Below are 576,716 nucleotides of genomic sequence, written 5' to 3'. Positions count from 1 at the left end.
GACTCCTACTTCCGGGCAATGGATAATGAGATCAGAAATCTACTTTGGGACGGAAGACTCCTTAGAATAGCCACCCAAAAACTAGTGCTGGGTGGTACGATGGCGGAATATCGCTACTCAATATCCAAATTTACAACTGGGCGGCCCAGTTGGCAGTTGTAAATTAATGGATCCACCTCCCACAAGATGAACCCGCATATTGGATGGACCGCGATATACTGCGACAGGGGGGCTACACAAGAGCACTATACACTAACCCTAGGAAATACCGCATGACAGGACCTACACTCCAGACAGTCACACTATGGCACAAGATTCATAAAGAATTGGGGTGGAAGGCCACAACAACTCAAGCGACACCACCTTGGGGACGCTGAAGTGCTTGGAACATTGCGGAAAAGTCTGGGCTTTGAGAGGTGGGACTAGATAGGCATTTCTACTGTGAAAGACTTGTGGTCTGAAGAAGATGTAGTCCCCTTTAAAAAAATAACAAGAATATGACTTAAAGACTGCAGGAATGTTCCGGTATGAGCGAGGGAGTGAGTTAGGGGACAATATGGGCACCTTAATTTGTACCGGGGTGTGCAGGAACGCTTGCTCTACAAATAGAGAAAACAGATATGTGAGCCATGGAAACTGAGGCTGAAAGTTTAACAGTTTTATTAAGAAGATGCAACTTCAAGAAACTTCAATATAAAGGCATAACATTCACAGAGTTCTGAATCCAGTGCTCCGCATTCTCAGATAGCCACTTGGATCAGATTGTATTTACCAAATGAAACCTTTTGAACAGTTAAAGAGAGTCGAAGCCTTAAAGACACATTGAGTCTAAACCTTAGAGACTTAAAGACACATTTATAAGTTGAGGTAAAATACATTCAAAAAGCAAAGCACATTTCATCTGGGAATACTCACATCTGCCTATAAGTGAGAAATCCTGAAAATACAATATGAACACTTTTAAATGTAATAAAGGGAAAAAGCAGGGTTACAGAGATCATAGCAAGTATAACATTTCATATTGCAGCGTATAAAATAGAGCAGCACATTTAAAATACATGAACAAAGGCTGTCAAAATAGCCAGTGGGAAAAACTCACTGCCTGACATTTATGTACAGACGAGGAGTAGTTCAAAGATGTGTTTGTGGACCTCCTTTTTATATTCTTTAAGGCGGTGAGAAGTCTGTGGTAAGGTCATCTCACACCACCCCATGCCACTTATCCTACCTGCGTCACTTATGGGATTGTGCTTCTTACTTCTTTCTCCATACATTTGTGCAGCCCTTCCTGTAACTGTGCCACATAAGCTAGGCTAAAGGTCATGCCTCTTAGACTGGAAGTCTGTCGTAAATTTGCATCGGACAGCAGAAATATGTGTTATTGTGTAAAGGGGTTTTATTTGTATGTATATACCAAACTGTACGTCCTGTTGCCACATCCATCACTCCAGCTTGACGTAGCTGCAGGGGGCAAGTTCCCTTTTCTCATGTATAGACCCAGGATGTGGTCCATTGTGTTTTGAAAGAACAGGGGTGATGTTGAACTTTAACGTTCGTGAACTTAGCACACAAGTAGGGTGGGGGCTGGAGCAAGAGGCCTCACAGACAGTGGAGCTGAATAAAATCTTGATCAGACTTGCCTACAGCTTGCTAAATAGAAAAATGGCGGTACTCTGGCCATTCTAACCAAGGCCTACATTTTAAACAGAAGGGCCTACACAGGGGTTCATGCTGGCAGAGTGATAACAATGTCTCAGGATATGGTGGCAAAATCAGTCCCTCTCTCATTTCCCCCTTTTTGTTCATTTATTGAAGATCATTCAAACCGCATATTTAACTGGCGCCGGGGGCAGTGGCCAAGGTGAGTCATGAAGAAGCAGCTTATCAGGGTTTTAGTTCAGGGCAGTTCCTAAGTCTTCATGTGGTCCCCCTGATAGGTCACACATTGTCTCATATGGTTGTACCAAGTCTCTCCCCAAGGGAAGCGGGGGGCCACTATGCACCTGGGCCTGGTAGTGACTATCAAGAGGAACCTGCACTGTGCGAAAGTCAGGGATGGTAAGCTCTACTATATTCAACATTGCTAATTCTTCCCTGTCCCCTTGTCCTGTGCGTATTCCTGTGTATACTCCTGAGTCTGCATAATTCATCCCAACTACCTTAGAGCTGAATCTCTTAACACAATGTAGCAATATCTCTGTCCCGAAGCATAACAGCAACAACACACAAAAGATAGGCATTATACATTTTAGTACTGCAGACAGCCATGAAGGCATCCAGTCCAAGTTGGACCAATTAGGTAAAACATCTGCTTCTGCACCTCCCTCCTCAGGTCTCTGTCTCCCCAAATTGTCCAAGTCTTCAATGGCCTTCGTAAGTGTTCCATTGTCCGCATCATTGGCCAATATGAAAGTACGTATCAACAAGGAGAGAGGTAGGGAGAAGGGAACACTCTTATTCCCCACTGATCATCATTAACAACAACAAAAGAGTGTTCAGAGCTCGTCGGGAAGGACGGGTTTCAGAGCACAAAGAGAAGAAAGTAGAGACACCCTCTTGGTGTTTATAAAAAAGCCCTCACTCACCGACCTGGTCGGTGACATGCTTCATCATCGGGCCCCACTGGGAGTGGCCGAGTGCCACCCCAGTGTGCTTCAACGCCAGAATTACTGCGGAGCGGGTAATGTGAAGTCGTGAGTGGCTAAGTGGTTGTGTAAGTGACTAGAGAAAGTGTAGGTGGTGAGATTAAAAATGCCTTAGTTGTATCAAAAAATTCTTTATTGCCTGATCAATAAGACATATTAAAAATATGTGTGGGAAAACTCAGCCAGATAAATTAAGTGGCTTGTTTCCTCTAGATTTATGTGCTGGTCAACATTTTTCTGCCAATGTCGGTGTTAATTTACCTGGCATTCATCAGGACCTATAGTGTAATAAACCCCGGAGGTATGGACGCGCTAGGGCCCACCCTACCGAGGTACATGAAAGTAAAAATACTGTCAAAAGGAAGTGCAACAAAATGGTAGGTTTTCGCAATTTTGGAGACCACACAAAAATTAAAATGCACCTGTGAAAGGAAAAGAGACAAACACACATGAAAAGACATACGAACAATTAGATATCTTAGATCAGAGGCGTATCAATTGTCAACAGTGACTCTGTGCTCTGGTGATACAACCCACACATTCCCACGTGGGGTACTAGCGGTAAATTCAGGGGCCCGACTGTGGGTGTGAGCAAGTCTGCGATAGAGTACAGCAGACCAAAAATGTCTTAATCGTCGAACTATGCTCTTATCGATAGGCACAAGAGAGCGCCAGTCGAGGCGCGTGTGTGTCTGCTTGCGCCTTTAACCAGTGAGCTATTGGTGATCATGAAATGATAGCGCTACATATCCGTAAAAGCGCTAAATATAGCGCGTGGGAGCTGGAGAAGGATCAATCGCCCATGGCCAGTGAACCCTGTATAGTCCAAAACAATAAAATAACATTTGAAAGGATTTAGAATAATTCTCACTTGACAGGTGTGAAGCTATCACACCATAGACCTCGGGAGGGGGGTGGTGATGCAATTGGCACACCCTAGGGGAGGAAGGGAACACAAGGATTAGACTACAAAGAGGTATAAAACATGGAGGCAATACACTTAGCTGGTAGCGATTCCGTCGCTTTGTGAGCACTTACGCCCTCAGCATCTAGAACCCGCTTGGTACCTGTGTCTGCCCTCGGTAACCGGGTCTCGTGGATGCAGGGCTGAAACTGGAGCCGAGTTAATATGGACCGAGAGCGAAGACGCTCGCGTTTCCTGGATGGGCGAGGCCCGTGTGGGAGCGCATGACAGGAGCTCATCACTGTGCCGCATAAAAACTATGTCAGAAGTAGTTCAAAAAAGGGGGCCAGCGTCTGCATCATAGCATATGCACCAAAGAGGTCTTCCGCGTATGTCAACAGGGTGCAGAGACCCAGAGACTATTACTATAGACCACAGGTCGTGCTCCAAGGTTGACAATCCCATTTGGGAGGGAGGTTTCATATTATGAGAGCTAACCATGTGACATTACAAGGTGGAATAAGTACAGTACGAGTGTGAAAGTGTTCCCACTGTGTATGACTCATAAGGTGTGCCAGGTGGTTGAACACATGTCGGCAGGGCAGCAGATATTGGTAATGTCCCAAGGAAATAGACAAAGTGCAAGAATGAATTATTTGAGGATAGATGCCCACGGTATATCATCATTTAGTCCGTGGATGTGGGTACCCAAGCGGTACACCCACCTCTGCTCTTTCTCAAAAAGTCTGTCAGAAATGTTCGTGCCTCCGTTTATTTGCTCAATTATGGTCCACCTAAGGTCGTTCGTGGTATGATTGGTCTGTAAAAAATGGTCACTCATTTTGGTTGTGGATTTTCTGCATCTTATGTTGCTTCTATGCTCACAAATCCTCTGTTTGACTTTCCTTGTTGTCATCCCGATATATCGTAGCTCGCAGGGACATGTGATTAGATATATCACATTGACAGAGTTGCAGTTGGTGTGGGTTTTCTGTGTCCAGGTTTTGCCTTGTTCTAATGAAAGGGATTTGGTGGCCGCCGTCAAATGGCACACACTGCAGTTGGATCAAGGGAAGTGTCCCGTGATTTTATGTAGACCCCATGCATCAGTGATGCTACGGATCGGAGTATCCGTGGTCTCTCTCGGTCGGGTGTGTACTAGGGCGTCCTTCAGGCTGCGTCCCTTTCTGAAAGAAAACAAAGGTTTTTCCCATGTTTTCTTTGTGCCTGTGATGATTTTCCAGTTTTTATTGATGGAGTTTTTTCATCTGGTTGGAAAGACTGCTGTAGGTAGTCACGCAAGTTAGTGGTGGTTCCTCGGGGGTTCTTACAGGTGTCTCGAGGAGGGCTTCCCGTGGTTGATTCCGTGGTTGATTCCGTGCCCGTATAAAGCCCTTGCTGAGGATGTGTCTTGGGTATCCCCTTGCTTGCAGTTTGTTAGTGAGACCTGAAGACTGTTGCTTAAAGTCTTCGATGTTGCTGCAGTTTCGCCTGATCCTCAGGTATTGGCCGTAGGGTAGATTCTCCTTCAGGGGGCTGTTGAACTGCATTTTTAAAATAACCTTTATGATTCCATTTTGTGTTGCCATGCTCTAGGCAACTTGTCTGAAAACTGTCCTCCATGTCCCCATTGAATCTTGCACAAACCCCTGCTCCTTGTGGTCGAGCCAATTCCAAGAAGCCTGCCTGTGTGCCTTCCCCCCAGTTGTGCCAGAGACTCAGCCACATCCTGTCCATTGTTGGTAACTCAGCCTGTCACACCAGCTGCCCTGTGACCACCCCCAACTGAAAGAGGAAGCACGAGGTTAGGCCCTGAAACCTCCCCAACTAATAGAGGAAGCACAAGGCTGTACACTGTGACCACACATTTCTGTGGTTCTGCCAATTCTGGGAACCAGCAGCAGATAGTTCCTGTTTTAAGAAATAGTTCCTGTTCTTTACTGTAAGACACCCTGCACCTGGCATCTTAGTTCATTGACCACATATTCCTGTGGTTCTGCCAATTCCAGGAACCAGCGAGATAGTTCCTGTTTTAAAGGATAGTTCCTGTTCTTGACTCTAAGCTGAGAGATAAACCCCCCCCGGATGAGGAAGGGCCTTCAACTGAAATGAGCACATTTCGACACACTGCATGCACTCTCACGAGACACAAGACACGCCCATACCTTGACACATCTTGTTGGAAATTACTACTTGTCACTTCCCTGTTTTTGCCTACTGACTGAATCTGTATAAATATTCTGCTGTGTGAATAAAGCATCAGACCACTCCTGAACCCGCTTGGTGAAGGAGCTCTCCCTTAACTCGAGTTATTGAATAAATCCCTCTTTACTTGAATACCACGGACTCCTCTCTTTACTTAATTTAAAGTATTTACTAATATAGAAATTCTAAGATAAGGTAATATTAATTATTTACCACGTTTCTGGCGCCTGAACAGGGACGTTCCCTCTCCCCCACGCGCCAGCGATGTCGGACCCGGTACTGCCCCCTCCTGACCTTTGACTGACTTCAAAGTGCACAGACGCGGGGAATTCCCGCCAACTCCCTCGAGGCGAAGGGGGGGACCGACTGCGGCCCGTCCTCCACACGAGGCGGTGAGGAAGATTGCGGAACGTCCTGACCCAAAGCCCAACCCGTGAAGAAGACAAGTCCGAGGTCTTGTGAGCCCCGTCTTAAAAGCTGCGCGCATTTCAAGATCAACAGGCCTTCTAGTCTGCTTCTCGGTGAGTACTACTGAAAGTATAAAGACGGACCCACAACTTTTGTGGGTACGGTAAAGATATATGTTTGTTGTTTCTCATTTCTGTTTCTAATAGAAAGTCTGCCATCATGCCTATTTTTTCGAAAACACGTAGGATGGGAACTAGAAAAAGTATTCTCGAGAGGGAGATTACCCTCCCTCCTCGGGATACTCCAGGACATTTTATGTACACAAAACATGGTGTCGGTGCAATTATTTATTGTGATTTATGGGTAGATTATACTAAAGACCTAGAGCACAGATATAAATGGCCTGAAACAGGGACTTTTGACATGGAATGTATACTGAAATTAGAGGAACAGTTGTGGAAGAAAAAGGGGGTCCGCCAGTCACAAAGTGATTCAGTGGAATTATGGAGAAAAGAAGCCCATAGGAGGCAACAAAAAGAATTGCATAAAGTTGAAAAGGGTAAGAGAATGTCAGAACAGGCCAAGAATGAACAATTACAAGAAATAGGGAGAGAAGTAGTTAGTGAAAGGAATGAAAGGGAACAGTCAGCCATTTCTACTGGTCTTTATCCTGTATTGCCATCTGCACCCGAACACATTAACATTGCACCACCTAAGACACAACCTACTGCCTCATTACCAGAAGATACCTTCCCCAATTTCCTCTTAGACACCCCACCTCCATATGAGGTTCCAGTAATTCAACCCCCGCCTCCATTCCTCCTAGGCCATTCTGAACGGCCATCTCCGGATGAATTATTTGAAAATACATCTAACACATTAGACTATTGGTTGAACCAGGAACCCCCGCTTACACCGGAGGAGGAGGAAATAGCCAGAACTGCGACCCTATGGGTCTCTCAATATAAGATATATGACAGTGACCTCATAGCCCGACTCTTTTTAGCATTACCACGCTCACATCAAAGATTAGCGAGTCTCTACATGGTACAGCATCTCATCACTCTCAATGACACTTTTTTAAACATGATCCAAGACTAGAAGATTTTTTGTCTGACTGCGCTGATAACATGTTCCTCCACAATGGTTCAGTTTTTCTCAACAGATTCATAGATTTTAGTCAGGAATACCAGAAAGCGGTTGAATATAAATTTTTCACTAATACTTGTGGACCAATTAATAGACTTCCTCAAACACGCCAGTTCCCCATGAGGGAGGTCCACCCCAGAGCTGACGCAAATGGCGCGTTACAACGCGTTTTTATTTATGTACCCTTGACAAAACTTGAATTGCTAAGGATAAAAGAGATGGTTCCCCCTCACTCAAAAGATCCTGCTGGATTTTTTAAGGAATTAGGAGAGGTATTAATGATGGGGACATATACTCTCTCTGATATTACAGCAATTCTGAAATTATTGTTGCCATCGGGTATATATGACAAACTACGAGAGAAAGATTGGGAGGTGGCAGGCGAACACATTAGATGGACAACAACACAGAAACAAGTTAAGTCTATGAGGAGAAATTGTTTCAGAGAACAGTTAGGCCTGCAATGCTTGATTCCTTTCGGGTTTGGCGTAAGGAGTCCAAACAGAAAGAAATCAAACTAAAAACATAAGGTGAACCTAGAAAGATTCAGATTTTCACATGCACCTTTTGCGTATATTAAAATTATGCCTGTCACTCTCTCTCTCTCAGCTGGCATCACTGTGAGTGACAGTATTCTGCTGTCTCACAAGGAGCATATTGACACACAAAGTAGTTTTGCACAGTGCACAGAATTTCTGTGGCAATATGTAACTTTTGAGACCAAAACCGATTTTTGCTTTTGCCCATGCTTGTTAGAGTGGTGAGGGACTTATTATACATAGCCTCACTGGAACTTCCGCGGGTGGAATGAGAGGTTTTTGGCCGCAGCTGTTGACCCAGGACGTGCCATAGAGTAGGAGGTAGCCCTGATGCTCAGGGAAATGCTGGGGGGTATACATGTTTAAATGGATTAAATATACCATTTACTTCCTCAGAGTTTGTTTATGCCCAGTTGCTACAAATAGGGGTTGATAAGTGTTGACAGAAGTAAAACATGTTTCAGGGTTTACTACTGTCAAAATGGGGGAGGAGGCTCGCTCCCTGTACAAATTAAGGGTAAGAAAAATATGGTTGCTCTCGCTCTTTTCCTCAATCACTTTTTGAGCCCGTCTAAACCGTCTATGAAATAGCCATGAGACATTTAATTGACTATTCTGGTATGTGTGTTATTATGTTCTGTGAATTATTCACAGTAAATATTTTAATAATCTAAGAACATAAATAAAATTGTAGCCCCTAAAAGAAGTAATATATATATATATATATATATATATATATATATAACATGTATTTTTTAAAATAGGGTTAATTATTGGAGGTTAAAAAGAGAAAAGGAGGAATTTTTTTTTTTTGTCTTTGACAGCTTCAGAGTGAGGAGAAAAAGGGGGCTGAGGAGCGCAGAGCTCGAGGCAGATTTTGACCCTGAGGTCTGTAAGGTGGGGGCCAGGAATGCTGGCAGAGACTGGCTAGCAGTCCAGAAAGTCCTGCACTGAGGGGTTATTCTTAGCTCTTGGAAGACTATGCGAGGCCTTCATGTAGACATCTGCAGCCTCATAAAATAGGGTATTGTCTCACAGAAGTGCATTCCTTTGTATTTCTGCTCTTGAAAAATAATGTCTGCATAGTTGCCTTCATTTAACCGAAAATAAAATGTTGTATTAGTCTTAGAAAATAAGATGAAGTTCTTTCTTAGAATTGTGTAGGCCACATGTTATGTTATGTTATGTTATATAGGCTTATATAGCGCACGGCTGCCCCAGCCAAGGGGCGTCCCGGCGCTTGCTGTTCGTACCCGGGGGGGGGGGGGGCTGCTGCTGAAGTAAACTGCAGATGACATAACATAACTAACAGAAGAGGTGGGTTTTTATGGCTTTTCTGAAAGATATGTGATCTTTCAGTCCACGCATCTGGGCTGGAAGTTCATTCCAGAGCTTTGCTGCTAGGTATCTGAATGAACGACTGCCCATCCGAGCTAATTTAATGCGGGGGACAGTGGCCAGGTTCTGTCCCTCCGACCGTAAAGTGCGTCGAGGATAATAAGATGAAAGGAGTGGGCACAGCATGTGGGGGAGGCAGATTTCAGGATTTTAAAAGCGAGGCATAAGGTTTTAAAGTGAATCCTCTTTTCTACCGGGAGCCAGTGTAGTTTTATAAGGGTATTTGTTACAGACTTGTGGCGGGGGAGGCCCGTCAGAGCTCTCGCGGCGGCATTTTGGACTTGCTGCATTCTAGATTTCTCTGCTACGTTAGTCCCTAGCATATGAGAAGGGGTCCCAGATGGAACAACATAAAACACACAAAATCAACAAATTGACAAAATTTACCTCATCAATATAAACTTCAAAGAATTTTATTTAATATACATCCTTCTTAGAAAACTAATTACCATGTCTTTTACAATAATACAGTTCAAAGCATTTCATGATAAGCCCAGAAAAAAGGGGTGGAGGGGGGAGTGAAGAAAGGAAATTTGTGCAACATAGGTTTAAATTAGTCATAGAGGAATAACATAGTATGTGGTCTCATCAATATTTACACATGTAGTGCCACACTAGACATATATACATTGTCATGAATCAACTCATAAGTTAAAATAATCCTATCCTGTTAATGGCTGGCACAGTCACAAATGATCAGTTTGCCAACAGGTAAGAAGAGATAACAGTGTGTCGACGTTTCGACCCCAATTGAGCAGGCAACGCTATTGCCCTACAGCGGGGTCTTCCTCAGGACAGGTGATAGTGGGGTGTAGGGGTAGTACAAAAAGGGCACCTATAAAGGAGAAACTAAATTAGAATTGATATATTCTTAACAGAAGAACTGAAGGCTAATTAAAGCCATACCAAATTACCTACACGAAGCACGATGATTCTAATGGCTCCGTCTGATACTGTTGTTGGGCCAAGAGCTCCTAAAACCAAGAGAGCGGGATCCTAAAAATAAATTAGGCATTTATGAGACAGTGGACCGTACTTGGCTATAATCCACGCAAAACCATAATTAATATAAGCACAAGTGTTTGAATTGATAAAACATCAAACACTACCCAGCCGGGTTAAAAACATAAATTGCCAAGTCAAACAACGGAGAACCAACCAAACCTGCCAACCTCAGGGCTGGCCTTAATCATTCATGACATTCCTTACTCAAAACCAACCAGTGTGACACTAGTCAGAAGCTCACCTATTCACGCTGCGGCGATCCTAGGTGATAGTTTACATAGAAACGCTTCTATTGGTGACAAAAGTCTCATCTGCAATTAACAAAAGAACGAGAAACTTTTTTAGAAAATATCTCTCATGTCGTAATGGTATCTAAAGCCAATACTTCGTTGTGTACTCACCAAATGTAAAGGTGAAACAAGCAGAGCCAAACGTCTTGCTCGCAGTGACTTCTCACTTCAAAATTGCTTTTTGGAAAAGCTGCCTCTTAAAAAACGCTTCAAAATTCCTCTCGGATTTCACATGCGTCCCTGTGGTACAGGATAGACAGGAGGATCGTTTTAGCATAAACACTAGCGGCCTCCGCACAGCAGGGGGAAAATGACTAACGTTTCTTCTAAAGCTTACCCGAAAAATGAAGGAATGAAAGCGGGAAGAATCCTCGCTGCTCATCAGCGCATCACTCCGTTTACTCAAGTGACTCGCCGCGAGGCCAGGAGCGGTAGTGAGAAACCGGGCAGCAGCTAAATGTCAGTGCTTACATGTAGCCAATGGGCGCACACTTGACATGGTAAACAGAATCGGCCCCGGGTGAAATTAAGCGGTGGAAATACGTGGTGCATCGTTTTACCGCGTTAGTAATTCATGTATTAGCACAAAAGGAGATTATCCCCGAGGTCGCACAGACATCTATTTTTGATATATTACTTTTAATCTGCTTACAAGCGCATCCGGATTAATGTAGCGGGACGCTCATCATGGCCAAACACCAAAGGGGGTTCAGTGTGTAAAAACAGTGTTATAACCACCCCCTACCCATCAATCTTATTACATTTCAAAAATGTAGAGGCTTACAAAAATTGCAGAGATATAATAGTTCAACACATGTAAACAATTTATGAATCACAATAAAAGCATCTTATCTCAGTTGGATTGTAAAAGACCTCTAGTCACAGTTGGTATTACAATCTTTTCACTGACAATTATATATCACATCAGACATACTCAATCATGACATAGCATTACATGGAATCTGACACTATAAGCATGCCAGTTGGGCATAATTGTTCTCTTGTTCATTAAGCCCATGCACTATAGTGTCCAAACGGTGCATCCATTTGCTTTCTCTTACAGTGAGGATGGATGATATACTCCCTCCCCGGGGTCCCAAGATCACCTTTTCGAGGACCACCCACTCTAGCTCATCTACTGTATGGCTAAACCTTCTGTAGTGGTCTACGAGTGGTGCCCCCACTACCTCACATCTGATCCTACTTTGATGTTGCAAAATTCGGACCTTAATTTTCTGTTGTGTTTGGCCTACGTAGGCCAGGCCACATGGGCATTTAATACAGTAGATCACACAGGTTGTATTACAATTTGTGAATGATTTTAAATCTACACATTGCTGTTTGTATTTAAACTGTTTAGTTTGTACACACATTGGACAAGCTTTACACTGGCCACACCTATAATGGCCAAGCACTGATGGCAAATTCCACAGAGATTGCAGGGTGGGTGGCTCAGGTGTCGTTAGATAGGAACTAACCACTTGATCTTTTATGTTCCTAGATTTCTTAAACGAGTGCATGGGTTGCTGCGGTTGACCAATCTCATCAGACACCAAAGGCCAATACTTGTTGACAATTTTCTTTATGTTGTTACTTTGTGTGTTATATGTGGTAACACAAATCATCCGCTCATTAATGTTGTCGTTTCTGATGTGCGGAGTGAGTAATTCATCTCTGGGGCTGTACCATGCCCGTTTTTGTGCTCTCTTTACAAGTCTTTTCGGATATCCCCTTTCCAACAATTTAACAGTTAGGGCTTCGGACTGCAAAAAATAATCATCTTTTTTGGAACAGTTGCGTCTTATCCTGAAAAATTGACCAACCGGCAGGTTGTCCCTCAGGCCTCTAGGATGATGGCTATTATATAATAAGAGCGAGTTCCGTTCAGCAGGTTTCCGATACAGTGTTGTGGACAGTTGACCTTCTTCATGGAAGATAGTGATATCAAGGAAGTCGACTTTTTCTTGATGTGACTGCATGGTGAATTGAATATCTGTACTTCGTTCATTCAACCAGAGGTGGAATAAATTTAAGGTTTCTTCTGAGCCAGTCCAAATCATTAAGACGTCGTCTATGTAGCGACGCCACAACTTTAATTGTGCTTGGTAAGGATTGTCTTGATTCAGGACAAATTTCTGCTCAAAGTCTGCCATATATATAATGGCCAGGTCCGGCGCAAATGCTGCCCCCATTGCGACTCCCTTGGATTGTACATAAAATTTGCCTTGAAACATGAAGAAATTCTTTCTCATTGCGATGGTTAGCAGTTGGATAATAAATTCAGTTGGCACCAACACAGGTGCAGTACGTCCATCAAGAGCTACACGTATGACCTCTAGTGCGTCTAGTTGTGGGATGCTCGTGTAGAGCGAAACTATATCGCATGTCACCAGCCTCTGTTCGCTATTATCGAAGGCAATGCCATCCACAAGATTTATGATTTGCATTGTGTCCCTCAGGTATGTGAGTGTTCCTTCCGCAATAGGTTTAAGGAAAAAGTCAATATATTTACATAAGGGCTCCAAAATTGACCCACACCCGGACACAATAGGACGTCCTGGGGGTTCTTGCATGCTCTTGTGAATTTTGGGGAGGGTATAAATAGTTGGTAATCTGGGGTCTTTTTGGTTGAGGTACTTAAATTCAAGCTCACTCAGGAAGCCTTGATCCTTACCCTCTGTTGTCACTGCCAGGATCTCCAAGGCTAGGTCTTTAGTTGGATCACTTCTTAGTAGCTGGTAGCTCACTCCGTCGTCCAATTGTCGAAGAATTTCGTTCTTGTATTTTCCTACATCCTGAATGACGATTGCTCCCCCTTTATCCGCTGATTTAATTACAATATTGCTATTGTCTCTCAGGGTGGTTAATGCTCTCCTTTCACTTTGATTGATATTAAACTTAGTGTACTTATGTATTGACAACGTTTTTTCAACCTCCTTTAGTACCATATCTTCATAGGCTAAGATTTGGTTCGTCATTGCACTCTTGGGTGGTACAAATGTTGATGGTACTCTAAGGCCTGTAACAGACGGGCTGTTATAAGTTGAACTATTCCGGAAGAAATAGCGTAGCTGTACTTTTCTGAAGAATTTCATCAACTCTGTTTTTATTGCAAAGCAATTAGGGAGAGATGTTGGTACAAAAGACAGGCCCTTTTCAAGGATCCTGTATTCGTTCTCATTAAGTTCATAGGATGATAGGTTTACAACAGGACTGGATTCCGTGTTCACCACCGGTAGACCTTGCGGCGGGTCGAGATTTCGCCGTGGCTCTCCTGTGGGAAGTGCACCTGCTTCTGGGTCTGCCCTCGACCCTTGTCCCAGTTGGTGTTCTGGCCCCTCGTAAGTCCTCTCTGCCAGTTCCCTCTGCCACGTGGCGGCCGCCATTGGCCCCCTCCTAAAAAAGGCTGGGGTTGATTGAATAGTTCCTGTGGCTGGTTACACTGGTTCTGGTAGTTATATCCTGAAGTAGTGGCTGACTGACCACTGTCACTATCCCCACTGTAGGAAGAATCCGAGAAAGTGGTGAAGTTCCTCCGACCTCGAAACGTTCCTCTACCCCTACCTGAAAAACGTCCTTGAGAATCTTGTTTGTAATAGTCCTCGTTCAGGTATGGGTATGTGTTCTTCTTCTCATAGTACTTGATATCTTTAGCCAACTTTTCAAGTTTCCTCTGTTGTGTGTTAGTTTCAAAATCCTTCAAAGTTTTTGATGCTTTTTCCAAAGCTTCTTTCGCATTAATTAAAGTTGCATCACCTGCAATCTCAGACTTCAGATCTGCAATTTCACGGGTGAGTATTTGCACTTGATGAGCAGCCGTCTCCACTCCCAGCACCATCCAGTGCCGGGAGCAGTTATTAGCTACAAAACTGAAGCCTTCCTTAAATTTAGGCACGTCCACGAATATAGCAGGCTCGTTCTTAACCTGCAAACCAATTGGGATGATGTTTGATTCTAGATATTTGGTCAACAGATGGCCGTGCAACCGTGTCCTAACTAGTTTCTTTTCCAACCTCTCTAGGCGTGCTAGTTTGTCATTTAACGTATAATCAACGTTTGGTGTATCAGAAGACAAAAATTGATTAGACCTGTCCTTAATTAGCTGGTTAATATAGTCCTCCGTGTATGACAAAGTCTCGCTCTCTATCATTATGTGGAAAGTAGTGACAATATATTTACAGTGATAATTCAAAACACAAAAGACCTCGCAGGCATGCACCTGCACAGATAATGTTATAATAAATGGGTCAACCCACTAGTACTGGGACCTGGGTAATCAATGGTATATGAGAAGGGGTCCCAGATGGAACAACATAAAACACGCAAAATCAACAAATTGACAAAATTTACCTCATCAATATAAACTTCAAAGAATGTTATTTAATATACATCCTTCTTAGAAAACTAATTACCATGTCTTTTACAATAATACAGTTCAAAGCATTTCATGATAAGCCCAGAAAAAAGGGGTGGAGGGGGGAGTGAAGAAAGGAAATTTGTGCAACATAGGTTTAAATTAGTCATAGAGGAATAACATAGTATGTGGTCTCATCAATATTTACACATGTAGTGCCACACTAGACATATATACATTGTCATGTATCAACTCATAAGTTAAAATAATCCTATCCTGTTAATGGGTGGCACAGTCACAAATGATCAGTTTGCCAACAGGTAAGAAGAGATAACAGTGTGTCGACGTTTCGACCCCAATTGAGCAGGTGACGCTATTGCCCTACAGCGGGGTCTTCCTCAGGACAGGTGATAGTGGGGTGTAGGGGTAGTACAAAAAGGGCACCTATAAAGGAGAAACTAAATTAGAATTGATATATTCTTAACAGAAGAACTGAAGGCTAATTAAAGCCATACCAAATTACCTACACGAAGCACGATGATTCTAATGGCTCCGTCTGATACTGTTGTTGGGCCAAGAGCTGCTAAAACCAAGAGAGCGGGATCCTAAAAATAAATTAGGCATTTATGAGACAGTGGACCGTACTTGGCTATAATCCACGCAAAACCATAATTAATATAAGCACAAGTGTTTGAATTGATAAAACATCAAACACTACCCAGCCGGGTTAAAAACATAAATTGCCAAGTCAAACAACGGAGAACCAACCAAACCTGCCAACCTCAGGGCTGGCCTTAATCATTCATGACATTCCTTACTCAAAACCAACCAGTGTGACACTAGTCAGAAGCTCACCTATTCACGCTGCGGCGATCCTAGGTGATAGTTTACATAGAAACGCTTCTATTGGTGACAAAAGTCTCATCTGCAATTAACAAAAGAACGAGAAACTTTTTTAGAAAATATCTCTCATGTCGTAATGGTATCTAAAGCCACTACTTCGTTGTGTACTCACCAAATGTAAAGGTGAAACAAGCAGAGCCAAACGTCTTGCTCGCAGTGACTTCTCACTTCAAAATTGCTTTTTGGAAAAGCTGCCTCTTAAAAAACGCTTCAAAATTCCTCTCGGATTTCACATGCGTCCCTGTGGTACAGGATAGACAGGAGGATCGTTTTAGCATAAACACTAGCGGCCTCCGCACAGCAGGGGGAAAATGACTAACGTTTCTTCTAAAGCTTACCCGAAAAATGAAGGAATGAAAGCGGGAAGAATCCTCGTTGCTCATCAGCACATCAGCGCATCACTCCGTTTACTCAAGTGACTCGCCGCGAGGCCAGGAGCGGTAGTGAGAAACCGGGCAGCAGCTAAATGTCAGTGCTTACATGTAGCCAATGGGCGCACACTTGACATGGTAAACAGACTCGGCCCCGGGTGAAATTAAGCGGTGGGAATACGTGGTGCATCGTTTTACCGCGTTAGTAATTCATGTATTAGCACAAAAGGAGATTATCCCGAGGTCGCACAGACATCTATTTTTGATATATTACTTTTAATCTGCTTACAAGCGCATCTGGATTAATGTAGCGGGACGCTCATCATGGCCAAACACCAAAGGGGGTTCAGTGTGTAAAAACAGTGTTATAACCACCCCCTACCCATCAATCTTATTACATTTCAAAAATGTAGAGGCTTACAAAAATTGCAGAGATATAATAGTTCAACACATGTAAACAATTTATGAATCACAATAAAAGCATCTTATCTCAGTTGGATTGTAAAAGACCTCTAGTCACAGTTGGTATTACAATCTTTTCACTGACAATTATATATCACATCAGACATACTCAATCATGACATAGCATTACATGGAATCTGACACTATAAGCATGCCAGTTGGGCATAATTGTTCTCTTGTTCATTAAGCCCATGCACTATAGTGTCCAAACGGTGCATCCATTTGCTTTCTCTTACAGTGAGGATGGATGATATACTCCCTCCCCGGGGTCCCAAGATCACCTTTTCGAGGACCACCCACTCTAGCTCATCTACTGTATGGCTAAACCTTCTTCGGTTTAGCCATACCAACTGGCATGCTTATAGTGTCAGATTCCATGTAATGCTATGTCATGATTGAGTATGTCTGATGTGATATATAATTGTCAGTAAAAAGATTGTAATACCAACTGTGACTAGAGGTCTTTTACAATCCAACTGAGATAAGATGCTTTTATTGTGATTCATAAATTGTTTACATGTGTTGAACTATTATATCTCTGCAATTTTTGTAAGCCTCTACATTTTTGAAATGTAATAAGATTGATGGGTAGGGGTGTTGGTTATAACACTGTTTTTACACACTGAACCCCCTTTGGTGTTTGGCCATGATGAGCGTCCCGCTACATTAATCCGGATGCGCTTGTAAGCAGATTAAAAGTAATATATAAAAAATAGATGTCTGTGCGACCTCGGGGATAATCTCCTTTTGTGCTAATACATGAATTACTAACGCGGTAAAACGATGCACCACGTATTTCCACCGCTTAATTTCACCCGGGGCCGAGTCTGTTTACCATGTCAAGTGTGCGCCCATTGGCTACATGTAAGCACTGACATTTAGCTGCTGCCCGGTTTCTCACTACCGCTCCTGGCCTCGCGGCGAGTCACTTGAGTAAACGGAGTGATGCGCTGATGTGCTGATGAGCAGCGAGGATTCTTCCCGCTTTCATTCCTTCATTTTTCGGGTAAGCTTTAGAAGAAACGTTAGTCATTTTCCCCCTGCTGTGCGGAGGCCGCTAGTGTTTATGCTAAAACGATCCTCCTGTCTATCCTGTACCACAGGGACGCATGTGAAATCCGAGAGGAATTTTGAAGCGTTTTTTAAGAGGCAGCTTTTCCAAAAAGCAATTTTGAAGTGAGAAGTCACTGCGAGCAAGACGTTTGGCTCTGCTTGTTTCACCTTTACATTTGGTGAGTACACAACGAAGTAGTGGCTTTAGATACCATTACGACATGAGAGATATTTTCTAAAAAAGTTTCTCGTTCTTTTGTTAATTGCAGATGAGACTTTTGTCACCAATAGAAGCGTTTCTATGTATACTATCACCTAGGATCGCCACAGCGTGAACAGGTGAGCTTCTGACTAGTGTCACACTGGTTGGTTTTGAGTAAGGAATGTCATGAATGATTAAGGCCAGCCCTGAGGTTGGCAGGTTTGGTTGGTTCTCCGTTGTTTGACTTGGCAATTTATGTTTTTAACCCGGCTGGGTAGTGTTTGATGTTTTATCAATTCAAACACTTGTGCTTATATTAATTATGGTTTTGCGTGGATTATAGCCAAGTACGGTCCACTGTCTCATAAATGCCTAATTTATTTTTAGGATCCCGCTCTCTTGGTTTTAGGAGCTCTTGGCCCAACAACAGTATCAGACGGAGCCATTAGAATCATCGTGCTTCGTGTAGGTAATTTGGTATGGCTTTAATTAGCCTTCAGTTCTTCTGTTAAGAATATATCAATTCTAATTTAGTTTCTCCTTTATAGGTGCCCTTTTTGTACTACCCCTACACCCCACTATCACCTGTCCTGAGGAAGACCCCGCTGTAGGGCAATAGCGTCGCCTGCTCAATTGGGGTCGAAACGTCGACACACTGTTATCTCTTCTTACCTGTTGGCAAACTGATCATTTGTGACTGTGCCAGCCATTAACAGGATAGGATTATTTTAACTTATGAGTTGATACATGACAATGTATATATGTCTAGTGTGGCACTACATGTGTAAATATTGATGAGACCACATACTATGTTATTCCTCTATGACTAATTTAAACCTATGTTGCACAAATTTCCTTTCTTCACTCCCCCCTCCACCCCTTTTTTCTGGGCTTATCATGAAATGCTTTGAACTGTATTATTGTAAAAGACATGGTAATTAGTTTTCTAAGAAGGATGTATATTAAATAACATTCTTTGAAGTTTATATTGATGAGGTACATTTTGTCAATTTGTTGATTTTGTGTGTTTTATGTTGTTCCATCTGGAACCCCTTCTCATATACCATTGATTACCCAGGTCCCAGTACTAGTGGGTTGACCCATTTATTATAACATTATCTGTGCAGGTGCATGCCTGCGAGGTCTTTTGTGTTTTGAATTATCACTGTAAATATATTGTCACTACTTTCCACATAATGATAGAGAGCGAGACTTTGTCATACACGGAGGACTATATTAACCAGCTAATTAAGGACAGGTCTAATCAATTTTTGTCTTCTGATACACCAAACGTTGATTATACGTTAAATGACAAACTAGCACGCCTAGAGAGGTTGGAAAAGAAACTAGTTAGGACACGGTTGCACGGCCATCTGTTGACCAAATATCTAGAATCAAACATCATCCCAATTGGTTTGCAGGTTAAGAACGAGCCTGCTATATTCGTGGACGTGCCTAAATTTATGGAAGGCTTCAGTTTTGTAGCTAATAACTGCTCCCGGCATGGGATGGTGCTGGGAGTGGAGACGGCTGCTCATCAAGTGCAAATACTCACCCGTGAAATTGCAGATCTGAAGTCTGAGATTGCAGGTGATGCAACTTTAATTAATGCGAAAGAAGCTTTGGAAAAAGCATCAAAAACTTTGAAGGATTTTGAAACTAACACACAACAGAGGAAACTTGAAAAGTTGGCTAAAGATATCAAGTACTATGAGAAGAAGAACACATACCCATACCTGAACGAGGACTATTACAAACAAGATTCTCAAGGACGTTTTTCAGGTAGGGGTAGAGGAACGTTTCGAGGTCGGAGGAACTTCACCACTTTCTCGGATTCTTCCTACAGTGGGGATAGTGACAGTGGTCAGTCAGCCACTACTTCAGGATATAACTACCAGAACCAGTGGAACCAGCCACAGGAACTATTCAATCAACCCCAGCCTTTTTTAGGAGGGGGCCAATGGCGGCCGCCACGTGGCAGAGGGAACTGGCAGAGAGGACTTACGAGGGGCCAGAACACCAACTGGGACAAGGGTCGAGGGCAGACCCAGAAGCAGGTGCACTTCCCACAGGAGAGCCACGGCGAAATCTCGACCCGCCGCAAGGTCTACCGGTGGTGAACACGGAATCCAGTCCTGTTGTAAACCTATCATCCTATGAACTTAATGAGAACGAATACAGGATCCTTGAAAAGGGCCTGTCTTTTGTACCAACATCTCTCCCTAATTGCTTTGCAATAAAAACAGAGTTGATGAAATTCTTCAGAAAAGTACAGCTACGCTATTTCTTCCGGAATAGTTCAACTTATAACAGCCCGTCTGTTACAGGCCTTAGAGTACCATCAACATTTGTACCACCCAAGAGTGCAATGACGAACCAAATCTTAGCCTATGAAGATATGGTACTAAAGGAGGTTGAAAAAACGTTGTCAATACATAAGTACACTAAGTTTAATATCAATCAAAGTGAAAGGAGAGCATTAACCACCCTGAGAGACAATTGCAATATTGTAATTAAATCAGCAACTAAAGGGGGAGCAATCGTCATTCAGGATGTAGGAAAATACAAGAACGAAATTCTTCGACAATTGGACGACGGAGTGAGCTACCAGCTACTAAGAAGTGATCCAACTAAAGACCTAGCCTTGGAGATCCTGGCAGTGACAACAGAGGGTAAGGATCAAGGCTTCCTGAGTGAGCTTGAATTTAAGTACCTCAACCAAAAAGACCCCAGATTACCAACTATTTATACCCTCCCCAAAATTCACAAGAGCATGCAAGAACCCCCAGGACGTCCTATTGTGTCCGGGTGTGGGTCAATTTTGGAGCCCTTATGTAAATATATTGACTTTTTCCTTAAACCTATTGCGGAAGGAACACTCACATACCTGAGGGACACAATGCAAATCATAAATCTTGTGGATGGCATTGCCTTCGATAATAGCGAACAGAGGCTGGTGACATGCGATATAGTTTCGCTCTACACGAGCATCCCACAACTAGACGCACTAGAGGTCATACGTGTAGCTCTTGATGGACGTACTGCACCTGTGTTGGTGCCAACTGAATTTATTATCCAACTGCTAACCATCGCAATGAGAAAGAATTTCTTCATGTTTCAAGGCAAATTTTATGTACAATCCAAGGGAGTCGCAATGGGGGCAGCATTTGCGCCGGACCTGGCCATTATATATATGGCAGACTTTGAGCAGAAATTTGTCCTGAATCAAGACAATCCTTACCAAGCACAATTAAAGATGTGGCGTCGCTACATAGACGACGTCTTAATGATTTGGACTGGCTCAGAAGAAACCTTAAATTTATTCCACCTCTGGTTGAATGAAGGAAGTACAGATATTCAATTCACCATGCAGTCACATCAAGAAAAAGTCGACTTCCTTGATATCACTATCTTCCATGAAGAAGGTCAACTGTCCACAACGCTGTATCGGAAACCTGCTGAACGGAACTCGCTCTTATTATATAATAGCCATCATCCTAGAGGCCTGAGGGACAACCTGCTGGTTGGTCAATTTTTCAGGATAAGACGCAACTGTTCCAAAAAAGATGATTTTTTTTTGCAGTCCGAAGCCCTAACTGTTAAATTGTTGGAAAGGGGATATCCGAAAAGACTTGTAAAGAGAGCACAAAAACGGGCATGGTACAGCCCCAGAGATGAATTACTCACTCCGCACATCAGAAACGACAACATTAATGAGCGGATGATTTGTGTTACCACATATAACACACAAAGTAACAACATAAAGAAAATTGTCAACAAGTATTGGCCTTTGGTGTCTGATGAGATTGGTCAACCGCAGCAACCCATGCACTCGTTTAAGAAATCTAGGAACATAAAAGATCAAGTGGTTAGTTCCTATCTAACGACACCTGAGCCACCCACCCTGCAATCTCTGTGGAATTTGCCATCAGTGCTTGGCCATTATAGGTGTGGCCAGTGTAAAGCTTGTCCAATGTGTGTACAAACTAAACAGTTTAAATACAAACAGCAATGTGTAGATTTAAAATCATTCACAAATTGTAATACAACCTGTGTGATCTACTGTATTAAATGCCCATGTGGCCTGGCCTACGTAGGCCAAACACAACAGAAAATTAAGGTCCGAATTTTGCAACATCAAAGTAGGATCAGATGTGAGGTAGTGGGGGCACCACTCGTAGACCACTACAGAAGGTTTAGCCATACAGTAGATGAGCTAGAGTGGGTGGTCCTCGAAAAGGTGATCTTGGGACCCCGGGGAGGGAGTATATCATCCATCCTCACTGTAAGAGAAAGCAAATGGATGCACCGTTTGGACACTATAGTGCATGGGCTTAATGAACAAGAGAACAATTATGCCCAACTGGCATGCTTATAGTGTCAGATTCCATGTAATGCTATGTCATGATTGAGTATGTCTGATGTGATATATAATTGTCAGTGAAAAGATTGTAATACCAACTGTGACTAGAGGTCTTTTACAATCCAACTGAGATAAGATGCTTTTATTGTGATTCATAAATTGTTTACATGTGTTGAACTATTATATCTCTGCAATTTTTGTAAGCCTCTACATTTTTGAAATGTAATAAGATTGATGGGTAGGGGGTGGTTATAACACTGTTTTTACACACTGAACCCCCTTTGGTGTTTGGCCATGATGAGCGTCCCGCTACATTAATCCGGATGCGCTTGTAAGCAGATTAAAAGTAATATATAAAAAATAGATGTCTGTGCGACCTCGGGGAAAATCTCCTTTTGTGCTAATACATGAATTACTAACGCGGTAAAACGATGCACCACGTATTTCCACCGCTTAATTTCACCCGGGGCCGAGTCTGTTTACCATGTCAAGTGTGCGCCCATTGGCTACATGTAAGCACTGACATTTAGCTGCTGCCCGGTTTCTCACTACCGCTCCTGGCCTCGCGGCGAGTCACTTGAGTAAACGGAGTGATGCGCTGATGTGCTGATGAGCAGCGAGGATTCTTCCCGCTTTCATTCCTTCATTTTTCGGGTAAGCTTTAGAAGAAACGTTAGTCATTTTCCCCCTGCTGTGCGGAGGCCGCTAGTGTTTATGCTAAAACGATCCTCCTGTCTATCCTGTACCACAGGGACGCATGTGAAATCCGAGAGGAATTTTGAAGCGTTTTTTAAGAGGCAGCTTTTCCAAAAAGCAATTTTGAAGTGAGAAGTAACTGCGAGCAAGACGTTTGGCTCTGCTTGTTTCACCTTTACATTTGGTGAGTACACAACGAAGTAGTGGTTTTAGATACCATTACGACATGAGAGATATTTTCTAAAAAAAGTTTCTCGTTCTTTTGTTAATTGCAGATGAGACTTTTGTCACCAATAGAAGCGTTTCTATGTAAACTATCACCTAGGATCGCCGCAGCGTGAATAGGTGAGCTTCTGACTAGTGTCACACTGGTTGGTTTTGAGTAAGGAATGTCATAAATGATTAAGGCCAGCCCTGAGGTTGGCAGGTTTGGTTGGTTCTCCGTTGTTTGACTTGGCAATTTATGTTTTTAACCCGGCTGGGTAGTGTTTGATGTTTTATCAATTCAAACACTTGTGCTTATATTAATTATGGTTTTGCGTGGATTATAGCCAAGTACGGTCCACTGTCTCATAAATGCCTAATTTATTTTTAGGATCCCGCTCTCTTGTTTTTAGGAGCTCTTGGCCCAACAACAGTATCAGACGGAGCCATTAGAATCATCGTGCTTCGTGTAGGTAATTTGGTATGGCTTTAATTAGCCTTCAGTTCTTCTGTTAAGAATATATCAATTCTAATTTAGTTTCTCCTTTATAGGTGCCCTTTTTGTACTACCCCTACACCCCACTATCACCTGTCCTGAGGAAGACCCCGCTGTAGGGCAATAGCGTCGCCTGCTCAATTGGGGTCGAAACGTCGACACACTGGTATCTCTTCTTACCTGTTGGCAAACTGATCATTTGTGACTGTGCCAGCCATTAACAGGATAGGATTATTTTAACTTATGAGTTGATACATGACAATGTATATATGTCTAGTGTGGCACTACATGTGTAAATATTGATGAGACCACATACTATGTTATTCCTCTATGACTAATTTAAACCTATGTTGCACAAATTTCCTTTCTTCACTCCCCCCTCCACCCCTTTTTTCTGGGCTTATCATGAAATGCTTTGAACTGTATTATTGTAAAAGACATGGTAATTCGTTTTCTAAGAAGGATGTATATTAAATAACATTCTTTGAAGTTTATATTGATGAGGTAAATTTTGTCAATTTGTTGATTTTGTGTGTTTTATGTTGTTCCATCTGGGACCCCTTCTCATATACCATTGATTACCCAGATCCCAGTACTAGTGGGTTGACCCATTTATTATAACACGTTAGTCCCTAGCAGCAGGGAGCTAGCGTAGTCCAGCTGTGAGAGAATGGCTGACTGTACCACCAGTTGGCGAGTTTGGTGATCAAAATATTTTAAGATAGGCCTTAGGTTTCGTAAAATCCCGAAGCAGGTGGCCGCCACTTTTTTCGTGTGAGGGGTAAAGTTCAAGGCAGAGTCCACCCATACTCCTAAGTTTTTTACAACATTTTTGGGCACAGGTGGTTGTCCCAGAGTCTCAGGCCACCAGTTATTCCCCCAGGCCGTTGTATCTTTACATACCAGCAAGACCTCCGTCTTGCCGGCGTTGAGTTGAAGGTAGTTTGATGTCATCCAGCTAGTGATGTCGGCGAGAGTCTGTTTAAAATTCTGCGCACTCAGGCCGCTCCCGTCTTTCAGTGCCACCACCAACTGGGTATCGTCGGCGTAGGACACTAGTGACAACCCGCGTTTCCTGGCTACCTCTGCCAGAGGTTGAACATAAACATTAAACAAGGTGGGGCTGAGAGCAGACCCCTGGGGCACTCCCTGTTCAATGGGACATTCTTTGGAGAGGTACGGCGGGATGGAGACCCTAAAGGATCTACCTGACAGAAAAGCCTTGAGCCAGCTGAGGGCTTGACCTGATACCCCTGCTTCCTCCAGCCTGAACATCAGCACCTTGTGTGAAACCGTGTCGAAGGCAGCACTGACATCTAAAAGGATCAGTGCTGCCGTTCCTCCTGAGTCTAGTATAGTCCGAAGTTGTTCTATCACACTCAGGAGGGCTGTTTCGGTGCTGTGGCCCGGAAGCCATGTTGGGACCTGTCTAGAATGGAGTTAGACACCAGAAAATTGGTCAAGGTGGAATTAACATGGGCTTCTGCCACTTTGGCTGGCCAAGGAAATAGTGATATGGGCCTGAAATTTTCGGGTAGGTTAGGGTCCAGCGTGGGTTTCTTTATGATGGGGGAGACCCATGCTTGCTTCCAACTGGCGGGAATACTGGCCGTAAGGAAAGACAGGTTTATAATGTCTCTAAGGGGGCCTAGTACTGTCTCGTCTGCTTCTCTGAATTGTTCAGGTTTAAGAGGGTCTGCAGGGGAGCCTGATTTAATTTTATTACAGAGTATCAGAAAGTTTTCTTGGCTAAGTGCCGGAATGGTGGAAAGTTTGGGCCTATTCGGGTCATGCCTAGGTAAAACCGATTGGCAGATTCAGATTTATTTTTTTATCAGAACAATTGTGGCGCAAAGGACACACAAAGTTTTGCTTTTAGACAGTCAAAGTTAAGGTGGCTTAACATGCTTACATGTTTTAGTCATTGCTAAGTTGACAAGATGGTTACAGTTAAGTACATTTTTCGATTTTGTGTTTTGTTAATGTGTATTATGTTTTGTCTTCTGATTTAAAGTTACAGTTGATATTTTTATGTGTTATGGGAAGTGTTTCCTTTTTGTGTGTTGTGTATTTTTGCTTCTGCCCACAGATCATTCATGGACTGTTCTGGGTGTTTTTTAAGGCTGATAAGACACGTGAGTTGGTTTGACAAAAGGTCATAGTTGTAAGAGGAAAAAGGTGAAATGTGCGCACTGAATGACTACAGGTAGGAAATGAGGGTAGAAAAAGATTGGAACGGACCATGAATGTTACAACAGGTGTAGGAAAGTGGTGGAAAAGCAGAGGTCAACAGCAAACGCATCAGTGATGGTCCATTCCACGAGGTGGTGGAACAAGTGTTCCATATGTATCTGTGGGACCTAATCAACATGCAAATTGCAGAAAGAAGGGTGCTGTCAGCAGTATGTTGAAAGAAGATGTGTTTTTTTGCATAACTCCTTTGAAAAGAAATGTTTGTGTGTTTTCCTATTTTTGTGCATTTTGTCCTTTTATGGATTGTTTCTGCTGGTCCTGTGTGTCAGAAGCGACACAGTAAGTTGTATTGACAGCTGATCACCACTAAGGTGACCTGCTGGGTTTTGGGCTGCAGGTTCACTGTGCATAAAGTGCATGACATAGTGTTGTCTGTCACTGGTCATTTGCATGTGTTATTATGATTTATCTATGCTTTCTGTGCTTGGTATACAGCAAGTATACCTGATGGCTTGGCATGTGTGTTTTTATTTTTTGTATGTTTTTGGGGGAACATCTTTTAAAACGCAACTTTTACAACGCACTACCATTACGACGCAACTTTTACAACGCATGTCATTACAACGCATTGCGCTGGGGGGCGCTCCAGGATAGGGAATAGATTTAATTTACTATCCAACACCTTCCCTACTATCCACAGGGACTGGAGTTGGAATAGTAAATTAAACTATTCACTATCCAGCACACCTTAGCGCTAAGCGTTGTAACTGCATGCGTTGTAAAAACTGCGATATAAAGGTAGGCGTTGTAAAAGTATGCGTTGTAACGTCATACATCCTTGTTTTTGTGTTGTTTTGTCAATGCTATTTTTTGATACTGGTACAAGCTCCCCTGTGTTGTGAGGGGATGGTCATGATGGCGCCCATCGCTACACAACAGTTGGTTGGACTTGTTCTGGTTACTAAATTTCACAGATATGATAGTTCATGCTGTGAACATGACAGACAACACGTCAGCAGTGTATGTCTATTTGGCTATAATGGTATTGAAGAAAAATAAAAGAGTTATACAGGATTAAAAGTGTGTCACCTGCAGTTAGCCATGACTGCCCTTTCCCTTAAAGGACAGGCAGCCCTTGATTAAATACTCCCTGATTGGACCCTAAGGAGGAATTATAAATCTATGGCTTTTGCAAAAGGTGACCTAAATCCGTGCACTATTTTGGTTTTTGTGTATCACCTGTACTCATGGTGTTGTGTCACAAGCCTGACTATCACCTAAGTAGTTTCTTTTGTTCTTCTATAGATTTTCCTTTTGCCGCCTCTCCCCTAATCAATGTTGCATTGTGCCTACTTATGGGGGACTTTAGCTGTGTCCCAGTCCCATTTCCCTTTTCTGTATTCCTTTCAGCAGTTAGCCCTTTTATTATTGTTGGTGTATTGTTCAGGTCCACACTCCCAGATAGTAGCGATGTATTAGGGACCCCCATATTATGTATAATTCCCTTTTGTATGACCAGGCTGGTTTTCAAGAATTTTCTTCATGCCCACTTGGATGTTTTTTATAGCCTGACTGTCAGGGTAGTGATGGACTGGTTAACTGACCCAATAGGATCTTTTACTATAGTAGACAAGTTTTCCACCTCAATAGAGAATACCTTACGTTTATTTTTTGGAACATGACATAATTTCAATGCCTATTTTAGTTGGGTTTTTGTTCCTGCTGTTTTGATTTTTGGTAGGATCAGATGTGTACTGATCATGGAAATGCCAGAACTCTCTAGTTCTTGTCTTTTGTTTCCACATTTTTGATCATTAGCCTGTATTGCATCGTGCATCTGATGCCCCATTATTAAAGAGAGGTATCTGTATTCCTCTGACAATCTGTATCATGCGATCTTTCTTTTGAGAGGTTCTAGATAAGGAATGTAGGAACACACAGATGTAATCATTCAGAAAACAAAATGCTTACCCTATCAGACAATGCCACTATGAAGTCCAATGTAGCTATCTACCCTTAGATGGCAGAGGATATGCTCTCACATTTTAATTAGTGAGGACAATGAAGGGGTACCCAGTTGAAGATTAGAAGTACTGCCTTTTCTTTTATATCCTATGATAATGACAGTGCATTCTAGACCAGAGTAATCCCATGGCGTATGGCCACTCCCTCGAAGATTGCAGGCCACCTGCTTGCAGTCGCATTGTTAAATACAATGAATTGTTTTTGCTTTAATTTGAAGAAAACTAATAACTGTGTCACATTTCCTACATCACTAGGTTCTGCGGGATCTTCCAGAGTAAATGGAACAGTCATGATACCCTGCAGAACGGTGATGAACATGAGTCCTAAACTTCCATCAGTGACAGCTACAAATGAGGGGCGGACGTCTTGAACCTACAGTCCCAGCACCCAGAAAGTGACAAGGATGGACAGCGATTGCCAGTGCTTCATCAATGGCATCTCCAAAGCATTGTGCTTGCTCCATCAGACGGCGTTGGACATCAGAGAATAAGGAGGAGCTGTTTTCCGGTTTGTGGCAGAATGAAATCTTCAGTGCAAAAGAGCGAAAGAGAAGGATTAATTAATTAATATGATAGTGTTGCTGAACGTGAAAGCTCTTTCCTGATTAACAGCACTTGGGTCCGCACGATATGATCTGCGCCCATGACCACCGAAGAGCATGGTGTCTGTAGTGCCTACCGCAGAGGAGAGATATTGGTACACTGCCTTGAGACATTGAGACATTCGAGTGAGCTGTGAGTATTTGCCAGGAGGGCACTCCAACAGACACTAAGAAGCACCATCGTCATGGAAAGGCATGGTTCGAGAGCCCCCACGCGGAAGGAGGAAATGGAAGCAGATTTGATGGACAATAGAAGCCTACCAAAGAGGCTTAAAACGGACTTTGGACAGAGTTGCACAGCAATTACAGTCTAATAATTTAGAGCAAATGTTAGAAAAGGTCCCAAAAAAAATGGATTTGTGTGACTGTTCTTACTGTTTTCTGACATCATTTAAGAGTAGAATTCTGTTTAGTAGAACAGTATCAGGCCTGTATTCAGACAAAGAGTATCACCATTTCACCTGAAAGCATTGTTAATACCTAAGGCCCATTGATACCACACATGGACTGACACAGATGGAGTAGTGATAGTCTCTATTAGCTGTAGGGCCCATGGATTGCTTCCCATTCTGATTAGTAAAGGATGATCTGGTTGGTTTTGCCCCTATTCAAGTTATATGTGTGTAGGTTGAGAGACCTAATTATGTTAATATATATATACATATATATATTTTATTAAACTCCAAGTTAAGTAATTAGGGAAATGAAGATGTCCTGGAGTACAGTGCATGCAGATCTAGTGAGGTCCAGGAAATAATGGACATTTGATCTAGACACGTTGGATTGTTGCCTTGGCATGGCAAAAGGAGCGTCTGTTGAACTGCATTTTTAAAATAACCTTTATGATTCCATTTTGTGTTGCCATGCTCTAGGCAACTTGTCTGAAAACTGTCCTCCACGTCCCCATTGAATCTTGCACAAACCCCTGCTCCTTGTGGTCGAGCCAATTCCAAGAAGCCTGCATGTGTGCCTTCCCCCCCAGTTGTGCCAGAGACTCAGCCACATCCTGTCCATTGTTGGTAACTCAGCCTGTCACACCAGCTGCCCTGTGACCACCCCAACTGAAAGAGGAAGCACGAGGTTAGGCCCTGAAACCTCCCCAACTAATAGAGGAAGCACAAGGCTGTAGACTGTGACCACACATTTCTGTGGTTCTGCCAATTCTGGGAACCAGCAGCAGATAGTTTCTGTTTTAAGAAATAGTTCCTGTTCTTGACTGTAAGACACCCTGCACCTGGCATCTTAGGTCATTTACCACACATTCCTGTGGTTCTGCCAATTCCAGGAACCAGCGAGATAGTTCCTGTTTTAAAGGATAGTTCCTGTTCTTGACTCTAAGCTGAGAGATAAACCCCCCAGATGAGGAAGGGCCTTCAACTGAAATGAGCACATTTCGACACATTGCATGCACTCTCACGAGACACAAGACACGCCCATACCTTGACACATCTTGTTGGAAATTACTACTTGTCACTTCCCTGTTTTTGCCTACTGCCTGAATCTGTATAAATATTCTGCTGTGTGAATAAAGCATCAGACCACTCCTGAACCCGCTTGGTGAAGGAGCTCTCCCTTAACTCGAGTTATTGAATAAATCCCTCTTTACTCGAATACCACGGACTCCTCTCTTTACTTAATTTAAAGTATTTACTAATATAGAAATTCTAAGATAAGGTAATATTAATTATTTACCACAGGGCGAGGGTGGAAACTGGTGAATTCTAGCAGGTTGTTTTTTGCGGTAGGTTTGTAATGAGTTTTGGTCATGAGCGATGTATCTGTGTTGGTGATGACCACGTCCAGGAAGACCACTTCCATCAGACTGACTGTGTTGGTGAACCTGAGGTTTTTGTCAGCCGTGTTGATCCAATTAAGGAACTCGTCAAGGTGGGCTCTGCTCCCTTTCCAAATTAGGAGGATGTCGTCAATATATCGCCTCCAAAAATAAATATTAGGGGCGAAAGGTTGGGTAGTCGGCAAGATGTGTTTGGCCTCAAAATCATAAACATACAAACCCGCCACACTGGGGGCGAAAGTGCTTCCCTTGCTCCAACTGCAGTGTGTGCCATTTGACGGTGGCCACCAAATCCCTTTCATTAGAACAAGGCAAAACCTGGACACAGAAAACCCACACCAACTGCAACTCTGTCAATGTGATATATCTAATCACATGTCCCTGCGAGCTACGATATATCGGGATGACAACAAGGAAAGTCATCTATACTCAAATAATTCATTCCTGCACTTTGTCTATTTCCTTGGGACATTACCAATATCTGCTGCCCTGCCGACATGTGTTCAACCACCTGGCACACCTTATGAGTCATACACAGTGGGAACACTTTCACACTCGTACTGTACTTATTCCACCTTGTAATGTCACATGGTTAGCTCTCATAATATGAAACCTCCCTCCCAAATGGGAATTTCAACCTTGGAGCACGACCTGTGGTCTATAGTGATAGTCTCTGGGTCTCTGCACCCTGTTGACATACGCGGAAGACCTCTTTGGTGCATATGCTATGATGCAGACGCTGGCCCCCTTTTTTGAACTACTTCTGACATAGTTTTTATGCGGCACAGTGATTATCTCTCCACACTGTTAACATACGCGTAAAAAAAAACTTTTAGGACATGCGCTATGATCGAGATGTTTACACTCTATTACAGCGCTATATTTCATCTAGACTGCCTGTGCGGCACCCGTTGCACATTGTTTATGGCCATCACCACTATTGCTCCCCCTTTTCCGTCATTAGAAACCCAAACGCATTTGACTGAAACTTCTCCGCTTGTACTATTGTCTCCCGCTCTCGGGATTCAATAAAGTTTGCATGGAACTGGATCGCGGTTAATCCGTGGCGCTCTAGTCTTTACAGAGCCGCCCTCCCATCCTCACTATAGCGCGGCCATTGATTGGCTCCTATCACGCGCTCCCACACGGGCCCCACCCATCCAGGAAACGCAAGCATCTTCGCGCTCGGTCCATATTAACTCGGCTCCAGTTTCAGCCCTGCATCTACGAGACCCGGTTACCGAGGGCAGACGCAGGTACCAAGCGGGTGCTAGATGCTGAGGGCGTAAGTGCTCACAAAGCGACGGAGTCGCTACCAGCTAAGTGTATTGCGCCTCCATGTTTTTTACCTCTTTGTAGTCTAATCCTTATGTTCCCTTCCTCCCTTAGGGTGTGCCAATTGCATCACCACCCCCCTCCCGAGGTCTATGGTGTGATAGTTTCACACCTGTCAAGTGAGAATTATTCTAAATCCTTTCAATTGTTATTTTATTGTTTTGGACTATACAGGGTTCACTGGCTATTGACCGATTGATCCTTCTCCCGCTTCCACGCGCTATATTTAGCGCTTTTCCGGATATGTAGCGCTATCATTTCATGATCACCAATAGCTCACTGGTTACAGGCGCCCGCAGATACACACGCGCCTCGACTGGCGCTCTCTTGTGCCTATCGATAAGAGCATAGTTCGATGATTAAGACATTTTTGGTCTGCTGTACTCTATCGCAGACTTGCTCACACCCACAGTCGGGGCCCTGAATTTACCGCTAGTACCCCATGTGGGAATGTGTGGGTTGTATCACCAGAGCACAGAGTCACTGTTGACAATTGACACGCCTCTGATCTAAGATATCTAATTGTTCGTATGTCTTTTCATGTGTGTTTGTCTCTTTTCCTTTCACAGGTGCATTTTAATTTTTGTGTGGTCTCCAAAACTGCGAGAACCTACCATTTTGTTGCACTTCCTTTTGACAGTATTTTTACTTTCACGTCCCTTGGTAGGGTGGGCCTTAGCGCGTCCATACCGCCGGGGTTTATTACACTATAGGTCCTGACGAATGGCAGGTAAATTAACACCGACATTGGCAGAAACATGTTGACCAGCACATAAATCTAGAGGAAACAAGCCACTTAATTTATCTGGCTGAGTTTTCCCACACATATTTTTAATATGTCTTATTGATCAGGCAATAAAGAATTTTTTGATACAACTAAGGCATTTTTAATCTCACCACCTACACTTTCTCTAGTCACTTACACAACCACTTAGCCACTCACGACTTCACATTACCCGCTCGGCAGTAATTCTGGCGTTGAAGCACACTGGGGTGGCACTCGGCCACTCCCAGTGGGGCCCGTTGATGAAGCATTTCACCGACCAGGTCGGTGAGTGAGGGCTTTCTATAAACACCAAGAGGGTGTCTCTACTTTCTTCTCTTTGTGCTCTGAAACCCGTCCTTCCCGACGAGCTCTGAACACTCTTTTGTTGTTGTTAACAATATGAAAGTACAGCAGGACGACTTTCCCACTTTGGCGCATACACCACCATTCATCACTGTTAGCTGGTCTAGAATGTATCTGTGCTTCGGAACCATAAGTCGCAGAGGTCTTAGTTCTTCTTTTACGGCATTGAACCCATCACGGGTGTTGTTGACAAACTGTATTAGCTCATACCTGGTGACTTGAAGCCAGCGAGCAGTGGCTTTGGTCTGGAACAGGGGGATATGTTCAGCATCGTTGAAAAGGCGGAATTCTTGTGGAATCTCCTGAAATGGGCCATCTGAGAAATACTTCTTGACTTCCCTTTTTCGGTGGTGGAGCAGGGTGACATCACCTGTCATTGGGTGGGTATGAATGTGGGAAATGTTCGCTGCTGGAACAACCAGATGCAGTTCATGCATCGTTACGATTGGAACAAAGTCCTTGCCAGCGGGGAGGAAGCTGCAGGTAGATGTGCTCTCCGCAGGCCCAATAGATGGCCATGAAGCTGGAGGTGCCATACTGAAGGTCCGAATTAAAAAGTGTGTTGCTGCAATTAGTGTTCAGACCCACAGGAACTGTTCCGTTACTTAGGACCATTTTGAAAAAGGCGACTACCCAGCATGATGACCCTGTGAGATCAGAGCTCCCGACCTGGCTATCACATTAGTGAATCTAGTTTGTGACCGCTAAGAGATTACTTGCTACGGCCTGAATAATCACTCCGAGAGGAATAACGGCTGAAAAGCACTAACACAGAAATAGAAGACCATTGTGCTGTCTTTCAACTGGACCCCAGACCTTGCCGTTTTTGAACACTGAGGACATCTAGTGGGCATTTATTTAAACAGGAATGACCTTCGTGTAACGAGCTTCCTGTCCTCAGTGTACCGATAAAACAAGAGAAGCAAAGTTTTCGATCTGCCATAGCCCTGTCGCCTTAGGAATTATCCAGTGCTTCTATCTGCGTTGTTCCCCCCTCCACGATACCTCCTGGCCCTGAAGAAGGTGTGGCCCGATTTGGCCACTACACCAAAACGCGCGTAGGCGTCTAAAGTTCTGAAGATATTGATCGTTATCCATCAGCTGGATCTGCCTTCCCCCTTTTTTCTCCCGGCTTCTTGAATTCCACCTCTCTATAGCCGAAGTGTATTTCCATCGGACCTTCTATTCAGGCTACTATATACCGTGATATGGTTTTTTAACTTTAGTTGTAGATATGAGTGATATTGTTTGATTGTGTTCTGAATGAGGAGTGATGAGGTATGGGTGTTGGAGTGTGGGACTTCGTCGTGAAATATTAATATTCATGTATTGTCTCCCTTTATGATTTAATTGTTGAATCTGTTTAAATAAGGCTATATCAAGCACCACCTGTGTGAACCCAATTATAAAAATAATAAAATAAAGGAAAAAAATGGACACTATACAAATGTTGTAATTGTCCTAAATTGGTTCTGCGTTCTGGTCCACTAAAGGTATCTACACACACGGGACCCTGATCTTGGGCCATTGTATTCGCGGCAGGGTTCTTTTCGTTCTTTACTGGCCGTTACCTAGGAAGCACAGGAGAGGAGACTTTAGCTTGTATGCTCTTTTTGGTTTGTATGTTGTACCCTCATTGAAAGTGTATCTTCTAGTTTCCTGTGCCCATATCTCAGCACACTCCCTCCCAATATCTTCATTGATATAATGTTTGTGCTCTTGTCCTACAATTGGGCTACCTAAGGAGGCTGCCTTACATATCAAGTCATGTGGGCCATTCCACTTGCTGTTGAAATAAATATTGGCCTTCAGGCGCAGAATTGGTCTCCACTGACAAGGGCATGTGTCATGGGTATGGTTAGCTCGTTGATGTTTGGGTGAGTGGCATTTCGATGGGGGCGTTGGGAAGGTGAAGTACCCTAATATCTTAAAGTGATATTCCCAAACCTGCATTATGTTGGCAGGCACTTTCATATCACGGTAAACCTCCATTCTCTTTTCAAATACCAATGGATCAGTGATAACCGTAAATGTAATATACTTGTTATCCCACTCTGTGATGTTTACAAATCCATCACCTATTTTGGCTGAGTGGAGCTGTATCTGACCATGTATGCGGCAAAGAAACAGTTGTAGGAGACATTTGGCTGTGGGCGGTGGGACTTCTTTGGGAAAGATCAATTTATCTGCGCCTACAGCGTGAGGAATGTGTGAACATACAAAGCAGGACTCATTTGTGACCTTTCTTCCAACCTCCCTCATGTCCCTGTACCACATGTTGTCTAATAGAGCATTGTGAATCCCATTATCCTCTGCTGGCTTGCTAGGGTGCTGGGAGTGGAAATCAGGCATAGAATGCTGGTCAAAGGTGTAAACAACTGTGTTTGAAGATTACTGACCCAGTCTGAAATTTGCGCAGCCTGTTCTTTCTTACGTTGAGTACGCGATGTATATCTGACTGGCACTTTCTCGCGACCTAATTTATCTCTGACACTTCGCTTATTTTGGTGGGAACGTTTAGAGGTATCTGGCACAAGGCGAGTCATGGTGAGATCAGGTACCATGTCCCATTCTGTAGGGTCGGCATGGGGTGTGGAAGGTGTCAAGGTGGGTGGCATATGGGTGTCATAGCTACTGCTGGTGCTTATCCCAATTTGCTTGTTACCAGGAAGTGTCTTGGACATGGGGTGCCCTGTGGTGGTGGTAGCTCTAATATTGCTAGCAACACCTCTCTCTCTCTCTGTACGCACTGCAAACCAGTGTAATACAGCTATTGAAGCAACAACCATAACAAAGAAAATAATGGCACATGTACATATCTTTTTCAGTGACATCTTGGTATGAGGGGTGGGTCTGTTACTGCGTCTCAGTCCATAGACCACCATACGATCTCCATGCTCATGTTCTTGGATAGTCAGCGGAAATACGATCCCCTCCTTTTTGTCATCCTTTAGATCATGGATGGTGCCAGGTGGGTCCTCACGTGGCTCCGATGAATCCATTCCTTTTTGGCTATTCAGACAGCTGTGGATGAAGGGTCCATGATTTGCAAATGTCCGTTGAATTTGGGGTCTTTCCACTCCCGGACTTGTTTCTTTATTAAGATTTGTGTCCCAGGGCGGATAGCCGGAAGTTAATCAGAAATAGGACCCTTGTTCTTTTTCTTTGATATCTGAATGGAAAGAAACTTTGAAGCATGCATTAGGGCACATAAATAATTAAACAATTCAACTTTTAAAATCTCAGAAAACCTTTCAGTGTCTACTTTAGGTCTGGTGGAGAGAATAGCCACACTCATTGATCTTTCAGTGACAAGCTGGTGAGGTGATGATCAGAACTGGGAGTGTTTCTGAGTGTAAACAGAGCAACCGGAAGGCAATAGAGTCATTTGTTTTCAATTGGGCACTTATCCTACTGATCTTGGTTTTGAGCAGGCCGTTGAGGCACTCACAAATACCATTGCTTTGGGGGTGATAGGCTGATAAGTAGTTCAGGCACCTGTCAATCATGTCTACATAGTCAATGTGGAGCTCTCTAAAAGGACCCTTGGGCCTTGGTATTGTTGAGGCAACTGTTTTCATAGCTGGATTAGGGGAATACGGTTGACAAATGAGGCATTGATGAACGAAGAGTTGTATATGCTCATATGCATTGGGGATGAACCACTCTGTCTGCAAAGTTGTAGACATGATATCACGAGGGACATGTGTAGGAAGGTGTAACTGAGTGAGTGCTATTTGCAAAAGAGCCTGTGGCATGACAGGCTTCCCTGTCATTGTCTGCCTGTAAATAAAATCAGAAACATCCTGCTGTACTACCCTCTTCTTCCCCAACTCCTTTTCTTGAGGTGGGGCACTGAGATCATATTGCCGTGTATCATCAATAGTCTATGGAAGTGTTGGGTCAGGGGTATCTGAGAGTGGTGACTCACTTGGATCATCAACTGTATTTTGTGTACCTTCCTGCACTACTGAGGGTGCATCTTGGGCAAGCAGAATGGGGGCACAGTCATTGTGTGATGAGAATAGAGATGGTACAGGTCGGGGCCCTCTTGCTGATGCTTTTGCAGCCCAATCTGCCATGGCATTTCCTCTAGACACAAAATCTTGGCCATTTGTGTGTGCAGCACATTTTACTACAGCTACTTCTGTTGGCAGTGTCAATGAATCTATTAGTTCTTCAAGTAACTGTTTGTGCATCACAGGTGTGCCGTCTGTTTTGAGTAATCCATGCCTTTTTCATCTCAAGATGCTGGACTGTGTTGTTGTGGTAACATATGCAGAATCAGAGTATACAGTAATTCTTTCATCAGCTCCATGTTTGAGGGCTGCAATCAGTGCCACTAACTCTGCTGTTGTGCTGAGTAATGCGATGGCATTGCTATCTGCTGTACAATGTCTAGAGAGTCAGTGGAGTTATTCTGCTGTGCTCTGACTACTGCAGCTCCTGTGTGTCTTATCCCTGTTTCTTGATCAATGGTAGAGGAACCATCAACAAAGTAGACCGTACTGTCTGTAAGGCAGATGTCATTTCTGGTGTCAAGTCAATCTTGTTATGCCTATCTTTAGCCATTTTGACAGCTTTCAGGAGTTGTGCAGTGACTGTCTGAGGTTCTGGAGTGTTCCTTATTACATATACTCTTGCTGGGGTAACTCTTCTTACTCATGCTGAAATCATCTGACCTAGATACTGCACTTCTTCCTGACAGTATTGCAGTTTTTGTTTCTCTACTTTGTAATCTCGCTGTGCTATTGTTGTAAGTAGTATAATTATATCATGTCGGCACTCTTGTTCTGTGGAGCTACAGAGGAGTATATTGTAGCAGAGTGCTGTCACATTGGAGATTTTGACAAATCATCTTTGACAACTCTGTGGAACACACTGGGGGACTCACAGTAGCTTTGAGGTAATCTTTGATTTGTGAACTGTCTATTTCTGAGTGAGAATGCAAATAAAAACTGACTGTCAGCATGCAATGGGACACTGAAGAGGGCTTCTTCAGGCCTACGATCGAAAAATACTGTATATCTTGAGGAATTTTTGTTTGACAGCCATCATTCTGGTCGGTGGTGTATCAGGAATGGAGAAAGTCATTGTGCCGTTCTCACTGAAATATATTCTCATATTTAATTTGGCCATGAGATCACGTCCCAAGAGATTTACTGGGGACTGTGTTGTGTAAAGTAGACGCTGCTGAATACATTTACCTCTTATTTCTATTGGTACTTGCTCGGTGAAAGGGACCCTTGTTGTTGCCCCAGAGAAATCTAGTGTGTTTGTGCTCTGGTTGGAGATGGGCAGTGCCCCCTCCCTGATACAGGAGAATGTAGCACCTGTGTCAATCAAGAAACTATAAATGTAAATGTAAATGTATTTCGATTTATATAGCGCACTAATCACCCAGGGGTCTCAAGGCGCTTGCTTAGGGAACCCGTCCTGGTATTCCCCTGTGAGATACCCCGGCAGGGTATTCACAAGGTGAAAGCCAGGCATCCCGCCGCGAGGGGCCGTAGTGGAGATTAAGCAAGCTATTGCCCAGAGTCGCAGAGTGTGACCCCGTGAGTCGAGTAGGCACCGGAGCGAGAATTGTCGAGTCCGTGGAATTTTGAGCCCGAGACCCGTCGAGGCGGGGAGTCGAACCCTGGTCCACGGCTGATCTCAGCTTCCGGGTCTGCCGCCTCTAACCACTGAGCCACGCTTCGTGTTGTCGTTAATCGTGACATGCACAACTCGGTCCTCTCTAATATTTGTGAGATACGACCACACGGGACACACTAGAGTTGTCTGTGGGCTGTCCTATCTTGAATATCCTCCAGCCTGGTACTGCTGGATGGTGCCCTGTGAAAACGAATTGATGGGGGGGCAGTACTGTAGCTCCCTGTGGTACAAGGGCTTGAGTCTGGGGCACCATTTGCTACACAGGTATTTGTTGCTGAGGTAGCTGTGGTTGTATGTGTTGTGCTGTTACCTGTGTGTTACCTCCTAGTACATTTAAGGCACTTTGTGGAAAATTAGTGACAGCAGTCATTTGACTCACTGGTGTAGCTACCATAACTGCATCAAGAGCCTCTCTTTTCTTTAGTTTTTGCTGTACTAATTTAGCAGATGCGTTTTCATTTGCTAATTGCCTTGTTTGTGACATTAGAGATCCGATGTCTGGGACATCGGAAAACTTCCGGCGCAGTTCATTCCATAGCGCTGATCTTATTTTATTGAAAGGATCACCATCTAATTCTGTATTAGTGGTGGAAAGCCTTGTGTCGATGCGTGTAAACATATCCTCTACATCCTCTTCAATCAGGGAGGTGAGCAGACTTTTCACATCCCAAATAGCCAATGACACACCTGTAGTGTGATTTTCAAAAGCTTGTATCCACTTTCCCGCACCCTCTGTGAGAGGTGGGAGTTCTTCCTTCAAATGTTCTTTGTCCATAAGGGACCAACAGTCATAGATGGGGGGTCATTTACATTTTTGAACAGCAGGGGCAGCTGGTGTGTTACCCCTGTAGGTCTTGTGCAACCGTACCTGCGTGCGTATTTCTTCTAGATCCAATCGTCGTCTCCTGCCTCCTGCAAGATACATTCTTCAGCAGTGGCCATTTCGTCTGCCTCAAAAGATCCTTCTCGGGGCCAGACATTCATTTGAGATGCATTAGCTTCTGTCCAGCCTGCCAAGTTATCTGAGAATGGATTGACATAGTAGTCAGACCCTTCTCCAAGTATTACTATCTCATTTGACATCAGACCATTGGTCAATGGCGGTCTTGGCCTGTTAAGGGCCATGCGGTGCAGTCCTCTAGATCTGGCGGTGCGCAGGCGTGCTGTACCTGATACATCATATTCCTGTGGGATGTCATCAGGTCTCCCATCGTTACCTAACACTGTAAGATTTTCTATCTCTGTTCTTTCCTTCTCCACTTATTTTCTGCCCGTTCAAGCAAGTTTGGCAGGTCCAAATTATCTAGGTCTAGCTGTGGTGTTTCTGGCCTACGTGGTGTAACTACTGGAGGTGATGCCTGAGGTACGAGCGTAGGTGGTGGCGTCACCTGGGAGTTATAATTAATGACTGTTGACGGAGCTTGGGGTATACTTGAGTTGGCTGAAAGGGAAGCTGCTGTGTTATTCTGTGGTGGTGCTATACTTTGGGCCTCCTGATGGAAGTCTATCCATGGCCCTTGCTGTGGTATGATAGTTTGGACCCCACCACTGTGTGACCCTGCTAGGCTTGCAGCACCCGCTAATTCATTGAGTGTTGGTTGTTGCTTTTTACTAAATTGGCCCAAGCCACCCGTCAGTTCAGTCATCCTATCCTCTACCCTGCCTACTTGTAATGGCAGTCGCTAGATTGTTGCTGTATTGCCAGTGGGGCTTCTTGAGTACTGTTCTTGTGACAAGTCCCCTGCTTCTCTACCCGTTCTTTGATATAGGTCGTGCTCTGTCCTCCTCCTCCTGCTAATACGTCCCTCAGTTACTACCTCAGAGGGATACTGTTCGCTGTCCCTATTTTCTTCATTAAACTGTAGCAGGTGTACTTCCTCTCGCTTGGGACCAGTGTTAAGGGGATGCCATCCTTTATAGTGTGTCTGTGTATTGTAATGCTGCTGGCTAGGGGACCGGAATGGGCCATAATGTCTAGTTCTTGTCCCTGAGGGATTATGATCCTCAGTGAGGGATGTGGGGGCTAGGCGGTTAGGTCTGGGGAGTGGCATGTGGGAGCTGTGCTGTGAACTGCCAGAGGCCCCATTGCTCTCTTGGTCCTGTTCCTGCTGGAGGCTGCAGAGTACGATGCAGACGTCATCTCTATTGTAAATAGCGCGTCAATCTGACCTGGCATTCCTGATGTTGCACCCTGCATCACTGGGCTTTGGGAGCTTAGGGATAGCTGGCCCTGTGTACTCTCTGGTTTGCTGTCTCGTGAATCATTTGAGATGGCTGGGGCAGAGATATCGTCATGGCCTATGGCTGCCTGGGCATTTGATAAGGGTTCTAGGTCAGTTTTGATGACCAGTTCTGGGTACATACCACCTGCGTCATAGGCTGGTGGAGGTGCGGTGGGTGTTGGGGCTGGTGTGTCACTGTCCTTAAAGACGCTCCACATAGCTACGGTGTCTTTTCGTTTTTTGAGTTTGCTACCGGAGTACTTTCCCTCCAGGAATGTTACAGTGCAATCTAGCACCTTTTTATCGAATGTACCTTCTCTAGGCCAGGGGTGTAGCATATTTTGTGTGAGCTCGTGCAGCTCGCTACAATGTTTCATGATACTCTTTTCCTGAGCTGTGAAGTTTTTTATCACGTGTTGCAGTGGTGTTGCCATTATTCCTCAGCGTTGTGAGTAGAAAGGGGTAAGGGTATAACTCTACTGGATGTTATTGTTAGCCTCACCTGCTGCAAGTTTTTTCTGTTAATTCCCAGGACTGAGATTAGTGTCCAGATGACTGTATGCGTTAGGGGTGAGACCTGAATAGTGGATGGTGTTGTATCCTCAGAAAGGGTAGTAACACAGCCGTTCTCTATGTGTACCGTGATCTTGTGTATTGTGTGGGCTGTCTACTCATCCCCTAGAGTTATCTTTGAGGTGGCAATTGGTGGCAGCGAATTTGACAACACTATTCTCCTTTTAACTGGCGGTTTTGTAAATATGCCCACAATAATGGGTAATGCGTTGTGGAAGGGTGTCTTTGTAACCGCTCTAGGATACTTGGTGAGGGCTGCTGCTGCAGCTGCTCGTGCAGCAGCTGGCCGTGATGTTCACAGACCAGGGGCCAGTTGGGGTCGTGGAGTGCCTGCAGAAATAATGCGTGATGTTCACAGCCTAGTGGTGTGTGAGTATCTCGTGAATCTTCCTGCTTCTCCTGGCAGTTGATGCTTGAAGGAGATGATGTCAGTGAGTGCTGATGGGTGAGATCAGGGCTCTCGCTACTTACTACACTTCCCACTGACTGTATTGATTCTGTGGAGGACTCTTCAGTAGTATATGATGTTGATGGGGACACCAATGGCAGTTGCAATTGTGTATCATGAGTGTCCCCCACAGAGCAGGAGCTCTGTGAATACTGCGGTCCCTCAAGTGTAAGGTGTGGGTTCGGGGTAGCGGGTCTACAGGCTGACGCTGGGAGGCACAGTTGCACCAGATGCAGTGTAGATAATCTTACCTCAGTGCCCCGTGTGAGTGGGACTCCCAACAGGTTCCACACTTTAGATATCAAGGCACTTTGGCGTTTGTCAAATGTTGTCAGAGTTTGTGCGCTAGTATTGTGTACTTCTATTATTCTGTTGTCTAATATGTGCAGAACTACTTCCAGTGGTTGCTGCCCACTGAGGCTCATCTGTGTCTCCTAGTGAAGTATATATATATACTTGCTGTCCTTATTTTTCTGTAGTTAAGGAGGTAGGGTGGTCGAGTACAAGCTCGTCCCCTAATGCTTCTTTAATCTATACTAATATAATAAAGAGGAGAGCCCAAACCTTTGAGGCGGGTAATCTCAGGAACCACAGCACCAATCACAACACCCAATACAGCGTTGGAAAGGGCAGTTGCAGCAGAAGGACATGGGCTATGCAGACGCCCACCATATACATTTAAAAGGTAAAAGAACCGTGCCAGCAAAGTAGTCCCTTGTGGGCGTGTCTGCGTTGTGCTGTGGGTGTGTGCTGGGGGTGTGACAAACGCTGGGGGCGTGTGGTACGTTCCGCCCTTCATGTCTCACATCGTGTGCTAATCCCACCCTGCTCCCTTTAAATACCCCTGCACCCCATAATCATAAACCACCCGTACTCCTTAAAATACCCCAACACCCTTAAACACTAACCCATCTTAACCCTATAAATATACCCTGTGCCCCAAAACCCAAACCTATCCCTAAACCCTAAAAATACCCCTGTACCCCAAAACCCAAACCTAGCCCTGAACCCCTGTACCTCAAAACCCAAATCTACCCCTGAACCCTAAAAATACCGCTGTACCCCAAAACCCAAACCTAGCCCTGAACCCTAAAAATACCACTGTACCCCAAAACCACCCCTGAACCCTAAAATACCCCTGTACCCCAAAACCCAAACCTAGCCCTGAACCCTTAAAATACCCCTGTACCCCAAAACCCAAACCTACCCCATACCCTAAAAATACCCCTGTACCCCAAAACCCAAACCTAGCCCTGAACCCTAAAAATAACCCTGTACCCCAAAACCCAAACCTACCCCTGAACCCCTAAAATACCCCTGTACCCCAAAACCCAAACCTAGCCCTGAACCCTAAAAATACTCCTGTACCTCAAAACCCAAACCTAGCCCTGAACCCTTAAAATACCCCTGAACTCTAAAAATACCCCTACCCCAAAACCCAAACCTAGCCCTGAACCCTAAAAATACCCCTGTACCCCAAACCCCATACCTATCCCTATACCCTAAAAATACCCCTGTACCTCATAACCCAAAACTATATCTGAACCCTTAAAATACCCAAACACCCCAAAACATATACCTCAGTACCCCAAAACATATACCCCTATACCCATACTTACCTTATCCAAAAATGTAATGCCATGCGTTATAATAGCATTGCGGAGTCATGGTACTTTCGTAATGAAAGTATGCGGTGTAATGGTATGCTTAAAGAAAGTTGCGGAATAATGGCTGTTTACCCTCCCCTGGCAAGTACATTGGTGGCACTGCGGCCCACATCTCCAACAACATACTCATATTTTTTCACCACCCATTTGAAAAATGCACAGGTCTCTCTCATTGATGGCCAGCACCGACATACACTTTTAGACACACCTCCCGCCACAAGTTCTAGAATTGCGAACTTTAGAGCTGGGGAGCTACGTTCGAATCTCGGCATCAACATCCTGTGATTCCAGGCAAATCACTTTGTCTCCCCATGCCTACCACAAATGAATGTGTTCTTCTGTAATGTAAATTGTGCTCACTCCATGTTGTCGAGTTCGCCCTTTATAATATTGCAAGGAAAAATAAAGTAGGGAAACTCAAGTTCACACACTACTGAACGCGCACTCTTAAGTGCATCAGCAGTGCACTGTAAATCGGAGCGTTTCACAGGCCTGTCACAGATAAGAAATGCTATCAAAACGAAATCCTACAAAATAATATACTACTGGCCGGCAGCAATTCATAACCGGACAAAGTCGGGACGGGCTGCTAGGGACTAAATAAAATGCTTCTCTAATCTCTTGTTTATCTGGGCTGTTATAAACACCTTCTGGAGAGAGGTCAGGGAATTGTAGGGCACTAGGGTGTTCGCTAAAGCAAGAAACAAGGACCTTGCTTCGCAAGGGGTTGCGGGTCCAACAGGTGGTCACTACAGCGGGTATCTCTAATCCTGGTGTTACCATAGAAACCTGCACGTATATGGTGTGTGCAGTTTTGTACGTTCTGTAGCTATGTATTCTATTCATATGGGTGAAAAAATGCTATTTAAAAGAAAAACATTTTCTGCAGACCTGAGATGACACCTAGTTATTTTAAATGGCACAGCGAATGTTCTCTTTCTTTTCCCTAGAGAGGTCTGCAGTGCTGATGGGGGGGGGGCATCCTGAATGACAAATATGCACCCAGGAAAGTAGCAGCATTAAAATAATATATATGTGACAATTGTGGCGCTCAAGATGCTTTAGCTTACAGAATCTCTTTAGTTAATCAGTGGCAGATCAATACACATGGAGATACATAGATGCATTTGAAACCTCCCTAGTTATTGGATCTCATTAATAAACCTTCTGCATTGGCAGTGGCCTTCAATAATGTTCACATAATATTTTGCAGCAGCATCCTACGTAGTGGGCCCTTACCCTTGAATGATAGGATTGGTATGGGGCCAGTCACAAAAATATTCTTATACAATCAATATACAAGTGCTTATAATCAAACAAAGAATCAACAAAAAAACAATCAATGTGCACCTACATATTATGGTCTCACTAAAGTCAGCCTCTGTACCAGCCAGTGACTTCCAATACAATGACCATGAAAAAACAATCACAAAAAGTTCTGCTGCTATACCTAATAAAAACTCTCTATATATACCACTAGACACTAAGCAATAACATACAGTCCAGAAAGTACCTAATAATTAGCGAGCATTTTGTACATGTGTTTCAAAAAAGAAAGCAATGCAAACGGTGCACAAAAAGAAGAGAAAATGCAAAAGGTACTTTAACTGGCAAAAATCCAATATTTACCCTAAAAAAACACTTAATCATCCCGGGGAACCACTTAAATTGTCTACACAGGCGATATCCGAGATTCCGTCAGCTACACGGTTCTCAGACTTAGCCTCTTCTCTATTGACTACTGAAATAGAGGTTTTCTCTTATCTCATCAGAGAAGCCACAAAAATCACTAGATAAGCATTGAAAGATGCAAGGCACAGTCTTTCCTTCCCTGTCTCTTTACATCAGACAGAGGTTCTCCCTTGTTTAAAAGAAGCACAGCAATTGATAAGCATTGAAAGATCCTAAACCCAATCTTTCCTTCCCTGTCAATCTATTCTGAACAGAGGATCTCCTTTGCTAAGTATTGAAAAGATTCCAGACCCAGTCTTTTCCTTCCCTGTCAATCTATTCTGAACAGAGGATCTCCTTTGATAAGTATTGCAAAGATGCCAGACGCAGTCTTTTCCTTCCCTCTCACTCTATATATATTGGACAGAGGGTCTCTCTTTAAAAAAGCAAAAATGAGCGCTGAAAGATGCCAGACGCAGTCTTTCCTTCCCTGTATTTACAAGAGCCACGGTAATAACATGTGTCTATTTCTAGCAAGATAAGCACGTAAATCACGTCAAGTTCCTAACTTCACTCTCTGGCTCAGAATTCCACTTTGCACACAATTTTCCCTCAGCTTGAGAATATTTATAGCGAGACCAGCCAGATAACCTGGAAGGGACACAGCTGTTTCACGAGTGCCCTTCTACTGTGGCCAAGAAAAGACAATCACACAAGGCAGTCCAGTGTAAACGTACCCGTGCGTTGTGCTCTCCTTATGGCTCAGTCAGAAAGGAGGACACGATTGTTTAGCAGCTTGCATTTTCTCCCGGTCTAGCTGTTTCCTGTCTGTTGGTGCTGCTACCCGAGTCCTCGGCACCAAATGTTAGAGGGAGATTTATTACGGGCAGAAGGACAATGGGCTGAGCTGCAGAGCTCTGAGAGCCTACAGGGAATGAGTGAGGGAGTGAGTTAGGGGACAATAGGGGCAGCTTAATTTGTACCGGGGTGTGCAGGAACGCTTGCTCTAAAAATAGAGAAAACAGATATGTGAGCCATGGAAACTGAGGCTGAAAGTTTAACAGTTTTATTAAGAAGATGCAACTTCAAGAAACTTCAATATAAAGGCATAAAATTCACAGAGTCCTGAATCCAGTGCTCCGCATTCTCAGATAGCCACTTGGATCAGATTGTATTTACCGAATTAAACCTTTTGAACAGTTAGAGAGAGAGTCTAAGCCTTAAAGACACATTGAGTCTAAACCTTAAAGACTTAAAGACACATTTGTAAGTTGAGGTAAAACACATTCAAAAAGCAAAGCACATTTCATCTGGGAATACTCACATCTGCCTATACGTGAGAAATCCTGAAAATACAATATGAACACTTTTAAATGCAATAAAGGGAAAAAGCAGGGTTACAGAGAACATAGCAAGTATAACATTTCATATTGCAGCGTATAAAATAGAGCAGCACATTTAAAGTACATGAACAAAGGCTGTCAAAATAGCCCTTAGGAAAAACTCACTGCCTGACATTTATGTACAGACGAGGAGTAGTTCAAAGATGTGTTTGTGGATCTCCTTTTTATATTCTTTAAGGTGGTGAGAGGTCTATGGTAACGTCATCTCACGCCACCCCATGCCACTTATCCTACCTGCGTCACTTATGAGATTGTGCTTCTTACTTCTTTCTCCATACATTTGTGCAGCCCTTCCTGTAACTGTGGCACATAAGCTAGGCTAAAGGTCATGCCCCCTATACTGGAAGTCTGTCGTAAATTCGCATCGGACAGCAGAAAAATGTGTTATTGTGTAAAGGGATTTTATTTATATGTATATACCAAACTGTACGTCCTGTTGCCACATCCATCACTCCAGCTTGACGTAGCTGCGGGGGGCAAGTTCCCTTTTCTCATGTATAGACCCAGGATGTGGTTCATTGTATGTCGAAAGAACAGGGGGGATGTTGACCTTTAACGTTCGTGAACTTAGCACACAAGTAGGGTGGGGGCTGGAGGAAGAGGCCTCACAGACAGTGGAGCTGAATAAAATCTTGATCAGAATTGCCTACAGCTTGCTAAATAGAAAAATGGCGGTACTCTGGCCAATCTAACCAAGGCCTACATTTTAAAAAGAAGGGCCTACACTGTGGTTCTGAAAAATCTAGATTCATATTATAGTATTGGACTCGAGAATAAAAACTTCGTCGAAATAGGACGAATTTGGTATCAAAAGACCGAGAATGACGAGTACATCAAGTACATGTATTTTCGGCATATTCGAGTGACGATTTCACCTCGAAATCGTCATTTACCTTCTAAACCCTTAGCTGCATGTTGCCCTCTACATAGGCCTTAATCCAGTTGAATTTGATTCCACAAGGACACATACTCCTTAATCGACTTCTCCCTGACCCCAGTACAAGTTAGAACCATTGCCCCAGGCCGAACTCGTTAGGTCAGTTCCCTCCCAGTGGCCGAGCAAGATAGCATCTAGGCCCAACCGACCATAAAGCCATTTCAGCGCGCACACCTGCCATATCTCGCTCACATCTTTCTCCACTCCTTTTCCTCACTTATTTTATGATGGGGAGGTGACCATTTTTATTAGGGGTCCAGCGATATCTGATGAAATGTTGGGCCTTGCCGGATGATTTGTTATGAGCAGCACGACGTGAAATATGTACATGTCATCATGACTCTGCTTTTCTTCTGTAATCAGTAACCATAAATGAAATACCGCGAATCCAAGGAATGTTTTGCCCAAGGGTGAAAATTGTGTATAAGAAGAGAAACCTAACTTTGTGAAAGTGTGCAGTCTCCTGAATATACTGGTATTGTACTTCTAGGACCCTGTCACCTTGGTTGCAGCCAATAAACGAATCTTTGACTTCACCTGGAAGACTCTGAAGTTTCTGTAGGTCTGACTCAGGAGAACCCGAGGTCTCTGGGTGTTGATCCCCTGGCACCGCTGGGTTACCGGTTCTGTAGGTTCGGTACCGGTTCTTAAAAACCCAGTACCTGATTTGGCGCCCAGCGTTTGGGGCGATTCCAGTGGTACCAATCAGCCTGAAGATCGTGAGGAGCTTCGTGTGAAAATTCCGGAGGAGGGCCCACCACCTCATCGACCCCTGCATGTCGACGTGGTCCGAAGGTCTTTACTACGAGGTTCCCCGCTTCCCGACGGCTACAAGGACTGCTGCCCTGGCTATCGCCCTGATGTTGGACCCTTGAAATTTTCGGTAGAGCGAAACGCTGAGACGAGTCTTCTGGTGAAGCCATCGATATTTTTCAGTTAAGTATAAGTGGAGCGTCTCCCAGTCCTTAGTTGGACTTACTTTGTGGTATCTTGGAGATACATAAAGGTTTTATTGGTACTTGCAAGCACCATAACCGAAGGACTCGTGTATTCACGAGAAATATCGTAGTCGATAAATCCTTTGAAGTTTTGGAACTAGACTAGAGAGCGAGGATGCCTTGTCTTAGACTCGGGAATTGGTTTTGTCTTGGTAGTAATAATAGGGACTCCCGATTGGAGGACTCATGTCCGGTTCCTCCAGTTGGAACTCCGACTTACGAGCTGTACGTTAAACATGGGGTAGGCCCCATCGTTTACAACGAGGTATGGATTAAATACACTAGGAAAGATGGTGTTTTAAAATGGCCCCAATATGGTAGCTTTGATTCTGAAACCTTAGACAACCTTGAAGTTAAACTCTTCAAAAAGAAAGCCCGGCCGGCGATGTTTGACTCTTTCCGCCTATGGCGAAAAGAAGCCAAACAAAAAGAAATTAAATTAGCTAAGAAAAATAAGAGAGAAGGGGGACTTTCAGTAATGAAAGCTGCCGTGCAGTTTAAAGATAATGAGGAAGAGCAGATAAATGAGCAGTTGCACAGGCAACGTAAAATGGCAATAGATAAATATTATCCAGTTTTGCCGTCTCTTCAGCAAGGGACAGCAAAAGAGCGTGAAAAAGACCAATTAATGTCGCAATTATTAACTTCACCACCCCCCTATGCGCAGAATGCCACAGCACCCCCGCAACCTTTAGTTGCACAAGCTGCGCCTCCGGCTCTTCCACAGCACCCACCAGCTGTTCTTCAGCTGGCTCCTACTTCTTCGGTGCAGCCTCCTTCAGGCCCACCGACAACTTCTGTTTCTCCTGTGTTTTCTACGATTTTGCCTAGTACCACATCTATTATTACTGATCCCTCTTCAGCCATCTCTACCACAGCCTTATCTCACCCCGTTTTTTCATCTGTTTGTCCTTCAGTTTCACCTTCCCTTCGGCAGAAAATGGCCAGCACTGTTACTAATCTTCTTTTACCCCTTTTTGGGTCGCCTGCTGCGACCCCTAACATAAGTAGAAGACAGTTGCGAAGTCAACTGCCTGATTATCAAGAGAGAGATTCCCTGAATGGTTTGGCTCGGAAATGGGTCATGGACACTGCAAAATATGATTTACAGTCTGTCATGGAAGTTTTCCATCAATGGGAAACAGCGACACAGAGATATGTGTTCGAACAAATGTGTGTCTTTCTTGGCGAGGATTTAGAAGACAATGATCAAGAATGCATCCCACAAGAGATGTGTCGTGTACGATTTAAGTTTGGAGAGGGTATGATTGTAGGTCCCGATGTAGAAAAAGCAGTTGAAATGCTATTATCATATCGAAGTAAGGGAAGCAGTTCTGCGTCACCATCGGAATTTAGTGCATCTAGTAGGAAAAAGGCACGACAATACCCTATGAGAGAAGTTCCCCCACAGTGGAGAGAGGGTGACGCGACAGCTGTCCCATCTGTCCTGCCCCACTTTCACCGAGTATGGGTACATGTTCCATGGAAGCGAGCTGAAGTTTTAGCACTCAAACAAACACTACCAGATCCGCGTAAAAATCCTGCAGGGTACTATAAAGAATTGTCGCAAACTGCTGGGTCATGTATAATGAATTTGGCCGATTTCGATATGTTATTCGGGAACGTTGTTCCACAGCCTTTATGGGGAAAAATTCATCATGTAGATCATGACCAGGAATTAGGTGACACGTGGGCTAATATTACTGCTGCAGATGCACGACAAGTTGGTGGTAGGGTATGCTCAGACGTGAGTCCCTTGCTCATTGCACCATCAGGATTCAAGCAAGCCGGGCCGAAGAAGGCTGTGATGCCAGAAACCGGTCCCCGGAAGCTTGTTTCCTTACCAGTATAAGAATTGGCTTGGTAGTTTGGTTTGCCCTGTTCCCATCATGCACTGGGACAGGAACAGACTAATTTGCATATAGCCAGGTTCTGAGCTGGGATGGTGCATTGAGCTAAAAAACGGTGATGGATTAAAACCATGATCTCTTGACTTGGTAAGAGTATTCTGCATCATTCAGAAACCCTGTCCATCACCACCCCCCTTTTCCAAAATCGGTTTATCCACACTATGTGTGGGAGGGTATGCTCAGACGTGAGTCCCTTGCTCATTGCACCATCAGGATTCAAGCAAGCCGGGCCGAAGAAGGCTGTGATGCCAGAAACCGGTCCCCGGAAGCTTGTTTCCTTACCAGTATAAGAATTGGCTTGGTAGTTTGGTTTGCCCTGTTCCCATCATGCACTGGGACAGGAACAGACTAATTTGCATATAGCCAGGTTCTGAGCTGGGATGGTGCATTGAGCTAAAAAACGGTGATGGATTAAAACCATGATCTCTTGACTTGGTAAGAGTATTCTGCATCATTCAGAAACTCTGTCCATCACCACCCCCCTTTTCCAAAATCGGTTTATCCACACTATGTGTGGGAGGGTATGCTCAGACGTGAGTCCCTTGCTCATTGCACCATCAGGATTCAAGCAAGCCGGGCCGAAGAAGGCTGTGATGCCAGAAACCGGTCCCCGGAAGCTTGTTTCCTTACCAGTATAAGAATTGGCTTGGTAGTTTGGTTTGCCCTGTTCCCATCATGCACTGGGACAGGAACAGACTAATTTGCATATAGCCAGGTTCTGAGCTGGGATGGTGCATTGAGCTAAAAAACGGTGATGGATTAAAACCATGATCTCTTGACTTGGTAAGAGTATTCTGCATCATTCAGAAACTCTGTCCATCACCACCCCCCTTTTCCAAAATCGACAAGTTGGTGGTGCCAAGCCTGAGCCTCTAATAGCGGAACTACCTGGTAGGATAGTAGATTACATGAAAACAATAATGCCTGCAATACGCGTAAATTGGGATAAGTTATCTGCATGCAAGTAAAAGAAAGAAGAAACTGTTTCAGATTTCTTCACCAGATTTGAAGAAACATTCATTGACCACAGCGGTCAAGATATGACCACAGAAGGTGGTCAGAGATTGTTTGTCGATAAATTTGTGCACAATCTACTTCCAGACTTGTGTAGGAAATTAAAAGATTCAGAAAGTTCTTGGGCAGTCTCATCTTCAGCCCAGATATTAGCTACCGCACAGTACTACGAGAATAGAGACAAGGATGAGAAAGATAAAGTAGAGAAGAAAGCTAGAGAACTCAAAACAAAGGTTTTGCTACAGCAAGCCTATCCGCCACGTGGTGGTGGTAACAGAAATAATAATGGTCCGAATCAGTACCAGAACACTTTTCAGCAGCCTCAGAGAAACTTGCAGAGATTCGATTACAATCAAAACCGCGTAGGTCCCAACCAGTGTTTATACTGCAAACAAGAGGGTCATTACAAATATGACTGTCCTGCCCTGCCACAACGGGCAAATGGATTTTCTGGCGTAAGAGGTCGTGGTAGTCAGCAAGCGCCTAGAGGTAGAGGGCGTGGAAACGCCCCTCAGGACGCACGTCCCCTTCCACCACAAAACTCTATGAACAGGTTTGACCAGCAAAATAACGTATCTGACAGGACAGCTCAATACTACGTCGATGAGTATTACACAGAAAATGAGCAGTGGGAGAGTAATGATTGCTAGGACAGCCTTAGACAAGGAGAGGGAGTTGTTTCAGTTCCAGTAGATCAGAGTGGACCTTACGTTGAGGTGATTACATCGGGTGTGTCAGAACCTTTTCTGTTGGATACTGGTGCTACAAAGAGTTCGATTATGCACTCCAAACTCCCTGGCGCACCTTTGTCTGGCGAAATGAACGTTTCCGTAGGTTTTTCTGGCGCCCCGGTTAGAAATCCGATTTCTGACCCTTTATCTCTTTCTGTTGGTCCTTGTGAATTCGAAGCACCCCTTATTTTGACAACAGGTTGTGGTGAAAATTTGCTAGGATTAGATTTGCTAAAAAGATTGTATGCGACTCTGTACTGTTCTCCCTCAGGAGTACAACTTACTTTAGGTAAGAAAGTGGTTTCTCCCATGTATTTGTCGAGAAATGCACTTCCAGCAGAATTGGCATTTCTTCCAGATATTCTTTGGGCTACTGGTCCGAATGATGTAGGTCTTTTAGAAATTCCACCATATATTGTAACATTGAAACCGAATGTCAAAATGCCACGAATTCCCCAATACAGAATATCCAATGAAGGCGAAAAAGCTTTGCTAGCGATTGTTTACGAGTTAATCGAGAAAGACGTAATTGAAGAAACACGAGGCAATGTTTGCAATAGTCCTGTTCTGCCTGTTTTAAAACGAACTGACCCTTCTCAGCCACCTGTGTATAGATTTGTGATCGATCTTAGGGAAGTAAATAAGATAGTGGTGCCACAATTCCCAGTTGTCCCCGACATTACAACATTATTGACTATGATTCCAGCATCCGCATCCTGGTTTTCGGTGATTGACCTGAAAAATGCTTTCTTCAGTATCCCGATTGCTGAGGAAAGCAGGGATATTTTTTCCTTTAGTTTAGGTGGTCGCAGCTTCCGCTTCAAACGCGCTCCTCAAGGCTACTGTGAAAGCCCCTCAATATACAGTCAAGCTCTGAAAAGTCAGCTTGACACAATGATTTTGCCCAAAGGTTCCACTCTCGTACAGTACGTGGACGATTTGCTCATAGCTGCGGACACTGAGAAAATATGTAAAATGGCCACGTTGGAATTACTGCGTCATCTATGTGATCTACATCACAAGGTGTCACTTTCCAAGCTTCAATATTGCCGACAAGAAGTGACCTACTTAGGTCATCTCTTATCGAAGGAGGGAAGGAAACTGACCCCAGAAAGAATTCAGGCAATAGCTAAATTGAATGTGCCAAGAACACAGAGAGAAGTACGCGCTTTCTTGGGCGTTACATCGTACTGTAGACAGTGGATTCCAAATTTTTCGTTATTAGCCAAACCCTTATTGGCACTAACGTGTACAAATACACCCAATCCCATTCCTTGGTCCGATGAGTGTCAGAAAAGTTTTCTCGAATTACGCACAGCATTATGTTCGGCCCCTGTGTTAGGTAACCCCAACTACAGTAAGCCTTTCACATTATATGTCCACGAGAAGGAGGGCTGTGCATTGTCCGTGCTGACTCAGTTATACGGAGATAGACAGCGGCCATGCGCCTATTTTTCGTCAACTTTGGATCCGGTAGCACGAGCATTGCCAAGTTGTTTAAGGGCCACAGCAGCAGCAGCTGTTTCTATTCGACAGTCTGCAGGTCTAGTAATGAATAATACACTAATCGTGATGGTCCCACATGCAGTAGACACATTGTTAAATAGGACCAAGACACAGCATTTAACTAGTGCTCGACTGTCCAGTTATGAATTGACGCTACTAGCGAGCCATGTGCACATCAAAAGATGCAGTACCTTGAACATAGCCACATTGTTACCAATTACTGAGGAATCGGATGCTTCAGAACAGCACGATTGTTTCCTCAGAACAGAGGAAGAGACAAAAGGGAGAGTTGATTTATTCGACACTCCTCTTGCTGAATGTGATGGTACATTATGGGTGGATGGTTCCTGCTTTAAACTCCCAAATGGTAACGTGACTACAGCGTATGCTGTCACAACTTTGCACACAATCGTTGAAACTGCGCGAATACCACATGGTTCAGCTCAAGCCGCTGAACTCGTGGCACTAACGAGAGCATGTGTGTTATCCAAAGGAATGAAAGTGACTATCTATACCGACAGTCAGTATGCTTTTGGAGTGGCTCACAGTTTTGGACGATTGTGGAGAGAACGTGGGTTCCTGACTTCGCATGGAGCTAAGATTCAGCATGGTCAGTTGGTGAATGAGCTTCTTGAATCACTGACGTTGCCCCTGAAAGTAGCGATCGTGAAGTGTAGTGCACACAAGAAAGTGATTGATGATGTTGGTCGTGGAAATGCATTCGCTGATGAAACTGCTAAGGAAACGGCAAAAGATATGATGAGCCGAATGTATGTCGCGAGCCCAGAAAGATGGACTGGTGATGTTGGAATATGTGAAGACACGATAGAAAGTGTGAAGTCCATCCAAGCTGAGGCCACGAAGAAAGAGTTAAGCATGTGGAGAGAAAGTACAGGGAGAATGGATGCAAATGGTTGTTGGATTGAATCGACAGAGCAACAGAGATGGTAGTTACCCGATGCATATGTGCCTGCAGTGGTTACAATTGCTCATGGGATGGCCTATATCAGCGCGAAAGGGATTTGCGAGTCGTTGGCCCCAGTGTGGAAGAATTCAGGGATTCCCAAGTGTGCAGAGAATGTTGTCAAGAATTGCATGGTATGTCTGAAGCACAATCCTGGTAGGGGAACCCCAACTCCAGCTGGTCATTTTGCACCTCCTACGTATCCGTTCGAGGTTTTGCAGCTAGATTTCATACACATGGAGAGGTGCAACAACTTAAAATATGTGCTCGTGGTTGTTTGTGCCTTCTCAAGATGGGTAGAAGCTTATCCCCTAAGGGACAATACTGCCTTGTCCACAGCGAAAGCCCTTGTGAAAGAGTTCTTCCCCAGGTTCGGAATGCCTAGAATGGTCTGGTCGGACAACGGAAGTGAATTTGTGGGTTGTGTGATGAAAAGAGTGTGTGAAGGGCTAGGCATTAGGCAGAAGTTCCACGCTGCAAATCACCCCCAATCAGCTGGATTAGTGGAATGTTACAATGGCACGCTTAAACTTAAATTGGCCAAAATCCAAGCGAGCACGGGTCTTAAATGGCCCGACGCTCTACCCTTAGCACTCCTATCCACCAGAATGACTGTGCATTCGCGAATGAAGCTCAGCCCCTATGAGATAATCTTTGGTCGGCCAGCCAACATATGGGGAGTGCCTAGGCCCATGAAGTTTAGCGAGCTGCAACACCCCATTTTGCTTGACTATTTGTATGAATTGACGGCTAAATTGCGTGTTCTATATCAACAGGTCCACAACACCTTGCCTCCGGTCTCTGAGACACCGGGTCACTCCATTGACCCCGGCTCCTGGGTATTGGTCCGCAATTTCCAGAGAACAAGAAACGACCAGCCCAGATGGACCGGGCCTCACCTCGTCCTCCTGTCCACAAGGTCGACTGTTAAAGTGGAGGGGAAGGCCAATTGGGTCCACGGGATCCATTGTAAGAAGATACCCTTCCCTCTGCCACATGACCAAGGGGTCCGAAAAGGAGGCACTGACTCAGAACGCACAACTGATGAACGTGTAAAAGAAGCTAAACGTGATTGTAAGAGTGGGAACATTTTTCAAGAAACTACGCCGCCATCAGAACAATTGAACTCTGTGGAACCTGAGCTACTATTTCTGGACCAGACAGTACCCGGGAAAAGACGCTACAATTTGCAACCAAGAAAAACAGACTAAAAGTAAAAGTGACTTATTTTATGATCCGAGAGAAAAACCTGTGGACTAATAAAATACGTTTTTTTCCCCAAATCCTATTTTTGAAAGTGCAGATTCTCCCATCTAGGTAACTTGCTTATTTTTGTTTTTCTTGAACCGCCATCCGGGTTCCGCTGCTAGGGTCGCGGTTGATTAAAGACTTTTGGGTGCAGCTGACGACAATAGGTCGCTGGTTCCAGTTGGTCCAAGGGAGTCACCCTAGACTGACGGAAGCATCCTTTAGCAGAAACAACCTACCGCCGCGGGCAGCACCTTAGAGAGGATGGAGTTTCCTGATGTGGAGAGAACTGCCAAACAAATTAACTTTAAGCAGAGACTTTTGAAAACAATGAAAAAGAAAATTTTTATAATAATGTGTATTTTTATGCTACTTAGCGTAATGGTCTTTTTGATAAGCTATGTTTTATTTTATTTTCTTGTGACATTTGCGCCCACTACATCACCCATACCTCCTCCTACTGTTCCCTCTCATTCTTTCCTCCCTTTGCCTGACCACGAATCAAATAGGAGATTAGAGTTCATTAATAACTCCTTCGTTCAGCTATTACACCAACACCAACTTGTAATGAACACAACCAACTGTTGGGTGTGTGGTCTCATGCCCCACACCACGGATAGAGGTATCCCCTATTTGGTCCTGCCATTTAGTCACAATGGGTCAGTATGGGCATATAGGACAATGTTCATATATGCACGAGAAATCCAACCCCTACGTTCTGTAAAAGACAACCTCAAGACTAGCGCCCTAGTCAAGGGTATAGTTGACATGATCAAGGAAGTAACTTCTTACGAAGATACCCCGGATGATGAGATACTTGCATATGTAGGTTGGAATGTGACCGGATATGGCACTCCAGATAATGCTCCAACAGTGTACGGGGCCATCTCCAAACTACATAAGATTTCCGAATCTATTCATGTGGATAAAGGAGATTGGTCATTAATGGGATGGTTCTGGGGACTGATATCTGCCTGGGGATGGAAAATTCTGATGGTCGTTGGGATGGTCTTAGCCATTCTTCTTCTGTTCTGTCTATGCATACAGTGTGCTCCTGCAATATGTGGCCTCTGTGTTACATCATGTGTAAGGAAGCCTGTGTCAAGACATGAGCTCAGCACTAGAATGATGTTGCAGCAACATCTCAATGACTTTAGGAATATAGATCTGGACTCAGATTGACATGAGGATAGATTAATTGCCTATGTAAGGGCAAAAGGAGGGTCTGTGGTTCTGAAAAATCTGGATTCATATTATAGTATTGGACTCGAGAATAAAAACTTCGTCGAAATAGGACGAATTTGGTATCAAAAGTCCGAGAATGACGAGTACATCAAGTACATGTATTTTCGGCATATTCGAGTGACGATTTCACCTCGAAATCGTCATTTACCTTCTAAACCCTTAGCTGCATGTTGCCCTCTACATAGGCCTTAATCCAGTTGAATTTGATTCCACAAGGACACATACTCCTTAATCGACTTCTCCCTGACCCCAGTACAAGTTAGAACCATTGCCCCAGGCCGAACTCGTTAGGTCAGTTCCCTCCCAGTGGCCGAGCAAGATAGCATCTAGGCCCAATCGGCCATAAAGCCATTTCAGCGCGCACACCTGCCATATCTCGCTCACATCTTTCTCCACTCCTTTTCCTCACTTATTTTATGATGGGGAGGTGACCATTTTTATTAGGGGTCCAGCTATATCTGATGAAATGTTGGGCCTTGCCGGATGATTTGTTATGAGCAGCACGACGTGAAATATGTACATGTCATCATGACTCTGCTTTTCTTCTGTAATCAGTAACCATAAATGAAATACCGCGAATCCAAGGAATGTTTTGCCCAAGGGTGAAAATTGTGTATAAGAAGAGAAACCTAACTTTGTGAAAGTGTGCAGTCTCCTGAATATACTGGTATTGTACTTCTAGGACCCTGTCACCTTGGTTGCAGCCAATAAACGAATCTTTGACTTCACCTGGAAGACTCTGAAGTTTCTGTAGGTCTGACTCAGGAGAACCCGAGGTCTCTGGGTGTTGATCCCCTGGCACCGCTGGGTTACCGGTTCTGTAGGTTCGGTACCGGTTCTTAAAAACCCAGTACCTCAACACAGGGGTTCATGCAGGCTGAGTGATAACAATGTCTCAGGATATGGTGGCAAAATCAGTCCCTCTCTCAATTGTTAACTGAATACATAGACTGAAGAGCTATCTCCCTTATTTACCGGAAACTTATTAATAACTCCCCTGACCCCCTTTTAAAACTCCTAAATGGCTGGCAAGCAGATCTAGGTACACTGGACGACGAAGACTGGCAAAAGGCTGCAGCCTTGCCAAAGGATTCAATAATAACTTCTAAACTTAAACTAATTTAATTAAAGATACTTCATAGGGTGTATCTATCATGTAGTGTCTTACTTGAAGATGGGAAGGGCCACGGACTCGAAATGCCGCAGGGGATGCCAGCAGGAGGGATCTTTTTAACACATACTCTGGGATTGTCCAGAAATAAAAACGTATTGGGAGGCAGTGATACAATGCATGCGGGAAGTACATGGGATAGAATTACAACCCCTACCTAAATGGTGCCTCTTGCACATATGGGACGAAACGGACCTTGCTCGTAGAGAACAGCAATGGGTAACAACAGGGCTAATGATCGCCAAACGTAACATAGCTAGGAGATGGGGAGTGCAGAATACACCATTGTTGACTGAGTGGAAGAAAGATATGGATTGGAGCATGGTGGCTGAGAAAGCGTCCTGCGAAAATAGGTGGTGCCCCAAGAAATGGGAACACATTTGGGGAAAGTGGAACACCTATCAGGGTAACATATGCCCACCCCCAATCGCTAGACCCGAGTGGGAAACACTGAGAATGCATGCACATAACACACAGGTCGGCCCAATCTAACACCGGACACATAGAGGACAGTTGATGAATGTAGGATGCTGAAAAATTGTATTGTAGCTGTACCTCGTGTTAGACCTGGCATCACTGGCGTAGGTCTCCATTTCCCTCTGACCCTCCCTGTCTTGTATGTTGGCTGGATATAGATGTTCTGGACGCCATGCCACTGCTACACAGCGCGAATCCTACATGTATATAGATGACTGTGTGAATTAGGATAACTCTGACACTTACATTACTATAGCCTGTTTTGTTAAGGATTACTGTCTATCACCCTATGTGGGCCTAGAAACCCTATAGAAACTACGAGTTTGATATGCTTATGATCAGGCCGGCGTGGGCCACCTTTTAGTAAGGACCATTTAGGTATTATATACGGTGAAATGCCTTTCATGAAAACGCAGTAGTTTCTTTTTTAAAGCTTTACTGCGGGCTGTTGCGATTATGCGTATTGGCTTTCTGGCTTTGGAGCAGCAGGGCCAGCTGGGTCAGACCTGGCTGGAGAGAGGGATTGGTATTCCAAGCGTGGGGAGGGGTGACTCTTTGATCCAAGCAGAGCCGCGCCTGGCAAGGTCAATGATTGCTCAACCTCCCACTGGGTGTCTGATAGCAGACCCCTTCATTCTGAAAGGGCAGTATGACGCCTCGTAAGTAAGTGCTACCCGACCCCACCGATCTAGTTCTGACTGGAATCAGTGATTTGCAACCTTAGAGAACAAAGACTTATTAGGTATAAAAGGCTGCGCTGGAACATTGGGAAAGGGTGTTCCTTCTGGATGTCAAGACGAAACTCTGTCCGAGTGAACGGAGAAAAGGACTTTGTAACTTTAACCCATCTTGCTAAGGAAACTACCCGAGGGCCCAAAATCGAAGGAGCCTCCTGCCGAATTCTCAGGGACATTAGACTTTACCCAGTTGGCCGCTGGAATTCCCGTGCGGGGAGTTCAGCTTGCAGGTGAGGCCACCATCGAGTAATCCAGAGCCTCTAGGTCTACTGCAAAGGCCGCGGACTGGGCCTCTTCTGAAACGTTGCTGAACCTGTGCCTGCCGCTGCAGCTCAGAGGGAACTGCCTCCGCTGAGCGCCCGCCTACCTCTGAACCTCTAAACCTTTCTGTGCTGAACCGGTGCGGGTTGCTGCAGCTCAGAGGGAACTGCCGCCGCTGAGCGCCCGCCTAACTCTGAACCTTTGAACCTTTTTGCTAATTCTGTGTGGGACGCGGCACCTAAGACGAGAGCCACCGCCACTGAGAGCTCGCCTAAATCTGCACCCTCCAACCTTCTGGAGGATCTGTGTGGGTCGCTGCAGCTGAGGGAGAGCTGTCGCCGCTGAGAGCCGCCGGAACCTGCCACCATTGTGATTTGTCCCGTGGGCTGCCGCAGCAGAGAGAGAGCTGTAGCCGCTCAGTGCCCACACTTTTGGCTACTGTGCACCATCGTGATTTGTTCCGTGGCCCGCCGCAGCCGAGAGAGAGCTGTAGCAGCTGAGTGCCCACACCTTTTGCTACTGTGCACCAATTGTGATTTGTCCCGTGGGCCGCCACAGCCGAGAGAGAGCTGTAGCCGCTGAGTGCCCACACCTTTTGCTACTGTGCACCATCGTGATTTGGCCTGTGGGCCGCCGAGCCGAGAGATAGCTGTAGCCGCTGAGTGCCCACACCTTCTGCTACTGTGCACCATAGTGATTTGTCCCGTGGGTCGCTGCAGCCAGAGGAGAGCTGTAGCTGCTGAGTGCCCACCACCCTGTGTTACTGTGCACCCCCTTGAGCTGTCCCAGGGCCGCCGCAGCCAGAGGAGAACTGTAGCCGCTGTGTGCCCACCACCTGGTGTTACTGTGCACACCCGTGAGCTGTCCCATGGGCCGCCGCAGCCAGAGGAGTGCTGTAGCCGCTGAGTGCCCACCACCCTGTGTTACTGTGCATCATCGTGCTTTGACGAGTGGGCCACCGCAGCTGCGAGGGAGCTGTATCCACTGAGCACCCGCACCCTTGACACCTTGGACTACTTTGCATCCCCCTTTGGAACTGTCCCGCGGGCCGCCGCAGCCGAGAGAGAGCTGTAGCCGCTGAGCTCCTGCTCCGTTGACTACCTGGCATTCCCCCCGGAATTGTCCTCGGGGCCACCGCAGCCAGGAGAGTGCTGCTGCCGCTGTGCACCCACTAGAGAGCAACCCAACGAGAGTCACTGCCTCTCCCAATCTGGACCGCCGCAGCTGCGTGCTGCTTCTGCGGAGAGCCTCCTGTCCCCGAGTGCCCGAATCAGTGTGGTTGCAAGCTGCGGACCTCTGCTGCCATGTATAGTGGTCGCTGGGAGTCCGCCTGTCACTGTCTCTGCTTCTTTGATAAGCTGCGTGCTGTCCCCGCTTTCAACTACAGGTACCTGGTGCGCAACGAGTCGCTTAGGTCCCGTTCCTGAACTCCGTCAGTGTTACGCTTTGGGTAGATATGTTATCTCTTTGAGTCCCTACGGGTTGACGTGAATTGTTATTATTGAAGCGCTTTGAGAGTTGAGTTAAACTATTAGATAAAGATCTTATTTTTCTATACCTACCTGAGTTGTGTCCTTTTGAGGTGTCATTATTGCCTTGTTGTGCGATAGGGGGACTCATTTCATCTCCAAGTACATGAAGTCTCTGTGGGAGGAGTAAGGGGTGACCTATATGTTCACCACTCCTTACCAGCCCCAGGGTAACGGGCTGTTGAGAGATTCAACCGAACCCTTAAGGGCATGATTATGGGCCTAGGTGAGCCCATGAGGCATAAGGGGGATGTCCTCTTGCCATGCCTGTTGTTTGCCTACCATGAGGTGCCACAGAAATCCTTAGGGTTCAGTCCCTTTGAGCTACTCTCTGGTCACCCGGTAAAAGGGCCCCTGAGTCTGGTCAAGGAAGGTTGGGAGCAATCTCCCAGGAAACCTCCCCAGGATGTGTTCAGTTACATGCTGGCCTTCAGAAACCAGACTCGGCATTTCAGGAAACCTGCTGAGGCAAAATGGAAGCCAGCCAGGAGGCGATGAAATGCTGGCACGATCAGTATGCCACTATGATCGAGTTTCAGACTGGAAAAAGGTTTGGGTCATGTCCCCCATGGAGCCTTGCGCACTCCAAGATCAGTGGACTGGCCCCTTTGAGGTGGTGGAGCGCAATAGTCCTGTTACCTACATGGTGGACTTCCGGTCTCCCAGGAGCCCCTTCCGGGTCCTACATGTTAACCGCCTGAAGCCCCACTTTGAGAAGTTGGAGGTGAGCATGCTTCTGGCCACCGATACTGGGATGGAGGAAGAGAGCGAGCCCCTTCCTGACCTCCTGTGTGCTGGGGAGCAAAAAGGGTCAGTGGAAGGTGTGGTCCTCTCCCCCGCACTGACCCCTGAACAGCAGGGTGATTGTCGCCAACTGTTGGGGCAATTTCCGTCATCTGTTCTCCCTCGTTCCTAGTGTCACTGATTGGTGTATCCGTGATGTGGACACCGGGGACAGTCCCTCCATTAAGCATAAGGCTTACCTAGTGACTGACCGGGTAAGGGCCTACATTAAGGAGGAGGTCACCAAAATGTTTGCCCTTGGAGTGATTGAGTCCTCAAGCAGCCCGTGGTCCAGCCCAGTGGTCCTGATCGTGAAAGCTGCCGCACTTGGTGCCACCCCAGAACTTCGGTTCTGCGTGGATTATCGAGGCCTTAACTCGGTCACCAAGACTGACGCGCACCCCATCCCCCGGGCTGATGAGCTCATAGATCGGTTGGGGGCTGCCAACTACCTCAGCACATTTGATTTGACGTCTGGGTATTAGCAGATCGCCTTGACCGAGAGAGCAAAGGAGAGATCAGCCTTCTCCATCCCAATGGGCACTACCAGTTCCGGGTGATGCCCTTTGGGATGAAGACTGCCCCTGCCACCTTCCTGGGGTTGGTCCATCTCTCCAGATCAACTCCACGAAATATCTTATTCGCTCCGATGTGGACAGAGTAACTGCACAAAGACAATGGGAGTTAGGGTCTCGTATGTCAGATCTGAGAAGTCAAGGAGCTCAGGTGATGATGAAATTCACTGCAGCACTGAGGGTGGTGTGGAGAAATAAAACCTACAACTTCTCCTCCACTCAGGAGGTCGACACTTTTCTAACCAACATGAAAGATGCCCAGCGTTAGGCACTTTATGCCTGTAATAGGGTTAGAAAAGATACGACTCCATGTCATGTCTACACGTAAGCTCCTCCCTCCGGTGAAAACCAGGTATATATAGGGGAATCTTTGCAAAGGATTAGGTTAAGATTAGGGTAGTAGAGAATAGAAAAATAGAATAGAGTAGACTAGAAACTGACAGTGGTGGGGAATATACAGGGGGGCTTCACATGTAGAAATATTAATATTAGTACACATTGGAGTAAATAAAAAAATAAAAAAGGATAGAAACAGAATTAGAGGCACCCCGTGTTTATATGTTCTTTAGGCAGTAGGAGGCACAGGAACCATATCGTTTTACACAATATACGGTGGCAGAATCCAAGTTAGGGATAGGGCTCTCAAATGGCGATAAGATCGCCAAAGCTTATAAGGGGGGGTTCCCTATGGGGGGTGGCGGGAGGTGGGTGAGGGTGATAAAAGAAACCATTATTCCTCATACAGCCATAAAGGTCAATAGGATTATGAAGCATTTTTTTTGTAAGGACAATGGGGTTAGCCCTGAGTTTTTCAGTGGATATCCATCCTCATGATAGATACATTTAAAAAAAATAAAAATAGTAAGTTGGAACGTCAATGGGTTGAGGGAGAGAAGGAAACTTAATAGAATCTGTGAATTCCTGAGTAAAACTAAGGCCAATATCTGTCTATTGGAAGAAACTCATCTTGAGCAGCAAGAATGTAAGTTAGCTTTTAAAAATCAAAAATGGATTCAAGATCTTCTCTGCTCCAACCAAAAGGGAAATACTAGAGGAGTGGCGATGATAATCCGAGCCAATAGTGGGATTAGAGTAGAGAAGTATGAGACTGACTGTTCGGGCAGATGGTTGACCGCATCCCTAGTCGTAGATAGATCTCGGCTGGCCTGCGCAGTATATTACGGGCCCAATCGAGACTCCCCAGAATTTCTGATAAGCCTCAAATCTAGTCTTTCTGACCTGAACATGCCTATTATCCTGGGGGGTGATTTCAATTGGGTCTTTGATGCTACTTTAGATCGCACTTCTAGGGCCACGTTTACCCCTCCACATAAATCAAAAACGGAGCTAAAAAATATCATGAAAGACCATAATCTATTAGATGTGTGGAGGATTAAAAATGGCAAAAGAAGGGACTATTCTTTTTATAGTCATAGATACAGGTACCACTCACGAATAGACTTCTTTTTGGTAGAGCAGAATTTACTTTCAGCGGTCGATTCCATATTATACATCCCAGCCCTTTTATCAGACCACTCAATGGTAGAAATAACGATTAAGCTTACACAGGGGAATCAAGGAAGACGATGGACCCTTGATAGAACAATACTCCAAAGAGATGATGTAAAAGATGATTTAGTGAAGCTGGTAGTGGAATACTTTAGGTTCAATAGCGGTACCGCACCCGACCAATTTGTCTGGGAGGCCTTTAAGTCCTACCTGAGGGGGCTCTTAACCACCTTTACGATAAAGAGAAATAAGGCCAGCAGAAAAGCCGATGAAGACCCTCTCCTTATAATAAAATAAAAAGAACAGCAGCTACAGGCAGCCTCATTGAATCAGCAGACTAACTTGGCCTCTATACAGAGGGAGCTAGATGGCTTAAAAGTACCAGGCGAATTTAGATAAAATAATTAAAGACAGGTGGGACGCTAGTAAATTACAAAACTTCTCTTATGGAGAAAAATGTGGACGCCTTCTTGCTTGGAAGACTAGGTCAGATAGGGGCAGAAATCAAATAATAGGATTAAATCTGCATGCTACGGAGGCCCTATCGTATGATAACACTCAGATCTCGGAGGAAGCTAAACTTTTTATGCAAGATCTCTATACAGAGAATAATGATTCCTCAACTCAAGAAGCAGTAGACTGGCTTAAGCAGCTGGAGGTACCTCAGCTATCGGAGGCAGATAGTGCCTTTTTGAGTTCAGCTATTAAAGAGGGAGAGGTATACAACCAGGTATACAACCAGATAAAAAAGATGGCCAAAGGAAAGGCAGCTGGCCCTGATGGGCTCCCGGTTGAAATATATCAACTAGGCGCCGACATAGTCGTTCCTATTCTTATTTATTAAGGTATATCTGACAGGAAAGATTACTCCACACACCTGGTCAGAAGCTACAGTCACCCTGATTTTGAAGCCTAATAAAGACCCTCTGGTCATCAAATCTTATAGGCCTATCTTGCTGCTAAATACAGACTATAAAATCTTTGCAGGGTTTTGGCAGCGAGATTGGCCAGAGTTATTAAAACTGTGGTGCACGAGGATCAGAGGGGCTTTATGCCGGGTAGGCAATTGAATGAACTGACCTTCCAGGCTATTGCTGCCCTAGATGTTGCCACTGACAAGAAACTCCCCTTGACTATTGTAGCCATCGATGCCGCTAAGGCATTTGACCAAGTTAATTGGTCCTATCTATGGAAGGCACTATCCGGATTTGGTATCCCGATAAATTATTTTATAACATCAATTAGAGCACTCTACTCTAATCCCAAGGCAAAAATTCTTGTTAATGGTCTCCTCACAGATTGGGTGAAAATATCACGTGGTACCAGGCAGGGGTGTCCCCTCTCTCCGTTATTGTTTATTTTGTACATTGAACCCTTTGTTATTCGGCTAAGATCAGATCGTCTGATTAAACCCTTTAATATCGCAGAATTGTCTTTAAAATTTGCTTTATATGCAGATGATCTTTTAATGTTTACTTCTAACCCAGAAGAGGCAATCCCTCGACTTTTTGACCAGGCAGAAGCTTTTGGGGCTATTTCGGGCTATAAAATAAATAAAGAAAAGACTGAGATCATGCAGTGGAATCAGGAGGTGGTGCTTCCGGAGATAAAATCACGCATGAGATATCTTGGAATATATCTGGCTCAAGACATCACAGAGTTATCTCAAATAAACTTAGATAGAGTCTATAAGGAGATATGTGGCCTTTTACAACGTTGGTCAGGTCTCCAGTTGAATATTTTTGGGAGAGTAAATTTAATTAAGATGGTCATCTTGCCTAAAATCACCTTTCTGTTCAACTTGATTCCACTAATGTTTAGTCCGAAAGACATAGCGAAAATACAGGGGAAAATTGGTTCCTTCATCTGGAACTCGAAGTCATCAAGAATCTCCTGGAAAAAGTTGAGAAGAAAATTTAAATCAGGAGGCTTAGCTTTGCCAGATATACTTATCTATTGTCATTCCTTTCATTTTAAAAACTTTAGATTATTGGCAGATAGGGCTGACACATCATCTTTAGGTCGACTGTTTCAGGCATTATTGCATGGCATACCGCATGAATACTTTTTATTTAAGTTTGGCGATCCTAGGTTCTACAAGAAAGTGAAATTAAAGATCTTGGGTACGGCTCTAAAAAACTGGATATTCCTTAGAAGAAAGTTGGGAATTTCTTACTATGCACCCCAGGCTCCGATATGGGATTCTCCGGGAACACCCGAGTGCCTTAAAGATCAGTTATCACGTCCCCTCAGATTAGCAGGTATAATGTATTGGCGGGATCTACAAAACAACTCACAGTTTATGGACTGGGAATCCCTTTCTAGATTAACAGGGGGAACACTTACTAGGTTTAAATATTATCAGCTTTCATCCTGGTGGGCCACTATACCATGGGTTTTCAATACTTCAAATCCAAAGTTCGATCTAGTAAATAGAAAGGGGGGATGGAAAAAAGAGATATCTTACTGGTACTGGGCTATGTTGGAGGCAGAGGGAGTGACAGAGTTAGAAATTCAAAGGTTGTGGTGCGGTGCTGCGGGCTTGGATCATGATAACCTGAAAGACCTGTGGGCAGACTCCTTTGTGATGTTAAACTCTGTGGTTAAGTCCGCCCCCCTCAAAAGGAATCACCTTTTCACTCTGTACAGAGTATACCTATCACCTAAAAAACTAGTCAAAATTACGAGCCTAGAATATGGTTGCCCAAGATGCAAATTTCCTGCCGCTGATGATCTTCATATGTTTGCAGAATGCCCAATGCTCATAGACTACTGGTCTAAAATAGAAGAGTTCTTGATCGAGATACGAATTGTGGTTACCCCGAGGACAATTCTGTTTGGGCTAGCCGCATAATACCATCCGAATGACATGGCGGCTAAATTTATTTTGTATGTGATGATCTTAGCAGGACGGGAAATATGTAGATCCTGGAAGGATGTAAACCCCCCAACTTTTCCAGATTGCCTGAAATATGTCATCTATATCAGCGAATCGGATATGGCCTGCGATAGCACTAGCTATGATAAGATCTGGGCGGCCCTTGTGGCATGGCGGAACAGATGAGGATATTCCAATGATTTCACCTGGGTACTGTTGGATCTTTTTATCCAATCGAATAAAGGGCTCCCCAGTTAAAGAGGATTGGAGTGGATTAAGCAAACAGTATAAGCTAGAGGGGTTTCCCCTTTCTCTCTCTCCTTAGGGCTGGGCACCGAAGGCGGAACATCTTAAACATAGGACAGAGGGGGGGATTCCCTACCTAGAATGCCTATCTTTGGTATATGAGGAATACAAAAAAGAAAAGAAAAAAAAGAAAGCTTTTGACGCCCTGAAGACTGCCATGTGCACCATACCCGTGCTTCAGGCACCCAACTTTTCAAAGGAATTTGTTGTCCAGGTTGATGCCTCAGAGCATGGTATAGGTGTTGTCCTGTCACAGAACAATGAGGAGGGACTAGACCAACCGGTAGCCTTCCTAAGGAGAAGGTTACTTCCCAGAGAACAGAAGTGGAGTGCAATTGAGCGTGAGGCATTCGTTGTGGTCTAGGCGCTGAAGCAGTTGAGACCCTACCTATTTGGAACTCACCACAGGGTTCAGACTGATCACAGGCCCCTTAGATGATTGATGCAGATGAAGAGTGAGAATCCCAAGTTGTTGAGGTGGTCTATTTCCCTACAGGGGATGTATTTCATGGTGGAACACCGCCCTGGTACCGAACACGCCAATGCTGACGGTCTGTCCAGATTTTTCCGCCTTAGTGAGGAGAACCCTTAAGGTGATGGTTAGTTCTCCCCCACATTTCAGCTGGAGGGGATGCGTGTTAGTCCTGGCATCATTGGCATAGGTCTCCATTCCCTTCTGACCCTCCCTTTCTGGTATGTTGGCTGGATATAGATGTTCTGGGCGCCGTACTACTGCTACTCAGTGCCACAGCGTGAATCCTACATGTATATAGATGACAGTGTGAATTAAGATAACTCTGACCATTACATTAGTATAGCCTGTTTTGTTAAGGATTACTGTCTATCACCCTATCTGGGCCTAGGAACCCAATAGGAACTACGAGTTTGATATGCTTAAGATCAGGCCGGCGTGGACCACAATTTACTAAGGAACGTTTAGGTATATATGGTGAAATGCCTTTCATGAAAATGTGCTCGTTTATTGTTTAAAGCTTTACTGTGGGCTGTTGCGAGTATGCGTATTGGCTTTCTGGCTTTGGAGCAGCAGGGCCAGCTGGGTCAGACTTGGCTGGAGAGAGGGATCAGTATACCAAGCGTGGGGAGGGGTTACTCTTTGATCCAAGCAGGTTCGCGCCTGGCAAGGTGAATGATGGGTCCACCTCCCACAGGGTGTCTGACAGCACACCCTTTCAGAATGACCTAGTCACCTTGTAAACAAAGTGCTCCCCGACCCCACCGATCTGGTTCTGACTGGGATCAGTCATTTGCAACCTTAGAGAACAAAGACTTGTTAGGTATAAAATGCTGCGCTGGAACTTTGGCCAAGTGTGTTCCTTGTGGATGTCAAGACGCAACTCTGCCTGAGTGAACGGAGAAAAGGACTATGCAACTTTAACCCATCTTGCCGAAGAAACTACCCGAGGGCCCAAAATCGAGGGAGCCTCCTGCCGAAGTTTCAGGGACATTAGAATTCACTGAGTCGACCGCTGGAATTCCCATGCGGGGAGTTCTGCTTGCAGGTGAGGCCCCTGTTGAGTCACCCGGAGCCTCTAGGTCTACTGCAAGGGCCGCGGACTGGGCCGTTTCTGAAACATTGCTGAACCTGTGCGGTCCGCTGCAGCTCCGAGGGAACTGCCGTCGCTGTGCGCCCGCCTAATTCTGAACCTTGAAACCTTTCTTTGCTGAACTTTTGATGGCCGCTGCAGCTCAGAGGGAACTTCGCTGATGAGTGCCTGCCTAACTCTGAACCTTTTTGATAAACCTGTGCGGGACGTGGCAGCTAAGACAAGAGCCGCCGCCACTGAGAGCCTGCCTAAATCTGCACCCTCCAACCTTCCGTAGGATCCATGTGGGCCACTGCAGCTGAGGGAGAGCTGTCGCCACTGAGAGCCTCCGGAACCTGCCACCATCGTGATTTGTCCCGTGGGCTGCCGCAACACAGAGAGAGCTGTTGCCGCTGGGTGCCCACACCTTTTGTTACTGTGCACCATTGTGATTTGTCCTGTGGGCCGCCGCAGCCGAAAGAGTGCTATAGCCGCTGAGTGGCCACACCTTCTGCTACTGTGCACCATTGTGATTTGTCCCGTGGTCTGCCGCAGCCAGAGGAGAGCTGTAGCCGCTGAGTGCACACCACCCTGTGTTACTGTGCACTCCTGTGAGCTGTCCCATGGGCCGCCGCAGTCAGAGGAGAGTTGTAGCCGATGACTGCCCACCACCCGGTGTTACTGTGCACCCCCGTGAGCTGTCCCGTGGGCAGCCGCAGCCAGAGGAGAGCTGTAGCCACTGAGTGCCCATCACCCTGTGTTACTGTGCATAATCGTGCTTTGACGAGTGGGCGGCCGCAGCTGTGAGGGAACTGTAGCCGCTGAGCGTCCGCAGCCGTGACACCTTGGACTACTTTGCATGCCCCTTTGGAATTGTCCCACGGGCCACCGCAGCCGAGAGAGAGCTGTAGCCACGGAGCGCCCGCACCGTTGACTACCTTTCATTCCCCCCGGAATTGTCCTGTGGGCCACCGCAGCCAGGAGAGTGCTGCTGCCGCTGTGCTCCCACCACAGAACAACCCGACGAGAGTCCTTGCCTTCCCCAATCTGGGCCGCCACAGCCGCGTGCTGCTACTGCAGAGAGCCCCCTGTCCCTGAGTGCATGAGTCAGTGTGGATGCACGCTGCGGACCTCTGCCACCCCGCATTGTGGTTGCTGGGAGTCTGCCTGTCACCGTCTTCGCTTCTTTGAGAAGCTGTGTGCTGTTCCCCCTTTCAACAACAGGTACCTGGTGCACAACGGGTCGCGTAGGCCCCGTCCCTGAACTCCGTCAGGGTTACGCTTTGGGTAGATATGTTGTTATCTCTTTGAGTCCCTAGGGGTTGACGTGAATTGTTATTATTGAAGCGCTTTGAGAGTTGAGTTAAACTGTTAGAGAAAGATATTATTTTTCTATACCTACCGGAGTTGTGTCCGTTTGTGGTGTCATTACTGCCTTGTTGTACGTGGTCATAAACGCTTCACACACTGCCTCTGAGATAGACCTAACTGCTCGTGCTACGTTAACCACAGGGTTCAGCAGGGGTTATCGAAAGGGGTGACTCACTTGCCCTGACTTAGGAGGAAGGGTCCCTATTTGGACAGTGGCGCCAGCCAGTGCCAACTAGAGACCCCCATTTCTAACGCCTCATTACTATCAAATAACAATGGATGTGAATGTACTTGGCTGTTTGCAAACGATGATTGTGAATTGCTCTATTCAAATGTTAAAATAAAAAGTTTTTTAAAAAAGATAGTACTTTCTAAGATTACTGTCTTCCACGCCTTCTCTATTTTTCGTCAAGGTACTGGTGTTCCCTCCAAGATAATTCTTACGGGACCTGGATCAGATGTTGGTGATTTATTGTGAGATAGTAAACGGCACAGGGTGGCCCTTATTAAACTACAGCTGCCTGTGGAACAGGTTGGATTTGGGTGGAATTCTTTAGAGTCCTACTACCTTGCAGCACAGCTTCAATGGGTATCCCATTGGCTGGCAAATGTGAACTTATATGAGACCAGGGCTGGAAATATGCCTCTTCTCTTGTATATTCTCTGCCAACTACTCTTCCCTACCATTAAGTTCCTCCGCTCCTGGTGCCTTCATGTGTGGATGGCCCGGAAGTGCCTCGTCAGAGTCACCCAACTTACCAGACAGGTACTCCCCTACTGCCTCGCTATCCCCCTCCAGGGTCTTGCTTCACGGCCAACCAACTAACAGCGTGGCATGATCGCTCTCTTGATACAGTGGGTGGTCTCTTCTAAGATGCCCATCTCCTCATGTTTGATCAGCTACGCCATACCCCCAGGTCAATTTCTATTACATGCGCAGCTCCTGGCAATGATTTGGACTCTGTGGGGTGCAGTGAACAAAATCCCCCACTCACTAGCCCATCAGGTACCTCCAGTATGCGCCAGGGAGCTGTGTTGCAGAGAAGTGTTCAGAGGGCACGCCCCCTTTTTACAACACTCTGCAACGCAGCTCCGTGGCGCTTACTAGAGGTACCTGTTGGACTAGTTGGCCCCTAGGGGACCTCTGGATTGAAGAGGAATTAATTCCCCAACTTAAAAAGCGCCACAGGGCATGTTTGCACACATATCACCACAAGCTCCGCCCCCTACCTTCACCACTGTGCAAAAACGCACCGTAACGTGTTCTAAGTTAGGGGATTAAGTCCCCTTGCATACTGGGGGTCCATGGGGGCCAACTAGCCCACCAGGAACCTCCAGTATGCGCCAGGGGGCTGCGTTGCAGAGAAGTGTAAAAAGGGGCGTGGCCTCATTACACCTTTCTCCAACACAGCCCCCTGGCGCGTTTGCAGAGGGGCAACTAATTCCCCTTGTATACTGGGGGTCCCTGGGGGCCAACTAGCCCACCAGGAACCTCCAGTATGGGCCAGGGGGCTGCGTTGCAGAGAGGTGTAATGAGGCCACGCCCCTTTTTACACCTCTCTGCAATGCAGCCCCCTAGCATGTTTGCAGAGGGGGAACTAATTCTCCTTGCGTACTGAGGTCCCTGTGGGCAAACTAGCCCACCAGGAACCTCCAGTATGCGCCAGGGGGCTGCGTTGCAGAGAGGTGTAATGAGGCCACGTCCCTTTTTACACCTCTCTACAACGCAGCCCCCTGGCGCGTTTGCAGAGGGGAAACTAATTCCCCTTGCATACTGGGGGTTCCTGGGGCCAACTAGCCCACCAGGAACCGCCAGTATGCGCCATGGGGCTGTGTTGCAGAGAGGTGTAATGAGGCCACGCCCCCTTTTACACCTCTCTGCAATGCAGCCCCCAAGCCCATACTGGAGGCTCCTGGTGGGCTAGTTGGCCCCCAGGGACCCCCAGTATGCAAAGAGAATTAGTTCCCCCTCTGCAAACACGCCAGGGGGCGCGTTTGCAGAGAGATGCAGGGAGTGGGCGTGGCCTCCTCCCGATCCTGTTTTTCTTTAAAATCTGTTTTTAAGAAGGGGGACATCTTGTAACGGTTTCATCGGGATTCTGTTTAAAGCATTAATATTTCCAATAACCACACACCCTCTATAGTGCTCGTTTGACATATACTTCAACCAAAAATTGGAACAGCATGTCTTCCTCCACGAGGTAATTGTAATCTCCTCACGCAAATATAGTTCATACATTTGACAAATCCATTTCTAATTTCATTTGTTTGTAGTACCTCAATATTAAAAATATTGAACTCCCATTCCATTGTATTAGTATGACCTGCATCACTGCATTATGGACTTGATTCATAGATGACATATTTATGATTTGGAGGGGTGACGAGTCCAGTGTTAAAACCTTTATATCATCTCTGAACACTAAAGAATGGAATATCAACCTGACATTGCATATAAGTAAGAAAAAGATTGTGTTTCTTGATGTTGAAGTGGAGGTACAAAACAACCAGCTGGTGACAAAGCTTCACAGAAAGACAACAGTAGGTAACAGTCTTTTGTACGCCACCAGTGCTCACCCGTATAGCTTAATTCAAAGCATACCTTACGGAGAACTGATCAGAGCTAAGAGGAACAGCAGTACCCCTGAGAAGGAAAAATCAACTATGTGCAGTACATTTGCAACCCGAGGGTATCCTAAAAAACAATTGATCAAGCAATTGAGAAAGTTGATAAACTAAAGAGATCTGAGTTTCTTACACCTAAGCAAAATTAATTAGAGTGGTGAGAATACAGTTAGATTTATTACCACATACTCGAGCCAAGCATACAAAGTTCGGAAAATCTTGACTCAAAATAGGTCAATTTTAAAAACTACACTAGAGTGCGTGCTTCTTTTCCAGCACTCGCATTCATGACAATAGGATACTAACAAGGCATGTTCCCTCCACCCCGGCCAAGGGACAGACCCCACCGCCACAAGAGTGCGAGCTTCTTTTTCCATCACTCGCATTTGCCTATGTCAGCACTCTCTTCCTGCACCATTATCTTTGTATTAGTATGTTATTGTCAAGACATTTGCTGTACTCCGTAGTTGGCCTATATAGTCGCTTCTTTTTCGGTACCATCTTAAAAATTGACCGCACCTTTTAACATTAGCGCTTTTTTATCACCATGGTGTGCGCTTCCTTTCGCACCTCTGCGCAGCTGTGGTGTGTGCTACCTTTGACATCACTGCATAGTGCACAGCTGTGGTGCGTGTTTCCTTTCTCCACATCGCTTCTGGTGCTCGGGGCTTATTTTGAGCCGGTGTCTGCCGGTGCGAACATGGCCACTATTAGCACTTGCTTTTGGTGCGTGGTTGCTGGCACCGGCTGCCAAATAATGCCTCTGCTTTGCTGTGGTGCATGCTACCTTTCATATCTCTGCACAGTGTACGGCTGTGGTGCGTGCTTCCTTCCCCCCCCATTGCTCAGTACACAGCTCAAAAATTGACCGCACCTTTTAACATTCACTTTTTTGCAGCACCAAGGTTGGCGCTTCCTTTCACACCTCTACGCAGCTGTGGTGCGTGCTACCTTTGACATATCTGCACAGTGCACAGCTGTGGTGCGTGCTTCCTTTCCCCATTGCACAGTACACAGCTTTAAAATGGACTGCACCTTTTAACAGTCGCTTTTTTTATCACCGTGGTGTGTGTTTCCTTTCACATCTCTGCGCAGCTGTGGCTGGTGCTACCTTTGACATCTCTGCACAGTGCACAGCTGTGGTGCGTGCTTCCTTTCCCCCAATTGCACAGTACATATCTGTGGCAAGTCTTCCTTTCACCTCACTGCACAGTAGTGGCGCGTGCTTCCTTTCACAACACTGCACAGTGCAGATATGTGGTGTTCCTCCTTTCACCCCAGTGCACAGCTGTGGTGTGTGCTTCCTTTCACCTTACTGCACATTGCACAGCTGTGGTGCGTGCTTCCATTCACCCCACTGCACAGTGCACAGCTGTGGAGCGTATTTCTTTCACCCCCTCTCGTTTTCTGTTTAATAGATTTCACACACAGGTGCCAAGGTTTCCAAAGCATCACAAAGCAGCACCTCTGCATCACTCAGCAACACCTAAACACCAGCACAGCACCACCTAAGCACCTTATCACCACATAACAATTTTAGCATCAACACAGTAACACCTCCTCATCAGTGCACCACCACCACCAGTGCAGCAACAAGTCACCATCAGCACAGCACTACCTCAGATGCACTGCAGCAACACCTCATTATCAACACAGCACCATCTCAGCATTAGCACAGCACCACCTCCACATCAGTGCACCACCACCAGTGCAACATCAGCTCAGCACCTGCACAGCCCCACACCAGCAGCAATTCAGAACCAACGCATCACCACTTCAGCCATAATACAGCAACAACTCAACACAGAACAAAAACAACACCATTTGTGCCACACATAAGCACCAATTCAGCTGCACAACATTGGCATAACTCATCACTACAACATCACTCAGCACCAACTCAGCATCACTCAGTACCACCTATGTATCATTCAGCATCACATAAGCATCACCTCGGAACCAGCGCACCGCCACTTCAGCATCACATCAATATCCTTCCAGATCACCTCAGCATCACCTCTGCCACTACTCACAACCACCTCAGCATCACTCCACACCACTTCAGTTTGGCATAAAAATTTGACATACATTAATTCTCCACAAATAACTCTCCACTACTCCTATCTAATTAAAATACTATTTCACAACATCAACCCTCCCGTTGTTTATATCCCACACCTACCAATTAAAACTATAACAAAAATTAATTACAACAAGCAAGGAAAAATTAATAGAATTGCATAAACAAATAAACTCGAACACATTTTTGTATTAATTTTGGTTTTTAGTACAATACTTCAGTTGTATAAAATGTTTTTTCAGTTAGATATAAGGTGACAGAAATAGTTATAACACTTTTTTATTATAACTTATACATTTTCAACATGCTACACATCATTCACAATGCTCTAAAACACATATTAAAAACGTTAACAAAGCCAATAGCTCTGTCTAAACACTTATAACGTCTCCAAGGCGAGACCTATTGGCTATGCTAATGCTTGTTAGAGATTAGGAGTGGGTTAGGTTATTGGGTGTAAAGGGTATTTTCGCGGGTTTAGGGGTGGGTTAGGGTGTTGGGTGGAAAGGGTATTTTAGAGTTTAGGATGGGTAGGCGTATTTGGGTGGCAAGGGTATTTTTAGGGTTTAGGGCAGGTAGGGGTATATGTGTGGCAAGGGAATTTTTAGGGTTTAGGGTGGGAAGGGGTATTTGGATGGCAAGGGTTCTTTTAGGGTTTAGGGTGGGAAGGGGATTTGGGTGGCAATGGTATCTTTAGGGTTTTGAGTGGGTGGGGTATTTGGATGGCAAGGCTAATTTTAGAGTTTAGGATTGGTAGGGTTTAGGGGCTGGGGTTGATAAGAATATATTATGTGCATACAGATATATATACACACTATAAGGCTTTATACTAACTTACAAAATACATACATTTGTTGTTGTAAAGGCATGTGTGGTAAAGGCATATGAGTGGTACAGTTTTGCATGGCAAAGACATGCGATGTAAAAGCATAAGCATTGTTAAGGATGCGATGTGAAGGCATGCGTTGTAATAAAATGCGTGGATCCATCATACAACCCTTTGCCACATTCAGTATATTCCTATGGAGTCCCACTAGTCCTGCCTTTTTATATGTTACATTAGCTTTACCTTTGTAAAGGATGCGCTGGCGCATTGAGTGCAGTGACACACATTCTCCACCGTCATTACTTTTTCCCCATGCTTGACTTACTTTATTTTATTATCTATGTGCAGCCACTAAATTGTCACATTCAGTACCTTTATATGGTTTCTCCCTAGGGTGGGCTTTTTGATGTTGTGTTAGGCCTTTTTTGACAAATGCCTGGACACATTTGTTGTGATATGCCTTCTTCGTGTCATCAATTTCTTCCCTGAGTGGACTTTGATGGTGCCTTTCTAATAACTGCTTATTTGAATTCAGAGCAGTCATATAATTTCTATTTCTAATAACTGCTTTATTGAATTGAGTGAAGTCATTTAATTTCTACCCATTGTGAACTTTCTGATGTTGTGTTATGTTAATATAAGTTATTAAGTGCACGAATACCCAGAGGTGTCTTGGCGCTAAACCTGAACGTAAGCCCTGAGGAATGGAAGGTGAAAAGAAATTAATTTAGGAATAGACATGTTTTTAGGTCTTTTCTAAAAGAGGCAAGAGAATTGGCATCTCATTTGTCCATAGGGAGCATAGTCCACAGCTTTGCTGTACCATGGCCTCCCCAGCCCGAGGTTCAGATCCTTGGAACCAACATAAGCCTGGCATAAGTAGACTGTAGCTGTCTGCCATGGTGGTACCAGGAAAAGATACTTTTAAGAAATACCGGCCCTGTGTTATTCAAGGCCGTATAGGCTAGACAAAGTGTCTTGAACTTGATGCATTGTGTCACAGGAAGCCAGTGAAGTTTCTGAATGTCTTTAGAAACTGATTCATACTTTGGCAGGTTTAATAGAAGCCTGGCAGCTGCGTTTTGCACCATCTGCAGTTTTTTCAGATGTTGCTTCTGCATATTAAGATAGAGGCCATTACAGTAGTCTAACTTAGATAGTTCCAATGCAGTTACAACTGTCCTCCTGGAATCGAGGGGGATATAGGAAAGAACATTTTTCAGTTTCCTAATCAGACAGAAGTTGGCCGTAACCGTAGCATTGGTTTGCTGTAAGAAATAAAGTTTACTGTCAATCAGGACCCCAAGGTTCTTTGCCTTTTCTACAGGTTTTGGTAATGCTCTGATCTCAGCAGGCCACTAGAGTCCGTCCCATCTTTACCAAAGATCACCACTTCGGTTTTGTCCGAATTCAATTTAAGACAATGCCTGCCCATCCAGCTGCTAATTTTCCTCATGCAGTTTTGAAACTGCATTGCGGGGATGCTTGATCTTTATGTGCTGCAATCACAATCTGTGTATCGTCGGCATATGATGTTAAGTTGAAAGCGAAATGTTGGATTAAGGGGGCCAGTTCCGACACACAAATGTTAAACAGAGATGGGCTCAGCGACGAACCCTGAGGGACCCCACAGCGGAGCACGTAAGGAGTAGATTTAAACTGGTACAGGGTCACTGTCTGTCTTCTGTACTTCAAAAAAGACTATAGTAGAGACAGAGCCTGATCCTTAACCCCTAGTTTTTCTAGACACAGTAGCAGTATGTTATGGTGGACAGTATCAAAGGCAACCGACAGATCAAGGAGGATCAAGGCCGCAGCACCTCCTTTGGCCATCACTTTTTTAACAAATGTGTTGTCACAGTAAGTGCACTGATATGGCCTCTCCTGTGTGGACTTTCTGGTGGAAATTTGGCGGTACCCTTCTAATAAATGTCTTGTCACATTCTGTACATTCATGCACATTTTCCTCAATGGGGACTTTCTGATGCTGTTTTAACTCTCCCTTGCGAATAAATGCTTTGCCACATTCAGTGAAGTCTTCAGTGTGGACCTCTGATGTTGTTTTAAGTCTCGATTTCTTATGAATGCATTGCCATGTTCAATACATTTATGTAGTGTCTCTCCTGTGTGAACATTCTGATGTCATATTACATTTTATTTTGCAATAAATCCCTTGGTGCATTCAGTACATTAATATGGTTTCCCTCTAGTGTAGACTTGTTGATACTGCATTACCTTATTCCTCCTGCAGATAACTGTATTATATTTTGTACATACATAGGATTTCTCTCCATGTGGATTTTCTGATGTCGCTTCAGTATTCCATTTGTAATGAAAGCTTTGTGACATTCAATACATTGATATGGTTTCTCTGCAGTGTGAAATTTCTGATGTCGCATTCATTTTTGCTTTGTAACAAATCCCTTGTCACATTCTGTACATTCATATGGTTTCTCTCCTGTGTGAATTTTCTGATGTAGTTTTAAACGTCGCCTTGTAATAAATGCCTTGTCACATTCTGTACATACATAAGGTTTCTCCCCAGTGTGGATTTTATTATGTCGTTTCAGCTCTCCTTTTCTTATAAATGCTTTGTCACATTCATTGCATTCATATGGTTTCTCCCCAGTGTGGACTTTCTGATGTATTTTTAAACTTTTCTTTTCAATAAATGCTTTGTAACATTCAGTACATTCATATGGTTTCTCTCCAGTGCGGATTTTCTGGTGTCGTTTTAGCTCTCCATTTCTTATAAATGCTTTGTCACATTCTGTGCATTCATATGGTTTCTCTCCAGTGTGGACTTTTTGATGTATTTTTAAACTATTTTTTTCAATAAATGCTTTGTCACATTCAGTACAGCTATATGGTTTCTCCCCAGTGTGAACTTTCTGATGTAGTATTAAGTTTTGCCTGGTAATAAATGCCTTGTCACATTCAGTACATTCATATGATTTCTCCCCTGTGTGTACTTTCTGATGTTGCATTAGCTGTGACTTTCTAATAAATGCCTTCTCACATTCAGTGCAGTTGAATGGTCTCTCCCCAGTGTGAACTTTCAGATGGTGTGTTAAATTTTGCTTTGCAATATATGTTTTGTCACATTCAGTACATTCATAGGATTTCTCTCCTGTGTGCACTTTTAGATGTAGTATTAACCCTTGCCTTGTAATAAATGCCTTGTAACAATCATTACATCCATAGGATTTCTACCCTGTGTGGACTTTCTGATGTTGCATTAGAAGTGACTTTCTAATAAAAGCCTTCCCACATTCAGTGCAGTTGAATGGCCTCTCTCCAGTGTGGACATTTTGATGTCGCTTCAGCTTTCCATTTGTTATAAATGCTTTGTCACATTCTGTACATTGATATGGCCTCTCTCCAGTGTGGACTGTTTGATGTTGCTTCAGCTGTCCATTTGTTATAAATGCTTTGTCACATTCTGTACATTGATAGGGCCTCTCTCCAGTGTGAGCTGTTTGATGTGCCTTCAGCGCTCCATTTGTTTTAAATGCTTTGTCACATTCTGTACATTGATATGTTTTCTCTCCAGTGTGGACGTTTTGATGTTGCTTCAGCTGTTCATTTGTTATGAATGCTTTGTCACATTCTGTACATTGATATGGCCTCTCTCCAGTGTGGACTGTTTGATGTGCCTTCAGCTTTCCATTTGTTATAAATGCTTGGTCACATTCTGTACATTGATATGGCCTCTCTCCAGTGTGGACTGTCTGATGTGCCTTCAGCGCTCCATTTGTTCTAAATGCTTTGTCACATTCTGTACATTGATATGGTCTCTCTCCAGTGTGGAATTTTTGATGTTGCTTCAGCTGTCCATTTGTTATAAATGCTTTGTCACATTCTGTACATTGATATGGTCTCTCCCCAGTGTGTAATTTCTGATGTTTTGTTAGATTTTCATGGGTAAAAAATGCCTTGTCACATTCTGAACATTCATAGGGTTTCTCCCCGGTGTGGACTTTCTGATGGCGGGTTAGATGTGACTTTATAATAAATGCCTTCTCACATTTATTGCAGTTGAAGGGTCTCTCTCCAGTGTGGAATTGTTTATGTCGCTTCAGATCTACATTTGTTATAAATGCTTTGTCACATTCTGTACATTGATATGGTTTCTCTCCAGTGTGGAGTTTCTGATGTTGCGTTAGGTTGCAATTGGTAATAAATGCTTTGTCACATTCTGTACATTGATACGGTTTCTCTCCAGTGTGGATTTGTTGATGCTGCTTTAGGTTTTTCTTCCTATGGAACACTTTATTACATTCTGTACATTGATATGGTTTCTCCTCTCCGCGGACACTCTGATGCTGCATTAGGTCTTTCATTGCAAAGAACACTTTTCCACAGTCAGTAGATCTATTTGGCTTTTCTACAATATGAAGTTTCTGTTGTCGCACTTGCTCTTTCTCTACCTAATAAATGTGGTGCCACATTGTAGATATTCATACGGTTTCTCTCCTGTGTTTTCTTGCTGATATCAGGTTAGCGCTTCCTTCGTAATGAGTACCTCATTAGACTTGCGTCAGTATGTCAGTGTGTTATGTCTTCAATGTATTTCTGCTGATGCCTAAGGGCCAAGTACAGACCTCATTAGGCAGCTTGGATTTACGGCTGTAGGAAAAGACTTTGGCGAGGAGTTAGCCTTCAAGAGAAGAGATTTTGAGGCATACCATTAATTTATTACTGCCATTTATTTAATCTGTTAAATTAAGAAAAATAAACAGTGAATAAGCTGAAATGCAGAGTCCATCACAAAAATCTTTTGGCATTTAGTGAGACATTTAATTGTCCATATAGACAAGTGCGCTGAAGAAATTCTAGATTTAATTTTCAATGTAAAAATGTAATAGGCAGAGTAAGGGCATACGATCCTCCCATGATCCCCTTCTTTCGAGGAGTGTGGACTCTAGAAGTAACCAAGACACCAGAGAAGGTTCCTTGTTCAATGAGTCAGACCCTCTCCCCACGACACATTATAATGTTAAATCCATAGTGACAAGATGCATCCCTTCTTATCCAGGGAATGCTTCTTATTATCACCCGGCCTAACAAATAATACTAGATGGAGCCTTTTCCAGAGAATGGACCATGCAACACAGAGTATCACAATAACAGCGGGAAACAGAAGCAACTACTGCAAGGGAGTCAGTAGGGAACTGGACACTGTTGCAGTGCCCCCTCTCCCTCTTGCCTGGTATCTGGTACAACTTTGACTGAGAATGTACTGAGTTCCTGCTAATCAGGTCCCCAGTACCATGGTTCTTTCCCCAAAATGTACCATTCTCCACAACTGGCACCTTTTTAGGATCCCAGTAAGTCCCTAGTAAGTGGTACAGCTGGTATCTAGGGCCTTGGAAATAAAGAGGGTCCCTAAGGGCTGCCGCACAAATTGGGCCACCTTAAGGGGGACCTCACTAAGCTTCTGAAAACGTTCATTGCAGCCTGCATGTTTTGGTGCTGAGAAAAATTAAGAGTCAACATGGTACTCACCCGTGTGTGCCATGCAACGAAAACACTGCATGGGGTATAGGAAAGTCACCCCTACAGCAGGCCTTACAGGCCTAAGGCAGGGTGCACTATACGCCACGTGTGGGCATATCTGTGTGAGTGGATGTGCCCTAGGGATATCTAAGCAGAACCTTAGATATTACAAGTACACAGAGTAGCCATAACGAGCACATGAGGTGGGCACTCGTGATTACGAGTTCCCCAGGTACATGGTGGCTTTACTGTACCCAAAAGTGTTTGGTATCAAACACCACATCTTAATAAACCCACACTGATACCAGTGGCGGGTTTATTTAGTAATGCACCTAGAGGGCACCTCAGAGGGGCCCCTTGAAAACCTATCAACTACAAGTGTGTTGACTGGTCTCGACCAGCGAGCCACAATAGACAGGTTTCTGACTATCAGGTGTGTGAGTGGCCCAGCTGTCTTCATTTTGCCCCTGTGAGCTGTTTGTACATGACGGCTAGGAGCATCTTTGCGAACCCAGCCCAGCTGACCCAACCACTCTGCACCCAAGCCACCCGCCCCAGGTCCCGACAAACCGACTGTGCTCCCTTGCTGCAAAACCCCTTGTCATGTCAAAGGTTCTTATATAGCGCCTTATCACCGCAAGGTCTCAAGGCGCTTGCTTTGGGAACCCGTCCTGGCTTTTCCCTGTGAGATAACCCCTACTGGGCATCCCCAAGGTGAAAGCCAGGCATCCCGCCGCGGGGGGCCGTAGTGGAGATTAAGCAAGCTATTGCCCAGAGTTGCAGAGTGTAAACCCGTGATTTGAGTAGGCACCGAAGCGAGAATTATTGAGTCCGTGGACATTTGGGCTCCAGACCCTGCCGCGTCGGGAATTGAACCCTGGTCCCGGGTCTGACCTCTGCTTCAGGGTCTGCCTCCTCTAACCAGTGAGCCACACTTCTCCACAAAAAACCCTTGAAACCCTAACGGCAGTTTGGGAGCTCTCTGACTTATCCCCAGGTCCCCCTGTGCAGCCTGTTTTTGGATGGCTTGTAGTACTTTGGACCTTGGTCCACTACAACTCCGAATGCCGAAGGTGAACCCTTGAAAACAACTGTACCTATCTTTATGCATCAATTACTTTTCTTCCATAGGATTGTATTGTGCGTAAAGGCGCACAATTTTAAAAGCTTTACTTGTACAAATTGCTATTGAAAACAGTACTCACCTTTGAAGTTCTTTGTTTTGAAACACATAAAACAAGCATTTGCAATGCAATAGGTTTCGCTTTTATGCGAGTTTAAGCTATTTGCCTAGTAAATGACAATGCCTTTTATTTATGTTTTAAAAAGGCCTCCGGCTACAAAAACGCTAGCATAAAGGGTGGGGGCAGGTATATTTATTTATGTATTTTTCATGTTCCTATGGCACTACTCTACCAAAGAATTGTCGGTGAGCGTTGTAAATTACAACAAACATTGAGTTGCGGGGTATTCCTACGAAGAACCATCATATAAAACATCAACCACACAAACAAGAAACTAACAGGGAGTAAATTGACTACTATCACCGGAGAGACCAAGATTAACAAAAGTAGGAAATCATTAAAAATTGAGTCTATGAACTGTTAGGGAATTGAAGTGCTTTGGCACACTCGGCAGAGAGGAAGAAAAAGGTTAGTGAGGAATTTCCATACCTTTAGATGACATGATTTGCGCTGCCACTCACCTGCGGGACAAGGCACCAACCACGATTACCTGCACGGTTGATGCCTGGAATCATATTCTGACTCTTCTACAATGCCCCATGTTATACTCACCGTCACTCCCACTGTCATATCAACCCACATGCAACTACTTCAAGAGAAGGGATTTCTTAAGCTCCTAGAGAGGACAAAAATCGCAATATGGGGGGACCATTACCACAATGGGACATTTTGGTCGTTAGACCAAGTATTTCATGAGATCCAGCCATCTCCTATGGATGTATTTCCCTATGTACGGCTCCGACAAGGCATGTGTTCCATTACCCCGGAGTTCCCTCAGGAACGCCCCACCTTGCCCCTTTGCAACTGATGCTACAAGATACTTCTCCGGGATACATGGTTTCTACGCTTTACCACACCATACATACTCAGCAGGAGGTGTCCCCATGCCCCTCACGTATGCAAAGGGAACTCAGAGCTTACGGATAAACATTGGACATATTGTTGTCTACAAACAGAGCAAATCTCAGCGAGGAGCAGACTGCACATCACACACTTATAATTTTAACATCTCATGTACTACAACCCAGTTAAAATGTACAAATACAAGCTGAAAGACTCAGATTGCTGCGATAGATGCGGCACTCCAGGGGCTGACTTCCTCCACTTAGCCTCCACTTAGCCTGGGAATGTCCAATGTTGAATGTGTATTGGGGACAGGTCTTTGATGCCCTGGAACAGATGACAACATTCTCCTTAGAATGCAATCCACTGGTTGCTTTGCTAGGCTACACCAAACTCATCCCTAAACCACACCACTGATATCTCGTTAATGCTTTGTTGAAGGCCAAACGCCGCGTGGCCTGTAGATGGGGTAGAGGAAGAGCACCAAAATTCAAAGAATGGCTCACTGACTTAATGTATTGTCAGGAACAATTGACTAACTATACAGAAGTACTTCCTCTGGCTTAAAGGCATAAAGACATTTGGGATCTGTAATGAAAGAGTCACTCTTGTGGTCGGTCACCCTATGATGACCTTCAACTACCACCATTTTAACTGACTTTAGTGTGTTATTTTACCCTAGCCTTAATGTAGGACGGTCCTATATATGCCTGCTCCTCTTTAGTTTTGTAATCTTGCTGTCTTTCAGTGGGAGCGGTCACAGACCAGAACAGTACATTTATATAATGAGTTCTTACTATTGGCTTTGACGTGGCCTCATGCCATCTTGCTTTCTGACTTTACCTTGATTCAAGCTTTTCTCTGTACATAGCAGTGCTTGTGAGTTGCTTGGCTTACTATTGGCTTTGACATGGCCTCATGTCATCTTGCTTTCTCTGGCTTTGCCATTTTCTGTGCTCGCACGCAGCTGCAAAGTGGGGAGGGCAGGTTTCTGCTCCTCACTTGTTTTCCACACCTCACTGACCAGAGTGAACTAGATATTATCTGTGAAATGTACAACTCTGTCTTGGAGTCAAAATATAGGAGCTTGGCCAGCCTCCGTCTTGGCCTTGACACAGACTGGTACCAGCCAGCTTGTTTTTTTCCAATGAGAAGGGGGTGAGGTTTTCACGTTGAGTAATGGTATTAAAGCTGGGAGCTTTTGTGGGCCAGGTGGAAGTTCACCACATAATGGACGTATTGCTGTGGAGGTGACGAAGCTTGGGTCCTGACTGAACTCCTTCCTGGGTTGAACAGACTTCCCAAGCTTGAGTTGGCAACGATTTGGCAAATTCAGTCGGTGAGGTGTTCCTAACCATTTCTGTATATTTTCTATTCTTTGCTACTTGTACATACTGCATTCTATTTAGACCGTTTATTTCAATTATTCACTTGATATATGGTAGTCTGCCATGACTGATATATTCGGCCTGCCTTTTTGAAATATTGCATTAATAAACTTGTGTGTGTAATATTCCATACATTTGGATTTGTTTTCTTACCTCGCTTTAAGGGAGTGCTTGGTCTTGCCTCGTCTTTTGGGAGTGTTGGGTTAGGGTGTGTCCTTTTTGCGAAAAGCACATTCATTATAGGACCCTCTTAAAAGCTACCTTATAATGCACCCACTAGACACTCCTGCTGACGCTCCAGAAGTAGCAGCGTCATAGAGGTATTAACACCAAGCGCACTGGGCACATGTTGGGCCGCCAACTCAACCTCATCCCCTTTCTAATATGCCAAGTAACATGATGCACTGCCTATACACTGGCACTGTGAAGTCGATATCAGGCACTGCAATACAGTTTGCTCCTTCAACACATGAGTAGTCATAGCCATAATAACTGTTAATTTTGCTGTAAGGTCTGTCTTATTATTCTGAGAGCAGAAGGGGGGAAATAATGACATCCTGGACTAGAATACTACCTCCTCACACCATGAACTGACTCTGAGAGGAAAGGATATAATTTGTATTTCGTATTATTGTGTCTGTCTTAGCACGATTTTACTGTTAATGTGTTATATCATTGAAGAAAATCAATAAAAAACAAAGTTAAAAAAAAGGTGAGGAATGCAGTCATCCAACAAAATCAGGGGAGTGTAGTAAAGTACTTGAAGCGTTACAGTACGTCATAATAAGAAAGGCAGAGGGAGGGGTGCTAAGTGACAGAGGTTGATAAAGCTAGAATGTCGGAAGGATTAGAATGTGGTGGGCCACAAGAGTAAAATTGGGTAATTGACAGCAAATATTTTTTCAGAATTGAAGTAAGGGATCTGAACGACTTCACCGTTGAAGAATAGATTGATGAATTGGCTTTTATCACCAGTCAACAGTATTTCTGCTGGGGAGTCATAAGTCACAGCGATACCAAAGGGGATGATGGACGGAGCGAGTCATAAGTCACAGACAATCTTTTTTTATCCACAATTGATTTGTAGAAAGGCAGGCAGAGATCCTATTACTGTATATATATATATATATATATATATATATATATATATATATATTTAGTCACCAAACTGCTCCGTTACCGGGGCACACTCTTAGTCAGCCGGTGCAAGTTCCAGGGACGGGCTTTCCCTGTGAATTCAATTTACCACCAAAAGAAATACTCGCACTCCACCAGAAGTATTATTATGCAGGTTTAATTATTCAGCTTTAACCAACGCGTTTCACAGCATCCGCTGCTTGATCACGGTTCCAAACATTGGTCCCTTTTCAGTTTCATCTTTTTATACCAGGTATTCACAATCGCCTGATTATGAGGCATTGTGGTCCTGGTAGTTTAATATTTAAATTTTTATTTTTTAAACAAAACAAATGACGTTTTTTACTTGCATGTATTTACACATATTTACATGTACAGGTGATTTGCAAATGTAAAGTACTAAGAATAGTTCTTTGGGTAATTTGTTACTGTTCGTAAAGTCATAGTTTCAGCACTGTGTTCTTTGTAAAACACTAGAAAGCTCATAGTATCCACCTCTCTGTATTTTTTGTATATATGTATAGGGACTTAGTGCCCTTCTTGTATACAGATATAGGATCCATTGATTTGTCACTCTATCATGATGAATAAGTTTTTAAACTTTCATGTATTTTCAATTTGAGGGCTAAGTGCCCTATATTTACCCAGACATTGCATGTTGTTAATATCTATTTGTGTTTCTATCTTTTAGCCTTTCACAAATGTACATGAAGTTCCTCGTCTCCATTGAGGCCCCCGGGAGTCTTAGTTTTAAAGCGAATGATCAGCCTCGATTCCAAACGCCGCAGCATCATCAGTCTGTTTCCCCCTCTTTCCTTTATCGGAATTGTTGCCAACCCACTGTATGTCATATCTCTCCAGTTCTTTTTTTCTTTTTCATGAGTTAGCATGTGTTTTGCCATAGCATAGCTCATATCACGGTTTTCTATGGCTCGGATATGTTCTAAAATCCGTTTCTGGAGGGGGCAGATGGTACTTCCAATGTATCTTTGACCACAAAAGCACTGTAGCAGATAAACCACATGAGTGGTTTTGCAGTTAATTTTGTTTTCTATTGAGAAAGTTTTTCCTTTTGGGTCCATTAGTTTGGTAAGATTGCGTCCAATTTGGCAGGCTTTACATTGACTGCACTTGGTGAATCCATTTCGTTTTTTCTCTAGCCAATTTTTTGATTTGCTTGTTCTTTCAAAATGACTGTTGACTAGTTTGTCAGATAGAGATGGAGCTTTCCTGTATGTTATTTGTGGGAACTTGCCCATCTCCTTCCCTATATCAGGATCCTTTTCCAAAACGTGCCAGTATTTCTGTAAAGCTTTGCGTATTTTGTGGCTTTCTTTTGAATAGGTTAATATCATTCTAATTGGCTCCCTGATTGTGTTCTGTGTTTCTTTTCCTTTTTCTTGATCCCTTTTCGGAATTAATGTTTCGAGTCTACTTTTTTCTCTAGCTCGTTTTTCACCTTGATCAATATCACACTGTTTGTATCCTCTTTTTTTGAATCTGATAGCAGTTTCTTTGAATTTTTTGTTCATTTCTTCCTGATTGGAGCAATTTCTCCTCATTCTTATAAACTCCCCATAGGGAATGTTCTTTTTCAGAGTTGCTGGATGGAAGCTTTGCCCATGTAGGACACTATTCGTGGCTGTTGCCTTTCTATGGACTGTTGTCTCCAGATGACCATTTTCAACATATACTCTGGTGTCCAGGAATATTATTTCTTTCTTGCTGATGTTATGGGTGAATGTCAACCCTTCTTCATTCTCATTTAGAATTTTTAGATATTCCAAGAATTCCTCATTTGAACCGTTCCAGATTATGAACAGGTCATCTATAAAACGCAGCCAGAGAACTACTCTGGCTGTGTAGTGGTCGTTTTCCTCTCTCCAAGCTACCATTTTCTCCCACCAACCCATCACTAGGTTGGCGTAGCTTGGAGAGAAGGAAACTCCCATGGCTGTCCCACACGATTGGGTGTAATATACCTTGTCAAAGAGAAAGACATTGTTGTTCAGGCACATTTCCACCATTTCCAAGATCATTTTGCAATGCTTCAGATGTTCTACAGGTTTCTGTTTCAGGAAATATTCAGTTGCTTTCAGTCCAAGTTGGTGATTGATTGAGGTGTAGAGAGAGACTACATCAATGGTTACCAGCCGGTATCCCTCTAACCATTCTATATTCATTAGATGCCTCAAGAAGTCCCCCGTGTCCCTTATATATGATGGTAATAAGGGTACCATGGGGGCTAAAAAGTGGTCTACATAATTTGCCAAGTTCTCGTAAAGTGAACCACAACTCGAGATTATCGGTCTTCCGGGGGGTTTGTTTAGAGTTTTGTGCACTTTCGGGAGAAAGTAGAGTGTAGGGGTGATTGGATTCTGGTTATTTAGAAATTGTACTTCATCATCGCTGAGTAACTTCAGATCTTTCCATTTATTTAGGCGTGTTTCTAGATCCAAGATCATTCCGTTTATTGGATTTTTGTCCAATGTTCTATAGTTTTTAGTGTCACTCAGCTGTCGCATTGCTTCATTCATATAGTCCTCCTTATTTTGTAGAACTATGTTCCCGCCCTTATCGGCGGGTTTTATCTCCAGATTGTTATTTTCCATTAAGGAGTCCAAGGCTTTGCGTTCTTCGATTGTCAAGTTTTCTCTTTTTTTGGTTTTGATATTGTCTAATTTATCCAGTTCCGCATCTACCAGATCATAAAATAGATCAACTTTATTGCCAGGATATAGTACCGGGCAAAATCTAGATTGTTTTTTGAAGTCTGTCTTTAACTAAGACTCCCGGGGGCCTCAATGGAGACGAGGAACTTCATGTACATTTGTGAAAGGCTAAAAGATAGAAACACAAATAGATATTAACAACATGCAATGTCTGGGTAAATATAGGGCACTTAGCCCTCAAATTGAAAATACATGAAAGTTTAAAAACTTATTCATCATGATAGAGTGACAAATCAATGGATCCTATATCTGTATACAAGAAGGGCACTAAGTCCCTATACATATATACAAAAAATACAGAGAGGTGGATACTATGAGCTTTCTAGTGTTTTACAAAGAACACAGTGCTGAAACTATGACTTTACGAACAGTAACAAATTACCCAAAGAACTATTCTTAGTACTTTACATTTGCAAATCACCTGTACATGTAAATATGTGTAAATACATGCAAGTAAAAAACGTCATTTGTTTTGTTTAAAAAATAAAAATGTAAATATTAAACTACCAGGACCACAATGCCTCATAATCAGGCGATTGTGAATACCTGGTATAAAAAGATGAAACTGAAAAGGGACCAATGTTTGGAACCGTGATCAAGCAGCGGATGCTGTGAAACGCGTTGGTTAAAGCTGAATAATTAAACCTGCATAATAATACTTCTGGTGGAGTGCGAGTATTTCTTTTGGTGGTAAATATATATATATATATATATATAAATATATTGTATTTATTGTTCAGTTAGTTACAACCATAACAATATTTCGTACACTGTTTAGAAAAAGGGAAATTGCATAAAAGTAACATTACTCTAAAATGTCTTAAAAAATACATAAATTATAAAAGTATTCTTCAGATTTGTCATTGAGCTGCTTTAGCTTTTAGTTCTTGTTCGTGAATAAGTAAAAACATAATCAATTTGCAGTTCATTTGGAAATCAGTAGAGTCCAGTCCTCTTATAATAGCAGTTCTACATGATTTTATGCCTCTGTCCAAAAACGCTTGCCGTAATAATGTAATTCACGCTGGTTGCAATGTCTTACAGTGGCATACAAGATTTACCAAATCTTCCTTTTTATAACCACAATGAGGGCAATTTTCATTTTCCCAATGCATCCAATGCGGGGCGTCTGCAAGAGTAGGGAACTGTCCAAACCGTAATGTTATTTTTTTTTATATAGATAGAGAAAGTGGAGTCCAAATAGGCCGCTTGTTCCAGTGTTTTATAAGTATTAATCACTGTCCAAGAATGAATTCTTTTGGACAAAAATGCCTTTATCAATCAGCAGTGAGTGGAACTTTGCAGCCTTGTTGAAAGTTAACTTAAATGTTTGATAGGGCATATGTTTATTCCAGAGGTCAGTAGTGCAGGTGACTTTTAGCGCATGTTCCAAAAATGTATTGGCTGGCGAGTTTTTGTCCTGGTCTACTTCCTGCCATAATAATTTGTTGAGACTATTTTCCTCTACATTTTCTTTTATCTGATACCATACTTTTGTGTATGTGTAGAGTCTGTCCAATATTTAGTTCAGTAGCCCAAACTCTAAGCGCATTTGCGCTGGTGAGGCAGTCTTCGGGAGCTGAAGAACCTTTTTTAGACACTCGTTATTAGTTTGTTTAGGGTTTCTGAATCCTTCCCATGCATAGCAGCACTGGCGTATGATAGTGTTGGTATACACTTTTCTGGATTTTCTAGCTCTGTTTCCAAGCTTCACACGTACCCAGGTATCTGTATAAAACAGCAATAGACCCATCAATATTCTCTTCGGTATATTCCAGGATTTTAATTTAGACCACATAAATTTCCAGTCTACGCTGTCAAAGGCAGCTTTTAAGTCTATATAACACAGGTGAAGATCCTGTTTTTTAGGTCTCGCGTTAGCAGCGAGACCTAAAGTAATCTGTATGTTGGCTGAAAGTCTGTGGAATGGCTCCTGTCCCTTACGGTTTGTCTAAGTCTGGCATTGCTGTTGTTATCTTTGTTTATCGGAAGCAGCACCGACCAACTACTGTTTTATTGTGCTGTCTGGCTTTGTTAGTTTTGTTTAGGGACTACTTGATTTTTAAATTACTTGCTAGGGTGCCCGCTTCACGTACATCATGCGTTTACGCAATGCTTTTTTTTCTTTAGATGTTCATCGTCCGCTCTACTGAGCCACATTTTACGAGCATGACAGGCGTGCAGTGACTTACCGCCACCCCCCCACTCCAGCCGGGCTCGAGAACAACAAGACTCACCAGTTCTGCAAGTGGTAATCTATAATAGGACGCACAACAATTACGTCATGCCGAGATGTCGTTGGAATTTGTAGGAGAAAGAAAGAACTCAAGGCCACACTTGCACTAAAAATGGAGAACACATCCTGGAGCGATACGGGGTTATTACAACTAGAAACGCAACAACACAGAATAGCATTCCATAAAAAGCAGCCCTTAACGTTCCAGGGTCTGTTGGTTTGCGAGAGCTGAAAACTTGAAATAATGGCGAATGGTTTACCGCACCCCTGCATTTAATATCTTGAGGACATAGCATAGTTCACACACTGGTCACTGTAAAAGATTAGCAGTGCATGTTTTACGTAGAGCTACGCGAAAATGAAACGACTCTCAGCACGACCTGAAATGTGTGCCCCCATCAAACCTCTTTCGATATATAGCAGCACAGTGTTATTTCTCCACGGGCTTCCTCCATTTGGTTGATGTTAATGTTGCGTCTCCTCGAGACAGTCTCTAAACGTGATTATTCAACTGCCCCTCCCCCCCACATATTAATCAAATTTTTGCAATGTTTAACTCTGCAAAACAACATTGGCATAGATGTACACAAACACAAGCAGCACAACATCTTGCAAACTCTTGAAAAGAGAACTTTTTAGTTCTTTTTATAGCGCAAACTTGACCCGGTATCGGAGTGCTTTACATAGCACCAGTTGCGTTACATGAGGACACATTCAGTTTCAGTTAGGCACGGGAAGATTAAGTGATTTGCCCAGAATCACAGGATGTTCAGCGTCATTGCCAAGACTCAAACTCGGTTCCCCAATTCGAGGTCGACCGCCCTAGCCGCTAGGTCAACTCCTCTCCCCATTTAGAAAGATAAAGCAAGAGTGATACGCTACAATAAAAACTACTTTGGAAAATGAGGACATATGGTTGGACTATTTCACCTTGAAGCAATATCTGCTTACAGACGAGCTGGTCCGGGTTTTAGACTCACCAGGATGTCTTCCATTAGGGATAAGGGGGTAAAAATCATCAGCATCTGTTAGTGCGAACACAGTCCTATATGTGGCTTGAGTTAGTTGTGAAATACGAAATCTACTTAAAACTCTGAGAAAGCTTAAAGAGTTTGCCTTCATCTTACCACACCAGTCACACTGGGACCAAATTGTTGCTCTTTTAAAAATACTGAATATTTCTTATTCGATGGGTGTCTGAGAAAAAGCAAACACTGTATTTTATTTCTCATAGAATGGTAAAACACACTGTGCAATGAAGTGAGTGTTTTTTTCTAGAAATGTAATCAACAAAAGTACAATTGCAGGCCAAAGACAAAATAATTGTTCACTCTAATGATTGCTTTTTTATATTTGGCCCAAAGATAGCTTTAGCTGTCTTGCTGGTCTTCGCTTTTCCCCAAAAATATTTATTTATTTATTTAAAGAGTTTTATATAGCGCTGATTATGCTCCCTCCACAACAGTACAAGATATTGGGTCGGCCAGCTCCAGCCACTGGATACCTTCAATTTGAGAGACTGCATTTAGCTTTTCACAACACAGCCGCTGAAAACAAATCCCCTTTTGTTAAGCAACTGCAGGGACTTGTATTTCCCAGTGGCTTCTAGTATCTAAGTAGAGTGTAGGGTGTCATGACTTTAATAAAATATTTTTTCTCAAATTGAAGCCTATGATATCGACTCACTATCTTAAACCAGCTTTGGCATATTTATATTGGATGGAAAACTAGTATAAATTATTAAAATGGTAAAAGTGTATATACAAATATATAAGTAAAAGCCACACCACTCAACTTTCTGAACGTCACTTTAAATACATGCATAGGACTTGAAAGGGGAGCAAAGCAAACATTTGAGGTACTGCAGCTTCATGAATTAATTTCCAGGCTAGGTCATATGACTAGAGATGCAATATCAGCTTATAGACGACTTATAGATGAAGTAATGACTTGAGATACTGCAGGTTTGTGAAGACTCACTGCATATTTGTTAAATAATTTTGAGGATTTGGACTGAACAGGAAACTTTTGAGGTACTATAGGTTTGTGAACGTCTTGCCTGACTCAAGAAGAATCCATAATAAAAAAACACCCACATATATATGAACCATTCATCAAATGCAGTTATCTTTATTGCTTTGCTACACTGACATTTTGCTTCTTCCAACCACATAACACGGTATGGGGCTGGGCGTGGGCTTTAATATAAGCAAATGTGATAACTTCACCTGTGTGGTGCCACTCCAAAAAGCTTCCTAATAGTAAGGATGAATGTCCTTGAATTTACCAGTGACATCTCATGCATATGTATACTAGGATGTCATTTGTGTTCCAATTCATTCAGACTAAAAATATATATCGCAAGATAGCAGACATCCACGACAGCTTCGACGACCAGACCACCACAACAGCCAACGACACCTCAGATCCCACGACCACCACCCACAATGACCACATGCTTACCTGGACGAACACCAACGACGACGACACCAACAAAATCATGAACACCATCCACTCCGGCTCCCCGTCAGACCTGTGCCCATACCACATCTTCAACAAAGCCAGCGCCACCATCGCACCCCACCTCCGCAAGGCCATCAACATCTCCTTCAAGACCACGACCTTCCCAGAGAGCTGGAAGCACGTTCATTTTTGAGTGGCACATCCCTCCGCTTCAAATTACGGTTAAAACATATAGCTCTGATAAACCACATTGTATTCAGCTAGGCTTGGGTTGGGTTGCATATCACACAAACCACATGTCTTTGTCTCTGCCGTCAGCATACGTTCTATGCCGGGCATCCTGCAGCGTCCTTTGGTGGAGGCAGAATGTTTAAAATGTGTGCAGTAAACGTCACATTTTGTAACAATTAAGAGATTTAGAGTTACTGGCATTGTAAATGACAAGGCCTTTTATTTATGTTTTAAAAACCAAAACATAAATAAAAGTAATTGTCAATTACAATGCCAATAGCTCAAATCCGCGTAAATGCGAGACCTATTGCATTGCAAATGCTTGTTGCTTTTGCATTTCTCAGCAATCAGTGGAATTGACAGGATATTCGAGATAGTTCCGATGCCCTTTCTAAATCCGGTTTGATTGTTTGGTAATAAATTATATTCTCTGAGCAGTCAGCTAGATCTTTTAGGATTAGTGAGGCGAAACACTTGGTTTCAACGTCCTTTAAGGCAATAAGGATTGGATCTATCACCTCCTTTGTAAATAGGGGTAATGATCGATCCCTGATAACTTTCTGGAACTTGATTATTCATTTCTATGTCAGTATAAAGTTTCTCTAAGATCAAGCTCCAATACTCCGAATCATGTTTAAAAGTAGCTTGCGGAATGCCATTCGGGCCATGAGCTCCATCCCTTTTGCATTTATTATATTTATTATTTCTTCTGTTGTGAAAATCGATTGCTTTGTCTCTGGCATCAATTAATTCTCAATAGTCCTCGTCGCTGTCACCACTAGGCAAGCGTCCACGTCTTGGGGTTGTTTTTCTTCAAATTTATCCCGGAGGTAATTAACCGACTCCTATTCTTGTATGTGTGAAGCTAAGATGTTTCGAGGTCTCGACAGGTTGTTTATTGTCTGCCAAAATTAATTAGAATTTGAATGTCTTACATCAAAAAATTAATTTAGACCAGAAACTCTCAACTTTCACTTTTTTAAATTCCCATATTCTCTTTTTGAATTGTTTTCTCAATTGTTGAAATGGTTTCCAGCATGACCCCTTGGATTTGTCTAAACGCAAATTTCTTTGTGATTTTCTTAGTTCTCTCTTTATCATTTGTAGATCATTTAGTAGATTTTTGTATAATAATATATTTTAACTCTTATTTCTGGGGCTTTCATTGTTTTTGCTATTTTATTTAGGAATTGCGATGGCCAAGCTTGTATTCTGTTCATAGGTTCTGTTGTTTGTTCTGCCAGGAGAGCCTTTATTGTTTAAAAACAAATCTGTTTTAGTTGAATTTGTCCATTTCAGATGTTTTAAATTAATTGAGGTAATTTTGCCTTCCGGGGAATTAGTGAGATGATGTCTTGGTGCATTTAGATTAAAGATGAAATGCTGCATTGAGTGATCACTCAAGGTGGTATACTTTATGTAAAAGCAAGCTAATGTTGGCAACAATGAGAGGGTTATAAGTGTATAATCTAACATTGATTACGCCCTTGGACCGTAATATGTTTTTTTCCGGCGCGTGATCTTCCTCAGTTCTTCCGTTAAGCACCTGCATACCTTGAAACTCAAGTTCTGTTACTAGTTGCTGAACAATATGGTCCACACGACAAATCCCAGCGTGATGTTGCTGTGGAACGCACCAAAACGAGTTATCTGCTGTTAACATTTCATCTTCGTCCGGCCTAAATATCGGATTGGAATTAAAATCTCCTGTCACTATTATATTCCAAGTGGTCTCACTACAACGTAGTCTTGATTTTGTTTTAATTAGAAGGGCATTTTTCTCCTTTTTTGTTTGAGCCTTTGGTTGTGTATAGTAATTAATTAGTAACATTGTTTTACCTGTGCTTGTGTATTGTATTGTATACTGGGATCCGGTGATTTCAGCTGTTCCGTTATTATTTTTATGGCTGTGGATACATATACTATTAATCCTCCTACTGCCCGGCCGTAATACTTGCATTTTTCCGAAGCTACTGCATGGTGGGTATAACCCACTAACTGAATCTCTTACTGTTACCAAGTTTCCTGCAGGGCTATTATGTCGCAATCTGGCCACTCCTTAAGTGGAAGGTCTACGTCAAGTAATCACATGGCTCCAGCAATGTTCCAAGATAGCATGTGTATTACATTTGTTTCAGAAGTGGTGACCATAACTCTCTTATGTCAGACACTACATTTGTTGTTTATTATACTGGGTAGCCAGTTCCATTGATCTTGATTTTGTTCAATTTCCCCATGGGCTCCTTTTACAGATCCATCTGGGGTCAAGGCTGTATCACACATTCCCTTTGCATTATGTAGAATTGAGTAGACCTGTGCGGGAATTTCCTTTTGAATTATTATCCTTTTCGTGTCCTGCTTTACAGTTTCTTTCAATGGGAATGGGTAACGAGGTCTTACCGGTGCTATTAATTGAATTCCCCAGACGGAAAATTGATCATAGCTACTTAATATTAGCTGTGCTAGCTAAGGGATCTGCCATGTTGTTAATGTTCATTCTTTTGTTGTATTGTTATCTTTTGGAAGAAAGTGAACTGCTGCGAGGTCTGACGATTGTGTATGTTTTAGTTCCTGAATTTCAGCCATGAGTTTCATGATGTTACCTCTGTTTAAGATGTAAAACACACAAGGTGATGGACGGAATGTTGCACAATGGCAAAACATTCACCCCTAGTCACAGATCTGGGTTTAATCCATTGTTATTTTGCTCACCAAGCCACCCCAGTTCAGACATGGCCATATGCAAATCAGTCTTGACCCTGTGCCTCATGGGAACAGTCCAGCCCGAACTGCCAAGCCATGTCTTCCCTGGATCAGAAGCAAGCATCCTAGGACCGGTTTCTGGCTATCAGCCGTCTTCAGCCAGGATAGCTTGACTCCAGTGGCGTAGTGAGCCCGGGACCCACGTCTGGGCACACCCTTCCCACATAGGGTGAACAGCAAAACACACAAGATGATGGACGGAATGTTGCACAATGGCAAAACATTCACCCCCAGTCACAGATCTGGGTTTAATCCATCGTTATTTTGCTCACCAAGTCACCCCAGTTCAGACATGGCCATGTGCAAATCAGTCTTGGCCCTTTACCTCATGGGAACAGTCCAACCCGAACTGCCAAGCCATGTCTTCCCTGGACAGGACTCAAGCATCCTAGGACCGGTTTCTGGCTATCAGCCGTCTTCAGCCAGGATAGCTTAACTCCAGTGGCGTAGTGAGCCCGGGACCTACGTCTGGGCATACCCTTCCCACATAGTGTGAACAGCAAAACACACAAGATGATGGACGGAATGTTGCACAATGGCAAAACATTCACCCCTAGTCACAGATCTGGGTTTAATCCATCGTTATTTTGCTCACCAAGCCACCCCGGTTCAGACATGTCCATATGCAAATCAGTCTTGACCCTGTGCCTCATGGGAACAGTCCAGCCCGAACTGCCAACCCATGTCTTTCCTGGACCGGAATCAAGCATCCTAAGACCAGTTTCTGGCTATCAGCCATCTTCAGCCAGGATGATTTGCTCAAACGCTCTGTCCATCATCCCCTTTGGTATCGCTTTGTTCGCCCTAAGTTGGCAGGGTATGCCCAGACGTGGGTCCCTTGCTCACTCTACCACTGGATTCAAGATTGCCTGGCTGATGAGGATTATGAATACGAAACAGGTCCCAGGATGCTTGTTTACGGTCCAGGGAAGACATGGCTTGGCAGTTCGGGCTGGACTGTTCCCATGAGGCACAGGGTCATACTGATTTGCATATGGCCATGTCTGAACTGGGGTGGTGGAGTGAGCTAAAGAATGGTGATGGATTAAACCCAGATCAGTTGACTGGGGGTGAGTGTTTGATTTGCTCAAACGCTCCGTCCATCATCCCCTTTGGTACCTCTGTTTAAGAAGTCACAATTTCCCTGCGTTTCGTATTCTGGGGTCCATATTAGCTGGTAAGTTTCCTGGGCACTAGTTGTCATTCCTCTTCTTATGTCTTTATCCTCCATACTCCTAGTCTGAGATTGGACTTGGTTGGGAATACGGATGCTTAGTTGACCATCAGAGGGACATTGCTGCTTGGTTTGTATATAATTTTGAGGTAGTGCTGGAGTGCGTTGAGCTGCCATGTCTTTTACTGGATGAAGAGGTAGTTAAGTTGTGTTTACTTTCTCAGCATATGTAATTGCCTCAGTAACAAATTTCCAGTCATTGGTATGGGTAGGTTCCCTGGATACCACTAGTTCCGTTCTTTGTTCTTGAGTGCTTATCAAGGAACCTAACTTCATTGCAACTCACCGTTTTGGAGTATTAAAATCATCTTCTGACTTGACCCTTTCTTTTCCTGCTTCCTCATTATTTTCATATGTATGTAGCTGTGTTGATAAGGACAAGTCATGTTTTCCAGATTCATTGCTATTTACTGCGATGTTTAGTTCTCTATGTGTTCTGTGGCTTTCATCTTGCTTTACTACGGCAACTACATGTTTACTTTTTGATTCAGTTTTCTTGGGGTATATAGGTGATGCTAGCGTGCAATACTCGACTTCCTTTATAGTTGTATTGTTAATGTGATTTCAGGGGTCTTAATCTTTTGAATTTTTTTTACCTTTAAGTTCTTCGCTGGGAGTGTTTGCTTTGCTTATAGCACTATCCTGTATTAATTCAGGACAGTATTCTTCTTGGGGTTTACCTGCTCTTGTTTTAGCAAAAATGGAATATACTCTTCAGCCATGCTGACATTTAGGATCATCTGTCCTGTTTTTTGCTTTCCTTTCCTTCTTCTTTTGCCTTCTAGATTGAGGCCTCATCTTTTCTGGTTGTTCAGTTATGACGCTCTGATTAGTTCTTAAAACATCATCCTTCTCCCCAATTGGAATTTTGGGATTCTTTCTTTTGCTCTCGATTTATTTTTGTAAGTGCTTGTGCGTGGTTCTGATTTATAATTTCCTCTGATTTTAAGGTATTTACGGTCTTTACGTTCGCAGCCGGCAAAACCAAGCACTTATTCAAGCAAAGTATCTGTTCCATTATTGTTGGTAAAAAAACAAGTTTATCTATTATTGGTCCACATGTACAAGTTGATTCCCGGGATGAGTAAATTGATTGCACTCTTTTTATTAAATGTGTCAAATCTTCAAGCTTTGTATTTATTCCAGCTATTTATGATGCGATGATATTCATGAGGTCTATCTGTATATCCAATTTATCCAACTGCATTGCGTTGCTGTCGACATTTGCAGCGCTTGTAGTACTTATGGAATTTGTTTGGTTTGTCCGTTTTTTAGGTCTCGGCTAGCCGCACGAAGCGCGTCTCCGCCGAGAACCTTTTGTCGACATGTGTGCTTCCCAGGAGACAATCCTGGCGGCGCGCATCGCCTTGGAGGCGATTTCAAACTGACACGCGCACGCGAACGAGCGCTGTGGTCAGGCGCTGTCTCCTGGGAAGCACACACGCATGCGCATACACACACACAAGCGCCCACGCACGCACATACATACAGAGACACCCACCCCCCCGCTCACATACACACACGCGCGCACACACACACGAGTGCCCTCCCCCGCCGTCGCACACATGCATACACACACACACACACACACAACAAGGGAGCCGAGCCCCCCCCAGCCCTTTTCAACTTACCAGGTGAATTCTGAGGGACTCCGCTCTCCTTCTGTCTGGCGTCGCAAGGCGCTTTCACTCCGCCTTCTCTTCCGGTCCGGACGCAGCCCCGCCCCCGTCACAGGCGACTTTGCCTGACTTCCGGTGAGGCTGCTGGGCTCGTGAGTAACAGTGACTTCCTTGTTTTTCAAGTTCGCGGACGCTTGTTGTACTTTCCGCTTTGCATAAGATGCCCCCTCCTTTCAATCTTTCATTCGATCCTTCCTTGTTCCCGCGCTTTTGTTTCTAGTTTGCATCGCCCTCTTTCGCGACCCCTCCCTGCTTCTCTAGTTCTTGCATCCCGCTCCAGCGTGTCTCGTATTTTTTTTCTTTCACCGTCTCGCCACAATACATATGACTGCCCGGTCTCCAAAGTGACACCTTGTTTTGTGTGTGCTTCCGTCCTTCTGATGAGTGTTCCGTGTTTCCGATGTGTGCTACCATGCTTCCGATGGGTGCTTCCGTGCTTCTGGTGGGTGTTTCCGTGCATCCTTCATTTGTGCGCTCCTCGGCTCCGGTGTGTGCTACTGTGCATCCAGTGTGTGTCTCTCTGTCATACGTTGGAGTCTCTGTGTCATACATTGTGTAGCACGGACCCTCTCTGCTGTGTGTGTTTCTGCTGATTGTTTCTGATGTGTCTTTGTGTAGATTGTTTGTGGGTCGTGCTTCATTGGATCCTTCCTGGTGTGTGCTTTCATGGGTCTGGTGTCTGTTTCTATGCCTCGAGCACGTGTTTTCTTGGATCCGGTGTGTATTTCAGTGGATCAGATCCAGTTTGTGCTTCTGTGGATCCTTTCCAAAGTGTGTTTCTGTGCATCCTCAACGGTGTGTCACCCTGGTCCCGGTGTGTTTCCCAGGAGTCTGTGTGTCTTTCCCGTGTTCATAGCATGAATATTTTAAGGGATCTCCGGGTCCCCTCTGGGTGGGGGTGGGTGGAGGGGAAGAGCATGTCCACAGGACTCTGAGAGCACGAGGCAAGAGGGAAGGTAGAGTGCAGTGAGGGGTATGGATTGAACTATTGGACGAAGGTTCACTTGACTTCCTCCCGTCGCAAAAGGATCCTTATCTTTATGAGGCCATGTGTTTCAAATACATGGCCTCATAAAGACAAGCTCGGTCGCGATCTCTCCCTTCCCTTCTTTGCCTCTCCACACTCTCCTCAATCCCGTCCCCTCTCGCCCCAGCGCCTCCCCCCCCCCGCCCACCATGGGCACGTCCACACTGCCCTTCCTCTTGGCATGCCTTCGCGTGAGCACACGCAGTCCCACGTCTGAGCAAGGGTGCTAGTAACTCGCGCGCAGACCTGGGGTTCAAGAGATGCCATCCAGTGCGTGCAGTGCACAGAGCCCATACTCTGAGCAGGCAGTGCCACGGTGTGAACAAGCTGCCAGTGTAAGATGCACTACTCGTGTTCAGTCGGGAAGTCTCCAGTTGTGAACAGCGTGGAGCCCCCCTCCACCTCACGCATCTCTTTACGGGGCCGGGTATTCAGCGATTGGCATTGTAAATGACAACACCATTTATGTATCTGTTTTCAAAACCAACACATAAATACAAAGTTTGTCATTTATAATGCCAATAGCATATGTATGTGTATAAATATATATATACACATACATATATAAACAGATATAAACATATATAAACAACTGCATATCTATATATTTACCAATATTAATGCATACATATATATACATACATATGCATAGTATGTGCATAAACGTTTAAAAAAACACTAATAAAAGCAAAGCTAAAATTGACCTAATTACAAACAGAATTGCTTAAGCTTAACTAAAGCCGAGACCGTTGCATTGCAAATGCTTGTTATTGCTTTTGATATTACTTGTCCCTTTTTCAGGCAATTCTCCAGATTTATCAGTTGGATTTGAATGAACTTTGGCTCCGAGATCAGATGTTTTATCTTTTCCTCCCGCGTGGTTTTGACTGAGCGTCTGTTTTTCCTCTTCATCTCTTCCTTGGGCCTCCACATTTGCCACGTGTGTGTATTCCACAGGTTTGCTCACCCGCAAGGTGACCATCTCCTCATCCTCTTTTCCATCCTCATTTCCTTCCACCTTTTTCTCCTGTGTAACTTCCTCACGTTTACTCACCCTTGAGTCGTCCAAGTCATTTAGAGATAGACCATGACTTGACCAAAGATGTGCTAGGTCATCTATGTTGGATTGCAAATCATATTGGCTAACTTCTTGTCCTTGCTCAGCAATGTGTTAGAAATAGTTGCTTGATCTATTCGGGTTGTCAGGCTTATGCGTTGTAGCCAAACTATCTGGCATGCTTTCCCTGTAGCTATTACTTGAGGTAGGTAGTAGATCATGATGTTGATGTTCCAGAGAGATACTGATGTCCCTTCCTTTAGTATGTACTGTTGCTGTTGTTAAAATGGTGCTATGTGATGGAAATACCCCGACTAGAATATTAATGTCCTGAGTCTCTAGCTTCTCTGTCTGTTTGCTCGGGTCCTGTGTCTCAGTGGAGTTTAGATTTGAGTTTGATGTTAATCTCTTTATGGTAAGTTCTTGAGCTTCCTCCTCCCCCTCTTGATGTATCTGTTGTGCTAATATTATATATTAGTACACATATATATATATATATATATATATATATATATATATATATATATATATATACACACACATACACACTATTCCTGATGGTATTAGTTATGCCCTTTGTATAGCTGTTCTGTTATTTTCTGTACATACACATTCTATGTCTCTGCTTCTGTAAACTTCCAGTCGTAGAGAAGATAGGCATGCTAGCCCTGTGCTTTTCTCCACACACCATCAGGTGTAGTCCTTGAATCCCAGTGCCATTCCAGTGTTTGTTTGTTCCTAAGTACGGGGAGGCTTTTCAGTCTGCTTGGCAAATCATTAAGAAATTGGAAATGCTTAGGCTACCTGTGCTGTCCTGATCCTCAGCCATCCAGTCCATCAACTGATAGACTCTATCTCTCTGTTCCAATCCCCTGAGCCGTACAGGGTCTAGGTCAAATACCTCAACATCACGTCATCGTTCTCTCTTCTAATATCTATCCCCCATCCCCTCTCTTTTCCTCTCTGAAGGTGAGTTTTGGTGCCTTCTGACTACAAAAGACCTCAAATTGTGAGGGAAGCTGTAGACTCAAAAAGTGTTGAGGAGATCTGATGCTGTGGAAAGACAGAGCACTGAATCTCGACCAGCCACTTCAGAAGTGCCTTTGAAAACTAGTAGCACATACCAATGTGCAAGACAAACTGTACTTTTAAATGGGGAAACTGAATACCATTCCGAGGTTTGAAATGTTAAATAGGTTAATGCGAGAAAATGAAATGTAACACTTAACAACAGTTTCTGTTAAAATGATGTACACAACATTTACCTATTGCTCCCTCCACCCAAGTCCTTTAGACAATTCAGCTATCTTTCTTACAATATATTGTTACTTCCTATGGAGGATTTATTGTTAGAAATAACAAATAAGAACTGTAGGGCTCATTGTACAAAAGCAATGGGTGTAAACCAGTTATGTTACTTGCACACGGCTTGCTTGAAAACATGGCTTCCTTTTCAGATGCAACTAATCAGTAATGCCGCAGAAACTACATTTGCAGGCGATCACAAAATATCCTGTTTCATGAATATTAAGCGGAAGTTTGGCGGTCCCATCCCCACCCCCCCTGTGCCTGTGTGTGAATGCAGGGATGGAGATTTATGAGGGACAACAGACCTCAAATCTCTATGTTTGCATTACTTCCAAAAGACGTTTTTTTAAAGCAGCCATGTCTCAAAGAGAGGCTTGGGCTGGTATAATGTTGGCCCCTGTACTACATTTTAATTCATGTCATAATGGGAATATTCATAGTACGATAGTGCCCTCGCCGTCATAATGTTGGCTCTGGCTTAATGGTGGTAATATTGTGAGCATTCATTGTGCAATGGTGCCGAGGTACCAATATAAATAATTTGGGATGCATTCTAGTTGAAGCACACTTAGAGAATAGGGAGGCCAATGCAAGTGAACATAGGCAATGTGTAGACTAGTGTACATGCTGAGTCAACAATCTCTCAAAACCCAGGATGGATAGGTCTTTGCTAATACTTGAATTTTGGAGAGGAGGTTGTGCACAGTCAGACCTATTGCTTCTTCTGCATAGCCCCCGGATCGCTAATCAGTTCTCCCCACCATCCCTTCCCAGTTATGTTGCTGTATTTCCTCTTCTGTTCCACCTCAGTGCCCTGAAACAGCATAAGGGTGTCTTACGCACTATACATGCAAGTTGTAAGAAAAGCCTTGTTGGTCCCTCACTCTCCCCTTCTCACATGATGTCATTCCACCTTCAGTTCCATAGTGGGTACTCTGAGTTTTGTTACATGTTTGGATGTCATGAGCCCTGCACAGGAAAACAGTAGCCCCCTTTTCCCCTCCTACAGTCCTGCAGTGGTTGGTTCACCTTGTGACGGCATGAGCGTGGTAGCATCCGACTACATCTAGGCCAGCGCGATTTGACGAACGTCCTGACACCTCTGAAAGGCGAGGTATCCTGCTCCTAGTCCAAGGCCCTCTGGCTCGTGAGGTGTACGGCTCTTCCTTGTCTCCGTGGTGAGCTCCTCTGCAGCTGCCTGCCATCCACTGACGCCTACAGTTCAGTCCTCCTGTTTTCAGTTATGAGAGGTGCTGCGCCGCTGGGTGTGTGTTCCATAAGAGTCGCTGTAATTGGCCTCATCCTCTCCAGCTCCCCGCCCCGGCCTTTTCTTTCCAAAGGCCGTGGTTACCGTTATTGTGTTTTTCCTGCCTCGCAAGTTCCCTCCTTCGCCTCCATCACAAAGTCCCAAGGAGAGACTCCACATTTCTAAACTTTAGTGGTGTCTGAGATGAACAGAGTCAGGAAGCGGCCATTCTTCTGCCGACGCAGACCTTTTGTTCAGCTCCCACGGGAGGAACTTGTAGTGAAAGAGCCAGATCTCACAGAGGACCACAGTGGAAGCACGGAGAATGACTGAGATGTGCAGAGTAAAACCCGCGCAGCAGGGCATAAGTCCTAAACAAGCATTTGCAATGCAATAGGACTCGCAGTTACGCAAGATCTATTGCATTGGAAATGGGACTGGGGCGTGCAAGAAAGCACTAATGGGAGTGTGGTGAGGGATGGGGGGGCGAGAAGTCACGGCCTGCTGGGGAAGGTACAGAGAAGAAAATAGTGTCTGAAGTAAAGGGATCAGTAGCCATGGAAGGATACTAATGACGACATGGCCGTCATGAGGAGGGACTAACAGGCCTAAAACCAATCGGATGGCAGCATTTAGGAATAACCCCAATGAAAAAGATGGGCGGAGAATGGGCGGAGCTTCCACAAAGCTTCCACACCATACTGTATGCCTCACAAAGCGAGGAGCACATGCGCTGCAACGCTAGGCTAGATCTAAAAACAGTTCTTTTTTCAAATTGGCCTACAATTTATTCTTTGAATGTGACTCTCATTCATGCCTCTGTGAGTACAACAAATGCTTAGTAGTACGCTGTGATAAACCTAACTGCTCGCCCACATTACCACATAAAAGAACGTTAGAATTATCTACTTTAGCCTCTGTAAACCAATTGGGGACCCACTGGACTCTCTGCACAGGGTACTTCTTGTTAGTACACTATATAGAAAGCCAGCTTTCTACAGAGTCATTCATACTATCAAGGAGCCAATATTAAATAACCCAGCCTGGATTGATTATCAATACCCCTGAGCGGTGTGTGTTCTATTTAGACACCACCCCTTTTTTTAATAAGACAAAAGAGATTTTGTAAATTCCTCAGACAGGCTATTTGGCTAACTTTGATTTTTCCATTGCCACAGTGGACTGCAGTCAGTGTTTGAACGGTTTAAAAATCTGGGCTATATTCACAGTGGGTCTAGGTGCTATGGAAAACAGACACACCAGAGGTACCCGGAGCTGGGCAGGCTTATGCGTAAACTCAAGCACGGTGAGTCTGGGCGTTGTCTCTCACAGAGCGACAGCAGGAAACTCCAGAGCACAATCCCGAACAGAGAGGGTGAGGGTCCTATGTAGAGCAAAGAGGATCTAGGCGCTATATATAGCAGAGAGAGAACAGGAATATTAAAGGAACAATAAGGTAGGACCCAGAACAGTTGTAGATGCTACCCAGAGCATCGGGTCTAGGCGCTAATCCACTGCACAGCAAGTGTATGCGCTATGCACAGCACAGTGGGTCTAGGCACTATCTATAGCAGAGTGGATATAGGAATATTAAGGGCATAATAAGATATGACCCAGAACAGAAGACATCTAGATGCCATCTAGGAGCAGCAGGTCTAGGTGCTACCTATCGTGGCGCCAGTGCATGGGCTAGAATGAACACAGTGGGTCTAGGCACTATGGAGAGCAGAGCGACACCAGGAATAACCCGAGCAGGGCGGGAGCAGGTGATATTTTAAACACAGTGGGTCTGGGCACTCTCTCTCTTTCTCACACAGAGCGACAATAGGAATATCCAGAACACAGAAAGTTACAACCCCGAGCAGAGCGGATGAGGGTCCTATGCAGAGCAAAGTGAATCTAGGCACTATCTATAGCAGAGAGAGAACAGGAACATTAATGGCACAATAAGATATGACCCTGAAAAGAACAGATGTAAGTGATATCTAGAGCAGCAGGTCTAGGCGATACCCATAGCGGAGCCAGAGAAGGGGCTATGAAGAACAGTGGGTCTAGGCGCTACCTACAGCAGAGTGAGTCTGGGAAGATTTCAGAACAGGCAGAGTGCCAATGATATTAATGAGGCAGTGTGTGGACTGTAGGGCTGTATTAGGGTGGCTGTTATTAGAAGAAGAGCTGTGGCGATGTCTAGGCGATATCAATAACATATCGACTCGGTATTATCATGAACTGAGTCACTTTAAATGTCATCAGGAAGGAGACTAATCAAAATATTGATTGACAAGAACGCCGAGTCATCTCAGCAGTATTAGTAATGGATGAGCTAAGTGGGCCTGATCAATAAATTGATTGGCTTTAAACTGAGGGATGCTGTATCCAAAATTATGAGTCACTGAGAAAAATTAACTACTCTCCCAACAATTACAGGCTCTATTTTGTCATTTCAGGGATATCACATTATGGGGCCAAGTTGTACTTGTATTTAATGACTCTAGGGGTGAGGTGCCATATAATATAATTTGCTATGATGTCACTGTTGGAAAGTGCCCTTTTCCATGATTAACCCCCACATTTTGCCTGATATTTGATGCACTTATACTGAGTGTGCACTGGGCCCCTGCCAATCAGATTCCCAGTGCCTGTGTTCTTTCCCGAAACTGTACCTTTGTTTCCAAAATCGGCACACCTCTGGCCTACATGTAAGTCCTTTGTAAAAAGTACCAGTGGTGCCAAGGACCTTGTGACCAGACAGTATCTCTAAGGGCTGCAGCATGTTATGTGCTACCTTCAGAGATCCCTCACCTAACACATACACACTGCCATTGCAGACTGTGTGTTTTGGTGAGATCAAAACTTAATAGTCGACATGGGCCACATCCCTGTGTGCCATGCCCACAACACACTGCCTGTAGCATAGGTATGGCACCCCTCTAGCAGGCCTCACAGCCCCAAGGCAGGGTGCACTATACCACAGGTGAGGGCATAGCTGCATGAGCAATATGCCCCTACAGCGTCTAAGTCCATTCTTAGACAATGTAAGTGCAGTAACGCATTATTCAGTACATGATCTGGGAGTTTCTCATAATGAGCGCCACAGCGCCATGATGGCTTTACTGAATGCTAGTTTGGCATCATACTTATCAGCATAATAAACTTACACTGATACCAGTGTCGGATTTATTACAAAATGCACTAAGAGGGCATCCTAGAGAGGCACTCTGAAAAACAACATACTCAACAGTGTGCCACTGACTGGTCTGCACCAGACAGCCACACACAGACTTGTTTCTGGCCCTCCAAGGTGAGAGCCCTTGCTTTCTCGTGGGTCAGGTACAAAGCCTGCTTGGGGTGGAGGTGCTTCTCACCTACCCCTAGACAGGAACAGCATTTAGAGCAGTGAGCCTCAAAGGCTTCCCGCTCTTTGTTATACTGACCAGGGCCTCTTCAGCTAGAGGAGATGCCTGCCCGCCTGACCCAGCCCCACTTTTGGTGGCAAGGTCAGTGGGAAAATTAGTAGCCAAGAGGGGTGTGTCTCCTCTCTGCTGGGACCACCCCTGAGGTGCCCTAGGCAACCCCCTCCTTAGAAAATCCTCCATCTTGGAGGGTGGGATTTTAGCAATCAGATTAGGGTATGCCCCCTCCCCAGAGGGAGGGGGCATTCACACCATGTAGTCACCCTAAAGGTAAGTAGTCCATTGGCTACTAACTGCCAGTGCTAGTAACGCCCCTAAATTCAGTATTTACGGACTCCCCTGAACCTTGAGCCTCAGATTCGATGGACCAAAGAAGAAGACGGAAGACGACCGCTGTCGGGCCAGGAACTGAACCGCTGCAGAAATAACTCGTCTAGAACCCTGCCACGTGTAACCGGTTCGACAACTGGACCTGCTGTCCTTCCAGAAACCCAGCAAGGCCTCCAAGAGACCTTTCAACCTTTGCCAAAGCACCAAGAACCTTTCTTTGAACTAGAGCCTCTAGTCCCTGGTGTCCGCCAGTACAGGAGCCGCAGCAGCTGAGGACCGGAACTTGTGTCGAAGCGACTCACTGTTGCAAAAGAACCCTAAGACTGTAGTGGTAGAGAACAGGCACTTGTGACTCTATCTTGCAAAAGAAAGAGCCCCCACCCTCCTGCAAGTGACCCTGTCAACCTCCACCACCAACGCCTGCACGACTGCTGCCTCTCGGTGGCAGTCCAAAAATGGCAGAACTCACCCATTGCCTGTGCATCTCCATCTCCACGACCGCTGGGTTGGCGGTGCCTCCACTCGATCTACAGTAACCTGCTAACTGCAACCGTGGCGGTTACTGTGTTGGCAGTCTAATGAATCCTATCCCGCTACATTGTTCTCCGCTGACCGCGAGGGTAAATATCATTGCCGTTATCGACCACTGTGGCATAGATACTGGAACCCGCACCTTTGTGGGTGCCGACAGTCCCGCCCTCCTCGACTAACATTGTGCCCAGTGATGGCCCTAAACACTCTGGGACTAGAAGAGTAAGTTGTGTTCTTGCTTGCCAATGCTTATAACTGTGTTCTTTCCATAGGATTGCTTTACCTTACCTTGCCAATCTATTGCAGAAAATAGCTTAACTTGTACTATTGCAAAGTTCTATTGTTTTCAATCCAATACAAAAGTATTCCTATTCCCTGTAAAGATTTGTTCACTGCCTTGCAAACCAATTCCAACTGCATTTTTGAAGAGTATTTTCTACTTTTAAAGAACACGTTACTTACCTTTGGTAACAATATATCTGTAATAAACATAGGCTATGTATAGATTCCTTGCCTTAGAATTACCATTAGGCGTCAAACTGGTTCCAGAAAGTTTTTTATCAGCAGTACTCCTGCCGTTGAAAGGGGCGTCGGTTGTTTCCGCGTTCGTCGTTGGCGTCCTGGTCACCGGGATGAAGTTGCGGTAACTACAGACGCCACCCTCGTGCGCTGACGTCAGTTATGTACACAACTTTCCACGCCAAAAGCGAATAGCCATGCAAGACACTGACCACTGGTGCACAAAACTAGGGCCCTGAAAGGAAGCCCTTAACCCTAGAAGTCAGGTCACAGAACGGGGAGGTTGGGAGGGGCAGCAAGGAATCTATAACTAACCTATGTTTCTTACAGATATATCGTTACCAAAGGTATGTAACTTGTTCCTCTGAAAGAAACAGTTAGTTATAGATTCCTTACCTTAGAATAAATACCCCAACAATACCAACCCCAGAGGTGGGTCTGCGAACCAAGTTCACACCAGAAAGTCCAGGAGAACAGAACAGCCAAAGAAGCCGTCTCTCCGGACTTGGCTGTCCAAGCAGTAGTCTATACTACTATTATAAAGAGAGAACTTGCACCTTTTGGTCAGGTAAACTCGGGAACCACAGCGCCAATCCACACACCCAATACATTGTTGGAATCCTCAGGGTGTGTAGATGGACATAGGCGACATTAAATTTAAAAAAAACGTAAATTAAAAAATTAAATTTTGTAAACAAAGTAGTCCCCCAAAACAAGCGCCGGCCGCGACGTAGCGCTGACCGCGACCTAGACGTAATGACGATATGCGGGGAGGAGCGGTGACGTGCGGCGAGGAGTGGTGGTGGAGTCCGGAGTGGGCGGCGGCTCAGGTAAGGCAAAGAGCGGCGAGGAGTGGCGGTGAAGTCCGTTGCGGGCGGCTCAGGTAAGGCAAAGGCAGGCTGGAGGCGGGCGGCGGGAGGCGGGCGGGAGGATCGAGGCAGGAGGCGGGAGGCGGGCTGGGCAATGTCGGGGCTGGAGGCGGGCTGGGCAATGTCGGGGCTGGAGGCGGGAGGCAGGCTGGGCAATGTCGGGGCTGGCGGCGGGGGGGCGGCGGCGAGGCGGGAGGCGGGAGGGATGCGGTCTGGGCAATGTCGGTGCGGGCTGGAGTGCACAGAGCCTTAAAATGCTGCCCCCAGCCCCCTTCTGCCCGGGCAACACCGGGGCGGGCTGCTAGTATTTTATAAACATATGCAGCGATGCCCGAGCAGCTGCCTAACAGATGTCATTAAGGGGGACTCCAAGTTCCAAAACAGTGGTAGCTGCCATCGCCCTGGTGGAATGGGCGTGTAACCCCACTGGATGCTCCTTCTTTGCCAAAGAATAGCAGGCCTTGATTCTCAAAACGACCCACCTGGAGATGGTTTGTTTGTGTACGGCCCAACCTTTCTTGGCACCCACGTAACCAACAAAGAGTTGGTCATCCACCCGGAACTGTTTGGTGCAATACAAATAGAAGGAAATCGCATGTTTTGGATCCATGCGGGGGAGCCTCTCATCCTTCTTTAAAGGATTCGGAGGCAGAGAGAAGGTGGGCAAAGTGACGGTTTGGCCAATGTTGAAAGAAGTGACCACCTTGGCAAGAAAGGAAGGTTTAGTTCTGAGGACAACCTTGTCAGGATGACCAGCCAGAATGGGAGGTTTGGAAGAAAGAGCTTGTAGCTCATTCACCCTGCACGCAGAGATGATGGCCACCAGAAAGGCAGTTTTCAAAGTTAGAAGCCTGAAAGGACAGTTATGTAGCGGCTCAAAGGGAATGCACATAAGATATGTAAGAACCAAGTTCAAGCCCCACTGGGGCATTACCAAGGGAACAGGAGGAAAAAGATGACTAATGATCCTAAGGAAGCGAATTACAACAGGGGATTTGAAAAGAGAAGGCTGATCGGGAAGCCTAAGAAAGGCTGAAATGGCCGAGACGTAGCCCTTTAGAGTGCCCAGAGCAGAGCCCTGCTAAGCCAAGAAAGGAGGAACAAGAGAACCTCAGAAAGAGGGGCAGAAAGGGGATCCACAGCCTTTGCTGTGCACCATGCCACAAATGTGTTCCATCTGCAGGCATATACCATCTTAGTGGAGGGACGCCTGGCTGCCAAGATAACATCACAGATTTCGGGAGTCAGGTCAAACGACGTCAACTGCCGCCGATCATTCTCCACGCAAGGAGGTGGAGGCTGGACAGGTTCAGGTGGAGGACTGTCCCCTGCTGCTGCGATAGAAGATCCTCCCGAAGAGACAGTCAGATCAGAGGATCGATGGCCATGTGTAGCAGCTCGGGATACCAGAGTCTTCGTGCCCAATCTGGAGCCACAAGAATTACTTGAGCCCAGTTGCACTTGATCTTCTTCAGCACTCTGGGCAGAAGTGGTATAGGCGGAAAGGCATATTGAAGACCACAACTCCACTCGTGACGAAAAGCGTCACCTAGCGAGTGCCGCCTTGGAAATTCCAACGTGCAGAACTGCTGACATTGCGTGTTCTCTTCGGTGGTGAATAGATCTAACCAAGGTTCTCCCCACTGACGAAAGAGACCTTGCACCACCTCTGAGTGAATACGCCATTTGTGATCCATCATGCAACTGCGGCTGAGTTTGCCCGCCCTGGCGTTCAGGGAACCTGCCAGGCATTGAACCATCAAGGATATACCCTGATGTTCCAGCCATGTCCAGAAGCAGGAAGCCTCTTGACATAGGGTCCACGACCCCAACCCCGCCTTGTTTATTGCAATACCACATGGCGGTTGTGTTGTCCAGGAACACCTGCACTACTCTTCTCCGGACAGAAGAAAGGAATGCTTTGAGTGCAAGACGAATCACCCGAAGCTCCAGAAGGTTGATATGGAGCCTGGACTCTGCCAGAGACCAGAGGCCTCTGATCTCTGCCTCCCCCATGTGGCTGCCCCATCCCAGAAATGATGCATCGGTCACCACTGTGAACTTCAGTTCGGGAAAGGAGAGGGATCTGCTGTTGACCCAATCCTGGTTCGTTATCCACCACTGCAATTGGTGTGCAGTGCCCACCAAGATCTTGATGCAATCGGACAGGTTCCCCTGATGTTGTGCCCACTGGAACTTCAGGTCCCACTGCCGAGCTGGCATATGCAATCTGGCATAGTCCACCAGCAGGAAGCAAGAGACCATCAAGCCCAGTAGCCGGAGGGTCATCCTGACCGAAACCTGGGATAGAGGCTGAAAGATCGGAATCATAGCTCGAATATCCCTGACTCGCTGTTCTGGAGGATAGACCTGAAACTGCGTTGTGTCCAGAATCACTCTGATGAAGAGGAGCTTCTGAGAGGGAATCAGGTGTGACTTTGGCACACTGATGGAGATCAACAGCCAGTCGTTGAGATAGGGGAAAACTGGAACCCCTGATCTGCCCAGATGAGCTGCGACCACCGCCATCACTTCTGTGAACACCCGAGGGGCGCTGGTAAGGCCAAAGGGGAGCATGGTAAATTGAAAGTGCTCTTGGCCTACCATGAACCTCAGGTAACACTGGTGGGCCAGCAAGACAGGGATGTGAAAATAAGCGTCCTGCAAGTCCAACGCTACCATCTAGTCTCCAGGGTTGAGAGCAGACAGGACCTGAGCTAGCGTCAACATTTTGAACTTCTCCTTTAGGAGGAATCCAGTGACGTCCCTGAGATCTAAGCTAGGACACAAGTCTTTGTCCTTCTTGGGCACCAGAAAGTAGTGGGAATAGCAACCAGGACCTACTTCTGGGACAGGAAAGCGCTTGATGGCTCCCTTGTCTAAGAGTGCCGAAATATCCTGTTGAAGAAGGGCCAGATGATTCTCAGACATGAGATTGTGCTGAGGTGGCATGGATGGAGGGGTAGTCCCGAAGGGGAGGGAGTAGCCCCTTCCAGCTATTTGCAAAACCCACCTGTCTGACATGATGGTAAACCAGTGGGGGAGGTGATGGCGAATCCTGCCGTCCATGGCATTTGGTGACTCTGAAAGGTCGGACTAGGAGGGTTTGGAGGCTGCTCCAGAGGCGGCTGTGATGGAGAGGCCCATCCGCTGGCCCCCAGAACCACAGAGGTGGTTCCCACATCCCCGGCAAAGCAGGGGCTGGACAGCTTGCGCTGGCCTGTGGCTCTGGGCGGGACATGGCAGGGCACCCCTTCCATAGCCACGAAAGGGGCGAAAGGCAGACTGCGCAGAGCGGGTGGTGGAGAGGCCCAAGGTCCTGGCCTTAGTACGAGAGTCCGTTAAGAGCTCCAACGTGCTGTCTCCCTTATAGCTAAATAGGCGACTGCCATCAAAGGGCATGTCCATAAGGGTGGATTGCAAGGTCAACTAACACTCATGGTTTGGGATATCTCAGGAGACACAAACAAATTGAAGGACTTTCATCAGCACTGCTGAGTTTATACAAAAGGCTTGGGCTCTTACCACCCGTAAACGATATTCTGCTGCATGAAAATGTTGGGTGGGTTGGTGCCTTCAACGGGACGTGGATCCGGTGGGATCCGGTTTGAAAGATGCCCTGAATTTTCTATCAGAATGTGTAGAATATGGATTATATTACAGATCAGTGAACAACTTTAGATCTGCACAGTCAGTCAGACATAATCACATAGATGGGAAACCTGTTGGTGTTCATCCGGAAGTATGCAAACTTCTTAAAGAAATAAGGGTAGCTCGACCTCCGAGACCCAGATATAATAACTTATGGGATGTTACTAATGTATTATCACTGTTAGAGTCATGGCCAGAGAATAAAGTCCTATCTTTAAAACAACTTTCAGGTAAGCTTATCATGCTTTTGTGTCTTATTTCCTGCCAGTGAGTATCAGATGTGCCCCCATTGGACCTAGCAGTTAGGTTATTTTCTCCACATGGTGTATCCTTTATTTTATCCATGAGAACTACGACTGTCACACTCTATTGATTACCCAGCATTTCCTCACAATGATAAACTGTGTGTGGTTAAATGTCTGAAGATTTATGAAGAACGTACCTTGTCTCACAGAACCGAACCCTTGGGCGATTATTTATGTCAATTCAGAAACCTTTCAGACCTCTGTCGGCGGCTACATTAGCTTGCTGGGTTTGTTGGGTCAGATCTGAAGCTGGCATAGACTTATCTGTGTATGTTGCTTATTCCACTAGAGGCGCAATAGCGTGTAAAGCCTTCGTCATGGTATCCCAGTTAGAGGATATCCTTAAAGCGGCTGATTGGTCATCTAACTCCATGCTTAAATGATTCTATTACAAACTAGGGGCCCCATTAGGATGTCGGGCGGATTGCCTCCGCCTGCGTGGCGGTGGCCACCGCCACCCTGGCGGAGGCAATCCGCCCGACATCCTTCCCTGCATTCCCCCCCCGCCATATTACGATGGCGGAGGGGACCGCAGCGGTGGGAAACACCGCCCGCCTGTTTACCGCCCCGGTCGCCTGGCGGCCGGGGCGGATAAGTGATAACATGGTGGCGGTGTCTATCAGACACCGCCAGCCATATTAGAATAGGCATCTGACAATGCCTTTCGCCACGGAAAGGCAGGCGGACTTCACTCTGGGGGCCCCCTGCGGGCCCCCAGAGTGCAGCACAGTAGGGGGGTGCACACAGGGGGGTACCTATGGTACCGCCCTGCATTTGCATAATGAAAGCGGCAGGCACCGCGCGGTGCCTGCCGCTTTCGTCATGCAAATGCTGCAAAGCATTTTCAGCATTGTGGCGGGCGGTGCAGAGTGCACCGCCCGCCACAATGATGGGAATACAGGATGCGCCCGCCACTGTGGCGGGCGCATCCTAATGCTGCCAACGGGACCCCCGCCCTCATGGCGGCCGGTCCCTAGTACCGTGAGGATGGCGGGCGGGCAAAGTCCGCCCGCCATCCTAATGGGGCCCCTAGTGTACATGCTTCACTGTGTATTGTTGGTGAGCTTTGAACCAGCATAATCTGAACCTCCGGTCCTGACACAGAAAAGAACATTTTCCTGCATATGCAACAAGAAATTAAGATTCTATTTAGGACACAGAGACGAGGATTATTCCACCCGTTGGGACAGGTAAGAGCTGTATTTCAACTGTCCTGATGTTATGCGATTGAATTTGACATGATTGTTCTCTCCCTTGCTTCTGATTTCTGGGACAGATTCGAAACAAAACTGAGTTCTGGAGATTCCTAGCTGGTTGGCGATCACTGTCACGTTATGGAAAAGTTGACTCTGCTGAGACCCTGTTACATGGGATTTGCTCTCAATTGAGAGCTGGACCTGTATCCTCTTTTGGATTGCTCTATAAAGAGACTGCCTGTTGCAAAGAAAGAGGCAGTAAGATGGTGCCTCGCTATTTTGTAGACATTGGGACTGTTCCGAATGGTGTTTGATGGAGGCGTGGTTCAAAGCCTCAATGGACTTGTAGTATGGAAATGTTTTCCTGTTTTTTGATTGGCTACTTTGTTAATAAGTAGTAAAGATTGAGAAGCATAATCCTTACCTCCATGCCCTTAATAGAATCTAAAATTCTCGTCGCATATGCTGAAAAATGTTCTATTCTACTGAAGGGGCCACTCATCAGCGATGACGCATTGGCCCTGCCCTCTCTGTTTGGTCGGAATAAAAAAATGGTAATAAAATCTTTTAATTACCTTTTTATTTTTCCATCTTTCTGCGCAGAAAGAGGGGGCGCTCTTCCGCCTCCAGGGTGGGACCGCTATTGCCAGGATACACTAAACGTGTGGCATTTAGAGGAGGGACATTTTCTCATGACCAAAATCATGCAAAAAGTCCAGGGACGCAGACAAATATCAGTAATGACAGCCATTTGAGAAAGCAGAAACTTAAACTCTTCAGCAGGTGATTTTATACCTAGCCACTAGACACCCAGTGGAATCCAGGATAGGGTGACTTGACTGGCTCTCACCAGGCTTTGTTACGCAGAATCCCTTGAAAACCTAAGAATTTGTAAAAAAAATAAAATAATAACATTTTCCTCACATGTCTGTGGTGGAAAGTTATAGAATCTGCGTGGATCCACAAAATTCCATTCCTACCGCATTCCCCATATACTTCCGAGAAAAATATTACCTCACTTGTGTGGGTAGGTCTAGTTCCCGCGACAGGAAACGGCCCAAAACGCAATGTGGACACACCAAATTTTCACAGTGAAAACAGACCCTTTTTTTGCAAAGTGCCCAGCTGTAGATTTTGAACCCTAGCTCAGCCGGCATCTAGGGAAACATAGCAAACATATACATTTCTGAAAACTAGACAGCCAGGGGAATCCAGGATGGGTGACTTGTCTGGTTCTCATCAGGTTTTGTTACCCATAATCCCTTGCAAACATGAAAATGTGTCCAAAAAAACACATTTTCCTCACATTTCTGTGGTGGAATGCTCTGGAATCTGCGTGGATCCACAAAATTCCACCCACCCCACGTTCCCCATAGTGTTTCGAAAAAAATGGTACCTCACTTGTGTGGGTAGGCCTAGTGCCCGCGTCAGGAAACGGCCCAAAACGTAACGCGGACACACCACATTTTCAAAGTGAAAACTAACCCTTTTTTGAAAAGTGCCTAGCTGTAGATTTTGAACCCTAGCTCTGCCAGCACCTAGGGAAACCTAGCAAACCTATACATTTTTAAAAACTCGACACCCAGGGGTATCCAGGATGCAGTGACTTGTCTGGCTCTCAACAGGTTCTATTACCCATATTCCCTTGCAAACCTAAAAATGTGTATCGTAAAAACATAAAACACATTTTCCTCACATTTCTGTGGTGGAAAGTACTGCAATCTGCCTGGATCCACAGAATTCCACCCGCCCCGCGTTCCCCAAAGTCTTCCGAGAAAAATGGTACCTCTTGTGTGGGTAGACCTAGTGCCCGCGGCAGGAAACGGCTCAAAAACACAAAGCAGACACACCACATTTTCACAGTGAAAACGGACCCTTTTTTGCAAAGTCCCTAGCTGTAGATTTTGAACCCTAGCTCTGCCGGCACCTAGGAAAACCTAGCAAACCTATACATTTTTTTAAACTAGACACCCAAGGGAATCCTGGATGTGGTGAATTGTCTGGCTCTCACCAGGTTCTGTTACCCAAAATCCCTTGCAAACCTCAAAATGTGTCCAAACAAAAAACAAATTTACCTCACATTTCTGTGGTGGAAAGTTCTGGAATCTGTGTGGATCCACAAAACTCCACTCCTACCCCATTCCCCATAGTCTTCCGAGAACAATGTTAGCTTACTTGTGTGGGTAGGTCTAGTGCCCGCGACAGGAAATGGCCCAAAACGCAATGTGGACACACCACATTTTCAGAGTGAAAACTGACCCTTTTTTTGCAAAGTGCCTAGCTATAGATTTTGAACCCTAGCTCTGCCGGCACCTAGTGAAACCTAGCAAACCTATACATTTTTTTAAACTAGACATCCAGGGGAATCCAGGATGGGGTGACGTGTCTGGCTGTCGCCAGGTTCTGTTACCCAGAATCCCTTACAAATATCAAACTTTGTCCAAAAAAACACATTTTCCTCACGTTTCTGTGGTGGAAGGTTCTGGAATCTGCGTGGAGCCACAAAATTCCACCCACCCCGCGTTCCCCAAAGTCTTTTGGGAAAAATGGTACCTCACTTGTGTGGGTACGCCTTGTGCCCGCGACAGGACACTGCCCAAAACGCAATGTGGACACACCACATTTTCGCAGTGAAAACTGACGCATTTTTTGCAAAGTGCCTAGCTATAGATTTTGAACCCTAGCTCTGCCGGCACCTAGTGAAACCTAGCAAACCTATACATTTTTGAAAACTAGACACCCAGGAGAATCCAGGATGGGGTGACGTGTCTGGCTCTCGCCAGGTTTTGTTACCCAGAATCCCTTGCAAACCTCAAACTTTGTCCAAAAAAACACATTTCTGTGGTGGAAAGTTCTGGAATCTGTGTGGATACACAGAATCAAAAATTAGCTAGCATTCGCGCCAAGAATTTTCAATTCTATTAAGGACACGGAGGCGAGGATTATGCTTCTCTTTCTTGTATTTGCTACTCACAGCAGCCAATGAAAAACGTTTTGTATGCAAATAAAACTACATTTCCCATGATGCTTGTACATACATCACATCCTGTATAGCCCCATAAGAGCTGCTGTACCCTGTGTCTCCTCCTCTTTCTTTGCACGAACATATACAGTCCACACATTAATAAATCCAGTCCATTCCACGGAATATGAGCCCCAATAAACATCCTTCAACATGGAGAACCATTGTCAAACTGGAAAGATTACGTCTTCTAAGCCAGAAGAACACCTGCTCCTTCTTCTTTACTCGAAGCTGAAAGGAATAAGACAGGAAAAACCCGTAACTTCTGCTGATACAGAATATCAATTACATGCGGGTGGGTAATTATTACCAAAACTGTAATAAACCGGGTGGGATAATCCTCGCCTCCGTGTCCTTAATAGAATTGAAAATTCTTGGCGCGAATGCTAGCTAATTTTTGATTCTATTACAGGACCGGAGGCTTCGGATTATGCTAGTTTAACGCTTATCAACACAACTACAGTCTTAAATCTCCCACCGGTACATAATACACTGTTTAAATAGAGTCTGAGAAACTCCATCAGAAGAATTAAACTCTTGCACAACAATGGGAATTATCAAAACAAGAACGATAAGTATTGTACTTGAACAAACTGCGTCTCACACTTGGCTCTAACACCCATTCTGGCAAAAGGTTCCAACCATCGGCTGTAATAGCCTCGTACTCACATATAAAATGTCAACAATCATATGAACATATACGCGAAAACCTCAGATAGTAAATCCGAGAATCATCATTGTAAGCCATGAGGCATGTGAAGAAACACCCATAAAGTGCATTATCTCGAATTCGTGTGACCAGGCCCTGACCACATGCAATTCAGACCTCGCTGACAGAGCAACTTCCTAGAGTATATACTGTACCTGTAAAACGCGGGCTTGCCTCGCCATAGGAACACCTGAAGGTGGAATGCTTCCTAACACAGCCTGACAATATTTAATGTCCAGTCGACATACTATTATATGTCTATTAATAAAAAGGAAATCACGTGAATTAGTCCGGTTTGGGATATTTACGCCACTAAAAGACTTCGACAGAAAAAACCCGACGCAAGTTCAGCAACCTGCCCTGAACCGGGAATGAGCCGCCGAAAAAAACGGCCAAAATGGACACTATAAGGTGAACGTTACTGAAGTCCCCGTACATTATTTGGTAAATAATTCACAAGTAGAGAAATCAGCCTCACAAAGCCGCCACATGGCGTACATATCAACAAAGCGACCCTCTGCCGCCGAAACGTATGTCGGGAATGGAAGGACCCAGAAATACGAAATGAACGCCCTCAGCGCGTTCGAAAAACCTGGAAAGTATTGTAGATACCAGAAACTCGATCGTAAATAAAGCAAAGTCGGAATACATACCACCTAGGGAAAACTGTACTTACCACATTGCCAAGTGTCAAACCCAGACCTGTGCTTACTAAATGGCAACGATTAACCTACGAGCCGTAGCTCCCTGGTGAACCATAAAGTCAACTGCCTTGATCGACATGAGTGCTACTTCATGAGAAAAGGAAATTATAAGGTAAGGCAGGAAACCGGGCCAGCCTCCGCCGACCCAAGGGGCATTGGAATTTCAAAATGGAGTCCACCCTGCACGAAAGCTGCGACCCAGTCGCCAGAAATACAAGGAAACCGGATGGAACAATCCTTTACTGTCATGAACGCTAAGGAGGTATATCGCAACAACCTAAATATGAAAGTTTCGGCAGAATGGCCTGAGTCCTGGAACAAGTCCACTAAGAAGATGACCTATATGCCCACACCCGCTGATCGTTCTCGAAGTCGCGATATTGCGCATGCTGAACAGTAAACCTCCAGAGGCGTGCACGATAAATAGCCCGAATATCTGAAGGATCGGAAAAAACTGTTTGAATGATGGTGCCCAACGCACCGCCACCTTGGCACTCACACGAAGGGAAACTCTTGCACCGATATCATCGGAAAGTCATCCTCGCATCGTAGATTGGGCCGTACAACAACTGAGTCGCATAGGATTGAGATAAACCTGAACTAAGAGCCACAAATGTATGAAGATTGTAACCGGGCTACTCCAGCACATCATAATCCGATGTCTGGAAATGTGAGGCTAAGGTCTGTTAAAATAGACCCATCCATACATATATGTATCCCATTAACTTGAAAGGGAAAATAACTCGGTACTCGGAAGGTACTAGAGAGCTGAGAGCTTGGGATAACCTATACCTAGCATCAACCATTAGAACCGCCACCGGAACAACTGCCATTGTAGGGAAGGAGGAGACCACCAGACTCTCTCCTGAACGCTATATGCCAGAAGCTGCAGAAAAACGATGGAAAAAGAACCGACCAACTAGTATGAATGTGACCACAAGCAAAAAACGTCTACCCTTTATACACACAACCATAATAAAACTGTCCCATAGGGGCCTGTCGCAAAAAGGCCTACCTGGATCGGGTGTCCTGGTGTCCAACCTTATGAAAGGCTTCGCGCCTCTCGGACGAACTGGCCCAAATGGCGTCATACCGACACCTATCACCGATCGTGGCTGACTACATATGGATTTGCAGCTTGTCAAATCTGAGAATCTCTTTCTGAGACGACTAGAAAAAAAGAAGAAGCCTGGTGACGCCGTCGGGCAATTCCTCAGCTATACCCAAAAAAGGGGGGGGTCGCAACGCCCCAGGCTAAATCCCGTCACACGCGCGCGGCTGCCTTACGTGTTGGCGAAAAAGGAAATACGAAATAAAAATAATAAATAAATAATAAAATAAAAAATAATAAGTAAATAGATAAAACAAAATCATGCTCAAGGATTTGTGGTAGCAGAACGAAAATGGGCGTCAATCTAGCCCTGTCACCCTGAGTTAGGGAACGTCATACTCAAGGCCCTGTTGACCACACAAGAACGAGAAGAACCTGGGTGTCAACATAATTAGTTCAGGAGGCTCTTGCGCTCCTATCAGTAGTTGTCATCCTCCAAATATATATATATATATATATATATATATATATATATATATATATATATATATATTTTACCACCAACATCCCCAAGGTATATCCGTATTCAATATATATAGTAGTGCAAAGCACAGCTCAGTGGAGGAGTAGAGGGGGAGCCAGCCCTGTGCACACTAAAACAGAGAAATGAATAATGTATCGGCTCCTCAGCAAAGCTGTAGTCATTATACCAGCCCAAAGGGCGTCGGAGTCATTGTAAAATACAAGGAGCGTGTGCGCACTCCGAGGACCAGCCTATTGTTAAACCTGGAGACTACCAGGAATCTGCTCAGATAAAGCAGGAGGCACTGAGATCTCGAAACAAAACAAACAGGGGACGCGTGCGACGTGCGTAGGCCAAAGCGCCCAAATTAAGCCCAAGTGGGTTACGCACACCGGAGCGTTATGACTCCATAACCGCACTCGGCTACTAGGGAAAGCCTTTGGCGGGGAAAGCGCGAGACCGCGCAATAATTCAAACAACCCTATGGAAGTGACAGGAAAAACTTTCGCAATGTGGAAACAGCATCGTTGGAACTTAATCTAGGAGCAAAAATTCAAGACACAAACCACAGTTACCCATTTCATCATGGCGCAACGCTAGCGCCGCATTTCAGCTCCAGAGGGAGCGTTTGATTCAGTTTGCGGCCGAGCCTAGGCCTCTCATGAGGATTAATGTCGCCGTCATAAGGAAAGCGACCTCACCACTCCCGCAGGAGCCATCTGAAAGTTGTATCGGCGGGTGAAACCAAAAACGCTACCAAGCGCACACTGCCGTCCAGTATAAATAGTGAAACATCCCCCAGGAGAATATTAAACTTAAATTGTAGGAAAATGTAAATTATAAACGGATCACTGAAATAATATCGAGGGACAGAATATCGACCAACAAAAATATCGTTGAGAAAATATCGAGAGACAAAATATCGAGTTTCTATCTACAAACAGGTAAGTACAAAAATATCGAGTTAAAAATATCGTTTACAAAAATATAGTTGTAAAAAATATCGACTTTAATAAAAACAATGTATAATTACATTAATATAAAAAATTAATTACTAAAATATACTTAACAATACTTAAAATAACTTTTCATAATTAAATAAATAATGAAAGTAAAAAAATAATATTTTTTTTATCATATTTCTTAAAACATATATATATATATAGTAACAACATTTAATTAAATAATAGCCAATATTATTAACGTACAAATACAAAAGAGTAAAAATTACTATTCCCACTCCAGTGGGTGCAACAGTAGGGAAAGCGTTGGATAGCGTAGGGGTTAAAATTACTATTTCCACTCCAAAGAGTGCAACAGTGGATATATGACGTTACAACGCAACTTTTACAACGCACTACCATTACAACGTAAGTATTGGTAAGTATATAATAATTTTTATAATTTAAATTATTTAAAATTAATTTAATATAATTTAATTTAATTTCATTTCATTAAATTAAATTAATGTAAATTTAATTTTACTTTATTTTTACACTGTACCCCTGTACCCCAAAAACCCAAAACTGACCCTGAACCCTAAAAAAACCCTTTACCCAAAAACCCAAAACTGACCCTGAACCCTAAAAATACCCCTTTACCCAAAAACTAAAAACTGACCCTGAACCCTAAAAATACCCCTTTACCCAAAAACTAAAAACTGACCCTGAACCCTAAAAATACCCCTTTACCCAAAAACTAAAAACTGACCCTGAACCCAAAAAATACACCTTTACCCAAAAACGAAAAACTTACCCTGAACCCTAAAAATACCCCTTTACCCAAAAACTAAAAACTGACCCTGAACCCAAAAAATACCCCTTTACCCAAAAACTAAAAACTTACCCTGAACCCTAAAAATACCCCTTTACCCAAAAACTAAAAACTGACCCTGAACCCAAAAAATACCCCTTTACCCAAAAACTAAAAACTGACCCTGAACCCTAAAAATACCCCTTTACCCAAAAACTGACCCTGAACCCTAAAAATACCCCTTTAATTTAACATAATTAGCAATTAATCAATTAAAATAAATTAATTACCAATTAATTTTTAAATAATTAACAAATATTTTTTCATTACCAATTAATTAAATATTACTACCAATGAATACATTTACATATTTAATTAATTATAATTAAATTACTTCCCACCCTATTCCCCTATAAACCCACAACCCGCTACAGGAAATAAATTATTTTAATTTACATAATTAGCAATTAATCAATTAAATTAAATGTAATTACCAATTACATTTTAAATAATTAACAAATATTATTTAATTACCAATTAATTAATTATTACTACCAATTAATAAATTGACATATTTAATTAATTATAATTAAATTACTTCCCACCCTATTCCCCTATAAACCCACAACCCGCTACAGAATAAAATTACACAATAATTTAAAAAAAAATCATTAATTAAAAATAATTATAACATAAAATGACACTTTTCACACATATTATAACATAAAAACACTATAAATAATTAAATATTATTTAAAAAACGATATTTTCACTTTCTATATTATTTACAGTCGATATTACTTCACTTACCTTAAAAACGATATTTTGGCTGTCGATATTCTGTCCTGTCGATATTTTGTCCAAACGATATTTAAAACTCGATATTCTGTCCAAACGATATTTTGGAGTCGATATTATGTCTGTGCACCATTATAAACATTATTGATAATCGGAAAAAACATGACTCGGGGCACCTGGGATCGAACCCTGCACCATGGAGATAAAAGGCAACAGACTTGCCCCGAGGCCACGTGTAAACCAATCAACGCGAAGCTGATGAGGCCTGAAGACCCCGGCAGGGAAGCGCGGCATGTGCGGATCAGCGGGAGTACAGAGCGCCTGATAAGGCCACCCGCGTAGAGGATACAACGACGTAGCCACAGTCCCGGGATGTGGCAACGAGGCGACGCGCGCCTGCCTTTATGTAAGTGAGCCATGAAGCTGTGCGGAGATCAGCGGCCAAAGGGACTGAAACTGCGCCCGAACGGGCCAACAGATCAAGCTACAGACTCTGCTGCAGGAGGAGGCGCAACACCCGTGCGCCGTACGCTGCACCCCGCAATAAACACTGCCATGCCCGCAGGCCATCGGGGGATGTAAAGCCTGGCCGGGGAGGCCGAACCGGTAAGTAAGCAAAAGCGTCCACGGAGTACGCCGCTCCCAGCGGAAGCCGCTCCGCCCTCATTAACGGTAAAAACAACCAATGGCGCCCGCGAGTGCTGACACAAGAAAGTATGGCAATGCTGCTTAAGTCGACAATACATACTTCTAGTACCCAAAAACCACCATCTCGCCACAAGCATTAAACATAGCGCGATATAAGCGCAAAGCATTTTAACATTGTGTGATCTAAACGCAAAGCATTTAATATAGCGCGATATGAGTGCAAACATACTGGCAATAACATCAAAGATAATCCATCAGTCAACTAAGACATTAATCGTAGCATAATGTTGTGAGCACTTAACTGTCTGCGTGAGCAGCAAAGAAAGAGGAGGAGACACAGGGTACAGCAGCTCATATGGGGCTATACAGGATGTGATGTATGTACAAGCATCATGGGAAATGTAGTTTTATTTGCATACAAAACGTTTTTCATTGGCTGTGTGAGTAGCAAATATAAGAAAGAGAAGCATAATCCGAAGCCTCCGGTCCTGTAATAGAATTCCACCCACCCTGCATTCCTCAAAGTCTTCTGAGAAAAATGATACCTCACTTGTGTGGGTACGCCTAGTGCCCGTGACAGGCAAGGGCCCAAAACCTATTGAGGTGACATCAAAATTACCTATCACAAAACAACCTGGTTTTGCAAGGGGGGGCTCACCTGGGTTTTTGGTCCCGTGCTCGGCGTCCAGCTAGGGAACTCAACCAAACCCACACATTTCTGAAAACTAGACAACCGGGGAGTCCAGCAAGGTATGGCTTGCATGGGTCCAACAACATTTCCCTACCCTACTGCCCACAGCTGCCCGTCCAATTTTTTAGTGGGGCAGCTCCCCCCTCCCTGGTGCCTAGTGGGTGGATCCCTGCTTGGGGATCGCCCTCCAGGGAACCCAGGGGGGGGTGGCGTCTCGGGAGCTGGGGAAGCTCTTCCCCAGCTCCCAAGGTTGTTGGGCGGTAAAGGGAATCCCTCTGCTGCCCGCACCAGAGGGATTACCTGTGTCATGGAATTGGACGCGCGGGAGGCGTCCGACGCACATGACCACTTCTGCATCAGACGGCTCCCGCATGTCCAACGCACAAAAGGGGTTAACCCACTGACTGACCTATCCATACAAAATAAAGTTCTGTAATATGCTGGCAGACTTTCTTTGCAGGAGGTGCATTAACCCACCGAGCTATCCATATAAAATACAGTCCTGCAATATGCTGGCAGACTCTCTGCAGGAGGCGCATTAACCCCTTGAGCTCCGCCTCTCTCCAGTGGGCCCCCTCTCTCCCCTCCCCAGCCTCATCTCTGACTTACCAGGCCTCACAGCGCTTGGAGATAAAGCCCCTGCTTCGGAGGGCCCCTGGAGCTGCAGCTGAACTGTCTGCGAGGAGCACTCACTGGCTACGCAGTAAAAGAAGAATTCACTTCCGGACTGCAGCTCAACTGTGCCCGAGTCAGACACACAAGGACGCCACTTCCGGAGGTAGTGTATGCAAATCTACGCATGCGCTGCCCACTTGGTGCATCTACCCAGAGGTGTCACTTCATGAGCATGCGCAGCACGGAGTTTCCGGCCACAAGCTCGCAGAGTAGACTCCCAGAGACGTCACTTCCGGAGCAAGTGCGCCCCTCGGGTCAGTAGGTTATGGAAAGACTGGAAGTGAATAACTGCGCACGCGGCCGGTGAGCCTCTGCTCAGCGGAACACCTGCTCTCGCGCATGCGCAGGAGACCAGTGTCTCGTCAGGCTGGGGGCAGGACGGGTGAATTTTTAAAAAAAAGTTTAAGTGCCAGAACCGATTATTACCGTGCGTTAAGTTTTATTAAAATACAATTCGATTTTGTGAGAATCGCTTTTAAACAGAATATCTTGTTTTTCCACCTTGCTTGGGGCGGAGAACAGTTTCTCGTCTCTGGGCATGCGCAGGAGGAGTCTTCCGCGTCCACTGACGGACACAAGCCGGTTAACTCGACTTCTGTGATCGCCCCCTCGTTGCCTGGGCCATAGGCGTCTTCTAGGTATGCAGCAGACAGAGTAACTTCATAGCCACCCCAAGGGGCAGGTGGGAGATTCACCTGTCTCCATATCCCAGCTCAGCTCCAACCTGTGGGTCACCGTCTCCTCAGGCACAGCTCCAACCTGAGGGTCACCGTCTCCTCAGGCACAGCTCCAACCTGAGGATCACCATCTCCTCAGGCACACCTCCAACCTGAGGGTCACCGTCTCCTCAGGCACACCTCCAACCTGAGGGTCACCGTCTCCTCAGGCACAGCTCAGTCCTCTCTGCATCAGCCATATCCTTTGTAGCATCTGGAGCCCGTGCATCAATGCATCTCTTCAAATACAGCTCGAGTTGTATGTAACCTAATATCTTGAGGCACAGAACTTTTTCTGTGGTGAGGCCTGCCCAACGCTGTGGGCACTTGCACAGCTGCGCCAACATAAACTACTCATTGCCCTCTCTATAGGCCCCAGCAGAGAGCTGCCATCCATGGCTGCCCTGAAGTACGCTGGCCTTGAGGACACTGACAGCGAGGAGGAGCTGCCTCCGGGGTGGGAGGAGAGGAGCACCCGCGACGGGTGGGTCTACTTCGCGAATCATGGGGAAGAGAAGACCCAGTGGGAGCACCCCAAAACTGGCAAAAGAAAGCGCGTGGCAGGAGAGCTGCCGTACGGCTGGGAGCAGGAGACCGATGCTAATGGGCAAGTATTCTATGTGGACCACTTGAACAAAAGAACAACTTACCTTGACCCGCGGCTAGCCTTCACCGTCGAGGACGGCCCTGTAAGAGCCAGTACTAGGCAACGGTATGATGGGAGCACCACAGCCATGGAGATACTGCAAGGCCTCGATCTGACCAACAAAGTGGCTATTGTCACTGGAGCGAACTCTGGCATCGGCTTTGAAACAGCCAAGTCTTTTGCTCTGCATGGGGCAACTGTTATCTTAGCCTGCAGGAACCTGGTGCGAGCAGAGGAAGCCAAGCGCCAAATTTTGGAAGAATGGCATAAAGCCAAGGTAGAGGTGATACCATTGGATCTCGCATCCCTCCGCAGTGTGCAGCACTTCGCTGAAACATTCAAAGCAAAAAACGTGCCTCTTCATCTGTTGATTTGCAATGCTGCCATTTTTGGAAGCTGCTGGAGCCTGACTGAAGACGGGCTGGAATCCACCTTCCAGACAAACCACCTAGGGCATTTTTATCTCGTTCACCTTCTTCAGGAGTCTCTGCGTCGATCATCTCCTTCAAGAGTCGTTATAGTGTCATCAGAATCTCACAGGTTTACAGATATTAAGGATTCCTCTGGGAAACTTGACCTCAGCGTACTTTCTCCACCAAAGAGGGAGTACTGGGCAATGTTAGCATACAATCGGTCTAAGCTTTGCAACATACTGTTCTCCAATGAGCTGAACCGCCGTCTCTGTCCCAAAGGCGTGACCTCCAATGCAGTGCATCCAGGGAATATGATGTACTCCTCCATCCATCGCAGCTGGTGGGTGTATACCCTGCTTTTCACCTTTGCCAGGCCATTTACAAAATCCATGCAGCAGGGTGCAGCAACCTCTGTATACTGTGCCATCTCCCCAGATCTGGAGGGTATTGGAGGAATGTACTTCAACAATTGCTGCCGCTGCTTGCCCTCTCAGGAAGCCCAGACTGAGGGAACGGCTGCAGCCTTGTGGGAGCTGAGTGAAAGACTAATCCAGGAACGACTTGGTGTGCAGGCAATATCATAATGAGGGTACAAGGACTCAAACAGGCTTTCAAATTTACTGCTATGGACTAATTGCATGTATATGACTTCATGGGATTCCAATTAAATCAGACATAGATGAGCTTCTATTAATTATACGCTTTACAAATTAGTAATACACTTGAAAGTGCTACTGGGAAATTAGGAATACATTAACAGTGAAATGGGTAATTTTTTTCTGGGGACAGTTTTAGTTGATTTTGATCATAGCCTAATTAAAGTTTAAAATAAAGTGTAACAATGTATATTTGTCTCCAAATAATTATTAAAGCATCTTTGGATGTACTCTTCTGTGCTTCAGTAAGGTGGAACAAAAGGGGTAACATTTCAAAGGATGGGGGGGCAGTCAGCTTTTAATGTTTACACTGTTGGTAAAAGGATCACTATTTAATTTAAAATTGAGTTATTGTTTAAGACAAGAAACGAGAGAAAGGCCCTTCATTGCCATAAATGTAAAATATTCAAATAATGCACAATAATTTAAATTGGTGTGTTAACTTAATTTGCGTTATGTTATTTAAATTAGTTGTAAGCTCTCCACAAAAGTATTTACATGAAGAGACACAAATATGTTATAGATACACATAATGAATTAATAAGAAATAACGAAAAAGGTGCCAACGTGGGGTCACAGTGTCCATTATTTAACACAGAGTTTACAAAGTCCTTGATAATCAGGTTTCTTATAAAGTGCAACTACCCACCCGTAAGGGTCCCAGGGCACTGAGTGTGTGTGTGTGTGCGTGTGTGTTTGTGGGTTCTGCAATCCAGTCGAAGAGCCAGGTCTTGAGGTCCTCCTTCAATTGAGTCAGTGATGGTGATTGCCTGAGGTGCAGGAGAAGGGAGTTCCAGGTCTTTGCAGCAAGGAAGGAGAAGGATGTTCTTCCAGCCGTGGTCTTGCGGTTCCGTGGGATGGTGGCCAGGGTCAGTTGGTCCGATTGGAGATGTCTGGTAGGTATCTAGAAGGCGAGGCGGGGGTTGAGGTATGCAGGTCTGCTTTGTGGCAGGCTTTGTAGGGGATGCGTGAGGAGCTTGAAGGTAATTCTTTTTTGTTGATAGCCAGTGAAGGTCTCTCAGGTGGCCAGTGATGTGGCTGCGGTGTGGAATGCTCAGGATGAGTCTGGTGGTGGTGTTCTGGCTGTTCTCCAGTTTCTTTAGGAGTTTCTGGGTGGTGCCCGCGTAGTGTGTTTTCATGGTAGAGTCTGCTGCTGGCGAGCGCATGGGTGACTGTTTTCCTGGACTCAGTGGGGATCCACTTGAAGATCTTAAAAAGCAGGTGCAGCATGTGGAAGCAGGCAGATAAAACAGCATTGATTTGGCGGTTCATTGAGAGCGAAGAGTCCAGTATGATGCAGAGGTTTCATGCATGGTCTGTGGGTTTGGGGGGGGGAGGTCAGATGTTAGGGTTTGCCTTTTTAAAAAAAATTAGGTTCAAGGCGGTGTGGTCGTATTCCAATGGTCCGCATGAGAGTTCATATGCTTGGAATGTCTTCACTCTAAAAATTAGGGAAATGTCCTGTATACATCTTACATTCCTCAATACCCTATGTATGCCGCTGACGCATTTCGACCGCCAACAGAACAAAAATAATAATTTTACAGAGGTCATCCTCAGGGTGTTACTCAATTGTATGTGGACAGTGTTCATAAAACATGAAGTACAAAATGGAATAATCACTATTGTGCGCATGGTATTTTTTACATTTTTTTTATTTACACATTAAACAAATAAATCACAGTACATACCCAGAAATATTCTAGGATTCGTGAACATATGAGCTGTGAGTAAAATTGATAGAAATAATCAGTGGGATGCACTTTCAGTACCCATTACACACACTATGTAGGAAAATAATGTGCTCACATAAATAAGTTTTGTATATTTCAAAACGCTGACAAGGAAAAAGTACCAATTGAACAGTTGAATGAAAAGGCTAATAGCACTCATGAGAAAGAGGGTGGGGGAATTATTGAGGTTTGTTGCTCAAACTATACCTGAAAGGTTCTTCAGCGGCTGACATCCGTTAAATAGAGCTGTTCTTTAATTGCTGCGATAATTAGCTTGAGAGAATCACAGATGCTCCAAGAGCCCACATGTTCGGGTGTTTCTTGTGAGTCCTCAAACCTACTGGTTACCCTTTTCATTTTTCTCCACTCTTTCCTTGGTATGTCACTTTGCTTTTTTATGAACTGGGCCATCCCTCTTGCTCCAAAGTGAGGTTCTGGCAGTTTCAGGTGCTGTCATTGTGTGCTAGAGGAATCTGGGAAATGGCTTTGCCGTTTCGCATTAGTGTTGATTGTGTTCAATTCTAAATGGAATCATCTCATGGATCGGTTATGTTGAGCTCACGGGTACCTGGTACTAACCCTCTGTATTGTTGGGTGTCTATATTAAAAGATATTACTGATTTCTGATAAGTCATTTAAACTTATTTGTCTTAGTAAAGCAGAGTCTACAGCACTGTTGTTACTACAATTTGTCCATTTGAGGTCGAATACAGAATGCTGGTGTTCCAAAAATGTTTTACCACTGGTGCTATAATGTGTTTGTAGCAAATTCTGGATTCATGCTGCCCAATTTTATTTCTTGATTTGATTTGGATTCTCCTTTTAAAAAATACCACATGGACAAGTTATGCATATATAACTGTTAGACCTGGCATCCTTGGTGTGGTTGCCCCTGACTTTTTTGCCTCCTAACCTCCTGTTTTAGTGACCTTATTTTTGATGGAATTAGGATTCTGGGCACTTTCCTTCTAACCAGTGCAAAAGTGCATATGCTCTGTACTCTAAACATGGTAACATTAGCTTATCCACTATTGGCATATTTAATTTACTTGCAAGTACCCTAGTAAAGTGCACTATATGTGGCCAGGGCATGCAAATTAAATGCTACTAGTGGGCCTACAGCACTGATTGTGCCACCCACATTAGTAGCCCTTAAGCATGGCTCAGGCCTGCCACTTCAGATTCTGTGTGCGCTGTTGTAAACTGCCATTTCGACCTGGTAAGTTCACCTACTTAACAATTAGATAAATCAGACCATGGTAGCGAACCTTTTGCTGGCGCACAGCATATGCTTTCCATTTATACTTCTTTTCAAGTTTTAAGAATTAATCAATGTCCTCCTTGAAGTTTTGTCAAATATTCATTTATATCCAAAGTTCAATCACACGTGAGACAGTATATGTTGAATTGCTTGTCATGCCTCAGATATGCTCATCTGAGCCTTTTTCTGGGCACGCCACAACAAACCAAAAAAGTTAACCTACTTGCCAGGCCCAAACCTTCCCTTTATTACATATGTCACCCTTAAAGTTAGCCCTAGGCAGCCCTATGGGCAGGGTGCAGTGTATTTTTAAAGGTAGGACATGTACTTTTGAGTTTTACATGTACTGGTAGTGAAAAACTGCTAAATTCATTTTTCACTACTGCAATGCCTATGTCTTCCACAGGTTAGCATTGGGAGTGCCTTAAAACATCTCTTAAGTGTAATTTCCAATTGAGAAAAGATAGGCGTTTGTTGTCTCTGAACTCACAATTTAAAATCACAACACATGGTGAAATCAGATTTTAAGTTGTATGTTGGAAGACGCCCCTTTTAGAAAGTTGGCATTTTCTTACTTTAACCAGTCTCTGCCTCTGCCTGTCTCTGAATACACAACTGAGTTGGGTGACAGCTGGGCTTTGTGCATTCCCCCTATACAGTCACACAAATGGAGCTGGGGTGTGACATTTGCTTCCTGATGGCCCATCACCAGGCTGATTGGCCTTCCTGGGGAATATTGGGAGGGAGGCGCTGACACTTGCACCTGAATAGGGCTGTGCCTGTTCCCAATCAAAGAGCTGCATACACCCCTCCTTGTAGTGAGTCTGGATCAGGGCAGGAAAGGCAGGGACATTGTTATGGTCAAAGGTCTCTTTGATATCTCCCCCATTTCAAAGGCACATTTAGGTATAAATACTGGACCCCTGATACCACCAATTCAGATCTCTACTGGAACCAAGGAAATTTTGCCTGGAAGAAGAGCTGCTGTGCTGTGGGAGGGACTGGCACGTTGCTACCTGTTCTGCTGTGTTGGTCTGTTGGTTCTTGTCTGGGAGTGAGAAAGACTGGACCTGTTCTCTGCATCCTTCAAACCAAGATTCTCCAAGGGCTTGTTGACTTGCCTCCTGTTCTCTGAAGTCTCTAGGTCGCAAAAGACCTCTTACAATTCTGCTGGTGTTGCTGGATTCTGCCATCTGTGTTTTACCTTTGCCTGAGGTGCCCCCCACCCCCAGTCCTGAGCCTCGGAAGTGGGTTCTAAAGCAGTTATCTGCTAAACTTGACGAAGTGACACCTTTTACATTTTATTTATTTATTGTTTTCTATAGCTAGAACATGACCAAGATTGCGTGTCAGAGCGCTTCACAGTTTAATAGCATTCAATTTCTGAAGTTTTACAAGTCCTTTAAGTAGACTACCAGTCGTAATTATTCATTCTTAAAGTGGCAATCAGCACTTACAAATAATACACATTCTTATGATTACAAGAGATCAATTCTTGTTACAATATTACGCGTCCAGTCAATTATACCATGTGGCTTTTTGGAAGTACCTGTCCTTAGCAAATCACCTATCATCTAGTGCAGGAACTGAAAGTATCAACAGAGCTGGTTATAGGAGATAAAGCAAAATCAATGATAGCGATCTGGAATACGCTATCCAAAGTTTCATTGCCATAAAATAGGAGGGACTATTATCCTGCATAATGTAATCTACTGGAACGGCCAATTTTAGAAGATTGAGAGATTGTCTGTTGCGCCCATCGGAACCAACACAGTGCCCGCCGATGCAGTGCGATTAGCAGCTGGCGCGGGGTCCGACTAGGAGGTTTGACTGCGCTGCTACAATTGTCGACTTCGCAGCGCCGACCCTTTGACACCAACTGCTAGGCTTGACACCGATGCATTGACCCGACTGATTAAATCTTAACCGACGCATCGAGTCTTTGACGTAGACTCCTGCTCCATACAAAGGAACTTTTTTCAGCGGACCCTGCATGGGTTCTGTATCTGGCCTGCCCTCCTTTGCGGTCGGCCCAAACTTTGTATTCATCCCGCTCTAATGTGACCTCAAGTAACCTTTCAGCGATATTGACTTCTAAGCACTGTTTTTGGATTTACTCTTTAAAAATTCATATCTCGACTTACACTGATTGGATTTTTGTTGTTTGATCTTGTTCTACTCAGATACATTTTCTCCATTTTTCTAAACTGGTGTGGAGTGTTTTTGTGGCGTTTCACTGTTATAATTAAAGTATGCACAAATATTTTCCACATTGCCTCTTAAGTTAAGCCTGGCTGCTCTGTTATAAGCTACCAGAGGGTGAACACAGGTTAATATAGGTTGTATATCTGACTTAACCTGACTAGGATTGTGGTCCCTACTTGGGCTGGATGCAAACCTCTGCCAACTACAGACCCAGTTTCTAACATTGGTAATCAGCGGTGAGGATAGGACTTGTGGTTGTGCAATGCTTTACAGTAATTTGGTGTACACTACTATCCATGTCTGGACCAAATCGAATCAATTTTTTCTGATCCTCATTGATATCTTTTCCCTACTCTCTCTGATTGGTATTTTTGATTTTTCAATTCTCCATGATTTACATTTTTGCCTTTTACTCTAAAACATGTCTCTGATTGGATGTTGTGCATCTGCACCTGCAAGAATGGAGTTTGAGCCGGTCAAACTTGAAGGTTACACTGTGTCCAAGCTCAAGGATTTCTACAAGGAGTTTGGACTTTCTATAGAAAACACCATCAGGAAGGTAGAGCTGCAAAAGGCACTGAGATCCTGGTCTGCCATACTTAGTTAGATGGAAGAGATGGATGAGGAGGAGGATTCGACCAGGGTCTAAGAGGAGGAGGGCAACTTACTTCCAGGAATGAGGGCCACTCCATGGCAGGGGGCAGTGTGTCATCCAAAAGCCTGTCCCCAGAGTAGTTGGAGGACAGAAGGGAAGAAACAAAGTTCATATTGGAGCTAGCTAAGCTCACATTGGAGAAGGAAAAACCTTAAAGGAGAAAAGGCTAGCCTTGGAGAAAAACAAAAAGTGATTGGCCTTTGACGAGGAGGAAACGAAAGCCAGGTTGGCCATTGAGGAAAAAAAACTAATGTTGGCTCAGGAAATGAGCCTGAGAGAGCTGGACATCAAGGCCAGGCTGGTGAAGTCCAGCAGTGATGGTGTCCTCTTACAAGGGGGTCTACATACCCAAGGGTCTGGTGACTGATATTTTGATGGGAGACGACATAGATAGATGGTTTGAGGCCTACAAAATTGCACTCCAAATGCACATTTTCCCTGAGGCAGATTGGGGGGGGGGGGGTTGGTGTATTTAGACATATCCCTAATGAGGGGTGGGACACTCTACTGGCCTTAGAAGGGAGTGACAGCATGAGGTATCCCCCCTCGAAGGAGGCCCTTCAGAACGTTTGATCGGTCCCCAGAGAAATTAAGACAGAAACTCAGGGATAGTCAAAAGATTTACCAACAGACCTGGGTGGATTGTATTGATGTTTTTTGAAAGGCACTGATTGGTTGAGTGAAGGGCAGTGAGGTAAAATATTACCTAGGGCTGTATACTTTGTTTGCAACAGAGCATAATCTCAATCTTTGGTTTCCAGACCTGTGACAACACCTTGTTGATAGTAAGCTCCCTCACCCCAGAGAGATTGCTAAGGAGGCAGCCCACTGGGTTAGTACCAGGATCCACAGGAAGATATCTGGCGAGTGTCCTCACCAGAGAAGGAGGGGGGACAGAAAGAGTAAGAAGTTCTCTAAAGGGCTCCAAACTAGTTCTGTGGGTCAGGGTTCCCATGTCCCTGTTGATAAAAAGACAAAACGGTTCCCTGAGAATTAGTCTACAGGGAAGGCTCCCATGAAGTGCTATGAGTGCCAGCAGGAAGGGCACCACAAAGGAGATGCCAGGTCTCCCAAGTGGGTACAGCCCGCCACCGGTAGGCAGTCACTGTGGTTGGCTAGCGTAGCGCTTGGGAAGGAGATTGCCCTAGATAGTTTTAGGGGGAATGTAGAATTGACCCTAGTGCCCCTGGGAGGTCCCACATGCCTAACAATACTAAAAAGTACAGTCAGTGGGTGTCTCTCAATGGGCAGAGGGTGAAGGCTCTGAAAGACACAGAAGCCAGCCGAAAACCATCAGATGTCATCTGGTACCTTCAGGGCAGGTAGCCGCTAACATGTCCACCAAGTTGTTGCTGCTGACAACCATGAGAGCCACTACCCTGTGGCTCCGGTTCCCTTTGAGTGGGGGTGGGTCTCAGGTCTGCTTAAGGTAACCGTGAATCCGTCCATGCCTGTGGATTGTCTGCTGGGCAATCACCTGGAGCACACCATCTGGAAGGAGGTGGAGCTCAGGTCACACTTGGAGATGATGGGGTTACCTGAGTGGATGTGCCTGACCACACGGTCCATGGCAGCTCGTGAGGGTGGTTAGAAGGACCTAGGGCATTGAAGAATGGCCAAGCTACCTGCCAAAAAGAGGAAGGACAAGGGGTGCTGCAAACCCGCTTTTGAAATTCTTATGGATTGGGAGGAGGAGGAACATGAGGGGGACGCCCTGGTACCTACAGAGAAACATGTGGCTTATCTGGAGAACCTGCCTAAACTGAGCAACTGGTAGCTAGAAGGGGGCCCCTCCAAGGAAGAGTTCTACAGGAGCAGAAAGAGTGCCATACTCTTAAGGGAATTTGGCGGCAGGCTGAGGCCCAAGCAGTTGATGATACCTTGGGCAGCACCTGATTTACTGGGATAATAGTCTCCTGTATAGTGAGCCTAAGACTCCTGAGCCTGGTACAACATGTGTGTTGGTGGTACCCCTGTGCTTCAGAGCCTTCCTACTGGGTCTGGCCCATGATATGGCACTGGCAGGCCATTTAGGGCAAGAGGAGACCTTTTACAGGCTTGTCACCCACTTTTATTTTCCTCAAATGAAGAAGGCATCAGATGCGTTCTGTAGGTCCTGTCCTACCTGCAAGGGGAGTGGTAAGTCAGTGGAGAAGTGCAAAGTCCATCTGCAACCTTTCCCTGTCGTTAGCACTCCTTTTGAATGGGTTGGCATCAACATTGTGGGGCCTCTGGATCCCAAGACAGGTTTGGGCAACAGATTTGTTCTGGTCTTGGTGGACCATGCCCTCGGTACCCGTAAGCTATCCCTCTGAGGACAGTGACTGTCCCCATGGTAGCCAGGGCACTGATGGGGATCTTTACCTGAGTGGGTTTCCCCAAGGGGGTGGTGTCTGACTGGGCTACCAGATTTATGCCCAACTACATGAAGGCCATGTGCAAGGAGTGTGGTATAACTTAGAAATTCACCACTCCTAAACCAATGGGTTGGTTGAAAGGTTCAACCATACCCTCAAATGTATGATCAGGGGTCTACCTGAACCCATGAGGCATAAGTTGACCATCCTTTTGCCATGCCTTTTTTTCACTTACAGGGAAGTTCCACAGAAAGGGGTTGGATTCAGCCCTTCTGAACTTCTATTTGGACACCCTGTGAGAAGCCACCTCAGGATGTAGATAGCTACACGCTGGTGTTCCCCAACTGTATTGATGTGCACTCCCAGATAATAGAAAACACTGCCCTCCCACACAGAGGCTCAAACACGATGAAGCAAAAAAAAAAAAAAACACCACCTGGAAAGGGATTTCACTTTTATAAATTGAATCACATCAAAGACTGTTTCCAGAATAAGGCATGGGGTTTTATTTGTGCAACACTCTCTTACAAAAAGGCTTTCCAAGATGTCAAATGAACAACATTCAAATGTATATGGAGATATATATGTATATATGCAAGCAATAATATCACAATTATAAGAAGGGAAATGCAGCTGTTAAATGCATGGCAGATACTAATATAAAATGAAACACAAGTAGATAACGCTTGACGTCCTGCAAGAAATCAGAAAGATATATACACTAAATACATCAGATGATTACAACCACTGAAGACCTGGATGTGCACACAGACACTCACACATCACAAAGGGCCATATGTATCATTCCAAACTGCGATCTCAAATGCCAAATTCGCAGAATTTCGGTGTTTGCGATCACAATTGGGCTTAGTGGTATGTATTAAAGAAAAATTGCCTTGCAAAATAAGGAATCGCAATATTTGCGATTCTCTATTTAGAGATTGCATTTAAGGAATCGCAAATTGCGATTCCTTAAATGCAATGTAAGAAGCACAGAAAAAGTGCAATTTGGCCTTAAGGAATTGCAAATTACCACCAACTTCAAGTTGGTGGTAATTTGCGATGTCTTTGAAAAATGCACTTTTATGCATTTTTCAAAGTGTCATGTGGCACACATACATGTGCGCCACATGTGCACACATGCACATTTCATGGGTGCAACAGGGAGTGCGTTTGACCCCTTGGCACCCTTGAAATTGTATTCTCAATTTGCGATTCTCTAATTGAGAATCACAAATTGAGAATGTCTTCCCATTCATTCCTATGGGCCTCTAGGCGCATAGGAATGAATGGGGAGGTATTCTTCAATTGCGAATCGCAATTTGCAATTAAGGAATATGTAGGATTCACAAAATTATTTACAAATCCTACATACATAGTGTTTTGCGATTCTCAAATAGCGATTCGCAAAAAATCACTATTTGAGAATCGCAAAAGAACATTGTGATACATATGGCCCAAAGTCAATACTCAAAGAAAACACCTCAGATGATTATGGCCACTGGCGACTTCAATGTGCACACAGACACACATCCCAATGGTGATTATAGCCATTGGAGGCTTGAATGTGCACACAGACAATCACACATCACAATGGCAATAATCAAAAACAAGATACATCACTGGCTTCAAACTTCATCTTGGACCACTCCAGACTGGGGATTCACAGCCGGGGTCAAGAAACTCTGCAAAAGCGGGAGCTGCTGCACTGTAAATACGCCCGTCGTTCAGTCCCAAATCCCAGTTTCCGAGTCAACAAACCCCAGCTTTATAATCTCAAAACACAATAGAAGATTCTGAGAGGCCCTCCTCTGCACCAAGGAAACTTACTGGAATTGGACACTTTCCGTAAAAGCATTCCAAAGGCAATAGACTTTTCACGTTCCATCTGTACTTTTGTTGTATGGCCGTTGGGGTCATTGTCGACATTGCTAAGTTAGCATGAGCTTCGCTGCCATGATGCTGCTTTTGCACACATTACTACAAGGCTCTATTTTTGCAAGACTCTGTTTATGCCTTTCACATGAGAACTGTTTGCTTTTCACATTCTTTGTTGAAGTTCCTGGTGCTTAGTCTGAACACAATGTGCAAGGTCGAACAACAATGCCCCTTGTGATTGTGTTCTGATCAGTCCTTAGTACCTAGACATAACATGCAACACACAGCTGCTATGTTGAAGGCTCGCGCTTTGATATTACGGGGAGGAATGTCGTTTCAACAGACACTTGGAGAGATTCTTTTCCAGAGAGAAGAGCTACGCTGTTCCTATGATGTAAACCTTGCATCTAGGCTTTAAGGTATATGGGGTCTGCTGTCAAAGTCCAGAGATCTTCCCTTTCATAAAATAAACTTCATAGTAGCAGGGGAGGGTGGTTAGGTCTTATGGTCCTTTTTCCACTGTCTTTAAAGAATGACTTCCCCCTTTGTGCTTTATGGGATTGTAACCATGCTAATTATTTTGAACTTATGCATTTTGCTGCTGGTAGTGGCTTGCATGCTGTATTACAGAGCACAATAGTTGAAATATACATTAAATTTTACAGTGTGTGAGAGGGAAAGGCGGAAAAAGAATCGAGGAGGTCTTATACGTGGATCAATGATGGCTTGGTTTATTGAAGATCAACACAAGTCAAATAAAATAATAAACAGATGGTGGTTGGTGGTCTTCTTTCTCCCGTTCGTCAAGATGATCTCTCTCCAGGTGAATGGTGTAACGTCCCCGGGGTACCGAAGAGAAAGAAGAGATGGTTGACTTAAGTATTTAGGTTCCACAATAAGAGGCTGGTGAAATGATAGGGCCGTCACCAGGAAAGAAAAGGGGTAAGAACACACCCAAGTGAACGTACTAAGGGGCAGTGTGGGGCAGTGGATTATAACAAAGTCAGAGATTCCTCTAGTGCCATTAAGAAAATATCCATGAATTGTTTGTCTCTTTTAACGTCAAGAGTCACTTTAAAGTAAAGGAGGATTTAAGTCCCACATGCAGGTTAAATCTGGACCGAAACTGCCCCGTGGCGGTTTGTTTACTGGTCCTTTGCACTTTATGAAACAATGAAAGCAAAATGGGTCACTTTCTCGGGGGTTTCCTTCTCGGTTGCCCGTATGCCCCAAAGCCACCCCCCCCCTAAATACAACAAAAATACAATCCCCGCTCCTTGGAAATATTTAATGTACTGAAAACATCCCCTTCTCTCCCTCACCCCCTTCCCACCCCTCTCCCGGTGCACATACCGCGAGTGCCATAAGGCGTGTAGGCGTCCTCCGGGGCGTCCACCAGTCTTCAGTCCAGGTATCGGGTCCCGCGTCTTCTTCTTCAATGCTGCTGAAGTCTGTGCTGCTGGACGTTCGGTCCTCGGGTCGGGGTGTTTTTTCCGCGTCCTCGGTCTGCTCCAGGCTTTCTCCTTCCTGCTCCTCGCGCGCTCTGTCCTCTTCCTGCTTCCTCCTTTGAGGAGCCAGCCCAACCCCTGGGCCAGTTCCGATTGGTCCTTTTCCGTCCTCAGGCGTTCCTCTTCCTGTGTAGGAGAGGAGTCTGGGTTAGTTAACCCCTGTGTGGCTGCGGGAGTGTCATCATCGGCAATGTCGAGGTAAGGGCTCAAACCGGGGTCAGCAGCGGGCTCCTCCTCACATCCCCCTACCCTAACTTTCTTGGTAGCAAGAAAAGGATCAAGAGGGTATCTGGACAAGTCATCAGCATTTGCCTGATCTTTTCCCTTCCTATGATGAGTTTGGAATCTATACGGTTGTAGTGCAAGGAACCACCTTATTATTCTGTCATTGTGTCCTTTATTCCTCGACAGCCATTCCAGCGGGGCGTGATCAGTGTACAATGTAAACTCCCTTCCTTCTAAGTAGTATCTAATTACTCTATTACCCACTTAATAACAAGGGCCTCTTTTTCAATGACTGTGTATCTTTTCTCCCTAGGAACCAGTTTCCTGCTGATAAAAAGAATGGGTCTTTCGTTTCCTTGGAGGTCGATCTGCGACAGTACGGCCCCAATACCGGTATCTGATGCATCCGACTGTAAAATAAACGGTCTAGAATAGTTGGGGCTCATAAGTACCGGTTTGGACGTAAGGGCTTGTATCAATCGGGAAAAAGCTTGTTTAAGGAGTGGAGTGGGATGTCTTAACTCTTGTTCTGTCTTTAAATTTTTTTGAAGGAGATCTGTCAAGGGGGCTGCCTGTTGTGAAAAATTAGGAATAAACCGTCTGTGGTACCCTAGAACCCCAAGGAAGGCTCGCAGATCTTTCTTTGTCCGGGGAAAGGGGACGGTTTTTATGGCTGCTATCTTTTCCTCTTGTGGTTTGATATAACCTTCACCCAGGAGGTAACCCAGATATTTCACGGATCGTGCTGCGAGCTTGCTCTTGGCAGGGTGTATAGTAAGACCACTGTTTCGTAGGGCTTGTACAACTTTGGTTAGATGGGCCAGGTGCTCTTCCCACGATGAGCTGTGTATGACAATATCATCGATATAAGCTGCTGCGAATGAGGCTCAAGGTCTCAGGACTTGATTCATCAAGCCTTAGAATGTGGCAGGAGCCCCATGAAGACCGAATGGGAAGAACGGTGAAGTGGTATAAGCCACTGGGAGTAGAAAAAGCGGTTTTCCTGCGGTCTTCTAGTTTTAAGAGCACCTACCAGTACCCCTTACAGAGATCTAAAGTGCTAATGTAACGAGCAGTGCCCAACCGTTCCTCCATCTCATCGACTATCGGAACGGGGTAGGAGTCGAATTGGGAGATCTTGTTGACCTCCCTAAAGTCGATGCAAAATCTGATAGACCCATCGGGTTTGGGCACCAGCACTATGGGTGAGTTCCATTCACTAGTAGATGGTTCGATTATACCCATACTCAGCATTTTCTGTACTTCCTGTTCTATCGCTTGTCTTCTAGATTCAGGGATGCGATAGGGTCGTGACTTTACTCGTTTGTCTGGGGGAGTGGAGATAACATGGTCTATCAGATTGGTTTTCCCTAGGTCTGTGTAAAAGACATTTTGTAAAGAATGTAACCGAGCCTCTAATTCTTGTCTCTGGTTCAGGGATAGATCACTATCTAAGCTTTGTTGGAATAAGGGCGTTGTTTGTTGTGGGATTCCTAGGAAAGCTGGAACGGTCCCCTCTCATTTTTTCAATAAATTTATATGATAGATTTGGGTGTTTGCTTTCTTTTTGGGGTCTAATTCCAGGCGGTAGGTTACTGGTGTAACCTTTTCCACAAATCGAAACGGTCCCTGCCACTGTCCTAACAGTTTGTGGCCTGATGAGGGCATCATTAGGAGAACATAATCCCCTATGTCATGACTGCGTTCTTTAGTCTTTCTATTGTATTGAACTTTTTGTGCAGCTTGAGCTTGTTCCAGAGAGGCGACTACACTGCGAATCTGTCCCAACTGAGTTTTTAGATTGAGTACGTATTCCGGTAGGGGTCTCGCCCCTTCTGGCTCTTCTTCCCACTCTTCTTTTAGCATATCCAGAAGAGTGTGAGGTTGCCTACCATAAAGCAACTCAAAGGGGGAATACCCTGTCCTCCGTTGTTTCTTACTGCGGATAGCAAAAAGAGCTAGAGGCAACATATCTTCCCACATACGGGTTTCAAGATTCAGTAATTTCTTAAGGGTTGTTTTTAGGGTGGCGTTGTATCCTTCTACCAACCCGTCAGTTTGGGGATAATATGCTGCTGTACGAATCTGTTTGATGTTTAAGATCGTACAGACTTGTTTCATCAGGCGAGAAATGAAGGGTGTTCCTTGATCAGTAATGATTTCTCGGGGAAACCCCACCCGGGAGAAGATATTGATCATTGCTTTAGCTATCTACCCTGCATTTGGCTGACGTAAGGCCACGGCTTCTGGGAAGCGAGCAGCATAGTCTACTATAACCAAAACAAACCGGCATCCACTACGGGAGGGAAGCAAGGGCCCTATAATGTCCATACCTACTCTAGAAAAGGGTTCTTGGATGAGAGGTAAGTCTTGTAAAGGGACTCTCTGGGGTAGGACTCAGCTATTTTTTTGGCATATTGCGCACTCTTTGCAGTATCGGCGAATCTGTTGGTAAATGCCTGGCCAATAGAATTTTTCTAGTATAGTTTTTTCGGTTTTTTCCTCTCCGAAATGTCCACCCAGTAGATGACTATGGGCCAGAAACAAAACTTTTTCTCTATACTGTTGGGGAACTAGAAGCTGGCGAGGCATGTCCTTCCCACCCCTCCTGTATAGTAACCCCCTTTTTAGGCGAAACCGGGGACCTACTTGTTTCGGGTCTTCCTTTTCGTCTACTCTGTTCCATGCTTCCCGTAAAGTAGGATCCTCTCTCTGAGCAGGCAGAAACTTCTTATGTTGCCAAATATTCCCCTCAGAGTTTTTAGCCAGAACCACTCTATTCCAGTTCTTTTTCTCCCTCTTTTTTTGTTTTCCTGTCTTTTTGGGTTTGCTTTTGGGGTATTCAGAATCAGATTCATGTGCGAAAGGGCCAGTCCATTCCTCACCCTCAGTCCATGTTTCCCTCACCAAACTGGGCATATGAGGGTAATCATTTCCTGACACCAAAGTCTCTGGTAGTCTTGGGATAAGGCCTACTCGTAACGAAAGAGCATCGGCAGAGGGATCATGTTGTACCTGAACGTCTGTGGTGAGGTATTGCCGTTCATCCCCATGTACGCATTGAATATTAACAAACCCCTTGGTCTGTGTGACTCCTCCTGGGACTTCTTGGAGCCGCATTACACTATGAAAACAGCCAGTGTCTACTAAAGCCTGCCGTCTTTCACCATTGACTAGCACGTCTTTATGATAGGGAGGGCTGGAACCAGAAGGAATGCAATAATAGTTACGAACAAGACCGACCTCCATGGGCTCTTCCTTCTGGGGACATACCTGGGCTATATGCCCCAAACCCCCACAGTTGTAGCATTGGGGACCATGTTGGGGCGGTGTTTTAACCAGGATCGGTAAAGGACTGGGCATGATGGTGATAGGATCTGACTTGGAAGGGGTTGGTTGTCGTGTGGGACGGACAGGGGTGCTACTTGTGCATTTCCAATGGTGCTCTTCTTTTCCTTTTTGCAGTTCTTGTGCCCTATTAAAGGCACTAGCTATGTCGATGGCCCTTTCTAGAGTCAGTCCTGTGTGTTGACGAACCCACTTTTGTACATGTGGGTATAACGATGTGAGGTATTGCTCTAGATAGATCTTTTCCATGATCTCATCCTTAGTCGCTGTTTGATGCTTTAACCATCAATCAGCCATGTCTCGAATACGATACGCAAGAGCTCTGGGGGTTTCCTGAGGGCCTTCCTTGATTTGTCTTAACTTAATCCTATAGGTATCTTCCTTGATCCCCAATCTCTCTAGTATATTCTTCTTTACTTCATCATAAGGAGTGAGGCCCTGTGGGTTAACGGCTTGATACGCAGCTTGCAAGTCTCCTGAAAGGAGTGGACCCAGATATTGTCCCCATTGATCCAGGCTCCACCCGGCGGCTCGGGCCATCCTCTCAAAGTTTGAGAAAAAAATCAGGGTCTTCTCCTTCTACATACTTCTGGAGAATTACTGAGAGTAGTCCGGTATGCCCTCTGGATTGACTAAGGGTTTCGGCCAACTCCCCAATAACATTTTCTTGAACCTGACTTTGCGTGGAAAGAGTTTTGTGGAGCTTTTCTCTATCTTCTTCTGCGACGGCTAAAAATGTCTCCATTATGCGTCCCAGCTTTTCTTCTCCTTCCGCCATCTTCTGAAATGCTGCCTCCATTTTTCCAGATCCCACTTCTGACACCAAGTGTGAGAGGGACGGGCGGAAAAAAAATCGAGGAGGTCTTATGCGTGGATCAATGATGGCTTGGTTTATTGAAGATCAACACAAGTCAAATAAAATAATAAACAGATGGTGGTTGGTGGTCTTCTTTCTCCCGTTCTTCAAGATGATCTCTCTCCAGGTGAATGGTGTAACATCCCCGGGGTACCAAAGAGAAAGAAGAGATGGTTGACGTAAGTATTTAGGTTCCACAATAAGAGGCTGGTAAAATGATAGGGCCGTCACCAGGAAAGAAAAGGGGTAAGAACACACCCAAGTGAACGTACTAAGGGGCAGTGTGGGGCAGTGGATTATAACAAAGTCAGAGAAACTGCGATTTAACAGCATTTAATTAATAAATATGATGTGATAACATTGCATATAAAGAGAATTCCATGAAGATGAAGCAAAGAGGATATGTGATGGCCTGTCTTCTCCTATTCATAGGGTTTTCCTCTTTTATAACCAAGGTGAAGTTTATTTCACAGTAGCCTTTCTTTATTGTGTACATATACACTCTTTCAAGCAACATTGTCTGAACTTTGAAAGAAATAAAAATATCCATGAATTGTTTGTCTCTTTTAACGTCAAGAGTCACTTTAAAGTAAGGAGGATTTAAGTCCCACATGCAGGTTAACTCTGGACCGGAACTGCCCTGTGGCGGTTTGTTCGCGGGTCCCTTGCACTTTATGAAACAATTAAAGCAAAATGGGTCACTTTCTCGGGGGTTTCCTTCTCAGGTGCCCGTAAGCCCCAAAGCCACCCCCCACTCTAAATACAACAAAAATACAATCCCCGCTCCTTGGGAATATTTAATGTACTGAAAACATCCCCTTCTCTCCCTCACCCCCTTCCCACCCCTCTCCCGGTGCACGTACCGTGAGTGCCGCAATTCTCTAGAGTTACGGCGGCGTGTAGGTGTCTTCCGGGGCGTCCACCAGTCTTCAGTCCAGGTATCAGGTCCCGCGTCTTCTTCTTCAATGCTGCTGAAGTATGTGCTGCTGGACGTTCAGTCCTCGGGTCGGGGTGTTTCTTCCCCTTCCTCAGTCTGCTCCCGGCTTTCTCCTTCCTGCTCCTCGCGTGCTCCGTCCTCTTCCTGCTTCCTCCTTTGAGGAGCCAGCCCGCCCCCTGGGCCAGTTCCGATTGGTCCTTTTACGTCCTCGCGCGTTCCTCTTCCTGTGTAGGAGAGGAGTCCGGGTTAGTTAACCACTGTGTGGCTGCGGGAGTCTCGTCATCGGCAATGTCGAAGTAAGGGCTCAAACCGGGGTCAGCAGTGGGCTCCTCCTCACATCCCCCTACCCTAACTTTCTTGCTAGCAAGAAAAGGATCAAGAGGGTATCTGGACAAGTCGTCAGCATTTGCCTGATCTTTTCCCTTCCTATGATGAGTTTGGAATCTATACGGTTGTAGTGCAATGAACCACCTTAATATTCTGTCATTGTGTCCTTTATTCCTCGACAGCCGTTCCAGCGGGGCGTGATCAATGTACAATGTAAAGGCCCTTCCTTCTAAGTAGTATCTAATTACTCTATTACCCACTTAATAACAAGGGCCTCTTTTTCAATGACTGTGTATCTTTTCTCCCTAGGAACCAGTTTCCTGCTGATAAAAAGAATGGGTCTTTCGTTTCCTTGGAGGTCGATCTGCGACAGTACGGCCCCAATACCGGTATCTGATGCATCCGACTGTAAAATAAACGGTCTAGAATAGTTGGGGCTCATAAATACCGGTTTGGACGTAAGGGCTTGTATCAATCGGGAAAAAGCTTGTTTAAGGAGTGGAGTGGGATGTCTTAACTCTTGTTCTGTCTTTACATTTTTTTGAAGGAGATCTGTCAAGGGGGCTGCCTGTTGTGAAAAATTAGGAATAAACCGTCTGTGGTACCCTAGAACCCCAAGGAAGGCTCGCAGATCTTTCTTTGTCCGGGGAAAGGGGACGGTTTTTATGGCTGCTATCTTTTCCTCTTGTGGTTTGATATAACCTTCACCCAGGAGGTAACCCAGATATTTCACGGATCGTGCTGCGAGCTTGCTCTTGGCAGGGTTTATAGTAAGACCACTGTTTCGTAGGGCTTGTACAACTTTGGTTAGATGGACCAGGTGCTCTTCCCACGATGAGCTGTGTATGACAACATCATCGATATAAGCTGCTGCGAATGAGGCTCAAGGTCTCAGGACTTGATTCATCAAGCCTTAGAATGTGGCAGGAGCCCCATGAAGACCGAAGGGAAGAACGGTGAAGTGGTATAAGCCACTGGGAGTAGAAAAAGCGGTTTTCCTGCGGTCTTCTAGTTTTAAGGGCACCTACCAGTACCCCTTACAGAGATCTAAAGTGCTAATGTAACGAGCAGTGCCCAACCGTTCCTCCATCTCATCGACTATCGGAACGGGGTAGGAGTCGAATTGGGAGATCTTGTTGACCTCCCTAAAGTCGATGCAAAATCTGATAGACCCATCGGGTTTGGGCACCAGCACTATGGGTGAGTTCCATTCACTAGTAGATGGTTCGATTATACCCATACTCAGCATTTTCTGTACTTCCTGTTCTATCGCTTGTCTTCTAGATTCAGGGATGCGATAGGGTCGTGACTTTACTCGTTTGTCTGGGGGAGTGGAGATAACATGCTCTATCAGATTGGTTTTCCCTAGTTCTGTGGAAAAGACATTTTGTAAAGAATGTAACCGAGCCTCTAATTCTTGTCTCTGGTTCAGGGATAGATCACTATCTAAGCTTTGTTGGAATAAGGGCGTTGTTTGTTGTGGGATTCCAAGGAAAGCTGGAACGGTCCCCTCTCATTTTTTCAATAAATTTATATGATAGATTTGGGTGTTTGCTTTCTTTTTTGGGTCTAATTCCAGGCGGTAGGTTACTGGTGTAACCTTTTCCACAAATCGAAACGGTCCCTGCCACTGTCCTAACAGTTTGTGGCCTGATGAGGGCATCATTAGGAGAACATAATCCCCTATGTCAAGACTGCGTTCTTTAGTCTTTCTATTGTATTGAACTTTTTGTGCAGCTTGAGCTTGTTCCATATGAGAGGCGACTACACTGCGAATCTGTCCCAACTGAGTTTTTAGATTGAGTACGTATTCCGGTAGGGGTCTCGCCCCTTCTGGCTCTTCTTCCCACTCTTCTTTTAGCATATCCAGAAGAGTGTGGGGTTGCCTACCATAAAGCAACTCAAAGGGGGAATACCCTGTCCTCCGTTGTTTCTTACTGCGGATAGCAAAAAGAGCTAGAGGCAACATATCTTCCCACATACGGGTTTCAAGATTCAGTAATTTCTTAAGGGTTGTTTTTAGGGTGGCGTTGTATCCTTCTACCAACCCGTCAGTTTGGGGATAATATGCTGCTGTACGAATCTGTTTGATGTTTAAGATCGTACAGACTTGTTTCATCAGGCGAGAAATGAAGGGTGTTCCTTGATCAGTAATGATTTCTCGGGGAAACCCCACCCGGGAGCAGATATTGATCATTGCTTTAGCTATCTACCCTGCATTTGGCTGACGTAAGGCCACGGCTTCTGGGAAGCGAGCAGCATAGTCTACTATAACCAAAACAAACCGGCATCCACTACGGGAGGGAAGCAAGGGCCCTATAATGTCCATACCTACTCTAGAAAAGGGTTCTTGGATGAGAGGTAAGTCTTGTAAAGGGACTCTCTGGGGTAGGACTCAGCTATTTTTTTGGCATATTGCGCACTCTTTGCAGTATCGGCGAATCTGTTGGTAAATGCCTGGCCAATAGAATTTTTCTAGTATAGTTTTTTCGGTTTTTTCCTCTCCGAAATGTCCACCCAGTAGATGACTATGGGCCAGAAACAAAACTTTTTCTCTATACTGTTGGGGAACTAGAAGCTGGCGAGGCATGTCCTTCCCACCCCTCCTGTATAGTAACCCCCTTTTTAGGCGAAACCGGGGACCTACTTGTTTCGGGTCTTCCTTTTCGTCTACTCTGTTCCATGCTTCCCGTAAAGTAGGATCCTCTCTCTGAGCAGGCAGAAACTTCTTATGTTGCCAAATATTCCCCTCGGAGTTTTTAGCCAGAACCACTCTATTCCAGTTCTTTTTCTCCCTCTTTTTTTGTTTTCCTGTCTTTTTGGGTTTGCTTTTGGGGTATTCAGAATCAGATTCATGTGCGAAAGGGCCAGTCCATTCCTCACCTTCAGTCCATGTTTCCCTCACCAAACTGGGCATATGAGGGTAATCATTTCCTAACACCAAAGTCTCTGGTAGTCTTGGGATAAGGCCTACTCGTAACGGAAGAGCATCGGCAGAGGGATCATGTTGTACCTGAACGTCTGTGGTGAGGTATTGTCGTTCATCCCCATGTACGCATTGAATATTAACAAACCCCTTGGTCTGTGTGACTCCTCCCGGGACTTCTTGGAGCCGCATTACACTATGAAAACAGCCAGTGTCTACTAAAGCCTGCCGTCTTTCACCATTGACTAGCACGTCTTTATGATAGGGAGGGCTGGAACCAGAAGGAGTGCAATAATAGTTACGAACAAGACCGACCTCCATGGGCTCTTCCTTCTGGGGACATACCTGGGCTATATGCCCCAAACCCCCACAGTTGTAGCATTGGGGACCATGTTGGGGCGGTGTTTTAACCGGGATCGGTAAAGGACTGGGCACGATGGTGATAGGATCTGACTTGGAAGGGGTTGGTTGTCGTGTGGGACGGACAGGGGTGCTACTCGTGCATTTCCAATGGTGCTCTTCTTTTCCTTTTTGCAGGTCTTGTGCCCTATTAAAGGCACTAGCTATGTCGATGGCCCTTTCTAGAGTCAGTCCTGTGTGTTGACGAACCCACTTTTGTACATGTGGGTATAACGATGTGAGGTATTGCTCTAGATAGATCTTTTCCATGATCTCATCCTTAGTCGCTGTTTGATGCTTTAACCATCAATCAGCCATGTCTCGAATACGATACGCAAGAGCTCTGGGGGTTTCCTGAGGGCCTTCCTTGATTGGTCTTAACTTAATCCTATAGGTATCTTCCTTGATCCCCAATCTCTCTAGTATATTCTTCTTTACTTCATCATAAGGAGTGAGGCCCTGTGGGTTAACGGCTTGATACGCAGCTTGCAAGTCTCCTGAAAGGAGTGGACCCAGATATTGTCCCCATTGATCCAGGCTCCACCCGGCGGCTCGGGCCATCCTCTCAAAGTTTGAGAAAAAAATCAGGGTCTTCTCCTTCTACATACTTCTGGAGAATTACTGAGAGTAGTCCGGTGTGCCCTCTGGATTGACTAAGGGTTTCGGCCAACTCCCCAATAACATTTTCTTGAACCTGACTTTGCGTGGAAAGAGTTTTGTGGAGCTTTTCTCTATCTTCTTCTGCGACGGCTAAAAATGTCTCCATTATGCGTCCCAGCTTTTCTTCTCCTTCCGCCATCTTCTGAAATGCTGCCTCCATTTTTCCAGATCCCACTTCTGACACCAAGTGTGAGAGGGACGGGCAGAAAAAGAATCGAGGAGGTCTTATGCGTGGATCAATGATGGCTTGGTTTATTGAAGATCAACACAAGTCAAATAAAATAATAAACAGATGGTGGTTGGTGGTCTTCTTTCTCCCGTTCTTCAAGATGATCTCTCTCCAGGTGAATGGTGTAACATCCCCGGGGTACCGAAGAGAAAGAAGAGATGGTTGACGTAAGTATTTAGGTTCCACAATAAGAGGCTGGTAAAATGATAGGGCCGTCACCAGGAAAGAAAAGGGGTAAGAACACACCCAAGTGAACGTACTAAGGGGCAGTGTGGGGCAGTGGATTATAACAAAGTCAGAGAAACTGCGATTTAACAGCATTTAATTAATAAATATGATGTGATAACATTGCATATAAAGAGAATTCCATGAAGATGAAGCAAAGAGGATATGTGATGGCCTGTCTTCTCCTATTCATAGGGTTTTCCTCTTTTATAAGCAAGGTGAAGTTTATTTCACAGTAGCCTTTCTTTATTGTGTACATATACACTCTTTCAAGCAACATTGTCTGAACTTTGAAAGAAATAAAAATATCCATGAATTGTTTGTCTCTTTTAACGTCAAGAGTCACTTTAAAGTAAGGAGGATTTAAGTCCCACATGCAGGTTAACTCTGGACCGGAACTGCCCTGTGGCGGTTTGTTCGCGGGTCCTTTGCACTTTATGAAACAATTAAAGCAAAATGGGTCACTTTCTCGGGGGTTTCCTTCTCGGGTGCCCTTAAGCCCCAAAGCCACCCCCCCCCCACTCTAAATACAACAAAAATACAATCCCCACTCCTTGGGAATATTTATTGTACTGAAAACATCCCCTTCTCTCCCTCACCCCCTTCCCACCCCTCTCCCGGTGCACGTACCGTGAGTGCCGCAATTCTCTAGAGTTACGGCGGCGTGTAGGTGTCTTCCGGGGCGTCCACCAGTCTTCAGTCCAGGTATCAGGTCCTGCGTCTTCTTCTTCAATGCTGCTGAAGTATGTGCTGCTGGACGTTCAGTCCTCGGGTCGGGGTGTTTCTTCCGCTTCCTCAGTCTGCTCCCGACTTTCTCCTTCCTGCTCCTCGCGTGCTCCGTCCTGTTCCTGCTTCCTCCTTTGAGGAGCCAGCCCGCCCCCTGGGCCAGTTCCGATTGGTCCTTTTACGTCCTCGCGCGTTCCTCTTCCTGTGTAGGAGAGGAGTCCGGGTTAGTTAACCACTGTGTGGCTGCGGGAGTCTCGTCATCGGCAATGTCGAAGTAAGGGCTCAAACCGGGGTCAGCAGTGGGCTCCTCCTCACATCCCCCTACCCTAACTTTCTTGCTAGCAAGAAAAGGATCAAGAGGGTATCTGGACAAGTCGTCAGCATTTGCCTGATCTTTTCCCTTCCTATGATGAGTTTGGAATCTATACGGTTGTAGTGCAAGGAACCACCTTAATATTCTGTCATTGTGTCCTTTATTCCTCGACAGCCGTTCCAGCGGGGCGTGATCAGTGTACAATGTAAAGGCCCTTCCTTCTAAGTAGTATCTAATTACTCTATTACCCACTTAATAACAAGGGCCTCTTTTTCAATGACTGCGTATCTTTTCTCCCTGGGAACCAGTTTCCTGCTGATAAAAAGAATGGGTCTTTTGTTTCCTTGGAGGTCGATCTGCGACAGTACGGCCCCAAGACCAGTATCAGATGCATCTGTCTGTAATATAAACGGTCTAAAATAGTTGGTGCTCATAAGTACCGGTTTGGACGTAAGGGCTTCTATCAATCGAGAAAAAGCTTGTTTAAGGAGTGGAGTGGGATGTCTTAACTCTTGTTCTGTCTTTACATTTTTTTGAAGGAGTTCTGTCAAGGGGGCTGCCTGTTGTGAAAAATTAGTAATAAACCTTCTGCAGTACCCTAGAACCCCAAGGAAGGCTCCCAGATCACCCAGGATGTAACCCAGAAATTTCACGGATTGTGCTGCTAGCTTGCTCTTGGCAGGGTTTATAGTAAGACCACTGTTTCGTAGGGCTTGTACAACTTTGGTCAGATGGGCCAGGTGCTCTTCCCACGATGAGCTGTGTATGACAATATCATCGATATAAGCTGCTGTGAATGAGGCGCAAGGTCTCAGGACTTGATTCATCAAGCTTTGGAACGTGGCAGGAGCCCCATGAAGACCGAAGGGAAGAACGGTGAAGTGGTATAAACCACTGGAAGTAGAAAAAGCGGTTTTCCTGCGGTCTTCTAGTTTTAAGGACACCTGCCAGTACCCCATACAGAGATCTAAAGTAACCCTGGGCGAAGAACTACGCTCCGTTCGCGGAGCTTGCGGAGTTTTGGCAACTCCGCGTTCTACGGAGAACGCGAAGCTGTCGATTACTCCGCGATCCGGTGCGTAGCGTAGTTCTCGCGCGCTGAATAACATTATCGCGTGCGCCGGGGTAAGTTTGCGCGATATTTGACGCGATCACGCACTTTGGCAGTGCGAACGAGAAGATGAGTTCCCCAACATGTCTAACACACAGCTATCTCGAGCATGCAGGCAGCGCCCCGAACATGCGCACCGCGCTCCCGAAGACGAAAAACGGCGCGCGAACGGGTCTAGCAAGCTACTACGCATGTCCGCGGAGCTACGTGAAGTTCGCGGAGTGCAACTGCGTCTTCGCGTAGCTCCGCGGAGTGCGGCTCCGCGAACTACGCCCAGGGTTAATCTAAAGTGCTAATGTAGCGAGCAGTGCCCAACCGTTCCACCATCTCATCGACTCTCGGAAGGGGGTAGGAGTCGAATTGGGAGATCTTGTTGACCTACCTAAAGTCGATGCAAAATCTGATAGACCCATCTGGTTTGGGCACCAGCACTATGGGTGAGTTCCATTCACTAGTAGATGGTTCGATTATACCCATACTCAGCATTTTCTGTACTTCCTGTTCTATCGCTTGTCTTCTAGATTCAGGGATGCGATAGGGTAGTAACTTTACTCGTTTGTCTCCTTTTTCTGTCTGGATAATACTGTACAGATATCCTTAATAACTGTCTCCAAATAACTACCTGTTGGGATATTGTTCCTTATGTATAATTCTCTACCCCAACCCCAACAAGGTTGATGGGTTTATACTCCTGTTATCTTCTACAACATTGTTGGAATAAGGGCGTTGTTTGTTGAGGGATTCCTAGGAGAGCTGGAACGGTCCCCTCTCATTTTTTCAATACATTTATATGATAGATTTGGGTGTTTGCTTCCACAACTCGAAACGGTCCCTGCGACTGCCCTAACAGTTTGTGGTCTGATGAGGGCATCATTAGGAGAACATTATCTCCTATGTCAAGACTGCGTTCTTTAGCCTTTCTATTGTATTGAACTTTTTGTGCAGCTTGAGCTTCTTCCATATGAGAGGCGAGTATACTGCGAATCTGTCCCAACTGAGTTTTTAGATTGAGTACGTATTCCGGTACGGGTTTCGCCCCTTCTGGCTCTTCTTCCCAGACCTTTATTGTACAATTCCATGATGACACAGCATTCAGCCTACAACCCCAAGGGCCGGCCGTGTTGTTCATAATTACCTTGCAACACTTTCAGTTTAAACACAGCCCTTGAGCTGACATCCCTGGGGTCCGGCGGCGCGGTAGTATAAGGTGAACATAGAGCAAGCAGTTTGTGTGTCGGATAACCTCCAGGTCTAGTATTTTTTGATTTTTAAACTTGTAACAAACAGGCACGTTGACAATCAATACGACAATACTACTACATAAGAGTTTGGTTTTACAATTGCATAGAATCAGCGTTTATAGAAACAGCATCTAGTGTGGAACCCCACTACTCACTCTATTAAGGTTGGCGGGTCAACAGTTTCAATCCCATTCCCCTTCAATCTCTTCATTGGAGCTGGCATCTTCCTCCTCTGGCAATGGATCACACAAACCCCCCTATATACATTCCAGAAGGTCCAGACCCTGTTCCACTTACGCGGGCAAGCCCTATTCACATATACCGCACGTTCTGTAAACATTACCAGGTCCAGGTTCCTGCTCCATTGTGCTAACGTGGGCAGTTCTGGAGCGCCCCATTTCTGTGCTATGTCTCTTTTCGCCACCATGATGGCTAACGTACCCCATGTCTGCCCGTATCTGGACAGATCATTGGGATCCCAGATGTTCAAAAGGCATTTACGTGGTTCAGGGGTCAGCAACACTTTCAGTGCTTGTGACATTGTACGCATCACCTGCCGCCAATAAGCTGTTATAAGGGGACAGTCCCAGAGGGTATGGAATAATGTGCCTTCCTCCCCACAGCCCCAAGACAATAGGGATGTGGAGCTCTTTGTAACTTATGTAGTGTGGTTCTAGTATAATATATACGATGCAGGATTTTTAATTGTACTAGCCTGAACTTAGCTGAAATGCCCACTTCCCTCGGGGACGCCAACGCCTCATTCCATTCTGTCTCGTCCATGTCTCCTAACTCTACCACCCACTTTTCGCGCAGTTTCAGTGTAGGGTCCGATTGGTTGTTCATCATTTTTTTGCAGGTAAGGGATGTGGCACTATGTTGCATGTAATCCGTAAGCAGTCTATCCTCTAATGGGGAGGATTTCGGGACTTCAGTGTCCGGCGGTATCGCCTGTAGCAATGCATGCCTTATCTGTACATACCTGTAGGTTTTGTAGGTCCCAAGTCATACTGTTGCTTAAGAAGGGAGAACGGGACCACCGTTCCCCTCTCCCACAAGTCCCCCACAGTGGATATTCCTATGTTGTCCCATTGTGTAAACCCTTTACTTCGCCTCAGGTGTCCCAGCGCTTTAGTATCCCAGAGTGAGGTGAGTTTAGTAATCACCCCTTTCCAGCCCAACTTGGCCAGCGCCGCATGCCTTAACATGACTGTATGTTTCATGGGGCCTATCAACTTTGCCGCCTGCCCTCTGTTATAGAGCACCGAAAGCATGCTATCAGTGCCCAGCTGAGTCCTATCAGCCCTGTATGCTGGGTCATCTCGAGGCGCATGAATCCATTGGTTGATGATCTTAAGTTGGGCGGCCCAATAGTATAATTGCAGATTCGGTAATGCGATTCCCCCCTCGTACCAACTTCTGTTTAGTTTGATATGGGCAATTCGTGCCGGCTTGTTACTCCATAACAGGTTGGACACCAGTGTTGTCACCTGTCGGAAGTATCTTGGCGGGACAGGGTAGGGTGAGTTTTCCAGAGCGTAGAGGAATCGCGGGAGAGCCATCATTTTATAGAGCGCAGCCCGTACGAGGAGTGTCAGTGGCAATGAAGCCCAGTGTTTTACGTCCGCCTGGAGCCGGGCCAGGGGGGGGGGGATTCAGGTTTCTATCAAAGAAATCGGTTTGATTATTGGTGATGTGGACACCAAGGTATTTAAAGGAGGATGTGGTCAACTGCAGTGGGCAATTTACGTCGAGCAGGGGCGCCGGCCCCCTCAGAACGTACACTACAGATTTTGACCAGTTGAGAGTATATCCCGACGTTGTCCCGTATTCATCACACAAGGCAAGCAGGGCTGGTATACCGCTGTCTGGTCCTGTCGAATATACCAACATGTCGTCGGCATATAAAGATACCCGATCCTCCCATCCCTCCCTCCAGCTAATGCCCTTCAGTAACGGTGTAGTTCTAATCAGTGTAGCCAGTGGTTCTAAGATTAAGGCAAACAACAAGGGGGAGAGGGGACAGCCCTGCCGGGTACCCCTCGCCAGTTGGATCGTACGTGAGATGTGCCCATTGGCCGCAATGTGAGCGACCGGGTTGGCATAGAGAAGACGCACCCATGCAATGAATTTGGGGCCAAAACCCATATGTGACAGGACCGCAAAGAGGTGCCCCCATTCCACCATATCAAATGCCATTCTGGCATCTAATGAGAGGATCACGGCTGGTTCCGATAGGGACGGAGCTCGCGCCAACACTCCATGCACTCGTCGGAGATTGAAATCTGTGCTCCTGTGTGGCATGAAGCCAGATTGATCCGGGTGCACCAGTAATGGGAGATGGGCCATTAGTCTTGTGGCTAACAATTTCGCAAGGATTTTGGCTTCAGCGTTGAGGAGAGAGATCGGGCGATATGATGTGCAAGCTGTTGGTGGCTTGTCAGGTTTTGGAATCGCCACTATGGTGGCTATCCGTTGATCCAGCGGGAGTTCTGCTTTTTCGTGACTCTCTGTGTACATAGCCAGCAAGGGTGGGCCGAGTGCCTCTGACATGAGTTTGTACCATTCTATGGGAATTCATTAGGGCCTACCGCCTTCCCCGACTGTATTGCTTGGATTGCAAGTTGTATTTCCTCAACAGTGAGGTCAGCTTCCAAATCCTGAACCGCTTCTTGCGGAAGTGTCTGTGTCAGTATGTGACTTAGCGAGTCTAGGGCTGCGTCTTCTGTGATGTTCCGCTCGGGGTGTACACCCTCTCAGAATGGTCCGCTAGCGTGTCTACGATTCCCTCGGGGTGCGTCTGTAGGTGACCCTCACTAGTATACACCTGCTGAATGCCTCTATTGCTCCCTCCCTTCTTATCTAGCCAGGCTAACATTTTCCCTGCTTTGTCTCCCACATCGTATATTCTGTGGGTCGTAGCCGTGACATTGTACAAAACCTGCAGTCTGAGATGTTCCCTATACTTTTGCTGGCATAGCCGTAGAGTGTGAGCCGTGTCTACAGTGGGATCTGCCATATGTGACACATTGGCTGCGTGTACGGACCGTTCCAAATCTGCAAGTTCCTGCCTTGGCGCCTTTTTATGCCCCGTAATGGAAGCCATCGCCTGTCCGCGAAGGACCGTTTTGTATGCTTCCCAAAGGATCGAGGGGGAGGGCACCGAGTCTTTGTTCTCCTCCAAGTACAACCTAGTCGCTTTCTTGAGATCTTTCCTAATACCCGGGATTTTCAGGAAGTTAGGATATATGGGGTATATTCTCTTACGAGTCGTTTCCCGACAAACTAATGTCAGTACTATCGGAGAATGGTCTGATATTCCCCTGGGCTGAATTGCAATGGTATCAACTGCCTGCAGTCCGTCTCCTAACCCCAAAAAATAATCGATACGTGACAAGCTATTGTGTACGGTCGAAAAATAAGTGTAGTGCCTCGTGCTCGGGTACCTGTGCCTCCAAATATCTACCAAACCCATGGCCTCCAGGAATCCCTGGAAACCGGTGGGACCATGCGTGGGCGTCCGCACCGGGAATCTATCCAGCTGTGGGTCTACCACTGAGTTAAAATCCACCCCAATGAAGGTGTCTCCCACCGGGAGGTCTAATAGGAATTCTCCCAGTGCCGGTAGGGCGACTGTGTGAAGCGCCGGTGGTATATAAACCGATATTATGTTCAAAATTCGACCCTCCCATTGTCCATGCACCGCCGCAAAGCGGCCCTGATTGTCTATTTTGTGTTGCAAGAGAATGAAAGGGGAGGTCTTCTTTAGTAGAATACCCGTCCCCCTGGAGCCAGAGGTAAATTCTGAATGTGCCACCATCTTGTAGCCCCTTCGGTCCAGCGCCTGGCACGCTTTCCCCGTGAGGTGCGTCTCCTGCAGCAGGACCAAATGTGGGCCCTGTCGTTTGAGAGCCTGCATCACTAGTCCCCTCTTAATTTTGTCTCCCAGCCCTCGGACGTTTCAGGTCAACATTTTTAGGGACAGAACTGCTGTCTGTTGCATCAAGCCGCTATGGGCGGCTACTTCCGAGTGCCGTGACATAGTGAGGTAATGTAAGTGGGTCACTCCGTGCCGCTCCCATCAGTGCTGTGATGCTAGTGTCCTGTTGTGTAGTGTGTGTATTACTCTCGTCGTGTATTGTCCTAACGTGCAACACCTGAACCGAAACAAGCGAACGTGCCTTTACGTGTGTGAAGAAAACATCAACAATTAACTTCCCCTTCCCCACCCCCCTCCCTGCCTCCCTGCTCCACGGACATAGAACCGCCCGCCTCCCCAACTTAGCAGAGTGCATAACCCTGTCCCAACCCAAAGTACTTGCTTGCGGGGTGAAAGAGTTCCATGGTGGTGGCGGCTCCTTCTTCCCTCTTCGGTTTCACCCTGTCGCCGAGCCTGAGGGCAACCCACCCCATATCGTAGACGAGCACCATCTATTCTGTATCTAAAGGGTTTCGGGATTCCGGTTACTGATCATCACCTTCCTGTTCCGCCTCCAACCTGTTAACCAGGGTACCATTGTCTGATGCATGCGAACCCGGGAGGCTCTCGCCTTGTTGATTCCGTTGACCTCTGCCAGTGTGACGAGAGACTTCCACTTGACGCCAGCCGTCCAACCAGTCCTGTGCCGCCTCCGGTGTGTCGAAGAACCAAGTCTTGTTGCCATCAACGATTCGCAATCGTGCCAGGAACAGCATTGAGTAGGGCAATTCCTTTGCCCGCAGGGCTTTCTTGACTTCCGTAAAGGTTTTCCGGCGTCGGGCCACTTCAGCCGTGTAGTCCGGAAAGAACGCAAACGTTGAATTTGGTATCTTTATTGGCGGTGCCGTCCGTGCCGTTTGGAGTATGGCGTCTCTATCTCTGAAGTTGAACAGCCTGGCCAGCACCGGTCTTGGTGCAGCACCTGGTTTTGGTGTACCTCCAGGCACCCTGTGTGCCTTTTCCACGGAGAAGAAGTGTGATAGACCCTTAGGCTGCAATTTGGTCTTGATTAACTCCTCCACGTAAAGGTCCATCGCTCGTTTGCCCTCCGATTCTGGCAGACCTAGGATTGGTACATTGTTCCTTCTCGAGCGTCCTTCTTGATCGTCCAGCTTCTCCTGGAGCTGCTTAGTGACTGCTTCCATACGTTCCACGGCTCGCTGTAGGTCTGAGGTGTCTTCAACCAGGGATTTCGTGATCACCTCTACTTGTGCTACCCGCTCCTCTCCCTGACCAACGACCCCGCCGCCGCCAGAGCCAACCTTCACGAAGGGATGAAAGACGTAGCCGAGTGGATGACGACCAGCCGCCTGAAACTGAACTCAGACAAGACGGAAGTCCTCATCCTGGGTTCCTCACCCTCCGCCTGGGATGACTCATGGTGGCCCCCCGCCCTGGGCACCGCACCCAAACCGACAGACCACGCACGCAACCTGGGCTTCATCTTGGACTCCTCCCTCACCATGACCAGACAAGTCAACGCCGTCTCCTCGTCATGCTTCAACATCCTGCGCATGCTACGGAAGATCTTCCGGTGGATCCCCACCGAGACCAGGAAGACGGTCACCCAAGCCCTCGTCACCAGCCGACTGGACTACGGCAACGCCCTCTACGCCGGAACCACCGCCAAGCTCCAGAAGAGACTCCAGCGGATCCAGAACGCCTCAGCCAGACTCATCCTTGACATCCCACGACACAGCCACATCTCCGGACATCTGAAAGACCTGCATTGGCTCCCCGTCAACAAAAGAATCACCTTCCGCCTCCTCACCCACGCACACAAAGCCCTACACGATCAAGGCCCGAGCTACCTCAACAACCGCATCAACTTCTACGCTCCCAAACGTCATCTCCGTTCAGCCAGCCACGCCCTCGCCGCCGTCCCCCGCATCCGAAGAACGACAACAGGAGGAAGGTCCTTCTCCTACCTGGCAGCCAAGACCTGGAACTCCCTCCCGACCGACCTGCGCCTGACCCAGGACCACCTCTCCTTCAGGAAGAAGCTCAAGACCTGGCTATTCGAGCAGTAGCAGCACACCCCCCCCCCAAGCGCCTTGAGACCCTCCGGGTAAGTAGTGCGCTCTATAAATGTCTGTGATTGATTGATTGATTGATTGATTGATGAAAGTCGGTCCGTAGCAAGCTAACATCCGTAGATATGGATCCCACCATCGTCTGCACACTAGACAGCGTCTTCATGATGTCTTCCAGTGTCACTTTTTTGGATCCGTCACTCTCCGAGCCCTTTCCTGTAGAGGGGCGACTGTCCGTCTGCGAGTTATTTGCCTTGTCATAGGCGTATTTGTCCAGTTTCGCCTGCGTTGAGTTGCCCCTGGGTCCCCCGCCAGCCATTGCAGATGTCTGGTCCCGCGTCGCGAGGTTCTACCTGGCTCCAACCACTCGTGTCGTCTGTGAGGCAGCGCGTGGCACCGTATGGATCGGGTAGTGCGGTGGGGCAGGGGGGGGGGAAGCTGTCAAGGGGCGTTTATGTACACGCTATCCTGGCGTTAATTGGGCCGTATGGAATGGTAAAGTCTCTCTGCTGCTATGTGCTGCCAGTCCGACCCTGCCGTATGTTGGCTCTCCTATACCTTCCTTTTTGATGGTGTTGGGCGTATTATGGTTGAGGCTTGGGTTTGTTCCGCCCTGGGTCCTCACTCACAGTGGCCTTGTAGGCTTATGAGACCCTCCACTCCTCCTTTGGCAGTCAGCCGGTGCGCTGCAGTTCTATGTGTGCAGGATGTAATTAAGGGCCCGATCCTTTACATGTGGACTGTGAGTGCCGACTCCTTTCCCAGCCCAGGGCCACTCGCGCAAGCCTGGGTCTCTGCAGCGCGGTCTCTGGGCCCAATCGATCAAAATACGGAGGCAGGGGTTGTAGCAGCAATTGCGTGAGGCCTCAGTGTCCCTATAACCCTGGGCACTCACTGTGTCCACTTGTTCGAGTTATGGAGGCAGGGGTTAGCGGCAGCGATCCTACGAGGCCTCAGCCCCCCAGCCACTGGCTTCCCACCATGCGAAGGTCCGGCAGAGAATCGGGCGGCTCTCTCCTCCGCAGCAGCCCCCGGTTCACACCTCCTCCAGCAGTACCGTGTTGCCTGGTGACGTAGCTTCCTTCCGAGCAGTGCCGGCTGCCGCAGCTTTACCTCCGTCGTCCCGTTGCTAATTAATTGTTTCACCCGATCTCCGATTCCACTGGTCACTTCCGGGCGTCGTGCCCCTCCGAGCCCCACTTCCGCCCAGCCCGGTCAGCAGTCAAGGCCGATGCTTTGGTGCTAGATGAAGGCCTCTGCCGTGCGCAGTGTCTCGGCCCGGTCCTCAACGCTGGATCACAACCGGAGGTATATCCGACAGTGCCGCTCGGACTCCGCTCCCGGGATCCGCACTCAGAGGTGCATTGAAGTCGGATTAATTACACGGATTAATGAAAAGGAGCCGCTCTACCTGCCGCGCTCCTCAGCTACACAGCCACCATGCTTGGCTGCTAGCCACGCCCCCTCCCACTCTTCTTTTAGGATATCCAGAAGATTACGGGGTTGCCTACCATAAAGCAACTCAAAGGGGGAATACCCTGTACTCCGTTGTTTCTTACTGCGGATAGCAAAAAGAGCTAGAGGCATCATATCTTCCCACTTACGGGTTTCAAGATTCAGTAATTTCTTAAGGGTTGTTTTTAGGGTGGCGTTGTATCGTTCTACCAACCCGTCAGTTTGGGGATGATATGCTGCAGTACGAATCTGTTTGATGTTTAAGATCGTACAGACTTGTTTCATCAGGCGAGAAATGAAGGCTGTTCCTTGATCAGTAATGATTTCTCAGCGAAACTCCACCCGGGAGAAGATATTGATCATTGCTTTAGCTATCTACCCTGCATTTGGCTGACATAAGGCCACGGCTTCTGGGAAGCGAGCAGCATAGTCTACTATTACCAAAACAAACCGGCATCCACTACGGGAGGGAAGCAAGGGCCCTATAATGTCCATACCTACTCTAGAAAAGGGTTCTTGGATGAGAGGTAAGGGTTGTAAAGGGACTCTCTGGGGTAGGACTCAGCTATTTGTTTGGCATATTGCGCACTCTTTGCAGTATCGGCGAATCTGTTGGTAAATGCCTGGCCAATAGAATTTTTCTAGTATAGTTTTTTCAGTTTTTTCTTCTCCGAAATGTCCACCCAGTAGATGACTATGGGCCAGAAACAAAACTTTTTCTCTATACTGTTGGGGAACTAGAAGCTGGAGAGGCATGTCCTTCCCACCCCTCCTGTATAGTAACCCCCTTTTTAGGAGAAACCGGGGACCTACTTGTTTCGGGACTTCCTTTTCGTCTACTCTGTTCCATGCTTCCCGTAAAGTAGGATCCTCTCTCTGTGCAGGCAGAAACTTCTCATCATGTTGCCAAATATTCCCCTCGGAGTTTTTAGCCAGAACCACTCTATTCCAGTTCTTTTTCTCCCTCTTTTTTGTTTTCCTGTCTTTTTGGGTTTGCTTTTGGGGTATTCAGAATCAGATTCATGTGCGAAAGGGCCAGTCCATTCCTCACCCTCAGTCCATGTTTCCCTCACCAAATTGGGCATATGAGGGTAATCATTTCCTAACACCAAAGTCTCTGGTAGTCTTGGGATAAGGCCTACTCATAACGGAAGAGCATCGGCAGAGGGATCATGTTGTACCTGAACGTCTGTGGTGAGGTATTGTCGTTCATCCCCATGTACGCATTGAATAATAACAAACCCCTTGGTCTGTGTGACTCCTCCTGGGACTTCTTGGAGCCGCATTACACTATGAAAACAGCCAGTGTCTACTAAAGCCTGCCGTCTTTCACCATTGACTAGCACGTCTTTATGATAGGGAGGGCTGGAACCAGAAGGAGTGCAATAATAGTTACGAACAAGACCGACCTCCATGGGCTCTTCCCTCTGGGGACATACCCGGGCTATATGCCCAAAACCCCCACAGTTGTAGCATTGGGGACCATGTTGGGGCGGTGTTTTAACCGGGATCGGTAAAGGACTGGGCATGATGGTGATAGGATCTGACTTGGAATGGGTTGGCTGTCGTGTGGGACGGACAGGGGTGCTACTCGGGTGTTTCCAATGGTGCTCTTCTTTTCCTTTTTGCAGTTCTTGTGCCCTATTAAAGGCACTAGCTATGTCGATGGCCCTTTCTAGAGTCAATCCTGTGTGTTGACGAACCCACTTTTGTACATGTGGGTATAATGATGTGAGGTATTGCTCTAGATAGATCTTTTCCATGATCTCATCCTTAGTCGCTGTTTGAGGCTTTAACCATCTATCAGCCATGTCTCTAATACGATACGCAAGAGCTCTGGGGGTTTCCTGAGGGCCTTCCTTGATTTGTCTTAACTTAATCCTATAGGTATCTTCCTTGATCCCCAATCTCTCTAGTATATTCTTCTTTACTTCATCATAAGGAGTGAGGCTCTGTGGGTTAACGCTTGATACGCAGCTTGCAAGTCTCCTGAAAGGAGTGGACCCAGATATTGTCCCCATTTATCCAGGCTCCACCCGGCGGCTCGGGCCATCCTCTCAAAGTTTGAGAAAAAAAATCAAGGTCTTCTCCTTCTACACACTTCTGGAGAATTACTGAGGGTAGTCCGGTATGCCCTCTTGATTGACTAAGGTTTTTGGCCAACTTCCCAATTGTCAGGAACAGTGCCAGATCCACAGGAGCGAAGATGAATCCCTCAACTTCCAAAAAGCAGCACTTAAAGGAGAACCTTGAAACTCGCTCAAAGATGCTGCTCTCTAAAAGTATGGGGGAATAAAACCAAGGAGTGTCCACCACTCTCCCCATAGGATGAGGATTGAGGTCGTGTAGAATGGCAGCCAGAAAACGTAGATGCTAAAAGGAAAGAACAATAAGCACCCTTAATTCCTATGCAAGGTTATAAACACTCTAAACATTGAGCTGTGGTTAATGTCACCTCACACTCACCAGTGTGCGTATAAAATTGTTCCTTGAAGCGGAGGTCCTTTAAACATTCAAGAACTTCCTGGTCGATGGCTGGAATGAGGGTAGGATAACGATAGGATATCCAGAGGTCTAAACGGAGAGACCTAAACACTCACTCAGTTACCATTCGTACAGTAGACACTAGGGGGAAAAATAAATTCTACCAAGAAAATAGAGGGGGTTGAGGTGTTCCGACCGGTCAGCTTAGGAGAGGCGTGGTGGAGCAGGTACACGCTCACGAAGGTGTGCCGTCCGGCTCCACGGGGAAGTGTGGAACAGAACAGCGACTCCCTTACCAACAGGAACGGGATCCGAGGTGTTCCGCCTGGCCCTGAATGCCACAGCAGGGCGGAGCAGAGACACCCTCGCCGAGGTGTGCCGTCCGACGTCAGGAGGAACCACACCAAGGAGAGTGGGGTCAGGAACCAAGGCAGCGGAGAGGACTCTCGAAGACGCCACAGGAGCTTGCTTCGACGGGACAGGAACAACACGGAAGTGGAAGGGGGCGTGGTCAAGAACAAGTCAGTAAGCCAAGCGTCAAGCTACGTGCTCGGTGTCCCTTTAGAGGAATAAGGGAGCGTGTGAAAAGTGTGTGTTTCTCCTCTGTGATCCAACTCTAACCACAGCTCAAGGTCTTTTTCTCCCTCGAACCCTAACACCAATAACTGTTTCTTGAACCTGACTTTCGTGGAAAGAGTTTTGTGGAGCTTTTCTCTATCTTCTTCTGCGACGGCTAAAAATGTCTCCATTATGCGTCCCAGCTTTTCTTCTCCTTCCGCCATCTTCTGAAATGCTGCCTCCATTTTCCCAGATCCCACTTCTGACACTAAGTGTGAGAGGGACGGGAGGAAAAAGAATCGAGGAGGTCTTATACGTGGATCAATGATGGCTTGGTTTATTGAAGATCAACACAAGTCAAATAATATAATAAACAGATGGTGGTTGGTGGTCTTCTTTCTCCCGTTCTTCAAGATGATCTCTCTCCAGGTGAATGGTGTAACGTCCCCAGGGTACCGAAGAGAAAGAAGAGATGGTTGACGTAAATATTTAGGTTCTACAATAAGAGGCTGGTGAAATGATAGGGCCGTCACCAGGAAAGAAAAGGGGTAAGAACACACCCAAGTGAACGTACTAAGGGGCAGTGTGGGGCAGTGGATTATAACAAAGTCAGAGATTCCTCTAGTGCTATAAAGAAAATATCCATGAATTGTTTGTCTCTTTTAACGTCAAGAGTCACTTTAAAGTAAAGGAGGATTTAAGTCCCACATGCAGGTTAACTCTGAACCAGAACTGCCCTGTGGCAGTTTGTTCGCGGGTTCCTTGCACTTTATGAAACAATGAAAGCAAAATGGGTCACTTTCTCGGGGGTTTCCTTCTCAGGTGCTCGTAAGCCCCAAAGCCACCCCCCCCCACCCTAAATACAACAAAAATACAATCCCCGCTCCTTGGGAATATTTAATGTACTGAAAACATCCCCTTCTCTCCCTCACCCCCTTCCCACCCCTCTCCCGTACCGCGAGTGCCGTAACTCTCCAGAGTTACAGCGGCGTGTAGGCGTCCTCCGGGGCGTCCACCAGTCTTCAGTCCATGTATCGGGTCCTGCGTCTTCTTCTTCAATGCTGCTGAAGTCTGTGCTGCTGGACGTTCGGTCCTCGGGTCGGGGTGTTTCTTCCGCATCCTCGGTCTGCTCCCAGCTTTCTCCTTCCTGCTCCTCGCGCGCTCCGTCCTCTTCCTGCTTCCTCCTTTGAGGAGCCAGCCCGCCCCCTGGGCCAGTTCCGATTGGTCCTTTTCCGTCCTCGGGCGTTCCTCTTCCTGTGTAGGAGAGGAGTCCGGGTTAGTTAACCCCTGTGTGGCTGCGGGAGACTCGTAATCGGCAATGTCGAGGTAAGGGCTCAAACCGGGGTCAGCAGCGGGCTCCTCCTCACACAGTGACTCTGCCAAATCTTATTGTGGACAACTACGAGTGAGAGAGCGAAAGAGTACGTCTTGCTACCGCAAATCCTGAGAGAGTCGGGAGTGTTGTGTCCTGGGTTGTCTAATCATTGGGAGCTTTGTGATGTATGAGAAGTATCTAATGAGACACTATGGCTAGTCGGTCTTGGGATTTTGGGTACTAAGGTGGTAGGTTGGTGCACCCCTATGCACCGAGGTCCTGTCTTCCTGCACATAGTTCTGTGTAGGTACAGAATCCCTACAACACTTTCACATGTTCCAGATTTTATCTTAACAAAGCTTACGAACGTCTGTGGCAGTATATTCAACAATCTCCAAAAGCATAGAAAACAAAACAATCTTGAACGTGAATAGCCTAAACAACTTGAGTAATCTGGGGGTCTGCCTTTGTGGAAAGTTCTAGCTAGCTGACAGAGTCAGAATTCAAGATGGCATGAGGGCATGTCAAAGCCAATAGTAAGAACTTACTTCATAATACTTCCCAATGTACAGCACAATGCACATTTATGCACTGCTGCCTGTAGCACTGCACACTTCATCTCCCAATGTACAACATAAAGAACATTTGAGCACCACTGCTTATAACACTGCACTTCAAGACCAAGAAGCACATTCCACCTCTCTCTCGCTCCCTTGATTTCAAATGCACATCCCACACGTTCTGTTCCTGGCAAGGCTGCTCTACTCAGTGAAAGCTCTCTCACTGTAAATTTACACGATTACATGGAAGAAATCTTCAAGGAAATGTGCACGTGCATGGAAAAATTATGTCATACATTCAAAGTAAGATAAAGTAAAACACCAAAAGTCAATTAAAATAATGGTAGTCAAAGGTCATCACTTGGCTCTACCACTACAGCAACCAGACAGCCTGCTTCCAGGAGAACCCAGAAGTTAGCCAGGATGCCATAAAACACTACCATAAAACAATGGTACGATCAGAATACCATTCTATTTGAGTTTCAGCCTAGTCAAAAAGGGTGAGTAATGGAAACAGTAGAGCCCTGGGCCCTGCAAGACCATTGGTCTGGGCCTTATGAGGTGAAGGATCAGAAGAGTGATGCCACCTATTTGGTGGACCTCAAGACTCCTAGGAACCATTTGCGAGTCCTGTATGTGAACTGCCTCAAGCCCCACTTTGAGAGGTCTGAGATTGCCATGCTTCTGGTTACTAATGATGGGAGAGGAGGCTGAGGCTTTCACCGACCTCCTATCTTTCACGGGGCAGGATGGGTCAGTGGAGAGTGTTGGCCTCTCCCCTATACTGACCCTAGATCAAAAGGAAGACTACCTCTGGTTGCTGGGGCAGTTTGCCTCTTTGTTCTCCCTTACCTAAGGACTCACTGTATGGCGCACTCATGATATTGATACTGGGGACAGCACACCTGTAAAGAACAACATTTATAGGTAGTCTGATAAGCTGAGGGCTAATGTCAAGGAAGAGGTCTCCAAGATGCTAGCGTTAGGGGTTATTGAGCCCTCAAACAGCTCATGGTCCAGCCCAGTGGTGTTGGTTCCCAAGGCTGCTCCTCCAGGTGTCAGACCTGAACTTAGGTTCTGTGTGGACTACCGTGGGCTCAATGCAGTCACCCAGACTGACGCATACCCCATCCCCAGAGCTGATGAGCTCATTGATCGACTTGGAGCTGCCAAGCTCCTCAGCACATTTGACCTAACGTCTGGGTATTGGCAAATTGCCTTGACCAATGGTCTAAAGAGCGGTCAGTGTTCTCAACACAAGAAGGGCACCTCCAGTTCCAGGTCTTGCCTTTTGGGTGGAAGAATGCCCCTGCCACCTTCCAGAGGCTGGTCAGTCATGTGCTGGCTGAGTTGGAGAACTTCAGTGCTGCCTACCTAGACAACATTGCGGTCTTCAGCTCTAGTTGGGAGGACCACTTGTATCACCTGCAGGAAGTGCTTCAGCCTCTGCAGAACGTAGGACACACTATCAAGGCCAGTAAGTGCCAGATAGGTCAGGGTTCCAATGGTCTGCTTGGGACACCAAAAGGGGAGCCACAAGGTGCACCCCAAAAATTGACACCATTCAGGCTTGGGAGTCCCCCAAAACCCAAACAGAAGTGAGAGTTTTCTTAGGACTTGCTGGATATTCAAGGAAATTCATCAAGGGGTATGGCACCATTTTTGTCCCTTTGACAAAGCTGACTTCCAAGAAGCAGCCACATCAGGTGATCTGGACAGAGGCATGCCAGAAAGCTTTCGATGCCCTGAAAGAATCCATCTGCATGGCACCCGTGGTCAAGGCCCCAATTTCTCCCAAGAGTTTGTTGATCAGCTGGACACTTCGGAGCATGGCTTAAGGGCTGTGCTCTCACGGCTAAGTGAAGAGGGCTTGGATCATCCTGTAGCCTTGATCAGTAGGAGGCTACTTCCCAGGGAACAGAGGTGGAGCACAATTCAAAGGGAAACATTTGTTGTGGTCTGGACGGTGAAGAAGCTAAGGTCATACCTCCGGCGCGAACTTCTGGGCTCAGTCACCCCACAGGACCCTCAGATGGTTAATGCAGTTGAGGGATGAGAACCCAAAACTATTGATGTGGTCCATCTCCCTACAGGGAATAGACTTTATGGTGGAACATCGTCCTGGCACAGACCACATCAGTGTTGATGGTCTTTCCCGGTTCTTCTGTCTTTGTGAAGCGAACTCTCAAGGGGTTGGGCAGCTCTCCCCACTTTCAGTTGGAGGGGCATGTGTTAGACCTGGCATCATTGGCATGGTTGCCCCTGACTTTTTGCCTCCTTACCTCCTGATTCGCTGACTTTATTTTTACTCGCTTTAGGATTCTGGGCACTTTACCACTTCTATCCAGTGCTACAATGCATATGCTGTGTACTCTAAACATGTTAGCATTGGATTATCCACAATTGGCATATTTAATTTACTTATATGTCCCTTGCAAAGTGCAGTATATGTGCTCAGGGCCTGTAAATCAAACGCTACTAGTGGGCCTGCAGCACTGATTGTGCACCCACATCAGTAGCCCTTAAACGTGGCCCAGGTCTGCCACTGCAGAGCCTGTGTGCTCAGTTTTAAACTGCCATTTTGTCCTGCAAGTTCACATACTTGCCAGACCTAAACCTTCCATTTTATTACATACAAGTCACCACAACAGTTGGCTCTAGGCGCCCTATGGACAGGGTACAGTGTATTTAAAAGGTAGGACAAGTACTTTTTTTCGTTTAAATTTGTTTTATTGATTTCCATCGCCTCAGACACAAAGCAATATGACAAACATAGTCCCGGAGGGCCACCCCGTAAACCAATGCTGTATCCCCCTCTGCCTCAATGAGATAGCTACACAAGCTACCAGGTGGTGAGGTGTGTCCATGACTGCAGGTAGAGGAAAACCCTCGGGCAATAGTGCCTCTAGATGCCCCATAAACAAACAAACCCCCCCACCTACCCAACCCCCCCCTCCGGTGTGTCGCTTCGGTCTTCATGAAGTGGATCAGGTACCCAGCTGTGTGGACTCTAACGTGAGGGCCATTCCCACTGGTAGGCTCATCTGTGAGGCGTAGCAACATGAGGTATTTCGGGCACGTAAGTTCATTGAATTCCCCAACTAGCAATGCAAGGAATGGCTGCCATATAGTGTTAAAGGAGTCTGAAGTCTGGGTTAGGGTCACCTGAATCCGCTCCATACCTAGTATATACCAGAGCCTGTGAAGTCAGCCCGTGTGTTTAGGTCTCCTTGTGATGCCCCATAACGAGAGAATGTGATGTGCCACCGCCCCTACCGCCAGCCCCATCTGTCGCCCCCTAGTCAATTTAAGTGGAAACGCCAAGGCATTCGGGAGGCCCAATAGTGTATAAGCAGGGAACCGGTGTATCTCTGTCTCAAAATGTTTGGCTATGTCGTCAAGTACTTCCTTCCAATAATCCGTCATCCCCTCACACTCCCACAACAAGTGAGTCAACGTCCCCACCTTGCCGCAACCCCTCCAGCTTGTAGAGCTGCATTTCGGATTACCTTGATGCAGCCTAGCCGGCGTCAGGTGCCAATAGTATGCGATCTTAACTGCAGACTCCCTACTTGCCACGTTCCTGGCGGTGTGATGGGCTCTATGATAAATGTCTCGCCACTCTTTATCTGTAAGGGTCCTTCCTAGCTCTGATACCCAATGCTTCTGGCCCGCAGAGCGTGAGAGAGAAGAGGGCGGGCTTAACATTTTATATAAGTCAGTGATCGCTTGTCTGTCAGTTTTTTTCGTGATGAGCCATTTCTCATATGTTGTGAGATGGCGGCTCACTTGGGGTGTCCTGGCTCTTTGCGTTAGCCAATGTCGGATCTGGAAGTATTGAAACTGATGCAGCATTATCAGAGTGTACATCTCTTTCAAGGTGTCAAACTGGATAAAGCCGTCCAAGTCAAACAGGTGGCCAGCCGACCTGCATTCCGAGGCTCGCCATGGGCCAAACACCTGAGGCTCCACCCCTGGGGGAAACGCCGGGTTGTCAAACAGTGGAGTAATAGGTGAGGGAAAAGTAGTGAGGCCCCCGTTGACCGCTACCGAGTCCCACACCTTGAGAAGCGAGCGAGTGATTGGTGACTTTTTGAGATAAGCCGGTCTGTCTGAACGATTCAGGAAGGGGACTTTCCAGAGCGACATTTGAGCCATAGCGCGGTCTTGGAAAAGCCACCTCTTTTCCGACTCTGGGCGATTTCATTCCAAAAGATAGCAAAGCTGCGTCGCCTGGAAGTACCGTAATAGGTCAGGGATGCCCAAACCTCCCTCCGCAGGAGCCCGTCTAGCCAAGTTCCTGCGAAGCCGCGGGCGCTTTCCCGCCCAAACGAACTGTCTTATGGCGTCCTGCATTTTCTGGAGCATCCCTATCGGTGGAGTCACTGGAATGGTTTGAAATATGTAAAGGAGCTTGGGTAACAGGGACATTTTAATCGCCACTACTCGCCCCAGCCTGGACAATGGCTGTTGCCGCCACCTCTTTAGATCCCCCTGGATTTGAGCAAGAAGCGTTGCGTAGTTGTGGTCGACCGTTTGCGCTGTGCTGGGCGTTAAGGTGATCCCCAGGTATGCCAATGACATATGGGAGGTGAGACCCCTAAACTGTCACTGGCCCCTTGCCGAACCTCGGGCGTTACGTCCTAACGGAAGAATCAGGGATTTCCCTATATTCATTTTGAACCCCGAGACTTTCCCAAAGGCCTCCATTTCAGTGAGAAAAGCAGGCACGGAACATGAGGGGTTGTCCACTACCGCAAGTATATCGTCGGCATATAAGCTGATGATGTGTGGCTCACCACCAAACATGATACCAGTGATATCCGGGTTGTCCCGGATTTTTTGCGCAAACGGTTCTATGTAGAGCGCAAATATTAGGGGTGATAGCGGGCACCCTTGCCTAGTGCCCCGTCGGATAGCAAAGGGCTGTGAACCAATGCCATTAACCCGGATCGTCACCTGAGGGGTGTCATAGCAGCTGGCGACCCATGCGCGGAATCGTTCCCCAATGCCAAAGCGCGCCAGTCCACCCTGTCGAACCCCTTCTCCACGTCAACAGATAAGAGAGCTGCGTCTGAACCGTTAAAGTGGGCTTCATCTATAACATGAAGTAGATGATTGGTGTTATCGCTACACTGCCGATTAGGAATGAAACCCAATTGATCGGGCTCAATAATGTCCGGAAGGCATGGTCCGAGCCTCGCCGCCAGAATTCCCGTGAAGATTTTAAGATCAAGGTTGAGCAAGGAGTTGGGCCGGTACGCGGCACACTGTGAGGTGTCTTTTGCCCGGTTTGGGCAGGACAATAATATCCGCAGCCAGCATATCAGATGGAATGGACCCCGGTTCACGGAAGGAGTTAAACAGTTTGGTGAGAATGGGTGCCAATTATGGGCAGAAGGCTTTATAAAAGCCGGCGGAGAAGGCGTCCAGCCCTTGGTGCTTTTAGAGGCTTTAGGCATGCTATCGCAGATACCACTTCCTCCGTCCGTATCGGGGCGTCCAGGGAAAGCACGCTAGCTCCATTAAGTGCCGTAATCGCAGTCTCACTGAGGTAAGCATCCACCCCCTCAGAATCCGAAGATGTGTCCACGGCATAGAGCGTAGCATAAAATGCCCGGAACGTGTCTGCTATCTGCTCATCTTCATAAAGTGTTTGCCCCCCCTGACCCTGTATATTGGCGATTTTAGATCGTTGGACCCTTGCCCTCAGTTTACTGGCCAACAGTCTTATCCCCTCCCACATAGTACGTATTTCTTAAGCGTAAGGCTGCGTATTCTGCTCGATCGAAATCGAGGCTCGCTCGCTGTGCCCTGGCTGCCAGATTCTAGGGGCCCCAGTCCGGTTATGTACCCGCTCTAATTCCATCACCTGCGCTGAGAGAGCCTGTCTTCTATCCTTGCGTTCCTGAGCTTCCGCTGCCGCGATTGCTATGAGGTCCCCCAAACCGATGTCACTGAAACCTCTTCATTGTCATTAAGGCGTAAACAATCCAATATGCTCTTATGTAATTGCTGTGTGACCCCCTTGTGCTGCAACAGGGTCTCACGGAGGCGTCAACTGCCGCTATGTGATTTTGTGAGAGGGACTGATAGCTGAAGTGTGACTGCGTCATGGTCAGAGAGAGCGACCGGGATAATGTCTGTGTCTGTGACTGAGGCTGCTAAGTCAGTGGTCCCTAGGAAGTAATCCAGCCTAGCATAAGTGTGGTGCACATAAGAGTAGAAAGAATACCCTGTGGAGATGGGATGTCCCGCCCCCACCAAAGGGCCAGAAAGCCTCTGCTAGTCAACCACTGCTTGCCCTTGGCTGAGATTGCCCCCGTGGCACCAAAGCGATGGCCCGACCTATCCCTGGCCTGGTCCATCACCAGATTAATATCTCCTCCCACCAATGCAAACCTCGACTGAACTGCTAGGACATCTGCTAGGGCCCCTGTTAGGAAACCTTCTTGCTTGGTGTTGGGGGCATATTTATCGACCCAATAACCAATGACCTGTCGCCCACCCGAACATTGTACGCCAGGAGCCTAACTTTGATTTCAGCAACCTTGTCCCCCACCTGTCCCTTGAAGTGTCTGGCAAAAAGAAGAGCTACCCCCGCCTTTTTCTCCACGGTGGAAGAGTAGTATTGCAGGGGGAAATTCCTGGAGCGCATGCGTTGCCAGTCCGTGGCGAGCAGGTGTGTTTCTTGCAGCAGGCAAATCGAGGCCCTCGGGTTTTCTAGGAAAGATATGACGACCCTCCGTTTTATGGGGTTGTTCAGCCCTTTCACGTTCAGCGTGAGAATTTTCAGGACATCCTTACCCATGGTTGGAACCATGTCTGACCACACCGATTTATAGGAAGGCCGTAAACCCCCATTGCTCTGCCCAATCCCCCCTGTACACACCGGAGCCGTCCCTCCCCTCCCTAGCTCCCCCTCCCTAGCTCCCCCTCCCCTCCCTAACCCCGCTCCTCCTTTCCCCAACAGACCCCGGACCCCAGCATCCCCCACCTCCCCCTACCCAGTCCTGAACTCCCAACCCCCGGCCCCCCCACCTCCCTAACCCCAACACCAAACCCCCAACACTTGAACATAGTCCTGGGCTCAATAGTCCGTAGCGTAGGCCTGTGGTGAAGTTACCTGTTGGAACAAGCAGTTTTGGGGACCCTTGCGGCCCGCCACCCGCCCCCCCTGACCCTGCAATGTTGAAGTGCAATTAAGTCCCCCCTAGCGCAAACATCTCATTCCGTAGGTGAAGTGTCCTTGGAAACTTCCTGGAGGGCTCGGGTCCTCTTGGTCGATATAGTGTGCTGGTCCGGCTTCAGAACTGTGGTCGGAGAACGCCTGCGATTGACCGTCTGCAAACCTCTCCTGAATTGTTGCTGGGATGGCCCGGAGAGGCGGGTCCCTTTGACTGCTCAATCCCCAACAGGGCACAGGTGTCTTGGAGAGATCGTAGTTGATGCAAGGTGCCATTCCATTTAAAGATAAGTCGAAAGGGGTGGCCCCAGGAGTAAGGGATTCCTTTGTCTCGTAAGAAGTCCGTGGCTACTTTGAATGTCTTCCGCTTCTGGAGCGTAATGGCAGAGAGGTCTTGGTACAGGGCCACTGGATTTCCCTGGTATTGTATGGGTTGCTTCCGCCGTCCTTCTCTAAGAATCCGTTCTTTTAGTGGAAAATCTGGGAGAAAGGCCAGTATATCCGGGGAGGGGGGGGAGCTGGCGCACAACGCGGCAACCCCACTCTGTGCGCTCTGTCGATCCGAACTTCAAAGTCTTCCGATTCCCCCAGAATGTCTCAAAACAGGCCCTGCAAATATCCGGTGATGCCCGTCCCTTCTTCCTTGATAGGAATGCCTCGGACTGTTGTTTCGCCGAGTCATATTTTCCAAGTCTTTCGTGTGGGCTTTCAAATCGACCTGCTGATCTTTAGATCTAAGGAGTTCTTGCGGGAGCTGCTCCACCTCTTCACTTCTCACTTGGTCCGCTTCTTCGATGGCCACTACCCTCTCTCCCAGGCCGTCAACATCCCGGCGCAGTTCCCGGACCTCCCCTGCTATCTCCTGCTTGAGAGTTTGGAAGTCTTCACAGTTGAATGGAGTTTCAAGAAAGGATTTCGTAATTGGCACCTCACCATTGCTGGGATCCATGTGTTGTCTCGGTGGTGAGGAAGGAACCTTGTCCCCCCTGGACTGGCCTTTGCCCAGCATCTCTGTGAGCGTACATTCCCCTTTCTTCCGCTGGCCGGCCATGATGCTGTGCCTGCCTCTGCTCCTATTGCTCCTGCAGGGCTCCCTCCACGATAATTCCACTGAAACCCCGCAGATGGTGCTCCGTACAACAGCGGCTCTCCCCCCACTTCTGTGCTGTGAGCTGAGACTCGTCCGTGGTCAGGAGTGACCGTGCTTCTCTTGTTTGGACTCCCTTGGTCACACCACCCAAGCCACCTCCTTCTGCCGCACTTGGCCGCCCTTCCGCACCCTCTACTGTGAGCCTCCCTTGGATGTCTCATCCACCGTGGCTGTCAATGTAAGCCTGTAGACTGGTCTGCGATGAACGGTCCCTCCCCAGTGCAAGGGCTGGGCCGGTAGGGCCAACAGGGCCCTAGCACACTGTTCCTCCCTCGATTTATTCACCCGCTGCCACCGCTGCCCGTGCAAGATCGCCCTTAGGGCTGGTGATGGATCCGGGAGGCCACCCGTCCAGTAGTCTTCTTGCGCCCAAGGTTGGGGCCCCCCTAGTGCACGTGCTGCAGTCTTCAGCCCCTGGGGAGGGCCCCTATCTGGCAGCAGCTGTGCGGCTCGTGATACACTCTGTGGGTGGGGGGTGTCGCATTCGCCGCCTAACCTGTCGTGGAGCTCGTCCACATCGCCGATCATGTGTCCTGGACGGCAAGGGTACCCCCCTCTGGGCCTGCTACGAAGATCACCGCCTAGCTCCGGTGGGTGCTGTGTCCTTACAGCCCTCCAATGTATTGGCTCCCCCCTCTCGCCGCCGTCTAGCCGCACCTTCTGCTTTGGCTGTAGAGGATGGTGGGCCCCCCAGGTGTCCCCCTTAGCACTCCCTTGAAATCAGGGCCCTCACCAGCACATCGGGGTTAACAGACCCCCGTTGTTCTCCAGTCACTATTCCGCCCCGCAGGCTCACTCAACATGGCACAGGTGCTCTGCGCAGGGTCCTGGCACTTTGCGCCACTGCTCCCGTCATCCTCCTCTCTGTTCTCGCTAAGATATTATGCCTGCGTCGGGTCTTATGCGTGCCGTGGGAGCCCCGGGGGGAGGCCCTCGGGCCCTCCCTCCTGCCACCGGGTGTGTCAAGGCCCTTCCGCCTCCTGCTGGGCCCGGATCCCCCGGGCTCGATTTTCACACCGCCGGCGCTCACGCAGCACCACGGCCGCCTGCCCGTCACCTTTCACCTCCGGCGGGCACCTGGCTGTCGCGAGCCGCCGCTCTGCAAATTGTGCTCTGTTTCGCACCCCTGCGGACACAGGGACCCGCAATGTGCCGCCAGGGGACCCGCGAGACCCTTGGATCATCTGACCGCCCACGGCACCTCTCGGCCTCCTGCAGGTTATCTTCCGTCTACCATTGCGGAGCTCTCAGCGGCGGCGCGCAAAATCCCTGTTAAAGCCACTCGCTGCACCGCATATTCACCATGGAGGCACCGAACGCTCACTAACACTTCCCCTTCCCACCTCCTCTACTGTGAGGGGGATAAAGCGAAATTTAGCCCCTGGGGAGGGTTTGTCCTGGGGAGCCTGCGGGAACTGCAACCGACTAGGTCGCCATCTTAGCTACGCCCTCAGGACAAGTACTTTTGAGTTTTACATGTCCTAGTAGTGAAAAACTGCAAAATTCATTTTTCACTACTGGATGGCCTATCTCTCCCATAGGTTGTGGAAAAGTCAGCCCATAACGCATCTGATGCCCAGGCTGCTGGCGCAGGACGCCTCTTAGTTCCCATCTTGAACAATTACCAAATAAAGAGACGGGCGCTGGAAGCAGGAAAACAAGAACAGAGTTTTATTTCTTATGAGGAGAGCCTGTCATTTCGGACACTCGCATAGTGTCTTCAGGAGGTGCTCTCTCTCTTGGTGCCCTCCACAACAAGTTTCTCTGAGGCTTCGTCTTTTATACACATGTTTATGATGCACAAACATTCCTTATTGCAATAAAGACACTTTGAAGTAGGAAAAAGCATGCTTGGAATCCCAGCTTCAGGCCTATTCCCATACCAGTCGCTCAGATGTCATCCTCCCCTCCTGAATGTAACAAGAGATTGTGATCTCTCAGCCGGACATTCCTACAGGACACGAGGGCAGGAGGGGATGATCAGATCAAAGGTTGGGCAGGCGATAAGATCGGGGACTTCGGCTGGTGTATCATGGTTTTGTTATGCTGGGCAGGAAAAGGGGGGGGGTGTACATCCACGAGGCTAGGTCTTAGGACTTGGGACCGGGTCAAAAGGCCAAGTGCAGCTGGGGGGGGGGGCTCGTCAGCTGAGGGGAAGGGTGTTCTTGGGAGGAAATGGGGGGTGTGGGTCAAGCAGGAGTGTTACTTCTAGAGCAGGGTCACGCAGAGGGAGAGGGTTTTATGGCCGATGCATGAGCAGTGCGCGCGGGGAGGGGTGCCGGGAACAAACGGGCAGAGAGGCCATGGTGCCTAAAATGGCTGTCGTGTACGTGTGTGCATGGGTCTATGCTGGCGGGATAACACAGTCAGTGTTTAGCGATATCCTTTCTGCTTACAACAAGGGGTACAGTGAACACAAATGAACGCCGCTTATGTGCATATACATTGTTGCCATTTTCAACAGTCGCCGCTTTTTTACATAAGCTAGTTCATTTCTATACAGTCGATACGATTGGCGGAATGCGGTACATATGATTTTACATTTGTTGGGTTATTCATACAAGTCTAGAGATCGGCATAATACTTAGTCGGGGTCAATCAAGAAAAAGGTTCCGACACATTATAGAATCAGGTTCTGACTTTCTCTCCGGAGACATCAAAATACAGTAAAAAGTGCTCTGATACCTTCGGGTCTTGTCAGTGCTATAAGAGACTTTTGGAAAACTAAATACATGAGTGACCGATGAAACATTTTTGAAAGAAATACAAAAATGGCTGAGGGAGGAATTCAGTTCGATACAAGCAATTAGTCAAGGGGTGGGCAGAAAGTTCAGGAAGGGGGGGGTCTTCGTCACAGTGTCTTTTTAACAGCGAGCCATCACTGGTAGGCTCTGGTAGTCCGTCTTCTTTCGTTGGCGCTGTTGAGCACCGGCGGTGGAGCTATAGGTCCAGCTCGGATTCATCCTTACGCGTTGCAGGGTGCGATCAGTCCTCTGCTGTTAGATCACAGTCCTGTTTCCTAACTGATCTTCTTAGGGGTGCCTCATGCTGGGCACCTGCGTGTCTTTCTTCTTCCGTATTCTATCTAAATGCTGCTCTTCTTTTCTGAGTCAAAAGTTATGCGAAAAGGATGATGTTGTTGAATAATCAAGGGAAGAGAGGGCGGAGTGAGATCAGATCATTGAACACACCAAGGGACCAAAGGAGCAAAGGACGACGAGCAGGCAGGCCCATCAGTCGGGCTCAAAAGGGACGGGGACTTCAGGCACGAGTGGGTCAGCAAATCGAGGGCTTCAAGGCAGCCCTTCATTCCTTCACCTGCCGAGTTTGAGAGTGGTGCCTCGTCCCGCGTCTCGTTGCTCTGCGACTCCACCTTTGGTTGCGGTCACACGTGCTTCATGATCTGTGGCCAGGCTGTGCGTCACGTCCAGCTCCTCTCCTCCGGTGATTGTATCTTTGAATGGGTACAAAACAAGTTTTAGAAAAACTGGCAGGAGAAGACATTTATACATCTCAATTCCGTCCCCAATCCTAAGTAGGTGGGGGATAGGTTCATCGGTCACAGTCAGAAGTCATCACTTATGGAGTATGTAGGAGGGCATTTCCACTGAATTCGTAAGCCTATTTGGCGTTCATTCGTGACGTACGTGGAGAGAAATCGGACTCCTATCGACAGTGTGTTATATCAAACTCGAAATCGAGTCCTTAGGTAGAGACTCGACCCTTTTTTAACCCAAGTACTGACAATCTTACATTTCCCTTCGGGGTCGACTAACTCTTTCAAGCAGGGGGGTTATCATCATGAGAGGGGGGCAGAGGTTAAACATGCTTTTCTTGGGGAGCGACGGTTAATCAAGGTCATCAATTACGCTTCGGGGATAGCTGATATGGAGCTGGGGTCAATCGGGAGAAGCGAGGACGCTTTGGACAGGGAGCTGGGGTCAATCGGGAGAAGCGAGGACGCTTTGGACAGGGAGCTGGGGTCAATCGGGAGAAGCGAGGACCCTTTGGACAGGGAGCTGGGGTCAATCGGGAGAAGCGAGGACGCTTTGGACAGGGAGCTGGGGTCAATCGGGAGAAGCGAGGACGCTTTGGACATCCGCACTTAAGTGCAGAAGGGTGAGGCAATCTGGGCATTGTGGATTGCATTTCTAACGAACTGAAAAATAGAAGACCATTGACGTTATAGTCCCCCTATAAAAAGGCCAGATTAGGGGACATCAGTCGTCTTACCTGTCCTTTCTTTCATTACCAACTCGGGTTTTATCGTTTTGCAGAAAGGAGAGGTAGTAATATGGCAAGTTACAATCATTTTAGTTCCTGTCAATTTTGCCGAACACCTTTGTGTTCGAAGAGACCCAATTAGGTTTGTGCCGGTGAGGCACAACGTTACCACACAAGGGAGGAGGGAACAGGGGGACCCTCAGAGAGAGAGAGAGAGAGAGAGAGAGAGAGAGAGAGAGAGAGAGAGAGAGAGAGAGAGTCGTCCGCACTCTAAACGAACCATTCGGTACACGTATGACATAGAGAGAGAGAGAGAGAGAGAGAGAGAGAGAAACGTGTACAATAATGGGCCATTCAGTGCGCACACAACACAGAACAGCAGGGGTCAAGTAATACGGAAACACAGGCAGAGGGACGACGTAGATCCATACATTACGTACACACAAACTCAGGCGGGGGAGACAGTACATGTATTATTTACAAAAATCCGAGACAAAACATAGAACAGTTATTGGCCAAAATGATCTCTTCCTGTATGCTGCGCATCCTTAGCATCCTAAGCTCTTTTTACCTTTTTCTTCTCTTTTATCGTCGGCTGCCTTCACTGGTGGCTTTGGTTGCATACACTTATATGCCTTTGGCATTTGATCAAGAACTAACCTGGTTGGGCTAATGCTCACGGTGGGCTGAGACAACAGTGGGCGTCAGTTGGGAGAACAATAGGGCAGCTTTGAGTTTCATGTCTATGAGGGTGCGAAAAGGATGTAGTATATTTTAAACACTGGCAACATTCCTAGTCCTCCAAGCGGAGGGTACTTGGGTAAACCTCACCTCGGAATATTCCTTAAACTTTCCCTATTTAGTTAAACGTAGGAATTTATTCATTAGTGCACATCATTCCTGGTTGTATTATTCGGGGTGCCAAGCGAAGTCATATTTTGTAGTTTCCGCTTCAGGCTGTCCTCCCAAGCGCTAAGTTCAGGGAGAGAAACAGTCATGGTTCGCTCGTCGTGTGTAGGTACCATAATCGCACCCCTTTTTCCCATCTCTTCGTCCGCTAGATCACCATTTTCTTCCGATGTGACCTGCAGAAAGAGGGAAAAAGAAGGGGGGCGGGGGCAGCATTTTAAAAACACATTAGCGCGCATAAACCCGAAAAGGCTTTTACTTACTACATACTCGGCCTATCTCCACGGGATGCAGTCCCTGCCAACTTGGCGTTTAAGCCCAGGTGGACCGTTTAGTGTGGGAGAGATGATTATCGGAAGCCTGTGGATAGCATAGGTCGCCCAAGTGTGGTATTACAGATCGTGTGCAGGGGGGGGGTCAGAACAAAGGGCAGTCGGTGCAACTTGGGGGGCGAGCTCGTGCTCTCCTTTGAGGAAAAGTGATAACCTACAGTGGTACGGGGTCGTTGTCGTTCGTACTAGGGGGGTCAGGTGGCACTCCTTCGGGGCGACTTAGGGGCATTTTTAAAACAACTTTCCTGACACAGGTAGCATATAAAGTATAGGCTAAATACCAGGATCTTTAGCAGTTGCTTTAGGCTTGTAAAAAAAATGAAAAACACATACAACAAAAACCTGGACCGTTCATATTTGCAATATTTCTACGTACTATACTTTTTAACCCTTAACTAGTCGAGCTGAGCCATTTCACCTGTAATCTAGTTATATCGGAAATAGTGGTCATTTATTCGAAACTTACCAATTTACGCGTGACAACTACGTTTGCTTTTTCCAAAAATCTTTAATACAAATGTCGGTGCATAAATACGGGCCTACAACCCCGTGGGCCGGCCAGAACTGTACATGTGGGGATACTTATTAGTGGAAAACCTAATGGAGTCGGTGGTCGTTGATTTCATAATAAAAAGTGCGACAGGTGCAATAAAATCATATCGAAACTTCAGTGTGAGCGAGTATCATAAGTGTTGAAATTCGAACTTTCAATAATCATGATGCGCCAAAACTTAACAAAATTCATTGTCCGAATGTTCAATCAGTACCCATCTCACTTCAATTCATTGTCCGTACACATAATCAGTACCCATCCCATATCAATTCATTGTGTTTAAAAACTGCATACATATTTCATGACACCAAGGCTGAGCAATCGGGGTACAACAAGGAGTTGAAAGTTTCATTTGTACCAGCGCCATTTTGGGAGCAGCCAGGCAGATCTAGGCATAGTCAAAATCTCCACCAACTCGTGGTTTGCCTAGAGGCTCTTTCGGCAGTCCAAAAGTTCCGTTAAAGGGCAACAGAAAGGATCGGCGGTATGAACCATCAGTCAAAAAGGGGGAGGGAGGCAACAATTTTTTTCTACCGGGTCATACTGTGTTTTCACCGGAACTGATCCGAACTGTAGTCTGCAGGATTTTAGTCATTCAAACTGAGGCTGGCGTCAGCATGGGAGCGCCGACGTCTCGCGGCTACATTGTCATCGTTCCGCGGGTAATCATGGCAGTCATTCCCCATCGGGGGTGTCTGCGGGGGTCGGGGGCCCCCGTGGCTTTTATAGAATCTTCAAAGTCGAGGAGAACACTTCTGATTGTGGGACTCATTTCTTAATCAACAAGCAACCGGGCCATCTCTTCACGCCGGGCCCGCTCCTGCAGGGTCGACCGCCATTTTACGAGTGGCCGAACCCTCGTCGGGTGAGTGGAGCGTTGGGGGTGCCGCTGGGGGCCTCCACCTGGGGAGGTGGGAGAGGCTCGTTCGCGCCGCCTCTCCCTCCCAGCGCACCCCACGCCGTTTTTCTCAGCGCTAATATCCATGATGGCCGGACCAGGCGATGAGAGGGGGTGGGGGGGTCGGAGGCATAGGCAAGACATCCCCCCCCCCGGTGGCCTGCAAGGCGCCGCTTCAGGGCTGAACGGGGAGCTTCTACCAAGCCGTGGCTGGACCAGGAGATGCGAGGGGGGGGGTCGGTGGCATGAGCAAGACACCCCCCCGTGTTGTCGCAGCCATTATTGAAGAAAGAAGAGGGGACGCCCGGATCCCGTCGGCCTCGGCTCCTCTTCTGGCCCACCTTAAGCGACGACCTCCGGCCGACGGCTGGCAGCAGGACCCGCCCTACACGTGCCGAAGATCTCGTCTTCCGGATGGGCGTAGCCGCGGACCTGTTGCACTTCGGGAGTTTCCAGAATGGGGGTAGGTATCTGCTGACTTGTATCTATCTCATGTTACCGTTATTGGGGCGTGGCAGGCGATGGGACAGACATGTTTGGAGCAGTGAGGGGTGGCGAAGCCTGGTTGCCTCGTGGCCGTTGCGATGTCAAGCTTGGCTTCTTTCACCATTTTCATGTTTCCTATTACGGGCTTATTTCTAACATTTCTTATTTCTAGCGAAATCATGTGTTTTATCGTGAGCTATTTCTAACGTTTTCCTATTTGTAGTGAAATCAAAAACTCATCAGTGGCCTACTGATTTTGCTTTCTTATTTCTTTCTTCCCTTTTTTTCCTAGCGTGTTTCATGCTAAAGTTTCTGTTAACAGGATACGGTGATTACTTCGTTATTGTTGCATATGTCCTTTTTATTAGGGGTGCCCTCTGGTCGAGCCAGATGACCTACCTCTAATAAATGGTCCGGGTGGAACTAGTTTACCAATCAGTGGGGAGTAGATAGGCCCGAGAGATTACAACGGGGGACAAAGGTCCGCATTACCTACCCTTCACTACTTGCAAAGATTAGACAGAATATTTCTTTTCTACGTTATTTGCAAACAGAGAATACCTCAAAAGAACTATTCCTTGAACAAGAAATGTCCAGACAATCAATCAATCAGTGGGGAAAAAAACAGGCATGACGGATTACAACCGGGACAAAAATCTGCATTACCTATCCTTCACTATCTGCAAAGGGGGCAGAATATTTCTATTCTTCCCTGTTTGTAGACAGGGAATATTTCAAAGAGCAATAATCGATAAAAATCGATAACAAACAATCAGTGGGGAGAAAGATAGGCATGACGGATTACAATGGGGGACAAACGTCTGCATTACCTATCCTTCACTATTTGCAAAGAGAGAGGAACGTTCACATTCATCGCTGTTTGCAAATAGAGAATGTCTCAAAGAGAACCAATACTTCAAGTACAATCAATCAATCAATTAGATGGATAAAGCCATCCTACCAATCGGACGTAAAGACGTCCTACTTAACCTTACCCGGACCGGGCCGTGTGGGCAATTCTTCGCCTTCCCTTTTCCAGCGCCCAATCGTTCTCTTTCTCCATGTTTTTACCGCAGCATTCCTGTGGGATTCCAGTCAGGACAGTAGGTCACTTGAGAGAGGTCCGTTCGGAATCGGTGAAGTTCATTCAATCGGCAGCCGGACGAGGGCCCTCTCAAGGCAGGTATACTCCAATCATTTAGATGTTCACCCCATCGTCTGGACCTCTCTTACCGGACCTTATGTCGCTGATGGACCCCGCGTTGGGACGCCAATTGTGGAAAAGTCAGCCCATAACGCACCTGATGCCCAGGCTGCTGGCGCAGGACGCCTCTTAGTTCCCATCTTGAACAATTACCAAATAAAGAGACGGGCGCTGGAAGCAGGAAAACAAGAACAGAGTTTTATTTCTTATGAGGAGAGCCTGTCATTTCGGACACTCGCATAGTGTCTTCAGGAGGTGCTCTCTCTCTTGGTGCCCTCCACAACAAGTTTCTCTGAGGCTTCGTCTTTTATACACATGTTTATGATGCACAAACATTCCTTATTGCAATAAAGACGCTTTGAAGTAGGAAAAAGCATGCTTGGAATCCCAGCTTCAGGCCTATTCCCATACCAGTCGCTCAGATGTCATCCTCCCCTCCTGAATGTAACAAGAGATTGTGATCTCTCAGCCGGACATTCCTACAGGACACGAGGGCAGGAGGGGATGATCAGATCAAAGGTTGGGCAGGCGATAAGATCGGGGACTTCGGCTGGTGTATCACGGTTTTGTTATGCTGGGCAGGAAAAGGGGGGGGTGTACATCCACGAGGCTAGGTCTTAGGACTTGGGACCGGGTCGAAAGGCCAAGTGCAGCTGGGGGGGGGCTCGTCAGCTGAGGGGAAGGGTGTTCTTGGGAGGAAATGGGGGGTGTGGGTCAAGCAGGAGTGTTACTTCTAGAGCAGGGTCACGCAGAGGGAGAGGGTTTTATGGCCGATGCATGAGCAGTGCGCGCGGGGAGGGGTGCCGGGAACACACGGGCAGAGAGGCCATGGTGCCTAAAATGGCTGTCGTGTACGTGTGTGCATGGGTCTATGCTGGCGGGATAACACAGTCAGTGTTTAGCGATATCCGTTCTGCTTACAACAAGGGGTACAGTGAACACAAATGAACGCCGCTTATGTGCATATACATTGCCATTTTCAACAAGGTTAACATTGGGATTGCTTTAAAATATCTATTAAGTGCAGTCTCCAATTGGGAAAAATAGAGGTTTGAAGTTTGGTGTGTCTGGACTCACAATTTAAAATGACAACTTATGGTGAACTCCGATTTTAAATAGTAAGTCTGAGAATGCCACTTTTAGAAAGTTACAAAAAAGAGAAATATCTAGCTGACCATTTATTTCACTTTTTGTAATTTATTAGCCCAATCTAGCTGTGTGGGACAGCCCCTCCTCCCCTCTCTTTTGTATTGAACTTTGAGAAAGTTGGCATTTTCTTACTTTAACCATTCTGTACCTCTGCTTGTCTTTGAAAACAAGTCTGGTTTGGGTGACAGCTGGGCTTTGTGCATTCCCTATAGACAATCACACAAATGGAGCTGGGATGTGACATTTGAATCATGATGGACGATCACCAGGCTGATGTGCGTACCTGAGGTAGATTGGGAGGGAAGAGCTGACACTTGCATCTGAATAGGGCTGTGTCTGTCGCCACACAAAGAGTTGCATACCCCCTGTAGTGAGTCTGGAGCCAAGGCATGAAAGGCAGGGACCTGGTGATTGTGTTATGTTATGTTAAAAGTTTTCTAAAGCGCACAGCTGCCCCAGCGAAGGGGCGTCCCAGCGCAACCAGATCCAATAGCACATACAGTCCAAAATGAAAGAAGCAAGTCATTAAACCCATAGACTATACTGAAGGGAAAATGAAGGTTTTGATGGCTTTTCGGAAAACGAACAAGTCATCCATGCCCCGGATATGTAGCGGCAGAGAATTCAATAGCTTAGCACCCAAATAACGAAACGAGCGGCCTCCTGCCCGGCAGAGTTTGAACCGCGGGACAGTCACCATGTGCTGTCCCAGCGAGCGCAACTGTCGGTGGGGAACATACTGGCTCAAAAGATCGCCAGAAGCGCCGGGCTGCCAAATTTTAGAATCTTAAAAGAAAGGCAAAGGGCTTTAAACTGGATCCGCTTATCAATCGGAAGCCAATGCAGCCCTTGAATGGTGGCCCTAACCGGGCAATAGCGAGGGAGACCTACCAGAGTTCTGGCTGCAGAGTTTTGAACTCGTTGTAGTCACCGTATCTCTGCTTTATTAGCCCCCAAAAGCAGAGAGCTAGCATAATCTAGATGGGAAAGTATAGTAGACTGCACAATAAGCTGCCGTACTGCTGGGTCAAAAAATTTCAAAAGAGGTTTAAGGTCCCTTTGTCGTAATTTGGCAGCAACTGAGTTAGAATTTAGCTCAGCTACACGAGCTTTCACTGTTAACTTGACCAAACGTGCGGGAGCCATTTTGTACTTTCTGGCTTCCATTTTGTATGAACATGCGGCCTCGTGGTCAGCATGCCCTTTTGTCCTTCCTCTGTACCAATGACCATTTACCTTGCCCGGCAACAGGCTATTTTTAGCACTGGTCAAGCTCACACATGCGTACTCGAACATTCGGATTAATGAGTGGTCACTTCTCAGGAATGTTCCCTACAACTGACCAGTGGTACTAAACTCCTCCCACATGTTGGCTGTGTTCCAAAAATGCCCTTATATGTACCTAAACTGTGAAAAGAGTATACCGCCTACCTTTTTATTACTGTTAAACTTGTATAAAAGAAGTCGCGCACCGATGTTCGGTGTGATACTTCTTGCATTGCCGAAGGGTGCTGTAGGAATGTACCACCACCCCATGGGGTCTTAATAAACTTGCCTTTTGCATTTTCCAGTTTCCGTGCCAACTTCTATTCTATGGTGTTTGAGAGTTTTTGCAGAGTATGTAGACCTGACGAAACCCAATACCACAAATTGGCGACCACGAAGGGACTCATCGATGACTCGGATGCCCGAAGGAGTGGTCGCGACGAAGGATTGGAAACTCGCCATGGACCCGTACGTTGCCACTGAGTGACCCGAGTCTTGGCACCCACGGTGTTTCTTCCTTTCCTTCTGACTCGACCTTCCAGGTGGCGCCGGTCCTCGACTGAGATCCTGATCGGTTGGGTTGTCGCGCAGTGCCCGTTTGGCTGATTCGATTAAGGAGCTTGGCAGTTGGAACCTGGACGTTTGAGAATATTTGGCAAGCTTGTGATTGGTAAGGTAGTCTACTGACACTTACTGTGGCTTTTTGATTTGTTTGAGTTAGCTAACATTTGGACCTATGATTTGAGTTATATGTGGAGTGCACCTCACATAGACAGGCATGTAGGGATATTTCTCTGACTTTGTATTTGTTTGAACGGCACACCGTGTGTAAAAACATATTTAAGTGCCATTTTATGTTGTATCACGTTTTCGTGATATTTTGACATGCCTGTTCTCAGCACACTTCGAGGAATGTGCTGTTTTGGAAATGGTAGCAATTATCGATTAAATGAATCTCAGCCGGCTCCCCCAGAGGGGACACCTAATCGTGAAATGTATGTAAAATTTGGCCTTCCTCCCATTATGTATAGTACATTATGGCATAAATATACAAAAACTGATTGTGAATTGCAATGGCCACTACATGGGTCGTTTGATCTGCGAAAGGTTCAATATGTGGAGCAGTGTTTGTTTCAGCGCAGATCTAGACAGGATATGTTTGATTGTGTGCGCATGTGGGAGAAAGCAGTGCGTGAACGAATGAAGCGTGAACAAGCCTTGGCGGACAAAGAGCAGCGAAAGGCTTCTCGTGATAAAGCTTTACAGTTGCAGGAAAAAGAATTACAGGAACAGAAAGAGAGGGAGATTTGAGAACGTAATTTACAAGTTAATGGTCAGTTTCCTATTCGACGTCCTCTCTATCCTGTCCTTATTAATGAATCAGATGGTTTTTCATTACTAGATCGTTGCCCGCCTCCGTATGTTCCGCCTACGGCCCCGGATGAGGACTTCGACGAGGAGGATCAGGGAGATCAGCGTACCAGGTTAACTGCTGATCGAGCTACGGAATTGCGCGCGTTTGCTCGTAAACTGAATGTAAATTCTATAACTGTTTCGGAGATTGATGGCCTTATGAGTAAGTGGAACGACCGAGAACGATTGTATTTTCTAGATCATTTTGGAGATGAAGTTGTCGAACGGTTTAGACGGTATTCACCTGAGTTGGAACCTAAAGATATATCAGTTGGTCGTGAGAATTTTCGTAAAGGTATTTTTGTTCTTGCAGATGCGGATGAGTTTTTCCAGCGTTTGGTTAAGCTACGGGATGGGGCGACACGGCTACGAGCGCCGAAAAGGCATCGGATTCGTCTGCGCCTGGATCAACGGAAGTATCCAAAGAGTGCCCTATCTCGGGAACAGATAAGAGCGCTGCAGTTAATGTCATGCCTATGCGAGAAGCTGCGCCTTTGTATGTCCCTCCTAAAGGGGAAGGCACAGATGAGGATAAGAGGTCTAAAGATGCGAAGGGTTATTTTGTGTATAATTGGGTTTATACGCCATGGAATAGAACAGACGTTATGGCGCTCAAGAATGCTTTGCCTGACCCCCGCAAAAATCCAGCAGCTTTCTATGAAGGTGTGGAAGGTGCTATTTCTTCGTGTGTTATGACATTAGTTGATATTGATCTTTTCTTTGGGTTGATACTGCCTCCTGATATGTGGAGGGCGATTCGTAAGTTTGATGATCGAGTGATTTTAGGTGCAGATTGGAAGGAATTAGCTCAAGCTGATTTGGATAGGGAACCCGCATGTAAGCCGTGTCAAGTGATTTTAGATCTCCCGGCGGCTATTTTGAATAAATTAAAAACGCTTGTCCCCCCTAAGAAAATTGATTGGACAATGTTGGCTTCTTGCAAACAGAAGCCGGATGAATCGGTCTCCGACTTCTTTTCACGATTCGAGGAAGCGTTTCACGATTACAGTGGTCAATTATTAACAGAGGATACGGGCAAGCATTTGTTCGTTGATAAGTACGTGGCTAATCTCCTACCGGAGATTGCGAAACGTTTAAAAACTAGTGAAAGTTCATGGACCACGGCAACCCCCGCTTCTTTATTAACTATGGCTCAGTATTATGAACAACAGGAATTGGAGGCTAAAGAAAGTAGTGATAAGAAAGTGAAGGATTTGAAGACGAAGGTGATGTTGGCTCAGGTTTATGCTACGCAGTCGAGAGGGAATGACAGGGGTAGACGAGCATCGTATGGTACATCTTCTGCTCGTTCTGATATTTCTGAGGATCAGTGTGCATATTGTAAACAGTTTGGACATTGGGCTTCAGATTGTCCGGTGCTTCGAGAACAGCGTAATCAGCGTGGTCGAGGGAGTGTAAGGTCACGGAATAGTTATTCAGGACCGAGAGGTGGAGCGAATGATCGTGGTAGGTTTGAAGCAAGGGGTCGTGGTCAGGCTGATTATAATACTTTTGATCGACGGAATCAGTATCAGATAGCTGAAGGAGAGTTTACTGAGTCTCAGGATAATAATTATGCATAGGATTGCGTAGGATGGGGTGTGGAATCGGTTGAAGTACCAGTCGATCAAAGGGGTCCATATATATCAGCACATGTTTTGGGTTCTACTGATCAGTTTCTGGTCGATACAGGAGCTACTCGTAGCGCTCTGTCCAAACACTTGGTTCCAAGGGCTCCCCTGTCTGGTGAAATGATTACATCAATAGGGTTCTCTTAGCCCATTGTCTCAACCCCTTATATTTCACATTGACAAATTTACTGCCCCATGTCCGTTTTTGTTATCTCCAAACACACCAGATAATATTGTGGGACTTGATATGCTAAAACATTTTCGAGCAACTATACGCTGTGCCCCCGAAGGGGTGCGGGTTATTTTGAATGAGAACTACCCAGAGGTTGAGAGATTGTGCCTCATGCAGGAGGCCGATGCGTTAGCTTCTCTCCCAAGTACTTTGTGGGCCACTTCTGATACCGATGTGGGTCAAATGATTATTCTTCCTGTACGTATTACTATAAAGGAGGGAGTGTCTTTGCCTTGTGTACCACAGTACAAGATCTCCAGAGAAGGCGAAATTGCTTTGACACATATGGTAAATGACTTGATTATGGCAGGGGTGGTGGAGGAAGTCCCCTATAATGTTTGTAACAGCCCAATTCTTCCGATCCTCAAGAAAGACACAGACACTAAGATCTATCGTTTTATTATTGATTTGAGGGAAATTAATAAGATAGTCGTATCCCAGTACCCGGTGGTGTCTGACATTACCACCTTACTTACTTTGATTCCACCTACATCCACTACATTCACTGTTATTGACTTGAAGAATGCTTTCTTCTCGATTCCTATTCATCCCGATAGCCGATATTTGTTCGGCTTCACATTACATAACAAATCATATAGATTTTGTCGGGTTCCTCAAGGCTACACAGAAAACCCTAGCATTTATAGCCAGGCTTTAAAAAGACAGCTTGATTCTTTCGACTTACAGCCTGGGGTGGCTCTTATTCAATATGTTGATGATATTTTACTGGCCGCAGACACGCAGGAACAATGTGAGGAGAGTACTCTTTCCCTGCTTTCTTTTCTTGCCAAGAATAATCACATGGTCTCAAGAAAGAAGTTGACAAACAGAGACCTTGTGCGTACGAGTCACGAATAAGAAGCGGTGGATACATTCCACTCACTGCCGTCGTGTCTCTCCGGATCTAGTGAATCCTGTGGTGCTGTCTGATTATCGAGACATCTTGGATGCAGAGAAGAGCCCAGCTGTTACGCCTCACGAGTCGGAGGGAGCCTTCCCAGACCACACTGTTTCTGGAGGAGCGAAGTATATCCTACGTCCAAGGAAAGCAGTTATTTTGTGCGAGACTGGTTGAGTTACCGTTCTGAGGTTTGCAAAAACGGAAGCCGAGAATATCAAGGGGGGGGGCATCAGTTCTGGCCAGTGTAGCGACACCCGTCTTGAATCTCGGAGAAGATACCAGCGGCTACCTCAGATCTTAGCACTCAATTTTTATTTTTTAGTTGATTTGAAACTTTTGTTCTTTTAACTATGGCACCTACTACGACGAGAAATAGAAGAATTCTTGGTGCAGTACTTTTTGTTACGACTATAGCGGTAATAGCAGTAATAGCTTGGACTGTAGAACGATTGCTTCCTGCACGAGAATATTTACTGCCTACCACTCCAATCCCATCTGAACATTTCCATTTTACTCTGCCCTATCATGAAGAGAGACATAGACAGACTTACTTAAATAACAGCTTCATTCAAATTCTGCATCATACTCATAATATGACGAACACTTCAAACTGTTGGGTATGTGGAATGTTGCCTGGACATCAAAAGAAAGGAGGAACTCCACTTATTCCTCTTCTCTTCTCACATAAGGGTTCTTGCAATGCTTGGTACACTCTTCTTTTTACCCTGAGATGGCCAACAAAAGGTGGACTACTTTTTCGACTAAATAAAATATGCTATAATGATAGAGATGGTTACCCACAGGCAGAAGGAACTAAATTTGAGTGGGAAGAATATCGGACGGACAATGTATCCATGCCTCGTATTTTCACTAATCAAAGAATCACAAAAATGTCTAGTTTACATGTGATTACTGTTATTGATACCAAGGCTGAATTATGTGTGCGTAATAAAGGTACAATTCCGGTAGGGAAGAGTGAATGTAATACTACTCTCACATTTGACACACCAAATGGTATTGCCTTTATAGCCTCACGAAACACTTACTTTATTTGTGGAAATAAGGGATATCATCGTCTTCCCATTGGGTGGTTAGGAACTTGCTATATATCTTTTGTACTACCCCCTGTATTTATTGCCCCGCCTACGTACCATAATGTTTTTGTACTATATCATGATTTTATATTAAATAGGGTTAAGAGAACATTAGAGACTGAAAATGTAGACCAAACGGACACCTCCTTACAACAATATGTAGATTTTAATTTAGGCCTGTTTTCCTTTGTTGGTTCTGCGACGGGTCCAGAATATCATAGGAGCTCAGAAATTGGGATAGGATGTTATTGACGTGAGCTTCTGCAATCTTGGCCACCCAAGGAAGAAGAGAGATTGGTCTAAAATTCTCGGGATTAGAGGGATCTAGCGTAGGCTTCTTGATAATGGGAGACATCCAGGCCTGTTTCCAGGCACCTGGAACGGTTGCCGTTGAAAAGGACATGTTCAGTATTTGACACATCGGCTGCCGAAGAAGCGAAAGAGACTCAATAAATTGAGGCGGCCTCATAGGATCAGAGGGAGAGCCAGATTTGATTTGAAAGGCCTCTTACATGTGTCCCCCACTTCAATGGCGGATTTGGGTTTAAGTACTGGACCCCTGATACAACCAAATCAGAACTCTACTGGAACCAAGGACATTCTTCCTGGAAGAAGGCCTGCTGTGCTGTAGGAGGGACTGCCACATTGCTAACTGCATTGCTGTGTTGGCCTGCTGATTACTGTGCTGTAGGAGGGACTGCCGTTTTGCTACCTGCTCTGCTGTGTTGGCCTGATGCCTGCTGCTTCTTGCCTGGTAGTGAGAAGAACTGGACCTGTTCCCTACATACTTGAACTTAACATTCTCCAAGGGATTGTTGGCTTGCCTCCTGTTCTCTGAAGTCTCAGGGTCATAAAAGACTTCTTGCAGCTCTGCTTGTGCTGGAGTCCTACGCTTGCCTGAGGTGCCCCCCTCCAGTCCTGAGCCTCAGAAGTGGGTTCTGCAGTGCTGATTCGATGATGTCACAGGTCCGACTGCGAGGTTCGACAATGACGCAGCACCAATCCTGTGACACCGCAGAAAGACCCGACTTCAACACAGAATTGACCCTTCGATAGAGACTGCAAGGCTTGACTTCGAAGCATCAAACCTACTTGGTGAATTGAAACCGACACATCGAGCCTTTGACTTTGACACCTTCTCCATACAAAGATACTTTTTCTGTGGACCCTGCATGGGTTCTGTAGCCGGCCTGATCTCAATCGTGGTAGGCCCGAACTTTGGATTCATCCCGGTCTAGTGCGACCTCAGAAAAAGTCAACTTTCAGTGCTATTGACTTCTAAGCATTCATTTTGGATTTAATCTTTAAAAATTCATATCTCGACTTCTACTGATTGGATTTTTGTTGTTATGGTCTTGTTTTACTAAGATAAATATTCTTGGTATCTTCTTGGGGTGTTTTCACTGTGTTACACATTGCCTCTTAAGTTAAGCCTGACTTCTCTGACCAGGGGGTGAGCAGAGGTTAATTTAGGTTGTGTATCTAACTTATCCTGACTAGAATTGTGGTCCCTACTTGGACAGGATGCAAACCTTGGCCAACTAGAGATCGAGTTTCTAACAATAGCATTTCCTGTGTTGCAGGTAATGGTTTCTGCATGTTTAGTGATGCCATTATGATATATAAACTGTTTACTCTCCATGATGCTTACACAGGCCATACATTTCCCACATTTGTGGTGATATTTCACAGGTGTGAATCCAAACATACTTCTGAGGTTTTGTGTCCCCTGCTTCCTGAATTTGAGGTATCCATGTTAATTTATTAGGGTTCTGTTTCTTTTTAGGGCGAACAGAGGTTGATTTATAAATTGTCATAACCAGCGATCAAATTCTATTTTTTATCATCTTTTTGAGTTGATTGGTGTTTGAGTTAAGATCATTCTATGAAATGTTTAATTCGGTTTATGTTTCAGCACACAGTCGCTCTTCGTGAACCATGTCCATTTCATAGCTCTTTTAAGTAGTAGGTATGGGTATAGCCTCTCATGCAGTTTATTCAGTAATGTGTTAGCATTCTATAAAGAATCAGCTACGTGAGAGTCAATACCCATTCAATTATTGACAATTGGTTTGCCAGAAGCCTGCTGTAGATCTAAAAGAAGGTCTTCATAACAATAAGAGATACAAACTGGGTTGACTCTCTGGATGGAGTAACCAAATAACAATGCACTACACATTAAAGAACAGCAGGAAAACTTACACTCATGGCAACTCACTCATTGCAGCGGCTGTAAGGTGAAGACTGCCTAAGTATTACATGGTGGGACATGGAGAACCGTGCAGTACCACGTGTTCTAATCAAAGCAGACAGCTCACATGACCTCGACTCATTTGACTATGCTTGTGCCCACTTTTACAAAGAATACCCATTTCTAACATTGGTTGTCAGCGGTGACGATAGGACTTGCGTTTGTGCAGTACCACAGTGACAACTGGTTGCACTACAAACTCTATATTTAGATAATCACATGTAACACCTTGAGGATGACCTCATTAAAAGAATTATGTCCCATGTGAAGGAGGTCAAAACACATCGACAGTAGATATAGATTTGAATAGATAGATAATAGAGATGAATAGATAGATAATAAAGGTGGCCTTTTAATTGTTATGGTTATTAGTTACCTTCAGGGGATCACCTGTGCTCCAAAAGCGCACATGTTGTTTCCTGTGAGTCCTCAAACCGACTGGTTACCCTTTTCATTGCTCCACTCTTTCCTTGGTTTGTCCGTTTGATTTTTTTTGCAGTCAGCGATCCATCTTTGTGTTCTAAAGTAAAGTTCTGATAAATTCAGGACATTTCCCCAAGTTTCAAGTGAAGGCACATTACTCATATGAACCCTTTTCATAACCATCGGAATGTAAGCACCTCCCTCTGGGACTTCCTTTGCTAAAACGAAGGAAAACCCTAATAAGGACTGAATAACTTTCCATCCTAACTAATGGTACACCACCCTCTCATCTTTGTACTGACTTCAATTTTTGTGTGATTCATTTTGTGTCTTATTTTTGTATGTCATATATTTATGTATATACCATATAGAAATATTCCCTCACGACCTACACAATTTTGAAATTGACAACTTCTAAGTTTTGACAAATATCATTTAACACAGGGTGACAACATTTAACTTTTTTTTAATATATTTGTCATTTTTATTATTTTTTTAGTAAGTACAAAATCTCATTCATTTTTTTCTTTTCTTTTTGCTTTCAAATTGTCACAATTTATTTAATAAAACATACAGTATTTCATAAGAATAAAAAACATAACCATACCATGCAGAAGAGACCTACAAAACCTAAACAAATCTTACAATTTCCTGAAGCAAACTATCTCATTCACACTGCATTCACTCCTTATTCTGCGTCTGAGGGATCGCAGATTGTGATGCGAAATTAGTACGCAAGGTCGACGCGTTTCGGTGGGATTGGACCACCTTCCTCAGGACCTTTAAGCAGAATAACCAAATATTCATAAACGAATTATAGCCACTGCATGGATGGGTATCTGTAATGATAAATAACATATATTTGTGTCATAAACCTACTTAGTCTGTCTCACAATTTAATTGTACATTACATGTCCTCTATAACTTGAGTTGCCCTGTGTAAACATCACGACTTCTAAATCAAATTTCCTATTCCGAACACAGAATAAGAAAAGCAGGAGAAGAAAAGAGTTCATAAATTTTTTTTTTTAATTATACGTTGCACAAACTAATTTTCATCTACCTTACTCATGGGATCAATTGTGTAAAAGAGTATTCTGTAGGTGATAGCCATACCCATCGGTTGTTACCACTTTGATTATTACAATTAACATAGGTGTTCTTACCCTAGGATTTTCAATAGGGTAGACCACCCCTTCAGTATAGATTCATGTCAATAGAATGTGTCACTGTGAAATGTTCCTGCATAGGAAAGATACAAGATAAGTATTAAAAAAACTACCTTAGAGGCATGTTGAAAACATAAGTTTAGTTGATACTCTCACTAATTTTATTTCTTACCAAGAATACACTTCACCTTTACATCAGACGTTCATAAATACACGGATTGTCTGAAGCTGTAAACCCTTAGCCGGGTGATATGTGTTTCCTGAAAAAACCAATGACAGTCCTTAGTACAGAGAGTGAAACTTCTTATGGTATCTAAGTGTTTGTTAAACATAAAACACTACTACTAACCTTTTTAACTCTCTAAGAGCGCCAGTGGTTCTTCTTTCATCTGTATAGAATTAGTTTTCACTCCTCAGTTTATTCAAATTGGGTCTTTTGTCTGATGACAATTAGCTATGACAAAAGACCAAATGAGAGGAATACGAAATCGGACAGAAATTCCCTTTCGGACTATGTTATAGCACAGTGACACTTATGCGTATTATTGTTTCATCTCTAAGATTGCTTGCATAAGTGCCGAGAGTTATATCACTGCCAACAGGATATCTCTATTGTGAACTATCTCGGCGGGTCCCTATTAAACTGACTTCTTGTGATATAGTACTAAATTCCCTACAGATTCAGGAACTGCTACGATATTAAACTCGTCCCTTAGTTTAACTTACTTGTGTTGTGTGCAAAGCACGTCTTATCACGTTCCTTCCGGCACCCTCGTATCGTCCCATGGGCTAGAAATCGCTATCATCGCGTCCTCCTTTAAATATTATCCCGTTGGCGCCAAAGCAAGTTCTGGTCACGTGATCGTGAACACGGGCGCCATTACTAAGTGGTGTTAAAAGTTTTGTATACTGATTGCTTTTTATTTTTTAAAATATATAACGAGTAGAGTGACTGAGTCTGCTATATTCTTACGAATTCCTAAAGTTAACCCCACTTTTAAGGAGATTTGGTCAGATTTTTATATATACGCTGATCTTACTATGGTACCCTCGTTGCATGTTACATGATTATGCTGATATTCTTTTCCATATACGTGGCTTATAGAGACATACTACATTATAGTGGCACAAACCCCAATTACACAGGGATTATATAGAAAGCGGCCGTTTCTGTGTTGTTTAAAACTCACTCACTGAACAAATTGCAATCGAAGTTTCTAAAGCGCCATTACTGAATGGTGTTTGCCGACTTCAGTGACGGTCACGTTTACATGGGCAGAAAAAATATGAGTAATGGATGCTGCCAAATTAAGTGATGGCCAACGTTGACATAAGCAGAGAAATACGGATAATGATGATATTTAAAATAACGAGGTTAGGCAATGTTCGGACCTTTCATATATCTGCCGACTACATATTTTGATCGATCTGATAAAGTTCGCAATAACCACATAGGTATTGAAAGTGCCCTGTCATTTTTCATGACAATGTCTATAGCGATTTTTTTGATGCGCTATTCTTGCGAATAAGAGTGTCTTAGTACTTGATGAAAGATAACACAATGCTACTATAAATCACATAAGGAAGATATCAATATGTACTATTAATTCATTTTCTCAGTTTGGAAGTTCCCTTTAGGCTAAAACGAACCTCCACATAGAAAACAAGAAATGTACTGGAAATGACCAACCTGATATTATTTAAATGGTTCAGAACCCATTGATTATCTTTGTTATGGGCAGGGTAGATTATTCTGTCACATACCAAGAAATATTTTCATTAAGGCCCATCTTTACACTATCAAAACGGAAAATCCAGTAACATTCTCGCTTTTTCCTCGTTCTCTCCAGTTGTTCTCCATTTCTATAACAAATTTTTTCTAGAATGCACCACCTTAATTCTGACTCTTTGTGGTTCAGATCAATGCAGTGTTGCGTCAAAGGGGCTGTCATCTTGTTGGTCCTGACCGACGATTTATGTTCACTGAATCTTTGTCTAAATTCACGTCCCGTTTCGCCTATGAATGCTAATCCGCATGGGCAGACAATGTAGTAAACAATATTTTTACTCCTACAGTTCGTGAAAGATCTTAGTGCGATGCTCATGTTGTTATGTTGAAGGTTATTTCCTATGATCGCCGAATCACACGCATGGCAATTGCCACATTTGTGGTTGCCACGAATGATGTCTCCATTAGTCAAAGTTGTTTGTTTCTCTTGTAATTGATTTTTGTGTCTTGTATGGACCAGCCGGTCTCTTAGATTTTTGTTACGTCTATATGTCACTAATGGTTTCTCCAAGACAGTTTCGTTCTCAACTTCAAGAATTCTCCAATTTTTATTAATTATGTTCTTAATTTTATAATTAAGTGTGGAGTGGTTTACTACACATGTGATCTTATCTTGAGTTTTATTTCTTTTGTGTTTAAGCAAGACGTCTCTGTCATAATACCTAGCCCTTTTAACCGCATGCGTGCGGCATGATTCCCCCCCGTACGCTGGATTTTACGAAAGCGCACTTTACATGACGAGCTGGGCTCGTCATGAGCGTGCGAGGAGGCTACCTCATGACGAGCCCAGCTCGTCATGAGCGTCGAAGGGGTTAAATGCTTGGCGGACAAGGCGATGAGGATAAGCCCTTTCAATCAAACGCTCTCGCAGAGATGCGCTGTGAATGTCATAGTCAGTGAGGGATGTGCAATTTCGCCGGATGCAAAGGAATTCCCCAAAGGGGATTGAATCCTTCTGACAATGAGGGTGAAAACTCCCAAACTGGAGGATAGTATTTTTTGCAGTAGGTTTACGGTAAAGACTTACTTTTAACTCTCCATCTTTCCCTTCAATTGTGATGTCTAGATATTCGACTCTTTCGCAACTGTAGTTGGATGTGAACTTTAGATTATTGTCACTGGCATTAAGCCAGAGAATAAAATCTTCTAGTTGTATTATGTCGCCACGCCATATAAAAAAAATGTTGTCGATGAAACGTCTCCATAAGGAGACGTTCTCAAAGAAGGGTGCATTTGTATTGTAGATGTTCTTTCTCTCCCATTCGCCCATGTAGGTGTTTGCCACACTCGGTGCACAAGATGCGCCCATACTTGTGCCCTTTATCTGCTTAAATAGAGTACCTTCAAACTCAAAAAAGTTATTCAGGAGGACAATTTCCAGACACTGGATGATGAATTCATCCGGTCTGTTGTTAGGGTATCTCTGCAGCAATGTGGAAACTGCCTGTAACACTTGACACTGAGGAATGTTGGTGTACAACGCCTCAATGTCAAGCGTCACTAAGAAGTCAGTCACTGGATTGAATGCTAGGCCTTCAATTTTATTTATCATGTCTCCTGTATCTTTCACGAATGATTCATATTTTTGAGTAAGAGGACATAAGAAGGTATCTACATATTTAGATAGTGGCTCAGTATTGGAGCCAATGGTGGAGATTATTGGGCGTAGAGGTGGATTGATTTCATTTTTATGAGTCTTTGGGAGGCCATACATGGCCGGAGTGACAGGACAAGATTTATTGAGAAATTGAAATTCTTTGTCGCATATATATCCATTGGATAAAGCTGCCTGGGTCATTTCTCGAATGGACATACTCAGTCTGTGCATTTCTCTTAGATTTGCAGGTCTATAATGTTCTGTATTTGACAACATAACTCTCATTCTGTTGTCATAGTCCAATTTATCAAAAATTAATATGCCCCCACCTTTATCAGAAGGTTTGATCACTAAATCGGTGTTATTTTCAAGATTAATGAGTGCTGAATTCTCTAGTTTAGTGAGGTTATAGTTGAATCTCTGCGGTTTAGCTAGTAGTCTGGTTATATCTGACAGGACCTGTCTTTCAAAGATCTGCACTTCTGGTCCAACCATATCCAAGGTTGGGGAAAAAATGGATGGAGGTTTACATCTAGAGAGATTTTCTTCCTCATCTATCATGGCTCTCCCTTCGAAGTATTTCTTTAATCTGACTTTTCTAAAGAAGGCGTGGAGGTCAACATGTAGCTTGAATTTATCTAATGAGGAAAAAGGGACAAAAGATAAACCCTTACTAAGAACTGAAGATTCTTCATCTTTCAATAAACTGGAAGATAAATTGTAGATAGGGAGAGTGTTACTACACCTTTTATGGACCTGACTGTCCTCTACCACCAGTATTGCTGATTCCTGGTCTTCACGTACCGTTGTTGAGGTTGTGGGCTCGATGTCTGAAAGCCCCCTCTGTGTTGTTGCCAGTGGACTTGCTTGCCCCTGTATGGGCCCCTCGATAAAAAACCCCTGTTATGAAAATTACACTGCCCCTGTCTTCCTCTGAAAGATCCAGAATTGTATCTTCCTCCACTAGCACCTGGGTATGGGTAATTATCATTATCAGACTCTGATGATCCAGTGTCGGAAAAGTTGGTATAATTTTTCCTATAGTTGGAATTAGATGAATATTCATTAGGATTGCTTGCTTGATAATAACTTGGATTTAAGTATGGGTAAATTTTTTCCTTTGAGAACCACCTTACATCATTTTTCAGTTTCTCAGTCTTCTTGTTGGTTAAATAAGTTTCAAAGTCTTTCATTTCAGTTTGTATTTTCTCTAGTTTGTCTTTAGCATCCTCTACTGCATTGGAGGAATTCAATTTCTCCTCTAGTTTTTGGATTTCATCATTCAATGTAATCAAAATATCCCTAGCGGTTTCTATCATTAATAGCATCCAATCCCTGGAGCAACGATTAGATATCAAAGACCATCGCTCCAGGAATTTGCGTATTTCAATAAATAATGCTGGAGCATTTCTGACTCTGAGGCCAGATGGGATGACCCTGCCAATAGATATTCCCGCATATAATGTGCGTGTGATTCAATCCATCTTGCTCTCTTCCTAAGGTTGAGTAGGTTTTGCCATTCACTATTATCGCCCAGTGTGTTACTTGTGGTGCTGTTTTTATCTTCCACATGTCCCAATAGGGAACTAAAGTCTGCGTCTGTAAACCCAAAGGTTTCCAACCTGTCCATGATTTGTTATTGACAGTATCAATATCAAAAAAACGAATTTGTTAATACCTAATTATTTCAAACTAACACAAAAGGAAGGACAAAAAGAGTTAGAATAAGTAAAAGAGAAGATTTAAATCTGTTTGAGAGTAGCAACTATGCTGGACCGCTAGAGCGAATCAACCTGCACAGATTAATTAAAATTCTGTCAGTTGATCAACCAACTGAATCCCACAGTTAAACAACCGTGAATGTGTCAACATGAATATGGGACCCCTCTATATATATTTTTAGGTCAGGGAAAGAGAGGAACAACAAATATACCATATAGAAATATTCCCTCACGACCTACACAATTTTGAAATTGACAACTTCTAAGTTTTGACAAATATTATTTAACACAGGGTGACAACATTTAATTTTTTTTTATATATTTGTAATTTTTATTATTTTTTTAGTAAGTACAAAATCTCATTCATTTTTTTCTTTTCTTTTTGCTTTCAAATTGTCACAATTTATTTAATAAAACATACAGTATTTCATTAGAATAAAAAACATAACCATACCATGCAGAAGAGACCTACAAAACCTAAACAAATCTTACAATTTCCTGAAGCAAACTATCTCATTCACACTGCATTCACTCCTTATTCTGCGTCTGAGGGATCGCAGATTGTGATGCGAAATTATTACGCAAGGTCGACGCATTTCGGTGGGATTGGACCACCTTCCTCAGGACCTTTAAGCAGAATAACCAAATATTCATAAACGAATTATAGCCACTGCATGGATGGGTATCTGTAATGATAAATAACATATATTTGTGTCATAAACCTACTTAGTCTGTCTCACAATTTAATTGTACATTACATGTCCTCTATAACTTGAGTTGCCCTGTGTAAACATCACGACTTCTAAATCAAATTTCCTATTCCGATACTTTATTTCTTACACTGGTGATCCAGAAACTAGTAGAGCAGCACATACCACTCTCTCTCAGATTTAGAATTATAGCCATAACAGGGGTTTGAACACAGAATAAGAAGAGCAGGAGAAGAAAAGAGTTCATACATTTTTTTTTTAAATTATACGTTGCACAAACTAATTTTCATCTACCTTACTCATGGGATCAATTGTGTAAAAGAGTATTCTGTAGGTGATAGCCATACCCATCGGTTGTTACCACTTTGATTATTACAATTAACATAGGTGTTCTTACCCTAGGATTTTCAATAGGGTAGACCACCCCTTCAGTTATAGGTTCATGTCAATAGAATGTGTCACTGTGAAATGTTCCTGCATAGGAAAGATACAAGATAAGTATTCAAAAAACTACCTAAGAGGCATGTTGAAAACATACGTTTAGTTGATACTCTCACTAATTTTATTTCTTACCAAGAATACACTTCACCTTTACATCAAACGATCATAAATACACGGATTGTCTGAAGCTGTAAACCCTTAGCCGGGTGATATGTGTTTCCTGAAAAAACCAATGAGAGTCCTTAGTACAGAGAGTGAAACTTCTTATGGTATCTAAGTGTTTGTTAAACATAAAACACTACTACTAACCTTTTTAACTCTCTAAGAGCGCCAGTGGTTCTTCTTTCATCTGTATAGAATTCGTTTTCACTCCTCAGTTTATTCAAATTGGGTCTTTTGTCTGATGACAATTAGCTATGACAAAAGAACAAATGAGAGGAATAAGAAATCGGACAGAAATTCCCTTTCGGACTATGTTATAGCACAGTGACACTTAAGCGTATTATTGTTTCATCTCTAAGATTGCTTGCATAAGTGCCGAGAGGTATATCACTGCCAACAGGATATCTCTATTGTGAACTATCTCGGCTGGTCCCTATTAAACTGACTTCTTGTGATATAGTGCTAAATCCCCTACGGATTCAGGAACTGCTACGATATTAAACTCGTCCCTTAGTTTAACTTACTTGTGTTGTGTGCAAAGCACGTCTTATCACGTTCCTTCCGGCACCCTCGTATCGTCCCGTGGGCTAGAAATCGCTATCATCGCGTCCTCCTTTAAATATTATCCCGTTGGCGCCAAAGCAAGTTCTGGTCACGTGATCGTGAACACGGGCGACATTACTAAGTGGTGTTAAAAGTTTTGTATACTGATTGCTTTTTATTTTTTTAAATATATAACGAGTAGAGTGACTAAGTCTGCTATATTCTTACTAATTCCTAAAGTTAACCCCACTTTTAAGGAGATTTGGTCAGATTTTTATATATACGCTGATCTTACTATGGTACCCTCTTTGCCTGTTACATGATTATGCTGATATTCTTTTCCATATACGTGGCTTATAGAGACATACTACATTATAGTGGCACAAACCCCAATTACACAGGGATTATATAGAAAGCGGTCGTTTCTGTGTTGTTTTAAACTCACTCACTGAACAAATTGCAATTGAAGTTTCTAAAGCGCCATTACTGAATGGTGTTTGCCGACTTCAGTGACGCTCACGTTTACATGGGCAGAAAAATATGAGTAATGGATGCTGCCAAATTAAGTGATGGCCAACGTTGACATAAGCAGAGAAATACGGATAATGATGATATTTAAAAGAACGAGGTTAGGCAATGTTCGGACCTTTCATATATCTGCCGACTACATATTTTGATCGATCTGATAAAGTTCGCAATAACCACATAGGTATTGAAAGTGCCCTGTCATTATTCATGACAATGTCTATAGCGATTTTTTTGATGCGCTATTCTTGCGAATAAGAGTGTCTTAGTACTTGATGAAAGATAACACAATGCTACTATAAATCACATAAGGAAGATATCAATATGTACTATTAATTCATTTTCTCAGTTTGGAAGTTCCCTTTAGGCTAAAACGAACCTCCACATAGAAAACAAGAAATGTACTGGAAATGACCAACCTGATATTATTTAAATGGTTCAGAACCCATTGATTATCTTTGTTATGGGCAGGGTAGATTATTCTGTCACATACCAAGAAATATTTTCATTAAGGCCCATCTTTACACTATCAAAACGGAAAATCCAGTAACATTCTCGCTTTTTCCTCGTTCTCTTCAGTTGTTCTCCATTTCTATAAAAAAAAAATTCTAGAATGCACCACCTTAATTCTGACTCTTTGTGGTTCAGATCAATGAAGTGTTGCGTCAAAGGGGCTGTCATCTTGTTGGTCCTGACCGACGATTTATGTTCACTGAATCTTTGTCTAAATTCACGTCCCGTTTCGCCTATGTATGCTAATCCGCATGGGCAGACAATGTAGTAAACAATATTTTTACTCCTACAGTTCGTGAAAGATCTTAGTGCGATGCTCGTGTTGTTATGTTGAAGGTTATTTCCTATGATCGCCGAATCACACGCATGGCAATTGCCACATTTGTTATGTATATTCATGCTTACAGTTTGTGTAGTTATTAAAAACTAATATATAAAATAACACAAAGTACCTTTATGAAGGCATGTTGATTCGATTCCTTGTGTATTATATTAATAAATGCATGATTTATGGCAATAGAGGTGTATTTCTATTCTATTTTTAGTATACTGATCCCTCCCTCATGAGCCCTAACAAGATCAAACCCCCTTTTGTTTAAGACCACTGAGTTGGCTTGCGAAGTTTGTGTCCTGGATATCTGCAAAGCAGCTGAGTGGCCGTCACTCCGTATGTTCACTAAGCACTACTGTCTGAACAGCTAGGTACACATTGAGGGCAGCATTTGGCCCACTCAGTCCTACTGGTTTTTTTTTTTTTGTGCCGATTCACAGACTCGCCTCATACTAGGTCATGCTCTGGTATCTATTCAATATGTGTGGAATTTGCAGCTAGAAGTCTCTATGTGAAGAACAAGTTCCTTACCTTTGGTGACGTTCGTTCTACTAGCGACTCTAACCGCAGATTTATCCCGTCTTCCCTGTTCTGTGAATCGGACTCAATCCATTAATAAGACCCTATGTCTCAAAATCTGCACACTGGTAAAAGCCAATCTGCTTTTTGGGGCTCTTCAACAGGGGACGTGGACAGCCTCGAAAACGACTGAAGTCAGCACACCGGCTCATGTCATTCGGCAGTGGAATGGCGTCTGTGCGGAGCTGCATGAACCAACCAGCCCGGTGCCTTGACCTACTGCTCAAAAGTGTCTGGAGTCAGTTTGATGCCTGGGGAATATTCAAACCATAGGGAATCTGCGATTAGATAGAGTCACTATCAGAAAGAGCGTTACCGAAGGTAAGTAACTAGTTCTTCAACATAATGTGAGTTTAAATGTTTAATAATGTCAGGGAGTGAAATGTTTCTACAAACAAAGTTCTTAGCATTCTACAGCTGACTTATGAAAAATGACATTGAAATACCCAGGCTAGTTCATTAATTGGACATAAAATGGTGCCATGGAATCCCTTACTTCAGTGATATCTGAGCTTACGTCTGACATTTGAACTTGTAGCTACCATCACATGGAAAACAAGACCTGGCATTACTCATGCTTAAATGATGGGTGACCTATGGCTGGGTGGAGATAACTCAGAGAGAGAGATGGGAAGTGTAACACTAAGGAAAGAAGTGAGATAGGAGAAATTTATCAGAAAATGAGGAAGCGAGAACGCTAGGGATGGGGGAGAAGAGCAAAGGGTGAGGGTGAGGAGTACTGAGAGAGAATAGCTGAGAGTGAGATACTGTAGTAACATGCATGGTTTGACCTGGAATTGGTCACTTAATGAGTCATTGTCTCTTGAACTTAAATTTTGCTAAACTCATCTATTAGAAATATTCCTCTTTTGTGACAAAAAATCTCCCGCTTTTCAATTTTTTTTATATTAGGAGGACTGAGTAAGCTAATTCAGTGACAACTCAGAGTTCAGGGACAAAAATCAACAAAATGCCACTAGACCCATAGGTCTGTTAACTTAAGACGAGTCTTACCAGTTTTTTAAAGGAATAAATTGCATTTTTAGATGATGAATCGTTTTCCTTTTAAACCATTGTTATTTTAAAATGTCAAAGATTTTTATTTTACCATTTACTGTTTGTTGCTCATTTTCCAAACCCCCTTCAGTGTGAACCATAAATTCCCCTGTAAAGTTGTATTTACTTCTGTCATATCTTGACTAATGTTATTTGTCCAATGTGCCCTGTGATTTACAATTTGCCAATCTTTTTCACAAAAATCCGTTGGAAAGCACCCTTAAAAACTCTAACTTGCTGTGCATTGGTGAGCAATCGAATTTTCTCAATGCACTTGATAGAGCTGAATGCAAGTTTTCCCAACAGTTCCCCACGAAGAATTCCAAAGTCCTTGAATTAGATTCAGTTGCAACCAGTTTTATAGGTCACTCTTCCTCACACTTTTAACCTCTAAATCCTTAGTGGAAAATAATAGCATTATGGAAAAATTACAAAAGATGCTGCAATCAAAAATATAGAAGTAAATCCATTGTACCTTTTAAAGTCTCGCCAAATTTACAGTATTGTATAAAGCGTATCTAGACATGGATTCTGATTTAGTAGCCTAACTTCAACATTTCTTTACTGGGGCCAGGCTCCCCTAAATATGTTTTCCTGGCTGTGGCCCTTAGTACATTCTTAAATATTGGCACGTCGAGTCGTACTAACCAGTCACCCAGCACTGGTGCAGCATGTGAAAGTTTGAAGGTCTTGTCAAATTCAAGTGCATCGTTCTTCAGGTGCAGTTTGGTTCCATGATAGCAAACATCCTATAGTATTCAAAATATCGCATATTCTATGGAAAGTACCCCATAATAGTACCAGGAATTGTTTCTATCAGGATTTTTCTACAGCCAATGAGGGATTGTTGCTAGGCTTCGGCACTCTGCCAGAACTGGCCAGTGGATGTGTAGGATCGCATGCAACACATTTCTGTTCTTTAGCTCAGATTAAACAATGACCCTCATGGCCATAGCCTTCCCGGAGTCTGCCCTTTCCTGTAAACTACCTTGTCCTGGTTCCTGCAAATCAGAGATTATCCCAGACTCACTCTGAGACTGACGTACATACAGCCTGACCTCATTTAACACAGCTGACTTTGTACAAGACATAAAGTCTTCTGGTCTTGGCACCAATCCAGTGGCATTCAAATCACCCCCAAGAGACATCCAGCTCCTTGCTTTTCCCTTACCCAAACATCAATCATGGGTGCCTTGCCATTGAGCTCAATCTCAACCCTGGGAAAGCGGATACTCCATACCATCTCCACTGGCCACCAATGCTGTATTCTCCAGGGAGTATCTCCTCAGGCTTAAGGTACTTCCTCTTAACCAAAGTGCGGACTGCTCCAGTATCCCTCAGGACAGGCACTTTCCTCCCATTGATGCTAACTTCCTCCACGAATCCCATTGTATTAGGGTGGATTTGCTTCAGAGTGTCTGGATCCCTTTCCTAAATGTCCATAGCTACTAGGTTGAGCACAGCTAGTCCCTCTTGTGTACCTTCACCCATGTGTAACTTGCTATCACAAGTGACACTGTGTCAAGTTCCTTTTCTTGACAGTCTCTCTTGTAATGTCCCATCTTTTGACACAATTCACCACCTTGGATTTAGAAGGGTTTCCTTGCCATCCCTTCTCATGATGCTCCTTCCTGAACACGCCATTACCATTCCCATGTTTCCTGGGCCCTCCTTGAATTACCCTGGCACTTACCCTCCAGTTTGTAGAGTTCTTCTTTCCCTTTGGAGTAGACCAATGCTGCTCCAGTGCTGTGTGAGCCCTGTTAGCCAACCACTTATCAGCTAACACTGCAGGTTTTGTTGGATCCCTCTCTGTCAGATCAGACGGGCATTGCCTAAGTGGGTGTTAGAAATGGGATTTCCGGCTGGCCGAGGCTTGCGCCAAAGCCAGGCAGAAACCACCACTCTAGTCAGGGAAAGGGAGTTACACGCCAAAGATAACCCCTGCTCACCCTCTAGGAAACGTGGCGTGAGCAGTAAGGCTTATCCCGGAGGCTATGTAAGTTAAGTGTTTGCGCACGCACCCCCAGCAACAACACTCAAGGCCCACCACAAAGGAAACTCCACACAAGGTTATATATAAAAATAGCCTTTGTATTATACCAAACACATTAGATAAAAACACATACTTTACAATGTGCCAACAGGCACGGGCAGAATTTACAGGGGATATATGTCCAGGACAGGTCCACATGGACCACTGTCAGGATTATGCACTTTTAGACTTAGAATACTTGTTAGAAATAGCACTTTGTAGAACATAGAATGACAATCACTGTAGCACAAAAATAGAAAATAGAGCACACAACCAGTAATCACTGGTAACAGGTAAGTACCACCTACGCAACCCTAACCACCTTAGGAGACTGTCACGCAGGGAACCAGGACCTCACTAGCAACACCTGTACTAGGAAGAACAACCACCTAAGTATCACAATACAATTAGGGGTGTAGGCATAAAAACATTACACATGATGCATCACAACACATTCAGAGGTGTAGGGAAAAACACATGATGCATAAACATACATTCAGCGGTGTAGGGAAAAGCACATGACGCATAAGAACACATTCAGAGGTGCAGGTAAAAGCACAGAACAATTGCGCAGAAATCACATAGGCATAAACTCATAAACTGTCCCCAGGCCAACTGACCTCTCTGGGGCTAGGACGCCCTGTGTCCGCAATGTCAGGGGGCCTAAACGGAGCAGCTGCCCACTAAGTGCTGGGCAGCTGTATAGATAATGGGATCAACACGGTGGAGCCTCGCAGGCTCTGGCCACCAAAACACTTGTGGCCCCATGAGCCTTGCTGGGCTCGAGAACAAACTGTAGGGCAAGGTGGGAGCCTCGGTGCTCCGAAGAAAGAATGCCCAGTGTGGGGGGAGCGGCCGCTGCCTGCCGGGGCCGCTCAACCACCCAGAAATGCCCCCAAATCGTCGGAGTCCCTCTCGGGGGACTCGAAGTAAATTATGCCCCCAAGAGCCTCTCAGGGCTCTTCACAAATGCCGCCTTTTGGAGCTTAGGGGCTCGAAGACCAACTTGCCCCGTCGTTGGAGTCTCGTGGACTCTGGAGGAATGCCCCAATTACTCATGGAGCGGCCCGCTGTCAACCGGGGCCGCTCTATGTGAAAGGAAACTGCCCCCGCACTCACCCGGACATCGCTGGTTCTGCGGGGGCGGGAAACACTGCCGATCTCCTTCAAGCAGCGCGGGGCTCTTCAGCATCGGAACCCCGCCTGCACTTCTAGCCGCTCTCCTCTCCTTGCAATCCTCTCGCTCTCGGGGCTCCCCCTCGCTCTTGGGAGTCCCGGGTGTGGGACGGCGGCGTTCCCGGGTAGGCTCCCGTCTGCTTCCTGCTTGGGGGCCAACCACAGCGCGCGTCGCCCGGCGAGCCTCCCCCAGCCTCCACCAATGGCAGCGCGGCTCCCGGGTGACGTCAGCGGCTGCTCTCTCGGCTTCCTCTCGGCCCGTGCTGCGGCGGTGATCTCGGGGGCCAAAACGAGGGGTGGGCTCCCTCGATAAATTACTAATAATGACGGCAGTGTCCCTGGCGGATTGGGCACCCATCAGGGGTCAAATAAAAGGCAGGAACACGGCAATATGCGGCGTGGGCAGCCGCCAAAGTGAAAATAAAGCGCTCTGAGCGGTAGGGGCAAATCCAGCGCACCCAGGCACTTTAGGGCCTCAGAGAGGTAAAAGTAATGCGATCTCATGCGCTAATGCCCCCAAAGTCCAGCAACAAGTCCTTCAGGAGGTGGGGGGGGCAAGGCTGGGCCCAGGGGCCAGCTCACAGGGTCCTCCCAGGCAGGGAGGCAATACCCAGTGCGGTCCTCCTGGCGCCCAGCAGCAGCAGGCCCCCCTCCAAAATAAGATCAGCAAGGAACATTTTGCAAGGGGACACAGCCCCTTTTTATACAGGTAAATCCTTTGTCCTTAGGTGCAAGGTGGGGGGAAAACCAGTCACAGCTGGTTTTGGAGCACTGTGATGTGCTCAGCCACCCTTCCTATTCACTGGCCAGGCTAGGGACATTAGACGCACCACAGGGGCGGAGCCAGCATTGTGTGGGGAAAGCCCAGCCCTATTCAGGTCCCAGGTGCACTCCTCCCCAGCCATCACACATGCAGATCTCCCATTCACCACCGGGGCAGACCCATCCTGACTCCTGGAGCCTGGCACCCCAGCCAGCTCCAGCCAATGACACGCCAGACATAAATTACACAGACATGCCAACTTCTAGAAGTGGCACTTCCACACTAGACACAATCATGCCGCACACATCATCGCGCAGAATTTAATCACACGAGTCCGCATATACCAAACTCGAGTCTGCACACCCCACGCATCAGGAACTACCAGGGACACATACATTCCCCATGCATTCCTATGGGAGGGCAGGCCAACCTCACTACACGCACTCAGAGTGCGCACGCACTTTCCACTGGGACACAGTAAAAGTGCGCAGAAGCCAAAAATCACTACCACTAGGTCACCTTAACAAGCAAAAAGTTTAGGGGTGAACCTGCCAGAAGGGCCAAGTCCAACACAGGGGATAGAGTACTCCTACTTGAGTCGCTCTGTCACCAGCAACTGGTCAAGGGACTGAAGATACTTGGTCTCCATCGCTCTTACCACTCAGTCTAATCTAGCAATACACCATGAACCCCAGTCTCAAATGGAACATCATCCCCTCTCTTGCAGTGACAGAATCTCTACCGGTATAGAGCTGTTGTTGCAGGGATTCTGCTTGGAAACAAATTGTGTCTGGGACCACACGACATCAGAATGTAGGGACTGAATCTCCTTACCACATCAGTACCTATGGGCCCAAATCCGACTAGCTCACAGTGCCTTTCCTGCCCTCCTAACCTTTCCAAAGTAACAGGTAAATTGTCGTCCTAGAACGAAACTCTCTGATCCCCAGGGGAAACTTAGAAACAGATCATAATTGTTCACTTTCTCACTCATGCATGTCCATAATAAACAAAAGAAAGACACAAGGAAAGTTTACAATATTTATTGAAACTATTGTCCTCTATTATGATGCAACTGTGCTGCAATTATAAAACATATACAACTGAGCAAAGTAATTAGCATTGCAAACAAACTGTATACTACAAAAAGGCATACCATGGGGCTAAGCCTGCCCTCACTATGTGAGCACAGGTAAATATCAGTGACCTCTGGGATTAGAATTGACGGACCCCATACCTGGCATGTATAGTTAGGTGGTCCACATCTCAGGTTGCGCAAGGCTGGCGTGCCAGTTCCTAGACCTTTTCCCTCTGCTAGAATCCTCTTCTCTATTTTGCAATGGACAAATAGCTGTGTTGGAAAACAGCTGCTGCTCTTTGTGTTGTGTCTAAACGGTAGAAGATGTTGCTTAACCAAGCACAGAAAAACAGGGCACAATATTGTTTGACCTTGCACAAACTGTTCAGACTGAATCCCAGAAAAAGAACGGAATACCAATAATATGTGAAGCCTATTCCTAAAATAACATCAGGGCACAAAAATAAACGTGTTACGTGTAGCTGTGCAAAGCAAGTGTGGCCAGTGAGAAGCAGGGTTTCTGTTGCAGTAATCCCCCACTTTTTGCCAGACTACTGATTTTTTTTTCTTTGGTAAAGATTTGTTATTATTAATTATTTTTCAAAGGTTAATCACAAGTTTCATCATACAAAGTTTGTTCCACTTGTTATTGGCATTCTTGTGCTATATCCAGAACAATGTATTTTGCGTTCATTTGCTGAATATTTTAACAATGATTCTTTTGCAGCCTCAGGATATTTCGAAAATAGCTGATTCTGAAGACGTTTTACTCTCTTCCATTGATTTGAGAACCAGCCAACATGTGTTTCACCCCCTACATGGCCAGCAAGTCTTTTTTTTTTATATCTTTATTGAATTTTTTTTATCAGTTCCTCAGTGTAAACAAATCAAACACAGATATATATTGTACTTACATACAGAATCAATATTGCTGTGTTGTTACATACATAGTTCCAGATGTTACCACATGGTAAGTACAGCGCAATTTACCTCTGTTTCGCAGTAGGCAACGTGTATTGGCAATTCGACATGGGTATATGACTCCTGTATACCGTCACCTCCAGTCAAGGGCCAGGACCTATCTATTATGTACATCTTCTCCGTACAGCGAGTAGTCAAATGCGAGCATTTCCATTGTCACAATTACATTTAACGTGTTTGCAATACAACTGTTGAATAGCAGTAGACAATAAAGCATGGGAGATAAGAAGTCAGCCACATCTGTTCTTTATTTTTTTAAACTTGAAATCATAACTAATAAACGTAATACAAATGCAAAAGTAAAAGAGATATCAAGTACACAGTGAAACATGTATCCAGTGTATTGTATGCCTTCGAGTAAGGACCTGCCGAGAGTTGCGCAATTTTTAACAGTTTTGGGTTGCTTTACCTGGTCAAACTGTGATTTCGCGGACGCCAAGGTGTCATGCGTCTAAGGTTACGTCCATTCAGTGACATGAAGGAATGTGGGGCTATTGTCTAACCTAACAATCATGCCCAAGAGTGTCTTGTGTACACGGCCAATGCACGCCACCCGGGCAGCACTTCAAGTATCATCTCCTGCTTGCTGTGTGGGGGGTGGGGGGCACATAATGCTGCGTTAATTTGTAAGAGAGCCTTGAAAATGTCATCCCAGGCCTGTGCGATTGGAAACTTGCGCAGCCCAGCCGTTTCTTCCCTGTGAAGAGTGGTGCTCTGCGCCTGCGCCCAGTTTTCTAGGGATTTTAGCCAGTAGTGGGGTATCTCCGGAGGGTCTTTGTGTTTCCATCTCTTGGTTATTAATCGTTTTGCGGTGATGAAACCTAAGTTGCAAAATCTGGAGCTTACTCTGCTAATTTCGTTCGCCTGTAAAACCCTAGGATGCAAACCTCCCACGTGTGTGGCACTTCTGTGTCGGCACTGCTGGCGAGAGTTGTCATTATTGTGTGCCAGTAGGAGTGGAGTCGAGGGCAGTACCACAGCATGTGTAGTAGGTCAGCGTCTAATAAATGGCATCTTGGGCAAGCGGAGGTAGTGATATTAAAATATCTATTAATCTTGTCCGGCGAGAGATACGCCCTGTGCAATATATACATTTGTATGAGTTTGAAACGTGAATTATGTGGTATGTGTGTGGCACTGGCTAGGACACGTTCCCAGTCGCTATCTGTCCATGGTTGTCCTCTGTCCTCAACTCATCTCGCCCGAAGTTTCTGTGGTGGCTTTAACACGTGCGTGAGTAGGGCCTGCACTAGCCAATGGATCACGTGTGTCCCCTCCCCCATCACACGCAGATACTGCAACAACTGGTATGTTTGCAGTTCAAGTACCAAATCCCCCCACGCTAGTGTCAATGTCCGCATGATGGCTGCATGTAGGAGAAACTGACCCACCGGCAAGCCAGTGTCCACTGACAGGGTTGCAAAAGATAACAAGGCACCATCCGCGTACAGATCCACCAATGTCTCCACTCCCGCCTCAGTCCAGGGTATCAGCGCTGCTTCCGGTACAAAGTCCCTGCCACAAGGCGTACCAACCAGAGGCAGTGCTGGGGCATAGAGAATAGTATCTTTCGTAAGTTGGAGGCATCTTCGGTAGCATCTATGGGCTAACTCAATATGTAGCTGTGCCGGGCGGGGAAGTTTCGCAAGAGGAAGAAATAAGCCGTAGATTTGTGTTTGTGACCACGAACGCGAAGCAGTGGCGGTATCTTCCAGGTTCTTTCCACTTAGCCACTTCGCAACCCACTGCAGTTGCGCAGCTAAGTAATACAATTCTAGGTGAGGAACTGACAAACCCCCACATTTCAGTGGTGCATACAGTTTCTGCAGCGCTATTCTGGGCCTCCCTGTATTCCATATTAGACCTCTGAATAACCCTTCCAGCTCCCGCAACAGATGCACCGGGACATATACCGGAGGATTTGCAAAATAGTTCAGTAGCCTGGGTAATACTATCATCTTAGTTAGGGTGACGCGACTCATCACATTAAGGGGCAGAGTCTTCCAAAATTGTACCTGTGCCCGTATGGAGGAGATGGCACGCACCAAGTTGCCCTCCAATATATCCGCAGGGGATCTATAGATGTATATGCCCAGGTATCTAAACATTGTCGGGTACCAGGCAAGCGCCGTACCATTTATCGTTATATAAGTCTCCTCCACATTCTCGCGAAAAGAATAAGCGCCCGATTTGGCCCAATTTACCTTAGGGCCTGAGATTTCCTCAAACCTACGGAATATGTCGGATATAGCTGGCGGTATATCATGTAAGTCTCTGACATGATAGGAGGCCGTCTTCCAGGGGTATGCCCCAGTCTGCTCCACTTTCTCGCAGCTGAGCCACCAAGGGCTCCATGGCAAGGGGGAAAAGCAATGGGGACAAAGATCATCCCTGTCTAGTTTCACGCCTGACTCTGATTGCATCAGACATGAGCTTACCCATGCGGGCCCGTACCATAGGCCGCTGGTAGAATAGCTGCACCATTTGTAGGTACCGGTCTCCCAACTCGTATTTACACAGCACTGACGCGAGATAGGGCCACTCCACCGAATCAAAGGCCTTCTCCAGGTCTAGTGTCAAACACCCAGACCGCGGCCAGTGCTCCGTTGCATATTTCTGAACTCTAAATAACCTGCAGATGTTAAGAGAGGTGCTCCTAGTTGGGACAAATCCATTTTGATCGCTATGGACCGCGGTCAGTACAAACGGGGATATAAGCCTAGCCAGTGTGGAGGCAATAATTTTATAGTCTGTATTCAGCAAAGCCAATGGACGATATGAACGAAGATTTTCAGGGTCCCTGCCTGGTTTCAGGAGGGAAATCAGCGTTGCTTCATTCTGCGTAAGTGTAAGGGCAGAGTCATCTAGGGCCGCTGTGTCTACCCGCAGCAGCTCCGGTATTAATATCTCAGAATAGGCTTTGAAAAATTCCGCCTGTAGCCCATCCGGACCCGGGGATTTGCCATTTGAACGGAGAAAATACTATCTCGCAGTTCATCTGGCAGTAAAGGAGAGCCCAGTTTGTCTTGCTGATGCTCTGCCAGTCGCGGTAAGGTCAGAGCAGAAAGGAACTCCTGTATAGCCGAATCTGTAGCACTCAAGCAAGACCGATACATCATCGTGTAGTGCTCTACAAAGGCGTGGTGTATGTCTCTCTGGGTATGTACCATGTCGCCGTGTGTGTTTTGTATAGACGTTACGGGTGTGGTAACCGTATTATGTCGTATTAGCCACAACAACAACTTGACAGGTTTGTCTCCCATATGGTGGGTGCACACCGAGTGTGCTGCATAATTCAAGTTTCGGAGTCGGTCAAGTAATCTGGAATGCTCCCCCCTGACTCGTGCCAGTGCTCTTTCATCTCTTCCCACAGCCTCCCCCTCCCTTTGGAGCAGGTAATTTTCAAGACATGTTATTTCAATCTCTAGCTGTCTGCACATACCCGCCTGCATACCAAGACATTCGCCTCTGACCACTACATTAAACGCATCCCATTCTATATGGGGCGTTGTGGCAGTGGCAGTATTCCCTTCAAAGTAGTGTGTTATATGTGTGGCCAGTAGGCTCCGAAAGGGTGTATCTAGCAACATGTCTGGCTGCATCAGCCAGGTTGGGGTCGGCGGCCGGGGGCGCTCCCACAATACCTCCAATATGTGCGGGTTGTGATCTGAATGTGTCCTGCCTAAATAATAGACCGCGGACAACATGTGGAAGCAATTCCTCCGAAAGCATGTACCGGTCTTATCGCACATGCAAACCGTGTGCACCGGAATAGTGAGAATACGCCCTGTCATGGAGTTTACGGTGTCTCCAGATATCCCTGAGTCGCCACTGCCCCGCCCAGTTAGTCAGCGCCTTCATGGCATTGTGTGTAGTTGTGTCCGGAAGGGGTGGAAAGGATCGGTCTAGTGTGGCATCAAGTATGCTATTGTAGTCTCCCCCCAAAAGCATAGGTGTATCATGCCACGGTACTAGGACACGTGACATATCATCAAAAAAGGTTTCCTGGTCAGTGTTGAGGGCATACAGTGATGCAATCACAACCTGCCTGCCATCTAGTGTGCCCTTCACCACTATGTATTTGCCATCCACGTCTATCTGTGTTTGTGCAATTTTAAGTGGAACCCCAGGCTGCACCCAAATCAGCGCACCTCGTGCATATGCTGAATACCCTGTGGCGTATAATTGGCCTCACCAGCGGCGGTGTAAGCGTTGGATTTCTGATTTGGCCAAATGCGTCTCTTGCAAGAGAGCTGTTTGTATGTGGTGTCTCTTGAGGTATGAGTATATCTGATACCTACGTGACCGTGTGTGCATGCCCCGTACATTCCATGTACCAATTTTAACTGCAGACATATCTTCTAAAATGCCCAAACCTACCATGTGTCCCTAGCAACCCATCCGTCAGACACAGTATATATGACCTCGTGGTGCACAACTTCCCCCGCATGATAACTCGCAGTAGTTTTCGTCGGGTGAGAAAGGCAACCAGCAATCGTCCAAACCCTCAATAGAGGTAATAGTCAAAACTACCTGGGGGGGTGCGCTGCGTGTTACGTACAGGTGATTAACAACGTATGTGTCTCATATTCCACAGGCCCCCCGTCTACAGGCACGGCGCATTGTAATTTGAACAAACTGTGCGCCCCATCCCGGGGGTCCCCGCCAGGCCAACAGTGCACACTGATACCAATGCAGTCATGAAAAAGCATGAGAGCAAACCCCCCCTCCCCACCAATAACATGATGGCACTCATCGCTCCACACACATCTCAGTGGCTAAACCGCAGCCTTCGCATATGTACACATCTGTAACAGCTGGATACTTTTACATATATATCACAATACCTCATTGTGTAGTCCAATCAAGGATAAAGTCTCGCAACGTTCATATGATGGTATCAGCTGTCTATGGAGTAACGTCCGGCTGCTAGGTCGAGTCCTGTGAGTTTTGCAGACCGTACACCTGTTCATCATCGCTGGACAGGTCGCGTTGGCTCGAATTTGATGCGTCCTCAGCTCCCAAAGAACCGCTGATCTCCGCCACCGCCTGCAGGGCATCTTGTTGGCCGCTTATAATCAGGTCCGTGTGTGGTCCTAGCAGCTGCGAGGGCGGCGTCTGGGCTCCTGTCAATCTTCTCTCCCTCTGACGGCGGCGAAAGGGGCCCTTCAATTGTGGCAAGGAGACTGACACGGTGGCTTCTAGAGGCCCTGCAGCAGTGAAGGTGTCTAGCCAATCCTCAGCTTCTTCCGGTGTAGCGAACACATGCGTTTTGTCACTCGCCTCTACTCGCAAGCACGCCGGGAACAGCAGAGAGTATTTCAGGCTGTGTTGCCGAAGACGCTTCTTCACTGTCATAAAAGAGTGTCACTGCCTCTGCACCTGGATGGTATAGTCCAGAAAGAACATTATTTTATGATTGTCTATCTAGATGTCTGGCAGTTTCCTGGTTTCCAGTAGAATGGAGTCACGATCTCTGTAGTTGAGAAGTTGGAGGAGCATGGGCCGAGGGTTCGACCTCGTTGGGGGGGGGAGTCATGCAGGGACTCGGTGTGCGCGTTCTATGACAAAGTGAGGTAAGAGGGTCCCCTGCGATAGAAGGCCTTTGAGCCAATCTTCCATGTGTAGCGCAGGCTCCCTTCCTTCCCATCTTTCCGGCACTCCCACTATGCGTATCTTGTTTCTTCGTGCCCGCCCTTCAGCGTCCTCAGCCCTGCTCTCCAGGAACTCCACTCGGTTGAGCAAGTCATGTACATGCTTATCTGTTTGGATCACCTGTGGTTTGATGTCAGCAAGTGCGTCTTCCAGAACGGTAGTGCAGTCTGTTAGCTTCCTGTGATCTTCATGCAAATGAGTTAAGTCAATCGCCACCTTATCGATCTTAGATTCCAGAAAGGTGCGGGTCTGATTGATGTTTTCTTCCAGCCGTTCCATCGCGGCAAGTAGCGCATCTAATTTATTTGCCGTTTGATCTGTGGTTCCGTGCTTTGCCATCTTGTCCGTTTTAAGCTTTGGCAGTGGCTGTGGGGTTTGTGTCCCTCCTGTCCCGGTCCGTACCACCTGACATGGGTCGTCTGTGTCTCACTCCTGCGACGCTTTGCGCATTACAGGATTTGAAAGTAACGTTTCCTGGGTGTGTGCTTCACGGCAGGGCTCACCCCGATGATAGTAGATTGTGAGAGGGTAGCTCAACGGGTAGCTGCAACTGGCCAGTTGTACCACCCACTACTGTGTCCTGTGTGTCCATTATTAGCAATGCGGGCCTAGGTCCCCCACATCACCACAATGGCGACAAGGCGGAAGCTGTGCCACACGTGCTACAGCTGAATAAAAAAAATCGTGGAAAAAGGGGAAGGGAGCTGCCTGCCTCGAGGGCACCCCATGTGAACGGCGCCGACCGCCGGGAGGCCTGCGGGGCATGTGCCGAGCTCCTGGCCTAGATGCAGATCAAGAGGTGACCAGGAGCCTACCCCGCACCTCATGAGCCCAACGTGAGCCGCCCCCCCTGCGTGGACGTGCCCCGGGAGAAAAGTGCTCGCCGAGCGGAGCCCACCTACGTCGGCCGCGATGGAGTGACCCCCGCAAGTGAAGAGAACCACGCGGAACCCACCTGCGTGGATGAAAAGGTCCGCCGGCCGAAGGTGAGAAACTGCGAGGCGGGGTGCCAAGTGCCCAACAGTAAAGCATGTGAATAGCCCGGGGGAGTGTGAGAGCCGAAGCGGAGCCCGCCCATGGCTGATCAGAACGGCGCCAACACCCCCGCCCCCTGCACAGCCCATGAGGAAATAAGGCGAGCTGCGAGGGGCAGGACGGAGCGAACGTGAATGGCTGTCTGCCGCAAGGAACTAGAGACTAGGCTCAATGCCCCAAGAGCGCCAACCGCCTTCCCCCAATGTAGCGTGGACCTCCCCCACCCCGCGCGCCGTGAGGAACGAGCCGGCGTCGGTGGGGTGAGGCAAGAAGGAGGGACAGAGCATCGCATGCGGCCGATCAGAGCGGCCAGCGAGTAATGGAGCCAGCCCTCCTCCCTGCAAAGTATACCGACTGACTGTAATAACGCATGTCCCCGCGCAGCCAGTGAAGCGTGATGAGCCGTCTGCAAGGGACAGAGTGCACCAAGGGACGGTGTGCACCCGATGCTGCCCAAAAGTGAAAGTCTGACCAGAACACAGCAAGCAAGTTCTGGTAGCAGCGCCGACCCTCCCCCGCCCCGCGCAACGTTGTGAGCAGAGAGGCTGTTGTGGGCGGGGAGAGCGAGGAGGAGACAGCTTGTGGCCCATGGCCCAATTGGAGCGCCCGGCATGAAGTGCATTTTGCCCTCCTGCACGGCCCGGGTAAAAGGAAATATTAAGAGACTCACCGCCAAAGAGAGGGAGTCCTGCAGCAGGGCGCCGTCTAAAGAGGTGCCAGTTCATAGGGTGACGAATGCGAGGCCATGAGGAGCCCAGGGGCAAGCCTAAATGAGCCTGGGGCTGGGCAGGCCGGAAAATGAAAGTGCACGAAGCCCGTAGCACACAGCTTTCCAAACTTTTCATGTTGGGGACACACTTTTTGGAAATTCATCATTTTGGGACACAGTAAGGCAGCCGAGCGAGCGTAGCGAGCCCGAAACACCTAAGGGGAGTTCGCAGGGTTCTCTGTCTTACTCCCTCTAGCTCCCTCTCTCTCTGTCTTGCTCCCTCTAGCTCCCTCTCTCTCTGTCTTGCTCCCCCTCTCTCTCTGTCTTGCTCCCTCTAGCTTCCTCTCTCTCTGTCTTGCTCCCTCTCTCTCTGTCTTGCTCCCTCTAGCTCCCTCTTTCTCTCTGTCTTGCTCCCTCTAGCTCCCTCTCTCTCTGTCTTACTCCCATCTCTCTCTGTTTTACTCCCTCTAGCTCCCTCTAGATCCCTCTGTCTCCCTCTCTCTCTGTCTTGCTCCCTCTCTCTCTGTCTTGCTCCCTCTTACTCAATCTAGCTCCCTCTCCCTCTCTCTTGCTCCATCTAGCTCCCTCTCTCTCTGTCTTGCTCCCTCTAAATCCCTCTCTCTCTGTCTTGCTCCCTCTAGCTCCCTCTCTCTGTCTTGCTCCCTCTAACTCTGTCTTACTCCCTCTAGCTCTGTCTTACTCCCTCTAGCTCCCTCTCTCTCTGTCTTACTTCCTCTAGCTCCCTCTCTCTCTGTCTTACTCCCTCTAGCTCCCTCTGTATCTTGCTCCCTCTCTCTCTGCCTTATTCCCTCTAGCTCCCTCGCTCTCTCTTATTCCCTCTAGCTCCCTCTCTCTGACTTGCTCCCTCTAGCTCCCTCTCTCTCTTACTACCTCTAGCTCCCTCTCTCTCTGTCTTGCTCCGTCTCTCTGTCTTGCTCCCTCTAGCTCCCTCTCTCTGTCTTACTCCATCTAGCTCCCTCTCTGTCTGTATTACTCCCTCTAGCTCCCTCTCTCTCTGTCTTACTCCCTCTAGCTCCCTCTCTCTCTGTCTTGCTCACTCTAGCTCCCTCTCTCTCTATCTTACTCCCTCTAGTTCCCTCTCTCTCTGTCTTGCTCCCTCTAGCTCCCTCTCTCTCTGTCTTACTCCCTCTAGCTCCCTCTCTCTATGTCTTACTCCCTCTAGCTCCCTCTCGTTGTCTTGCTCCCTCTAGCTCCCTCTCTCTCTGTCTTACTCCCTGTAGCTCCCTCTCTCCCTCTAGCTCCCTCTCTCTCTGTCTTACTCCCTCTAGCTCCCTCTCTCTCTGTCTTGCTCACTCTAGCTCCCTCTCTCTCTATCTTACTCCCTCTAGTTCCCTCTCTCTCTGTCTTGCTCCCTCTAGCTCCCTCTCTCTCTGTCTTACTCCCTCTAGCTCCCTCTCTCTATGTCTTACTCCCTCTAGCTCCCTCTCTTTGTCTTGCTCCCTCTAGCTCCCTCTCTCTCTGTCTTGCTCCCTCTAGCTCCCTCTCTCTCTGTCTTACTCCCATCTCTCTCTGTTTTACTCCCTCTAGCTCCCTCTAGATCCCTCTGTCTCCCTCTCTCTCTGTCTTGCTCCCTCTCTCTCTGTCTTGCTCCCTCTTACTCAATCTAGCTCCCTCTCCCTCTCTCTTGCTCCATCTAGCTCCCTCTCTCTCTGTCTTGCTCCCTCTAAATCCCTCTCTCTCTGTCTTGCTCCCTCTAGCTCCCTCTCTCTGTCTTGCTCCCTCTAACTCTGTCTTACTCCCTCTAGCTCTGTCTTACTCCCTCTAGCTCCCTCTCTCTCTGTCTTACTTCCTCTAGCTCCCTCTGTCTCCCTCTCTCTCTGTCTTACTCCCTCTAGCTCCCTCTGTATCTTGCTCCCTCTCTCTCTGTCTTATTCCCTCTAGCTCCCTCGCTCTCTCTTATTCCCTCTAGCTCCCTCTCTCTGACTTGCTCCCTCTAGCTCCCTCTCTCTCTTACTACCTCTAGCTCCCTCTCTCTCTGTCTTGCTCCGTCTCTCTGTCTTGCTCCCTCTAGCTCCCTCTCTTTGTCTTGCTCCCTCTAGCTCCCTCTCTCTCTGTCTTGCTCCCTCTAGCTCCCTCTCTCTCTGTCTTACTCCCATCTCTCTCTGTTTTACTCCCTCTAGCTCCCTCTAGATCCCTCTGTCTCCCTCTCTCTCTGTCTTGCTCCCTCTCTCTCTGTCTTGCTCCCTCTTACTCAATCTAGCTCCCTCTCCCTCTCTCTTGCTCCATCTAGCTCCCTCTCTCTCTGTCTTGCTCCCTCTAAATCCCTCTCTCTCTGTCTTGCTCCCTCTAGCTCCCTCTCTCTGTCTTGCTCCCTCTAACTCTGTCTTACTCCCTCTAGCTCTGTCTTACTCCCTCTAGCTCCCTCTCTCTCTGTCTTACTTCCTCTAGCTCCCTCTGTCTCCCTCTCTCTCTGTCTTACTCCCTCTAGCTCCCTCTGTATCTTGCTCCCTCTCTCTCTGTCTTATTCCCTCTAGCTCCCTCGCTCTCTCTTATTCCCTCTAGCTCCCTCTCTCTGACTTGCTCCCTCTAGCTCCCTCTCTCTCTTACTACCTCTAGCTCCCTCTCTCTCTGTCTTGCTCCGTCTCTCTGTCTTGCTCCCTCTAGCTCCCTCTCTCTGTCTTACTCCATCTAGCTCCCTCTCTGTCTGTATTACTCCCTCTAGCTCCCTCTCTCTCTGTCTTACTCCCTCTAGCTCCCTCTCTCTCTGTCTTGCTCACTCTAGCTCCCTCTCTCTCTATCTTACTCCCTCTAGTTCCCTCTCTCTCTGTCTTGCTCCCTCTAGCTCCCTCTCTCTCTGTCTTACTCCCTCTAGCTCCCTCTCTCTATGTCTTACTCCCTCTAGCTCCCTCTCTTTGTCTTGCTCCCTCTAGCTCCCTCTCTCTCTTACTCCCTGTAGCTCCCTCTCTCTGTCTAGCTCCCTCTCTCTCTGTCTTACTCCTTCTAGCTCCCTCTGTCACCCTCTCTGTCTATCTTACTCCCTCTGTCTCCCTCGCTCTCTATCTTACTCCCTGTAGCTCCCTCTGTCTCCCTCTCTCTATTGATCCCTCTGTCTCCCTCGCTCCCTGTCTTACTCCTTCTAGCTCCCTTTGTCTCCCTCTCTCTCTGTCTTACTCCCTCTGTCACCTCACCCCAGCTTACAGGGCACATGTCTATATCATAGACTACTTCGACTCCAAATTCTCCTCTTGAAAACTCGTTCACTCCCCTGCGACACACCCACCACTTGCAGGCGACACAGTACTGTGTTGGGACACACAGTTTGGAAAGCTGTGCCGTAGCATGATGAAAACTGCCGAAAACAGGGAACAGAAGCCAGACGAAAGCAACGCTGCCACCTGGTGGCCATTCAGCAGTACTGCACCCGCGATGCTAACTAAAGTACAGCAACACGGAGGTACAAAAGTGAGGCAGAGCCAGGCTGTCTAAGAGTACGAAATGCCAGCAGCACAGGACAGTTTGTTTGCAGTACATTACTGAAGGTAAAGAGCACCAGTGCAAAGCAAATACAGAAAAGCAACACTGGACACTAAGGCACAGTGAGGACTGCCAAGCATGAAAGTGAATGCACAGCAACGCTGACTACAGTAGTGCCAAGGCACTACACAGATGCAAAAGGGAAACTGACAAAGCGCAAGGAACGTGCCAGGAGTGCAGCAACTCCACACAGAATACTCAAGAGAGCCCAAGGAAGCAAACAAAGAGCGCAGCCATCAGCGCGCAAAAGGGAGTGACCAGGAGAAGGTCGACGGAGCGGTGGCGCAACCCTCCAGAAGCACTTAAGTCACGCCGGGAGAGAGTGTAGAGATGCCAGGTGGCCACAGGCTATCGCTGCAGCAGTAAGGCGAAGACAGGAGCACCACCACACGAACCGACGGTGGTTCAGGTACTCAGCAACAGGCAAGTGCGAAGGCTCATGAAGCAAATGTGCAGCAGTGCAGACGACAGTGAAGCACTACACAGACACTGGGCAGAAACCAAGACAGTAGCCCAAAGCAGCAAATCACTGAAGCAACCGAAGAGCGCCTCTAGAAGCGCGCCAAAGTAAGCGAACTGCGACGGAAAGGAAGAAGTGGTTGCGCAGACCACCAGACGCATGAAGACTCACAGGAGGAAGCCGACCACCCAGTCTGGTCGCAAGGGAAAAGAAGCCGACCACCCAGTCTGGTCTCATGGAAGAAGAAGCCGACCACCCAGTCTGGTCACATGGAGGAAGAAGCCGACCACCCCGTTGGTCGCAAGGGCGAATCTGACCACCCAGTTGGTCGCAACAATGAAGCCGACCCGTCAGACGGTCGCAATGGAGAATGCTGACCCACCAAGAGGTCTGAGCAAATTTGAAGAGTAAGATCGTAGGGACGTCAACAAAAGAAGACCCCGAGAGAGGTCCGCGAAGAGGACCAGAAGGTGACGGACGCGAAGTCCCACAACATCACCTTGACATCCAAAGTTTCATGTGACAGAAGGGCGCGACGACAGGTCCAGTCACGGAGAGAAGTAATGACAGTGTCCTAGTACAAATGTGGACTTTACTAGTGCTGGGACAAGACCAGAGGAGAACGAGGAGAGGGCCCACAGCTCGGAGAAGCCTGGTCAGGATGAGAAGGAAAGCGAGGAGACTGGACAGCGTCGCAAAAGGGAAGGAGAGAAACGATGGCCAGTGAATGGCACGACACCATGAAGAAAAGAGAAGAGTAAGGGAGGATAACCCATCCTGAGTGGCACGGCGCCACGACAAAGAAAGAAGGAGGAAAAGGAGCCGAGTAAAGAGGTGTGAGTGACAAGACATCACAACACACACCAGAAGGGGAACACCCGATGGAGAAGGTGCAGAGGTGCATGACCATCACCACCTGTTTACCCACAGAAGAAATCCAACACTCTGCCATCACTATCCAGGCGCATCATCGCCAAGGAGCATCTCACCACCCGAGTGAATCCGCACAAGCCCCAAACAACCAGAGGTTAAAGAGGCGAATCACCCAGGAACCTTCCGTGCACCCCCGTGAACCTACAGCCTGCCGAAGTCAAGCACACCCAGCCATTGGGAGACCCGCCCTTAGGGACTACACAAGACTCCGCAGCGACCCCTAAGCGTGGCCTACACAAAGGCCCGCACAGCCCACGCGGTCACGTGGCAGTCCAGGGGACAAGGGCCTCAACGGAGTTCCCGTGAGAAGGGAGCCCGAGTAGGAGAGATGTGTCGGCCATAGCTCCACATCAGGCGCAGGAAGCATGGAGGTTACGGTTGAAGACTGGTCACCCACAAGATCACCAGAGGAAGGCGCAGAACCCGAGTCCAGATGGCGACGACGCCCAGACAACAACACCAACCCCGGAGGCTACATGAGCGACTTGGCTGTGAATCTGTTGGCAGTTCCTCAGCGATGCCTTGGCGCGGCTCACGCGAAGCCCTGCATGTCCACACATTCCCATGACAACCAGCAAGGAAAGGCCACCCAGGTGGCTCCAGTGGCAGAGGAGTCCAGGCGAGAGAGGCAAGTTAGATGTCGCTCAGCAGTCGGGAGTAAGGAAGGTCACCAAACACGTCATCCCACAAGAAAGCCTCACGTAAGGAGACTGTCTCCGAATCCAAAGTGGATCTCACCACAGCTCCAGATGCATCGACACCGCGAGACCAGGCTGGTCTAAAGAACATCGCCAAGGCGAGTGAAGGCATCCCGACCATGCGGTTCGAGACTCCGGGTCAAACAGTGAGAGGGGACACCTACGAGAGAGGGGTATCCGTGAGAGAGATATCCTGCGACTGCAGATCCTGTCAGAAACAGACACCAGTTGAACAGACCACCTCAACCAGGACTATACAGCGGAAGGTAACACACAAATGCCCCCTATCATTCCATCTGCAATTTCACAGGATGTGGAACAGGAAAAGAGAGACTGTGCAGGTCACCTCTGAGCTGCAAGCCTGCAAAGGCAAGAAAAGACACCATCGTCAGTGATTGACCAGCAGCGGAAAAGACTACGTGGGAGTCATCATTTTGGGTTATAAGTTTAATTGCGAACTGTGTTTTCTCCCACAGGTTTCGGACTTTTCTTTGGTTTGACTTTTCACCAAGTTAGGGTGGGATGTAGTGACGGAGCGTCAGAATTCTAGTGTTGCAGTATGATGTAACCCACACTGAACACCCACCCACCACAGGCGTCATCAGTCAGATGACCCTGCTAATAAAAGGGGCTGAGCACACGTGCTCATGGCCAGTTGTACCACCCACTAATGTGTCCTGTGTGTCCATTATTAGCAATGCGGGCCTAGGGCCCCCACGTCACAACACCGATGAACCGAAGGTTACAGGGCCAGGTGATCATATATATGCAATTAGTGGTATTGCAATTGGTATGTCTTGAAATGAAACCCAAAGGCTGGGATTAAAGAGACTGGTGATGGCAGCTGGCCATTAATGAACCTAGTGCTTATTTACTTTTTCATTTATTTAATGCATTTTTATAAAGCGCTGACTTTTCCCGAAGGTGTCAGAGCACTGTACAATAGAACCAGTTACGTCGAAGTAAGGATGCTACTACAGCTGGGTCGGCGCCATCAGCGATGGCGAGGAGTTATGCATCAGGAGCGAAGGCTTGAAATGAAACCCAAAGTCTCGGATGAAAGACACTGCTGGTGCCGGTGTTCTAACTATATTTCCACCCCCGTCGTTTTGTACACCCCCTACGTCAGAGGGGTGCGGATACATGCAGGTTCTGCCTGTATATTCGCGCTCCCCCATCTGGTTGTGTACCCTCTCCTTGCGCATGCGTGAACATGCCCACTACTCCCACAGGGTACTTGGAAGCCAGGATGGCAGAGCATGCAAAGGCAGCGCTGCTGCTGAGGAGGTGGAAAGAGGCCTCTTCAGCAGCGCGGGCTGCACCTGGCCGCACTATGCTTTAAGATGCCCCTTGGTTCAGCCCCCCCTTCCCTAGGGGAGGGGGGTAGTGATAGGGAATGGAGGCAGGGATGGAGCTGGACCAGCAGACCCCAGTGTGGGGGTCTGCTAAGTCATAAATTTCATCTTTGGAATTCGGCAGGGAGATACGGTGGGTTATTGAAGCACAGGCGTAGGTCACAGGGCCCTCTTTCTCCTGGGAGTTGTACAAGAGAAGAGAGGGGCTGTTACTGCATACTGTGAGGTGAGGAGGGGGTGGGGAGGGCTGCAGGAGCCCTGGGGCTTGGGTGGGATGAAGGGCCGAAGAACAGGGTGAAAGGGTGGCAGAGACGTGGACAGCTTGCATGGGGGGCTGTGGAAAACTGTGCAGAAAAAACCGCCTGCCACAAACTATACTTTTATATCACGAAAATGACGTTTGGTTGTCAATCTTGAGGACTAAACTTTCTCAATGTTTTTATAATTAACAATTGAACTTTGTGAGGACCTCTTCCTGTGCAATTACGTCACCGCTTGCCCAAAAATCAGGACAAGAATCACAGTAATTTTAATTTCCTCCAAGATCTTGAGGTATTGTCAAATAAAAGCATTGTTGGGAAATAATAACTGTAACATGGTTGTCACATGAAGACTGCAATTCGTAGCATAGCCTTGCAAGCAGGGGTTGTCATCATTAAGTGCAGGGCTTTAAGTGGGCCGGGTCTGAGCACCGGCAGTTTTTTTTAGAAGGCCTCGAAACGGGTCTCTGTCGGGCTCTGTTTTGTGCCGTGGCACAGGAGGTCAGTTTTTTTTTCGAGTGTTGTAGGGGAAGGGAAATCCTTTAAAGAGTCATTTTCTCTCTGGATTTATCTTCTCTTTTCGGAACTCAGGAGCAGCAACATTGTCGTGGTGTCACCAGGACTTTATGTGGAAGCTTTTTCAATATTATATACAATCCATAGTTGCTGCTTATTTATCTTATGCAACTAATAACCACTGACAAAGCCAATAGCCCTGACTTGTAGGTATGAGGTTGCTTGTTGTATCATATATCTGGATGCAAAGACAGAAACAGCAAAATACCAGTCGGGCGGCACACTATGTTATGCACAAACTTTTTGCTTACGTGTTTTTAAGCCACACACTTAATTACATTGGCCACGCCCCCTTGAGAGATCCCCCAGTTTTTTCATCCCACTTAAGGCCCTGATTAAGTGAACAATGGCCAAGCTCAGCAGAGGTGAACTGCAGTGAGAGTGTAAAGCAAGTAACTCAGAGCCATAAAGAGATGGCTGAAGGTGGCACCTACGATGCTGCTCTCTTGTTTCAACAACTGAAAACCAGGATGACTAGTACTTTGGGGTGGGTGGGGGGGGAGCTGGAGGGCTCTTTTCTGCATTGCTCTTTACATTTATGGTCCTGACAGGATTCCGTAAAATCGTCTGATCCTCACATGTGGTTGGTCTAACACCGCTTACACATCGAGTTTGTCCAAAAAAGGGCCGCGTGTGCAGTATTTTATTTTTACATCTCGTGGCGATGATGAAGTCTGTTTTTGAAGGGGAAAGTGAGCGGCTCTCCACATCAGACAGGACCCCTCCCAGCCCAGAGGCCGCCGGGCCTTCAATAGTACAGATTCCTAGGTGATGACAGGTCCCACTGTGACTTCTTGCCGCCACAGGTGTAGAGACGTTTGCACACCACTCTCTCTCCTCAAATGTCTTATACGTGATAACGCGCCCGAGTCGGGCGGGAGACTCCCCATTTTTACAACAGGAAATAAGAAACTTTTTGTTGCTTCGCACCTGAAATTCCCTTCACTACAATGGAAGTCAGTGGAAAAATAAAGTCCCCCGTATTTACTACAAAACTTTCCTCTTCTCAAATGTTAGCAGATATGTCAGGTGCACGATTTTCTGGTTGCAGGAGAAATCTAGTGTTTGGTTTGGTGGCGCCTCTGGCAGCTGCCCCTATTGCCATAGAAAGGGGCATGTATATGGCTGCAGGTGAATTTAACTGGTTTTCGTCTAATGTGGGATGATGAAATGCGGAGGGTGGTCGACGTAGGGGTTAAACCCTCTGCAGACATCTGTGTGCTACTTGGAGGTCACCGGCTCCACATATCTGGTGGTCCTCAGTCTGAGGTGATAGCGTGCAACTGGGGGTGTAAAGGTTATTTACAACATTACAAAAACGCAGCATCCATGATGACAAGCATCTTATACCGAATCAAACATTTGGTTCTTCGTCACAGGAGGTCATGTTGAGTTTTTTAGTGTAGGAGTATATAAGAATATTCAGAATCTGTAACTACTACTTGAGGTACACCGGCTATTTGACTCAGCTGAACATACTCTTAACACCATTGCGTCCAACAGGTGGACCCCATTTTATTCCTAAATTGATAAGGAAACAAACCCTTAGTAGCGTTAAAGGCAGCTTTTTGGGGCACCTTTTATGGCTACGAACCCCTAGAGGTCATATGGTGGCATAGAGTTGTTACCTTGGCTTAGTTAGTAAGGCAAGCCTTTAGCTGTATCCAGGCCCTAATGTGACTGTGTCTGGCCAGCCTCATGGATCCTTTTGTGCACCTTAAAAACCAGCATTGCAAAAAGCCAATGCCAATAAATCTGGCTGTAATCTGTGAAGGTTTTCCAAGACCCTTTCTGCGTGACCAGGTTGGCATTTTTAATTATGCCACTACTGTTAGTTTTGCCAATACTTGTTTTGCACACAGCACACACAATTACAACACGGACCCAGATACAGCTGACATTTAACAAGCATTGGAAATGCAATAGGTCTCGGATTTATTTGTGTTAGAACTAATGGCATTGTAAATGGCAATGTCTTTTATCCATGTGTTATGGAGTGTATGCATGTGGTGTGCAGTGGAATTATGTGGGTTGGATTTGAGTTGTAGCAATGGTGGCATGCTGCGTTTAGATGAATATCTGTAAAAGTAAAGTGCACCATATTGCGATTGCAACAATAGTTAATTGTGGATGCGTTAACAATTGATGTGTGCACTGATGGCTGGTGGTGTGTGTGCCTGGTGGAAACGTGCACTGACGGCTGGTGGTGTGTGTGTGTGTGGTTGTGTGTGTGGTGGTGAGAGTGTGGTGGTGAGAGTGTGGTGTGAGAGTGTGTGTGTGGTGGTGTCTGTGTGTGTGGTCTTAGGTGTGTGTGTGGTAGACTTAGTTCCAGTTTTTGTACCCTGCACACTCACACACTGCCCCTACCCCCTCACATATGCTCACCCTACACACTCACACAAGATTCACCCTGCACGCTCACACATTGTTAACCCTGCACGCTCACACACTGCTCACCCTACACACTCACACACTGCTCACCCTAAGTAATGCGAAAAGACCTAGCTCTGCCCTTTGGCCTTTGTTGTAATCGCCTGAAGCGGGAGGGTTGGCATGTCTGCACACAGCAATTTGAAGCCTTGGCAGCTGTGGTTAACACTGCTCAAGCAGGAGTAGTGTTCGCCGCTGGATCTTGAAAACGCATGCGTGTAAACACACGCATGCGCACTAAACGGCCTGAAAGTGGGGCGCTTCAAAATACATGCAGCCAAGACATGGGGTTTCCACGCATGCGCATAATTATGCGCATGCGTGGAAACGCGGGGGGTGTAACGCCAGATGGGGTGGGTCTATCGATAGTACACCGGCTGGCCATTAATGAAACCTGCGCTTCGAGGCGAGTGATCCTTGGGGCGCATGCGCCCGGGAATAGTATGGTAGGTCTGCGCATGCCCAGGAGGCTGCAGACTGTCCCCGCCTCTGTCAGAGTTTAGTGCCTCCTTGCACGGCCCTCCTCTCGGCGCTGTAAACTCTTGTTGCCACCCCAGACGTGTACATCGAAGGGTGAGGGTGGCCCGTGACACACGCCCTGCCCAGGAGGGTGGTTTTCTGGCTGGCGGGGTGTGTAGTGAGCCGCGTGCCCCTGTCAGAGCCTGGCCTCTCGGTGCTGTGCTAAAGACCAGGGCTGGCCACGGATTATCAACCGCAGGACTCAGACCCGTCTCCCAGCAGGGGTGACGTCTCTCTGAACTCGCCCAGTCTAGCCCCCGCCACAACCCCCTTTGTGTGAAGGGGCCCTGTCCCCCTCCAGACAGAGGCAGCGAGGGGCGCCTGTCAGCTGCACCCTCGCCATCCAGCATGCCGTCACGGGAAAGTACTACAAGTACCAGCATGCAGTGCGATCAGAGCTGAATCACTGCCACCTTGTGAGCCAACGCACCGGTGCCAGGCAGAACCCCCACCTCTGTGCAGGGTGACCCCCAACACAGATCCGGCAGGAACCGGGTATCCAGCTGAAGAACCACACCACAACCTCGCCCCTGTCCAGCTAGAACCTTTCACTGCCCAACCAGGTCCATCCCTGACCCGTGGGACCCACCACTGCCCAGCCAGGTCCTTCCCTGCCCTGGTGTAACCACTGCCCAGCCAGGTCCATCTCTGTCCCGGTGGCTCCTGCCACTGCCCAGCCAGGTCCTTCCCTGCCCTGGTGTAACCACTGCCCAGCCAGGTCCCATCTCTGCCTTGGTGGAACCCACACTGCCCAGCCAGGAGTCCTGCCTCTGTCCAGCCAAGGCGCCCACCTCACAGCTCTGCGCCTGTGATGCCAGTGGCTCTGATCGCAGGAGCAGTCACAGCTACATACTGGGTCTCCAGGGACAAAGCAGCCGAACCATGTTCAAGAGACAGTCTGTGCAGGTGAGGGGTGCCTGGGGGGTGTGCCAGGGAATGCGCGTAGGATCGCGCCAGGGAGTGCGCCAGGGGGTATGCCAGGGTGTGTGTTTTTGGGAGTGTGGTCTTGTGAGTGTGCGCGAAGGAGTGTGTGCTTGGGACTGTGTGCCAGGGACAGTGCCAGGGTGTATGCCAAGCGCTGTGCCTCGAAGTGTGCTAGTGCCTGGGGTGCACCTGGGAGAGTGTGTCTGGGAGTGTGCAAGGGATGGTGCCAGAGTGTGTTAATGGGACTGTGCGCCTGGGGGCATGCCTGAGACAGTGCCAGGGACAGTTCCTAGGAGTGTGTGCCTGGGAGTGCGCCTGGGGCGTGCCAGAGACAGTGCTTGGGAGTGTGTGCCCTGGGACTGTGCCCTTGGGAGTGTGCGCCAGGGAGTGTGCAAGTGATGGTGCCGGGGAGTGTTTGCCTAGGACAGTGTGCCAGGGATAGTGCGTGGGAGTGTGTGCACTGGAACAGTGCACCTGGGAGTGGGCGCCTGGGAGTGTGCCAGGGTTAGTGCGTGGGAATGTGTGTCAGGGAGTGAGTCAGGGACAGTGTGCCAGGGAGTGCGCCTGGGGGTGTGCCTGAGACAGTGCCAGGGACAGTTCCGGGGAGTGTGTCCCTGGGGGAGAGTGCGCCTGGGAGTGTGCACGGGACGGCGCCAGGGACTGTGTGCCAGGGAGTGTTCATGGGAATGTGCGCCTGGGAGTGTGCCTGGGCGCATGCAAGAGACAGTGCCAGGGACAGTTCCTGGGGTGTGCGCCATGGATTGTGCACTGGAGTGTGTCAGGGACAGTGCTAGAGAATGTGCCGGGAGTGCGCCTGGGGCTGCACCAGGGAGTGTGCACTGGAGTGTGCACTGGAGTGTGCACTGGAGTGTGCACTGGGGTGTGCCTGGGGGTGTGCCGGGGAGTGCGCCTGGGGCAGCCCCAGGTTGTGTGCACCGGAGTGTGCCTGGGGGCGTGGAGGGGGTCTGCCTGAGGCTGTGCTAGGGACCGTACCAGGGACCATGCCAGGCAGGGTGGCACATTGCCAGAGGCCGTGCCTGGGGTGTGGAGGGTGAGATAAGGTAGGCGATGGGCAGTTCCACTGAACAGGCTCACACGTCCAAAGATGCGGTCCTTGCATTGATTCTGCGGAGTCTTTTTCACGGCGAAGGACCCCCCCCCCTCCCCCCAGGTCAACAGGTGCCTTGTGTGGTGGGGGTGCCAGGTGTCGCCCGGTGCCATCCAAGGGTGTGAATTTACTTTCAGGCTTTGACTCTCTGGGTATAGAAGCGCCGAGCAGTGAGGCCTTCTCTCATAGCGCTATACCAGGTTTTAAACATCTGTTGTGTGACGGGGCACTGCCCCCTGTCCGGCGGGGCACTGCGGGAGGAGGTGTGGGCAGAGCTCGTCACTCCAGCTTGATTTGGAGGGAGCGCGCCAATGCATTCAGCTTTAATGCCAACCTGCAGCTGGCACAGGAAGTGCAACCAGCACCCTCCCCCCCGCGGGGGGGCTTTAGTGAGCAAAGGACTAACCAGAGTTCAGTGGAAGTGAGACGAGTTAGTTTCGGCTTAAAACATGCAGTATTGAGAATGTGGTCAAACCTTAGAGTGGGTAAAACGGAGTTCACTGCCATTTCATCTTTGCAGAATTCAACTTTTTTTCATTTTTTTTCCATGTGTGCCCCTCATCTCTCCACAGACCCTCTCTCACATACATTCCATGTGTGCCCCTCATCTCTCCACAGACCCTCCACAGACCCTCTCACAAACATTCCATGTGTGCCCCTCAACTCTCCACAGACCCTCTCTCACATACATTCCATGTGTGCCCCTCATCTCTCCACAGATCCTCTCTCGCATACATTCCATGTGTGCCCCTCCTCTCTCCACAGACCCTCTCTCACATACGTTCCATGTGTGCCCCTCATCTCTCCACAGATCCTCTCTCACATACATTCCATGTGTGCCCCTCATCTCTCCACAGACCCTCTCACATACATTCCATGTGTGCCCCTCATCTCTCCACAGATCCTCTCTCGCATACATTCCATGTGTGCCCCTCATCTCTCCACAGATCCTCTCTCGCATACATTCCATGTGTGCCCCTCATCTCTCCACAGATCCTCTCTCACATACATTTAATTTGTGCCCCTCATCTCTCCACAGACCCCTCCACAGACCCTCTCACATACATTCCATGTGTGCCCCTCATCTCTCCACAGACCCTCTCTCACATACATTCCATGTGTGCCCCTCATCTCTCCACAGATCCTCTCTCGCATACATTCCATGTGTGCCCCTCATCTCTCCACAGACCCTCTCTCACATACGTTCCATGTGTGCCCCTCATCTCTCCACAGATCCTCTCTCACATACATTCCATGTGTGCCCCTCATCTCTCCACAGACCCTCTCACATACATTCCATGTGTGCCCCTCATCTCTCCACAGACCCTCTCACATACATTCCATGTGTGCCCCTCATCTCTCCACAGATCCTCTCTCGCATACATTCCATGTGTGCCCCTCATCTCTCCACAGACCCTCTCTCACATACGTTCCATGTGTGCCCCTCATCTCTCCACAGACTCTCTCGCATACGTTCCATGTGTGCCCCTCCTCTCTCCACAGACCCTCTCTCACATACATTCCCTCTCTCACATACATTCCATGTGTGCCCCTCATCTCTCCACAGACCCTCTCTCACATACATTCCATGTGTGCCCCTCATCTCTCCACAGATCCTCTCTCACATACATTCCATGTGTGCCCCTCATCTCTCCACAGACCCTCTCTCACATACGTTCCATGCGTGCCCCTCATCTCTCCACAGACCCCTCCACAGACCCTCTCACATACATTCCATGCGTGCCCCTCATCTCTCCACAGACCCCTCCACAGACCCTCTCACATACATTCCATGTGTGCCCCTCCTCTCTCCACAGACCCTCTCTCGCATACATTCCATGTGTGCCCCCATCTCTCCACAGACCCCTCCACAGACCCTCTCTCACATACATCCCATGTGTGCCCCTCATCTCTCCACAGATCCTCTCTCGCATACATTCCATGTGTGCCCCTCATCTCTCCACAGACCCTCTCACATACATTCCATGTGTGCCCCTCCTCTCTCCACAGACCCTCTCTCGCATACATTCCATGTGTGCCCCCATCTCTCCACAGACCCCTCCACAGACCCTCTCTCACATACATTCCATGTGTGCCCCTCCTCTCTCCACAGACCCTCTCTCGCATACATTCCATGTGTGCCCCTCATCTCGCCACAGACCCTCTCTCACATACATTCCATGTGTGCCCCTCATCTCTCCACAGACCCTCTCACATACATTCCATGTGTGCCCCTCCTCTCTCCACAGACCCTCTCTCGCATACATTCCATGTGTGCCCCTCCTCTCCACAGACTCTCTCTCACATACATTCCATGTGTGCCCCTCATCTCTCCACAGATCCTCTCTCACATACATTCCATGTGTGCCCCTCATCTCTCCTCAGACCCTCTCTCGCATACATTCCATGTGTGCCCCTCATCTCTCCACAGACCCTCTCTCACATACATTCCATGTGTGCCCCTCCTCTCCACAGACTCTCTCACATACGTTCCATGTGTGCCCCTCATCTCTCCACAGATCCTCTCTCACATACATTCCATGTGTGCCCCTCATCTCTTCACAGACCCTCTCTCACATACGTTCCATGTGTGCCCCTCATCTCTCCACAGACCCCTCCACAGACCCTCTCTCACATACATTCCATGTGTGCCCCTCATCTCTCCACACTCTCTCTCACATACATTCCATGTGTGCCCCTCGTCTCTCCACAGACCCTCTCTCGTATACATTCCATGTGTGCCCCTCACCTCTCCACAGACTCTCTCTCACATACGTTCCATGTGTGCCCCTCATCTCTCCACAGACTCTCTCACATACATTCCATGTGTGCCCCTCATCTCTCCACAGACTCTCTCTCACATACGTTCCATGTGTGCCCCTCATCTCTCCACAGATCCTCTCTCACATACGTTCCATGTGTGCCCCTCATCTCTCCACAGACTTTCTCACATACATTCTATGTGTGCCCCTCCTCTCCACAGACTCTCTCTCACATACATTCCATGTGTGCCTCTCATCTCTCCACAGACCCTCTCTCGCATACATTCCATGTGTGCCCCTCCTCTCTCCACAGACTCTCTCTCACATACATTCCATGTGTGCCCCTCATCTCTCCACAGACTCTCTCTCACATACATTCCACGTGTGCCCCTCATCTCTCCACAGACCCTCTCTCACATACATTCCATGTGTGCCCCTCCTCTCTCCACAGACTCTCTCTCGCATACATTCCATGTGTGCCCCTCATCTCGCCACAGACCCTCTCTCACATACATTCCATGTGTGCCCCTCATCTCTCCACAGACCCCTCCACATACCCTCTCTCACATACATTCCATGTGTGCCCCTCATCTCGCCACAGACTCTCTCTCACATACATTCCATGTGTGCCCCTCATCTCTCCACAGACCCTCTCTCGCATACATTCCATGTGTGCCCCTCCTCTCTCCACAGACTCTCTCTCGCATACATTCCATGTGTGCCCCTCATCTCTCCACAGACTCTCTCACATACATTCCATGTGTGCCCCTCATCTCTCCACAGACCCTCTCTCGCATACATTCCATGTGTGCCCCTCCTCTCTCCACAGACTCTCTCTCGCATACATTCCATGTGTGCCCCTCATCTCTCCACAGACTCTCTCTCACATACATTCCATGTGTGCCCCTCATCTCTCCACAGACCCTCTCTCGCATACATTCCATGTGTGCCCCTCATCTCTCCACAGATCCTCTCTCGCATACATTCCATGTGTGCCCCTCATCTCTCCACAGATCCTCTCTCACATACATTCCATGTGTGCCCCTCCTCTCTCCACAGACTCTCTCTCGCATACATTCCATGTGTGCCCCTCATCTCTCCACAGACTCTCTCACATACATTCCATGTGTGCCCCTCATCTCTCCACAGACTCTCTCTCACATACATTCCATGTGTGCCCCTCATCTCTCCACAGACCCCTCCACATACCCTCTCTCACATACATTCCATGTGTGCCGCTCATCTCGCCACAGACTCTCTCTCACATACATTCCATGGGTGCCCCTCATCTCTCCACAGACTCTCTCTCACATACATTCCATGTGTGCCCCTCATCTCTCCACGGACCCTCTCTCACATACATTCCATGTGTGCCCCTCATCTCTCCACAGACCCTCTCACATACATTCCATGTGTGCCCCTCATCTCGCCACAGACCTCTCACATACATTCCATGTGTGCCCCTCATCTCTCCACAGACCCTCTCTCGCATACATTCCATGTGTGCCCCTCATCTCTCCACAGACTCTCTCTCACATACATTCCACGTGTGCCCCTCATCTCTCCACAGACCCTCTCTCACATACATTCCATGTGTGCCCCTCATCTCTCCACAGACCCCTCCACAGACCCTCTCTCACATACATTCCATGTGTGCCCCTCATCTCTCCACAGACCCTCTCTCACATACCTTCCATGTGTGCCCCTCATCTCTCCACAGACTCTCTCGCATACATTCCATGTGTGCCCCTCATCGCGCCACAGACCCTCTCACATACATTCCATGTGTGCCTCTCATCTCTCCACAGACTCTCTCTCGCATACATTCCATGTGTGCCCCTTATCTCTCCACAGCCTCTCTCGCATACATTCCATGTGTGCCCCTCATCTCTCCACAGACTCTCGCATACATTCCATGTGTGCCCCTTATCTCTCCACAGACCCATTCACAGACTCTCTCTCACATACATTCCATGTGTGCCCCTCATCTCGCCACAGACCCTCTCTCACATACATTCCATGTGTGCCCCTCATCTCTCCACAGACCCTCTCTCACATACATTCCATGTGTGCCCCTCATCTCTCCACAGACCCCTCCACATACCCTCTCTTACATACATTCCATGTGTGCCCCTCATCTCGCCACAGATCCTCTCTCACATACATTCCATGTGTGCCCCTCATCTCTCCACAGACCCTCTCTCACATACATTCCATGTGTGCCCCTCATCTCTCCACAGACTCTCTCTCGCATACGTTCCATGTGTGCCCCTCATCTCTCCACAGATCCTCTCACATACGTTCCATGTGTGCCCCTCATCTATCCACAGACACTCTCACATACATTCCATGTGTGCCCCTCCTCTCCACAGACTCTCTCTCACATACATTCCATGTGTGCCTCTCATCTCTCCACAGACCCTCTCTCGCATACATTCCATGTGTGCCCCTCCTCTCTCCACAGACTCTCTCTCGCATACATTCCATGTGTGCCCCTCCTCTCTCCACAGACTCTCTCTCGCATACATTCCATGTGTGCCCCTCATCTCGCCACAGACCCTCTCTCACATACATTCCATGTGTGCCCCTCATCTCGCCACAGACCCTCTCTCACATACATTCCATGTGTGCCCCTCATCTCTCCACAGACCCTCTCTCGCATACATTCCATGTGTGCCCCTCCTCTCTCCACAGACTCTCTCTCGCATACATTCCATGTGTGCCCCTCATCTCTCCACAGACTCTCTCTCACATACATTCCATGTGTGCCCCTCATCTCTCCACAGACCCTCTGTCGCATACATTCCATGTGTGCCCCTCCTCTCTCCACAGACTCTCTCTCGCATACATTCCATGTGTGCCCCTCATCTCTCCACAGACTCTCTCTCACATACATTCCATGTGTGCCCCTCATCTCTCCACAGACCCTCTCTCGCATACATTCCATGTGTGCCCCTCATCTCTCCACAGATCCTCTCTCGCATACATTCCATGTGTGCCCCTCATCTCTCCACAGACCCTCTCTCGCATACATTCCATGTGTGCCCCTCATCTCTCCACAGACTCTCTCTCGCATACATTCCATGTGTGCCCCTCATCTCTCCACAGACCCCTCCACATACCCTCTCTCACATACATTCCATGTGTGCCCCTCATCTCTCCACAGACTCTCTCTCGCATACATTCCATGTGTGCCCCTCATCTCTCCACAGACTCTCTCTCACATACATTCCATGTGTGCCCCTCATCTCTCCACAGACCCCTCCACATACCCTCTCTCACATACATTCCATGTGTGCCGCTCATCTCGCCACACTCTCTCTCTCACATACATTCCATGTGTGCCCCTCATCTCTCCACAGACTCTCTCTCACATACATTCCATGTGTGCCCCTCATCTCTCCACAGACCCTCTCTCACATACGTTCCATGTGTGCCCCTCATCTCTCCACAGACCCTCTCTCACATACATTCCATGTGTGCCCCTCATCTCGCCACAGACCCTCTCACATACATTCCATGCGTGCCCCTCATCTCTCCACAGACCCTCTCTCGCATACATTCCATGTGTGCCCCTCATCTCTCCACAGACTCTCTCTCACATACATTCCACTTGTGCCCCTCATCTCTCCACAGACCCTCTCTCACATACATTCCATGTGTGCCCCTCATCTCTCCACAGACCCCTCCACAGACCCTCTCTCACATACATTCCATGTGTGCCCCTCATCTCTCCACAGACCCTCTCTCACATACCTTCCATGTGTGCCCCTCATCTCTCCACAGACTCTCTCGCATACATTCCATGTGTGCCCCTCATCTCGCCACAGACCCTCTCTCAAATACATTCCATGTGTGCCCCTCATCTCTCCACAGACTCTCTCTCGCATACATTCCATGTGTGCCCCTTATCTCTCCACAGCCTCTCTCTCACATACATTCCATGTGTGCCCCTCATCTCTCCACAGACTCTCTCTCGCATACATTCCATGTGTGCCCCTTATCTCTCCACAGACCCCTTCACAGACTCTCTCACATACATTCCATGTGTGCCCCTCATCTCTCCACAGACTCTCTCTCGCATACATGCCATGTGTGCCCCTCATCTCGCCACAGACCCTCTCTCACATACATTCCATGTGTGCCCCTCATCTCTCCACAGACCCTCTCTCACATACATTCCATGTGTGCCCCTCATCTCTCCACAGACCCTCTCTCACATACATTCCATGTGTGCCCCTCATCTCTCCACAGACTCTCTCGCATACATTCCATGTGTGCCCCTCATCTCTCCACAGACCCTCTCGCATACATTCCATGTGTGCCCCTCATCTCTCCACAGACCCCTCCACAGACACTCTCTCACATACATTCCATGTGTGCCCCTCATCTCGCCACAGATCCTCTCACATACATTCCATGTGTGCCCCTCATCTCTCCACAGACCCTCTCTCACATACATTTCATGTGTGCCCCTCATCTCTCGACAGACTCTCTCTCGCATACATTCCATGTGTGCCCCTTATCTCTCCACAGCCTCTCTCACATACATTCCATGCGTGCCCCTCATCTCTCCACAGACTCTCTCACAAACATTCCATGTGTGCCCCTCATCTCTCCACAGACTCTCTCGCATACATTCCATGTGTGCCCCTCATCTCGCCACAGACCCCCTCTCACATACATTCCATGTGTGCCCCTCATCTCTCCACAGACCCCTTCACAGACTCTCTCTCACATACATTTCATTTGTGCCCCTCATCTCTCCACAGACCGTCTCTCACATACATTCCATTTGTTGCCCTCCTCTCTCCACAGACCCTCTCTCACATACCTTCCATGTGCCCCTCATCTCTCCACAGACCTTCTCTCACATACATTCCATGTGTGCCCCTTATCTCTCCACAGACCCTCTCACATACATTCCATGTGTCCCCCTCATCTCTCCACAGACCCTCTCTCACATACATTCCATGTGTGCCCCTCATCTCTCCACAGACCCCTCCACAGACCCTCTCTCACATTCATCCCATGTGTGCCCCTCATCTCTCCACAGACCCTCTCACATACATTCCATGTGTGCCCCTCATCTCTCCACAGACCCTCTCTCACATACCTTCCATGTGTGCCCCTTATCTCTCCACAGCCTCTCTCTCACATACATTCCATGTGTGCCCCTCATCTCTCCACAGACCCCTCCACAGACCCTCTCTCACATACATTCTATATGTGCCCCTCATCTCTCCACAGACCCTCTCTCACATACATTCCATGTGTGCCCCTCATCTCTCCACAGACCCTCTCTCGCATACATTGCATTTGTGCCCCTCATCTCTCCACAGACCCTATTTCGCATACATTCCATTTGTTGCCCTCCTCGCTCCACAGACCCTCTCTCACATTCATTCCATTTGTGTGTGAGAAGTTGCCCTGGTATATGGTGTCCTCTAGTTATAGTGGGCACCGTGCACTAGTCCAAACAACCCTTATTGATGATAGGTTAAGACAACCTTTATTGAAAGCTATCCTAGTGGTAGCTATGGAGAGCAGCCTTCAGGCTAAGTCTTGGAGGAGTGTAAAGCAGCTTGGTTTACCAGATCATAACCTCTTGAATGCCTAAATGAAAGGAGAACCACACGAGATATATATATATATATATATATATATATATATATATATATATATATATATATATATATATATATATCCGAGTTCCAGTTCGTAGCCAAGCAGTCCGGATACACCACAGCACAAACGGAATCCAAAAACGTAATTTCTTCAGGTTAAGGTGATTTTTATTTCTTACAGCACCATTAAATGCGAACGAGGAGGACGGTCAACGCGTTTCGGCGATTGCCTTCAACTGGACCAATATATTTATATATTATATGTATTTATTACTAAACACTCTCTAGTAATCTCTTTATGAGATTACAGAGCCAGGTACACAATATAAACACGATAGAACTTAAGTAAATAGCACAATGTACAATGGGCCCCACGGGGAAACGAAACCATATATTAAGAAAGTGGTATAAGAACCACAACTTGACTAAACACAAGACCTAGAGCCTGTAGAATCGTCGGGACCTCAAGGAACCACCCACGGTAGTGACACAGGGGACCCACGGGGGACGTGCGCAGTGTGAGAACACAGCCGCGAGCTCCGTTAGCTTCTATGGGGAAAGTCGCGGTTGGAATTTTAAAGTTTAAGGACACTTAGGAGAGGACGTTGAGCAAACCCCTTTAGACTTAGGAGGTTCTAGGGCCAACACCCACGGGAGCACCAGAGTACTCGAGTTACCTTACCCAGGGCAGCCGGGTGCATAGGTGTCAAATTATGTCGGGAATCGTCGTCGTTTTCAATGGCGACCTGCTGCAAAGTGCTGCTGCCGTGAAGAAGGAAAGTGGCCGGTGTGATCCAAGCCTGGATCGAAGATGTGACGAACCTGAAAGCAGAGGGGACAGAGACTGGGTCACTTGCCAGGGACCAAGGGCACAATAGACGAAGGCCCACCGATGTTGGGAGATTCATGTGAGAAGAGGTGAAGCTTGACTCTGCAGCCACGAGGACCAGGAGGCGTCGACGACGACCAGGTGCTGGATTTGAGCTGTCTCACGAAGGATGTCGAGTGCTAAGGCGTTGGTGATCGGATTGAACACAACAAGGCTTGGCAACAGCAACCCATGCAGAAGGAGAAAATATGCTTCGGAGAGGACCAGCAAGACCAGCAAGGTCCAGGGGACTCGCCAAGCAATGGAGAGTCGGGGCTCGTCTGGAACAACCAGGGAAGCCCAAAGAAACATAAAGTTACCTTCTCAGGGACCCACAGGTAAATGGAACAGGGATCGCGAAGGTACCTCGCGAGAAATCACAAAGGGTCGGCTCACGGAACACTCGTGGAGTTTAGGCCAACAATCTTTGGTGGAAATGGTGCTAGGGGTCTGGGATACAAGTAACCCAAAGCACAGCCTCAAGGATTGCCAAGAAGCATATGCACTTGCAAATGTGCACTGTGTCCAGGGGTTCCGGTTCCACGGTCCCCACGAGGCCTACGGGTCTCAGTTTTGCTGGGAGTTCGGGTCAGCCTCTGGGAAGTCTGGGAACCCACCTCCTGTGTTTCAATTTCTTCAGAGTCCGGCGGTAGCTTTGGAGATGCAAACCGGTCAGATGCGTCTTTGGTGCCTGCCATGCAGGTAAGTAACTCCTTTACTCCAAGGGAGAATCTTCAGTCATCCAGCGTTGTGCAGATCGTCGAAGTTCCAGGATTCAGTATCAGAGTTTCGTCCAGGTAAATCTAAAGTCCTGTAGTCAGGGGTTCCTACATTATACCCAAGGAAAGGGGGAAAAACTCTGGGGACCCACTTATGGGAGGGTTTGGAAAGAAGGGTGGCTACACCCATTTCCTTTGTCCAGTTTCACCCCAGAGCAGGGGCTGGTAGCCCCTGCCACCAGTTTGAACGGGGCTATGCACAGGGACATCAAATGTGCCCCTAGTGCAGACTTCAAAGCACTCTTGGAGTGCACCCACCCAGCCCCAATACACTAAAGCCTGTCTGGGAGTTGGTGACACCTCCATGTGACAGGAAACCTATTGTCCAGGCCTCCCCTGCCGGAATTTCATTCAGCAGCAGGAGGCCAGACACGTGTCTGTGGCTGCAGCATCCATGTTGTGATGCCAGGGTTCTGTTAAGCTGGTACCGGTGTGGCTATGTTTCTCCCTCTAGGAGGGTGGAATCATACCTCCGCTGCCAGTACTGGCGGGGAGGTAGGATTTCAAGGTGTGTGACACCAAACACGACATGTTTTCTTGCAGCCATTCCAAAGTTAGCATTTACTGCAAGGTTATAATGCACTTAAGAGTATATGGTCTGGCTGCATTTCAGAACAACCCCGGAGAATAGATTCTGAAGCCTGCAGAGGGGCCCTGCTCATGCATGGGCACCCTCTCACACAAAACTCAGGACCCTGCCTTCTGGATTGATAAGGCCTGCCATAGGGGTGACTGATAGGTTTATATGTGCAGTGATATAAGGTAGATATAGGGAACCTATATCTAAGTAAGGGGTGCATACACCACCTTACACAGGCTGCTGTAGCAGACCTGTTGTGTCATTTTGCGTGGTCTCCCATATACTAGGGACTTATAAGGGCACCCCAGAAGCCAATCTGTGTTGTATCTAAACTACATGCAATCATTTTAGAGAGGAAGCAGCTAGGCTGGGGTCCTGGATAGCAGGACCCCAGCGGAAAAACAGTGAAACGTCAGCAAAAAGTGGGGTTACTATACGAAGCAGATCTTACTCTCCTACAGTGTGCCCCCCCTCTCTCCACAGACCCTCTCTCACGTACCTTCCATGTGTGCCCCTCATCTCGCCACAGATCCTCTCACATACGTTCCATGTGTACCCCTCATCTCTTCACAGACCCTCTCTCACATACATTTCATTTGTGCCCCTCATCTCTCCACAGACCCCTCCACAGACCCTCTCACATACCTTCCATGTGTGCCCCTCATCTCTCCACAGACTCTCTCGCATACATTCCATGTGTGCCCCTCATCTCTCCACAGACCCTCTCTCGCATACATTCCATGTGTGCCCCTCATCTCTTCACAGACCCTCTCTCACATACATTCCATGTGTGCCCCTCATCTCTCCACAGACCCTCTCTCGCATACATCCCATGTGTGCCCCTCATCTCTCCACAGATCCTCTCTCACATACATTCCATGTGTACCCCTCATCTCTTCACAGACCCTCTCTCACATACATTCCATGTGTGCCCCTCATCTCTCCACAGACCGTCTCTCACATACATTCCATTTGTTGCCCTCCTCTCTCCACAGACCCTCTCTCACATACATTCCATTTGCGCCCCTCCTCTCCACACAGACCCTCTCTCCATACATTCCATTGGTTTTAAAGCACTGGTAAGGCTGGCTTTACTCATGCGAATGTATATTTACCCAAACAAACACTTTTCAGCAACATTAGTGTCAGATCCAGAAACCCACCCACCCTCTGTGCCTGCTGGCAGGGAAACAGACCCCACAGACACATTCCTGCTGCGCCCACGCCCCTTCTACCCAGGGTACATTCCAAGCCTTCTGTTACTCTCTCCCAAATGTGGCAGTGTGGGCATCACCGCACCATGTGGGCACAGTCCGCCTCCAGTTGACGGCCCCTGGTGCACATCTGGGTGTGTGGCATCAGGTGAGTCTGTGTGGGGTCAGGTATGCCATGTTGAAGTCATTGAATTGCAAGTATTTAAATCTTGTGTCCCTCCTCAGGGTATGGGACAGGACTGCTCCAATGCCTGCGCCCATCCCTTGGCTCTCAGGGGCCTGCCCTGTGGCCCCTCCCTTGGCTCTCAGTGGCCTGCCCTGTGGCCCCTCCCGTGGCTCTCAGGGGCCTGCCCTGTGGCCCCTCCCGTGGCTCTCGGGGACCTGCCCTATAGCCCCTCCCTTGGCTCTCAGGGGCCTGCCCAATGCCCCCTCCCAGCTCTCTCTGGTGTGTGGCAAACTATCACCGTGCAATGCCAGTGGCATCCTGTACAGTCCAGAGATGGGTCTGCGGTCATGTCCGAGCGGGGCAGTGTTTGTAGGGGGTCATCCGTGCCCCCCAACAGGTTTCACGTTGATGTCTTCACCTCTCGTAGGTGAGGCCCGATGAGCCATGTCCGGCCATCAAGCTAGCCATACTTATGGGGTTTCCCTCCTCAAGAGGTCCCCCGAGTGGTGGGGCCCCGTCCTGCCCACACCAGTCCACTCCTCTAGCCTCCGTGCTGACCCTCTCTGAACTCGCCCGGCTCCTGCCCCCTCCTTGTCTGCAAGCCATCGGGGAGCCAAGCAGCTACATCGCTAGATAGTATTTCTCACAGTGGGCACCCCCAGGTCACCCTGCCGAGCTGGTCGCTACAACGCCTGAAGCGCCACCATGCGTCTGTCCCAGATCCGCTCCCATGGCAGGGAGGTGAAGGAGTGGAACCCATAAGGGCAGGTTGGCACAGTGACGCAGCACCCTGGCAGCATGGTCACTCTGGTAAGTGCCTTCCCTGCCTTGTTGGGCAGTTGTAGAGTGCACCAGAGCGTCACACAGCCATGAGGCCTTTGAATTGTCTGCGTCAGATGTGACCCCCAAGCACCAGAGAACCCTTGGCTCCCATCTGACCCCCGCCCACTGTATCCCCACTGGGGGCTCCAGCTGGTGGCGGCTAGTAGGAAAGGTGCAGGTCTTGTGCCAATGAATGCACAGCCCGAGACCGGACCCAGCTCTGCTAGGTGTGCCAGGCTCCACAGCACTCCCTCCGTGTGATCCAGGACGGAGAGCAACATGTCATCTGCATAGAGGGACGTCATGGGTCTCCCTCTTTTAATGGCACCCCTCCCCAGGCACTCTGTCCTCAGCATTGCTGCAAAGGACTCCACTCCTGGGCAAACAGCAGCGGAGACAGTGGACAACCCTGCCTCGTGCCTCGATGCACCTCAGTAGTTTAAAGGCCCTGCCACCCTCGGCGTGTGGCATGGTGACATATTCCCTCCAATCCAAGGTTCTCAGTCGCTACTTTGTGGTTCCTCCCTCTTCTCAAACAATCTGTGTCAGAGCTCAAGATTATTTGCAAAATCTAGGGCCAGTTCCCTAAATTCCCCTTCTAAGGTAGACAGCTTTCTTGTCAGAGTTCAGTAAATGCCTATGCAGTAGCCCCTTACCACCACCTTGAAGGCGTCCCAATCCACATTTGTGAAGAATTGGAGCGGTGCACTACCAAACGTGTCTTTACCAATGACAGACACTAGTCTGTTCCTTCGTATAAATCAATTCTTTATTTCAGATTTCCAGAAAAAACACATGAGCTCCAGCCAACGCGTTTCGTTTAACAGATTGAAACTTCGTCGGGGCTGAAAAATTATAACATAAATATTTGTGTGCGTTGCCAGTCACCAATTATGTTGGAAATAGTCACTTATAGCCTCTGCCAGTGGCTCCCAAACATTGGCTCCCACAGTTACCTCACCTTGGAGTCTCCAAGTGGGGATCAGGGGGACTTGTCGAACCCAGCGCATGTGTGTGATGTTTTCAACCAGTCTTGATGAACAGAGTCTCCCATCCAGGCAAACATGTAGGGCATGCACTGTCGAATGCTTGGAGTATTCTCTCTTCGCCACATTCCTGTCCCTCCAGCTGTCAGTTGGGTCCCAGTGTGCCAGCCAGTCACGGAAATCTCTGCCCGTGCCGACACTCGGGGAGTTTGTTAGCCAGAGTTACAACCTGTTTAAGTCTGCTTCAATCACACAGTTAAAGTCCCCCCCAATTACCAATGGGTTGCGTACATCTCGACAGCACCTGGGTCAGGGAGTCCAGAAACGGAGTCTGTCCCATGTTCCGGGCGCAGTCACTGCCCACCTGCAATGGCCTATCATCAAGTTTCCCTAGTCCCAGCACATACCTGCGCTCCCCGTCAATTGTCCCCCTCTGCGCTTTAAAGGGCATCGCAGGTCTCACCCAAATGAAGGCGCTCTTGCAACAGATGAGTAACCAGTTGCTTACAGCTGTCCGCTCCAGCGCCCCCATAGCTTTGGTTTCTCCCCTTTCGTGAAATGCATTTCCCGTAGCAGGGCCACGTCCAACCCCCTGCATTTTTGAAAGGCTAGTATTTGATACACATAAGTAAGTTGTACTTAGTCTCCCCTATTGCTATCCCAAAAAGTCCCCGCATGGGACCTCCATGCTCTCCTGTGCTGCAGCAGTCGAGACAGAGCTCTCCGCGCCCCATCTTACAACCCATACAGGCCCTGAACCGGGCAGTTGGCACTTGTAGGAAGCCGGCTCTATATATACTATTGCAAAGTAAGGCATAGTGTGCACAGAGTCCAGTGGATCCCCAAAGATAGGCAGATGTTAAAGTAGAAAGCACTCTACTCTCTAGTTGTGGTAGTGTGGTCGAGCAGTAAGGCTTTAACAGTGTTAAGCATTTGTTGTACACACTCAGTCAGCAAATAAATTCACACACTCAAAGACTGAACTTCAGACCAATTGTTTGTATAAAAAGTTATTTTGTTGTTTTATTTTTAGAACCACAATTTACTTAATAGCAGGTAAGTTAAACTCTTCATACAATGTTACTTTTCAAAATACAGTGAACACTGGTTTTGTAGGAGCATTCAGATTACATTTGCAGTTGAGAAACGATTTGTAAACTGTTAAAAAAATGCTTGTAATTACTTTTAGATTACTTTTGGATTACTTTTGGATTACTTTGAGATTACCTTTCCAGCTTAGCATGAAACTCACTCGTAACACAGTTTAAGCAGCATCGGAAATTGAATAACTGGCTAACTCCTGTGAAGGCACTAAGTTACTTTTTGTTGTCGTACAAGACAGTTCATGACTGAAGGATTTTCAGAGAAAACTCACCATTCAGTCTCATGGAGAAAAACGAGATGTAAAGTTTACAGGTACCTAAATGGTTTGAGGATTGGAGGTTTGATGGGTTGAATCAAGGTTCCCCCAAGGTTCAGGTTGGCACTCGAGGGGAACCACCACCGTCACTAGGGCGGCCGCATGCAGAGTGCAGGGTGCCAATGTTAGCCAATGGGGCTAGGGAGTCACCTTGGTTGGGGGCTGCTCACGGGCAGGCCACTCGGTCTCGGGAGTCAAGCTCCTAGGGTTAAGGGGAGGGCAGAGGGTTCTGAGGTTAGCACCAAGTCCACCACCAGTGGCGCTGGGGTGGCCGGGTGCAAGGTGCTCAGGAGGTGTCGGGAGCCCAATGCTTTTCTACGGGGGGATGTCGGTCGCGAAAATGGGATGCAGGATGGAGCCAGAAGACTGGCTGAAAGGAACCAACAACAGGAGGATGAAATTGAAGAGTTGCTGAACTCCAGAACCCCTTTGTCTAGGGTAACCAGGCAAGTCTTGACTCTCTCATGGGGCCTCTTCGCCCTCACCCGAATACGTTCAAGGGGGCCCGTTCTTCTGAGACATCAGGACCTCATTAGTTTGCCCGGGCTGCCGTCAGTTCTCCCCCTCACTGGGTCCCCATCTACTTTCAAGTCATCTGCTGACCTGGGCGTTAGCAGGACCCCAGACCCTGGGCCTGCCAGGGGCGCTCCGTGTCATCGCTCTCTACAGTCGAGGGGCCTTCATTTGAACTGGAAAAGGAACGAGCCTGGGCGGCAAAGGTGTCAGTCGTCTCGAGTGCTGCTGCTTGCTCAAGTTCACCCTGGGCCTTGGATGGTCTTCTGGTGCACTCCCCACCTCTCCTTCCAGTGTCTCCACTTTAGGTGCAGTTTCTGTTCTGACTTGTGTGCATCCTTGCTAGCTTTGTAGTTTCTAGCCAGTCCCACTCATCTGCCGGAGCGTCAAAGAACAAGGCCCTGTCGACAATCAGAACTTTAATGCTGGCAGGAAAAAGCAGCATATATCTCAACCTAGCCTCCATCAGCTCCTCTTTACCTGGACAGCCAGGGTGTAATCCGGGAATACTGCCACTGTGGCATTGTCCATCTGATAGTGGCCGGTGTTCGAACACGTTGGAGAATGACACCGCTGACGTGGCAATGTAGGAGTCTAATCACCCTGGGCTGGGGTTGCCTCAGGTTGAGGGGGTCTTGGCCGGCACTCTGTGCAGCCGTTCCAAGGCAAAGAATGGCGACAGACCCTGTGGGGCTACTTCCTGCGCTACCCACTGCTCTAGGTAGGCCATCATGTCATTCCTCTCCACTCTGGGTGGTCCGCCTCCTCTTTCTCTGCCAACAGCGACCCATCAGCCACTCAACACATCCTCGTCATGGGCAACAAGTTGAGGCCCTCTCCAGCCCCAGCACGGCCGGGCTGGGTCAGTCGCCTCCTGACCCTACGTGGCCTGCACTAGCTGTCTCTACACTCTGACTGGGCACTGTAGGCGGCACACCGCCTCCAATGTCAGCAGCAGAGGTGGGCTAAGGGAGCCCCCACTGCTTTACTTCTATCGGGGCCCACCAGGAGTTAATTGATTCAGCCTGCCCCAGGCATGCAGTGAGCCCCACAGTTCTGACCTTGCTACATAAACCTTCCTGATAAACCTATCCTTAAAGAGAATATCTGCCTTCATGTTTCGTGTGGCATCTGCTGTGCTTGCCGGATATCCTTTGGGATTGATATCGTTGGGTTCCCATCTGATCTTTCCCACTCTCTACGCAACTCTTCTGGGACTGCGGTGTATTACGCCCTTGAGTCTACCATCAATTGCAGTCCTTTCTCATTTACCTTAAAGGTCGCTCATGGTGGACATTACTCACCAGATCGTTCGTCTGCTCCACCAATGCTCAATATTCCCCATTCCGCCACTCCTTCATCGCCCACTATCGCCATACTATCCTTGCCGCTCTTGTCCCTACACAGTTCACGAAGTGGCCTCTCCTCCTGCATCATCTGCACTCCCCCTTGACTGGAAAAAAGATTTAGACTGTGAACGGTGCCCCTAACTCCAGAACTTGTGCACCCTTCTGACTTCCCCTATAGCTGTTACCTCCTCTCTCACCGCCTCCCCCGTTTGCTGCTATCCTTGGTATTGACTATGCTCGCTTACCCCTCACTACTACAGCCGGCTCCATTCCCTTCTTCTGCTCCACACTTTCTACTTCCTTCATGCAACGAGTAGATTGTGCTCCTATCTTGGCCGCCTCAGTGGCCTCTTTTAAGAGTGAGTCCTGGTCGCCGACAGCTGCGCCTGTATTTTCTTAGTGGAGCAGCAGAGTTGATCCTTCGCTAGATTATCCATGGCTGAACTGGCATTTAATCTCAACTCTTGCACTCTGGCCACAGAGTCATCCATGGCCTCAATCCTTCTCTGCTGCCGGGTGCAGTATTTGTGATGCACCATTGCGAAGTTGACTGGTTCTGCACATCTGTTGTTTACCTTTGTCTCTGCTCCCTGATACACATCTGGGACGCCATGGCTTTGTTGATCTTTAGTAACAGCGAAGTACTTGAAGATACGTTGCCTTTCCCTACCTAAGGTACTGATTAACAAAGCCTTTTTTCTCCGAGGGATAAAGTTTTCTTCATCAAAGCAACTAGGTAGTTATCAAATAATTTCACCTATTCCTCCCAGTCGATTGGTGGTGGACCTCACCTGACAGAGACAGAAAACACACAGAGGGTGGGTGATTCATGAAGAATTGCCCGAGACCCACCTAGGAAGGTAACCAATTCCTTTATGGCCACTAATAACTTTGATAATTGGATCTCCAGTACCCTTGACCAGGTTCTTCCAAAACACTCCCGTAAATCTATAAGAAGACCCAAAGTTGCCCCATGGTATACACCTGCCCTCAGATCTATGAAACTAGAGTGTCGTAAACTTGAGAGAGCCTGGAGGAAGGACCACTCCCAGCTCAGAAGGGCTGAATACAGGGTTGCTATAAAGCTGTATAAAATAGAGATCAAGGCGGCACAAGTTCTTTTTTATGAAGGGAAAATTAACGCAGCTGCTAATGCCCCCAAGGAAATTTTTAAGATAGCAAAGTCCCTCATTTCATCTCCTGTTGAGCGTCCCTCTGCTGAGGGCGCTCAAAACCGCTGCAATGATTTGGCCGTTTTCTTCTCCCAAAAAATCCAGACCATATACTCTTCAGTCAGCAATCCTAAGGACGATTTGGGATCCACCTCGCCCATGACTCCTGATCCCTTGGTCCCTTGTAGGCTTGACATAATTCCACTTCTTGACGCTTGTGGACTAGACAGACTAATTCCTAAGATCACCTCTGGGTCGCCCAACGACCCAGCATCCCCTCAGACCCTTATCAAGGTCTTGGTCGTTATTCGTCCGGTCATCTTAGATGTCCTCAACACATCCATCACCTCTAAATCTGTCCCACCTTCATGGAAGTGTGCAATGGTGAAGGCCTTGCTGAAAAAGCCTACCCTGGACCACAGTAACCTGGCTAACTACCGTCCCATCTCCTTACTTCCGTGGCTGAGTAAACTGCTGGAGAGGCACGTTAATAACACCTTAACGGACTATTTGGAATCCAATAGTCTGTTGCGTGCCTCCCAGACAGGTTTTCGTCCTCAGCACGGAACCGAAACCGCACTCCTAGCGGTAACGGAAGAAGCAAGAGCTGTGTTGGACCGGGGAGGAAAAGTCGCCATCATTTTATTGGACCTCAGCGCCGCATTCGACACGGTTAACCATGCTACGCTATTACAACGATTGGCGTGCATGGGCGTGTCGGGCACGGCCCTGGAATGGCTGACATCCTTCCTGGACGAACGATTCTTTCAGGTCTTTGAGGGGGAGGTGGCTTCTCCCTAACACCCACTTAGGTGCGGGGTCCCTCAGGGCTCCTCCCTAAGCCCTACCCTTTTTAATGCCTACATGGAACCCCTAGACAGGATAGTCCATCCCTTTGGTGTGCGTATTGTCACCTACGCGGACGATACCCAACTGGTGGTCTCTCTAGACCACTCTGAGGGATCGTCCAACACCCTAGGTCCCTGTCTAGAGGCTGTCGCCAGGTGGATGCAATCTTCCTGTTTGAAGCTTAACGGAGAGAAGACCGACATCATCCTATTGGGCAATCCTCCCCCGTCTGCCCTTGCATCCATCTGGCCACCATGTTTGGGCTTGCCCCCTGTCCCCAAGTCCCAGATAAAGAGCCTTGGGATTTGGCTAGACAAAGCACTCGATTTCTCGGTCCAAGCTACCAAGACTGCCGCCACTTGCTTCGGGCTAATGAGGATGCTCCGCAAGGTGCTTCCTCTGCTCCCATTCCAGGCGAGGAGGGTCATGGTCCAGGCCCTGATACTCTCCCGCCTGGATTATGGGAACGCTCTTTATATGGGAGCCCCGGCTTCCATTATACAGAAGCTTCAAGTTACACAAAATAGCGCTGCCCGCCTACTTTACAATCTGCCCCGCTGGCAGTCAGCGAAGAAGGCCCTAAAGGAACTCCACTGGCTTCCAATGGCGTCGAGTGCAATTCAAGGCCATGTGCATTCTGCACAAGGCCTTTCATCGAGCAGGCCCGCAATTCTTCACTCCATAGTCATGCCCTATGTTCCATCCCGCTCCCTTCGCTCTGGTACCCTCCAGTTGGCAACCTCCATAAAAGTCAACAGAGCTCGTTGGGGCGGCCGCTCTTTCTCCCATTCTGCGGCCAGACTTTGGAATTCCCTCCCTCTCTCTATCCGAGGAAACAGCAATCATATGTCCTTTAGGAAGGCTCTGAAAACGCACTTGTTCGCCAAAACCTGCTGAACTACCCTGAGCTCGCGTTAAGCAATCAGTCACAAGCGCTGCGAGGCCTCCGGGTAGTTACGCGCTATACAAGTGCAATTTTTCATTTCATTTCATTTCATTGCAACTTAAGATACTCTGATAGCGTGTGTGTCCTGAAGTAGCTGCTGCTGAGTTTTCCTTTAGTAACCTCCACGTGACTGTGAAGGCAGCGTGGATGATCCCATACCTCCAGGAAGTAGGTGGTACCCTTGCTCCGAGGTTGGTGACTCGGTGTTGAAGGAAATGGCCCAAATAGGGTCACCCGGGTCACTCACGACCACCTCTCAGCCTTCCATACTGAAGGAAGAGTCGGTCAAACAGTAGAGAATACTTGTTTATTCAGGTACACTCAGAGTGGAGCCCAGTCTGCCCAGTTGCTTAGGATTGCTGCAGAGGGACTGACAACAGCAAGCATAACAATACATTATGTACACTTCAAAACCAATCAAAGCACGCCCACTATGGAATTTTCAAAAGAAATTCCGCTGGACAGTTACAAAGGAGTATGTTTCGATTCTGAGACCGGGCACACATTATCTGCTATTCAAGGTCACTCTGCCTGTGCCCACCACTAGATAAGTGGGAGAAGGCCTACACCTAACAAGAAAGGTATGCGCTAATAAGAACAGTGCATTCATTAGTGTAACGAAACTCTGCTCCGAAGAAACATAACTAAGAGAAGGCCGTTTCTCAGAAATGACAAAGGATTAGTTTTGGTTACGATTCAAAATGGCGGTTATTCACAAAATGGTGCAGCGAATGCTAACTTTACATAAACAATGCTAAAGCATATTTTTCTATTCTAACAGTGTGCACTGCTCTAGATGTAGTTTCCTGAATGGAGACAGGGAGACGGTTCTCAGTCCTTCACTGCCTAGGATGTGCTGTAGAAGCTACGGTCCTCTGACGCGTCAGCGTGTTTCTTGGGGTGCTGATTTCTTGGTCTGGGAGAGTGGAGCTGACTGTTGGCCGCCTGTATCACGGGTGGGACTCGCAGCCCCTAACTAGCTTTGGCAATAGAGGTGTAGGCACGGAGTGCTAGCTCTTGACCTGTCCTCTTGATATTCAGGATGCTCCTCCCAACAGGGCATCTGGGTTCAGAGCCACCATTTTGTGATCTCTTGCTACCAGTTACCTCCACTGTTCCTCCGGGTGGGGGGGCCAACTCATCGCCAAAATACTTTGAAGCTACTGGGAGGCAGGACTTACCAGGAATGTATTAATTGAGCTGAGCAGTGTGGTGGAGCCACTCCCTGGCCATTCAGGAGACAACTGACAGCCAGAGCTCCCAGCACATTAATCATGTACGTTCCTAGTATGGAAACGTAAGCCCTGAACACCCCTCACCTCTCACATTACAGCAACTCTCCGATCACATCTCTATACATTCCACCCTGGCATTGGAGGGAGGGCACTTTTATGTGAAGTACTGTTGTATCCCCAAGTTTCCATTGATTTTCAGTGGAGCTCTCCTGCCATATATCAGTAGTATTTTAATTAAGCACAATGTTTGCTTATCGCTTCTTGGTGGTAAAAGATTCTATACTGATTGCTGGTAACTAAAAATTCAGACCGTGGTAAAGAGGGAAGTTGTTAGTAATATCCTGACATTGGACATCAGAAGTTGACTTTGAAGAGAGAGAGGCAGGGTATTCCATGTCCTTGCGGCTGCCACAGAAAATGATCTACCCATGTAGCAGACATGAAGAATTTGGTAACAGTTAACAGTAACTTGTGCTACGATGGGTGCATCTAGTAAATGTATGCAATTTAAATTTGTTTGCCGTGAACTCTGAAATGCCTGGGTAAACAGCATTGTGGTAATATATAGTATATAAATAGAATAACGTTTTAAAATTATTTATTTGTTAACCGGTGGCCAGTGCAGCTTTAACAGGTTGGTGGGATACAATCAGAGGGCCGGATTTAGATCTCAGTGGATGGGTTACTCCATCATAACAGTGATGGATAATCTGTCCGCCAAAATATACATTGCATTACATCCTATGGGATGTATATCTCAGTGGATGGGATATCCATCACCGTTGTGACGGCGTGACCCATCTGCCGAGACCTAAATCAGGCCCAGTGTCTTTGGCCGGTTCTCAGATATTCTCAATGAGCCAAAGATGGGCAGTGTGATAGCTGGATGCAGATAAAGCTACAGCATCCTCATAGTCCAGTCGCTGTTGTACCAATGCTTACACCACAGGAATGTCAAGATGTTTGTCTATGAAAGAACGGATGCTACAAACCTTTCTAACTGAAAGAACTAGGGGCTGGTGATTTTTTAGACCTGAGTATTTAACCCCAGATTAGAGTCAAGCTGCATGTCTACGTTGAGGACTGAAGATGAGGGAACACGCGAAGGGCCCAGGATTGCTGCACAGGGCAGGTGTTCAGTAGTAAGGGTTCCTCAAGTTGGCATCAGCTCAGTTTTTGTAGGGTTGAACTTTAAGTAGTTGGTGGCCATCCAACAGCAAGTAGAGGATACGTGGTCTGCTGCTAAAGAAGTTTGTGTCGCCTTGAAATGAAGGAGGAGATATCCCAAGAATCATTTGTGTATTGTGGGAGTACAGGTAGAACTTCACTCTGATCTGAGGAGCAGATAGCTTTCATTGATTGTGCTACCGTTGGGTTGAAGACTAAAGGTACCTAGAGGTGCCTAGAGGTTCCTAGATGTGCCCGGTGCCTCTTCAGCTCTGGATTTGATTGCTTGTAGATTCGTACACCCTTCATTGACTTTTAGCAGACATGGCAAAGTCAGGGAATTCCTGATGGGGCTTTGGGGATGGTGGACCCATGACTGATTACCCCCGCACCCTTCAACCCCCACTGAACTCTTGAGGAATCCGTGTTTAAGAGTGTGCTGTGGATTGGGTGTAGTGCCTCATGCTGACGCAATGCTGGCGCTACCCACACTTTGCTGCACTGCTGGTAGCGTGATGCAATTGAACCTGACCACTCGGAGTTGACCATCTTGGTGATACTCCACTGAGATAAACATGCTGCTTCTCTCATTCTGTACTTTTTTTTGAGATTTAAGTTGCATGTGTGGCTCTTAAACCAAGAGATGCCGTTACCAGGGTGGTCAAAGAAATGCGTACTGAGGGAATATCTTCCTTCTTTTCAGGAGCCGGTGACCTTCCATGACGTGGCCATGTACTTCCTGGAAGAAGAGTGGCGGGGACTGGAGGAGAAGCAGAGGTGGCTCTACCGGACCGTGATGGAGGAGATCCACCAGGCCCTAGTCTCGCTGGGTAAGGACGCGCCAAAAATATGGAGAAGCCAAAATATACTGTGCATTTTCCTCCAGTGACATTAAACTGTTCGCCTAATAAGAGCACATTGTTAGGGGAAGGGAAGGGAACAAGAGATTACATAATCCCCCCAGTGAAATGAAGAGCGAAACACCTACCCCCACTGCCATGCCACACCCTCGCATGGCTGGCGAGCAGCAGCCTTTTCTGCAGCAGTCGAAGGCCTTTCCCCTGATGTGATCACTCTGTACTTTGTCCACTCTGGAGTGTCCAGGTCTCTCCTTGGGATGAGTGTTTAGAGGTTTGGGAAAGGATCATGGGCATCTTCGGAGTTACTGTGGAGCTCAGCTTTCTGTTAATAGCTGTAGACCGCGAGAGGCTCAGCTGTGAGATGTTTGTGTCTCATGTGAGTGAATGAGGGTCTGGGGTTAGCTGAGGCTGTTGTATGTCTTGGACAAGTCCTCCATTTTGGATCTCTAGAAACCTCTTTCCCCTGAGGTAGCAAAATGGAGGCTAGACGGAGAGGGACTTGTTGGCAGAGATTTGCTGCTATGCTCTGTTGTGGGGATGTGATCCTCTCCCAGGAGTCCATTCGGTTCCACGCATGCGCAGTGGTACATGGAAGGGGTCGGAGCCATCCTGTCCCAGCCCATCCCTTTAGACTCGCACACCTCTTACCCCACCTATATTCCATTGTGATACTTTGTCGTTGTGGTGTGGAAACCCTCAGGAAGGAATTATCGAGGGTTGTGTGGTATATAAATAAATAATACCGGATCTATTTTTGTCTAGGCATAGCAATAACAGATAGCTCAATAAATAAGAGTCAAGATTCGAGGTAGTAGGAGTTTGCAGGTTTATTACAGCATAAAGGACAGGAACAGGACAACCTGCACAGGAATAGGATGGCAGGGCCCGGCAGGGGGGCCCGACAGCTGCCGGGCAGGATCTGGGATGAGCGCGCTAACATTTAATAACAATACACGATCATATATACTAAAACAGTTGCATTACAATACATACGATAGGCGGAGCAGTGGGTGTGGTCAATAGCAGTCGCGAAAGATAAGGGTGAAAGTAGGTGTAACAAGAGGCGTATACATAGACATGTGATGCAAACGTAACAGAATATGTCATGAATGGGGCGGAAACATGGAGGGGGCTACCTAAGGAGCCGGGACCTCTGACCTAATGGTGCGCGCAAACTGGCAATGACGTGTTACTAGAAGAAGCTGGGGGCTACGAACTCTGTGCTAGGAGCAGAGACTGAAGTCTGGAGAGTCAGGGCGACATGTACCTAAACAGTATCTAGTATCTGATGTTTAGAGAACATGTTGATAGAATCCAAAAGTTATCGGGGTAAAGGCGAACAGACTCTAAGACTGGAGCATGCATTATTCTACATGTAGTGCGTGATGAAGAATATTAAATGATCATTAATACAGTATTTCTCCAACATGGAGACACAAAGGCTAGACTATGATGGTAACTATTGATGCGATTCAGTAGCTTAGGAATGCAGAGAAGGAGGACTAACTGATAACTGGAATCATAACATACTCTTGGCAGACTCAGAGGCAGAGCCAGGCTGAACCGGGCACTGTGAGGCAGGAAGTAAGTGAAGGGTCGAGGATACAGGTGGGGGCTGTATCGCTCCTCAGCGAGGCTCAGGAGACAGAAGCTGAATCTGGTGTCCGGGCCCTTTTGAGGCCTAGAAACGGGGACTTTACAATGAAATAACGTGCACACTGAGAAACGTGGCAACGTAGCTTTACATAGGCCTGATATTCGTAATATTCACGAGAACTGGAAACTGACATACTAGAGATGGACACAACTGTAATTGCGTCTTTAATCGAACATGGGGAATACATATGCATATTAATCATGCACACATAACATATGATGGAGGACGCGTAGGGACACAGAACATGGCAAAATTTACTTTTCCACATTCCCTCCTTGTCACTACGTTTCCATCAGGAAACATCAATATTCATGATACCATCTATCATTTCATACAGTATCATTCGCTCGTCTCGAATTTTCTTGGAACGGGATTTAGAACGGGGCTTGGGACTAGGAATACAAGAGGTAGCACAAATGCCGCAAATCGCAGGGCCACATTGTATACAGAGGCAGCAGCTGAATATGATCGCTACTGCAATACCTAGAAAGGACAAGACTTTCCATCCCCAAGCGGAAATTATATTCCAGAACCAACCGGACCATGTCCAGGTGCCTGGATCTGGATGTAACAGATGGGCAATTTTATGGAGTCTGGTTATAGCTGAATAAACAGACGGCGCGTTATTTGGAATGAAAATGCAGCAACTAGATCCGATGACTCTACAAGCCCCGCCCCTATCGGCCAGTATGACGTCAAGGACGAGACGATTCTGTAAAACGACAAATCTCATAGCAGATTGCTCTTCAGTTAAGTTACCTAGGGCAGAGGCAGTCTCATTAACTACTGCTTCAAGGGTTCTGGTTAACCTACGAATTAGCTTACTATTCTGGATAGGTCCTATAAAGAAGAAGAAACCTCTATTGAAATCTGTATACTGTTCTAGAGCAGTTTCAGTATAATCGACAATTGGGGACTCAATCTCCCTTCTATGTCTAAGGTGTACTAGATGTGTGTTTCTGTGATAATCAGATGGAGCTAGGAAAACAGGTGGCAGTAGGAAGGCAATGTAACAGGTTCCCTCCCAATCGAGGGGCAGACGAACATATGCGGTCTGACCACAAATAAAATAAGAATGACGTGAAGCTTTGAAAATAGATTTCCCACTGTCACTGTACTTGACAATAGTAGTACAATCGCTGTGTCCTACATGTACGGAACCATTATTTCTAACACATAATTCGCCTTTGACTGGTAGTACTGAAATAGCAGGTAAGTCTGGAGTGGAATCAGACTGAACATTCAGGACCATGAAATTCGAAGAATAATTACCTAAATTGTAAACTTCGTTTTCTAGATCTAACCCTGTTCTGTGGGGAAGACCTTGCTTGTCTGGGAAACATGTACTGTTAAGAAAAGACATATCTGTTGAGGATGACGTTAACGTGGACCATGCTCCACACGAACCATTATGTGAAAATGGATAAGGAAAGAGTGGCAGAACTCCCTTCGGTGTCTGGAAAGGGGGGAGTCGACCACACACCCAACAATTAGTGGCATTGCTGGTCTGGTGTGAATAATGTAACATGCGGATAAAAGAATTGTTACGCATAGCGAGGCGGTAAGAGAGTTCATGAGGAGGCAGATCACTAAACGTGTGCTCTACTGTAGCATTAGAGGACTTATTTACATGAGAAACTGGAAAATACAGATAAAATGCATAACTGGTGCAGGAAATCATAACACTGAGAAATAATATGAAACATAGAAAAACGATACATCGGATTGAGTTTTGACTAACTCTCTCACTATGGGGGTCTATTTTATACATGTCAGAAACCGGTCTAACCGTTTCACCTAGGGGAGGACTTAGACAATCAAACTGGCTGACTTATTTTACTAGACCTTAACTTTTTCTTATACTCCTGTTGCGGAGTTTTCTCTAACAGGGAGGGTGCAGTATCAGTGTCTTTTGCGGGACAGTCCTTAAGAATAGTACTTTGGCAGTCCTTTAAATCCTCGGAAATGTTCTTTGAAATTGGTTTCAATCCATAAAACTTTTTGATATGCGAAAGATGCACCCAGCCTTTGCGTCCCTCCAACTTCACGGCTGTGCGGGTGGCCAGGAGGACCTGTCGGGGCTCCTTCCAGCGAGGCTCCAGCGGACTTGAACGATCGAAATTTCGCACTAGGACCATGGATCCGGGAACGATTTCATGCGGTGCCACCTCGGTATTGTCTGGAAATGCGGCGGCAACCTGTGAACGACAAGAGTTGAGGGCAGACATCAAGGAAGCTAGGTAATCTGTCAGCATATTACTTGAAACATCGGTAATACTTCGGGGTCTAGGAGTACCCCACATGTTAGGGGGGCGGCCGAAAACGACCTCATACGGGGACAGACCTGATCTGGAATGTGCGACCATGCGCATATAGAACAGGGCAACTGGCAGAGCTACTAGCCAGTCCACACCTTTCTCTTGACAAACTTTTGCAATTCGAATTTTCAGAGTCTGATTATGTCTCTCTACGAGACCGGCTGCTTCAGGATGGCGTACACAATGGAACTTCCACTGGTACCCTAACAAAAGGGACACGTGTTTCATGAGTTCAGATGAGAATGGCTGGCCGTTGTCAGAATATACGACCCTAGGGAGTCCGTAACGGGGGAAGAACTCACGAACCAACTGCTTGGCAGTGGTCGCGGCTGTGTAGTCTGGAACTGGATATGCCTCCGTCCACCTGGACAAAGCGCATACAACTACAAGGACATACTTGAAACCTCGACATCGCTCCATCTGAATGTAATCCATCTGGAGGACTTCAAAAGGGTGGTCAGGGGGCTGGAATCCACCTTGTTCCACCGGGACACTTTTACCTGGATTAAACTGGCAACATATCATACAGGTACGGACTTTCTGCTTGGCTGCAGCTCGTAAATGCTTGTTGAACCAAATATTCTGGATACTGTTTAACATAGCTTTTTCTCCTAAATGTGCTGGACTATGTGCGGTATTGATAATGACTTGAACCATGGAGTCGGGGAGAAACCAAGTGGCTTTACCCTTTGTTACCCATCCCTGATCTGTCTGGACCCCTCCTTGTTCGGACCATTTCTTGATTTCATCGGGAGTAGCATGTAACTGGATATCTATGACATCTTGAGTGGGGTCCTTAACTGTCATACATGTAGTCGGATCCGGAGTGTGTGTCGGTGTCTTATTAACTGGAATGTCTGGTGTCTGTGCTGTAAGCTTGGCTGTGCGATCTGCTAGATCACTACCTTGAGAAATAGTGTCAGTAACTTTCGTATGTGCTTTGCATTTCATGATAGCAATGGATGTCGGTAAGTGTATTGCATCTAACAGAGCCTGAATAAGGAGACCATGCTGAATCTTGGTTCCATGAGAAGTCATGAAACCTCTCTCTTGCCAGAGCACTCCGAAGTCGTGTACAACTCCAAATGCGTAACGTGAATCTGTATAAACATTAACTTTCAGGTTCTTGGCGTGTATGCAGGCTTGTGTCAGAGCAACTAGCTCTGCTGCTTGAGCAGACAGGGTGTCAATACGGTGTGTTTCAATAACTTCAGTGTCGGTAGTCACTGCATACGCGGCTACTAGTTCTCCTGTACTTGTTCTCATACATGAACCATCCACATAAAGTGTCAGGTCGGGATCTGGTAATGGAATATCTGTCAGATCTTGTCTTGGCTTTGTCATGATGTTAACTACTTCCACACAGTCGTGTGTGGCAGGATTCGAAGTAACTGATGGTAACAATGTAGCAGGATTTAAAACGTTGCAGCGTCTGATTTCTATGTGTGGCTGGAACAGTGTCAATTCATAACCTGTTAAACGTGCAATTGTCAAGTGCTGAGTTTGTGTTCGGTTTAAAAGAACTTCCACGGAGTGTGGAACTTGTACTGTCAAGGAATGTCCTAATACTATGGAATCACTTTGTCTGATAGCTAGTGCTGTGGCTGCAACTGACTTGAGGCACGCAGGCAGAGCCTGGGCTACAGGATCTAATGTGCTCGAAAAATAAGCACAGGGCTTGTATTGTCCTGCTTGATCTTGTGTAAGAACTGATAATGCTGTACCTTCACGTTCAGTGACAAAAAGTGTAAAAGGCTTACTGTAGTTCGGTGTTGCTAGAACTGGAGCTTGGCATAAAGCTTTTTTTAACTCATTAAAACTAAATGTATGTTCAGATGTCCAAGGGAGGACAGTCGATACGGCTGCCTCCTGTGTCGTTAACTGTATCAGTGGCTTAGCTAGAAATGCATACTGAGGAATCCATTGTCTGCAGTAAGAAGTATGGCCGATAAAAGCACGTACCTCCTTCTGGGTCTTTGGCTGAGGAAGACTCGTTATTAACTGGATACGGTCTGGTGTCAACTGCCTACCCCACTTGGACAGTAAGTGTCCTAAGTAGACCACTTGCTGGACACAGAATTGAAGCTTAGAAGGGGACACCTTGTGTCCCATCTCGGCTAGGAAATACAAGACTGTAAGTGATGCTCGCTCGCAAGCACGTTCAGAACGGGCTGTGATCAGTAGATCATCGACATACTGGAGCAGGGCAGTGTCAGTTGGCATGTGAATGTTGTCTAGTTGTCTCTTGAGTGCTTGACTGTAAATACTAGGACTTTCTGTGAAACCTTGAGGAGCGCGCGTGAACATATAGCTCCTTCCATTTAAACAAAATCCGAAAAGGAACTGGCTGTCTGGATGAATGGGGACACTGAAAAACGCATTCTTGAGGTCTATGACTGTAAAAAATGTGGCTTCGGAATCAATGACTGTCAACAGGGAAGAGATATCTGGGACAACTGGGTACTGGGGAATAATACATTTATTAAGTTCTCGAAGGTCAATCACTAAACGATATACTGGAGGTGCATTTGGATCAGTACGTTTCATAACAGGAATGATCGGAGAATTGCATACATTGGAGTCAGTTTCTACAACTACTCCTTGAGCGATGAGCTCGTCAATAATTTTGGATAAGGCTGCTACAGCCTCTGGTGGCAATCTGTACTGTCTGATTCGTGGTAACACTACACCTGGTTTAAGAGTCACACGATGGGGTGTGATTTGCATAAAGCCAACATCAGTTGGACCTTGCGCCCATAGATGCTGCGGAACATTAGACAATCTCGGATCAAAATCTCGTAATACATAGTGACCCTTGAAGTCACGTAGGAACAATCGTATTCCCTCTGGGGAGCAGCATATGACTGCACCTAACTCTTTCAGTGTCTTAATGCCTAATAGATTTTCTGGACATGACTTAGTAAGTAACAGGTCAGTAGTGCGGGACAATGGACCTACTTCTAGAGTAACTGGCTTTGATATTTCATTTACAATAGGTTTTCCTGAAAATCCAAGGGAAACATTTCTAGAGCCTGAGAGCGGAGCCCCTGGAACTTCGGCGTGACTTATAGTGGTCCTACTTGCCCCTGTATCAATCAGAAACTTTCTGTCTTTCCCTAATACTTGACTGTGAACATAGGGACCTTCTTGATCTACAGGTATCTCGATGAGAGGCAAGCCTACCTCCCTCTCTAGGCTGTTTCATGAATACGGTTGATACTCTGGATACTCAGACTGTGCATACTGGTACATCTGCTGTGTAACATGCTGTGTTGCAGCGATAGGCTGCGGTGTTGTAACTGTCTGTGGTGCATTCTGTGACTGAGGAGTCTGTGTAACTTGTTCTTGTCTAGGCGGACGTGGTCTTTCCTTAGTCTTACCGGTAGCTATGTTGTGTTTCAGAACTGCACACTCGTTTATAAAATGACCTGGCTGTTTACAATAATTGCATGTCCCTTTAACGGGAACTGCAGGATGACTGGCTTGATTCGTACCCCTCTTCTGACTGTCTTGAGGAACAGATTGTGCAACTAGTACTTTCATTTTCGTGTCTTTCATACGTTTTCTCTCGTGATCTTGCTCTTCTCTGATTCTATTCTGGTGATATTGAAGCATCTGTAACATCTGGGACGGGGTATTAGCTTGCCAGGTACTTTCGACTTTCAAAACTCGATTCTTAACTTGTGGACTTGAATTCTCGACTAATTTAGTAACAAAAAGATGAGGGTATGACTCGCTACTTGTCTTGAGGCCACTGTTTATACTAAAACATTTTTCAAATCTAGAGTAAAAATCACTAGTGTCTTCGTCTTGTTTCTGTTTACATGCTGAGATTGCATCCCAGTCTTCCTTTTTAGTTGCTAATAGTCTGGGCAAAACTTGTATTAACAGTTCAGGTAATTCTTTACATTTATCTCCAAGACCGGTACCTGGTACTCGTGCCTTATCTTCAGCTTCTAGAACTGCCCAATCGATCTTTTTCTCTCCCACCTCCCATTCTTTTTCCTTGAGTTTCTCATATACCCCTGCGGGCAACAGGACCTTTAACATTTTAATAATATCTGGATACGTGTATTCTCCCATACGGAGCATGTCTTTTAATTCTCGGTGGAACCCTGCTGGATCTTTATCATGACAGGGAATTAATTTTTTCATCTCTAAGAGTTCCATCTTTGTAATCGGAGTGTAAACAAACACTCGTTGCATTTCACCACCCTCTGTCTTAACTGGATGCACTTCTCGTAACGGATTCTGTCTGTCTATGTAAAAGGGTTTACTTTCTGGGGGTGAGACATGAACAAAATGCGGGTTCAAAAACATACTATATTTGTGGCGCTGTTCTAGAATGACACTAATTAAATCAGTACCTAAACCTTTCCATTTATACTGGAGTAACTCGTTCAGGACATCATGTAACGGACCTGGATCAGAATGTTGACCCTCATACAATGTAATGAGGTGCTGGATCATATACATACCCGCCAGTCGCTGCTCGGCTGGGGGCAATTTCAGAAACATTTGTGCCACTATTTCGTCTGGAAAAGTGGTAGAATCAGTAATCCATCGGACTGCTGATCGGACTAGTTCTTGTTCATGCATAGTACTTAACTCGTTATAACCGATTCGTGATTTCAGAATGTGATCGGTAGCTTGAAATACTTGTTCTAGGGAACCTTGTTCTAGTGCCGGATGATGGAAAGTTGACTTGTGTTCTAGGCGTAAATGGCGATCTGGGAATCTAGATTTTCCTACATACGCTATTCTGGCGGGATTCTCGTCCTCTACCTCTTCCGCAGAGTCATTTTCTTTCTCGCTTACTTGTGCTGCTTTACGTTGGTCATGTAACCTTATTATTTCCTTACGAATTTTCTTGTACATACTCTCTATACTACTGATAGTCTTGTGCTTACCCTCGGCTATATTCTCACTCCACCTTGTCAGGGTTCTCATTTCGACTTGATCTTTGTTCGGATAATCTTGTTCCCTTATTAGACAATTAATCAGAAACTTTAATATCATGAGCTGGATCTCAACTTTCCTTTGAGACATGACTTCACTAATACTTTCTGGATCATCCCCTGTACGGATGAAACGATATATTCTGTCTAGATCTTCCTTCATATTCGGTAGAGTGACTAGATACTCGGACACCTGCCTAACACGCACGGAAAATATAACCATACTATCCTCGCCTGGAACTGGATCATAACAGCATTCAGTAAGAGCTCGCCTGATTTCTGCAATAGACTGATATTTAGGCGTACGCTGTAACGCACGTTCATGTAACTCGACTGCTCCTGGACGTCTATTTGGCGGCGGGGTCTGAGGAGGACCTCCTCCTGCGGCCCCTAAACTGGAACCATCGACTGACGCTCTACGTGCTGGCAGAGCGGGAATTTGAAATGCAGGCTGGACTTGTATGGCGGGCTGGACCGGGGGTACCGTAACAGGTACTCCGGTGTCTGGAGGAGCAGGAAGTGCCTGATTTACAGGGACTGGCGGAGCGGGATTTGCATATTCTGGGACTGTGTCGTCCAAATAGGACGAAATGAAAATATCAGCTGCGGTCGGTTTGTGACGTAGCTTGAACGGAACTAATGGTGGCGGGAAATTACTGGATGCCTCCGGGGTCGCTTTTGGCAAGCCCTCGGCAAGAAGAGGATACATACCCTTAATAAGGGCATGCCTCTGTCTGTCTGACTGTTCGGTTTTGACTCGTTCACCAATCTCGATTAATTCCCTTTCTTGGGCTCGTTCTAAGGATTCTCTACTTAGTTCTGACTTTCTGATTTCTTTTTCGGTTCTTTTATGAGATTCTTTGCGCCATAACTCGATGGCATCTTTCTGTGACTGTCTGGCTTTCTTTTTCCATAATGCTTCTTCTACTCTCATGATGCACTCGGCATCCCATGTACCTGATACGGGCCATCTATACTTTTCTTCTAACTCTTTGGTATACTCTACCCATAAATCTAGATACAATATGGCGCTTATGCCATGCTTCTGATACATAAAATGACCTGGACTGTCCCTAGGCGGAACAGGAACTGCTGCTTCTAGCAGACCTTTTCTGGTTTTTAACTGACGCAGTTTTGAAAAGAGCGGCATGACTGAACTATAATCTGGACACAACACAATACACAATAAACACGATAATTACTTCACACTCATACCACGACATTAAAATACATGAATAACATTCAGAATAACAGTTCGAACAGAATACTACCTGGAATACGGAAAACAGAATACATGAATTTTCTCGAGAACAGAACTGACTAGAACAGAAACTAGATGCACTGCTGAAACAGTACGAAACTTACCGGTCTCATACAGAGACACGTCAGGACCCGCATCCACCGAAGTGGACACTTCGTTTTGTGGGTCTGTGTACCACCAACCCACGGACCAGAGTCAATTAGATTGACCCTGTCTAGATACTACCCCAGCAACGGTACTCACCGGGCAGCAAGAACGGAAGGCCTCGGACTGGACTGGACTGCTTCAACGCCGGACGGACGAACTTCGGACTTCTGTTACGGGTGGGCCTCCGGATACCTCGGACCTTGGACTCTCGGCTTGGGCTCTGGTCGGGACTCGCCGCGTTCCTCCACCGTCTCGTCTGGATGCTGGACCGCCTCCTCCGTCTCCTCCGTGGGCCTGAGGGATACTTAAAGCAGAAATATCTGCCGGTGCGCAGAAGAGTTCCGTCACGACTGCAGAGGGTCAGGGGGCCGGCGTGGCTTCACCGACGCGTGGGGAAAGGGCAAGTCCCTGTTCGGGCGCCATTATGTGGTATATAAATAAATAATACCGGATCTATTTTTGTCTAGGCATAGCAATAACAGATAGCTCAATAAATAAGAGTCAAGATTCGAGGTAGTAGGAGTTTGCAGGTTTATTACAGCATAAAGGACAGGAACAGGACAACCTGCACAGGAATAGGATGGCAGCGCCCGGCAGGGGGGCCCGACAGCTGCCGGGCAGGATCTGGGATGAGCGCGCTAACATTTAATAACAATACACGATCATATATACTAAAACAGTTGCATTACAATACATACGATAGGCGGAGCAGTGGGTGTGGTCAATAGCAGTCGCGAAAGATAAGGGTGAAAGTAGGTGTAACAAGAGGCGTATACATAGACATGTGATGCAAACGTAACAGAATATGTCATGAATGGGGCGGAAACATGGAGGGGGCTACCTAAGGAGCCGGGACCTCTGACCTAATGGTGCGCGCAAACTGGCAATGACGTGTTACTAGAAGAAGCTGGGGGCTACGAACTCTGTGCTAGGAGCAGAGACTGAAGTCTGGAGAGTCAGGGCGACATGTACCTAAACAGTATCTAGTATCTGATGTTTAGAGAACATGTTGATAGAATCCAAAAGTTATCGGGGTAAAGGCGAACAGACTCTAAGACTGGAGCATGCATTATTCTACATGTAGTGCGTGATGAAGAATATTAAATGATCATTAATACAGTATTTCTCCAACATGGAGACACAAAGGCTAGACTATGATGGTAACTATTGATGCGATTCAGTAGCTTAGGAATGCAGAGAAGGAGGACTAACTGATAACTGGAATCATAACATACTCTTGGCAGACTCAGAGGCAGAGCCAGGCTGAACCGGGCACTGTGAGGCAGGAAGTAAGTGAAGGGTCGAGGATACAGGTGGGGGCTGTATCGCTCCTCAGCGAGGCTCAGGAGACAGAAGCTGAATCTGGTGTCCGGGCCCTTTTGAGGCCTAGAAACGGGGACTTTACAATGAAATAACGTGCACACTGAGAAACGTGGCAACGTAGCTTTACATAGGCCTGATATTCGTAATATTCACGAGAACTGGAAACTGACATACTAGAGATGGACACAACTGTAATTGCGTCTTTAATCGAACATGGGGAATACATATGCATATTAATCATGCACACATAACATATGATGGAGGACGCGTAGGGACACAGAACATGGCAAAATTTACTTTTCCACAGTTGAGTGGGCTTTCCTTGGATATAATTTAGTCTGCGAGGCAGGGCGGGCTCGGCTGGCTCTGGTCTCCATACTGCAGAGGGAAGGCGGTTGTCAGCACTTACTTGAAGTCCGAAGCATCGATGTCTTGGATTCCACATGTGCTCAGTGGCGTTAGGACGCAAGCTTTGGGGCTGTAAATCATGTACTCCTAAGGATCCCTACTTTATTTAATATTTACTAGTTGGTGTAGTCTTAGGTTTAGAAATATAGGGGCACATGCATCAAGCATTTTTGTCTTAACAAACGTTTGCAAACACAAAAAAGGCTTTTCAGAAACAGCAAACTCTATTTTGCGATTCGGTAACCTGTTACCGAATCGCAAAATGGGTTTGCGATTTGCTATTAGGAAGGGGCGTGTTTAGGGAGTCCCTTCCTAATACCGAATCGCATTGGTATGCATGAATGTTTTGTGACCGAAATGCGTTCGCTAAAAATTCATTTTTTACCACCTATTTTAAGTAGGTGGTAACCCATTCACAAATAGGAAGGGGTCCCCAAGGGACCCCTTTCCCTTTGTGAATGTTTGTAAAAGCTTTTTTTAAGAGCAGGCCCACGGACCAGTGGCTGCTCATAAAAAATTAAAGGAAAACGTTTCCTTTTTATTTTTGTAAAGCAGCCCGTTTTCCTTGAACCACATGCGCGCGGCGGGTTTTCCTGCTGCGCGCTGAAGTTTTTAAAACGCCGCGGTTCATGACGAGCTCAGCTCGTCATGAGCGCACGGCAGGTAAAACTCATGACGAGCTGAGCTCGTCATCAGCGCCGAAGGGGTTAAGGAAAACGGGCTGCTTCACAAAAAAACGATTGCTTTATTTAAAAGCAATCATGAACTTGGTGGTCTGCTGACCCCAGCAGGCCACCATCCCTGCAATATTTGCAATTCCTAGGGAGTCTCAAATTGCGACCTACTGTAGTGTAGTTCCTATCATCCCAATAGGCTCTGCGCATTGGAATAATACCTACAGCAGTAAAGGCCTAGGCCAGACGTTAACTAGGTCTACTACTGTCGATACTAGACTTAAAGTTTTGGGTTTGCCAGCTTAGCTCAGAGTTCACTAGAAACTTTCTCGAATGTTCAAGGAGGACTTAACTTCCCTGATTAGACAAGAAGGGATTTAGTTTCTGACAACCATAGAACATGACAACTTTGCTCTCCCCTAATCAAGAGTAAATCTCGAGAGTCGTGTGAACAAAAGGCAATTTATTTTACTCAGTCAGTACGTGCATTCTTAGTCTCATCAGAATGTAGAGAAAAGGAAGAGACGGGCGTGTTCAATAAAAAGGTGTTATTTATTGATCAGTCTCTTTTCTCATACAAGAGAAATGGATCGATATTATTGCAATACTTATAGCTAAGTAAAGTGCATACATTAAAAGCAATAGTATAAAATAATACTGTAAAAACATTGATATGGTTTCTAAGCCATAAGATGTTTTAAAATGAATAAAATATATTACATACACATATACATTTGACTAAACGTACTCAACTGGTGTTTCTAGATACGCCTACCCCGTGTACCTGACCTAAGCCTAATACGTGGGCGGGAATAGAAAATTACCGTTTAAGTTAAGTTTGTTTTTGCCAAGTGAATAACTAAAAAATTCTCTGTGAGGGGTTATTCAGTTCTGTACCTGGAAGTTAGGATGAATGAGGAATGGTATCTCTCTCTCTGGTCTCGATATTCCAGGCTGCCTGCGAGGGCTACCCAGAAACGCCGGTGCTGGATTCTCGGCAGGAGAAAGCAGCGCGTCTCTCAGCGCGTCAGGAAAGCGGGGCTGCTGCCAGCGGGGTCTGCTCTGCTCTTGGCTTCGGCAAGTATGGCTGCTCCGTCTCGTCACCACGCGTGTGTTTGCATAGGGCAAGATCGGTAATATTTATACCTTTAAGGTGCCGAGATTGACGTAAGGATGGACATAGATACGTCAATAAGGATGTCATACGACTTGCTCGTTAGCACATTCTTTTACTGAAGTTCTCTGTGAAATCAAAACAATGGCCGCAGGGTTTCGCCCAGGTTGTCATAGGTTTGATTTGTTATGAGAACTCCGTATGCCTTATCAGGGGCTGGAGGAATATCGCTTGTCTAATTAGATCGCAAGCGTTATGACCTAATCAGATAACACGTTCCTGTGCCGTAGTGTGACTGCGTCAGATAACGGTATCTGCATCATGGGGGTTTTCTGCCTCATGGGCTGACTGCTAGTTAACTTGTTGGTTTGTTTAACTAGAATAGGGTCAGGAATAGGGGGATCGATTCAGAACCTATAGGAATACATGACACTACCTCATTAATATTCATGAGGTAGGTCATTTGCGACCCCTAGGAATCGCAAAAAGTGTTCAACACACTTTCATGCATGCAGTTTCACGCTTTCCTGATTGCGAATCGCAAGGATTCTCAAATAGGAAATCGCAAAACTATTTCCTCATGCATCTGGCCATAGGGAATAGCTTTCTAGAACCTCTGTTTCTTCTCCATTATTTGATTTGGGTTTTAAGACCTCGTTGAAGGCAAACTTTCTTGGAAGGTGATATCTGGTGATCTCAAGAGATGCAGTGGGGTGGATCTTCTTGTCCAAGGGATGGAACACTTCAGAAATCTGCTTGTCCTGGAAAGTAATCCACTTGTCCCTTTTGATGCCTAACAGTGAAGTGGCAGATTATGGCAGATCACTCATGCTGACACCCCCTTTTGGCAGACTTCATCTTTGGAGGAGCCAACCAAAGATTGCAAAGGTGTAATAATGATATGGGCGAATAAAAAAGGTTCAGGGCAGGATTGCCCTATCTGATATTGTTTAAGGGCTATCGCCAATGTGGATTGCGCGTGAAGTAGCAAGTGCGACCACAGTTTGAGTAGAAGGAAGGCTGAAGAGAGGACGGTCTGTGCTAGAGGTGGGATTTATTGGTGATGTTCTCATTGTTCTTTTGCATCTGACAAATGCTCCAGGTACTTCTCAAGTTCAAAGCAACTTTTTTTTATACCAATGGTCTTTTAACGTTTTTAAAACTACATTAATACAAATTATAAAATGACAGTTCTTAAAACATCATAAAAAATGTCAAGTGAAAACACTCAATTGTCCTATCCACAATACATATACACCGATCACCTAAAACTATAAAGCAATCTTTCAGCTGTATTCACTTTTGAGGAATTCTTTAACTTTTTGAATTAACTTCCCCATGGCACAGGCTATGTCCAAGGTACTCATTTCCGTTAAAAGGTTTATTGCCTGGCCTCTATTTATTAAATCGCACTTTTTAAAAATCGGGCACAACAGTTCTTTCGTATATCTACAACCTTCGGACAATCTAGAAATATATGTAAGATGTCACAAGTTGTTCCCAAGGTGCAGCCACACTTACCCTTATTATCAATCATAAAACCAGGTAATTCTTTGTGAAGTGAGGAACACTGCACTACACCACACCACAACAAAGTGAATTCATTATTTGATGCAAATTACATTCATCCCCATTGGAAAATAATACTTCACTGTGCTGAAATATTTTGTGATGACTCCCCATTTGATGCCATGTTAAGGTTTATGACCCTCTCTGATTAGGGCAGGGCGCGTATTATATCCAGGTTTGGATTCGAACATGACTTTGATTTTGCCACTTTTCCTCAAATCTACAGACTCTGCAGCCAGGACACCCTCAGACTGCAGACCAAGTAGTGTAAAGAAGAACAATAACCAAGGCGGTCGCTTCTGTGAGCACAGGATCTGAACCCACGCCCCTGTATTCATAAGAACCGCCCCAAGACTGCTTCAATTTAGGAAAGAGTTAAAGATCCACCTCTTAAAGAACCCTACGTCACTAGGCAGTTACAAGTCCATAAATAGAGACTTTTCCCATCACTCATTACTGTATGCTTCCCTTTCACCATGTACAGCGCTCCGATGGTGCTTTGTGGCTACGTTTGTGCTCTACAATTGCCAAATAAATACATACAGGGGCTGGAATCAGTCCGGAGGCGGGAGCTCCAGGTTGGAACCCTCTGTCGGCTTGTGCACACCCACAAACATACATCTTTAAGGCTATTTTGCAACTCGTCTGAAATCTCTTTCCACAGTGGAAAAGACTGGAAATGTACTCCTGACAAGGGCGGGAGTAAAGGTTTTTGCCATGGTGGGGAAAAGGGGGTGTAGGGAAAATGAATTTGAAATCACTGAGCAAAAGTTTTCATATACAAATGCTCGCATGTATATCTTCTCTTGCAAATATCGAATTCACAAAAGTTTGGTTAGAGTTGGGGTTCCAGGCCTGCTTATGTAAGACCCTGAGAATGCATGGAAGGTGTAAACCTGCACCGTATGCAAGGGCCTATGCCAGCGGTAAAACTTAACTTCCTTTAGGAATTCAGCCCATGATGTATTCTCTTGTTCCTTGTAATGGCTCCTCACAGATTCTCCATTGTTTATATTTTTTAATATTGGCATTCATAAACACATTTTGCTAAATGAGACCTTGAGCAAATGGTAACTAACGTTGCCCTGTAGATAAACAACTTTTTTTTCAAGTTTCACATTTTTGTGTAAATTTTATATTGAAAGCAATCACCAGTCTTGCTTTCCGGCTTCCTCAGGGACTTATCTGTAATCAGGTAGTGTCTGAGACCATTATAAGTAGGGCTCCCGTTTTTTTGTTTTTTTTTTAACATTCCTGTCTGTATCTACCCATATCTATATGTTAGCTATCTCATTGGCATTTGTCTATATGTATTTTGTGTTTTGAGAATTAATGGAGTCATAAAATAGTGTATTTCCACATATATTTAACTTCTAAACATGCACTTGTACTTTGATGCCTGCCGCATTTCAGCAAATTAAGCAGCTGAATACAACAAAACACAATGGCCACGGGTGCATACTAACAGTAGATACAAATATATGTTAACAGATGCCTGTATTTAAGGAACTCTCATCCTGTTTTTGTAACTCCCCATGATGTTTATCTGCTCTGCTGTTGGCCTGGAATTCATGAAGGACGGCATGGACAGTCCCTCACAAGAAGCATACTTTCTTTTTTTTTATTTCAAAAGTTTTTATTGGAAATTTCAGTATATCAGAACAATCAGGTCAGAGATGCTGTGAACATAGTATCAATGTATGCGCTCATAAATTGCACAGAGAACAAAACATATATTGTACCATCCTGATACATCTCATTGAGCTATATTTCTAAGGGGATAGAGAAGAAGAGGAGAGGAAGAGAGGATAGGTAAAGATAGGGAGAAGAAAAGAGAAAGCTGAAAAGAGAAAGAAAAAGTCTAGAGTAGAGAAGAGAAGGTGGTGCACCACGTTGCGGCAACTCAGCACTGACCGGAGCATTTCAGACCTTGGAATACGTGTTCTATGTGGTATGTGGTATATGTGCTAAACCGGGGTCCTGGGAGCTGTTGAAATTCGAAGGGTTGGTAAGTTCACGGAGGTTTATGGGTTTTGAAGTAGATATCTAAGGTGTTCCACAATTTTCTTTGCGAGGTTCGCCATGGAGTGTTTTGGAGAGTAATGTTGTCTGTCCTTCGGAGGTTAATCACCCAGTTCAACCAGCAAGCATAGCTTGCCTTTTTGGTGTCTTTCCAATTGCTTAGGACTACCTTAACAGCCGCCGTGAGGAGAAGATCTGGTAGGGCTCTGTCCAATTCAGGAATTTGGGTTTCCTTAGTGTTGGGATGATGCACTGTCTCTTTAATGCTGTTTCACGAGCGCGCTCGTGATTTATGCGATGCTGGTGTATGTGGAACTCCTGGGACGGCAGTTGCTGCCGGGAGAGCTGGTGTCTGGACGTGAATAAAGGAAGTCCACTCAACTCTGTGTGGCTTGTCTTCCTTTCACTGGCGACGAGGATGGGATTCGAACCCACGCGTGCACTCAATTGGTGTCGAGCGAAATGGAAAGTTTTTTTAAGTTCCATGGGATCAAGCACATTCTCACCTTTTTGTATCATCCTTCAAGTAATGGATTAGTGGAATGGTTGAACCGTGTAATCAAGGATCAGTTACAATTAGCCAACATCAATGGTTTGAATTGGAGGGAAGTAATTTCCGACATGTTGTGGGCGTTGAGGGTTACTCCCAATTCTAGCACGGGTGTCTCACCTTTTACCTTACTCAGAGGTAGAGTAGCAGGTTCGGAATTGAACAAGGATTGGATGTCAAGGAAAGACGTTGATGTAGTCAAACTAGGCAGGGTAGCGGATGTTAGAGCACGTACTCAAGCTAAGTATGCCCAGAGTAGTTTTAGGTCATCTCCAGTGCGAGCGGGAGACTGGGTGAGGATCAGGAAACCTGTACTTTTGCGTAAAGGTTTGGTTCGTTTTTCCCCTCCTGTCCTTGTCAAGGAAGTTAAGGACCATGTAGTAATTCTGGAGAATGGTAAAATTTGGAACAAATCTCGTGTTTCTATTGTTCCTAAGAGCAAGGTGGAGTTTGTTAAGAGCAAATTTGGTTCAAAGCCTAGTGATTTGTCCACCTCTGACTCAAGTTTATTATCTCCTAGTACCAGTCTTCGAGTTTTGCCTGTTTCTAACTCTAATGCTGAGCCAAATGGCACAATTGCTAAACGATGTTCTACCAGGTGCAAAGTAGTTCCTGGGAAATTTCGAGATTTTGTCACTTACTAGACAATCATTAGTCTTACACCTTAGTTCGCTCATGTAGTTGTTTCTGCTAAGATCATTAATCAAACATGCATTTTATTTGTTTTAGGGAGGGGGTGGGTTAGTTGTGATTATTCATTTTTGTTTATTGTAATCAATTGAGGGAAGGGGGATGTGTTGGGATGATGCACTGTCTCTTTAATGCTGTTTCACGAGCGCGCTCGTGATGTATGCGATGCTGGTGTATGTGGAACTCCTGGGACGGCAGTTGCTGCCGGGAGAGCTGGTGTCTGGACGTGAATAAAGGAAGTCCACTCAACTCTGTGTGGCTTGTCTTCCTTTCACTTAGTAAAGCCAAAAACAAGATCGGGAAGTTCCTTAGTAGGTGTTATATTGAATACTTTGTGGATGAAATCAAATACTCTGTCCCAATAGGCTGAGACGCGGTCACACTGGAGGATGCATACTTTCTTAATTTTTCCTCTTTTAAAAATAAATACAGATCAGAAACACATTGTTTTCTATCTGTAAAAATCTGTAGACACAGAACACTGGGAGGCTTAATTATGAGTAGCCTCAAATTGTTACATTTTGCAAACACACACTTTTTTTTAAAATCCTGAAACCGCAGTGCGTAATGCAAGCATAGTTTACAGTTCGATGCATGTTCTCCCGATAGCACAGGCTTTGCGCAGACGTTTGAACTACAGATACAAATCTTGCCTCCGTTGCAGGCAATCCTCTTCCACAGACCCACATGGTCTGTCTGTAATTGGCGCCCATGGGTTTGTGCAGCAGGGGGTGGGCCTCCTTGTCCAGTGGGAAAAATACACATGAAAACTTGTTGTCCTTGACCCAAACAATCTGTCTTGTGTCTCCGCTGATAGGAATTCTGCACCCCATGATGGCTGCGCACCACAGACGCCCATCTAACCTACACATTTTACCCTCCCATATACGAAGGGTGACCAGAGTCCTGGATCTGCCGGGACAGTCCCGGGGTTTCACCAGCTGTTCCGCAGATTTCGGGAAAATGTTTCTCATGTCCCGGTTTCTAGAGAGGGTTGACTGAAAACGGTGGGAGGTGCCTTTTTTATGTTTTCTAAATCAGGGATAGTTAGCACCTGTATTAAGAAAGCAAGTTAATTACCAGGCATGCTCCTGGCTTTAAAATGCATTTTATATATGTTCTTACTGCCTCTTCTGAGCGTTTCTGCTGAGGAGCGCTGTCATTCTGTGCACTCGGTTGGAGTAACATTGTAGTCTTTTTTCTATTTTTCTGAAATGTTACGGTTTTTGGCTTTAAAATGTTTGTCACCCTACATATACGGCTTGTGCCTTAGAGGATTGTAGTGGACTGCAAGAGAAATAGATATGTACATTGGAGCAAAGATGCCTTTGGCAGCTGCAAAAGTCTCCCTTTGTGTCACCCAAACCAATGAGTGACCCTAATGTTTGCAGCCCAAGCAGGCAGGGAAAGTCCTTGCTTTCAGTGGATCAGCTTTGGGTGACCAGGAACAGGGCGCGTGGTCATTCATGAGATGTGTCCTTCAGAGCATGCAAGGTCTTGGCATCAGGACATCCCATACTGAGTCCGCCGCACACACTAGACTGAACCCAATCCTTGGTGGTACAAGGAGGTTATGGCTGCCAGGGGCCCCACTGCAAGCACAGAAAAAAGGCCCCAGAGCCCTCCAGTCCTTTAGTAGAGGGGAGCTCTGCTTGTGGAATCACAGCCCCTCACATACCTCACTGGTGGGAACAGGCCCACCCAAACATGAGCCTGGCCCACCCAAACAGGAGCCTTGGCCCTCAGCAGTGAGGGCTAAAGTCGTGTGTGTCAGCCCGGGCCGAGACAGCTTTCTCGGGCGCACACACATTTTTAGAGATTATCGCAGCCCCGCACCTGAGTACTTCACAGGTCTTTAAAGACCATTAACATGTTAACTGAGGCTTTGTTTATTTTTTCACCCCTTCATCTCGGCATGGCGAAAGGGGACAAATCCGTTCTTTGATACTGGTAACCTTTGGTAACCTTTACCTACTGTCCTGCTGCGTTGATATTTCTTTTTCTATGCAGCTCAGGAGAAAATAAGTTTGTTTATTCTTAGTCACCTTTCCTAACCCCTGCAGTGGCTTTATCATAACCCTCGCACCGTGCCCATTCCGTGGAAGACATACATATGCCCCCCCCCGCACCATTTACCTTCATCCCAATAAAGTTAGCCAACAATGCGTATATATGTTGTGGTCGTTGTTGGCCGCAGTTTTATTAGGATTGTACACATGCTGGTTATACATTTGTCATTGGCGAACTGCTGTATCATAAATCATACAGGTCATAAAATATCCTGGGCCGATATTCTTGTGGTACATATCAGTTCGTAAATGGCACACCCAAACCAGTTCCTTTTGTTAGTCCTTGGTAGTCCTCTTTGTGGGTAATTCTTGGGACCACCATTTGGTTGATCACTCACGCCCTCTGCGTGTAGTGGAGGGTAGCTTCTCTCTCTGGAGTTAGGCCCCCAGATCGCTACCTTTTGCGCCCTGCCGTCCGGCCGGGTCTGGGCCGCGAGTGCCGTCTCCTTTTGCTACTCCCCTCCTTGGCGCGGCCACCTCACCCTTCCGTGCGGCATCCAAAAGGGAGTGGCTCTCCTCCTACACACCGCCCGTCGGTGTGTCTCCTTATCCAATCATTATAACAATTTCTGCTAACACCCGTGTTACTGTCCAGCACTGCGACACTGCTGTTTCTTATGTGTGGGTCTGCAGAAAATCGTCCGGTGCGCCGCTCTCCCTGCTCCACAACGTTAGGAGCTACCTGGCAGAGCTGCGACTTTTATTCCCAAATTTTTCCACCTTAGCCCTCAGGTAGAGCCCCCTGATAGGGGGGTTCGAACATAGTGTTGCCGGCCCATTGGTCGCCTTTTGGCGCCACTCGGTACTCCTCTGGTGGGTGGGCATCTCCTTCCAACTGGCTTCTGGGCGCTAGACCAATATCTGTGACCTTTCTCATACATATGTCTGTGGACCAAGCACAGAGTTTTAAACAGAATACGCTTTTTTACCGGGAGCCAGTGAAGGCTTCCAAAGCATACAGCTGATGAAGTTCTTTGCGGGAGGTTGAGAACCAAACGCGCGGCAGTGTTCTGGAGAACTTGGAGCCGGCTCAAGTGGTGTTCATTTATGGATGCAAGGAGCGCATTTCCATAGTCCATTCGATTTATGATTAGACCTTGGACCAAGGGTTTTCGAGCCTGAACAGGAATCCACTTGAAGATCGTCCTCAAACTATGCATTAGTCCGAAACAGGTACCTATGATATGGTTAATTTGATTTTTTATGGATAATGTGTTAAAGCCCAAATTCCGGACTGATTCCTTTGGCACTGGACAGCTACCTAGGCTAGTTGGCCACCAATCATCTGTCCAGTGTTCAGCCGCTTTGCCGAAGAGCATAATCTCTGATTTGCTGCAGTTTAACTGGAGGTGGTTAGTGGTCATCCATTCCTCAACATGAATAAGGCAGTTTTGAAAACGTTGTTTTGTTTCATTAGAATCAGAGCCCAGTGTGACTAAAATCTGGGTATCGTCGGCATAGGACAGAACATCAAAGCCATAGACTCTGATCACTTTGGCCAAAGGAATCCTATAAACATTAAAAAGCGTCGGGCTCAAAATAGAGCCCTGCAGAACGCCCATCTTAACAGGTCTCTCACCTGCTCTGTTTTTCCCAATCTGGACCATTGTTGTATGATCGGATAAATAGCTGGAAAACCACAGTAGGGCATTTCCTCTGACACCAATCTCCCACAGCCGTTGAATTAGAATGCGGTGGGAGATGGCGTCGAAGGCCGCCGACAGATCGAGCAGGACGAGGATGGTTGACTGGCGTTTATCCAACGCCAGCCTGATATTGTCAACAACCTCGACCAGTGCGGTCTCTGTGCTATGTGGAGCCCTAAAACCCGATTGAGAAAGGTCCAAAAGCTCATGATGTTCGAGATGACTCAGAAGCTGCTTGTTGGCAAGGGATTCCAACATTTTCCCAAAATATGGGAGAAGGGAAATGGGCCGATAGTTTAGAAGAATATTCGGGTCAGCTGTGGGGTTTTTCAGAATGGGTCTGATTTTTGCTGCCTTCCATATTGTTGGGAAGTCAGCGTCCGCAAATGATTTATTAAAAAGATTTGTAAGATGTTCCACTAATGCTGGTGCAAGTATAGAAAAAAGTTTAGGGGTGATATGGTCGTAAGGGGACCCTGACTTTATTTTCAGCCCGACAGACATTGTCGTATTACAGTCACATCTTACAAATTCCTCCATAATATATGGAGGGTCCGGTGGTAACGCCACCAAGGCATCGGGCTGAACTTGGTTAAGAGGGAAAGAGAGGTGAATAGCTGAGATTTTGTCCTCAAAGAACTCAGATAGGGCGTTCGACTATTCCAGAGAGTTCGGGGTTACAGACGGATTTCTTGGGATGGTAAATTCCTTCATAATTTGAAAGAGCTCTTTAGAGGAGCTTTGAGCTTTGTTTATCCGCTCCATAAGAAATGTTCTTTTAGTCACCTTTATCTCTCTCATATAACAGAAATGTTATTGTTTATATGTATTCAGATCTGTCTGACATTTGCTTTTCCGCCATTTTTTTCTCTGCGGTTGTGCATTTTTTACTTTCGTGATTTTCAATTTCTCCGTGAACCAGGGGGGCAACTCTGGTCTTACGCTTAACTTTACTCAGAGGTGCGATATTATCTAGTGCTGTCTCATTGGCTTTATCAAATTGCACTGCTGAAATGCTGGCACTTAAAGTGGAAAATTGTGTATCTAGATAAAAGTTTTTTTGAAATAGGGGCACAGTGATTTTTTTCAGGGGCCTATGAGTTGTACATTCATTTGCTAGTGCCGCTTTAATTTCGACCATAGGAAAGGAAATTTTTAACAGATAGTGATCTGTCCAAAGTAGTGGAATGGAAGGGACTGTTGTCAGATCGGGGGAGTTGGAAAAAAGAAGGTCCAGTTGTGATATATTCCTATAGGTTCTGTATCGATCCCCCTGTTCCTGACCCTGTTCTGGTTAACAAACTAACTAGCAGCCATCCCATGATGCAGAAACCGTTATCTGATTAAGCCACACCACGGCACAGGAACGCGTTATCTGATTAGGTCATAACGCTTGCCATCTAATTAGGCAAGCAATATTCCTCCAGCCCCTGATAAGGCATACGGAGTTCTCAAAACAAATCAAACCTATGACAACCTGGGAAAATCCCTGCGGCCATTGTTTTGATTTCACCGAGAACTTCAGTAAAAGAATGTGCTAACGACCAGTTCGTATGACATCCTTATTGACGTATCTATGTCCATCCTTACGTCAATCTCGGCACCTTACAGGTATAAATATTACCGATATTGCCTTAAGCAAACACACGCGGTGGTGACGAGATCAGAGCAGCGAGACTTGCCGAAGAGTCCAGCACAGAGCGGACCCCGCTGGCGCTGCCCCGCCTTCCTGACGCGCTGAGAACGAGACGCTGCTTTCTCCTGCCGAGAAATCCAGCTCCGGCGCTTCCAAGCAGCCCTTGCAGGCAGCCTGGAATATCGAGACCAAAGACGAGAGATACCATCCCTCAACCATCCTAGATCTCAGGTACAGAACTGAATAACCCCTTGCAGAGAATTCTTGAGTCAGTCACTTGGCAAAACAAACTTAACTTAAACAGCTACTTTCTATTCCCGCCCACGTATTAGGCTTAGGTCAGGTACACCGGGGTAGGCGTAGTTAGAAGCACCAGTTGAGTACGATTAGTCAAATGTATATATCTATGTATCTATTTTATCCATTTTAAAACACCATATGGCTTAGAAACCATATAAATGTTTTTACAGTATTATTTTATACTTCTGCTTTTATTGTATGCACTTTACTTAACCATAAGTATTGCAATAATATCGATTCATTTCTCTTGTACGAGAAAAGAGACTGATCAATAAATAACATCTTTTATTGAACACGCCCGTCTCTTCCTTTTCTCTACAATCTGGTGAAACTAAGAATGCACGTACTGACTGAGTAAAATAAGTTGTCTTTTGTTTTCACACGACTCTAGAGATACCCTCTTGATTAGGGGAGAGCAAAGTTGTCATGTTCTATGGTTGTCAGAAACTAAATCCCTTCTTGTCTATCCAGGGAGGTTCAACTCCTCCTTGCCTATTCGAGAAAGTTTCTAGTGAACTCTGAGCTAGCTGGCAAACCCAAAACTTTAAGTCTAATATCGACAATAGAAGACCTAGTTAACGTCTGGTCTAGGCCTATACTATTGAAGGTATTATTCCAATGCGCAGAGCCTATTGGGATAATAGGAACTACACTACATGGCGCCCAAACGTTTGGAAAGGCGATAAAACTAACGCAAGACATTAGAGTAACTCAGTCGTGCTTTTTCACTCAGACCCCTTTTTTTTCCCATAATACTCCAAAGAAGTCTGGAGTGGGTGAAAGGTAATATCCGCCAAACCTCGCAGGAGGAAACTCCTATGTATGGTTCTTGGTTCAATCAACGTTGAAGGATACACTGTTCCAAAATATTGTGCATCTAATCTTTGTTTCCATAAGAAACCTGATCTGCAAACAAACGGAATAACCTTCTGGACAGTACAATGTCAGACAGTGAAGGAGAAAGAGAGGCAGCTAGAATAGCAGCTGAACTCATAGCAGCTGATAATACTATGCAAGAAGCAGACCCGGATATAATACTCATCCCGGTCAACATAAGAAAATCTGTAACTTTAAAACTTATAGAATATGGACTGACACCTAGAGGTGGCACAGTCATATTCGTAATAGAGGCACACGAATATCGGCAGACAGAGGTATTCTATTCATGGATACACTTTCCAGCAGCAAATGCTGTAACAAAGCACTTCCACTATTACAAAACAGAGGAACCTCCTAATGAGTACACTCCTTTCGAGGAGGTGGAAGTACCACTTAAATTCCAAGAGCACCTGCTCTTGTTTAATGGCGCCCTAAAACATAATAATCACATCACCAGGCTCGGTCCATTAGGTAGACCAGGAGCAACGTGGCCGGTCCTAGCCGGATACACACCACATCCAGACATCGAAAGGATGTCTGCAGCAGATCTTTTAATACAACTAAAACAATTAATAAAAGTACATAGACAATTAGTCCAATATGTAATGAGGACTTCAACAATCCAACCAGCAATTAAAATTCCACAGCTGACCCCTCATCAGGGGAACACAAATAAAATTACACCACAGAACATACAGTCCTGCCTAGGTAAAGTACCAGCTAAACGGGAACAAATACCATTCTGGTTAGCACAAAAAATCACCCAAATAGAGGCGGTGTTTCCAGACACCACCCCGTTAGAAAAACACAGGATTCTGACTATCTGTCTTCCAATGGGAGTCGCACCACACATAGAGGACTGTGACACTTGGGGTACAGTCTTTGCTTCCATTTACACAAAAACGCATGGTGTTCCATCCATCTCGGTAATACCAGATGTGCTAAAACAAATTCAAGATGAATACGGTCCAGAACCCGCTTTAACTCTCGGTATGAAATTACTAAAAGACTTCAAGCAGGTCTCGGCAATACTATTAGCCAACATAAAGGGAGAAGCAGCAAACGTGGCGATCCGCCAAAGGTTAAAAGAGACAGATATAGCAGACCAACCAGCTGAAATTGCCAGAATTATAGAAAAATCCTATGAGGAACTAGGTAGAGATAGTTTAGGCGGAATACCAGTAAAACCCCAACTGATTGAAAGTCCTGAAAAAGTATTTTTTAAAAATAATTTAACAACACAAAAAAAGAGCTGGGATGGAAACAAACAATCCAATCCTAAAGAAAAGAAATTCCAGTTCAGAGGAAGGTCTCCTCGGCGGAGAGAAAGATCTCCGAACCAAGGACGCAGGTCTCCCCAAAGTGAGCCCTCTGGGGAAAAAATACAATCTTAGAAATAGGGATAATATAAAGAAGCCTGATACATATCAAGAAATTGATACACGTCCCTCTCAATCTTTTCAGACTTCCTCGCAGAAATCGGAAAGAAGAGAACGATCAGAACACAGGGAAGAGCACGTCAAGTCCAAAGACAAGGAACCTGCTCATCTAAATAAGAAATTACAATTTCCAAAAAAGAAGGTAGCCAGTATTAAAGTAATCAACAATGCCAAGAATACTGAGGACACAACTGAAAAACGGAGAATGGGCTCAGACAATGCTAGACAGCGCAGCAGAAGTGAGCATAGCTCGCAAAGTCCTTATGAATCATCTGGAGACAGTGGACACGAATGAATACCTTCAAGTGGAAACTGCAGACACCAGAGTTAGCAAACCTCACAAAATATATGAAATAACTTTACGTATAGAAGGGGATAAGACTAGAAAAATAAGGGGCCTATTTTGGGATAATCTCTCCAAGGGCTATGACATCCTTCTAGCTGAAAAAGACTGGCCACCAGAGTTTGTCAGGGAGTGCCCACATGGCGAAGAAATAATTATGCCTGCCTTCTCAAATAATATTCCAATCCATAAAAAATACACACTTGCTAGAAAATGGGCAGTAGCTCAAGCTCCTGCTTTATATAAAAATCATGTAGGATGGGATGAGGACTCTCCTCCTCACAAAATCCAGTTAAAATCACAACCTACTGCATAGAGACAGTATCCAATCAAGCAAGAAGCTAAAAAACAGGTAAAAGAAATCCTAGATCAACTAGAATACCAGGGGGTGATTGAAACTTGCACCTCACAAATGAACAACCCTTTGTTTCCGGTCTCCAAACCAGACAATTCATATCGTCTAGTTTTGGATTACAGACACCTTAACTCATGTTGCAAAACTTTTGCAGTGCAAAACTCGCATAGTGCTGCACTAATGAATAACATAGTGCGCAAAAAATATAAAACAACATTAGACACCTCTAATGGATTCTTTTGTCAAAATATAGCACCAGAGAGCAGATACTTGTCCGCGTTCTCAATAAATGGCGCTCAAAAACAATTCTGTCGGTTACCCCAGGGGTACAAGAACAGCCCAGGATTATTCTCAGCGAGAGTAACAGAGTTACTACAAACCTATGATGACGAAGCATTATCTTATGTCGACGACATATACCTAACAGATGATGACTTGGATACTCACTTGAAGAGAGTGAACACCATAATACTTGGGTTCGCAGCAGAGGGTTACAAATTCAACTTTAAAAAATCTAGAATTGCCCATCTAACAGTCCTGTTCTTAGGATATGAATTATCAAGTGAAGGTAAAAGCCTGGCTGACAATTTCCTAGAGAAATGTGCCGTACTCCAAGCACCTAGAACACTAAGAAACCTACAGTCAATTCTAGGCTTCCTAAATTTCGGAAGAACATACATTGCAAATTACGCAGAAAGGGTCAAACCCCTTTATGATCTAATAAAACCAGATTTTAAAAGAACCAATTGGACTCAAATACACACAGAAATTCTGAGATCTTTACAAACAGACATGTTAATTAAAACAAAATTAGAAACACGTGATAACACACGCAATCTTGTGATTCGAGTCATCCCAGGAAGATGCGGATTCACATACCTGACCTCTAATGAGGGAGAAAAGGTACCGATTACATTCAAATCACACTTGTACACAGAAGCTGAAAAGAAGTTCAGCATTAAAGAAAACATTGTTCATGCAGTTCAAACAGCAATAGCTGCTAGGAAGTTGAGTTTCCTCGGCGTCAGCTCTGAGTGAGAGTTACCGGCGAGTTGATGTCAGTGTAGCAATGGCCTGGCGTTCAGAATCATATATTTGAGGAATACCCGACGATTATTCGGACAATTCAAGACGTACTAAGAAAGCTGTGAACAATCTTATATTTGATGAATACCCGACGATCTTTTGGATCAATTCGAGACGTCCGAAGATAGCTGTGAACAACCTATAGGATCCAGTCTTTCTCCCTTGACAGTCATAATCTGTTGAAGGCTTTATTCCTTACTTCTCCTACCTGATAGAAGCCACGCTAAGGGAAAGCGGTTTCATCTACCCTTCACGCGATAATGATTTTGAAATAGAGCTCACAGGAAATAGTAACTCGAGGCTGAACCCAATAGTACTACCAGATTAAGCCGGATGGTTTTTTGAAGCATGCTTTGAGGTTGCCATAAATTACTGAGAAAGAAAATTTACCATAAATCCTCTTACAGCTGACTTTGTAGAGGCCAATAGACACTATCAAGTACGCTGCACAAACAAACCCACTATCTACGTCACAAGAAAAAAGATTGTATTCAGGATCAGATAATCCATTTTGAAGTAGTTCCTACTTCCCTCGCCTTCGGCGATAGGAGGTTGCCCGCCCACAACTCCTTTGTCCTGATGAAGACCCAGTTGTAAGGAAAAGACTCCTACTGTCCTTTCGGGTCGAAACGTAGACGACTACACATCACTGACCAACTCCTGTCCCGATATAGACATTGACCGCTTTCTGGGAGTTAGGTTCCTTCTACTTGACTAAATTCGGACTCTCTACGAGCCTTGTAATGTGGCCCTTATCTTAAGGGACCACCTATATGTATTATTTTGAATAAGAATAAGATTTGTCACCGAATGACTCAGATCACGTTTATCCTTTTCCCGACACTCCCTTCACTTCACCCCTCCCTGTTGTGAATGTGGGCACAAATATGTTCGAAAATGTGTTTGTTACATAAGTTCTAATCCATTGAAAAGGATATATATGCAAATTTTGAATTAAATTATTTTGCATCAAATAGCTTTGCTTCTATGAATTGATTTAATTTAATATAATGGAATGAATTTGTTAAATTCGTTGTTCTAAGTCTTAGGACCTTTTTCTTTCATTCTTACAGTCAATTCTAGGCTTCCTAAATTTCGGAAGAACATACATTGCAAATTACGCAGAAAGGGTCAAACCCCTTTATGATCTAATAAAACCAGATTTTAAAAGAACCAATTGGACTCAAATACACACAGAAATTCTGAGATCCTTACAAACAGACATGTTAATTAAAACAAAATTAGAAACACGTGATAACACACGCAATCTTGTGATTCGAGTCATCCCAGGAAGATGCGGATTCACATACCTGACCTCTGAGGGAGAAAAGGTACCGATTACATTCAAATCACACTTGTACACAGAAGCTGAAAAGAAGTTCAGCATTAAAGAAAACATTGTTCATGCAGTTCAAACAGCAATAGCTAGAGAAAAAGATAAAGCGGACGGTAGACGTATCACAGTCAGAACAGCAGAATCCGCCTTTGAGGCATTAACAACCCCATGTAATTTACCAACAACAGCGTTGAATCCTGAATGGATACAATGGGTGAATTCAATTACAACGGACAGAGTAAAATACTACTTTGATCCAGAATTAAATTAATTAAAAAATCTAGAATATGAAAGAACATTCCCTCTGCCAATCGACATTCTGCCATTACGACAATACGCTTGTGTAATCTATACAGACGGACATGCTCAACCCTCCGTTTGGGGAGAACAAGCATACAACCCCACATGTGAGATTACAAAAGAAGTGTGGCGCGGAGGTAAACTAAGACCTCTATTAACAAAAACACACTCAGTAGAGACTAATTCAGAAGAACAAACTGAAATAATAGCATTGAAAATGGCGCTAGATAATGCAGATCGCGAATTCCCGACACTTATAGTGTCCGATTCATATTACTGCGTCAAATCATATAACAACGATTTGCAGAAATGGATTTGAAACGGTTACAAAGATGACACAGGTGCAACAATAAAGCAAAAAGTGCTTTGGAAACAAATAGTTCTTTTGCAAAAAGAACTACCAAAAACTCACGTGATACACTCACTGAGTCATCAGCGTGATGGCGTTCACGTTGCAGGGAATTCATTGGCTTAGAAAGCCACAACGGTAGCAACTGAATCGGCTTCCGTAGTTAGAAAAAAGCGTGCAGCAAAATACATTGACGGTGAAACAGTGCTGGCGGTGAAAACGTCATCAAAAGGCGACTGCTCAGCGCTACCGATCAACTATCCACTCAATTATACATACATAATCGATGCAAACTCCGTACCTTTTGCTCGAATCCCTGGAGTGGGGGATAGAGTAATTCCAAACATGGACAGGAGAACTTTGTTAATTGTAGACGCACATATAGGTGAGGGTCTTAGTCATCTCAAACTAAAAGATTCTCTGGAAGAACTACAATCAGTGTACTGGTGGCCAGGCATGAGCCTGCAGCATCACATTTTTGTAAAAAAAATGCCCGGACTGCAACAGAGATCGCAGCGGCGAGAGAAACGGTGTAATACCACGGCGTTTCACTCAAGAAGGGCTAAACAATAATCAATAAAACCAGTGTAAATAATGCGTCCTATTAACAAACAAAGACTAGTTTCCACTTATAATGTAGACCCCAGCACTCGGCTGACGTCGGGACTGTTATAAAAAGATTTGCGAGTCTAAATGGCATATACGCTAGGAGCATGCTACGTTTGACCAATGTTTTCACTTTAAGCCCTCAAGCCTGTGGGGAAGCATGGCCAAATGAGCATAGCACAGCGGGATTCTATATCACTTCCTTCCTGAGGGATACGGGATGGTGTAAAGAAAAAACCAAGGCATAAAGCTATCTATAACAGAAAGGATATTAGGTTCGGGAGCTGGGTGGGTCAAACATCCAATAAGTGTCCAACGTAGTCTAAACAACCTGCCAAGAAATTCTCTGAAGGGATTCAGTCCGTACGAATTGTTGTTTGGGACTAGGATGATGGTCTTAGATCTTGACAGTCAGACTTCAGTGGTGAAAGAAAAAAGCTTTGATATCAAAGATCGTTTGGCTATTTTGCAGGACTTAAACGAAACAAGAAAAGACCTGAGCAACATAAAGTTGAAACAGCAGCCAACAACCACTGAAGAAACACCACCTGTCCCAGCAAGACCTGTCTGGATTCCAAAAGTCGGGGATCTAGTCAGAGGAAAGATCGCGGTAAAGAAGGAATTTGGGCCTTCTTACAGAAAAGCAGTTCCTGTCTTGTCTATCAACGGGACAAGATCAGTAGTACTACCGCCCCTTGCTGGTAAAAAGGAGAACAGAGTTGTATCAATCGACCTGGTAAAACCACAATCATGTGGCCGATAACAAACAGTAGGCCAAGTGGACTCCCGATAAGTAGTAGAACACCAAGGTTTGCTACAAATACAGAGGTCCGAAGTAAGAGGCTAATCACATTCGAAACGCCTACAGAACAACAACAAGGACTATGCAACAATGCATTGGAACTCAGACCTCTAAAAACCCAATTAAAAACATTTAGTAGAGACACACCAACCTACAATGAAGTAACAAATGAATATGCTGAAGCTGCAAGAAACGGTAATCCTGAAGCAATTGGAACAATAGACAGAACGGCATCCGGCTACTTCATCAACTTCGATGATTCTTCTGAAGATCTGAGTGAATCAAAGGAACAGACATCAACAAAAACCTTTAAAGATAAAGCTAAGGAACTTTTGAAACAACTGAAAGAAACCTATCTGATTTCTCCATGGATTGAATTTTGGGTGGCCTTTGGTGTATTTATCCTCATACTTTGGCTCATCATGGTACTATGCTTGGGACGCTTCATTGAGGGAAAATATACTAAAATGGACACAGCAAGCCAGAAAATCAACTTGATCCTCAAGCCACACACGTCTTCACACGTCGAGAAAAGAGAACTTTCTTCAGTCAACTTCACAGCCAATCCTATACCGGGTGGGGTAGCATGGGACAATACTGACTATGAAATTTATGGTCCGGTGGAAATCCTGAAATATCCACACCAAATCAAGATCTCGTTGAATGACTTTGTAAAACCAAGCTCATTTGCTGATGATTGGGACTTTGAAAGCATTAATGATATGATATCTGACCTAGTGATGTCTGCTAAATTTACCAAACATGATTATTTGCAGGGTTCATCTAATTATGATAGTATGTACTGTTACAACCACTATGGTAACCATTTTCTACATAAATCGGCACAACCTAGAAATGTTTTAAATTATAATCAATGGGAACATTGTGCAACCCCTCCAAAAGGAAGCTCAAGAACCTTTTATGACAAATATTCATATTTTTCAGGGTTCAACACAAGTAATGCTGAAACATTTTATTTCAAATTGTCAAATAAGACAGGAGCAAAAACTATGCTTACAAACACGAAATTGATATATTCGGACTCGTTTTTTGAACAAATGAATACATTTGGTTTTGATTATTGGGACAAAAATGTTGAAGTAAAAAGTGTTTGGGGTACAAAAGAATGGCAAGTACAAGGTATAGAATCATTGTTTAGAGCCTGCATGATCCCGGAACAAATTGTATTTTTGAATGACACTATTCAACAAACTACATGTCTTGGCTTAGCCAAAATCCAAGACTTAAATAAACCGTCTATTCCAAAGCCAACAATGAACAGCAATAGCTCTACAGATGAAGAGATAGACGTAAACTATGTATTAAACCAAAACAGAACACATCCTGATTGGAAACAATGGTTAATCTGGCCCACAGATACTAATAACTGTCAAGACAGATTCCTGAACAAAACACAGGGGTTCACATTGACCAGGCCAGACCCTAGATATTCCCAAAGACAACACCCAGGGATAATCACAACCTACAGTGTGGGCAAACTCTGCCTTCAATGGCTACAAACTTCCACACTGACAGAAATTAAGCAACACCTAACTTTACTTACTGATGGTGCTGACTTGCGTGATTTCATTATGGGACCACGCAAACAGCGTCAAAAACGCTTCATAGCAGCCTCTATATATGCAGCTTACAACGAGGCCTGGAAGGTGACTCAAATTGAGACAGCAGAAAGTATACGGGAAATTGACCGTATTAATTTGGAAAAATCACTTTCTGTAGTGGACAATGGGTTAATGACTCTGTCCTCCAGAATCTTTTCATTGGACAGCATTGTGTCTTCAGCAATCGACATAATATTGCAAGACTTACTGTTGTTACAACACGGTCAGTCTCAATTGCGTTCTATTATACAGCTTGGCTGGACGTTACAAAATCTGCGTTCAGGCTATGTGCCTTGGCGTTTAATCAACACAACGTCACTATTCAATATCTTTAACCTTACTGATAAACAAATCAGTATGGCACAGAAGGGTGCTGATTATACAATTCTGAGCATTGAGAAACTCGAGAGATTACCATTGACAATGTCAGAACGACCTGTCATTGAATGGATAATACATGGGATAATTAATATTCCAATATCTACTTTCAGGTTTCAATACTGCCAAAAATATATACAGGCTGGCATGTACGAAAAATTGGGAAAAGGGTACATTAAGTCAACATGGAACTTGCCCTATTCACATGCATGTGTCAGTAATAAAGGACAGAAAGTGTTTCTTAGTGGCAATAATTGTGCAATGTCACTAAGCGGTACACTTCTGTGTAATGGAATTAGTTTGCATGGAGCCTGTGAAGGGAACTCAAATAACCTTTCATGTCACCAGCTAGGCACACCTGCAACACAGATAGAACCATTCTTTAAAAGACTCTATAACGGGAGTTACATTCTAATTGTGGATCGCAGATGTTGTAGTTTACTGCCCGGGGTTCCTTATCTCATAAGTACGACTGCGAAGGTCATGTGCTGTGGACGCTTATTGTTCCCCAGCTCCTTTCCAGACAGGGAGGCAAGGACATGGCCCAACTTGAAAATTACTTCTATTCGAATTGATACTTTAAGCAGAATGAAAACAGTGCTTCTTCAGACGCCGACCAAGCTCACGTCATCAAAAGAAACGTATGATCTCCTAGTCGCAAGGACGACTGCAGAGATTCACTCATTGTTATGAACTAATTCCCCAATACATTTCGCAGAAATCCTGAATGAAATCTTAAATATTTCTGATACCAGTGGAGTCTCAAATATATTTAAGACAGTGTTTTCAGGGGCATTAACACCATTCAAAGCCATACTGGGTATTTTTCCAGACTTTGTCCATTCGATTTTTGGCGGACTTCCCCTCATTTTGGGACTAATTGCAGGAATCCTATTCTTGGTCCTTATATTTCGTTATGGCAAACCATGTCACAGACAAAACACCTGCGACAAGGGAAGAAACAATCCGAGCCATTGGATACCGGGACCGGATATCAAAAATCCTGGGACTATCCCGGCTTAGAGACCTAAACATGACTTGGTTTCTTTCATTTCGACCAATGTGGCATCGATGTGTTTTACCTGTATTAAGGTGCATGCTGTGCGGAGAAGAATGCGTGTTGGACACCTGTCTGACGCTACAATCGGATGCGCCAATGGATGCAGAAACATTGTTGGGTCCGGTAACGGCTCATGCATTGTGCTGCCCTCAACGGCTGCCAATCCTGATGACGGCATTCGTGGAAACTTCACCACTACGATTGAGGGGTAGTGAAGTTCAAGATGAAAGCAGCATCGATCAGGTACGACCTTCTGTCAGCAATACTAATCAAAACGTCAATGGAGACAATCATGCACATGAATGCATGGTTACATCTTTTTCCGAGTTAGTGGAACTTTCACAGGAAGCTGTTGACAGCTTTTTCGACAGTCTCAATGATATGATGTTCTCTCCAGAGCAGAAATAACGACTTTTGAGCAAGCTAGCACACGGCGTTCCCAACACCCTGAATTTGGCCTTCAACTTTAATAATAAAGTAGCATGAACAATTTTCCCTCCAGTTCACGGACAGCAATTTTTCAGCAGCCCCAAAATATTTTTACAATTTTTCGGGACACTTATCTTCTGCTTAAAGTAGAAACTATTCTTGGAGAACTAAATTTCTATTTTTAGTAAATTCATAGACATTAGCTGCTCGCTGGTATGTTCATAAATATTTTGATCTGTGATGAAGTGGTCTCGAACTTTTTCTTCTGTATTTAAGAGCCATTTCATGTGTAATTCTCATATTCGAATAATACTAATGTATACATATGCGTGTTTAATTTAGCATTGTTCTACAGCTTGAGTGCATATAGTACATGTGATTAATTTTTTTTCGTATATTACATAATTTCGAAATGCATTATATGTATTTTGGGGTGGTAAGGTATACACGATACTCTACAGTATGTTTTACTATGCCTAGATTCGTAAATATGGCCATAGTTAGCGTGGAGTGGGTGTGATATATTCCTATAGGTTCTGTATCGATTCCCCTGTTCCTGACCCTGTTCTGGTTAACAAACTAACTAGCAGCCATCCCATGATGCAGAAACCGTTATCTGATTAAGCCACACCACGGCACAGGAACGCGTTATCTGATTAGGTCATAACGCTTGCCATCTAATTAGGCAAGCAATATTCCTCCAGCCCCTGATAAGGCATACGGAGTTCTCAAAACAAATCAAACCTATGACAACCTGGGAAAATCCCTGCGGCCATTGTTTTGATTTCACCGAGAACTTCAGTAAAAGAATGTGCTAACGACCAGTTCGTATGACATCCTTATTGACGTATCCATGACCATCCTTACGTCAATCTCTGCACCTTACAGGTATAAATATTACCGATATTGCCTTAAGCAAACACACGCGGTGGTGACGAGATCGGAGCAGCGAGACTTGCCGAAGAGGCCAGCACAGAGCGGACCCCGCTGGCGCTGCCCCGCCTTCCTGACGCGCTGAGAACGAGACGCTGCTTTCTCCTGCCGAGAAATCCAGCTCCGGCGCTTCCAAGCAGCCCTTGCAGGCAGCCTGGAATATCGAGACCAAAGACGAGAGATACCATCCCTCAACCATCCTAGATCTCAGGTACAGAACTGAATAACCCCTTGCAGAGAATTCTTGAGTCAGTTACTTGGCAAAACAAACTTAACTTAAACAGCTACTTTCTATTCCCGCCCACGTATTAGGCTTAGGTCAGGTACACCGGGGTAGGCGTAGTTAGAAGCACCAGTTGAGTACGATTAGTCAAATGTATATATGTATGTATCTATTTTATCCATTTTAAACCACCATATGGCTTAGAAACCATATAAATGTTTTTACAGTATTATTTTATACTTCTGCTTTTATTGTATGCACTTTACTTAACCATAAGTATTGCAATAATATCGATTCATTTCTCTTGTACGAGAAAAGAGACTGATCAATAAATAACATCTTTTATTGAACACGCCCGTCTCTTCCTTTTCTCTACAATCTGGTGAAACTAAGAATGCACGTACTGACTGAGTAAAATAAGTTGTCTTTTGTTTTCACACGACTCTAGAGATACCCTCTTGATTAGGGGAGAGCAAAGTTGTCATGTTCTATGGTTGTCAGAAACTAAATCCCTTCTTGTCTATCCAGGGAGGTTCAACTCCTCCTTGCCTATTCGAGAAAGTTTCTAGTGAACTCTGAGCTAGCTGGCAAACCCAAACTTTAAGTCTAATATCGACAATAGAAGACCTAGTTAACGTCTGGTCTAGGCCTATACTATTGAAGGTATTATTCCAATGCGCAGAGCCTATTGGGATAATAGGAACTACACTACACAGTGTATGACCGGCGTGATGCGTGGGGCCTATGATCTTCTGAACAAGGTCCAGAGTATTCATACTACATATTAACTTCCCGGTATCTGAATCAGTTGGATTTTCCGCATGGTAATTAAAATCCCCCACTAAAAGAAATGTATCAGAGGCCAGAACATGAGGCGCAACAATTTCAAGTAGCTTATTAGCAAAATCTCCTTTGGTGCCAGGGGTTCGATAGATTAAGGCTCCCTTCCAGACATTATTCGGTTCTCCCTCAATCTTGAATTTAATAGCTTCTAAGTAGTCAAAGACAAAATTTTCCAAACTGACCACATTCACATTCATTTTGGTTGCAATCAATAATCCCCCCCGTCTGGATTCTTTCCTATCGAGTCGTGTTATCTTGTACTCCGATGGAAAAGCAATGTGAACATCTGGGGCCGCGTGTTCATGTAACCAAGTCTCTGTAACAAAGCATATATCAGGAGCTGCTGAATCAAGCAGGGACCAAATTTCTAGAGCATGTTTGGGAATTGAACGAGCTTTGAAATATATGGCATTCAGTCTTTCAGCGTCCTGCCTGTTCTGGAACAATTAGAACTGGAGGGAGCATACATGTCCATCTGGTCATGGGGGCTAGTAAGGCAAGAGATTTGGGGACATCTGGCAATTTCAGCTGCTAAAGTTCCAGTAGGTTTGATCAGGGTGGTGTTTAACCTTTTTATTTCTTCACTTGAGTATTTTAAAATAGTCATGATGTCTTGCGCCGCCGGCGCGCCGCTGCGCGCGTCCGCACCCTGCTCCGGTTAAAACAGAAGTGAGCAGAGAGAAGCTAGTCAGTCTCGACTTCCGGTGATCCCAACCGGAAGTATGGTAATTTCGGGACCGGACCCTCCGCACAAACGGCACAAGCCATGACGGACCGGGGTCGGGGGCAAAAGGTGAGCAAACGAGCAATACAATTACAGGCACAATATTTAAAATCAAACAAGAGGAGAGGGTTTAAAATAGATTCACATGCTCGGACACACACTTCCTAAGGATTGGTAGCAATTGCACAAACAAAATTAAGATGGTATCGGTCGCAAAGAGAACTCCGATCCAATAAGGAATTTCTATTGACACCCCTAAGAATACAAATGTCCAGAAGCAGCGGTCGTGCTTTTTCTTTCTTGGCTCCCGCTTCATGGAACAAAATGCCCCTTCACCTCCGTAGCATCCCCGAACACAGCTGCTTCCGCAAGAAATTAAAGACCTGGCTCTTTGCAAATTAACTGCCCTACCTTTTTGTCAGAGATGTCTGCAAGCGCCATGAGACTCCCTGGATGTGATTTGTGCGCTATACAAATATCCCTGACTTGACTTGACTAGGGCGCCCAGAACCGGTTTTCCACTGGGGCACAGCGCGGGTTATGGCGCCGGCCCTGAGCCCCCCGCCCCCTTCGGGGGGGGGTGAGGCGGCTTCTGCAACATCAGGCTGTGACACAAAGTTTGACTAATGGAGTAGGTAACAGAATGTTTTACTAAATTTTTTTTCTTTTTAAAATCTGCACAGGCCCAGCACGACACATACTTCATGTGCGCTTCATTTAAACAGTTTATCATTATCATGGCCAATGCAGGACACCAATAAGACAATACAAAATGCCCAGATAACGCTGGTGATTAATGATCCTGCTGGAGAGCAATCTTTTTTCTATTGGTAGTTTTTAAATGCAGATGAACTGTATTGTATCTGGATAGTTCAGTGGGTTACTGCCTTTGTCACAGAGATCCTTGTGTTACTTGGAGTTCAGAAGTTACAATCCTAACATAGGGCAGTGACCAATGAACTGTCATTGAAGAGCTGCCTACAAACCTGAATGGTATAATTAGAACTTCGCTTTTTTTGTTTTGTGATATAGTTAGAACTTCCCCAGTCTTTCATTATTCTAATGTTGCTAAAATGAGTATGTTTGGACAGATATACCTTTTTATCAGTAAAGCTGACCCCCATGGAATACACTTTAAATCCTAAGGTTGTGTTTCCCCATACAAAACCCTTTTAAAATATACTCCCCACCAGTATGGATGACATGTGATTCATACACCTTGTAATCCTCATTCGCTTATGTGACATTCCCTACAGGCTAATTTACATGTATGATTCATTGTCTCTGTATAATGTGTGTGTGATGTAAAGTACTGACACACACTACACTGATATGAGTAGCGCTATACAACAAAGGAAATGCTTTTGAGAGAGGGGCTAGGTAAAGATGAGGGGCACTGTTGGAGGGTGGCAGTGAGGGAATCCGAGGAGGAGGTAGTGGGAGGGGCTATGGAGCGATGAGGGGCACTGGTGGAGGACGACAGTGAAGGAATCCGAGGAAGAGGTCATGGGATGGAGGGGGAGATAGGGAGAGATAAGGGACACTGGTGGAGGTGGTAGTGAGGGAGTCAGATGAGGAGGTCATGAGTGGGAGGGGCTACAGAGAGATGAGGGGTACTGGTCTCCAAGGAGGAGGTCATGAGGGGGAGGTGCTATGAGGGGCACTTGTGGCGTGAGGCAGTGAGGAAATCCAAGGAGGAGGTCAAAAGGGGGGTCATGGAGGGATGAGGGGCACTGTTGGAAGGTGGTAGGAAAGGTATTTAAGGAGAAAGAGGTTATTGGTGTGGCACCAAAAAAGACTTTCGCATCAGCGATAAAGCCGGCCCTGTCATGGCCTTTCTGTTTTTGTTTATTTAATTAGCAGTCGGGTCATAAGGGCTACTGTGGAACATACTTTAAAGTGTGTGCTAATATATATTTCACTGCTATATTCAATGTTTTAAGTTTGAAGGTGATTTTTCTAATGTTTTTACCTGGCAAAATGAAATTGGAGCCCGATGGTGCCTGATATGGGGCTGGGGCCCAAGGTCAGCTGTGAGATAAGGTGCACTGGAGAGGAGTAGTGGATATTCAAGCCTGTAAGGGAGTGTGTTGCAGAGTCTGGGGTCAGGTGGAGGTAGTAATGAAGATGGATTCTCCCTGAAGGCTCGCACAGAGGAAGCTTGAGAAGTGTTACTTGCCTGATACTCCCACCCCAGAAACACCCTCTTCCCATCAAAGGAACATTACATTGAAAAAACACTTTTTGAGAGTGACAACATTAAAAAGAGATTTGGAAAAGAGTGCGTTTTAATGGGCCTTGCAAGAGTAAGAAGAGATAAAGGAGGGCCCTGAAGCAGGCCTGCCATGAAATATATGCGACAAATTGAGCCCCAGTGGCCCACCCAAATGCACCCTTGGCCCACCCAAATAAAAATTCCTGGGTGGGAAGAGGTAAGATTATCAGCCAGGAATGCAGGGCGACGGGTTTCATGCCAAAACATGTTTCTGGGGGATGTTCACAAGTTAGAGAGATAGTTTCAGTAAAGATTAAGTCTAATGTGTGCCCTGCAGCATGAGTTGGTCCATTGACTCTTTGGTGCAGGCCCAGTGTGGCAAGTGCCGAAATTAGCTGACTTGCCTCCATATTACCATTTAGTAGAAATTTAATATAAACAATGTTTTTGCACAAACAAGTTAATACCAAGGGCTTCACAAAATGCACAGACTCACACAGGAGGATGTGTAAACCTGTGGGAAGGCTGCTTTCCTCAGCACGACACTCATACAGGAATGAGACTGCAAGGAAGGGACAGTCTTCCATCAGGATTTGATGGGATGTCACAGAGGACATCCAGGATTTAAGGTCTCTAGTGACCTGTCACAGCCCTGCCCTCCTGGTATCAGACCCGTGGAGATCTGGCGGCAGTGAGAGCAGAGCTCCCATGAAGCCACCTGAGTGTCAGTCGCAGCCCTGCCTCGCAGACGTCTCCTGGTTATCAGAGATGCCTGCAGATCACACCCCAGACAGAGATGAGGCGTGGCCTCTCCTTTACCGGCCATGGCGCTTGTGGCACATGCATAGTCCTTGGCTACTGACCTGGTGCTCGATTCAGAAACGAACTTGGCAAGTAACTTGTGGATTACGAGTGACCGGGTCAAGACAGCAGAGACGTCAGGTCTGAGGCTGTCGCGGGGCATCAGTTCACTGCATGTACCCCCTCACTGCAGTGACGCAGACCAGCTAACATGTATCGAGGTGCACAGGCTGGTATGGCCTTGGCTCTGATACCCATGTGCCACTGTGAGCCGAGTTGGCCCTGCAGTCCCACTCTTGAGTTGCATGAGATCCTACGCTGTAGAGCTCCCCCCCCACCCGATGCCCGTAAGCTGTGCCTCTGACCTGCCCTTCCCTTCCCCAAAGACGAGGCCCAGGCTGGTGTGGGCCTTGGCCCTGACACCCTTGTGCAGGTGTGAGCAGAAAACTCCCCCTGAAGTCCCACCCTTAATGAGCACCAGTCAGGTCCATGCATTGATCCTTGCTGTAGAACCACCCCTACGCCCCTCAATTTCTGTGAGCATATCCTCTGGCCTTCCCATCCCCTCCCCGAGGCTAAGTCCCAGGCCGGTGCTCTCAAACCCAGTCTGAGAAGGCAAGAAGTAAAGCAAATGGTGGTAGTAGAAGGCTTGTTGGGCCCTCTCCTCCCCGGGCCCTGGTGCCATTGCACTTGCTGCACCACCGGTAGCAACGCCCCTGAAGGGAACAAAAAGGAGCTGAGTGATGAAAGGCTGACTCTTAGTGCAGACTTTACACATCATAAGAAGATGCATTTCAGGAGCAGGGACAGTCTTTGAACTTGAAATGAAGACTAAGGATTCAAGCAGTGGAAGAAATAACCATGCCAATCACATATGCGCCTGGACAACTCCACTGTTTCCTGCCCAGCGCCTGATCACTCTGCAAACATGCCACTGAGATCTCAGACACCATCTTCCCTTACACCCAACGTCGTCTTCCTCACCAAGACCTTGGTCAACACTGCATTCACACTCAACATTGCCATGGTCACGCCCAACAGATACAGCACAGCACACCGAGACTGCATCAGCAAACGCAGAGGTCGAATCGCCATCATTGGGAAAGAAAACATCCACTTCACCATCACAGCATACGACACCCCCTGTTGATGGAACACCTCAACTTCCTACTCAAACAGACCGCAAAACCATGATCAGAGGCACCCTCACCTACAGATCTCCAGGTCCGCACCCCAGCTTCTGCAACACCATCGCAGAATTCATTGCACCACAGCCATCGACACCGAACACTACATCTTCCCCGGTGGCCTCAATTTCCCCCTCGATGACCCTAACTACGCCAACAAAGCCAACTTCCTCAAAAGCATGAACAACATCGACCTCTCCCACCTAGTCACCAGCCCAGCACACAACGCAGGACGAATGCTCAACTTTATTTTTACAATCGGGGACAGAGTCAAGTACAGCCATGTCACCGAAGTCACCTGGACAGACCACTCAATCTTACAATTCACCGTCACGGGAGCAGCCAGCACAGCCACCAAGTGCTCTGCACCGCACACCCCAGCTGGAACAAAGTATCTGAAGGCCAATAGATCAATGGACCAACACCCTCAACACCTCCCACCCTGACCCCACAACCAATCTTGATCAGGCCATCAAGAACTTCACCGCCTGGATCACCGACTGCGCCGACAGTCGCTCACATCAAACCCACCAACCTCAAGAGATCCACCAAACATGTCAGTTGTTACACCTTGAAACTGAGAACCACGAAACACAACTGCAAGCAACTAGAAAGGAAATGGCTCACCAGCAAGAGGCCCACAGACTGCACCCACTTCAATACACCGCTCAGCCACTACCACCAACTCCTGAAGGAGACTAAAAAGAATGTCCTAGCCGACCACATCGAAGCCAGCCCCAAACACAGCAAAGAACTGTTCAGCCTAATTAAGGGGTTCTCCAACCCCTCAGCCACCGAAAATATCATCACCCCTTCCCAAGAACTCTGCGACACCCTGGCAGACTTCTTCCACGACAAGATCTCCACCCTGTACAAACACTTTGAACCCCAACCCGTCACCGCTGACATCCTCAGCCTCCACGCTCCCTCAGATGCAAACTCCAACCACGGGCCATTGTGTGGGCCCAGCTTTCCGCACAGAGCACCACAGCCATCATGCACTCTGTCCACTCAGGAGCACCCACGGACCTTTATCCCCACCACACGTTCAACATCTGAATCAGGATGATCAGCAATGAGCTCAATGCCATCTTGAACATATCCATCACCTCAGCCACCTTCCCAGAAGAATGGAATACTGCTAAAGTCAGGCCCCTACTCAAAAAACCGTCCACCGACCCCAACGGGCTTAAGAACTACAATCTCATCTCTCTGCTCCCTTTTCCTGCCAAAGTCCTCGAAAAGGCAATCAAACGCAACTTACGGAATATCTAGAGAACAATGATCTTCTGGACTCATCCCAATCAGCATTCCATATGAACAACAGCAGCAAAAGCATCCTGATCGCAGCCACGGATGACATCAGAACCCTCCTAAACCTGATCCTCCTTGACCAATCAGCACCCTGATGAAGAGGCTTCATCGAATTGGAAGTCAAGAGGACTCCATCAAATGGAGAACCCGGAGAAACCACCTGCCATCTTTCACCTTGGAACCCAGAACATCCTCTCCAGCATCCCTCAAGGTTCATCCCTTAGCCCAATGCTGTTCAGTGCTTACATGACCTCCCCTGGCCAACATCGTCGGAACCCATGGACTGAACATCATATCCTACGTAGATGATGCCTAGCTCATCCTCTCTCTGTCTGAAGACCCTGCCACCACAAGGACCAACGTTTGCCTGAGCATGACCAGCGTCTGCCTCAAACTCAACACAGACAAAACAGAATTACGGATCTTCAGGAACAACACCGCCCCATGGAATTACTCCTGGTGGCCTTCTGAACTAGAACCCTCCCCCCCCCCATCTCTTCCAGACAACACCCAAAACCTCTGCATCTTCCTGGACAGCAAACTCGCCATGGAAAACCAGTTCCACGCAGTCTCTTCCTCCTGCTTCCTCACACTTTGCATCCTCCAAAAGATCTTCAAATGGCTCCCAGTTAGCACCAAACATACTGTCACTCAAACTCTTGTCCCTAGCTGCTTGGACTACTGCAACACACTCTACGTAGTAATTACCAGCCACCTTCTGAAGAGACTGCAGACCCTACAGAACTCAGCGGCCAGACTCACCCTGACCTCCCTAATTGGACCCACATCACCCGCACTTCAAGAAACTCCATTAGCTCTCTGTCCACGAGAGATGTCCATTCAAGATGCTGACCCACGACTATAGAGCGCTGCATGATCAAGGACCAGAATACTTCAACCAACGCCTGAACTTCCACCAACCCTCCAGACACCAGCGCTCCACGTCCCTCTCCCTCGCACACACGCCCGCATCAGCTGCAGCAACAGTGGAGAACGCTCCTTCTCCTACCTCGCCGTCCTGGAACCACTTCCCCCTGCACCTCCAGACCTCACCCTGTCTTCAGGAATTCAGAAAGGGACTCAAGACCTGGCTGTTTAAGTAGTTCCACCCGAGCCGCAGGGCTATCAGCGCCTGGATACCCTCGTTGGTGAATAGCAGTGCTCTATAAATCCTGTTTGAGTGATTGATTGATTGGACCACAGCGCTCTGTGTACTGAAGGCTACTTTCTTGGTGTCCCATCGTTGCTTTGATGAAAACCCATACTATCTATTACCCCTTGCACTAGCGCCTGTTAGTATATATAGTAATGGTAGTTTTAGTACGAAGAGTGTTGCCAGCTGATCATCGGATGCTTGTCGAGTAATGTGTCGAGGTGAAGGGTGAGTGGGAATCTGAAAACGAGTGCGTCCTCGTAGGAGTAGTCGGGCAAACAAGGTGGCTTCTTTGATGCTATGTGGGTACGTTCCATGCAGATGCACAAAATCTAGGGTTGTGCTTTCACCCTTTATGTGCTGTTTGTTTAAATATTAAGTTGCACTCCTCAACATGTGAAATCAAGGAAGAGGGGACTCCTTAAGATGTACTTAATGTGAAGAGGGCTTTTTTAAATTGAAAAAGTGTGAATATATACTTTTGTTCTCAGCAGAGATTGACTGCATTGTCTCGCTGAGAGTAGAAGGTGGCGCCATGGAACAGTCTGAGGGTGACATTTCTTTGTTTGCTTTGCTTGGCTGTGCTATTTTGTAGTTGTGCTGAAAAAGAATTTGAAATTGCTGGTATGTAGAAAGTCATTGTTTATTGAGGCAAAATAGGCCAAACTCTGAAGATTCAGTGATATAAAATGGGAAAGAAGTTGGCAGAAGACCAGAAGTAGTTGAACGTAGACTCTAGCTCACAGTTGTTGCAAGAATACACGCCTCAGAGTAAGTACGCACAAATACTCTGTAAAGCTGTAGCACAGGGCTCTGAAGCCGCTCTAGTCATTATGTGTTCTTACAATATATATGTTCCTTTCTCTGTGGGAAGAGGCACGCTGGCTTCTCTCTTTTTTTTTTTTTGCAGAGTTTTATATAGCGCGAACTAGACCCGAACCGAATCAGGTATCGGAGCGCTTTACATATTTTTCCAGTTACGTTACATGAGGACACACTTTCATTTTAGGCACAGGGAGATTAAGTGATTTGCCCAGAATCACAGGAGGTTTTGGCGCCGTTACTGAGACTCGAACCCAGATCCCCAGGTCCGATGTCGAGCGCCCTAGCCGTTAGGCCAACTCCTCTCCCCGTGGTCTGGCTAGCCCTAGTTAGAGACAAAGGGAGGTTTATCCTTACCAGGTTGGTATGTAAGAGGATAGCCCCGGACACTATTGGTTCCAGATTTGTCAGGACATGGTGTGGGATGATATGTCTGACAGTCTTATTGGAGTATCGAAAGCCTAGAGCCACACTCCAACATGCAGCCACATGGCAAAGATTCTATTGTATTGTAATTGCATTTATCTAGCGCTTACTACCCCAGACGAGGCGTCAAAGCCCTTTTTCGGCGAGTAGCCCGCTACTCCGGAACCCATAAAGGATTAGTGGTGAATTAGTATAGTGAAATATGAAAGTGATTTGAGTGGTGGATATGTTAGTTAGTTATTAATGGCCACATTTTACAAGGCTTATCCAGGGAATCTTGAATCCAAGATTCAAAACTTTTACAGTATGTGGCTATTACAATTGCATGTTCCTGCATGGTGTGTCCATAAGACCATTGTGTGTGTTCCTGCATAGTGTGTCCATAGGACTATTGTGTGTGTTCCTGCACGGTGTGTCCATAGGACCATTGTGTGTGTTCCTGCATAGTGTGTCCATAGGACCATTGTGTGTGTTCCTGCATGGTGTGTCCATAGGACCATTGTGTGTGTTCCTGCATGGTGTGTCCATAAGACCACCTTTTTCGCAATGAACGCTCTGTATGGGCGCCATATTTTTGGGTTCTTTTTAATGCGATTTTACAGGGCATGAAGATACCCCGGAGTTGGGCAGGAGCGGAAATAATTCCGATTTACAAAAAAGGCTCCCCACTTCTGCCAAATAATTACAGGCCAATTAGCTTGATAGACATTTCACAAAAGGTTTTCGCGCGTGTAGTGCTCCTTAGACTCCAAGCCTGGATGGAGGAACAGAATATACTCACCTCCCTTCAGACTGGGTTTAGGGAAAAAAAGTCCACTATCGACCAAATTCTTAGGCCCCCGAAGACCGTGTCTTTGGAGGGTGGCAGCCTCTATTTAATATTCGTTGACCTCCGGTCAGCCTTCGATTTGGTCCCTAGGGATAAACTCTGGTCAGTCCTCTATGATATGGAGGCCCCCACATATTTAATTCATTTTATCAAGCTGCTACATGAGGAAAACTTTGCGCAAATTAGGTACGGTAAGGATGGGAATCTTACCGCACCAATTCCAATCAAGCGCGGAGTACGCCAAGGCTGCGTGCTTGCCCCCACCTTGTTTAGTCTTTATATCAATGGTTTAATAGATTATTTAGCAACAGTAAAAGATCTTGATGCCCCTAAACTAGCCTCCCGTCTGATATCCGCAATGATGTTCGCGGACGATACCTTGTTGGTGTCAAAATACCCCATGGGGATCCAGAGGGTTCTTGATAAATTTTAATTTTTCTGTAGACAAAGGGGTTTGGAAATTAATCTACAGAAAACCAAATTTATGGCGTTTAATTGCCCTAAAAGTACAAGATCTAACCCTACATTATCTGGTAAACCCCTCGAAAGAGTTATCTCATTCGATTATCTAGGGATAACAGTATCAGAAAAAATGGAGTGGGGGGCTCAAGTTAAAAAATCAGCTCTCAAATTAACACAATCTTCAGGAGGCATCATGAAGGTCTTTTGTAAATCTAGCCAGAAATTATTGAGCCCGGCCATTAAAATTTATAACGTACAAGCACGGGGAGGGGCATTTTATGGCACAGAACTCTGGGGGCATGTAAGCCAAGAGAATCTCATCCAGGTAGTGAATAGTTTCCTCAGACAGTTAGTAAATCTCCCACGGAGCACCCCGCTCATCCCTTTACGCTTAAATCTGGGCCTTTTGGCAATTGCGGATATAATACATTTGAAACCTTTACTCTGCTGGCGTCGCCTCTGGGTTACCCCCGAACTTTTATCATACAGAGAGGAATTAATGGAAATATTAAACCTGCGAGGGGCTGTCAGACTCCCGTGGTTTGCCCATATTAAACAATGGCTGGTTCGTCTTGGGTTGGATGAGCTCTGGGATCATCCAGATACCGCTTGTTCCATCCACCCCAGGAAATTACTGAAGGCATACTACGAGGAGTACAAACTATCTCAACTACATAGCTGTCCCGGAACAGGTAGATTAACTACAGCTTTTCTAGAAATTAAAGATAGGTTTAGCTTTGAGCCAGTCCTATATGAAATTAAACCGGCAGCGGCCAAAAAGCTATACCCCCAGCTTAGATATAGGACCCTTCCTCTTCAATGTTTTACTTATAAATGGGGGATGTACAAAGTGCAAACTGCCCTGCGTGTGATTGTACTGAAGAGACTATTCCTCATGCTTTATTCATTTGTCCCGCCTACCAAAAGGCAAGGAAACGATGGTTGGGCCAGATTTGTAGGAACCTAGGAACTAGATGTTGTTCTGAGGCTTTCAGGATACTGAAGTATGATACTAGTATCCCGATAGTGTACTCAGTCGCTGAGTTCCTATTTTCTATGTGGTGCACGCGCCGGACTTACCTGAAAGCGTGAGTGAGGAGTTATAGGGCCTTTTTCCATGCCGGATGCGAATTACTCCATCATATTAATTAATTAATAGTTGGACAATAATTATAGTACCCTAGCCTGTTAGTTTTAAATTAGGCCTTGTTTTTTATTAGAATACTTTAAGATTGTCGTTGGCCTTAGACCCCAATATAGAGAACCTTGATTCCCAGGTGTCATGTCTGAAGAATGATAAAGCACTATGCACTTCCCGAGTATGGCGCATTATAGACAGCCATGAACCAACCCTTCCTTTTTGCACTTTCCCATGATAAATTAACTCGACGTGTATCTTTAAAAAAAAAAATCTTATTGCTATTGTTTCAAATTTTAAATGTATTTGCTATGTTTTATGATTGTACTTTTGAGGTTATGTGAACCGAAATAAAGTCTTTTGAAATGAAATGAAATGAATGTTTGTTCCTGCATGGTGTGTCCATAGGACCATTGTGTGTTCCTGCATGGTGTATCCATAGGACCATTGTGTTTGTTACTGCATGGTGTGTCCATCGGACCATTGTGTGTGTTCCTGCATGGTGTGTCCATAGGACTATTGTTTCTTACTGCATGGTGTGTCCACAGGACCATTGTTTCTTCCTGCATGGTGTGTCCACAGGACCATTGTGTGTTCCTGCATGCTGTGTCCATAGGAGCATTGTGTGTGTTCCTGCATGGTGTGTCCATAGGACCATTGTGTGTCCCTGCATGGTGTGTCCATATGAGCATTGTGTGTCCCCCTGCATGGTGTGTCCATAGGACCATTGTGTGTTCCTGCATGGTGTGTCCATAGGAGCATTGTGTGTGTTCCTGCATGGTGTGTCCATAGGACCATTGTGTGTCCCTGCATGGTGTGTCCATATGAGCATTGTGTGTCCCCCTGCATGGTGTGTCCATAGGACCATTGTGTGTTCCTGCATGGTGTGTCCATAGGATCTGTGCTGAGCACAGGGTCTAATCCGGAGTGTTTTCTTCTCTTGTGAAAGGCCATGCCATTATCAACTCAGACGTCCTCATCAGGATTAAGGCTGAACAAGGGCCGGATCTCTGCGATCGGCGAGTGCTGCAGACACGAGATTGCAGAGCTGGTAAGTTCCCATGTTGTGTGTGACCTAGTTAGGCATGATTGGCCTCAGACATGTGCAAATAGTTCTTTGCCTGGGCTTTTTGAAGCTGTCTTTTAGCCAGAAGGCAAGACAACTCCTATCTGTTTGTGTGGCCTGTACAGGCAGTGGTTGTGGATCCTTCACCAAAGCACTTTTATAACAGATAGAGATGCACTAGCATTAAGGGGACACTTAGGCATGATGCAAAACAAGGTAGGAAAAACAGGATCAAACTATTTCTTTTGCTGATATATTTGAAATTAATTACCATGTGGAAGACTCCGCTAATATGGAGGCAAGTCAGCTCTTTCAGATCGAGCGACATTTGGCCTGCCCCAAATAGTTAATGAACCAACTCTTGCTGCAGGGCACATATTAGACTTATTCTTTACTAATTCCAGCTCTCTAACTGGTGAACAACCCCAGCCTTTCCTCTGAAGAGACGACTCTCTTATCTGGTTCAGGATTCCTAAGCTAAATATGATTGATAAAATGCCCAAACCCATAAAAATGTATCCAGTCACCAGCGGAAAATCACTCCGGACTCTTTCGCTGAGGAGTTTGAGTATATGTACCACCAGCAGATTCTGATGTCAATCAGGTGCTCTAAGATTATCATAGAGCTTTAAACTCGGCTCTTGACAAGATTGACCTTCTTAAATTGTGTACCAATTCCAAACTGGGGTCTCATGGGCTTTGGTACACACCAGACCTAAGGACAGAGACAGCGTCTTGTAAAAAATTCAGAAGACGGTGGTGATGAACCAACAATTCAATTGGTGAGGAGGCTTACAGAGCCGCTTTAACACTGTATCATCGCAACATACGTTATAAAAAGAGAGGGGCCCCTTCAAACACCCAGTGGGACTGGGGCACTGTCACAGTGTAAAGTAGCAAGATCCCAATGGGTAGATCATTTAAAGAGAATTGTCACACACTTGATGAGACTCAAGATATCATTCACTCCTTTCACTCACCAACAACATACTGTAGTCCCTATATCTATATATGCCTCAAAGACCACTGAATTCCATAGATTGCAATTTATTTGGTTACAGATTCATTTAAAATATTTCATAAAAAATTTACCATACAATTGTATATGCCTTCTCACAATTAAAAACAATATGAAAAAACAATATTCACAGATAAATGCAAACATACGAGAGAATTTATAAAAAAGTAATGCGCCTGACCTATTCATTTGGTCTTAGTGATATACACACACCCTATGTTGCTATATAATACAAACAATACTTGACAACATTTCCATATAGTTTAGCCGTTCAAGTAGTGCGATGCTGAGGGGTTGTGTACTACTTAGTGTGCGTCGACGCGTTTCGATGGTTTCACATTTCATTCCATTTTTTCAAGACCAACAATTATTTCACTCTCGTTTATGCAGGAAACAGTCGTAGATGGCAAAAGCCTTCTATTTGTATGATAACCTATTTTGTAGACACCACGGCTACTATCGCCTGGATGGGTCTGGTTCTGTACCTGGGATTATATTCGAAAATCTTACTTCTCGGTGGATGCTTTGTGGAATAGTAGTGAGTCTTATCTCCACTTTTTTCTATTTCCTATCCACTAGTTGTGTTGATGCAAATCTGCCTCAAACTGAGAAGGCAGTGAGCATCCTTCAATTAAAGTACTGTTTAGTTCCTCATTGTGAATTTCCGGTGATGGTCCGAGATTGGTAGGCGCTAGAATACATTTCAATGTATTTCGTATCTTATTTCAATGTTTAGATAGAGCGTCCAGTCAGCTACCTGCTCGGGATGAAATAGAAAAAAGTGGAGATAAGACTCACTACTATTCCACAAAGCATCCACCGAGAAGTAAGATTTTCGAATATAATCCCAGGTACAGAACCAGACCCATCCAGGCGATAGTAGCCGTGGTGTCTACAAAATAGGTTATCATACAAATAGAAGGCTTTTGCCATCTACGACTGTTTCCTGCATAAACGAGAGTGAAATAATTGTTGGTCTTGAAAAAATGGAATGAAATGTGAAACCATCGAAACGCGTCGACGCACACTAAGTAGTACACAACCCCTCACATCGCACTACTTGAACGGCTAAACTATATGGAAATGTTGTCAAGTATTGTTTGTATTATATAGCAACATAGGGTGTGTGTATATCACTAAGACCAAATGAATAGGTCAGGCACATTACTTTTTTATAAATTCTCTCGTATGTTTGCATTTATCTGTGAATATTGTTTTTTCATATTGTTTTTAATTGTGAGAAGGCATATACAATTGTATGGTAAATTTGTAATGAAATATTTTAAATGAATCTGTAACCAAATAAATTGCAATCTATGGAATTCAGTGGTCTTTGAGGCATATATAGATATAGGGACTACAGTATGTTGTTGGTGAGTGAAAGGACTGAATGATATCTTGAGTCTCATCAAGTGTGTGACAATTCTCTTTAAATGATCTACCCATTGGGATCTTGCTACTTTACATCATCGCAACATAAACACAACCCAGAAAACCTTAATCTCCAACCAGATCTTCCAGGCCCAACATTTGTCCAAAGTCCTATTTAAAGTACCTAATGATTCCATAAACCCTGGAGCCTTCTCTCAAGAAATGCAAGTGTCGCAAGCACTCTGTGATTCGCTGGCCAGCCAGTTTGAAGACAAAATCAAATATATTTACCTGAATTTCCCTACCCCTCCCGAGGAGATTAATTTCATTTTACCCTCCTGTGGCAGTGACACAAGCTTAGGGAAGTGCAAAGCTTTTTCTCCGGAGGAAATTCAGAAGGCGCTTGCATCAACCAAATCAGGTTCTAGATTAGATGTCTGTCCTCCCAAGATTTCTGCTGCTGTCTCTATCTGTTCCTTATTTATTTATTTTAATTTTCTTTTTTAAGTTTTCTATAGCGCGAACCAGACCCAAGTGTAGGGTAACAGAGTGCTTTACAAAGTGAGAAAGGAATGAAAAGTACATTTGATAAACATAAAAAACCAACAGTAACAACACAAAATAAGACATCAAAAAACATAATAAAGTTCGGGGGATAAAGGTAGGGTAGATAACCGCTCCGCGATAAGGAGTCAATTAGAGCTTGTGCAAGTCTTATCTTCTAGATGTCATAAGAGGAAGAGTGTAGATGAATTGAAATTTGAAGCTGGCATGGTGTTTATGCGGATTTTACGGGAGGAATTTGCTCATCGGGAAAGCTTTTGCTTCCTTTTTGAAGAGGGGCGTAGAGGCGATTTCTCTGATGAATAGCGGAAGAGAGTTCCAAATTCTTGGCGCCACTCCCGAAAATGCTCTGTTAGAGGTTTTAGTTTTCTTGAACCTTTTTTTTTTTTTTTCTTTTTTTTAAGACCTTTATTAACAAGTATTCTTTGTGGTACAGCTTAGCTTACTGCCTACAACCACTGCGGGCCGGCATAGCATACAGGCAATATCTAGAACCAAATGGGTAGGGGGTGGAGGAGTACACAGCAAGCCGCCTACAACCCATCCGGGCCGGCCGCGTCATAACTGCTGAAGTTTGAAGGCAGAAATAGCAATGCCCATAAAGGTCACAATTTTAAACATTAAACAAAACAGCTAAGGCATATACATAGTGCCAGTTTCATCTCTGAGATAGCAGGTAACAGATGACTGAAGAAGTAAAACACAGCATCCACGGCAAGTGGGAAGACATGGTTTCAGAATAAGAGGAGTCTATGACCCACACCATTCCATACCGTATACTAGACAGGCGTGGCGTGACTAAAGGAGGGGGATCAAATCAGAATGCAGAAGCTGCATCAGCTGGGGCATCCACAGTGTCCTCCGGGGCGTGCTCCAATAAATAAGATTGCAGTGGGCTCCAAATGTCTCTCGGGCGTGACGAGGGGGGCTGAAGTTCCGCATAAATATGGAGCTGTTCCTGACAGTATGTGAGGTCTCGGAGCCAGTCCTTAAATTTGGGCGCCCTCCCTCTTCCCCATTTGCAAGCTATTTTCCTTTTGGCAAGCAGGAGCGCAATGGAGGTATATTTTCGCATTTTGGCAGTAATAGGTTCAGTGCACCCTAATAGGGCGGTGAATGGGTCAGTGGAGACGTGTAGGCCAGTCATGAGGTCCAGGGCAGCAAATACTTCCACCCAATAGCGTTGTATAGTCGGACAATCCCAGGCCAGGTGTCTAAAATCGGCTCCCCCCCAGCCGCAGCGACCGCAACGATCATTATCGCGCAATTTCAGTTTGAACATCCGCATGGGCGTGTAGTATAATCGATGTATGTATTTGTAATGTAATATGCGAAATCTACTGCTTGCAGATATTTCCCCAGTTTGTGTACAGCAGTAGGCCCACTGTTCCTCAGTAATGGAGCTCCTCCTCCCACCTACACTGGGCCACAGTTTTTTCATGTTCTCTATTGGACTGCACGGATCGGTATAAGATCGAGAGGACGTGCGCAGGGGCCTCCTGTTGCAACAAAGCGTGTAGCGGAGGCATCACAGGAGGCTCAATGGGGAAGGTGGGTGTGACGGCTTTAATGTCCTGACGGAGTCTTATATAATAAAAGCGTTCTAAGGGAGTGGGGACGATATGCTTAAAAAATTCATCGCTGGTATTAAACTTCCCGGCAGTGTATAGGTTTCCCCAGGTATATAAGGAGAGCTTACAAAGGAGCTGGCGACAGCCACCCTCCTGTGTGACCGGGAGGTCCTGTCTCCCAAATAGGGGCAAAAGGGGAGAGTACATCAATGTGCACTGGGTCAGATTGGCCAAGCCATGCCCTGCACTGACGGTGCATTGCACTGTGGAAGATGCAATGTGTCTGGGGACTGCCGGTGTGCTGATATAGGCTGTGCTGGGCATGGGGCGCATGTAACCATCTTCACTCGCTAGGTGGGGCATAAAAGGAGGGGGTTTTATGCAGTAAGCAGCATAGTGTGCTTGTGCGCAGTTAAAATATAGTTCGATATCTGGTACCGAGAAGCTACCCGCAGAAAAGGGGCGTGTGAGTACTTCCCATTTGAGCCTGGCTTGTTTCCCTCCCCATACCAGTCAGATGAGTTGAGTTCTAAGTGCAGAAAAAAATGGCAACTGGGGGCGTATGGGATATTTACAAAAAGATATCATAATTTGGGTAAGATCACCATCTTGATTAAAGCTGCTCTGCCGGCAATGGAAATGGGCATCGCTATCCATCTCGTGATGTTATCAGTGATAGAGTCCAGTGCTCGTCCATAGTTAGCGGTCATGAGTACATCTTGAGCTCTGGACACAACAATACCCAGGTAGGTAAGAGTGTCATCACACCATTTGAGCGGGAAATCCGGGGTAAATCGCGAGGTAAGATCAGTGAGAGGGTATATCTGGGATTTGGTCCAATTGATACTGACCCCAGAGAGTTGCCCAAAGAGAATAAATAAGCGCAGAATAGGATTCAAGCTGATATCAGGTCGACGCAAGTATAGAGTAATATCGTCTGCGTACAGGGATATAAGAATCTGCCGTTCAGGGTAGACAATGGCGTGCTCACGATACTGCTGCCTAATTTTTGCAGCAAGGGGCTCAATGGCCAGGGCAAACAAAAGAAGGGAAAGTGGGCAACCCTGCCTGGTACCCCTCGCCAGGGGGAAGGAGGCGGAGCGCAGGCCATTCACCATTACAGTGGCTCGGAGTCCAGTGTAGAGTAACTGAATCCATGCCAGAAACGGGGGGGGGGGGAGCCCATGCACACCAAAGCATAGGAGAGATGGTCCCACTCTATGGAGTCGAACGCCTTGGTGGCGTCGAGGAAAATAGCTGCTGCATCCTCCTCAGGGTCGAGATCATGGAGCAGGGCGAACAACGTGCGCAGGTTATGAGCAGTGCTTCTGGTCGGGACAAATCTCGACTGGTCAGGAAGGACGAGTATCGGCATCAACGGACTGATACGGTTAGCAATCAATTTGGCGAGGATTTTTGCATCCACGTTAATGAGAGAAAGGGGTCTGTACGAATCTAGCTGCGTGGGCGATTTACCCGGTTTTGGCAGAGAAATAATGAGCGCCTCTCGCATTGTACGCGGTAAAATTCCATTCTCGTGGGCCTCCTCGAGCACATGTCGAAATACCGGGATGAGAAGGTGTTTATATAGTTTCTAAAATTCTGCCGGTAGGCCGTCCGGCCCCGTAGCCTTGCCCGACTGTAGTTGCATAATAGCCGATATGATCTCATCATCTTCATGATGGGCTAGCAAGAAGGCCCTCTGACCATCGCCCAGCCAGACTATAGCGGTATCATCAAAAAATTAGTCAAAGTCTGCTGGAGCGCGCCGTTGAGTGGAGTACAGCCTCTTATAAAATCGTTGAAAAGTCAATGATATGTCCGATGAACTCCTATGTGTCAGACCATCCTCATCGTCTATTTCTAACACAGTATTGTGGTGACGTGGAGCGCGAATAGCAGAGGCCAGCGCTCTTCCCGGCCTTTCACCTTCCCCATACTGCCGGGCTTTGTGGTACCTCCCCCTGAATTTACATTCCCGCTCTGCAGTCTCCTGGTAATCATCGAGCAGCGTCCGTATGTGAGCCTGCAAGCCAGGGGAGGGCGCAGATTGGAGATCTATCTCAGCCTGTTTAATTTTTACCTCTAGATTGTGTAGCGTATTTCGTATGTCTTTCAATATCCATATACCCAATATCCAATACCCCGTATGGTAACTTTAAATGCCTTTTTTTTTTTAGCTCGGCGGAGAAGGGTAGGTCATGCAGCAAAGGCACAAGTGATTAGAGTTTTTGACTTATGGACTCATCCTTGATGCCTTTTCCCGCCGACCCCTCTGGTGGCTGGTAGTTCTTGGTAAATAGGCATAGGACAACCCCCACAGAGGTAAAACAAACACAAACTCACACATGACACCAGCATGTTGTAAATCACCTTTTATAGGTCCTGATGAATCGCGGGTAACTATTGCCCACTGCGAGAAACATGTCGACCGTCTTCACCACCAGCCCCATCTAGGTTCACCTGACTATGCTCGTTGACTCCTAGTAAGCTAGCCCCCTGTTTTTATTTGCAGCGAGGGACCCCCAGAATAAAATTGATTCCGGTACCCTTAGCTACATTTTAATTATCCCTGTTCCACTACCACATACCCCCCTGCCCACACACCCACACCTCACCATAAGGCTGTTGGAAAAAAGATCTCCGCCAAAGAGCCCCTCTTTGAGGTGAGCCCGTCGGGGATTGCACCGCCTCCCCGACGAGGAGCAACCGCCGATGATGAAGCATGACATCCTTCGGGGTGTGTGAGGCCAATCCATCCAACAAAATGGATGCCCTTGGGTGTTACACTTACACCTCTGGTCACGCCAGTTAGTTCTTTCCTTTAGTCACGCTTAGGAATAGTTCAGCAACCCTTCCTTGTTGTAACTTTAAATGCCTCCCATAGGGTGGAGTGAAGAGCCACGGAACCAACATTGCAGAGAAAGAAATCAGAGAACTCTTGCTCCACTTCATCTTTGAATAGTGGGTCTAGAAGAGAGTGTGGGTTTAGGCGCCAGGCTAAGTATGGGGGTTCTTCGTGCGGCGGGGAGAGTGTCAATAACACCGTGGAGTGATCAGAATATGTGCGTGGTAGATAAGAGGTGTGTGTTGTCCAAGTCGCCAGTTCCCTGTCCCTGTCCCTCAACCAATAATCAATGCGCGACCATGATGCATGAATGGATGAATAGCAGGACCTCTGCCGTGTAGTCGAGTGGTGCATTCTCCAGGGGTCCAGTAAGCCGTGTTCTTTCACTATATCCCTAAGAGTGCGCTGTGCGGCTGTGTAGTGGTGCGGTTGCGGGTGCGACCTGTCAAGTGTGTAGAGTCTACATCCTGTATCTTGCCCCATAAGACTCTAAAAAATTCTGGGTCGTCTGAGTTTGGGCCATAACAGGACACCATAGTAATCGAGCGCGCTGCCAGTCTCCCCAACATAATAGTATACCGTCCCTGCGGGTCCGCATAAGAACCTATAGGAGTATATGGAAAGGAGCTTCGTACCAACACCGAGGTGCCACGGGCATAGGATGAATAGCAGGAGAAGCCTCTGCAGCCAGCCCCGCGGACCGCAAAAGTGGGGGGCGTGCCATGAGGCAAGTGTGTTTCCTGTAGCATGGAGCAATGTATATTATGACGATCTAAATATGCACGGATGTGGCGACGTTTTCAGGGGTCCCCCAAGCCGCGTACATTCCATGAAAGGAAGTTATATGTAAGCACTTGGGAACGGGCATCTGTCATGTTAGCGATAAAGTAATCCGAAGCAGACCATGGTGTGAGCTGAGGTGTTGTGGTGCAATTGAAGATGGAGCAGCACTATGTCTTAACATAGGTGTACACAATAAAAAAACAGTCCCAACCCCCCTCCCCCTCCCACAACAGCCGTCCCAACTGGCCGTGTAGCATCCCTCCCCATCCCGACATCCCATCAAAATACTGTCCTAACAGGGGACAAAAAAGACCAATACAAACACGTTGCTCTTAATCACATGTAAGGGATCACCTGGGTGGTGGCATCTAGAGGGCAACCGGGGTACCTCGCATTGCGAGGGTGTTCGGGCATAAAATGTTAGAACCAACAGACAATGGGATTGGGCCAGAAACAGTGTCCCCAGCCTAACCGATCTAATAAGGAGCGTCCAAGGCCGTGGGAACACTTCAGGGACAAAGGGACAATTTATGATTGCGCCAACTTGGACCTAAGGCTAGACGTGGTTACTAAGAACACTGGGCCAGGGCCTTAATGCGTGCAAAGTCAATATCGTCCCCTACTGAGAACCACGCTCCCCCCCCCCCTAGAGCGGGAGCATGGCCCCACTTGTTTGCGGCCCAGACTCCAGATTCACCTTCAAAGCCAATCAAATGTTAACATAGCAAGCCAATATGATGGTTCGGATAGGCTACTCACTCAACGTCTGAAGTTCCGCCCTCCGCCTCAGCCTGTCTCATAGGCGAGCGTCGATCTTCGGATGATCGGGGGAGGGTTTTGAGGAAATCCTGTGCATGTTGTGGGTTCGTAAAAAAAGTTTGTTTACCATGAGCAGTGACTTTAAGTTTAGCTGGGTACAGCATAGCGTAAGGAAGGCCCAACTGCTGAAGCTTCTTTTTTACTTGGAGAAACTTGCGCCGCTGCTACTGAACAGCCATGGTGAAATCCGGATATATGGATACTTCTGATCCCTCATGAGACAGGCGTCCCCTCTCTCGAGAGAGAGGTGAAGGGCAGTGTCCCTGTCGCGGTAGTTTAGCAATTTTGCTATAATGGGTCGAGGGGGGGGACCCAGGGGGAGGTCGGCCTGCAAGCGATCGATGTGCTCTCTCAATTATGAAGACCGCCGAAAAAGCCTCTCTGCCAAATAGCGTAATAAGCAGCCTCTCCACATAGTCCTCCATGCGCCCGGTGGCAGTGGATTCTGCTATTCCCAAAATTCGAAGGTTATTTAGTCTCGAGCGCGATTCCAATTCTTCATTTTTGGCAGCTATCACCTTCAGCAGTCTGTCCATTTCCTGTGTGCGAGTATTTGTCGCGTTGGTCGAGTCTTCCACGTCGGAGATGCACCGTTCCGCCTCCACCAATCGCTCATCATGTTTTTCCACCTGATGCTTCAGGCCGTCACACCTGGCCGACATAGAGTCCATTTTTGATTCTATTGAAGTCAAGCTGGATTGTATCGCAAGCAGCAGGTCTTTTAGATCTGCAGTTGAGGGAGTAGAGGTGGCGGCCTGCCCCTCCTCCGGTTCTGTCTGTGACCTAGGGGTCTCTCTGGTATCGAATGTGAGCTTCGGTTGTCTGCCCTCCGGTTTTCCCATTCTCCCCTACGAGTGCGGGCCAATCTACTAATAGACAAATAAAGGATCCGGGTCCCTCCCCGGTGTCATATCACTACAGTTTGAGCGTCTGGGATAGCCCCTAAGTGACGGAGATGGTGGTGCGACCGTATCACACAGCACGGCTCTCCCAGATATGTCTCTCTCCGGGATCCTCCAGAAGGTGGCAAAACCCCCTACGCGTGGGCAAAGGGTCTATTAATCCTCCAATGTGAGAGAGATCAGATCCTCCTCCAAAATGAACTAAGCAGCAGCAGGCTTTAGCATAACCTCCAATATATATTGCCGTCCCCTTCACTAGTTATAATAGCGACAAGGCTCCTGAAGGGCGCCGAGCGACAGGTCAGCAGATATCCTAGCGCCTAGTTCCTGAGTGACACGGGGCCACCTAAGGGCACAGGATAGCAGGACAGCAGAGACTGCAGCGTCTAGCTATATATTAGTGTCTTGGAAGTGCCCCAATCACAACAGCTGCCCAATCGCCTCTCAGAGCACAGCTTCAGGATACCAAGGCTCAGGTGTGTAGAAGAGCAGGCCTGCCCCAGCCAAACCGCAGCCCAGCATCGAGGTCATCAATACAGGGCACCCTCAGCTCCCGCACAGCTCCTCCCGTATGTCTTACCCCCCGTTATGCCTGGGAAGCAATGGCACTATACCTGGGGCAGCCGGCAGTAGGGAACAGCAGCTCGCGGCGGGGAGTCCTCGCTCAGCAGATTTCCAAAAGCCGGACTCCGCCCCGCCTCTCACCTTCCGCCGGGCACAGGCTCCGCCGGGTCCGAAGGGCTCCGCCCGGTCACCGCGGCCTTAGCGCAGCCGCTCCCCCTCCTGTCCAGTCGGGCCTCCGGACAGTCCGTAGCACCGGGGGGGGGGGCGCCCCACAACAGCGGCGGTCTCCTCTCCGTGCCTCAATTAATCTGCGCCGTCACCATTTTGGGCAGCACCCGTGCAGGAGCGGCGCACGCCGGCGAGCGGCCACAGGCAGGGGAAAGACGCTGTGTACGGTCCAGACAGCCCCGCGTGTGTCAGCAGAGTCCACCGTACCCCCTCCGTGTGTCAGCGTGTCCAGATGGTCAGGATTCAGTGAGGATAGTCGCCCGAACTGCAGGAGCCTCACATACGTGCGGCCATCTTGCACGGCGCCCTCTAGCGCCCCCCCCTTTTCTTGAACCTTGCGGGTTTCAGGAGTAGATTATCTGTGCTCCTAGAATGTCTGTTTCCACAAGATGATGTGAGTTTTTGGGCTAGGAACTGTGGTGTAGTGCCTTGTGATTAATGCAAGCCATCTTTAAGTGGAATACGAGCTTCATAGGGTAGCCAGTTGAGTGCCTCCAGGTGTGGCGATATGTGGTCAAATTTCCTTGATCCTGTAATGAGTCTTGCTGCGGCGTTGAGACAGGCGTTTAGGGGTGAGGTAGAGATTTTGGGAAGCCCTGCGAGGGTGGAACACCTGTACTCCAGCCTTGAAATGGCTAAGGTCTGAACTGCAGATTTGAGGTCCGGGATCTCGATAAATGGCTTCATTTTTCTCAGATAGTTGAGGTGAAAGCGGGCATTTTTAGCCATCAAGTTAATGTGCACTTGCATGTTAAGGTTATTATCCAGACTGATTCCAAGTGATATTGTTGGCGTACAATTCAGAGCAGTGATCATTTTGGTCCATTCCTTTATTTCTTGTGAGTTATTGGGGGGGAGATTAAAAGAAATTTAGTTTTTTGTGAGTTTAGCTTGAGGAAGTTGAATGTTAGCTACTGTACGTTTTTTTTCGAGAGCTAGATTCATTAACTTTATCTCTTCAAGGTAGTTGATTTTAATGTAAAGTTGGGTGTCCGCGTACATGTGGTAGGAGATGCTCGCCTGCTGTAGTAGATCAGTAAGTGGTTCGACATATAAGTTGAATAGTGTGGGTGACCAGGTAGAGCCTTGTGGCACTCCTAGTAGGTTAGGTGAAGGAGAAAGGATCTTGTTGGTCATGAACGATTGTGTTCTATTTTCCAGAAAGGATTTGAACCATAGAAAGACTGTGCCAGAGAAGCCCATCCTGTCCTCTAGTCTTCTTAGAAGTTTGTCGTGGTTGACCGTATCAAAGGTTGATGAGAGGTCGAGCAAGACTAGCAAGCATGTTTCATTGCGGTCAAGAGCTAATAGAGCGTCGTATACTATATGTAGGATAGCGGTTTCAGTGCTACGGGCAGGTCTAATTGCCGATTGGTGGATGTTCAATAAATTGAAGTTTGTGATGTGTAAATTCAGTTGTTGCTGAACACATTTTTCCAAGACCTTTGCTAGCATGGGAATGTTGTTTATTGGTCGGAAGTTGTTTGGGTCAGAGTTGCTAGCTGTTGTTTTTTTTAGGATAGGCGTAACTTGACCAGATTTTAGGCAGTCCGGGATATGACCTTGTGATAGCGAGGCATTAATGATCTTGGTCTAGAGAGGGGATATGATATGATAGATGTGGGGTAGGCGCTTTGCTGGGACATGGTTATTATAGTGGTTGTTGAGTTTAGTGGTTGCTAGAATTTTGGTGATGTGATATAACATTTGAAGTTGGACCACTGAGAGTTATTTTTGGGTAGAGATCGCTTAAGTGGTACCAGGTTAGTGGTACTACTCTTTGGGGTGTCTACGTTGCTTGCTGCCATATTGAGTTCAAGTTCAAGGGAATTTGTTTTTGCTGTGAAGAATGTGGAAAATTCGTCACTACTTAGCTGTGAGATTGATGTTAGGAGTGAAGATTTAGCCAATTTGTTCGATTGTTGATTCAGAATTTCGAAGAGTTTTTTTGGTCTATTTTTAGTATTCTCTAGTTCTGATTTGAAGAAGTCTTTTTTTGATTTTAGAATACTTTTATCGTATGATTTTCTTGCTTTTCGGAGTAGTTTCAGCTGGGGTGGGGCAGTGACGTCGCCTATGTTGTTAGGGGGATATGAGCCTTCTCTCATTGGGAGGCAAGCTTGTTCCAGTTGATGATCTTTGTGTCTCTTATCCATTGTTTAGGTTTAATTTGTTGTGGGAGGATTTTCTTGTTATAGGGAGGGATTTGGAAGGTGATAATGTGATGGTCTGACCAGTCACAAGGGGTAATCGAGATTGATTCAATAGTATTTAGTTTAGAAATTAGCCAGTCTAGCGTGGCACCTTTTGAGTGAGTGGGCCCAGAGACAGCTTGAATCAGGGAGATCAATCTAAAGAATAAGTGGCAGAAGATTTACCAAGGGAGCTTATGCCTTAAAAACTCTTCTTCCCCTCTTCAACTTGAAACAGTAACTCGTGTCAAAAAAACGTGGGACTGCCATCAGTGCCTCTTCAACGTGGAAGGCGGGTCAGGTCATGCCGATTCAAGGAAAAGAAAAAGCCTACTTGGTTCTGACCAATCTCACCAACTATCATCGAATCCTGCTGCTTTCTCTGCTGGGCAAGTGCCTGGAAGGACTAATAAATAAACAACTTGCGGCGTAAGTGAAGTAACTACCAGGAGGCAGGTCGATGTTAGTTCATGGGATTTAATGTAGGAAGGCTACATGGTAGAGCAGCCACTGTACAAACTCTACCGGGCAACAGTTCAATCTCTATTTCAAAACACAGCATCCCACACCTCTTAGGTTACACTCAAGTAGGATTCCAGAATGGAAATGCATTACATCACGAAGAGGCAAATGGAAAGTCTGAAGCAAGAAGTGCTGAGAAGTATGAGCTAAACAACACTAAAATACGACAGTAAGTTAATAAGATTCTGGACAGGTCCCAATCTGGCTTTAGGCCATCACACAGCACAGGGGCACCATTCGTAGCAGTCAATGACCATATTAGGAACTCTCTTGATGCTAAGTGTTAGAAATGGGGTCTCTGGTTCTCTAATGCTTTCCCCAAAGCTAGGCAGAGACCACCACTCTAGTCAGAGCAAGGGAGTTACCCCCAAAGATAACCCCTGCTCACCCCCTTGGTAGCTTGTCACGAGCAGTCACGCTTATCCTGGAGGCCATGTGTAGAGAGCGGACGCACTTTACCCTGGGCCACAGTGCTAACGTGCCTAGAGGCCTAAAACCACTACCACCATGTCAGAGCTTAAGGCAAAAAGTTCAGGGGTGAACCTGCCAAAAAGGGCCAAGTCCAACACTAAGTTACCATCCACGCTTGTGCTGCTGGACTTGTCCGCAGTGTTTGATTCTGTGACTCATCCTAGGCTCCTTCACAGGCTGCAGGAGATTGGAATTCACGGGACAGCACTACATTGGCATGGTGATTACCTCTCCAAGAGAACCCAAACCATCACTCTGGTTCTTATAAGTCTTGCACCATGATGCTAGACAAGGGCGTGCCCCAGGGCACTTGTCTCAGCCACTATCTTTTTAACATATATATTACATCCCTTGCCAAGACCGTAAAAGCCTTTGGTTTCGAAATAATATCATACGTGGACGATACACAACTTATAATCTCCTTTGACAAAGATTTGGGCAAAATGAAAGAATGTTTTTCAGCTGGGATGATAGTAATTGCTGCCTGGATGATGGAGAACTGTCTCCAGTTGAACGCCGGAAAAACAGAGATTATGCTGTTTGGGAAGGCCCAACAGTTATGGGCATCTGATTGGCAAACCTATGAACTTGGCACAGCTCCAACATCTAAATAGGTTGTCAAGTTCTTGGGAGTCAGTCTTGACCAACCTCTTACCATGAAAGAACAGGTGCGGTCAATCACAGGCTCCTGTTTTCAAACAATGCGCTTGTTGAGAAGAGCCTTCCTATTCCTCCCTCTCACAGTGAGGAAAACTTCAGTTCAGGCTCTTGTTGGTAGCCGACTGGACTATGGGAAAGCTCTGAAGTCCTCGGCAAATGAGATGTTGTTAACAAGTTGTGCGGAACACTGCAGCACGTCTCATTTGCAATCTTCCATCAGGGACTGCATCTGCTCCCCTCCTCTGTTCCCTGCATTAGCTACCTATCCAGAAGAGAATTATTTTAATAAATTGCTGCCCCACCTCGCTTCGAAGCTTGCTTACTATCGCCCTTCCTGACTCCTCAGGTCCAGTGATAAAGCTCTGCTCACTGTTCCACGGGTCAGTAAGTCCCGATCTGGGCAGGTCATTCTCTTACCTAGCCCCTCTCTATTGGAACGAGCTGACGCTTCATATTCGAACATGCTCTGATCACTTTCTGTTCAGGAAAGCACTTAACCGCATGCGTGCGGCATGATTCCCCCCCGTACGCTGGATTTTGCGAAAGCGCACTTTACATGACGAGCTGGGCTCGTCATGAGCGTGCGAGGAGGCTACCTCATGACGAGCCCAGCTCGTCATGAGCGTCGAAGGGGTTAAGACAGCACTGTTCTAACTTAGCTGCCTCCTCATGCCTATGACCTATTGTTGCACCGAGATACCCCTCTCGGGGTGATTCGTAACATAACATAATGGTAGTACAAGAGTTTGGATCTGCCTTGTTTTCTGGGGGGCAGCTGAGTACGGGAACCTGGATAGGATGCAACCTTATACCATGCACTCCTGAGGTGAGCCCTAACACCCGCCTTCAGGATCTACAGTCGGGGACCAGCCTGGCACTGAAATGCTTCTTTCTTGTGATTATAGACACATGCTTGTACGGATTGGCCACTCCAGGGTGATTTGTTACCTAAACAAAAGGGTCCAGTTCTGGTGAGAAGCTTGCGTCTTGGCTCTTGCTTAAGAAGCTGTCAGAAAAACAGGCAGTTTCTCCCAATACTTCTTAACCCAGTGTCGTACCCCATGTGGGAGCACACAAGGCAAGCAGGGGCGACTGGATCTCTGCTGTGGAGACTGCAGTAGCTTTCCTCAGTCCTGGGGCCCGTCCTAGTACGGCTTTAAAAACTGGGCGACTACAACTCCTTTAACACATGGCCCTCTGGGGTAGCAATGGCGCGCGGGGACCGGCTTCTCAAGGAGGTTAGTGTGAGGGTGCAACAAGGTTAGTAATCGACAATACAATGAAAGCTCAATGTCTGATTGTCCAACTCAGTCCTTGTCTTTATAGAAAAGAAAGTGCTTTAATCCACTTTAAAACAAAGTGCTATACATTATAGAATGAAGGTACTATGAATCTCTTTTTCAGGACCACTGTGCCTTGGGTTAAGGGTATTCCTGATGCTCACCGTCTGACTCCCCTTCTATGATTAGGTAGGTGGCCAGGCTCAGGTTCAGTGCTCCCCTCCCCCGCCATGCAGAGTTGTGCTCTCAGTCATAGTGTTCCTCACCAGTGTGACTTCTCGTGGTGGGCCCACGGTCATGGTCGCAGCATGAGTCCATCCTCCTCTCCCTCTCCTCTGCAGACCAATCAGCGACCCTGGTGCATCGACACACAGCTCCCATCCCAGGAGCAGATGCAGCGACCGCTCTGCAGAGGCAGACAGCAGTTGCAGACAGGATTGCTGACATTCTTTGGGGAAGGCAGGTCATCCATCCATCCCTCCATCCATCCATCCCTCCAGCCTCTCTCCATCAATCATCCATCCATCCACCCATCCCTCCCTCCATCTGTCCCTCCCTCCCTCCATCCTTCCATCCAGCCCTCATCCATCCATCCATCCCTTCTGGCTCACAGTTCGATGCCAGTGTGGGTGGTGATTATCCCATATCCATCCGCTGATTGTGGTGTAATATGTTCTATTGCAATCCAAGCTGGACCAGGAGAAATCCTGCTTGGATGTCCCGCTCTCCTGAGATCCATCGAAGCTCCTCCCAGGCCTCATCATCCAATAACCTACATCTCATGTCCACCTTTCTTTTACCTGTGTTAGCTCCTCCTGGAAGTTGTTCATTAATGTTTTCTAAGTCAATTATATATTTTTATCCCTCACTGGTTCCATTGGAACTCCATTTTCTAGAAGAGGATATTTCCTGTATCTCCCTAAATTGCATGTGTATTTTCCTAGCATTTGAAACAACAGCACATTTTTGAATTGTTAAGTGTCGTGCAGGGCATTTTCTTACTGTCATTGTTTGAATTACTTTATACCCTCTGTACCACATATGTCCCCACCGTTGAGATACTTATATCTGTTTCTGAAATCTATACGTCATACCTGTCCCGCAGTGGGGTTTTCCTTCTTATAACCTTCTACCATCCTATCTCCGGCATGGCTGCTCTCCTTGCCAGTCGTAATCATGTTGGATCTGGCCATGTGTGTGTTGGGTCTCTACCGCATATCCATGCAGAGCAACACCTGCGTGGCTTATTGTGTAGTTTTTGTATATCCTATACAGGATCTGCGCGTTCCGGATAACATAAACTGTGGGCTTGGTGGTAGACTGGCTCTGAGCACCCCCACCAAGAATGTTAGCCTTTCTGTTTTCGCTAGCTCACAGTGCCACTGGAATCTCCTCTTATCGGGGAGAAAATAGTTTCTGGCAACCTTAGAACATGACCACCCTGATCCCCCAGGAATGTGGAAACATTGTACTACTTTTGGCTCAGTCACTCGTGCTCACTTGTTCGGTCTCAGAGAGACAAACAGAAGAAACAGTTGGGCGTCTTACAATAAGAATTTATTGCACAGTTGTTCTTCTAGTGTAAAATAGATGTGCTGCAACAACCGTTAGACAGTAGCAGATATAAATGATTAGCAGTACAGTAAAAAATAAAAGGATAGTACAGATCTACCATCTTGTAATAATCATGAATACATACATGAATATAAAATGCATGATAAAAGTGCACGTACTCCTACAATGCCTATCTAGATGTACCTAAGTGTACCTAGCATGTGAGTAGGTGCGAAGCCAAGAATCCCTCTAGGATTTAGTCTAACCCCATCACCTGAAGTGTGAGAATGTAGGAGCCCATCCTGGTCTCGAATTGGACACCCCACGAGGGATGTGTTAGACCACTGTCAGCTGGAGCGTCTGCATGCAGGAGCCTCAGCATCTCTGGTCAGTGTGTCGGCTGGAAGTCTCAGTTCCCTCTACTGGACCCTAGCAAGGTGTGCTGTATTTATACAGAAAGTATCTAGGGTTTCTTTGCCCCTTGTTTCTTGTATTAGATGTTGCTGGATTTGAGGATGACGTATGGGATGAACCTTGTACGTAGATATCATGCAGTTGTTAAAGCCTCTGCCTGGTTTCCAAGAATCCTCATGAATATTCATTCATACTGTGTGTGTCTATTGATAAAGTTATAGGACGCTCCTTCTGCACCCAGGACTGGAACTAGGTAAAGGTTCAATCCTAAAGGCTCTTTACTGTGTAGTGTAAGGGAGGTAATGTAGGTGAAAGTGTATGATATCACCTGGGCCTATAATTGGGTACCTATAAGAAACATAACACCCACTCCTCTTTCTAACAGTCAACAATGATAACAAGCATTTACAATGCAATAGGGCTCGCAGCATTAAATTTTGAGTTATTGGCATTGTGTATGACAATGCGTTGCATACATTTTCCGAAAACTCTGAATTGGTGTATAAAGATGATTTGCAAACTGTCATATGTTGCTCAATAACAATGAGAGTTGGGAATAATTATGCTATGCTATCTTTTGCTATCCTGTGCTTTTTTATTATGCTGTGCTGTGTGTTGTTATGCTATGTTTTGTTATGCTAGTGAGGGTGTGGGGGTGTGAGGGGGTGCGAAGGTGAGGGGGTGTGAGGGGGTGCGAAGGTGAGGGGGTGTGAGGGTGAGTGAGGGTGAGGGTGTGTGAGGGGGAGGGTGTGTGAGGGGGAGGGTGAGGGTGAGGGCGTGTGAGGGTGTAAGGGTGAGTGAGGGTGTTTAAGTTTGAGAGGGTGTGAGGGTGTGTGAGGGTGAAGAGTGAAGCATTGTGCAGCGTGCACATAGTAAGGGTGATGCAGTACCCCCAAAATAAACATGCTGGAATTCAGAAAATAAATGAGCAATAAAATGCTTTTATATTTTGTTTTTATTTTGTCACATTTGCTATGCTTTAAAAGATGGTCAAATGTCAGGCTTTTTTGGAAAGTTGGTACTTGTTGTTTTAACGTGGAGCGTCGAGTTTACTTTTCTTTCTCCGAATGTAAAGATAGAGGATTTTGTAAAGCAAACGGACAATCTTGCTCTGCACTCACTACTCTGCACTCACTACTCTGCACTCACTACTCTGCACTCACTACTCTGCACTCACTACTCTGCACTCACTACTTTGCACTCACTACTCACTACTCTGCACTCACTACTCTGCACTCACTACTCTGCACTCACTACTCTGCACTCACTACTCTGCACTCACTACTCTGCACTCACTACTCACTACTCTGCACTCACTACTCACTACTCTGCACTCACTACTCTGCACTCACTACTCTGCACTCACTACTCTGCACTCACTACTCTGCACTCACTACTCTGCACTCACTACTCTGCACTCACTACTCTGCACTCACTACTCACTACTCTGCACTCACTACTCACTACTCTGCACTCACTACTCTGCACTCACTACTCTGCACTCACTACTCTGCACTCACTACTCTGCACTCACTACTCACTACTCTGCACTCACTACTCACTACTCTGCACTCACTACTCACTACTCTGCACTCACTACTCACTACTCTGCACTTACTACTCACTACTCTGCACTCACTACTCTGCACTCACTACTCTGCACTCACTACTCACTACTCTGCACTCACTACTCACTACTCTGCACTCACTACTCTGCACTCACTACACACTACTCACTACTCTGCACTCACTACTCTGCACTCACTACTCTGCACTCACTACTCTGCACTCACTACTCTGCACTCACTACTCTGCACTCACTACTCTGCACTCACTACACTGCACTCACTACTCACTACTCTGCACTCACTACTCACTACTCTGCACTCACTACTCACTACTCTGCACTCACTACTCTGCACTCACTACTCTGCACTCACTACTCTGCACTCACTACTCTGCACTCACTACTCACTACTCACTACTCTGCACTCACTACTCTGCACTCACTACTCTGCACTCACTCACTACTCACTACTCTGCACTCACTACTCTGCACTCACTACTCTGCACTCACTACTCTGCACTCACTACTCACTACTCTGCACTCACTACTCACTACTCTGCACTCACTACTCATTACTCTGCACTCACTACTCATTACTCTGCACTCACTACTCACCACTCTGCACTCACTACTCACTACTCTGCACTCACTACTCTGCACTCACTACTCACTACTCTGCACTCACTACTCACTACTCTGCACTCACTACTCACTACTCACTACTCTGCACTCACTACTCTGCACTCACTACTCTGCACTCACTACTCTGCACTCACTACTCTGCACTCACTACTCTGCACTCACTACTCTGCACTCACTACTCTGCACTCACTACTCTGCACTCACTACTCTGCACTCACTACTCTGCACTCACTACTCTGCACTCACTACTCTCTACTCACTACTCTGCACTCACTACTCACTACTCTGCACTCACTACTCTGCACTCACTACTCACCACTCTGCACTCACTACTCTGCACTCACTACTCTGCACTCACTACTCACTACTCTGCACTCACTACTCTGCACTCACTACTCACTACTCTGCACTCACTACTCACTACTCTGCACTCACTACTCACTACTCTACACTCACTACTCACTACTCACTACTCTGCACTCACTACTCTGCACTCTACAGATATAGAAAATCAGTCACCCATGCAACAAGACAGACGCAGCCCTGCTCACAAACACACATAGACACACAATTATCTGCAAGCTCTCTGAAATGCAAATGAAGCAGCTGCTCGGATCACGTGGCCGCATTACTCACAGGCGGAGAGCAGACGCGGCCCACTTGCCATTTAAAAAGCAAACCCGTTTAAAGCAAAGCCGAGCTTCTGTTTTTATCACGAAAACGCTGCCAGTGATAGATCGACGTCTCTTCCAGTGGACACCAGCCCTTGTACACAGCTGTAGAGTTTTGTACTCGGTGGCGAGGATCACACGTAGCCTTCGGGTGTCACCCGCTGCACTATTCCTACACCTGCATGCTACGCTCGGTATTGAAGGGCTGCCCACGACGTGCTATATTTAGATCGCTGACCCTCCACTTGGCTGACCCCTGGCCTGTTCCTACGTCACAGTAATTATTATAGTCTACAATAGATAGCACAGACTGTGATTTGTGGCGTTCAGAACAGCAACCCTGCTGTATTAAGAACTGCATAAAGAGGCATTATTACTCTGTTGTTAATAATGATAATTATCCTATATTACCGACAGAAAGTATTGTCTGTGAATCAATAACGCTGATTCCATAGACACTAGAAGGATGAAAGACAGAGTCAGCCCTCATTAAAATCAAACCTGCGAAATTCAGGTTTTTGGCACTTCACTTGGATTTACACCTCGCTTAATATTAACATGTTTAAGTGGCTGAGATAGCTCAATGGGTTCGGCAGAGATTGTTCTCACTAATTGATACATAACTGCACACAAGATTTAGTATTTCATGATGATTCATGGTCTTCTCCAGCTGTTGAAGTAGCTGCGTGTGGGCCCAGCATACAGTTAATAAACACATGCTACACATAAATCAGTGTAAATAGTATAAATCAGTGCACCATCTAGGTTGATAATTGTATTTGCTCTTCTTCTTCCGGGTCTGGTCTGTGAGGGCCTACGAATTACACTTTTTCAGACACTGCCAGAGCAGCGAGACCCTTGAAGCGACTGTGAGGCTTCGTGAATGCTATATCAGTATCAACGTAAAGGACATAGCATAGAATATCACTTACACAACCACAAATAACGAAACATAATGGCACACAACATGCAACACGTGACCGATAACACAGTAATACAACGCATCAGATGACATCATCCCTACAGTGCTTTTCCCAGGAACAGACCAGGGCGCCTTGGGTCTGAGGCGCACCCCGGCCTGGCGCAGCGGGGCCCCCATGCACGGGTCCACTCACCATTTCACCTGTTTAGCTCCCATGGCCACGGTGACCTTTCACCTCACCAGGCCTGCCTTCTCGTGGGTCCTGGGGCCACGTGCCCCTCCACTCCGGCCATGTTCGCCACAAGTGGGTAAATCCGACGAAGGTGGGGAGGGACCCTTAGCTAACGCAGGGCCCCAAAAGCTGTGCAGACCCGGACGGGGACTTCTTCTGCCGGCGTCAACCAAATGCGAATGAGCATATCAAAGAGCATCTCATTGAGTAAAAATGCTCAAACCTTCTAAATCCTGGTGCATCTGGTTTGCAGACGTTGCACACTCAGATATGAAATGCACACAGCTAAAGATTGTCGCACAATCGCGAAAGATATACATGGAAGTCTTAGCCAGTCCAGGAAAATGCACGCTGATGAAATCACACCACAGAGAAAAAATATGTTATTTCGTTATTCCAAGAAAGATCGTGATATACAAAAAATACACATTGAAAAATCTCCCTTAAAATCCGAATGAAAGCAACCATTAACGTGGACACCCCTCCCTTTTATACGAAAAACATCCGCTGGAGACCTCGCTACCACAGGAAAAATACACGTTGACAGATCCTGAACAAGGATGTTTAAGATGTGCGGGTCAAGAGCCGCTCTTCTAGGTGAAACTGAAGCAAAATTCTGGTGCAAAGATAAGGCTGTTTATCATCAGAGGCAGGGACAGATGCCACAATGATAACCCGGAGTCCGGATCTTCTCCAGTGATTAACGTAACAAGAAAGGGAATAGCCCGCTGCCTTTCAGTTAGATAAGGCCAGCAGTTTTTCACAACAGCCCACAAACTTTTTGCCATAGCTGTAAAAACAAGCTACAAACTGAAAATAAAACGCTGCGATGTGGGCACTCGTGTGTCTGTGTGCATGCGCGTGTGTATGTGTGTGGGGGGCCTGTATGTGCGTGCGTGCATGCATGGGCGCTTGTGTGTGTGTGAGAGAATGCAGCGTGGGGGGGCCTGTATGTGCGTGCATGGGCGCTTGTGTGTGTGTCTGAAAGAATGCAGCGAGCGCGTTCGCGTGATCGTTTCAAATCGCCTCCAAGGCGATGCGCGCGGCCAGGAATGTCTCCTGGAAAGGAGACACGGCCACAATAAGTTCTCGGCGGAGACGCGCTTCCGCGCGTTCAGCCGAGCCCTAAAAATGCTAGTGAACTACTCTGTCTACTAGGTAGCAGCGCATAAAACTATCAGTGAGCTTCATAAAATATTGTCCTTAAAACCATTTAAAGCCTAATAGGGCGAAAGAAAAATTATTTCCGAAAGTTAGTATTGGAAATGTCACTTTAAGCCAAAGTCCTAGTTGAGTTCGTTTATATAAGTTGAACCACTACAAAAGTCAGAAGGGCATGCTTTTTCAGCAAAATTGTCAGTTTTAGGAAATGTTCCAAATTTAGTTGAGTTTTGAAACCAAAAGAAAAATCTGAATTCTTTCCCAGCAAACGATGAGCCAATTATAGATTAAGTCTCCTGGCTGGGAGACGCAACATCGTTGCTTCCCGCCGCTACAGAGGAATGGTCCCTGTAACACCTCCAGAGTACGTCAATGGAGCACAGATGATATTCAGAACTGCCAATAGCTAGTGCAGAGGCAGCCGGTGCTGTAGTCGAAAACTGAGTGCTAGTGGGTGAACTGATGCTTAACTCAGTTGCAATAAAAGGCACCTGCAGGTTCTCGAGGAATGCAGCCATCAATATAGGAATACTCTGGGGACATTGCCGAGCATGGGAACTCACAGGTTCCAGCCTGGCATTCAAGTCCGTAGGCGTGTCTGATGCAAGTTTCAGACAGAGGTCCAACACGCATTCTTCTCCGCAAAACAGGCATCGTAGAACAGGTAAGATGCAGGCCATCCAGACTGGTTTAAAAGATAGGAACCAAGAGGCGCTCACTTCCTGTTGGCGAGATGTGCCCAGATGATGTACCATGAGCTCACCGTATTTGCGCTCCAGGAGTGCTTTTGCCATCTCATTGATGATTGGGCCGTCCACTGAGTAGCAGAAAAATGACAATCAGGATTCCTGCTATAGAGAGCAGGATCAGCGGAAGACCGCCAAAAATGCTTCCCAATATGGAATGCATAAAATTTGGAATAACTCCAAGGATTGTCTGAAAGGTGCTTAGGAATCCTGACCCTATGGTCTTAAATAGGTTTACAATATGTTATGTTATGTTAAGGGCATTTCTAAAGCGCGAACGGTTACCCAAGCGTGTCCTGGGGCTAGCTGCTTTCTTCTAGGCTTTAAGGTGGAGGAACATTTACAGGTTAAAGAGCCATGTTTTCAGTTGTTTCCTGAATGATAGGAGACTGGTGGTGTTTCTCAAGTGGAAGGGGAGATCTTTCCAGGCCTTTACTGTACCAGCAATGAAGCTTCTCCCACCCCATGAAACACTTTTTATGGGCGGTACTGATACCAATTTTGCCCCCATAGAGTGAAGTGTTTTTTTGGGCTGGTACCACTGCAGCTGCTGCTGGAGGTAGTCTGGGCCGTTCCCTGCAGTGCCTTATATACGATGCACAGAGCTTTAAAACATAACCTTTTTCTCACAGGCAGCCAGGGAGTTTTTTGATTTCCTTTGCAATTGGCATACATTTTGGTGTACCAGAGAGCAATCTCGCTGCTGCATTTTGCAACAGTTGGAGCTTGTTCATAAAGCGTTCTTGAATGTTTAGGTAGAGACTATTACAGTAATCTAGCCTAGACATGATAAGTGCTGTGACAACTGTCTGCCTATTGTCTACCGGCAAGAAGTGTAGTATTTTCGTAATCATTTTGAGGGTATAGAAGGTGGTTGAGGCTATAGAAGGTGGTTGAGGCTACAGCATTATCTGGTCACCAAAGTTGAGTTTATCGTCAACTATCACTCCGAGGTTCTTAGCCTTCCTGGTAGGAGTGGGAAGGGTGCCCAATGCATCTGGCCACCAATTTGGGGCCCAGAAATTGGAATCATTCCCAAATAAAATGAACTCAGTCTTGCCTGAATTAAGTTTTAGGCAATTTTGAGACATCCACCCCCAACTGCTTTCATACAGTCGTGGAACCGAATGTCAATTCCTGCTTCCTGTTCAGGACGCAGAAACACCACAATTTGGGTGTCATCTGCGTAGGAAGTAAGGTTAAACCCAAAGGAGCCAATTAGGTACGCTAAGGAAGAGACATACACGTTAAAAAGTGTCGGACTAAGGGAGGACCCCTGTGGTACTCCTCAGGGCAGGGAGAAGGGTTTGGAGCAGAATTCGCCCAACGCCACAATTTGGGATCTGTCACTTAAGACGGATTTCAGCAACTTCCATGCCTTACCCTGGACCTCACCTGTTGACAGATGGTCCATCAATAAATTATGGTGGACCGTGTCAAAGCCCGCTGATAGGTCCAGCATAATCAGGGCGGCCTTACCTCCCCTATCCAGAACTTCTCTAATCCCTTCGGTGGATTTAACCGCATGCGTGCGGCATGTTTTCCGCCCGTACGCTGGATTTTGCGGATTCGCACTTTACATGACGAGCTGGGCTCGTCATGAGCGTGCGAGGAGGCTACCTCATGACGAGCCCAGCTCGTCATGAGCGTCGAAGGGGTTAATGAGGGCGGACTCTGTGCTATGTCCTTCTCTGAACCCATATTGAGTTGGATCTAGAACTTGGGTTTGTACATTCATTGCTTTCTCGACCAGTTTAGCTGGTAGCGGAAGGCGAGAGATTGGACAAAAGTTATTGGGATCTTTAGGATTGAGGTTGGGCTTTTTTAGTAGCAGCAGTATTGAGGCAACCTTCCAAAGTTTCGGGAACTCCCCAACTTCGAACATGGTATTAAACAGGGAGGTGAGTGAAAAAGCAACGGTCCCGGAGCACCTTTGATTACCGATACCGGACAGGGATCATAGGGGGAGCCTGATCTTGATGTCAGTTGGAGCTTCTCAGTATCAGAAGTGGATAGTGGCTCAAACTTGTCAAGGACAGCCTGGGGGATTGCAATAGCGCTTCTTCCTTCCCATTGAGCTCCCATCCATGTAGAACTTGGGTGGTGAAAAGCCGAGAAAATATCATCCACCTTATTTAGAAAGAACCTTGCAATTTCCTCACATAGTTCCTGGGTTGTCTCAATTTCTGCCGGACGGGGGATGTCAAGCTTGAAACTATTTTAAAAAGTTCCTTGGCCGAGTTTTCTGCAAGACTGATACGGTTTGAGAAGAAATCTTTCTTTCCATTAAATATCATTTGCTTATAAACAGCAAGACTTTCTTTGTAGCACTTTTTCTCAGTTTCCTTATAGTCTCTCCTCCAATTCGGCTCAAGGCATTTGCAAATGCCACTCGTAACAGACATATTAAAGATACGACCCACCATTCCTGCAAAATAAAAGGGGCAGTTTGTACGCATAAGTGCATGTATCTCAGTCGAGGTCCTTGCGATTTGAAGTTCAAAGGTTTCTCGAGCGGAGTTTAAGGGTACGGTTTGCTGTAAAAGCAAGGCTGTCAGTCTGCTCAAAGTATCAAACTGTATAAAGGAACCATTCAGCAAAGGCCATAACAGTGCCTCCCTGATTGTATTCATTGGGGGAAACAATACTCGCATGCAGCAAGTAACCCTGGAGTTCACAGTGTCCATATAGGCATCCCAAAGCAACCTTGACCGTTTAGCATCAAGTAACTCCCATTCAAGAGCAGCCTGAATACCGGAGTAATCGCGGCCGCTGGAGTGCCTTTCATGTGGCAGGACAAGTTTGCTACTGAACCATTACATCAGGAGTCTCCAACAGGTTGATCGCGAGCTACCGGTAGCTCACCAAGGCCAAGTGAGTAGCTCGTCCTTGTAGTGTCGTAATTTAATAGCTCATTAACATCGTTAAGAGTATTTCAGCCTTTTTTCATGTTGACGGCCCTCACCAAAACCAGCTGCACAGATTAGTTTAGCTGAGAAAGGGTGGGCTGGCCAAGGAGGATGATGTTGTTCCTACAGAAGTCTAGGAGCCCCCTGCCTTTCACATCCTGGCACCGCACTTTTCATCCTGCGCGTTGAGTGCTGAGGCAGAGCAGCAGGCATGGCAGAGCGGAGTGTCCGGTGATGGGAAACGTATAGGTGGTGCAAGCAGTATTAAACTGCTACCGAGATCCGTACCATCTGCCTTGTTCAGCATGCCACCAGTTTGACCGGAGCAACAGGTAAGCTAAGGAACCCTATGCAGGCCTCATAAGCTCCACACCCGTAGCGAGCCCCTGCCCTGGCCTGATAGTTGTATAGGCGAGGCGGCTCAGTGGCAGTCCACGTCACATGAAACATTAACAAAAAAAAACGGAGTTAAATGCTGCAGCTTCTATTTGTGTGATGATCTCTCTCGTGTTTAAATTTACTTGATATTTGCACACTGCAACGAAACAGAAAGTGATTTCTTTTTCCGCTTGAAGGAATAGTTTCAAGAGCTGAAAAATGTTAAAGGTAAAAACAATGAAAATCGTACACATGCGATTCTTCATTTGCAGAGAAACACTTCAATTGCATAAAATAGGCAGGGTATGTGCTCACATTCCCAGGTTTAGCTGAAACGTTATAAAACAGTGTTTCATAGGAGTGCAACATTCAACGGCTCGCTTAAATAAAACATTAGGCATGCTTGCTACCATGTTTGTGTTTGGTCTTATGCCAGATCATTTTTAGGGTGAGGCGATGCTTATTAGAATGTCAAAAAATGTCCACCTGTGGGACATTGAGGGAGGTTACATCATGATCCATTACGTAACAAGTGTTCCTGATGCCAGGGGGTGTTACAATTCACATCCTTTATCACGCTGTACATCCATTAAGTACCAAGTGTCTGTGCTGTCAGGGGTGTACAATGCTCATCATATGCATTACCTCTGCCTTACTGGAAGTAGCAAAGGTCGGAGGGCCCAAGGCACACTCTGCCCCACTGTTATCTTACAAATCAAACATCTTTACACAGGAGATGGGTAGTGTTCTCGGTTGTCACAAAAGATGGCAGTCCAGGTGGGTTACAAATAGGAACGCTTCGAATCACAAATAATGTAATTTAAGTAATGGACTAAAACAAAAGAAGGCTGGAAGAGCAAGGTGTAAATGATTCTTCATGAAAATATATGTCCACCTTCCGTTTCTAGAGATGCTAGCAGACAAGTCACATGAGACTCTCATCCAATCTTGGCTTTCTGCCCAATATCACGTGGCATTCTGGGCCTTGTGAATGTGCTTTTGTAATTTGAAGTTTGGGCTCTAAATGTCAGCATGAAAAATGTAATCTAAAAGCCAGAACTGTCTGAAAGTGTTACAACCGATATGAGATTACTTGGCTAGCCATGATATTATTGTAGTAATGTTAGTACAAATATTACCTTCCTGCCCTCAAGAATACACAAACAACAACACTCCCAACAACACTCCTCAGTGGCGCAGTCAACTGTAGTTCAAATACTAGTGTATCCCTTACAGATGGGCGTAGGGGGAGATCTCTCAGAAAAATGTGCAAGCTGCTAAGCCTTTAGTAGTTCACGACGATTTTCACTGATTAGCAGTAGCTCTCACTGCAGAAAAGGTTGGAGACCCCTGCATTACATGCTCCGTGCAGTGAAATGTCCTGGCACATGAGAGAACTGCTTAAGCGTTCTTGCAGTTTGTACCGCTTAGAAACACTTCTCGATCCCCACTCCGTCAAAGAAATCTGTATGGTAACTCCCAAAATTCCTTAATGTATTCCTTACCCATTTTTAGGTCTCGCCTAGGCAGCGCTCATGCACTGCTCTAGGAGATGACCTTTAGAATTTGGTCAGCTCTTTTCAAGCACTCGTGCTTGTACTAACATCCACCTTGTGTGAGCCCACACGCCGATGGCAGCACAAGCACGAGTGCTTGAAAAGAGCAGTTTGTATTTGCCTGCTCGCGGTCATGTTCTTGTACTGTACTTGAGCTCCATCTACTGGCATTGTCTGCAAGGTATTGGTAAAATGTTTAACTTTTACACTCTGCCACGTTACAAATATCTGTGAATAAATAAACTTGCAAACAGCGTCCTCTACAAATCTTGGGCCACAATGACATTATTAAAGATAGGTGCTGTGTGTGGTGTTCAATTTCCTGCTTTTTACTTTCATAACAATAGTGATGTTTAGACAACCTATGTTTATAATTTGTTGCACAGATACATCATGATTATTCTCAAATTTAAAAAAATCAGTTTAGTGGCTAGTCATGTTTGGAAGGTTTCTTGCATTCTCGTATAAATAATTAAGAGGTAATATCTTGTTTTTCATGCTCAGCAGAGATATCCAAAGGTTATTGGAGAATAGTCTCTTATGCTGAAACTTGCTATGAAACGGATATTTCCATTCTTCGAAATTGACAAATTAACGAGGATTTATTGCTTATTAGTAATTTCAGAGAAATCTTATATTATTTGCAAATCTTAGTCACATCCATTCTTTATCACTCTTTCGGGTATCCAGTCACTGCAAGCTGTGCTTCTAATATTATATATAACATGCGTTTTTCTATAAAATGGACTTCTGAAATGGGATGAACAATTTTAAACCTATTGAATGGCCACTGCTCACTCACCGTCTGTTATATGTTGGATGGGCTTTCCCAAAAATATTTTTCTAATTGCTCCTTACATATATGTAATGAAGATCAAGTTATTACTGCTGAGTGTCGCAAATTTGTCGTCAATATGTTTTAAGTTTCAATTGATAACGAGGCCAACTTTATAACTTTTGTAAGAGAACAGATTTTGCCTTGATCTGAAATATTTCAATTGCTGTTATACAACTTATATGGCTGGGAGGTGTACAGAGGTTTAAGACGATGGTGAGAAGAGCCTTGGAACACACTGGGTTCTGTCAATCTTGCAGCAAGCACTCTGGGCTACATTTTCTCCTTCAGTCTGTAGTAGTGCTTTGCTGCCAAAGGGGATGATGGATGGAGTGTTAAACAGTGCAAGCACTCACCCCCAGTCAACTGATCTGGGTTTTATCCATCATCATTCTTTAGCTCACTCCGCCACCCCAGTTCAGACATGGCCATATGCTAATCAGTCTGACCCTGTGCTTCATGGAAACAGTCCAGCCCGAACTACCAAGCCATGTTTTCCCTGGACCGGAAACCAGCATCCTGGGACCGGTTTTGGGTTAACAGTCCTCATTAGCCAGGCTAGCTTGAATCCAGTAGCAAAGTGAACAAGGGACCCACGTCTGGGCATACCCTGCCAACTTAAGCCGAACAAAGCAAACACAAGGAGATGATGGACGGAGCGCTAAAACCTTTCAGACACTCACCCCCAGTCACGGATTTGGGTTTGGACATGTCTTCCCTGGACCGGAAACCAGCATCCTGCCCAGACATGGGTCCCTTGCTCACTTTGCCTCTGGATTCAAGCTAGCCTGACTGATGATGGCTGTTTAGCCAGAAACCGGTCCCAGGATACTTGTTTCCGGTCCACGGAAGACATGGCTTGGCAGTTCGGGCTAGACTGTTCCCATGAGGCACAGGGTCAGACTGATTTGCATATGGCTATGTCTGAACTGGGGTGGCAGAGTGAGCTAAAGAATGATGGTAATTTCCGCTGTGCTGTCTAGTAGCGTCAGCGCCCACATCAGGTTTCGAAGCCGGGTTCTCACTATCCATGGCATATCTCTCTGTTAAAGAGGCAACTTTTTTTTTGTTGAAACTGGGGTCTTGGACGTGGAGAGTCGTCCTGCTTGCCTTTACCGTCTGTCTTGCGGGGCTGCTCATGACTTTGTTGGGCACCCCGACTTCTGCCGCCGTCTCCTCCACCGGTGGGTGAGACCGATGTATCCTGCAAAGAGTAAGGAGAACGTTGATCAGGAACCTGAAAACGATTAAGTGACTTAATAGTAGCGCGGTCGCGCAAATCATATGTGCACTGAATAGAGGCAGGTATTGGTGAAGCTGGACGTGACCTCTGTTGCTGTTTCCCCTGTTTCTTATTCTTATTCCAATTCTGCTTTGGAACATTGGGGCGTTCATCTTTATCAGATTTCGCCGCCTGAGTTTGCTTCTGCGCTGCTTTGGCAAAAGGCTTAACAGCCAAACTATAACAGTCAATGGTCTTACATGCCGCTGTAATAATTTTTGGTAACTGACTGGGTTTATCAGCCTCGGGGACATCGCGTAAAGCATTCGACACCTGAAAGCTCACCGTACCCCCCTTGACATTAGCAAGGATGAGATTGGAAACTACGTCAAACACTCACACGAGTGTCATCCACAATTCAACAGCCGCCTCCGCTCTGTGTTCATCTTGGACATGCTTAATGACAAAGGGTAGGACAACCATGGATGGAGTGCCGAAGCACTTAGCATAGACTGTCGCAAAGATCTTTCCCCAGGTTTCACAATTTTGGAACTTCCGGTATTAAGTCTTTCTGCAAACTAATGGTGAGAATCCTGTGTTTTTCAACAAGAGTCGTGTTAGGAAATACCGCCTCCAGTTGGCCAAATTACTCAGCAAACCAGAAAGGCATATCATCCTTATCTTGGGGGCGCTTGCCCATATCCAAATTAACCATGACAGGATTAATTTTGATCCCGGCCGGTCCAACTGGACGCGCCGCAGCACCAAGTGCATCCACCTGGACGTTGCGTGTCACATATTGTACCAGAGTCCGGTGCACTCTAACCAAAGAGATATAGAGCACACACAACTCCTCAATAGTGACCGTGTTATAACGCGGATGCGGCGTGTAGCTGGCCAAAACCGGCCACGTGGACCCTGGAATAGACAACGGGCCCAACCGAACCGCTGTTAAAGATTGGGGAAGGGCGCCATCAAACCAAACGCGTTGCTGCCAAGCATTAATAGGGATCTCCAGAGTCCTATACGGGGTGTAGTGTAGAGGCACGGCTGTGGGAGTATAAACGTGAAACAGACCAGAATTTGCGTCAACAGCAGGAAAGGTGACCCATGAGTAAAAGAGTTCAAACGGGAATGTTGCTTCAGCACTCACCACAAAAACAACTGCCAAGCCATCAACAGTGACGCCATATGTCTGCAAATGATTGTGGACGGCCACCCCACTATGCTGTGGGATGTCCACGTCAGCCATGAGGACACAGAAAAGAACAAGAACAATGCAAAGAAATGTAGCATGACTGGGTAGTAATTCAAGAAAAAAACGTTTTAAATTATCAAGCTTGAATGACCTATTTAACTATAGGTAGGTTTATCTGTCAACCGGAAACAATAGTGAGGGGGTCGTGGACTGATATAAGCACTACTCGAGAGTCTCAAAATAAGACCATTAAGTTGGGTACGGCATGATGCAGGGATTCTGCTCAGACACAGAACTGTGCACAGAGACCCAGCACCTCAGTGAATTGTGGTGGACCAAAAAACTCACCTCTGTACCTAGGAACCCTAACCGACTGGCATTAGTGTCACATTAGCTCTTCGTCCTATAGCAAAGAAACCAATGATTAGACAACCCAGAACATGCGACTTAGGTTATACTCCGGAATGGCGGGAATCAAGAACACTCTTTCGTTTGTTATTCTCATACCAGTCCACAACAGGAGTAAAAAGAGACACGGGAAATGTTAAAATATTTATTTTAACGATGTGCTCGAAGATGCAGTATTTTTGCTAACACAAGCAGACCTATGATTAGAAATAATATGATTTCTCCTTTTGTGTTTTATGGAATTGTAACAATGCTGATCATATTACAATGCTGGTAAAAACAGGTCTTATAGAGCCTAGTATATCACCCTCCCTAGCTAGGAACTATGGGCCAGATGTAGGTAGCCAAATACCGGTCGGTAACGGCCGAAAATACCGAATTTCGTCCGTTACCAACCGGTATTTAGATATTGAGATGTAGGGGCCCAAAAAAGACCGATTCGGTAAATACGAGTCGGTAATTTACCGAATCGGAATTTACCGAATCGGAATAATTCCGATTCGGTATTTACCGAATTCTTATTTACCGAATCGGTAAATAAGATATGGTAAAAAATTTGTTTTGAGATGTAGCAAACTTCTAAAATACCGAATTTCATGAAATTCGGTATTTAAGAGTCGGTATTTACCATGGATTGAAAGCAGGTGGTAACCAGGTGCAGGCTATAAAAAAGGCCTCAAAATGCAACATTGTGACCAGAATGGCGGCATTCTACGTGATAGCAAGGCGGCTACGACTATAGGCAGCAGGAGAGAGGGTCTGGAGAAGGGAGGAGCAAGTCTACAGACAGAGGATAACGCTTTTTCAACTCACTGAGCCAGAGATATTGCAAAGGTACAAGCTACACCCCCAAACCATCCTGGACTTGATCAGGGACCTGCACCCACTTTTGGAGCACCCAACCCCAAGGGCGTATGCCATCCCACCCCATGTGCAGGTGCTCTGTAGCCTACACCTGCTTGCATCTGGGAGGTACCTGGGGGTGATTGCTGTGGTAGGTGTGGTGTCTCAGAGATGCCTGTCCCGTTTCTTCAGGAAGTTCCTAGAGGCCATGATGCAGAGGATGCATCATTACATCTTCTTCCCTAACACACACGTGGAACTACTGAAGACCAAGACTGGCTTTTATCAAATTGCACATTCCCACACGTCATCGGCTGAATTGATGGCACCCACATCCCTATATGCCCACCTGCTGCCACAGAGTACATTTACAGAAACAGGAAGTCAACCCACTCTATCAATGTACAGGTAATCTGTGATGCCAACAACATAATCACAGACATTGTGGCCAAGTTCCCAGGAAGTACCCACAACTCCTACATCTTCCAGAACAGTGGGATCTACACACGCCTGACAGCGGGGGAATTTGGCGAAGGATACCTGCTAGGTAAAACACTATGATACACCCTGATAGATATAGCAGATGTATGTGTATGTGTGCATGTGAGTAATGGTTTTCTCATTTACATATAGGGGATAGTGCATATGCCGTCCGCTCATTCATCCTGACATCCTACCTCAACCCTTCAACCCGCAGCCAGAGGCGATACAACGTGGCACACAAATCCACTCAGAACGTTGTGGAGTGCACCTTTTGGCCTGTTAAAAAGCAGGTTCTGCTGCTTCCACAAAAGTGGAGGGGCATGGCAGTACTCACCAATCATCTGCTGTAAGATAATTGCAACTTGTGCAATGTTACACAACTTTGCTACAAAGAAGGGCACAGAGGTGTCATTGAGCGACTATGAGGACCACGATGATGAACATGCACTGCCTGAACCAAACACAGCAGGAGTTGCGCCACCAACCGATGGCAGACAGAGACGGGCAGAGATCACACAGAACTTTTTTTAAATAAGTGAAGAGACACAGACAGGTGGAGTATGCACCCAACGTAGTTTAATATTTGGCACTACGCAGGTACTCAAACGCACAAATGTGCAACACAAATGTCATCCATTTAATAATGGTAGTCCTGGCTCACTTCCCCATTTATGGTCATCGAGTGTGGGCTGTATAAGTCATTTCCGGCCACGCCTACCAGTGCCAGATGAAAGTGGCTGGCTGTCCTCACTGGGTGTTTGGGGTGTTGGCTCACCATGGCGCCTGCTGCTCCTCCGTGTCTCAACAACAGGGGGGCTTGTCATGCTGCTCCTACTGGTGCTTTCCTCACTTTCCGGTGCATCCAGAGCAGCAGTTAGTGCTGTCTGTGCATTAAGCAGCACCTCTACAGCACTGGTCACCCTTGCAAGGCCCCTAGACACCTCATTGCTGCTGTGTGTTAGTCCCTCTTGCATGTTGATGCATCATCTGCATAGAAGGGAAGTGGCTGTGGCCAGGCGGTTCATAGCCTTAGTTTGTTGCTGCGCATGTTGCCTCTCCTTGCGCCTTGCTAACCTGTCCTGGTCCAGTTTAGTGCACAGAAGCTGCACCGATTGTGTCATGTCCCGCACACCTGCGGCCATCTCCCGCATCCCTGCAGCCATCTCCCTCATACCTGCTGCCATCTCTTTATTCTCATCGACCAGTGCACTGATGCCCTTCCCTATGTTTTCCATATGTGTATTCAGGTGCCTCATCTGGCGTTGCACAGACTGGATGACCTTCCCCTGCATTCTTTGAATCTTTACCATGCTACCCTCCAGCCCACGGAAGACACTGGGACCCTCCACATGTTGAGCAGCACAGCCTGCGGCGTCAGGCACCTGTACGGGCAACCTCTGCACTGGACTGCTGTGTGGCAGCACTTCCTTCCCCAACCAAGGTTTGAGTGTCATCCCCCTCCATTTCACCTTCTGAAGTTTCCATTTCAACCAGTGGAGCAACTGCATGGCTCCTGCTCTTTTGAGGTACAGGTGTTGTTTGCGGCAGTGACGCAGGCAGTTCAGGTGAGGACAGTAGCAGAGGGGATCCTGAACATTCTGGGGATGCCTGCAGATGTGGAGACATTTCAAAGTCTTGGGATGGTGGCAGTGGTGTTGATGCACCAGTGTCCTCTGTGACGTTCTCTGCACTTGTGCCTGCCTCCTGGCTGTCATCCCTCTGTGGTGCAGTGCCTTTCTTCTCCCTGGTACGCCTGCGAGTTGTATCGCCTGTGGACATAAAAGCGTACATTAGCTCTGTGCTCCTGCCTCACTGCTTCTACAATTAAATTATTTTCACTGAAACACTGTACATATTGCCTCAGCCTCATTATGACTGATATGTTTTGCCTAACTTGTTGATTGCTGTGCTGTATGACATGGTAGGTCTTTCAATTACTACATGTCCCATAATGCATTGCTCCTGTATAATACTACCTCTACTGTAGTGGGGTAAACTTAGCCACATAGGGAAAATGGAAGGTGATGGGGTGGGGGTGATTGCTGTGCATGCGTCTTACCTTTTCTGGTGGCAGCTCTGGCTGAGCTGTCTGCATCTCCCAGTCCACAGACGCTCTCTGGTTCAATGGTGGACCCCAGCAACTCCTCCAGCTCAGTCAGGGGAGGTGCACGGTTCTTCCCTCCTCCAGTTTTGTTTGCCTCTTTGTGGAGCTCTGCAATTTTCTTCTTGGTCATGCTCCTGAGGTCATACCACCTCTTTTTCAGGTCATCTGTGTCCCTTGGAGTCACTCCCACAGTATTCACCTTCGACTGTATTTCCAGCCAAATCTTTCTTTTGGCAGATTCAGCCACAGTCAGGGACTGCTTTCCAAACAATTTCTGGTGTTCTTTAACCACCTCCTCCACGAGGACCTGCAGCTCCTTGGTGCTAAATTTAATTTTTCTCTTCCTCTCTGGAAGTTCCTTTTCACTGCTGCTTGCCATTTTCAAACTTTAAAAGCACAAAAAAGTTTTCCTGTGGCTCAGAACGCAGCTCTGCTTTCTCTGCCTCTCCAGAAGCTTCTAATTACTTCCAGCTGCCTGGGTGTAGCCACTTCCTGGTTGGGAGGGGGTTTGTGGTAGCACCTGATTGGCTGACTCCTAAGTTTCACTTTCTTTCCTTTCCGATTCCGTATTTACCGAATCGGTATTTACCGATTCGGAATTTACCGAATCTGTATTTCCCATTCATTCCTATGGGCCAAAAGTCTAGGTATGCCGAAAACAAGCCCTTCTCATGTGAAATAATTCACGCAGCCTAACTTACAACAACAGCTATATTCAGTGTTGTGTGCAAAAGCAGCAAAAGGTAAAATGGCGTTTAAATCTCTAATAAGCCTATGCTAACATAGCAATGTGCGCAAACAAGGCCCAGCCCTCAATACAAAACAACAGGGCGCCCAACGTCGAAACAGCACTCTGCACCCGGCTACCCCAGTGCACCTTTTGAGCTACTTTGTTATCCATTTGCCCTAACCTTAACCCTTGGAGCTTTGCTCCCACAACCCAGTGGCCTGCTTGCCAGCAGCCACCAACCGGAGGCCCCCTATTGGATAACATTGGGCCTCAACACTCTACATCTGGCCGCCCTAGTGCTGCTGAGGGTGCAACAACAGTGCATCACTGACCCTGGGGAACCCATGAGTCTAACCCCAGAACCTTAACTCCCACAGTCATTTACTTACCTTTGAACCGTTAACCTGTTTTCCTTCCATAGGATGACATTGACACTTTTTCTCCCAAAAAATTTTAAGTGTGGAGTTTTGAAATATAAAAATATTCCTTAAAAATTGCATAAATAATCAAAATGTGTTTACTCACCTGTTTGCAGGAAATGTCGCAGTGCTGAATACAGGTATCCAGCACGGAGTTAAAAAAGTAACGTGAAAAGTAACTTACCTGCAACTTACCTGTGATTTACTGTAAAAGTCTATTCATTTCAATGTACTGCTCCAAAAAGTTTCTAAGTGTGGAGTTTTGAATTCTGAAAATATTCTTTAAAAATCATGTGAATAACCAAAACGTAACTACTTACCTGTTTCCAGGAAATGTCCCAGTGCTGAATCTAGGTATCCAGCTCTGAGTTAGAAAAGTAACGTAAAAAGTAAATTACCTGTAATTTACTGAAAAAGCCTATTCATTTCAATGTACTGTGTTTGCTAAGTGTTACCTACTACTGCTCCCCTGTAAATCAAACAAAGTACAATTTCTATTGCATTTTCAAACTTTTCTATATTCATCAACTTATTACTGAAAAGTATTTAATGCTTACCTGTGGCAGGCTTGCTTGGTTCTAAAAAATAAAACAACAGTATATTTTTATACAAAAAACTTTGGCCTAGTGTTCAGTTCTTGAGTGTGTGAATTCATTTTCTGACTGAGTGTGTGCACCAAATGCTTAACACTGTCCTCTGATACTTCCTTACTGCTCGACCACTACAAACAGAGAGTAAGGTTCGATCTAACTTTAACCTCTATCTACCTCTGGGGTCACTTGAACTCTATACACACTATACCTCACTTTGGTGTAGTATATATAAAGCCAGTTTCTTACAGGCGGTGAACTTGTCTCTTGTGTTGGAGGTCTTGTTCGAGAGGGAGAGTATGAGTTGTGAGTCGGCTCTGTAGGAGAGGATGTTGATTTTGTGTGTACCAATGACATTGGCTAGAGGAATCGTTTATGTATTGAAAATGGAGATTGAGAGCTGCTGTGTCTGCGTGGTGAGAGTGGTGTTTCTGAACTGTTTAAAAGGTTCAGAGATCATTTTCCACCCAATCCACTTGTGAATATCAGCACCGTTGGCTCGTCATATCAAACACAATCTTCGAGCTCTTCTTCAATGCACACACAGTATTGTCTCTTTACAAAGCCTCTCTACTCCAACTGCTCACTTGTTCCTTCACCAGATGTTCATAATAAAATGTAACCATAATGACCACTGCGCCATCTTTACCTCCACTTTAATCCTCATCATTGGACCTCTTCCAGATTGATAGAGCTCCCCATTGCGTAAGTGGTTGGATTCTGCTGATGGCTCCTGGTGTGATCGGTCATTCTTGACCAGTTTCAAATACATCCTATGCTCTATGAGGCTTTATGCAGGGCACAAGTCCGCAAAAAAGAAGTGGGGAGACTCTGACATCACGACAGGAAGTGACGTCACGAAAGGTGGCTTGAACCATCAGACTCATTGCCTCCCCTTGCTCTCCCCTTAGATGCAATTGCATCAGAGAAGCCAGCGGGTGAGCAGCGTTCTGAATGTGCTCCGATCTCGCCCCAGAGAGGCCAAAGAGTGAATGTGTTGCTCCATTTGCTCCAGTTATCGAGCTCCAGTTAAAATAAGTGGGGGGACGCCGTCCACCCGCGTGGTACCCCGACTCGAGCCCTGGCTTTATGTGAGGTTGGTTGTTCCAAGTGGGAGAGGTGTGGCGCCGCGGCCAGGGCGACTGACGCTGGAATCTGGGGATCACGGTTCGATCCCCGGCTCCGGCGGCAGGTTAGCCCAGCACCATGTGACGCTGGGCAATAGCTTGCTTAATCTTCCCGACGGCCCCCAGCGCCTAGAGACCCTTACGGGTGATTGTGCGCTTTACAAATGTGGATTATTATTATTATTAAGTTTGATTTTGGTTTAAATTCACAAAGAGACGGTTGTTTCTTGCAAAACTGTTGGTTCTGGTATTGTTGCAAAGAAAATTTCAGCCTTCATTTCCTCTTGAACGTAAACAACTCAGTGTCCGTGTTAAGTAATGTCGAATCACTAATTAGAATAAACAATTTCCCTGTCTGTAGTAGTTGTTCATGGAATGGTGAAAGGTTATATTGTAAAATATTGACTACTCATTTTTGTTTTGTCGATTAATTTGCGTTTTCTTTCTTTATCTGGCCTTTCTTTTTAAGTGGGGCCTAACTGTAAAACCGATATATCTGGTGGATCCAGTTAGTGAACTGAAGATTTGTTGTTTCTAGATTTCATGCTCAGTGCATTTTATCTGAATATGTATAACTGATATTTGTCCACCTCTTTCTCTGATTGGCCTTGTCTGTGTATCCCTTTCATCAACTACAGAGACTGGTACATTAGATGCTTCAGGTTGGTGCATCTGTATTCCATTTGGGTTCACTGCTGTCTGAGAACCATTTTGCTCTTATTTCCACATCACTACTGATATCAGCGTTGTTGGAAATTTTAAATCTGTGATCTCTTCTCCCGTAATGCTCCTACGAAGTGCATTCGATGTCTGGTTTTTAATCAAGCGTGTACCTTTTAAACTTCCTTTCTTCAGTGTACTTTTTCTACTTATGCAGCTTTTATTAATATCATTAGGGACATCTGCCATTTATCTGGTTTAACCCCTTTGCCGCGGCGTTAAATTTGCTGGGGGGCGGGGATGTCCGTGACGCTTGGGTACTCAGGACGGCTCCCGGTGTGTGCTCCCGACGGCCGGGAGCCATCCAAACTCCGCCCACAAATTAATTCGCCCGCACAGGCAGGGAATTAATTGGGCGTGGGCTGAGCGGCAACGTTCGGACGGCTCCCGGCTGTCATGAGCACACGACTACCGTGACTCATGATGGCCGGGAGCCGTCATGAGCACGGAACGAGTTAATGTGTTTTGGGATCATATATATATATATATATATATATATATTCACTGAAAAAACCATAGGTTATAGACCATATATAGTTAGGAATTAGCATTTAAAAAACCTTATTTTACTCACACAAAACCATTGAAATTCCATATATAGTTAGTTGCACTAACTATATATCGCGCACCCGCAATCCACTGCTGATCATGTCACATATTACATCATTCATGACATGGTCAGTGACATCACTGATGACATCACTGATGACATCTCAAATGACATCACTGATGACATCACTGATGACAACATCCAGTGACTGTATTTTTCTGTAAAGTTAAAATATGTCTTGAGTGGATGTATAAGTGTCTGGATGAAGGATTTAGTAGGTGCATGACTGACTGTATGAGTGAGTGATTAAATGTGTCTCACTGAATGCATGGGTTAGTGACTAAACTGTCTTAATTTGTGCATCATTATGTCTGTTGTTCTGTAAACTGCTGCATGTGTTGATCATTAGCTATACGAGAGGCTATATGTGTTATTAATTGGTTGCCCAAGTATTTCTATGGGAGATTGAGTTTGTGTGGGGGTGGCTGGAAGGTGTGAGACTCTATGCATAGATGTGTGAGCAGTTTATTCACTAGGTGTATGAGTTCAAGAGTGCATGTGGAAACAGCTACATGGGCAGTTGACTGTGTGCATGAGTGTATTGATGAGTGAATGGATATCTCAATGCTACATGTCATAGTAAGTACATATGTAAAACACAGTACATGTGAGAGTTGGCATATATAAATAACTGTGCATGAGAGCCACTGAATGAGTGAGTGGTTGTATCGATCATTGTGAACTTGTATCAGGGATTGTATAAGAGAGTAAATATGTGTTAGTATATGTTTCAATAAGTAAGGTGTGTTTAACTGTATAGTTGAAGAAATGGAGGTGAGATTGTTTCTTTGCATGACTGACTGGGTGTGTGAGTAACTCCATGGATGAGTGGCAGTGTGTGAGTGTCTGTATACACTGAGTGTATCTAAGGTTATATTAGAGTCTGAAGAGGTTTATCGTATTAGCACAAGAATGATGTCAAATGAGATGTCATCAGTGATGTCATCAGTGATGTCATTTGAGATGTCATCAGTGATGTCATCAGTGATGTCACTGACCATGTCATGAATGATGTAATATGTGACATGATCAGCAGTGGATTGCGGGTGCGCGATATATAGTTAGTGCAACTAACTATATATGGAATTTCAATGGTTTTGTGTGAGTAAAATAAGGTTTTTTAAATGCTAATTCCTAACTATATATGGTCTATAACCTATGGTTTTTTCAGTGAATTTTCAAGGTTTTGTAAATGCTAATTCCTAACTATATATGGTCTATAACCTATGGTTTTTTCTGTGAATTTCATTGGTTTTTTAACAGCTAATATCTGTAGCTGTAAAATGTATTCTTCTTTAAATCCAAAAATATATTTTATATGTTTATGAATAATTTTTTTTTTAAATATTTTTTTTTCTTCGTTCCCGCTTCGCAAATAGGGAAGCTTCCCGTTAGCTGACCTTGATGCCGCGAAATAGACCGCGAGCCGGTAAACGTTTCTTTACCGCAAGTGCCGCGTTACAAAACAACATCGTGACGCCTCCCGTCCGCATGACGTTTCACGTTGTCGCGTGATACGTCATATGACGTACTACGTTAGCGAACTGGTACGCGAAGCGAGTCGCAAAGCGCAGGTTTCTGGAAGCAAACCGGGAGGCCCTGCAAAGCGCTTAACGTAAACACAGCAAGTCATGTGACTTGGTAATAACACTTTTCATTGGTTCATTTCACTTTTGGTTTCCTAATGATGTAAGACTAGGTCATATAATCTAAAATGAACACTTTTGATTGGTTGAGAACTCTTGTTTTTCCCAAATGATGAAAATCCCTCCTTCTTTCCTCACTCTGACTTTCATCATTGTGAGAGAAAGACCCTTTGTGATCACTGAGCAATGGCTTCTTTAGTAGCTTCAGCTGGTGCTTCCCCACCACCTCCACCACATCCAAGGAAGAGTGGACCACCTGCTCAAGTTATAATTCAACAAGAAGAAGAAGAAGAGGAACAGGAGGACGAGCACGAAGAGAGGCAGTTTTTGCCTGAGCAGCCCAGGACGTCTCACCGGAAAGAAAACTTCATTTGGCAATTTTTTAAAATTCCCAAAGGTCAGAAAAAAGTAAATGCAAGATACGTAACTTGCCTTATATGTCAAGATAGACTGTCCAGAGGGACCGACAAAAAATACAGTTTCGGAAACTACACAATGCATCGCCATATGACTAGGTGGCATCCTAACAACTACAGTGCTGCACAGTTTCGGAACGACCTAGATAATCTCCCTATTATGGCCAGAAGATCTGTTGTACCGGAAGTAACGGGACCAGAGGGCAGGGAGATGGTGCCAAATATACAAATGAGATTTGGTGAAGTAAAACACACCTGCGTATTTTGCGATGGATTCATTTCCTACGGAGAAAGAAGCATCACTCTGATCAACAGAGCTATTGACTATCATATGCAAGTTTGTCCGAAACGCCCAAAATAATAAATACTTCTTTTTTTTGTTTTGTTGCTCCTGTTGAGCCCTTTACAATGAATCGTTTTCATTGCCCCCTCCAAGAAAAACCCAAAAAAATATAAAACTGTTCCGAAAAATTCAAAAACAGTAAAAAAATGTTCAGAAAAATAAAAAAAAATGTTCTTTTCAGAACTACCTCCCCGTTATTAAAAAATTGGTACAATATTTGGAACTGTGCCAACCTCTATTTCTCTTAGTTCGCTTCCTAGTTCGCTCGCCGGTACGCGAACTGGAAGCGAACCAAAAACAGTAAGTATAAGGGAGGGAAACACACACTTATGTTAAAATAAAGACAGCTATAGGGGAGTAAACTAGAGATACTATTACCCGTAATCCACTGCTGATGATGTCACATATTACATCATTCATGACATGCTCAGTGACATCATCAGCAGAGGATTGCGGGTTTTTTGACAACATGCCTTATCCACGGTTTAATAACGCTGCCTTTTGCTTTATATAAGTTTTCAAATTGTATGAAATATATACCAATAGGTCGTTATGAACCTTTAGGTAGTGCTTTTCTTCATGAGGTCTGGTCGCTTCCATACACATACAGATGTTTCAAAGATGATCAAGAAGTTTATCTGAATGGAGAGGAATGCACTGAGACGCCAGATCATTCACTAATGTGTAGGCACATACAGTTACACGGTTCATGCAACAAACACCGACCAAATATGGCTTGCGTGTTGCAAGGCACGCCAGTTCCTGCTATCATCCCCACGTTCAAGTTGTTGGAAAATGGTAGTTATTTGATGCTCAATAATGAAGATTGTTCTGAGTTAATTAAAAGTATTCCTTTTATCGTAACAGTAAGTGAACGGGTTATTTGCTGCAGAAATGTTCTATTTCCTCCCACACATGAACATAGGGAGTTTTCAATCTGGCCACAAATACCAACCTTGGGACACGTTTCAACGGCATGGCAAGAATAAGAGCTCTTTTGTCTCAGAGAGAGGTGGCCTTGAGTTCGGCCCGTGAAACTTTCGTACTTCACATAGCGAACACCCGTACAGAGGTGCACACCCTTTTCAATTAAGATTTGCCTTTCAATTTCAGCAACATGTTTCCGACTATCTTTAACGCATCCTCCACAAAGTCCCTGACACACTTTTTTAAAGTTGTTACCAGTGGTCTCGTGACTTCATTTGAGAAAATCTTTGGAGTCATCCCTGCTTCCTTTCATTGTATTTTCTGCACTCTGGTTCGTGGATTGGCATTTTTACTTGCATTACCAGCGGACGCTCTTGTGCTTTTTTACATTTTTAAATATGGATGTCCCTCCTATGCAACCTCCGACCCTGCAGCTGCTGACACTGTTCCGCAATCGCATGCTAGAATATTATGGCACAATGCCGTTGGCGATATTAAGCACGGCATATGGATTATCTTTTCGGTTCTCCTACTTCACCTGTGTCCAGCCTGTATTTCACTGCCTGACCTGTGATTTCGATTGGGCCATTGATTTGTGTCTCTGCAGACCGGTTTCTCCTGACGTCGACTTTAATCAGCTGATGACTCCTATCATTACTCACGAGTTGGTTTGTCCTGGCGAAAGGATTATGGCTGTGGCATTGATGCATGGACTACTTGGTCCCTGGAATTTACTGGCGGCAGCACAGTCTTTCTTGGAAGAGAGCTTTCTTGAAAACCCACCGAGCTGTCCTCTGATGGTGATAGAGGATCCGGTGCTGGGAGAGCACGTATGTTCTTTTCCGCTTTTAAATTGGATGGCTGAACTGTTTTCGGATGAAGACGGTGACTTCCTATTGGAGGCTGTTGCAGCTTATTTTGCATACACAGTTATGTCATAGACCTTTTTCATGTTTGATATGCTGAGTACTAGCATTTCATTGACAATTCATTGACTTATTTGTCAAGTTTTTATTATTTACCTTGCCTATTGGCTTAAGACTCGATAAAGTACTTGGCTGTTTTATTTTTCTTTAGCATTAAATTTTCCTAGTTTTTAATGCTTTACCTTGCGGACCGTCCACATATAAACTTGCAATCTGCTCTCATGAGATGGCACTTCTATTATCTTATTCAGTTCGTTTCCGGATCATGAGGAGGTGTCATCTAGGTCCTGGATATCTTTACACCGTGTTAAGTTAGCATGGGCTCATTACCGGTTTAAACGCCATTTTTCCTTTTTTGCAACTTCTGCACACGACACTTAGTTGTTGCTTTAGCTTTCCACCTAGTAGTTCATCGTGGTTTACATGAGAATAATATGTTATTGGTCTACTATCTGCTTTACTTGTTAAACTATATCTGTACAGCGAGTGCTAAAGTTTCAAGAACAACACGATACAGAATTGTTATGAGGTCTGATCTCCACGACTTCATACTCATAACATAAGTGCAACTTCTGCCAATTCTGGGCATGAGGCGGGTTTTATATTGCTTTGCCGAACACACATACACAACAGTTGATGCGGTTCACATGAAGAGAGAGCTGGTGTATGGTGATGTGATTCCTTCAAATCTAAGACACTAAAGTATGGGCACGCCCTAAACCAACACAAAGAGACCTTCTTAGCAAATAATATAATATGTGTATTAGGGAGGGTGAGATATAAGCAGCCGCGGGCCGTGGAGGGAGTTACGATGGGGCAGGGAGGCGGGGAGGGGGAGAAGCAGGGTGGAGCCCTCTCTACCTTGCCCCTCCCCCTCCCCGCCTCCCTGCCCCACCGTAACTCCCTCCACGGCCCGCGGCTGCTTATAAGTGTTGCTAACTCTTATTCATTTACAGCATGTTAACATACTGTCACCATTCGCTTTTTATGTACTAGTAACTATGCTGGTAATTTTGCTACTGATAATATGTGTACTTGTATTCTCCACCCTGCTTCTCCCCCTCCCCGCCTCCCTGCCTCACCGTAACTCCCTCCACGGCCCGCGGCTGCTTATAAGTGTTGCTAACTCTTATTCATTTACAGCATGTTAACATACTATCACCATTCACTTTTTATGTACTAGTAACTATGCTGGTAATTTTGCTACTGATAATATGTGTACTTTTATTATCTAAGGTACTACGCCTGAGAAGACGGCATTAGTAAATAAACATTTCAAATACACATCTGTTCTTCTTAACTCCATGTTCTGGTTTCTAAGAAATCTATAACGACCGACTGTTCATGAGTTCCACGTATCCTGAGGTACTATAAGTTCATATTCTGGATTGTCTAAACATTGAGAGTTTGTTATATCCAATGTGACACTGTACCTAGCTTGCTAAGGAGTTTTTGATTACTAACGTGAGTTTTGGGACACCCTAATTCGCCGAGGTTCCAATCCTCTGTCCACAGTTCTGTGTGACAACAGAAACCCTGCGACAGGGGCACCCCCGACCCTTGCTGGAGCTTCATCACACTTGCGATACAACTCCAGCAATGCATTCGCCGAGGTTCCAATCCTCTGTCCACAGTTCTGTGTGAGAACAGAAACCCTGCGACAGGGGCACCCCCGACCCTTGCTGGAGCTTCATCACACTTGCGATACAACTCCAGCAATGCGCCACCTTTACGGCACAGATACATCACGCATCTGTGCTGTTTTTGCCCCATGATGCGCCGCATTGTAAATGCAGCACACCATAGGTGACGGAACAGCGGCACAGAATGACTAACACATCCCTGGTGATGCGCCAGTCATCATAAATGTATCCCTATGCTTCTTATCTTGTTAGAGATGAACCGCCATATATATCATCAAAGTTTTTTGCATTTCCTAAATAGCGAACTTTAAGGAATAAATAGCGATTCTTTACCATTCCTAGTTTGCGATGAGCTATTTGCTAATTAGCCGAATGTAGCCCAATGAAGCCCAATGTAGCCCAATGTAGCCCAAAGATGGCCGCCAGACACACAAAAAAACAAATGTAGCCCAAATATCAGCCAGATGTAGCCCAACTATAGCCCAGTGACAGAATGACCAATCAGCTTCGCAAACCTCCGTTACGCGAAGCGGAGCGCTGTTACAGATATATATCTTTTTTTGAACGTTAATTTCTCAAAATCCACTGGAGCACATATATTGAGACCTAGCAAAGGCACATCGGGCTACCAGTCCCTAATATTTTGCCAAGTTTCGTGCAAATCCATTCAGCCGTTCAATTATTATTATTATTATTTTTTTTTGCCCCGCGGGGCCCTTTTAAAACCTCCACATCAAACCTAGGGGGTCAGCGAGGATCTACTATGCCCCCTTATAGTTATTTCCCCCTTTGTTTTGACCTCCTCTTGTCTCTCGATCCTACCGAGAGACAAGATGGCGGCCGCTACGGACTGTTTGGAATGTTGACAGACGCCGGAGAACCAATCAGCTTCGCTTCACAAAGCTCCGTTGCGCGAAAAGTCCGCGAACCAGAGCGCTGCCCGGTCCGCTGTTACAGATATATATATTTTTTTAAACGTTAATTTCTCAAAATCCACTGGAGCACATATATTGAGACCTACAAAAGGCACATCGGGCTACCAGTCCCTACAATTTTGCCAAGTTTCGTGCAAATCCATTCAGCCGTTCGGGCTAAAAGTGAGGCCAACCGCCCTATGGAAAACTCAATGTTAAAAACACGTTTTGGGACCCCCCTTTTTTCTCGGGCCCCCCCTTGACGAACCCCCCCAAAATTTTCAGGGGCTGCTCAGAAACAAAATGTGCCATTTTCCTGAAAATTTCAGCCAGTTCCGTCCACAAACGCCAAAGTTATTAGACATAGAATTTTCAAAAATCCCATAGAGAAAAAATCCTAACTATATATACCTACTGGCGACCGCCAGTAGGTAATATATATATATATATTTTAATGTTTTTATTATTTCAATTTCAATAGTTGACAGTAACACAGCACTTCATCCCAAATTCAGTCTATCAATACAGAATAGATGTAATACACGCATTAATTGAGTTTACACAGCCATTTAGCCAACAACCCTACTTGGGCAGGCGGCGTCAATCATCAAAGCAGGGGAATAGAAGGGACCGGGAAACCACACAATTAAGTGGACAGTCATTAGAACCCAGCGCTATGTTAGGAGGGGAGCCGTCTAAGGAGCAGCTTGCTGAACTACCCATCAGCTACAAGGCTATAGTGGACGCCTTCCCCACACACCCCAGAGTCTAAGTCCCCCCGCCAATGGGCCACACTCAAGGCCGACACATTCCCATCACTGCACTGTCACCCCCCGACCCCACCATACAAGTTCGTCAAGGCCTCCGCCAATCCCCGCTGGCTCGTTCACACTCTCCAGCCTTTCAGTATTTAAACCATCTACCTAATCATCTGCTTTCCGTTCCTCACATTGCATGTAAGAGACATACAAACCCCCAAAGTTTTTTGGTCTGCTTCTGGGGGGCAGAAGCTCACTGTATACCTCCGACTGTGTGGAGCAGTAAATCATATCTCGGGACCATTGTCGCAGCGTCAGGGGTGGCCCCCTCATCCAACACAATGCCACTTGTCTCTTGGCGATAAGTAGCCCCATATCTACTAATCTGCGCACCGCCTTGGGCAGCGCCTTGGTATATCCCAAGAGCGCCATCAGTGGGTCCAGTGTAAGACTCAAGTCGACCACTCTACCCAATTCCTCAAACACACTTTCCCAGTAGGAATGAACTCCCGGGCACATCCATGCCAGATGCATAAAATCCGCAACTGGCACATCACACCTGGCATTGTCACGTAAGCCATATCTGCACAACTGTTCAGGGGTATAATAGATCCTATTCAAAAACTTAAAATGCACTAACCTATGCCGACCATGCAGTGACACTTTCCTGGTGTTCGTGCAGCAATAAACCCACTTGTCATCCTCCAATTCCAAGTAACGTTGCCATGCAAGTCTAGCCGCAGTGTATTTATGTGACCTGTGTGAAATCGCTATCCTGTAGCTAGCCGTAATCAGCTTGCGGAGGAATCGCTTTTGAGAACATGCGTTAGCTCGAGAACCTCCGGTGGCTCCTCCATGCTGTCACCCAATTGTGCTCTAAGCGCCCTTCGCACTCTATGGAATTGAAATCTAAACAACAGGGAGGGTTCTTCCATGCCGCCCACCACCTGCTCCAGCGTGCAGGCTACTCCATCGTGGAACAGATCACTGGCCACCCCCTACTTGAAGGTCACGTAATGCTTGTATGACACCCCTTTCAGTGCAGGATCCTATCCATCTCATCCACTCTAGAGGCATGACCAGAGAGTACAGCAATGCACCCGCTTGATTCTGTAATAGGCAAAGCCACGCGTGCCGAGTGGTATTCATTGAATCTAAAATGCCCGTTCTATGATCCACAGGCTCCATAATAGTAGCTGGCAGAGGGATAGGATCAGCAAAGAGTCTCTCTAGTCGCAAATACGGGATGTCTGCGTCTCCGTGAATCCAAGCGTGCAGCTGCGCTCCTTGGGCCGCCCTATAGTATAATTCGAAGTCGGGCGCACCTAGACTGCCCAGACTATATGGCAGCACAAGCACTCCCCACTGCACCCTAGCCTGCCTTCCTCCCCACGCCAGCTTTAACATCAATTGCCTCAGTTTATGAAAGAATATGCGCGGCAGCACCATTGGGATATTCGTGAAAAAAAACAAGAGCCTGGGCAGCACCACCATTTTCATAATGGAGATACGCCCCATCAGGGACAATGGTAGACGGCACCACAGGTCAACCTAGTCTTCTAGATGGGAAATGGCTGCGCCGTAGTTTTCTCTAAAAACTATATCCGCGTCAGTGTGTAGTTGCACGCCTAAATACCTCACAGAGTCCGTGGTCCACAATAATGGGTATTCCATGTCAAATTCGGTAGTGGTTGGTGTCAACGGGAACACCAGAGATTTGCCCCAGTTCACCCGAAGTCCAGATAATGCGGCAAATCGGATTACCTCCCTAATGATCGGTGCTAAGTTGTTTTCCGGGTCTCTTACGTACAGTAGCGTATCATCCGCATATGTAGATACAACTATTCTATACTTTGGGAATCCGATGCCTTCATTCCCATGATACTCCCTCAACGCACATGCCAATGGCTCCGCCACTAGAGCATACAACAATGGGGACAGCGGACAGCCCTGTCTGGTACCTCCTGGAAATATTAAAAGGGGCAGCGACCATATCCCCAATTGGCACCCTGCCGTTGGTTTGTGATAGAGAGTCCCTAACATTAGTAAAAAAAAAACTGCCCCCAGCCCCATTCTCTGCAGTCCTCATGTTAAAAAGGACCGTTCCACGGAATCAAATGCTTTTTCATATCTAGGAAAACTGCTATCGCCTTTGTGTCCTGTCGAGTGTGTTGCATTACACCAAAGACTGTACGGAGGTGATATGTTAAGTTCCTGGACGGGATAAATCCCGCCTGTTCGGGGGCCACTAAAATATGTGCCATCAGAGCATGCCTAGTGGCCAAGACCTTGGCAAATATTTTAACATCGACGTTAAGAAGAGATAACGGACGGAACGAACTGCACTCATCCAGCGGTTTACCCGGCTTTGGGATAGCTACTAGTATAGCCTCCCTCATAGATAGATGGAGGCAGTATGCCCTTTTCACACATGTCATTAAATAGGGTTGCAAGATGCGGGAGCAATTGTTCCAGAAATGCCTTATAGAAGGCAACTATCAAACCATCGGTTCCCGGGGCACTTCCCGTCTTCATGCTGCCCACTGCTTCGATTATCTCGTCCCTTTCTATTGGGTGCATTAGCAGCTCCCTTTGTGCATTTGGGAGAAAGGGAAGCTGGATATGCTCCAGGTACTCAATTATTTGTTCATCGGTTCCCATCGATTGGGAGCTGTATAACTCTGTATAATATTGCCGGAAGCGTTCAGCTACCTCCTCATCCTCTGTCAAAAGCTCCCCTCTATCCGACTTAATCTCAGTAACTAACGTTTTGCCTCGTCTCGTCTTCATTAAGTGGGCCAAGACAGATCCCGGCCTCTCCCCTTCGCCATACACGCGCGCTGTGGCGTACAGGCCTAAGTGTTTTACCTCGCTATCCGCCACCGCATGGTATTCCGTCAGTACCGCTTTAATTTCCTCGTCTATTGACTCGCAGCGCCCTGCAAGTCGTCGCCGCTCCAGATCTTTTAGTTTCCCCTCTAGATCCGTCAGATTCTTGCGTAAGGCTTTAAGGACCCCCGAGTGCTTAGCCATCGCTACCCCTCTGATGTAAACCTTAAAAGCCTTCCACAGTGTTTGGAAATCATCCACCAAGCCAGTGTTTGTGTCGAAGAAAGAGTCAATGGCTTCTGCCATCTCCTCCCTGAACACCGGATCAAGTAGGGAGTAAGGAGGAAACGTCCACGTAAATGGCGGCAGCCGCCTACCCGGGTCCCTAACACCAACAGTAACGGGGAGTGATCTGAGAGCGTACGCGGCAGCACCGAATAGTGCCGCACCTTATGGATCAGTGAATTGGAAACCATCCAGTAATCAATCAGAGTGTGTATATTGTGATATGCCGAGTAGTGTGTGTAGTCCCCCCTTCTCTGCATTCCTTTCACGCCACACATCCCACATCCAAACGCACTAAGGCCTCATCAAGCTTCCATGCAGCCGCCGATGGGCACCTAAGAGGTCCAGCAGATCTGTCCCTGTCCGGGTCTCTGACCAAATTGAAGTCTTCTCCCCAAAGGATCTTAGCATCCCCCCATTGGCTAACTATCGTAGCTATGTCTCTAAAGAATTCTGGACAGTCAAAATTGGGGCCATAAATATTAACTATAAGCAGGTCTGAACCCCTGTCTGCACATTCGGAGATTACATCTCTACCTCCAGGATCTCCTTTAAGGAGCGAGAGTGTAAGCGAAGACCTAGGATTAACCCAGTTCAGTACGCCCCTAGCATGCGTGGTGAAACCCGACGAGTTGATATTACCCATCACCCCCTATATTTCAACATAGGGCTACATTGAGGCAGATGAGTCTTATGCAGCAGGGCCAAATCTACATTCTGCCTGTTGAGGTAGCTCAAAACCTTCCTAAGTTTCCGGTGATCATTGAGTCCCCTAACGTTCCATGACAAGGACCTTTTTTTCCCGGCCCGTCCCCGAACTTCACTCTGAGCGCCTGCCATTCATAGTGTATTGCGTGCATGAGGCAAATCATGTACTTTGGAACTTAGACGTGCCATGCTGCGTCAGGTCACCTCTCAACAAACATCGACACCACCCCCCCCTTTGGCACCCCCCCCGGCCCCACACCCACAGCAGACCGCCCCCAACATGGCCGCATGCAATACAATTCTCTATCCCTCGGCCCCCCTAAACCCCATTTTCCCTACCCATTTTCCCTACTATGCAAAAAGAAATAACAACAGTGCAAGGCACGCGTGGGCGGAGGTAGCTCTTCGCTTCAAACGTAGGTAAGTAGTAACCACTACCGTAAATTGGCCCTAGCTCCTCTTTGCCTTACAGTAACATTTACAGCTGAGGCCACAAAGCCTCCAGCCCCAACAAACAAGTTAACAGGCTCCCCCGACTTATCTCAGTCTTTGGGTCCCAGCTGGCTCTTCTAGCATCACCTCCGGAAAGTCTGGTCCTGAGTCGTCTCATGCAGCCCACCGGTATGCAGCAGGCCAACCCGCAGCCTTGTAACAAAGACACAGGATCGTAGTGACTATATCGAACCGGCTTCACCTGCATAGGGGAGCCCCCCCCGTCCAGGAGACCCATGTTAGTGCGAAAGCTTCATGTCCAGATGCATTAAGCACCTCGCTCTATGTCCACCTGAACTTTACAATGTTCTAGTAGTTGCCACCATGTAGATCAGCCTTGGTCGTCCAGTGAGGCCCCCTCCATTCCTTCGTGCTGCGTACGCGTCGGGCTGGTCTTCCGGTCCTTGGCCGAGTTCTTGATAGCCTGCTGCAAAACCTTGGGTTCCGTAAATATGTGTGACTTTCCCTGTCTGTTCACTCGAAGGGGTACAACATAGCGTAATCCACACCCAGCTCGCGCAATTGCTTCTTGAGGGGCACAAAATGTCTACGGGCCTCCTGTACCCGGACCGTAAAGTCAGGAAATAAGGAGAGTTCCGAACCCTCGTACTTCAAGATTTTCTTTTCCCTGGCCACACACAGAGCAGCGTCCCGATCACGGTAATTGAGCAATTTCGCAATGATGTGGCGCGGAGGAGCGCCCGGCGGTGGGCGAGGTCCCAGGGCCCTGGGCGCCCTCTCCACAACAAACATTGCCGAGAAGCAAAGAGACAAAGAGACAAGCAATTTCTCCATGAATAGTTCCATATTGCCTTTAGCTGTCGTTTCCGGAAGGCCCACAAGCCGTAGGTTGCAGCGCCGGGAATGCGCTTCTATATCCTCTGTCTTATCCTGGAGGATACGTATGACTTTTCCCAGTTGCTTATGGTCAGCATCTAGCGTGGTGTGAACCTCCTCTACCGCCATGAGACGCCTCTCAGACATATCTAAGCGTTCAGCGTGTTTGTCCAGTCGCTCCACCATTCTATCCATCCTGTACGACATGGCGTCCATTTTAGCGCCCAACACAGTGATGCCGCTCTGTAATGGTTGCTCCATGGACTTTAGGATAGAGCGGAGGTCTTAGTCTGCATCCTCCTGTACTGGCGTTATCGCCTCCGCACCCCTGACGGGCCCAGGGTCTTGCGACTTTGATCGTCTTTGTTTGAATGACAATTTGGATTGGGTCTTATCTCCTTTACCCATTTTTGTTGCGAGTGCACACTCCAGGCGGCCTGAGCTGCCACACTAGCAGCACTAAGGGCGATAACAGGCAGGGGGAACCTTGGGATTAGGCAAGTTCTGCCCACTGTTTCAGCCTCTTTTGACTCGCAATCACTGCAGGCCAATGGGACCCCAGTATACTCTCGTCGTGTCCCCACGTTCACCGCTCTTTTACACGGCTTAGCAAATTTCACCGAGCCCAGGCGACCGGCTCAGGATGTAGTCAGACCAGCGAGCCAACGTGTCAGCGCAGAGGTGCACAGCCCCAGGTTCATCTTAGTCCATCTCCTCTCAGTGAACCCATGCATCCGAGATGCCAGCCGATGGAAATGCTTGTAGGGTCCCCCAGTTGCAGGACAGGCCCGCTGTGTGCTCTGGTAGTCTGGGGAAGCCATGTGAGCAATAGATGGGCCCAGGGTTACAATGCCACTGTCCGCTCCCGGAGTCCCCCGCCGCACCCCATCTGTAGCTCGCCGCGTTTGCTCCTGCGTGCGCCAAAATCTCACCAGACTGGCGCTACGGCCCTTGAGATAAGAGATTTTCCGATGGGTTTGTTTGACTCCTAACACTTCTCATCACATGGAGGGCTCCATCCCCTGCAGAGAAGAGATCCTCCGACAGGTTTGTCTGACTCCTAATGCTTCTCGTCTCATAGAGGGCTCCATGCCCTGCAGATAACAGAAGATTCTCAGACAGCTTTTTCGCAACTCCTAAAACTTCTCATCTCATAGAGGGCTGCATCCCCTGCAGATAAAAGATCCTCCGACAGGTTTGTCCGACTCCTAACACTTCTTATCTGATAGAGGGCTCCATCCATGCAGATAAAAGATCCTCCAACAGTGTTTGTCCGACTCCTATTTTCTCATCTCATAGAGGGCTCCATCCATGCAGATAGATCCTCCGACAGTGTTTGTCCGACTCCTAACGCTTCTTATCTCATAGAGGTCTCCATCCCCTGCAGATAAGAGATTCTCCGACAGGTTTGTCCGACTCCTAACGCTTCTTATCTCATAGAGGGCTCCATCTGTGCAGAAAAGAGATCCTCCGACAGTGTTTGTCTGACTCCTAACACTTCTTATCTCATAGAGGGCTCCATCCATGCAGGTAAAAGATCCTCCAACAGGTTTGTCCGACTCCTAATGTTTCTTATCTCATAGAGGGCTCCATCCATGCAGATAAAATATCCTCCGACTGGTTTGTCCGACTCCTAACACTTCTTATCTCATAGAGGGCTCCATCCATGCAGATAAAAGATCCTCGACAGGTTTGTCCGACTCCTAATGTTTCTTATCTCATAGAGGGCTCCATCCCTGCAGATGAGAGATCCTCTGACAGGTTTCTCCCACTCCTAACACTTCTTATCTCATAGAGGGCTCCATCCATGCAGATAAAAGATCCTCGACAGGTTTGTCCGACTCCTACCACTTCTTATCTCATAGAGGGCTCCATCCCTGCAGATAAGAGATTCTAAGACCGGTTTGTCCGGCTCCTAACACTTCTCGTCTCATGGAGGGCTCCATCCCTGCAGATAAGAGATTCTAAGACCGGTTTGTCTGGATCCTAACACTTCTCGTCTCATGGAGGGCTCCATCCCTGCAGATAAGAGATTCTAAGACAGGTTTGTCCGGCTCCTAACACTTCTCGTCTCATAGAGGGCTCCATCCGTGCAGATAAAAGATCCTCCAACAGGTTTGTCCGACTCCTAACACTTCTTATCTCATAGAGGGCTCCATCCATGCAGGTAAAAGATCCTCCGACAGGTTTGTCCGACTCCTAATGTTTCTTATCTCATAGAGGGCTCCATCCATGCAGATAAAAGATCCTCTGACAGGTTTGTCCCACTCCTAACACTTCTCATCTCAGAGGGCTCCATCCCCTGCAGATAAGAGATTCTAAGACAGGTTTGTCCGGCCCCTAACACTTCTCGTCTCATAGAGGGCTCCCTCCCCTGCAGATAAGAGATTCTCTGACAGGTTTGTCTAACCCCTAACACTTGTCGTTTCATAGAGGGCTCCCTCCCCTGCAGATAAGAGATTCTAAGACAGGTTTGTCCGACTCCTAACACTTCTCGTCTCATAGAGGGCTCCATCCCTGCAGATAAGAGATTCTAAGACAGGTTTGTCCGGCCCCTAACACTTCTCGTCTCATAGAGGGCTCCCTCCCCTGCAGATAAGAGATTCTCTGACAGGTTTGTCTAACTCCTAACACTTGTCGTTTCATAGAGGGCTCCCTCCCCTGCAGATAAGAGATTCTAAGACAGGTTTGTCCGACTCCTAACACTTCTCATGTAGAACCTGTTACTAGTAGAGCATCTACCAGAGGCACATTTCCTTTTAGGGGTAAGTGTATCCGCAGGCTGTGGCCCCCATAAGATTAGGGTGAATGCTGAGTATTAATTAAAAATCCTAGTATAAGTGAACTATTGGGAATGAACAAGTGCTGGAAAGATTTGATGCCTCAGCTATTCAGAAACTTGTAGAGTGAGCTAGCCAGGTATTTCATCAGCACATATGCCACACGCGAGTCCCAACCATACACGGCTCAAGTATTAACTAAGATGGGAAGACATACTCCCAGGAGTAGATGCGCGCTCAAAAAATACCCTGTAACATAACAGAACTGTCCGCAACCTCACTTCCTGTTACTAACCATTGCAGAGGTCAGAGGAACATAGGGCAAGGATGGACGCACATTTCTGTCCTCTTGAGCATGTGGTTTTAGGAATGGGCGTAATACTCACCTGGTCCATCAGGTAAACGCGACTGCATTGAGCAGCAGGGTGGCAGGACAGTGCATGAAGCAATTCATGCTTATTTCATGGGAACTGTCTTGCAGTTGTTGGCAGGACTGACCAAATATGTCACCAAATGAAATCACATCACATTGTTTGCTGTTTACCTGTCTGCCAGCAATAGACAGGGCTTGATTCATTTTACTTTAAGCTTTTGTATTGAGAGCAGCCTTGAAAAGATTGCTTCAATGCAGCTATATTTACTGACTTTTTATAAATGTAGTAACTTTAATCTCTTTGAACCACTTAAGTTGATTTTACTTGATTGTTCAGGCTTGTATTTGACGTACTTCAGTCATTTCTGCTCTCTTACCCAGTTCTAGTTTCCACCTGGCCCAGGCCCTCCCTGGGTGGTGCAGGTGTATTCTGGATGAGGTCTATTCAAGGTGTAAAAAGCCATTAGTGATGATCCCAGAATAAGGGTCTTTACACTTTTGACAACCCAATATCCCTGTGTTCATGTAATTTATGTTTTCATTTTAGTAGGTTCTGCTGCCACCCAGACAGACAGTTGTTTCCAATGGACAAAAGGGCACGACTCTGATGGCAAAAGTGGGGTGTTCTTGGAGAAAACTGACTTGGACAGATACCTCTACGCAGGTGAGTGACTGTGCCCCTCCGAGGTCTTACATGTCTATTTCATGGTTCTTTAACAGGCACGTACTTATTATCCACGCTTAGCTGTCTCTGCTGGGATCTGGATGAGTGACTGGCAGGCCTCAGTGGCCAGTATTTGACACACAGTCTCAGCACACTGACACAGTGTCTTACAGTCAGTTACAAATGGGGGTGGGGTCGCACACTACTCACACACCGGCGGTGTCGCCCCTAAGGACTCTGGTCAATGTAGTAAAGTGTTCGCGATGCATCATCTTTCGATCTTCTGCTATCTTCGCTGTCTTCGCCATCCCTGTTTTTTCGGGGTATTACCCCTCATCAGCAGGGATAGGCCGTGTACTGGGGTTGCCGATGGCTGCCAATATCTGCCAGGTATAGTACCACTCAGGCGCGTAGGTGCGGGATCCCAGGCTCGTCAGCCCGCTGCTCAAGGGAGCTTTAAAGTTACAAATGGGGGTGGGGTCGCACACTACTCACACACCGGCGGTGTCGCCCCTAAGGACTCTGGTCAATGTAGTAAAGTGTTCGCGATGCATCATCTTTCGATCTTCTGCTATCTTCGCTGTCTTCGCCATCCCTGTTGTAGTGGTACTATACCTGGCAGATGTTGGCAGCCATCGGCAACCCCAGTGCACGGCCTATCCCTGCTGACGAGGGGTGATACCCCGAAACACGTGTCCAGGGATGGCGAAGACAGCGAAGATAGCAGAAGATCGAAAGATGAATGAGTAGTGTGCGACCCCACCCCCATTTGTAGTCTTACAGTCAGTGTTTAACACATCTCCTCAGCACACTGTCTTACTGGCAGTGTTTAACACCCCCCCTGTGAGAAAGTGGCTCTATATATACTGGACCAAAGTAAGGTACAGTGTGTATAGAGACCACAAAACCCAGACGTAAAACAGAGGTTAAAGTCAGGGCTGACCTTACTCTCAAAAGTGGTAGCTTGGTCGAGCAGTAAGGCAGTACCAGAGGACAGTGTAAAGCATTTGTTGTACAGACTCAGTCAGCAAAAGGTTTCACACACTCAAGGACTGAACTCCAGGCCAATTGTTTCTATATCAAAAGATATAGTTGCTTTATTTTTAGAACCAACAGGTATAAAAATATACTTTTCTCAATAATGAGTGATCTCAGGTAATTACTTTGCAGAAAGGTAATGACTTTGTAAACACAATAGGTACAGGGGTTGCAGTAGGCAACACAGTTCTAAACACAATTCAGCATTGAGCTCAAAGGGTTTTTCTACACAAATACAGTGGATTACTTTGTAGATTACTTTTGTAATTCCAGGACTGGATGTAGATTGAGTCCTGGGGTCTAAGCTGAAAACCGGTTAGTAAAAACGTTTTAGTTATTGCAATGATTTTTAAGGAATAGAAAGGTATTTTTAAAGTTCACACTTAAAAACTTTTCAATGAAAATCTAGCAATGTTACACAATGGGAGAAAATTCAGGTCACAGGTAAAGTATGTTCTAGTTACTTTTGTAATCCAATACTGGGCTCCTAGGTCCAGCACTGGTATCTCTACTTAAGACAGGTAAGTAATTACGTTTCAGTAGTTGGTATGATTTTTAAGGAATATTTCAAGTTTTCAAAAGTAGACGAAGAAATTTCACAGAAAAGCAGACAATGGATGTCTATGGAGAAAATTCAGAGTACTAGTAAACCCGGTTTGGATTACTTTTGCGGTTCAGTACTGGGCTACAAGGTACAGTACTGGCTTCTCTCCTGATCACAAGTGAGTACTTCGGAATTGTATTCGGCTGATTTTATAGGACTATTTTAGAGTTTCAAAACTTCACACTTAGAAGATTTTTCGAGTCAAACCAGTCAATGTTATCCAATGGCAGGTGGTAGACCTGGCATCATTGGCGTGAGTCTCCCTTCCATTTTTGATGGATTGCCTCCACCGTTTTGATATGTTTTTGCTGGATTTATGCTTTGGGCACTGTGCCACTACTAATCAGTGCCACAGTGCGAGTGCTCCCTATGTTAAATGTATGTACTAATCGGTTATTCCATAATTGGGTTATTTGATTTATCTGTCAGCCCCTAGTACAGTGCGCCATGTGTGCCCAGGGCTTGTAAATCAAATGCTGCTGGTGGACTTGTAGCACTGGTTGTGCCACCCACAAAAGCAGCTTGTAAAGTGTGTCTCAGGCCTGCCATTGCAAGGCCTATGTGCAGTCTAGCACTGCCATGTCGACTTGGCCAAGTGCACCCACTTGCCCGTCCCTAAACCTTCCCCTTGCTTCATATTAGACACCCCTATGGTAGGCCCAAGGGCAGGGTGTATTGTAAGTATAAGGCAGGACATGCTCTGATGTGTGTAGCATGTTCTAATAGTGAATTACAGCCATTTTCGTTTTTCACTATTGAAGGCTACCTGTTCTCCATTGCCAGAATGGGCAGTTAAGATTATTACATTCTTATAATCCTAACTGACTTAGGGAACATGGTAGAAATTCAAATTTAGTATGCCTGAACTTAGAATAATAAAGCAAATCTTTTAGTAAAGGTTATTTTAATATTCTGTGTTTGCAAGTACCACTTTTAGAAAGTATGTATGCTTGCCTAACCATTTGAGCCTGCCTCTGCTGAGTTGTGTATTCCTTGTCTGGGTTTGTGTGTGGCAGGGCTGGGGAATTCCAGGAGACAGGCTGGGGCAGCCCAGTGGTGAATAGAGAGATCTGCATCTAGATGGGAGGGAGGAGTTGCATCTGGGACCTGAATAGGGCTGGGCCTTCCCTCTACAATGCTGGCTCCACCTCCTGTGGCTTGTCTGATGTCTCTGCCCTGCACTGTGAAAGGAGAGGAATCATGTCATCCGAGCGCTCCAGAGCAGTATCTTCCCTCCCCTGTGCTGGCTCCACCTCCTGTGGGCCGGCTGATGTCTCTGCCCTGCACAGTCAAAGGAAGAGGAGAGTCATATAAACAAAGTGCTCAGGAACTGGGTTGAACTAGGCAGAGGCCTCTCTGCCTTCAGAGAACAAAGGATTTTGGGGTATAAATATTGGGACCCTGATCCCAAGAAATTGGATCACTTCTGGACAAGAAACCTTTCTGCCAAGGAGAAGAACCAATGAAGCTGCATGAGTTTGGACTGCCCCTCTGCCAGTGTGCTGTTTGCTGGGTTGGCCTGCAGTGGTTGCTTCATTGCCAAAGGGAAAGGAGAAGGAACTTTGTAAGGACTTTCATCTACAGAATATTCTCCAAGGGCTTGGACTGTGCTTGCCTCCGGCTGAAGTCTCAGGAACAAAAGACTTCACCTCCAGCTCTCCCCTGAATTTCCTTGCTGGGAATTCTGACTCCAGACACTTGCGTGCCGCTGGGAGCTGGAAGCGCGACGCATCGAGAAGAAGCGTGTCGCTGCCGTGGCTGAAATCATTGCAACGCCAGAGAAGCAAGCCTTCGCCGCATCTCCCTAGAAGCGTGTGTTCATCGAAGCTGCCTGCTGTCGCATCACCGGAGAAGCGTGACTCCATCGTGAGAGTCGCCATCGCATCACCGGAGAAGCGTGTTGCAGGGCCTGTCGCAGCTCTAAAATACAGAGTCGTCGCAAGGCTGGCAGGGCATCATTGCATCTTCATCGCATCGCCGCATCAAGGGCACCATCTTCTCACATCGCAACCGCAACGGGCCCGCAAGCCGAGAATCTACACATCACCTCCGATCCGGTAAGGCTCATGATGAGTCCCCTACTCTGCGCAAGCATTAAGGAAGGACTCAACTGTTCCCCCGGGTCACGGAACTGACGCATCTTCCCTTTTGCGAGCCTTTTGTTCACTTTGCGTTACGCATCCAGGTACTTTGTTGAGAACTTTGTCGCATTTACCAACAACTTGAACTAAGAGACTTTAATCATCTTTTAAGTAATCTTAAGTGTAGTATTGTGGATTTTTGTCGTTTGTGGTCTTGTGTTTAACGGGCAGATTCATCAAAGAAAAATCGGCTCGCAAAGGGCCAGATTCTGAGAATCCGGCCCTTTGCGAGCGCTATTTTTGCATTTGGGATTCATCATCCCAAATGCAAAAATCGCAATTACAGAACTCGCTAAATTGCGAAGAATCGCATTTAAGGAATCTCAATTAGAGATTCCTTAAATGCTATTCATGAACCTTTTAAAAATTGTGAATTCGCAATATGGGGCCGCTATTTACCGCGAAGTGTAACTTCGTGGTAAATAGCGAAAACTTAGAAAAATGCACTTTAGTGCATTTTTCTAAGTTGTATGTTACACACACACATGTCCTTTGGACATGTGTGTGTGCAACACCTGTGTACATTTGCATTTCAGGGGTGCTACGGGGTGTCCTTTGGACACCCTGGCACCCTTGAAATCGCTTCCTTATTTGCAATTAGCTAATTGCTAATCGCAAATAAGGAATAACTCCCCATTCATTCCTCTGGGCCCATAGGAATGAATGGGAAAGCCATTCCTTATTTGCGATTAGCAATTAGCTAATCGCAAATAAGGAAGCAGTAGAAATCGCAAAATTAATTGCGATTTCTACATGCATCCCGTTTTGCGAGTATTTAATAGCGATTCCTTAATAATCGCTATTAAGGACTCGCAAAAGAGGACAATGATGAATCTGGGGGTAAGTCTATATATGAAGAATACTTATTTTTATAAAACCTGTGTTGTGTCCATCTGTAGTGTTATCACTGTATTACGGTGTATATTCACAAATGCTTATCACACTGCCTCTGAGATAAGCCTGTCTGCTCGTGCCAAGCTACCAAGGGGGTGAGCAGGGGTTATTAAGGAGTTTAATCCCCCTTATCCTGACTTAGAAGTAAGGTTCCCTATTTGGACAAAGGTGAATACCATTGCCAACTAGAGACCCCCAGATCTAACAGCAGGTAAGTGAGTTATCGGTTTCCAGATGAGTACTCGACTGGCAGAGTTAAGGTTCTGGGCATAGACTCAGGGGTCCCCCAGGGCCAGGTAGGTACAGTTAGTACACCCTCAGCGGCACAGGGGCAGCAGGGTGCAGAGGTAGTTAGGCCTAATGTTATCCAATGAGAGGCAGGGGGCCTTTGGTTGGTGGCTGCTGGCTAGCAGGCCACGCGGCTGGGGGAGCTGGGCTCCTGGTCACTTGGTCAGGGCAAAGGGGAAGTAGGATAGGACACAGGGTGCACGGCCAGAGGCACTCGGGCGGCTGGGTGCAGGGTGCTTTTGAGCTGTCGGGCACTCAATGTTATTCAATGGAAAAGGTAAAAAGGGAACAAAGGCTGCAGACTCGGGGACGGTGATTCTTCAGGTGCGACCACCACTTCGAGAGGTAAGTTGGGATTTTGGAGAAGAGGTAGGTACCCCAGAGGGAGGCACAGGGAGCCGCTGGGTACAGGGGTGTCTTTGGGCGTCGGGAAATCTTACCCTCAGCTGGTCGAGGTTGGAGGGGTCCCTGGTTCTGAGGCTGCAGGTGTCGTCTGGTTTGGGCATTCGGACTTCGGGTCCCAGTTGCCGGGGGGACGTCCACTTGGTCTTGGATCACTCGGGCACAGGCCGGGCTGGGCGAGTGCAGAGTGGGTTGGTCTTGTGCTGCCTGGATGGCACCAGGGGTATGGTTGTTGAAGCAGAGCATCTGCTTATGGGAGTCTCAGTCTTTTAAGAGGGTCAAGGCAGGCAGGTCCTCCGAGTGTCCCAAGGTTGCTGTGCTCAGGAGTCGCCGGGATGAAGCAGGAGCAGGTTCCAGGGTCGACAGGCCGGTAGGGCTGGGGCCAAGTCAGTTGGTGTCGTCCTGTTGTTAGCAGCTGCACGGCGGGCCTTCTTCTTGATCTTCTTTCTTCTTTTCTTATCGGGATCTGAGGAAGGAAGGTTCAGGGTGCGTCTAAATACTAAGTTTAGGGGTGTTACAGATATGGCAAAGGCAGGGAGCAATAGGACCCTGTCCTGGGGTGGGTACACCTCCTAGCCTGCTCCCCTCCTGTGGGAGGGGTGCAGGAGCCTAGCTGTGATTGGGCGGGGCTCCCCATTTTCAAGATGGCCGGAGCCCGGGGTCGTGCTTCTCCTCGCCTCTCCCACCTGAGGGGTGGGGTTGGCACAGGCTGGCACACCCCCCTTCCTGACGTAGGGTTTCCTGCCAGTCTTCCCGCCATAGTGAGGGTTCGAACTGGTGGGGGCCAGTTGCTGAGTACAGCAAGTGGCCTGGAGAAGCTCACAAAAGCGGCATCCCTTTGAAGCTTCCCCCTGCCCATACTGTGGGAGGAGACCTAGCACCTCGCCCAGGATGTGCTTTGTTGCAGGCCCAGGAAAGCGAGGGGCTCTCCACCCAGGGGTCCAGCAACATGTCTGCTGTGTGGCAGCCTGGGCAGCCACTGAGACCAGACGTGGATTGTAGGTTAGGTTTCAGGGGGCATCTCTAAGATGCCCTCTGTGGTGCATTTTACATTACATCCCACACTGGCATCAGTGTGGGTTTAATGTGCTGAGAAGTTTGATATCAAACTTGTCAGTCTTCAGTGTAGCCATTATGGTGCTGTGGAGTTCGTAATGACAACCTCCCAGCACCATATACTCTTAATGGCATCACTGCACTTACAGTGCCCAGGGATGGCCCTGGGTACTGTAGGGGCACAGGGCTCATGCACCTGTGCCCACACCACTGGCATAGGGCACCCAGCTAGAGGGGTGACTGATGTATGCCAGGGCAGTGGGTTTGTGGGCATGGCACACAGGGATGTGTTCCATGTCGACTCTCTGTTTAGTTCTGTTCCTAGACACTCAGCCTGCAAAGGCAGTGTGTGGGTGTCAGGGTTCAGGGCCCCCAAGGGTGGCACAATAAGTGCTGCAGCCCTTAGGGGTCTGCTCTGGTCACCATGCCCTGGGTCCCTAGGATACCATTTACTAGGGACTGACAGTTGGCCAGAGATGCCAATTGGGTTTTACGTTCAATACAGTTTTAGGGAAGGAACACAGGCCCTGGGTACCTGGTTGGCAGGAGCCCAGGGCACACTCAGTCAAAGTACATCAGCAGTTCAGCAAAAAGTGGGTGCATACTAATGCAAGAAAGATGGCACTTTCTCACACCCCCTCAGCACACTATCTTACAGGCAGTATTTAACACACTGCCTCAGCACACTGCCACACTGTCTTACAGGCAGCATTTAACACACCCCCTCAGCACACTGGCACACGATCTTACTGCGATGTTTAACACACCTCCTCAGCACACTGGCACACTGTCTTACAGGCAGCATTTAACACACACCCTCAGCATACTATCTTACAGGCAGCATTTAACACACACCCTCAGCATACTATCTTACAGGCAGTATTTAACACACCGCCTCAGCACACTGGCACACTGTCTTACAGGGATGTTTAACACACCTCATCAACACACTAGCACACTGTCTTACAGGCCATGTTTAACACACTGCCTCAGCACACTGGCACACTTTCTTACAGGCAGCATTTAACACACCCCCTCAGCATACTATCTTACAGGCAGCATTTAACACACCCCCTCAGCATACTATATTACAGGCAGTATTTAACACACCACCTCAGCACACTGGCACACTGTCTTCCAGGGATGTTTAACACACCTCATCAACACACTAGCACACTGTCTTACAGGCAGTGTTTAACACACCCCCTCAGCATACTATCTTACAGGCAGTATTTAACACACCGCCTCAGCACACTGGCACACGGTCTTACTGCGATGTTTAACACACCTCCTCAACACACTGGCACACTGTCTTACAGGCAGTGTTTAACACACCCCCTCCGCATACTATCTTACAGGCAGTATTTAACACACCGCCTCAGCACACTGGCACACTGTCTTACAGGCAGTGTTTAACACACCCCCTCAGCACACTATCTTACAGGCAGTATTTAACACCACCTCAGCACACTGGCACACTCTCTCACTGGCAGTATTTAACACACCGCTTCAGCACACTGGCACTCTCTCTTACTGGCAGTGTTTAACACACCGCCTCAGCACACTGGCACACTATCTCACTGGCAGTGTTTAACACACTGCCTCAGCACACTGGCACACTGTCTTACAGGCAGCATTTAACACACCCCCTCAGCATACTATTTTACAAGCTTACAAGCAGTATTTAACACACCGCCTCAGCACACTGGCACACTGTCTTACAGGCAGTGTTTAACACACCGCCTCAGCACACTGGCACACTCTCTTACTGGCAGTGTTTAACACAACCCCTTAGCACACTATCTTACAGGCAGTATTTAACACACCACCTCAGCACACTATCTTACAGGCAGTATTTAACACACTGCCTCAGCACACTGTCTTACAGGCAGCATTTAACACACCCCCTCAGCATACTATCTTACAGGCAGTATTTAATACACTGCCTCAGCACACTGGCACACTATCTCACTGGCAGCATTGAATACACCCCCTCAGCATACTATCTTACAGGCAGTATTTAACACACCGCCTCAGCACACTGGCACCCCATATCACTTGCAGTGTTTAACACACCTCCTCAGCACACTGGCACACTGTCTTACAGGCAGTGTTTAACACACCGCCTCAGCACACTGACACACTATCTCACTGGCAGTGTTTAACATGCCTCCTCAGCACACTGGCACACTGTCCTACAGGCAGTATTTAACACACCTCCTCAGCATACTGGCACACTGTCTTACAGGCAGTGTTTAACACACCGCCTGTCTTACAGGCAGTGTTTAACACACCGCCTCAGAACACTGGCACTCTCTCTTCCTGGCAGTGTTTAACACACCGCCTCAGCACACTGACACACTATCTCACTGGCAATGTGTAACACACCTCCTCAGCACACTGGCACACTGTCTTCAGGCAGTGTGAAGTGAAGTGTAATGGGACTTATATAGCGCACTACCACTCCAGGGAGTATCTTGGCGCTTGGATTCCTAAAACCAGCGGGAGTAGATGAAGGAGAACTATCTGTCTATAGGCACATCATAGAAATCCCATGTATTCGGAGTTTGACAAGGAATAGATCCATGTTTTTAAAAGCTTTCTAAACTTAAGTTCAGTAGTGGATTGACGCAGGAGGAAAGGAAGTTTGTTCCATGCTTTCGCGCCAATGACTGCAATGGATTTTCCTCCTTTGGTTGACAATTTGAACCTGGGGACATGGAGTAAGTTAGCTATGGAGGACCTGAGTGATCTAGACGGATGATATTGTTTGAAATATTTGCGCAAGTACAGTGGGCCATGATGGTGAAAGGCTCTGTAGGTAATGGTAAGAACTTTAAAGAGTATGCGCTTGTGTATTGGGAGCCAGTGTAACACGTCCAAAGCTGCAGAAGCTGAGGATATCCTAGGCAGTCTGAGGACCAGTCTGGCAGCTGCGTGCTGGACCATTTGAAGTTTATGCAGGGCTGATTCATTAAGTCCTGCATAAAGGCTGTTACAATAGTCCAGCCTAGATGTTAGAAGGGCAACAGCTACTGTACATCTGGCACTCAGGGGGAGAAAATCGAAGAATTTTCTAAGGCTCCTTATGATACCGAAACATATCCCTGCTACTTCCTTGGCTTGTTGGTTGAAAGTCAGAGTATTGTCAAATTTTATGCCTAGGTTTCGGGCAGCATTGATAGTATTAGGGGGAGCTTCTGCATGTTCCGGCCACCAGTCTCGTGGCGAAAAAGAATTATTGGGTCCAAAAGGAATAATTTCAGTTTTTGACGAATTACACTTCAGATGGTTGTGTGACATCCATTTGAAGGTTGCTGACAGACATTCTTTCAGTATTTGCTCTGCGTTAGATTGATGTTTGTCCAGGGTCAGAACAAGCTGAGTGTCGTCAGCATAGGCGACAGTACTGATGTTATAAGAAGAAATTACGTTTAATAGGGGAACCATATAAAGGTTGAACAGGGTGGGGCTCAAACTGGAGCCCTGCGGAACCCCTGTATTGATAATTCTTTCTTCTGAAAAAAAGTCGCCCAGCTTTACCATCTGGCGTCTCTGTGCTAGGTAGTTTTTAAACCATTCGAACACGGTTCCTGCTATGCCTGCGTTAGTAAGGTGGTGTAAAAGGATAGCATGGGATACCGTGTCGAATGCTGCAGAGAGATCTAATAGGATCAGGACAGCAAGTTTGCCCTGAATCAATGCAGCACGGATGGTTTCAGTGGATGACAGGAGTGCAGATTCAGTGGAGTGGTGGGTCCTAAAACCTGCTTGACAAGGATGTAAAATGTCATTTTCTTCTAAAAATGCCATTAGTTGTTTATTGGCAAAAGATTCTGCTATCTTGCAGATGGCAGGAAAAAGAGAGATAGGACGTAGGTTAGAGAGGATAGTGGGTTCTTGTAGCACCTTTTTCTGTAATGGTTTCACTATCGCTACCTTCCACTGAGAAGGAATCTCCCCCGATTGGAGGGATGAGTTGATGATGGCATTGATATAAGGATTGACCTCCTGTATCATGGATTTAAGAAATGCAGGGGGACAGGGATCGAGCGGAGATCCGGATTTCAAAGTAGAGATTCCCTGTAATGAATCGTCAAGGGTAATGTGGCTGAAATTTTCCCATAGGGGTTGATGGGGCTTGAGGGCAGGTTCACTCACAGGTTCTGCTGTTATGAATTGGGGGAAGTCTTTAGTGAGCGTTTCTATTTTTTGGGTGAAATAAGAGGCTATGTCGTTACATAAGGTCTGAGACGGGGGAATATCTTGGGTTGCAGTTTTAGGCTTGGTGAAGCTGGTAACGATTTTGAAAAATTCTTTTTGTTTATTATTTGCTGCTTCAATACAGGAGGTGAAATAGTTAGTCTTTGCCACTTTGATGGAAGAGTGATATAATCTCCTAGCTTTCTTGTATATCACTTTAGCGTCATTGTCATAGTTCCGTCGCCATTTGCACTCTAAAAGTTTAATTTCCGCCAGTTGTTCTTTCAGAGTGTCTAAAAACCAGGGAGCGGAAGTTTTCTTTTTTCTTATGGAGTCTCTAGTTCTGTCTGAATTTCTAATATTATTTCCAATGTCAGTCATCCATCTCTCAAATTTTTGATAATCTGTGGTAGTATTCCCCGAGAGAGTAGGTTTACTTTCCTCAGCCCAGCTAGTAAGATCAGAATGTTTCATGATTTTTCCCCAATTGGGTAGAGTGTTTCCCTTATTTACTACTTCTTTAGACTTCAAATGGCTATCTGTAAGTTCAATATTGAATTCAATGAAGAAATGGTCAGTCCAAGTCTGAGGTGTAGGATCCCTGACCGTCAATTTATCTAAATTGGAGCTGATACAGTCAAGGGAGTGTCCAGCCTTATGGGTGGCTTGGAGAGTCTTAAGAGATAATCCCAGGATATGTAAAGTTTCTTTAAAGTTGGAGGCATGGTTGTCATTAGGGTCATCTAAGTGGAGATTTAAATCGCCAACAATAGTAAAGTTGGAATATCTAAGGGTCAGGTCACTCAGCACTTCCCCCACACTTGCAAGAAAACGCGTGGGATTGCGGGGAGGCCTGTAGAGCAATGCTCCAGAGAAGGTGAAAGTGTCATGTATTTGGATGCAAAAGTATAGGCTTTCAGCTTCTTCAATATCAGGAAGCTCTCTAATTGAACACTTATAGATATCTCTATAAATGATAGCCAGGCCTCCACCACGCTGTTTTACCCGGTCTTGTCTGCAAATAGAGTAGCCAGGAGGGACGGCATGGACTGTGTTAGGGTTGGACCAATCATGAAGCCAAGTTTCTGTGATAAATATACAGTCTAACTCATTTTCGCTAACTAGATCAAATATGTGAAAAGAATTTTTACATAGTGAGCGGGCATTTATCAGGCCACCTTTCAGATAGTTGGGAGTCGATTGGTTGACAATAGGGTGGTAAGGTTCTAAAGTATGCCTACAAACCGAGCAACAAATGGGGCCTGCCCACTTGTCTACGTTAAGTGCATGATGGCAATGAGGATGAGACTATAGCGCGCTCGCTGCTCGCGTTCGCTGCGCGAAGTGGTAGCCATCTCCATTTGTAGTCCCTTCGGTAGCGCAAGGGCGCTGGGACTTGTAGTTTTAGTCCTGAAAACCTGAGGGGGGCTGATCACGCGTCTCCGGCCACAGATCCTAATCGTCTGTGAGCAGGAGGAAAGGGGCGCTGTTAATGCGGTATGTGAATTTAACTAATAAAGACAGTTTAAAAACACAAATTTACTCCGCAAACAAAGTATCAATAAACAGTGATTTTTTAAAATATGCAAACAGGCTATCACCCGGCTTCCGCCTCAGGTGCTAAAGGGAATCCTAGTGCGCAGTAGTCAGAGGCAATTGTATAGGATTATTGCCAGGCTTCTGCCGCCAAAGTAAAGAGGAATCTCACGACTTCAGCGCGGCTCCTCCCTTTGTAGTCCCTTCGGTAGCGCAAGGGCGCTGGGACTTGTAGTTTTAGTCCTGAAAACCTGAGGGGGGGCTGATCACGCGTCTCCGGCCACAGATCCTAATCGTCTGTGAGCAGGAGGAAAGGGGCGCTGTTAATGCGGTATGTGAATTTAACTAATAAAGACAGTTTAAAAACACAAATTTACCCCGCAAACAAAGTATCAATAAACAGTGATTTTTAAAAATATGCAAACAGGCTATCACCCGGCTTACGCCTCAGGTGCTAAAGGGAATCTTAGTGCGCAGTAGTCAGAGGCAATTGTATAGGATTATTGCCAGGCTTCTGCCGCCAAAGTGAAGAGGAATCTCTTTAGGGAGTGTTTAACACACTCCCTCAGCAAACTATCTTACAGGCATTATTTAACACACTGCATCAGCACACTGGCACTCTCTCTTACTGGCAGTGTTTAACACACCTCCTCAACAAACTGTCTTACAGGCAGTATTTAACACACTGCATCAGCACACTGGCACCTTTTCTTACTGGCAGTGTTTAACACACCTCCTCGGCACACTGGCACACTGTCTTACAGGTAGTGTTTAACTCACCGCCTCAGCACACAGGCACTCTATTTAACTGCCAGTGTTTAAAACACCGCCCCTGCACACTCGCACACTGTCTTACCGGCAGTGTTTAACACACCTCCTCAGCACACTGGCACACTGTCTTACAGGCAGTGTTTGACACACCGCCTCAGCACACTGGCACTCTCTCTTACTGGCAGTGTTTAACACACTGCCTCAGCACACTGGCACACTGTCAGTGTTCAACACACCGCCTCAGCACACTGGCTTACTGCCTTACAGGCAGTGTTTAAAACACCACCTCAGCACATTGTCTTACTAGCAGTGTTTAATACACTGCCTCCTCACACTGACACACTATCTTACAGGCAGTGTTTAACACACCTCCTCAGCACACCGGCACACTTTCTTACAGGCAGTATTTAACACACCTCCTCTGCGAACTGGCACATTGTCTTACAGGCAGTGTTCAACTGACCGCCTCAGCACACTGGAACACTATCTTACAGGTCGTGTTTTACACATCGCCTCAGCACACTGGCACACTATCTTACAGGAAGTGTTTATAACACCACCTCAGCACACTGGCACACTGTCTTACAGGCAGTGTTCAACAGACTGCCTTAGCACACTGGCACACTATCTTACAGGTTGTGTTTTACACACCATCTCAACACACTGGCACACTTTCTCACTGGCAGTGCTTAACACACCGCCTCAGCACACTGGCACACTATTTTACTGGCAGTGTTTAACACACATCCTCAGCACACTGGTATACTGTCTTACAGGTAGTGTTTAACTCACCGCCTCAGCACACAGGCACTCTATTTAACTGCCAGTGTTTAAAACACCGCCCCTGCACACTCGCACACTGTCTTACCGGCAGTGTTTAACACACCGCCTCAGCACACTGGCACACTCTCTTACTGGCAGTGTTTTAAACACCTCCTCAGCACACAGGCACACTGTCTTACAGGCAGTGTTTAAAACACCTCCTCAGCACACAGGCACACTCTCTTACAGGCAGTGTTCAACAGACAGCCTTAGCACACTGGCACACTCTCTTACTGGCAGTGTTTAACACCCCGCCTCGGTACACTGTCTTACAGGCAGTGTTTAATACACCACCTCAGCACACTGGCACACTCTTACTGGCAGTGTTTAGCACACCGCCTCAGCACACTGGCACACTGTCTTACAGGCAATATTTAACACACTGCATCAGCACACTGGCACCTTTTCTTACTGGCAGTGTTTAACACACCTCCTCAGCACACTGGCACACTGTCTTACAGGCAGTGTTTGACACACCGCCTCAGCACACTGGCACACTCTCTTATTGGCAGTGTTTAACACACTGCCTCAGCACACTGGCACACTGTCAGTGTTCAACACACCGCCTCAGCACACTGGCTTACTGCCTTACAGGCAGTGTTTAAAACACCACCTCAGCACATTGTCTTACTAGCAGTGTTTAATACACTGCCTCATCACACTGACACACTATCTTACAGGCAGTGTTTAACACACCTCCTCAGCACACCGACACACTTTCTTACAGGCAGTATTTAACACACCTGCTCTGCGAACTGGCACATTGTCTTACAGGCAGTGTTCAACTGACCGCCTCAGCACACTGGAACACTATCTTACAGGTCGTGTTTTACACATCGCCTCAGCACACTGGCACACTATCTTACAGGAAGTGTTTATAACACCACCTCAGCACACTGGCACACTGTCTTACAGGCAGTGTTCAACAGACTGCCTTAGCACACTGGCACACTATCTTACAGGTTGTGTTTTACACACCATCTCAACACACTGGTACACTTTCTCACTGGCAGTGCTTAACACACCGCCTCAGCACACTGGCACACTATTTTACTGGCAGTGTTTAACACACATCCTCAGCACACTGGTATACTGTCTTACAGGTAGTGTTTAACCCACCGCCTCAGCACACAGGCACTCTATTTAACTGCCAGTGTTTAAAACACCGCCCCTGCACACTCGCACACTGTCTTACCGGCAGTGTTTAACACACCGCCTCAGCACACTGGCACACTCTCTTACTGGCAGTGTTTTAAACACCTCCTCAGCACACAGGCACACTGTCTTACAGGCAGTGTTTAAAACACCTCCTCAGCACACAGGCACACTCTCTTACAGGCAGTGTTCAACAGACAGCCTTAGCACACTGGCACACTCTCTTACTGGCAGTGTTTAACACCCCGCCTCGGTACACTGTCTTACAGGCAGTGTTTAATACACCACCTCAGCACACTGGCACACTCTTACTGGCAGTGTTTAGCACACCGCCTCAACACACTGGCACACTGTCTTACAGGCAATATTTAACACACTGCCTCAGAACACTGGCACACTCTGTTACTGGCTGCATTTGAAACACCTCCTCAGCACACTGGCCCACTATCTCACTGGCAGTGTTTGAAACACCTCCTCAGCACACTGGCACATTATTTTACTGGCAGTGTTTAAAACACCGCCTCAGCACACTGGCACACTGTCTTACATGCAATATTTAACATACCACATCAGGACACTGGCACACTCTCTGACTGGCAGTGTTTAACACACCGCCTCAGCACACTGACACACTCTCTTATTGCTAATTGCTTATTTGTGTCCCAATCCACCACTATACAAACAGTCCACGGACACTGATGCCGCGACAAGCATGTTGCACACTGATCAGCAGGAATCTCTCTGTGATGGCAGGTTTCCAATCCAGTAGATGATTTTACGTTTGAATTATTTAATCACTCGTCAGAGATCTTAGTTCTGACATAATCTTTTTTTTATATCCACTGGATTTATTATTTGTAAATATAGCACAGATACGATTTTGTAATGTATAAAATACTTCCATAGAAAGAATGTGAGTTAAGGCAATCTAACATGGGATAGACTATGTCCTTGACCTAAAACCTAAATAAGCATTCTACCCTCCTCACCATCCTTTCTTCCTTCATCACTCTGGGCAGTCTGCATGTCGTAGTATGAAAGTCCACAGGAGGCCAGGTTGTGGTTCCTAGTAGTAACTTTATTCAGGTACAAGTTACAGAAGTATTAGGAAGTAGCCAAGATGGTATGTAGGCCTGTTAGTACGCCTCACCAGGAGCAGCCTTCTAGCTGCTCAGCCTGCTGAAACCAACTGACTCGCATCAGACATTCAACGTTCCATGACATGCTCAACATTCCATACATACTCAGGCTGAATAGCAAGGGGAAAGAGAGAGCAGGGAAAGAAGAGGAACATTCACCCTACTACACTGCACTTCCGGATGTTAAGGGAGATCCTCTCCCCACCACTACCATAATAAAATATTACGATTACGTCTACTCCTAATTCCACAGTAGTAGGATTGCTGTAGAGCTTCTAGACATAGTGGGCACTCAGACAAGTTATTCATTTTGGACGGATGTTGTATCAGTGGCTGCCAAGTCTTGTAGAACATTTTTTCTTGTTAGAGTGGATCATAAGAATGTTTGTTTATTCGTGATTGTGTGTCATGGGCTCTCTGCCCAGTGAGTCACTTTCAGAATCTCTTTACCTTTCCAGTAAGTTGCAGTTACCATCTCGGCGGCCCATAGCATAAATGCAGGAGAATTACTCTTCATTTAAAATTATTTTTATTGTGATACTTCAAGACGTCTGTTATGAAGTGGATTTGTTGATCTTTTTTCTTATGCCGAAGAAGGATCCATTATTTTACGGGTCTTTATGGCCCGAGGCTCCTTTGAACAATGATTTAAAGTTTTACTTCAAAATACTCCCCAGGAAGTTGGGTAATGTGGCGTATTGTAGATGAGACAGAGATTATACCTGTAGGTGATTAGTTTTCGAATATGTTTTTTTTGTCGAAGAAATAGAAAATGCAGTGGTGGAGAGGCTTCCAGCGAATCTCATTTCTGCGGCTACTGAGAATGCTTTATTTGAGAGCTGTTTGTAAAACTGGGGCACCTGCCGAATTTCCCAGAATTCTATTTGTCAGGTGATGGGCACATTTTAAGTCTCACCTAAGACCGCTCTTACAGGGTGGAACTATAAAGTCCAAACAGCTTGGGGGAACAGTGCTGTCCTTCAGGACATGCTACCTTCAGTCCATGAACAGCATACCATAGCCGGTGAAAGTAAAGGAGTTCACATTAAAGGTAAAGGAGAAAGACAAGGGTTTCCTGGGGCTTTGCCGACCTTTAAAGATGCTGCAGTAACTCGCTTTAGCACTTAAGAGTTTGCCTGGATGAGTATTAGATGGCCATACTCTCTGTAAACCTTTGCTTGAATATGTTTGTTCTTAACGTTGTTCTCCCTAGAAGACAGGCACAGTCAAAATATGATTTGGTAGAGATCATCTCACAAAGACCACAACCGCTCCAAGAAATGCAAGAATTTAGAAAATAGCCTTCCAACTAAAAGAGTCTGACTCTTAGCAAAGAAAAATACAAAGATGCTGATGGGTGTCTCTCAAAAGTGTGAGATCTAGTGGAGAATGGTTTCCAGACAAAGAGCCTTATGGACCGTTGTACTGACCACCAGTTCCAATTCTTGTTGTGAAGAAATACTGGAAGATGTTGATCAGAAAGAGTCTCTACCAGATAAGGCATTAGAAGGTAATTAACACTGTTCATCTGATAGAAACTTCTAGACACAGATTCCTTACCTTAGAATAGATACCAAAGCAACACCTCCCCAAAGGTGGGTCTGCAAACCAATTTCACATGAGGAAGTCCTGCAGAACGGAACAGGCCCAAATGGAGCGCAGACTAGGAACTTCCGGACCAGATTACGTTCCCATTGAGGCATAATCAGGGCCACTGGAATTATGTGATTGTGTGGCCTCAACGATTTTTTGCCTAATTATAGCTATACCGCATTTGCCACATAATATATCATCTGCCACATAATCTGCACATTTTAACAACAAAGAAAATTAGTTTCTACCTCAAACAGTTCAAAGGTCACTGCAATGACGTGTTGCACAGTGTAAAGCCCTCTGCAAAGCTACCCTGGTCCCCTTTCTGTAGCTTATTGCTATATTCGGGTATTAAACTTGTACTAATGAGGTGCAACCAATGGCCAGACAGTGTTGACAAGTTTAAAAATGATGAAATAATGAATTAGTGCTGCTACAAAATGTGCTGTGCAATGCTGCATTAATTTCCTTTTCTTGCCACATAATTTACTTAATCCTGCTGCATAATTTGCCCATCTTCTGCTGCATAATTCCAGTGGTCCTGGGCTTAATGAAAGAAGGATTAAACACATGTTGCAAACCTTTAGAAAAACTTATGTACAACATGGGATTGGAAAAGGGAAGGTTTGTCAGGCAACCGCAGAAAAGCAGATATTAAAGAAAGATATCCCTTAATGGTACCACATGGCGGTGGTGTTGTCTGTGAACACCTGCCCTAGCCGTCCCTGGATGGAGGGCAGAAAGGCTTTTTATCCCAAACGGATCGCTCGAAGCTCCAAAAGGTTGATCTCCACCTCTCCCAGATGGCCACCTCAGGAGTGACGCATCTGTCTGTACCATGACATCTGGTTGGGGAAGGAAGAGAGGTCTGCCGCTAACCCAGTTACGGTTTGTTAACCACCACTGTAGATCTTTTGCAGTTACCTCTGAGATCTGTACTATGTCGGGGAGATTCTCCTGATGCTGCACCCACTGGAATTTGAGGTCCCACTAAAGAACCTACATATGCCAACGGGCATGTGTCACCAACCGGAGGCTAAGAGGCCTAGAAGCCTCAGAGTCATTCTCACCGAATCCAGCCTAGAGGCTGAAACATCGGTTTCATAGCCTGAATACCTGGACTCACTGTTTAGGAGTTTAGGCCTGAAACCGTACTGTGCCCAGAACAGCTCCAATGTAAGGGAGTGTCTGAGAAGGAGTCAGGTGTGACTTGGGCACGCTGATAGTGAACCCCTGCGAATGCAGGCGGTCCACCGTAGTCTGCAGGGGGAAATGACACCCTAGGGTGAACCAGCTTTCAACAGCCAGTTGTTGAGATAGGGTAAGACTAGCACTCCTGATATCCGCAGATGAGCTACAACCACCACCATCACCTTCATGAACACCTGAGGGGCGCTGGTGAAGCCAAAGGGGAGCACCGTGAACTGAAAGTGCTCGTGGACCTCCGTGAACTGCAGGTAATGCCTGTGGGCAGGCAGGACATTAATATGGAAATACGCATTCTGCAAGTCCAACACTACCATCCAGTCTCTTGGGTCCAGGGCAGAAAGGACCTGAGCTACAGTGAGCATCTGAAACTTCTCCTTCTTGAGGAAGCAGTTGAGAGATTTCAGGTCTAGGATAGGACGAAGGCCTCCGTCCGTGGGGACCAACAAGTAGCTGTAATAACAACCAAGACACACATCTGGCGCTGGCATTCTCTATATTTCTCCTTTGGCTAAAAGGGTTATCCCTTCTTGGCAGAGAAGAGATAGATGGTCTTATGTGAGCCTATCATAAGTAGGTGGCATGGAAGGAGGGGTAGTCTCAAAGGACAGGGAGTAACCCCTATGGATAAACTGCAGAACCCACCTGTTCGATGTGATGGACTCCCAGTGGCGCAGGTGATGGTGAATCCTGCCACCCAATTGGTGCCCATGATGGTAAGCAGGCAGACTAGGAGGGTTTGACGGCTGCTGCTGATGGGGGAGTTGGTGTACTGACCCAACCGATGGCCACTCAGCCCACGGGCGGGTAGGTGCTAATTCCGTGGCCACGCAGAGGCTGGAAAGATTACGTACCGAGGTGGCTGGATAGGCAGTGATGCAACTGTACACCCCTTCCGTGAACATGAAAGGAGCTAAAGGCAGATTGAGGGTGACAAGTGACCATGGAAAGGCCCATGGGACTTGGCCATAGACCTGCTGTCATTAAAGCACTCCAGCTCTGAACTCGCTATTTCTCTGAAGAAACAGGATCCATCAAAGGACATGTCCATAAAAGAGGATTGGACATCCCCCGAAAAGCCATTTGTTCTCACCCAGGTGTTGTGTCGTAGGGCCTCCATCACCAAAACCACTCTGCCTGGTAAGTAGGTAGTGTCTAGTCCACAGCGTATTGCAAACTTCGTAGCATCTCTCCCAGGAGGTCTAGGATAGGACCTTCGTCCTATTCTAGACGTGCACTCTCTCAACTTCTTGCTAAAGAAGGAGACTTTCAAGATGCTCACTCTAGCACAGGTCCTATCTGCCCCGGACTCAGGAGACTGAATGGTAGTTTTTGTCTTGCAGGACGCGTATTTCCATCCCATGAAAAAGTACAGTCCAGGCCTCCTCTGGGACAATTCCCAGCACCTGCCCAAATGTATCCCACAGGGATGGGGAATATCTGCCCAAAAGGCCAGCAGTGCACACAGACCGCAGTGCCAGGCTAGTGTAAGAAAACATCTTCTTCCCCAAAGTGTCCAACCTCTTGGATTCTCTGTCTGGGGGTGTGGAAGGGAATGCGCCAGGATTTACATGGGTTGTAACTGCCTAGACCACCAAGCTCTCTTGGGTAGTGTGTTGAGTGAAGAAGTTTAGGTCCTCTGGAATGGGTCGATGGTGGTAGGCATTGATCATATTCACAGGAGCCCCTTTTTAGGTCTCGCTGGTGTTAGCAGCGCGAAGCGCTGCATCCAGCGAAAGACCTTATGTTGTTCACTTGCCGGGAATGTTGGACAGGGGAAGGGTACGCGCTTTGCCTCGGCAATTTCATCTCTAGGACGCGCTTCTGCTCACGGGCTTTTATCACGTGTGCGATTTCATCTCTAGGATGCACTTCTGCTCGCGGGCTTTCATCACGTGTACACAATCTCTTGGGCGCTGCTGGTGTTGTGAGCGCGCCTAATGACTTCCGTGTCTCGCTTTGTTTAGGTCGAGCACCCCCCCCCCTCACCGGGCACACGTGGGGCTTACATACCCCCCCCCACTCACCGGGCACACCCGGGGCTTACATACACACACCCCCCACCCCACTCACCGGGCACACGCGGGGCTTACATACACACACCCCCACCCCACTCACCGGGCACACGCGGGGCTTCCCTCACTGGGTGGGCGGGCACCGGCAATGTGCCCCGACGCCCCCCTCTCACCGGGTCTGTCGGACTCCTCTCGTCCCGTGGTAGTGGCGGCTGCACGGGATTCGTAGGCGGCTTGCTCCCTTCTCTTCACAGGAGCGTGGGGTAGGCTCCCGTCTGTTACCTGTCTGTGCTGGTGGCCCCGCCCTCAAGCAGGCAGTCCCGGGCTGTCCCGCCTGGCTTCCTGTGTCTCGCCCGTGCAGAGAGGACCCCGAATTTCGTGGTCGAAACTAGGTACTTCTCCAGCTCTGCCACTTGTTTTTGTCTGTGGTCTTTTTAATTTACTCTGCACTGTTCTTACAACACACACTGCCCCATGGCACCACCACCTCACAGCGTCGCGTGACACATGAGAAGGCTAGGCCCCAACTGTTTTCCTCTCCTAGCAAGGAGCACTGGGTACGGTCAGAGGGCGACTAGAGTGACTAATTAGCATTGGCCCTCTCTACCAAGTGGGGATGGCTCCTCGTGAGCAGGGCTCCAAAGAAAACCGAGTGGATTGAAGATAACCTCCTTGCGAGATGCATCCCTTTCGTGTTCAGCTCTCTATGCCCGTTTCGGACATGAATGAGAAAATATCCCCTTTGACCCGTCTAATTCCAGTGCCCTAGCCACAGGTATTCAGACGGCAGACGCCATTTCAGCCATCTGAATACAGCCATCTGCAAAAGATGGAAGTCTCCGTGACGGCAATGCAAGAGAGGGCGCCTCGAGCCGAAAGGGCTTCTGTGACAACAATGGCGCTGCAGGCAACAGTCATAACATTGGATGCTCCTGCGTCTCTTCTCAGGATTTTCTGTGCTCCCGGAACACGACCAAGATGCAGTCCATGCTCATATACCCAGACCATCAATTGTTGGTGTGCAAAGCGTGAGTACTCGAGTGTTGAAACTTTTCCTGCATGATTGCCAGTCAAGGCCTAACCCTCCCCACCACCAAGCATCACACTCAGAAGCGCACTGCGCACATCATACCAGTTAAACATTTTGCTACAGTGTCTAGGAACAAAGAACAACTCCACAGAAGATGTGAATGAAGCATCTGCTTAAATGACAACTCGGATGAAATGTGCGAATGAAATGCATGCGATGTATAACAGTGTCACTGAGTGTTAGACTGAACTGTACCAGGCCAAATATCTGGTAAATTCTTATAAATAATATATACTGTTAATATTAGTGATAAAATAGTTGTACCTCTGTAAGTTCCGTGCACTAAGGTCCAGTCAGAATTCAGATAAACATCTACACCCATCACGTGAACCAAGTGGACAGTCAACAGTTGTAGACCGTTTTGAATAAGAAACATTCATGTGTGTGCATTCATGTAAACACTTCTGTAAAAAATTGCTGATAGGGAACGTTAGAAAAGAGACACATTTTGTGCACTTAGGTAAGCTTTAGATTCTTCATGCAGCAAAGAGAATTGAAATTTGTAAAGATTACGTGATGCGATTACATGATTTTCTATTCAGCAGATCTATCTTAACTGTTGCTATGCCTAATTGTTCAAGTAAGGTCCTGTATTGTTTTTACATTTGGATAAATGGGTACAGAAATGGGATTAACATATGGCTAAAATAGTTACAATGGCCTGAGTTGGTTTCTGTGCGTTGTTAGTGTGTCTGTTAATGTGTATGTATGTGTGTCTGCTTGTGTACACGTATGCATGTGAATGTGTGTGTGTTGAGGGAGTTAGAGGAGGGTAGTCCACAGTGAAGTTTCAATGGTCTTATAGTATTGATGAGTGCAAACTACAGATTGGGACTTGTAGGTTGTTGAAAGCACTACACGGAATAAGCAATATTTGTTGAAACTCACAGTCTGCTTGGAATATCTTTGTATCACAGCATCTCCATCATCAGCGCAGCTAAGGAGGTGTGATGAGTGTCTGTGGTGTACTGTATCACAAGGGCCCAGTCTGGAATAGCAGAGCTCAATCAATAACAGACCACTATAATAATAGTAATAATAATAATAATCCATATTTGTAAAGCATGAACATATCACCCCTTAAGGGCTCAAGGTGCTTGGGTCCGGGAGATTATGTGAGCTATTTCCCAGAGTCAGATGATACTGAGCTGAGCTGCCACCAGTGATCGAACTGTGTGCCCCTGCGCTTTGGAGTCAGCCGCTCTGGCAGCTGTGCCAGACCTCTCCCCACTATGTGTGATTGAAAAGAGCAACTGATCAGTAATTGACAATGAAAAAAAAGTGAGTTATTGTGCACTTCCAAGCATTGGTTGGTGCTCATTGTTAGCCATCTCATTGCAAGAGCTTTCAAGCAACATTTCAAAATCTGCAGCCTTTCAGCTATGTAGAACCACATGCTTCATTCAGTCTAGTAGTACAAGAGCTGGGACTAGCCTACTTCAGCAGAGGGAAAGCCTGTCTCTGTGGTCTTTGAAACAGAATAGTGACCCAGTAAAAAGCAATTCCTATAGGTGCAGTATGCTGGATCACAAAGTGAAGAAACCTAAGCATATCACTCCCCTTCTACACTATCTCCATTGCCCTCCCCACGCTCATCTTGAGGCGCATTACATTTAATCTCTTCGGCATTGTAGAACGAGCATTGGCAATGCAATAGGTCTTGCATTTACATAAGTTTGAGCAATTGGCATTATTTATTTATTTTTATTTTTTTTGAAAACCTTTATTAGCAAAAAATATGAAACAAGTATACGCCTACAACCCACTGGGCCGGCGATCACAATATCACAAATCAACTTAAAATTACACAGCTCATCAGCCGACAACCAGGGGTCCGGCAGCCATGGTGCACGATATCAATCAATTCCTGAACAACAGTATATGGAAAGGTTTCATTTTTTAAAACAACCAAACGAGAGAAAACGAAGAGGAGAAAAAACAAGGCTATGCTCTAGTTGCGTTTGTCTGTTCCATATGATGCGGGGAGAGACAGTCCAAAGACATTATGTAAAGACAGGATAGTCCTCAGGAGAACAAATAAAGGGGGGAGGGAGGGAGAACGGGGACCCAGAGCCAGTGAATTATCGATAACACAATACAGGAAGGAGCCGAAACGCACAGTCAAGGGGAACAAGGAACTTCAGGGGGGTCAATGAAAGGGGGGTCGCATATATCCCAGCGGAATGAGTTCCATTGGTCCCATATCCTACCCCATTTTTTGGGCCTGCCACGAGAGATATAAACAATCTTCTCTCTGAACATGCACCAATCCATGTTGTCTTCCCACCTGGAGACAGACGGAGCCCTCTGGGAGCCCCACAATTGTGCAATGTCCCTTTTCGCAACTATATTCCCCAGCGTCACCCATTGAGTCTGAGCAACATTACAATCACTCGGTTCCCATACATTCAGTAAACAGCGCCTGGCTTCAGGTAGCAGCTGAACATTCGTAACCTCACCCATCACCGCATGTATTCCATTCCAAAAAGACACAACCACCGGGCACTCCGACACAATGTGGAGGAAGGTAGCAAGCATACCACAGCCCCGCCGACACAGTCCATCCTCAGAGAAACCCATACGCATCAATCGGGGACCCGTGACATAGACCCGGTGCAGAATTTTCAGCTGAACGAGTCGCAGACGCGCCGGAATCGCTACCTCTTTAGGAGAGGATATCGCGGCTTGCCAATCCTCGTCATCCAATTCTAGCCCATCGTCAGTCCAAGTGCTACGTAGGTGAACAAGCAAGTCCGATCGAGTATTAATAAGTTTCTTATAAATAAGGGAGATAGTGCTGTCTGGAACATGTCCGTCCAGCACCCTGTCTTCCAGGGGGGAGCTCTCCGGGATGTCAGAACCGGCCGGAAAAACCGACCCAATGGCATGACGAACCTGAAGGTATCGAAAAAATTCCGAAGCGTTCAAACCATATTCCTCCTGTAGCTCGGCAAAGGTCTTCACTCTATCCCTAACCCAGAGATCACCCAACTTACTGATCCCGATGAGGTCCCATCTATCAAACCCTTTTGAAGTCCATAGTTCACCCAGCCTCTCCGCGGCAAACAGAGGGGTCGCTCTGGTCAGCCTATCCGTCCATCCAGTAGCCGCAGTCGCGCTGCCCCATACCCGTACCGCCACCCCAGTGGGTCCCGTCAAATTCTTCCTAGCGCCCCGGGAATAAAATGCCCTGTAGTAGTCCCCCCCGGGCAAGAGCCACCGGTCCATTTCGAAAGCCGGATTCGGAACCGGACCATACATAGCATGATTTACGGCACTCAGTTGAGATGCCCAGTAATACCGTCGTATATCAGGTAAGGCAATGCCCCCATCGTACCAGGGTAGCGTGAGCTTAGCCAACGCAATACGGGGACGGCCAGCCCACACTAGCTTCCTCTGGAGGCACTCAATTTCGCGAAAGTAGCCAGCCGGCACTAAATCAAGGGTATTCTGCACAGCATACAGGAACCGGGGAAGAGACATCATTTTAAACAGAGCTGCCCGTCCCAAGGGGGAGAGGGGCAGACCACACCAAGCCGCGACGTCCGACCGAAGCCGGGCGAGCGGAGGCAACAAGTTCCGGTCATACCGTAATGCAGGGTCAAGAGAAATATAAATCCCCAAGTACTTAAAACCATCAGTACAAACTGGGCATACTCGGGGCAAAGAAAGAGGATCACCGGTAAGCGGAAAATGCAGGATTTGGACCAATTAATAACCAGCCCAGAGTTACGTCCAAAGGAGCGCAGGACATCAAAGAGGACACCCAGGGACTTACGAGGGGACGTCAAATACAACAAGATGTCGTCAGCATACAATAATACACGGTCCTCGAAGCCAGGGGACCACCGAATACCCTTCAGGTTCCCATCTGAGCCAGGCGGCAAGAGGCTCAAGCGCAAGTGCAAACAACAGCGGAGACAAAGGACATCCCTGCCTCGTGCCTCGCCCAAGAGCGAAGGGCTCCGAAGCTCTACCATTAACCACCACCTGCGCCAACGGCTGTTCGTACAGGAGTTTGATCCATGCGATAAATTTCGGACCAAAGCCAAATTTGGCGAGAGTTGCCCACAAATATGGCCACTCGACCGTGTCAAGGCCATCGAGGCATCAAGAGAGACCAAGATGGCCGGTTCACCAAGAGACCCCGCCCTCACTATGACGCCATGCAGACAACGAAGATTGAGGGCAGTGTTGCGCTGAGGGATAAAACCGGACTGATCCGGGTGAACCAGTCCGCTAATCACCGTCGCCAGTCGATTTGCCAGTATTTTCGCCTATATCTTGGGTTCGGCATTTAGAAGTGAAATAGGGCGATACGATGAGCAGCACTCGCGGGGTTTGCCGTCTTTGTGAATGACCACGATAGAGGCCAGCCTTTGGTCTCTGGGAAGAGATCCAAGGTCACGCGACACCGCAAACATACGCAGCAAATACGGCGCCATTTTATCTGGGCAGAGCTTGTACAGCTCAACCGGTATACCGTTAGGGCCCGTAGCCTTCCCCGAACGAAGAGAGCGAATAGCGAGCGCAACCTCATCAACGGAGAAATCAGTCTCCATTAACGCCCCGTCCGACTCCGATAGACCGGGCAACTCAAGATCACGAAGTAGCAAGCGCGAGTCCTCCTCCGGCAAGCCCGAAACCGGCGCGTACACGACCCGAAAGTGCTGGGCAAACACCTCAACTATCCCAACCGGGTCCACAACTCTCGTCCCATCAACTCTCTCAACCACAGGCACAACACGATTCATTCTATCACGCCTATCCAGCCAAGCAAGCAACTTCCCCGCTTTATCACCCACATCATATAAACGCCCCTGCTGCATACGATGCATCGCCTCAGCCGAGGCAGTCACCAAAGCCCTGTAATCAAATTGCTTAAGAGCCAAAACATGCAATATCTCAGGCGTAACCCCAGTCTCCAACCGTTCCTCCAACCCAGTAATCTCAGACTCCAACCTCACCACCTCTTCTCGGTTACGCCGCTTCTCAGCAGCAACCAGGGACAGAGTCTGACCGCGGATCACAGTCTTATAAGCCTCCCATAGGGAGACCGGGGAAGACACCGATCCCTCATTTTCAGCAAAATAGAAATTCATGCATTTGACTACCTCAGATCTGATGATTGGATTCTGAAAGTGCCATGGATTGATTGGGGCGATTCGGCCCCCATTCCCCAAACAGATATCCAAGTGGAGCCATATCGGGGAGTGGTCTGAGATCCCTCTAGCCAGGTGTTTAATTTCATGGGCTCCCGAGTGGAAAGTATACTGGAGTCGGCCAGGGTGCAGTTGTCTCCAACAGTCAGCCAGCCCGAAGGCATCCAAGAATTTCCCCAACCATAACTGTGATGCAGGGAGGAGTCTGGGGGGACTACGATCACTCTCTCCATTCACCACAGAGTTAAAGTCACCACCCAACACCAGCAAACCATCAGGGAAACCCAGAATCACCTTACCCAAATCGGCAAATGTAGTGGATTGCAGCCCAGGCGGAACATATATCGACAGTATGGAAATCAATTTCCCTTCCCATCGTCCCGTAATGCCTGCATAGCGGCCCCTGTCGTCCAACACCGTACCATCTATCTCCAGGGGAAGGGAATTCCTGATCAGTATACCAGCCCCTCTCGACCCCGTAGTGAAGCCGGAGTGAGCCACCAAACGATAGCCTCTTCTATTCAATGCGTGACATGTATTGCCCACCAAATGGGTCTCTTGGAGCAGGACCACATCCGGGGAACACCTCTTCAAGTATTGCAGCACAACCCCACGTTTAATCCTGTCCCCAAGACCGTTAACATTCAACACCCTAAGCCCCCTACCCCCCATCCCGAAAGAAGACCAACCGCCCCCCCCATCCCGAAACAGTCACATGACAGTAGATGTAAAGCAAAGCGCAGCCTTGAAACAAACAAATAGAAAAGAGCCCCTGCACCACCCCCAGTGAACCCAACAAACTCAAACCCCCCTCCCTGCACCCCTGCGGTAGACCGAAGAGCCACCCCAACTTGCAGTGTGCCTGTCGCCCCATTAAACTAACCTACAAAAAGCGAGAAAAAGTCCCCAGAGGAGGAAGATCCCCAGAACCCCCCCCCCACCCCCGGGCATTCACACAATGCTTGAAACAGAGTCTCTAGGCCACTGCAGCGGATCCTGGTTCGCCGATGTAGACTCACTGCTCCTGGTCCTCCACGCCTCCCTCAGCGCCTCTCGTATCCTCCGGGCCTTCATGTCGCGTCGATAGAGTGTCCAACCAGTCACTAGCCACCTCAGGGCGGTCGAAGAAAAGCGCACGATCAGCATGTTTGATTCGCAGACGGGCCGGGAAGAGCATGGCATATTTCAGTCCCAGGTCCCTGAGGCGCCGTTTCACACCCGTAAAGCCCATCCTTTGCTTCTGCACTGCCTGGGTGAAGTCCGGGTAAAAACCAATTGAAGCGTTCTCAAATTTAGTGGGCCCACTGGTTCGGGAAGCCTGCAGGATAGAGTCTCTGTCACGAAAATTGAAGAGTCTAGCAATTATGGGCCACGGGGCGGCTCCCGTCTTTGGCTTGCCACCCGGGACACGGTGGGCCCGCTCCACAGCGAAGAATTTACTTAGACCTTTCGGCATCAGATGCTTGAGCACAAGGTCCTCCACCAGGATATCAACAGGCATGTCGGCAGAATTCTCCGGGACACCCACAATGCGAACGTTATTGCGCCTGGCACGGCCCTCAAAATCTTCCAGCCGAGTAGCAAACAGATCACAGGTAGTCCGAAGATGGCGGACCGTGGTCTGGAGGTCCGAGACATCCGTGGTCAAACTAGCGGTCTTGAGGTCGAGAGATTTGACACGCTCGTTGGTTTTCCCAAGGTCTGCTCTGATGAGGGTGACATCGATCGCCACCGTATCTCTCTTAGCTGCCAGGGTTTCATATTGCTGGCCCATGGTGGATCGGACACTCGCAATAGCACCCATAACGTCTTTCAGGGTTGGCTCCTCGTCATCAGGAGTACCGTCCCCAGCTTCCTCCAGGGCACCACTTGATCCGCCCGGGGACCCCCTCGGTCGAGTAAAGCGATCAATGGTCTGGGACTGGGTGACCCCCCCTCGGGACGAACCTCTGGCGCCGCGTCTCTCAACGACTGTTCTGCCCGTCATGGCGTGTAAGGAGCCCAAACTGGAATAGCAGAATCCAGTCAAATGATCCTCGTCGTGTCAGGCTCGGAACTGCGAGTAGACAGGGACACAGCACTTGTAAAAGGCTGGCAGCGATAGCAGAATCGGAACTCCGATCGGGAATTGGGCGTTCTCAACAAGGAGCAGAAACGAAACCGAAAGTACACCAGGGGCAAAGGGCGTGGCTTATCAGCCGTTGTTGTTCAATTGCCACCTGGGTACCTCGGGGACGCAAGCCCCCGGCTGGCATACGATGTAGGCCTCAAAGTTCAGGGTACAGTAAGTCCGGTATCCGACGGCCAAATCGATTTTGGAAAGGATCACTGGCATCAGCAGGGCATCAATAAAAAGTACCCGTCGTCGTAATCAGGATCAGTGACAGGATAGTCGTGGGAGGCGGAAGGGGTCTCGGGAGCCCTTAGCTCACGCGTCCATCTTGGAATCGCGCGAAGCTCCTCCGCAATTGGCATTATTAATGCCAATGCATTTTATTTATGTTTTGGTTTTTAAAACATAAATAAAAGGCATTGTCATTTACAATGCCAATAGCTTAAACTCGTGTAAGTGCGAGACCTATTGCATTGGAAATGCTTGTTGGGCTTGGGTCAGTTCCAAAGTAGGACTTATGTGAAGGCTTCTTTGAACAGGAGTAGAGGTTTTGAGGGGGACACTCACGGTTATAGCACCTCTGACAAGACGATACTCTTGACTGCCACTGAGGTCAGGGACTTCAGCCACCCTCCGCACCACCGTAGCAAAGGACGCTCCCTCCCCAGTAGCCACGGTAGGTAGAGAACGCATACCAGTATCTGGAGAAGTGTCTAGTCCACTGGCTTCACCTAGATCCTCATACCAGTCCATATTACCTTCCACATAAGGCTGGTATTGTTCAGGACCCCGCCCATTCCTCCCTGTTGGACTTGGCCCTTTTTGCAGGGTCATCCCTGAAACTTTTTGCCTTCCTCCTGTATTTTTTGTGACCTGTTGTTGGTGGTTTTATGACTCTGGGCGCTTTACCAATGCTGATCGGTGCTAAAGTGCATATGCTCTCTATTGTAAATTGTTGTAATGGATGAGTGACTCCATGATTGGTTCATTTGATTTACTTGTCAGACCCTAGTACAGTGCACCATCTGTGCCCAGGGCCTGTAGATCAAATGCTGCTAGTGGGCTTGCAGCACTGTTCAGTTCAGTTCAGTTCTTTATTTGTTTCGAAGGTTAAAAACCATCATAAAAATGCATGTTATTACATATCCATATAAAAACCTACTGAACACAAAAAAATTTTTTAAAAGAAGAAAGAATTAAAACATTTTTTTTACAGTTAATATGTGCAAAAAGTGAGCAGCAAATTTCATTTCATTTCCACCCCTTACGTCCACCAACAGCCCCTTGACATTTCCTCCCCTTTCTTCGACCATCAGCCCCTTGTATTTCTTAATTTAATCACAATTTTTAGAAAACTCATAATAGCACACAAGGTCCGCATTTCAGTTGCTCTTTGCAGAAATAATAAAGCAGATTTGGCATGGACAATTTTTGAGTCCTTTAAAATGTCCACCAGAAATCTCTTGCGCGGAATTTTGAAATAGGGACAAAGTAATACAAAATGAAGCTGTTGTGCCACCCAGAGAAGCAGCTTGTAAAATGTGTCTCAGGCCTGCCATTACAGAGCCTGTGTGCAGCCTGGGACTGCCATGTCGACTTGGCAAGTGCACCCACTTGCCAGTCCCTGAACCTTCCCTTTTGTACATGTTAGTCACCCCTAACGTAGGCCTAAGGTACCCCCATGGGTAGGTTGCATTGTATGTAAAAGGTAGGGCATGCCCTGATGTGTGTGGTATGTCCTGGTAGTGAATTACAGCCAATAGTTTTTTAACTATTGCAAGGCTACCTGTTCCCATAGGCCAGAATGGACAGTTTGATTATAACATCTTATAATCCTAACTGACCCAGGGAACATGGTAGAAAAACGAATATAGTATTCCTGAACTCAGAATGATAAAATACATCTTTTAGAGAAGTTGGTTTTAACATTCTGGGTTTGAAAATACCAGTTTTAGAAAGTAGGTATTTTCTTGCCTAACCATCCAGCCTGCCTCTGCTAGGTTGTGTATTCCATGTCTGGGGTGTGAGTGACAGGGGCTGGGTGGCTCCAGGAGACAGGGCGAGTCAGCACAAGGATGAATAGACCTATCTGCATGAGGATTGGTAGGAGGAGTAGCACCTGGACCTGAATAGGGCTGTGCCTGCCTTCCACAATGCTGGCTCCACCTACTGTGTTTCGTCACACTGACAGAGGAAGAAGTTCTGCACTGGCAGAATGTACCCAGAACTGGTTTGGACTAGGTACAGACACTCTCTGCCTTCATATACAAAGGATTTGTGTGTATAAAAAGGGGGACCCAGACCCCAGAACTTTAGATCACTTCTGGGGATCAAGACAACCCTTTGCCAAGGAGAAGAACCAAGGAAGCTGAAGGAGGAGACTTCCCCTGTGCTGTGCTGTTGGGGTTGGCCTGCAGTGGTTACTTTATTGCCAAGGAAAAGAGAAAAGGAACTGTGTGCGTACTTTTGCAATCTTGAAGAAGAATCACCAAGGGCTTGAATTGAGCTTGCCTCCTGTTCTGAAGTCTCAGGAACACAAAGATTTCACCACCAGCTCCCCTGAATTTCCTTGCTGGGAATTCTACTTGCAAAGAGGTACCTACTGATGTTTGGGCCCTCTGAGAAGACTGTGTGTCGCTGGGAGCCGGAAGCGTGACGCAAGGAGGAGAAGCATGTCTCTGCCGCAGCAGTCGCCGTCGCATCACCGGAGAAGCGTGTCGCAGGGCCTGTCGCGGCTCAGAAGTTACAGAGTTCGCCGCATGGCCGTTGGGCGAGCACGCATCACATCCAATGTTATCGCATCAAGACGCCATTTTTTCGCATCGCACCCGATCGTCACATCGCATTGAGGCGCCATCTTGACGCATCGCCACCGGGCCGCAGTAAGAAACGACGCTTCAACTCCCCACACAGTAAGGAAGCGACGCATCACCTCCCCTGCTCTGCAGTAAGGAACCAACGCATCCACTCCCCTGAGTGTAAGGAATGGCGCATCAACTTCCTTGCGACCCTTTTGTTTGTTTGCATGACGTATCTAAAGTACTTTGAGAGTAAAGTGTTGCATTTACCAACTACATTGAGCTAAGCTATTTTCTACCATTTTAAAATCTATTTTTGATTAGTATTGTGGATTTTTGTCATTTGGTCTTGTGTTAAGTCTAGTAAAGATTACTCATTTTTCTAAACTGGTTTGGTGTCCATTTGTAGTGTTTTCACTGGATTACTGTAGGTGTTCACAAATGCTTTACATACTGCCTCTGAGATAAGCCTGCCTGCCTGCTTGTGGCAAGCTACCAAGGGGTTGAGCAGGGGTTATTTAGGAGTGTAGCCCACTTACCCTGACTAGACACCAGGGTCCCTATTTGGACAAAGATACTTACCTCTGCCAACTAGAGACCCCCAGTTTCTAAAACTCCCGAGTCCTAACCCGTGAGAATAGGGGCTCAGGTTCCGGCCAGGATGGCATGGCCCCACTCAGCGCCGGAGCTGGTGTCGGATGACGCCCCTTCAGCCCCCTGCTCCTTGCTAGAGTCGAGGATGGAGATGGCACCACCGGAGGTAGAAGCATCAGCCTCAGAACCGGCGCCAGAGATGGTCGGGATGGTATGACCTGCGCCAATCCGGATCCATCTGTGGATCCTTGGGGCCCGACTGGCGCCGGAGCCGTATGTGTGAATTCAGCAGGGATCCCTCCTGAACCTGCGGGGCTAGAGGCATGCCAGCGGGAATGGGTCACCCAGATATGAGGTGCATGACCGTATAAAACTCTTGGATTTGGGTCGGGGTCGCTCTGGCTCCTAGAAACTTGGGGTGGCGCAGAGTCGACTCAGGCGCTGGCTCAGCCGCTGGATCAGGCATCGAGTGGTGACGTTCCTCGTCTCACTGGCCAATGGATAAGGTGTAGACCGGTTCAACTTTTTAGTTTTCTTCTTTTTTGTTAGACTTAACCGAATGGCTCGAGGACTTAGAAGGCGACAACGACCACAGGCTCTACGACCACTCCCAGTACCTTCCGCTCGAGCGGGATCTTGATCTTCGCAACATGGTACGTCGAGCCGCTAGGTGCTTGAGGGATCGCTCCCTCAAGGCCTTTGGATGTATTGCTCTGCAGTCGGAACAGGGCTTCGGTTCATGGTCCTTCCTGAGGCACCATAGGCAGATAAGGTGTGGATCTGTCATCGACATCTGTCGGTGACCGGCACCGCGGGGCTTGAAGCCGGCCTTATTAGAGGAGATCCCTGCCACACCAGGAGGTAAAATCTCAAAAGACGTTGACAACATGTTGAAAAAGCTTAAACAGAAAGTGAGGAAGTGGAAGTGATCCAGCGGCGTACCAACAACAGATACTCCACTACCATATACTCACCTGGGCCCATAAGCACACTTTCACATTGAATAAACCGCTTAAGTCATAGTTTATGTTTCCAAAATTGAAATTAAAGAAAGATTTATAGAGCGCATGGCTGCCCGGGAGCGTCCCAGCGCTAGTGAGTGAGCTAGCAGAAATGGAAGATGAAAATTTATGGGAAGAGCCAGGTTTTCAGGAGCTTGCGAAAGGCAAGAAGGTTGGATTTGGCGCGCAGGGGCAGAGGCAGGGAGTTCCACAACTTGGGGGCATTGTAGGAGAAGAGGCGGCCCCCTGTGCGAGCCCTCTTAATTCTAGGTATGTAGGCATGGTGAAGGTGAGCAGACCGCAGATTTCTGGAGGCTTTGTGAGGTCTGATCATATCTTTTAGGATGGGGGGCCCCTCGCCGTAAAGAATTTTGTGGGTAGTGCATAGGGACTTGAAGTGTACTCTCTCCTGAATAGGGAGCCAGTGGAGCGATCTTAGGGCGGGTTTTGCAGAGCTCCTATTGTTAGTGCCGGTTAGGAGCCTAGCTGCGGAATTTTGGACGACCTGTAGTTTGGAGATGACTTTCTTAGGGGCCCCAAGATAGAGGGGGTTACCATAATCCAGTCTAGATAGTAGGAGGCCCTGGATTAGGAGCTTCCTGGAGTCCGGGGGGAGAAGGGGAAGGATTTCCCCTCCTCCTCCTTAAGATTAGTTATTCCTAACTAACCTTTCACTGATCAAAAAGTTCTTTCCTCTGGTCGATGGACCATTAGTTGAACTAATTGATGGTGATAATGAACATAATACTAACTTCTCTATACCTTTAATCAAATAACCACAGACTCGGGGTAAGTTTAAATCTTTATCTAAATTAAATACATGTGAACCACTTCAAAAACACAATACAGTCACCCTCATTCATTGGAGAGAAAATCAATGAAATCATCAAACAAATATTTTATGAATTCAATGAACGGTGTCTAAGGAAAAAGAGAGGATAGAGAGAAAAGAACATCTAAATCAGGCAAAAAATAATTCTTACCAAGAATGGTGTGAAGACCAACCCCCTGGTCAAAGGACGGGTAAGGGTCCCCTGGGATAGGTCAGGCGACAAGGACTTTAGGACAGGACTCAGGACAGGATAGTTAACTCTCTAAGATACCGACAACAGCGTCGCACCCCTCTCTGACACTCTCTTCCTCCTCAAGATTCTTCTGCGATCTTCTTTCCAATTTAATTAGTTATGATAATATGTTCTCCATTCGATTCTTCATCAGCATCTCACAGCATCTCTCCCAGCAGCATCTCCCGCTCACAGCATCTGTGTCTCCCGAATCTTCTTCCAGCAGCTCTCCTCGCAAGTCTGGCAGTTCTCTCTAACTAACTCAGGCTACCTTAATTATACCTTTCGTTCTACATGTTCCACCTATTAATGTTTCAATATTGTAAAAATACTAAATCTGATTGGTCAGGCAATGGGGAAAGATCATCACACCATGCTTACATATCACTTTTTCCATTAGACTATTGTTCGCAAACCCAACCCCTTAATTTTTATTCATGCTATATTTTCCCATCCGCATTCACATTTCATCTGCAATAATTGTCAACAGTTTAGCATGTAAGCTCCTTCATTTACGTTTTTCACTGCCGGTTCCCAGGCTAAGGCATCCTGTGACCCTGCCCGTCTTCTGAACTTCATATCCTCATTCCAGATTAGCTTTCAATGCCCATGCGCGAATATCATGTGGTTTAGCTGACTCCAGCCATACACGAGAGGCCCATATGCGCACTAGTGATAAAGTCAGAAAGACAGATGTTACTTTCATAAATAAATGGGTTCACTGCATACCACCTATCTCTACTCTATTCCCCTTTTACTTTATTAATTCTTTCCCCGTGTTAGCATTAGTAAAATGATTTGATTTAATTTCAAGCCAGCAGATGCAAAGCACACGAGTCTTCTAGACTCCATATTAGTACTTTCTGCTCATGCGCAAGAATTGCCCTCCAAGCGACAGCTCGTCATACTGCGTAGATGCAGTTGATGCATGCGCAGTAAAGATTTTCCAGTTTAAAGCCGTTTTACTCATTCTTTCGAGTTGTTAACGTTAGTAAACACATATGCAAGCTTCACTAACCTGTATATTTATGTGGTGTGCATTAGTTTTACACAAAACACAATTAATACTTGTTAGTAAGTTAAAAGAGCTTTCGAGCGAGTCTCTTTTTTACGAGTCCTTGCTCCATCAGTAGCTCTTCCCGGATCTATGCTGACTGGCGTGTAAAGAAAAGAACTGACATCAGCATGCTTGGGTGGCGCCTATATAAGCACCGCAAATGTAATTTCCGGCATGGATTACGTCAATGACGCCACGTGGAGCCACACAATGCCCCCATACCGGTGCACAGGGGTACTGCTCATGAAAAATTTCTGGATCCAGTCTGATGCCTTGGGATAATTTTAAGGTAAGGAACCTGAGGCTAGAAGTCTCTATCAGATGTTTTATGGAAAATCTTTTTATTAACCTTGCTCACAGGTACTTGAAAAACATAGCAGCGTACATTTAGCAGGAGATAGCCAGCAGTCTCTGATTCACACAGTAGGCAGGTTAAAACATTCCCAATGACCACCCCACGCTTCATACCCCACCCGCCTCCCCACCGCATCCTCTGTATTTTCGCCAGGGGCGCCAGACCTTCCTCCACTTCTTCACACACCCCCTTGCCTTATAAATCGTCTCCTCTGCCCTTTGGCACCAATCCAAGTCTCGCCTCCATTGGTCCCATTGTGGAGCCTCCGGCGCCCCCCACCCCTGGGCAATATTCCTTTTTGCCACCCCAGCTGCCAGGGCCAGCCAGATCTCTTTGTATCTTGTCCAATCAGTCGGACCTTTAATCATTAATAAAAGCCACCTCGGCTCCACCGGAACTGGCGACCCTACAACTATCTCCATGGTGCGAGCCACCTTAGACCAGAAGGGTGCCACCCTCGGACAGTCCCATAAGATATGAAAAAATGTGCCCTCCTCATTGCAGCCTCTCGGGCACAAGGGAGATTGAGTCCTGCCCCAGGAGAATAGGTGCATGCGGGGGTAGTAGAGCCGATGCAGGATCTTGAACTGGACCAGTCGAAACCGGACCCGTATCGCTATCTCCCGCCGGCTCTGCAGGGCGTCCTGCCAGTCATCATCCTCCAGGGTGCCAATGTCCCCCTCCCACCTCGCCCGCAGTGATACCAGGGGATCGGGCATATTATTGATTAGTTTGCTATCAGATGTTTTGTTGCAGTAAATGCAGGGTTTAGGCACGGACACCTCCATGGTCACTGCAGCAGTTCAGGGACCTGGGGTTTGGGGGGGGGGGTTGGTTAGTGCAGCTGGAGCCATGTGAGGGTGCCTTGCTAAACATGATTTTCTATTTTCGACCCAACCCTCCATCCCCAAAATAACAGAGGATTTCTCTGTGCACCTGGGGAAATGTCTTCTTTTTTTAAGTGAAGGTTTATTAGAGTTTTAAGTAAAAGTGTACACAGATACCAATAACTTAGGGGCAGCTCTTGATTATGCTGGTGTCTTAAATAAAGCATCTGAAAATTATTGAGCAAATAACTGGCCCTACCTCCTCGAGCCCGCATCAACATTCGCTAGCATATCCTGCGTATTTTACCCAGTAAAGGATCCCTCCATGCTGAACAACGTGCGTTCCTTACAATCATTTTCACATGCCCAGTGAGTCCATTAAGATAGTTTGGCTACCCACCTGCAACCCGTAGAACCTGAGTGCTCAAACGTTTGGAAGGTTTACAAAGTTTGGCAAAGCTTCCAACATGTAATTAAGCGATGATTTCCAAATCTTATCAGATTTGTTACTTTCACCTTCAGTATAGCTTGAGAGTTATTCCGTTGCTAAGATGTTCCACAACTTCCAGTCCCACTGGCTTGCCTTGGCCAGTTTGCCTGCACCAAAACCGTGCCGTACTGAAGATCTTTCAGATCTTGGGCACCTTCTCAGCCCTGAGTTCTCAAGCCCAATATCGCCACATCCGGATCTTTCCAATAGGGTGGTACAAGATCTTCCTGACTATTGCTAACATCTTCTTCCAAACGAAAGACCACCAGATGTGCAATGTGCGACACACTGGCCTCAACCCCTTCAACAATTTGGATCCTATTTGAGACTATATGATGTATGTGGGGCCGTACCAGTTATACAGTAATTTATAATGGAGCTCTTTGGGTTTCACTTATCTCAGCAGAGCCTCTTCCAGTCTCCTCGGGATAGGTTTTCTGAGATAATGTTTCCAGTTCAGTTTAGAGGCCCCAGTAGAGGATTGCTGTGAGTGGAATAGTGTTGTAGAGACCCTAGTGATCGTTCATCTAGGTCCAACGAATGAAGAAAAGAAGGTTTCAAGCAGAGGCTTCTCTTTAGTTGCACCTACCTTTAAATCAGGCTCTAGAACCAGTAATGTAGTCTATTTTCTTCCAATCTAACGTCTCCTTTGTAAATGTGTAAGGATTTAATTTAATAATGTTCCTAAGAAACAGATCTGTTATCACTCCGCATCCTCCTCGTCACCAGATGTTGTGTCTTTTCTCTGGGTAAGGACAGGGTTCCCAATCAATCAGTCTGGGTGAAGGAGGAAAGATGGATATCCCCAGTTTGAATGTTGCTGTGTCCTATACCTTAAGCACCGTTCTCATGGGGCCGCTTCAGTAGATATGGAGTGGTCGCCTACAAGTGGTTAATGGAGCTATTCATTACAGCGTGTTCCATGTGAATCTATGATTCTAGCAGGGAGCATTCATCCAAAACTCATAACTGAGCTTCTTGGTAATATAGTTTGAACTCCAGGAATGACTCCTCTTCTCAGACCTAGACTTCTGCAGGAGTTTTAAAGGAATTCTGGGCTGAGATACCGTCCACACAAACTGTGATATGAATTTTCGAATGGCCTTAAAGAAGGTTGCTTCGGCCACGATTGTTAAGGTCGCACATTGGAACAAAACTCTTGCCAGATGTTCATTGAATCGTGGCCGATCTTCCAAACCATGTTAGGAAAAGTGAGAACCATCCATGTAGGTCTCTGAGGAATCAACCAACTAAAGGCGTCTTTGACCACAAATAGTTCATCAGCCCCCTCCATGATCTTCACCCCAAGATGCTGGACATGGAGGGATGGCCATCAACATGTGAAAAAATGTGTACTTATTTTGTACTTTGCCTTTTCTTCATAGGACCAAAGTTGATGCATTAACCCAAGGAGAAAGGTTGGCAGAGGGGCCAGAGTGAGAAGAGGTTTGACCATGAAAAGTCAAATTTTATGCTCTTTCTCTACAAACATTTCTGCTTTTCACTGCCAGGCCTGCTGTGCCCTACATGTAACCGCACGCCATATACACTTAGGGGGAGTGAAGGAGTCCGGGGATGACATACTGCATACATTTATAAGGGAATGTGATTAGGCAGTCTCTCCACTAGGGTAGAGGTTAAACGATGCCTGGGCATATGGACGTACTTCAGTGTGCTGCTAGGAGTCCACTTTGTGTGGGCTTCAAAACCCCTACATAGCCTAGGACTCGGCTGGACACTAGACTGACAATCCTATGGAGCCCTGGTCTGGAGTTCTGGTGATGCAGACCGCTGCAGCAGAAAACATGCGGGTCTATCAGAATGATAAAATGAGGGGCAGGATGTCACGCGGACACTGACTCAAGAGGCTTTCGACGCTCCAGACATTATTAATAAGTGAAAGGAAAAGATTGGGTCACAAATTGATACTGACGAATTTAAATACTTTTGTTCTTCAATCCAATATCTGTGTTTATATTTTAACCCTATTTGTATTTATGCACTTCATGCCACCACTAACAAAACCTGGAGGTGCTGCAGTATTAACTGTGGCCCTTGAGAAGATGTTCTCTTTGCTATCTTATGATCTCCTATTTTTAAGATGTTGTGTTTAGTGAGAGAAGTAAATTGATTGGGTGTGTAATTCAGCTGAGTATGAAGCCAGTGTTGTCAGGAAGTCTTAAAGATATTGGAAATAGATCACTAACTTGGGTTTTCCCAGTTTATTATAGTTCACAAGTGGCTCCTGGCATGGAAGTAGTAGAGGGCGGCTCATCCTTGCTTCCAGAATTGCTTAAGTATGTTCAAAAGATTCTTCAATCATTTAAAAAAAATCCCTAAAATTTGAAATATTGGAAATTTGAGAAAACCTTGGGGGATTCTATACAGTGATGTTGAAGGATTTTTAGATTATGGATGCAGTGTTTATTTCTTGGGTTGTCTTATCTTGATGTAAGTAATGTTTAAGTTTTGATATACAGAATAAGGTCCTCATGTAATAACAGTAATAGAAAATATGTGCCTATGAGTAGAAAGGGATTACATTGCAGTGAAACAGTGAATCACAAACACCTCTTCTGAACAGGAGAGGATGAGATGCTGAACCCAGACCTGCTGTTTCGCGTCAAGGAAGAGGTGGAGCCGTGTCCCATATACAAGGAGGACTCTGATGACGGCGAGTGCATGGATCTTTCCAACCCAAGTGAGTAACCGTCTTTCCCAAGCACTGCCATCACTTTCAGTGTTCAAAGGTTTTCCTTCAGGCCTTGAAGGCTCTGCTTTGACAGCTGATCACTTATGCAGATCTTTTATGCAAGAAGAGCCCTATAGTGACTGTAATGATCTTTAGTCCTGCTTTGAAAAAAAGTGCTTGGGTCGTGCTCCTAAGGAAATTCAACGGCAATATCAACTTCTGAAGCATAGTAGGGACTTGAATGTCATAATTACCATTATGGAGGGTTACCCTTGGTTTTCGAAATGAGTTAATGTCCGCAAGATTGTTGCGTGGCTCAGTGTATATCTCTACTGCGTATAAGATATACACCAAGTAAATCAGTTTGATCCCTACATCTTGTAGGACATATTGTTGGGTCCTCACCCACACGTCCCACCTGTGGCCTGCTTCATCATTAGACCCACGTCCCAGTCACCTAGTGTGAATGGGCGGGCTCTACGCGTTCCTATGCTGAGCACTTACTATAGATGTTTAGTGATTGAAGTCTAAAATTGCCTGACAGATCCTATTAAAATTCTTTAATGTGTTGGTCCTTTGGAAATGTTAAAAAAACAGCGATGTTACGAGGGTATATTGACCCCTTACATCCGTGGTCGACGTGTTTCAGCCTTATAAAATGCCCTCTAGGTCACTCTGCTTTCTTCAGGACCGGTGGTGGTTGTTATCCCTATATCTCAAGGTAGCCTATTGCTCCTTCAATTATACGTTTTCAAACAGTGATATGGTAAGAAAAACATGCATGCAACTGATACTGACCATGTTTTAAGACTTCTTCCTTTGTTATGATGTAAACTGAAATGAGAAAGAAATAGGATAACATTGATCAGGTTTTTTATGCATTCTCCATGTTCAATGTTTATTCTCCGATGCTATTGTGATGCTCTGCATGCACTTGTGTGGTTTATTCCCTCTATCTATATTTTTATGTGCTATTAAAAATATTTAAAAAGGCACTAAGGATGAACAGTGAATGACAATACATACATATACTATACAACATATACTATACAACATGCATTGGTTGTTCGCTTCGTTATCGGGAGTAAAATGTAATCCTGAATTTCACCTACATGGCCTATGTTTTGTTAAGGCTACAAAGGATTATAGGGAAGATTAGATTAGATTAGATGTAGATTTATAGAGCGCGAATCGCTGCCCGGAGGCGTCCAAGCGCTAATGTTAACCAGAGACCTACAAGAGACCTGTACGGGAGGCTAGCTTGAAGTTACTGAGGTAGGTTAAAAAGATAGGTTTTTAGCTGTTTGCGAAACGCAGAAAGATTGGAGTTGGCTCTGAGATGCAGTGGGAGGGTGTTCCAGGTCCTGGATGCATTGTGGGCGAACGTCCTGCCACCGGATCTGGTCCTTTTTATTCTAGGGGCCACTGCTAGGAAGGTCTGACTGGAGCGGAGGCTGCTGCTGGGAATGTAGTGGGTGATTAAGTCACGGGTAATCCTAGGGCCTGTGTCCCAGAAGGCCTGATGGGCTATACACATTGCCTTGAAAAGAACTCTCTGGCGCACCGGCAGCCAGTGAAGGCTGACCAGGCCGGCCCTCACTGATTGTCTGCGAGGGAGCTCGAGCAGTATGCGGGCTGCGCAGTTCTGCACTGTCTGGAGCCTGCGCAGGGTGTACTCTGGGGCGCCGAGGTACCCCTGTATAACCATCTGTTTGGCTTCCATGGGGAGGAGGGGGAAGATTTTCTTTAACATCCTCATGATGCCGAAACAGGTGGCTGAAAGTTTTGTGGCCTGGACGTTGAAGGACAGGGATCTATCCAACCAAACTCCGAGGCTCTTGATATTGTTCTTGGGGGTTGGAGGGACGCCCAGACAAGGGGGCCCACAAAGAGGCGGGAAAGCAGAGGTCTGGGGGGCCTAGGAGCATCAGCTCCGTTTTGTCCCCGTTCAGTTTGAGGGATGATAAGGACATCCAGCTCTTCACCTCTTCTAGGCATTCTCTAAGCCCGCCTGTCGCAGGCGGGTTGGCCTCCTGCGCCAGTGAGAGTGAGACCACCAGCTGCGTGTCGTCCGCATAAGAGATGATCTTAACCCCAAATGGACGGATGACCTCAGCCAGTGGCCTCATGTACAAGTTCAGTGGCGTCACTGGGGTTGGTGTCACCCGGTGCGGGTAACTCATGGTGTCACCTCCTCGCGACTTACCGCATGGACCACCTCTGTCGGAAATGTACGGCGCTAGGTACTGTCTTACTCCCTCTAGCTCCCTCTCTCTGTCTAGCTCCCTCTAGCTCCCTCTCTCTCCCTTACTCCCTCTAGCTCCCTCTCTCTCTGTCTTGCTCCCTCTAGCTCCCTCTCTCATACTTCCTCTAGCTCCCTCTCTCTCTCTTACTCCCTCTAGCCCCCTCTCTCTCTATCTTGCTCCCTCTAGCTCTCTCTCTCTCTGTCGTACTCCCTCTAGCTCCCTCTCACTCTGTCTTGCTCCCTCTAGCTCCCTCTCTCTCTCTTACTCCCTCTAGCTCCCTCTCTCTGTCTAGCGCCCTCTAGCTCACTCTCTCTCTGTCTTACTCCCTCTAGCTCCCTCTCTCTGTCTAGCTCCCTCTCTCTGTCTTGCTCCCTCTAGCTCCCTCTGTCTCCCTCTCTCTGTCTTACTCCCTCTAGCTCCCCCTCTCTCTGTCTTACTCCCTCTAGCTCCCTCTCTCTTTTGTCTTACTCCATCTAGCTCCCTCTAGCTCCCTCTCTTACTCCCTCTAGCTCCCTCTCTGTCTTGCTCCCTCTAGCTCCCTCTCTCTCTGTCTTGCTCCGTCTAGCTCCCTCTCTCTCTGTCTTACTCCCTCTAGCTCCCTCTATCTCCATCTTAGTCCCTCTAGCTCCCTCTCTCTGTCTTGCTCCCTCTCTTGCCATTACTCTCTCTAGCCCCCTCTCTCTCTCTTACTCCCTCTAGCTCCCTCTCTCTGTCTAGCTCCCTCTCTCTGTCTTGCTCCCTCTAACTCCCTCTGTCTCCCTCTTTCTGTCTTACTCCCTCTAGCTCCCTCTCTCTCTGTCTTACTCCCTCTAGCTCCCTCTCTCTGTCTAGCTCCCTCTCCCTCTGTCTTGCTCCCTCTAGCTCCCTCTCTCTATATCTTAATCCCTCTAGCTCCCTCTCCCTCTGTCTTGCTCCCTCTCTCCCTGTCTTGCTCTTACTCCCTCTAGCTCCTTCTCTGTCTCCTTCTCTGTCTTACTCCCTCTAGCTCCCCCTCTCTCTTTGTTACTCCCTCTTGCTCCCTCTCTCTCTGTCTTGCTCTCTCTAGCCCCCTCTCTCTATGTCTTGCTCCCTCTAGCTCCCTCTCTCTCTGTCTTACTCCCTCTAGCTCCCTCTGTCTCCCTCTCTCTCTTACTCCATCTGTCTTCCCTGGATTTGTATAAACAAGAGTGCGAGCAACAGGTGGCACTGTAGTGAAGAGCAAGCTGAAATTTGGAACTGGTTCACTGGAAAACTGAAGACTGTGCAAGATACTGAAAAATAGGAAACCATGCACCCTCAGATTAGCTAGGCTTCTATAGAGTTGCCTTGTGAGCAAAGAAAATTGCAGTCAAGCATTTCAGATCTCCTGCGAGACGCTGGCGAGTGTGAACAGCATGAGGAACAAGCTTGCACAGGGAGCGACAGTAAAGGTGAGAGCAGAGGCGAGGCTGCAGTGCAGATTGGTGTCACCCCATGTGTTGGTGTCACCCGGTGCGGTCCGCACCCCCCGCACCTCCCTAGTGACGCCACTGTACAAGTTGAAGAGTGCGGGGCTTAGAGAGGAGCCCTGGGGGACTCCACACTTCAGAGGTCTGCTGGTGGACACAGACTCACCCTCGAAGACTCTAAAGGATCTGTCCTCTAGAAAGGACTTAAACCACAACCAGGCTTTGTCCTTGATCCCGGCCCTGGACATACGGTGCAGCAAGGTGTCGTGGCTGACCGTGTCAAATGCCGCACTGAGGTCAAGGAGGATCACTGCCACTGATCCTCCTTGATCCAGGATTTTTCTGGCTTCCTCGGTGACCATGAGGAGGGCGGTCTCAGTCCCGTGTTTTGGTCTAAAGCCCGTCTGGGTGGGGTCTAGTAAATGGTGATCTTCTAAAAAGTTTACCAGCTGTTGGTTTATGTATTTTTCCAGGATCTTGCTCACCCATGGGAGCAGGGAGATGGGACGGTAGTTACCCAGGTCAGTCGGGTCTAGATTAGGTTTTTTCAATAATGATCTGACCATGGCCTGCTTCCAGACGGTGGGGACAATGCCGGAGGTGATGGATGCGTTTAATACCTCCCTAATTGTAGGCAGAATGATCTGAGAGGCTGCCAGTATTATGTCTAGCGGGGCCTGGTCGTCAGGGGATCCGGATTTGACTTTCCGCGCTAAGGATTCAAGGGTTGCAAGGTCTAGGGGGGAAAGTGAGTCAGAGTGGATAGAGGTTGAGGAGGAGGGGGAGCTGTAGGTTTATTGGATTGAGCTGAGGAGGTGATATTTTTGGGGGGGAAGGCGGAGTAGATAGTATTTACTTTCTGGTGGAAAAACTCAGCAACGTTATTACAGTGGGTGGTGGATTTTGCGGCCTGCAGGCTGGGGGAGGGTTTCATTAATTTTTTCACAATTTGAAAAATGTCCTTAGGCTTTGACTTAGCAAGCAATATTCTATTGGAAAAATATGTAGCCTGGGCCGCTTTTACTTGAGCTTCATATTCGCTGATGGATTCTCGGTAGCGGGTTTTATTATCTACCGAGTAATCTGAACGCCATCGTCTTTCCGATTTCCTGCATAGGCATTTCTTGTCCCTGAGAGCTTCCGTGTACCAAGGGGCAGTTTTATTGGGGCGCTTCAGCGTGATTTTACTTTTTGGGAGTGTAGCATCAAGGGTTTGTGTAATCCAGTTAACGTAGGCCTGGTTGGCTAAGCCAGGATCCTCGTTATCAAGGGGTTGATTGCTGGCAAGTTTGATAGACCAGTTGTCAACTGCGAGGCGGGACGAGCTTGCCTTATGCGCGCCTTCGGCGCGCAATCGTCGCGCCCGCTGCGCTCGTCCGCTGCGCTTCCCGGTAGATGCACATGTTTATGGGGCGGGGAGGGGGTTTGGCCTCAAGGTGGGCGTGTCCCTCGTTTCAGCGTGGGTGATGGCGGCTGGAAGATGGCCCACGAGATCTCCCTCCCAGCGCTAACTCCGCTGGGGGGGAGTGCTTGCAGACAGAGATCGAGTGCAAGGAAGGCAAGGTAAATGGTCTTATTTTAAAAACAACAACAAGTTTTAAAAGAACAAATGTGCAAATGTGCAATCTTAGCTACTCCCGGCTGAGCCTCAGGAGGGTTCAAGTTATCTGACGCGCTAGCAGATCAGCGCGCTTTTAACTCGACTGGAGGGGGCGTGGCCTCAAGGTGGGCGTGTCCCTCGTTTCAGCGTGGGCGATGGCGGCTGGAAGATGGCCCACGAGATCTCCCTCTCAGCGCTAACTCCGCTGGGGGGGGGAGTGCTTGCAGACAGAGATCGAGTGCAAGGAAGGCAAGGTAAATGGTCTTATTTTTAAAACAACAGCAAGTTTTAAAAGAACAAATGTGCAAATGTCCAATCTTAGCTACTCCCGGCTGAGCCTCAGGAGGGTTCAAGTTATCTGACGCGCTAGCAGATCAGCGCGCTTTTAACTCGACTGGAGGGGGCGTGGCCTCAAGGTGGGCGTGTCCCTCGTTTCAGCGTGGGTGATGGCGGCTGGAAGATGGCCCACGAGATCTCCCTCTCAGCGCGAACTCCGCCTGGGGGGGGAGTGCTTGCAGACAGAGATCGAGTGCAAGGAAGGCAAGGTAAATGGTCTTATTTTAAAAACAACAGCAAGTTTTAAAAGATCAAATGTGCAAATGTGCAATCTTAGCTACTCCCGGCTGAGCCTCAGGAGGGTTCAAGTTATCTGACGCTCTAGCAGATCAGCGCGCTTTTAACTCGACTGGAGGGGGCGTGGCCTCAAGGTGGGGGTGTCCCTCGTTTCAGCGTGGGTGATGGCGGCTGGAAGATGGCCCACGAGATCTCCCTCTCAGCGCTAACTCCGCTGGGGGGGAGTGCTTGCAGACACATCGAGTGCAAGGAAGGCAAGGTAAATGGTCTTATTTTAAAAACAACAGCAAGTTTTAAAAGAACAAATGTGCAAATGTGCAATCTTAGCTACTCCCGGCTGAGCCTCAGGAGGGTTCAAGTTCCGTCCTTGTAGTCACACTCTGCTAAGAAAAAGTGTAATAGAAATGAGTGTAAGAAAATTAGCGTTGCTTATTCCGTGGTGACATCCTCTGATCTCCAGAGGTACGTTTTACACTTACTTCATCAAAGGATGCGTCCACGTCCTCACCTAACTCATGGCCCGATACACTGCATGTTACGGTTCGGTCTGTCGCTTCCGTATTTGAAAGCAGCAGCGTTTCCTGTCACGTAATTGGGAGGAATCACATGGTTTCGCTCTGCTCCCCAAAAAACGTAGTCAAATTAATGCGTTTGAAAAAAAAAGAAAGTGTTTCAAGAAAAAGACAGTGGTATTGGTCACCCCAATTATTTCCTGCTTTTAGGTCTCGCCTGGCGACGCATCGCGATAGCGCTATCACCAGCGAGATCAATTGTTGCTGACTTGCCTCCCAAGGGAGACCGGAGATGGGCATGCGCAGGACGGACTGGAAATGTGAACACGCCGTGCACATCTCCTGTCCCCCTTTCCGTCCTCAGCAGCCTCATGCACTTTCACTTTCCGTTCTCCACGTCGGCTGCACGGCGTGAAATACACAAAATGCCCAAGACGTGTCAGCGCAGTGGCGCTTAAAATAAAATATGCCCCCGATGGAGTGGCCCTCAACGGCAGGACCGCTCAGGACAGGCAGTCGCTAGTGCCAGCATGCAGCCCCACTCACCGGGCTGCTGTGCAGAGACTCTTCTCGGCGGCCTGTGCGGGGTTCCAATGCGACACCCTGCAGGGGCTCCCTCAGCATACAGGAGCCCTGCAGAAACACACCCCGCCTCTCCACTTCACCCGGGCCCCCTCCCGGGACCCGGGACTTCTCAGGACTTCCACCGCTACCGCGGGGCTCTCCCTTCCCCATGGGAGCATCGCATCAACGAGCCACACCAGCCTCGTCCGACTGCATCACAGACCCGCCCATGTCAAGGGCAAGGATGCTTGACTTCTGGTTTCGCCGTCACCGCCCCCCCCAAAGCCCCGGCTGCAACTGTGATTTTGTGCTTGTTATGTTTATGTTGTCGGTGTCAGGCTGTTATGGATACAGCCTCTGAGCGGAAGGGTGACGGGAAAGTCCTGGGCGGCCATTAATGCTAAAGGGCACTGGAGCCGTGAGCTGTGCATTGTTAAGGGTATTCTTAATTTGTGGCCTGGAGAAAAAAGCAGACGTGACTTCTGAAGCAGTAATTGGCAGATGAGCAAGAACATAGTCGAACAACACACATGTTCATTGAAACGTCAATCAAAGTGTGTTTGGGGGCGATCGCATTTGTTTAAAGACAGTGACCTTGACTGCCGATGCTTGTTTGATAGCAGTTGCTACGCGGGTTGAAAACAGGCCGCAGGGCCCCTTAGATGTCATCACTTCAGCACATACGGGAAACTCCGTGCCATTACTGCACACCACATTCCACCCCACACATTTCCTGTGAAGGGGCACGTCGTCAAGCTCCTGCCTTCAGGGCGTTCCCAGCGTGGCTCTGATTGGAGGAAACTCATCGGGCATCCTATTAAGCCCCTTTTCACAGTGCACTCCAGTGAGAGTATTCATGAGCGTATCATGAGAGATTGACTGCACTTTTTAAAATGCTTACATAGTGTTGCACCAAGCACAGCCTCATTGGTAGATAGTGGACTACTGTCCCTCTTGTGTGCTTAGCACATGCGGGGGGCAGCGTACCATGTTTTGTGAATCCATAGTTGTGACCAGCCTTTTTATTGAGGTCACTGGAGTGGAGGCCTACTGGCCCACTCATGTAAGGTTTAATTTCTATACTCTTAATGCTAACATCCGAAGTGTATGCTGTGCATGTATGTGGGTGTAGCCTGCGTGGTACAATTATGGTTTGTGTGCAGGGCCGGCTTTAACGCTGGTAGCCCCATGGTGCGGCAATATTTTTTGGAGCCCCCATATGATCTCCTCATCAGATCCCACTACTACCACCTGGCAAAAAGCGCCCCTCTCTCTCCATAGCCTTCTCCCACATACATATCATTCGTTTTAAAGCACTGGTAAAGGCAGGCTTTACTAATCCATTCAGCTATCCACATAAAATATAGATCTGTTCTTTGCAGCAGGCATATAAACTCTCCGTGCTGCCCTATGGTGATTTAAAACTGCAACTAGACAAAACTGTAATCGCTCTCTCTAGCAGGAACATAATCACAAGAGTTAGCTTGATATTTTTATTGCAGCCTGAAAGCTGGACGCACAAGGAACTGTGCAGCAGGTGCTTTTAAAACGGTAGTTATTGCCAAACACAGCGCCCACTCTGAGGTCAGTGTACCCCCCTCCTGGTCAGCGCCCAGTGCATCGCACCGTCGCACCACTCTAAAGCTGGACCTGTTTGCGTGAGTGAGCCTGAGCAATGGAGGTCTGTAGAATACATTTTGGGTACCCCAGTTCTGGCCTTCTGTACAAAATTGAGGTGAGGTGCTTTTCCCAGTCACTGGAAATGCATTTCTGACCGTCAGAAAGCTTGAGGGAGGACACCTAGACAGTGAAGTGAGGGAACAGGATACAAGGCTCCTTTAGGAACTTCATTAGACCTTATCGATGAGCAAGGAGCTGCAAATTAGTCTTCCTGCATTGCTGTTTGATTAACTGCAGGGTAATATTGCAGTAAAGAAGCTCCTTTGGATGAGGCCCAGCCTTTTATCTTTCCTTGACCACACTTTCAGTCTGTCTGATGACCGCCAACTGATGAAATCTCACCCCACTTTGTGCGTTTGTTGTGGGTGCTCCTGACTGGAGACAACCCTGCTGTGAGAAGAATCACTGTGCTCAAAGGCCGTCTCTAGAGAGCAGCTTGGAAGGGACACTCGAAAGGTGAACTGGTTCTGAAAGTGCAGCCAGTCGATACACATCTCCGACTAGCTTTAACTGTGTAAAACTGGGAACCCCATTGGTTGTTCTAGTTCCAAGTCCTCAGTGGTCAAAAAAGGTAGGACTGCTGTGCAATCAGAGCTGGTGTCTGCCTGAAAGCCAGATTCCCAGAGGTGAGGCCAACCCACCCGAGTCAGACCCATAGCTAGAAAAACTAAGCTATAGTCCTAACCTGAAGTACCTAGAAGCCGACCTGCTCCTGAGAGAGGGAAGATTGACTGTCCAGGAGGAGCAAGCATGTCGCTGCATGTCCTTGGTGGTGATGGGACTTCCAGAAGAGAAGGACTGTGGAGAGCTATCTGTTCCCCTATGCCACAGAATGTACACTCCCCTCTAAAGGCAGTTCCTCGTGAAAAATGTGCCACTTTACCTTGAGATTGTCGCAGCCCAGTTTGGGCTGTGATCCCAGTCCGGATCTCACAGTAGAAGTGCCCCCTGTGTTTGGCTGTATTGACCTGAAGAAGTGAGGCATGTCTGTTGCTCTGTTGCCCAGATAAAGTGAGGCATCTTCATGACTATGTTGCCCAGAGGAAGATTGGCCTGTATATTGTCATGGTGCCCGAAAAGAGATTTAGCATGTGCGTAGCTGCACCACGAGGAAGAAATCGAACTGCGAGTGCCATATCCACCTGGGAGCACCTGCCCGCTTGTTCTGCACTGTGGTTCAGAAATTCTGTAGGAATCATCAATCCAGCTTGCACAAGCACAGCTGAAAAACCTTGGAGATATGCAGCAGCAGGAGAGCTTGAAAACTCGGCGGCCAGCAAGGAGACCCTGACTGAGCTCCCAGTGACCACCCTTTCTCCCTGCAGCAGGAAGGAACAGGTGCAGTGACATGAAGCTGGACGGCTGCTTGAAAAGACTGTTCCACCCTGGGTGGTAAGAACTGAGCAACTGAACAGTATGAGTACAGGACAGATTGAGCTGTGAGAGACAGAGCGCAAAGTACATTAGATGGGGAGGTCAGAATCTGGGCCTTAATCCCAGCCCGACACCTGGGTCAAGATCAGGGCTGGGAGCCGAGACACACCTCTCAAGGCAAATCAACACCTCCAAAGGCCTAAAACAAGGGTGTGTTCTAACCCCCATGCTGTTCAACCTCTTTTCAGCTGCCCTTCTAGGGGAATTGGACAATAGTCCATCGCACGCCCCACGCTTGGGAAATATCTCGCTGTCCAATCTCCTATACGCGGACGACTTGGTGTTATTAAGCCGGACACCAATCTGACTCCAACACATCCTGGACAGCAGTAATAAATTCTCGCAATGCGACACATTACACATTAACTTAAAGAAAACAAAAATTATGACAGTGAATTACAACAAGACCAAGAAAATTTCGTGGTACCTGGATGGGAGCAGCCTAGACTGGGTAACCAACTACAAGTGTCTCAGAGTTCTGCTCGAGAGCAGAGGCTCGTATAAACCCCAACTGGAGGCCTTGCGACTGAAGGGCACCACGAGCTATCTCACAATGAAGCCCCTGAAGAAATTCCTACTAGCCCGGACATTAGATCCCCTATTACAGGTGATTCGAGCACTTTTGCTGCCAATGCTCACATATGGGAGTGAACCAACGCAAGGGAAAGATGTGATAGTTTTAGATAAAATAATTGGTAAGTCATATAGAGCAATCTTTCAGCTACCAAACTATGTGTCGCCTGCCCAAATACGCCTGGATTTCGGCCTCCAGAAGCAAATCGTGGAATGAAGGGGTGCTTATATAAAAAGCTGACACAAGATCAGAGGTGCTGAGCAGGGATCTCTAAATGCGCATCTATGGTTTGAGCTGTCGCATCGAAAGAAATCACCCACCAGAGAGTACCTGGCCGAATCACTGGAAAGGCTTGAAATGACCAACCTCTGAAAATCCCCCATAGACCATAAGAGCTTCAAAAGGGTCGTAACTAAAGTAGCAAAATTGATATTCACAAGGAAACTTTGGCCAAGCGGGCTCACGGATGGACAGTACTTAATGACTACTTAGCTCTTACGCCACAAGCTTATCTAATAACGGGAGTTAACCGCATGCGTGCAGACGTTTTTCCCGCTGTATGCGGCATTTTTAAAATGACCGCAATTCATGACGAGCTCAGCTCGTCATCAGCACACGGCAGGTAACGCTGATGACGAGCTGAGCTCGTCATCAGCATGGAAGGGGTTAAACATAAAAAGGCCACCTTGGAAAAGGAGACCAGGTCAACAGTCCTCAGTCTTTGTGGATCAGGAAAAGAGGACCTAATACATATTATCTGCACCTCCCCAAGCCTGTTAGACATAAGACGTGCCTTACTTCGACCAACATTGAATCAGAAGGGCATCAGGACCTGCAGGCAGGCAGTAAAATGATGTTTTAATCCAGAAGAGATCTAGCTAAACTGCCGTTTTCAAAGTATTTTGATAATGTGGCAGAAAGACTTCAGCTTAAGTCACAAGCGACATTAGAATAGAAGGCAGCCGGTCTACTTTTACTGAGCACTTTAACAGTCAACCTACATACCCCCTCTTTCGTCCAACTCGTTTGCATTTTGAAGCACAAACACTTTATCCTCGCTCTCACACACGTAACAAGCATTTACAATGCAATGGTTTCGCCTTTGTTAAAGTTAGAGCTATTGGCATTGCTCTTGACATTTTTATTTATGTATTTTTTAACATAAATAAATGGCATTGTCATTTACAATGCCACTAGCTTTATCCCTCGCAAATGACACACACAGAGCCCCCCCACACACACACCCACAAACAGCCCCCCACACACACAGCCACACAAAGCCCTCCACACACACAGCCACACAAAGCTCCCCACACACAGCCACACAAAGCTCCCACACACAGCCACACAAAGCTCCCCACACACACAGCCACACAAAGCTCCCCACACACACAGCCACACAAAGCTCCCCACACACACAGCCACACAAAGCTCCCTACACACACAGCCACACAAAGCTCCCTACACACACAGCCACACAAAGCTCCCCACACACAGCCACACAAAGCTCCCCACACACACAGCTACACAGAGCCCTCCACACACACCCACATGGCACAAGCAGGCAACAGGGGCACATGGAGGCACAAGCAGGCAACAGGGGCACACGGAGGCACAAGCAGGCAACAGGGGCACACGGAGGGACAAGCAGGCAACAGGGGCACACGGAGGCACAAGCAGGCAACAGGGGCACGAAAACTGAGGCACAAGCAGGCAACAGGGTTACGAAAACTGAGGCACAAGCAGGCGACAGGGGCACGAAAACTGAGGCACAAGCAGGCAACAGGGGCACACGGAGGCACAAGCAGTGACCTGAGAGGAGCCTCAAAGTCCTGAATAGGCTCCCTGTTGTACCCAGGACAAAGAAGTGGACTCAAAGGGCCATAATGCTAACCCACTTCTCAAGCTACACGTCTACAACAAGCCTTTAATGCAAGTGCCCAGCGGCAGCTGGACCTGGATTGGCCTGCAGCTAAAGCCCTCGCAGCAGCCGCCCCTCCAGGAGCCGATCCATCCCTGCTCACCAACCTGCCAGCACTACCCCCTACAACCACTTAGCCTGGCTCCAGCGCAATATGAAGGGAGAATGTATGTATTTATTTATTTAATGCATTTTTATATAGCGCAGACTTCACCCAAAGGTGTCAGAGCGCTTCACAATAGAACCAAGTACGTTACATGAGGAGAATATTACATATTTACACGTTACAGAAACAAACGAGAAGCAAAAAAAAAGGTACAATAAAACAATAGATGGCAGTCACACACAAAAATACACTAAAGGATAAAGAATGCACAGGCATACATTACAAATGTTCAAACAGTGCAGCAAGTACCTTCCCTAAAGCATAGCAGGCCCCGTGAGACCGACCCCAAAACCTGCCCAATTAGCTGCATTGGCAGCCAGTAAACACTGATGTGGCAGCCAGCCACACACTTCCCTTCATCCCAGGAGCGAAAGGGAACGAGAAGAGGCGAGAACCCATCACCCAAAGTAAAGCAGGCCCCGTGGCACCGAGCCGAAGGAGGTGTACAGCCGGCCCTCGCCTCCATACTGACATGCTGGCCTGTGTGGAAGCCCCCAATAGAAGTTTTATCCCGCACCAAGGCACTCATTGGCACACGTGGCAATGCACCTGTACATCCTTCAAGCTCAGGACACACGAACACATGCCAGTTGCACCTTATCTCCGTGTCTGGTGGCAACTTAGCATCCGGCCCTAAACACACACGTACTGCACTGTTCGTTGTGTGGAGCGCTGTCTACTGCAGGCTTCTCCAACGAGTGGCTCACCAGCTACCTATCAGTAACTCTCCTGTGGGCAGCCATGCCTGTTAAATTAAAAGCTATTGCTTTGTTAATTTAATATATGGGTACCAAATTTGAAAAAGGTGCATTTGAAATGAAAAAGTATATGTCCCTAACTCACAAGCTGTTATTTGGAGAACATGGTGGAATTTTTAAATGACATTTAAAGCGGATATTGGAGTGATTAATCATGCGGCACTGGGGAGACATCCCTATTATTACCTTGGTGCCAGTAGCATTGCCCCTACGTAGAGGCATTCCAAATTGATAAGACCATTTTCACATTACTGCTGGTAGCCATTCCTGATGAATATAGGCGATCACTGCTTGTAACTTTGCATTTGATGCCCCCTGATGTAATCTTGTATGATGTGGCCACTATGCAAGGCTAATAGTAGCTCGGGATGATTTTCATTGAACAGAAGTAGCTCTTACTTCACAAAAGGTTGGAGAACCCTAGGACTACCACAATAAAGGCGCTGGTGCATCACTACCACCATCCCCAACCTCCCAGTGGACCTACCTACTGCCCCCCGCCCGCACCTCAGCCACAAACAAACTATCCATTCTATCACATATTGACTTTGTATTGACCCTGTACAGCTCTCAGCTTCCTTTCGGATACGTTCGCGTGACACAAAAATCACCAACATACATGTAGTAAAAAGATATATAATAACAATTCAACAATACATTCTTCATGATGCACTCTACTTCCTTCCACTGTACTAAAGTGACCACTTGACAACTACTTACATGCATGCGAGAATGCAGCCCGGCCACTGTACGTTTTCAAGCTCGAAACGGATGTCATTTGGAAATAACTTTAGCACTTCCGGGCTAGCACAACAGCCAATCCCACGGTTTAGGTGGGGTAGTGCTAATATGTAACGTAATCCAGGATTGGAGGTTTAGAGTCACTTTACCCAATCTTAGTCCGCTGCACAGAATTCTAAATGCTGATTGGCTGCAAAGGCTACATGTGCTTTTGCCCAGGGTGTAATCTGGCGGGTACCGCTCAAGCTCAGTTGTGTGTGGCGGTTGGTGTGCGTTTGAGTTTGCCGGGCGACGTTACTCTTGTTCGTCCCGTACAAATTTAGCTAGCGTGAGGCTGGCTGTGGTTTTTGAGGGGAGTAGTGCGGGTTAGCAGAGCAGACCCAAGTAGTCACTGAGTCATGGGGGGGACCAGGAACGCGTTGTCACGTGGGTTGGATCATTTTGTCAGGCAGGGCACTTTTGGCTGTTTACCACTTTCTGGGGTGTATGGCTAACTAGGTCGGTAACTGTTTTACAAGTTGCGACCGGGTCCCGGCAGAACACCACGTGACATTCCATTTTGACGATACGGAGTGTTCCCCGCGCCCCCTCCGCTCCACCCTCGTCAGGCTCCTCTCCGGTCTCCCTCCAGGCATGGGAGACCGGCAACACCGGCAAAGGCTTCCCCCAGGCAGGGGGAAGCGGCAAACAGCAAGGCTTCCCTTTCCCTCCCCCGGGCTGCGGGTGCGGGACTTCCGGCCGGCCGCGAAGGGATTGGCCGGCCGGCCAGGTACTTCCGGGTCGCCGCGGGCAGCGCGGCGGCCCTCGCTAGGCAGGCAGGCGGGCAGAAATCGCGAGGTGGGCACTCGCTGGGGGCGTGAGAGGACACGGACGGCGGGAGGGGGCGGGAGAGGACACGAACGGCGGGAGGGGGGCGGGAGAGGACACGGACGGCGGGAGGGGGCGGGAGAGGACACGGACGGCGGGAAACGTGCACAGGACAGCAAGGGGGGCGGAAAGGCACACGGAGGGGGCGGGAATGGACAGCGCATCTGAATTCACTTTCAGTGAAAGGGGAGGGAACGGGAAAAAACGTAACTCCGCCCTGGGAAAAAATCTCCGGAACGCCCCCGAATCTGGTCCAGCCTTGATGGACAGATCCGGCACTCAATGGCTAGCCTCCATTTATGGAGCTAACCAATGAGAGCCGGGGGACGTTCCAGGAGTCCTTATTGACGACATAGGATTTCACCTGCGCTGAAGAGCTGCGCAGAGCGCAGCCTTCGGCAGGCGAAACCCAAAAAGGCTTGAACGGGCACTCTGAAGCATTGGCACTTTATCCATATTTATATCCACCTCAAAAGGGCTGAACAGACAACAAAACCGAGACTCGATACAAACTCTACCGAAAGCATAACAGAAAGACTGTATTTAAAATGTTAAAGCATAAATTGAGATAATGGTTTTTATCGTCTCTTGTGTATGTACTTGTAATGCCTCGATGGTTTTTCTTTTTAAAAATTGTGAGTTTTAATTAATTGTACAATAAATTACTTGCTTACTATCTCAGTGCCAGGACACTACATTGTACATCACTGGTGTGTGTAGTATTCTTTCTATGCTAATGTGCATTCAATTCCCTTTCTTTCTTGAAAGTAAAGCCCTGGGGTGCACATTCAGTGTACTGCGTTGCTGTGTGATTGTTGAGTCCAGATCTCGAGCGCCCCCTCGCGGCGTCCCTGAGCAGCAGCTGGCCGCAATCGTTGCTGCTGAGCGTCAAATGCTGACGGCCTTTGTACTTGGCCCCGTTTGCAAAGCCAAAGAAGCTGTGGCCCCGGGACATTAGATGGAAATGACCCCCAGCCCCATGGGTGATACCATGATTACAAAGTAGCCTCCGAGAGGGGCCTGACAAGGATGAAAGGCCGAGATGTTCCCACAGAGATTCAGTCCTCAGGTTTGTTGATTGCTCACATGCTGTCTGGAGCCTCAAGCCCTTCGATGAGCAGCTCGTTCACATTACAGGTTCGGATCGTATGTTGGGCCCTTCACAGCACAGCTGGCGAACCCTCCATCCCCTGTTTGGGTGACGGGAGTGAGTTCACGATTCCTGGATGTGTGTTCTGTTCTCGAGTGAGAATTCAAGGCGCCCCCTGCAGAGCTCCACGCATCTTGGCTACAGGGGATGGAGAGGGCCTGATGAGCTGGGGAGTTTATTTTGGCCTCAAGGCAAGAAGGGGTCTCCTGATCTCCCCCCACCAGGCAGGTTTGGGGCTTTTATGGTCCTGCAGAGAAGAGGCCATGTCCTTTTATGCTGTGGCTTGCGAGGGGTTGATGCATAAGATCCGGACCCTCTGAGACTTCGTGAGTCTGGATAAGAGTTAGTCGAAGGCGAACGAACACAAACCCGTGCGACACAGACATATGTTACATTTAATGTGTTAACTAAAAATGCAACCATTACAGAAAGCAAAACGTCCTTATTAATCATGAATTAGCTCAAACAAAGTAAACTGAAGTCCTAATTTACAAGTGGGCTAACATAAGTTAGGCTCTTAAAGAAGCCAGTAGCCAGAACCAAAAATAAAACACAGACTGACATCGTCCGATCAGTTAAAAGGCCAAAGAAAGTCCAAGTATCAAATAAATAAACCGAAAAGTCCAGAGTCTGCTTTTTAAGAAAACCCAGAAAGAAACAGGAACCTCTCCAAAGTCCAGCAAGTTTCATGAGGTTTTATGGTACGGAACAACATGCATTTTGTTATTTCTAGTGGCATGATAGGGGTGGACTAGCAGAGTAACAAGACATTTACCAATCAATATGCTAGTAAATAGGAGGCATCTATTTCTGACTGCATCCCATTGGCCAAGCTATGCAAAACGAAAGAAGGAAATGAATTGTCATTTGAACTAATGAATTGCATTCATAGCACCTCAGCAGGAAACCTTGGAATATTACATAAAAGGTAGCCCGTCTCTGATAAACAAATAACCAGACAACACAGTACAGACATCCACTAGAAGGACAACATTAGAAAAAAGTGTGAATAGCTAGATGACACCTCACGGGCGCACCACCAATGGGACCCCTGGTTGGTACTCACCAGGATGGCCCCTGTTCTCATCATCGGTGTCAAATAGCTTAATTGACACCGATGATGAGAACAGGGCCATCCATTCACACTTTTTTCTAATGTTGTCCTTCTAGTGGATGTCTGTACTGTGTTGTCTGGTTATTTGTTTATCAGAGACGGGCTACCTTTTATTTATGGCATTGGACTGAAACAGAGTAATAATCTCTATGTTTAGAGATATAATTAGAATGATCATTTGACAATCTATAGCTGTTTACAGTTCTACATTATCGTTTGCCTTTAGGACTGGGTCAATTTTTGGTCGATGTAAAGGTCGACTAGGAGGGGCGAGATAGGGCGCCCCTGCCTAGTTCCTCTCCCTACACTGAAACGTGAAGTTAATAGACCGTTTAATAGGATTGCAGCGGATGCACCCTCATAGCAGTCCCTCAGTGTCTTAATAAAGGTTGCCCCAAAACCCATCTAGGTCAGTACATCCCACAAAAAACCCCAGTTAACACAGTCGAAAGCCTTGGCCGCGTCATAAGCCGCAATTGCCATGGGTTCCGACCGTGCCTCTGCTAAGTCTATACTTCCGATCAGCTAGAGGGTTAAGTCGTGTATATGTCTCCCAGGGACAAACCCTTTTTGGTCAGGATTTATAAGTTATGGAATTAACTTTGCCAATCTCCCTGCTAAAACACTAGTAAAGATCTTATAGTCCGCGTTCAGCAGGAGATAGGTCTAAAAGAGTCAGCCTCGAGGGGGTCCTTCCCAGGTTTTAATATTAACACAACTATTGACTCCTTCAATGCTGGGGGTGCCCTACCCTCTGGACTATGGACGTAGTTAAATAAATCACACAACCTTGACACTAAGATGTCCTGTAGTACTTTATACAACTCTCCGGGAAGGGCATCCGGGCCAGCAGCTTTATTGCTTTTTATTTTATTGATATATACTCCAATTTCTTCCTGCGTAAAGGGACTATTGAGGAGTTCTCGACCTTGGTTTGTTAATATTGGCAAGGCCTTACTCTCCAGCCACCGTAGGGTGTTATCTGAATCCGGTGCCAATTCATCTTTTTCATATAATTTAGAGAACATGGAGAGTAGATGTTCTTCCATAACCGCCTGCTGGGATGATATGGTTCCCTGATTATCAATAATTAGGATATTTATGTTCTTTCTGACCCTGTCTGCTCTTATTTTACTAGCCAGAATAGCCCCCGCCCTCTCCGTACTCATAGTTCTCTATAGCATGGGCTGTCCATTGTGCTTTGATTTTTAGGTCCATCAGCCCACGGTATTCCAGCCGATGATGTTCTAGGTCAGCTATATCTTGTGACAGATTGTCTAAATGGACACTGTGGCTTTTAATTTCTAACAATGAGATTTTGTTTTCCAGATTTTTGAGTTTAAGAGCCTCCTCCTTATTACTAGCACTAGTAAGGCTATGAATTTGACCTCTAATATAGGCCTTGTAAGCGTCCCAAACGAACTCGATTGGAGCGGAACCAACATTATCTGAAAAATAGTTATTAGTTGCTGTGATAATAGCAGTGACTATGTCCTGATTACAAAGTACAGACCTCTTTAGAGTCCATCTAATGGAATTCCTACTAGTGCTGCCCATCCTAGATGTAAAGAAAATGGGAGCATGATCTGAAAGGAACGTCGGAAGTACTTTAATTTCATGTATAGACTCCAGGCTAGCCTGTCTACCAGGACATAATCCAATCTTGAAGCATGCCCGTGTTTTCTGCTGAAATACGTAAAACCCGGTGCAGCCTCCCCCTTAATTCTCCAGAGGTCACTAAGCCCCACCTCGTGCATAATATTAATCATAGCTCTTCTAGAACGCGGGGTTGTAACATGGTGACTATAATTAGATCGGTCCTGTCGGGGATGTAAAAGTACGTTAAAGTCCTCCACCCTATAATCACATGGGAGGTAGCCCCCGTTACATTGGACTGAACTCTAAATAACCAGGTCAGGTCGTCCATGTTAGGGCCGTAGTAGGAAACTATGGTGTACTCATTGCCACTAAAATCGACCTGTGCCAGAACCCATCTACCTGACTGATCTGTAGAAGTTGATTTTATGGACACCCTTAACCTGGCCTTAATCAAAATTGCAACACCCTTATTCACCCCAGTTTGGCCTGAACAACAAAATGCACCTATCCATCTCAATTTCCAAAAGATCTCTTTAATTTCTGTAGAGCTTAAATGGGTTTCCTGAAGCAGGATAACTTTGGCCGGAGATTGTCCCAAGAAACTCATAATCAACCTCCTTCTCCTTGGGCACCTGAGACCGTTCACGTTCCATGAGATATAAGGTACTTTATTATGGGACATTTATATTCTCCGTCCATCCCTCCTTTGTCGACCAATCCCCCACATGCCTGTACTCCGGGAATTCCTGGAACTTTTGATAGAAATGAGGACCAAATTTTCTCTTTTTTGTACCCCTTACTCCCTCACCAGTGTTTCTCCACCCCTCCCCCAACCCCAGCTCCTCCCACCCCCCTTGGGGAACCCTCCCTGTCTTCTCGAGCATATGCCCTTGGATGGGTCCTCCCCCCCCCCCCCCCCCTCTGTGTATGTTGGGTTTATAACCTTCTTAGTTATCGTCTACATTTTGCCGAATGGCAGTGATCACTGTACTTCCTCCCATGTGTGTCTTAAATTTAATTGTATTTAATTACATGACTCTGCATAACTCAAAAAATGAGAACAGACCCTATTTAGATAGACTGTATCCTATTTACTTATGGGCTACTACACCACTCTGTTCTCCTCCACCCCTTTTACTACCTGCCTTTATCTTTTCAATGAGAATATCCGCTTCTTCTATCTGCCGTATATTATACATATGGTTACTCCACATTATGCAGAGTGTAGCGGGGAATTTCAACTGAGCACGGGCACCTAATGCATTAAATATGGGGAGTCTCTTGCCCATCTCCCATTGTTTGGTGGCTGTTGCGTGTGAAATGTCTGAGCGAATTGTGAAGGAGAAAGGAGTGGAGAAGGAAGTTGATTTTATAACCCCCGTCTTTAGTGCCATGGACAGAATCCTTTCTTTAATTGCGTATGTCAGGAAATTCACCAGGATCTTCCTGGGGCGCTCGCTCCCTGGTTTTCGCCTATATGGATCCCAGTGAACCCTCTGAATATCCACCAATAATTCTGAGTCACCATCCGTGGAATCCTTTAAGATTGTAGTTTTAAGTAGTGCGACCACGAATGCCTTAATGTCCCCGCCTTCCATATGTTCTGGGACATTCAGAAATTTTAAGTTGTTCTTTCTGGCGTGAATTTCCAGTCTCTCGATATCATCCTTTATTTCGCGATTTTGCTGCTCTAGTTTTTCCATATGGGCTGAAGTAGTACATAGAAGGAGAGATTCCCAGGATCAAAGAAGCACTAAGGCCTCTGTACGTAATGAGACCTCCTCCACTTTTTTAGCCAGCACGTCGCAGGATGCTTGGATCGCGACCTGGTTGGTCTCTGAGATCGTAAACGTTTCCCCCATCTCCCCAAATCTCTTCCCCATATCCTCCTTTAATCCCAGCAAAATCTCTATAAGTGTAGGTGTTCCAGGAGTATTCACGGGGGTAGTAGACACTGTTGGTGGAATAGGGCCCGTATAGGAGCCCTCATCCGTTGCTTGGGGGGCATTGCCCCCTACATCATTCACCTCCTCCTGTACATTATCCTGTATCTCCAGTGCTGAGAAACTATTTGACAGTTCAATTGAGGGGTGAACCAAATCTCCCCCTGAGGGTTGGGATGGAGATGGGGGTGATTGAAGTAGTTGGGGCTTCTTGGTGGACGCAGCTATAGATCCTTTCGTTGTTGTGGCTAGTGTTACTGCCCCTTCTCCCGGTCCTGTCGTAATGAGGGTACTGCTAGAGGCCATTTTATCTGCTCTGTCCGTAGTAGACAGCGAGAGGACCTTATAGAATGATTTTAAAGAAGGGGTGACCTTAGAGGCTATCGATACTGAACCCGTTGTCTTTTTTTTGCCTTTCCCCTTCCCCGTAGGAGTGTGACAACTAGTATGGTTCCCTCTCCCTGTCCGGGACGTAGACTGAATTTGAATCACTGGCGGAGTCACCAGCAACTTTTGTGGTGCAGACAATATACCCCCAGCGCTATTACGCAGGGTATAGCGACTTACTCCTGTTTTACTAGCAGACACTTTGAAAGGGGAGCCGGGGTTACCTACTTGCTGGCTGCTAACGTTAGTGTCCCTCTCCTCCGTGCACGGCTCCCAGGCTCCCTCCTGCTTGCTGCTGTAAAGATCCTTTATTGTAGACAATAGGACTGGTATAGGCTCACCGCCGTATTCTGAAAGCCCCTCAAGCCCCTCAAGGTTCACCCGGCCCTTGCTACTTCCACCGTTAACTGAAGCACAAACTTTTCCAAAGTGCCTGGGCGCCTCGGTAGCTTCCTGTGCACCCAGCGATGACCTCCCACTATTCGTGCTCCACGAGCAACTGCCTGATATTTTAAATGAGGTCTTCTCAGGGACTGCCCCCACCACTCTCACATCAGCTCTTAATGATGCCCCGGTAAAACCCAAAGACACTCGCCTAGGATCTCGCCGCCACTCTCTAGCAGCTCCGGCCCCCCGGAACCACGCCGGTGTAGGAGCTTCACCAACCATCCGGGGTTTTGCCTGTTGAAACCCGCTTCCCAACTCCCAGTTCCGAGTCCTGATTCCAAGTCTGAAAAGCGGGTACGCTTTTATTGCCGCCTGACCGCCTGAGCATTCCACGCTCCCTTACAGAGCCAGATGCCTTAAAAATACCTTCTGTGAGAGATCACGTGAAGAAGCTGCTTTATCCCGATTTTCCCATTCCAGAAGAGTCGCTGGAGCCACGAATGCCACAGGACAGGGACAGCCAAATAGGGGGAAACAGAGCATTGTACACTGCAGCCTCGGCAATCCTCTGTCAGCGCGGTGTTCTACGTTCCGTGCTCGGCGCCATACACAGGGGGGGGGGGGGGGGAGCTCCGTCACGGCTGTTAGCTTCCGGCCGTCATGCTCCCCTTGCTGGGCCTGAGTTCAGGCAGACTTGATGGTCCCTCGAAGACTAATTGACTAGCGAGGCCTTCAGCTTCTTGCGGAGTTCAAGAAGTGAGGAGAAGGCCCTGGTGTGTTGAGGGAGGTTGTTCTGGGATTTGGCTGCTTGGAAGGAGAAAGATGACCTCCGGTGCTGCTTCTGTGGATGCGAGGTGTGTGTGCGAGTGAGAGTGATGCTGAGCGAGTTGCCAGGTGCGTTGGTGGAAGTAAAGTCATTGATTGAAGTATGAGAGCCTGTGTTGTGTAGTGACTTAAATGCGTGTGTGGAAAGTTTTAACTGGCTCTGCTTGTGGATGGAGAGCATTTTGGATGTTTGAAGTTTGTGGAGAAGAGATGGGCTGGGATGCCGGTGTAGAGTGCGTTGCTATAGTTCAATCAGTTTGTGATCAGGGCCTGCGTGGTGGTATGTCTGGTATCCAGTGGGAGACACTTGCAGATTTTACGTAACATGCGGAGGATGTCGAAGCATGAGGAGGTGACGGCGTTGGCCTGGGTCTTCATGGCGAGGTTGGTGTCCAGGATGAGGTCGAGGTTCCTAGCATGATTGATTGGGGTGGATGTCGAAGCATGAGGAGTTGACCGTATTGGGTCTTCATGGCGAGGTTGGTGTCCAGGGTGAGGCCAAGGTTTTTAGCGTGGTTGGTTGGGGTAGATGTGGAAGCATGAGGAGGTGACGGCGTTGGCTTGGGTCTTCATGGCGAGGTTGGTGTCCAGGATGAGGCCAAGGTTTTTAGCGTGGTTGGTTGGGGTGGATGTGGATAACATGAGGAGGTGACGGCGTTGGCCTGGGTCTTCATGGCGAGGTTGGTGTCCAGGATGAGGCCAAGGTTTTTAGCGTGGTTGGTTGGGGTGGATGTGGATTCAAGATCAGCAGGCATCAGGTGAAGTCACAAGGTGAGATCTTATTCCTGAAGATCAGTACTTCAGGTTTGTGTTGACCTTGAGACAGTTCTGTTTCATCTAATTGGCCACGCTGGTCATGCTTTGTTTTAAGTTTGACTTGGTGGTGCCGGTATCGTTTGTTTATTTAAAGACTTGTTAGCCATCCTCTCATGTGCAGGCGTTGTGTAGATACTGATGCCAGGTAATCACAGTCTGCCTGTCTGTGCATCGTTACATAAACCTGCTGCGTTTCCAATGTCCCTACGTAATTCCCAGCCTTGTCTTTGATTTTACACTGTTCATCTGTTGTGTTCTTCAGATTCTTCCCAAGAGAAGGCTGACCTGGTCATTATCGTGAAGAAAGAACCTAGTGATCCTGAGCTGGACGATTCTGATGTCATCAACATCCCTAATTGCCCCATAGAAGGTGAGGTGAAACCTCCATACATGTGCTAGTGTACACACACTTACGGCAACACAAGACAGAGAAGTACAGGGGAAATGGGTGGGCACAAGGCGTGTTTTGCTGTCCTGAAGCAGTCTGTTGTACATCAGTAAGGCCTTTGGGGCAGAAGGTCAGAAGAAGTAGGGATGGTCTATGATCCTAACCTTGACATTGATAGTGTGAGTTGGTTACTGCGAAGATAAGTCTCGGAAGAGGGAGTGGAGGTCTATGATCCTAACCTTGACATTGATAGTGTGGGTTGATTACTACGATGGTACGTCTCGGAAGAAGGAGTGAGGGTCTAAGATGTTAACTTTGACATTGATAGTGTGGGTTGATTACTGTGGGTCCGATTCACAGGACTAACTTAAGACAAAATCCTAAACGTGCTAACATTTTGGTATTCACAGAAGGCACTCTCTCATTTTGGTATTCACAGAAGGCACTTACTCATCAATGAGTAAGTGTCTTCTGAGGCACTTACTCCTTTTGGTATTCATAGAAGTTTCTTACTCATTTTGGTATTCACAGAAGGCTCTTACTTATTTTGGTATTCACGGAAGGCACTTACTCATTTTGGTATTCACAGAAGGCACTTACTCATCAATGAGTAAGTGTCTTCTGAGGCACTTACTCCTTTTGGTATTCAGAGAAGTTTCTTACTCATTTTGGTATTCACAGAAGGCACTTACTCATCAATGAGTAAGTGTCTTCTGAGGCACTTGTGCATCTAACAAGGACTGGGTACAAGAGGGAGCTCCCTGCCTCTCAGAGCACAGACTGACATGCATCAGATCTGGTTGGCCGAAAGCCACCTAAAACTAAACACCCTCAAAACTAAATTCCTCCTAATCGCTCCTCCCTCCAAAGTAACCATAATTCTTATTATCGGCTCAGCGAAATCGCTGGGAGTAACCTTGGACAGAAATCTAGATATGCAAAAACACATCAGTGCAGCAACAAAAGTAGCAAACTTTCAGATCAACACCTTGAGAAAACTAAAACCCTTCCTCCCGAAAACGACTTCAAACTGGCAGTTCAAGCACTAGTTATTCCAAGAGTGGAGTGTCTCTGTTTGAGGCCTTCCCAGACCCTCAACAGCCCCTCTAAGAGCTCCCTGCCTCAGAACACATACTGACATGTATCTAACAAGGACAGAGTACAAGTGGGAGCTCCCTGCCTCTCAGAGCTCATAGTAACACGCATCTACCAAGGACAGGGTAGGAAAGGTAGCTCAGGGCAGATACTAACGTGTGTCACAGGCAGAGTGTGAGAGGGAACTGTGCTCTGCGAGCTCACAGAAACAGACCACGTGCAGCCACAGAGTGTCTAACAGAAGCCACTGTCTTTTTAAACTCCACAAAATGTCTGTTCGAGACATATGAGCTGCAGATTACACACGCCACATAGTGTTGGGCCCGGGTGTTTGCAGTTGTTTTTGTCCTGGAAAGTCTTTGGAAGTCACGAGATAGGGGACTCCTTCTTTGGATTACACTGCGCATGGGCATCGGCTCCATCCTTAGATTGTTTTTTTCCGCCATCGGGCTCGGATGTGTTTCCTGCGCTCCGGTTTGGAACTGATTCTCCTTTGGCGCACAATCCTCACCCTTTTCAATGGTATTGTCTCAAGCGCATTTCCAATCGACACAACTCTTCACAACTTAGAAGTCTTCGATTCCGGTCCTCGACGAAGGCCTTCGGGCCTACCTAGGCCTTATCTTCTGGCTCATGGAAAGGACGCCATTTAAGAAGTGTCCTCAATGTGGGTCAAAATTTCCCCACACCTATCTCCATGAGCTGTGCAACCTTTGTCTCTCACCGGAGCATGAGGCCAGAGACTGTTCTGCTTGTGCCTCCTTCCGCTCCAAGAAGACGATTCGGGACCGGTGTGCTCGAAGAACCATGACTCCATTGTCATCTTTGATCCTAGACGACATCTTCCAAGAGGGCGTTGACGTGCCAGAACAGGAGCAAGAACATGGTGTTGACAGGAACTCCAAGGCCGACGACTCAGACGTTAAGGACATCACTCCGGCACAGCGGGTCGGAAGTACACACGTCGACCCCGACCCTTCCTCGACACCCTCCAAAAAGCTTTGGTCACACCCTCGCCTTTGGGCCCGGGTGCACACCGAGAGACTACTTCCCATGCCCCGCCTTCGAGCTCGGCAAAGAAGCCTAATAAGCCTTTAGGCGACTCGGGCTCGAGTCAGCCTACCCCCGGTGCCGGCACACACCTACCGGCACCGAAAAAGAACCCATCTTCTTCCTCCTCCATGCCAGCTGCTTCCACATCTAAGCACCCGGCGCCGAAGACTGGCACCTGCTCCTCGGCACCAAAACCACTCTCAGAGCCGAGCAAAAAATTGCCACCGAAAGGACCAGACTCCGATGCCTCGGAGCCGAAAAAAGCCTCGGAACCGAAAAAATCACACGTTCCACCGGCCAAAGACACTGCAAAGAACATATCTCTAACCAAAAAAAAGCTACCGGTTCGGTGCTGAAAAAGCCTACGGAAACAAAGACCTCGGCACCGAAGGATCTACCTTCCACAGAGGAACTATTTCATCCAGATCCTACACAAAAGACTCTTGTAAAGGATCCCAAAACTGGTCGAAAAACTCTTAGTTAAAAAAAATGACTATCAGACACGCCTGCACCGGCTCCTCATCCTAAGAAGAAGGACATTGCAACCTCTCCTCTAAGGATACCTTCTCCTCCTCCTCCTCCTCCTCCTCCTCCTCCTCCGCCGCCTCCTCCTTCTTTACCACCTCCTCTCCTGCCACATCACTCCCCTACACGTCTCCTATTCCATTAGAAGATGATGATGACGGGGATAACACCTCTGATAATGAGCCACTAGATAATACTAGTCCTCCTGGCTCACCTAACCCTTGGGATGATTATAGCACCCCAGACGTCCCTAACATGCCACAAGATGACATATACCCCTCCAGGCCTTCCCCACCAGAGGACACTATGGGATTTAACCAACTTGTCCATAGAGCTGCCCAATACCATGGGGTTGACCTACATACTGACCCAGTAGAGGAAGATTTCCTTATGGATATGGATACCATTGACACCACACAAAGGTCCACCTCAATTTTACCCATGCTTAAAGTGGACATTAAACAACAAGACTGGGTCCTGGCTCTTACTCAGCAAGGCTGAGCCTCTACATTTAAAGAACAAAACAGTTGCCAATGCTGGGACTAGTTCCTCATAAATTCGTAGAACAATCTCATGAACAGAAACATGAAATAAAGCTTTAAAGATTGCTATTTATTTGTATGCAAAAAATTTTTTTAAACCTTCATTTGTTTTCTCGAACAGTATTATTAAGTGTGCATTTGAAAGAAGTGGACAACAAAACATTACATTAGAAGACAAATATTTACAAAATACTTATAAACAACTTTTTTGCCATAAATCTATACATTTGGCCAATCTAACATTCCTATAGCATTCACACCACATTCATCCTTCTATAAAGAAACAACAGAAAATTCCTTGCCACCTTCAATTATATAGTATCACATTTGAAGTAGCCCAGTACTTTACAAGTTTCAGTAATCCTAAAAATTGTTTTCTTATTAATAAAGTTGGCTTCTAGTGATAGAGCGCGCGAGGCCACCCGACCAACAGTTTTCGCCGTTTCCGGCTTCAGGGCCCATATACTTTCAAATCACCATATACATCGATCAGGTGACTTCACGAGCTCTACCAGGTTGATGTGTGTGTGTTCCCTGCTACCAAATTTCGGTGCACCCGACTTACCATCCACCGATGCGGGTGCCTAATGACCACAATGAATCAGGGAGCTAGCTGTAAAGGAAAGGCAGCAAAATACAAACCCAACCAATAACATTCAAATACTGTTTAAATGACCACGGACAACTGGAAGTTTTAAAATGTTTATCTAAAGTTCATTATTTTCTTGCATGAGGTACAATAAAACAAGGCAATCAATAATCAAGATAATGTAAATCACATATGCATAAAGAAATAATGACAGAGTAATCATCAAAGTACTAATAAAATGTAACGAGAAAAGATACTATATAAGTCAGTATTATCTAGACAGTGATAGACTAAGTGTGTGTGACTATAGAAGAACTTATAATGAATAACACGCTTCACTTAAGGTGAAAGGGCCTTTGAACAACCTAGGCAACGAAGTTCTAGACCATATCAGGAAATGACACACTGCTATGCAAAATATGATTTCTAACAAATGAGAAGACATAGGAATAACTTTGCAAAATTTATAAATGACTGTTCAATAGTTGCGGAAAGGCATGGAAATATAACATATGCAATGTTGAACTTTATTTAAGCAAAAGTTAGAAATTCAGAAGGTGCAAGAATTTCAAGAGGTTCAGAGTAATATTTACCTAGAAAAGGTGTGGAAACCAAACCCTGGCCACGGGTCAGTTAAGGACAGGAAACCCTCAAGGAAGGATACCCCTCAAAGGACAGCAGGTGCAGAATGGACACCCAGGATAGGACAGGATACCCTCGGAATAGGAATCAGGACAGGACCCTCAGGACAGGACAGCAAACCCTCAGGACAGGACCCTCTTCAGGACAGGACCGGAACCCACAGTTCGGAAGCAACGCCTGCGCTCCACCCGCTCTGCAGCTATCGATCAAGACCCCGATTGGGTCAGCGAACTCCCAGCTAAGTGCTTTGCCAGCACTTTAAGGTTCAGTAGAACCTTAGTCTATGGTCAAATTCGGACAGAGTGCTCCGCAGCGCTCTGTATCTTCAGTCACCTATTGAGTGCGTTGGGTCAGTGACAGGTCAGCTAAACCAGACAAGTCGGACGGTTCACTAGGTGAACCCAGGGTAGATATACAGTTTTGGGACAGTGTACCACCCCCCAATGTTGCAAAGTGTCAGAATCCCTCAATTTCGATTGGTCCTAAGGTAGGGTTTGGGTAACACACCAATCACAATACACGAATTGAAGCCTTCATTAACATATTTGGGTACCGCCTAGCAGATTTGGGGTTCCCATGAGCTAACAGTAGCGCAACGTAACAATGTATCATATAAGGAGCCACATTCGCTGTTCTCGCAGGGCAGAGGTGACTTTCTCAGGAGCATCTCGCCCATCACTGCCAGCTGGCTATGTTCCATCAGCCAAGGTCCCTCGTGCTGCCGAATGTCGCACAGGCGCAGAAGGGACCTCCAATATGGCTCTCCTCTCACTCAGACCCCCATTTCCCGCGGTACATGAAAAGTAAGCGAAAACAAATTAATACATAATAATGTCATTATGAAAACACATCACAGGGTTTGTACTTTTAACTCATCATCAAGAAATAAACTTAATTGCATTAAATGTTAGCTACATTGACACGGACACAAGAGCAGTGGCACGAGCAGTACCACATGATAAGCACAGCTATGAATTACGCATGCGCATAACTTTCCCTCCACTTCTGCAGACGCGTCAGGACACGTGAGTGTGGCTGACGCATGCGCAGTAACTAAAATACAAGCGGCGGCCATTTTAGAGGACACAGATTAAATTCATTAGAAATACACATAGGCAAGTGTCTTAAACTTTTACTCAAACTTAATATAAATGTTAGTAAGACGTACATTTATTACCTTGTTATACATAAACGAGGTTCTTGATTTCGGCAAGCCGCAAAATATGCGAAACTTTGCTTCATCAATCCCCTCTTTGATGATATCTACTATCATCACAAATTATAATGGAACCAGATGCCAACTTTCTTTCACACTTTATAAAGTTCTATTTCTTCCAGCAACCGTTCTAGCTTTTCTCTTTCAGTTTTAGCAGGGTGAGAAGTCTTCACCTTTTTGTATATCTGATCATTCACTTCCTCTAATTCAATCTCATCCACACTTCGTTTCACTCCTCTTGCATTAACCTCGTGCTTTTTGGTGCGCTTGCGGTATTTACAGCATAAGAAAATGGAAAGTATAATAAGACCTATAATACCAATTGGCATCAGAATTTTGAATAATAAGCTTTTACCTATGCTAGCAAGCCAATGACCTACATTTGAGAGACCATCTACCAGTCTCTTCCAGGCACTATCAACCTCGAGTGGTTTGAGTTCCTTTGCCAAATTAGTAATGTTTTTCACATATCTTTTGATCTGTACACTTTTATCCGGAATATAAGTGCAACAATGTTGCGCCTTCAACATCCGGCAGACTCCGCCCTCTTTCGCTAATAAGGTGTCAAGAGCAAGTCGATTTTGTAAAACCATTGATCTGATCGCAACCATTTCGGTATTGACCAGCAGAAATCCATGAGCTGTTTCAGTAGACAGCACATCTACTATAGTAGACAATTTGCAAATTCTGTGAGTGTTCAGAACCACTCCCACTCCAGGTATCAGTGCACTGAAAATACTACCCATAATTTCACCTATACTTTCTCTTTTACTACGCACTAAGCCATTAGTATCTTCATTGCTTCCAGCTTTTCCATTCACATGGTATATTTTCGGGAAAACAATGCCAAAGTAGCAGCTCCCATACCAGTGATCCGGCAATTTGAAATAAGCCTTGTCCCCACAAATATAATAAATTCCAGGAAACACAGGCTCTGACCCATTTTTGAAACCCCAACCTCCAATTACCTTGTAATTATGTTCGCATTCACTGGAACCAATGAAAACATTATTATAATAGCTAGTCTTCTCGCGGTGAAGACATAGCTTGCCTTTCTTTTCAAAATCCAGCAACAGAGCAGGACCCGCTCCACCAGATGAGGTGCCTTCCATGTTTTCTGCCCACTTTGGCTTTTTCTGACTTTCGTCATTAGCCTTCTTCTGAATTTTAATTCTCCTTTTCTCTGCCATGTTCAGGAACATCTTTTCCTGCTCACGCAAAGAACAAGTCAAGTTATCTCTGTGTGCGTCTGCTATGTCAATGTTCCCTATAGTCAGAAAGTAGTCTCCCATATATCTTATGGTGTCAGTTTTGGTATGTACAGGATTCAAGTTCCCACGTATAGGAAGTTCAGAAAAGATCACGTCATTGTTAGAGTAATAATACTGTAACGGTCCCCTTTTGTAAAATAAACTAGCTAAAATGCTACAGGAAATTCCATATGTCAATGGCAGATGATGGTATGTCACGCCTTCAGCCACCGAAGTAGGTAGCTTCATGCAGACATAGCAATCTTCAATTTCCATAGTTTCTACATAGTGTATTAACAAGTTTGCGAAAACATTCAAATGTGTCCTGTTTTTCATTCCATGGTAATGTAGTCCTTTCTCATCTGATGCTTCTAAGTCTCGTTTAGTTTGTCTCAATGCTCTCTCATGTCTTTCTACACTCTGTGTTGTCAGCTCCTCATTGTCAGTATTTACAACTTCAGTAGGGACAATGTTAGTATCTTTACTTACAGCAAAGGGAATGAAAATTGTTAATCCTATCCAGATAACTATCAGCACTACTACACTACATATACACACCTTGCAACACGTCTTAAAACGGCTGCAACTAGGACTACCATTCACTGTTGAATCAGACATTTTAGCTCAGTAGGAGTGTTCTCACCCCTCTTTTTTACTTTTTTTTACACAACTAGCTTACTTTGTGCAAATTCACGGTGGCTCGTCTTCCTCTTCAGCTGAGTACTCTGGGACAGGTTCTCCGTCGCTTACGTCAGTTATATCAAGATCTTCAAGTTCTTCCAAAACCAGTGTCCATTCAGGAGACTTGTACTTTTTGTTTTGTCTTTTTATTCGCTCACTCCTTCTTTTGGAAGAGTCTTCTTCTTGTTCTGCTATTCGAGCACTTCTTCTTGCTTCTGCACGTTTTTCTTCCACTGTCTTTATCCTTAGTCTCAGTCTTTTTACAAACCTAGGCTCAAGGTTGTTTCTTTTCTTTAGTCTCTTAGTCGGTACTTTGACTTCACTTTCTTTTCTTATTCTCTTGTTCTCTTTATCTTGTGGTAATTCTTCTCCACTTTCTTCTTCTACTTCCCTTATCTGACTAGTTCCAGGGCTAGCATCAAATTTTTCTGCCTGGTTGCTAATCTGGCCTTGTTCAGGAATATTTTGTTTTTGGCTTTCAATTGTCTCTGTTTCTGTTTCTGTTTCTGTTTCCTGAACCCGTTTTTCTAACCCTATCTGATCCTGTTCAAGCACTTCGATCTCTTGATTTTCTTCTGCTCGAACTATTACTCTATGTCTAGTCTGTCCCTTATCCACATCAGGAGTTAGCGGAGGAGTATCAAACACTTGCTCTGTATCCTGCACTTGTTCAGTATCGGGTACTTGTTCAGTATCGGGTATTTGTTCAGTCTTATTCACTGGATCTGTATCAATCACGTGCTCTGTCCCTGTCTGACCTTCTCCTTCCTCAGTTTTGATTTGAATCTCAAGTGGCTGAGGATCTTCGCCTGTGCCTTGCTTTTCCTGACTAGTCCACTCTCTACCTTCACTAAGTCGTTCTCTTGTTCTGATAGGATCTTCGGTCAGATCAATCATCGGTATCCATTCTTCTGGCCATATGCTTGGCAGCTCGTCTTCAGCTACTCCTGGCTCAGTTTCCTGGACCTCTTCAGCAGGCTGGGTTCTTGGCAGTTCGCAGTCAACTACTCCTGAGCCAACGTCTGCTGTTCCTGCAACCTGACTGGTGCTGGGCTGCTCGTTGTCAGTTGCTACTGGTCTGACTTCTTCAGGGTCCTCTGCTGGTTGCCCTGGTTCTTCAAATCCTTTGTCTGGCAATACCTTCTGGGTGTGTCCGGCGTGGATCCACTGGGGAACACCTGCGACTTTTACTGCAGTGGTTGTCACCAGGATTACTTGGCGTTTCTTTCCCCACCTTGGTGCCAGACAGCTTGATCGAGTGTGCTTCTTTATTTTGACCCAGTCTCCTGGAACCAAGTTGTGGAGAGGAGTCGTTGGATTAAGGATGCCGTCGTCTCCAATCTGGCGAGAGATAGAACGCACTTGGTCACCCAATCTTCTGCAGTATTCAAGCACCAAATCATCAGTAATACTCAACAGTTTGCTTCCTGGCACCCATGCTTGTCTCATCACTCTTCCCATAATGATTTCATGGGGACTTAGGCCTGTCTTGCGGTCTGGAACACTTCTCAGTCCCATCAGGACCAGGGGCAGGGCCTTCACCCAGTTCATGCCAGTAGCATCTGTCAGCTTTGCTAGTCTGTTTTTGATAGTTCCATTTACTTGTTCCACTATTCCAGAAGCCTCTGGGTGGTATGCACAATGGAGTTTCTGCCTTATTCCAAAGGCCTTACAGAGTTCAGCCAGTATGTCATTCTGGAAATGTCCACCCTTATCTGATTCAATAATGCATGGTATTCCGAACCTAGGTATCAGTTCTTTTAGTAAACACTTCGCTACTGTCAGTGCGTCACTTTTGGGAGTAGGGTAAGCTTCTACCCATTTCGAAAATACGCACACAATGACAAGGACATATCGCTTTCCTTCACAATGGGGCATGGTGATGAAATCAATCTGTATTTTTATAAAGGGACCCCCTGACCTCCCAATCTTGCTCAGTTCAACCATTGTCCTCTTGCCTGGGTTCATCTGTTGACATGACAGGCACCTCTGGCAGAGGGACTCCGCTACCTTCCTGAATTTCTTGCTGTACCAAGTCTGTTGAAATACCAGAATCATGGCATCCCTACCAATGTGTGATCCTTCATGTATTAATCTTGCCATTGTGCCAAGCAAGTGTCGGGGTAACACCGGCATACCAGTTGGGCCCAAAATCACACCATCCACACGCCTCGGTCTACAGCCATCCTCCTTCCATTTTTCTCTTTCTTGCCAAGGAGCCGACTCCTGCCACTCTCTCACCTCATCCCATGTAGGCACTTCCTCAAACACCTGAAGCTGGCAGCTGGTTCCTGGCCCCCCTCGTTTTGGATTTACAATATACCGATCTTTGGCACACCATTGAGCCACTCGATCAGCATAATCGTTTCCCAGAGATACTCTGTCCATGCTCCTTTGATGAGCAGTACATTTTACCACTGCCAGTTCTTTGGGCAACTGGATGGCCTCTAAAAGGTCATGAACAACTTTTGCATTCCGAATGGGAGTACCTGAGGAAGTCATGAATTCCCTCTGCAGCCATAATTGGCCAAAGTCATGCACAACGCCATAACAGTACTGACTGTCAGTATACACTGTTATGCGTAAGTCCTTCCCAATTTTGCAAGCCATTATCATGGCTATCAATTCGGCTACTTGTGCAGACTTGATGTTATATAGGTAACCTGCTTGTTCAATTTTTGTGAAAGACACTACTGCATAAGCAGCACTCAAGCCTCCTAATTCATGTCTTAGACAGGAACCATCCACAAATAGTTCTTTATCATGCTCAGGCAATGGTACTTCTTTTATGTCTGGGCGTGGTTTGGTACTGAACTCTGTTAGGTCAATACAATCATGTTCATCATCATCCCCACCTTCCATTTCCAAGGGGTCGGGGAGTAAGGTGGCAGGGTTCAGAATACCGCACCTAACAATGCTCACATTTGCTGCACCCACAAGAATCCTCTCGTATTTAGTCAGCCGACTAGGGGTGAGATACTGTGTTTTAGTTCTGGTCAATAAGATTACCACTCCATGTGAAACATACACGGTCACAGGATGTCCCATGACAATGGACTCACTCTGTTCCAAACTTGCACAGGTAGCAGCTACTGCTTTCAGACAGCCTGGTAACCCAGCAGCTACTGGGTCCAGTGTGGCAGAGAAATAGGCCACAGGCCTCCTGGTTGTGCCATGTTCTTGAGTCAGGACTGACAATGCGCAATTATCGCGAGTGTCACAGAATAGTGCAAACTCTTTGGAATAATCTGGCATTCCCAACGCAGGGGCTGTACACAGACAGTTTTTCAATCTTGTGAAAGCCATTAGACTTTCATCGTCCCACTGTACAACATCTGGCATTCCTCTCGTGGTCATTTTTATCAAGGGCCTGGCTAAGGCTGCAAATCCCAGAATCCACTGCCTGCAGTACCCTAATACACCCAGGAACATTCTGACTTCTTTTTGAGTACGGGGCAACTGCATCTTTTGAATTATTCTCACTCTTTCTGAAGTGACTTTTCTGACACCCTTTTCTATCTGGTGTCCTAGATATTTCACTGATTTTGCACAGAACTGTAGTTTGTCAGGGGCCACTTTATGCCCTTTCTCACACAGATGATTTAGGAGGGCAATGGTGTCAACTACACAGTCCCGGTGACTTTTAGACGCCAATAGAAGGTCGTCTATATACTGCACTAAGACAGAGTTCCCAGGTAAGGTCAAAGTCTCTAGACATTTCTTCAAGATCTGATTAAAGATAGAGGGACTCTCTGTATACCCTTGAGGGACCCTGTTCCAACAATACACGTGACCCTCGAAAGCAAATGAGAAAAGAAATTTGCTGTCGGGGTGCAGGGGTATCGAAAAGAATGCATGACACAAATCAATCACAGTGAACCACTCAGCATCCCAAGGAATCTGGTACAGAATTACTGCAGGGTTCGGGACAATAGGGCAACAAGGAACTACAATTTTGTTAACCTTTCTCAGGTCCTGCACTACCCTATACTTGCCACTAGGCTTTTTGATGCCCATAATCGGTGAGTTGCATGGGCTGCTCATCACTTCCTGTATGATGTTTCCTTCCAATAATTTTTGTATTTCCAGAGTGACACCTGCTTTCACCTCAGCATTCATTCGGTAGGGCCTAGTGTTAGGATATACTGCATTGTCTTTGATGGCTATTTGTATGGGGTCCACATCTTTCATCAACCCCACATCCTTACCAGTGAAATCCCACACCTCTGGTTTTACGGCTTCCTGTAGTTCTTGGGGCAAGTCCTGCAGGGTCAATCTTTTAATTTCTGAGTCAGGTCTAAGCAACAATAATTTATAAATGCCGTCTTCATCTGGGGTCTGTATTTCAACACCTTTTGGTGTGCAAAAGATGGTACAGTTCATTTTGCACAGCAAATCACGTCCCAGTAGATTTACTGGACTGGTGTCACAGACGACAAATCTATGCATCTGTTTAAAATTTCCAATTGAAATCTCCATTGGTTCGGTAACAGGAGTACTAATCAATTGATTAGATACACCTACTACTTGGATATTTTCTCCCGAGAGGGGTAGGTTTGGAACGTCCACTGTTCTTACAGTAGAACGGGTAGCGCCAGTGTCCAACAGAAAGGTGACATCATTTCCGTCAACCTTTCCTTCAATATATGGTCCAGACTGGTCTACCGGCAAGGAAGCGCCAAGTACGCACTCCTCGTCCTCCCCTCTCAGGCCCCGTCAGTCCTGATCATTACAAAGGAAGGTATCATTCAGCAGATACTGCGAAGTTGCTGTATTTCTGTTCTCCCCGCTTTCCCAAACCTCTATCTCTTCATTTTCTGCCTGTCTTCCCCTGTATACCTGTTTGGGTGCTCGAGGCACCTGAACTGTTTTTACCTGGGGTTGAGTCTTTCTTGGTCTTTCTTTCTGCGTCTGTGGAATTAAATCAGGAGTTGTCTCATTAACATCGACTAATTGGGGACACTCGTTTCGCCAGTGTCCAATTTCGCCGCACTGATGGCAGGGAAATTTTTTCATAGCCTCTTCCCTGCTAAATTTGGGCCGGGGCTTTCCTCCACCCCCTCCCCCAGGACTTTTGTTCTCAGCATTTTTAACCATGTTACTCAATTGTTTTTCCTGTTGTTCTGCGAGCTTCACCTGAGCCCACATAACCTTCTCCTTAAGGGCCTTTTTCTTTTCTGCCATCTCGTCCTCACAGTACTTAGCGTACCGCAGGACCTCATCCATTTTCTTAGTATGCCAACAGATTTTATTGTCTTTTATCCACTGACAAATTTCAGGTCTTAAACCATTTACAAACCTGTAAATAAAGTGTGTCATATCCTTCAGGTCGATGTTGTCAATACCACTGTATGTTTTAAATACCTGCAATAACCTCTCATAGAAGGAGTGCACTGTTTCGTCCCTTTCCTGTGTTGTTCTATCTATTTTTGTCCAATCAGTTTCCTTGGCGGGCACCTTTTCTTTCAAGTGCTGAATTACCTGCTCATATTTTCGCATGACTTCCTTTGATGGCTCCCCTGTTTCCTTGTTTCTGGGATACTCTTCACTGGGCCAATCTATGTTTATTTTACACTGGGTCCATAAATCTACTGGAACCACAATGTCGAAAAACCCATCCAGGTCTTTCCACAGACATTTCTGTACCTTCACGAACCTCTCCACCTGCCGGTACCAGTCAACTGGTTTCTCTCTTAATTTTGGAAAATCGTTCGTGAAGGACACAATATCCTGCCTAGACCAGGGGACATGCACATATTTCCCCCCTGGAACTTCGCGCATGGGGCATAACTGCTCAGGTTTTTCTACCTCTCTTAAAGCAAACTCGGGAGTCACTTGTCGGGAGCGAACCTCTTCCCTCTTTTTCGCCCACCTGCTTCTCCATCTTTCCACATCTCCCCATTTCTGCAGTACTCCCATTAATTCTTTAATCTGCAACTTCTTCCCTGCCACATTCAGGTGTTCTATATCTTTGTCTGAGAAGTCTGCTCTGTACGGTTTCTGTAAGGGCTTGGATTTTGAGATATCTACCCCCATACTAACTGCTGTTTCGGTCAGTTTTTCGTGGAGCACTCTGGTGTTCCTTGTAAAGCTTTTACATATGAACGACAATTCTTCTTCAGAGTAGGTATTCAATCGATCCAACCCCACATTTCCTGCCATTAATTCTTCTATTTCGACCCTCAGCTTGTAGAGATCTAAAGGCTTTGTTTGCGGAGTCTGCTTCTCTAATTCACGACTCCAACTCTCAATTTCATCCGGAGTTACCAGAGAGACATTCCTAGTACCTGTTGCTGTCTCTAATTTAATTTCTTTTGTATTAAAAGGGTTATACCTCTGCTGTATTCCCTTTCCAGTCTGTTTGTTTGGCAATTCCAAGAATGCAACTTCAGACTCACACTCACTGGACTGATCATCTATGATGATTGGTTCCTGTCTCGGGGTTGCTATGACTGGGGTCATGACTGGAGTAATCGGATTTCCCTGACCATTTCCGTATAACGGGACCACCGGTCCAATAGTTACTGGAATAGTCAATGCCTCAGGACTGGTATTTATCTGAGAAATTTTCTGAATTATTTCTGTTCTTTGTCTAGCTAGAGCCTCTTGCTCTTTTTCCACTAGTACCCTTCTTAGAGTTGTGTCATGTAATATCTGTGGGGTCAATGGAGGAGTAAAACTCGGGGCAGTAGGATGCGTTTCACTTGGTCCTCCCCCATAATTTGGTTTCGGGAATAAAGTTCCAGTATTAAAGGACCTGCGCTCTTCCCTATATGGAGGTTGAACAAAAGGCAGTCCTGAATTCGAGGGTTTCTCTTCGCTTTCATACAAGGGTCTGGGAAAAAAGGTTTTTGTACGTGAATATTTTTCTTCCTGACTTGCGGGCACTTTGGGATATATGTCCCTTGTTTCCGTCAGTTCGGGTTTTTCAGGATAGGGCAATACTTGACCACCCCCTCCCAGTCCCAGGGACCTGTCTTCTTCCTTTAGGAAGGGGCGTCGGGGAACATCTCCTACACTGGAAGGTCGGGTTCCCTCATTGTAAGGTGGCGGACTTCTGGTACAGATGTCATCTATTAGTTCATCATCTGAATCCCCCAGGGCCCCCCAATGCTTACATTTTTCAGTACTTTTCTCACCCGCTCCAACGTTATGACATGCCGGCATCATGGGAAACAGACCCTCAACAATCATGCTCTGCCTCCACTGTTTCATCCTTTTATCCCTGGATTCCTGTTTCTGCCTGGGGTACCACTTGGTCAAACCCTTGTCCATTCGGGGTCTTTCTCTTTCAAAAGCCTCAATCTCCCATTCCTCTAATGCCTCATACTGCGTTAGTCTCGGTCTGGGATGCAGTTCATTCATTCGGGTTCTTAAATTAAATAAGATCCTACCATTGAAAGTACCATCTAACGGAAAAGCCAATACTCCGTCATCTTTTGTATACTTCACCCAATTCTCCAGCCACACACAGGTATTGTACCCTCGGTCAAACATCATGAATGAGGCGGGAGTATTGGGTGCTGGGACAAGAACACCTTCCCTAGATTTAATCGGTTTGTCCGTTTTAAAATAATTTTTCACCTTATTTACAAGGGACATTTTTCTCTTGGTTCCGTACATAATATCGTATCTGTTAGCCTTCCACTGATCCCTTTCAAACCCTAGATGCCTTGGATCAGGTCGCGTCTCTGTAGTCCGCGAGTGCCACATACGACTTCTGCGCTAACTTTGTTTACAAACTACCTCCAATCAGAATACTCTTCAGAAAATTCGTGCAACCAATGGGTGCGCGACACAAAATAAGCTCCGCCAATGGGTGCGCGGCCCCTTCGTGAGACAGTTCCCACGCTCTGGCGCTCACCCCTCCTTTACAATCTTCAGCTCCGCTACCCGCCCGCTGCTTCTACCAATCCCAGCGCGGCACAGAGTGACGTCAGAGGCGCTTCGCGACTGACTCCCTCCCTTCACAAGGTAACGGAAACTTTCTTTCTTTTAAAGTGCTCAGTGCTTGGTTATTTTACAACAAATACACATTCGCCACAGTGCTCAAGTGTCTAGATAGAGTAAGAATTCTTTTACAGCAAGTAAACTACTTCCATTTACTTTTCACGCGCTGCGGGCAGATCTCTTCCGCCTACCCTTCACTCTAGCATCGGTGAACCTGTTATTCCCCTAAACTCATCCACTTCTTTCCGGGATATATTCCGAGTTTAAGGTTTCTCAGCGGACCCCTCTGCTTTCACGCTAGCTCCGAGGAACCTGCTACTCTTCCGATGTGACCCTTACTAGGTTACGCCACTATGGGAATTTTGCCAATGAACCCCGTTACTGTCATTTATTCACACATGTATTCAGAAAACCCTAGTTAGTGCTTCCCGGTTATCCTAACCTGCACCTAACTTTCCTCGAACCTGTGACCTCAGGACAATGGATTCTATTCACCACTTGCCCTTTCAATTCCCCGGGGAGTTCGGACAACACTTAACGCTTCGATTTACAAATGCATGGATTAGTACATATAACAATATAAGAACAAGAATAATAACAATACAGCAGTTCATGAATTGCTTTTACAAGATATTATTCGTGCGTATTCACAAGAGATTGATCAGGTCTCTCAGAACAGCCGCTCTTTTAGCAGCATTAATATAATAGCAGCTTCCGACTTAACTAGTCCAACTAATCCTGCCTAACCTTTTGCTAGTCCCTAACCATCCTCTAGCTACCAGAAAAACTGATAGAGCGCGCGAGGCCACCCGACCAACAGTTTTCGCCGTTTCCGGCTTCAGGGCCCATATACTTTCAAATCACCATATACATCGATCAGGTGACTTCACGAGCTCTACCAGGTTGATGTGTGTGTGTTCCCTGCTACCAAATTTCGGTGCACCCGACTTACCATCCACCGATGCGGGTGCCTAATGACCACAATGAATCAGGGAGCTAGCTGTAAAGGAAAGGCAGCAAAATACAAACCCAACCAATAACATTCAAATACTGTTTAAATGACCACGGACAACTGGAAGTTTTAAAATGTTTATCTAAAGTTCATTATTTTCTTGCATGAGGTACAATAAAACAAGGCAATCAATAATCAAGATAATGTAAATCACATATGCATAAAGAAATAATGACAGAGTAATCATCAAAGTACTAATAAAATGTAACGAGAAAAGATACTATATAAGTCAGTATTATCTAGACAGTGATAGACTAAGTGTGTGTGACTATAGAAGAACTTATAATGAATAACACGCTTCACTTAAGGTGAAAGGGCCTTTGAACAACCTAGGCAACGAAGTTCTAGACCATATCAGGAAATGACACACTGCTATGCAAAATATGATTTCTAACAAATGAGAAGACATAGGAATAACTTTGCAAAATTTATAAATGACTGTTCAATAGTTGCGGAAAGGCATGGAAATATAACATATGCAATGTTGAACTTTATTTAAGCAAAAGTTAGAAATTCAGAAGGTGCAAGAATTTCAAGAGGTTCAGAGTAATATTTACCTAGAAAAGGTGTGGAAACCAAACCCTGGCCACGGGTCAGTTAAGGACAGGAAACCCTCAAGGAAGGATACCCCTCAAAGGACAGCAGGTGCAGAATGGACACCCAGGATAGGACAGGATACCCTCGGAATAGGAATCAGGACAGGACCCTCAGGACAGGACAGCAAACCCTCAGGACAGGACCCTCTTCAGGACAGGACCGGAACCCACAGTTCGGAAGCAACGCCTGCGCTCCACCCGCTCTGCAGCTATCGATCAAGACCCCGATTGGGTCAGCGAACTCCCAGCTAAGTGCTTTGCCAGCACTTTAAGGTTCAGTAGAACCTTAGTCTATGGTCAAATTCGGACAGAGTGCTCCGCAGCGCTCTGTATCTTCAGTCACCTATTGAGTGCGTTGGGTCAGTGACAGGTCAGCTAAACCAGACAAGTCGGACGGTTCACTAGGTGAACCCAGGGTAGATATACAGTTTTGGGACAGTGTACCACCCCCCAATGTTGCAAAGTGTCAGAATCCCTCAATTTCGATTGGTCCTAAGGTAGGGTTTGGGTAACACACCAATCACAATACACGAATTGAAGCCTTCATTAACATATTTGGGTACCGCCTAGCAGATTTGGGGTTCCCATGAGCTAACAGTAGCGCAACGTAACAATGTATCATATAAGGAGCCACATTCGCTGTTCTCGCAGGGCAGAGGTGACTTTCTCAGGAGCATCTCGCCCATCACTGCCAGCTGGCTATGTTCCATCAGCCAAGGTCCCTCGTGCTGCCGAATGTCGCACAGGCGCAGAAGGGACCTCCAATATGGCTCTCCTCTCACTCAGACCCCCATTTCCCGCGGTACATGAAAAGTAAGCGAAAACAAATTAATACATAATAATGTCATTATGAAAACACATCACAGGGTTTGTACTTTTAACTCATCATCAAGAAATAAACTTAATTGCATTAAATGTTAGCTACATTGACACGGACACAAGAGCAGTGGCACGAGCAGTACCACATGATAAGCACAGCTATGAATTACGCATGCGCATAACTTTCCCTCCACTTCTGCAGACGCGTCAGGACACGTGAGTGTGGCTGACGCATGCGCAGTAACTAAAATACAAGCGGCGGCCATTTTAGAGGACACAGATTAAATTCATTAGAAATACACATAGGCAAGCGTCTTAAACTTTTACTCAAACTTAATATAAATGTTAGTAAGACGTACATTTATTACCTTGTTATACATAAACGAGGTTCTTGATTTCGGCAAGCCGCAAAATATGCGAAACTTTGCTTCATCACTAGATGGCAAGGGGACAGGTCGGTCGACGCGTTTCGAACCAAGATTATTTGCAGGTTCTCATCAGGACCAACATTTCTACAATCAAAACAACAGAAAACAAGTATGAAACTACCTCTATTCATAGACCATAAGCCAGTGGTCTACCAGCAATCCCTCCATACAACAATTCCTACCTTCAGTGATCCAAACTAATTCGGAATCCATATGTAACAAAATCATCCGTCACATGGCCCAACTCACTGGGAAAGGAAAGAAAAATGGAATTTCAAGAAAAAGTTCTAACATATTTTCTTGTCACCCTACAGCTGCTCATGTGTTTTTAGACGCTTACCGTATAAACTACGAATTTCCTGGCAATGTTGTCACTCAAAATGTGTTTAATCCATGTGGAGCCGTTAAATAATATCCTCTCCTGTGAACAAAAACATTTATTGCTCGTTCAGTAGTCCACTTGAAAACTAATGACTGGCTACCTCACGCATTCAGAAGGAGCTTACCCCGTGTTTCAGTAGTCGTGTATATCGGGTGATCTGCAGCAGCCGCTGCTTCGCTCCCAGGTATTCAATAGTCCTGGAAAACAGCCCCAGATAAAGCGGGCATAAGTATTGGCACCTATTTGACAAACTTGCTCGCTTGTCAGCGTGTGTAGGACGAGTGACTCTCACCTCTCAATTGGAATTATTTTCCGCATATGCGTCCTTCTCGTTCGAGTGATAGCATTCGAATGGCGCTATGGTGCAGACCGGGACTATTACTTCCTGGTTAGTCACGTGTTCGACGGCCGGAGTTGTGGGTGTTGAAGTCTTAGTTGCGGGCTCATGAGTGTTTGGTATATAATCGCCAGGTGAGCGCCAAATACGGGTGCTAAAAACCAATTATTCACAACAGAACAGCCTCCACACCAAGCTCCCAATCTGGTAGAAGTTACAGATGCAGGGCGCGAGGGTCAGCTGCATTTTTGGCACCAAGTCTTCATAGAGGTTTAAATATTTCAGAGAATTCATTTAACCCCTCCGTGGCAGTATTAAATTTCATAATGAGGAGAGCCTCCCTTTGGCTCAAGCGTGCTTCAAGGTCTCCTCCTCGAGAATCTTTTTCAATTTTAGACAAAACCGTCCATCTCAGTTCATTTTCTTTATGATTTTTGGTAATCCAGTGATTCACAAGTGGGGCATTCACCACCTGTCTGCGTACACGAGATTTGTGCTGTACAATACAAAAATAGGGCCAATGAACTTATACAAGAGGGTAAAACCATCACCAATACCTCTATTCGTTGTTATGTTATGTTAATTTGGCTCTTTTATAGCACACGGCTACTCCATGGAGTGCCCCGGCGCTTTGACAAAGACCCGAAGGAGAGAAAATCCAGGGCAGATGCAAAGCAACAGAAAATAATTACTGGGTAAAAAGCCATGTCTTCAGTTCCTTCCTGAAAACCAGTAAATTGCTGATTTTCCTAAGGGAGACGGGCAGGGAGTTCCAACACCGTGGTGCCAAGTATCGAAAAGAGCGACTTCCAATTCTAGCCCGTCTGATGGGAGGAACAGAAGCATGGCCAAAGAAGCTGATCTCAAAGTTCTAGAGGGCAGATAAAAGGCAAGACGCCTTCTGATGTATCTGGCCCCTGCAAGATGAAGTGCCTTAAAGGCGAGAGTCAGCGCCTTAAAGGTAATCCGTCTCGCAACAGGGAGCCAGTGAAGCCTTTTAAGCAGCTCCGGTGCACTCGCTCTTCGATGAAGGCAAAAAATGGCCCTTGCAGCGGAGTTCTGCACTAGCTGAAGGCGCGCAAGAAGAAATTTAGGCAATCCCAGATAGAGCACATTAGCATAATCTAGGCGGTATCCTATCAAAGCCTGTACTGTGGTCTTTCTGTGCTCCAGAAACAAAATCGGAAGGAATTTCCTTAGCATTTTTAAAATGCCAAAGCATTACCCTGTGAGCTCGCGAATCTGAGGCCCAAAGGAAAGGCCATCGTCAATCTGGAAGCCAAGATTCTTCGCCTTGGAAGAGGCATCTGCCGGAGGGTACATATGTATGTATGTAAAGCGCACTGTTACCTCGTTACATGGCGTCCTGGCGCTGTATACCGCTGGGGAACCCGTCCTGGCTTTCCCTGTGAGAGGGTACCCCAAGGTGAAGCCAGGCATCCCGGCGTTGCTGGGGCCAATGTGGAGATTAAGCAAGCTATTGCCCAGAGTTGCAGAGTGGGACCCATGGTTAGCGTAGGCACCTAAGCGAGAATTATCGAGTCCGCGGACATTGACCCAAGACCCTGCCGCGTCGGGAATTGAACCCTGGTCCCGGGCCGACCTCTGCTTCAGGGTCTGCCGCTCCTAACCAGTGAGCCACACTTCTCCACATATCCATATCAGGAGGCCACCAGGCCTTCCATCTCGGATCAGGCGGGCAGTCAAAGAAAAGCAATTCCGATATATCGGAATTACATTTCAGACTGTGCTGTTTAAACCAGTCAAAGACCGCTCCCAAACAGTCCCTGATCCGCATACCATCAAAGTCGGAGCCCTTTGTGCAGGTGAAAAGGAGCTGGGTGTCATCAGCGTAGGATACGATCTGGGCACCAAACGACTCCGCCACTGCCGCCAGGTGGGCCATGTAGATATTAAAAAGGGTGGGGCTCAAGATAGAGCCCTGAGGCCCCCCCACCTCCAATGGCGACATGTCGGCGGAGAAAGGTGGCGCCCAGATCGTTTGCAGGCGGCCGGCCAAGAATGACTCGAACCACTTCAACACCACTCCACGCAATCCAATCTCCCAGAGTCTTAAAAGGAGACCGTCATGGGGAACGGTGTCGAAGGCCGCCGACAAATCCAGCATAACGAATATGGCCTTTCCACCTAAATCCAGAACTTCCCGGATGGCATCAGTAACTTCAAGGAGAGCGGTCTCCGTACTCATGTTGGTGCGAAAACCCGACTGAGTATCGTGAAGGATGTCATTACTCTCAATGTAGTCAGAGTCAGAGAGGGTGATGTGAACATGCTTCTCAACCACCTTTGCCAGAGCCGGGAGAAGGGAGATGGGCCTGTAGTTAGCATGGATTAGATGGTCCAAATTGGGCTTCTTGACAAGCGGCAGGATCAAGGCATGTTTCCAGGCCTGGGGTACCACCCCTGTGTTTAAGGACAAGTTGAGCACCGGGTTAAACAAAGAGTGCCCTAGATACAGCAGATACTGCTTCAAGGGCAATTAATATCAGTTTCCTTTTGCGTAGGCATGCCTGGCTACGCATTTCAGGTTTCAAACCTTAAGTACAAAGTGCCATTCTCAATCAACCCTTCGATGAGCAACACTTATTTGGGCCTAATGTGGACGTATCCCTTGAAAAAATGAAAAAGGATACGGACACAGCTAAATCTATGGGAGCGTTGCAGTCGCAAGCTCCCAGACGCTCCTTTCATCGCTCATCCTACAGAAGTACCACCAGGGGAGACTACTCAGATAGTCCCTCCACTTCTTACAAAGCCCCTACCCAATCCACCTTCAGTAGGGGCTACCAAAGAGGGGATTACAGGGGTAACACCAACAAAGGCAGACGCAAAACTAACTACTCCCGCTCTGCCGCCACCCCTCCCCAATGACTTCCATCCACTTCCCCACCACATTCCACTCCAGTTGGGGGAAGACTATAGCAATTCCTTCCGGTCTGGACCAACATCACATCAGACAGGTGGGTGCAACAAATAATTCAATCAGGTTACTGTCTCGAACTAACATCCACCCCCAAACATACCACCCAAACAGCGCCCAATGTCACAAGAACATTTGCTTCTGCTAAAGCAGGAGGTAATTTCCCCTATACTTTCTTATCTCAAAAAAGTACGTCTCTCTAAGGCCTATTCTAGACCTCAGATCACTAAACCTGTACATACAATCAGACCACTTCCATATGGTCACACTCCAGCAGGTCCTTCCTCTCCTTTTACAAAAAGACTTCCTTGCCACTATAGACATCAAGGACGCCTATTTCCACATTCCCATTCACACAGCTCACAGAAAGTATCTCCGATTTGTACTGGACGGTCAGCACTATCAATTCAAGGTACTCCCATTCGGAGTCACAACAGCACCAAGAGTGTTTACCAAGTGCCTAGCAGTGGTAGCAGCACACTTAAGAAGACAGCACGTTCACATCTTCCCATATTTCGATGAATGGCTCATAAAAGCCAGCTCATACAGTCAATGTGTACAACACACTCACAACACCATCCAATTACTCCACGACTTGGGGATCACAGTAAACCACACCGAGTCACATCTGCAACCGTCCCACGTACAGCAATAGCTCGGTGCCACAATACACACCTCAATAGCGCTAGCTTATCCTTCTGCCAGGATAACAAATATGCAAGCTCTTCTAACAAAATTCCAACCGCAACACTCTTTTCCAGCTCGAGTGTTCATGCAACTCATAGGAATGATGGCCTCTTGCATATTCATAGTGCCTCATGCAAGACTACAGATTCGTCCTCTTCAAGAGTGCTTAGCACGCCAATGGAACCAGGCTCAGGGTCAATTAACAGACCTAGTGTTGGTAGTCGGTCGGACTCACTGCTCTCTGCAATGGTGGAGCACCAAAAACCTTTCCAAGGGCCAACCATTCCTAGAGCCAGTTCCTCAAATAGTCATAACAGCGGACGCATCGCTCTCCGGCTGGGGAGCTCACCTACTGCACCACACCATGCCCGCTGGTGGACACCACAACAAAAGTTACTCCACATCAACCACCTGGAGTTACTAGCCACTAGCCAGTAACACAGCAAGACCACTGACTCATTGTCAGTGAAATTGCTCTCCCACCCTCGCAGCTCCACCATTAAGTGAGGTGCCCCTGCCCCTGCACTCTTGAGTGTTGGTGATCGAGGCCCTCCTCCACCCGCAGGTTTCCCTGCGCCTCATCCCTGGTGGTCCAGTGGACCTCTGTCTCTTTTCTCTCATTCTGCTCCTTCACTCGGTTTTCTACTCTTTCTATCTTTCACCTTTCTGCACCTTTCTGCATCTCTGCTCTTTTGTGCCTTATTTCTGCCCATGTTCCCTTTCTCTCCCTCTGCTCCTTCACTCGTTTTTCTACCCTTTCTATATTTCACCTTTCTGCACCTCTGCTCTTTTGTGCCTTATTTCTGCCCATTTTCCCTTTCTCTCCCTGTGCTCCTTCACTCGTTTTTCTACCCTTTCTATCTTTCACCTTTCTGCTCTTTTCTGCATCTCTGCTCTTTTGTGCCTTATTTCTGCTTATTTTCCCTTTTTCTTTATCCCTTCTTTCCTCCCTTTACCTTTCCCCGCCGCTGCTGCCCCCGCGGCCCCTCCCCCCCGAGCGCGACCGGTCCAATCCAGCTCCCCTCCCTGCTCCCGCCTCCCAGCTGTCCAGCCCTCCCCGACCCCTACTTAATGGCGGCCACTGCGGGGACAGGCGAGCAAGACCCGACTCATTGTCAGTGAAATTGCTCTCCCACCCTCGCAGCTCCACCATTAAGTGAGGTGCCCCTGCTCCTGCACTCTTGAGTATTGGTGATCGAGGCCCTCCTCCACCGCGCCGCTTGTGCACCGAAGGCGCGTCAAAGGCAAGCACGTATGCGCTCGTCTGCGACCCGTCCGCGACCAGCACCAGGAACCCTGGACCTCCGCCCCGCCAACGCTACGACCCAGCAGCACTCCACGCACTCAACCCAGGCTGCAACCATAACTGCAAGCTAGCATCACCAGCCGACACCCATGGACCCTTCAGCTGTCACCGCTGCCGGCACACCTGCAGCACCGCCAAGATCACGGATCCAGCACAACCCGCCCACAAGAACACAACCGAACCGAAGACCCTGCAATGCATCCTCCTCAACGTCCGATCCCTCCACAAACACGCCACAGAAATCTGGAACCTACTTGACAGCACCACCCCGGACGTAGCATTCTTCACCGAAACCTGGACCAACACCACCTCGGGACCGGACATCGCCATCGCCATCCCCCAAGGATACAAGATCTCCAGGAAGGACCGCCCCACCCACCCAGGAGGAGGAATCGCCATCGTCCACAAATCCAGCCTCCGCCTGAGCACACTCCCTGACGAGTCCACAGAACTGATGGAACACCTTCACTTCAAGATACTGGCCAGCCCCACCGCCGCCCTCCGAGGAACCCTCATCTACCGACCCCCCTGGACCTCGCGGACCCTTCGTCAATTCCATCACGGACATTATCTCCCCGCAGGCCATCGCATCCACCAACTACACCCTGCTGGGAGACCTCAACTTCCACCTCGACAATCAACTGGACCCCAACACCACATGCCTCCTGGACACCCTCCACAACATTGGACTCCGCCAGATCGTGACCGAGCCCACGCACTCAGCAGGACACACCCTCGACCCCCTCTTCACTACAGGAAACTCCATCACCTTCAGCCACACCACCGAACTCCCATGGACCGACCATCGTTGCGTCCACTTCATCTTCAGAACACCCACCATCCACAGACACCAGCACCTGCTTCCACAAACAAACTGGGCCAAAATCACCGACAACCAGCTCACCTCCTCACTCAACAACTCCACCCCAACCATCGCGGAAAACGACGATCCCAACACCGCAGCCCGAACCCTGCATAGATGGATCTCGGACAGCACCAACACCATAGCCCCCTCAAGAAAAACAACAATACCCGTGCCAAGAAAGCCAGATGGTTTACCACCGAACTTCGAGAATCCAGGCGCACATGCCGCCGCCTCGAAAAGGCCTGGAGAAACACCAAATCCACAGAAGCCCACAACAACTTCAGAGCCGCCACCAACGCTCACCATCAACTCATCAGAGAAACGAGGAAAAAAGCGATTGAAGACAGAATCTCCACCCACGCACACAACAGCAAGGAACTCTTCAGCATCATCAAGGAGTTCGCCCAACCCACCAGCGAGTCTACCAACATCCCTCCCTCGGAAGACCTCTGCGACAAACTCAGCACCTTTTTCCACCACAAAATCAAGAGCATCTACGACAACTTCGACGAAGACAACCAACACACTGAACCCTCACCAACCACCCCGACACCCGGAAACCAGCGATTGATGACTGGACAGCCCTCACCACCGAAGATACACTGAAGACAATGAAGTCAATCCACTCAGGGGCCCCCACGGACCCCTGCCCCCACCACATCTTCAACAGAGCCGCCGACACCATCGCACCCATGCTCCGCCACACCATCAACCGCTCCCTGATGACTGCCTCGTTCCCCGACGACTGGAAACACGCCGAGGTGAACCCCCTCCTAAAGAAACCCTCAGCGGACCCCACCGACCTCAAAAACTACAGACCCAGCTCCCTGCTCCCGTTCCCAGCGAAAGTCATCGAGAAAGCCATCAACAGCCAACTCGTCACATTCATTGAAGAACACAACATCCTCGACTCCTCCCAATCCGGCTTCAGAAAAAACCACAGTACGGAAACCGCCCTCCTCGCCGCAACAGACGACATCCGCACCCTACTGGACAAAGGAGAAACAGTAGCCCTCATTCTCCTCGACCTATCAGCGGCGTTCGACACAGTCTACCACCGCACCCTAATACGCAGACTTTATGAAGCAGGAATCCAGGACAAGGCCCTCGACTGGATCTGCTCCTTCCTCTCCGGCAGGACGCAGCGGGTCAGACTCCCCCCCCCCCCCCCCATTCCTCTCGGACCCCACACCTACCACCTGCGGAGTCCCCCAGGGCTCCTCCCTCAGCCCGACGCTCTTCAACGTCTACATGGCTCCACTTGCCCCCATCGTCAGAACCTACGGACTCAACATCGTGTCATACGCAGACGACACCCTGCTCATCCTCTCCCTATCCAACGAGCCCAACACCGCCAGACACAACTTTCGAGAAGGCATGGAAGCCGTCGCCAAATGGATGAAAAACAGCTGCCTACAACGAAACACCAACAAAACAGAAGTACTCATCATGGGCCCAAACCCCGACGCCTGGAGCGACACCTGGTGGCCCACCGCCCTCGAAAACCCGCCAACCCCCACAGACCACGAACGCAACCTGGGAATCATCCTGAACTCCGAGCTCAAAATGGACCGCCAGATCAACTCTGTCTCATCTTCCTGCTTCCACACCCTCCGCCTCCTTCGTAAGACCTTCAAATGGATCCCCCTCGAACACCGAAAGACAGTCACTCACGCCCTGGTCACCAGCAGACACGACTACGGCAACGCACTCTACGCCGGAATAAACAAAAACCTCATCCGCAAGCTACAGAACATCCAGAACGCCGCCGCAAGACTGGTCCTCAACCTGCCAAAACACTGCCACATCTCCCAGCACCTGCGCACACTCCACTGGCTCCCCGTCGAGGCGAGAATCACCTTTAAGATGCTCACCCACGCACACAAGGCCCTCCACGGCACCGGACCAGCATACCTGAACAGCCGACTCAAATTCCACGCACCCCAAAGGACCCTACGATCAGCCCAGCTCTCCTACGCCGTGGTCCCCCGCACCAGAAAGACCAGATCGGGAGGCCGCTCCTTCTCCTTCCTCGCTGCCAAAGCATGGAACGCCCTTCCGCTCCACCTCAGACAGACAACATCGCTCCCCATCTTCGCAAGAAACCTCAAAACCTGGCTCTTCGACTGACCCCCTCCTTGATGGAATGGAACCTGCACCCCCCCCCCCACCCCCACCCCTAGCGCCTTGAGACCCTTACGGGTGAGTAGTCGCGCTTTAACAAACCCCTGATTGATTGATTGACTAGCCACATTTCTAGCCTTAAGTGGACACCGCAACAAAAGTTACTCCACATCAACCACCTGGAGTTACTATCCATATTTATAGCCTTAAAAGCATTCCAAAGGCAGATATCTGGCAAAGCTGTCTTAGTCCACACATACAACATGACAGCCATGTACTACATAAACAAACAAGGCGGGATACACTCTCTGCAACTCTTTCAGTTAGCACAGCAGATATGGAGATGGGCTATACCTCTAAACATTTTCCTCTTAGCCCAACATGTTTCAGGGGTAATAAAACACCATAGCCGATCTGTTAAGCTGTCAGACACAACAGATCCACGAATGGGAACTTCATCCACAAGTTCTTCAACCGTTCTTTCAGATGTGGGGACAACCTCAAATAGACCTCTTCGCCACCCATGAAAACGCCAAATGCCCAAGCTTCGCCACCAGATATCCACACCGACTGTCAATGCGATAGGGATGAACTGGTCCGGCAAATTTGCACACGCTTTTCCACCTCTCCCACTGCTTCTACTAGTGGTGCGCAAACTACAGCAACATTCCCTAACTCTCATTCTAGTTGCTCCAACTTTGGCCTGACAACCGTGGTACACCACCTGCTGCAACTTTCTGTGGTACCGCATCAAAAGCTATGCCTGTCGCCAAGCTTCCTAACCCAGAACCATGGAGAGATCAGACACCCAGACCCATCTCAGCTCAACCTTGCGATCTGGCTCCTGAGGTCCTAGAGTTCGGTTATCTTAACCTCCCCCCTGACTGTATGAACGTTATTAAAGAAGCTAGACGTCCCACCACTAGGGCATGTTATTCAGCCAAGTGGAACCGTTTTGTAATATACTGTCATAACACAACATCAATCTTCTAGATGTGTCTATTCAACACATCATAGGATACTTACTACATCTCCAAAGATGTAACTTAGCGTACACATCTATTAGACTGCATCTTGCTGCCATTGCAGCATACCTACCATATAGACAACATCTATCACTGCCATATAGGCTTTTATGGATGGCATCAAAAGAATAATTCCTCCCACAGCACCACCACCTTCACGTGTGTGGAATTTAAACATTGTTCTCACACGGTTAATGGGACCTCCCTTTGAAACTTTACATAAATGTGAACTACAATTCTTAACTTGGAAATTTGCTTTCCTAGTAGCTATTACTTCTCTAAGGAGAGTTAGTGAGCTACAAGCATTAACCATTCAAGAACCTTTTCTGCAAATGCATCATAATAAGGTTGTTCTCTGAACCAATCCTAAATTCCTTCCAAAAGTCATTTCGCCCTTCCATCTCAATCAATCTGTAGAGCTGCCGGTATTCTTCTCGCAGTCACAAACAGTCGCAGAAAGAGCTCTTCATACCTTAGATGTCAAAAGAGCATTGCTTTACTACATTGAAAGAACACAACCCTTTCGTAAAACTAAACAACTTTTTGTGTCTTTCTCACCACCACACAAAGGCAACCCCATATCAAAATCTGGGATAGCTAGGTGAATTAACAACAAGGGGGGGGGGGGAACCATAATGGACTATATTTTACGGGGTCCAGTGTACAAGTCCAACCAACTAGTAACACAAGGAGGGTACAAAGTTCCCCAGAGAGAGTAATAGGACAGAGTTAGTGTGTGTGATGTGGAATGAGGAAAAAGAAAGGGGGAATTCCCTTTTTGGAACTAAAACCCTCACACACCCAGCAAGCTAGGTGTCATGCTTCATCATATGGGTTCTACTCCTCGTCAGACTGGCGCTGCAATGTCTGACGGGCACCCGTAAAGGGGCTCTTTATCGGAGATCTTTTGTTCCAGCCATATGGTGCATGCGTGTGAGAGGGCAAGGGAGTGTAGTCGTGAAGTGGAGGTGTGTTAAAAAAGGTAAGTCAATCCACAATGTACTTTATTGAGGTGGTAGACTCCCTTGGTTAAAAGGGGTGGGAGGGGAGATATAGACTGGGGAGGCTCACAGTAAATTATCTACAACCCTCTGGTCAGGTCAACATGTTTCTTGCCGTCATGGCAATTCTTCAGGACCTAGGTGTAACGTACTACACAATGTGAAAAGAAAGAAAAAATAAGGAAAAGATTACAACCTCATACAGTAGGTCAGTAAGGGCGGGCCATTTGGTCCTACTATGATCACGCGACCTAGAAAATGTGAAAGCAATAGAGAATGCAGTCATTGAAGGCTCTATTGCCTAATAGATCGTTGAGACATCTACATGTTGCACACACACAGTTAAAAAGCCTGGATGCTAATAGGCATCAAGGAAGTAAAAACAAGCTCAAATGGAGACTAAGGACGAAAGCAATGTGGTATCCTTACCCTAAGGTTTGTCCTAGGGTGCCTCGCAGTCTGCTCCCGTGGGACCTGCACAGAGTTTGGTGTGGTATCTAGAGGAAACAATATGCCAGATTGGATGCCAATAAGGGCAGGGCAGGGAGGACTACTTAAAAATGTGGCTAGTTACTAGGGGCTCGATGGCAACAACACGGGCAGATGACCGCCTCACCGATGACCCCCAGAGACCAGCACTGTGTGAGTATTGTGGTAGCCCCATAGGCGCACTGTAGTAGTTGAGGCCCAGAGTGCTGCTAAACGCAACCAGCCCGCCGAATGTGACGACACGCGAACACCCGATCCCCAGCAGTGGAACTTGCAAAGGGACCGGTTGACGCGGTACGACCGAACCCACAGGCCAGTAACATCAACAGCAACCATCCGTGACCTCTCCACGGATCAAGACATCACTGTAGAGCAAATCACAACAATGGAGGAACGGGTGCCAGCAAGTAGGCTACGGTGCACTTTGCCCGATCGTTAGCAGCGTGAACCAAGGAACAGCAGAATCGGTATCCGACGCTCAGCTTACCTTAATGGTGTGCGGTCATTACCGTCTACACCTACCGCCACGTTCAGCGCCGGGTCAATGCGTAGAGCAGCTGGTGGCGCCCTCCATCACAGGGCACTGTATATAAAGACCACTTACTCCCGCCATGTCCGTGCCGAGAGTGGGCGTGGCGCACAGCAACTGACGACACATGAGCCCCGCCGGAAACCGAGTGCAGGAAGACCCGAGGACCGTGTATTGTGCTACAGGGAAAACGTCGCGGCCATCTTAGATATGGTGATGGTCTAAGGGGTCGGTAGGAATAGCTAACCTACTGATGGTCAGGCGAGGGCATAGTTGAAAATATGCTCAAATAGAGTGACGAGGTTAAATTTGCAACATACAAGTTAGCAAAAACCGGCTAACTAGAGCTGAAAGTATGGGAAGGCAAGGCAGAGGTTGCCAACATGTGGTAAAGTCATTAATCACGGAGGGGTGGTTAAATACAGAGAGGGACACGCTACAATGAGATATTCAGGAAGGATTCCAGAAAATTGAGTTCTAAATATATATCCAATGGATATACAACCTCATTGATGGGAGCAGACCCACTGTGTCTGACTTAACAGGAGTGTAGCGATTTGAGGGATAGTGATGGTATAATCACAGGGTGCACCATGGTAAAGATACACAAAAAAAATTCGTATCGAGGTGGCTGTTTGGACTCTACAGCTCGGCATCTATGAAAAAAATTGTTGGACCATGTTACTAAAGCTAACAGATCAGCAGGGCAAACCAAGGTGTGAGTAGATAATAGGACACGGCATCAGAAGAAATTATGGTGTATTTCTCGGGTCATCTTGAAGTGAAGGGGAGGTCATCCCTATCGTGCCAGGGATGACCAAGGAACTGAGTCATTTAGACCCATAGTGTCCAGTTTAAGCCGGTGTACCCATCTCTGTTCAATCCTGAACAGTGCCTGTTGTGTGATACCCGGGTGGGATTCTAAAACCAGCCAACGGGCATCGTCTGCTTGGTGACCATGCTGTGTGTAGTGTTCATACAGTCTTGTGTGTGCCTTAGAGCATCTAATGTTGCTCTTATGGTCCATGATTCTGAGTTTGACTTGTCTCATCGTCATGCCAATGTAGTGTTTACCACAGGGGCAAGTGAGCATGTAGATGCATCTTGAACTGTTACAATTAGTGTGTCTCTGTAGGTGCCACACAAAGTTTGCGGTGAGTTGAATGTCTTTACATTGGATTGTTTGGGGGCAGACAGCGCAACCGCCACAGGGAAAATGGCCAGTTACTGGTGGAAGACCCCATAATGTGTTCTGGTTGGTCATGTTCTGTTTCTTAGGCCTAGTATGGATTAAGGAGTCCTTCAAGTTGGAGGTGCGCTTGAAAGCAAAGTGAGGGCGTGGGATGTCTAAGCCCCCGGAGTTGACAATATTCCAATGTTTGTTTATTGTTTTCTTTATGAAGGCTGAGTTTTTTGTAAAGCAACTCACACACGTGATCAGCTCCTCAGAAGTTTTAGGGCGTGTTTCAAGTAGAGCTTTCCTGGGGTTATTCAAAGCTCTTTTGTTTGAGTTATGAATGAGTCTTGTGGGGTACCCTCTGTCCTGTAATTTGTGTTGGAGGAGCCTCGCTTCCTGTTGGTAATCAGATCTGGCGGTACAGTTTCTGCGGACCCTGAGGAACTATCCGAAGTGGAGATTGTCCCTCAGGGCTTTTGGATGGTGGTTTTCATAGAGCAGAAGACTGTTCCTGTCAGTATTTTTGCGATAGAGGCTAGTGCTGATGCCTGTATCGTTAAGAACAATACTCAGGTCAAGAAAAGGTATAGTTGTGTCAGACATGGTAACGGAAACTTGAGGAAAGGATTCTGTTGGCTTATCCATGCACAAAAGGATTCACAGGTCACACAGTCGCCTCTCCATAGAACCAGAATATCATCTATGTAACGGCGCCAAAGTGTGATGTTGTTACAGAATGGATTGAGGGCAGATCTGAAAATCTTCTCTTCAAATGTGGCCATATAGATACAGGCCAGACTGGGGGCAAAGGTCGAACCCATGGAAGTCCCCCTAATCTGATGGTACAGTTGTGTACCGTATTGGAAGAAATTCTCAGTTAGGTCTATGCTTGCACAGGCCATGATAAATGAAACCGGTGTGGGTAAAGACCACTCTTCAAGTAAGAGTGTGGATTCAACGGCTTCTAAGGTGGCTAGTTGGGGGATGTTTGTATAAAGTGCTTCCACGTCAAGAGTTAGGAGGAGGTCAACGCCCTCTCTCCCTTCGATGGAATCAATAAGACGGAGCACATCCCTGGTATCTTGAAGGAATGATGGAATTTTCTTAACCACTGGTTGTAAGAAGACATCACAGAATTTGGAGAGGGGCTCCAGTAATGAGTCAATGCCTGACACGATTGGTCTCCCAGGGACAGGTGTCTGCCCCTTATGAATCTTAGGCAGGTTGTAGAAGTAGGGGATCACTGGGTCAGTGGTCAATAAGAATGCTGCTTCATTCTTGGAAATCCATTCATTGGTTTCACCCTCTAAGACAAGGCTGGTGATGGTAGTAGTGAGTCTTTTTGTGGGGTCCATAGTCAGTGGTCTGTAATGCGTAGTGTTGGCCAATTGGTAAAATATAGTCCATTATGGTTCCCCCCCCTTGTTGTTGATTCATTGCGCGGGATTTGTTCCCGCGGAACCAGAGAGGTTACCTACAGTAACAAATTACTGAGAGGACCGCCTGTTCCCTCCTGATACCGGTCCGGTACTTCAGGGTCCGTTGATTCCCTAATTTACACCCACTTGACTCAGAGAAACCCCCCTCTTTTCAACTACTTCTCTTTGGAGGCGGCGTCAATCCTCCTAACCAGATAGTCTCTTTTTTCCCGGAGAATGCCGCGATGTTATGATTTAACCATGGTCTTATAGGCCATGGTCTAGGCTTTTTAACTGTGTGTGTGTGCAACATGTAGATGTCTCAACGATCTATTAGGCAATAGAGCCTTCAATGACTGCATTCTCTATTGCTTTCACATTTTCTAGGTCGCTTGATCATAGTAGGACCAATTGGCCTTATTTTTTCTTTCTTTTCACATTGTGTAGTACGTTACACCTAGGTCCTGAAGAATTGCCATGACGGCAAGAAACATGTTGACCTGACCAGAGGGTTGTAGGTAATTTACTGTGAGCCTCCCCAGTCTATATCTCCCCTCCCACCCCTTTTAACCAAGGGAGTCTACCACCTCAATAAAGTACATTGTGGATTGACTTACCTTTTTTAACACACCTCCACTTCACGACTACACTCCCTTGCCCTCTCACACGCATGCACCATATGGCTGGAACAAAAGATCTCCGATAAAGAGCCCCTTTACGGGTGCCCTTCAGACATTGCAGCGCCAGTCTGACGAGGAGCAGAACCGATATGATGAAGCATGACACCTAGCTTGCTGGGTGTGTGAGGGTTTTAGTTCCAAAAAAGGGAATTCCCCCTTTCTTTTTCCTCATTCCACATCACATACACTAACTCTGTCCTGTTACTCTCTCTGGGGAACTTTGTACCCTCCTTGTGTTAATAGCTAGGTGATTTGTCAAATGCATACAGATTTGCTACCACAAAGCTAAACATACGTTATCTGTCCCTCTTAAAGCCCATTCTACAAGAAAGATAGGGGCTTCAATGGCATTTTTAGGGAACATTCCCTTAGATGACATCTACAAAGCAGCTACATGGTCTACACTGCACACATTCACAAAACACTATTGTGTAGATGTGTAAACTAAACAACAAGCTACTGTGGGCCAGGCGGTACTTAAAACACTGTTTCAAACTACTGCAACAGATACGGGTGGTCGCCGCAAAAAGTGGGTACTGCTATACAATCTATGCACAGTGTGTAATCTGCAGCTCATATGCTTCAAACGGAAAATGCTACTTACCAGTATGCATCTGTTCTTGGCATGTAGAGCTGCAGAGTTACACACGCCCACCCGCCTCCCCGGCTATCTTTATCTGTTCCAGTATTATCTTAATTAGATACAGCTTACATGAGCATCCTTACTGTTTCTTACAAAACTCCATAATTTCTTTGCTGGCGAAAAACAATCTAAGGATGGAGCCGATGCCCATGCGCAGTGTAATCCAAAGGAGGAGTCCCCTATCTCGTGACTTCCAAAGACTTTTCAGGACAAAAACAACTGCAAACATCCGGGCCCAACACTTGGTGGCGATCTATGCACAGTGTGTAACACTGCAGCTCTACATACCAAGAACAGATGCATACTGGTAAGTAGCATTTTCCTTTTCAGCCACCTAGATCTCAGCAATGTGTATCATAATGTCAGTAACATTGATTTTTCAGGCTCGGGGTGAAAGGGAGTTCTCTTTAGTGTATTTGTTTTAAATTCATAATTTCAGTGGCGCGTCACAACAGAGTGAGCTCCCTCCAGCTTTAAATCATGCAGATATAGGGGTTGTGAAGGTGCAATGTATAGAAATGACAGTATCATATCATGGTGACAGAGGGAGAGCTGTTTCAGAGGTATGGGGGTGAGAGGGAACTTCAGACGTATTACATTATGCACATGATGTGGTAGGGACAGTATGAAGTAACTGAGGTATGGGCTAAGAGGGAGCTTCCGACATAGGTGAAGTATTTGAGATGTGAGGAGAGAGGGAACTCCTTCAGAGGTTACAGATTAAAGTACTCCAGCCAGCCGAATGAAGAAAAGCTCCTGTCACATTGAGCATGTTCTCATTGATGTATGGGGAGGAAAGCTTCCTCCCTACAGGCATTACAGGCTCAGATCATTGACGTACAAGAGTGGGAGGGAACTCAACACATTACACTATCTGGCCTTTGATATATCGAGATGACACAATCTGCTTAAAGGGATTACAGCAACAAGTAATTGAGGAATGGCACTAAAACTGAGCTCTCAATGCAGGTTACAGTATGAAGTCATCACAGTATGAGGGTGAGAGCAATGTATGAGGGTGAGAGCAATCTCTGAGATAGAGATTACAGTATGAAGTCACAGCGGTATGAGGGTGAGAGCAATCTCCGGAGATGCACATTACGGTATGAAGTCATCGCGGTATGAGGGTGAGAGCAATCTCCGGAGATAGAGGTCACAGCATGAAGGCACAGCGGTATGAGGGTGAGAGCAATCTCCAGAGATAGAGGTCACAGCATGAGGTCACCGTGGTATGAGGGTGAGGGCAATCTCCGGAGATAGAGGTCACAGCATGAAGTCACCGCGGTATGAGGGTGAGAGCAATCTCCAGAGATAGAGGTCACAGCATGAGGTCACCGCGGTATGAGGGTGAGGGCAATCTCTGGAGATAGAGGTCACAGCATGAAGTCATCGTGGTATGAAGGTGAGAGCAATCTCCGGAGATAGAGGTCACAGAATGAAGTCACTGCGGTATGAGGGTAAGGGCAATCTCCAGTGATAGAGATTTTTGTATGAAGTCACCGCGGTATGAGGATGAGAGCAATCTCCGAAAATAGAGATTACAGTATGAAGTCATTGCGGTATGAGGGTGAGAGCAATCTCCGGAGATAGAGGTCACAGCATAAAGTCACCGCGGTATAAGGGTGAAAGCAATCTCTAGTGATAGAGAATTCTGTACGAAGTCACCACGGTATGAGGGTGGGAGCAATCTTCTGATATAGAGGTTACAGTATGAAGTCACCGTGTTATGAGGTTGAAGCAACCTCTGGAGATAGAGATTACAGTATGAAGTCATCGCGGTATGAGGATGAGAGCCATCTCCAGAGATAGATTATAGTATGAAGTCACCGCGGTATGAGGGTGAGAGCGATCCCGGAGATAGAGGTTACAGTATGATGTAATCGCAGTATGAGGGTGAGAGCAATCGCTGGAGATAGAGATTACCGTATGAAGTCACCGCGGTATGAGGGTGAAGCAATCTCTGGAGATAGGGATTACATTATGAAGTCATTGCGGTATGAGGATGAGAGCAATCTCTGGGGATAGAGATTACAGTATGAAGTCATCGCGGTATGAGGGTAAGAGCAATCTCGGGAGATGGAGATTACAGTATGAAGTCGATGAGGGTGAGAGCAATCTCTGGAGACAGAGATTACAGTATGAAGTCACTGCAGTATGAGGGTGAGAGCAATCTCTGGAGATAGAGGTTACAGTAAGAAGTCATTGCGGTATGAGGGTGAGAGCAATCTCCAGGGATGGACATTACAGTATGAAGTCATCGCAGTATGAGGTGAGAGCAGTATGAAGTCATCGCCGTATGAGGGAGAGAGTGATCTCTGAGATAGAGATTATAGTATGAAGTAATTGGCATACCGGGTGAGGCAAAAATTACTAGAAGAATGAGGTTGAGAGTTAATTCGGAGATTACACTATTAATTACATTAGGTACAGGGTGAGAGGGAATTCTATGTCAGGACCGGAGGCTTCTGATTATGCTTCTCAATCTTTACTTGAAGCTCACAGCAGCCAATGAAAATGCTTGCTTTTCATTCAATATAAAACGTTAAACTACATATCCCATCATGTCTCATACATAGACACGCCCCCCTAGTCCATAAGAGGCCTCAGCCTGCCACCATCTTCCTCTTTCTTTGCTGCTCACAGAGCTAAGTGCACCTTCGTTTACTCCCTCTGATGTTATTTTCGCTAATATGTGCAGGATTACTGTATGATTATTGCATTATTGAGCACTGTTTTCGGTTATGTTATGCCTTTAAGGGTTTTTCCTGCTTACAGGGAGTAGCGGTGTGTTTTGCGGGCCGCCTCGGCGCCCGTTGTTCTGATTTGTAGAAATTTCCTCATTGGTGGCAGAGAGCGCGCCTCCGTGGCGCGTGGGTAGCAAAGCGGTCGCTGACCGGAGGCAGACGGGCGCCTTTCATTACCTTTGAGCCTTTATGTTTTGGTCCCGGCTTCCCCTTGACGATCGCGCGTCTAGCGCATGCGCAGCTGGCTTCCCTAATCGCCGCTGACGCTAGTACAGGCCGGGTGGCTCTCGGCCGCGACGGGCGCCCCAAAAACGCGCTGAATTGGGCTGCCTTTTGGTAGAATTCGGTCGCGTTTGGGCTGCACGTCGCGGCGCGACCCGCGAAATTAGTTACATTCACGCTTGTGCATGGGAGAAGTTAGGAAGGGTCCCTCTGCCTCGGATATCGCCTGGTGAGGTGGTAAAATACAGGAAAAGGCCTTTTACGAGTGTGCACACGCTCAAGGAATTGTGGTGGCCTGGGTCCCTGGCCCATTTTGACTACAGCTTTGCTGAGGGGGTTGAAGGTGTATAATCAAGTGTGCTGTGTGGGCTGACCCCCCCCCTGACCCTCCTTGTACCCGACCCTGAGGGTCTCCATATAGTGTGATTAACTCCAAGATTGTCAGGATGTCAGAAGACCAGTATAATGAGGGGTACAATGACGAGGAGGACGTGGAGACTAGGCAGACGGCTGCCTTGGAGGACAACCTGGTTAGCGCCTTGGACGCATCGGTCCAGTCCTCAGTTAACAGGGCGATGGAGACGACGGTCCCACAGACGGTGCAGCAGGCACTTGCTTCGGCCCTTCGTCCCATAAGACGTCAACTAGAAGGTTTCGCCAAAAGACATGGCTTCATTAAACCTCAAAAGAAGAAAGGCGAGGCTACTGCCTCGGGTCATCATTCAGGTGACACTGTCACTTGACCTCACTCGCAGGCCTTAGCTACCCTACCGGATATGGCGGACTGCTCGTACACAGGGGGCAAAGCCACGGCTAAACGTAAGGTCCATGATCCCGACACGGACACTGATACCCACACGGATACTGATACAGACACCTCGGAGGATCACAACCCTCCAAAGAAGGCTAACTCGGCGCAGCCCAAAAGCCTGGCGCCGGCTCATACACCCTTCACCTTTGTCCCGACGGAGATAGTACACCCCAGGTCACAGGACTGGGTGCCGCCTATGGCTGTGACTGCCTATATTCATGAGAACCTGCGTAAGGGTTTCCCCAGGGAAGTGCGAAATCGTTTGCGATCTGAGTGCCCTAGGCCCGACATCCCGAATCAGGTGGCGGACACGCCGGAAATTGACCCCAACCTTCTCACCTTTCTCAAGAAGTTTACTAAGGATCCTAAGAGAGGCTTGGAAAGGGTGTCAGGACAAGATGCTGGACGCCATCGGGCCCTTGGCTAAGATCTTAGAGATGGCATTTGTGGCCAAAGAGACCTCTGTCGTCATGAATCCGGACGTGTTGGCCGGATGGGCCCAAAGAGCCATCTGTTTTTTGGGCAACGCTAATTGTGCCGTCTCGGCGGAGAGGGGAAAGTCGTTGCTCATGAAGATGGATTCCAAATTAACAGAGCTCGCGGACGCAGAGCCGGGACCCCTTGCAGAAGGCCTTCTGTTTGGTGACAAGTTCGTCAAAGACGTCTCCAAGTACGTTGGTACCTTTACGGCGCTGGACAAAGCCCAGTCGGGCATCAAGCGCGCTTTGAACCAGGGTGTTTTTCACAGGGCCGGACGAGGCAGGGGTTGCTCGTCAGGCCGAGGAGGTCCTCCAGGCTCCCATAGAGGCGACTTCGGAAGGGGCAGAAACGACTTTGACTCTACCCGTGGAGGAACCTTCTACCCCTCCCGTAAGAGGTTCAGCAAGAACAGATACCAGTCCGGTACTGGCAGGGGGAACTTCAAACACCAGCAAAGCTCAGGTGAGACTTTCAGATATTTCCCTTCTTCCTCTGGGGGGTCGGACTCAGCACTGCCTAGGGCGGTGGAAAGAACTTACGCAGGACGCCTGGGTCTTGCAGTCGGTGCAGGGTTTTCACTTGGAGTTTTACTCACGTCCTGTTCAGTCGGACGTACCCCCAACTCTCCATTTTTCCCAACTAGAGACCAGTTTTATAGACGAAGAAATTGCGATCTTGCTGCAGAAACACGCGATAGCTCCGAGTCCTCAAGGCCCTCGCGGTTTCTGCAGCAATATCTTTGTTATTCAGAAAAAAGGGGGCGGAAACAGACTGGTGTTGAATCTCAGGGACTTCAATCAGTTTCTGACGTACAATCACTTCAAGATGGAAGGCATCCATCTCTTAACAGATCTTCTGCAGGTGGGAGATTGGATGGTCCGGCTGGACCTGAAAGACGCTTATCTCTCTATTCCGATTTTTCCCCCGCATCGCAGGTTCCTGCAGTTCAGGTGGAGAAACCAATGGTTCGAATATTTGGTTCTGCCGTTCGGGCTCTCCTATACCTGGACGATATACTGATAGTGGACCAGTGCCAGCAGACTCTGTTGCGGCACCTCCAGCTGACCACGACTATTTTGCAAGAACTGGGTTTTGTAATAAACTCCAAGAAGTCAGTCGTGGTTCCCTCCCAGGTTATAGATTTCCTAGGGTTCACAGTGGACTCTGTGATGGCTCAGTTGTGCCTTCCGAAGGACAAGCTGAAGGATCTAAAGAGAGAGATCAGGAAGCTGCTAATCAGCCAATCTGTCTCCCTCAGAGCTCTGGCAAGGATGGTGGGGATTCTGGCATCTTCGGTTCAGGCGATTTTTCCGGGCCCGCTGCATTACAGGGCTCTGCAACAACTGAAGATCAGACATCTTCAGAAGGGTCTCTCGTATTCAGACTGCATTCCCCTCACACAGGAGGTGAGGACAGAATTGCAATGGTGGTTGGGACACGTCGACGCTTGGAACGGCCGAGCGATCTTCGGTTGTCTTCCGGAAATAACGATAGAATCCGACGCCAGCCGTTGGGGCTGGGGCGCGCGTTGTGGCGACATCTCCACAGGAGGGAGATGGTCCCCAGAAGAACTTTCCCTTCATATCAACTGTCTGGAGCTGCTTGCGGGGTCGTTTGCGGTGAGAACGTTGTCCCCGAAGCAGACATCATGTTGTATCCTCCTGCGTCTGGACAATATTTCGGCAGTGAGATACATCAACAAGTTGGGAGGCACGAGGTCGTCCATGCTTGTGCAGATAGCCAAAGACTTTTGGCATTACTGCCTTCGCAACCAGATATCGGTCATTGCGGAATATCTCCCGGGCCAGTCCAATCAGGTAGCGGATTGGAACTCGAGGTACCTCAGGGACTTCAGCGACTGGAAGTTGCTCCCGAGGATGTTCAGGTGGCTAGAGGAGATTTGGGGTCCGTTCGAGACGGATCTATTCGCGTCGAGGCTGACGTTCCAAATCCCTCGCTTCTTCAGTTGGAGACCGGATCCGTTGGCTCAAGCGACGGACGCTTTTCTCCAGGACTGGTCACGGGGGGTGCAGTATGCTCTTCCCCCCTTCTTGCTGATCCCCAGAGCGATGTCGCAGGTGATCAAGCAGAATGCAGAGGTGGTCATGGTGACGCCTTGGTGGACGTCGCAATCTTGGTTCCCCAAGCTGATGCAGTGGAGCTGCGACCTACCCAGACTCCTCCCGGAGTCGATGACGTTGTTGCTGGGCCCTCATCAGGAGAGGCACCCTCTGGTAGCGGAGGGCAGACTTCGGCTGATGGCCTGGAGGCTTTCAGGCAACAGTGGCAAGTGCCAGGGATTTCAAGCAAAGCTGCAGATTTCATCAAGCAGGCCTGGGCACCTTCCACGAGGAAGCGTTACTCCTCGGCCTGGAAAGGCTGGGTGGATTGGTGCGTGGAACGACATCTGGATCCCGTGGGGGCCGGACTACCCCATGTGCTGAATTTCCTGACGGATAAAGCATCGCAGGGTTTGGCCTATATGTCGGTCAACAACTTCAGATCTGCCATTTCAGCTGGCCATGCCCAGCTGGAAGGGCGTCCGATTGGTATGCACCCGGTAGTTTGCAAATTGTTGAAAGGCATTCGGGTGGAAAATCCTCCTAAACCGAAATATTCCGGTTTGTGGGACGTGACTCGGGTTTTGGACCTTTTTGACAGTTGGCCTGCGAACTCGCTTCTTTCCAGGAAGCAGTTGTCGGCCAAACTGGCCATGTTACTTTGCCTCTCGGCTTGCAGGAGGTCATCGGATGTACGCGCGCTGGACATAACAGGTAGAGTATTTACTCCAGAAGGAGTTTCTTTTCAGATTGTTAGGCGCACTAAGACACTATCTACACATGTTTCTTATAATGCATTCCAGGAGAATGAAAAGTTGTGTGTTGTGCAATGTCTAAAGACTTATGAGGAATGTACTGCGGCTCTTAGGCCTCAGGGCTGTTCGCAGCTCTTGATCGCCTTGCAAAAGCCTTTCAAAGCGGTGGCTGCGGCCACCATTGCCAGATGGCTTCGCTATGTGATGGAGGAAGCAGGCATTGACATCACCATTTTTGGTGCGCATTCTGTCAGGGGTGCCATGGCATCGAAGTCGTTCATGTTGGGTTCCAGCATTCATGATATCATGCATTGTGCAGATTGGTCGTCAGAATCGACCTTCAAAACATTTTATTATAAGCCGGTGGGGGATATTGCCTCGGTAGTATTTAATAAGCGTTAAACTAGCATAATCAGAAGCCTCCGGTCCTGACATAGAATCACAAATTTGCTAGCATTCGCGACAAGAATTTGCAATTCTATTAAGGACACGGAGGCGAGGATTATCCCACCCGGCATGTATATATGTATATAAATGCTTGCCCACCCAATGGTTATGGTGGTTACGGTCTCATATCCTTTCTTTCAGGTTCTGATAAAAAGAGCGACTGAGACTCAAAGAATGCCAGGATATTTCGCCTGAAGATGTTGTTCTTCCCGTTGGAAGAGTTGAGAAGTTATTCCAAGTTTTCGTTGGAGCTGTTCGCCGAAAGAAAGAGGAAGATGGCGGCAGGCTGAGGCCTCTTATGGACTAGGGGGGGCGTGTCTATGTATGAGACATGATGGGATATGTAATTTAACGTTTTATATTGAATGAAAAGCAAGCATTTTCATTGGCTGCTGTGAGCTTCAAGTAAAGATTGAGAAGCATAATCCTCGCCTCCGTGTCCTTAATAGAATTGCAAATTCTTGTCGCGAATGCTAGCAAATTTGTGACTCCTGACAAAGATTACAGTATGGAATAATTGAGTTTGTGGTGAAATGGAGCTCTTGACAGGTTACAGTATGAAGTGATTGAGGTGTGGCCTGAAAGGGATCGTATGTATAGATTGAAGTATAAAATGTGAAATATGGGTTAAGAGGAAACATCTGGCATATTTAACTATGGGGTATGTGGCGAGGGAGTCGGACACAGATTACATTATAATTTAATTTAGTTATGAGATGGGTGGGTGCTCATTCAGATTACAGTATCGATAACTGCACATTCAGAGACTACAGTATTAGTAACTGCACATTCAGGGATTACAGAATCAGTAACTGCCTAATCCGAGATTACAGTATTAGTAACTGCACATTCAGAGATTACAGTATTGGTAACTGCACATTCAGAGATTACAATATTGGTAACTGCACATTCAGAGGTTACAGTTAGTAACTGCACAGTCAGGGATTACAGTATCAGTAACTGTTTATTCAGAGATTACAGTATTGGTAACTGCACATTCAGAGATTACAGTATTAGTAACTGCTTATTCAGAGATTACAGTATCGATAACTGCGCATTCAGAGATTACAGTATTGGTAACTGCACATTCGGAGGTTACAGTAACTGCATATTCAGAGGTTACAGTATTAGTAACAGCATATTCAGGGTTTACAGTATCATTAACTGCTTATTCAGAGATTACAGTATTGATAACTGTACATTAAGGTTACATTAACTGCACATTCAGAGATTACAGTATTGGCACCTGCACATTCAGAGGTTACAGTATCGGTAACTACATATTCAGAGATTACAGTAACTGCAAATTCCGAGATTACAGTATTAGTAACTGCACTTTCAGAGATTACAGTATTAGTAACTACACATTCAAAGATTACAGTATTAGTAACTGCACATTCAGATAATACAGTATTGGTAACTGCACATTCAGAGATTACAGTATTGGTAACTGCAGATGCAGAGATTACAGTAACTGCACACTCAGATTATAGAATCACTAACTGCACATTCAGAGATTATAGTAACTGCACATTCAGAGATTACAGTATTGGTAACTGCACATTCAGAGATTGCAGTAACTGCACATTTAGAGATTACAGCAACTGCACATTCAGAGTTTACAGTATTAGTAACTGCACAATCAGATAATACAGTATTGGTAACTGCACATTCAGAGATTACAGTAACTGCACATTCAGAGATTACAGTATTGGTAACTGCACATTCAGAGATTACAGTATCGCTAACTGCACATTCAGAGATTACAGTAACTGCACATTCAGATATTACATTATTAGTAACTGCACATTCAGAGATTACATTATCAGTAACTGCACATTCAGAGATTACAGTAACTGCACATTCAGAGATTACAGTATCAGTAACTGCACATTCAGAGATGACAGCAACTGCACATTCCGAGATCACAGTAACTGCACACTGAGATTATAGAATCACTAACTGCACATTCAGAGATTATAGTAACTGCACATTCAGATATTACAGTATTGGTAACTGCACATTCAGAGATTACAGTAACTGCACATTCAGAGATTACAGTATTAGTAACTGCACATTCAGAGATTACAGTATCGCTAACTGCACATTCAGAGATTACAGTAACTGCACATTCAGATATTACATTATTAGTAACTGCACATTCAGAGATTACATTATCAGTAACTGCACATTCAGAGATTACAGTTACTGCACATTCAGAGATTACAGTAACTGCACACTGAGATTATAGAATCACTAACTGCACATTCAGAGATTATAGTAACTGCACATTCAGATATTACAGTATTGGTAACTGCACATTCAAAGATTACAGAATTAGTAAATGCCTATTCAGAGATTGCAGTAACTGCATATTCAGAGATTACACATTCAGAGATTACAGTATCATTACAGTAACTGCACATTCAGACATTTTAGTATCACTAACTGCACATTCAGAGATTACAGTAACTGCACATTCAGATATTGCATTATTAGTAACTGCACATTCAGAGATTACAGTATCAATACAGTAACTGCACATTCAGACATTTTAGTATCACTAACTGCACATTCAGAGATTACAGTAACTGCACATTCAGATATTACATTATTAGTAACTGCACATTCAGAGATTACATTATCAGTAACTGCATACTCAAAGTACAGCAACTGCACATTCAGAGATTACAGTAACTGCACACTCAGATTATAGAATCACTAACTGCACATTCAGAGATTACAGTATTGGTAACTGCACATTCAGAGATTGCAGTAACTGCACATTTAGAGATTACAGTAACTGCACATTCAGAGTTTACAGTATCGGTAACTGCGTATTCAGAGATTACAGTAACTGCACATTCAGAGATTACAGTATTAGTAACGGCACATTCAGATAATACAGTATTGGTAACTGCACATTCAGGGATTACAGTAACTGCACATTCAGAGATTACAGTATTGGTAACTGCACATTCAGATATTACAGTATTGCTAACTGCACATTCAGAGATTACAGTAACTGCACATTCAGAGATTACATTATCAGTAACTGCACATTCAAAGATTACAGTAACTGCACATTCAGATATTACAGTATTGATAACTGCACATTCAGAGTTTACAGTATCGGTCACCTCATATTCAGAGATTACAGTAACTGCACATTCAGAGATTACTGTATTAGTAACTACACATTCAAATATTACAGTATTGGTAACTGCACATTCAGAGATTACAGTAACTGCACATTCAGAGATTACAGTAACTGCACATTCAGAGATTACAGTATTGGTAACTGCACATTCAGAGATTGCAGTAACTGCACATTCAGAGATTACAGTATCAGTAACTGCACATTCAGAGATTACAGTATCGCTAACTGCACATTCAGAGATTACATTATTAGTAACTGCACATTCAGAGATTACATTATCAGTAACTGCACACTCAGAGATTACAGCAACTGCACATTCAGAGATTACAGTAACTGCACACTCAGATTATAGAATCACTAACTGCACATTCAGAGATTATAGTAACTGCACATTCAGCGATTACAGTATTGGTAACTGCACATTCAGAGATTGCAGTAACTGCACATTCAGCGATTACAGTATTAGTAACTACACATTCAAAGATTACAGTATTGGTAACTGCACATTCAGATAATACAGTATTGGTAACTGCACATTCAGAGATTACAGTATTGGTAACTGCACATTCAGAGATTACAGTATCGCTAACTGCACATTCAGAGATTACAGTAACTGCACATTCAGATATTACATTATTAGTAACTGCGCATTCAGAGATTACATTATCAGTAACTGCACATTCAGAGATTACAGTAACTGCACATTCAGAGATTACAGCAACTGCACATTCCGAGATTACAGTAACTGCACACTGAGATTATAGAATCACTAACTGCACATTCAGAGATTATAGTAACTGCACATTCAGATATTACAGTATTGGTAACTGCACACTCAGAGATTTCAGTAACTGCAAATTTAGAGATTACAGTATCAGTAACTGCACATTCAGAGTTTACAGTATCGGTTACCTCATATTCAGAGATTACAGTAACTGCACATTCAGAGATTACAGTATTAGTAACTACACATTCAAAGATTACAGTATTAGTAACTGCCTATTCAGAGATTGCAGTAACTGCATATTCAGAGATTACAGTGACTACACATTCAGAGATTACAGTATCATTACAGTAACTGCACATTCAGACATTTTAGTATCACTAACTGCATATTCAGAGATTACAGTAACTGCACATTCAGATATTACATTATTAGTAACTGCACATTCAGAGATTACAGTATCAATACAGTAACTGCACATTCAGACATTTTAGTATCACTAACTGCACATTCAGAGATTACAGTAACTGCACATTCAGATATTACATTATTAGTAACTGCACATTCAGAGATTACATTATCAGTAACTGCACACTCAGAGAGTACAGCAACTGCACATTCAGAGATTACAGTAACTGCACACACAGATTATAGAATCACTAACTGCACATTCAGAGATTATAGTAACTGCACATTCAGAGATTACAGTATTGGTAACTGCACATTCAGAGATTGCAGTAACTGCACATTTAGAGATTACAGTAACTGCACATTCAGATTTTACAGTATCGGTAACTGCATATTCAGAGATTACAGTAACTGCACATTCAGAGATTACAGTATTAGTAACTACACATTCAAAGATTACAGCATTAGTAACGGCACATTCAGATAATACAGTATTGGTAACTGCACATTCAGGGATTACAGTAACTGCACATTCAGGGATTACAGTATTGGTAACTGCACATTCAGATATTACAGTATTGGTAACTGCACATTCAGAGATTGCAGTAACTGCACATTCAGAGATTACAGTATCAGTAACTGCACATTCAGAGATTACAGTATCGCTAACTGCACATTCAGAGATTACATTATTAGTAACTGCACATTCAGAGATTACATTATCAGTAACTGCACACTCAGAGATTACAGCAACTGCACATTCAGAGATTACAGTAACTGCACACTCAGATTATAGAATCACTAACTGCACATTCAGAGATTATAGTAACTGCACATTCAGCGATTACAGTATTGGTAACTGCACATTCAGAGATTGCTGGAACTGCACATTCAGCGATTACAGTATTAGTAACTACACATTCAAAGATTACAGTATTGGTAACTGCACATTCAGATAATACAGTATTGGTAACTGCACATTCAGAGATTACAGTATTGGTAACTGCACATTCAGAGATTACAGTATCGCTAACTGCACATTCAGAGATTACAGTAACTGCACATTCAGATATTACATTATTAGTAACTGCGCATTCAGAGATTACATGATCAGTAACTGCACATTCAGAGATTACAGTAACTGCACATTCAGAGATTACAGCAACTGCACATTCCGAGATTACAGTAACTGCACACTGAGATTATAGAATCACTAACTGCACATTCAGAGATTATAGTAACTGCACATTCAGATATTACAGTATTGGTAACTGCACACTCAGAGATTTCAGTAACTGCAAATTTAGAGATTACAGTATCAGTAACTGCACATTCAGAGTTTACAGTATCGGTTACCTCATATTCAGAGATTACAGTAACTGCACATTCAGAGATTACAGTATTAGTAACTACACATTCAAAGATTACAGTATTAGTAACTGCCTATTCAGAGATTGCAGTAACTGCATATTCAGAGATTACAGTGACTACACATTCAGAGATTACAGTATCATTACAGTAACTGCACATTCAGACATTTTAGTATCACTAACTGCATATTCAGAGATTACAGTAACTGCACATTCAGATATTACATTATTAGTAACTGCACATTCAGAGATTACAGTATCAATACAGTAACTGCACATTCAGACATTTTAGTATCACTAACTGCACATTCAGAGATTACAGTAACTGCACATTCAGATATTACATTATTAGTAACTGCACATTCAGAGATTACATTATCAGTAACTGCACACTCAGAGAGTACAGCAACTGCACATTCAGAGATTACAGTAACTGCACACTCAGATTATAGAATCACTAACTGCACATTCAGAGATTATAGTAACTGCACATTCAGAGATTACAGTATTGGTAACTGCACATTCAGAGATTGCAGTAACTGCACATTTAGAGATTACAGTAACTGCACATTCAGAGTTTACAGTATCGGTAACTGCATATTCAGAGATTACAGTAACTGCACATTCAGAGATTACAGTATTAGTAACTACACATTCAAAGATTACAGCATTAGTAACGGCACATTCAGATAATACAGTATTGGTAACTGCACATTCAGGGATTACAGTAACTGCACATTCAGGGATTACAGTATTGGTAACTGCACATTCAGATATTACAGTATCGCTAACTGCACATTCAGAGATTACAGTAACTGCACATTCAGAGATTACATTATCAGTAACTGCACATTCAGAGATTACAGTAACTGCACATTCAGAGATTACAGTATCAGTAACTGCACATTCAGAGATGACAGCAACTGCACATTCCGAGATTACAGTAACTGCACAGTCAGATTATAGAATCACTAACTGCACATTCAGAGATTATAGTAACTGCACATTCAGATATTGCAGTATTGGTAACTGCACACTCAGATTTCAGTAACTGCACATTTAGAGATTACATTATCAGTAACTGCACATTCAGAGTTTACAGTATCGGTCACCTCATATTCAGAGATTACAGTAACTGCACATTCAGAGATTACAGTATTAGTAACTACACATTCAAATATTACAGTATTAGTAACGGCCTATTCAGAGATTGCAGTAACTGCAAATTCAGAGAATACAGTAACTGCACATTCAGAGATTACAGTATCATTACAGTAACTGCACATTCAGACATTTAGTATCACTAACTGCACATTCAGAGATTGCAGAAACTGCACATTCAGAGATTACAGTATCATTACAGTAACTGCACATTCAGACATTTTAGTATCACTAACTGCGCATTCAGAGATTACAGTAACTGCACATTCAGAGATTATAGTATCAGTAACTGCCCATTCAGAGATTACAGTAACTGCACATTCCGATATTACATTATCAGTAACTGCACATTCAGAGATTACATTATCAGTAACTGCACATTCAGAGATTACAGTAACTGCACATTCAGAGATTACAGTAACTGCACATTCAGATATTACATTATTAGTAACTGCACATTCAGAGATTACAGTATTACTAACTGCACATTCAGAGATTACAGTATCACTAACTGCACTTTCAGAGATTACAGTAACTGCACATTCAGAGATTACAGTATTAGTAACTGCACATTCAGAGATTACAGTATTAGTAACTGCGCATTCAGAGATTACAGTATTAGTAACTGCATATTCAGAGTTTACAGTATCAGTAACTGCACATTCAGAGATTACATTATCAGTAACTGCACATTCAGAGATTGCAGTATCTGCACATTTAGAGATTACAGTATCGGTAAGTGCACATTCAGAGAGTGCTGTAACTGCAAATTCAGAAATTACAGTATTGGTAACTGCACATTCAGAGATTATAGTAACTGCACATTCAGATATTACAGTATTGGTAACTGCACACTCAGAGATTTCAGTAACTGCAAATTTAGAGATTACAGTATCAGTAACTGCACATTCAGAGCTTACAGTATCGGTTACCTCATATTCAGAGATTACAGTAACTGCACATTCAGAGATTACAGTATTAGTAACTACACATTCAAAGATTACAGTATTAGTAACTGCCTATTCAGAGATTGCAGTAACTGCATATTCAGAGATTACAGTGACTACACATTCAGAGATTACAGTATCATTACAGTAACTGCACATTCAGACATTTTAGTATCACTAACTGCATATTCAGAGATTACAGTAACTGCACATTCAGATATTACATTATTAGTAACTGCACATTCAGAGATTACAGTATCAATACAGTAACTGCACATTCAGACATTTTAGTATCACTAACTGCACATTCAGAGATTACAGTAACTGCACATTCAGATATTACATTATTAGTAACTGCACATTCAGAGATTACATTATCAGTAACTGCACACTCAGAGAGTACAGCAACTGCACATTCAGAGATTACAGTAACTGCACACTCAGATTATAGAATCACTAACTGCACATTCAGAGATTATAGTAACTGCACATTCAGAGATTACAGTATTGGTAACTGCACATTCAGAGATTGCAGTAACTGCACATTTAGAGATTACAGTAACTGCACATTCAGAGTTTACAGTATCGGTAACTGCATATTCAGAGATTACAGTAACTGCACATTCAGAGATTACAGTATTAGTAACTACACATTCAAAGATTACAGCATTAGTAACGGCACATTCAGATAATACAGTATTGGTAACTGCACATTCAGGGATTACAGTAACTGCACATTCAGGGATTACAGTATTGGTAACTGCACATTCAGATATTACAGTATCGCTAACTGCACATTCAGAGATTACAGTAACTGCACATTCAGAGATTACATTATCAGTAACTGCACATTCAGAGATTACAGTAACTGCACATTCAGAGATTACAGTATCAGTAACTGCACATTCAGAGATGACAGCAACTGCACATTCCGAGATTACAGTAACTGCACAGTCAGATTATAGAATCACTAACTGCACATTCAGAGATTATAGTAACTGCACATTCAGATATTACAGTATTGGTAACTGCACACTCAGATTTCAGTAACTGCACATTTAGAGATTACATTATCAGTAACTGCACATTCAGAGTTTACAGTATCGGTCACCTCATATTCAGAGATTACAGTAACTGCACATTCAGAGATTACAGTATTAGTAACTACACATTCAAATATTACAGTATTAGTAACGGCCTATTCAGAGATTGCAGTAACTGCAAATTCAGAGAATACAGTAACTGCACATTCAGAGATTACAGTATCATTACAGTAACTGCACATTCAGACATTTAGTATCACTAACTGCACATTCAGAGATTGCAGAAACTGCACATTCAGAGATTACAGTATCATTACAGTAACTGCACATTCAGACATTTTAGTATCACTAACTGCGCATTCAGAGATTACAGTAACTGCACATTCAGAGATTATAGTATCAGTAACTGCCCATTCAGAGATTACAGTAACTGCACATTCCGATATTACATTATCAGTAACTGCACATTCAGAGATTACATTATCAGTAACTGCACATTCAGAGATTACAGTAACTGCACATTCAGAGATTACAGTAACTGCACATTCAGATATTACATTATTAGTAACTGCACATTCAGAGATTACAGTATTACTAACTGCTCATTCAGAGATTACAGTATCACTAACTGCACTTTCAGAGATTACAGTAACTGCACATTCAGAGATTACAGTATTAGTAACTGCACATTCAGAGATTACAGTATTAGTAACTGCGCATTCAGAGATTACAGTATTAGTAACTGCATATTCAGAGTTTACAGTATCAGTAACTGCACATTCAGAGATTACATTATCAGTAACTGCACATTCAGAGATTGCAGAGATTGCAGTATCTGCACATTTAGAGATTACAGTATCGGTAAGTGCACATTCAGAGAGTGCTGTAACTGCAAATTCAGAAATTACAGTATTGGTAACTGCACATTCAGATTTTACAGTAACTGCACATTCAGATATTACAGTATTGGTAACTGCACATTCAGTGATTACAGTAACTGCACATTCAGAGATTGCAGAGATTGCAGTATCTGCACATTTAGAGATTACAGTATCGGTAAGTGCACATTCAGAGAGTGCTGTAACTGTAAATTCAGAAATTACAGTATTGGTAACTGCACATTCAGAGGTTACAGTAACTGCACATTCAGATATTACAGTATTAGTAACTGCACATTCAGGGATTACAGTATCGGTAACTGCATATTCAGAGATAACAGTAACTGCACATTCAGAGATTACAGTATTAGTAACTGTACATTCAGATAATACAGTATTGGTAACTGCACACTCAGAGATTACAGTAACTGCACATTCAGAGATTACAGTAACTGCACATTCAGATATTACATTATTAGTAACTGCACATTCAGAGATTACATTATCAGTAACTGCACACTCAGAGAGTACAGCAACTGCACATTCAGAGATTACAGTAACTGCACACTCAGATTATAGAATCACTAACTGCACATTCAGAGATTATAGTAACTGCACATTCAGAGATTACAGTATTGGTAACTGCACATTCAGAGATTGCAGTAACTGCACATTTAGAGATTACAGTAACTGCACATTCAGAGTTTACAGTATCGGTAACTGCATATTCAGAGATTACAGTAACTGCACATTCAGAGATTACAGTATTAGTAACTACACATTCAAAGATTACAGCATTAGTAACGGCACATTCAGATAATACAGTATTGGTAACTGCACATTCAGGGATTACAGTAACTGCACATTCAGGGATTACAGTATTGGCAACTGCACATTCAGATATTACAGTATCGCTAACTGCACATTCAGAGATTACAGTAACTGCACATTCAGAGATTACATTATCAGTAACTGCACATTCAGAGATTACAGTAACTGCACATTCAGAGATTACAGTATCAGTAACTGCACATTCAGAGATGACAGCAACTGCACATTCCGAGATTACAGTAACTGCACAGTCCGATTATAGAATCACTAACTGCACATTCAGAGATTATAGTAACTGCACATTCAGATATTACAGTATTGGTAACTGCACACTCAGATTTCAGTAACTGCACATTTAGAGATTACATTATCAGTAACTGCACATTCAGAGTTTACAGTATCGGTCACCTCATATTCAGAGATTACAGTAACTGCACATTCAGAGATTACAGTATTAGTAACTACACATTCAAATATTACAGTATTAGTAACGGCCTATTCAGAGATTGCAGTAACTGCAAATTCAGAGAATACAGTAACTGCACATTCAGAGATTACAGTATCATTACAGTAACTGCACATTCAGACATTTAGTATCACTAACTGCACATTCAGAGATTGCAGAAACTGCACATTCAGAGATTACAGTATCATTACAGTAACTGCATATTCAGACATTTTAGTATCACTAACTGCGCATTCAGAGATTACAGTAACTGCACATTCAGAGATTATAGTATCAGTACATGCCCATTCAGAGATTACAGTAACTGCACATTCAGATATTACATTATCAGTAACTGCACATTCAGAGATTACATTATCAGTAACTGCACATTCAGAGATTACAGTAACTGCACATTCAGAGATTACAGTAACTGCACATTCAGATATTACATTATTAGTAACTGCACATTCAGAGATTACAGTATTACTAACTGCACATTCAGAGATTACAGTATCACTAACTGCACTTTCAGAGATTACAGTAACTGCACATTCAGAGATTACAGTATTAGTAACTGCACATTCAGAGATTACAGTATTAGTAACTGCGCATTCAGAGATTACAGTATTAGTAACTGCATATTCAGAGTTTACATTATCAGTAACTGCACATTCAGAGATTGCAGAGATTGCAGTATCTGCACATTTAGAGATTACAGTATCGGTAAGTGCACATTCAGAGAGTGCTGTAACTGCAAATTCAGAAATTACAGTATTGGTAACTGCACATTCAGAGGTTACAGTAACTGCACATTCAGATATTACAGTATTGGTAACTGCACATTCAGTGATTACAGTAATTGCACATTCAGAGATTGCAGAGATTGCAGTATCTGCACATTTAGAGATTACAGTATCGGTAAGTGCACATTCTGAGAGTGCTGTAACTGTAAATTCAGAAATTACAGTATTGGTAACTGCACATTCAGAGGTTACAGTAACTGCACATTCAGATATTACAGTATTAGTAACTGCACATTCAGGGATTACAGTATCGGTAACTGCATATTCAGAGATAACAGTAACTGCACATTCAGAGATTACAGTATTAGTAACTGTACATTCAGATAATACAGTATTGGTAACTGCACACTCAGAGATTACAGTAACTGCACATTCAGAGATTACAGTAACTGCACATTCAGATATTACATTATTAGTAACTGCACATTCAGAGATTACATTATCAGTAACTGCACACTCAGAGAGTACAGCAACTGCACATTCAGAGATTACAGTAACTCCACACTCAGATTATAGAATCACTAACTGCACATTCAGAGATTATAGTAACTGCACATTCAGAGATTACAGTATTGGTAACTGCACATTCAGAGATTGCAGTAACTGCACATTTAGAGATTACAGTAACTGCACATTCAGAGTTTACAGTATCGGTAACTGCATATTCAGAGATTACAGTAACTGCACATTCAGAGATTACAGTATTAGTAACTACATATTCAAAGATTACAGTATTAGTAACGGCACATTCAGATAATACAGTATTGGTAACTGCACATTCAGGGATTACAGTAACTGCTCATTCAGAGATTACAGTATTGGTAACTGCACATTCAGATATTACAGTATCGCTAACTGCACATTCAGAGATTACAGTAACTGCACATTCAGAGATTACATTATCAGTAACTGCACATTCCGAGATTACAGTAACTGCACATTCAGAGATTACAGTATCAGTAACTGCACATTCAGAGATGACAGCAACTGCACATTCCGAGATTACAGTAACTGCACACTCAGATTATAGAATCACTAATTTACATTAAGGTTACATTAACTGCACATTCAGAGATTACAGTATTAGTAACTGCACATTTAGGGATTACAGTATCAGTAACTGCTTATTCAGAGATTACAGTATTGGTAACTGCACATTCAGAGCTTACAGTATTAGTAACTGCGTATTCAGAGATTAAAGTATCAGTAACTGCACATTCAAAGATTACAGTATTGGTATCTGCACATTCACAGACTACAGTAACTGCACATTTAGAGATTACAGTATTACTAACTGCACATTCAGGGATTACAGTATTAGTAACTGCACATTCAGAAATTACAGTATTAGTAACTGCACATTCAGAGATTACAGTATTACCAACTGCACATTCAGGGATTACTGTATTAGAACTGCACATTCACAGACTACAGTAACTGCACATTCAGAGATTACAGTATTACTAACTGCACATTCAGGGATTACAGTATTAGTAACTGCACATTCACAGACTACAGTAACTGCACATTCAGACATTACAGTATTAGTAACTGCACATTCAGAGATTACAGTATTAGTAACTGCACATTCAGGGATTACAGTATCGGTAACTGCACATTCAGAGATTACAGTATCAGTAACTGTGCATTCACAGACTATAGTATCGGTAACTGTTCCAGAGTGTGAGAAGTTGGCCTGGTATATGCTGACCACTGATTATAGTGGGCACCTTGTACCAGTCCAAAAAACCCTTATTGATAATAGGTTAAAGATAACCTTTATTGAAAGCTATCCTAGTGGTAGCTATGGAGAGCTGGTAGCTATGGAGAGCAGCCTTCAGGCTAAGTCTCGAAGGAATGACCAAATGAAAGCAGTAATAATAATTATAATCCACATTTGTAAAGCGCGAACAATCACCCGTAAGGGTCTCTAGGCGCTGGGGGCCGTCGGGAAGATTAAGCGAGCTATTGCCCAGAGTCACATGGTGCTGGGCTAACCTGCCGCCGGAGCCGGGGATCGAACCGTGGTCCCCAGATTCCAGCGTCAGTCGCCCTGGCCGCGGCGCCACACCAACAGCCTTGGCAACTGAGACCCATGTAGTCAGAGAAAACATGCTTCGGTGAGGACCAGCAAGATCCTGGGGACTCACCAAGCGATGGTGAGTCAGAGCACATCTAGAGCAACCAGGAAAGCCCATTGAAACTTAAAGTTCCCTTCTCAGGGACCCACAGGTCAACGGACCAGGGATTCCGAAGCGACCTCGAGAGGAATCAAGAAACACCAGCCCACGGAACACTCGTGGAGTATAGGCCGGTAATCTTCGGTGGTATCACTGCTTAGGGTTTGGACTACAAGTAGCCCAAAGCACAGCTTCTGGGGTCGCCGGAAAGCAGATGCCTCTGCAAATGAACACAGTGCCAGGGGTTCGGGTAGCACGGTCCCCACGAGGGAAACGGGTCTCAGGTTTGCTGAGCACACTAGTCGACCTGTGGGATGCTTGGAAACCCACCTCTTGTGTTGGAAAAGTCTTCGGAGTTCTCAGAAGCTTCGGAGTTGCAAACCGGTCAGATGCGTCTTTGGTCCCAGCTTAGCAGGGGAGTAACTACTTTACTCCAAGGGAGATTCTTCAGTCATTTAGCGCAGTATAGATTGTCAAAGTACTTGGTTTCTGTAGCAGAGTTTCGTCCAGGTAAATCTAAAGTCCTGTAGGGGTTCCTACTTTATATCTAAGGAAGGGGTGGGACAAACTCTGGGGTCCGACCTATGGGAGGGTCAGGACAGAGGGGTGGCTACAGCCATGTCCTTTGTCCAGTTTCGTGCCAGAGCAGGGGATAGCCCCTACAACCGACTATGCACAGGGACACCAAATGTGCCCCCTAGTGCAGGCATCAAAGCACTCTTGAAGTGCACCCACCCAGCCCCAATACACTAAAGCCTGTCGGTGGTTACACCTCCCTGTGACAGGAAATCTATTGTCCAGTCTCCCCTGCCGGAGTTTAATCCAGCAGCAGTGGGGCATACTCGTGTCTGTGGCTGGCAGCATCCACTTTATGAGGCCAGGTTTGAGAAAGCAGGTACCGGTGCGGTCATATTTCTTCCTCTAGGACGGTGGAATCATACCTCCCCCGCCAGTTTCTGGTGGGGAGGTATGATTCCAAGGTGTTTGACACCAAACACAACATTTTTCTGTGCAGACGTTTTAAAATTAGCATTTACTGTGAGGTTATAATACACTTAAGAGTATATGGTATGGCTGCATCACAGAACAACCCCGGAGAATATATTCCGAAGGCTGCAGAGGGGCCCTGCTCATGCATGGGCACCCTCTCATAAAACCCAGCACCCTGCCTTCAGGATTGACATGGCCTGCCATAGGGGTAACTGATAGGTATATATGTGCAGTGATAAGGTAGATATAGTGAACCTATATCTAAATAAGGGGTGCATGCACCACCTTACACAGGTTGCACTAGCAGACCTGTGGTGTAAATTTGAATGGCCTTTCAGAGGTCGCATAATACATGCTGCAGCCCCTGGAAGGCATCTGGGGTACCTATGCCTTGGGTATATAGTGTACCCTATACTAGGGACTTATATGGGTACCCCAGAATCCAATCTGGAGTGCACCTAAAGTACATGCAATCAGTTTACAAGAGAAAGCAGCTAGGCTTGGGTCCTGGATAGAAGGATCCCAGCCAGACTAAGTAACAGTGAAACATCAGCAAAAAGTGGGGGTAACTATAAGAAGCAAATCCTAGTCTCCTACACAGAGATTACAGGGAGAGATGTGGTGCAGCAGCCAGAGCGGGTGACTCCAGAGCATTAGGCTCACGGTTCGATCCCCAGGGCCAGCAGCAGCTCAGCTCAGCACCATGTGACTCTGGGCAATAGCTCACTTAATCTTCCCGATGGCCCCAGCACCTTGAGACGCTTAGGGTGAGTAGTTTGCACTTTACTAATACCGGATTTAGATTTAGAGAGTACAGTATCGGTAACTGAACATTCAGGGATTACAGTATTAGTAACTGCACATTCAGAGATTACAGAATCAGTAGCTGCACATTCAGAGATTACAGTATCAGTAGCTGTACATTCAGGGATTACAGTATTAGCTGCACATTCAGGGATTACAGTATCAGTAACTGCGTATTCAGAGATACCGCACATTCAGAGATTACAGTATCAGTAACTGCACATTCAGAGATTACAGTATCAGTAGCTGCACATTCAGGGATTACAGTATTGGTAACTGCACATTCAGAGATTACAGTATCAGTAACTGCTCCTTCAGAGATTACAGTATCACTAGCTGCACATTCAGGGATTACAGTATCAGTAACTGCACATTCAGAGATTACAGTATCACTAGCTGCACATTCAGGGATTAAAGTATCAGTAACTGCACATTCAGAGATCACATTATTAGTAACTGCACATTCAGGGATTACAGTATTAGTAACTGCACATTCAGGGATTACCACACATTCAGAGATTGCAGTATCAGTAACTGCACATTCAGAGATTACAGTATCAGTAGCTGCACATTCAGGGATTACAGTATTAGTAACTGCACATTCATGGATTACAATATTAGTAACTGCACATTCAGGGATTACTGCACATTCAGAGATTACAGTATCAGTAACTGCACATTCAGGGATTACAGTAACTGCTCATTCAGAGATTACAGTATTGGTAACTGCACATTCAGATATTACAGTATCGCTAACTGCACATTCAGAGATTACAGTAACTGCACATTCAGAGATTACATTATCAGTAACTGCACATTCCGAGATTACAGTAACTGCACATTCAGAGATTACAGTATCAGTAACTGCACATTCAGAGATGACAGCAACTGCACATTCCGAGATTACAGTAACTGCACACTCAGATTATAGAATCACTAATTTACATTAAGGTTACATTAACTGCACATTCAGAGATTACAGTATTAGTAACTGCACATTTAGGGATTACAGTATCAGTAACTGTTTATTCAGAGATTACAGTATTGGTAACTGCACATTCAGAGCTTACAGTATTAGTAACTGCGTATTCAGAGATTAAAGTATCAGTAACTGCACATTCAAAGATTACAGTATTGGTATCTGCACATTCACAGACTACAGTAACTGCACATTTAGAGATTACAGTATTACTAACTGCACATTCAGGGATTACAGTATTAGTAACTGCACATTCAGAAATTACAGTATTACCAACTGCACATTCAGAGATTACAGTATTACCAACTGCACATTCAGGGATTACTGTATTAGAACTGCACATTCACAGACTACAGTAACTGCACATTCAGAGATTACAGTATTACTAACTGCACATTCAGGGATTACAGTATTAGTAACTGCACATTCACAGACTACAGTAACTGCACATTCAGACATTACAGTATTAGTAACTGCACATTCAGAGATTACAGTATTAGTAACTGCACATTCAGGGATTACAGTATCGGTAACTGCACATTCAGAGATTACAGTATCAGTAACTGTGCATTCACAGACTATAGTATCGGTAACTGTTCCAGAGTGTGAGAAGTTGGCCTGGTATATGCTGACCACTGATTATAGTGGGCACCTTGTACCAGTCCAAAAAACCCTTATTGATAATAGGTTAAAGATAACCTTTATTGAAAGCTATCCTAGTGGTAGCTATGGAGAGCTGGTAGCTATGGAGAGCAGCCTTCAGGCTAAGTCTCGAAGGAATGACCAAATGAAAGCAGTAATAATAATTATAATCCACATTTGTAAAGCGCGAACAATCACCCGTAAGGGTCTCTAGGCGCTGGGGGCCGTCGGGAAGATTAAGCGAGCTATTGCCCAGAGTCACATGGTGCTGGGCTAACCTGCCGCCGGAGCCGGGGATCGAACCGTGGTCCCCAGATTCCAGCGTCAGTCGCCCTGGCCGCGGCGCCACACCAACAGCCTTGGCAACTGAGACCCATGTAGTCAGAGAAAACATGCTTCTGTGAGGACCAGCAAGATCCTGGGGACTCACCAAGCGATGGTGAGTCAGAGCACATCTAGAGCAACCAGGAAAGCCCATTGAAACTTAAAGTTCCCTTCTCAGGGACCCACAGGTCAACGGACCAGGGATTCCGAAGCGACCTCGAGAGGAATCAAGAAACACCAGCCCACGGAACACTCGTGGAGTATAGGCCGGTAATCTTCGGTGGTATCACTGCTTAGGGTTTGGACTACAAGTAGCCCAAAGCACAGCTTCTGGGGTCGCCGGAAAGCAGATGCCTCTGCAAATGAACACAGTGCCAGGGGTTCGGGTAGCACGGTCCCCACGAGGGAAACGGGTCTCAGGTTTGCTGAGCACACTAGTCGACCTGTGGGATGCTTGGAAATCCACCTCTTGTGTTGGAAAAGTCTTCGGAGTTCTCAGAAGCTTCGGAGTTGCAAACCGGTCAGATGCGTCTTTGGTCCCAGCTTAGCAGGGGAGTAACTACTTTACTCCAAGGGAGATTCTTCAGTCATTTAGCGCAGTATAGATTGTCAAAGTACTTGGTTTCTGTAGCAGAGTTTCGTCCAGGTAAATCTAAAGTCCTGTAGGGGTTCCTACTTTATATCTAAGGAAGGGGTGGGACAAACTCTGGGGTCCGACCTATGGGAGGGTCAGGACAGAGGGGTGGCTACAGCCATGTCCTTTGTCCAGTTTCGTGCCAGAGCAGGGGATAGCCCCTACAACCGACTATGCACAGGGACACCAAATGTGCCCCCTAGTGCAGGCATCAAAGCACTCTTGAAGTGCACCCACCCAGCCCCAATACACTAAAGCCTGTCGGTGGTTACACCTCCCTGTGACAGGAAATCTATTGTCCAGTCTCCCCTGCCGGAGTTTAATCCAGCAGCAGTGGGGCATACTCGTGTCTGTGGCTGGCAGCATCCACTTTATGAGGCCAGGTTTGAGAAAGCAGGTACCGGTGCGGTCATATTTCTTCCTCTAGGACGGTGGAATCATACCTCCCCCGCCAGTTTCTGGTGGGGAGGTATGATTCCAAGGTGTTTGACACCAAACACAACATTTTTCTGTGCAGCCGTTTTAAAATTAGCATTTACTGTGAGGTTATAATACACTTAAGAGTATATGGTATGGCTGCATCACAGAACAACCCCGGAGAATATATTCCGAAGGCTGCAGAGGGGCCCTGCTCATGCATGGGCACCCTCTCATAAAACCCAGCACCCTGCCTTCAGGATTGACATGGCCTGCCATAGGGGTAACTGATAGGTATATATGTGCAGTGATAAGGTAGATATAGTGAACCTATATCTAAATAAGGGGTGCATGCACCACCTTACACAGGTTGCACTAGCAGACCTGTGGTGTAAATTTGAATGGCCTTTCAGAGGTCGCATAATACATGCTGCAGCCCCTGGAAGGCATCTGGGGTACCTATGCCTTGGGTATATAGTGTACCCTATACTAGGGACTTATATGGGTACCCCAGAATCCAATCTGGAGTGCACCTAAAGTACATGCAATCAGTTTACAAGAGAAAGCAGCTAGGCTTGGGTCCTGGATAGAAGGATCCCAGCCAGACTAAGTAACAGTGAAACATCAGCAAAAAGTGGGGGTAACTATAAGAAGCAAATCCTAGTCTCCTACACAGAGATTACAGGGAGAGATGTGGTGCAGCAGCCAGAGCGGGTGACTCCAGAGCATTAGGCTCACGGTTCGATCCCCAGGGCCAGCAGCAGCTCAGCTCAGCACCATGTGACTCTGGGCAATAGCTCACTTAATCTTCCCGATGGCCCCAGCACCTTGAGACGCTTAGGGTGAGTAGTTTGCACTTTACTAATACCGGATTTAGATTTAGAGAGTACAGTATCGGTAACTGAACATTCAGGGATTACAGTATTAGTAACTGCACATTCAGAGATTACAGAATCAGTAGCTGCACATTCAGAGATTACAGTATCAGTAGCTGTACATTCAGGGATTACAGTATTAGCTGCACATTCAGGGATTACAGTATCAGTAACTGCGCATTCAGAGATACCGCACATTCAGAGATTACAGTATCAGTAACTGCACATTCAGAGATTACAGTATCAGTAGCTGCACATTCAGGGATTACAGTATTGGTAACTGCACATTCAGAGATTACAGTATCAGTAACTGCTCCTTCAGAGATTACAGTATCACTAGCTGCACATTCAGGGATTACAGTATCAGTAACTGCACATTCAGAGATTACAGTATCACTAGCTGCACATTCAGGGATTAAAGTATCAGTAACTGCACATTCAGAGATCACATTATTAGTAACTGCACATTCAGGGATTACAGTATTAGTAACTGCACATTCAGGGATTACCACACATTCAGAGATTGCAGTATCAGTAACTGCACATTCAGAGATTACAGTATCAGTAGCTGCACATTCAGGGATTACAGTATTAGTAACTGCACATTCATGGATTACAATATTAGTAACTGCACATTCAGGGATTACTGCACATTCAGAGATTACAGTATCAGTAACTGCACATTCAGAGATTACAGTATTACTAATTGCACATTTAGAGATTACAGTGTCAGTAGCTGCACATCCAGGGATCAATCAATCAATCAATCAATCAAAGCATTTATATAGCGCACTACTCACCCGGGGGGTCTCAAGGCGCATGGGGAGGGGGGGGTCCGCTACTGCTCGAACAGCCAGGTCTTGAGCTGCTTCCTGAAGGCAAGGTGGTCCTGGGTCAGGCGGAGGTGGGTCGGGAGGGAGTTCCAAGTCTTGGCGGCCAGGTAGGAGAAGGACCTTCCTCCTGTTGTGGCTTCACGGATGCGGGGGATGGCGGCGAGGGCGTGGCCGGTTGATCGGAGCTGGCGTGTGGGAGCGTAGAAGTTGAGGCGACTGTTGAGGTATCCTGGGCCTTGGTTGTGTAGGGCTTTATGTGCGTGGGTGAGGAGGCGGAAGGTGATTCTCTTGTTGACCGGGAGCCAGTGCAGATCCCTCAGGTGTCCGGCGATGTGGCTGCGGATGTCCAAGATGAGTCGTGCTGAGGCGTTCTGAATCCGCTGGAGTCTCTTCTGGAGTTTGGCGGTGGTTCCGGCGTAGAGGGAGTTGCCGTAGTCCAGACGGCTGGTGACGAGGGCCTGGGTGACTGTCTTCCTGGTCTCGGTGGGGATCCACTGGAAGATCTTACGTAGCATGCGCAGGATGTTGAAGCACGACGAGGAGACGGCGTTGACTTGTCTGGTCATGGAGAGGGAGGAGTCCAGGATGAAGCCCAGGTTGCGTGCGTGGTCAGTTGGTTTGGGAGCGCTGCCCAGGGCGGGGGGCCACCAGGAGTCGTCCCAGGCGGAGGGTGAGGAACCCAGGATGAGGACTTCCGTCTTGTCCGAGTTCAGTTTCAGGCGGCTGTTCATCATCCACTTGGCTACGTCTGTCATCCCTTCGTGTAGGTTGGTTCTGGCGGTGACGGGGTCGTTGGTGAGGGAGAGGATCAGCTGGGTGTCGTCGGCGTAGGAGATGATGTTGAGGTTGTGTTGGCGTGCGAGGGGGCTCATGTAGACGTTGAAGAGGGTTGGGCTGAGCGAGGAGCCTTGAGGGACGCCACAGATGACTTTGGTGGCTTCTGATCTGAATGGGGGGAGGCGGACTCTCTGTGTCCTTCCGGCGAGCAACGAGGTGATCCATTCCAGTGCCTTCTCCTGGAGTCCGATGCTGCTGAGGCGCTGCACTAGGGTGCGGTGGCAGACAGTGTCGAAGGCCGCTGAGAGATCTAGGAGGATGAGGGCCGCTGTTTCTCCGTTGTCGAGCAGGGCTCGGATGTCATCGGTGGCTGCGATTAGGGCGGTCTCGGTGCTGTGGTTGTCCCGGAAGCCAGACTGCGAGAGGTCGAGGGAACCGTTCGTCTCGAGGAAGGCGGCCAGCTGCTTGTTGACGGTCTTCTCGATGACTTTTGCAGGAAACGGGAGCAGCGAGATGGGGCGGTAGTTCTTGAGGTCGGTGGGGTCGGCTGATGGCTTCTTGAGTAGAGCGCTGAGTTCGGCGTGCTTCCAGCTCTCCGGGAAGGTAGCGGTGTCGAAGGAGGTGTTGATGATGTCCCGCAGGTGGGGTGCGATGACAGCGCCGGCCTTGTTGAAGATGTGGTGAGGGCAGGGGTCGGTCGGAGATCCGGAGTGGATGGAGTTCATCGTGCGGATGGTGCCTTCGGTGCTGATCGGGGTCCAGGCGTGGAGGGTGGTGGTGGGGGGCGGTGGTTCAGTCGTGGCGTGCGTCGGTTGAGTGTTGAAGCTGTTGTGTATGTCCTCGATCTTGTTGTGGAAGTAGGAGGCGAGGGAGTTGCAGAGGTCTTGCGAAGGGGTGATGTCGTTTATTCCGGCGTTGGGGTTGGAGAGCTCTTTAACGATGTTGAAGAGTTCCTTGCTGTTGTGTGCGTTGCTGTCGAGTCGTTCCTTGAATGCAATTTTCTTGGTGGCGCAGATCAGTTGGTGGTGTTTTCGGGTGGCGAGCTTGAGGGCAGTCGTGTTGTTCGGTGTTGGGTCTCTGCGCCAGGTTCTCTCGAGGGCTCGGCAGTTCTTCTTGGAGCTCTTGAGTTGGTCGGTGAACCATGGGGCCTTCTTGCTGCCGGGTCTGCTAGGCGGGGTCTTCAAGGGGCAAGATCGTCTGCGCAGTTGCTGATCCACTTTGCGAGGTTGGTGGCGGCCTGGCTTGGGTTCGTTGCGCTGGTGGGAGGGTTCATGCTCAGGGAAGTCGCGAGCTGGTCGGCTGTGATCTTGTTCCAGCTTCTGCGTGCAACCTGTTGCTGGTGGTGGTAAATCGTGGTCCTTCTGAAGCTGAAGTGGACGCAGCTGTGGTCCGTCCAGTGGAGTCCGGTGGCGTGGCTGAAGGTGATATCCTTGCTGGATGAGAAGACGGGGTCGAGTGTGTGTCCGGCGTAGTGGGTGGGGGTGGTCACCAGCTGCTTGAGACCGAGGTTGGCGAGGTTGTCCAGCAGGGTGGTGTTGCGGTCGTTGTTGTTCTCCAGGTGGAAGTTGAGGTCCCCTAGGAGGATGTAGTCGGCGGAGAGGAGGGCGTGCGGGCTGATGAAGTCGGCGATGTCTTCGCTGAATTGTGTGCGTGGTCCCGGGGGTCTGTAGATGAGGGTGCCTCTGAGGGTGATCTTGGGGTTGATGTGGATCTGGAAGTGCAGGTGTTCGGCGGGTGCGAGGGTGTCGTCGGTGTTGGTCGTGATGCGGATGGTGTTCCTGTGGATGATGGCGGTGCCTCCTCCTGTCTGGTTGACGCGGTCCCTCCGGATGATCTTGTAGCCGTCCGGGATGGCGATGGCGATGTCGGGCGATGAGGAGGCGTTCATCCAGGTTTCCGTGAGGAAGGCGACGTCTGGGGCTGTGGTGTCGATCAGGTTCCAGAGTTGGACGGCGTGTCTGTGGACGGAGCGGGTGTTGAGCAGGATGCACTTGAGGTGGTTGCTGCTGGTGCTCGGCTTGGTCGAAGCTGGTGTAGTGCAGGTCCGGATGCAGGTGAACTTGCAGGAGTGGCAGCCGAAGGGACCGTGGGTGCGTCTCGGGGTGGCTCGATAGCAGCCCGGGCTTCGACCAGCGCTGAGTGCGTAGAGTTCGGCGGCGTCGTAGGTTCGGCGGGTGGGCTGGTGTCTGCGGGGGCCAGGGGTCCTGGCACTGGGCGCGGTCCTGGCACTGGGCGCGGTCCAGGCGCGGACGGGCTTACCTTTGGCGCACCTTCGGTGCTCAATCGGTGCTCCCGCTGCGCGCGTCCGCTGCGCGGTCGCTCTGGGGGCGTCATAAGTGAGGAGCCGGGAGGGCGGGTCAGCTGGGTGGCGGGAGCGGGGCGGCCAATGGGCAGGAGGGGGGCGGGTCGGCGGTGGTCTGCGGCGGGAAGGAGGTCCGAGGGCGGCACAGAGGGCGAACAGGAAAGAAAGAGGTAAAAAACGAGTGAATTAGCAGAGGGGAGAAGGAAAAGGAAAACGACGAAGGCAAGAGCGAGGCAGCAGGAGGGGGGAGAGATGCAGAAGGCAGCAGCGAGGCAGCAGGGCTCAGGTAGGCAGCGGGCTCAGGCAGGCAGTGGGCAGGAGCAGCGGAGTGGGGGCGACCTCGCCTGGAGAGGCTCAGTATTTACAGGGATTACAGTATTGGTAACTGCACATTCAGAGATTACAGTATCAGTAACTGCTCCTTCAGAGATTATAGTATTACTAACTGCACATTCAGGGATTACAGTATTAGTAACTGCACATTCAGGGATTACAGTATCAGTAACTGCCCATTCAGGGATTACAGTTTTGGTAACTGCACTTTCAGAGATTACAGTTACCAGGTACTAGTCGTACATGAGTGAAAGGACACATTACAACATCTGCCAATAATGTATGTTGACAACAGCGATCTCTCTACATTGAATACAGTATCATGGCGTTGAGGGATGAGTTCAGAGGGAGCTCCTAACAAAGATTACTCTGTGAAGTGGTTGAGGTGTGGCTGACAGGAGGCTCCTGATACAGATTACAGTGAGAAGTAATTGAGTTTTGGGGTGGAAGGCCTCCTATTCAGAGCTGACAGTATTACATCTGTGAGGTACGGAGTGAAAGGGAACTCTGGATATAGATTACAATATGAAGTAATTGAGATATCGTGAGGGCGCTACTGACACAGTGCTCTATGAAGCAAATGAAGTGTGGAGTGAAACGGAGCGTAAAGTAATTGAGGTATAGATTGCGACTGAACTCCTGACACATAGTACAATATGATGTTATTGAAGAATGAGGTAGGGGGGAGCTCCTTCAGAGACTACAGTATCAAGTACTTGATATTGAGGTCCCAAGATTACAGTATGAAGGAGTTTAAGTATGGGGTGAGAGAGTGCTCCAGACAGAAATTATAGTATGAAGTATTCACAAGTATGGGGGTGAGGTGGAGCTCATTTCGAGCTTACAGTACCATGTTTGTGACATACAGGAATGAGAGGTAGCTCCTGACACAGCTCACTGTGTGAATTAATTGAGGATGTAGCCCTACTGACGTTTGCTAGTGCTTGTTTGTGCCATTTTCTTAGTGGAGCTCTGCCTTGTTTGTTGCACTATCTAATGGGGTTTGCATTGTGGGAACCAGCGATGCAAGTGAAGGCCAGTTTACCTCACCAAGCACCCTTGCTGATGCCGGCAATTAAAGCCATGGTGCTTATTGTAGGTTGGTGGTCTAATAATGTGGACAATGCCGACTGAACCCTGTCTGAGGTCGATCGTTCATTAATGGTAACTAGAATCTTTTTTTTTTTGCTCCCAGCAAATAGGGGTGCCGAGATGCCAGCCAAGGATATGAAGACAGCCGAAGACCTACTGTTGGATAAGATGCAGACAGAGCAGGGTCCAGGATCTAAGCACACCAGTGATCCTGGAGAGAGGAGCATTATAGGCTCTTCTGCGCAGTCATTCCCTCTCATTGACAACGGAACCACGATAAAGCTCTTCAATACAGAGACCGAGCAGTCACAAGATGCCCCAGTGGACTGGTCAGCATACGTAGACCTCTTTCCGTCACAGGCTCAATCTGGCAGCGACCAGGGGGCTTATGGAGCTGAATCCCTTTACAAGTGCCTGGAGTGCGAGAAGACATTCAGCAAGAATTCAAATCTTCTGCGTCACCAACGTATCCACACAGGGGAGAGACCCTACGAGTGCACTGACTGTGAAAGGAGCTTTCTGCACAAGTCCTCCCTAATCCAGCACATTCGGATTCACACGGGTGAGAGGCCATACAAGTGCACGCAGTGTGAGAAGAGCTTCCGGCTGAGCTCCGCTCTTGTGTATCATCTCACCACGCACCAGGAGGAGAAGCTGTATAAATGCACGGAGTGCGAGAAGACTTTCACACTGAAGTCCACGCTGGTGAATCACTTGAGGGTGCACTCGGGGGAGCGTCCCTTCAAGTGCACTGATTGTGAGAAGTGCTTCATTAACCACAGGAACTTACGGAAGCATCAACGCACACACACTGGAGAGCGGCCATACACCTGCCCCATCTGCCCAAAGACCTTTAGCAACTTCTCCAACCAGCGGAGACACCAGAAGACGCACACAGGAGAGAAGCCTTTCCGATGCCCTCAGTGTGCCAGGTTCTTCAGTGAGAGGTCCAGTCTTATCAAGCATCAACAGATGCACAGGTGCGATAGGAAGCAGAAGTATCACTGCACTGGCTGTGAGAAGACTTTTACCAACAACTCCAAACTGCTCCAGCACATGAGAACACACACAGGTGAGCGTCCGTTCAAGTGCACATTATGTGACAAGACCTTTGGACACAACTCCTCCCTCACCCAGCACCAAAGGATTCACTCTGGAGAGAGACCCTACCAGTGCAACGTGTGTGAGAAATCCTTTCGGACCAGCTCCACCCTTCTCAGACACAGCCGGAAACACACCGGGGATAAACCCGACAAGTGATACAATGCAGGAAGTGTTAAATCCTTTTGGGCCAGCTCCACCCTGCTCAGACACAGCCGGAAACACACCGGGGATAAACCCGACAAGTGATACAATGCAAGAAGTGTTAAATGCTTTTGGGCCAGCTCCACCCTGCTCAGACACAGCCAGAAACACACCGGGGATAAACCCGATGAGTGATACAATGCAAGAAGTGTTTCAACCACCGGAAGCTGCTGCTTGTACACCTAGCAACACACAACACCTAGAAATGTTATGCGTCTCGCCACAAACAGTAGACTCTGGTGTATCACATACTAAAAGGCACGTTATGATTGGGATATCCTAAGGGGAGGTCCACTTGCACGTGAAGGACTCACCCACAGACCTGGAAGAAGCCTTGCACATGTTTTACCTAATGCTGCCTACAGACAGAAGTACTGTCCAGGTGTTCAGATGCCTGGGGAGGACACCCTCTGGCCACTGCTACTGGGTTTAAGTTGTGCTTGGTCTTGGCTCAGTACCTTTGTGTCGGAACGTAAAGAAAGAGATCACCTGCTTCATTGCCCATTTGGTTGGATGCACTCTGACTAAGGAATCAATGGACCATAGGGAGTTACCTGTCTCTAGGCGCTATCTATGAGAAGCAGTCTGCAGAGACATGTACTGATCAGCCTTTCTTTTCCCTTGCCTCTTCCACAAGCATTTGACTTTGTTTATTGAGCAGTGGGTCGATATTTGCTGAACACTGCCACATATGGCTGTGCATGTAGAAGCTTTTTAATCATGGAGAGCAATAACACATTATACTCAAGGACTGATGTTCAGCATAGAACGTGTTCCTATCTAAGACCAAGGGCCCCGCTCAATTGAAGCAATGCCTCACCCACTTCCCGTGGCATGCTGTCTCATCAGGCATGCTTCAACACACTTTGTGCATATTTTCTAAACAAGGGTGGAGCTCAGTTGTCCCTTAAGATCCCAAGATTATATTTAGGGATCTGGATCAACGGTCCTAAAACTTTTAAGACTGTTTGGAAAGGGTTCCTGTTCCCATTTTATTTATTCTCAGGTTTCTATGTCAGGATGAAATATGTAACCGTATGGATGGTTGCAGGGCACTAATCACCCTGCCATCCATAGGTTTGTGTCAACATGTTTTGGCCCCTGTTAAATGCCCCTGTGGGTCGACTACCTTCTTCAGGACATCAGGATCCCTACTCAGTCTGTGCTGTGGTATTGATCTGCACAAAGGTCATTAGGTTGTGTTAGTAACACAAAAATAAATGTAAAGTACTCGCAGTTTTAGCAACACTAGAGAATTACTCTGCTGTGGAAACATAAACAATGTCCATGGAGAGTATGGGAAACCCACATAAAATTGATTGCGTAGTATGCTTAGTTATTATGTTAGTAGAAATGAAAAATTGTGAATCACTGCACATAAAGGTGAGGCACACAAAGGGAGTAGACACGTCTCATAGTCAGGGAACTTCCTATTTGACTTTGCCCAGTTTTTTTTTTTTTTTTTTAAGGTGCTCCTAATCTGGGGTGAGGCAGGAGCATCGCTTGGTAGTCAAACACTATATAGAAAACATATCAAGGAAAATGTTAGGTGTGCAAAGTGATTGCTCTCATTTGTCTGAAGTAACCTTAAAGACTGAGGAAATCAGAAATATTATGTCGGTGCAAATGTTTAAAAATGAGGGAATAAGTTTGGGTTAAAGTACAAAATTAATTTACCATGAATCTTCCCAGGCATAACGAGATAGAAAAGGAAAATGTTACTTACCCTTTAAGCATCTGTTTGTGGCATGTAGTGCTGAAGATTAACATGCTGCTCATAGTCTCCTGCCGTCCAGTGTTGGGCTTGGACATGTGGTAATGCACATCGGCTCTTTTGTGAGATCCTTTTTCCGCCCAGCAGGTGAGGGTATAATTGGAGCAAGGAGCTACAAAACAAGATGAGCATGTGAAGAATGAAGAAAGGCATCTGCAACAACCAAAGGCTTCCAGGGAGGAGGGTTGGTGCACCTAAATTTACAGCACTACACGCCACAAACAGATGCTTGCAGGATAATTAACATTTTCCTTGCACAGACTGTAAAGCAGTTCTTCCCTAAGTGGTGGCTAGCCAGAAGATGTGGCAGGGGACTGGAAAAGTGTACGTAGTACAGCCTGGCCATTGTTGGCTTGTTGGGGTGTTCGGCCATCCACACAATAATGAATGGTGGAAGTGTGAGGAGTAGAACAGGTAGCTGCCTTGCAGGTTTGAGGCATACAGATGTTACATAAGAAAGCCGTTCAGACCCCATTTTTGCAGGTAGGGTGGGGTCTGGGCGGGCAAGGCAAGGGTTTTTTACCTTTGGTGTAACAGGTCAGGATACATTTGACCAACCACTATGCTGTTCCCACTTTAGAGAGATCGCTGCCCTTGTGTGGTTTGAAAAAAGATGCAAAGGATTGCGGTGTCTTGCTGAAGGGTTTTGTTCTGTCAATGTCATACATGAGGGCTCTTTTGACATCTAGCGTGTGAAGAGCACGCTCTGCCACTGACTCTATATGTGGGAAGAAGGCTGGGAGTTCGATAGTCTGGTTTAAGTGGAAAGAAGAGACCACCTTGGGGAGAAATTTGGGTTTTGGTCTAAGGGCTACTCTATCATTGTGAACTTGGAAGAAAGGCTCTTAGAGCGAAAGAGCCGTAAGCACACTCACACACCTGAGGGGGGTGAAGGCCAGTAGGAAGGTCACCGTCCAGGAAATGAACTGTAAAGGGCATGAGTGAAGTGGTTCAAAAGGTGGACCCATAAGTCTTGTGAGAACTATGTTGAGATTCCAAAATGGGGCTGGTGGCACCATCGGTGGAATTACTTTTAAGTCCTTCCATAAAGGGCGTAATGAATGGAACCCTTAAGAGCGAAGTATGTTCTCCATTCTGAAGGTAAGCAGCAGCTGTGGCTAAATGAGTTTTAAGTATAAGTGAGGCCGTATTTTTGCAAGTGAAGCAGATAGACTATGTCTTGGACCGCTGCTTTGAGAGACTTGATGAACTTGGGTATGCAATAGTGCACAAATGTCTTCTACATGGCTGCATAGCAGGCTCTCGGTGTAGGCCTGTGGACCTCCTAAAGAATGGACATGCACTTTGGAAGACGAATGAGGCAGCCACATTCTAGGACCTCAAGAGCCAAATCGCAAGATTTAGTTGCTTGGGGTTTGGTGCTTCACATGCCTTGGCTCTGTGTGAGAAGGTCCAACCAGTTGGGAAGCTTCTCATGAGGAACTAATGACCGGTTGAGCAGGGTGGTGAACCAGAGCTGTCTGGCTCAGGTGGGAGCCGCCAGGATGAGAGTGATGGATGTTTCTTGATGGCCCTGAATGACGAACAGAAGAAGTGGGAGAGGTGGAAAAGCGTAGGCACATATCTTTGACCAAAACATCCATAGTGCATTGACCACAGACTGTGGGTATTTAGTGGTGAAGTTTGGGCATTTCGTGTTTTTTTTCAAAGAGGTCTACCCCAACGTTGGAAGTACAGGAATAGGACTTGCGGGTGGAGTTCACGCTCATGGACTTGCTGCTGCATCCTGTTGAGCTGGGTCTGAAAAGTCACTCTCCACTCCCAGCAGGTACTCCGCCAGTAGATGGACTCTGCGATAGAGTTCCCAATGCCAAGTGCCCTATGCCAAGTGCTCTGATATAACACACACAACTGGGGAGAGTGAGTGCTGTCCTGCTTCTGTAGGTAGAACAATGTGGTCATGTTGTCATGTTTGGTCTGTGGCCCGGATGGCAAGTTGAGGACTTTCTTGAAAGTGAATTCCTTTTTGGGAGGTCATAGGTCATGAGGTTTTTGCAGTGGCTAAGTGAGGATCCGACCAGTTTGAGGGTGAATCAAGATGTGCCGCTGCCTGGCATCAAGCTCTTCCTGGAGCCTTTACAGGATAGACTTCTCTTGGCCCCCAGATGCAGTGGAGGAAGGAGCCTTGGACACCATGTGCTCAGGCGACGAGGAAGTTTTTTGAGCAGCTTGTACCCGAAAACCTGATGATGGGCCTTAGGGCACAATGCCTGACCCCCTAGGCGGTGGTGCTCACCCTCCTTTCTGTGCCAGGAAGGCAGAAGAGGTAAAGATGTCATACAGCAGATTACTTCTTCATCTGGACCTTTATCCACTGCAGGTCCTCGGCCTCAGATTCCGAGCAGGAACTTCCCTCGGGAGAGAAGATCTGGGGCTCGGTGGCCACAGTCCCTGGTTGAGGTTCGATTTCAACATCCAAGTCGCCAAAGGGATTTAGAGTGTTGTCTCTCTGCTTCTGCATCATGGATTGGTAAGCGAGGCATTGAGCCTGACATTAACAGAGTAACATCGATTGGAAGGCGAGGCAGGCAGGACAGGAGGCCTTGGTATTGTACGGAGAGCTACAGAGGTTACACACCTGGTGGAAGTCTGCCCAGTTGTTTTTTGCTTGACACAGAGTATTTTTGATATGGAGTCCCTTCAATCATGGATGGGACCCTCTGCGCCAAACACAATGGAATAGGCCCCAGCATCGCAGAGTTCCTGGTCGTTGAAATTGGCAGATAGTGCAACACCTCCAAACGGCAGTAGACAAGACTATTGTTTTACCGGAGGTTGTAGATGAACTAAACTGACCAGAAGACAATGACCACAAGGGCTTGGAGTCCGAGCTCGTGGCATTGCATTAGAACCCTATGGCAGGACAAAAAAACAAACCATGAAGACTATGCCCATGTGCATTAGCATCAACAGGTGGAGACTATACCTCGTGGCTGGTAGACCTCTTTGAAGTAAAATAAGTTGTACACGTAGAAGCCCAACACTAGATGGCATTAGAGTATGCATCATACCTACAGCTATATATGTCACGAACATAAAATTTCAGCTCATCTAAAAATAAAGCTGTAACATCAAAAGATGATCTAGTCTCTTAGGAGTTCCCCTACCATCTACATGGAAACTCCTAGGAGCCCGAGTTGTCTTTTTTTTATGAATAAGACATTCTCGATGACTTGGAAGAGGACAGCTACACCCAATCTCATCTGCAGTTTGAGCCTCAAGCACTTCGAAGATATGCTTTTGAGTTCCCTATGCTTTCCACTGATATTGTTTTATATTTATGAATTCCCCGTCGGAGTAATTTTCCAGTGTTGCTAACATTGTGAGTACTTACTAACACTACGTAACTACTTTTGTGCAGACTGATACCATAAACTGGACTGAGTAGGTATTTTGATGCCCTGAAGAAGACTGTCGACCCATGAAGCATTGAATAGTAGCCGAAACATGTTGACACAAACCTAGGGATGGAAGGGTGACTAGTGTGTAGCTACCATCTATCTTGGTCTGTTTTTAAGCCAGTCATAGAAACCCTCTTATAAATGTAACCGAAATCAGTATCCTTTATAAACAGTTTTAGCACCATTGCTTCAGATCCGTAAATGTAATCTAGAGCTCCTAAGGTATAACCAAGCTCCACCCTTTTTCATAAAATATACACAAATGGTGTTCAAATATGCTCGTTCATGAAGCATGCCACGAGAAGTGGGTGAGGCCATTACTTCAAAAGTGCGGGAAACTTGGTAGTAAATAGGAACACATTCTATGTTCTACATCCATCCTTGAGAGTAATGTGTGTATGTAGAAGTTCTTGGTTTTTGTCAAAAATGTGTAGAATTAAGATTGTGCGTCACGAGAGGTTGTATTAGTCGCCAGCTACATTGCAGGGAAGGCTTACTTTATATGGAAGGTACTGATTGACCGTGCAATACCATCAAAACCAGCCAAAACCAGCTGCTGGTGTTGGATCACTCCCTCCTTCGACTTTCTCCAAATCTGATTAGTATACTTAGTGTAAATTTGCAGCCAAAATGGAGGCGTGACATTGGTGGTTGGGGTCATAAATGAATAAATAAATGTTCAGCACTTACATCGTGCCTGAACCAGGCCTTAAGAGTGTATCCCCTCTCCCTTGCTCTATGCTTTCAGTACCTGATACAAAATACCCATCTCTATCCACCTCCCTCACCCCTCATGGAGCAGTGTCCTCTGGTCTTACATTTCGTGTTCGGAGGATTGGGCACATCATAAGCACCGAAGGCAACAGTCTCTGAATGAAGAGTCTTTATAATGCAGCTCTATAAACTGAGCCAAGTAAATGCTGAGTGATGCCTGCTTGAGGGCTGCAGACCACCGTACGGGTGATTAGCAAGGAGTCTCCCTTTTGATCTTCAGGTGCGGTCCTCCTTTCTTTCACGAATTGCTTTAACATGTTCAGGTTTCTCCTGATAGGGTCGATCCTGTGTCCTCATTGCCTTCTCAGGGCTTCCTTCTCACTGGCACTCTTAGACCTACCAACTCACACACTGGAAGGCAAGGTGAGCTGGAAACCCCTGCAGAGTGTGGCTCCTGCTTGTCTGTGGAGGCCCTGCACAGCTTGTATCGGTTATGGGTTTTGAAACTGCCCAAGACATCAGCAGCAGCCTAAACAAAAACCTGTTTTTATTATGCAGGGTGGGGAAGAAGTCTTTGGGGTCGGGTGCAGAAGTGCCTTCCAGATAGTTGTGTTACCATGCCCGACTCCTCTTGTCCTCGATTCTCACATGGTGAAAATGTTCTTCGAAGTTGTGAGGCGTATACTCTGTTCTCTCCTTTTCTCATTCTGTGCTTCCTCCGGCTGCTCTCAGTTACATTTTTCCTTTCCCTTCTTTGCTTCAGCCTTTTTCATCTGTTACTCCTCAGCTTCAGGTCTGTCTGATCCTGGGGGGCCTCACACTTTCCTCATCACATCTCTAATGTAACAGTAACTCTGCTCTTCCTAGCTCCCTCGCCTGCTCCACTCTTAGCCCCCTCCAGTGCACGCCCACTGCCTCCTCTGTTTTTTTCCTTTGTTCGGTTTCTCATCCATGTCTCTGGTCTGTGGGGCGTTTCAACACATGTGCCATCTTTGAAATATCTGTATCCTTCTAGCTTTCTTTCTCACTTCCATTCTCTCTCGCTTCGGCTTCTCTCTCGCCTCCTTCCTACAGCAACAGCTTCAGTCTGTTTCCTGACCATATAATGTCTTACCATGTTTTACGGTACTCTTGTGTTAGTCCCCCTCAAGTATTTACCTTTAACTCTTAATTCAGATTCTATTTCCTGTGTTCACATGTAGTCACTGTTTAGCCCCACCTGTCGATCCTCTCTTATGACCACCAGTTTCACTGTCTTTCTAACTCCCCTTAAGTCGACTGCAGCCCATCCTGCCCGACCCTACTTTTGTTCTTTTTCTTTTAGGGCCTGAGGCACTGGGGCGCTCTCCTTTCATCTGTCTGTAATGCTTCTGTCATGAGCTCCTTCCATGAGCTACAAAAGGCCAGGCTTTCAAGCTTATTCTCCCCTTCTTTGCCTGCACACTTGGTTCAAGCATGGCAGGCTCTGCCTTCTTTAACCAGTAATTCTCTTTTGTTTCTGCAAAATCCGTGGTGTCCACAATGAAAGCACTTTGTGAATAACTTGGAGAGAATTGCCTGTAATGCAAGTAAGTTTTCCTGTAAACTTTCCTAAAAGAATGAAATGCCACAGACAGTATTCAAATTATATTAGGGGTTTCTTTGTTATTGTTCTACAAATTAAAGATCTATTGATTGGAGCCTTTGGAAAACATGTCTTTATGACACTCGCCTTGAGGAAGGAAGGAAGTAAGGCCGATGAGACACTGAACCCAAAAGGTGCCTTCAAATTAGTGAGAGAATAATCGATTATACAGTATTCGCCACTTATACGTTAACAACAGTCTTTACAACTACAACCCTCCACAAGGCCACTATAGGTTTACTGAGTATGAAGTGCGTCTGAAACCATTCTGAGCAATGGTTAACATTCTGAGCCATGGTTAACATTCTGAGTCGTGAGGCAATACCTGAGAACCCTTTGTGTAGGGACTTCAGAACAGATCAGTAATGTTCACAGCCATTGATGAGTCAATACATGGACGGCAGGTTGGATCTCATGCACTCCTTTCTGTGTTAGGGAGGGCCTTCTCCTTCTTCTTCACTCTGAAGGTGAATCTTCTCCCAGTCCACCAAAGTGCACCAGGAGAAGAGGCTGCAGTGCTCCCACCTGCTAGGAATGTGGAAGTCCAGCAGGCAAAGCATACACATACCATGTGGATCTGGGCTTGCTGTCACAATGTGAGAGACAACAATTCTATACTCTTAAAGGATGTCAAGTAAAACAAGGTTAAAGAAGGTTTGGAAAAGTTTTGTAGTAAAAAAAAGTCTAAAACAGTCACTCATCAGTCCACAATCATGTCACCAGGAGATGGGAAAAGAACTGAGATAACTGCCACCTACAGGGCGTGACAGAATGCTGTAGGGCCTTAAAGCCACAGTGTTAGATTTCAGACTTGTTTAGCCGGAGCCTATATAGCTACATTTTCCTTATTCACTTACCCTCAGTTCCTTTGAAAAAGGTTTGTGAAAGAAGTTTTGTCTTTGTCACCTATTTCCTGGTAACACTTACACATTTCAAGTATGTTAGTTTATTAAAGTAAATAAAGGGACTTGGCCTATATAGCCTGCAATAAGATTTAATTTTAAATAAGAAGGTATGGCTTCCTGAAGAAAGACAAAGATCAAATATATTTATTTTGGGAGAAGTGATCCGAGATCCTGCATTTGGGCAGGACTGTTCAGAGTGTATGATTTCAGAGGAGATTCCCAAGAAGGATTACATGTAAGGAACTATTTCCTCTGGAGTTAAACTCCAAATGAAATTATAGGAACGCTTCTGATTCAATCTTTGCTGGACACTGTGAAGAAAACTTAAACCCTTCTGTTGGTTTTACCCCTCTCGCTCCAGAATCCCTAAAATAGATGCAGACATACTTCAGTATCTGCTTAATCAGAAGTTTGAAGTATGGAGGGGAGCAGTACGAGAAAAACATTTACTTTCACACTTATGCTGCTTTGTCGTTTAAGCGATGCCGCAGGAGCCCCATCAGTTTGATCTGTTACTACTTTTGGGTTTCATGCATACGGATCATAAGGAGCTTGGCTTTTTAGTGAAAGTATGAAGACTATAACGTCAAAGATTTTAGATAATATAAAAAAACAAGAGGGAAACGTTATAGAGTCTGTATCTGGTCTTTAAACAGTGAACACCACAGGCTGCTGCTAGGAGAATCCAAGAGACAGAAGAACAGTAAAGAAAGGGCCCCAATATCTGATCCTTAAACCAGCCTTGTGCAGAGAATCCAAGAGAACAGAAGAACAGAAAGAAAGGGCCCCAACATCTGATTCTTAAACTAACCTTGAGCAGAGAATCCAAGAGACAGAAGAACAGAAAGGGCCCCAATATCTGATCCTTAAACTAGCCTTGAGCAGAGAATCCAAGAGACAGAAGAACAGAAAGGGCCCCAATATCTGATCCTTAAACCAGCCTTCAGCAGGGAATCCAAGAGACAGAAGAACAGAAAGAAAGGGCCCCAATATCTGATCCTTAAACCAGCCTTCAGCAGGGAATCCAAGAGGCAGAAGAACAGAAAGAAAGGGCCCCAATATCTGATCCTTAAACCAGCCTTCAGCAGGGAATCCAAGAGACAGAAGAGGCCCCAATATCTGATCCTTAAACCAGCCTTCAGCAGGGAATCCAAGAGACAGAAGAACAGAAAGAAAGGGCCCCAATATCTGATCCTTAAACCAGCCTTCAGCAGGGAATCCAAGAGACAGAAGAACAGAAAGGGCCCCAATATCTGATCCTTAAACCAGCCTTCAGCAGGGAATCCAAGAGACAGAAGAACAGAAAGAAAGGGCCCCAATATCTGATCCTTAAACTAACCTTGAGCAGGCCACAACCTGTTGTTGGGAGAATCTGAGTGACAGAGAAGCACTAACAAGAAGTCTTCAAACTAGTCTTATGCACACCACGAGTCACTGCTGGGAGAATGTCATGATGCCGTTATTTACTTAAGGCCAGAGCCAGGCACTAGGACCTCAGAAACTGTGATGAACCTCTCCTGGGATCACCGCCTCCTCGAGGCAGGGACCAGAAGTACAAGGGAAGGGACCGAGAGCACTAGTATTACAAAGGACAAGATTTCTAATGTTGCTGCCTCACAAGGCAGCTTGTAACTCGTCCATAAATAAAAGAAGTTGATCTTACTGCAGGTGTGCTGTTTGTTTCTTTAAATGAGGAGGTGCCCTGGTGACAAGGGGTTGATCAAATAATTTCTTTTTCAGCATTAGCAAGAAGAAATTTCAATTCTATCAAGGGCACGGAAGCAAGGATTATGCTTCTCTGTCTTCACTTTATTTTGACAGCAGCCAATGGAAAACTTTAAACTGAAAAGGCTACATTTCCCATGAACATAACATAGTCACATGCACCAATCATAGAGCTCTATATAACATCACACCGCTATTTTATGTCCTCTTTCTTTGCCCAAATTCTGGGAATTAACTGTTTGTAACTTCCAGAATCCTCAAACAATATGGCATCCAGTGAAAGAAAGCCACAGGACTCAACCTGAGTCTAACTCAGAGACCCTTGTCCAAGGGCATTGAAGTACCTCATGTAATGACAACAACATCTGCAGAGGCCATTAACCGCTGAAGAAGAACTTCTAACATATTCCAAACTCATCCAGGTTTGTGTGCACTTCCGATCACTCCCTATGAGGAAAGAAACAACTGATGCCGTAATCACTGGCTATCATAAAGAAAAGACTAAAAACCCAGAAAAGTGTGGGGACTCATCATACCATCATTTATTATATCTAAACAATATATACACATTCTCTGGTGGGATAATCCTCGCATCCGTGTAGATTTGAAAAATTGTTATTGCGAGGGGTAGAGTTTCTTTTATTCTATGCCAGGACTGGAGGATCTGATTATGCTTGTTCAAAGCTGTGCCACCACCACTGAAGCAACATCCACAATAGGCTTATATAAAAACGACTTGTAAATAGATTCGGACTACCAGTCTGCTGCTTTCCGTATATCATCCAGTTGGGACCCCATCGTAAAAGACTTGGAGGCCATGGCACCCCTAGCTGAATGTGCACCAAAAATAGAAGTATCAATTCCTGCATCCGATAACAACCAACGTATCCACCTGGCTAAGGTGGCAGGTGCAACAGGTTTAAGGGGCTTCTGTAATTAAATTAACAATTGACACCCCATGACATAACGAAACTTGCTAGTACTTACCTCATAAGCTTTCAAACATTATACTACACATTGTTTGCAATTACCAGGGAACGCCGCATAAGAAACAAACCGGGAATTGGACTTCGTCCTCCTGGTGATAGTAAATTACACTCTCTCCAGAGAGAATATTCTACCTGAGGGATCCAAGGCTCGTACATCCGAGACCCTTTTGCAAGAAATTAAACATAAAATTATTATCAGTTTGGCTGACAATTGTTTACGTGATCAATATTTTTAATTCAGCCAATTATCTAAGAACTTAAGGACAACATTGAAGTTCCACAAAATTGAATATTTTGATTGAGGGGGGTTGGACATTCGAATACCCTGCATGAGCTTACACACCACCGGATGCTCACTTATGGGCTTACCTTCCAATGGAAGCTGTCCAGCTGAAATCGCAGATCTCAAATTATTAACGGACCTGTAAGCCATACCTGCAGATGCTAGAGAAGGCAGGAAATGTATAACTATACAGGAATTTGCTCCAACGGAATCTGCACTCTGTTCATCTCATCAATCACACCAACGCCCCCATGCTGAAGCATAGCGTTTGTGTGTGCTGTTGGACCATGCCTGTCTGATGAAGGCCACATTGTCCTGAAAAATGCCTGGCAAACTCCATCTCTCCCAGAAACACTCCATGCCAATAGCCAGAGGTGTCCCGAGAGGATCAGAGGACGAGGCTGCCTACTGGGTCAAGCAACAGGTCCATCAGAATGGAATTAGCACTGGACACGCAAAAGCCAGTTTGAGGAGTACTAGAAACCATGCTTGTGCTTCCCGAAATGGAGATCCCTAGAACTATCTCGGCCCTCTGATGCCTCACCTGGGAAAGAACTCTGAGAATCATACATGGAGGAAATGCGTAGCTCAGGAAAGGGGACTAATCATGAAGGAAGTAATCCGTTGCCTTGGCCTCCCTAAGGGGGACCAATCCTGAAGGAAGGAGTCCATCGCTTGGGCCTCCGGGTCTGGACGCCAGCTGAAGAATGATCGGTTCTGCTTGCTGAGGTGAGAGGTGAACAGATCCACTGTGCAGGGACTCCACTTGTGATAAACCGCGTTGAAGATCTTTTTGTGAAGTCTCCAATAGCTTTAATCCCAGAGGTGGCGAAAATGCCAATCTGCAATGGTGTTGCTTAGACCTGGAAGATACTCCGCCACCACTGAAATCCGATGCTGGAGGTAAAAATGCCAAAAGTCTTTAGCTATCTCCGCAAGGAGGCATGATTTGGTTGTGCCCAAGTAGTTGACATACCAGCCCCACAGATACATTGTCCAACCCTGGGATACACTCCCTATTGCAAAAGAGCGCTCTAGAAGTTCCAGGAAATTGATGTGTAGAGTGTTCCTCCTGTCACTATCGGCCCCATATGGAGTTCAGACCACATCTCGCACCCCAGCCCCACCGGCTGGCGTCCAACTCGATAATCATCTCTGGAGCAGAGCCAAAAATCGCCCTGCCGTTTCATGCCTCCATGTGATCTAACCATCGGGACATTTCCGTATTCGTCTCCATCGGCAAACTGACCTGATCTGAATATTGAGGCCATTCTGAAGGTGCAGAATCTTGAGTCGTTGGAGGGCTCTGTAGTGGAAAGGACCTGGGAAGATTGCCTGAATCCAAGAGACTGAAGCCCTACAAGATGTGCTATTGATCTCAAAGATATTGTCTGGCTGTACAAGGCAGACCTCAATTCTTTCTTGATATTCCACACTTTCTGAGCTGGAAAGACCCATTGTGTAAGGACTGAGTCTATCTGAAACTCAAGTAATTCCACATGTTTAGCTGGGACCAGAACCAACTTCTGGGCATTGATAATAAAGCCTAAGTCCTAATGAAGTTGGATTGTCCATTCTAGATGTGCTAAGATGGTCTGAGAACTCTGAGCCATAAGTATAATGTTGTCTAGATAGGCAATCAAATGCACTCCTTTTGCCAGAAGGGTCTCCACCACCAGTCTCATTATCTTTGTGAAGAACCAAGGTGCGGAGGAGAGGTAAAAGGGAAGGAGTCTGAACTGGTAACATTTCACCAGCCACAGAAACTGAAGAAAACAACAGTGAGGGGAATACATTGGGACGGTCAAGTGTCCAAACATACCATTCAGTCACCCTTCCTGAAGGATATCCCTCAGAAAGTGGACACCCTACATCTTTAAAGACTAGTAAATAAAGGTCAGATTTATTACTAGTTGTGACCCGCCCCCTTTCTTCTCGACAAGTAAGATGGAGCTGAGAAACCCGTGAGGCTGAAGAGTCGCCAAATCTATAGCTCCTTTCTCCAGGAGAGTTTGCATTTCTGATGTGATAAAATCTTGCTCTTGCTGTGAAAAATTAATCTCTTTGAATGGGGAACTCGGGCAAGGGGTTGCTTAGAACTTCAACCTGTACCCTTGGACTAACCCAAGGACCCACAAGTTTTGGGTCAACCTTGCTAACTGTGCAGAAAGAGACTGGTTCTGCCCCCCAAAGAAACCTCAGAGAGAATAAAGTCTCTCCTGTAGCTATGGAGTCCTAGGAGGACTGAAGCGGTTCCTTCCGCCCCGGGCACACGAAGAGTAAAAGGTGGAGCTGTAAGTGGAGTCCTGCTCACCACCCTTACCTCGTAAGTAGTAATCACGTTGTGGGCCTTGTTAATAACCCCGGCCGGACGCACCCACTCCTTCTGAAACGTCCGGCCCTGTGAAAAAGGGATTGACGGAAAAACGTATTAAGATATCCCTGGGCTTTGTTGAGTGAACTGCACCCCGCTACAAACTGGACAGCTCCTTAGTAAAAGGAGCCCCACACAGAAGACCCTGGGCTACCGGACCTTCATCCGAAGATGCCAGCTAGTTTAATTCATGATCAATCCTCATGAAGACTGATCACCTGCACTCTGTAGAGATCGTGCAGTTTGGGTTCCCTGAGACACAGCTCTTTGAGCCCATCCCACTAAGATATGGCGGGTGCTGAATCCTTGGCCTGGAAATCAAGTTCCAGGATCTTAGTGAAAGAGTCAGTGACATCCAATAACTTGTCCTGGCAATTGCGCCAGGCCATGTACAGTCCCTTCTTGGGATCCTTGGATCACTTTTAAGGAAAGTGACCACAGTCGGATCTACCTCCGGGGTTTCAGTCACGTTGCTGGGAAGATCTAGCCTGGGGCATTAAGAGTGTAGTTTAGCCCTGACCTCCTAATCAAATGCTTGGCGGATGTGGGACTGCACATAATCAGCCACCTCCTGCGGGAGGAACCAGCTGGTGGAGCAAGGTTGGATGTCACCTCGCTCAAAATCAAGCACCTTTGGGTGTTACTCTGACTCACTGCTGGAACCTGGTTTGTCTTCCTGGTCAGTTACTGGAATCAGAAGAGTCAGCGGAATGTTAGGCTGACGATGACGCAGTGGGAGGAAGTGCACATGCTCCCCTGAGTGGTATGCGAGGAACACACAGTAAGGCTTTATTGCAAGATCTCAGGCTACGGCCCGTGTGTATGCCTAAATTGCTTTTTGCAGAGATAATGGGCCTTTCTCTTAAAACAAGATATTTTCCTCACTGGCAGCCAGTCCAGGTCTTTCAGCAACGGAATTGAAGAAGTACCGGAGCGGCAATTGAGAACAAGCCTGTCTGCAGTATTTTGAACAACCTGAAATTTGGCAACTAAGGTCTCATTAGCATCCGCTAAAAGGGCGTTGCCGTAGTCTAGCCTATTTATTACTGAGGCTTGGACTAGAGTCCTACGGGCAGAGGTTGGACGATAGGGGAATCGTCTGCGCAGAAGGCGCATGTTATGGTAACATACTCCAGTGGTAGCCAAGATGTGCATTTTCATCTGTAAGGCTTGGTCTATTTTCATACCAAGATTCTTTACTGCGTGTTTGGACACAGGAGGTAACCCCAGTTGGTTTGGCCACCAGTTGTCTGTCCAGGTAGAGGAAGTTTTTCCAAGCAGCATGATCTCTGTCTTATTTGCATTCAATTTGAAATAGTTCTTATTCATCCAATTGGATGGCTAACATGCCCAGGATGGCTAACATGCCCTGGGCGCAGCGCTTTTTTGTCGCTGTCAGATCAGGCCAAAATAAAACATCAACTGGGTGTTATCTGTGCATGAGATTATTTCAAAGCCAAAGGGCTCTGCGATCCTGGGAAGGGGAGCCATATAAATATTAAGCAGAGTGGGGTTGAGGCAGGAACCCTGTGGAACACATTTGTCTAGGATTGTCTTGCGAGAGGAATATGGGCCCAGGATGACAGTTTGATGTCTATTTTTCACAAAATGATGGAATTATTTGAGTGCTGGGCCTTGTATTCCGATCCCTCGCAGCCTTTCCAGCATCCTTGTGTGAGAGACAGTATCAAAGGTTGCAGATGGATTTAAAAGTACATGCATGACCGGGTTACCTGCATCCAGCCCAAAGCGCAGGGAGTCTGTCCTATATTGTTCCTCCTGATACTAGTCCAATTCAGTCTCAAAAGGGTGATGCATGGCCAAAATGCTGATTGACAGGGAGGAATGCTTCAAAGCTTCTAGGAAGTAGCTCAAGGCAGAGTGCAATGAAAGAAGACCCAAAAACAAGCACAGAAAATAGAGTTTGGAGGAAGCAGCCTGTCAGCACTCTAGACGAAAGCCTGAAGAAATTATTGCAACAATGTCACAATGGTGACCGAGAAACTTGTGTCGCCTGACCAGATCATACTTGGACATTTGTACCAAGTGACCAATGCTAGAAATGTCAGGACTGATCATTACTTGGCAGTATTGTATTTCAGCTGGGAGGGGTAACTAGACCTAAAAAGGTTGAGGTATCTTCAGACCTCCCTGTGAATTGTTGGTTGGGCAGTGATTTGGAAACTTCAGTCTTGGCTGAAGTGGAGCTAAGGGCTCATGCAGAAATGTTGGGCATCCCTGCAAGTGTGTTTGTTGTGACCAGGTCACAAGCAAAACAGCTGTCCAATGTACAGGCCCTACATCCTGGAACAATGGACCGGGTGCCTTAGAAGAAGAGGAGCAGAAGGGGAAAGGCTGGGCCTCTCCCAGACTCAGAGTGAGGGTCAGTCTCTTAGGGAGATGATCTTGGGCATTGTGAAGGAACTGCCTCAGATGAACTTGAACCTGATCAGGTTGAGTTCTAGGGGTCAGGGGACCTTCCAGAGCAGATCTGAATTTGGAACAGCAGACCTTCCCTCTCTTGAACCCCTCAGACAGTAAGCTGCTACTGAGGCTACTGGGAATGTCAATGGATCCCACAGGATCTACTGGGAGGAAGGACTTATGTACTCAGAGGGTAGAGACCCTAAGCCTCGTACCACCAGGAGGTTGGTTGTACCCCAGAAGTTTGGAGGTTTCCTGCTCACCCTTGCACATGATATTCCCCTAGACGGACACTTAGGGCAAAGTAAGACTTGGGACAGGCTTGTCCCTCACTTTCACTGGCCGCACATGTCTGAGGACACAAAGAAGTTTTGTCGCTCCTGTACCACCTGCCAAGCCAGTGGCACATCAGGTGGCATCACAAAGGCCCCCTTGATCCCACTTCCAGTGGTTGTGGTTCCTTTTGAGAGGGTTGAGATTAATATCATTGGTCCCATGAACCCTCCTACAGCATCTGGGCACAGTTACATTTTAGTGATGGTGGACCATGCCACGAGGTACCCAGAAGACATACCCCTTAGGACCACTACAGCTCCTGTGGTGGCAAGGGCCCTCTTAGAATTCTTTTCCAGAGTGGGCTTTCCTAATGATGTTTTAACTGACAGAGGTACATTACTGCAATGTGGAAAGTGTGTGGAGTGAATTACAAATTCACCACACCCTATCATCCTCAATGCAAATGGTTAGTTGAAAGATTCAACAAAACCCTAAGGGGTATGATCATGGGCCTCTCAGAAAAGCTTAGGCGAAAATAGGATGTCCTTCTGCCCTGCCTTCTCTTTGCCTACAGAGAGGTTCCTCAGAAGGAGGTTGGCTACAGTCCTTTTGCACTTCTGTTTGGGAACCCAGTTAGAGGTCCCTTGTGTCTGATGAAAGGGGGATGGGAGTTACCTCTCGAAGCGGACATAGTGGACATTTGCCCACATGCATCAAACTGAATTGCATTCGCAAACGGTGCGAATCGCAAAATTCGGCCGATTGCGAATGCAATTCATTAAGCTTTTTTATTTGCGATTTCTTAAATCGCGATTGCATTTAAGAAATCGCAATTTTGCGATTTCTAAAATGCAATGCATGATTTTTTTTCAATTTCTAAAAAGCAAATAGGAAGTGGTAAATTAACATGAAGTTAAATTTCATGCTAATTTGCGAAAACTTTCAAAAATGCACAAAAGTGCATTTTTGAAAGTTTCATTTTACACACACACATGCCCTTGCGGCATGTGTGTGTGTAAAAAGTACTTAAAGGTACATTTCAGGGGTGCAGGGGGGGTCCTTTGGACCCCCCCCCTGCACCCTTGAAATTGCATTCTCATTTTGCGATTCCTTAATTGCGAATCGCAAAATGAGAATGCCTTCACATTCAGTCCTATGGGCCTCTAGGCCCATAGGAATCAATGAAAAGGGATTCCTTAATTGGGATTCGCAAATTGTGAATCGCAATTAAGAAAAATTAAGAAATCGCAAAAAAAATTGCGATTTCTTGCATAGCCGTTTGCGAATTCTTAATTGCGATTCCTTAATTTTCGCAATTAAGAATTCGCAAACGGGAACATTGATGCATGTGGCCATATGTACTTGGTCTCCGCTCCAGGATGGCTGAGTACATGAAGAAGGCAAGTAAAAACTGGATGTCAGCCAAGAATTGCATAAAGCTTGGCATGGCCAAAAGGTTGTCCTGACTGTTTACCCGCCAGGTCAGAAAGTGTGGGTGTTGGAACCTGTGGCTCCAACAGCTCTCCAGGACAAGTGGAGTGGACCCCACACTATCATTGAGCACAAGGGTGAGGTCACCTACCTGGTGGACCTTGGCACTCCCAGAAGCCCCCAGTGGGTGCTTCATGTGAACAGGCTAAAACGTTTTGTGGACTGGGCTGACATGGGCTTGCTCATGGCAACTGATGAGGGACAGGAGGAGGAAGAGAGTGACCCTCTCCCTGATCTCCTCTCACAAAACCCTGATGATGGGTCAGTAGATGGTGTAGCCTTGGCAGGCAGCCTCACTGACCAACAGCAGATTAATTGCAGGCAGGTCCTCAATCAATATAGGCATATGTTTTCTTCGACCCCCAGTCAAACCACCTGGTGTACCCATGATGTGGATACAGATGAGCGTCTACCTGTTAAAAATAAGATTTACAGGCAGCTCGACCATGTCAGATATTACATCAGGACGGAGGTCCAAAAGATGCTGGAGTTGGGAGTAATTGAGCCCTCAGATAGCCCAGTAGTAGTCCTTGTACCTAAATCTCATACCAAGGGTGGAAAAAGAGAGATGAGGTTTTGTGTAGACTACAGAGGCCTCAATGCAGTCACTAGGACTGATGCTCACCCAATTTCCAGGGCAGATGAGCTTATTGATACTTTGGCCTCAGCCAAGTTCTTTAGCAAATTTGACCTCACTGCTGGCTATTGGCAAAGCAGACTAGTTGAGGATGCCAAACCAAAAGCAGCATTTTCAACCCCTAGTGGGCATTATCGATTTATGGTAATGCCCTTTGGCTTGAAGAATGCACCTGCCACATTCCAAAGGTTGGTGAATACAGTTCTCACAGGCCTGGAAGCCTATAGTGCAGCATATCTAGATGATTTAACTGTCTTTAGCTCCACGTGGGAGGATCACCTGGTCCAGCTGAAGAATGTTTTGGAGGCTCTGCAGAAAGCAGGCCAAACTATCAAGGCTATCAAGTGCCAGATAGGGCACAGTAAGGTTGTGTACTTGGGCCACCTGGTAGATGGAGGCCAGGTTCAACCACTACAGAGCAAAATCCAGACCATAATGAAATGGATTGCTCCAACTACACAGACTCCGGTCAGAGCTTTCTTGGGCCTGACTGGGTATTACAGAAGATTTGTCAAAGGATATGGGTCCATTGTGACTCCCTTGAATGATCTCACATCAAAGAAAATGCCCAAGAAAGTTCAGTGGACAGCCAGCGGTCAGAAGGCATTTTATGATCCCAAGCAAGCCATGTGCACTACTCCCATTCTGTAAAGTCCTGACCTCTCTAAAACATTCATTGTCCAAACAGATGCATCTGAGTTGGGGGGAGGGGCTGAGTTCTCAAATCTTAATGCAGAGGGCCAGGATCAACCAGTCACTTATCAGCAGATGGTTGACCCCCAGAGAGAAATGCTGGTCAGCTATAGAGAGGCAGGCTGTTGCTGTGGTCTGGGCCCTGAAGACGTTGTGGCCATACCTGTTTGGCACTCACTTCATTGTTCAGACAGACCATAAGTCCCTCTTATGGCTTAGACAGATGAAGGGTGAAAACCCCAAACTTTTGAGGTGGTCCATTTCCCTACAGGGGATGGACTATAGAGTGGAACATAGACCTGGGAGTAACCATTCCAATGCAGATGTACTCTCCAGATATTTCAACTTAGAAAATGAAGACTCAACTGGGCAAGGTTAGTCTCATCTCCTTACGTTTAGGGGGGGTTGTGTAGGAAAGTAGGATCTGTTTCTATGATTACCTCCACTTTTTGCCTGGTGCTAAGCTGTATTTGACTAGTCAACTGGGATCCTGCTAATCAGGACTCCAGTCTCCAGTCTCTCTGCTTTCTCCCTAAATGTTTGTGTTCAGTACATAAGTACTCCCCAGATTGGATACTGGGGTACCCTTATAAGTCCCTAGTATATGGTACCCATGTACTCAGGGCATAGGTACCCCAGAGATCTCCCATGGGCTGAAGCATGTATTATACCACCCATTAGAGACAATTCAAAATGGAACTACAGGCCATATCAGCCTGCGTAAATTGGTGCTTGCACCACTTACTAAAGATAAGGTTTTCTATATGTGGGGTCATTGCATTTAAAACATATAAGTCACCCCTATAGCAGGCCTTTGCAATCCTGAAGGCAGGGTCTTGGTTCTAAGTGAGAGGGTGCCCCTGCATGAGCATTCTTCCGGGTTGTCAGTGAAGCAGCCATATACTATATAGAGGGGCACCGCATAATTGCGTGATGAGCATCTCAAAACTGGCTGCAACAAATCCTATCATGTTTGGTATCAAACATGTGGGAATCGTACCCCCACACTGTAAACGGTGTGGGTAGTAGGTTTCCAAGCACTGAAAGAGCCCTTCATTAGGCTCTGTGTTACCGGTATCAACGTTCTTGACCCGGACAGCACAAAATGGTTGCAGCTGACCAGAGACCCAATTCTGCCCTCCTACTGCTGAGCGAAGCTCGAGCAGGGGAAGGCAGAACAATAGGCATCCTGTCACAGGGAGGAGTGACCACCTCCCAGACAGGATTTAGTGTATTGGGGTGGGGTGGGTGCGCCTGCCAGCGCCACTTAGTCTGCATGAGGGTCACATTTGGTGTCCCTGTGCTCAGTCCAGTTAATACCAGTCCTGGGAGCCGCTGGCTCCTGCTCTGGTGCAAAACTGGACAAATGACATTGGAGGAACCTCCCCCCTGTCCAGACCTCCCCCTGGGAAGGTCCCCTGAATCTTCCCAACCCTTTCCCTAGGCTACGTAAGGGCTTACCTGGGTGTAGGTCCCTAGATCCGTCGTGGGATAAGATTCAGATCAGACACCACTTCTTCTACCGCCTGGTCACTCTGGACTTCGCTGGACTTTGTTTCGGGCCTGACTTCTTCTCCCTTCCAGTCTGCTGCATCGTCTGTGCCTATTCATCATACAGGAACCTTCCAAAGCCTGTAAAGCATCAAAGACACTTGAAGGAATCTCCTTTGGATTAAAGGAGTCATTCCCCCTCATTTGCAAGCACCACAACTAAGTTGACTGGTCTGCTGATCCTGAGCACCTCTGGACTCCATAAGGTTCTTCAACATAGGTTGTAGTTTTCCACAGCTCCCGAGGCCTGCCCTGCCCTCTCACCAAGTTTGAGGCCAGTATCCCTCGTGGGGGTTGCAATAACTGAACCCCTGTGCACTGCGTGAACTTGGGGTTGCAAAGGCTTGTTGGCTTCCTTCCAAGAAGATCTTCGGCTTCCAAGTAGCCCCAACCTAGAGCACCTCCAGTGACCAGAATCGTCAGCCACACCTCATCGTCTGCACCTTAGCCTGCACCTTTTGGTGAGCTGCTTGAGGCCCTCTCGAAACTCCAGTGCCTCCGGCCTGTGGGTCCATTTGAGGGTCACACTTGTTTCTTTTGGGCTCCCCTGATTGCTCGGGCCTGCCCTGACTCCCATGCTTGTGGTGAGTCCCCTGGACTTTGCTGTTCCTGACCTTGCTCCTTCTCCACTTCCTGCGTGGGTTGCGATTGCCCAATCTTGTTGGTGCTCCCGCCTCACACCGACCCCTCAGCACTCGACATCCTGCTCCTGGTCCTCCTTAGCATCGTCTGGTCCTCACAGCTGCAGAGTCAAGGTTATCTTCTCCCATCCTGCAACACCCAACATCGGAGGGCATTCGTCTTCCAAGTCTCCTCGTCACTCGTGAGTGACATAGACTCTGTCCCCTGTGCTTGCAGGTACCTCTCATCTAGAATCCACCTTAGGATTCCACTGGACACTTTCTCCTTGTGCAACAGCGACACTTTCCTGAAGTCCTCCATTGGGTTCGACAGTGTTGTCCGACACCACTTCATACATATGCAACCGGCTTCCCTGGTGTACGTAATGTGGATACTAAGGTATCCATGGGTGGGGTAGCTTTCCAATCTTCTGTCTTCCACAGGGTTTCTTCTGGGTCCACTGGGAACAGTCCTTAATCTTTAAAAATCCAACCGCGACTTACATTTAGACTTGTACGGAGTACGCAGTCGTGCTCCCACACTGCACACGCTCTCCGTGGGGTCCCTATCTACTTATTAAACAAGTAGAGTACAGTTCCTAAGGGGATAGTGAAAGGGAAAGGGGGGGGGAGACAAAACATTTGTCTTGTTGCCCTCACACACCCCGAGAGGTGTCATGCTTCATCATTGGGGCTTGCTCCTCGTCGGGCCGCCGCTGCAATGCTCGACGGGCTCACCGTTTCCGGGGCTCCTTGTCAGAGATCTTTTAGGAGAATTCGTTGGGTGCATGCGGGTGTGGGGGCAATGGGATGTGGTGTGCACTTGTAAGGTGGTTTAAAATAGGTCAGGGTCGGTCCTAGTAGCAATTCATTTTAATGGTGAAGGTGGATCCTGCCTAACTAAAAATGGGTGGATGCCCTATGGGAATGTAAAGTTCCTAGCAGGCCGTCTCTGGGTGGTTCTGTGGGTCCCCAGCACTTCTACGTCCTCTTGACATTGTCTTGACCTGAGTTGTGGTTCTTATACCACTCTCTTAGTATATGGTTTGGTCCATTCTGGAGCCCACTGTGTATTCTGTGCTATTTACTGTGTTTCTTTGCTAAATTATTGTGTGCATTGTGTTTATCTCTGTGTAGTAGCTATTTGAAGGTAAAAGAGAGTATTATATAATAATATACATATTTTTATAAATACTTGGTGTGGTTCTTTTCACTTAAGATTGCATTCTGGTAAAACAAGCTGCTTTACACTCCTTCAAGACTCAGCCTGAAGGCTGCTCTCCACAACAGCCACTTGGATAGCTTTCTAAGGTTGTCTAAGACTAAGTATGGGCGTAAAATCCGTTCCGCTCGCGGATTTTCGGCAAATTCGCAATCCGCGAACTCTCGCGAATTTGCCGAAAATTCACAAATTCGCACGAAGCGGATTTTTTTGCTTGGTCGCGCTTGACAAATAGAATATTATAAAATTTTGCGGCGCGCGGCGTTCACTTACCGTCATTCAGCGTTTGAAGAGTTGTTTTTCTCCATGTTTGCGTGTGCTGCGCCATTTTGGATCTTGCTGCGGGATCCCGCGGGAGTTTGTCGACCGCGATTACGTCATCGCGGCTTGCCACCTTGCACAGCGAGAGTTTGTCAACGCGAGTACGTCATAAAGGCCCGTGATCACGCATCGCGGGAGTAAACACTTGCGAACATGTAGATGCGGCGGGCAGCGACAATCTCGCAATTGCGAAATTGCAAAATTTGCAATTTCGCACAAGAAATCCACCAGCAGTCAGCATAAACCTTCTGAAAATGATGATTTTTATCAGAATAACTCCTCCGGTTGACATTTGCCTGCACTTTTTTTTGCAAGGAGTCCATTTTTGGGGTGGGGGTGGGAGGTAGGTAGTGCCCCACAGTCTCCAACTTCCTGTTCCTGTCCAGCAGGCTCCTCCCAGTGCTTTCTTCATGTGCTGGTCACTTTGATTTGGATCTTGACCTGGAAGGATTACTTTTTGTGTATGCTGCTGGATATTTGGATCTGAGGCCTTTTTGACTTTCTTTGGATCACTTTTGGATTAGAAATTTCACAAGTAAGTTTGTTTGGGGCATTACAGTTGCTGCAACTACAATTTTGGAACTTTTTCAGAACATTAAATAAAAAATATTGTGGGTAGCCACAGTAGTATCCAGTAGGACCAGGGTTAGTTATGGGTGCATGATACAACTGTTTTGTTGAATTCCAACATGATTTAGGGCATGGATGGCATGGGATTGTGGTGATTTTTGTGTGTTTTTCGATTTTTGGGCTGTTGTTGGGGCCTTTTGCCCAGGGGTACTCAGTGGTGCATGGACTGAGTCTTTCTGTGGGGTCTCTTTAATGTAAACATCATGGAGGGCATGGATGGCATTGGATTGTGGTGATTTTTGTGTGTTTTTCGATTTTTTTGGGGTGTTGGTGGGGCATGGCCATGTGGGTGGGGGCCATTTTGAGGACTGGTACAGGCAGGGCCTGGCCATGTGGTGGGTGTCAAGGGGCCATTTTGAATCCAGGCAGTGTGCTTTGTGCCATAGGCCTGCATCCAATGTGCCTTGCTTTCCTCCATTATACCCAGGGTTACTCAGTGGTGCATGGGCCTAGTCTTTCTGTGGGGTGTCTTGAATGTAAACATAATTGAGGGCATGGATGGCATGGGATTGTGGTGATTTTTGTGTGTTTTTCGATTTTTGGGCTGTTGTTGGGGCCTTTTGCCCAGGGGTACTCAGTGGTGCATGGACTGAGTCTTTCTGTGGGGTCTCTTTAATGTAAACATCATGGAGGGCATGGATGGCATTGGATTGTGGTGATTTTTGTGTGTTTTTCGATTTTTGGGGTGTTGGTGGGGCATGGCCATGTGGGTGGGGGCCATTTTGAGCACTGGTACAGGCAGGGCCTGGCTATGCGGTGGGGGTCTAGGGGCCATTTTGAAGCCAGGCAGTATGCTTTATCGTGCCATAGGCCTGCACCTAGTCTGACATGCTTTCATCCATTATGCCCAGGGGTACTCTGTCACTGGTGCATTTTATTGGTCTTTCCATTTGGGGGGGGAAGGGGGGGTGGGTATAATAAAAATGCTTACTTGCAAATTATTAATTGAAGCACTACATATGCAACATTTATTTAACTGATGTTCCTCTGGCTTCATTTGCTTTTAGGTGCAGAAAGACTAATCATCAGCCTCATCGTTCCTCATCTGTGCCAGGAAGAAGTCCTGCTGCGGTGTGTGCAGCACAACGTCACGTGTGGCCACAGACAACTCTGCAACTTGTGCAACTGCGGCCTGCTGTTCTGACATCTGAAGAAGATGGCCCCAAAAAAAGTTGCCCGTAGCTCCTCTAGCAAGAAAGTTGCCAGTAAGGAGCAAAAGAAGCAAGTGGCGCCACTTATCAAGGAGACTGGTGTGCCGGCCGCCGCATTTTTTAGAGAAAAAAAAAAGTACACCTGCAGCAGCAGTGGGGTCTTCTGGGGACCAAGCTGAGAGCAGCACCTCCGCTCCATTGGGCTCAGTGCCACCACCACCACGCCAACTTAGGTCCAAGCCCTTGAGTGCTGCAGAGGCAGCCAGTATAGTTGTTCAATCACCATCGAGCAGTGATGTTGGCTCATCGCAAGAAAGTAGCAGCATCCCTCAATCAACACAGGTTGTTGTAACTCATCTGACGAGTGTTCAACAACCACAGCCGCAACAACAACCACATGTGCAAGTACAAGCCCAAGTACATGTGGAAGGAGAGGCGGCGCAAGCAGAGGTGCATGGAGCGGCACAAATGCCCACAATAGTTGTTCCACCCGAAGTAGGGGCACATCAGGAAATCGACATTCAAGCCGAGGTATCACATGAGGAAGCCACTCCTCCTGATGATTCATTGTCTTCCAGATCCCCAGCAAGGAAAAGATCAAGGATGGTGTCTATTTCTTCTTCAAGCCCCTTCCTTCTGATGATATGGATGAAAATTGGGAACCACCAGTGCTGCCTGAGAGTGAGGCACACCATGATCTGACAAAGGTAGCTAAGTGTAAAAGGAAGGTCCCCGAAAGTCTCAGAGTTATGGAGTGTGATGATGACGCTGAAGAAGAAGTGGTGTATACTCCTGCTGATGAAGACTCTCACGACGACGACGCAGTCATCTTAGGCGTCACTCCAGCCTCAGCGGGCATGCAGCAAACAGACATTTTTACCCTATCCCGAAATGCTGCTGAGCGTGATGATGGCGACGTGGCAATGGGACCACCACAAATGCAGTTAACTAGTACACCACCACCTACAGCTTCCATATTTTCTCGCCAGAAGGGACCTCATCCACCTCGACCTCCATTTCCTCAATTAGTGGTGCTGTAAGTGCACAACGTACTAAATTTCGGCAACACACATCCTCCAGTTCATCTGGCATTAGCAGCATTCCCAGTATCGCCTCCTCCGCCCCCCACAGACATTTGAAGTCCGCAGTTTGGGACTTCTTTAGTGTTAGCCCAACAAGGGAAAACATAGCCATTTGTACCATTTGTAAGGTTCGAGTTAGTCGTGGTAAGCTTGGTACCAACTATGGTACCGGAGGCCAGAGAGGTCATCTTGAGAGACAGCACACTGTCAAATGGCATGCGCACCTAAGGGCGATCAAGGCAGCCCGAATTGCAAGTCAACAAATTGTATCCGTTGATGTTTCATCTGCTGATGACGAGGAGGAAGAAGCGTCAAACATTTCTTCAGTTACACCCAGTACCCCTGTCAGCAGCACACCCCCTGCAAGATATATGAGCCAAACTAAGAGTGTGGGAGAGAGTGAGACACCAATGCGAAAAAGTTCATCATCACTGAGCGTAACTGGGTCGAAGAAGTCATCATTATCCCGTACAATGGTCCAGCCCACCATTAGAAGCATGTTGTTTTCAGATGCGCCATTTGAACGCACACACCCAACGGCGCGTCTGTATAACACTAAGCTGGCTAAAATGCTAGCGCTGGACCTTCTCCCTTTTTCTTTTGTGGAAGGGGTGGGTTTTCTTGAAATGGTGGCAACGCTCTGCCCTAAATGGAAGGTTCCTAGCCGGTTCTATTTTGCCAGAGTTGCGGTTCCAGAGTTGCGGTTCCAGCACTACATGAAGATGTGCTGGAGGTGATTGGGGCAGCTTTGCAGAAGAGTGCTGTTCACACTATCCATCTGACAACAGACATGTGGACCAGTTGCGCAGCCACTGATTACATGTGCATCACTGCACACTGGGTCTCTTTTTCAGGGGTTAAAGCAAAGATCAACGCAAAGTTTATAAAGCTGCTCGGAAACATGCAACAATAGCCATGTTTGCCAGGAGAAAACATTTTGCATGAGTTTAACACAAAGGTCTTTGAATGGCTGTCCCTAAGAAAACGCACGATTGGTTATGTTTCCACGGATAATGGCGCCAATGTAGTTAAGGCTATGGATATGGGTAACTATTTCAGAGTGCAGTGTTTGGCGCACTGTATAAACCCGGTTGTTAAAAAATTCTTGAGTGAAGTAAGTCCAGTCTCCGAGTTACTGACCACCTGCCGAAGAATGTGCACACATTTCAACCATTCTTTTAAGGCCCAGAAGCAGCTGAGGTGCCTGCAACATGAACGTAAAGTGCCAGTGAAAGCACTCATCCAGGAGGTGGCAACACGTTGGAACTCAACCTTCTACATGCTTGAGCGTCTGTATGAGCAGTATTATTATTATTATTACCGAGTTTATACAGCGCCTGGTTACACTAGCCAGTGTGTCCCCGCGCTAATCAGTGGCCTAAGAAACCCTACCCTGTACAGCTCACAATTTAATACAATTAATTTTTTGGGAACAGATAGGTTTTGAGTTCCCTGCGGAAAATTTCCTCGGAGGGCTCCGTCCGGAGTCTGAGAGGAAACGCATTCCAGCTTCGAGCCGCCAACAGGCGGAAAGATCTGCCACCCATCCTAGCCTTAGTAATCTTAGGGATACACATTAATCCAGCACCCTCAGACCGCAAGAGTCGTGAGGGTTTGTACAATGTGAGCAGGTTCCGCAAGAACCTGGGGCCAGTTCCATTGGTGATCCGGTGACCTATACAGAGGGTTTTAAACAAAATACGCTCCTTGATTGGCAGCCAGTGTAGTGTCTTCAAGGCCTTCATAGAGGAGGATCTTTTTGGCAGTGTCAACACCAGGCGAGCAGCGGCGTTTTGAATACGCTGCAAACGTTGAAGGCATCTCACATTTATTTATTTATTTATTTATTTTATGCAATTTTTAAAGCGCGCAAATACCCATACGGGTGTCTCGGCGCTATCGTTACAGAACTCACTTCTTAAGTTGATGGGGGATTAGGCAGAGAACAGCCATGTTTTAAGGCTCTTTCTGAACTTGAGCAGCGTAGGGGCCGTTTTGATGTGGAATGGTAATGTATTCCACAGTTTGGCAGTAGCGATGGTAAAACATCTATCTCCCCAGCTAGCCTTTCTTGTCCGTGGGACTTTCAACAAGTAGGCCGAGGACGATCGTAGGGTCCTAAGTTGTTCCACTGGGCAGAGGGCTTTTTTTAGGAATTGCGGTCCTGAGTTGTTCAGAGTTTTGTAGGCTATACACAGAGCCTTAAATTTGATTCGGCTCCTAATAGGGAGCCAATGTAACTCTTTGATGTAAGGGGACGTGGAGGTGAACTTGGGGATGGATAGTAGAGTTCTGGCCGCGGCATTTTGCACCGTCTGGAGTTCATTGAGTACCCTTTCCTGAGCGTTCAGAAGAAGGGAGTTACAATAATCGGTCCTTGAGAACACTAAGGTGCTGATAAGTGTTTTGCCCGCGGACTGAGGTAAGTAAGGGAGTAGTTTTTTTATTTTTTTCAGGGTGAAGAAGGCAGACGATACCACAGCATTGGCGTGATGGAAGAAAGTCAACTTATTGTCAAATGTGACTCCTAAATTGCGGACCTTGACTACCGGTGTGGGGGGGGGACCCAACTGAGATGGCCACCACTGAGGGGACCATGCCGGATGCAAGTTCCCGAATGTCATCACTTCCGTTTTATCGGAGTTTAGTTTGAGACAGTTTGATGACATCCAGGAGCTTATCGCCTTCATTCCCTCTTGGAAGTTGGCTGCAACAGCTGTTACATTATTGTACACCGATAATACTAGTTGAGTATCGTCGGCGTACGTTGTAAGTGCAATTCCATGCGATTTTATCACCCTCGCCAAGTCCGATACATGGATATTAAAAAGCGTCGGACTTAGCGAGGAGCCTTGTGGAACTCCGCATGGGAGGGAGAAGGTCTGGGAGGTGAATTTACCCAACTTGACTGTCTGAGGGCGATTGGCCAGGAATGAAGCAATAAGATCTTTGGCCTTGCCTCTTATTCCTAAAGCCGAGACACGGTCGATCAGAGTGACATGATCGACCGTGTCAAATGCAGCGGAAAGGTCCAGAAGTATTAGGACCGCCGCTCCTCCCTTGTCCATCGTTACTCTGATTTCATCTGCCGCTTTAAGCAGTGCTGTCTCCGTACCGTGCCCCTGTCTGAAGCCAAACTGGGTGTCATCAAGTAGATCGTTGTCATTGATGAATTTCGAAAGCTGGATGTTCATAGTTTTTTCGAAAATCTTGGCTGGGAAGGGGAGACAGGCGATCGGTCTATAACTGGCAGGAAGAAGGTGGTCCAGAGTTGGCTTTTTTAGAAGTGGCTTAATAATAGCCTCCTTCCAAACCGATGGATAGACGCCTGTTGAAAACATGGCATTGCAGATAGTAGACAACGCGGGGGAAACCGCTTCTGAGATGAGATTCAGAATAGCAGGGGGACATGGGTCGAGGGGGGATCCAGATTTGGTGCTGGCTACCAAATGTAGAATGTGTTCCTGATTGATGGTGTCGAAAGATGAAAAGATGGGAGGGGTGTTGATGGGAAGTGCTAGTGGCGGGGGGGAAGAGGAGGAATGAGAGAAGGTGAGGAAAATGGAACTAACCTTCTCCTCAAAGAAGCTGGCCAGAGCGTCCGATAGAGACTGAGAGCCTTCTAGGTGTGGGGCAGGGGGATTGGACAAAGTTGTAACCACCTGAAATAGTTCTCCTACCGAGTTTTTCGCCTGGTTGATTTGTGACGTATAGTAACGACTTTTTTCAGAAACTATAAGTCTTTTGTAGATGGAAAGGGCGTTTTTATAGGTCATTTTGTCTGCAGGGCTATAGTGGCGACGCCATTGTCTTTCAAGGTTCCTGCAATACTGTCTCTGCATCCGAAGGGACTCTGTGAACCACTGGGCCGATGGTATTTTCCTATTTCGATAGGAAATTTTAATCGGGGCTAGTTTGTTACAGGCCATGTTTAGGTTCGTCAAGTAATTGGAAGACGCTATAGTGGGGTCCTGTTCGTTGTGGATATGACCTTCCTGCATCATCTCTGTTAAATGGGCTAGATTGATGTTTTTCCAGTCTCTGTAAGAAAATTGAGAGGAGGTTGTAGTAGGAGGTTTGGTGGGGTTAATTTCAACAGAGAAACAGATTACTGCATGATCTGTCCAGATCAGGGGGATTACTTGGGTAACAGTTATAAAGGGACTGTTGGTGAATAGACCATCTAGTGTGTGGCCTGCTTGGTGCGTGGGCGATTTTATCAATTGCAGCAGGCCGACCGCTGCTAAGTCTGTGGTTAGCTGCGATGTATCGTGGTCATTGGAGGCTTCTAGGTGAAAGTTAAAGTCACCTAGAATGGTGAAATGAGGGGAGCCAGCAACTGCTTCAATCATATTGCCTATGTTGGCTAAAAACTTGGATCTTGACCCAGGAGGGCGATAGATTAGCATGCCCTTAAACGTTGACTTGGCCGAGAGGCCTAATGTAAAAAAGAAAGCCTCGTATTCAGGACAATTAGATTGTGTCGTTGTGAGTTTGAACTGGTCTTTATAAATTATTTCTATACCTCCACCCTTTTTATTTTTTGGCCTGTCTAGTCTGCATACATTGTAATTGATAGGGGTGGCAGCTCTGAAGTCTGGGCCGGAGATATAAGGCATTCCCGTAGTCCAGCCTGGAAGTCACCAGGGCATGGACCAGGGCTCTCCTAGCTGACACCGGGAGTAGGTCAAGGGTCTTCCGCAAACAACGGAGAATGCCAAAACACGTTCCAGCTACTCGTCTAGTATGACACTCGAAAGACAAATTCGAATCCAGCCAGATGCCAAGATTTTTAACCTGTTCTTTAGGTTGGGGAAGAGGACCCAGAGTCTGGGGCCACCAAGCAGATGTCCATACTGACGGAGATTTGCCCACAATTAGCACCTGCGTCTTGTCCCCATTTAACCTAAGACAGTTATTAGACATCCACCTGGCCAAATCCTGGAGACAAGAGGCAAAGCGGCTGGCCGCCTGATCAGCTGGCTGAGAAAGGGCTACAATCAGCTGCGTATCGTCAGCGTATGTCACCACATCAACCCCATGTTGCTCCGTGACTAATGCCACTGGAGCAACATAGAGGTTGAATAAGGTGGGGCTCAGACTGGAACCCTGTGGGACACCTTGGGTCAGGGCAATAGCCCTAGACCTGTGGGGGCCTTGCTCCACACAGAAACTGTGCCCCTGGAGAAAGGATTCCAGCCATTGCCATGCCCTACCACCAACTCCACCCTCTCGCAGGCGCTGAAGCAGAGTGTGATGTGCCACAGTGTCAAACGCGGCACTGAGATCAAGAAGGATCAGTGCCGCTGTTTGACCTTCATCCACATGCTTCCGCAACATCTCCGTGGAGTAGAGTAGTGCTGATTCCGTAGAATGGAGAGCGCCGAAGCCTGCCTGAGTGGGGTGTAGAAGTTGATGGGTTTCGATATGAGCCGAAAGGCATTGGTTAACTAATTTTTCGGCCATTTTCGAAATGTAGGGAAGGAGTGAGATAGGCCGTAAATTACTCAGTTGGCTTAAGCTAATCTGTGGTTTCTTCTTGATTGGCAATACCACTGCTTGTTTCCAGATTGCTGGTACTCTGCCCGATTCAAAAGATAGGGTCAGAAGATATTTCACATACGGTGCTAGCGCCTCCATATTGCCTCGCATACTTTTGGCTGGGGCAGGATCTCTAGGAGAGCCGGATTTTATGCCTCCAGCCAGTTTGACCAATTGGTCAATGTCTGGGACAGTAAAAGCACACAAACTATTCATGACCAAGGGTCCTTCCTCCTCCAATATATTATCGCAGGCCGGGGCCCTGGCCGTACTAGGAAAAGCAGTGTAGGTATCCCGTACTTTATTGTGGAAGTAATCGGCTATCTGATTGCATGATTGCACAGAGGTCACTGCTGATTCTTCCGGAGAGGCCAGTGAGGATAATTCCTTATATACTACGAATAGTTCTTTCGTGGAACAATCCGCTTTATCAATGCGCTCCGTGTAATAGGCAGCCCTGGTTTTCCTTATTAAGGCATGATACCCTCTAAGGCTCACTTTATATGCCTTCTCATGGTCCGGCGAATAACCTTGTCTCCAGATCCTTTCCTGGCGCTTACAGGCTGTTTTAGCCCTTTTTAGGTCATCATTAAACAATGCTGCAGATTTCAAGCGCCGCAAGGGTCCCCTATTGGACCAGGGGGCGGTCTCATCCAAGGCAGCCTGGATGCGTGAATCAAATATTTCACAGGCTTCATCAATAGATGACCCGAGGTCATCTGGGGATCCCCCCCCTCAGCAAGCAAGCCTTGAAGTCTACTGGGGAAATTCTAGCCCATTTCCTCTGTTTTTTACACATACCATCTACTTTCCCTGGGACCCTTCCCGCGGGACAGTTGATCTGAAATGGAACTAAATAATGGTCAGTCCAGATCAAGGATTCCGGGGAATCAACTTTAAGGTTATCCCAGTTACAAAAAATAGGATCTAGCATGTGCCCTAGTCGATGAGTAGGTAATTCAGATTTTAAAGGTAGTCGCAAGGTTAACAGTTCATTACGAACCTCTTGAGCTGGAGTATTCGAGATATCGTCGAAGTGTATATTAAAATCACCTAGCAGCAAGAATTTCTCATAACGCAGAGCGGGTGAGAGAATATTTTGCATCAGACTTGCAACGAACGAGCTACTATTTCCAGGGGGTCTGTACACTAAAATACCTTTAAATATGTCGTTTTTACCAACAGTTATAGAAAAGGTGCCCGCCTCACTGTCAGATACTGAGGTGGTCTCCATAGTGCACTCAATCTCATCCCTATAAATGACTGCTATCCCTCCCCCCCTCCCGCATGGTCTGTCAACTCTGCATATGCTATAATATGGAGGGAGAGCTTCCAGCACTTCGGGGGCCGAGTCCTCGTCTATCCATGTTTCGGTGGCGAAAAGAATATCTAGCTTACTATCCTCTAGCAGATCTCGCACTTCTATACTGTGTTTCATAAGAGATCTGCAATTAATTAATGCGCACTTAAGCATTATGTTAGATCCTCTCGGAGACTTCCGGTGGCTAAACGAGTAGCCGCAGGAACTGCATGCGCTCCCAAGGCAGGCGGCATGAAGATCCATAATAGGTGTGCAATTGGGGTTGCTATCCAAGCGCATACCAAGTAGTTCCTCACGAGAGTAACACATATCTGCCTGAGGACGACCAGGGGTCCTGGCCCCAGGCCCCTGCCGGCCACGGACGGGCGCAGACGGGCTTGCCTTTGGCGCGCCGCCGGCGCGCCTGCTGCGCGCGGTCGCTGGGGCATTTGAGATTTATGTCCGAGTCCGCCCCTGCAGCTAGAACGCTGACCGCCCAAACCGGAAGTGCCCGACTCTACCCACCACGCCCTCCACACAATAGGTACTAGTTACCGCGTCGGACCAGGGCGGGTGGGACAGGTCACCGAGTACAGGCAAACCCTTCAGGTAGGCGAGCGCTAGAGAGCGCAAATACAGTAGTATTCACCGCAAATGCACACACACGCTTTAAGAATCACTCTAAAAAATGTTTTTTAAAAACAGGTAGTTCCGACAGTTTTAAAAGCGCATTAAATTAGGGAGCGAGTGTTGAAATCACCTCTGCCACCAAGCGAGCTCAGGAGGAAGCTGCCACCGACCCCCTTTGCTCACAGCGCCGCCGCAGGACCAAGCGATATTTATGTCCGAGTCAGCCCCTGCAGCTAGAACGCTGACCGCCCAAACCGGAAGTGCCCGACTCTACCCACCACGCCCTCCGCACAATCGGTACTAGTTACCGCGTCGGACCAGGGCGGGTGGGACAGTATGCGGTAGTCAATCAGTATTTCTTTAAACTGGGTACACCTATGATAGACATGAGGATACAGGTGGAGCAATGGGAGCTAGTTAAAAGCCTGACAGACATGCTTCGTCCTTTTGAGGTCTTCACACGTGCAATCAGCAGGGAGGACTGTAATTTGGGAAAAGCTATCCCATTGTTGCGCATGCTAGAGCACCAACTGAAGGCGGTGTGTTCTAAGTTTGAAAAAGATGGAAAGGAAGAAGCATTTGAGTTGGCGGAGAAGTTATTACACCGCCTACTTCGCGATGATTGTCTTGAAATGATCCACACACAACAGCATTACATTTGTGCTACTATTCTGGATCCACGGTACAAAAAGGCAGTGGCAGAGTATTCTTTCCTTTTGATGACGCAGATGTTACAAAGTACAAACATTGGCTAGCTGTGTCAGCCACTCGGTTTGAAAGAGAACGGCAGGAAATTGAAGGAAAAGGCAGTACATCAGCATCAGCAGGCCATCCGCAGTCAAAAAAATCCACTTCTGCATCTGTGGCTGTGGCAGAAGTGAGTGATTTTCCCTCTCAGCCGTTAACGACACCAGCAACCGTATCATCTGCACCAGACACAACAGTAATATTGTGTGAAGAAGAGGATTGGCTAACTCAGCTTGGGTTTGCTTCTCAAATGGTCCCAGAAAAAAGTAAGCAAAGTGGAGGAACCCTGGAGAACCTTGAGTCGATGGTGCAGGCCTATCTGAATGACTCAACAGAGGTCCATGTTCCTCATGACCCATTGGCGTATTGGCATGGGAAAAGAGATGTGTGGCCAGAGATCACCAACCTGGCTATAAATTACTTGACTTGCCCACTCGCAAGCGTGTCTTCTGAACGTGTTTTCAGTGCTGCTGGTGGCATTGTAACTTCCAAAAGGACCCGCCTCTCACCCAAAAATGTGGAGAGGTTAACAATGATCAAGATGAATCAGCACTTCATACCATCAAATTACAGAATACGAGAATGCACGCAGGAAGACGAGGAGGACACCAACTTAGATGAGGGAAGTTCTTCCCTGTTAACTGACCTACTCCCGTCTGAATTAGCAGAGTTTGACGACCAGCTCTTCTTCCCTGACACAGAGCCCTGAAAATGAGTCCATGAATCACTAACTTTCTTTTTCGTCTCTATTCACTTTTATTCCTGTGTGTCCGTCTTTCTTTGTTTTGCAAAATCTATATAAAAAAAACTTTAATCACCTAATCACAAAAACAAGCCCATCAGCAGAACTGTCTTCACTTATTTGCTTATTGATTTGAAGGTGCCGCAGTCTGCATTCCTCAGGTTCACAAGTTCACAAGAACATGCTCCTCTATCCTCCTCCTGCAGACTCCTATTTCCCTCAAAGCAGATGGCTGGATTACGCCTAATGAAGAAAGACTCTGCATTTGTGGGGGTGTTCTACTTCTTTGCGGGTGAGTTGACGGGTCTGGGGCATTGCTGTGAAGGTCAAATACCAGATAAAAGTGGTTTGGAGAAAATCGGAGCAGAAAAAGATTTTGCGCTTTTGATCACTTGCCTGTCTTTGGGGTGCTGTTTGGCGGGCTTTTAGGTTGTTGTGGGTGGGTTTTGGGGTCTGGGAGCACTGCTGGCACAGTCTAATGTTGATTGCATTTGTTTTTCAGGAAATCCATGGTGGAAAAGGGGAGTTAGGGCCTAGCTGCACAGCGTATTTGGACAGAATTGAAGGTAGTAGGCCCATTTTTGCTTTTTGCCTGTTTGGGGGTGTTTTGCTTTTTTGCGGGTGGCTGCAGGGGTCTGGGGCCATTGCTGGGAATGTCTAATACCGGATAAAAGTGGTTTGGACAAAATCGGAGGTGAAAATTTGTTTGCGTTTTTGCTGACTTGCTTGTCTTTGAGGTGCTGTTTGGGGGGGTTCCGGGTGTTTGTGGGTGGGTTTTGGGGTCTGGGAGCACTGCTGGGTATGGATACTTTTGATTGCAAGAGGTTTGAAGAAAATCCATGGTGGCAAAGGGGAGGTAGGGCCTAGCTGCAGAGCGCGCGCGGAGTGATTTTGGAAATTTGCCAGAAAATGTCAAAGTCCCCATTTTTGTAGTTTTGCTTTTTGGCTGTTTGGCGGTCTTCTACTTGTTTCAGCCTGGGTTGACGGGTCTGGGGCCATTGCTGGGAAGGTCTGATACCGGATAAAAGTGTTTTGGATAAAATACATGGTGAAAAAGTTTTTCACTTTTTATAGTTTTCGCTCTCTTTTGTGTTTTTGGGGGCCTGTTTGGGGGGGGGTTCCTGGTGTTTGGGGGTGGGTTTTGGGGTCTTGGAGCAATGCTGGGTATGGATACATTTGATTGCAAGAGGTTTGAAGCAAATCCATGGCGGCAAAGGGGAGTTAGGGCCTATCTGCAGAGCGCGCGCGGAGTGATTTTGGAAATTTGCCAGTTTTGTAGTAGTTTTGTTTTTTGGCTGTTTGGCGGTCTTCTACTTGTTTCCGCCTGGGTTGACGGGTCTGGGGCCATTGCTGGGAATGTCTAATACCGGATAAAAGTGGTTTGGACAAAATCAGGTGAATTTTTTTTGCGTTTTTGCTGACTTGCTTGTCTTTGAGGTGCTGTTTGGGGGGGTTCCGGGTGTTTGTGGGTGGGTTTTGTGGTCTGGGAGCACTGCTGGCACAGTCTAATGTTGATTGCATTTGTTTTTCAGGAAATCCATGGTGGAAAAGGGGAGTTAGGGCCTACCTGCACAGCGTATTTGGACAGAATTGAAGGTAGTAGGCCCATATTTGCTTTGTGCCTGTTTGGGGGTGTTCTGCTTTTTTGCGGGTGGCTGCAGGGGTCTGGGGCCATTGCTGGGAAGGTCTAATACCGGATAAAAGTGGTTTGGACAAAATCGGAGGTGAATTTGTTTTTGCGTTTTTGCTGACTTGCTTGTCTTTGAGGTGCTGTTTGGGGGGGTTCCGGGTGTTTGTGGGTGGGATTTGGGGTCTGGGAGCACTGCTGGCACAGTCTAATGTTGATTGCATTTGTTTTTCAGGAAATCCATGGTGGAAAAGGGGAGTTGGAGCCTAGCTGCAGAGCGCATTTGGACTGAATTCCAGGTAGGCCCAAAGTTTTTTAAGTGTGGCTTTTCCCGGGTTTTGCCTTTTGGCTTGTTGGGGGGGTTAAACTTGTTTTCGCCCGGGTTGACAGTTCTGGGGCCATTGCTGGGAAGGTCTAATACCCGAAAGAAAGTGTTTTGGAGACAATCCCTGGGGAAAAAGTTTTTGCATTTTCTGAGATTTTGCTCACTCTACCGTTTTCGGGGGGCTGTTTGTGGGGGTTCCTGGTGTTTGTGGGGGGGTTTGCGAGTCTTGGAGCAATGCTGGGTATGGATACTTTTGCTTGCTTGCAAGTGGTTTGAATACAATCCATGGTGGGTAAGGGGGGATTTGGGCCTACTTTACTTTCAAAGTACGTTTTGTCACCATTTTCTACTAGGCCTCGTTTTTGGAGATCTGATTGGGGGTCTTCTACATTTTTGCGACTGGGTTTAGTAAGCGTCTGGGAGCACTGCTGGGAAGGTCTAATTTTGTTCTAAAACACAGTTTACAGTACATCTTGCTTGAGGGAAAAGATCCGCTAAATTAATTCGCCCATACTTATTTATCCTTCAAAAGGAGACTCAGACAGAGTAGGCACTTTCAAAAATATTGTACTGTCTATTAGGAAACTTAAAGTGTGACTTTTTGCACTACACAGCGTACATACCTTATATTTATTTGTCAGTGGTGTTCTAATATCACTTCCTATTTTTCCATCAATAATTACAGGCCGGGTTTCAGCCTGTGCAATGGGAAAAAAAGGATGAAGTCAGGCTTCACATTAGCGAGCCGCAATTCAGCATCCGCCAGGCAGGCAGTGGACAGGGTGTCTTCTGGTCACCAACATTGATGGACGGAGCGTCACATGGAATGGAGGAGTCCGCTAATAAGAGGAATGGTTGGATGCATGCAACTTACCAAATTCAACAGGACAACTACAACAACATACAGATACAGTATCCGTTCTTTTCTAATTATCTTTTAAGTATTGTTATTGCTGTGAACTTCTATGAGTGTGACTCTGCATTTCTTTGATCTCTGCTTCTAAATTCATCCCTACAGCCATTCTATAGGTTTTACTTCTGCTATTTTTTAAACCTAATTTAATGTAAGAAGTGTTTCTCTGAGTGCAGAGATAGGCAAGTGAAAACGCATAATTACTGCAGCCCTGTTGTTAGGATTTAGCAGCCTTGACTTGTGTGATTGATATGGTCTGATACTTTTTTCCGACCCCTTAATTTGTGAGCTGGAACATTTGTAGACATTCCCTAATGAGAATAAGGAGGAGCGGCGGACTGTAGCCGTTGCTTGGCTTACTTCATCGTGACCACGCCCCCTCTCCACTTCCTGGTTCCTGCTCGTGTGTTTGCTGGCGTCTTGTGGACCCTCTGGTGGTTCTTGGAGGCTCCCTGCGCTACTATCCTGTTGCTGCCCCCTTGTCCCGTGTGAATTCAACCCTGTACGTGTTGTGTATGAATGTCTGCCGGTCCTCGGCATTTCTTCGCCTTTCCGCGAGCCAGTGAATGCGACGCCCCTACCAAAGCTCACGCATTTTGCGGGCGTCTGCAGCTCCCTCCTGGTGGCTGAATTCCATCCTTTTCTTTTTTCGTTCTTTTGGTTACTCCTGTGAGAGTGAGCGCTCCGCCCTGGTTCTCCATAAGGGCCGGGTGTCTCACCTCCTGAGAGTGTACTGCTCCGCTGTACTTGCCCCCATTACAGCCGGTCGGTGCACCTCACTCCCTTCATTCAATTTGGGTTGTGTTTGTTGTGTGGTTGTACTGCTCCGCTGTGTTTGCCCCCTTGCAGCCGGTCGGTGCACCTCACTCCCTTCATGCCTTTGGTTTATGTCTGAGGTGTGGTGAGTCCTTCGTGAGTTCTACTTATCCTGGCCCGTTCAGGGGCCTCCCGAAGTCCCCTGTTTCCTGAACTCATTGTTGAAGCTCGCCCGACCTACAGTTGGGGTAAGATCAATTGAGGTAATCACACATGTCAATGTTTTCTTCTTTATACTCAGAGTAACGGTGGGGATTGTTACTGTTTATGACTTGGTTTTGTTTCCTAGCCTGGACCATCCCCTGAGACGCCTTCTGTTATTCGTTGCCCCTCGTATGAGGAGAGTGGTGGATACTCCTTGGGTAAATTCCCTCATACTTTTAGGGGACAGTAGACAGGAGTGTGTTTTATATATATATATATATATATATCGCATTCTTGCTTCTGTGTCCTGGAGGTGGAGGGATTCTTCTTCGCTCCCGTGGAAGCTGGTCCTTCTCCTAACAGAAAGCCAAGCCCACGAATTATCCTTCCCCTGAGCGAGGATGAATCCTGACCCTTCTATGGAGGCTACGGGCCTTGAACCCCAGACCCCTACTATGGAGGACTTAACTGCTGCTTTAGTGGCCCTTCAGACAGAAGTAGGCAGATTAGGAACAGAAAATCAGAGATTAGTAGCAGAAGTATATCAGTTGAGAACAGGTGATAGAGATACAGGTACAATCCCTAAATCACGCAAAATTTATATACAGCCTGCCAGATTTACACTAGCTCCAACAGAAAAAGACACAAGAGCTAGCACTGATCCCAATGTTTCCCCTGTTCAAGTCACGGTACACACCCCTAACCCTGTTCCCTTAGCGATGCCCGAAAGATTCACAGGGGATAGCACCAAATTCAATGTCTTTATGAATCAATGCCAACTCCAGTTCCTATGCAAAGCGGCCTCATTTCCAGATGATTCGGCCAAAGTAGCTTTTATCATTTCCTATCTTGCAGGGAATGCAGCAGAATGGGCAGTACCTCTAGTGCAGAATAACGATCCCTTGTTATATGATCTTGATCAGTTTAAGGAAAAGATGAGGCGTCTTTTCGCTAAGCATTCATATATGCAAGCTAGCGACACCGAGCTACTCAATCTCAAACAAGGTTCCAAGGACCTCCTTTCCTATATAACTAATTTCAACCGCTTGGTGGCAGAAACCCACTGGCCCGAAGACAAACGAACCTCCTTGTTTTACCGTGGGTTATGTGATGAAATAAAGGACCTACTCTCCCAGATAGTGAACCCCCCAGAAGACTGTGCCTCCTTTATTGACCTGGTAGTGAAGTTAGACCATCGATTGCATGAGAGAAAAGGAGAACGGAATCGTAATGTTGTTCCCAGAATGCTGTTTCATAGAACTGAGAAACCCCTACTTAAAGATGCCCCAGAACCCATGCAAATAGGGGGAATCCGCGGGCCTCTGTCCACAGAAGAAAAAGAGAAGAGAAGGAGATTGAATCTTTGCCTTTATTGTGGAAAAGGAGGGCATTTTGCTAGGGATTGTCCAGTGCGCCCTAAAACACCAAAGCAATCAGTCAGCAGTCTTTCCAGTTCGGAAAACTTGAAAGCTTGAGGAACAGAGAGGTCGATTCCCCAAGCTCTACACCTCCACAGATCTCCTCCAGTCAGGTACTAGTGGTAAAACACTTTACTGTACCAATTACCCTCACTTACTTGAGCAAAAGACAATACACCATGTCTGTTCTTTTAGACTCCGGAGCTACTGGGAATTTTTTTGACATCCAACTCGCTAAACAATTGGGTCTTACTTTTATCACTAAATCCCAGCCTGAATCCATCTGGGCTGTCGATGGATCTGAATTATCTTCAGGAATGATCAGTTATCAAACCCCGCCGTTGGTTATCGTTTTCAATAACGGTCACTCAGAGAGCCTTGTATTTGATCTAATTGATGCTCCCAATTTCGGTGTTATCTTGGGAGTACCATGGTTACAGATACACAATCCCGCTATAGACTGGGTGAAGAGAACCGTCACCTTGAGTTCCCCCTTCTGTAAAACTCACTGTTACCAGGAAGCCAGAGAACCAGATCTACCGTTATTTTGTGCAGTGCAATCAGGGGTAGACTTGTGTTTGCCTGATCAGTATTCAGAGTTTGCCAATGTCTTTAGTGAACAGGAAGCTACCAAATTACCTCCGCATAGGAGTTATGATTGCAGGATTGACCTAATACCCGGCGCATATTTAACCTGCAGTCGTATTTATGCATTAACTCCCTCAGAAAATGACTACCCGAAAGACTACCTAGATGAGATGCTTGCCAAAGGATTCATCAGACACTCTACTTCACCTGTGTCTTCCCCTTTGTTTTTTATTGATAAAAAGGAAGGAGGGCTCAGGGCTTGCCTGGACTATAGAGCCTTGAATAAAAACACGATAAAAAACAAATACCCTCTTCCCCTGATTCCTGTCCTCCTCGACCAGATTAAAGGAGCAAAGATTTCTACGAAAATAGATCTAAGGGGTGCTTACCATTTGATCCGGATAAAGCAGGGAGACGAATGGAAAACTGCCTTTCGCACCAAATTTGGACTCTATGAGTATTGCGTCATGCCGTTCGGTTTATGCAATGCCCCAGCGGCGTTTCAATACTTCATTAATGATATCTTGAGAGAATATATCGATGTCTTTGTAATCGTCTATATTGATGATATTCTTATATTCTCACAAAATGAAACCGATCATGTTGAGCATGTCCAAAAAATTCTACACAAGTTACAGGAGAATCAGTTATATGCCAAATTGGATAAAAGCATGTTTCACACTTCAGAAGTGGACTTCTTGGGTTTCACCATTAAACCTAGTGGCCTTCAGATGGATCCCAAGAAAGTAGAGGCTTTGGTTAAATGGAAAAGTCCCACTTCAGTCAAGGAAATACAATCTTTTCTAGGATTCGCCAATTTTTATCGGCGATTCATTGACAGTTTTTCTGAAACTTTTTCCCCAATCACAAAGCTCCTGAAAAAAGGGGTGCCTTTTTTATGGACACTCGAGGCAGAACAAGCTTTTTGTGACTTAAAAAACAAGTTCACTTCAGCCCCTATTCTTCAGCACGCTGACAATACTCAACCGTTTTATGTGGAGGCGGATGCCTCTCAATATGCGGTAGGGGGTATACTTTCTCAACGAGATACTGAGACAGGTCAAATGCATCCCATAGCATATTATTCAAAAACATTACTACCTGCGGAAAGAAATTACACCATCGGGGAACGAGAACTGTTGGCCATCAAGTTGTCCTTCCAAGAATGGAGACATCATTTGTTAGGGTCTCCCCATGTGGTTACCATTTATTCTGACCATAAAAACCTTCAGTTCTTTAAGTCTGCTAGAGCTCTTACGCCAAGACAAATGAGGTGGTTGTTGTTCTTTAGCGAATACGACTTTTTGATTACATATCGGCCTCGTACACAACAGGGAAAAGCTGATGCCTTGTCACGTCTAGGACAGGAAAAAAGCTCATCCAACGAACAACCACTTCCTATCAGCCCTGAGAACAAGATCCTTGGGGTGGGGGAAAAGGACCACAATCTTCTTGAGGAAATCAAGGAACTACTCTTAGATATGTCACCAGATGAGTGGTTGCACAATCCCCTACACACCATCAAAGAAGGGTTGTATTACCACGACAACAAGATGTTTGTCCCTGCCTCTCCCCTGAGACAAAAGATCATAGGATGGTGTCATAGTAGCACCTTGGCAGGACATCCAGGCGGTCGTAAGACTATTGACCTATGCCACAGATGGTTTTGGTGGGAATCTCTGTCTCAAGACGTCTTGGACTATGTACAATCTTGTGCGATTTGTGCCCGCCAAAAGGCTTCGCATTGTGCACCCACAGGGCTCTTAAAGCATATAGCCATACCCCCGCAACCTGGCATACTATCAGTATGGATTTCATGACGGATTTGCCCCCTTGTCAGGGCTATACCACTGTTTATGTAGTAGTGGACCTGTTGTCCAAGATGGGACATTTCATTCCTCTAAAGAAAGTACCTTCCTCTAAAGAACTAGCGTCTGTTTTTTTGGACACGGTGGTGAAATTACATGGGTTACCTACAGTTATTATCTCTGACAGAGGTCCCCAGTTTGTCTCTAAGTTCTGGAGAGGAATGTGTGCTGTTTTGGGTATTGATCACAGGCTTTCCACCGCTTATCACCCCCAAACTGATGGGCAAACAGAAAGAACTCACACCAGGCGATGGCAGAAACTAGAACCAGACACTTGGGCAGCCAAACTAAGGGAACACGTCCCCCTCCCATCCTTAGACCCCATAACTGGGGACATAGAGTTTAACACCTGGATCACCCAATCTCTAGATTCCGTCCTGCCTAAAACCCACTCGCTAAAACATACCAAGAGAGTTAACCCCTCACCCTGGTACACCCCTGAACTCAACACTTTGCGAAAAATGTGTAAAAGGAATGAACGTCTGTGGAGGAAAAGTAAAACAGAGGAAAATAAAGAAACATTCCGCACCTCCATAAAATCCTATAAAAAGGAGCTACGCAACACCAAAATTCGTTTCTACGAGAGCAGAATTAAAAATGCTGCCTGCTCGGCCCACGAAACCTACTCTGTTCTCAAAGAACTCCTCCATGCCCCCGACCCCCCACTCAAAGCCCTCGATCCCAAGGAGGCAGAAAGTAAATGCAGTAACTTAGCCACATTCTTTGACGAGAAGATCCAAAAAATCCTTCTGGACATACCCCCTCCTGAACCGGCCCACACGGATCGGAATCTCACCATCACTATCACCAATCCCATCCCTCCGGCCAATAACCCTCAACCCTCTCTAAACGCCTTCGGCCCAGTGACAATGGAGGAGGTAGAGGCAACGATGGCCTCAATCAAAAGTGGCTCTCCCCTCGACCCCGCACCCCTCCGCTTCCTGAAAAAAGTGTCCAGGACCATCATCCCCCCCCTCACGGCTCTAATTAACTCCTCCTTTTCGGAAGGTATAGTCCCCCCCGGCTGGAAAGCGGCAGCTGTTAAAGGCCTCCTAAAAAAACCCTCCTTAGACCCGAAGGACCTTTCCAACTACAGGCCCATTTCCCTCCTCCCAGGAAACAGCAAGATCACAGAGAAGTTGGTGAACAAACAACTGTCACTCTTCCTAGAAAACAACAACTTATTGGGGGTCTCCCAGACAGGGTTCCGTCCAGGTCAGGGCACTGACATCGCCCTCCTGGCGGCAGTAGAGAAGGCCAGAAGCATTCTGGACACGGGAGGATCAGTGGCAGTGATCCTCCTGGACCTCAGTGCGGCCTTCGACACTGTAGACCATCCCACCCTAGTCCAACGACTGGGAGAAATTGGAATAAAGGGTATGGCCCTGAAATGGCTAAAATCCTTCTTAGCAGGACGATCCTTCCAGGTTTGGGAGAACGACAGCCACTCACCTATCATCCCCCTCCGATGTGGAGTACCGCAGGGCTCATCCTTGAGCCCTACGTTATTCAACGTATACATGGCTCCATTGGAGAAGAGGATCACCCCGTTCGGCGTGTCCTTAATCAACTACGCCGACGACACCCAGTTGGTTGTCACCCTCACCCATCCTCATCATGCCCCTTCTGACCTTCACAGCTGTCTCTCGGAAGTCCATCGATGGATGAATCTTTCATCGTTAAAACTGAACGGATCAAAGACCGAGATACTACTGTTAGGTCACACGGGCCCTGCCTTTCCACCTCATCTCTGGCCCAGCTGCCTGGGCGACCCCCCCGCACCTAAGGACGAGGTTAAAAGCCTAGGTGTGTGGATTGACAAGGACACGACCTTCAAAACCCAGGCAAATAAAACAGCAGGGACATGCTTTGGTCTCCTCCGGGCCTGCAGGAAGATCTTCCCTCTGCTCCCAGCCACCGCAAGGAAGCTCCTTATACAGGGCCTAATCCTAGCGAGATTAGACTACTGTAACACCATCTACCTGGGAGCTCCCGAAGCCACCCTTAATGCGCTGCAGAAAGTCCAAAACGCCGCCGCCCGCCTTCTCACGGGCACACCTGCAAGATCCTCCGCCAAGCCAGCCCTCAGGTCTCTGCACTGGCTGCCAATCAGAGAAAGAGTCATCTTTAAGGCCCTCTGCCTGGCCCATAAGACCCTCAACAATAACGGCCCCCCCCTTCTCAAAGAAATCTTAATCCCCTATAAAGCGAAAAGAGACCTCCGGTCCAATGGAGAAAATCTTATTTCAGTTCCCAGAGTTAAAAAAGCCAAAACCGGTGGCCGCCGCTTTTCGGTCCATACGGCCAAACACTGGAACTGTTTACCACGAAGTCTGAGGACAGAATCAAACCATCTTCGGTTCAGGAAATCCTTAAAGACCCTCCTTTTCCCGCAAACATAACTTCTTTCAGATGGCTGGAAGCCTCAGGAGAAACAGCTCAGCGCTGGGATGCTCTTTGAGTTACTACGCGCTTTATAAAACCATTAAATAAATAATAAATAAATAAAGAACTAACCAAACTTTGGAACAATTCCTGCGTTGTTTATTAACAACTATTCCTTCTACTTGGGTTCAAGCGCTTCCTTTGGCTGAATTCGCATACAACAATTCCAGCCTCTCAGCCACAAAGGTCTCTCCCTTTTTCTTTTTACATGCCCAACACCCTAGAATGCTTCCCATTGTGTTACCCCCAGATGACATTTCAGTGCCCGCACTAGAGGAACACCATGCCCACATCCAGGACATATGGGAATCGGCAAAGACAGAGCTAGGGAAGGCTAAAGAAGCAATGAAGAAACAAGCTGATAAACACCGTAGAACAGAGCCTGTGTACACGATAGGAGAGAAAGTGTGGCTGTCCACTAGAAACCTCAGAATGGAAGGGTCGAAAAAATTCCAACCTAGATTCTTAGGGCCTTTCTCAATAGAGAAAATCCTAACCCCTGTCACCTTGAACCTACCCCCGTGCATGAAAATCCATCCCGTGTTCCACAGCTCATTGATCAAAAAATACATACCTTCCAATGTCCCTGAAATCCCCCCCCCCCTCCTGTACAGATAGACGGGGAAGCAGAATATGAAGTACGCAAAATTTTGGATTCCAGAAAATTCAGAGGTAAACTCCAGTACTTCATAGATTGGGTGGGATATCCCCCAGAAGAGAGATCATGGGAACCTGCTGAAAATATACATGCAGTTCGACTGATCCGACAGTTTCACAGACTTCACCCCTCGAAACCTGGTCCTGGGAATAAGCCTTTAAGGAGGGGTACTGTTAGGATTTAGCAGCCTTGACTTGTGTGATTGATATGGTCTGATACTTTTTTCCGACCCCTTAACTTGTGAGCTGGAACATTTGTAGACATTCCCTAATGAGAATAAGGAGGAGCCACGGACTGTAGCCGTTGCTTGGCTTACTTCATCGTGACCACGCCCCCTCTCCACTTCCTGGTTCCTGCTCGTGTGTTTGCTGGCGTCTTGTGGACCCTCTGGTGGTTCTTGGAGGCTCCCTGCGCTACTATCCTGTTGCTGCCCCCTTGTCCCGTGTGAATTCAGCCCTGTACGTGTTGTGTATGAATGTCTGCCGGTCCTTGGCATTTCTTCGCCTTTCCGCGAGCCAGTGAATGCGACACCCCTACCAAAGCTCACGCATTTTGCGGGCGTCTGCAGCTCGTTGCCTTCCTTTACTTCCCTCCTGGTGGCTGAATTCCATCCTTTTCTTTTTTCGTTCTTTTGGTTACTCCTGTGAGAGTGAGCGCTCCGCCCTGGTTCTCCATAAGGGCCGGGTGTCTCACCTCCTGAGAGTGTACTGCTCCGCTGTACTTGCCCCCATTACAGCCGGTCGGTGCACCTCACTCCCTTCATTCAATTTGGGTTGTGTTTGTTGTGTGGTTGTACTGCTCCGCTGTGTTTGCCCCCTTGCAGCCGGTCGGTGCACCTCACTCCCTTCATGCCTTTGGTTTATGTCTGAGGTGTGGTGAGTCCTTCGTGAGTTCTACTTATCCTGGCCCGTTCAGGGGCCTCCCGAAGTCCCCTGTTTCCTGAACTCATCGTTGAAGCTCGCCCGACCTACAGTTGGGGTAAGATCAATTGAGTTAATCACACATGTCAATGTTTTCTTCTTTATACTCAGAGTAACAGTGGGGATTGTTACTGTTTATGACTTGGTTTTGTTTCCTAGCCTGGACCATCCCCTGAGACGCCTTCTGTTATTCGTTGCCCATCGTATGAGGAGAGTGGTGGACACTCCTTGGGTAAATTCCCTCATACTTTTAGGGGACAGTAGACAGGAGTGTGTTATATATATATATCGCATTCTTGCTTCTGTGTCCTGGAGGTGGAGGGATTCTTCTTCGCTCCCGTGGAAGCTGGTCCTTCTCCTAACACCTGTACTGTCGCATTCTTTCATTCACGGTTGTCTAAAGTACTACTAACTTTTCAGTAACCATGCATGCAGTAGTGCATGCGCTTCCTTTATGTCACTTAAAAGATTTATGGATAGCTTTGTACCCACAGATTTGGTTATCTTCAATTATTGTTTGTCCACGCTGTGCTTTTTTTTTCTTCTCTCAACAAAACTTTTCCCAAACCCCCCATTCCCATCCATTTTCCAAACCCTAACCCCTAACCCTAACCCTGGTTTTGATTGATGTGTGACTAAATGACAGCAATAATTCCACACACTTGCTGGGGAGGATAAGGTCATAGCAACAGGCTGGTGAAGGAATCCGAGGATATATTCTTACTCAGCTTGACACTGAGTCACTATTGGCAAATGAAAGCAGATTTTCATGTGCGCCATCAACTTGATTGGTCATCAAGAACATCCTCCTCCTAGACGTGGCAAATTATTACGCTGCTGTGTCCTTCACCTTCAGTACTATTTCTTGAGTAGTAGCCAATGTCAAAGAAATTCAACGCAAGTACTAGTTATACTTTCAATACTTTATCATTTGTTAGGCTACATTGTGGCACTGTTCTAGTGTACTGTCACCTGCTATATTCTCTATCGTACCGTTCTAATGCTACGGTAAGGACAAACAAGGTTTCATTTTTTTTTCTTTCAGATGCTGCGACTGCCACTGTGTAACACCACAAGTACCACCGCAATGATGACATTTCATCCGCCCAGGATTGCCAACCTTAATCGCCATTTCCCGTGCAGCCAGCCCTATGCCTAGCCCTAGTTCCAAACACAAATTACAGGTAAGATAAGCGTTTGGGGGGAGGTAGTATAATGGAGTATTAGGAGAGACGAGAGACTGACGATCCTAGGACTATTGAATTCACTTACTCTGTGACAGGCACTTAGTTTTGAAAACATTTGGGCAATTACTAGTACTTACACAACTTGAATCAAGATGCCACTTAAGTTTCAGGAAAACAAACTTACTGTTAAACCCCCACCCACCAGCCTCAAAAGCAGTAAAAAACACGTATGCTAAGATAAAGTTTAAAGTATATTTATATATCCCTAACATAAATAATCTCCTGCAAGACCCAACCCACCCCCCTCCCGAACCCCAACGAATGTCCGTGAAAACGAAGTCCAAAAAAGTAGAAAACCCAACTCCCAATTCCCACCCCCCAGAAGTCTTTAAAAAAGGGGCAAGGGACAGTCTCCTCCTACTGCTGGCTGCTGTTGACTTTTCGGGCCAGGTCAGCATGCTCCTTGCGGAGGGCCTCGATCAGGGTTTTGGTGTTGAGCTCCTGCTCGAGGTAGGACACCCTAAGTGAAAGGCGGTGCACGCTTGCCTTGCACCTGCTGTGGGAGGCAGCTAATTTCTTTGCTGCTCGGTGGTGGCGGGTGGCTGCAGTACCCCGGCTCCGTACCGCTGGAGACCTGCTGCGCTGACTGGCTCACCAGGGGAGCGCAGAGGAGGATGCAGGTGTCGCCGTGGATGTTGTCGACGTACTCTGCGTGTCCTCCTCCTCCTGGGCCACCAGCCGCCGATATTCGGCGACAGTGGCCTCCAGCCTCCGTTGCCGGGCCCTTTTAGCCAGGTCCTTCCGTGTTGGTTTGGAAGGAGCATCTATATGAAGAAAGAAAGACATAGTCTGTAACCAATGCTCTTTAAGATTAACACAAAATGATTCAGCAGAAAGTTGTGTCATAGTAGAACTAGCAACTTGCAAGCGCAGTACATAACTATTGTGGCCAGTATCTATCTAACCTCCCACTTCTTCATCCTTGCTCTAACATTAGTGGGAGTTTAAGGAATCAATTCTACGAGCACTATGGACTCACTCCATTAGAGTCGACTATGACAGTACACCAGTCTTATTCTTCTTCTTCTCTCTTGTTTAGCAAAATTGGTACGTTAACTTCTGCAAGCCGGCATAATGCCAGCGCAGTCAACTTGCACCCGAGAAAAACAGACGCCCGCCATGATGAGTGAGACAGACTTGCGTTACTGTACCAGTCCAGTACATGCAAGTGGTGATAGTCTTACTTTTCTATTACGGGTGGCACTGAGAATACTCTGTTACAAGGGCTACTGCTTAATTAATTTAACTTTCACCCTACAGTGCCAATGAATACTAGAAAAGGAAAATGAAGAAAATAAATAATCTGATTATCTATCACTGCACATGGTATGTATTTGCTTACATATGGGATGACTTTAGGTGCTTTGCTTTTTATTGAGTGAACAGTGATACATCCACACATGAATGACTGAGTTCTACTAAACTTATTAACAGAGGTAGTGAGTGGCCATCGTAATAGCCGGATATATGCTGTGCTTGCAATACAAACTACTGCTACTATTCATGGTAGTATTCGGACAAAATTACAACTTCTTTTCCTTGCCTTTCCTACACTGGGACGGACGTGCGGGTGCGGTGTTACATGCTCTTCAAAGTAACACTTAGTTCATCCAGTGACCGTCTACTCTCTAGATACACATATGCTATCTAAGAGTCAGATAGTACCATGATCCAGGCATCCATCCATTCAAACTATATGTCAATCATTCTTCTTCAAGTCTCTCATCTGGACAAACCTTACGTTTTCTCACGGGAAAACAACCTTTTCATTTTATTTGGGAAACCGCAAGCCATACATCCGTGCTTGACTTGCATTTGAATTTCAACCAAAGCATATATTGCGCACACATACAGTTTCTGTTTCACCCACCCAGGCTGTTCTCCTTCCACCCATCCTTGCTTCATCCTTCACCCAGCCATGCATCATATTCCTTCCCAGCCACCTCGGGCACCAATCAAACACGTATCATTCTTCTTTGTCAGTCATCATTACTTTTAACTTGCTCGTCCTTCCACACTTACTTACACCCTTCTTTCGCTTTTCGTTCATCCCATCCATCAAGTTCATCTCAGATCTGATTTGGATTCTCGAAAAAAAAATCACCGCTGAGTTGAAGTAAATTTAGAGGAGGCTACTACCTGGTTGATAAAAACTTTGTTCTAAATTTGAAAGTCTGCTTAACAGTATAGTAACTTAACTGTAGAACATATATACTACACCCGTGCAGTGAGCACACTATGCAGTCTGCAATCTCAATAACTAAGGAATATAAGAGCTTACCACTGCCCGCCACTACCGTGGCAACCCGCACAGCAGTTTCGTCCGTCACTTGCACCGCCTCCTCCCCAGAAGTGTCCTCCTCCACCTCCGCGCTGGTCCCAGCACCAGATGTTCCACCTACAAAGTACATTTAAGAATGTTAGATGTCATAGACATACACCACTCACTAGTATTTTGTCTAGGAATGAAGAAATGTGAATACAGAAACCAATCTAATAATTTGTGACTGTCTACTCTAAAGTAAAAATGTCCCTTTTTCCAGGGAAGGGTGTTGTCTTGCTGCACTTTTTGGCACAACTGATGAATGCTTGCTTTTTAACACGCACCATTTTTCTCATAACAGACAGAAGCTTCACTTCTAAGAACAAATCATCATCACTAGGACGGAGTGACCAACGATTCAGCACCAAAAAGAAAAATTAAAGTTCAAACCAGGTGAGGGCTCGGCTCGCCCACAATAAATGTGTGAAATAAATCACTAAGCACTTTTCCATTTTTAATCAACCCTTTATGTTTTATGACAAGCTTGATTTTAATAAATATTTTTACTTTTAATAAAGCTTTAAAAGTTAAATAGACTCTGTGGTTTTTGGTCAAGAGTGAATGAGCAAAAGGTTTTGCAATTTGCAAGCATGAGGCCGTGCCTCTGACACTTCTGGACTCTGACTCCGTACTCTTGTCCTGCGTTGGATAATCATCATTGGGGATCAATCATCTATGAATTCGGGAGCTAAATGACTCTGCCACACTATCTAGTCAGTAAGGAGATTGGGGGTTCTTCAAAGTCTGATATCACTGAGGTATGTGGAAAGTCTACCTGCGCCTATTATAATTGATAAACAATGCACTATTTAGTGTCCATAGTTCTGTTTGTGCAGATTTGTCCCTGAAACAGTAGTAGTAGGGATTGTCCTCCTATCCAAACCAAAAGTAAAGTAGTATCTTATTCTTTCTTGGTGGTCGTTCACCTTTTTATTGTTGGTAATTGTCAAAGCATAAACATTTAGAAGACTTGAAAAGACAGTATTCACAATCCCAGAGGACTGCACTCAGTGCATAGAGCTATTGCTGACTAGAATGGGAGTTTCGTTTAACACCTTTTGCCAAATGTGCAATCTTAGTTAGCTACACAGACAGACTAATAAGAATAATCTAGTAATACCACAGGGAGTCATAGTAGAGGCAGGATAAGAATTTAGATACAGTCTACAAGAAGATTAAAGACGATTTAGAAAAAATCGAATGAGGAACGCTAGGAAAAAATAGGTACTCCATATTAAAATTAAAACTTACCGAGGAGCCCTCGCCTGACCGATCCTGGCCTTGAACAGCAGCAGCAGCCGATAACCCCTCCTCCTCTGTCCTCTTGCCCCTGGGGGGAGCTGATGTACAACATGAAAGAAAGAAAGACCCGAAAACATGGATGATTGTTGTCAACCAAATCAAACATTTCAAAAGAACAATAACAAAATATTTTGGCGAAATAGCAAATAGACAACTATTCCACGGGATATATTGACCTATCTCATGTGGTCTACTGCGATATTAGTATTGCTTGATTTGCGGACCGTCGACTTGGAAAGTTATGTAACTCACTAAACAAACTACTAAAAAGGTTCGCCTAGGACTGGCAGGCAGCAGTCCGCAGCACGCGAAGTGACAGACAAACTCCATCGTGATTGCAGATCAGCGACAACACTAAAAAGTTTCCTACTACATTAACCAGTCATTAAAATACTCAAACTATCAATCTACCACCACTATTTCTTCTTATTGCCAGGTGTACAAAGGAAGGACTGGACTTGAGTCTGTAGGGGCAGATTTACAAGCCCCTTGCGGCTCTTTTGCTCCATTGTTGCGTGACTTTTGTGACGCAGCGGCAGAACAAAAGAGGCGCCATGGTGCGGCGTATATTAACAACGTGACGCATATGGGAGATACATCACGTTGTAAAGCCCTGCGCCATCAGGGGGCGTTCCGGCGCAAGGGAGGGCGTTCCTGCGCAGGAAGCATCCTAAAAGTGGCTTTTAGGACAATGATGCATGACTCAAACCCTGCGCCTGCTTGAAGCAGACGTACGGCTTGACGCAGCATTGGGGAGATAGGGCACCCCAGAGCATTGCTGGAGCTGCGCCATCGTTGCGACGCAACTCCAGCAATGCGCCACCTTTACGGCACAGATGCGTAACGCTTCGGTGACGTTTTGGGCCCATGGTGCGCCGCATTGTAAATACGGCGCACCATGGGTGGTGGTGGCGTGGCGCACAATTACTGGCACATCCCTGCTACTTTGCAGGGATGCGCCGGTAATTGAAAATCTGACCCTTAGTGTCTAGCATTACGCAGTTCTTTAAACTACACTCATACATAATTTCTCAGGCCAATGAAATGAACACAAAATCGAAAACAAATAAGCATAGTTGCAACGCTACTGAGAAGGAGAGCAGTGCACCTGAAATGCACAGAAGATTTTGAAATATAATTTACCTACAATGTAATCGGCAGCATTATTGCTCTTGGTAAAAAAACAAAAATTTGCAATATAATAACACACAGAGCAGGAGAAAACAGAGTAGTGATGAAATAGCTACTACTGCTCACCAAGCCCGGGGATCTCGATGCCGAGCAGGTCGAGCAAGTCGCGTTCCCGGTCCAGGAGATCCGTCCAACGGTGGGTGGCCTGGTTGTAGGTGCGCCGGACCCGAGAGTGTGGATACATGGCCCGGCACATCTTCTCCCAGCGCTTCCGGTGCTCCCGGAGCCCGTAGCCGCTAGCGATCTTGCCGCCTGCCATGATGGTCCTGGGGGTGCAGCGCTGGACATAAAACACTAGTGCGGCCACCTCCTCCGCGCTAAAGATCTCCCGGGCTGTGACTTGCTCCCCCCTCAAACGCCCACACGGGAGCCGGGCACGGGTTGCGGGACCCTTCCCCTTCTCAGGCTGCTTCCCGGCTCCCTTTACCATGGTCTGGGCAGAAAGGAAGGTAAATAAGAAATAAGAAATAGAATAGGGAAGAAGAAAATAAAAGAGTTTAAAAAAGTAGTTTAAAATTAACCAAAAGTAGCAGAAAACACAAAAATATAGAGCTAGAAAAATAGAGGGATAGATAATAAGTAAAATAGATTAAAAAAACTTCAAACAAGCAAAGGATGGCAGAGATTGACAGAGGATACAGAAAGCATGCCCAGAACCATAGCAATGAATGAAAAACAAGATGGCCGCGCCCGTTCACGACCGCGTGGGTAAGTTAGCGCGAGATTTCCCTCGCGATCACACGCGGACTTGTACTAGCGAGCCGCACACTTTGCGAGATTACACATAGCGTCCAGAAACGGAAATACGTCACGCAAACAAGATGGCCGCGCCCATGTACGACCGCGAGGGTAACTTTGCGCCGTTGCGCTACAAGCGGCTCGCTAAAACGCACAAAACCACGCGAACTAACACGCCACAAAAAAACAAATCGCATATTCGCACGAATTCGCGGCTTCCGAATTCGATCTCGCGCAAATTCGCGCCCCGCGAATCCCGCGAAATTGCAGAAAAACGATTTTATTTTTGCAAAACTGAAAGCACTCAGCAGGTGCAAAAGTTCAAACTCATCATTAGTAACCATTCCCTGTAGTGCTTCCTGAGGGGCACCTCCAGAGTTCAGTTGCCTACTTGTAACTGTTCTATGACCCTGCTCTGACCCTCACAGCAGGCTCAGAGAATAGCTATAAGTATGCCACAAAGGTCCTGTTAAAAAAAATTACACTGCAACAGAAAGCAATTACAGATAAGGAAGCAGGTGCCAGACTGGAAGTTCATATTCAGTGACACATTAATCAGCCCCTAATTCATTCGTCAGTTGAGGCAGGGCAGGTGTGCTAACGAATTTTACAAAACTGAAAGCACTTAGCAGGTGCAAAAGTTCAAGCTCATCATTAATGAGGAAGCACTTACAGCGCTAAGGAAGGAGGTGCCAGCTCAAATTCAGTGACACATTCATCAGCCCCAAATTAATTCATGTCAGTTGAGGCAGGGCAGGTGTGCTTTTCCCCCCATAATCTATAGTGATGAACCAGAGGGTGGCATGGGTGAGCCAGAGGGTGGCAGTGGTGAAACAGAGGGTGGCAGTGGTGAAACAGAGGGTGCTGTGATGAACGAGACGTAGAAACAACATGGTCGCGACCGTTGCTACCCGACAAGTAAGTTCGCGTTTGCGAACTGGTAAAAAACCCTTGCGAAATGGCGGAAACACTTGCGAACACAAAAAAAATCCGCAAAATCCGTGAGAGTTCGCAAATTTTGTGGATTGCGAATCCGTAAATACGCAATTTCGCGAATTGCGAATTCGCAAAATTCGCCCATACTTATCTAAAACCTCCTGAATCACCATAAGGGTTGTCTGGACTGGTGCAAGGTGCTACACTTACATTAGTGGACATCATATACCAGGCCAGCTTCTCACATGCATTCAAAGACTTTTTCTCCAAAATTAATAGTTTTGGAACAACAAATATACATTATAATGCAAATAGGAGATCCTCAGAAGCCTTTTGTTGCACATGTCTAGAGTAATTGAAGCTTCAGTGAACACTGGCTTTACAAGTAACAGACCATAGAGCATTATAGTTTGCAACACTCTTTCCAAGGCTCAAGAGTGATTTATTTACAACTGTCTGGTGGTGTGGACTCAACTTTAACAGGACTGCCAAGCCCACAGGACTTGGTAGAATACCATGAATCGCTGAAGAGGTCGAAGGAGAAGCAACAGGAACCAGGAAGCTCGTGCGCGCCTGTCCTCAGTTGTTTCTTCCCAATAGCGATCAATTGAACCCTTTTTTTTGTGGGCAGTGTCAGACACGAGGTTCCTGGCTTGCAGCCCTGACTTTGACAGGAGGTGTATCACTGTACTCCATACTGAATGGTTGGTGTAACATAGTGAGAGCCCTGCCTCCTGTGAGATGGTTGACATCATGCGTCGTAGATAATTGAGGACAAGGGGCTCTTTTGTGTACCAAACGTGCTCTGATTCCAGAAGTTCTGGGCGAACTTTGATAGGATGCAAATAAAAAGCAGATGGATTCTCTAGGAGTTTGGACAGATATTTTTTTAACTATTCACAGGACTCAAAGGATTATGTGGCAAAACATACGTACATCCAGGGTCATTCTTGTTTGTTTTCAGTTGACTCAGGTGTTGCTTATTTTTCTCATTGGAGACCCGAGATACATACTCAATGCATTGTTCATCTTTGCTAATCCTGAAAGACTGTAGCATTAAATCTCTGTGCCCTTCTTGGCCTCCACGGGCAAAGTAGAACTGCGAATTAAACCATACTTTGGCTAACAGTCCCCGAGCTGTGTCGATGCTGAGAGCGGGCGAGCACTCCAGAATACGTAAATCCATATCGCTGATCCTTGGGTTGTGCTTTGAGGCATTTTAGCTCAGCTTCCTGAGACATTTCATGATTCCAATGAAAACACTGTTGGCTGAACAGTTTCTCACAGTGGCAAAAAACTCCCTTAACATGTTTTTTAAACTGGTCTTCGAGATTGTCTAGAAGCATGTGTCCAGATGATGCTCGGCAAGCCAAACCTTGAAGATGGAGACGGCTTACTTGGTGTGCCTCTTAGTACTGACCTCCAGGATATCAATCTTCATCTCCGACACAGAGGCATGTCTTGCTGGGTACTTGTGCTTGAAGTCCGGCGCAGGGTATTCCAGGGGCAACCATCTAGACCTGTTAAATTTACCAAAAACAGAGAGATTCAGTCTAGAAAATTGAAAAAGCAATACTTTCTTCAAAGTCAGAGGCTAGAAAGAAATTATACAGATAACACCAGCTGTATTGATATGAAACAAAGCTATTCATGTGAGGTCAATGCAAAACAGCAGGAGTCATTTTGTCACAGTTAACAAGGAAGGGCAGGAACACAGAGGAACAAGTTACTCTTGGGGAGAGGTGTGGCGCCGCGACCAGGGCGACTGACGCTGGACGCTGGGGAACACGGTTCGATCCCCGGGTCCGGCGGCAGGGGTCTGCCCAGCACCATGTGACTCTGGGCAATAGCTCGCTTATTCTTCCCGACTGCCCCCAGCGCTGAGATAGCCCTTCGGGGGTGATTCGTGCGCTATACAAGTACTGGATTTACATTTACATTTACTTCCAGTAACGCTCTTTCTGGTGAGTACCGTCTCACTGAGGATCCAACATCTTTAGATTATCACCAGGTGCCAGACTGGATCCAGACAATTTCAACAACAGTGCTCCAGTGCGCCGGTGTGGTGTCATGGAGCTCCACACAGGCCAGGAGGTGTAATACGGTTCCACAAAGGCGTCATAGCACTCAGAACGCGACAGTGCAGACCCGTAGAGAAGTACCTCCCCTGCGTACTAATGTCCGTTTCTCGACTCCTTCCCTTTCCGCACCCTTGGAAGCAGACTGTAACATTTAGCACTGTTAACTGATTTCTAGTTTGGGAAATTTTTAGATGTTATAGAGCCGTTCAACAGAATGCAAAGGTGGGAATTCTATGAGAAATCTGAGATTAGAGAGATGATCCACTAGAAAGAGCATTATCGACGTCAAGCAGGCCGTCCACCAGAGTGGCAGTAAGAAGGTGGGAACACACAACAAAAGCCTCACTTACAAGTAAACGGTCTTTTAAAGACCTGGTAAGTACTCGGGTGCGACTGCAATTAATGCTCGCCAGCCCACAAAGCTGTGTCAGCCCGGGCAGACACACACGACGGGGGGGGGGCTGAAGCCCCGTGAGCCCAATGGGTGTTGCGCGCCTGACGTCAAGTAACTTATTCTTCTGATTATTATTTCGAATGGCAGTTTCCTCACCTCTAGAATCAAAACTGTAGGAAATTACCATTTTTGCATGACGTCCCACAAGGTTTTTGCCCTATCTACTTTACTGTTTATAAAACTTTGTGCACTTTACCCGTGCTAACCAGGAGTAAAGTGTTTGTGCTCCCCCTTTAAACATGGTGAAATTGGCTTACATTTAACCCCTTAACTGCTGAGCCTGCTGAGCTCCCCCTTCCAGTGCTGAGCCCTTTTTTGACTATTTTGGGTAGTTTGCGCTTGAGGCTCCATACTTTTTGTCCACATAAGGTATCCACAACAAATGTTCCCCTTTTTTCCAACATCCAGGGGATTCTAAAGGTACTCATGGTTTGTGGAGTCCCCTGGGGGGACCGAGAAAATAGGCAAAATATAGGTAAATTTCAAGTTTATGGGGAAAAATAAGGAAGAAGATCTCTGGATAAAAGTGCCTGTTTTTTCTTAAAAATAGCATCAACAAATGGTTTTCTGTGCTAAAGTCACCATTTTCACAGCTTCCAGGAACATGAAGAGCTGAATAAAAAAACACATTTTATACCACCGTTTTGGCATTTTTATTATCCATACTAATATAATAAAGAGAGAGCCCAAACCTTTGAGGCGGGTAATCTCAGGAACCACAGCACCAATCACAACACCCAATACAGCGTTGGAAAGGGCAGTTGCAGCAGAAGGACATAGGCTATGCAGACGCCCACCATATACATTTAAAAGGTAAAAGAACCGGGCCAGCAAAGTAGTCCCTTGTGGGCGTGTCTGCGTTGTGCTGTGGGCATGTGCTGGGGGCGTGGGCGTGTGCGGGGCACGGGATTACGGAAAGAATAGTGAGCGTTGTGCCCAATATTTCATTGTTTTTTCTTCCCAGGTTCTGTATATTCCAGCTCTGGGTGTCCACCCTGCTCCCTTTAAATACCCCTGCACCCCATAATCATAACCCACCCTTACTCCTTAAAATACCCCCACACCCTTAAACACTAACCCATCCTAACCCTATAAATATACCCTGTACCCCAAAACCCAAACCTATCCCTAAACCCTAAACCCTAAAAATACCCCTGTACCCCAAACCTAGCCCTGTACCCTATAAATACCCCTGTACCTCAAAACCCAAACCTAGCCCTGAACTCTAAAAATACCCCTGTACCCCAAAACCCAAACCTAGCCCTGAACCCTAAAATACCCCTGCACCCAAAATCCAAACCTAGCCCTGAACCCTTAAAATACCCCTGTACCCCAAAACCCAAACCTACTCCAGAACCCTAAAAATACCCCTGTACCCCAAAACCCAAACCTAGCCCTGAACCCTTAATATACCCCTGTACCCCAATACCAAACCTACCCCTGAACCCTAAAAATACCCCTATACCCCAAAACCCAAACCTAACCCTGAACCCTAAAAATACCCCTGAGAAAGTTTGGCGAAAGTCGCACTCGGAGGGGAATAAAACCAGCTACCAATCGGCAATAAGTATTTATCATAAAGCCATTCGAGTGGCACGTAAGAGCTATGTTATCTCTCAGTTAGAGGCGGCAGGCAATACTCTTAAAGTATTATACCAAATTGTAAACTCCTTTTTAAAACCGGTGGCGTGTGAAAGTGCCGATATGTCGTCCCAACAACTTTGTGACGACATCTCTGGATTTTTCACTGATAAGATTGACGCTATCTACGAAAAGATTGAGGCATCTATTCCATCTACAAACAATCTTGACGTTCACACACCGGTGCCAGCCGTAGGGGCCAATCTTGACAGATTTCTTAGATTTCCTGATATCACTCTTTCAGAAGTAGAGATGCTGATTGATAACATCAAAAGTGGGAGCCCCGCAGATCTATTACCAGTGAGATCAATGGGAGTGGTGGGGAGACTGCTTGGTTCTGAAATTCAGAGCTTGGTAAACCTCTCACTAAACACTGGACGTGTTCCACGAGAATGGAAAAAGGCTCTTGTCAGACCTATTCGGAAGAACATCGCCGTTCCGTGGACCAACCTGTCCAATCTTAGACCCATCTCCCTGCTGCCTTTTTTGGGTAAAATCATCGAGAAGCATACTAACAAGCATTTGTCTAACTTCCTGGAACAATCTGGAAGCCTTGATCCTTCACAGTCTGGCTTTAGATCAAAATACAGTACCGAAACTGCCCTATTGTCAATAACTGATGATTTGCGTATGTACCAGGACAGGGGCATTTCTGTTGTCCTGGTGCTGCTAGATCTATCGGCAGCGTTCGATACGGTTTCCCATAAGATCTTGATCGAACGATTGACTGTGAATGGACTGGGTGGCAAGGCGCTGGACTGGATAAAGAGCTTTCTCTCTGACCGCACCCAATGTGTCACCATGGGTGATTTTCGGTCGGATGAGGTCAAGATCACCAAGGGGGTACCACAGGGCTCTTGTTTGAACCCTACTCTTTTTAACACTTATGTGGCCCCCCTGGCAGATATAACAAGAGCTTTTGGTTTCTGTCCAGTGTCCTATGCTGACGACACCCAGCTGCTTTTCCCATTTAAATCGTTGACCCCGGAGGTTAAACAATCTTTCTCCGAGGGGATGAAAGCAGTATCCCAGTGGATGTCTTCCAACTTTCTTCAGTGTAATGTTGGTAAGACTGAGGTGATGCTTTTCGGTGAGGCCAAGACACTATGGTCCCCTGACTGGTGGCCATTAGATCTGGGGCCAGTTCCTGAACCAAAACTAGTTATCTAGAACCTTGAGGTTCGCCTGGAGCCGGAGTTGACAATGAAACTACATGGTAACAACACGGTGGGGTCCTGTTTTCATGTGATAGGACTCCTCCGTAAGATATTCCCGCTCCTTCCGGACTCCATTAGAAGAACTTTGGTTCAGGCTCTAGTGATCAGCCGGCTTGATTACTGTAATGGTCTCCTGGGGTCTGCCAACGAAGAGGTGTTGGACCGACTGCAGGTGATTCAGAACATCGCAGCCAGGCTGGTCCTCAATGCTCCCCCTAGGTCTTCATCCAAACCTCTGCTGCAAGAACTTCATTGGTTATCAGTTCGCCAGAGAGTGAAATTTAAGACATGCTGCATAGTGCATAAGGGACTATATGATCTAGGGCCTCTTTATTTGGCAAATAAATGTGTTCCTTATGTTCCCACAAGTACCCTTAGGTCAAGTGATCAGTTGCTGCTAAGAGTACCCAAGATTAGAAGGACCAGACTGGGTGGCAAGGCTCTGTCAGTGGTGGGTCCTATTCTGTGGAACAGCCTTCCTCTTCAACTTAGACAGTATTCTGATCACTTTGCTTTCAGGAAACAACTTAAGACTTTTTTGTTTCAGGCCTAATTTAGCTAGGTCCCGAGCTAGTCAAATATCAATTAAAACGTAAGTATTGGTACTGCATCAGCATCATTATTATTATTATCCCGGTTTTTGCTACTGTTGTCTTTAGCGCGGAGATACTCCTTCGGGAGTTTATTCTAGCGCTTTACAAACCCGCAAATAAAATAAATAAAATAAAATACCCCAAAACCCATACCTATCCCTAAACCCTAAAACTACCCCTATACCCCATAACCCAAAACTATATCTGAACCCTTAAAATACCCAAACACCCCAAAACATATACCTCAGTACCCCAAAACATATACCCCTATACCCATACTTACCTTATCCAAACATTTAAAACAACCATGCTTTTATCATTCATGCATTTACAACGAATTTCATTATAAATGTATGCGTGGTCAAAGCATATAAAATGTAATGCCATGCGTTATAATGGCATTGCGGAGTCATGGTACTTTCGTAATGAAAGTATGCGGAGTGATGGTATGCGGAAAGAAAGTTGCGGAATAATGCGTGTTTACCCTCCCCCGGTAAGTACATTGGTGGCACGGCGGCCCACATCTCCAGCAACATACTCATATTTTTTCACCACCGATTTGAAAAATGCACAGGTCTCTCTCATTGATGACCAGCACCGACATACACTTTTAGACACACCTCCCGCCACAAGTTCTAGAATTGCGAACTTTAGAGCTGGGGAGCTACGTTCGAATCTCGGGATCAGCTCAACATACTGTGATTCCAGGCATATCGCTTTGTCTCCCCGTGCCTACCACAAATGAATGTGTTCTTCTATAATGTAAATTGTGCTCATGCCATGTTGTCGAGTTCGCGCTATATGATATTGCAAGGAAAAATAAAGTAGGGAAACTCGAGTTCACACACTACTGAACGCGCACTCTTAAGTGCATCAGCAGTGCACTGTGAATCGGAGCGTTTCACAGGCCTGTCACAGATAAGAAATGCTATCAAAACGAAATCCTACAAAACAATATACTACTGCCCGGCAGCAATTCATACTCGGACAACGTCGGGACGGGCTGCTAGTTATTATTATATAGAGATTTATATAGCGCTCTGTCACCATACGGGTATCCTGGCGCTAGAGATTATCCTAAAGGAAAAGCAACCTGTAGGTGTGCAAGCGTAGATAAAAGCGCAATAACTAGGCCAACTTAGTCCCTAGGAAAGAGCCAAGTTTTTAGCTTCTTTCTGAATTCTAACAAGTTCTCGATTTGTCTGGTAGCCAGCGGAAGTTTATTCCACAGACGCGATGCTGCAGTGCTAAATGCCCTGCCTCCGAATCGGGTTTTCTTGAATCTGGCTGTGCACACCAGTTTGGCAGACGATGAACAGAGGTTTCTAGCTGGTGCATACCAGGAGAATTAGCTCTGAAGTGGTATGGGTCCCAGTCTGTGGACTGCTTTATGAACAATACAAAGTGATTTTAAACTGAACTCTCTGTGAGATTGGCAGCCACTGAAGGTCCTTCAATGATGAAGATGCTGAGGATCTACATTGTCTTTTCAAAGCTAGCTTAGCTGCTATAGTTTGGATCCTCTGCAATTTTTTTATCAGAAACATTGGTGATTCTAGTAGCAAGGAGTTGCAGTAATCTAGTCTACTCAAGATGACGCTCCTAACTACCTGTGCCCTAGTAGACAATGGTAGCAACGGAATTATCTTCCGTATGGCTCTAACCAAGGACCAGCAAGTACTAATTGTTCTGTTTACTTGCGAGTCTAGTTGAAGATTTCTGTCAAAAAGTACTCCAAGGTTGCATACTGTCTTCGATGGAGTCAGTGGAATATCTGTTGGGAGAGGCCAGAAGTTTGCAGGGAGAGGGCAGGGTGTCTTATTCGGTGTGTAGTGTACAATCTCAGTTTTACCTCCATTTAACTGTAGAGAGTTGTCTCTAAGCCATTTTGAGGTTATTTGCATACATTCATGGAATTCTGCCAGAGATACTGACTGAGAGCCTTCTAGTGAGAAAATCAGCTGTGCGTCAGCTTAGTTCACCACTTTAATTCCAAAAGATTTTATAATGGAAATGAGAGGGCGCATAGAAATATTAAATATGATCTGGCTTATTGCTGATCCTTGCGGGACTCCGTGTTTCATAGCTTTATTTTTAGAGACAAACAGAGGAATTGCCACTGCTTGCTGTGTATCTGACAGGTACGATTGAAACCAGTTGAGAGCCGTCCCTCGGATTCCAAATGTCATGAGCCTTTCGAGAAGGCTCTCGTGGTTTACCGTATCAAATGCGGCTGACATGTCTAGTAGTACTAGTATGACCGCTTGACCGGTGTCAGCGCGCCATCTCATCCCATCCAAGACTGTGACCAAGGCTGTCTCCATTCCAAAGAGGTAGCCCATTTTCCCTAGTTTTTGTGATCTCAACCTACTTCCAGTTTGTGGTGGATGCCAGTTTGAGGCCCATGGGTTATCCAAGAAAGCTGAAGATTTCTGAAAAGTTGACAACATTCGGAATTCAGCAATGGGTCATATGTGTAGATCCGGTAAGGTTTTCCCAAAGAAACTGTTTAACAGACATTTTCAACTGTAACGTTTTGTCACAGTGCTCGATTTACAAAAGTAATATACCATTACGTTCGCTAGACCCTTCTGGTTCCAGGGAAACATAGGGTTTGTAGTTTCTTCAAGAACCCAATGTACCCAGAGCCAACAGCTGAGCTGCACCGTAGAATGGCGTTTCATTGTGTACTAGGTAGAAAGCAATTCATATGGTGAAGTATGAAGAGTGAAAAATATGTATCAAGGAAACCTATGTCTTTCTGAAATGGGCATAAGATATAGCAGTGGTTATATTTACCTCTCTGAATTTGTGGGGCACCCGCACTTGCATATGATTTGGAGGGTATTCTTTCAAAATATCTTCTTTCTTACACACTGGCGTACATTTGGAAGGCACAAATGCAGAAAAATCCAATTTACAATAACAAATGTTCTACTATTCTATGCGTCCCAAAACGCAACCTGAACACATCACATTTTTCCACTGAAAACTGACCCTTTTTTCCCCAATGTGGGTAGGTGTGGATTTTTGGCCCTCGCTCAGCCGACACCTAGGGATGCCTAGCAAAATTGTATATCTTTAAAAACTAAACACCTAGGGAAGCATTCCTTAGCCAAAACCATTTGCAAACTTCAAACTCTGACTAAACAACACAATTTCCTAGCATTTCTGTGATTGAAAGTTCTGGAATCACTGTGGAGCCACAATCATGTTTCCACCTAGCATTCCGCCCAAGTTTCCCAATAAAAATGGTACCTCACTTTTGTGGGTAGGCCTAGTTCCTGAGACAGGAAAGGGGCCACAACGCAATATAGACACATCACATTTTTCCTCAGGAAACCAACCCTTTAATGTAATGTGCCTAGCTGTGGGTTCCAGGGCCTTAGCTCAGCCGGCACCTAAGGAAACCTTGCAAACATAAATTTTTCAAAACTAGACAACCAAGGAACTCCAGGGTTGTTTGTCTTGCACGGCCCGCACCATGTGTTTTTACCCATTCAGTGGCTGTACAAACATGGCTGCATCACTACCCGTTGCAGCCTGACTGCTGCTGTGTAAAACCTGCGGTGCAACCTTTCAAAATAACTCTTTTTGACAGATAAAACCTCCAATATAAAGATTAGGGAGTTACCACATGTAGGCCTTGTAGTTCACAAGGCAGGGTACATGATATTTAAAAGTGGGACAGATAGAAAATGAATATTCTATCTACTCATGAAGGGATGAGAGGAAATAAGTCATCATTCACCCTCCCAACTATAACTGAAACACACAGAGATCATTTATCTAGTAATGGGATCCCATCGCTTTAGAAGCAGCGCCCTCATCCACTTTTCGTGGCTCATTTAATCACAGGGCATGCTTCTAACACCATCGTACTGTGGTTCACACAGGTGGAGCTTGATCATCTGGACATAGGTATCGAAAACTGTCTCAAACGATATCCAGTCAATTTGTCCCGAGAACATGCAGGTGATTTTAGTTCAATCCTGTCTTAGGAACCAGCCAATAAAAATAAAATTGGTTGGCGTAGGAAAGTGCCTCTTTTGACATGCTTAGCCCCCACATTTTGACTGGAACATGGTGTGATTTCGAATTAAAGTGCACTGGGTCCCTGCTAGCCAGGTTCCCAGTGCCAGATCTCTTTCCCAAAACTGTACCACAATTGGCACAACTTCAGCACTCCTGTGAGCCCCTAGTAAGTGGAACCCCTGGCACCTAGGGAATTGGGACTGAAGAGGGTCCCCTAGGAATACAGCACAAATTGTGCCACTCTAAGGACATCTCACCAAGACCATGCAAATTGCCATTGCAGGCTGCGTGTCTTGGTGCAGACAAAAGTGAAAAGTCGACATGGCATACATCCCTGTGTGCCATGCCCCCATACACTGCATGGGGTATAGGTAAGTCACCCCTACTACAGGCTTTACAGCCCTAAAGCAGGGTGCACTATATCACGTGTGGGGTCATACATGCCTGAGCAGATATGACTCTGCAATATCTAAGTCCATTCTTAGATACTGTAAGTGCGCAGGGAAGCCATAGAGTGTACATGGGCTGAATACCGGTCATTACGAGTTCGACAGCACCATGATGGCTTCACTTTACCCAGAGATGTCTGGTACCAAACATCTCATCTTTATAAACTCACACTGATGCCAGTGTTGTATTTATTCATACATGCACACAGAGGGCACCTTAGAGGGACCCCCTGATCACATACAAACTACTGGTGCAGTTTCTGACTAGTCTCAGCCGGACTGCCCCCACCAGACATGTTTCTGACCTCATGGGGTGATAGACTTTGCTCTCAGAAGCCGGGAACAATGCCTACTTTAGGCAGAGGTGATTCACACCTCTTCCAGTCCAGAAAGGCATTCCAAGGCGAGAATCTTCAAATGAGATGCCGTCTTTGGAAAGTAACCAAGGAGTCTCTAGCTAATGGAGGATGCCAACCCACCCCTGTCCTGCTCCGCTTTTGGCCGGAAGACAGGCGAGAAAATTGGTTAGACGAGGAGGTGGGCCCACACTCAGCCAGCAGCACCCCTAAGGATGGGCAGGTGATGTGAACCTGACTTTTCCAATTCCTCCATCTTGGGTTGGAGAGTATTAGCCAACCTGGATCACAGTTATACCCACTTCCCAACGGGAGTGGTCAAAAGAGGATGTAGTCGCCCTGAAGTTAGGTAGCCCATGGGCTACTACTTGTCCCTCCTTTTAACACCCCTCAATGTAGTATTTAGGTAGCACCCCTCGGCTCTGAACTTCAGATCCTGCTGACCTAAGAAAAAGAAAGACACTGAAGAACCGCGAGGAGAAGAGGATGAATGATTGTCCTGGAACCAACCCTGCCGACCTGCCTATTGTCTTCGACTCCTGCATCACAGCCAACTCATCCTGAAGCCATACTCCCGAAAGCCAGGAGGCCTGCCTGCCTTTGATAAAGAACCAGGAACTCCATTGGATTGGGGATATAAGTCCCCTGCATGCCGAAGCAGCAACAAAGTGCTCAGCGTTGGGTCTGTCGAGGTGGTGACCCAAAAACGAAGTGGCAAGAGCACTCCAAGAGTGGTAGCTGGCTCTCACATATGTTGCAAGCCCCTTCCTCACTCCCAACGACCTCTAGCCGGTGACGTCCCAAAGGCACACCACCAGACTATGCCCAACACTGCAGGAACAAGGATAGCCCCATTCCTCCACCACCACCCCAGTGGCAACCACTGAAATACCCACACAGTGCTCTTGCCACTAGAGTACCGGGAGAGGGTGGGAGAAATGAGGGAGAGTGGGTTGAGAACGAACACCTTGTCTGGCCTCCGCTTGTCCTATTCTATTTGGCATAGGACACAGACAGCACCTGGATGGGGAGACAAAGAGAGAGAGACAGACAGAGACAGAGACAGAGACAGAGAGACAGAGACAGAGACAGAGACAGAGACACAGAGACAGAGACAGAGACAGAGACAGAGACAGAGACAGAGACAGAGACAGAGACAGAGAGAGAGAGAGAGAGAGAGAGAGAGAGAGAGACACTCTGAGACTGAGACTGAGACTGACTCACACTCCACGTGTGTATCCACCAAAAATGCCCGAAAGCTTCAGGCAGCACTCCACAGCTAATTCCGCCTTCTGGCTAGTTTACAAGGAAAAACCAGCCTCTGCATACAAGGTAATTCTTCTTTATTGCGCCTACGCGTTTCGAGGCAACAGCCTCTTAATCATGGCAGCTGACAAATGTTACACGGAGTTCCTGATTGCATACATCTTTTTGTACTGCCCCCAGTGGGCCCGCTTTGAATGCGGTAAACTTGACGATGTATGCTGGGACATGTGGTTTCAGGAAAGTTAATAATTACCATTAGTGGGTTCCGTGTCCCATTCAAAATTATTTCAGCATTGTCTCTCTTTAAACAGCCCTCAGTGGGCCCCTCGATGCCAGGCAGGTTCTAGTGATTCCATATTCTCTGAAGGTGAGAGGCTGTGCATTTTGGAACTTTGCCGAACTGCGTGTAACACAGCTAATGTGGAATCACTGGAACCTGCCTGGCATCGAGGGGCCCACTGGAGGGCTGTTTAAAGAGAGACAATGCTGAAATAATTTTCAAATATCACCCAGATGTAGCCCAAGTATAGCCCAATGACAGAATGTCCCAGAGTGTTCTAAAGAACAACTAGAGCGCTATCAGTCTTACTTATGACAAAAGTATGGCACAACAGAAGCCATCTTGATTGGAATGAAGTGGTAAGTCTGAAAACATTTAATTTAAAAAGGAACAAAATGAGGGGGTTCATTTTGCCATAGAAAGTATGATTAGTGCTTCAGAAAGAAAAATTAGGGCACATTTTGAGTGACTTCTCAAATCCTCTTCTATTTCATTAAAAGAATTCTGACATGCAGACTGAAACATGCACTTTGAATATCAGCAGCAGACTTCCCTGGTGAGCAGTAGCTTTACTACAGTGATCTAATGAGCAACTAGAGTGCTAACATTCAGAAATTATGGCAAATGTGTGACACATCTGAATGCCTTCTTGATGGAACCAAAGTAAACAAGCATTGAAAATGCAATAGATCTCGCCCTCGTTTAAGTTAAAGCCATTCTTTTTGTAATGAGGTTGCTTTTTAGCTTTGCTTTTATTAGTGTTTTTTAAACTTTCATGTAAATAACATGCATATGTATGCATATATGTATATGTATGCATGCATGCATTTATATTTGTATTTATATAGATATGCAGATTATATATGTTTATATATGTATGTATATATACACATACATATATATAAATGCATATGCATATATATATGTGTATATGTGTGCGTGTAGAGAGAGGTAGAGAGGTAGAGGTGTAGAGAGGTAGAGAGGTAGAGACTAGTAGAGAGAGAAGTAGAGAGAGGTAGAGGGGTAGAGAGTAGAGAGTGAGTAATAGAGAGTAGAGAGTGAGTAGTAGAGAGCAGTAGAGAGAGTAGCAGAGAGTGAGTAGTAGAGAGTAGTAGAGTGAATAGTAAAGTGAGTAGTAGAGAGTAGTAGAGAGTGAGTAGTAGAGAGTGAGTAGTAGAGAGTAAGTAGTAGAGTGAGTAGTAGAGAGCAGTAGAGAATGAGTAGTAGAGTAGTAGAGAGTGAGTAGTAGAGAGAGAAGTAGAGAGTAGTATAGAGTGAGTAGTAGAGTGAGTAGTAGAGTAGTAGAGAGAGAGTAGTAGAGAGTGAGTAGTAGAGCGTAGTAAAGAGTGAGTAGTAGAGTGAGTAGTAGAGTGACTAGTAGAGAGTAGTAGAGAGAGAGTAGTAGAGAGTGAGTAGTAGAGTGAGTAGTAGAGTGAGTAGAGAGAGTAGTAGAGAGTGAGTAGTAGAGAGTGAGTAGTAAAGAGTGAGTAGTAGAGAGAGAGTAGTAGAGAGTGAGTAGTAGAGAGTAGTAGAGAGTGAGTAGTAGAGAGTAGTAGATAGTGAGTAGTAGGGAGTGAGTAGTAGAGAGTAGTAGAGAATGAGTAGTAGAGAGTGAGTATTAGAGAGTAGTGGAGTAGGAAAGAGTAGTGGAGAATATTCCAAAGTTAGAGTCCTTATTGAAGCGCTGAATCTTGGTGTATATTCAAATGCTTTTATTTTCCTTAAGTTTATGTACCACAGCCAGCCGACACGTTTCGTTCTGTACAACAGAACTTCTTCAGGGCGTTCTTATTTCCTTCAAGTTATGTCGGTATCCTGTTGTCATATAACTAGATATTTCTTCCAAATGTTAGACGAGACGTTAAGTACATTCTTATTCAAAGTGACTAGGTATCAATTTTACCCACACAATTCGGGCAGACTTGAGTAATTTATCGCATCCTCAAAGTCAGTCTTTCAAAAATTCCAAAGTATAGGACATGATAATACAAATCCAAATGTTTCTCAAGAAAAGTCATTTTAAATGAATCGGGTTGTGCCCGTGATTGAGAAGTTGACTGGCGAGTGTGTTTCTGACCCGGTGGGTATTGTTGAGTGCTTTGTGGAACATTTCAGGGTGGTGTATGCCTCGGTCAGTGATAGGAACGAACGTGACTCTCAGCTGTTGCTGCGAGATATTGCCTTGCCCTGCCTCTCAGATGAAGATAGGGCCTTAATGGATGCTCCTATCACGGTGGACGAGGTTGCAGTCTCCATCCGTGCCCTCCGGTCGGGTAAGGCCATGGGCCCCAACGGCTTGCCCATTGAGCTCTATAAGCTGCGGCCTGACAAAATGGCGCCCCACTTAACGAACATGTTCCTTGAGGCCCTTGATTCTGGTGTCCTCCCTGTCGATCAGCGTCTGGCCACCATAGTCGTGATTTACAAGGAGGGTAAACCACGTGATCGTTGTGCTTCGTATAGGCCTATTTCGTTACTCAATGCTGAACCCAAAATACTTGCTAAATTGTTGGCCACCCGTTTGATTAAGGTGATTGGTGACTTGATTCATCCGGACCAATCTGGTTTTATTCCGCACCGGAACACCGCCCTTAATCTTCGGAGGCTCCATGGAGTCCTCGCAAGAGCTGGGACTTTGACTGAGCCGGCCATTTTGGCTTCCCTTGACGCCACTATGGCTTTTGATACCATAGAATGGCCGTATCTTTGGGCTACTCTCGCTAAGTTTGGGTTCGGTCCGACATTCATTGCCTGGGTTAAGCTTCTATATGAGAGGCCGCTGGCCCAGGTGGTTGTAAACGGGAGGGTCTCCGGCACTTTCACGCTTGGGCGAGGCACCCGACAGGGCTGTCCATTGTCCCCATTGCTTTTTGCCCTTGCTCTGGAGCCGTTAGTTGAGTGGCTTCGCTGGGAGCCCTCGCTGAAGGTCATTTGGTGGACTCCTGACTTTGAGGACCGAATTTCGCTATATGCAGATGATATCCTTCTTTACCTCACGTCCCCTCGGAAGTCCCTTAATGTGCTTTTTGATGTTCTTACCTCCTTTGGGAAGAACTCTGACATCAGACGTTATTATTGGGCCTCCCAGCTGAGTGCAATCAATCATGCAACTTATGCCCCCGGTTTCACGCCAGCCTTTGCAATGGATAAGTGTCTTTTGCCAGGTGGGAATTTCAACAGGGCGCTGTACTCTAAAGAACCCTATAAGACTCTGGCCGGACCCACTAAAATTACTGTGCGAGTGTGGCGTGATGCGAATGTGGCTCTGGGATGGAGTGATAGATTGTCCCGTGCAACCCCGTTGTATGATTCGGATGGTTTGGACAATTTGTGGAGGACGAAAGGTTTCGTTAAATGGGACATGATAGGTATAAGCAAGATTGATGATCTTTGGTCCAAAGAGATTGTTAAGACTTTTGAGGCGCTTAAGATTGAATATGAGCTTGACGATAAGGAATTCTTTCGGTATGTTCAGGTACGACAAGCCTTGTTGTCTGTCTTCCCTAAGGGGACGGAGATCCCGGAGTCCTCGCCTCAAGAGGACCGTATCCTTGACGGCTACGTACCTGATAGCACAATTTCACTAATCTATAAAAAGCTCATTAACAACAGAGTTGACTTGCTTGTGCGCCTTAGGGCCTTATGGACTGCTGACGGGTTGGAGCTGGACTATGAGGACTGGCAAATGGCCGTGTCCTCTCCCAAGGAGGTGGCCATCCCTGCCCGCCTTCGGTTCGTCCAGCTCAAGATCCTACATCGTGTGTATGTTACTGGTCCGCGTCTGGTACAGATGGGGTACTCGGTAGATGGTCTTTGTAAACGTGGGTGTGGCATGAGTGGTACCTTCCTTCATATACTGTGGGAGTGCCCTGAGGTGGCTAGGTTTTGGTCCCGGGTGCATACCACCATGGAAAGGGTCACCGGGGTTGCGCTCCTGCCTGAAGCCAGACGCTGTCTCCTTAATGTATGGGAACCGAATGATTATGATACTGCACAGATCTGTTGGGCAACCCTCGGTAACATGATCGCGAAAAGGGATATTGCGCAATTATGGGGTTCCCACAGACTGCCCACGGTATCGGCTTGGAAGGAAAATATGGACTGGTGCATGTTCAGAGAAAAGACGGTGTACTTGTCACGGGGCAGACCTAAGAAATGGAGCAGGATTTGGTCTCAATGGAATGCATATCGTGGGAATATATGTACCCCCCTCAGGACTTTACCCTTACCATTTCATTGTCTCCCTAGATGGCATTCCTGGTTCTCGCACTTTAACTGAATATTGTGAGAGGTTTCCTTGCTGCCTCCCTCTTACCCTGAAATTGATATTTGTAATACTATATGCATAAGTAATGGAATTAATCCCTGTTCCTCCGTGGTCCCCAAAAATGACTGTCTGCCTTGTGAAGTGTATTTTGCTGTTTTGTTCTGTTTTATTTTCAATAAAAAATTTTTTTTTAAAAAGTCATTTTCAATCGTTCGGAATATCGGCGTTTGGGCAGATATGACCCAGGGACCCCCAGTATGCAAGGGGAATTAGTCCCCCCTCTGCAAACGCACCAGTGGCCTGCATTGCAGAGAGGTGTAAAAAGGGGCATAGCCTCATTGCACCTCTGTGCAATGCAGCCCCCTGGCGCATATTGGAGGTTACAGGTGGGCTAGCTGGCCCCCAGGGACCCCTAGTATGCAAGGGGAATTAGTTCCCCTCTTCAAACATGCACGGGGGCTGAATTGCAGAGAGGTGTAAAAAAGGGTGTGGCCTCATTACACCTCTCTGCAATGCAGCCCCCTGGCGCATACTGGAGGCTCCTGGTGGGCTAGTTGGCCCCCAGGGACCCCCAGTATGCAAGGGGAATTAGTTCCCCATCTGCAAACGCGGCAGAGAGGTGTAACAAGGGGCATAGCCTCATTACACCTCTGCAATGCAGCCCCCTGGTGCATACTGGAGGTTCCAGGTGGGCTAGTTGGCCCCCAGGGGCCCCCAGTATGCAAGGGGAATTAGTTCCCCCTCTTCAAACATGCACGGGGGCTGCGTTGCAGAGAGGTGTAAAAAGGGGCGTGGCTCCATTACACCTTTCTGCAATGCAGTCTCCTGGTGCATACTGGAGATTCCTGGTGGGCTTTCAGGTCTTATATAGTTAGGAATTAGCATTTAAAAAACCTTTGAAATTCACTGAAAAAACCATAGGTTTCAGGCCTTATATAGTTAGGAATTAGCATTTAGAAAACCTTTGAAATTCATTGAAAAACCATAGGTATCAGGCCTTATATAGTTAGGAATTAGCATTTAAAAAATCTTTAAAATTCACTTAAACTATACGTTTTAGGGGTGTTCTAGTTAGCTGAACATTTCACTCCTACAAAACCATTGAAATTGCTCCTATATAGTTGGTTGTACTAACTATATTTCGCGCACCCGCTATCCACTGCTGATGATGTCACATATTACATCATTCATGACATGGTCAGTGACATCAAAATGAAATGTTTGTATATCCGCCCAAACTCCACACAACGACATGGAACGGATACACAAATCCAGGAAGTCAATCCAATTCAACTAACTGACACGCAGCCGCGTATCAGACTCCAACAAAAGGGATTCCAAAATAGAAGTCTTCACTGGCAAAAGGAAATCCGAAACCAGCACATGAACTTCCGCGACGGCCCTAGACGACCACAGGGCAAATACAAAATTGCTGCCTACTGTCAGTCTGATGTCCGAGATTCAGCCGAACCCCGAACTCCACAGGCAAGAATCCGACGATCCAGGAACCCACCAGAACACACAAGAAACTCCAACCAAAGTCCATCCGGGTGATTCTTGTCAAGGGAAAGAAACCAAGCACTGTTAACGCACTGCCAACTTCCTTTTGAAGGACACTGCCCTCAGACCATGTGACCTGAGTATGCATGGCCACAGAGACAGGACTATGGGACTGCGGGAAAGGGGTGGAGGCTCGAAGCTGTGCAGGGGGCACTTACTGCTGGAAATCGCCGCCGACCTGCCGCCGGAGTATTGGGCCACTGGCGCTGCTGCTGCCTCACCCGGGGACTACAATTCCCGGCAAGACCTGCGGCCAGGACGCCGCCTACGTTGTTCCTGCGCCCGGTGGCGCATAAAAACACCTGGGAGCTCTTGCGTCCCGGGACGCGCGCGGGCAGAGCCGGGAGAAGCCCGGGACAAGGGCGGGACCGTCTTAGGCGGTCAGAGGCCGGAAGAGGCTGGGCTGGGCAACTTCTCTAACATGTACAATCTTTGCCCGGATTAGGAGGTACTGTTGACTTTATATCATATTTGACATTTGCCCAGACTCTATTTTTTCCCAAACCTGACGATCGGACAGTCTAGGTGTTTTAAAAGTGTATATGGTTTATGCTTTTGAGGGATCACTGACAGAATATCGACAGTCAAAATATCGACAGTCAAAATATCGACAGTCAAAATATCGAGGTAAAAATATAGAATGCCAGACTATCGACCTCCTATCTACAAACAGGTAAGTACAAAAATATCGACTCCAAAATATCGATAGGAAAAAATATAGACAGTCAAAATATTGATTTTTTTAAATATCTTAAAAGTAATTTTAAAGTACTAGATTAATAAATATAACTATTTTAAACATACTTAAAATACTTAAATAAACTTAGAATTAATAAATAATTATTGTAACTTTAAAAAAAAAAATGTTAAAACATATATATATATATATATATATTCCTGTTTGTTGATCGGCGGTGATTGTTGTTGCTGACTATTTCAACGCGGGAACGCCACGTACCTCATATATATAAATATATATTATTAACAAAACATATACAATATTTTTTCCGTAAGATAGCGAGAGGTTTAAATTTACTATTCCCACTCCAGCGAGTGCAACAGTAGTGAAAGCGTTGGATAGCGTAGGGGTAAAAATTACTATTCCCACTCCAAAGAGTGCAACAGTAGGGAAAGCATTGGATGGCGTAGGGGTAAAAATAACTATTCCAACTCCAGCAAGTGCAACAGTAGGGAAGACGTTGGATAGCGTAGGGGTAAAAATTACTATTCCTACTCCAGCGAGTGCAACAGTAGGGAAAGCGGTGGATAGCGTAGGGGTAAAAATTACTATTCCCACTCCAGCGAGTGCAACAGTAGGGAAAGCATTGGAAGGCGTAGGGGTAAAAATAACTATTCCAACTCCAGCAAGTGCAACAGTAGGGAAAGCGTTGGATAGCGTAGGGGTAAAAATTACTATTCCAACTCCGGAGAGTGCAACAGTAGGGAAAGTGGTGGATAGCGTAGGGGTAAAAATTACTATTCCCACTCCAGAGAGTGCAACAGTAGGGAAAGCGTTGGATAGCGTAGGGGTAAAAATTACTATTCCCACTCCAGAGAGTGCAACACTAGGGAAAGCGTTGGATAGCGTAGGGGTAAAAATTACTATTCCAACTCCAGCGAGTGCAACAGTAGGGAAAGCGCTGGATAGCGTAGGGGTAAAAATTACTATTCCCACTCCAGAGAGTGCAACAGTAAGGAAAGCGTTGGATAGCACAGGGGTACATTTTAATATCCCCACTCTAGTGAAAATAAATTAATCTAAGTCACATAATTATAAATTATTCAATTAATACATTTTAATTACCAATTAAGAATTAATTCATTACCAATTCAAAATTAATTAACAATTTATTTAAAATAAATACCAATTAATTAATTATCATGTTTAATTATATTAAATTACTTCCCACCCTATTCCCCTATAAACCCACAACCCGCTACTACAAATAAAATATTATTCACATAATTATTAATTAATCAATTAATAAAAATTAAGTATCAATTAACAATTAATTAATTACCAATTAAAAATTCATTGACAATTTATTCAAAATAAATACCAATTAATTAATTAAAATTAAATTACTACCCACCCTATTCCCCTATAAACCCACAACCCACTACAGAAAATAAAATAATATTATTCACATAATTATCAATTAAACAATTAATTAAAATTAATTATCAATTAGGAATTCATTATTTATCAATTAAAAATTAACAACTTATTCAAAATAAATACCAATTAATTAATTAACATATTTAATTAATATTTATCAATTAATCAATTAAAATTATTTACCAATTATATTTTAATTAATTACCAATTAATAATTAATTAACAATTAATTCTAAATAAATAACAAAAAATAACATATTTAATTAATTATAATTAAATTACTTCCCACCCTATTCCCCTATAAACCCACAACCCGCTACAGAATTATATTACACAAAAAAAATTAATATTAACTTACCTAAAATTCGATATTTTTGTTGTCTATATTATGTCTAGTCGATATTATGTCCATTCTATATTTTTGATTCGATATTATGTCCATTTTATTCGATATTAAAATTTTCTAGTCAATATTTTGGTAGTCTATATTATGTCTAGTCGATATTATGTCCATTCTATATTTTTTACTCGATATTATGTCTAGTCGATATTAAAAACTCGATATTTTGACTCTATACCGCTTTTGAGATCTCGCTGTTCCTCTGGATTGCAGTATAATATAGCAGGGACAATTTAGACGTGTGTACTATTAAAATGGGGAAGCGGGCCTGTCCTGCGAGGCAACAAAGTATAGCTCCCCCAAAAACCAATCCCAAACCTACATCTATAGATAGAATGCTAGAGAAAGCACTGGGAGTGGTGGCTACAGAAATTGAACGTACAGAGAGGCGCCTATCCATCACGCCAAATCTAGAGTTGTTCCATCAGTTTCTACCTCACCAGTTGATCTAAGGGCAACCAGAATAGGGTCCATCAATGATCAATCTATAATTACAGGGCCATTGAGCTTAGAGCCACCCAAGGTTATCACCCCAAGGTGCCCAAGAAGTAAATGTAAAGCCAAACTTAAACCTAATGCCAAACTACCTGTAAGAAGGAAAAAAGCGCAGGAACCAAGTATGGAAAAGGGCATCCTGGGGGGGAACCACACCGAGGCTAGTATAGAACCCATTAATGACCAGCCAGCATGGGTTACACTGCTGGTGATGAATCTTCAACAGCAAATGAGAATAATTGACAAGGAAGAATTAACCCCTGTGTTGGCAAGACTAGATGGGCTGTCAGAAAAAATGAATGGATGGCTAACAAATAGAGAGATGACTAAAGATACAACCAGTATAGATAGTATGCCGTGTGCCCAGGCCACCATGAGTAACTTACAATCTGGTCCCCCTCTAATTCTAAAGGAAAGTTGTCACCCTATAAATGTAGATAATGATCTGCATCCCAGGAAGCTAAATGGAACTTCTCTAGCAAGACAACCTCCACTAACAACAAATTCGATAAATCAGGCCCCCCCATTTCCAGTGAAAAAGGGGGATCTACAGAAAAGCTCCAGGCAGGGGGCGAATGATACTTCTCAAATTCAGGAGTCCAGCGTCCTTGAATGTAAAAACCAAACATATTGCTCCCCAACTATAAATCTATCACCGGATTCTGCCTCATACGTATTGATACTCGCAGGGGTTCCAGAATTAAGAAGAGGATTAGTAGAAACACACCAAGATCTAAAAAATAAAACCATCCATTGGTTAGCAAACCACAGTAATTTTGGTTATGAGAATACCCACGAGATTCTAACCACAAGAAGGGTGGGCTGGATAGGCGAACGTCACAAGGACATTAAAGGAGAATGCATAGTAATTAATTTTAGAAATCCTAGTATTATTGAACAAGGTTTAGCAACTGAGTACGGGAGGAATATGGGTAATATCCTATTACTCCCCTTAGGTTATTTTTACCCTCCAATTCGGCCATAGCAGCAAGGCTATTTCTATGAGCCAGGAAGGAGATTTGCTCCTAAATAAATTGTATTTTCACACCCAGGCCAGCTGCTGCACAACCTCCCTACTTTCAATATTCCAACTGCAAACAGGTTCAGTACCCTCGAGGGAGTAGATTGACTGAAGGAACCTAATTCAAATAACAAGGAGGAAATATCGCCTTTAACATTAGATCCAGAGAGCCAGGACAGCCCTGTAGCCCCAATCTACGAGTTTGAGGTCGGTTTAGCTAGAAGGAGCATGAGCGGCTCCCGACGCGAAAACCGCCAGGAGGGTGGGTTTACCCACTCAGAAAAAATTCTGAACAATTCATGGATCTTGGGCTAAAAACCCTCAAAGCAACTGGACTAATATTTGTCCCTCCGAACCAGCAAACTGTAGTGCCCTCAAATAAGAATGTATTGAATCCCCAGGTAACAAGGGTCTTGTCCTGCAATATTGCAGGTCTAAACAGTAAATTAGATGACCCTGAATGGGAAACCTTTATTAATGATTTTGAAATCTGCATGTTCCAGGAAACCTGGGCAAGAGGAGAGGTCTCCAAATCAGGTTATGCCTCCTTTAGTATTTCAGCAACTTCGGGGGGAATTGGGAGACCATCCGGGGGTCTTACTACATGGGTAGGATCCCATTTGGGGTGTATAGCAGAGCAAATTGATACAGGGTCAATTGACATCTTAAGTGTTCTATTACGGTTCCCTTCTAAGCCTCCTGTTGTACTAATAAATGTGTATTCAAGACTTACTCCTAAGGGCAAAGAATCCACCACGGTGGAAGAGTTAACTTTTTTTTTAGGTTCTATTGATGAAAAGTATTTGTTTATAGTAGGGGGGATTTTAACTGCCAGTTTGAGCCTCTAGTGGGCTTACCCCCTGATAGCTTATTTGATGAGGACAATTTTTTGAAAATCCCAGAGTCAAGATGCCCAAAAGTTATAAAATGGTCTCCATTGGTGATCCAGATGACCTGTCTCACATTGAGACATTCTTTAAGAGATTGTAATGGGAGATCCTCATCTGAATCATCAAATGGCCATATGTTCTATAGTAAAAACCGTGGTTTTATATTAGATTACATTTTTATTAATTCTCATTCCTGGGATAGCATGATGGATTTTAAAATCATCCCACGGTTAGATAGCGATCATTATGTGCTAGTACTAGAACTTAAAACTTTAAAAATGGGAAGCACGTCCCTCTCAGATAACCCTATTGATCCCAGTGGGGTGGTCTCTAATTGCAGGAGGAGAGTGAGATGGACAAATTTTAGTCAATCAGAGGATAAACTGAGCAGCTTATATGACGTCTTGTTACCTGTTCTCGTAGAGGCGTCCACCTTATGTGGCCAAAGTTTGGATGGTATAGATTTACAGTTGGCCGAGAGGAATCATGCCAAATTAGGAAAAGCAACTTTTGATTTCTTCTATCCAAACAAAATTATTAAGCAAGACAGGCCGCCCTCCCACCCCTGGTATAATGCCTTTTGCCGTAAGGCCAAAAAGGCACTAGTAACATCTATAAAAGTTAACGATCGCCCTTTAATAAGGACAGCAAGAGCAGATTATAAAGCGGTCTTACTAGATACCAAGAAAAGGTGGGAAGAGGAAAATTGGGCCACCCTGAAAGATGCTCTAGGGGATAGAGACATGAGGACCTTTTGGGGAGTTGTAAACTTAGGAACGACTACCCCTCAAAGTACGGCCGATCCAAACCTGAATGAAGAGGTCTGGCGGGAGCACTTTGAATGCCTCTATGCAAAAGAGCGATTGCCCGGTGGTGACTTTATTAATGGCTGTGATCCATCAGTGGTTTGTCCCACAGCTATTTGGGATCTTACCCCTTCGTCTGATGGCGCTGTGGGCCCAAGCACAAGTTTAAATGAAATAAAGGGCGCACTGGCAAAAGTAGTTCTGGGTAAAGCTCCAGGCCTGGATAAGATACCTGGGGATCTCTTTAGGAGTGAACCAGCTATCTGGGCCCCATACTTTTGGATGCTTTTCAATGCAATAATGCAAGGCATGAAGATTCCGTCAAGCTGGCTTGGTGCTGAAATAATTCTGATTTTTAAAAAGGGCTCCCCACTTCTCCCAATCAACTATAGACCAATTAGCTTAATTGACATTTCGCAGAAATTATTTGCACGGGTCTTACTCCTTAGGCTACAGTCATGGATGGAAGAGAGGGGGGTATTGTCCTCCCTGCAGGCGGGGTTCAGGGAAAAGCTGTCGACCCTGGTCTGCATTTGATTTAGTCCATAGGGAGAAACTGTGGCAGGTCCTTGTAGAGATGGGGGTCCCTGATTATTTAATTCGTCTTTTTAAACGCTTACACTAGTGCAACTATGCGCAAATTAGGCATGGTAAGGATGGTATTCTCATAGCACCTATATCTATTAAACGTGGTGTACGCCAGGGTTGCGTGCTTGCGCCAACCTTATTCAGCCTTTACATTAATGGCCTGATTGATGCCCTGCTATTAGAAAAAGATCTAGATGCCCCTAAATTAGCCTCCCGTAGAATATCGGCAATGATGTTCGCGGATGACACTCTATTGATAGCTAAATCTCCTATGGGGTTACAAAGGGTACTGGATACATTTGAGACATTCTGTAGGGAAAGAGGGTTAGAAATAAATCTACAGAAAACCAAATTTATGGCGTTCAATTGTCCAAAAAGTACACGCCCAAACCCGTCTCTTAATGGTAAACCTCTTGAGAGAGTGTCATCTTTTATGTATTTAGGTATAACCATTACCGAGTCTATGGAATGGGGGGCTCATATTACAAAATCTTCGCTAAAATGAACGCAATCTTCAGGTGGCATCATGAAGGTTTTTAATAAGACAAGCAATAGAATAGTTAGCCCGGTGCTAGAAATTTATAGGGCACAGGCTAGAGGCGGGGCTTTATATGGTGTAGAGCTATGGGGACACCTAAAGCTTGAGATCCTAACGCAGGTGGAGAACCAATATTTAAGACAATTATTTAGATTGCCACGCGGCACTCCGTTAATCCCATTACGATTGGACATGGGTATAACATCAATTGCCGAAGTGGTGAGCTTCAAACCGATAATGTATTGGCGCCGCCTGTGGACTACCCCTGAACTTTTACCATACAGGGAGCAGTTGTCCGAGGTAATGAGGGTTCGGGGTGCTGTAAAGTTCCCGTGGCTCGACCACATCAAATCCTTGCTAATTAGCATGGGTTTAGGGGATTGTTGGGCTGAACCTGAGTCAGCCTTTCCTTTAATATCCAGGAATCAAATGAAGATACTCTATAAAGAGTATAGACTGGCCCAACTTTACATCTCTTCTAGAACAGGGAAACTGACTAGAGCCTTTCTAGACGGTAATAGATCTCATTAACCCGGCGGCCGCAAGGAAGCTCTATTTACAGTTTAGATTCAGGGTGCTCCCTCTCCGCTATTTTACATCTAAGTCACAGTGGAAAGAACAGCAAATGATTTGGTGTCCGGCGTGTGACCACCCCGAAGACACAGAGCTTCATGTTATTTTTAGCTGCCCAGTCTATTATAAAGCAAGGAAATGTTGGTTGGTCCAGATTTGTAGGAATCTTGGTAATATGCGCTGTCTCGAAGTATTCAGGATACGGAAGTCTGATTCTAGTATCCCAATAGTTTATTCAGTCACAGGGTTCTTGTTCTCCATGTGGTGCACCAGACGGGTTCTTATGAAATCATGAAACAATGTAACGATCCTACCATGGTGAATTAATAGTGTTTACACAGTACTTTGGCTCAATTAACTTGCACTGTTTTGTATGGTTTTATATCTAAGGGCTTGTGTTTTTTGACAAGTATCTTTTAGCTAATTTTTATATTTATTATTGCACTATGCACTTTCCGAAATTAACTGTGTAACTTTCGCCTAGAAACATCAAACTAAAAATTGAATACATCTTAACTTGAATAACGTTTAAATTAATCCTACTGTTTTTTTTTTTATTCCGATTGGTCGTACGATGTAATTTTAGAAATGATTGACTGTTGTGTTCCGTACTTTTTAGGCCATTTTGACTGAAATAAAGTCTTTTTGAACTGAACTGAATTCCTAACACCTTACAGTTTCATTTGCCGAGGTTAGTTGGTCCAGTCTAGCCACCGACCCCTTCACTCTAACACCAAAACACCTGAAGCCAACGTCAGAAACAACCCTGCTCCTGTGATTTTGCATCTCCTGTTTGGTGGCATCGACAGTGTGTCAGAAATCGTCTTGGCACGACTGCCGTTCATTGATGGACCAACTGAGGTGCATCTTTGGTGCACCCTCTCCCAGGTGACAGACATTTCCACATGTCCCTGCTTCCAGAGGCCCTGGGCAAGACAATCAAGATCTACCTGTTCAACTCAGGTCCTGTGATCCCAAAGACATCAGCTTTGAAAGGGTAGAAACCAAATCCGACCCCAAGACCCGTTGGCACAAGACTTGCAAAAGCCCACAGGCTTTTACCCCCAACCGCGATGGTCTTTGATCGACGGTCCTTCCTGATTTCCCCCATTGCCTGCAACAGCGATGCAGGTTACTGCTGTGTATTCTACATGGACCATCACAGTAAATACTTGACAGTGTTTAAGCATTTTCTTCTGCAACTGTTTTCTACAGAATTTTTTATACTGATTTTGGTGCCTAAAACATATATAAAGATACTTGTTATTTTTGCAACTTGGTCTCAAATTTATTCTTGAGAGTGCGTCTTATTTATTGCCTCTTTGAGTGGAACAAATGCTTAGCACTACCCTCGGATAAGACTAAATGTTCACCCGCACTTCCACAAATAGAACTTTTGCCTTTGTATGCCAGTCTGGGACATACTGAATTCTCTGCAGTGTAATTCCTTTTAGTACACTATATAGAGAGGCATCTCTCTACAATGCTGGATCAGCGGTTGGGACTATGACTTTGCGTTTGCGTTTGCTGATACCACTCTTATATTAATTGAGCACATGAATAAACCCCAAAATTGCCTTTAGTTAGTTGTATTATTTTAATTGGTCTATTTTTCCAAATTTCTAAAATTAACTTTTAGGGCCTTGGTTGAGTTCTTGAAACTACTTGTTAGATTTTAACAGACATACTTTAGCCAGGGCAATAATAGGTAACACATGAGCAGATTCAGGAGCTCGACCTGACCCCTTACACGGATATGTCATATGCCAGGTCAAGGGCTTTCTGTAAAGGTTATGGTATTAAAACTGGCTCACATGCTACCATTGCAAAGCTTAAAAGGCGGTTGGCTGAGTATGACCGAAATCATCCAGTGGATGACAATGATTCCCAGGAGGAAAAAATGAAAGACAATAACACTGAGGGGATGATAGAGACCCCTCCCCCAGAAGGAAAAGACCCCTCCGAGTAGGAGCTTGCTCTAGAAAGATTGGCCAGGAGGGCAGCTATAGAAGCTCAACTCCTGGACATAGAAAAATAGAGAAAAGAGTTAGGCCTAGGACCCATCTCTGGTGGAAGCAATTTTATAACTAGGGACAGGGAAGACGTATTTGACCTTAAAATACCCAAAAGAAGTGTCACCATGGTGACAGAGTAACAGGTGAGACCTATGGAATCCTCAATGCTGATAATCAGGCTAAGGTACATCCAATGGCGTGTCCTTGGAGTGGGAAGGGCATATTGGCCACAAAAAGGTGGTGGTATCTTCTGCAATTCCTGGACAGTGGCTGTTAGGCAATGATCTAGAGTCCTCAGCATGAACTGAAGTAAAAAAGAAAGACCCATGCAGCCAAGCTGGGTATACCTGAGTGGGTGTATGTAAACATGTGAGCCCAGAGTAGAACCCGGGGAGAAAAAGAAGTGTTGTAGCCTTAAATTTTGGCCAACCTTCCAAGAGAAAAGGCAAGAAGACTGGAAAACCAGCTTAACCCACAGACCAGGTCCACTCTTGTCGGGGAGAAGACCTGTCAGCCCCAGAGGGAACTGAGCCCCAGGAGCTTGGGCCTTACATGGAAGAGCTCTTGGGCCCGGGGGGACCTCTAGGGAGGATCTGTGCCAGCGGCAGAGAACCTGTCCCACGCTTGAAGGCCTGAGACAGCGAGCTGCTGATCAGGAAAAGGAAGATGTCAGTTTCTCACACTGAACCTATTGGGAGGAGGAACTTCTTTACACTGAGACCAGAAACCCCAAATCTGGTGCCACTAGGAGAATGGTACTGCCTCAGCAATTTAGAGAGTTTCTCCTCACATTGGCCTATTGTATTCCCCGAACTGGGCATCTTGGCCAGAAAAAAATGTGGAGTAGGTTAGGGAGTTACTTTTACTGGCCAAGTATGTCCCAGAAGGTGAAGGAGTTTTGTAACTCCTGAGCTTTCTGTCAAGACAGTGGTAAGACGTGCGGCCACCTGAAGGTCCCCTTAATTCATCTTCCAGTGGTTTGGGTTCCCTTTGAAAGGGTAGGGATTTTCATTGTTGGTCCCCTTGACCTTCAAACAGCATCAGAAAACAGTTTCATACTGGTAGTAGTGGATCATGATACCAGGTATCCTGAGGCTATTCCCCTAAGGACTACCATTGGCTCTGCCGTGGTTAGGGCCCTTCTTGGTATCTTTACCAGAGTGGGTTTTACAAAGGAGGTGGTATAAGACAGAGGTACAAACTTCATGTATGCTTACCTAAAACATGTATGGGCTGAATGTTGAAGTGACTTACAGGTTCACTCCCCCATAGCACCCACATATCAATGGGCTTGTTGAAAGGTTCAACAAGACATGAAAGGTATGATTGGTAGACTCCCTGAGAAACTCAGAAGGAGATGGGATGTCTTACTGCCATGGCTGCTTTTCGACAATAGAGAGGTGCCACAGAAGTGAGTAGGTTTTTCTCCCTTTGAACTTTAGTTTGGTCATCCTGTAAGGGGACCATTGTGCCTTGTGAAGGAAGGATGGGAGAGGCCTCTCAAAAACCCTACACAGTACATTGTGGACTATGTGATTGGCCTTCATTCCGGAACGGCTGAGTACAGGGAAAAAGGAAAAACAAAAACCTTGAAACCAAGACCCCCAACATGCCTCGCGACCATTCCGAGGGCTCCCAAAACAAAGAAACCCGCAAACGGAGAGACCAACACCAACTGCATGCGTATTAACTGCAGATCAGCCATCAAACCCGCTACAGAGCTAGCTGAAACCATCCTGACCCACAACATAGACATCGTGTTCATCACCTAAACTTGGCTCAACGAGTTCGCCTCCCCAATCTTTGACATGCTCATGCCCCCAGGCTTTGTAATCATAGCAAAGACAGAAAAATCTACCGCGGAGGGGGTATAGCAATCATACACGAGAACATCATCTCTGCGGCGGAAACCAAAACCCTAAAATATAACACTCTTGAATGTCTCACAGCTAACATCAAGACGATGGAAAACAAAATCCTATCCTGTCATCTCCTCTACCATCCGCCAGGCAACAACTCTTCATTTGGAGAACACCTATCTGATCTGATATCTAACTGCTCACTCCGGGACTCCAGTAACCTAATTTTAGGAGACCTCAACCTTCACTGGAACGGGGAAAACACCCTGCTGATCCATAACCTGAACGAACTCCTTCATAACAACAACCTCACCCAACACTGATTAGAGGAAACCCACAACAAAGGATCAATCCTTGATGTCATCATTGCCCAACCCGACACAGTCGCGATTGATCGCATCATGCCCGTTGACTGGTCTGACCATCACATCATCCTATTCCACATCAACCATGTGACCTCACGGCAACCCCCTTATTAGTAACACACCCACTTGGCAAGAAATCTAAAGCAGATTCCCATGGACATTTAGAAAGAAAGGGTTAGCTCTCTCCTCTCCATCGCCACCATTGTGCACAGTGATGACAGAGGGCACAGAATGGGACTGGGGTCTTTGTGGGTGGTGGTGCGGTGCACAGTGAGGACAGAGGGCACCGATTGTGATTGGGTCTTTGACCTCATTGTGCACTGCACCACCACCCACAGAGGGCCCAGAATGGGACTGGGGTATTTGTGGGTGGTGGGGATGTGCACAGTGAGCATAGAGGGCACAGAGCCTGGCTGGGGTCTGTGTGGGTGGCACTGTGCACAGTGAGGACACAGGGCACATAATGGGACTGGGGTCTTTGTTGGTGGTGGTGTGGTGCACAGTGAGGACAGGGGGCACAGAATGTGATTGGGTCTTTGTGGGTGGTGGAGCCATGCACAATGAGGACAGAGGGCCCAGAATGGGGTATTTGTGGGTGGTGGTGCTGTGCACAGTGAGGATAGAGGGCACAGAGCGTGGCTGGGGTCTGTGTGGGTGGCACTGTGCACAGTGAGGACAGAGGGCACATAATGTGACTGGGGTCTTTGTGGGTGGCGGGGCTGTGCACAGTGAGGACAGAGGGCACAGCATGGGACTGGGGTCTTTTTGGGTGGTGGTGCTTTGCACAGTGAGGACAGAGGGCCCAGAATGGGACTGGGGTCTATGTGGGTGGTGGTGCTGTGCACAGTGAGGACAGAGGGCACAGAATTGGACTGGGGTCTTTGCGGGTGGTGGTGCTGTGCACAGTGAGGACAGAGGGCACAGCATGGGACTGGGGTCTTTTTGGGTGGTGGTGCTTTGCAGAGTGAGGACAGAGGGCCCAGAATGGGACTGGGGTCTTTGTGGGTGGTGGTGCGGTGCACAGTGAGGACAGAGGGCACAGAATGTGATTGGGTCTTTGTGGGTGGTGGTGCAGTGCACAATGAGGACAGAGGGCCCAGAATGGGACTGGGGTATTTGTGGGTGGTGGTGCTGTGCACAGTGAGGATAGAGGGCACAGAGCGTGGCTGGGGTCTGTGTGGGTGGCACTGTGCACAGTGAGGACAGAGGGCACATACTGTGACTGGGGTCTTTGTGGGTGGCGGTGCTGTGCACAGTGGGTACAGAGGGCATAGAATGGGACTGGGGTCTTTGTGGGTGGTGGTGCTGTGCACAGTGAGTACAGAGGGCACAGAATGGGACTGGGGTCTATGTGGGTGGTGGTGCTGTGCACAGTGAGGACAGAGGGCACAGAATGGGACTGTTTTTTTGCGGGTGGTGGTGCTGTGCACAGTGAGGACAGAGGGCACAGAATGGGACTGGGGTCTTTGTGGGTGGTGGTGCTGTGCACAGTGAGGACAGAGGGCACAGAATGGGACTGGGGTCTATGTGGGTGGTGGTGCTGTGCACAGTGCGGACAGAGGGCACAGAATGGGACTGGGGTCTTTGCGGGTGGTGGTGCTGTGCACAGTGAGGACAGAGGGCACAGAATGGGACTGGGGTCTTTGTGGGTGGTGGTGCTGTGCACGGTGAGGACAGAGGGCACAGAATGGGACTGGGGTCTTTGTGGGTGGCGGTGCTGTGCACAGTGAGGACAGATGGCCCAGAATGGGACTGGGGTCTTTGTGGGTGTTGGTGCGGTGCACAGTGAGGACAGAGGACACAGAATGTGATTGGGTCTTTGTGTGTGGTGGTGCAGTGCACAATGAGGACAGAGCGGCCAGAATGGGACTGGGGTATTTGTGGGTGGTGGTGCTATGCACAGTGAGGATAGAGGACACAGAGCATGGTTGGGATCTGTGTGGGTGACACTGTGCACAGTGAGGACAGAGGGCACATACTGTGACTGGGATCTTTGTGGGTGGCGGTGCTGTGCACAGTGGGTACAGAGGGCATAGAATGGGACTGGGGTCTGTGTGGGTGGTGGTGCTGTGCACAGTGAGGACAGAGGGCACAGAATGGGACAGGGGTCTTTGCGGGTGGTGGTGCTGTGCAAAGTGAGGACAGAGGGCACAGCATGGGACTGGGGTCTTTTTGGGTGGT

General features: G+C 46.3%; 2 protein-coding genes, 1 long non-coding RNA gene and 1 pseudogene across 5 annotated transcripts; 2 read left to right on the top strand and 2 right to left on the bottom strand.

The window, feature by feature from the left end:
* Positions 1-74,944: 74,944 nt before the first annotated feature.
* Positions 74,945-125,111, bottom strand: LOC144762261 (uncharacterized; annotated as a pseudogene). The gene is made up of 2 exons (XR_013596071.1): positions 125,001-125,111; positions 74,945-80,309 (listed from the first exon to the last, which is right to left on the bottom strand). The product of XR_013596071.1 is annotated as an uncharacterized LOC144762261 (transcript).
* A 332-nt stretch (positions 125,112-125,443) lies between these two features.
* Positions 125,444-127,727, top strand: WWOX (WW domain containing oxidoreductase). The gene has a single exon (XM_078647408.1). It carries the CDS (start codon positions 126,178-126,180, stop codon positions 127,423-127,425), a length of 1,248 nt encoding a protein of 415 aa, XP_078503534.1. The 5' UTR covers positions 125,444-126,177; the 3' UTR covers positions 127,426-127,727.
* Positions 127,728-199,133: 71,406 nt separating this feature from the next.
* LOC144761227 (uncharacterized) lies at positions 199,134-227,253 on the bottom strand. The gene is made up of 5 exons (XR_013595637.1): positions 227,130-227,253; positions 200,040-200,144; positions 199,863-199,950; positions 199,687-199,763; positions 199,134-199,265 (listed from the first exon to the last, which is right to left on the bottom strand). It is a non-coding gene; the product is annotated as an uncharacterized LOC144761227 (long non-coding RNA).
* A 305-nt stretch (positions 227,254-227,558) lies between these two features.
* LOC144762260 (uncharacterized) lies at positions 227,559-491,088 on the top strand. Of its 2 annotated transcripts, XM_078647407.1 has the most exons (8): positions 227,559-228,200; positions 228,238-228,503; positions 252,788-252,914; positions 302,290-302,391; positions 358,665-358,781; positions 398,780-398,896; positions 422,434-422,541; positions 489,139-491,088. In XM_078647407.1, exons 2-8 carry the CDS (start codon positions 228,480-228,482, stop codon positions 490,293-490,295), a joined length of 1,752 nt encoding a protein of 583 aa, XP_078503533.1. In that variant the 5' UTR covers positions 227,559-228,200; positions 228,238-228,479; the 3' UTR covers positions 490,296-491,088. The 2 variants fall into 2 exon arrangements, with proteins under 2 accessions (XP_078503533.1, XP_078503532.1); XM_078647406.1 differs by having other exon boundaries at positions 227,559-228,503.
* Positions 491,089-576,716: the final 85,628 nt, after the last annotated feature.

Source organism: Lissotriton helveticus, chromosome 6, assembly GCF_964261635.1.
Source record: "Lissotriton helveticus chromosome 6, aLisHel1.1, whole genome shotgun sequence".
Classification (NCBI taxonomy): Eukaryota; Metazoa; Chordata; class Amphibia; order Caudata; family Salamandridae; genus Lissotriton; species Lissotriton helveticus.
The sequence above is the reverse complement of the archived record's forward strand: the minus strand, read 5'-3'. Positions and strand labels throughout refer to the sequence as shown.

Excerpts from the sequence above, each read along its gene's own strand:
- WWOX (XM_078647408.1), top strand. The coding sequence starts at position 126,178 with ATGGCTGCCCTGAAGTACGCTGGCCTTGAGGACACTGACAGCGAGGAG.
- LOC144762260 (XM_078647407.1), top strand. The coding sequence starts at position 228,480 with ATGTTCAAGAGACAGTCTGTGCAG. Across the intron at positions 252,915-302,289 it reads CCAGGCCCTAGTCTCGCTGG|GCCATGCCATTATCAACTCA; the intron begins GTAAGGACGCGC and ends CTCTTGTGAAAG. Across the intron at positions 302,392-358,664 it reads GACACGAGATTGCAGAGCTG|TAGGTTCTGCTGCCACCCAG; the intron begins GTAAGTTCCCAT and ends TTTTCATTTTAG.